We start from the raw sequence: 487,587 nt of genomic DNA, 5'->3' as shown, positions 1-487,587 counted from the left end.
TTGTTCACACGCCCGCCCGCCCGCGGGGAAACGCACTCACGCCCTTTTACGCCCTTCTTTCCTCGTTATTATGCCGTTGGACTAAGATCGCCTTTTGGCTTCACAGGCTGGAAAAACAAAAAGGCGGCGGCGACAGTCGGGACTGGGATACGTCGGCGCCTCTCCTGCCCGGCTCAATGAAATCGGATCGGAATAAAAAGTGACTTTCCTCCACCCCGGATTTAAAGGGAAGGAAGGGGGAGGGAGGCGCGCGAATCTTTCCTCCTGAGCGCTGCTGCTGCTGCTGCTGCTGCTTTTTTCGTTCCCCGAAGCGGCGCACCGAGAGTCCAGCGGGAGTTCAGACCAGCGAGCGCGCAGCCCGCGAGGCGCTATGGCGAAGCTGGGGGGAGCCCCGGTGGCGGCGGCGGGAGTGCTGCTACTTTTGCAGTGCTTGGCGGACCGGCTGCAGCTCATCGGCGCCCTGAAGTCGAAGCAGAGTCACGGTAAGGAAGGGAGAGGAGAGGAGGCTGGCCTGGACGGGCTGGGGGCGCGTGCGTCTGCGCGCGCGCTGGTGGGCAGAGTTAAGCAAAGTGGCAAAGTTCACCGTCGCGCTCGAAGTTTTGCACGGACGACCACCTCCTTGCGCTTTGCAGCACTGGGGGGCTGGCTCTTCCTCATCCAGGCGAAGTGATAAATCTAGATTTGCCAGGACTAAGTAGGGTTAAATATCTTTGGCGTGAGAGGATCCCGCCTTACTGAGGCGTGCACCCGTTTCTCCGAGCCCTGAGATTTAGTTTTAGGAGGCTTTGAAACATGTGCAGAGTTTCTTTTTCTTGCCTTTCTTGCAACCAGTTTCCACCTATTGGGCCAAAATCCGCCCCCCCCCCCATGGCTTCTGGAACAAATGATGTTCCAGGCACGACTGAGAGTCTGACTAATTGACATCCATTATCATCAATTGGCAGATCATCAGATTTTTAATCTCAGGGTTGTTGGTTTGAGCCCCACTTTGGATTAGCTGACCCTTGTGGTCCCTTTCAACTTGATGACTCTATGATTCTCTCATAGCCCTTCCCAGCCATGTGGGCTGGCATGGTGTGTTTGGATTCAGCTGGATCATTTCACTGCACTTGCCCCTGTTTGCAGAGGGTACCTTGCTTGCTCCTCCTCCTGGCACATGCTTGCCTGAGTGATGGAATTTAGTATTCTCCCCCAAGGGTGTAATGTGGAGGGCAGACGTTGGGGGTTTGTGTGTCAAGAATCCTTCCCTTAGATGAGGGGTGTGGGATGGTAAGGTCTTCAGGGCGCCTTCTCTGTGTGATTTTAATGATGTGTCAGATTAATCCGGTTCCTCCAAACTCTTCTTAAAGAGCTGTTTGCCATGCCCGCTAAAAATGTCAGGGCTGGTGCAACTTCTGCCACCGTTCTGGAATGAGGTGAGACATAGACACCTGTTGAATTCCTGTCCGCTTTAGGAGTTCTTAGGCACATAGCTCAGGGCCAGCTGCTGGCAGACCTTGCAGTGAGGTAGAGGAAAATCTCAACGGACTCCAAAGAGGAGTACAGAATCTTCTTCCTTGTGGATTGAGTGGATTCCACCTGTTTCCGTGGGAGCAGGTAACCTGTCCTGGCTGCAGACCTTTGCTTCCTGGTCCAGCAGCAAGTGCCTTGGCATCTTCACCTGTAAACCAGTCTGCCTATCCAGAATGGGCAATCCGATCTCTCCTTGTGCATGGGCTTGCTGAATTCTGTGTGCCTCTAATCTATTCATGAAAGTAGAAGTTCAGCTGATGAAGTTTTGCCCACCTTGTGTGCTTGGGACAGCCACATTCATTCTATCTTCTCCTTGCCATTACAGCTACTACAGGCACATGGAAACCTTGCAAAAAAATAAATAAATCCTTTCATCAAGAATGTAGAATATGAAGTGTTAACGTTTGTGCACTTACAAAGCAGCTTTACCATTTCATTGGGATTCTCCCATCTCCATATGTGATAAAAACAGAGGCCCCAGTAGGCTTCCTTTGCCTTCTTTTATCTGTGCATTGGATGGTGGGGGAGAGTGGATTCCAAAGCCTCTGTTTCTCCCTCCTCTATTAAGCCCCACACTTTTATTTAAGTGCTAATCTGTTCTTTTCTGCCCTTCTTCATGTGAGAAGATGGTTCGTGCTCAAAGCAGCAGCCAGCATCTATTCCTTCCGTTCTGTTTCCTGTTCTTACAAGGGTGCAAACAAAAAAATTATTGGCTGGTGTGAATATGTAATGATGATGGTGTTGCTTTTCCTTAAGGAGTGAACCCAGGTTTCACATTCTTCTCAGATATAGCAATATTGTTTCCTGTCCTTTCATTTCCTGCTGTTAAGCTGGTAGGGAAATGGGGGAGGGGGGAGGTCTGCAAGAGGGCTAGATCAAAGGCTTTGTGCTATTAAGGTTTGTTCACGCAGTTAGGGGAGGTGGTGTGCATTCTATGGGATAATGCCCCCCCCTCAGTATTTTCCACAAATCCAGTGCATGTTTACTCAGCAGCAAATCTCACTGAGTTCAGTGGGACTTACTCTGAAGTGTTTGTAGGTTTGTAGCATTAGTCTGTCACAGGAGAAAAAAAAAGCAAAGGGCATTGTGGCATATTGAAATATAATAATTTATGGTGGCATAAGTTTTTGTGGAGTTGCACTCATTGTTAGATGCGTTTGGCAGGTTGCACCTATGAGTGTGCGCACACACGCACCAGTATGCAGAGAGGAAAAGCACCGTAGAAGCAAAAGGGCATGAAATCCAAAAAGTCCAGAATGCCCGTGGCATATCAGAATAGTGACTATTCATAGCAAGCCTGGGTTTTGTTCAAGACCTGAATGAGAATAGAATCAAATTTTCCAATAAGATCTTTTCCCACCATATTGCACTGGCATCTCCAACTGGAAGGATTTTTTTGGTGGATGAAGAATGGTGAGTTTTCTCAACATTGCTGCTTCGGATTTCAAATCTGGGTCCATTTATCTTTAGAGGCTGATCTGTTCATCCTGTGTAGACACCAGAAGGCTGTCGCTGTTGGTGAGTGATGTTGTGTGGATTATTGGAGGGTGTCCAAGTGAATGAGCTCCTGATGGTATGGCGGATGTTGTTGCTGCTATAATTATGTGGCCTTTTTATGTGGCATCTGTTAACATCGACAGCTAGGTGCTCAGGTTGTTTTACCTTAAGAATCATTATGCAGAATTGTTACACTGTGTTCATCCTAACGTACACAGAGTGCATACTGAACCTTAAAATCGGGCCAAACTGTGAGAGTGCACATATCCTACCCATTTACCTAAGGCTAATCTGAAATAACCACCATATCTCGATTGTACACAATTATTACCGCTGTTTAAGAGTTGCACAGCGCAGCAGCCATAAGTGGGGCTGAGGGGAATCAATCTTGATTGTGAGTACAAAGCAGTGATTAAAGCGTATTAGGGCTTACATAATTTTAAAGTGCTTCTGAATATCTGCTTTCCATCAGATTGTCTTAAAGAAGAATCCCTCTTTGCTCCTTCAGAGTGTTTGCCTTCTGCAAGCTAATATTTGCCCAAAGACAGCTTGCTAAGGGGCCAGAGGATGGTCTGTGGGCACATGATGATGCTGTCACATTGTTAAAGCTAAGCTGGTCTCAGTCAAGGCAATATCTGAATGGGGGTTGCCAGGGAGCCTCATGAATTTACACACACACACACACACACACACAGAGAGAGAGAGAGAGAGAGAGAGAGAGAGAGAGAGAGAGAGAAATAAATGAGTGAGAGGATCTGAGATCTGAGCAATGGAATAAGATGCCTGGTCACTGGTGACAATTTAGAATTTCATCTGCGATCTGGACTGAGACAGCCTGACCCCTGTTCTTCATGTGCTGGTAACTTCCAGGTCAGATTACTGTCATGTGCTCTATGTGGGGATGCCCCTGAAGTTGACTGGGAGCTGAAGCCCGTGCAAAATGAAGCAGCTGGGGTTCTCACGGGGGCAGAATACCGCCATCATGTAGCGCTGGCTGCTTCTGTTAGCTACCCAGGTATGTTGAAGGTGCTAGTGCTTGTGTACACAGCCTTATACAGCTCAGGACTACGTACCTAAAAGATCATCTCACCCCATATATATTCAGTGAGTCCTGTAGATGCCATCTCTCCAGGAAGTCTGTTAAACATCATGTTGGAATGGGACTTTTAGTGTGGCAGGTCCTAACCATAGGTACTCCCTCGTGTTGAAGACCTTCCTCTTCCACTGAGTCTTTGAAGGGGAGATTTGCATCTCACTCTTTATTTGTATTGGCTTATAAATCATATTTATGTTTGACTATTGATGCTTTATGGGAAGCGATTCATAAATGGAAATTTAAAAACACATGAATACCTATGAAGGATGGTTGCCATTGATATTTCCAGTACAGAGGTTATGGAGGCTGGAGGTTAGTGAGCTGGGCAAGGCCACCCGGTAAATCCATTTCCTGGGATTTAAATCCATCTCTCCTCTGACTAGTATCTTGCCACCTGTGGCATCGTCTGTGTGTCTTTCACTGTAAACTCTTTCCCGTCTAACGCCACACTGAGTTCACATTGGAAAACCTCTCTCTGTTGGAGAGCAGTTTGAAGAACAGCTGCCAGTCAGAGTAGTCACTAGGCTAGATGGACAGATAGTCTGACAAGTATGGCAGCTGCCTTTAAAATCAGAGTCCTTGGCTGGAAGGCCACAGAGAATGCAGCCAAATCAATTATAAGGAATCAACACTTGTGTCTCCCTGTGTCAGATTCCTTCATCACAGTCTTTCCTGTTACTGGCCTTTTAACAAATTAACATCAGACTAAGCTCTGTGAACTAATGATACATAAGATATAACCAGGCAAGAACTCCCATTTGCTAGGTGAGTAGATGTTATGGAATAACTGACACCTGTAAAAACAGACTAATGAGCCTGAAAAATCTTGGTGGCCCTGTGCCAGTTTTGGCAGCCCAAAGATACCGTAGAAGGCCTGGGGGAGGGAGAAGGAGGTTGACAGATAAACTTGGGAATTGCTAAATGACAAGTCAATATGTTGTTGTTGTTTAGTCGTTTAGTCGTGTCCGACTCTTCGTGACCCCATGGACCAGAGCACGCCAGGCACTTCTGTCTTCCACTGCCTCCCGCAGTTTGGTCAGACTCATGTTTGTAGCTTCGAAGACACTATCCAACCATCTCGTCCTCTGTCGTCCCCTTCTCCTTGTGCCCTCCATCTTTCCCAACATCAGGGTCTTTTCCAGGGAGTCTTCTCTTCTCAATATACTCAATATATTCTCAAGTCAATATACTGAGTGCTAATATACTAGGTGAGGCTAAGGAGAAAATATAGAAGTCACATACTTGCTGTCTTTATGAAGATATGATAATATGATGAACTGAAGTGGTAGTGATCGTTAAGTAATGAGCTTTAGCACTTAATGGGGCATCTGTGGCAGCATCTATGATGGTACAGATGTTATTGGACTCCAGCTACCATCAGCCCCAACCAGCATGGCTAATGGTCAGGGATGATGGGAACTGGAGTCCCAACAACATATGGAGAATCACAGGTTTCCCATCCCAGCTTCAGCACTTGATAAAGCTTTTCCTATGATGGCTGATCAGTGATAATAACCAATCAATCAGTTTAAGAGAACACAGTTATTCTGCATCAGATATGGTCATTTAGCTCTTATAATTGTAAATGTAATAAGTTTAATAATATCTACCACCATAGCGGCACAGACTGACTTACTAATACCACTGATATTTATTCATTTAAGCGCTATTGATTTCTTCATACTGTGGGCCTTAATAGGTTAAGTAAAAAATATTTAAGCAGCAAAGGTTTAGACTGCTTCTTGATTGCCTATCAAGATGGAGCCCCTATTCCCACAGAAATCAATGTCAAATCTTGCATTTTCTCCAGCGGCGCAGGATTGTCTCTCTAGACCCCTGTAGCTCTGAGACTCTAATGTTGTGCTAGCCAGCATATCACTGCACAGTGTAACATTGTGATTCAATAACACCTGAACAGCAGGGCGATGTGCCAGGAGCAAGGCTTTACAGATAGTGGGTTCTGCCTTCCACAGAAGCACATGGGTTTTTCCATCCAGAAAAAATGTAATCTTAAGGGTGGCATGCATATTTATACCTGTGTGTTCACTAAGGAATGAATGGGGGAAAGTCACAGTGGTAATGTACATGCTTTACATGCAAGTGGTCCCAGGTTCATTTGCTAATACAGGATGCAGAGCCAGGAAGAAAGATCTGTCTATGGCTTTAGATCCGCTGTAACCAATGTGATATATTTTAGATGTTGCTGGACTACAGTTCTGATCTTTGACCCTGTTGCCTGGGATTGATGGGAGATGGTCCCACAACAACTGGAGAGTACTATGTTGCTTTTGAGAAAATCTGGCAGGAGTAGCCAACAGGTCCCATCAACCCTAGCCAGCATGTCTAGCATCATCAGGGATGATGGGAATTGTAGTCCAACATACTCCTGTAGTAGGCAGTACTAGGTCAGACAGGCCAATGACTTGACTTGGCATAAGGCACGTTCATATGTTCAGTATTCAGTTCCCCATTAATTTACTTTTAGTTTGAAATGTATACATTGGCCACAATCCAGCCTAGCATTAGGAGTGCTTAAGCCCATTAAAATGAATGGATTTGAGTGTACCTAACTAAGGGGGGGCATTATAAACACAGACTAATCTCTCAAATCAATATCCTGTTTTTGGACCCTTCCCCCATGCCATTTTGGATATTATTTGGGATGCTTTCATGTGGCTGTAGAGTTGTGAAGAAGGCGTCAACAGTCTGCAGCATTCAGATTTGGTTTGGAAAGCAAAAGCTTTGTAATTGTGCCAGGAACAATTGAAAGAAATTGGGGGTGGAGGTGGAGTCATAATGGTAGAATGCAACCTGACTGGATGCTGTCAGGCTCTCTGATAAAATCCTGAAAATTGCAGGGCCAGGACTCTGGCTTCGGTTGGTTGAGATTAACACTCCCCAAAACCATGGGGTATGTTGCTCTGATATCACAAAATTTTATGCCTGAAATGTCAGAGAGTCTGTGAAGGTTTTGTGACACCAGAGCAACATCATGACCCTGCCATTTCCTTAATTTGCTTGTAGCTGCATTTCCACGTAACACTAAAGTGAGGTTGAAGGCTATGTGGGCAACACACAACGAACCCAAGCAATGAGTCAGGACAGATTAGGAATGCAAATTTTAAGTGTTGTATGATCCAGAAGTCTTGGCTTGCAATGAATTCTGGTTAGTTAAAGAAGTCAGCTTCATTACTCCTGGTTGTCCAGGATTCTTTGTTCATGTGAAACAAGTCATCATTCTTTGAAACAGGAAGGGAAGTGTGTGAGCCCAACACTTTGGCTGGGGTTGCTATAGCTTGTCCATGTAGCACGAAACTATGGATTTGTGTTACATGGTAATTGCTGCTAGCGATTTTGAATAGAATTGTAGAGTGGGAAGGGACCCCAAGAATGATCTAGTCCAACCCCCTGCAATGCAGGAATCTCAACACACGGTCCCCCTTTCAATTTGAAACCATACTGAACCCTCCTCAGCTTTGCAAATGTACTAACAGTGAGGGACAATGGTTAAGCACCCTCTTTCACCTCTGCTCTCTGCTTTAAATCCCACTCCTCTCAAACCATCTTTTTAACACCCCCCCCAAATTATAGGGGCATTTTTATATGCATTAGTGTATATCATATACTGTAGTTTGTTTCTTATATAACTGTGCCATGGTTTTCTGTAGTTTTTCTTCTTCAGAGAGACAAAAATTTTTGTTCTTCAGCCTTAGCTGTTATTAGCCTTTCTGTGTTGTGTTTGTAATACACAATGAATCTTCCTTGTAGATCAAGCTGTGAACTGTTAGCATTACTAACCAGGATCTGATTGCGAAATCTCTGTGAATAAATTCATCTTGCTAACATTTACCCACTAGAGGGCAGAACTGCTGCCTTTGCTGCGGTTTCAGGAGGCACAAGTAGTCTCAAAGCCACTTTCCGATCCCCTCTGCGCACTTGAACATTATTAGCCTGCTTTGCCAAGCTAATCAGTTCATAAGATTTTCTATGTTAAGGTTTAGCATGGATGCTTTTGCCATGGCAGCTGCAGGAACTGAGAGGCAGAAGTTGGGCCACCAAAAGGTTTCGCTTTACCTGCTTTGCACCAGCGAGACTAAACACTGAGCAAGTTAAACTGGATGAAGTGAATGTTTGTTTGGAAGCGAAGCCAGCAATTAAGACTCCCAGTTGTTCTGAGGACTTAGGGAAAATGCTGAAGTTTTTTTCAGAAAGAGAGCTTTTAAGAATTCTCTAGCTTCCATGTGTGTGCAGTGCCTTAACAAACCACACATGTGCCAGGGTGTGAACCATATATCGTGACCCCACCACCACCACACTGAGGTTTTTATCTATTAAAGCTACAGATCTACAATTGTAATTAAATAAGAAAAGGCACAGTCCGTGGTGCCTGGTAACATTTTGACTTGGTAGGGCTGCAACTTTTTCCTTGCTGTTTTCATCACAATAAGATCTGTACATCACTCATTTAGGAAGGGGTGTCATTATGCATGTGCAGAGCACTACTGTTTCTTCACCAAAGAAAGCCAATTATTTTCTATACATCTATGGACAGGGGAAAAGCTCCCATGTAAGAGGGCCTAACCGTGACTTTCAGACAATATTGACTCTGTACCTCTTGTTTAGCAATTAAGCCATACCACATGACACCTGTTTTTGAATTCTAGTGCTGATTACACCTTCACATCCACTGTCAAAAAAACAAACAAACCCCACCACACGGAAACTTTTAAAATGTGACAAATATTTGCTTCCAGTTCCGTGCAGTTTTCTCCCACTTCGTTGTCCAAAACATTTTCTAAATTATAGGAGCAAAGTATTCCAACCAACAGACAAAAATGATTATTTCATTTGATCCAGGGCACATCAGCATCACTCTGTTTTGAAAATGTGAAGTAATACCAGGGGAATCACAATCAGCCTCTTATTGACGAGTTCAGGAAGGATATCTTCCAGGTTTGGGGAAGGATATGGAGTCAGTCAATACGATATCCAGGCAGGCATAGAGCCCAAAAAAGTTCATTTTAGAAATTCACTGACAAGTATCCAGGAAATAATAGCAACAACATTTCCCTTCATCTTGCATTAAATATGTGCACTGTCTCTCTTCCCCCCTTTGCCCTGCCACAAAACAAATACTAAACAAAAAAAGCTCCTCAAACAGAAACATTCCCTTAAACGCACAGTGACTTGGAACGTAACCCCTGCATAAATGGAAACGCTCTGCTCTGCTCTGTTCTGCTTCACCCTGCCCCTATTCCACCCTTTTAGGGACATCTTTTATAAAGTTTCTGGGTCACTTACAGGTTCAACAATGTGTGTGTGTTTGATCGCTCACATATTGGTCACACCTAAAATGGGGGTTGCCTGTATGTCATTAACCTTTTTTTAAAAAAAACAACAACCACTAAGTAAATGTGAAACTTCTCTTTGAATGTGTGAGATTCATGCCATTATATTGATTTTAACTACACTCAATCAGTGGCATTCATTCTTGTATTCCAGACCTTGTGCCTGCTGTTAGGATACTGCTCTTGTCACCCTAGATAAGCTACTGTGTGTGTTTCGTTCCAAAAAAAAGGGAAGGTAGCCAATTGTTTTGTCTGAATAATGTATGCTAGAATTGTGCTATAATTTATAGGCAGTAAAATCAGAATGGTTCCAAGAAAGGCTGTTTTGACTGTGAGCAGAATAATTCAGCCATGAGATAACTGCTAGACAGACTTGAATAATTCCACTGAACGCATTCCTTGCTTGGCTGTGTAGACTCATGTCATTGGAGTTTAGGATGATGTTTGCTGTTTTGAAACTGATGAACAGAAGTCAAAGAAAGAAAAGATTTAACAGCACAATCCCAGACGTGCCTACTCAAAAATAAGTCTCAGTTGGGTTTATTCCCAGGAAACAGGATAGGATTGTACCAAAGCATAGGAATCCAATGTTTACATGAAACAATTTTATTTTAACATTAGAACTGTAGGGATTGGACTTTATTTTGGGAAGGTGTATGCTGTAAAAATATGTGCAGTTTATAATATAAAGCAGGGATGTGGCCAGTTTCTGCATTTTCTGAGTCACTCTACTCCAGGCAAGTGAACTGGAGGTTGGGGCAGAAGTGTATCTTGCCAAATACACTCAGCCCATCATGGATAGCTGTGCTCCTTAATAAAGCTACTGCCATTCAGTATTTAGGGTTTCCCAGCTATAGAGCTCAGAGACACAGTGGCTGCATTCACACACAATGCAAAACCATGGTTTAGTGTTACAAGAATGACGCTCTGTGTGAGCCCTGGGCTCATGCATTTCCTCATCTTCTCCAGTGCAGCTGTGAAGAAACTGAAAATTTCCACTTCTGTTTTTGCTTAACCAATTTAGTGTTAAGTCTAAAACAAGCTAGCTTCATAAACCAGTTTTTGAAGTTGCCTTGTTTTAGAGTAAACCATAGTTAAGACTTATCACAGTTTGGCCAGACATGCTTAGTCAGAACGGAAGCAAAAGCTTCTGGAAGCTCATGAGCCTTAAGGTTTGTATAGGCTTGTCCTTGTAATTCTAAAGAACGATTTAGCATTATGTGCACGTGGAGTTACTGTATCTGAATATATATGCTCTATAGCTGCGAAACCCTGAATACGGAATGGTTACACTTGTGATGAGCTGAGTTTATTTGGTAAGATGTGTCTCTGGTCCTAGAGTTCTCTGCTCTGTCTGTAGCACAGAATGCAGCCTGTGCTACATATTTTGTGTGTATGTCTTGCATACACAATTCAAAAGAGGTGTAACATTATAGTGTGGAAATACCTGCTTCTAACAACTTTAATTCCTCTCTGCTTTTACTTATGAACAAAACTGGACACATCTTTTTACCTGCATTAAAATTTGAATAGACCTGCTAGAAGCCAATAAAAATTCTCCAGAACCCAGATCTGGATATGATCCATGCTATGTCAGTTAGTCCTTTCTCGTATATACTAAGACCCGCTCAGTTTTGTTGTGTTGCCTTTTGAGGTGATACATTATCTTTTGTAAACAAAATATGGTTGCTATGGTTTAATTTAAGCTGGTGCTGATACAGATCTTATACTTTATATCTTTATGTGTGCATAATACACATACACATGAGAAACACCAACACATTTCTGCTATAGTAATCCCACTTTTTGAAAGCAGTCTTTTAAGTTTGCGAGTAGCAACTTTTTAACCTGAAAGCATTACTAGTGTGTTGGTGCTTAGGAATCTGAACATCATTTTATGCCTAGAGAGCCAATTATCAGTGAAAAATGAATATTTTGGTTTGGGTTGAGCAATCACTGTTTTTGAGGGCAGCCTAGATGACAATAATCTGACAGGAATGTTCACACAACTTTGCCATTCTATTTGTACTGCTGCTCGTTCAGTTTATATGTAACTTAAATCTGAACACATAGGTTTCCTCCATTTGGTATTCAGTATGGCAGCTTGGATGCTAATGAAATCCTCTAGTATATAGGTATGTAGTTGCCCGGACATCTGTTCCTTTGTTTCCAGGTAGCCCATTGCCAGGAAACCCTTGCTAATTACTGCTTATATATATCCTTTACTTATAATTCATCACCGCGCAGTACAGGATTCAGTTCACTGGTTTCTCAGATCGATAGTATTCTGCCGCCACCTTTATTTTATTCTCTCCTGTAAAAAAATAATTTTTGTTTGTTTGTAACTCTCTTGTAAAATTTACGGTTGAAGCTTTACAATTTGTTTATGAGGCTATCAGTCATGCAGATCTCGAATGGACAAGTTGACATGTAGAACTCTTTTCCATTCTGCCATACCTCAGTCGGGAAATGGTGATTAGGCAGATTTTTGTGGCGTCTGTTAACATGCAGGAGTTTCAAATTAAACTGGGCCTGATTCTTGACAGGGTCAAGGTGTTAGCAGTTGAAATAAGTGTGTGTGTGTTTCATGCTTGAATCAAATCTTTGTTGATACTTATTAGGCTGGAACCTTTTTGAGGATAGCACTGTTGCTGTGGGTTAAACCACAGAGCCTAGGGCTTGCCGATCAGAAGGTCGGCAGTTCGAATCCCCGCGATGGGTGAGCTTCCGTTGCTCGGTCCCTGCTCCTGCCAACCTAGCAGTTTGAAAGCACGTCAAAGTGCAATTAGATAAATAGGTACCGCTCTGGTGGGAAGGTAAACGGAATTTCCGTGCACTGCTCTGGTTCGCCAGAAGCGGCTTAGTCATTGTAGCCACATGACCCGGAAGCTGTACGCCGGCTCCCTCGGCCAATAAAGCAAGATGAGCACCGCAACCCCAGAGTCGTCTGCTACTGGACCTAATGGTCAGGGGTCCCTTTACCTTTACCTATTGCTGCCCATCCCTTGCTTAACTATGGCTACCTCCACCGTCACGGCAGGATGCTTGGCATCACAAGTGGGGAGACTGTTTGAGGCATTTCCCAGGTGTCTGATTGGCTACTGTGAGAACAGGATGTTAAACTAGATCGGCCTTTGGCTCTTATGCTTTTAAATGAAAGACAGCTGCAACCTAGAAGCAGACCTTTTTCTGACTGGAAAAATTAGAGGAGTGTCAAACCAGAAGGTATATAGGGAATGGAAAATATTCAAAGAATATCTAAAATTGTACTGTATGAACAATAAGATACTTGCAGAAATAGAGTGATACTGGTAAGCAAGATATACATAAAATATTATATTGGATTATACACACACACACAAAACAAAAAAATATGAATCTGTGCAAAGACTATAGATAATATAAGTAGTATAATAAGAATTATTGGAAGTTATATATTTTAATATGTCATGTAAGTGTAATATATAGTAGTTGTTTATGTTTGTTTCTTTATCTTTTCTTTATTGTTTTTATTCATTTGTAGTGTTTTTTGTTTTGTATGTTATGTAATTCATGTTTATTTGTTTATGTGAAAAATTAATAAAGATTTTCTAACAAAAAACAACTTAGAAGCAGACCTGGGACGGGGGCAGTCAGGTACACTTGTCCCAGTCCTCAGAGGGTAAGCCAGGAGCCTGCTGGACTTACACTGTCATGCTAAGCGTTTATAACTTTATTTTAACAAGACTTCCACCCCAGGCCTCAGACAAGCTCTGGATGGGCCTGCTTAGAAGAGAACTGTTTTCATAAGGGTTTTTTTTTTGGGGGGGGGAAGCCATTAATAATATTCCTTTGTCAGATTGATGTTAAAGCATCCCTGCATCACAAAGCACCTTTAATACTGCTGAAGGCAACATGACTGCTTGTGAAGAGCTTTTCAAAACGCTTGTTTTTTATTTTGTTTTCCCTTTGAAATGTCGCTGCTTCATACACATAAGTTTGTCACAAGATGATGGGAGTGAAGAGCTTGTCTCTTTCTAAGCGGCAAAGCCTGGCTCCCTGACACATTTCTTATTCAAGTTTGCTACTGTACTTAGTTAACGTGGGATCCATTAGGGAACTAAATTAAGAGAGCAGGCTGCCAGATTGCAGCTGACATAAACATAATAGATTAATAGTTTGTTTGCAGTTCAAAAATTTATGGACTGGAAGCCCAGCATCCGACTTACTGTAGTATACAGCCTGACCAGGGCAATATATTACTAGCTCAGACTCAGACATACAGTGGCTGTGTTCAGGTGATTGTGGATTGGCTGAACAAGCAGACAGATGAATAAGACAACATTTGCACCGTACATTTAAGGCACTTCAGCAGTCAAGATTCCTCAAATTATTGTGGGAGCTGCAGTTTTTAAGGGTGATCAGAGTTGTTAGGGAATCTCATATTCCCCTCACGAAGCTACATTTCCCAGAGTTCCCTGGGAAGGATTGATTGCTAAACCACTCGGAGAACTGTCACTTTATGGGGGGAATATGGGGTCTCTTACCATATTTCAGCACTGTTAACAAATGACAGTTCCTAGGCCTTTTGGTGGGAAGCCATGACTGGTTAAGTGGTATAATGATGCTTTAAGTTCAGGGTTTTTTCCCCCAGGTGGGTGCCATTGCCATTATGACAGAACAAGAGAGGTGTTCCTGGTGAGTTCCAGTACTTATTTTTCTAGAAAAATAGCACTGTTTAAATGTGTAGTGTGGATGTGCCCTAAGTCTTTTCCACCTGGATGGAGTCCTTTTTCTCTTCCCGCTGCATGAGTCTCGATAATAAGCCATCCATATTTCATCCAGCTGGGGTAACCATGGTTTGAAGTTGGTTTAATATCCTGCCTTGTTCTGAAGCTGATAACCATAGTTTCCTGGTTTGGCTGAAATATGAAACTCTTAACTAATTAGAGACTTTCTGGTTTAATCATAGCTTGTGCAAAGGTAGAAGCAAAAGGGGTGTTAACATGGACTAATATGCGCCTTGTCTTATTAAGCAGATACGATAATCTGTTCAGTGACAATGTATCAGTTGTAGTATCTTATTGATTTTTTTAAGGGGAAAAAATAAGACCTATCCATCAAAAGGGAGGGGGGAATACAAAAGCACAGTTATTTGGTTTTAATCACATTTGAGAAGTAAGAAGACCAGCCAAATAATAACCAGGATTTTACTAAATATATATATAATAATTCTTGATAAATTCTTCAGGTTTAAATCCTTTTCTGTTACATAATACATATATTAATACATGATTTTATTTGTATGCCACCTTTCCACAGTTAAAGCCATGCTCAGTGCAGCTTACATTAAAAAAATACATAACTACAAATATAACAAAAGTAGTCATAAACAATAAATAAAACATCCAAAAGTACACAAGCAAATTAAAAATTTATACATAAATCATAATAAGATCTAAAATAAAGATACTAAAAATCAATATCAATACAGTGGTACCTCGGGTTTCATACGCTTCAGGTTACATACGCTTCAGGTTACAGACTCCGCTAACCCAGAAATAATGCTTCAGGTTAAGAATTTTGCTTCAGGATGAGAACAGAAATCGTACTCCGGCGGCGCAGCAGCAGCAGCAGGAAGCCCCATTAGCTAAAGTGGTGCTTCAGGTTAAGAACAGTTTCAGGTTAAGAACGGACCTCCGGAACGAATTAAGTACTTAACCTGAGGTACCACTGTAACAGCAACAACCACCCCAGCAAAAATCCCTAAGCAATACCCCAGTCTAAGAGTCTATTTAGCAGCTTCAGCTTTTGTAGTTGGAGTCAGTCAGGGCCCCACCCTCCCAGGCCAGGTGGAAAAAAAGCCTGTAAGGCAGGGAGCAGGTCTTCCAGTGTTTCATTACCTGTTATTTCCTGGAACACTTCCCCAATATTTTCTCACCCTTCTATTGTTGCATAACATCTGACTTATAAGAAAAATATAATAGCTTCATTATGCCGCAGTTCACTTGTCCAAACCCTGCATTCATTGGTTAATCTTAACTGTAGTTTGTAGAAACAAAAAATATGTATATTGCATACTTTGAAGTAACTTGTTTCAAACAACCCCTTTTTAAGATTAACCACAGTTTTCTGGGATTGGATGAAATGACAATCTCCGGTTAGTTAAAAAAACAGAAATGACAGTTTCTGATCTCCTTCTCGAGGACAAGGGAGGGGGAAGTGTGTGAGCCTAAGACTTGATGCCATTTGTTCCCAACACAATAAACTATGATTCATGACAATGTCTGAATGAAATAATTAGGACCAGCCGTAGATGTATTCCTGCACTTTTCCTTTTCTTAAAGACGGCAGTTCTTTTCAGATCCCCTTTTCATAATTGCTTAGAGTTGATGTCATTTTCATCAAGATTACATATATTTTGGACAGCATGCTCTTGCAATAATTCAAGTTCCAAACCCTTCTTATAATAGCCTAGATCTGATGTCTCTTGTCTCCATTTTCATCAAGATTACATACACTTTAAACAGCAGACCCTTGTAATACTTCATGTTCACAACATATTATTCAGATTACGTTAACAACGTATTATTAATACTATGAGCTCCTTGAATTTCAGTTCTCAGCTTTCTTATTTGCATCTATTGGGGAAAGAGAGAGGTGGTTATGCCTATCTTATCTCTTACCTAATTAAATATATTAGGTTGTTCATCATTTTTAAAATTCTGTAAAATAAATGATCTTGCCAGCTATAAAATCGTGACTCTTCTAGTCACTTTGAAGTCTTTATCATAAAAGATGGTTATTAGCAGATATATTATGGTGGGGGAAATCCCTATATTCATTCCAGACAGATAAAACTGAGCTGGGGGTTTGGCCCTATTCTGGTTTTGCAAACATATCTAGCTAGTTAACAGCTTAACTATCTCCAGTGCCTAATAAGCCTGATGACCGTGCAGTCCCTAGTAATTTACTGCTTCTTCCATTTCCTCCTTCTTTGTACCTCACGACTTTCCCAGACTCCTTCTCAATGGGCCATTGGTCTGTCTTGGTGTAAGGAGGTTTACTATGCTCTCAAGAGCATCATTTGAGATGAAGCCTCTGATATAACCCATGAGTGGAGAAAGTGTGGTCCTCCAGATGTTGTTGGACTCTCAGCCCCAGATGGCATGGCCAGTAACCAGGGGTGAGAAGAGCTGTGGTCCATCAACATCTAGAGGGCTGCTGGTTCTTCAACCCCGACATACTGTTATCAAAGACAAAAGGCTATGATTGTCTTTTGCAAAAATGACTTTTAGTACTACAGTGGTGCCCCGCAAGACGAACGCCTCGCAAGACGAAAAACCCGCTAGACGAAAGGGTTTTCCGTTTTGGAGGCGCTTCGCAAAACGAATTTCCCTATGGGCTTGCTTCGCAAGAAGAAAGCCCATAGGGAAATCTCCGGGGACCTCTTTTAAATGCTAGCGGTGGGGAGCAAAGCCTTTCCCCCCCTCCGGCCTTCAGAAGAGGTCCAGGAAGGCCGGCGGGGGCCGAAAGGCTTTGCTCCCCACCGCCAGCATTTTAAAAGCAGTCCGGGATAGCAGGGAAGCGCTTCCCGCTATCCCGGATGGCTTTTGAAGGCAGGCAGGGGGGAGCAAAGACTTTTGCCCCCCGCCCACCTTCAGAAGAGGTCCTGGACCTCTTCTGAAGGCGGGTGGGGGGCAAAAGTCTTTGCTCCCCCCGCCTGCCTTCAAAAGCCGCCCGCCAGCATTTTAAAATCACCCCGGGACAGCGGAGGAATTCTCCGCTGTCCCGGGGCGATTTAAAAGCCCCCGGGAAGGCAGGCAGGGGGGACAAAGACTTTTGCCCCCCGCCGGCCTTCAGCAGTGGTCCAGGACCTCTTTTGAAGGCTGGCGGGGGGCAAAAGTCTTTGTCCCCCCCGCCTGCCTTCCCGGGAGAGCGGAGAAATGCAGCGCTGTGTTTTTCCGCTCTCCCGGGAAGGCAGGCAGGGGGGAGCAAAGACTTTTGCCCCCCGCCCGCCTTCAGAAGAGGTCCAGGACCTCTTCTGAAGGCGGGCGGGGGGCAAAAGTCTTTGCTCCCCCCCGCCTGCCTTCAAAAGCCGTCCGGGAGCATTTTAAAATCGCCCCGGAACAGCGGGCGGGGGGCAAAATTCTTTGCTCCCCCCGCCTGCCTTCAAAAGCCGTCTGGGAGCATTTTAAGATCGCTCCGGGACAGCGGAGAAGTCTCCGCTGTCCCGGGAAGGCAGGCGGGGGGGGGAGCAAAGACATTCGCCCCCCGCCGGCCTTCAGAAGAGGTCGGGGGACAGATTGTCCCCGGACCTGGTCTGAAGGCGGTTTCCATAGGAACGCATTGATTGATTTTCAATGCATTCCTATGGGAAACCGTGCTTCGCAAGACGAAAAACTCGCAAGACGAAAAGACTTGCGGAACGAATTAATTTCGTCTTGCGAGGCACCACTGTAAATACAACACAACCCTGAGACTTGTGCCAGTTTACGAGACTAACAGATTCATCGCCACATGAGCCCCACCTTTGTGTATCTGACAAAGTCCACAGAAAGCTTCTCTGTCCCAATAAATCTGTTCTGCTCTTTAAGTTGCCGCAAGACTATTGGTTGTTTTTGCCACACAAGACTTAGCACGGCTGCTCCTTGGTAATTTTATTAAGGGTTTACTCCATTTGTATTCATAGCCCTCCACTCCACAGGAAACTTAAACATGATTAATTTGAAAGCACAAGGCTATGCTACAGTCTCCAGTAATGGCTGTGTTTAAAAAGTTCATGGAACACACTTCTAATAAGTAGTGCCATTACATTTATGCAATATAATGCTAGAATTTATTCTGCCTTTTTTTTTTTTTACAATACTTATTCTTCTTTAGTTGTTCACAATGGGACACATTCAATAAATAAAGTGTAAAGGCACTGTTGTCACATGCCTCAGCTGAGCAGCAAGAAGACTAATTTGAATATTCTTCCTCTGAATAATTATTATTGTAGCTTGTTTCTTTCAAGCTAAGGCCATAATTTATGGGAGCTGAATTTTCAGGATATTGCCTCTAATTCTGCAAGTTGTAATTTGCCTCTCAGCTTCTAAGATTGCTTTGCCTGTGAAGGCAATAGCATAGTCAGGGGCACAGGTTGTCCGTTGGTGTAAATCAGCATGGCTTTATAAAGGGCTGACTCATACTTTGTGGGTAGACTATGGTCTAGATATAACAATTACAGGTGTGTCTTGTATTACTTAGTATTGTTGAACAGGGGCAACAAGCATCAGATGCTATTTTTCTAGATACTCCTCAGGCATAGGTAAAGGTAAGGTACCGCTGACCGCCACGGACAACTCTGGGGTTGCGTGCTCATCTCGCTCTATAGGCCAAGGGAGCCGGCGTTTATCTGCAGACAGCTTCCGGGTCATGTGGCCAGCATGACTAAGCCACTTCTGGTGAACCAGAGCAGTGCACAGAAACGCTGTTTACCTTCCCGTCGGAGCGGTGCCTATTTATCTACTTGCACTTTGATGTGCTTTCGAACTACTAGGTGGGCAGGAGCTGGGACAGAGCAATGGGAGCTCACCCCGTTGTGGGGATTCGAACTGCTGACTTTCTGATCGGCAAGCCCTAGGTTCTGTGGTTTAGACCACAGCGCCACCCATAGCTGGATGGTAAAACAGCAAATGCAGTTCATTGTAAACAAGTGTAAATTGATGCATCTCGGGGCAAAACCAAGCAAACTTAATTCCATGTATACACTCATAGGGCCTGAAGTGGTGGCGACTTATCAGGAATGAGACCTTGTGGTCGTAGTGGATATGTTAATGAAGATGTTGAACCAGTGTGGGGGCAAATTCCAGTGCTAAAGATCATTAGGAAAGGAAAGGAAAATAAAACTGCTGGTATCATAATGCCATTAAACAAATCTTTGGTGTGGGTGCATTTAGAATGCTGGGAATAGTTCTGGGTGCCACACTTCTAAAAGGATACTGTTGAGTTGAAAAAGGTTCAGAAGAGGAATGAAGTAGCTCCCCTATGAGGAAAGGTAACAGTATTTAGTTTAAAGGGGGGAAATGATCTTTCTCTGTTCTAATGCCAGAGCTGTGATGTTTACCTTTGCTTTATCAGTATGCCACACCCCTTACGCCAGTGGTAGAGCCTTGCATGCAGAAGGTCCCAGGACCAGTCAGGTAGGGATGGGAATTATTCCCTTTCTAAAGCCACCACTGGTCCTGCTAGCTAGGGTTCTTGGGAGTAGTAGGTCAAAAACATCTGGAGGGCTGAGTTTGAGTAAGCCTGCTATGGAGAATCTAAGGAGATACAAACAGGAAATAAAATAGCAAGTACAGTGGTACCTCGGGTTACATACGCTTCAGGTTACACACTCCGCTAACCTAGAAATAGTGCTTCAGGTTAAGAACTTTGCTTCAGGATAAGAACAGAAATCGGGCTCCGGCGGCACGGCAGCAGCAGGAGGCCCCATTAGCTAAAGTGGTGCTTCAAGTTAAGAACAGTTTCAGGTTAAGAACAGCCCTCCGGAAGCAATTAAGTACTTAACCCGAGGCACCACTGTACTTTGTTAGATGAACTAGTTAGATCTGACTACGGTTAAGACATTTTCCTATGTTCCCCTTTCCTCGAATCTTCAAGTCTTCCTGCATGCTGCATTGCTAATTAATATAGCAATTAAGGAAGACGGTATAACAACCAGCTTCAGTTTTATGTTTTGGCTCAGCTCAATATTTAACCCTATATTTGACTCCGTTCTTGGAGGAGAATCCCACTTACGGCATTCTAGATCTAAACCCACTGTTCCTGCTTTTGTAAAGCTGCCATCCAAACTCCAGTGGGGGGGGCACACACTGCTTCACCTCCAGTTCTGCAGCTTGTGCTGGCCGGGGTGTTATGCCATGGTGGGCAAATCGCTGTACTAGCTCATGTGATGGTGGTGAGACTGGCCCAGGATCCAGTGGACTCCAGGCCAGCACAGACCCTCCCTTGGAAAGTTCCATTACAGCCACTTGTACATTCAGTGGAACAGGGAGCTTCTTGTGGGGCAGTTGTGATTCTGCAGGCAGGGTCCAGAAGGACAACTCAACTCAACCCCCTTTCCCAGCCCAGAGCAATATGGGGTTTGGATTATTCTGTGTCTGTGTTTGAACTGGGTGATAAGATGCGAAGAAAATAGTTTTTTTCACAATATTATTCCCTTTGAGTAATTTTTGTTCAGTGCTAGCAAGAAAGGCCCGTTGAAACAATAATTATTAGTCTTTATTATTCATTTCTCAGTAAAGAAGATTTATTGGGAGTTGGCAGTTGGGAGTTTCTTTCTCTCTTCCCACTTGAGCATCAAAAGGAAAGTTTATATTTGCTCCTCACTGTATTCCTTTTCTTATCACCTCCTGTTATGTAATATTTGTTGGAAGAAGAATGAAAAGACTCATTGTCTTAAATTATCAGCTGGGATGTCATCTCAGAATTCTTGAGTCTTTTGTGTCCTTTTTAATTGCCAAGCACCTGCTTCTTCTTGCAAGAAAAGTGGTGTCTTGACTTTCCAAGGGGTATAATTTCCTGAGGATACTCATACAATCTTATAAAACCTGTTTTGTATTGAAGCAGGAATTGAGAGTGAGAAGGAATAATGATGCATAATAACAGGGCTAGGGTCAGGGCTTTTGTGGCCTCTGGGAGTTTTCTATATGTTTACAGCTCTACTGTGGAAGTAGTGGTTTAGCCTGAAGGTCCAGCAAAGTATCTTATGTCATTCTGGTTTTCTTAAGATTTGCAAGCGGAGGCAGCAGTGGGGAATTGGTTAGAGTGCCATATAACAAGAAATCATATATCTCTTCTGCTGGGGATTGTGAAATGCAAACGGCTCCCTCTGTAAACCTGCATCTGTCTGCAATTGTGGGTACCCTGTTAGATCATTTATCTATGTTTGCCAAAGCAAATCCTGGACTGTTCTCTTGCTTTCCCATGAATTACGTTGCATTTCTCTCCCTTTTCCTTCCACAGAAACATATGATGTTAGTAAGAGCCTTGATGCCCACCTACTAGGGGATTTAGTAGAAAGTTCACTGAACAGTGTGTTTTCCTGTGGCTTTAAAAAAAATCTATCTGAAAGGCATTGGCTGAGCAATAATGAGCATTTAGTAGAAGAGAATGGAAATTTGTTTGTAAAAGAGTTTTTATTTACTCACTCACTCACTTATTTAATTAGCATACTGCCCTTCATCTGAAGATCACAGGGTGGTTCACAACATAAAACTTTTAAGACTTTAAAACAATGCAGTTTGTATTGGTTGGGATCCAAAGAGCTACTTAGACTCCTGTGAGGGCTCTGCTAACCCAGTGAGATTTTGTTTGGCTTGATCTGACGCTCAAAACACAACAGCACAAACCTTCAGTCCACCTCACTCAGTATTGTCCACACTGACTAGCAATGTCTCTCAAGGAGTCTTTCCCAGCCCTATCTGGAGATTCCAGGCATTTTTGAACCTAGGCATTTTTGCATGCCAAGAGGATGCTCCACCACTGAACTGCATCCCTTCTCCTAAAAGAAAGTGCAAGATAAACAGGCGGTGATGTGAGCATTATGCTTTGTATCGCTAGAGCTGTGTGCCAGAAGAGGGGTGCCTCTTCTGCTTACTTGCTGCTTTATGAGTTCAATCACCCTTTGCTTACTCCTTCCTATCCACCAGCTCTTTCAGGAGCTGCTTCTAATCATGCCTTGCTTGTTTTGCATGCCGCAGAGGCCTCTGGACATTTCTACGCAGTGCCCAGAGTCTTGCCATGTTGCCTTTGCTTTCACCTTCTATTTGCCTGCCGCCCCCGTCCCGTAATGCATCCTGACAGGTTACACCGCCCTTGTCTATTCCTTGCTCTCTGCGTGATCTTACATGTCTGCACTGCTGGCTGTTGCACAGCGATATTTGCTTGGTGGCGTAACAGCATTTCCTCCCCATCCTTCCTCCATACTCTCACCTTTTACAATACCTTGACTTTATGGCATTTCTCAGTATTACAGTTTCTGCAGGTATGCAGTCACACACGCACATTTCAGCAACTGTTAACAAGACACATTGAAAAAGAGAGGCTTTTCTGCAGTGAGTGACTTTGGGAAGCTGGTTTTGAGCAGTCTCTGGAAAGGTAGTTAGTAAAATGCTGTAAATAAAAGAGATGGTAGCTTTGGTTCCTATCTCTGCTACAGGCTACCCATGTAACAGACAAGCAGACTCTGTAGTTTCTACTCTTAGTCAATAAAAAGTGGCCTTATCTAGCCTCCTTATAATCGGCTGGGGAGCTGCCCCTTCGCCCCAAGTGTTCCGGCTGCTTGCTCTGGTGGAACTGTGTAATTTGCTGCTCATCTAGGGGGTAAGCCAGTGAGTGACAAATGCTTTGCCTGCCTACAACTCCCGATGCTATATGTGCCTTTGCTTGAGACTACAAGCTGCCATAGCTATGAATATGTAATGCTGTTTTGTACTGTTGGGTAGCTGGTTCATCTGGCCCACTATCTCCAGCTGCCAGTGAATTCCCGGGGTCTTGGCCAGTGAGTCTTTCCCAGCCATACTGCCTGATACCATTTGGCTGGGTTGGATTGGGGCAGCAAGAATCAGGGATTTCACCTGGGAGAACCTGGAGCATGATCTACTACTGGAGCCTTTCCAAAGCCTTGGATGAAATCCAGCGTAGAGCAAATGGCCACTACAAAGATGAAGGGGATTATCTCTCCTTTCTTTCCTGCCACAGCCCCTGTGCACCCACAAAATCATCTCCAGAGACTTGGGAGAGCTTCTAGAACAGAGTTTCTCAAACTTGGGTCTCCAGCTGTTGTTGCACAAATCCCTTCATGCCTTGCTAGCAGGACCAGTGGTTGAGGATGATGGGAGTTGTAGTCCAACAACAGCTGGAGACCCAAGTTTGATAAACACTGCTCTAGAACATATTTTGGAGTTGTGCAGGGGGAAGGAGTAGGGAGAAGAGAAATCAGAACTCTCATTGTGGAAGCAGATTTTCATTGTATAGCCTTAGCCCCTGAGTTTCCATGAATGGGAGGACCATTCTTCTTTGGTACACTTGTGCTCTCTGGTGTGGCAGAAAGACGAGGGGAGATGAAAAATATATCCAGGACTAGAAAGCCATAGTGCTCTTCTCTTTTCCCCTTGGCTGAAGAAACATGGTTGGTGTCCTTTGACTGTTGAGTCTCTCCCATCAGCAGAGAGACAGAGAAATCATGCTAGGCAGCTAAAGGTCATTTCCAGGTGACTTTTGACCACCATTCATCCTGATTAGTTTGCACAAACTTTGTGAGGAAGTTATATGATGTCCGCTGTTGAGCATTCATTCTGATTTGTTGGTGGAGAGGTTTTATGGTGCTGCATCAAAACAATTGTTATGTCACATTTTTCAGCATATTTCTGATCACTTTCCTTTTTGCAAGAAGTTCAATTTTTGTGGGGGAAGTGGGTTTGTTGTGCAAGAGCACCTGTGAAATAGTGACAGTCTGGAAGTGGCCAAAACTAAATACTTGCTCTTGAGAGGGCTGCGACAAACTCTGGTTAAGTAGGAACACCTCTGTTTTTGTAGTAGGAAGAGCTGCTGCTAAACCAAGTCTTGTATAGCCTTGTCCTTTGGGTATACCCACCGTGTTATGTTCTCCAGCTTGACCAGGACTTGGTTATATAATCTTAGTCCCCAAACATAGCCAGTGGGCTGGAACCAGGGATTGGTGAATCTGTCAGTTTTGATTTCTCTCTGTTTCTAATTTTTCTACCCTTAATTTCAGCTCTCCACATTTCCACATTTGTTTGCTCTTCATTTATTTTTTAAAATGTCCTAATGAAACCTCATCAGCATTTTAGAGAATTTCCCCTAATATAAACAGTTTGTATGCAATTTTGCCCACTATCACATCTTTGCAAAAGAGTTTAATATAATGCATTTTTGCATGTTATTTTCACTAATGTGTGCATTTTTACATACTCTTCACCCTAGTATATGATTATTTTTTTGTACAAATTATTCGGTTGGAGAACTACACTGCAAAGTTCAGAGAAGTGCAAATTTTGAGGGATGGCTGCATTCCAGTTTGCATATGGTTTGGGAAAGTGCAAATTAGGTAGATTTGCCTTTAAGTGAGAAGTGAACAGAATTTCTACCCCTTCCCTAGATATACACCCTAAAGCATTCCTAGTTAAGGAATACAAGTTCACAAACAGTGCCATTGTATTCAAGCCTATTCAGAAGTAAGTACCATTGAGTTCAATGCAACTTATTCCTTGGTAAGTGTCTATACCTAAACTACTTAGTTACAGTTTGACTTCAGTTGAGTCTTTTGATCATCAAGTAGGTCCTATGCACAGAAATGTAGTTTTCCTATATGAGAAAAAGCAGCCAGAAATGCACTGTAGAATCTGAATGGAATCAAACTGCAGTTGGGAGGGGGGGCAGGAAATAAAATGCATCAAACTGAAATAAAGCCAGAAAAGAGAACAGCAAATTGACCCTAACTGCTAATAGTTAAATTAATAACGAGCTGACTACCAATGAAAAGATTGGCTCAGACTTCAAATAAAGTGACCTTCAAGCTGAAGATATGGAATAAATAGTAGCTCTGTCACTGTGCCAGGTTGGGGTGATGGGAAGTGTAGATCTCTTATTTATTTATTTTTGAAATTTATCTAGAAGTGGATATGCACTCTTCAGTTTAAAAAAAATTCCCAAGATACCAGATGATCATAAAACAACAGAGGCAGCAGAACGATAAAACTCATACAAATCATGGCAGCAGAACAAAGTATGTAAAGCCAGAGTTTTAAAAGAACTTGGAAAATAAAAAGGGTTTCATCAGATGGTGCTAAAAACTCATAAAAGCAGATGGTAGGCAGTCTCCCTGGAGAGGGTATTCCTGTGTTGGGATGCCACAGCTGAGAAGGCTCTTTTGTAGATGCTGGCTTGCCTCAGATGTGGGGATGCCTAGAAGATAGACTTTGAAGATGTTCTTAATATGGCAGCAGGTTTGTAGAAAAGGAGATTGTCCTTCTAAGTATCTAGGTCCAAAGTCACATTACCAACACATTCAGTTTTGCTTGGAAATGGACTGGCAACCGGTGATGCTGTTTAAGAACCAATGAGATGTTGTTTGCACTGATTTGGTCCCAGTTTGTAGCAGCTGTAGTTTGGTCTACTTGAAATTTCTGGGTGTAGTATCCAAAGGCAGCTCCACATATATTACATTGTAGTAGTCTAATCTGCAGTTTAGCATTAGGGAAATGAATAATCCTGCCAATCTCTTTCCAGGAGAGGTTTTAGTTGGTACATGAATGCCTGGCACACGGGTCTGGGCCTCTAGGGTCAGTACTGCCCAGCCTTCTGCAATTCACTTTTCACTGGTTTTTAGAATACAGTGGTACCTCGTGTTACATACTTAATCCATTCTGGAGGTCCGTTCGTAACAGGAAACCGCTCCTAACATTAGGCAACTTCCACTCGCAGCCTGGGACAAAGGTCGCAACAAGGGGCATCTACTTTCGGGTTAGCGGAGCCCATAACCAGCAGCATTCGTAAGGTGGACAGTACATAACACGAGGTACCACTGTATATGCTTTCGTAACTGCTTAAGCTTTTGGAACATGTCCACCTTTAGTCCTCCTATATTTTCTGTTGCATCTTGTCAGAAACCCGGGGCTTTAATGTTCCCCACCCCCCCACCCCAAAAAAAGAAGAAGACGCTAAGGCCGTAATTATCTCTGGGTGTTGCATCTTTTTTGTAAGTATGTTTTCATGGTCCTTGACATGAACCCTTTTCAGTGAGATTACAGCTTCATACTAAAGGAGAAACCTTGCATTTTTCTACATAATTACCAGGTTTTTAAACGAGCTCTTGTTCTACTGCCTTAGTTTGAGGTGAAGGCACTAGGCGATAATGTTCACCTCCAGTCAATGAACGGTCTCACCTGCTGATTTCAGCAACTTGGAATTGCTGTTAATTGCACAGCAGCCGGCCAAGTAGTGTTAGTTGGGTAAGCTGGCAAGCATCACTCCCTGCTCGAGCAAGCAGCCAGGTAGTTTCTCATCTCACTCATGACTCCACTGTCGCCTGTGTCTGCTGTTACCCGGTAGACATGTTGCTATGAGCCACACAGGGTGGGGAGGGAGGGAGCTGCTGACAAAAGCAAATGAGACCATGTAAAAATGGTGGTTTTTCACTCATCATTAAGCAGATAAATCTTTAAGCTGTTCAATCTTAACAGATTAGCTTGTCATGCTTTACAGGTCTGTCTAGGATGCTTTACTGATTGTTGTATATAATATATTATTGATTTTTATATTCTGTCTTAAATAAGCTGCCTCAAATTCTTGTAAAATGAATTATTGAATGAGGGAAGAAAGGCAGCAGTGCTGCAGATGTTTACCTGAGAGGAAGCCCCATTGAACACATGGGTACCATATGAATAAATGTTCATATGATTGGATTTCATGGCTGCAATCCTGTGTGCACTTACTTTGGAGTAATCTCCTCAGAACTAAGTGGTGCTTACTTCCAGGTAAACTGTATGGCTGCATTCCTATGCAGTAGGGTGTTCAATGACCATTGAACATGAAGTTGGATACAATAAAGGGATGATTTTGTTTGTATTTTAATAAGATTGGCACTTCTTGCACCAATATGCAAACTGAAACACTTATTATTTGTTGAAAACTGCACTCCTCTGAATTTTGTAATGCAGTTTTCCAACTGAATCATAGAGATGTGGAGTTGGAATGGACCCCAAGGGTCATCTAGTCCAAACCCCTTCCATCAACACACAGTCTCCCATCCAACTTGAAACCATATTGGACTCTGCTTAGCTTTGCAAATGTGCTAGCAGTTTTATTGCTGCGCCACTTAGAAAACAAAACTGTAGGCATTAGGGGAAAGTGTGCATAAAGATGCAGCTGTTAGTGAAAATAACAAACACATACTTTTGTATATGAGTGGGAACGGCTTGCAAAAGTGTGCCTATAGTCAGAAATGCATACAAAAATGTGTATATTAGGAGAAGCACAATAAATGTTGCATTTTTACGAGGCTTTCCTTTTAATTAAGAAGAAATTTACAAATTGCTGCAGAAACAGGGGAACTGAGGGGAAAAACAGAGAAATGGAGAGAAGCTAAAGTGGACAGATTTGTCCATCCTCGATATAGTATCTCAGTACCTCTAACAACTGCTGATACTCTCACCATTTCACAGATGGGGAGCAGAGGCTGAGAGAGAGTGGATTCATGGCCCTGAGAGTGGATTCATGGCCAAAGTGAGACCTGAACACAGAATGTCCCTGTCCAAGATCTTAGCCACTTGCCCAGCTCTCATTATTGTTCCTTCTCCAGTTCTTTGAATGTTGATGAATCCCCTCCTTCCTCACCTGCTATGGTTTGGGGATTCCATTGAAACAAGAGGTGGTGTTAGATTGTTCTAGGGCCTCTGATGCGTCTGACGTCCTTTTTGATCAATGGCCTCTAAGTCCTGTCGGCTTTATTTTGACGGCAGCTCTTGAGCCTCTTTAATAAACACCATTGTGCCTTGCTTTCAAAGAGGGAGAGAGAAAAGGTGCAAGCAGGAAACTATTGATTTCACGGCCGGCTTGCATTATTGAGCTCAACAGTGGATGAACAGAAGGAATCTACTAGGGAAAGCTAATCCTCTGTTCTCTGCAAACATTTCCCATAGTTTAGCGAGCAGCAGATATGACAGCGTGCCCGTTTTGAAATGGTGCATTGTCGGTTCACGCATTTCCAGATGCCAAAGCTTTGACATGCGGGCGGTTTTGATCAGATTACTTCTGCTTCTGCAATGCAAAGCTAAAGTCTATTGTGCTGGGATTGTAGGCAGCACTGCGGTGCCTTGCTGTGTGTAGGGCAGTATATTGCTCGATTTGGAGGATGAAAGTGGCGATTGAGGTGTGTCCTGTTTTTCATCCAGCGAGAGTAAAAAGATTTGACCAACGTCTTTAAACAATGCAAACCTTGCTCTTTTGTTGAAGAATTAGATGCTCTACATCATATGATTAACCTTCCTTTCAAGCGGCATGCAGTTGGCTCCAGAGCAGCCAGCATATGAAATTGCTTGCGCTCATTTTATGTGGAAAAATGAAAGAAGGAAGGATTATATTTTAATAATTTATTAGAAGCATTGCAATTTTAGAGAATGCAGACAAGAGCCACAAAAGTTCAGATTGAATGCGTAGATTTGGTCTATTCCTTTTGAATAGGTTATAGCCCTCAATTTCTAGATTCCATTCATTAGTCTCATCTCACAAGGTTTCAGTAATACCTATTAGCTTATATATGTCACCCAGAATTAAGAGGTCAAATTCTTCTTGCTTATTCCCCATACTTTGTGCATTAGTATAAAGGCAACTGAAACCATGAGTCATTCCTCCACTAACAGCTGCTTCCACCCCCCTCCAAGGGGAATTGCCTGCCGCCATCACACATCTCTTCCTTCCCTGGGGAGTGACAGGAATTGTTATGTGCACTGTATCTTCCACTGCCACCTGGGTGTGTTCTGAGGTCTGCAATTGCTGTTCTTGCTCCTCTGGCCAAGAATTAGTGTCTGAGGTGAGGACATGGAATCGATTTTGCAGCTCCAGAGACACACAATGGCTCCTGACAGTCCTGCTTCTTTGTGTCATGTTCCTTGAGGGGCTCGTCTCCTACATTGGTCAATCTTCCTCCCTGCTAAGGGGCACCCCACCTGCGTCTCTGCTCCAGGGCTGTCCACTCTGGTCAAGCAAGAATGTACTCATCTTGCCCGATGGCACAAAGTGTGGATAGGCCGGCCTCAAGTTGCTATACCTTCTCTTCCAGCAAGGCAGCCAGTTGGACTTGCTGCAGGTCTTGTTGTGCAGGTTCTCAGTCACGAAGACAAACATGGCCCTAGGTACATCATAAGACAGCATTCCAGGCAATCCCCCAAACTCCTTCGCTAACCAGCCTCACAGCACTGGTGTTTATGGCCCTGAGAACTTCACTGCTGGATTTTTTCCTGTAGTGATTTCAGCCTTCATTGTATTGGGGGGGGGGGGTTGTCCAGGGTCCAGCAGGTAGAGCTGCTTCCTTTGCTTCCTATGGCCTGTGTTCAGCTGCCATGTTAAGATGGCAGCACCCATGAGGAGCAGTGCTCCTTTGTTGATTGCAGGAAGGGTTCTCTGACTATGTTGGAAGGCGGCAGAATAAGAAGTTGGTCTGTGGTCATGGTTCTCAGGCTACAGATGCTGCTTCTGGCATCACCTGGTAGTGTTGGCAGTGGCTGGGGCTAGATGCTTGGACTGCCATGTTTTTCTGCTTCCCCAGTTAGGTTCAGCTTCAGCCTGTCTTACTGCAATCCTATATCCAATTTAACTTACATGGGAGCAAGCCCCATTAAGGATAGTCTTATTTCTGAGTAAACACATACACATACGTGATTGTACTGCATGTCAATTGCCTGGGCTTTATCTTTGCAGAGTTTTGCATTTGTGTGTGTGTGTTTAACATTCACCCGCACATTATATACTGGCATTTAGTAGTTAGTAGAAATATCTTCTGAGATAGGTGCTCCCTAGAAGTTTATTTCTACAAAAAAAAAAAAAAAAAAAGAAGGGCAACACAACACAAGAAAGGACGCGCTGGAGCAGGCTTCCTCAAACTCGGCCCTTCAGATGTTTTGAGACTACAATTCCCACCATCCCTGACCACTGGTCCTGTTTGCTAGGGATCATGGGAGTTGTAGGCCAAAAACATCTGTAGGGCTGAGTTTGAGGAAGCCTGCTCTGGAAAGTCTAAGGGGATACAAACAGTCAGGAAAGAAAATAGTACAGTGGTACCGCGGGTTACATACTCTTCAGGTTACAGACTCGGCTAACCCAGAAATAGTACCTCGGGTTAAGAACTTTGCTTCAGGATGAGAACAGAAATTGTGTGGCGGCAGCGGGAGGCCCCATTAGCTAAAGTGGAACCTCAGGTTAAGAACAGTTTCAGTTAAGAACGGACCTCCGGAACAAATTAAGAACGTAACCACAGGTACCACTGTAGTAGCTGTTTATGACTTCAGGGATTCCTGTCACCTGGTGAGACAAGTGACTCACTCATCACAACTCTGACTTCACTTATTGGCTGAGGAGTGGCCAGTTTTGCTGGGCATGCTTTGTTTTGTTGCTTTTCCCTTGGGAAATTGCTTCTTTTTTTATTTTGAAGGCAAGCTCAGAATCTGGTGGCAGAGATCTGGCCCCTGGCCCTGAGGTCTTGGATCCTTGGCATAGCCTGCCCTTTGCTGCCAGCCATGACAGTTATAAGCAAAAAAGCCGCCAAAACAAAAAGGTGGAAGTTAATTGCCCAGAGAAGCAGCCACCACTTTCTGCTTCAAATAAAGAACATGTACCGAAAAAGATGGCTTAGTAGAGGCATGTTCAAAGTCCGTTTCAGGGACCTAATCCGGTCTGCTAGTCGGTTTAATCCGACCCCTGTGGCAGTTTATTTCCTGGGGTAAAATCCTTAAAAAACCTCAACAACTGCAACCCTAAAAAAAGCTCTTTGGTCGGCCCTCACAGCCCTTCACTTCATTCAATCTGGCCCTCTTTGAAAAAAGCTTAGTGCCAATGATTAAATTAGCAGCTCCATGGAGCAAAGATACTGGCTGCTGTGCTACTCACAAGTAAGCCACGCTTTGGCTTACTGTTATGTTATGTTTGGCTTACTGTTATGTTCAGACCTGGACTTGTGATTTGTCTCCCCAAGACAAACCACGAATGGTAAACCAAGAACAATCTTTAGTTACAGCTTGTGTTGTTTTGTGTGCTTTTTTGAAAATGTACACAAAGAAGGGGGGGGGATGTTCAAACGTGAAGGTACAGAAGGAGAAGAGCTTGGAACTCAAAGCTTGGAACTCAAAGCAGGGTGGCCATTTCACGTTGAGTGCGCTAATGGGGAGTGGAATTCACATCTGGGTGCAAAAAAGGCAGCGCCTTTTAATAGCACAGTGATAAAGAATGCCTTTTAAAATTAGTAAATCTCCTTTGAACAGTCATTTAGCTGGGTGAAGATTTGCCTGCTTAAAATATTTGTTCAGAATGTTTCATTTCAGATCTAACAGTATAACTTCCTTGCAAGTGACCTTTAGCCAAGGCATAATAAAGCAGGAATTGAAATCACAGTGGCATCTGTACTGAAAAACTCTATTTCAGCCAGTTTTAGAAAAGAGTGGTAATCAGAATAATTTAGGTGTTGGGTACATTTCAGGAAAGCCATTTATATAACTACTATCCTGAGCTGGCCACCTCGCTTTGGGGTTGCTGTTTCTCATCATAATTTATTAGGGAAGGGAGGAGAATACACATATAGACTGTTAATAGTTGTTTTTTTAAACTGCTGTACTGAGAGGCAAGAAGAAAAGGAGAAAAAGTTTAGCTGCGTCTCAAGGGAGAGCTGTGCAAAATGTCTTGTGGCCCTTGGAAGCAGGGAATGGCGAACCTGTGGCCCTCCAGATGTTGCTGGACCTCCCATTGGCCCCAGACAGCATGACAGATGGTGAGGGATGATGGGAGCCAGAGTCCCACAACATCTTAGAGTCTAATGAATTTCCAATAGCATAAGCTTTCATGGATTAGAGCTCACTTTGTCAGATAGATATAGATATAGATATTGAATTCAGTCTCCATTGCAATTTTTGTAAATGTCACTCCAGCTGCTTTGACCATTGTTTCAAGCATAATCTTGTCTGCCATTCAGAGGTTTATGAAATATTAAGCAGTATATGAATGATTTTGAATAAGGTTTTGCTAGAAATAAGTCCCGGGCGTGGCTTACTGCCAGATTGTGACCTTAGTAGTTTTTGTGTGTGTGTGTGTGTGTGTGTGTGTTTTTGCAATTTCCTTTTAAACCGCTCTTATAGTCCCTTCGGGGCCCGAAGAGCAGGATATGTAATTAATGAAATAAATAGTTCCAATTCTCATGGGCATCGTGGATAGGTAATGCAAAGCACTGGCAAGCCAAAAGCAATGCATTATGCAAGCTAGAAAATGTTAAGATGATTAATATTTTATTTAAATCAGTGCTTAGTATGAATGGTGGCATACCATAGCTAGCTGTTTTGGCCCTCGACTGCTATCTGGCAAAGAGACAGATATGGATGACTGTGACATCTCTCTCTAGGTCACCTGTCCTCCCCCTCCCCCCCCCCGTGGTGAAATTTAATTTCCTATAAAACTAAGGGTTTGTAATTCTGCAGTGCATATAGATTTTTTTGGTTTAATTCTGAAGGACATATAGACTCCCTGTCCTTAAACAGTTCAGTCTCTCATTCATGCAGCTGCAGTGTGTCTTGTTAGAATTTCCCTCATTTTTGGAAAAGCTGTATGCATTTAAAAATAATAATAGTTAATAGTCATCCTAGAGTACAGTGGTACCTCGGGTTAAGTACTTAATTCGTTCCGGAGGTACGTTCTTAACCTGAAACTGTTCTTAACCTGAAGCACTACTTTAGCTAATGGGGCCTCCTGCTGCTGCCGCGCCACCGGAGCACGATTTCTGTTCTTATCCTGAAGCAAAGGTCCTAACCCGCGGTACTATTTCTGGGTTAGCGGAGTCTGTAACCTGAAGCGTATGTAACCTGAAACATATGTAACCCGAGGTACCACTGTACTTGTAGTTGCATTCCACCTACACCCTCCCTATCCTGCTTGATTCTTTCTTTTTTTTGGCCAAGGAATTTGGCTAACAAAAAAAGAAGAAGAAAAAACCTTAATACAGGGTTAGAGATTTAGAGGGGGGAGTTGCGGGCATTATTTGTGTAAATGTGTTATTCTGCTTTTAAAAAGCACATGTTTAACAGATGGCTTTATTTAGTGGAATACAAATGTCAAGTATAAGATGTAAGGGAAATTATTTTAACTGATATCACAATGAAAGGCCAGTAGAGATTAACATCCTAGCAGGATTGAACGCAGTAAATAAAAGGGACATCTTAGTTTCACGGAGGGTCTAACCGTACTTATTTTAATAAGGGAACAGTGCCGGCTCTCCCATTAGGCATAGTGAGGTAGCTGAATTTAGTATCACGAAGGCGCAGCAAATTGTCATTTATTTTAATAATTGCATCTTTACTCCATGGAAGCAGCACTTGCGAGATTATCTGCCTCAGTGCCAAGATAACTTGGCCAGCCTTGGACACTGTGTACCTTGACGTGGCGTGTGTGGGACAGGAGAGGGAAACCATTTGCTGTTTTTCCTCAGGCCAGCCCCAAAACACTTACCTTTGAGGGGACATGTACAGGATTGTGCTGCATTTAACTATTATGTTTAAATCCTGCTCTTTCTCCAAGTTGCTCAAGGGATCATATGTGGTTCTCACCTTTCAATTCTCAAAACAATTCTGTAAGGTAGGTTAGGCTGAAAGGTCGTAACAGGCCCATGATCATCCAGCGAGCCTGTGTCTGGGTAGGGAATTGGACCTGAGTCTCTCCAGTCCTTGTCAGACAATATGCAAAATATTTAAATATAATTACCTCTTCCTAATGGTCCTAGAAGGCCAGCAAAGGGGAAAGAGGAGAAAAAAATATTTCAAGGAGGTTTGGGGGGGAGGGGGGGCAGATGATTGAATAATAAACCAAAAATTATTGAATGGGTTTTTAGCCATGATAAAAACAGAATGAATTATTTTCCACATCTTTTCCCAGGAACTAGAGATAAGAATTACTAATAAAAGGGGTTTGTTTGTTTGTTTGTTTGTTTTGTTTTTTGCCAAGGCAGATATTTGTGCTGAAGCTGTTCTGACAAAAACATCTGCACACATTCCAGTGCAAAACTCTCCTTAGTTTGGGGAATTGTCACTGAAACAGCTGCCACCTGACATTGCAGCGCTGTGGGGCTGGTATCAGTTTTGCCAAAAATAAAAAATAAAAAAATGCCCCCTCTTCATGCTGTTGGAATACAGACAGCTGGTCTGCTTAGATGATGACATTTAGTGCTGTTGGGAGATGAAATATCAGGCTGAGCACCATACTTGGGTCTGAACATTGCAGCCCCATCTTAATTGGCCCTCCAGGGCACGGGGTGCAAGCAGCATGGCATCAGCAAAATGCTCTGTTGCTACCTTTGCCAGGAAGGTATTGTTAGTAAGATGTGTGCACTGGCTAAACCTTAGAGCTTGACAGCTCAAGGAGATTTTTTAAAAAACCCTTTTTATTAGATTTTCTTCTCTTTCCCTCTTCTCTTTAAATACAAACAAGCTTCATCATTGCTATTCTCTTTTAAAAATGGCACTTTTTCACCTAGAGTAGGCTAAGAACCTGCCTCCTTCCCAGACCTTATATATTAATTGTTCAGTTAATTACAGTGGTACCTCGGGTTATGAACTTAATTCGTTCTGGAGGTCCGTTCTTAACCCGAAACCGTTCTTAACCTGAGGCGCGCTTTCGCTAATGGGGCCTCCTGCTGCCACTGCGTCGCCGGCGTGCGATTTCCATTCTCATTCTGGGGCAAAGTTCTCAACCCGAGGTACTACTTCCGGGTTAGCGGAGTTTGTAACCTGAAGCGTTTGTAACCCGAGATACCACTGTAATTTATTTGTGACTGTTGCCTTGAAAGTCGGTAACTGAGAAGGACTGTTGCTCAGCAGCAGAGCACATACATTATGTTCAAAAGGTCCCAGATGCAATCATTGGCGAAAGGTAGTAGGACTAGGAATGCCTTCTCCCTGAAACCCTGGTGAGCTGCCAGCCAGTGTCAACAATACTGAGCCAGATGGGCCAATGGTCTGCTTCAATATAAGGATTCTGTAACTGGGGCTACTGAAGGATTTGGGCTTCAGCAAAATGGTTGCAATGACTTTTCCAAAATGGCTGTTATATAAGGACAATTCTAGCTGTTTTTCAGAAACAAAATTTTAAAGTATACAGTGGTACCTCGGGTTAAGTACTTATTTTGTTCCGGAGGTCTGTTCTTAACCTGAAACTGTTCTTAACCTGAAGCACCACTTTAGCTAATGGGGCCTCCTGCTGCTGCTGCTGCGCCGCTGGAGCCCGATTTCTGTTCTTATCCTGAAGCAAAGTTCTTAACCTGAAGCACTATTTCTGGGTTAGCAGAGTCTGTAACCTGAAGCGTATGTAACCTGAAGCGTATGTAACCCGAGGTACCACTGTACAGTGTATCATGAGAAACTGCAAAACCTCACTTACTCATGAGATGTACACCCAGCTCTTTGACAAATGGGTGTCTTAATGATGGTTTCCTGTAATGAACACTGTTTTTCTGAGGAATAGGGGCATTTGCATGCCTAAGCAGATAGAAACATCAATAAAGCCATACCTCTTGCTGACATGTGCTGCAGTGCATAGAGCAAAGGTCGCTTGCAGACAACCTGTTTATTGTGTGTCCAAAAGTTTGCAGGCAAGTTAGATGATGTCAGCTATTTATTGAGCAATTGCTCTAATTTGTTCACATGGAAGTTAGACAACATTGTATCAATCAAATGTTATCCCACACTTTGCAGTGCATTTCCTCATCACTTCATCACTTTCCTTATTGCAAAAAGTCAGATTTTTATGGGTGGGGGAAAGCGGGTTTGTTTCACAGGAGTGTTAGATCAGCTGTAATTACACAACCAGAATTTGCTGGTATGTGATTGAATCCCACCTGAAAATAGCAACAGTCTGGAGGCACTCAAAGTTTGGATGCTAATGGAGATACTGTTTTGTCCCAAGATTTGCACAAGCAACAGGTTTACTTGAGGCTGTGATCCTGTTTATGTTTACTTGGGACTAAAACCCATTTAACTTAATAGAACTTAGTTCAGAGTAGACATACAAGGGAATGCACTGCACATACATACATAATTTTATTTGTGTGCTGCCTTTCAGAATCATGCTCAAGGCAGCTTACAATATGAAAAACATAACCAAGTAGTCATAAGCAACAAACAAAACATCAAAAAGTATACAACCAAATCAAACCGTTTCCACATGAATCATGTTTTTGTTGTTTAGTCGTTTAGTCGTGTCCGACCCTTCGTGACCCCATGGACCAGAGCACGCCAGGCACTTCTGTCTTCCACTGCCTCCCGCAGTTTGGTCAAACTCATGCTGGTAGCTTTTAGAACACTGTCCAACCATCTCGTCCTCTGTCGTCCCCTTCTCCTTGTGCCCTCCATCTTTCCCAACATCAAGGTCTTTTCCAGGGAGTCTTCTCTTCTCATGAGGTGGCCAAAGTATTGGAGCCTCAGCTTCAGGATCTGTCCTTCCAGTGAGCACTCAGGGCTGATTTCCTTAAGAATGGAGAGGTTTGATCTTCTTGCAGTCCATGGGACTCTCAAGAGTCTCCTCCAGCACCATAATTCAAAAGTGTCCATTCTTCGGCGATCAGCCTTCTTTATGGTCCAGCTCTCACTTCCATACATCACTACTGGGAAAACCATAGCTTTAACTATATGGACCTTTGTTGGCAAGGTGATGTCTCTGCTTTTTAAGATGCTGTCTAGGTTTGTCATTGCTTTTCTCCCAAGAAGCAGGCGTATTTTAATTTTGTGACTGCTGTCACCATCTGCAGTGATCATGGAACACAGGAAAGTAAAATATCTCACTGCCTCTATTTCTTTCCCTTCTATTTGCCAGGAGGTGATGGGATCAGTGGCCATGATCTTAGTTTTTTTATGTTGAGCTTCAGACCATATTTTGTGCTCTCCTCTTTCACCCTCATTAGAAGGTTCTTTAATTCCTTCTCACTTTCTGCCATCAAGGTTGTGTCATCTGCATATCTGAGGTTGTTGATATGAATCATAATAAGATCTAATATATATACAAAAAAAGCAACAATCCCCCCCCAGCCGCCCCAAGCAATACCTCAGCCCAGGAGTCTAGTCAGCTGTCTCTTCTTTTTTAGCTGGAATCAGTCAGGGCTCCATACTCCCAGGCCAGATGGAAAATGACCTGCAAGGCAGGGAGCAAGTTTTCCAGTACTCACATCACAAGAGGTCTTCTAGAAGAAATGATGTGTTTGGTTCTGTGAACATTGACAGACATGAGAACAATATGCGGGTGTTTCCACACAGTTACCTTAATAAAATACTGGGTTTTCTTGCGCATGGTCATGGACTGAATAGCTCAGTTGGTTAGAGAATGGTGCTGATAATGCCAAGGTTGCAGGTTCGATCCCCCTTTGGGACAGCTGCATATTCCTGCATTGCAGGGGGTTGGACTAGATGATCCGCAGGGTCCCTTCCAACTCTACAATTCTGTGATTCTATGTACATCAGAAGGCAGATAATATTGCTAAGTGGCGCGCCTTTTTTCCATCACCACACCCGGCACACTGTAGAATAGGCAGCTCAAACTGTGCCTGGGAACAGCTCTGGTGTAAGCTCATGTTTGATTTTGGATTAAGTTCTTACCTCTCATTTGAAAGGTTCTCAAGTCAGTAATGAAGAGTTAATACCATCTAATTCAAATGTTCAGTGAGTTAGCATGCAAATATACACTCATGTAGTTCAAGTCATTCACTTGAAACGTGAGCATTAATTCTCACCCAGCAGCGTTAAAAACAAGCTTTTCCGACAAGGTTAAACTTTAAAAGGGTTGGGCCCTTGATGAAGCAAACTGACAAGGTGCTGATCACTGTTATTTTTATGAGAAGAGACTGGAATGTACAGACAGACTTTTCAAAGACTGAACAATCCCTCTTTGGGGTATTACTAGAGGTTCAGAGTTCTAAATCGCACAGGAGGGGCTCCCTGCTTCAGAAGCACCAGCCAGGGGAACCACATTTCAAGAGGAAAAGGCATGTTAAAAAGATAAGATCTCTGCTGGATCAGGCCAAACACCCATCTGGTCCAGCATCCTGTTCTCACAGTGGCCAACCAGGTGCTGGAGGGAAGTAGCTGAAAAACAGGACCTGAGTGCAACAACACTCTCCACTCTCAAAGGACCTGTTGATGGCATTTTACCATTGCACCATGGAGAGTGTATTAACTTATGGTCTGTGTGTGTGGTTTGGGAGCTGCACAGCCAATGCTGTCCAGGGTAGTAAAGACTGCAGAGAGAATAATTGGGTGCACTCTTCCCACCTTAGATCAAATCTATGTTGTCAGGTGCTATAAGAAAGCTGCAGAGATAGTGCAGGATAGTACACACCCCGGAAACTATCTCTTTCAGCTTCTGCCTTCTGGAAGAAGGTATAGGATTATAAAGACCAGGACTAGCCGCCTGAGAAACAGTTTCTACACAAATGCAATTCTGGTTCTAAAAGCAGCATAAGGAGTCTCTATAGTATATTGAATTTTTAAATGGGGTTTCAGAGTTTTTAGGGGTTTTTGAATGTTTTATGTAGATTTTCAATTTCATTGTTCTGTATGGGACAATGACGATAAAGATATTGTATATCATCGTATACTTCCCGCTTGAAACCCCGGATAGCTGCTGCCAGCCAGTGTATATAGTACCAAGTTAGATGGCCCATTGGACTGACCCATTGGCTCATTCCTGCATTGCAGGGGGCTGGACTCATGGCCCCATCCAACTCTACAATTCTATGATTTTACGACTTAGTATAAGGCAGCTACCTATGTTCCAATGCAAGCTGTTCCTCCTGGGAGATCTAAATCTCCAGAGTCAAATCTTGTTACAAATTGACTTTCAGTTGACACAAGGGATTCTGTTGTACAGTGGTACTTCAGGTTACATATGCTTCAGTTTACAGAAGCCGCTAACCCAGAAATATTACCTTGGGTTAAGAACTTTGCTTCAGGATGAGAACAGAAATCGTGTGGCGGCGGTGCAGCAGCAGTAGGAGGTCCCATTAACTAAAGTGGTGCTTCAGGTTAATAACAGTTTCAGGTTAACAACAGACCTCCGGAATGAATTAAGTACTTAACCCGAGGTACCACTGTATTAGAGTAGTGCATCCTTTACAGTATAAGCATTTTGGTTTGGTAGTGTGTTAGACCATCTTTCAAAGCCTGTTCCCCACCCCCAGTGTTTGTTGAAAAGATCTTCAAGAAGATGACTTCTCTTCACCTCAGGATAGGAAACCAATGTAGCATAAATGGTTGTTAACCGCAACTTTTTTTGACAGAGAGGAGGCAAAATTATTTTAATTGTGAAACTTTGCTGGTTTCCAAGCTTCTCTCAGAATGCAGATTATTATTATGTGGCATATTTATCAGTCTCCCCCAGCTTTCTGCAGAAATTGCGAAGAACGCCATATGTTAAATTCACTTCTGTTTGCTTACACTGACTGCTAATTGTGGAAGCTAATTTAATATAATTGTTTAGTAATCACTGACAGCTTTAGCACAAACGAGTTGATCACAGTCCAAGATTGCTCCGTGTTGGAGGTTGGACAATCTGTGTTATTTCTTTTTTTGAGGCCCTGATTACATGTAAAATGTGAAGTAGTAAAGAACAGCATTTTGGGGCATGTGCAGATCATGTATAATAGTAGAGAAAAGACTCTGGGCACAGGCATGTGAGATTAGGAAGTAACTCTCCTAAAGAGGTGAAGGCTTCAGCCTTGGCATGTTTCCCTTTAAACACCAGGGTAAATCAGAAGTTTCCAATTTATAATTGGTCTGTTTGTGAGTTAGGATGTGAAACTTACTAGGACTTAGTGGCCTGGGTTGGATGCCATGCTAAACCATAATTTAGTGTGATGAGAATGAGCTGCAGTGTTCCCACTCCCTCCTTCTATGCTGGTGTGGCATAAAGGAATTGGAAGCATTCACTTTCATTTAACTCCTTTAACCATGGTTTGTCATGTTATCTGAACTAGACCAACCGTGGATAATGTTAAAAGTATGATGTTTTTTATACAAGCCAAATACAAACCTTATTTATTTGTTTATTTCGTTGGTATACTGTCCTTCATCTGAAGACGAAGGGCAGTTCACAACATAAAAATACAAAATGAGAACACAAAATACATAATAAGACAAACCAGTTAAAACCCAATAACCCCCTTCCTACAAACACATTTTAAAAGCTATAGAATGTTAATCAGCCAACGTTATAGAGGAATGTTTTCTCCTGGCACCTAAATATATATGTTATGAAGGTGCCAGGTTTAAAAAAGTCAAGATGAGAGGGAAAGGGGGGGGAGGGTGTTGAGTAATAATCTAGCTTTTTAGTTGTGACAGGATATATTTAAGGTACCACAGACACATTAATTTTTTTTAATGAAATTTCAGTATACAAATATCTTACAACATTTTACAAGTGGTTTACAACCATTATAATGCAGTAAAAGCTACACAATAATTAAAAACGATCACTAGCTAAATATCACAGAAAATGTTTTCCTTAGTTGTCTGCATAAACCTGGAAGCAAAGAAAAGTTTTCTGCAAATGTCTAAGGTTGAAATAGTATTCACCTGATGAATCTCTATTGGGAGAGCATTCCACAGGACTGGCCCAATAAGATATAGATACATTAGACTATCCATTGAAACACAGCTATGCTTGTGCAATTATGGCTCTAGTCCAAGCTGATCTTCTTACTGCTGCCTGCAAGGATCTCAGGCTCTCAGCTGAAGAGCTGAGGTCCAACACTGATCGCTTACCGGGGAAAGTGCAGAGGGGTGGTGTTCAGACTCTTCCCCCTCCCCAATAGGAGATCATCACTATTGGAACTGAGAGCTCAGTCATCTGCCTAGCAGTGCACAGGAGCATAATTACTGTGTTGCTTTAATCAATCCGTTCAGAATACAGTGGGACCTCCATTCTTGAACACCTCCGTTGATGAGCAATTCAAAACCCGAACGCCGAAAACCCAGAAGTAATTGCTTCCGTTTTCAAACGCGGCTTGGAAGCCGAATGCTTCCGCTGTGTGTTTTTCCATTTTTTTCAATGTATTTTGCCGACTGCCCATTGAGCCTCAGTTTTCGAACATTTTGGAAGTCGAATGGTCTTCCAGAACGGATTACGTTTGAAAACCGAGGTTCCACTGTATTTATATTTTAAAGTTCCATACATTGTAAACAGATTAGAATCCTGTTTTTGCATTAAGGGTTATAGAAAATAACAACAAGAGCAGCAATAATAAATGCGATCTCTCGTGTTGGCATGCACCCATGTAGCAGCTTTGCAGGATTGGGTTTTTCTACTGACTTATTTATCATTAATACTTAAAATATTGGGTTTTTTTATTTGGTATTTCTAGAGCGCAGGGCCTGTTGATCACTGAAAATCTGCAAGAAGAAACCTTTTGGGTGGAGCTCTAGCCAGGAGGCAGGATAAAGAGTTAATTCTAATCAGTGAAAATTCACTCTCCAAATTAAATATGCTGAAGGGGAAGAGTTTAGACAAACAAAATGCTTTCTCGGCATGCCTTGCATAGGTGTGATGTGCCCTCTCTGCTTCTGTATGCAGCACATAGAATCTAATTGAATGAGCAATGTGATGCTGTCGCTAATGTCTTGATCAAGTGTTGCCAAAATCTGAGAAAGAACAAACAACGAGAATGGGATGATTCATGCAGTTTGGGGGTTTTCCTTCATTTGGTAAGACTGTGACTTCAATGCATTAAAGGACCAAGTATTTGTTTTTGTTGTTTTTGTGAGAGACAGTGAAGTAATGCAGCTGCTTAATTGGGAGGAAACATCTGTAAGTTTGGGGGAGGGGAAAAGAACCATTGGTTGTTGTTTAGAGTTTACTTAGACCGACACTAGGGAGCCTATTGCATTCCAGGTGCTGTTGTCCAACTCTCATCAGCTCCAGCAAACATGGCCAGTGTTCAGGAAAAGTGGGAGCTGTAATCCTATCTAAAGGCTACAGGTTCTTTCCCCACACACATAGACATTCCCCCAACATATAGATTGTCAATGGAACTGGAGGTTCGAATCTGTTTCATAACTGGTTTCAAATGGTCTGCAAGAGGATTGTCAAAGAAATGATCAACAGCTGCAATTCTGCTCCAGTTGCTCTCAAAACAATGTGCTGTCTGTGGGTTTGCCCTTCAGGTTCGTCCGGAAGCTTCAGCTGGTGCAAAATGTGGCAGTTTGACTGCTCAGTGGGGCAGGATATTGTCAGCCTGTTACCCCACTGCTGAAAGAATTGCACTGTCTGCCATATAGCTACTGGACTAAGTTCAAAGTGCTGATTTTGGTGTATGAAGCCCTATACATTTTGGAACCAGGATATTTGAAAGATCATCTCACCCCTCCTATACGAAATTGATCACTGTGCTCTGCAAGATCCTGATACCATCTTGTTAGGAGGTCATTCCACACCATGTAGGTACTGGGCCTTTAGTGCTGTAGCACCTACCTTTCAAAATTCCCTCCCCATGAATATTAGACAGGTGATGGTTCTGTTGATTTTTCAGCACCTACTGAAGACCTTTGACTTCCAGCAAGACTTTTAAGTGGAGCTCTTTTGTTGTTCTATCACTTGTTGTTTGCCATCCTGGACTCCTTAGGGAGGAATATAAATTTAATGATAAATTAGTAGAAGAAGAGAAAACATCTGGAGGTGAGAAGATGCCTTCCTTGCCACGAAGATCAGTGGATTATCCCCAAGCTATGTAGCAATGCTCCTGTCAGATTATTTCTCTTTTTAGGACGATCTGGCTCCCCAAGAAACATCCCAAACCAACAGCTGAGGAAAATCTGGGATGCTCTAGGGAGACAGGGAAGGATCCTTTCCCGCAGAAAAGGAGCTGGGCCTCTGATGCAGAAGAACCACCAGCAGCTCAAGAGGCAGACTGAGACCCTCACAGTCAGGAGTGCTTGGTGGCAGAAGAGTAAAGGGCTACTCAGGAGTAAGGCTTTCCTCGGGAGGAATACTCTCCACAGAAGCCTCTTAAGAGGCCGCAGCTGGGCTCAGGGTAGAGTTCTGGTAGCTCTAGCTTAAAAGCCTCGAGTAAGGCTGGGTGAGCTGGTTGGAGCAGTGTTTTGCTACCAGCACGTTGTATGGACCTGATCTTAACCTTTTGCTTATCAGGAGCCAAAATTTAGACTGCCCTTTTTGAAGCCACTGCTTCTCTGGAGCGTGACCTTGGAGGTTGCTGTAGTCTGTGTCTACAGTAGTCTTGCTTATCTGGAAGGTCCCCTGCTAAGGTAAAAAAAAGGTAAATGACCCCTGGACAGTTAGGTCCAGTCAAAGGCGACTATGGGATTGCAGCGCTCATCACTTTTCAGGCTGAGGGATCTGTCATTTGTCTGCAGACAGCTTTACAGGTCATGTGGCCAGCATGACTAAACCGCTTCTGGTGCAACGGGACACCGTGACGAATGCCAAAGTGCATGGAAATGCCGTTTACCTTCCTGCCTCACCAGTACCTATTTATCTACTTGCACTGGTGTGCTTTTGAACTGCTAGGATGGTAGAAGCTGGGACAGAGCAACGGGAGCTCACACCGTCCCATGGATTCAAACCGCTGATCTTCTGATCGGCAAACCCAAGAGGCTCAGTGGTTTAGACCACAGCACCATCCACATTCCTATGGTCCCCTGCTATGGCAGGTTGGTATATGTTTCTTCATGGTGAGTGCGACTCCATCCAAAATGGGTCATATCCTCAATTTCTGACTTTGAGAACTGCCTATTCATGGTACCTCTGTCTTTTTGGAATACATCTGTAGTTTATTGGCCCTTATCCAGTCCATCACTGCCTCTAGACAGTGGCACAGCACATCTACAAAATGCATTGCTATGGATTGAACCTAGGGCCTTCTGCATGCAAAGCTTCTGTCTCTTCCTAGGGCTTATCCCTAGGTCATGGAAGGAGGCCGTGATCGTACCAGTCCATAAAAAGGGTCCCTCTGCTGACCCAGAGAACTATCGGAACATCAGCCTTTTGTCTATCATCGGGAAAATCTATGCAAAATTTTTGCTGTCCAAGCTGTCCCATTGGGCATACGACTCAAATTTGATTGGCCATGAGCAAGCAGGCTTTAGGAACAATTATTTTACCACTGACCATATGGTAATTATGTATCATCTTGCCAGAAAATATTCTGCCCCGAGTCGGGGGCGCCTATGTGTCGCTTTCATAGACCTAAAGGCCGCCTTCGACAGTATCCCAAGAAACTGTCTATGGAAGAAATTAGAGAGATGGGGCATAGATAGAAGGCTGTTATGGCTTATAACCCAATTACACCACGGGTCGTCGGCTAGAGTGAGACTCACACCGGCGGGAAACCTATCCGACGAGGTCCCAATAAATAGAGGAGTGCGCCAAGGCTGCATTTTGGCCCCACTCCTCTTCAACTTGTTTATTAGCGACATGAAGCTCTTTCTGAGTGAGTCTCAAGCCAACATTCATGCCCCCTGCCTAGCTGATTTTCGCTGCCCTCTGCTCCTATATGCCGACGATGCAGCGATCCTTTCCTACTCTAGAGTCGGTTTATGCAGAGCTCTAAAGATTTTTGCGGCTTATTGCAAACTCAACCATCTGACAATTAATCATGGGAAATCTAAAGTCCTGGTCTTTACCAGGTCTCGGAAAACTTACAGCTGGAAGTTAGATGGAGTCCAATTAGAACAGGTTTTCAAATTTAAATACCTGGGAGTCTTTTTTCACTACAACCTAAGCTGGAAGCCACAGATACAGCATTTACTAAACAAAGGGAAAACAATACTTTATACTCTACTCCAATTTTTTGCGGCCGACGGAGCCTCCCACATTCCTTCTGCATTGAAGGTGTACCACGCAAAAGTGGTTTCCACCCTCTGTTATGCTGCCCCGCTCTGGGCCCCAGGGTCCAATTTAACATCGCTGGGGACATTGCAGAATCAGTTTCTCCGTCGCCTCCTGAAACTCCCCATGTGTGTGAGCAACGCAGCCATACGTCTGGAGTTAAGGATTGCATCATTGGAGACTGTCATCTGGAAGCGAGTCTTTGGCTATTGGCTGTCCAGCTGGCATAGGCTTCCCGACCATTACCTCTTTCAGTGCCTCTGGCGGGATGACTTTGTCAATCCATGGGTAGGAAAAATCCATGCCAAACTTCTGAGCATCGGAATTTCCGCAGCGGACTCCTTAAAGATGAACCTACGCTCAGCCAAAAGCCTTATCGAGCAAAGATTAGCAGACATTGAAAATCAACACAACCTCTCCAGGGGTGGGGGTGTCTGCTCCCCCAGGTATCACGGAATAACCCCACCACTTGGCCTTCCATCATACATGTCATCTCTTTCATCTGTACCACACCGACTTGCATTTATTCGTGCAAGGTTCAATGTTTTTCCATCGAACCTGCTGAGCCACAGATTTTCCAAGGGTTTGGTGTCTCCGCTATGCGAGTGTGACGGGAAAACAGTTGAATCTCTTCCACATATAATGTTCTACTGTCCCCTACATAGCATAGCCAGGACTAAATTCCTGGGTCCTGCTTTACTGCGCTTGGTTGGCAGGCCTGTTGAGTCACATGCTGCACTGCTTTTGCAGGATACAGATCCTTCTGTAACTCTGCAGGTGGCGAGATTCCTGAGTGCGGTTATCTCACACACAAAAACCACCAAAAAACAACAATACCAAAACTAATCGGACAGTTATGATGAGAGTGCATGACGGATCTCGTCTCCAGTTTTCCTTTTTCTGTGAACCGTCCCTTGGATCTTTCCGGGCCCCAAGCTGTATTTGTCACTGCTCAATGACCCACCCCTGCATCGTGGTGTTCACCTTCTGTTGTTAGATATATTGGTCTTTATGCTTCTGTGCTTTTATGTTCGTACATACTTTATGGGCTAATAGCCATATAAATAAAGAATAGAAAATTGTCTCTTCCTATCCCGTTTCTCTCCAGTCTCTAGGTAGCTCCTAATGCTCCCATATTTGTGACGGAATTGCAGGTGTTTACAATACTGCTATTACAGGCTAAATCTTCTAATCCTCATGCTTTATTAGACCCTCTTTTGGAATCAATAGATTTTCCTGGCTAAATCTTAAATACTATAGTGTTACACTTAACTCACACATAATTAGAAACTGCAGTGATTATCTTATTGCCGTAATAAATATTTATATCTGTGTTGTTGTTGTTGTGGATTGGCTACAGTCTGCATTTAGCATTTTCCTGGCTCTTCACATTGACATCTCTGTCTCTTTTTAGCCTTAAGTTTCTTCTTGTCTCCAGTAAGGAAAGTGCTCTGTGTTGCACAATTAAGCCATCAGAGGTTATTGTCTGTTTACAATTGACTCTAAACTCAGCCTTGTGTCAGAGGCATATGCTCAGTAAATGTGTAGGTCACCCATGCATCATGTGTGAAAGAGTGTGACTTTCCATCTGTAAATCATAATTTGCTAAAATGAATGTGTTGGAAAACAGTCTGTTCTGTTTTCATCTCCATGCCTCCCCGAGACCTTTTCCTGCATATGCATTTCTGTCACTCACCCCCAGTCCTTGGCTCATTGATTTAAATGAGGCATACCTCTTCGAGCAAGGTTTAATTACGTGAGAAAGGAGGATTGCTACCTTGTGCCCTAAATTGAGATCATAAATGGTAGGCATTAAGAACGTACTGCCAAAATGCTTGACGATGCTGTTCACCCCAGCTGCAAAATAACTCCGTTCCAAATTATTGAAGGCTGTGTGATATTTCCTCTCACTTGATTTACCTATATTGGCATAGCGGTTTGCTAGACACTTTACTGAAAGTGATACTCAATCTTCAGTCAAATAGACAGAAGCACTCCCATAAATTGAAGTGATGGCCTAAAAATCCTAATCGATAATGAGAATCCAAAACAGCTCTTGATTTTTACTGGCCACTTCTTGAGTGTCTTGTTACCGCATTCTTCTGCTGTCTCATAGCTGTACAAACAAAACTGGGAGGTTTTAAAAAAGCAAAACGCGCAGCCTTAGTGCTGGATATTCTTCAGAAGCTGCTGGAGCTCCTTAAACTCTGGCTATATTCACACCATACATTTAAAGTACTGTGATACCACTTTAGACAGTCATGGTTTCTTCAAAAGAATTTTAAGAACTGTGGTTTAAGAGTACTAAGAGTTGTTAAGAGATCTCCAGTACCCTCACAGAGCTATACCTTTAAAATGCCCACTTGCCCACAGTGCTTCCATCTCGCCAAGATTCAAGCTCCACTTACATTCCCTCATTCATCCTAACTCTGTCTGGGCATCAGTCTGGTGCCCACAGTCTCACCTGATTCATATGATATGGAAAAAGAAAGCTTGAGTGAAAAAGAGCATACTGGTGTCACCTTGCTTCAAAACTCGTAATGACCATTCCCAGCAGCTTCATACAGATATTAAGTACTGTTGGGGATAAATTAGTATTCTGCAGCATCCCATAGCATAACTAGGTAACTAGGCCAGCTCAGTCCCATAACCAGGCCTGAACCCAGACTGGAAAGGATCTAAATAATCTGCCTCAACCAAGAATGCTTGCAGCTTTGTCACCATGACTCCCTCTACCACCTTCATTAAGAAGGGAGTATGAGTGACTGGTCAATAGTTATTCTAATCCGATACTTGTCTCAAATAGGTTGTGAACCACTGGTTTAAAATATTCTCATTCACACGTTAGCTTAAATAGGTCCCTACGGTCAAACACTTGGGGTGGTATTAAATTAAGTTAAAGTAGACCCACTGAAATTAATGATCAGGACTAAATTAGGCTGGTTAATTTTGGTGAGTCCACTGAAACATAGTTGAATAACATCCTTGGGAAGTTATCTTTCTTTTGATATTTTTTTTCCTGGCTGTATATTTTATTTCATATTGGCCTGTTTTGCCCTGGCCAGACAGAAAATACTGGAGTTTCTTGAAGCCTTTTTGTTATTGATTCCCCACCCCCTCCCCATCTCTCCTCCACATAAGAAAAAGAGAGAGAAACATTTCTCTTTAAAACACTTGAGATAAAAGATGGCTTTGGGAAGCACCGTCTGTCGTGCAGTTTGTGCGAGCTGCGGGAAGTGACCATTTATCACAGTAAAATGGCATTGCTTTGCAGACTGCAGATGGGGGCCTGTGAGGGCATCAGGGGTCAGGTTAGGTACAATCAATGGCTCAGGTTTTTAAGAGCATCTATTTATGTCTTAGATTATTATTATTTTTTGCATTTTCACATTTGAACTCTGTGCTTTCAAAAAAAACCCCCGCAGTATTGTTCAAAAAAAGAGAGAGTAAATAATGAAGAAGGAAGCACCAGCATTCATTTTACCCTTCTGGGTTTATCTTGGGTCTACCTTAGGTCAGACAATTTATTTTAGAAGTTGCAAGCTGTTGATAGGCTAGTAATCATCTTGTCCTTTTAAACATTTATCTCGTCCAGTAGGTGTTCACATAATGATAGGTAGTTGCAGAAGTGGCTGGGGAAACATTTCCTCCTGGTAGGTCTCCACAGTTTTTGGAGCCTTAAGAAAAGGCTGTAAAAATAAATCAATGCAGAAATACATACTCTTGTATACCAATAACGCTGACCTTTCATAGCTATGGATAATCCTGTGGCCTTAGACGAGAATTCACCTCTGTAGCCATCTCCTATTATTTCACCTGCACAGTGGCATAAAATGGGCCAAGTGCCTGGAAGTAACACACTGCTTGTCCAATTTCTTTCCCTTGTTCTTTAAAAAATAAAATTAAATTAAAGATGGAGAGCGGTGAACTTGCAGAGGTGAAACGGAGTTGAAGAGAAGCAGGTACAATGGAGGACTTTTGGAGTGTGGAGCAAAAAAACAAAACAAAACCCAACAACAACAGGAAACAACTCAAGTATTAGGCAGTTGTTTTGCAGAGTGAAAGAGTAGAGGATTTAATAAAGAATGCTTTCGTGATAGAGTAAGCTGTAGGCACTGAAGAAGAGTCTGCAGTTCTCATGGAAATTGGGTGCACACAGAGGGCTAGCATATCGTAGGGCGTGTGGGTCAGTGTCTACTTAAGGAGGGTTGAGGAAGGGAAATCGGGCGGTTTTGCCCTGTGTGGGGCCAGAGAGTCGGGCTTGTTTCCCTCCGACAATTGCAAGACTCTGGTCTAACCAAACAGGTCATGTGCCATTTTGGAAGTGCAGTGGTACCTTGGGTCAAGTACTTAATTCGTTCCAGAGGTCCGTTCTTAACCTGAAACTGTTATTAACCTGAAGCACCACTTTAGTTAATGGGACCTCCTACTGCTGCTGCACCGCCGCCACACGATTTCTGTTCTCATCCTGAAGCAAAGTTCTTAACCCGAGGTACTATTTCTGGGTTAGCAGTGTCTGTAACCTGAAGCGTATGTAACCCGAGGTACCACTGTATAACAACTTCTGAGGTGGAAAAAGTTGCGAGAGGAATGAGGCAGCATTAGTTCAACCTGGCGCACATTGTTTTCATGTTTAATTGCTTAATTACCATTTACCGTACATTCTACTGGCAAAGCTCTTGCATCATTCTCTGTACGTGGCAAGTTCTGCCAGGGCTGCACTGTGCCTTTTCCCAGACTAAGCAAAATTCATTAATGTGTCCACCCAAGTAAATAAAACGATCCTTTGTACCGTTTGTTGTTTTGGCTCCGCTCGTAGTTTTCTGTATTGTTTGGTGACCTTTGTGAAGTTAACAGCTTTGCAAATGGGGAGAGGAAAGAGCGGCAGATGATGGATTGGGTTTATTGCGATGCTGTGGGTGCCAAATACGCTTTAAAAAAAATAGAGTATTGGAAAATGATACCAATCAATCCAATGTTTAGCAGAGAATAGTAGATTTCCATTTTTCAAGCCCGAGTACTTGATTTGCTGGTTATTGATCTCCACTGGGTACTGCAGCATACTTCTTGGCACTTGCCGTATTAACAAGCAATTGAACTGCCATGTTTTCGTGAAGAGCAGCTTTAACACTTTGCTGGGGTTTAAGAAATTATGTAGCCATTTATTAAAACCATTCTTGGTGAGTCAGCCTAAATCCTTTTGTATAGGAACAGTTAATTATGTGCATGTCATGGTGTCATTTATGTTTATATCCAGTCCCTCAAATAAAATTGGCATACAAACTGATTTTTAGTTTTTGGCCCTTGCTTTTTTAGGATATCAGGAGTAGATTGGTCTGCTTGTTTCCATCTGCCATTTTTATGGATTATTGCAAATGAGTGACAACCGTCAACACATCAGCTGCCATGGTTTTCCCTGTGTCTTGGTGGTCTTAAGAAGGAATGCATATGTTCCTGTTCCCAGCAAAACTCCAAATTGAAGTTTGGCTGTGATGAGTAAAGAAAATGAGAGCGAGTGAGAAGTTCATTAAAAAAAAAATGTTGTCGCCAACTGGTTTGGGTGAGGCATTTGAGGGAAAGTAAAGCTTGTTAGCTGCGGTGACTCTTGCGTTTTATTCTTTTGGCTCGGATTGCCTCAAGCTGTGTAATGCCAAGTGCACTAAGCCACTGAGCAAAATGGAAACTAGTCTTACTGAACAGAAATGTCTTCTTTGGCTACAAGCTACAAGCTCTGCAAGCAGAGTCCCCCTCTCTTTGGCAAGACTTCCTCTTCCCAAACATTAGAGGGCAACTGGATCAGCTGATATTCTAAGGAAAGCCACTGCCTCCTGAAGAAAAAACATCAATGAGATTGAAAAAAAGTCCTGAAGGTTCTTCATTTTTATTATTATTATTCATATTTAACTCAGGCCCATCCACAGCCTGTTATCCAAGGTTTTCCTACAACAAAGAGCAATGCAGTTGTGCATGTAAACTTACATCACATCAGACCATGGCTTCATCTAGCTCAGAATTGTTTACATTGACTTGCAGCAGCTCTCTAGGAGTTTGGACAGGAGTTTCGCAAACCTACCTGGAGATTGAAACCAGGGCTTTCAAAGGAGACACTGCCCCTCAGCCACAGTCCTTCCACATAGAAAAATGCAACAGTTGAGTTCTCCCATTTCTTGCTCACCTGGTGTGGTGTCTGAATGGTGAGCTATAGCATGGAATAGTCTCTACTCCAGGCATAGGTAAACTCCATCATCCCCAGCTAACAGGACCAGTGGTCAGGGATGATGGGAGTTGTAGTCCCAAAACATCTGGAGGGCTGAGTTTGCCTATGCCTGCTCTACTCCTCCTCTCTCCAGCAGTGGGTAGCCTCTCATGTGCCCCAATTTTTCGCCTCATCACAGCTGAGAGATGAGGTCTGGGAACAGTCCCATTCCAAAGGACACATCTCACATGCCCACGTTGGAAGTGATGTTTGGAAAGCCCCCCCTCCACCCCCATCCTTTCTGCTCTGGGTTGAGTGTAGTTGGAAGAAGACAGGAGGATGGACATGCATGACAAGAGGGACACTACTTTTTTATCCTTGTCTTTCTCAGCCAGTGTGGTGTAGTGGTTAAGAGCGGTAGTCTCGTAATCTGGGGAACCGGGTTCGCGTCTCCGCTCCTCCACATGCAGCTGCTGGGTGACCTTGGGCCAGTCACACTTCTCTGAAGTCTCTCAGCCCCACTCACCTCACAGAGTGTTTGTTGTGGGGGAGGAAGGGAAAGGAGAATGTTAGCCGCTTTGAGACTCCTTAAAGGGAGTGAAAGGCGTGATATCAAATCCAAACTCCTCCTCCTCTTCTTCTTCTTCTTCTTCTTCTTCTTCTTCTTCTTCTTCTCATACTCATCTCAGGGTGGCAGCCATGATCTCCCCTATTTTATCCTTGCAGCAACCTTGCAAGACAGGTAGGTTCTGAGAGAGAGGGAAACAGAGAGATAAGCTAGTTAGTTGCCATTGGCTCACCAGTATTAAAACATTTGTATTCTTTTGGTGGCACTAATGGTGCCCCCCAGTAGTATCTTGTGACCAGGCAGTAGAATACTGATTATGGGAATTCATGTAAATACGGCTGTTTTAAAGGCATAGTGACTGCTCCAGTTATATTTATATAAGGTTTAATATAATTTGAAAGCGTGGTTAATGTGGAAGGAAACATTGTGTTTGTTTTGTGTATAGAACGCAGCTGTGATCGAGTTGCACTTAGTTCTAATAAATAATGCTTGCATTCAGGGAGTCACTGAAATGACAGACATCTTCTTGCCTTTGCTGTTTCCATCGCTTGAGGTTTGGCTGGTCTGCCCATCGTAGTGAATGCTGTAGTTGAAGCTTGGTTCGTTCCTGCGGTGTTGGAAGACTTGGATCTGTTTTTATCCACTAACGGGTTTTGTGCTGACCTTCATCACTGTGAAATGCAGTAATAATCCAGCTTTTGATGTGACTGACAAACACAATCGTATCTCGCCAGTCATGCTTTTTTGATAGGCTTTCATAGAGTTTGGTGTGGAGGATTTACTTTTACTATATAGCCTGTAGAAGCTTTTGCTGTGACAAGCATGATGCCCAGGTGGTTGTGTGATTAAAAAAAAATAAAAATCACAAGGCAGTTCACATTATCCTTAATCCTTGTGCTGTTCTGTATATATAAGGATTATGATTTTTTTTTTCTGGGGTGGGAGGCACACACAAAAGTATTTGGTATTGTTAAAACCCAATGCAGCTATAACAAGTAAATGCATTTATAAGCCAGAACAATCAATTCACTTCAGTGCACACTTGATATTCCCAGCATGAGAGCAAAGGGAAATGGAGCTACATTTTCCATTTTGTAAAAAAAAGAGTTAGCAGGGCTTATTGTGATGACTGGTAATATGCCAGTGGAAATTTGCAGCTATTGTATCTTTTTTCTGTTGTGGCTCAGTTTTTGTTTATACGGCTTCAGCTTCACTGGTTTTCTGAATGGACGGCATGTTTCATGGAAGAGCATCACTGTACACACAACCTCAGCCCAAATTATAGTTTAGAATTCATAAACAGAGCACAACTGGCCCAGGGTCAGCATGGAGTGAATGAATGAAAATCAAAACATGGTCCAAGCATTCCTACCTTACATTGATGGGGCAGGATCTGTTCGCACTGCCTGGCTGTCTTACTGTGGGAGGTGATAGGCAGCCGAAAGAAAGAAAGAAAGAAAGAAAGAAAGAGAGAGAGAGAGAGAGAGAGAGAGAGAGGAAAGAATAGGAGAGCAACCGTAGATTTGTCTATCAAAAGTCAGAACCTGGCAAGTAAACTGAACAAGAATGCAAGTTAGCCTGGTCACAGTCTTCCCTACTGTACTGCATTTTTCATATAGGTAATATATATTTATAAATCTATAAATACCTAGACTTTTATAAAATACCTAGACTTTTATAAAATTTTATAAATACCTCTCTCTCTTTTTTTAGTGAGGCATGGAGTTTCTCCCAACACCATCAAACTCAGAGCAGACCCATGAAATTAATGAACATACCTCACTTGGGTCTATTCATTTCAATGGATGTACTCCCAGTATAATTTCATTGAGTGCAGCCCATTTCCCTGGTTTTGGTGCCGTGTAACTAGCCACCCTAGATGGATCAGGATTATTGTTTCTATGCGGTTGCTAACTTACAAACCAGGAACTCTTGTCCAACACTGATTCTGGCTCACAAAGTTATAGCTGCATATATCACCACTGGAAATCTAGCTATTTTCTGGTAGTGTTCTGCCTCCTTGAAAATAGCCTTTTACTGGCACCTGACATTTTCCTCAGGGTGAATTGTGTGCTGCCTTTAATTGAAAGACACATGTTATTTAATGGGTTCATGGTTAATTCTGGGATGGAGGTGTGAGCTGCTTTTGTTGGTGTCAATATTTGACTTATTTAATCATGGACTTCAGCAGGAACATGAATAAACATTAAGTGTTTGTGAGAGCTGAAACAAGCTGTCAGGCTGCAATCAGGGAAGAGCATAGGAAGGCTGTAAAGCCAATACAGTTGAGATATACCTCTGGCTGCTTAGCTCTGAAGACTACACAGACTATATTCTCTGGAATGCCACAGCTAAATTACATACAGGTATTAACATAATTGGAAAATGTGATGGGCAGTGTGACAAACCACCTAGGTTTGCCAGTCTGATCTGATTGAACATTCTTCCCTAACTCCAAATATGAGGACATGGAAAAAGGGCAGAAGCCACAGATATTTTCCAAACAAAAGCTTAATATGTCTAGATTAATAACCTATATTCATTGTATTTATTTTTCCATTTATGGGTTTTAAGACGGAATACTCAAGTCCTCCCTTTCAAGCATTTTTAAAACCCCTCCCTCCCTCTTTTCACTTCCTCCCCCTCCCAAAATGAAGCAAGAGATACTCCTAACATTAATAATAAGTCCTGCACTGTAGGTTTGGAAGCAACTCTCTTTGTCTTCAGGCTGATATTCACATAGGTTTACATCACTACATTGTCCCGAGTCATGGCTAGGAAAAAACTTCAAGGAGGGAAGGATTGGCAGAGTACACTTCTGGCTACATCTCATTACGCCATGTTGAATCCATCTCTGGTATAGTCTCTGCCTTTCAGGAGGGTCTTTGTGGGGACTCTACTGGGGAGGAAAGCTGGGGAAACCCATAAGTCTGTGGTATATGGAAATTTGTACCCTGGCCTATTTTGATGGCTCACACAGAACCACCTGTGAAGTTCATGGGCCTTTGGCAGATCCACAGCCTGGTGGGGATCTCATGAGACCATTGGTATATTTTTATAGGGCTACACATGTGGCCATATTCATGGAATTGTGGGTGTCCTTTTATTGTTGGCATCTCCCTGTGATTCTTGGGCCCAAATATGCCTGCAGGTGATCTCATGGGAGCTACAAAATGTACAGACTGGGCCAGGATCCCTCAGAACTGGGCAGACCAATTGATTTAACGGTTTGCCTGCCATGCATAATTTCACTTGTGCAAATTGTAAATTGGTGATGCACACCATTCAGAACTCCTATTGTTCTAGGTCCATTTTGTGACAGGGAATTTCATCAGCGCGAGCAGTTTCAGAGCTCTGGGCGCAGTACTGTGCCTAAGATTTCAGATTAAAACTGCAGAGTGGAAGGAAAGGAGGACCTTTTTCTGTCTCCCCACTTCCAGCCACTCTCTGAAGACTGGATAAGAGACCCTCTTAAGAATATTAGGGGGTGGGGTGGGCAGGGGAAGCATGGCTTTGTTTTTGCAGTCTTCAGATGAGGACTAGACCATGTGAAAAATGAATATAAGATTTTAGCTGCAGCTCATTCATTTTCAGCTTTGTATTCTTGTAATAAAAAAGTGTGCCTAGACATTTCTCTGTTGTTCCTATAACCTAGGTTTAAGGTGCCATTTAGCTCCTGGCTTTCATATCTCAGCTTCTAACACTGATAATGCAGTTACTGAGTGAGTTATGTACATGCACACAGATAGTATAACACTGATACAACTGTCTACCAGTGCTGAGTCCTGTTCTCTAGTTACACATTATTTCAAAAAAAATTAGAAAATTACCTTTAATTCTGTTAACTTGATGTCTCACTTTGACCTTATAGATACAAAAGCTTATTTTTTTAAAAAAAAAAATCACTAGCCAAAGAAATGTGTGTAACCTAATTAGCTACATGGATTCTTCAATAACTGGTCTCAACCTTTCTTTCTCCAGAAGCTGTTTCATGGTTGTTGTTTTTTCATAGTGAAAGGGAGGCAGAAGAAATGGTGTTGCTGGTTGTGTTGTTTTTTTGGAGAGCAAGTTCAGCTGTCTTGTACGGACTCTTCAGAACGTTCTGATTGCTGGGCTGATGAGGTCATCAAGTGTTTATATGGTTCTGCTCTGTTTAGAGTGTAAAGGCTGTCAACTGCCATTCTTGCCTTGGAGCTATAGAGCTTCCTTTTAGATAATGTACAGCGAAGCTTTGTAGATAAAAGCTAAGACATTGAACATGGCATGCACATCTGTCTGAAGGTAGCTTAGTAACAGATGGGAAGTACTAGAAACGAAGGACTTGAGAATGTATGTTGATAAATTAAGGTAGCCAACATGGCACCCTCCAGATGATGTTGGCCTACAACCCCCATCAGCCCCAGCCAGCTTGGCCAATGATGAGAAATGATGGGAGCCTTTAGTCCAACAACGTCTGGAGGGTGCCACATTGGCTACCCCTGAACTGAGGGATCGTTTGAGACTTACTTGTATACAGCGTTATGCATTTGTGATCCAAGAGCTGTCTCCCTTATTGGTTTCCCCCCTGCATGAGCAGTACTAATTATCCTTGGATTTGTGCTATTCTGAAGGCAGCAACAAGGTCATAAGAGGACAGAGTTCTGCGTCCATGTGGCCTGTCCTGCTTAATGTCTTCTGGTGCTGTGGAGGACGCTGTCCTGCTGCCAGTGCTGAAGTTGCCAGTCTGGTTGGCTTCAGTAGATGGAATGAGTCTGGGTGGCATCTTGCTTTTGACGGCAAGCGGCAAAACAAATTGAGCCAGCCCTATGTGTCTTCTACAGTTCTTTAGTATGTGCTAGATGGTGGGAATGGAGTTGAGTTTTAAGTTAATAATTCTTTCTGCCGACCTAGCAAAAACCCAAGTCGTTTCCATCAACATATGTGGTCCATCAAATTTTAACAAGACATGGTCCATCATGGGATACGTACAGGGAAAGAACTCATGTAATAAAATGAGATAGCAACTGTAAAGTCTTAGGAAAGTGGGGGAAACCAAAGTATGAAAGGGTGAACAAAACAGTGTCAACAATGTACTACGTAGCTATAGGTGAAAGAGCAGTGCAGATCCTGTTGGCTAGTCCTTAATATTTAGGAAATTTGAGTTTCAGCACAATTCTGTGCATTCCTCTAATGTTAGAATTGACAAGCTTCACTGGCAAATCTGTTGTGTGACCCACCTTGGATCAGACCGTGATCCACCAGTTGAAAATCAGTGGTCTACTGCAACCTGCTAGACAGAATAACAGGCAGCAGCAGACAGGAAGGGAAATTGACAAAATTTTCATCTCAGAAGTGCTTTAGACATACTAATGTTCTCTTTGAATCCCAGCCATATTAATAACTTTTGTAAAGATGATCTAGATATATAAGTAGCACAGTGCTGTAGTTCCGAATTTCATTATCAGGACATCACTTCTGTGACAGTCTCAGTCTCTTTTTCTGTTCTAAGTTTATAATTCTTTCCATTTTAATCCTTGGCTTTTTATTTCATTCAGCCTGCTTCTTGCTGTCAAATGTTGCTGGACTTAGTCAGAACAAAGCACACTTGAACAGTTCCAGGCAAGTTTGCTTAGCACCCATCATCATCTGTCCCTCGGTACACTCAAATCTCTGCCTGGGTTTTGTATGCTGGCAAAAATCACTGTTTATCTTTTTTTTTGTGAAGGTTCGTGTTGATTCTGTTTTCAAAAGTAAATGTACGAGGGAGGGAGGGAGGGAAAACTAGGAAAAGAAAACTAGGTAGCGCAGTAAAAGAGGAGATGCTTCAAAAAGAGTGGTGGCTAGGAAATATGTGGACAACATTTTAAAAACTAAATTGCCAGTTGCACAAATGTCAATCTCTGCTTAATGTCCCAATCCAATCAAGAAGGATCACTGGATTTGTTTTGAGCTATTTATTCAACTAACCTCCAGCAGCTGAAGAGTTAAAGCACTCCTTCAGCTGCTACACCATTTCTTGGCTGTATGAGGAACTGTAGTAAAATTGCAAAGGGCGTTCTCATACATCATGTCAGAACAGAGTTCTGAGCCTACTGGGCAGCAAGAGGAAATTGGCTGGATCTTTCAACTTTTCAATAAATTGGACAAATAGTCTGATCTAGTGTGGGGCATCTTCCTGTGTTCTTAAATACAAATATTTTTGTGGCATATTTATGATGGAAAATATGTCCTTTGTCTTTGTGTGATAAGATTTCCGAAAACTATATATATTTAATGCACCTTCTGAAAAGCTAGTTTGCTAAGAGACTGTGTCTTTTCGCTGGTAGAGCTACACAGTGAATTTGGGGAAAATAATTATTAGATCTGTTTCCAAAGTTCTTTCAAGGGAGTGCACTGCTTGACAACAGGCTTTAATGCTAATGGTGCTAATGTTGCCTGCCTAACATGATTTTAAACACACAGTTTTGCATGTAGATGCTTGTTAAAACAAGAATGTGGACTTCTGACAGCAATTATCTCAACCATCCAGCCGCATCAGCAGCCTAATGTAAAAACCACTTCAAATCAGGCAGGTCCAACCAGGGAAGTGACAGCAGTTTTGAAAGCTAATAAATTATTTAAAGAATGAAGCAATTAACAAATTGTACTAATTTGGGGGAATCCACTTAAAGAGGATTCTGGGGGGTTTTCTTGCACCAAACGCTCTTGCATTTTCACTAAAAGCATATATTAAATGTTAAAAAATACAGTTGACTAAACATGTAAATAGTAATTCTTGAGCTGAGAGGTAGTGAGATTTGGAGAGCCTTCCCACAACTCCACGCTTTCAACCCTGCCTTCTTAATGTTACTAAAATTCAACTCCCATCACCTCTAACTATTGGCCATTCTGCCTGGGGCTGATGGGAATTGAAATATAATATTATATATTATATAATAAATATAATAATATCTGAAGGGAAGTCTGCATGCGCACACACAGTAACTTCATAAATTGCAATTGGCTTAATGAAGTATCATTATGCAGCTGGATTTTTTTCCCCTTTAAAAGCTTCCCTTGTCTCCAGCCTTTCAGCTGCAGTGATAAAGTTGCTATCAAGCTTCGTCTGTAAATTTTGAATGTTCTTTTTAGGCTGCAATTCTAAACACTTACAAGCAAGTCAGCTCCTCTGAGCACAGAGGGACTTACTGCTGCATCAGCTTTCACTATAAATGCGAACATCCATTTTGCCTTTTATACATCTCAACACAGGCCATACCTCTTCCAAAAAGGAGCATTAGAACCAGGGCTGGATTTAGGTTTGATGAGGTCCTAAGCTACTGAAGGTAATGGTGTCCTTTAGATGTCCAGCTGTCCTTTGTCAACAACAAATTGTCACTGTTTTTTGTGTTGTGCAATATGGTAATTTATGGACTTAATAGGCCCGTACGGGCAGGGGTACCTTTACCTTTACTTAAAGCCATTTTATTTGTTTTTTATCTTATACTTTGGAAATGTACATCCAATTTTTACCCCTTTAAATTTTGTTGGGGCCCCTAAGAGAGTGGGGCCCTAAGCTATAGCTTGTTTAGCTTATATGAAAATCCGGCACTTCAATATTATTATTATTTTATTCATTCATTCATTCATTCATTCATTCATTCATTCAACTAATGCACCACCCTATACCCGGAGGTCTCAGGGCAGTTCTCCACAAGACCACAACATAGAAAATCAAACCAAAAGCAATAAACGCCCCCCTCCCAAAAATGCAACATTCAAAAAGGGTTTGGATGTCAATAAGATCAACCAAAGGCCTTGTTAAAAAGGCACACATGTAATGCAAGGGGTGATAGAAAGCTACTCCAAAGTTGCACAATCCCAAATCCTTTGAAAGATATCAGAAAGGCACCAGGTTTGGTTTATTGTAGAGGGCTCAAAATATTTGGCAACTTCATAGTTTTGAAACATAAATATATCTGAAGTTGTTTCTCCAGAGGGAATATTGGAATCTGAAATGGTTAAGATGGGGGTAGCCTGTGCAGAAGTGTGGAGTCAGCCCTCAGCACTGTTGCACCACGGAGAAGAGAAGAGCAATATAAGAGCGGCTACATCTGGATAGCTGAGAATGCCTGGCTCTTCTGAGACCTAGAGTGGAATTATTTGATATTCCACTGATGGGTAATTTGATGGTTTTATGACCAAGTTGTAAACCTCTTTGATATAGTGGAATAGGCGAATTGGGTCATCTTGAAGAAAAGAATAGTCCAAAATTGAGTAAGACTATGTAAGAATTCATCCCTTGCTCATGCTTAGGTGAAGAAAAGTATTTTTTGGGGGGTGTGGAAATTTTTACAATGGTGGTTTTATTAGCTTAAAAGGTTTTAGTGGGGTGGGATTCTTACTGTTTTCCCCCAAACGTTGCCATTGTTGGGATTTCCATGGCAAACGTAATATATCTCATTGTTCAGACACAGTGCACTGTTCTCAGAAACTCCCTTATGAGAAACTCCCTTAGTTTTTCATATATTATCAGGCTCGGGAAGACAGCTAATAGAATTGGTGCAGAAGTATTTCTGGTATGGGAAGTGGAGTGTGAGGATAGATACACTTGCTGGAGGAAAGCAGAGGCTGGGGTAGGTCTCTGATCGTGATAGGGATTTTGGAAGTAAAAGGGAGATGGTAATAATGCCATGGTGAGCTCCTGCTGTGTCATTCAATCCGAAGACTGTTGGGTCCGGAAGCAGAAACTGCTAATGTGCCAGCAGTTTAGAATCCACAGAAATATAAGGGCAAAATAACATGGTTTCTCCTCGTTGGAAGCTGCACCCCAACTGAGAATTAAGCTCTTGTCTTTATACTACATGGTTATATGCCCATGTTTATTGGAAAAGTTAGGGGGACTTGAGTGGGGTTTTCTGGTCAGCTGAAGCATACAAACATAAGAATAGCCTGCTGGTCAATGGCCCATCTAATCCAGTATCCTGTTCTCACAGTGGCCAACCAGATGTCTGTGGGAAACAGCACAAGAGTAACTCTCCCTTCCCATGGCTCCTAGTAACTGGTGTTTGGGAGACTTGCTACCTCCAGCTGTGTAGGTAGAGCAATAGTAGTCACTGATAGCCTTCTCCATCACGAAGCATTTTTATTGCACAGATTAGTCTTCATGAGGAAGGAGGTTTTCATATTCCTCATTTTCCTTTTACCTGTTAATTTGCTTTGTGAGGCCTATACAGCTAGCCGTGGCACTTTATTGTCTGCAGCAATGTATTGACAGTAAATTGTATTTTAGGTATTGCAGAAGTGATTTTCTATTTAACAGTAGTGCTGACAGATGAATTCTTTTTTCTTCTTCTTCTGATGCTGCTTCTGTAGACCTAATGAGCAACCATTACCAAAGACTGACTAAATTAAGCAATTGCTTTCATGGTTTAAGGTTATGAAAAATAAAAGCTATGTTTGGAGGGGATTCTCAGTACCCATTATATGTCATAATAGGACTTGCTTCAGTTGTATTTTATTACTGAATAATATTCTTGTTGCCAAGGTATGTGTAGCTATTCTCTGTTAGAAAACCACAACATTGAAAGGCATAAAAACTTTAATATTAGAGCCTGATCTAAATGTTTGGTGGCAAATATGGGTAAGAGAACCAAGATTTTTGGAGAACCTGCTCTCTCTGTGTGTGTTCATGTGTTTAGCCTTTAGCCCTCTTGCAACACCCCCCCCTCCAGTGTTTCCCTGTTACTTTCTGACCCAAAGCATAGGACATCTCGTATGGGTCTGGCTGAATGGGAAATCGGCTTAGAGAAAAATGGAAGTGTTAATCAAATTTCTACCTGGCCTTTCTCCTCTCTAAATATCCCACCTACACTGTGTGCAGTAAAACACATGCTGTCTGTCTGGCCAGGGCTCTGTGCCCTGTGTTGGGCACTAAACACAGGTGGCAGGGAAGCTTACCCATGTAGACTTCCCTTGATCACACAGGGCTCCAGGATTCAGAGAAACCTATACATGCAGATGTGTGAGTAGACATGTATAGGATCGCTCTGTCCATCTCCATAAACAATGCATAGTGTTGATATAGGTTTACCTTCCAGACACACCTTTATGAAGCCAATGAATGACCTTCTGCCGGGGCCATTTCATGTGGTTATTAGCCACACGAGGCTAGTCATGAACAATAGCATGTTGCACGCTGCTTTCTCTAGAGCAGGGGTTGGGAATCTCAGGTCCAGAGAGTAATGTGCCTCTCTAAGCCTGTCTGGCTCTCCCTAGGCCACACCCCAGGACCCTACTCTGTGCCCCACACCAGTCATTTTGCCTGACTGGAATGTGTCCTTGAATTGTAATAATGTCCCTTGCTTGCCCGGATGGAGGGATGTGGGTGAGTGCAGATGTCTCTGACTTTTGTATGACTGGTGTGCAGCCTATCCTACAAAGATAAGAATCAATATCCATTGATCTGTCCTTTTTTTCACTCTGCCTCCTTCACTACCACCACTGGCGAAGGTTTCTCATGAGAAAATGCAAGGGGGAGGGTCCAAACCTCTATGCAACAGAAATCAGCAGTGGCGTAGCGTGGGTTGTCAGCACCCGGGGCAAGGCAAGTAATTTGCGCCCCCTAACCCATGGATTTGCGCCCCCTAACCCGTGGATTTGCGCACCCTAACCCTAACCCCCAGATGTTGCGGCCGGTGCGGCCGGCCCCCCCTGCACCCCCCACGCTACACCACTGGAAATCAGAACCCTCCCCTCTCCAAAATTGAAAGTTTGTTAAAAAAAATGCACATCTGAAAAAGGACTCGGGTCTATGTTTTATATTTATTCCAAGACGGGGGGCAGGGGCGGGGAGGGAATCCTGTAAAATGGGCATTCTGTTTTCAACCTGTTTGCTACTTTCTATTTAGTCATGTACTTATATGTCCCAAACTATAAGAACCTGCATACATTTACAGAAAGCCCCAAGACCATAAATTGAGTAAAATTAGAAGCTTGTGTGCTCTTGCATTTATATCGTTTCAAAACACTTCAAGTGGAAGACCACAGGTGGTACATCAGGATATACAGTTTGACAAAAGTTGCTATGGAAAAAGTTGCCTAGTACATCACAATGACTGACTCTTATCTGCAGGAATATAAATTGCCTATAGCAGTCAGGCTGATATAAAAATATGTTTTTGTTATGAGCCAGGCAAGTTTGCAATTTCCCCCCACCTTTTGGCAATGTTATCTTGCCGAAGCACATGCCATTTTCTTTTAAAAGTTATGAAAGGGATGCTTGAGATTTCAGCCTTTTAGAAACTGTAGTACATATATTAAAATAACGGGAGAACAGTGGCGTGTACTGTTTTGGAGTTTGTCATTTCCTACAACTTGTGCCTTTGTTGATCATTCTCCCTCCCCCCAAAAAGTAACAGTAATTTATTAAGCTCGTATACTTTCAGTTGGAACTGATGTATTGTTTTTACTGCTTGATGTGGAGGCAGTAACCATGGATGACAAGGCTTGCATTTTTCCCCAACCCCCAACCCTTTTCTCTTCACTCAAAGAACAGTTACTTCCTTTCCTTTCCTTTCCTTTGCTCTGCATGGCTGAATACAGGTCATGGTGAAATGCTCCCTTCTTTTTATTAGTCTTTTCTGACAGGCCGTACTATGGGGTGGGCAGGAACAAGTCCTACTACTCTCTGTAACTCTCTGGCACCTCAGCCCTAAACCTCAGAATGTCTACTTAAGAGTGCCAGAATGTATATAACCATTCTGAAGCAGTGGGTAAGGATTGGGGTGACAATAGTTTGTCCTTCCTTCCTTCCTTCCTTCCTTCCTTCCTTCCTTCCTTCCTTCCTTTGGTGCCATTACTATTACTATTACATTTTTTCTAGAAAAAGGGCTGCCAGAACTCACCACAAACGCCTCCCTTGTTCCCATAGAATGCCAATGGCGCCCATCTGAGAGGTGCAGGAACTGAGTTCCAGTGAGTTCCGAATGAAAAAAAAAAGCCCTGACAATTATGCATAATTTCTTCAGTGTGTTTTCTGTTCCTTGACTGTTTTTGTTTCTTTTTTATTATTTATCTTAGAATGTCGTGGCATGAAAAACCAGAATTTCTTGCCTGCTTGAAATTCCTGGGAAGTGGGATTGATTGTTAATCCACTCTGGAACTGTGGCTCTGTCAGCACTTTTAACAAACCACAGTTCCCCAGGTTCTCTGGGGAAGCCATGGCCATTTAAAGTGGTGTGGAACTGCTTTTAGTATAGTACTGATGGGCCCCTTGTCACAGGTATATTTCTATTTAAAATATAGTAATTTTTTCCAGATTTGTATTTATACATAGAAATTAGCATATGCAAATTCTATGCTAATAAGTATCTCCAGTTGTCCTCTCTTTGCTGATACATTTTTCCTTTGATGATGCCTAAGTGGTCTTCCTGGGAAGATGGTGATTAGAGAGGGGTGAGTAGGGAGACTAAATCTGCTACAGCAATTAGTTGTGGATGATGGAAATCTTGTGAGTCTTTACACAAGAGGAAGGATGGCAGCCTCTTTATTTCCTTTCTCTTTCTGCAACATTTCCCCAGAAAAATGGAAGTATAAGCCTCCCTTTTGTGGAATTTCCTCCCATTCCAAATAAGCCTGGAGTGGACCATTGTGAGTTTCAGGCACCACTTAAAGACCCATTTATTTACGCAGGCCTTTACATAATTTATTGCTGTCTTAATCTGCTGTGATGTATTTAGGTTGCATTCGGACAGCACAACATGTGCAATGATGTCTGCTGCTGTGTTACACCACAGCCACTGGTGTGAATTAAATTTAGCATGACATAGAGGTACAATGGTGCCATAACACAACAGATAATGCAGTGTAAAAGGAGCATTAGAATCTGCCACAGAAACGCTAGCATTATAACCAGGGAAACGAACACAATAACCCCACATCAGAATGCACTCATGGTGTCGTACAGTACTTAAGAGTGGGATATAAATGTTTTAAATAAATAAATGGAAATTGGGAAGGCGGGGGGTGAGACCTACATAAACTGGATTTCCATGTGGAATTTTTACCTTCCCCTGTACTTCAGGCTGAGGTGTGTGAATGCCTTTGACTCCTCCATCTGCTCCATATGAAGAAAAGGTGGTTGGCCAAATAAGTTTTCCAGGTGTTAAATCTTTCTTAACATTAAAAAGAAGACATAAGTCAATCTAAGGACCTGCACCATTTAAAGAACTAATCAGATAAGCCACATGCTGGAATTGTTTAATAGAAAATAAATAAATACAAACATACAGAAAATGAGATAAGCAAAATCAAATTTTGGGCTGAGATGTCTTGGAAGCCTTGCCGATTAAGCTTTGTAGATTAAGTTTTGTAGATGTGCAAATGTGAAAAGTAAAAATGTACTCTACAGCAAAGCAGTAGGGAATCAGAAAGCATATAGAGCTGATAGCCTGTATCTCTTTGTGCCCAGACAAGGATCATACATTAGGGCATGCTTTCTTCCAAATGTTGTTTGTTTTAAAACATTTTTGAAAATATGAGGGATGGCAGCATATGTATCAAAGCCATTCCCTGTTTATATTAAATCATCCTGAGTCACATGGGATTTCCTTTGCAGAGGATGGAAGACTATGTAAACTCTCCTGCCAATAGCAAAGCAATTTGCTTGGAATTTCACTTTCATTGATTTTATTGCTTGCAAACTGGATTCTAAAAACTGATCTTGGCAGACAAAAAAGCAGGCACAAATCCATCTGCAAAGGCTGAGTGAAATTTTCAGTTGCATGGTGATTTTTGCCCTGGGTTTTGGGATAACAGCTCAGTGCCATTGGCTTTGCATGCAGGAGGTCCAGGCTCAGTCCCTGGGACCTCCAAGTAGAACTGGGTAATACTCCCGCCTGAAACCCTAGAGAGTGGCTTCCAGTCAGTGTAGACAGCAGTGAGCTAGATGGGCCAAAAGTCTTGCTTATTCACAGAAAGCTGCTTTATACTAAGTAAGTTAATCAAATCTTGATGTGTCCCCAGGATTGAATGTTGGGACTTGCAGCTACTTTAATGGTACACTGCTATGCACGTCTACTTATAAGCAAGTTCCATTGTGTGTAGAGGGTAGCAGCAACACGCAGCAACACTAACCCTGCCTGGGGTGGTGGGAGCTGTGGAGCACCACTGCATCTGAAGCCCTACTGGCTTCCGCTAGACAAGATGGAAAGTGTGTGTATGGGGGCGTAGTTCTACTCCTTCCTCATTTCCTTTCTTTTTGCTGCACCAGCTCTAGGCTGGCAAAGCAATCTGTGCCCCTCACCTGGCAGTGGGCCACCAGAGAATTCAGCAGACCTCTGACCAGCTCATCACCTGTTCAATCAATCCCAGAAACGGCAGTAGATTAACAGTAACTCATTGTCTAAAAGTGACTATGCAACAACTGACTGCTGCAGATTTTACTTGTTCTTCAACTCCTGCAGCTAAGCTGGTGCCAAATGTGTTGCTTTCCTTTCCTTTGGACCACATCAGTGAGAGCACATCAGTCTTTTCATCTGGGCAGCCCAGGACCTCTATACACGCCGCCCAGGCTTGCACTCTGCGAAAGTCACAGAAGTTTGATACACTCCATTGTCTCTTGAGACAGATGGACGCCAACAACAATCCTGGTTTTAGTTTCACTTTCCATGCCAATCCACTGTCTACTCAGCCTCACATCTTCCTCTGTACCTGTTTCAGAAAGTGCTGTTTCAGAGCCCTGTGCCAGTTTTGGTGGGTGGAATGAGTGCTGGTGATAGTTCCCCTGCCTGCTTGAGTGGCCTCTGTCACACACCAGGGGCACTGCTCTCCACCAGTGGAGAGGGGCCTACACGTCATCCAAACCTTCACCCCAGCTATTGACATCGGAGGGCTAGGATTGTTCCCATAAGATACTTAAAATGGTTTAAGATACTGAATATACATGGTCTGCTATTATGTTGACAAGTAGTAATGTCCACCTGCCTTTTTTGTTAGTACAAGAGGGAAAATGTCTGTGTTTGAAGAATTAAGCAGACGCACACATGGTCATGCTCTGGAGCTCTGTCAGAGGAATTTGTGCATCAGCACAACATGCTGCTTGGGCATAAATGAGAATGAATGGTGTGTGTTTTCCTATACACAGTGAAAATATTTGCTGTAGTCCTGCTGATACTCTTGCTCATTAGACTGGAGTTTATTTTTAAAGGGTAGACAACCAAATGTCAGGGCAAAGTGCTTTGACCCAGCCTTCTCCAGAGCATGCTTATTTTCAGTGTGAAGTCCCTTTTTGGGAGCGTGAACATTCAATCATACTATAAGGCTAGCCTTCCCCATTCTGACACTCTCCAGATGATTTAGATTCAATTTCCCAGCAGCTCCAGCTAGCAGTCAGAGATGATGGGAGTTTGCAGCCCACCATCAGGAGGGCCATGGATTGAGCAAAGTTGATAAACAGGGGTCAGCAACCTTTTTCAGCCTTGGGCCGGTCCACCGTCCCTCAGACCTTGTGGGGGGGGGCAGGACTATGTTTTTTTTGGGGGGGGATAAATGAATTCCTATGCCCTACAAATAACCCAGAGATGCATTTTAAATAAAAGCACACATTCTACTCATGTAAAAACACCACGCTGATTCCCGGACTGTCCGTGGGCCAGATTGAGAAGGCAATTGGGCTGCATCCGGCCCACGGGCCTTAGGTCGCCTACCCCTGTGATAAAAGATCCCACTTACAGTTTTGTCAAAAAACAGATCGGCAGTACAATCCTGTTCATGTCTGCTTGGAAGAAAATCCCATTAGATGGTTATAGAGCAGCTTTACCACCCAATCAGCTATTTGTGAAAAGTGGGCCTCAATATTTGCCAGACAATGACAGCAATGGCAGAATCAGCAAGTATCAGTATCGCCTGAGGCTGTGAGAGACAGCTGCACCAGCCACCTAATAGCCAATTGCTTCACAATTCCCGGCCAGGAGAGTCAGCTGTAGAATGGCACTTGTTGAAACATTGGAGAACTAGGGGAAGAAATTTCATATACAAATTTTGCCCCACGCTGTTAACGATTGTCCTATTGCCTGTTTTATTCTTTTTCAAATATATTGTACAGGCATAGGCAAACTCAGCCCTCCAGATGTTTTGGGACTATAACTCCCATCATCCCTAGCTAACAGGACAGTGGTCAGGGATGATGGGAGTTGTAGTCCCAAAACATCTGGAGGGCCGAGTTTTCCTGTGCCTGATTTATTGTATGTAAGCTGCATCAAGAGCTTTGGTTGGTAGACAGAGTATAAATGCTTAAAAAGAAATTAAATGAAACCACTTATTGCTGAAACACATTCATATTTTGTGTCTTGAAGCTGTAATTTATATACTTGTGAACCCCCCAAAGCTGGGATGGGGAGCACCCATATTTGTTTGTTTTTTGCTCAGTTAAGTGTAGATGTTTAGAAAATATCTTATATGAAATGGGTCTTAAAAGGAGGTCTTTTCAACACACATCTACAAGACCATGGTGAATGGAGCAGACAGTGTACTCCCCAAAGGGGGAGCATGAAAAAAGTTGAGGGTCAGAGCTGATTCTGAGGAGTGAGATGGAACCATCTGTGGGTAGTAAGATAAGTTAATTTTAAAAATTACCTTCCATTTTGTGAAGCAGGCTTATTTATTGCTTACACTCACCCCTGTGGTTATTTTATGACACAGCTGGGGGAACATCTGCAGAAGTCTCCAAATAACTAAGACAAAATTACTGAAGTCACTTGATGCTTTGAAGTCTCTGTCAGCAAACTTATTTGTTACCCAAAGACTTGTGCATGGTTCTTAAGAAAAATGTACTCATGCAGCTGGCTGGATTAATTACTGTAGGGATGTCTGAAAGCAAAAGGATTGTGTTTTATTAATCAGAAGGTGATTTTTATTCATTTGCTTCAAATTTGGGTTATTGCGTGTTTGTGAGAGGGTGAGCAATAACATGTAAGGTGGTCAGGTTAAAAAGAGGACAGGACTCTTGTACACTTCTTAGTTGTGTAGAGGGGTAATTTTAGCAGGTGTATAGTTTATGGCAAGGTAATAGAGCTGTGGTGTCTATTAGCCACTGATATCCTTAGTCTCCATGAATTTGTCCAATCCCCCTTTAAAGCTGGTTCCCAACACTGCATCTTGAATTTAGTGAATTCAGTAGTTTTAACTGTGCAGTGTATGAAGTACTTCCTTTAGGCTACCCTGTATCTCCTGACAATGTAGGTTGCATATCAACGTTGCAATTCAATTCCCTAAAAGTTACACTGTGGTTCTCTTACGTTTAGAGCAGTAATGTGAGAACTGTGCATCTTTTTGTAGAAATCTTTTTTTATGTGTTCTTGTGTGTATTTGGGGGAGTAGATCCACTGGCCAAGATCATTTGTGTGTTCAGACCCAGATACCCCCCCCCCCAAAATAAAGACACACTTGACTCAAATTTTAGTTTTGGTCTTTGGCAGAATTTAGGCCACAACATTATTGATTACAGAAAGTGAGTGGTTGCATAGGTTCTGGTTCGACTAGCTCCCTGCACCCTTGCAGGCAGCGCTGACCCAGGGCACCAGCATAGGTCAGCCAAGGGTAGGCGAAAAGCTGGGAACAGACTATGTTCACCCCCCAGATGCTCCCCTGGACTCAGGCACAGGCACAACCCCCTCTTGGGGGTTGACCAAACCAGCTGAGTCCCTGGATTACTTTAATGGAATACCCTTCACATAGGGATGGCAAAACCATTCTCCCATCCCTCTCACCTGAACCAGAGCCTATCCGCAACTGTACAAGTTGTGATGATTTGCTACGCAGCAGGCGAAACCCAAATGGCAACAGCCAGTCAGCCAAGTGGGGAAAATTCCTGCCGTGCCCCTGTCCCAATGACAGACAACACACGACGGCATATCGAGGTCAAGCGCAAAGCCCTAAAAGTAGGGAGAGGTGGGCGGGTGTTCCGAATGCACGAGCCGAAAGAGGAAGCTTTGGGTCAGAGTAAACCCAACATCGAGGGACCTACCAATCGGGTATTGTGGCTATCCCGTCTTACCCACCCACAACACAGGAGGTCTCCAGGTCTCACCGCAACACGTGCCCTCTTTTAGGGAGGACACGATTTATGAAATCACAGTACCTTGAAGAACCCTAGTTTAACTCATGAAGTCAAGCAACTCTGTGAACGTGCAACCTTATTCTGGGGCTCTGATCTTAACAGCTTGAATTTAGTACTCAGGATCTATCAGAGCTCAAGTCTATTCTGCTTTGCATGTAATTTATATGCTCTTCATTCCCTGTTTCTCCTTAGCTGAAATGGACCATATTTCCCTGCTCCCCGCACCCAAGGGATTTCAGCTGACAGAGAGACATCTTGAACTACAGTAATGCTTTACTCTTTCATATGTATTTAACTCTATCAAACAGTCTCTCCAGGGAATGAAATTATTTGATGACTGGTTCATTTGGAGGAGAAAGCAGTACTAAAGGTAATTTGTATTCCTGTGGAAGGGAGAGGCTTTTATAATACATCACCCAATTTGAGGTGCTTTTATTTTTGGAACTGAGCCTTTGTATTTTCTACTTGCAACTTGCCGGTCTCCCCCCATTTTCTTGCCTTCAAAACTGTCCAGCCACACTCAATATTTGGGTGGCAGTTCTGAGCAGGCAAGTCAAAGGCCACCGTTACAATCAATTTGGTAAGAAAGTGAAGAGGCTTATAGTGTAATCTAAGCAAAGGTTTCAGTGTCATCATTATAGTTGGTTTGGAAAAATAAATAAATAAAAGCTTGCTTGCATTTTCCTGGCAAGCTTACATTTCCCATGGCTGCTTCTATTTGTTTTTTTAAAATAAAGATACCCAATATAAGCGTCTGACCTACGTAGAAAAGCCCTTGCTTCAGATTTCAGCAGTCCTTTGATTATGAAATCACACAAAAATGTTCGGATGGACAAAACTGTTCGAATGGAGAAAGCAAGAAACATCTCCCTTGTTCTAATAAATTAATGAATGCCGATGTGAGGTACCTTTGCCTTTGAAAAGAGTGCTGGGTTTTGTTCTTTTTTGCTTTTACTTTGCTAAGTTAGACTGGAAGAAAGTCAGTGAAAGAAGTAGCTGCAAATAGGCAGTGAACAGTTTGTGACAGTGTCAGTTCTCGTATGGGACAGATCACAAAATTACATGCTTGATATATTCCAATAAGTCACTTTGTTTGATCTAGAATAGATTTCCCAATGTGCCATAGTTTAATTACAGTCTTTTAAGCAGCAACCCTTGCAATACCTAAGAATAAGTCTCACTGAACTCAAGGGGACTAACTTGTGAGAAAATATGTTTAGGACTGCATTATTAGATACCTTTCCCTTCTTAATAAAAGCAAAACACCAACACTCTGAAAACAGGACATTTGAATTTTTGGCTCCTGCATCTCCCATACAATGTAGTTGGGATTTTTTTTTTTTTTTGTTTCTGCAGATTAGCAAAATAGACAGTATAAAATGAGATATATATTTATGCTGATTTATCAGTAATTGCAGTTGTTGGCTTGACTTGAAAAAGTTTAATCTCAGTTACTAACATTGATCTTGTTATGTTTCTAACCTGTGATCTCTCCAGTATGTTGTATTTAGTATTCTGTGTTTTTGTGGAAGGTACTTCCATCTGATCTGCTGCTTAACTTTGTAACCATTTCCGAATTATCTCATAATAGCTTCTTAGATGGTACATTAAATGACATGGCAAGTTTAAATTGCATTCCAGTGATAAAAGTCACTTTTCATTATTTTATGTGGCCCAACCCTGTGTGTAGTGGCAAATGCTCACAATTAACATGTTACAGGTTGGCAGCCAATCTTTTCATACTTTCGTAATGCTTTGTGAATAGATCTTGGGAAACAATTAAAAGAAGAAGAAGAAAAACGATTGACTTCAGAATATGTATTCTGGATCCCACATCCTCACACTAAAATTATAGAGCAGTTTGTTCCCTGCCCTATCCAGTTGTAAAGATATTTTTTCAGATTGTTTACTTTTAGCTACATGACAAATTAACAATTTAGGATCAAACTATTTTAGTTTCTCAATGTCTGCTCCATCAGCTGTTGCTCCCAGAAGACTCTTCCCACCCATCAGTGTTGAGGTAATGAATACTTTTGACACAGCAGTTGATTTTTATAGCCTAAGAAAGTATTATAGGAAGTTTTTCTGCAAAACTTCAGCTGCAGTGGAAACCCTGTGTATGCCAGAGACGTTAGGAACTTTTACAGGGAGTCCAAGTTGACCCAGGGGGAGTTAGTTGCTCCTGTTAGATTTCACCACCTGAGCTGAGAGAGTGACCTAGATTTACACTTTCTTTCCATTGCAAATTGTAGGGCAGGGGAACCAAATGTGATTATTTGGATTACCATTCCCATCATCCCTGACCATTGGATGTGCTGGCAATTGTAGTCCAACTGGAGGCTACCACATTGGCTATGCATGCTATTGGGGTGGTAAACAAGATCTGTAAGAGCTTGTTTGCCATTGGTAACCTCATTAACGAATCCCAGGGCTCCCTGGGAAACTACTGGTCTACCCTAAGGACTGACTGCATCGCAGATTTTCCTTGCTACTGTGCATACAGTAGAAAGTATAACAAATTCACTCCTCCTTATCTGTTTGGCTATACCAGTCTAAGATGCTTTCAGTTCCTTTGAAAAGGTTTTAAGATTTGAAGAACTTTTGCTGTGAAGCTTTGTTGTTGCAGACAGAGCAGCTAGATACCTATCAGGGACACATTTCCATTCTTGTCCAGAATTGTAGCCATCCAGTGTCATTCTCATCAGTATTGTGTGGCTGTTGATTGGATTTAATTTTTTAAACGAGCGCTTGTGTTTTGCCATGTCAATTAGGAATGTTGGCAATTAGGAATGACACACCAGCTGTTAGCCTTGCTGATATACAGAACCAAATTGTTGACAGTAATATGATGTTTATGGTTGAATTATCATTTCCATCTGAATGTGGCCCTCTAGATTATTCCATATTGCTGAGCAGGAATAGTGCAAACACACTCTTCCTAATATTATGCTCATCCCCTAGATCAACCTTAACCAACAGGGTGCCCTCCAGATGTTTTGGTCTATAGCTCCAGTCATCCCTGATCATTGCCCATGTTGGCCGGGGCTGATGTGAGTTGGAGGGCACAAGGCTGGAAAAGTCTGTCCTAGAACATAAGATGGATTTCCATTGCTATCTTATTGCCTTTCCTAAATGCATCTCCCTCTCTCTGGAATTCATGTCCAGTGTATTAATAAGAACACAGAGAAGTGTGTTTCTTGTAGTCTTTTGCATTCTGATGTAGAATAAAGGGAAATGAAGCCATTATCTTCTCTCTCTCCCCCCACTTCTTTGAAATGTGACAGCGAATGTTCTGGTATAAAGCGATGTTCATCAAAGGCTTGCCAGTTGTATTCAGATTTCATTTAGCACTGCAAAGAAAGTGAAGATTGATACTCCCTTTTCTTTTTGGCTGCTGAAATGCACGGTCAATTAGTGTTTGACGCCTGACTCAAGCTATCACGGGCAAAGTGACTGGAAGACACGATGACAAGTCCAGACTGAATAAAATTAGATGGAAACATTTTTAAATAAGGGTATTACTAATAAATGATTTTTTTTTTGTGTGTGTGTGTGTGTGTGTGTGTGTGTGTGTGTGTGTAGGGATTGTCTTCGGTTTGACTTTCACAGAGGCAACTTCTGTAGATTGGGAGGGGAAAGAGGATCCTCTTGAAGGGACTCCTTCTTCCCTTAGTTCATCACTGAGCCTGGTCCAGCATCAAAGCTATTATTCACAATTGCTATATCTAGGACTGAGCTACCTCTGACCCATGGGCTTCATTTGCCCCAGCGTGGATCGCAGTGTGGCCTGCAAGGCTGCTTCCCCCAAATCATGCCTGCCTGCTCCACACCTAATGTCACATCTTAGTTTGGGGCAGGTGGAGCTGCTGCTTCCAACAGACAATTGGGAACCTTCAAGTGCACCCCTGTTTGTTTCTTGGCAAGGGAGGCTTGCTGTCAACAATGGTCAGCAGTGACAGCAGGTCCACTAGAATAGGCTGCAGCATTAAACCTTTTAGGGATAATGTCATCAGAAATAAAATAAAAATGTATGCAACAACTGCAGCCAGTATTCTGGTAGCAAGGAATTGGAAAAGTGAAAAGATTCCTCCAGTAACTGAATGGCAGGTCCAAATGATTGAGCATTCACAGTTGGCTAGGATGACAGAGAGAATTAGAGGAAACCCGACTCAGAAGGTACATAAAGAATGGAAAATATGTAAAGAATATTTGAAAAATTATTGTAATAACAAAAATCTTCTGGTAGATCTCGACTGATTCTTGTAAGAAGTAGGTGATAAACAATTAAGCATTCTGGATAACAACTAGGAAAACAAAACAATAGTATGACGCTGTGTGTAAAATAATCAAAATAAGCAACGGTACAATGGGTTTAATCAGAAGTCAATTTTATTTCTTCTTAATCTTTTCTTTTTTCCTTTCCCCCCTTTATTCCTTTTCTTTTTGTTCTGTAAATTAGTTAATGGTGATGTATACAATGTATAGTTCTGTATAATTGTGTTCTGTAGTATACTATGGAGTGATGTGGTTTATTGTGTAATTAAATGTTGTTTGTCAAATAAAGTTTAATACTAATAAAATAGAATAGGCTGCAGCATTGCCAACCCCTGCCGACAGGGCTGGCCCACCCATGAGGCAAGATGAGGCAACCACTTCGGGTGGCAGGATCCACAGGAGCTGCAGACCTGGCCTCCAAGGAATGAATCGCCTGCTGCTGCTGTCGCGGTGGCAGCAGTAGCTGCGGCGCTCTCCTTGGAGGCTGGATCTGCTTCATCCTCAGCAGCCTCTCCCCCCACCCCCAGTGCCACCTCTACAGTGGCCTCTTGGTGAATAGGAGGTGCTGCTGGTCTCCTCTGAGCTCAAGGGAAGAAATGGCAGGGGCTGCCCACTGGGTTGTCCTGGGCACTGTACCCCTCCCGCCGGCAATGGCCTTTGATTCCCACTTCAACTGTTGGGTAAGGTTGATTTGATTCGCTCCCTTGTTCTTGGTGTAGATTTTCACTTGCCCCTTCTTCCCTGGTGGGAGGATGCCATTTTGTCGTTTGCCTCAGGTGCCAAAATGTCTTGGACCTGCTGTGCTTGCCAAAAGCAGTGCTTGAATTCAGTGGCTATCAGCTGACAGGCAATGACTTCAAGCCAGCTGGGATTGGGAACTCTGAGGTGCCTGGACATGAGAGCACCGGTCTCTCTCTCTTTCTCTCTCTCTGAGCAAAAAGTAGGAATCACACAGAAGGGAGATTATATTGGATATTATTCATCACCATTCCATCGAGTCTAAATATTAAAGTTTTGAACTATTCCCAAGTGAGTGAATAGACCTGCTGATAACTTAGAGAGAACAAAGCCTATCTAGAAGGGAGGTAACCCTTGACTTCAAGCCAAGCGCCACCCAGGTTCTGCTGACAGATGTTAATATAATTACTCCCTGTGGTCTGCTGATATGTTACTTCTCATAATTTTGGAGAGTCATATCCCCTCCACCCTGTTCTTTTCATGGACTCTCTAGATTTCTAGTGGGAGAGAGAGAGAGATACACCACAGGTAAGCCTGTGGTTATGTTTTAGAAGTTGCCCTGCTGTAGCCGATCTGAAATCAAGGACTGAATAATTATAAAGTATTTGGTGTTGCATTGTCACCTGTCGCTATTGATGCCCTTGTGGCGTCAGTTCGAAAGTCCTTGCAGGGCATGTGGAGTTCACATTCTGAGACCTCCAATTCAGGATTTGTTAACTGCTAAGAATGGTTTCATAGTCTTTTGAAGTCAGTGCAAATTTGGTTCCTGCCAGATGGCTTCCCATAGTTGGTAGCTTAATTGGCATAAAGTCAGGCTTTTGGTTTGCCCATGAAGAAGACAACTGGAAAGACTTTATTTGCCAGTCACCTCCCCCATCCCCCCGCCCCAGTTTTGGTCAAAAGTTTAGTCTTCAAAAAGTCCTTTATTGCTGTTCTTGTTCAAAATTACACTTGTGGGTGGGAAACAGAGATTTTCTTTGAAAATGTTGTTTATGTTAGTTCTAGCATCCTGGAGTAGAAAACTAGAGCATGCTGTATGACCTTTTGACTTTTCCCTACAAGTCAAACCATTGGAATTTTGTACAGCTAGTTTTTGGGAAAGAAAAAGAATGAGAAAGGGAATAAGAAATGGAACAGATTGTCATGTGATTTACAGAAAACACTGACAAGCCTTGTCTGTTAATGTCCGCAATGAATCAGTAAACAGCTGTTGATCTTTTATTTATATACTGCTCGCCTGTAGTAACGCCTCTAAGTGGTTTTTCAAGAAATATGCCCCCAGAATGCTCTGAAAAGGAAGAACCCTTCCTTGAAGGAGCTGCAGTTTGTAACATCCACAAGTTGTTGTTGTTGTTTTCATAGAGCACATACATTATGCTAATTATTTCTTGTCCATCCACTCTGTACTGGTGAATGAACATTTCTTTCTCAGTGATGATTGCAGTGGATTCATAATAGCATGGGTCTGTCATCTGCACTTCCAATAAAAATGTTAATGCACTGATTGGAAGCCAGTAGCCTCCATCTTTTGTTTATTAATAGTTTGTAGGTTTAGATTAGCTGCTAAGGGTTTAGCAAATTACTTGCTTTTGGTCAGGACAGTGCTTGTTTTATGAATGTAATGTTATTGACGATTTTATACTGTTCATTGCCAGTATATTCTTTTCTTACGTTGGTGGTATATATAAATATACCAAATAAATAAAACCACTCTCAAGCCTGACCACGTTCCCTTCCAGACAGATACAGTAATTTTCCTGAATTCATGAAGTATGAGGAAAAAATATTCAGTGGGTGGCTGAATACCATTTTATAGATTGTAAGCTCATGCATTTTGGGGCTTACCATCATTCATATACACAGACAGATATATATGGCAGGTGACAGCAAAAACTGCAAAATATTTAGCAGGGACAATTAGAATAAGATCTATTATTTGATTAACTTTCTAACATTACTTAGTTTTGGTTTTTTTAATCAAAAGAAAGGCTATTGGCTCAGGTGTTTTATCTGTGGCTATCTATCATCTATATCTATCTATCATCTATCTATCTATCATCTATCTATCTATCTATCTATCTATCTATCTATCTATCATCTGTCATCTATCTATCTATCATTTATCTATCTAGAAATGCAAATTAGTATATTCTGCATATGCCAGAGTCATTTTATTGCATTCTGCATTTTTGGATTAGTCTGTATTCTTAGGCCACATTCACACCATATATTTAAATTGCTGTGAAACAACTTTAAACAGTTACATCTTCTCCCAAATAATCTTGGGATCTGTAGGTTGTTAAGGGTGCTGAGAGTTTTTAGGAAACACCTATTCCCCTCCCAGAGCTACAGCTTCTGGAGTTGTTTAACTACTCAATCTTTCTTTACAGGGAGCTCTTAGAATTGTAGCGAATCAATTAAACGCCACACCTGACCCCCATTGTCCATGGTTTCTACCTTAGTATTAAGTTGGCCATTGTTTGGGAAAGTGCTTCTTTCATAGTGTGGAACCTAAGCATGTAATTCATTCTATACCCTTCCAGAAGAGTATATTAAACACATATTTACAACTCATTAGAGACAATACATTAAAACACATGCCTAAGGTTAAATAGGTACCCAATTTAGTATGTGCCATAGTCCATGAAATTTGATTTCAGTTTAATAGTACATAATGGTAAGTTAGTTCCCTTCAGTATAGCACAATTCTGGACCAAAGGTGATGTCATTTTAATATATAGCAAGCCCCCAAGGGGATAGATCCTATTTGCTTGATAATCTAATTATCATTTTTCCCCACAGTTGACTGCTGTGTTTGATGGATGCTATGTAATAATGTTGTTGATTGACAGAGTCAGAATTAGTTTCAAAATTAAGATGCACACTCTCTTCTGGCTGAAATAAATCTGGCAGTACATTTGAGACCTCAACAAATACACTGAAATTATATTCAAACTATTATTTTCTGTGGACTGAAGTAACATTTTAATCATACGTCTGCCTTAGACTGGTAAGCATAAAGAATATTAAATACTTTTAGTGTGGATATTCACTGGATATCCTCCTTTGTTTAAGACAGGGATGGGAAACCTGTGGCCCTCTAGGTCAGGCACCCCCAAACTTGGCCCTCCAGATGTTTTGGGGCTACAACTCCCATCATCCCTAGCTAACAGGACCAGTGGTCCGGGATGATGGGAATTGTAGTCCCAAAACATCTGGAGGGCTGAGTTTAGGGATGCCTGCTCTAGGTGTTGTTTGGCTATATAGTGGGGGGGGGAGAGCTGGGGGGAGGAAATTCACACCTGGTAACCAATATGCCCCTTTGCTTTCAGAGAGTAGATTAGTCTAAAAAGCCTGGGACACACATTTTCACAGCCCTCTGGCAGCTATGGTGGCTCATTTACCTGAAGTAATGTATTTAGCATTAACTGTAGAAGTGTATACTCGATTCTGACCAAACTAAGCCTCCTGATGTATATTGTGCTTGAGGAGGTTTCATTTGGTCAGAATCGAGTGGGGTTTAAATCAACCTTACCCAGTGGTTGAAGTGGGAATCAAAGAATTCAATGGGAGTGGGGAGCACTCTAAATCACACTGGGTGGGTGGAGACCCCAGGAGACCAGAGGGAAGCCTCCGACATTTCCTCCCCAGGGATAGGAAGAGACCAGAAGAACATCCTTTTCCCAATAAGCCACTGTAGAGGTGCAGTTAGGCGATGGCTGCCAAGGAGGTGGCAGATCTGTCCTCCAAGGAGCATGCCATGACTGTCGCTGCCACTGTGGCAGCAGCAGCAGCAGCCAATGCATTCCTTGGAGGCTGGATATGCTGCCTCTGGGGCAGTCTCCTCACCTTGCCTCATAGGTGAGCCGGCCCTGGATTGCACTCCTTGAAAGGAATTGAGTTATGGAGAATGCTCCCCTTCGTTGAGTGGGTGAAGTTGGTCTAGCTAAAGAGGAAAAACTTGTCCTGAAGTTACTTTATTTCATACAATTTATGCACTGCTTGACTGTAAACCAACAACTACCGCCATTTTCAGAGACACTCAGGGGTAGCAGATGTCCATTCAAACGTAGCAGAAATTGGGGTTTTGACCCACAGTATGCAATTTAGGACACACGTTGGCTCTGTTCCAAGGTTACCTATTCCAAACCTGGTTCTTTTCTCTGTGGAGAAGTATATGAGAGAAGGTTTCAGAGACGGCTCTTTCTGCATGCATCGGTACTGGAAGTGCTGTAGATGTTTGTGTTTCTAGGAGTATGGATTGGTTGGTTGAACATGGAAGCTGTGCCAAACAGATGGCACACCCACACACCATGCCAATAAGCTCTGAAAGCGCAAGACTGCCAGTCCTGAAATTGAAAACAGGTGGTTGCAAAATTTCCTCTTGGAGAACTGGCATCTGTATGTAATCAGTTACTGTAAGAGTCTTGGCCAAGCACAAATTAGCTTCATTACCAACTACAGATTCAGTATCTAAAGGAGATGACAGGGCTGTATTTAATTAGGATTTTATTAGACAGGACAAAAATAACTTATCATTTTTAAACTCTGATTTGTCCTTTTCTATGTTTTAGCGAGATTCTTGATCCAGTTTTGTGATCATTTTTTGTCTTAACAAAGCACTTTTCATTATCGTTTTATCACTTTGAGTAGGGCTCCAAAGATAACATAGACATACCCCATGGAATTATTGACTCCCCTCCCCGCCTTTGAACAGCAGACTCCCAGGCTGTATCACAATCTGTTTCCCAAGTGTGACTTTCAAAAGTGGTTGAGCATGTGGCATGCTGGGCTATGACTTTAAAAATGCCTGGCTGAGTCACCCTTGGCCATGTAGAATTAGTTGCATGGTTCTGTGGGTCTCAGCCTTGCTTCTGTAGACTGGTGGACTGTAATTCTTTCCAGAGTTTTTACTATTTTCTTCTGACCTGTTGTGCAACACCTTCACTCAATAACATCAAATGCTTGCTTTACATTGGTACCTCGGGTTAAGTACTTAATTCGTTCCGGAGGTCCGTTCTTAACCTGAAACTGTTCTTAACCTGAAGCACCACTTTAGCTAATGGGGCCTCCTGCTGCCGCCGCGCCACCAGAGCACGATTTCTGTTCTCATCCTGAAGCAAAGTTCTTAACCCGAGGTACTATTTCTGGGTTAGCGGAGTCTGTAACCTGAAGCAACCTGAGGTACCACCGTACTGTCTTGAAAATGAATGCCACAGCATGCAAGTAGTACAGACTAACCAGTAAACAGCCCTTGCTGTGGCATTTTCTACAAATAAGATGAGCCTGGTTTATCTCCATCTCTGATCATTCTGCAATATTTGCTGCAAAGTCCGCTGTCCACGGCATTGATTGACGGGGAGGAGGCTGTGCTTAACCTTGGAAGGTTGTTGACTGGTTTTTTCCTGCTGCCCTCCCAGGAGTGGTGTATAGTTTTTACAAATAATCTCCCTGTGTGTTTTCTGTATCTCATGAACATATTGTCATTCATTTGGCATTTGGTTAATTATTTTTAGAGCACAATCTAAAAACAACTCTGGAGATGAGGTTCTGAGGGAACTCTCTAGTGTATTGTCCATGTTAGTTTAAAACATTTTGTTTTCTAACTTAGTAAGTAAATAAAATGTTTTTTTAGCTAGCCAGTGAGTCATCCAAGTATGGGTGGAGGGGCTCATACGCAGTCATGCCTACAGCTAAAGATACTGCCAAAAGATTTGTTCATAACAATAGGAAGAGATGTTTTTGCCTGATAGGCAGCAGAGCTGTTCTAGTTCTAGTTCTACTTCTGCATACGAGTTCTTCCTCTCACTTGGAATGCACGCTGGTCCAGACCCAACACCTATCCTATGAGACCCCAGCTCACTGACTGAAATGACACCACAGAAAGATGGTTAGATCCAGACCACAGGACCCCTTCATAAACAAATACTTAGTTATTACCACCTCTGTTTCCCCCCTTAAATGTTATTGAAAATATTAAAAACAGTTACCAAACACAAAGTGTTGTCTTCAATGAAAAATACGTGTGAAGTTTTCTATATAGTCAGCCACATGGCATCAAAACAAACTTGGAAAATATTTTGCATTACAAATTCAGCTCACATTCACAGGGAATACTTCAATCTAAATGTCAAAATATTTTTTTTCATAGTAGCTACTGTGGCTGAGACTGCTGTACTATTGTTAATAAACGATATAAATCGAGACCATATGGAGTCACACCCATCTCTCTTTGTTATTCATCTAATTGTCCTCCGATGGTGAGTTAAGTGTTCCAGAAGTGCTATATCCCACACATATTGGGTCCATGTTTCTGTGATGAGAGGGGGTGGGGGTTTTTCAGTTTGGAAGCAACTATTTCTCTTGCTATTGTCATAAGAAAGAACACCAACTCTTTATGTTTGACATTGGAATTGATTAAAAAAAATTCCATTGACAATCTCATATTACAATCTCTTTAAAGAAAAATACTATACGAGCTCAGGTCTCCCAATCAGATGTACTCATGCTTAGCATTAGCAAGACTGATGAAAATGAAGTTGTTTTGTCTGTCTGAATTTATTATCTTCCTTCACCATCCCAGGGTGGGCCACAACGATTTAAAATTGAAAAGAGTTTGAAACTTATGAGTCATAGGAATAGGGTTGAGTTATTGGCACATTACACTAAGCACATTTACAAATTGTCTCTACACATGTCCAACTTAGCATACAGTTTTGCTCGTCTCATTTCTTGTGCATTCAGATTATACATTTGTTGAGCATTACATGTTAATGTACAGTACATACAAATGTACACCACAACTGTTTGTGTACACAGATTGTATACTCATTGAATGTGATGTCTGAACATCCCTTTTAGTATATCTCATGAAATGTATCAGATTTCTAACGTCTCTAAGGTACCAAAACACTATTTGTTGTTTTTGCTTAAATATTGAGTATTCTCAGTTGTTCCCATTTTTAGTACTATGCACTATTTAGGGCATCTTCCAACAGATTAAAATCACAATACCATAATGTCATAAAATACAATAAAAGTATTTGAAATATAATAACAACATACTGAAGATACAGCGAAGACAGATAAAACATGACCTTTTACACCAGATACCTAGGAGGCAAAATGGAATAAAAATGCTAGAATAAAAATGTCTTTACCAGTTGAAGGAAGAAAGCCAAAGTGCCTTATATATCAGGATGTTCCCTCTGACCTTTGGTTTATGCAAACAGAAACAATTTAGACTTGTATTTTCCCTCAGTCCATGCACATTTTCTTATGAAATATTCTTTCTCTCTAAGATTTTTCCTTTCCACAGGATTAAATGGGAAGAAGGGTTTATCTGTACATGGAATGAAAAGTAACTAAACAGATGTTCAAAATAGCTCTGGGATATCGCTTAAGCAGCATGTAATAAGAAAACAGATTGCATATGGAAGCCTGCCCTTGGAGTATACCCTGGCGGGGATGGAATTGTGACAGTGTTGTTTCTATGCTGCTAATTTTTGAGTGGGAGGAAGTGGTGATCCTTTGGTTGACCACCGATGGAAAGAGAGTGAGTGGGCATTAGCACTCTGGTCAAACCCAGTGTTGTTGGCAGCTTTCATGTCCTTGGAAGTGGTCGGTGGTTTCTGAAGCCATGCACTGTCTTAAGCAGGAAAACCTTGGAGGAGCTGTTATGTGCAGACTCAGAGAAAGAAGGCATTGGAGCCTGGAGCAAAACGATCCTGAATTTAATAAAACTGGCAGCAGAAGGGAGATTTATTCCCTTCGTCTATTACTGTCATCAGCTTCACACAGTTCCATGCAGCTCCGTTGTGGAAGTTATCAAGTTTTGCTGTACCGAGCTTCTGTATGTCAGTTTAAAAGTATGGCGTGAGTCTACCAGAGAGCAGGCAAGAGACATTTTTGTCAGCAGAGCTCACTCTGCTCCTGGGTCTAAGGGCTGACAGAGCAAAAGAAAAATGCAGTGGCATAGTCAAGTAGGCCAGAGGGCACTAGAAGGAAGCTGTTGCTGCTGCTGCTATTTCTTACCTCCCTCTTACAGACCACACATACATATGTACACTCTCTCCCCCCTTTCACACTGACTACATGTGTACATCTCTCCCTCTCTCACAAACATGCAGGAATTTTCCTAGGGAGGGCATTTTTGGGGGACAGGGGTCCTGCCCAGGTGAAACACTAAAAGAGCAAGAGCAGGCTAATTTATCACCCCAAAACTGGGAAGAATGGTGCCTGTGCGATTTACCTCATGTCTCAGGTTCTAAAAATGCAATTATTGTTTTTTAATGAATGCTTAGAATCTGGGAGTTATGGTGTATCCTGGGGGCACTGAAGAAGGCTTTTGTGGGTGCCAAGGTACCCATGGGCACCCGATTGATGATCCATGTTGTAAGGTTTCTAGGAGCAGGAGACTGGATGTAAAATTAATAAAAAGCATTGTGGAAGTGTGCTACTTTTTCAAGATTCTGTTTTAGACGGATATTCCCACCTGTCTGGAAGATCATGTATTTTATGGTGTTTCCTCAAGTTCATTACTTAGTAGCCCAAGGTGTTGCCTAGAACTGGGATTGTTTAAAGTTGGCAAGAGGAGATTCTAGTGGGAAATCTTAGAACTCCTGAGGGTAGTTCTGCTTGCTTTGGTGTGGGTGTTGTACTTATTCCGTTGGATCAGATTTGGAACTTGGAACCAGATAGCCTTAGTAGCCAGAAGTCTCTTTCATCAGCTAAAGTTGTGGTATAGGTCCCAACCCTTTTTGGAATAGACAGGTCTCACAGTACTTCTGCCCGCTTCTGTAACCTCAAAGATTGAGGGCTGTAATGTTTTCTCACAGCTGTCTTCAAGCCGGTTCAGAAGGTACCTTAGGGAAGTAACAATATATTCAGCCAGCTCTATAGCAACTGGGCTTCCTGCCTGCATTTTTTTGGGTGCTGGTGGTCGTCCCACCATCAGCCCCTGGCTCTGACCTTCTTCCTTGGTGGTTCCCCGACTGGTTCCTTCCACCACATCCAACTAGTCTATGGCACTGTTTCTCTCCGTTTTAATCCTTGTGCTGCCATCATTTTTCTGATCTACCCATTGTATGAGATGAACAATGCTTTTGAGCAGTCCCTCTTTTGCCATTTCTCTGAGGTGCTGGAATAATAGCAATTATTATCATTGTCATCTTTGATTTATTAATCACCTTCTAAACCAGCATCTCAAGGCAATTTACATGTAATTCAAAGCAGTTTAAACAACACACACACATAGCAGATACATTTCAAACAAGACTGAAACCCTAACAGTGGACACTCATGGTAATGACCTATTAATCCAGCTGGAAAACCCTGTTGGAACGAAAGTGTATTTATTCCCCCCCCCCCCTCAAAAGTGCAGATAGCGGCAGCCTGTCATCATTCATCAGGAATGCTGTTCCATAGAACATGGGAATCGTCTTATCGACACCAGATCCTCCACATGCCCTTTTGAAAGGTCTGCAACCACTTTACTGTGTCTCACATCAACTGCCTTGAGCCTCAGGAAAGTGGAATGTAAATATTTTAAACAGGGCAACAACCATTAACCAATTAATTTGTTACAATTGGTTAAATATGTTTCTGTTTGACCGTAACGTATTGGGCAGCTAAATCTCCACCCCACCCCTTCATTTTTATAAAAATGGTAGATTGTAAGTACCATCTTAAAAGAAGGATTTCCCTTTTATCTCACAGGTTTTAGACTGCAGCTAAAATTATGCGCACACATACATCATCTAAAAACTAGTGAATCAATCAATTAATTGACAAGCAACCTTGCTGTTGGGTTAGGATGCAGCAGAGGTCTTTCTCCACTGTTGTCCACAAATGGAGGTGCTCTGCTACCATGGATTCCTCTGCTGTCCCTGTGGGTGGCACTGCTGCTGTTAGTAGCCCCCAAACTGGGCATTATGAGGGCAGAATGAGGCTTATGATGGATCCAAATCACATCCCATTTCCTTACCCTCCAAGTGTCTCAGAAAAACCAGGACATCCCATTTCCCCCCGCCCCGTGGGAGCGCAGCAGCCATTTTGGTCACCATGACGATTTCACACCAAGATCTTGCCCTGAAAAAATGTGTCCCTTCAGGGCTGCAGTCTCACACAGCACTCCAGAATGCACATTTTTGGGCGCTGTGAGAGCCCGTGTCTTGTGGGGCACATGCTCTCACGTGTCCATGATCTCATGTGGGTGGGAAGACGTGTGTCCCAGTTTTGGGACTCAACATGTTGGAGGATGTGCATTTCCTAAAGAGAACAATCTGCTTTGAGATAGCATGCCCCAAAATATAAAACCTGCCCCCCACTACCACCAAGGGCAGTGAAGAATCTGTCACCCTCTGGCCACAGTTAGGACCAGTCTCAAACTGATGGGATTTGTGATTAGCATTTATTTAGTCAGGTGACAGTCCTAGTTTAAAACAAATAATGGCCCTCAAGTTTGTGACCCATGAATTTAAGTCAGAAGATTGCACTCATCCTTCTAAAATCGATTTTGACTTACCAATTAAGTGCAGCCTTGCAAAAAAGTTCACAGAAGTTAGTCTTTTAACTAGCCTTCTTACCTACCTACGGGTGTGTTGGTGATGGGCAGAACAATGATGACTGGAAAGAAAAACCCTAAAAGAGTCAACCCCCTTTTTGATTCACAAATGCTTATCTGCGGGGGTTGCCTGGAGGCCATTATCTCTCCCCACAATCAATTAGGCGGCTGTCTTGTTTACAGGCCTGAATTAAGTGTGATTTCTAAAGTTGTTCTCAGTTCTGCAGTAGGTAGAATGTAATAAGGCTCAGTGTATTTCCACAGCACTCGACAAATCAGATTATTCCAGAATCCATTCTTTACCACAAGATGTAAAGGGTTTCTTTCCAAACCTGACGGTGGCTTCTGTGGTTGAAGATGGGCTGTCAGCCAGTCTGTGGGTTGAAGCCTTGGCAAAAAAAGGACTCTGTTAGGCAAAAGACTGCCAGGCTGTTTAAACATTTCTTGGTCTTTATAGCTGGCTGATGTTTTACCTTAACTGAAGCTGGAGGGGATGATGAAAGATGCCTGTTGGCCATGTTCTTGTTTTGGCAGGGATGGAAATTATCTGTTGAGTCAACATTGCTATATGCTTGTTAGAAATGCAAACTTTGGTGGAAAGAATTAGGGGTAAAACAAACCCCAACAGGCTAATTTTATCCCCCTTCCTATAAGATGGGCCACTTCCGAACCAATATGTTTTTCCTCCCAAATTACTGTGCATGATGCACAATAATGGCTAATTCATTTTGACTGTGACAAATAAGGAAACCCCAAAGTTTCCTTTCCATCTCACTGTTTAAGGATACCCTGTTTAGGGTGATATCTAATGTTGGTCAGTGAACCACTGATATCAATCAGTCTACTCTGAGTATGGCTAACATAGCATTCATAGTTTTTAATTCCAGACAACCACTGTTTATGTTTCCTACTGATCTTTCTCCTTTGGGTTCAGACTATGGGACAAAAATCAAATGAAAAATAATAAGCAGCCATCTTCTGATAGAGGAGATTGCTAGCAGCTTCTTGTAAACCATTTAGATGGTTGTTAATATAAAACTGGGCCACCATTTATATTTGGACAATGTGCATCAAGAAGGAAGGAGCTATAGTGCAGTGGGAGAGAACACAATTTGCATTCAGAATATCCCAAGGTAAATATCTGGAATCACCATATAGGTTTGATTCCCCCAAACAGCCCTACATGATCTGCCGTGCCTAACATGAACCACCAGCACGCTCTGGCAACCTGCCATGAAACTGAAAGCTTCCTGTTCTTAATGCCTGCCTTGTGCTGGAGCAAACAACAAAGGAAGGAAGGCCACAGGAGACAGCTAATTTGGATAGGTTTGGCTTGATGGACCATATTATTGTGACCATGTGCTGTATGCATTAGTGTTACTAGCTCAGTTGGTACAGCATGAGACTCTTAATCTTAGGGTTGTGGCAGTGGCGTAGCGTGGGGGTGCAGGGGGGGGCAGCCACACCGGGCGCAACATCTGGGGGTTAGGGTTAGGGGCCCAAATCCACGGGTTAGGGAGCGCAAATTACTTGCCTTGCCCCGGGTGCTGACAACCCACGCTACGCCACTGGGTTGTGGGTTCAAGCCCCATGTTGAGCAAAAAGATTTTTGCATTTCAGGGGGTTGGACTACTAGATGATTCTTGTGGTCCCTACCAACTCTACAGTTCTGAGATTCTGTGAAAGGATAGACATGATTGACTTAGTCTATTAATTTCAATGGGTCTCCTCTGAGCAGAACTTAGTTGGCTACAACCACACATCATTATCACCTAAAGTAGCAGAAAAAGTATTCCTGGTATAATGACAATGGGAGAAAAATTCATGATAATACGAAGATCTGTTCCATGATGAAAATGAATCTTTGCCTTATATTTCAAGACGTTCCTGCCTAGTTGTGGAGAAATAATCAGTGTCATTCCCTTGCTTTTAATTATAGCACCTATGTAAAATGTCTTAATTAACGGCAGCAGGAATATAAAGTTAGACATCTGTCACTTCACTTAACAAAGTGAAGTGCTCTTGCGTATGAAAGACTGCTACTATTCTAAGACCAAGCCAAAAAATAAAGTTCCCTCTCTTGCTGGGTGGCATGGTTTTGTGACAACCTTGAGAAACCTCTAGTGGGCTGGTTTCCAAGCAGGGGAAGAACCGACACGCCTGTATTATAGATGAGGCTCTCTTAAACATTGGTGCTTGATCTTGCGGAAGTATTTATAATCCAGTAATTGACTGGAAAAAATCCCTCTAAGTGTATGTCCAATGTGTTTAAATAAGGTGGAGTTAGCATTCTCTGGAAACCCCTCAAGAGCAGAATGAGAATTTGCATTTAAATGGAGGATTAGATGGTTCCACTTTCTCTTAAATGGTAAATGATTCTAAAAACTAAGGTTTGGGAAGCAGTCAGTTGATATTATTTGAGCAGTCAGCTAGCTGGCTGTTAGTTATCTCTTATTTTCTAAAATGTAAACTGCCACTGTGATAAATGTGGATGAAGCAATTTTGTTTTAACAGTTGGAAAGAAGGTTATTAGAAACATTGTTTTTTAAAAGGCTGTGACTCACATGATCAATGTGAAAACACTGAGCTATAGGATAGAGTTCCAGTGCTTTATTGGTAGGCATATTATTAGTAGGAGTGAATGATTCGTACTTGACAAAGTTTGCAGTTCCATTGGACTCTGTAGAACTTAACTTCTGTGTAAAGATTCATAGGATTAAGCTCAGGAGCAACTGGAAGTGTGTCATACAGATTGACAGCCCTTCCCAAAGGAGACTGATGTGGGACACTAGTCATTGTGCCTCCCTCTCTACATATCCTGTTCTGCCCACTTGATAATGGGTAGACCCTAACCCTTAAGTCCTGTGTGAGTGTCTGGAGATGGTTGGAGGATGGATGGTGGCTAACAGATTGAGGTTGAATCCTGAGAAGACAGAAGTACTGTTTTGGGGGGACAGGGTGCAGGTGGGTGTGGAGGACTCCCCTGGTCCTGAATGGGGTAACTGTGCGCCTGAAGGTTCAGGTGCATAGCCTGGGACTCGCAGCTGTCCATGGAGGTGCAGGTCAATTCTGTGTCCAGGGCAGCTGTCTACCAGTTCCATCTGGTACACAGGCTGAGACCCTACCTGCCCGCAGACTGTTTCGCCAGAGTGGTGCATGCTCTAGTTGTCTCCCACTTGGACTACTGCAATGTACTCTACATGGGACCTTTGAAGGTGACCTGAAAACTACAACTAATCCAGAATGCGGTAGCTAGACTGGTGACTGGGAGTGGCTGCCGAGACCATATAACACCAGTCCTGAAAGACCTACATTGGCTCCCAGTACATTTCCCAGCACAATTCAAAGTGTTGGGACTGACATTTAAAGCCCTAAATGGCCTCAGCCCAGTATACCTGAAGGAGCGTCTCCACCCCCATCGTTCAGCCCAGACACTGAGATCCAGTGCAGTGGGCCTTCTGGCGGTTTCCTCATTGCAAGAACTGAGGTTACAGGGAACCAGGCAGAGGGCCTTCTTGGTAGTGGTGCCCGCCATGTGGAAGGCCCTCCCATCAGATGTCAAGGAAATAAGCAGCTATCGTGACTTTTAGAAGACATCTGAAGGCAGCCCTGCTTCAGGAAGTTTTTAATGTTTGATGTTTTATCATGTTTTTAATATTCTGTTGGGAGCTGCCCAGAGTGGCTGGGGAAACCCAGCCAGATGGGCGGGGTATAAATAATAAATGATTATTATTATTAAGCATTATGAGGATCTTCCCCTGTATTTTAAGATAAGATGGGAAGATTTTGGGCAGTGTCTTGTGATATCTCAGAAGGGTAGCAATGAGGATTTCTAAAGAAAGAGAGGTCTACCAGTGATTAGTAGAAGTGGAATAATAAATAATTCAAAATTAGAAAAGACATGTGAATTATTATCACTAAGAAGAAGTTAGCTTAATTTGTTTGTGCACACACACACACACACACACACACACACACACACTATTTGCATGGGTGTGTGTTAATGTGCACATGTGGGTCATTTCAGACATAACATCAAACACTGGCTTGCTGATATATGAATGGATCTGTGAACTTGTACACCCATTCCTCCTTTTGCACACCTGATTTCCTCTCTCATTTCTGCTTTAGCTGCCAGCTATAATTTGCTGTTACATCTAGATCTTGCAACCTATGGTTTACACAAGCCATAGCTTGCTGTATTCTGATTTATATGGTTTGCCACTAAAGCTGCAGTCCTAACCAGGGAGTAAGCCCTAGTAAATTAAATAGGACTTCATTCTGAGCGATTATGGTTAAAATTGCAGCCTTGATCAGAAGTGAGGGGGGGAGTTATAATATAATCATAATAATTTATTCTTTATACCCCGCCCATCTGGCTGGGTTTCCCCAGCCACTCTGGGTGGCTATTATTAGAGAGTGAAAAGGGAGGAGCGAGGGGGAGGGGGCAGTGCTCCAGCACAGGACTAGTTCATGAAACGGCATTATGTCTGGATCCACCTCTTAAAACTCCATTAAAATTATTTACATGGGTTCCCTTCCCGGCCTCCGCATACATTGGTGGATGCCCTGCCCCTGTTTCACTCCCCCCTTCTGCCCCCATTTGACCTTCCAGATTCTAAAGGACCCATGTATCGGTGATCATCTATTGTCACTGCCTGTACATCCTTGAGTCTGTCTCTTTTCTAAAGAACAGTTTATTTAGTTTTTTTCTTTCCACAAGAGGAGCTTAATAGCCCAAAAGGAAAAGGCCTGCCAGTTGTCCAGTTTATTCAGGATTTCTTTTTGCCATGAGCATTTTCTTTTGTTTAAGAAAACACTTTGCAAAGTTAAAAATCTGCGCTATCCCTTGAAGCTATATGGTAGGTTTCTGTACATTACCAGTTTTATTACACTCTTCCAATGTGTCTCCAGGCACTAGTTGCAAAGGGCAGCCCATTTAAAAAACAAGAATAGTTGCCCAAGAACAAATAGGCAGTTTACACTTCTAGGAATTAAGGAAACAGTCTGCTGATATATTTTTTTCTGACAGCTAAATGCTTGTATTTGTGTTTTTATTTTTTCAGTATATCACAGTGACATCCACCAGTCATTCCTTAAGGCTCTCCTCCTAACCCATGGGTAGGCAAACTAAGGCCTGGGGGCCAGATCTGGCCCAATCGGCTTCTAAATCTGGCCCATGGACAGTCTGGGAATTAGCATATTTTTACATGAGCAGAATGTGCCCTTTTATTTAAAATGCATCTCTGGGTTATTTGTGGGGCATAGGAATTTGTTCATTCCCTCCCCCCCAAAAAAATATAGTCCGGCCCCGCACAAGGTCTGAGGGACAGTGGACTGGCCCCCTGCTGAAAAAGTTTGCTGACACCTAGTGGCCACTAGTTGATGCAGGCCCTCAGCGCACCATGCACAGTCCAGTGGAGTTGCATGCATGTTGTAGCTTGCAATATGCGTGTGATTTATTCCTTGCACATTGTAATTCTGCGGCCAGAGTTCAGTGGCAGAACAAATGTTTTGCATGCAAAAGGACGTTCAATCCCCATAATCTCCAGTGGCTAGAAAGGCTCAGGCCAGAGGTGACAGGAAAGTCTGAGACTCTGGAAAGCTGTTATCAATCAGACTAGACAGTACCAGGCTGGACTCTCCTAAAAACAGAGAGTCACAAAGCTTGGGACTTCTGAGCTTAGGGAAAAGGCAAGTCATGTGAGGGATGTGGCATAGGTGTATATAATCATGGAAGGTGTGGAGAAAGTAGATAAGGAGAAGCTTCTCCCTCTCTCATAATACAAGAACCCTGGTGAGAGATTCAGACAGATAAAATGAAGTCCTTCCATATGCAGCATACAGATGTAAATGATGAGATTTGCCACCACAAGTTGCAGTGATGAGCTGTTTAAAAAAGGAGATGGTTATGTACTACCTATTAATCATTATTATTAACCTGTGGGATAGATCAGATCGGAGAGCACAAGACTCTTAGGGTTCTGGGTTTGAGACCCACACCTGCATCTCAGGGGGTTGGGCTAGATAACCCCTCCAACTCTACAATTCTATGGGTCTAGGATTAATTAATTATCATCTGCATTTTAGTGGATACATCTTTGCATTGTTTCAATCCCATATAGCTTAACTACTTTTTAACGACAACCCTTCGTATGTTCTTAGCTACCGTATGTGTGCTTTGTCTGTATTTTTAAAAAATTTCTGTGAGCTGCATAGAGTCCCAGTGTTGGGGGAAAGGCATGGTATAAATAAATAGATAATGTCTGCCGTATCAGAGACATCATGGATTTGAATCCCAGCTGCTGGGGAGCATGAGTGGGAAACATATAATCCTGTTTGTGGGCTTCCCATGTTGCACTCCGATTCCCATCAGCCCCAGACAGCATGGCCAAAGGACAGGCAGGGTGAGGGTTGAAGCCCAACACCTGGAGGGTACCATGTTGGCTACCCCTGCCATAGGCAAGTGGTTGGCCACTGTGGACATGGATTGCTGGACTAGATAGGTCTTTGACCTAGCCCAGCAGGCGACTTATTATATGGTTGGGTGGAACAATGGCAACTTCATAGATTTGGATATAGAACACTTTCCTCCCTGTGTCTGGCTTCTATATTCATTTAGGGGAAATGTCACTTGAAAGAGGTGGCTTGTGGACTGTTATGGACTATATTTGACATAGATATGGAACCTGCTGGGCATTGATTTAAAATTTGATTGTCCCACACTTCTTTTGTTTGTTACTGTTATTATTCTATTCATTTTACTTTTATGTGCCTTAAACTTGATGTAAAAACTTAGTAATAATAATAATGATTTATTTTTTTAAAAAAGAAAAGGGGCCTCAGGGGGTACATGAATGTGACATTACTGACCAGGAAAGTACTTCTGATAGTAAAGGTAAAGGTAAAGGTACCCCTGCCCGTACGGGCCAGTCTTGACAGACTCTGGGGTTGTGCGCCCATCTCACTTAAGAGGCCAGGGGCCAGCGCTGTCCGGAGACACTTCCGGGTCACGTGGCCAGCGTGACAAAGCTGCATCTGGCAAGCCAGAGCTGCACACAGAAACGCCGTTTACCTTCCCGCTTGGTAAGCGGTCCCTATTTATCTACTTGCACCCGGAGGTGCTTTCGAACTGCTAGGTTGGCAGGCGCTGGGACCGAGCAGCGGGAGCGCACCCCGCCGCAGGGATTCGAACCGCCGACCTTTCAATCAGCAAGTCCTAGGCGCTGAGGCTTTAACACACAGCGCCACCTGCGTCCCTACTTCTGATAGTAGCAGCATGCAAACTGTAGACTGTGTTATGTGGTGATTGGTTCAATGCATAGATAGATGTACAAAGGAATAAGCTGTTGGCATATGATTCTGAGACATGGTTTTCACGATGTTTCCTACGTGGAGTTCCTTTCCACATAAAACTGCCACCACAAGATTGCTTGATGCAACCATTTCAATTCCCATTGAAAACATCGGTCCACAGACATTTGACTGTTCACAGTTACTGGGACTGACCATGCAGAGAGAGAGAGATATGCTAGGAAAGCAGCCCTTGAGACAATATGCTTTCTAGTGAGAATGCAGTACAGCTTTTCCCCAGCTCTATTCCCCCCAAAAGTTCGACTGCTGGTTTTTCTAACATGTGCAGCTCCATTTGCATAGACAGTGAGCTCAATCAGTTAAGCATATACATGAGAAAGCCTGTTTTCTCCACACACATGACCCCTGAAATGGTTTTAAGGGCTTAACTCTATTTGATTCCAAATTTAAGCTGTATGCGGTATTAGGTGCAGGATCTGGAATGGATAGCCCCGAAAAACAAATTAAGAATCTGTTTTCAGCTTAATTGGTTAAAATAGAAAATGGATCTTTATTTTACTTTCACAGTTGAGCATGTTTTCTATATTTTTTCTCAGAAAGCAACTTAGCACAAATGCCTCTGTATCAGAATAAGGCCTAACTGGTAGCTATTCTTTCTTTTTTTTTAATTGCGGTTTCTTCCCACCCTCTCTGCTCAAGTATTCTTTTGAGACCTGCCTGAGTTGAGTGAATTATAAGACACACATTTCTGGTGTAGTGCTTCTCTCATTGATTGCACTGACTGGAGAGGGCTGGATTGATCAACAGCAGCCACAAGTGGCCCTGAATGCAGCCAACAAACCATTCATTAATTCTGACTGATCTCAGCATAGTAAGAGCTTGTCAAGACTGCCAGTTCCCCTTCCCTTCATGCCGCTTTCCTCCGAGGTAGAGCTCCGATCTCAAATTTAAATTCAACATAAGCGGGGAATAAAATTGCCAGCCTAATCACTTTAGCGTCTAATTTTATGCAAACCTCAAGGACAACTGCTAAAAGCATTAGAGCAAAACGCAGGCTTAATTATGTGTTCATTATAAACCCCCTTGCTGCTAATCTCGCTCCTTCCAAAACAGTGCTGTGAGATCTTTGCTGGGGAAGAGCTTCATGCAAGGTTTCGTCTTGTGTGGCAGTGAGTGAAGGGATTATAAACAACAAAAGCCTTGTGCATCGGGCACTGTGCTTCTCCAGCATGAAGTACGGAGTGTTATTGCAACACTGCCTCTGTCCACATAAATTGCAAAGCAAGCTGCTGCTAATCAGTGCTACCTTCTCTTATGATGGAACTATTTGTCAGATGCCCTTACAATATCTGGCTGTTTTCCAGCTGAATTGAATGACATTGCAGTGCTAATTGAGTGCAAACTCTGAGATCTTCGGTGATAACAGTCCAAGTCCCTTATAAAATTTCCTGTGAGTCTAATGTCTTTCTATCCGCAGAGGTCATTAGCTGCATTCAGCTATTGCTCTGAAGAAACAGAGAAAGTTAATACTGTAGCAGGGGGAAGCAAGGATGTGCAAAATATTCTCCTTTATTTACATGGCTGTATCCATTTTCCCACAAACCGGCATTATTGTTTGGGACTCCTGCAAACAAAAGCAGATACAGTTGTTTCTGCGGTGTAGATCCAAATCACTATGCATATAACTTAAATATTATTATGTGCAGCAGGCTTATCTGTACAGTGGTACCTCTGGTTACGAACTTAATTCGTCCCAGAGGTCCATTCTTAACCTGAATCCATTCTTAACCTGAAGCACCACTTTAGCTAATGGGGCCTCCCGCTTCTGTTGCAACGCCGCCACATGATTTCTGTCCTCATCCTGAGGTAAAGTTCTTGGAGTTTGTAACCCAAAGTGTTTGTAACCTAAGGTACCACTGCACATTGCTTTCTCCATGTTAAACCACAAACATCATTCTAAGAGGGCCAATGCAGATAGTAATCATCATTGTGATTCACATGGACCCTTGGCTGAACTGTGCATTGCCTTGCACATTGATTTTGCAAGTCCCTCAGTAACGAGTATTTATTTTGTCCTGCTTTTGTTTTGTTTTAGATATACAGTGGTACCTCTGGTTGCAGACACAATCCATTCCGGGGTGCCATTCACACCCCGAAAAGTCCGTAACCAGAGCGATGCTTCTGCGCATGTGCGTGGCGAAACCTGGAAGTAAACACTTCCAGGTTTGCCGTGTTCTTAACCTGAAAAAACGCAACATGAAGTATTTGCAGGAAGTGATATGACTGTATATTATTATCATTATTATTTATATGCCACCCATCTAATTGGGTTGCCTCAGCCACTCTGGGCAAATTCCAACAAATCAAAAACATTAAGCACATAAAAACATCAAACATAAAAAACTTCCCCATATCTATCCATCTGCTGGGGTTTTTTTAAACTAATATTTCCTGTTTTTACTGGACATCACCTTGAGATGATTGTGTAGAAGGCAATAAATAAATTGATGGTGATAATTCCAAACCAGCTTACCTGTTCAGTAAAGTTTTAAGGTGCAGTTTTTGCTGCAGGACCAGAGAGGTACGGATGCTCATAGAATTCCCAGGCTAAGCTGCACTTAAAATTTTAAAAAAATGTTTGAAGCTTTGCCATCCCCCCCCCACTGCACCCCACCCACACCAAGCCTGCTGGTTGTGCAAATTGATGGTACCATCTGGGCTACATTAGCAGAAAACACAGGGAATGATGGGGGCGTTTAAAAATGTGTAAGTGGTTGAAGGTGAACTTGAGACCAGAAACAGCGTGGGCACAGTTTCACATAGACTATGAAAAGGTTTTCAAGGAGCTAGAAGAAAACTTGGAAAGTATCTTATCTGGTGATCCCTGTTCAAGAATTTTGAAAATTTTAATGCATGATTCTAAAATACCATCAATATCATGAACGAAATAAGCGTTGTGTTTATATGCATCTAAACACATTTTACCTTTTATAAGTAAAAATCTTTTTTTTAAATGCCCATACCTTCAAATCATTCCTCCCCTAATGTGAATTTATCATAGAGTCATGCTATTAAGACAAAGATTTGGAAAGACATATGCACTCATCTGATCAAGGTTATCTATCACCGATTTTTTTTAATTAAACTGCTGCTGCCTATAATGAATGTATTCAGAAAACTGACCTCCAAAAGGCAGTGTTCAGTTATGAATTGCCCCAAAGAACGGTTCTATTAAGGTTTTTACTAGCAGATTAGTGTCAACTGTAGCAGCAGAATAACTTTCAGAGCTATAGATAGTTGGTTAGGTAACTTCAAAATAAAACATACGGTGCATGTTTGTAAGCATGAAGGCAAAGTTGGACATATCAGAAACCTCTCACTACTTGAAAACTTAAGAAGTATTGCCTTAAAAGCTGGCACTTTTCTCCTGTTTTCCCCCAACCTATACAATAGTAAGAATATTGTCTAATTAACATGCCATATTTCTGCAGCTAGTCATATAAAGAAGCGTTGAGGTTTCTGTCTGAAAAGTATTGTTAATAAAATGCATTTGATATATATTTTAATAAAATGGAACAAGAGTGAGGTATCAGTTGTCTCAGTGAGGCCCCAAAGTTTGCAGAAATGCAAAAAAACCCACAAAACATTTTGTTGCAAGATCCACTCCTAAGTAATACGTATCAAAAGAATGTTGCTGGATTATTATTTTTTCTATCTCGCTTTAACCCTTTCCCCCAACAAAAATCTCTTTGTCAAATAGGTGCGTTTTATGAAATGGTTCCAAGCTTTCCTCGAGTGGAGGAGAACATTCGTGTGGATTCCTACAGATACAGCCACAGATGGAAACGGCATTCAGAGTTCCTCAAGTCAGTTGACACCAACAGAGCCAGTGTGGGGCAGGACTCTTCAGAACCTGGGGGCTTCACAGATCTGCTGCTTGATGACACACATGACAACACTACCCAGATTGAGGTAGGGATCTATTTATTTTCGTTCTGTTGCCTTAAGATACCTGCATGGTGAGGAGGGGATATGAAAACTTGTCGCCATATAGGGATTGTTAGGGGCTAGGGAGCAGGGGATCCTCAGGGTCAGGGGCTGAATGTGTCTCTCCAGGCCACACTTCTCACCAGAGTGGAATTTGCCCTTGAACACATAGAGAGGGGTGTGTGAGTTTGTAGAAATTGGCCTACTGTCAGAGGTTGTAATGTTTACATTAATTGCACTGTCCACTTTTGCCTCTGGCTCTGTCCAACACTGGCATGTGGCCCCCAGAAGGAAATGTGGCCCTGGGCTGAAAAAGGTTCCCTGCTGTGTAATGATGCTACACACACACACACACACACACACACATTAACAAGCTTTGTGCCCAAAACTTTTTGTGTTACATCCAGTTTCCTTCCCACTATTGCTTTTTTCTTAACAGCTTCTGCTGCTAATGCCTCCATGTCTGGGTGGCTTCCATTCTAAATCCTTATTGTAACAACCATAGTCGTCCACTCTTGATATACGAGCAGGTCCTTAATGGATAACCACAGTAGAAGTAGCTGTGTGCTTGTGCCTGTTCTGAATAACCATCATTTCTCCCAATGCTTTATGCTCATCAAAAGCCCCAAACAGTGGCATTGATCATAGTTGCTCTTCTTTTTCACATTTTGCTGTTTATGTTTTGGATTATAGTCTCTTATTTATATTGAATGATATTCCTACGAAGTGAGATTCCATTTTTTAAAAAATCAGACATTTTTCTCCACTATAATGCAATGTACTTTGATATAGTGCCAAAATATAGCTAGATTTACATTGTTAGTATCTCCTCACCTATTTCCTTAGGTTACAGGTTTTTTTTTTTTTTTTAAAAAAGGCGTCCCTCCTTCCTCTGCATGCTCCAATTCCCCCTCTGACAGCCCATTTCATTGCAACTGTCATTTGGTTATACATGCAAACTGAGCAAATAATGGCTTGTGAAATCTTATCATTTGTTTCTAAATCAGCTTGGTTTGAAGGCAACCATAGTTTGTCTGGATGTAATGGCACACTATGGTTTACCAGAAATTAGGGCCAGCTCACTGGGCTCTCATGCCAGGCCAATACTGATGTTATGCTAAAGCATTGTTTAGCCTTCTGTGGAAGGGTGCAGGGAGCCCTGGGACTGCATACTCCTCCTTCTCTCTCTCCCACTAGCACATGTGAGAGGAGACCAGAATATTGAGTCCTTAACCCGATTTCCCTGGGAATCCCACTTAGATAAAAATTTAATTTAAACAAGACAGGATCAAACTCTAGTAAGATCCTGAAGTGTTCACCAACTAGAACCTAAACTAACCAAAGTTCCCCCCCCCCTCCAAGTTTTGGGTGTAGTGGGGAAACTCTGGTTAGATTAAAACAAGAAATAGAGGAGTTTGCTCATTTTCTTTGCTGCATGCCGGAGGCATAGATGATATGGGGGAATGCACAAGCCGGATGCTAGCTGCAGCTCATTGATGTGATGCTAAGCCATGGTTTACCATTATGTTCAGACCACTGCCCTGAGTTATAATTGCTGCAAAAATTAAATGACCTACATACTAGGTATAAATTCCAAAGGCAGGGATTTCATTTCTTGAAAAGGGATTTGCTGCTTGAACTGCGCTCATAACACTGCTATAGTTATCATGATGTCTATAGAAAAACAACCACAAGAAACGCTCTTGATATATCTGACTACGCTTGCTTAGATGTCACACTAAGCCAACTTAGCTCAGCAATGCATAGCGTAGTGATGAAAGGGACAGGAGAAAAGCAAAGCAGCTCCATGCTCTTCTCTTGGGAGTCGAACACACAGGAAGTTGCCATATACTGAGTCAAGGCTTTGATCTACTTAGCTCAGTATTGTGCACTGACCAGCAGCAGCTCTTCAGGGTTTCAGGGAAAGGACTTCCTGTTCCAGACTCCCAGCCCAACCTGGATTGCACCTGCGAACTTCTGTATGCAAAGCAGATGCTCTGCCGCAGACCAGACTGGTCCCACACTTACCATGTCATATGAAGCAGGTAATTACTTAGAATGGATTGCCATTACAGCATCTGGAACTGCAAATTTTGTGGTCGGGGAGTTTGGAATGTAATTTCTCTTGTAAGTAGGGATGGACACTGGCATTCACTGTTCAATTCTTTTCTGTCCTATTTCTGCTGTAATTTGTGGTTTATTTATTTTTTAACCACTTGTGTGAATAGCAAAGTGAAACCATTTTTCTTTCTCAAAACACACATTTTAAAATGCATATATATATCAGGAAGTGTGAAGCCAGAGGGTAGCCTTAGTCTGGGATGCGAGGATCCGTTGGTTCATAATGGAATTCTCAAATATCAGATTAATCAACCATCCGTATTTGTTAAGTGTAATCTCAAAGTTGACAGCTGGGCTAGAAATATTAAAACAAGAGTGTATGTGTCTGTCTCTCTTTGAAGCAGACACTTCCTCCCATCCATTCCCACCTGGAACACAATTGAGTTAGAGATCACACCTTTGAGGCAATTAAGCCATGTCACTTTACAGTTTAGAAATTAAGCTCTGGAAGGAGCAGACAGCAATCAGTGGGGGGCATCTTCTTTCTTTAAAACTTTTGAGTTAATTGCACATGAAAGCAGCTTCTAATTCCACCCCTTCCAGCCCTCTTCAAAACTGCAAACAGCTCAGATTACCTTCACAGTTCAATTCACACTCAACAATGACTCAGTTACAGGATTCTTTTTTTATAAAAAAAGAGAGAGAGAGATAAAACAGCTGACTTTGCCAACACAGGGGTGTCATTTAGGAGTGATTATGGAGGATACGGACTCAGTGCTGTGCTGAGCAGGGCAGGAGTGAATTAATATTTTCAAAACAAAAAGTTTAAGGCATATGAACAGAAGCTGTTTCATGCGTGGATTATTTCTTCTGGCTTCTCCCCCAACCTCTGCAGGTGTGCAGCTGCATGAAATGGCTTCTGCACATGTTTAGCTATTTGCACTTGGAAGCCGTTAATCACACTTCCATTGAACACTGGGAGGTCCCATTCTCTGCACATCCAATATGTAGTGGTACCTTGGAACTCAAACGGCTTGGCTCCCGAACAAATCGACTCCCGAACACCACAAACCCAGAAGTGAGTGTGAACTTTTTTTGGATGCCGAACATCCAATGCGGCTTCTGCAGCTTCTGATTGAGTGCAGGAAGCTCCTGCAGCCAATCAAAAGCCGTGCCTTGGTTTTCGAACCATTTCAGAGTCAAACGGACTCCCAAAACAGATTAAATTTGAGAACCAAGGTACCACTGTACGTACACACAAGCCATTTCAGGCAGCTTCAAGTCACACTTGCTTGGGACATCTGTTAAGGCAAGTAGACATGACTTAAAGCCCTCTGCAGAGCATGGGGAGGTTGGGGTTGGACTTACACAGGAAAGTTGTGGGGAGGATGCAACTAAGTTACATAGGCAAGTAAGTTGTGCACTTTCAAATATTGCAGAATTTTGGGGGTGGTTCCCTCCGCCAGTACCAAGATTAAGCATTGGAATTATCTGTGGACAGTATCATTTTCCTTGTGGTAGCTTACTGTTCAATAATTAAAATGTAATGGAAATGGAATCTACTCCAGAGCATAGTATGATGCTGCTTTGAATAAAATTTCTACGTGGATGCTGAGACCAGTTGGTAATTGAAAGCAAAGGTTTTTCCTGTTGTTCCTAAGGGACTGCAGAAAAACAAATTTGCCATATTCTTCTTAGGAAACTATTCTGTTATGCTGAAGAGTCCCAGGTGCTGTATTAAATTGTTTTCATTCAAGCTTTTCAAGAGTTTATTCCAGAAAATTACCTTGCCATTAAACAGGGAATACAATTTATTCTATGCATAATCAAATCCTCTGTGTTCAGGCAGCAAGAAGGGGTGTGTGTGTGTGTGTGTGTGTGTGTGTGTAGAAGGAGGAGAACAATTTTTGTCTCCCTAACGCAGAGTTAAAAGAAGAGTTGAAGCTTTTTCAAAATGTGTTGATTTTTTAATATGTTAATCACAATCAAATGTAAATCACATGCATTTCTGTTATATCCTTCACCTTCCCTTTTCTTTTAAGGTGCTTTTAATAAAGAAAAATGGGAAAGTGAATTTTTTTACCATTCATAAATCAAAAAAGAAGCTTGGCATTTGGATCTGAAACCAGAATTCTTATGGGATTGTAATTCATTTACATCTATATATACCGTCCAGCTGCTTTTTTGTTCACCTCGTGATGTCATATGTTCCTAGGCAGCTGATGAACTAATATACCACTGTCTTATTTTCTTCTAGGCCTCTTCCCCTCTACTTCCCAATTACATTTGTTAAGTTAGTATTGACAAATATGCTTGGTAGGTAGGAGGTCTGGGTTAGCTGGTCTAATTTTCTTTATAGCGAACTTTGCAGCGGATTAAGATAGCAAAAGGTCTAACAGGAACTAGCTTGTAATAATGGTCACAAATATTCTGATCATGAAGGAATTTTTGAGATTAACTAAGGAGTATTTGAGGGGACGCGGGTGGCGCTGTGGGTAAAACCTCAGCACCTAGGACTTACCGATCGCATAGTCGGCGGTTCAAATTCCCACGGCGGGGTGAGCTCCCGTCTTTCGGTCCCAGCTCCTGCCCACCTACAGTTCGAAAGCACCCTTAAGTGCAAGTAGATAAATAGGGACCGCTTACCAGCGGGAAGGTAAACGGCGTTCCGTGTGCTGCGCTGGCTCGCCACATGCAGCTTGTCATGCTAGCCACGTGACCCGGAAGTGTCTGCGGACAGCGCTGGCTCCCGGCCTATAGAGTGAGATGAGCGCACAACCCTAGAGTCTGGCAAGACTGGCCCATACGGGCAGGGGTACCTTTACCTTTACCTTAAGGAGTATTTGTGCAGTAAGACGCACTGATCATTTTAAGGAGTAAGCTCAGCAGCACTCACTTGGGCATTAGGAAAAACCTCTTGACAGTAAGAGCAGTTTGACTGTGATGCAAACTATCTTGGGGTGTGCGTGTACTCATTTATTTCACTTGCTGGAGACCTTCAGGCAGAAGCTGGGCATCTGTTCAGGATGCTCCAACTCTGGATTTCCTGCTATGATTTTAGTATGGCAAATACCTCCTTGGATGCCTTGCATCAAGCAGTGTTTTAATATTTATTTAAAATATTTATATACCGGTTGATTGTAAAAACACACACGCACAAAAAAACACCCAGAAAAACTTATCAGCAGTGTACAATGAATATGAAAGCCCAGCTACTCCTGAGAAACTCCATTTCTGCAATCATTCTAGGCCTGGAGGCAGAGTCTTCTCTGAGGGAAACGAATCTATTTTCTTGATATGTTGCCTCTCCCTGGGAGAGATGGCTGGGCATTCTTCTTCCTGAGAACTCTTCTGCTCTGTCCCAGCAGATTAGGCCTCTCAGCCTTTCTTGTCCTACGCAGGCTGGGAAGGCCCAGTCCCTGGGTCCAGGGGCGCAGGAAGGGGGCGGGGGGGCAGTCTGCTCCAGGTGTCATCCCTGGGGGTATGTGTGACAAAATCCCCTGGGTGGATCGCCGCACTGCCCTGCTGGGTGCCAATTGCCTAAATGGGCAATAGCCTCAATGGGCAACAATTGCTGCGCTGATCGCCCCCTGGGTGGCTCGCTCCGCCCCCCGGGTGCACGGCATGTGTGCCACTCCAGATAACTGAGCGGCTAGCTCTGCTGCTGCCTGAGTCTCATGTCTGGGCACATCTGGGGCAGGGGGCTTCATCAAGCAGACTCCTCCTCCTTTTCCAAGTTCTTCTCTGGTGCTCCCTGCTCCCAGACCCTCCAACACTTCTCCGTTGAAAATAGAGGCGTCCCCTCCAACATTTCTCCAATGAGAATAGGGACGTCCTAAGGAAAAGTGGGACATTCCGGAATCAAATCAGAAACCGGGATAGTTTCTGTAAATCTGGGACTGTCCCTGGAAAATAGGGGCGCTTGGAGGGGCTGTACTCCTGCTCTGAATCTGAAGGTTCAGGAGGAACCAGGACAGACTCTGAGCCAGACATAAAGTCTTTTCATCCAGCTCATTGCCCTGAATGTCCAGGTGGCTGGTGGCCTGCTGCTTCCCCCAACTCTGCATGTTTCCCTTTTGCCACATGTCCATCCATTTATTCAACCACATCCTTCCTCACTTCTTCAGGACACCCACCTGTGCTACTGCCCCTGTTCATTTCTGATGCTTAGGGCGGATGGATGTATGAACTGGTGTGTGTGTGTGTGCGCGCGCGCGCGCGCACTACTGGCATGTCCCTGCTCCCCCCTCAAACGTTGCCTTCAAGTGAATGCAGCCCTTGATGGAAAAACCTGCCCCCATGATAAAGTGACAAGAACCCCTTTATAGAATTCCAGTCTCTGTTGTTTTCTTTAATTCCTCCCCCTTCCTGAATAGGTGTCCATGCTCTTCCCCTGTTGCAGCCAGAATTAGAATGAAGCAACTCCTCTTGGCAACAGTAGAATCGCTTGTTAGAGTGCCGAAACTTAGCTTATAGGTGAAATGACGGAGGTGGGTTTCCCTTCTGACTCGCTCAGACCAAGCAGCCTTGTTGCTTTCATGGCACACTGCAGCACCACACAGCTATTTAGGGGGGGTGGGGCGGATTCTAAGGGAAAATCAGAAGTGGTTATCTGGGCAGAAATTAATCCTTCAGGTTCTCGCTTGAAGGTTAAGGAAAGTTCTGAGAGATTCAAAGTTTAAATAGATCCCACTGATAAAAGGAATTGCAAAGGTAGCAGTTTGTACCTCCAGTTTAAAATATTTATTTTTCTGCAAGAGATCTTCAGCCTGCTCATATGAGGTATCTTGCTGACGCGCAATTGCATATCATGGGCAGGGACGACCCTTCTTTGTACCTTTTTCAGGCCTCACTAGGGATCTTCTCTTGGTTTCAGGGGCTGAGAGAAGGGTGTGGTCCAAACTGGTAGGCAAGGGGTGCCAAACTTTCTGAGCCAGTGAGCACATTTGGTATTTTGAGATAGTTCTGTAAGTACCAGTCATAAAATGGCTGCCATGCAGACATTGAAGAGCATGAAATGGCTTCACGGGGCACTCAGAGGCTATCAGAGTCTTTAGAATCAGGAAGCCTGGACAGAAACCAGATCTGTCCATAGCTGTCAAGGTTTCCCTTTTTCAAAGGGAAATTCCCTTATTCCGAATAGGATTTCTCACAAGAAAAGGGAAAAGTTGACAGCTCTGGATCTGTATAAATCATGTTTTTGCAATGACTTCAGCAAGATGTGTCCACGTTGATCGCTAACTCAAAAAATGGGTCAGCATGGCTTGAGTTTCCTAAGATAAATATGTTTTTCTAAGTTGGATGAATATTTCTACAACTAGTTTGCCAGGTAAATAACAAGCATCATAACCTCCGGAGACTGCTGTGTTAGGTTTGATGCTGCTATCAGTGAATTATGTGGACTCTTTAAGGAAGATAATAAACAGAGACATGGCTGAAAGCCCAGTTTAAGGGGGCGAAAATGGAGAAAATGGAGTCTGAAATATGTGCTTGTCGTGGCTAAACAGAATTAGCTAAATGTTGTGAACAGTTTGAGAAGCACCTCTTGTCAGCTAATGTATTTCATGTGCTTTATGATTGGAAGGGAATGTAAAGTCCATTTTTTGGGACCTTTTCAAATCTGACATACTGCACTTCTATCCCTGCACAATACATGAACTTATTTTGAAAGGGTCACGGACAAGTACCTTGTATTTATAAGCAGAGTCCCAGACACAGCTGTGTCACAAAACTGGTGCTGTTAAGACTTTTTCACACTTCACATTTTTACTGCCTATGTTATTTACTACATTTGTATCCTGCCCTGCCTGCCCCAGTAAATGTGAAATGTGAATAACTATTGGTAAATAATGGCAACAAAACTAAAGACTGCCATTTATTGAAGGCTCTTAGTGATTCTTGAAATGTACCACTAAATGTCAGAAGGGATTGAGTTACAAGACATATATTTGACATTTACACCCATGCCATGGTAAATATAAGAACAGGGATGTGGTTTGGTCATTTCCCAAGCCTAATGGACTAAATTTGACATTTTTTTGGTAAAGGTCCTCATTCTTTGACTTCTCCTCATCATAACCTGAGAGGTTATGAACAGTTGGTAGAGGTTGGTTGACTGCTCTCCTGCTCAACCCAAAAATGGTTGGGGCTTTTAAAATGTTCAAGCTGAAGACTGGAAATATCTCTGCAAACCATCCATCATGACTGTCACCTTCCTCCTCCTCTCCCCCTTCCTAAGTAACTTGAGGAAGATGTAGGGGGAGAAGTGGTAGGAATTCTCATGAGTGCAATGCTAAAAATTTCTTCTTAGTTTTTTTAAAAAAATAAAAAAACACACATTCACCATCCATTTATGAGAAAAGAAATTGCATTCAAAAATTAATTCAAAGGGGAGAAAAGGATTCATTGAAATTCTCAGAGATGGGGTGCCTTGCTTTTGTCACACTTAGTTTCCTTTCAGTGTGGCCAAGGGGTATTTGTGAGTATCATACTTCCTTTCATCCTGCAAAATATCTCCCTGGTGGTCTGCACTTTGCAGTCTTTCTGTGTACTTGCATTTCCTGAAAAGCTCATGCTGGCTTCAGCTCAGCTTTCCTGTAAACATGGGAAGGTGAGGAGGCTGCCTACAGTGTCTCTGAGAGCTGCCCATTGTTCTTGCTGCTTAAGTGAATTCTTTTTTTACTTTTGAAGAAGTCAGTGCAGAAAGATTTAAGATAAAAGGAAGATTTTACCTTAAAAACAAAATCAGCGACCATAGTGATCTCAAGCACTCGGTAGCCAGACTCCCCACCTTCCTGTGCTTCAATTTAAAAAAGCTTCAAGGAAGCTGTCCTGGGATAACTTCTCCCTTGGAGCTTTTTCAGATCAGGGAGCACAGGCATTTGGGGAGCTTGCAATCATTCCAAAAAGATATTTGGACCCCTAGGGGGTTGAAAATAGACGACCTGCTGTTTACCCCTTGTTGCACGTCACCCCAATTTCTAAATAATGCGAGATTCAAGGTGTTACGTTGTGGGTGAACATATCAGACGACACAACGATTCTTCAAACAGCTCTTGTTTATTCACAGCCAGAACAGAACTGAACTGAAGGGTTCAGAACAATGTAATTGTAACAACTTTCTGTAACTATCCAATCACTGAATGTCACTTTCGATCCCTTATTTGCATATGTGGACCTGAACTACCTACAGTATCCCCCTGCTGGCCCAGGGTGAGAACTTCAGTACATAACACCAGGGGTTTTAGGAGCTTGCCCAGGATTCAGTTTCCTTGATATGCGAGACAGCGGAGACTGTGGTGTCTTTATGATAGATGGTTTGTTTACACATATATACCATCTGAGTCTACGTTGAAGGGGCTCACAACATCAACACCTCAGAAGGTATTCCTTCTCCCATAGGCACAGCCTGGGATTCCAGCAGAAGTCAAGCATGGCTCTCACTCTCTGGCTTCTGCCTGATCCTAGCCAGTTCTCTAACACACCTCAACTCTTGCTATTGACCTTCTCATTACCAGTGAGGTGAGGGAGGAGGGAGTCCACTCTGGCACAAAGCAACTTCCTTTCAGATCCATACTTAGGGCCATTACCAAGAAGCTGGCCTGGCTACTTCAACAATGGAATCCCCCAAGCTCACAATATATTTTAAATGGCATCCATGTATCCACAAACTGATCACGGTCATGGGCCTGTGACTAATCCAACAGGATTAGTTTCTGTCTTACTGTAATTACCCAGTCACTGAGTGTAAAAAGCTTGTTTCCGGTGCTGAGCAACTACCATTTGGGCCACTGCTAGCTGATTAAAACTTTGATTAAACTTGTCTCCAAAGACAATAAGCTAGCGCTTTATCTAATGGGCACCCTAGCTTTTATCACCTTTCTGTCAGACAAATGCATTCCAAGAAGTGAATGATTCAGTGTTTCCACTGCAAGTCCTGATAAGCCTCTGATACACGTTCAAGGAATTTGGCGGGGGGGGGGGGGTAGTTGTGAAGGCAGGGTTCCCTGTGCTGGCCTTGAGTAAAGCCTTGATCAATGAAAAGGACTGTTGCTACTAATAATCAGGATTTCTCTTCTGCTTTTCACCCTGCTTCAGAGATTACTGACAGACTGCCATTTATCCAAGGTCACGTGCAAGATCTGACTGCTTGTTCCTTAAATCCACTAGGAGACACTTTGCTTTTTCACATAACTTGTCAGAGGTGTAGCTGCAAGAGGGAAAAGCAGAGAGTACAGATTCCACCCATGACACTTTATGCAATGGTTATTAAAAGAAAAACCTTGGTGTATTAAATTTGGCATGTAAAATCTCCAGCCTGCAGCTCAAACTGGATCTGCCAGGGATCCTTATTTAGCCTGCAAAGCAGTTTTTCCCAGACCCACCTCCACTTGCCCCCCATGCCTGCTATTATATATGACATCAGGTGTGGGGCAGATAAATCAATGGCTGTTACTTGTGCCCCCTATATAACATCATTGCTGAATGTGCATCGCTAAATAATATTTTATATATTTACTTTGATTGCTTTGTTTTTGCAACTGCTAAAGATACAATATATGAGAATTATGGTTGTGTGTGTGTGTGTGTGTGTGTGTGTGTTTAAAAAAGTGGCTGCAAAGGAACATTTGAGAGCCTGAAAGTGTGCTTCCAGTTGGAGCACCCGACTGGAGCTGCTTCCGCGGAAAGCAGCTTTTGCAGTCAGTGCTGACCAGCTGATCAGCGTTGACTGCAAACCTCATTGGGACCAGTTGCGCTTGGGAAACTCTGGACTGCAGCCAAGCACTGTCAAAAACAAAGTCCTCAGTAAGCACTGATCAGCTGATTGGCACTGATTGCAAGCCCCTTTTGCCAGGGATCTTCTTTTGCAAGCTGGTTTGAAATCAAGCTGGGCTGCAGATGAAGAAAAGAAAGAAACAAGTGTGCTCTCCTGATCCTTTCCCTTTGAAGTTGGGTCGCCAGGTATCATAGGAAAGTCAGGTGATTGGCAGGTGAGCTGCCTTGCCCACCTGCCAAAGTGGTCAGCGAGAGGTGAGGGAGCTGAGGATCTGCACCCTATTCCCCACACCTGTGTTAAAATAGTTTTTTTGTGTGTATTAATTGTTGTATGCCCAAGTCAATTTTTTGAACTTCTCCGTGGATTTCCCAGGACTTTAAATTCTGCCTGGAATGCAGCAGGGAAATGGCCTTTATTTGTGTGGTATTAGGTTAAGAACCAAATCTCATTTATCAGAAGCTTCTTTTTTGTGTTAATGTAGAAAGAAGCCTGTTATTTATCTTAATTAGTCTCAGGCTTGGAAGCCAGGATTAGTGCCGCTTTTCTCTTAAGATGTGTCATGGGGCACTTTAATTACTGCCTATGCTTTTATGTCCAGTCTGCAGGATATCAAGTTCAGCAATGCAGAGTCTCAGAACACGAGGCTTGTGCACTGGATTAGTATTTACTTATACAAAAAAAGGACACAGCTGAAACACTGCTTGCCATTCTTCAGGGGTCACCCCCATTTCACATTGCTTTTTTTAAGGCTAGGTTAGGGCCAGTTTAATTGCCTGACATAGATTTAGGCCCAGGTTACCCTGAATTCTGTCTGTGAGGTAACTGTGTGTGGCTTTTGCCATGTGTTCAGATCACAACTCTGCTCTTCCTTGCATTCTTTCGAGAGTGGATTTGTTGGTGCATTGAGCCACAGTCTGAACCTCTGGTCAAAACCCCCTAACACTGCATTGCCAGGGACAAAAGCAGTCCGCGTCAGAATGCAACAGAATACACCCTCCACTGTGGGCAAACATGGGCCTAAAATTTCCCCCTGCTCGGTACAGATAACAAATGATATATGGGAGTCAAGTATAAAATCAACAGAAATAGCCTCTATGGATCTAAGACAGACTTCTTCAACAGAAAATAATATTCAGAGTCCACTGGACTCCAGGAAAACTATACCAGGAGAAAATAATAAGCACAGACAATTGCTGGAGATGTGGAAGTAAAAATGCGAACTTAATACATATGTTGATTAACTGTCCGATGATTTTGGTGCGAGGTGAGGATATTTATAGCAAGAGTAATAAAAATAAATTGCTATTTAGGGGAACCGAATTTAATTCTAAATTATATTCCGGAAACGTGGGAGATTTCAAGGGGTCAAAAAAAATGGATGTACCATGCTATATTAGAAGCAAAAAGACTTGTTTTGATGAATTGGAAGAGCTGCAAAAAGATTCCATTGAGCACATGGATTTATGGACAGATTAGCTATATACGAATGAATTGCATGTCGACGCAAAATGAGAATGGATAAATATGAAGAAATCGGGAACTAATATTTAAGTGATAAGGCGGATAGTGGCGGGGAGAGAGAGGTGGGAAAATATTGTTTAAAAAGATGTAGTCATAGGTATATCAGTGTATCCAAATCTGAATTGTCAAATTGTGTTATTACTGTTATTATGGTTTTTGTTGTATGTGTCTTTTGCGGTTGATGTTTGTATCAAAAAATTGATTAAATAAATTTTAAAAAACCAAAACAATTTCCCCCCTACTTGTTTGAGTCACCTAGATTTGTTAGCCAAGCTTTAGTCCCATTGAAAAACATGCATGCATATTAGCAAGTCCTTATGCAGTATTTCCTCTCTGAATGCTGGCAAATGCTTCTCCCAGTTCTTTTGTTTGTGTGGCTCTTCAGCTTTGCATACTGTAATGTAGGTAAGTGCTGTATTCTTTCCAGAAAGAGGTCAACAATTTCACTCAGTTGCGCAGTTCTTTGCTCTTCAACTCTCCTGCTGGAAACTTATTTAAAATAGCAAGGGCAGCAAAACTGTGGTGCATGAGCTAAACTTAGCTGAGCTCTCGGGCAGCTCAAAAAAATGAATAAAAGTTAATAACTAAGCACCTAGTTAGAATGTGCTCTAAGAATACAGTGAAGTCTTTTTCTTTCATCCTTCCAGCTGCAGGTTGCACGACAGAAAATGTAAGTGAATGTGTGTGTGTGTGTGTGTGTGTACACACACCAAAACTGTGCAAACATCTAAGAAGCTTCATTTCTAATTCTTTTTGGTGAATGTGGTAGCTGACATGAGTCGATAACAAACTGGGCATTGAAGCCAGATTGCATAGTTTTTCATTTCAAAGAATTTATTTATTCTACTCTCTTGCTGGTGCAGTTTGACAGCAAACATTTTTCACTGTAGTCAATTGCAAACATTTTTAATACAAAAATGGCGCTTCTTGCTTGGAAAAGATATTTCCTGCAATTAACATTGCTAAGACTAGGTATTACTATTTGCGGGGAGGGTATAACCAACCCTTTATTAGGATGTAAGAAGGAAAAAATGTGGTCTTCATAGGTAGAAGAATGTCTAATAAAAGAGTAAGATATTTCAAGCTGAGATTCACTCTTAGAATATTGTGCCAGTTCTTCAATATGGTGCTTCCAGGTAGCCTGATGTACATACTAAAGACTTGAGCACCCTTGATATATTCTGTTTCCTATTACTTCTGTAAAGCCTTTACTGCAGATGATATTGCTCAGTTAACAAGCAGAGCTAGGACAAAAAGAGACCAGGCTTTAAAGAGCTAAAATTGTACTTTGTGTTGTTCCCGGAAACCCAACTATGAACCAATGAACCTTCTTGAGCATTATTAAGACCTGGCGGGCCTAAGTAGACTAAAGACTCAGAGATTCCCCACCCCTGGAGTGGACAGTACTAATGGTCTTCTTTTGTTCCTGTGTTTGCCTGTCTCAACAACTTATAACAATTTCCATTCTATTTTGCTGAGTACCATTTCATCCATAAATCTCACATTTCTATAAATAGACACAGAACAACCCCACTTTGCCACACCTTTTGCTTCTGTAATGTACAGAGGTTTCTGTAGTGCTGGTGAAGCAAAGGTTGATGGCTGGGGGTCAGAGAGGGAGGCCAGATCTTAGCAGTAAACAGTGGACAAAGCTGTCCACTGCAGCAGCACTATGTTCACTGTGTTTCAAGCCACATTTACGTGGGGTTGTTCACATCAGAGATGGAGCAGAGATAATCTGCATGACCTGTTTTGTTGCCACGGCAACCCTGACCCTGGAACACCTTTTCATTAAGGCGTTACTTTGCGCATGTGCGCTTCTCTGCCCATGTGCGTCATCAGTCTCAAATGTGCACACCATTCTGAAGTACAAAGTGAACACTGTTTTCTAATCAAACTGAAGCTGGCTTGTGAAACATCTCATCGAACTAACTTTTGTCAAATAACTACAAGAGAGAGATGGATTGTGGCTAATGTGCGAATATGGCTTCAAAAACTGGTCATGGGAGTACAGTCGTACCTTGGAAGCACTTTGGCTCCTGAACGAATGGCTCCAGAACAATCGAAACCCGGAAATGAGTGTTCCGGTTTTTGAACAATTTTCGGAAGCCAAACGTCCAGCGTGGCTTCCGATTGGCTGCAAGACGCTCCTGCAGCCAATCGGAAGCCGTGCTTTGGTTTTCGAACAGTTCTGGGAGTTGAATGGACTCCTGGAACACATTCTGTTCAAGAACCAAGGTACGACTGTATGCTGGATATGGAGTTAAGTGGTAATGTGAACATACCCTAAGGCTGCTGCGCTTGGTCCACTGCACAACATTGGACTCTGTAGGGAATGTATGGCAGCACAGATTGCTTAAGGGTTTTAGCTCAACTCTGTTGTGGAATGTAAACACGAAGAGGGCTCCATGTACTTTGAGTTTGCTACTACTTTAGGAGAGTTGCTAATGAGATCCAGAAGGATTATAAATCAAATCCAGATAAAATGAGTTTCTGTTATTTTTATTTTTGCGCAAAATATAACCTATATTCTAAGATGGCAATTCTTCATATGGAGAAAAATCCCTATTAAACTGGCGTATCCACCAGTGAATGTCAGATAAGGAGCTCTGGACATCATAAAGCTGTCAGAGTTGTTTATAGATTTTACCCCTGATGGAGAACAGATGCTTAGTGTTCTCCCCCAAGCTGTTTGCCTCTTTGCCTTGGAACTGCTGGCGATTTAGCTGTCTTGTGATGAGGATGCTTTCTAGGGTTCTGGTTTGGTATTACATGAATAACATACAGTTCATTTGTGTGTGAGAGAGACTTCCCTACCAATTATTGAAGCTTCTCATCCGCCAGGGAAATTCCAGCAAAAACTTCTCCATGCCAGGTAAGGCTAAAAGAAAGCTGGTGTGGGATGGGACGTATCTAAGCAAAAGGAGTGGTGGGGAAGGGAAAGACCTCTGCCAAGACCATGAAGGACCACTGCCAGGCAGAGTAGCCTATGGTCCAATTCAGGATGTCAGGCAACTTTGCATGAGAATATGCACTAGGTCAGAGGCACCATAGTTGTTAGGTCTACCATTGTGTAGCATAGGTGTTGTAGCTGCCTGTTCCTGTGACTGTAATTTGTTTTAACAGTTTTAAATTCTGAATTTTACATTCTTACAACCTGCCTTGGGTCTTGCTGTTGAAGGCTGGGTAATAAATTTGATTATTATTATTATATTTAATAATATAAGGTTGGCCAACGAGGTACTGCACAGATGTTGTTGTACTCCTGATTCCTGTTGAGCCCATCCAGCGTAGCCAATGATGGGAAGTGAACACCTCGTTTGCTATCCTGTATACAAAAAAAAATGTTTGGACTGATAATAATTAAAAACCCTACATTAAAGGATAACAGGCAGGTCCTTTCTGTAAGCCTTTGGTCATCCAGATGTTGCTGAATGAAAACTCCCATCTGCCCTAGCAACCATGAACAATGGGCCAGGGGTGATGGAATTGTAGTTCAGCAAACATTCATCGCACCTGCGGTAGCAGGGGAGCTAAAAATGTTCTAACTGGAGAGTGCCACCTTGGCTATTCCTAGTCTATATCAGCCTTTCTGCAGCTTTGGGTCTCCAGATGTTGGCAGGATTAATGAAAGCTGCATGTTGAATGTGTTGCAGGAGTTGCAACTGTGAGCTTACACCAGACCCCTAAATTGAAAGGGTTCTGTGGTGCCAGCATCTGCAGACATGTTTGCCTATTTGAAAGCACGTGAACAACACTTGCCACCTGTTTGGTGCCTTCCCATCTTTTTGGAATAACTGTTAAGTAAGAAAAATGACGCAGGTGGCGCTGTGGGTTAAGGCCTCAGCGCCTAGGACTTGCCGATCGAAAGGTCGGCGGTTCGAATCCCTGCGGCGGGGTGCGCTCCCGCTGCTCGGTCCCAGCGCCTGCCAACCTAGCAGTTCGAAAGCACCTCCGGGTGCAAGTAGATAAATAGGGACCGCTTACCAGCGGGAAGGTAAACGGCGTTTCCGTGTGCGGCTCTGGCTCGCCAGAGCAGCGATGTCACGCTGGCCACGTGACCTGGAAGTGTCTCCGGACAGCGCTGGCCCCTGGCCTCTTGAGTGAGATGGGCGCACAACCCCAGAGTCTGTCAAGACTGGCCCGTACGGGCAGGGGTACCTTTACCTTTACCTTTAAGAAAAATGACTACGTGTTTACCTATTTTCCCCAGGCATCCTTGAAACTTAGGGAACTCTTAAGGAATTCCTTTGTTTCTCTGGAAAGATATCAGTTGTGTCTGTGGCTTTTCACAGTTGGCAGGGCTAGGGACTGTGCTCTCATTGCTCTCCCTGTTATCTATTGTCTGGGTATCCCACAATTCAGACTGAGCTATGCACATGGTCATAAAGCCCCTGGGGCAGTGGTTCTCACATGTAACTCACCTGAAGTGGAAGAGCTTGCCAAATGGAATGGGACTGCAAAAGTCACTGTGTTTTTATTGTGGGACTGTATGATAGGAGCAGACTTCCAAGACAGGACCTCTGCTACTCTCCAAGGTGTTTCTTTTAAATCTGCTCTCTTCTTGGATTTGATTCTGCTGCTTCTGGAAAAGGGTTGCTCAACCAGAACCTGAGTAGACATTGGTCATGGGGCAAGGGAGTCCACCCCTTTTTTTCATGAGAGTGCTCCCAGTTTATTCATGTTTTTACATTTTTGTTTAGTATATTATATTTGTTTTAGTTTTACTGTGCGAGCCACCCTGAGGGTGTTTATATGAGAAGTATGACCCAGGGAAGTTGTGCATTGTGCAACATGCACAGCAATAAGATAAGCATATAGGCTGTGGGAAGGAGCATGTGATGGCAGTAAATTAAGAGGGCAGGAGATACAGGAGAGGGGGCTTGTTATTTGTGCCCAGTGAACCTGGGATGAAAGGCGTGTTGGAACTCTGAAAAAATTTATTGTATGGTACCAGATAGAGAAACAAACTAGTTTATCATGCAAAGGCTCAGCAATCCCTCATCCAAGTTTTTCCCATATACATTCCGAGCATTTGACTGACAATCTAATATAATACTTAAATTATATAAGGCACAGTTAAAAGCTGAAATGGCTACTGCATTAAGGATGCTACTCAGTGTCTTCTTGCATGGAAGCTGCATCATGCTCTGATTCCCCCATTTTCAACCTATATACAAAGTGATTTTGAGTGAACTCCCAGCCCTGATTGATATTTTAGAGTAAATGTATTCACAGGCTCTTTGCTTAGGTGCTAAACTTAGCTCCTTGTTTAGGAGGCAGAACTGAACAGGAAGAAGGAAAAGAGGGGGAAGCAGACCCACATATATATCTGCTGTCTCCTCCCCCAAGAGAGCAATGGATCTCCGCTGCAGCACTCCTTATGGTTTCATTCATCTTGACCAAAGCCACCTGGTACTATATTTGTATTTCCTAGCTTTGAGCTCCCCCACCCCTCCTTGAACTATAAGAAATGGTAAAGAGTGAAGACTATCCCATTGTCATTCTTAGGTTTCTTAGTAGCAGCTTCTTTCAGCAATAACATGCAGCAGAGGTGGGTGGGAAACTACCTTACTTAAGAGGGCTGGTGCTTACAGAAGGTCAGCCCCAAGTGCTGTTCAACCTACTCATTTGAACCAACAGTGATATGCATATGGATCAACACAGTTTCCAGGAACACGGTGCATATCAAGTATTCTGATTCAATATACCTTGCAATGTTGAAAAAAACAAGATGCATTGGCTTCTGCCCACAAGACGCCGGGTGAAACTGCCCACACCTCTCACCTTGAGAGCTGAGGCCATTTCACCCAGGCTCACAGGCTGGGTCAATGCAGCTTGTTTGCACCACTCAGCTGGGGGTAGGGAAGGCCCCCCCCCCAGCTGAAACAGCCCCGGTCCTCTTGCTGCTCACATGCAGAGCATCAGGACTCCTTTAACTGCTTGCTGCAGGGAGTGGCAACTGCTCTCCCCTCAGCTGAGCAGTTTCACAGAGCACCCACCCTGCTGCCAGCTTGCGGGAGCCAGTGCCGGGCTGGGGGTTCCCTTTAACTGCTTGACTAAGGCAAGGGCAGCTGCACACTCCTCAGTCGAGCAGTTTAAAGATGCAGAAGGAGGATCAAGCTGTATTGGTGCCTTGCCGAGACAGCTTGTTTCTCCCTTTCCATAATATGAGGGCAGAGTGGGTGGCGGTTTCAGTCAGCAATATATCGCTGGTGAAACTGCCACCACTCCTGAGTCCCTCTGCTAGCAGTGCCTGCTGGAGGAAGGATCTCTTTTGACCCCCTCCAGCAGAGGCTGCTAGCAGAGGGACTCTGGAACAATGGCGGTTTCACCAGCGATATACCACTGAGTGAAACCGACATTGCGATCTGCTACTTATACCAGTCCTGGGCGATATACCAATATATCACCCAGGCCTAATACACACTGCCTTTTTTGTGTACAAGACACTCTATAAGATAACCCATATTTTTTAAACCCCAATTAAGAAATCAGGCCAGAGCCTGAGCCACCCGCACCAAAGCCCAGGCTGCCTGAGCCAGAGCCTATACTCAAACCTGAGCCCAGGCCATTCACACCAGAGCCGAAACCCGAACCCCCTTATACCATCTGTGTATAAGATGACCCCCCCCCAATCTTTGACAATTTTTTTAAAGCAAAAAAATCATATGTATGGAAAAATATGGTGTGTGTGTGTGTGTGTGTGTGTGTGTCTAACGCCCTACACATAGAAGACTAGAATGTCAGCTTCTCCCTGACCTGCTAGTTTCCCCTGTGAGAGGCTGGATGATTTGAATGACAGTTCAGCCTACTATTTGTAGCAGGATTTTTAAAAACCCCATCATCAATGTGTTACAGAGAAGTAAATGCCAGGGGCCAAAGCATGTGCTGTGTCAGAGGCTCCTTCAGCTCACAGGAAAAAGATTTCATGTAAAATACCTTAGATGCCTTAACCAGGCTACATAAAGCAAGGCAAATGTTTTCCTATCTGATGTGGAGAGGCAGATATTCTTATGTGGTTCGCTAATGCTGTGTGGAAGTATGTTCTGTAAGGGAGAATTTGTTGACAAACCAAAATGAGTGTTTTATAAATAAATCTGAGCTTCTTTAATATCCACTTTTGGCTGCTGGGCAGCATCCCAAGGACCACATGCTTGAACTTACCCCAGGAAATGAGATAAAAGCCAAGGTTAAAAACCAGCACTTTTTTTACACGAGGCCAAAGCACACAAAGTCACAATGAGCTTGCCCTTACACTTCAAATCTGTTAGAGAAGCTTGGGAGTGGGACAGTTATGGAGAATCAAGACTAGGAAAGGGCCAGGGTGCAGACAGGGGTTAGGGAAACAGAGAGTGAATTGGAGAGGCCCTAAACTAGTACTTTTGATTTATTTATTTCCACTATGATTTAGTTGCTTTTCAGGGCTAAACCCTTCAAAGTAATATACTATACAAAGAGAAATAAAAAAAAGAACTGCAGGCAGAGTGTGAAGCACTGAATGGATACAGACATAGATGTGCAAAGAGATAATGACTTAAATCACTAGAATTCTCTTTTAGTAAAATAATACATATTTAAGGCTTTCTTGAATGCCAGATGAATCAGCCAAATGGTTGTTAACAGGACAAATCTCCACAACTGTGGGGCCACCACTGAGAAGGCCCTGTCTCACATGCTCACCAATCCTAAACATTTCCATCAGCTATATTATGAGGGAGAAACCTCGTGAATGGTCCAGAATCACTGATTTGTCACATTCACTCTTGCAATTGGGTTTATGCCTACTCCATATATTATGGTGATGATGGTGGGGTAGTTGCAGAAAAACCTCTCCTGTGGCTCACTTGGCTCTGGTGCCCTGGCATCATGCAGGATGCAACTCTTTTTCTCATGTCCACCTTAGTGGGCCAGTTGTGGGTGGGGAGCCACACTGGGATGGGAAAGAATGATATGATCCATGTCAGCCCATATCACTGGGACTTTATATGTTACTGAGGCAACATAGAACTGTATAGCAGGCAAGCAGTTTTGGTGGTTATCACACTACCTGAATACTTTTTGGCTTGGAGTTTAAGTTACTGAAAAGTTGCCTCCCCTTTCTCTAGACATTCTTCCGATCCTGGCCTCTCTCCAAGTAAGATGTTCACGTTGCTGACAACAAAGTAGTTTAAAATAGAAAAGTTATGGTAATAGTAGGAAGTCTTAGGTGTCCACTACCTAGGAATTACGAAGAAATCAATCCCTGGCATGTCAAGTTAAAAGGATCTTATCTAGCAAGGCTGAGAGGGTAGATGGCACTGAAACCATATCGGGCATGAGGGAACTGTGGCTATGCATCATCTCTAACCATTGGCCATGGTGCCCACAGCCGGTGGGGATTTAAAATCCAACACCTGGAGGGCCATACATTCTCCTTACCTTAGTTCAGCACAAGGCATCTTAATGTGCTCATATGAGCAGGTCTAAAGTGTTGTATTGGCCCAAATATAAGCCGCACCTGAATATAAGCTGCACCTTTAAAATTTATTGGGGGGGGGGGGATATAAGCCGCTCCCTTCCTCACTGCTCCTGGGGGGGGCTGCGTTGCCGGTGGCCTTTCCCCTTCCTCACTCTCCCTTCCCAGCCTTGGGAGGGGACTGTGTGTGGGGCAGGCGCCCCTTCTGGTGCTGTTTGCCCCATGCTCCTGGCTGCATACCGTAAGGTCGCAAATATAAGCCGCACTTTAACTTTTCACAGTTGGAATTTGGGGGGAAAGTGAGGCTTATATTCCAGGCCAGTACGGTATTACTGAAAGCTGGGCTTTAGTTAATTTTATCTAATAGTTCATGCTGTTATAACCCTGGTCCCAGCAACTGATTCAAATACAGTTTAGATAACTTAATCCAAAGTAACTTTTGAGCTTATCAAGAATTAAGAATTAAGTTCATAGTCCAGATGGAAATAGCCATCCTAGTTTATGCATCAATAAATAAGGAAGTTAATAACAACTTTCTGTTTTGTTTCACTGATTTCTTGGCTGGAGAACTACCAAGCAATTGGATGCATTTGAGAGCAATTAAGCAGTTATTTTGTAATAACTTTGGTGTAGCAGCTTATCTAATACCCTGCCATATGCTGGGCATCTTAAATCTGTCAAGGAAGACCACAGAGTCATCTGGAATTCCTCCCATTACTCCATCAGCTTCTATTCCTGGATGTGTATCCATTCATACATACATTTACCTGACAGTAGGTACCTCTAAATTCAGTGAGACTGACTTGTCAATAGACATGCCTAGGGTTCTGCTATAAGTGTATTTTTTAAAAATGGAGTTTGCAATACAAGCCTATGAATGTCTATTCAGAAGTAAGTCCCACTGAGTTCTGTGGGCCTTGCTCCCAGGTAAGTGTGCTTTACAAATCTACTAAGAAGTAAGCCCAGCTGAGTTCCATGAGACTTTCTCCTAGGTATGTGTGGATAGAACTGCACCCTTAATCTTCATGTATGCCAATTTTCAAGTAAGCCAGTTTTTCTCATTTTAAAATTCTGTTCCAAGCAACGTGCATTTTCTCACATGGCAAAGCTGCAAATATTGTCAGCTCTTACCATATTTCCGTCACATTCACTGTTGGGAAAAAGGAATCAGACGTAGAATTCATTTTATGTTTGTGGACCATCACACAGCACTCTTGCTTAAAACAGTGTGAAATTAATTTTAGACGTACAATAGAAGAGAAGCCACCATGAAAAATGAAGCAGAAGTGTTTCATATTCTCTGAAAACCCTGGTGGCACAGCTGTTTATGAAGCATATGTAAAAGTTAGGATTGTCATTACAGTGCAGCTTTTTGCATTGGGAGAGACCATTCAATAATATTCAGCAATTATAAGCATGATGGTTTAATTTTGTGTGGTGGTTGGTTCCTCTATGGCAGTGGTGAGGAACCTTTGGCCCTCCAGATGTTGCTGAACTACAACTGCTATCAGCCCCAGCAAGCATGGCCAATGGCCAGGGATGATGGGGGTTGTAGTTCAGTATCATCTGGAGGGCCAAAGGTTCCCCTTCCCTCCTCTATGGCACAGACACTAGGCACTGCAGGCAAAGCAAGCACAGGTCTGCATTCTGTATTTAGACAAGACTACTGTTGTAGCTATGGGATGTGGGTGGCGCTGTGGGTTAAACCACAGAGCCTAGGACTTGCCGATCAGAAGGTCGGCGGTTCAAATCCCCACGACGGGGTGAGCTCCCGTTGCTCGGTCCCTGCTCCTGCCAACCTAGCAGTTTGAAAGCACATCAAAATGGAAGTAGATAAATAGGTACCACTACGGCAGGAAGGTAAACGGCGTTTCCGTGCGCTGCTCTGGTTCACCAGGAGCGGCTTAGTCATGCTGGCCACATGAGCGGGAAGCTATATGCCAGCTCCCTCGGCCAATAAAGTGAGATGAGCACCGCAACCCCAGAGTCGGTCACGACTGGACCTCATGGTCAGGGGTCCCTTTACCTTTTACTGTTGTAGCTGGGGTAATCAAGGAAGGTGAAGAAAGGCTAATAATTTCTAAAGGGTAGTTCGTGGGATGCTTACAAAATATAGCACTATTCATTTGATTACTTGTGACCTTTGCAGTAAAGACCGAATATTTTGTCCTCTCCTTGGCCTAGTATGTTCTGTATGTGTGGGATCAGCAACAAAATGTTGCAGCGTGAAGGGCTTCCTCTTGAGGCTTCCAGCCGCTCTGTTCCGCCTCTGCCCTCCCTCAGTTCCCTCCTCACTTAGAAAGCATTCCACGACCACTGAGCATCTCATTCCTCATTGGGTACCTGCATATGTATTTTAATAATCTAACAAAGCGAAACCCAGAGAAGTAATGATGGATACAGTTCAACCATAGAGTACAGGCTTAACTCAACAGACTTCAATTCTTTAGAGGAATGCTAGTGGACGATAATGGTTAGATTGATAATCAGTATTAACAGTACAAAGAAGCGCTTGATAAGCTGAGGGTTCAGGCTTGCAACTATCTGAACTAAAACTGAGTTCAGAAACTACACCAGCAGAGATCCTCCAAAACAACTTCCCTGTTCGATTAAACCAATTGAATCTGTTCCCCCTTAAGCCAGAAATATCTCCTTTCTCTCTGCATGAAGGGGAAGCCCTGTCCTACTGCTTTGACTCAGAGGACTTATCCTGTTTTTCTCCAAACGGAAGCTCAAATGTCCACTAGAAAGCAATTGGCTATTTAAAAAACCCTATTTTGACAGCTTTTTTTATTACTTAAAGTGGAGGTCTCCTCCTCCCACCCCTTCCAAACACAGCACTGTCTTGTAGTAGTTCTGAATATTTGATTCTGCTCAAGACCTTTTACCCTGTACTTAGCTGCTTTACAAGATCTGCAGCATTGCATACCTATCTCTCAGAGGGCAATTTGAAATAAATCTTTACAGTATGTCAGCTTCGCTTCTTCAAGATGTCTATAAATCTAGCCATAATAGACTGTATTACGGTATAGGAATGCCATGCTGAGACATATAAAATCCACCAGTGGAAATGATAAGATTGTTTTCGAACAAAATAGAAACAGGTTTATGGAAACTTTATTATATAAAGTAGCCATTTAAGAGTTGCATGCTTCAATGGTAGTACAAATTCGCAGCAACACCTCTCCTACCATTAAATGCTACATTCTGCAAACATTAAAATGAGACCATTTATTACAGTATGATTGATTCATCTTCCCCTTGTCAAGAGATTAGCACCCATGAATGGAAAGATTGGGATTTGGGGTAATTTGAACAGAGATGCGAGAGAGCTCTGGATGAGGACCTGTGATGCATCTATAGACTTCCTCTTTTCTGCAATAACCTAACAGGTGGAAGGTGTAAAGGGAATAAGAGTGATGAGCTGAATGAGGGCTTACGATACGATACGATAATCTTTATTGTCATTGTCCCATACAGAACAACGAAATTGAAAAAATCTACATCAGACATTCAAAAACCCACAAGCCTGCTATCCCAGCTCTCCCAGCCTGGTTAGCCCCTAAAAACTCTGATACCCTATAATTGAATACAATATACTCACATAAAGACTACCTTACACTGCGTTTAAAACCAAAATGGCATTTGGATAGAAACTGTTTCTCAGGCGGCTACTCCTAGTCTTTATGACCCTGTACCTTCTTCCAGAAGGCAGAAGCTGAAAGAGATCATTTCCGGGGTGCACACTATCCTGCACTATCTCTGCAGCCTTCTTATGGCACCTGGAAGCATAGATTTCATCCAAGGTGGGAAGAGTGCACTCAATTATTCCCTCCGCATTCTTTACAACCCTGGACAGCATTGTTTTTTCCCCTGACCATGCAGTGTGTTGAATCCCAATAAGACAGAGGTTCTCATATCCAGAAATTGGGTATATGGCATGTTCTAGATGGGGTTGCAGTCCCCTTGAGACAATGGCGTTGTTCCTAAATGCAGTGTTCTATCTGGAGGCTCAAGTGGCCTCAGTGGCAAGGAGTACCTTTACCAGCTACAGATGTTCTAGGACAGGAATATTGTTACCATAGTAACTCATGTATTGGTGACATCCTGGCTAGATTATTGTACCGTATTTTTCGCCCCATAGGGCGGGGGGAAAAGTGCGTCCTATAGGGCAAAAAATACGGTAATTCTCTGTATGTGGGGCTGCCCTTAAAGATGTTCTGGAAGCATCAAGTAAAGCATCAAGATACACAAACAAAATATTTTAAGAGCCAATGTTCATTCTCTTTTCCTTCATATGGTCCCCCCCCCCCCTTACTTAAAATGTTAGGTGTTCAGAAATTATTTCTTGTGGAAGTGTCAGAAATGAAGCTTCTTCTATTACATTTATTAAGCAGTTCTCATTCCTTTGGCTCTAATGATATATTAATTGGAACTGACTCTGATTGTTCTTGAGTAGCTGTTTATCAGCTATTATACACGCAACCTAGATTGTTGAGCTAGAGGCTATAATTAAATATTTGATTTGCTGGTTGTTAAAAGAAAAGCATGGATTGAGGTCCCATTTCAAGAGTGCATTTAACTTAATGTCTGCATCCTGCACACTGCAGTTGTGAGTTCTAAAGCTTATATATGGAATAATTTCTTTTAAAAGGTAGGTAACAGCTGTACATTTCTTTTACTACAATCCACGGGCACTCAATATGATTAATTATGATTTATTTATTTTATTTATTAATTAAAATTATATACTGCCTGTCAGGGGTTCAGGAGCAGAGACACAGGAGGGGGAGCAAATGAAGAGCGAGGAGGAGGAATCCGAGTGGGATGGAGGCAGTGACAGTGGCCAGAGTCATTCCACGAGCCTCTCCAGCGAATCGGAAGATTCACAGAAGGGAGCGCCGATGGCCAGGGCAAGGGGGGCTCCAGGGGGAAAACCCCAGGAGGAAGGGGCCAGCGGGGACTCCCTGAGCAGCAGTTGGAAATCAGGACCAGCTTCCCCACCAGAGCGCAGTAGGGAGGGGGAGTCCCAGGAATCGGGACCAGTGTTCTCACCACCAGCGAGAGGAGATGAGTCAGGTTTGACCACGCCCACATCGGAGAGCGGGGAAACGGTCAGGAGGAAGGTTACAGGCTGGGCGCGTGCGCCAAGTTCAAATGTACAGGCAAGCGGCACAGCAGGGAGCCCGGATAGGGAGCCAGGTCCTAAAGCCCGCCGGAAGGAAGGGCAAGACTCAGGGGGGTCAGCATCAGAAGAGTCCAGGAAGGAGGAAACCCCAGGGGGCAGAAGGACCCAGAGGAGGAAGGAACAGCGCAGGAGGTGGAGCCGGGCTAGGATCTTAAACTGGTGTGGAAGGGATAGTGACTCAGAGGGGACTTCGCCGATCTAGAGTCAAGACGTAGGGCTGCGCGCTCTGGAGTTTGAAATGGAAACTAAACTTCAATAAAGACTTTTGTACATTACATCAACCGGGCGTTGGTCCTCTGTGAGCTGGGACCTAGAGGCAGTCCTGACACTGCCCTTCATCATAAGGTCTCAGGGCAGTTCACAGAATAAAATACAAGATAAAACACAATTAATGCAGGATTGTGGGTAACCCAATCAAAGGAAGAAGTAGGTGTCTGTTGATTTCCCCCTAGAGTTATTTGTTTGTTTTTATAATAAGGGGTGAAACTAGACTTTATACTGTTAAGTTGTGGGTGAACATATCAGACAACACAGCGCTTCTTCAAACAGCTCTTGTTTATTCACAGGCCAGAACAGAACTGAGTTGAAGGGTTCAGCCAACCTACTTATATAGAGCTCAACTACAAGTCAACAGTAACAACTTTCTGTAACTATCCAATCACTGAACGTCACTTTCAATTCCTTATTGCATATGTGGACCTGAGTGAAAACTATCTACAGTATCCCCCTGCTGGCCCAGGGTGAGAACTTCAGTACATAGCATATACAGACGGACATGAGTTGCTTTAGAGATTAGTTAGCCTTTGTTTTGCTTAGCTTCCACTGTTTGAAGAATGCTTGGCGTCATTTTTACAATGCTCAGATGGGATCTTGCATCGCTTAACGATTCTTAACCATAACTGCAGATTTTTTAAAAAACAAATATTCAGAAAGAACATGTTTTGTTATACAGCTTGTGTTCTGCTTCTGTGAAGCTGCTTGGGATGGTGTCCCAGCTGTTTTTCTTGGAGGAACAGTCAACCCTGGTGATCATTGAGTAGGCAAGCCAGAAGGTACAGCAGGAGAGACATTAGCACGGAGAGACAAATATGTTGGATGAGCAAGAATCTGAAGCAACTTGACCTCCTCACTGTGGGCAAGTTGCTCAGACTCAGGAGTCAGGATAAAGTCTGAGGATATATAGGGCCAAATGAAATCCCACTTACCCCTCCTTTTATTTATTTGTTTATAAAAATATGAACAGGCCATAGCCTGGCAACCATTGAACCAGCAAATTGAAGAACTTCGTTCTAGCCAGCTGCATTTGTGGTACCCAATGGCGGTGGATTGCAGGACAATGGCTCCTTCTTCTGGTGGACTGCCATGGCAGCACCAAAGGTAAAATTGCCATCTCTGGCATGGGCTGATCTGGACTTCCTGTTATGCTACACTTTCCAGGCACAGATCCGCTCTTTAAAGCTCAATGTCTGAGCAGTTTTTTATTTGTTCCCATGTTTTACCTGGGAAAACTCATGGTGTACTGCTGAATCGGAACAAACAGTGATCCACGAAAAACCTGATTGCCATTTGCTCCGATTCAGCAATAAAACATGGATTTTCCTGGGGAAAGTTCCAGGACAAAAAAAGCAGCTCTTACACAGAGCTTTTGAAACCTGGACCTGTGTTGCAAAACATGGCGCAAAAGGAAGTCTGAATGAGCCTAAGTCTCCTGGTGCTGCCTATTCCTGAGATCCACGATTCCTTACATGTTCCTTGTTTTTATTACTTTGCTGTTTTTTCAAGAAAGCATTTAATGTATTTAAAAAACAAGTTTCCTCTTAACATTTTAACTAGTTTAGGGATCAAAGCAAGCCTTTGCTAAGTGCCTTTTTCATGTTGCTGTCTGCGTTCTGTCTATGTAACTTCTGAACTGTGTTGGATACATATCTCAAATGTATATGCAGTAAACTTTGTGGAATTAACCAAACCCATGTGTCCCCTAGGCACATTTCTGACTGTTCCCAAGTAATAACATTGCACATCTTCTGATTGCTCTTCTATAAGCTTCTTAAGTGGAACTATCTGGGAATGTAGTGTGATAATGGCCCCAAGGCTCTTCATCTTAGTAGCAGAAGCACAAGTTGTCTATCAGAGCGATAATGCTAACATCCCTGGCATGGATTCAGGCTAGTTGCACTTGCCTGGCACATAGCAGTGTTACAGAATCTGTAGTCACCTGGATGTGCAGATGTCAAAAAGGAAACAAGTACAAACATAACAAAACTTTCCCCATATTTTCTGCCCAAGTTTCCCTTTGGACTTTACAGCAGCGATGTGGCAAGTTTATTTTTTAAAAGGGATTGTATCTCCTGCTGGGGATGCGGGTGGCGCTGTGGGTTAAACCACAGAGCCTAGGACTTGCCAATCAGAAGGTCGGTGGTTCGAATCCCCGCGACGGGGTGAGCTCCCGTTGCGCGGTCCCTGCTCCTGCCAACCTAGCAATTCAAAAGTAAGTCAAAGTGCAAGTAGATAAATAGGTACCACTCCGGCGGGAAGGTAAACGGCGTTTCCGTGCACTGCTGTGGTTCGCCAGAAGTGGCTTAGTCATGCTGGCCACATGACCCGGAAGCTGTACGCCGGCTCCCTCGGCCAATAAAGCGAGATGAGTGTCGCAACCCCAGAGTCGGCCACGACTGGACCTAATGTTCAGGGGTCCCTTTACCTTTACCTTTATCTTCTGCTGGTCATGTTCAAGGTGGGTAAGATATATTTTAAAAAAACACACACACCCTAAAATCATTTAAAAACATATGACTTGGTCCAAATTAAATCCACCACCCAAGAGCATATTTGCAAAAGCCCCGTAGACTTGACCTTTGAATTGGATTTGGAAGTGGATCAACAACCAATACAAGGAGTTTTTTTTATCAAAGTTTTAAGTTCTGTCTTTCTGGTTTCACTCAGTGTTATGGCAGCTGCATTTTTCACAAGCTGAATTTTCTGAACAATCTTAAAGGCATCTCATGCATTACATGAGTGGTCCAATCTGGATGAAGGTAAGGCATGTATGACTGTGGCCAAATCTGATCTATCCAAAAAGAGGTGCACTCTTGGCCATGACTGTCTCCTGAGCAGCCAAGAGAACTTGTGCAGATCTGCTCAACTAATGATCTGCTATCCATGTGTAGAGACCCACTTGTGTGGGATTGCAAATGTAAAGGCAAGGAAAAGACCTCAACTCGATGATCCACAAGTTGTGCATTCATCTGATGTCTAAGGACGATGTAAGATCAGAAGCTGCTCAGAGTGGGCACACGGTGTACAACATGTCAGTTGTGCATTAGAGGCCCATGTAGCCCAAGCAAATGACTTTTCAGTGTAAATTTTTTAAAAAACCATACCTGAAGGGTAAAGCAATATTGATTTCCAAACAGTGGGCACCAATGTTTCATAATGGTCACTAATAAATTACAAGTGTTTTTCCCCAGATAAGCAAAATTTATTATCTGCGTCTCTTGAGATGTGTGTGCTAGAGTTAAGTCCTTGAAAAGCTTCAAAAATCTCATTATCAAGCTATCAAGTTTGCGAATATGAAATACTACATAGGGGAGTTTAGTGCTGTGGATTCGCATAGCTGTGCATGATCTTGCATGAGTCTCCATTGTCATTTCCATTGGCCTCAGATAAAAATGGATTATACCTTCTACCTTTGGTATGAGATGAGTGATGGGATAGGATGCGAAAATCAGAGGCATATCAGTTAGATGGTGCCTGTCAAAAGAGCTAGTAAACAATCTTTTTTGCTTGTGATAGTATCAGTCGGAGGAATCACACCAGTTCTGAGAATGTTGGCGATTTGTTCTGCATATAGCACTGCAGTTTTGCATCTATGAAATGATTAACTAATTTTGATGAGATTAAGCAGCTTTGTCCTTTTGGCTCCACATAAACCAGATCTCCATTTTTGCTTTCATTTGCCTCCAGTTTCAGCTTTTAGCAACAAACCACAAAGCTGCTTTTAAAAAATATTTAGAGAATGCAAAAAGAGGAAACTTACTTAAAAGCCATTAATTACTAGAAACTACTGAGCTGTACTGTGACACGGGGGGCACTGTGGGTTAAACCACAGAGTCTCTTGGGCTTGCTGATCAGAAGGTTGGTGATTCAAATCCCTGCAACGGGGTGAGCGCCCATTGCTCGGTCCCAGCTCCTGCCAACTAGCAGTTTGAAAGCACGAAGTGCAAGTAGATAAATAGGTGGGAATGTAAAGGGCATTTCCGTGCGCTGCTCTGGTTCGCCAGAAGCGGCTTAGTCATGCTGACCACATGACCCGGACGCTGTCTGTGGACAAACGCCGGCTCCCTCGGCCTATAGAGTGAGATGAGCGGCGCAACCCCAGAGTCATCTGCAACTGGACCTAATGGTCAGGGTGCCCTTTACCTTTAGCTTACTGTGCTGAATAAATATGTGAAAGTACCACATGTGTGTGGCTGTTTTCATACGCTTCAGGTTACAGACTCTGCTAACCCAGAAATAGTACCTCGGGTTAAGAACTTTGCTTCAGGATGACAACAGAAATCACGCAGCGGCAACGGGAGAGGAGACCCCATTTGCTAAAGTGGTGTCTCAGGTTAAGAACAGTTTCAGGTTAAGAATGGACCTCCAGAACGAATTAAGTTCTTAACCTGAGGTACCACTGTACACTTTTGACCCCCTCCCCTCCAGCCTCTTCCCTTTTCTTGGCATGCAGCAGTTAAACTTGAAAGTCTTCAATTGACCATAGTTCCAAATTTCATCTAAACTAAGAAACGATTGTTATCTGGAACAAACTAGGGGTCAGCTGTACCAGGGGTCTCCCTGGGGGAGAAGCAGATCTCCAACTGTCAGTCACCTGAAGAGCCAGTGGAGCTGGACATCCCTGCCCTGGACTGGAGCTCCACATGTAAGTGGTCTGGGTTCCTGGCCAACACTCAGAGCACCACCCCTCCCCAAGGCTACAGGAGGAGAGGAGATGGCATGTCATACAGGAGCTTTAGGGCCACCACAAAAAAGCTTGGTCACTAACACATGAAGCTACTTGGGGAAGCTGTTGCCAAAACGTTTATTGGCCATTGCTGCATCAGAAGGCAGAATTATTTCTGCATTTGCAGCAGTTGCTTTTACATCTTGCGATGTAAAAATTCCATTTGTAAAATGAGATTTATCACAAGCTGAGTTGATGCTCTGCTTTCCTGTTTTAGTATTCACATAATAAAATGTGCTGGTTTCCCCCCTCTTTTTTCTTCAGTCACCTTAATTTATGGGACAAGGAAATAAAACTTTACCAGTTTCTGCAGGAAATGAATAAATCTTGCATTTCTAAACAGTTTTTTTAAAAAACAACCCTCTGGAAATTGAGTCGTTTTAAATCTGCGTTTGGCTTTTTTCTTCTTCTTCCAGGAGGATATGGATCACAATTATTATACTTCAAGGACATATGGCCCATTTGATTCTACCAGCCGAGATCTGTGGGTGAACATTGACAAAATGGAGAAAGATAAAGTGAAAATTCATGGGATCCTCTCCAACACACACCGGCAAGCTGCAGTAAGGCATTTGATATGCATTGCTATTTAATCTTATGTTGTTGTTGACATCTTGGCTCCCTCTGTGATACACAGCAGGCCATTGAAAGAAACGGGAAGACTCAAACCTGCAATGGCTGGCTGTGTTCTCCCCCTCCACTGTCAGAGGCAATCTGCTTCTGAATACAGTTACTGGAAACCACAGGAGGAGAATGTTGTTGTCCTCAGGCCCTGTCTGCAGGCCTCCCATTGGCATCTGGCTGGCAGCTGTGAAAAAGGGAAACTGGGCGGGATGGGCAATTGGCCTAATCTAGCAAACTCTTCTTAGGTCCCTATATTACATTAGAGGTGACAGTATTGCTAGACCACTGCTATACCAGAAGGGATTGAGAGGCTGGGAATTACTTTTCAATATGTGAAATCATAATCGTAACCATAACAGTTGTGATATTGTGCCAGGGAAGAAGGCTAGTTTACAGGCAAAATAGATTTGGTGGCTTGCAAAGGATTTAATGATTGTTAAGCTTTTTGTGGGATTTCTAAAGTTGGAATGGCCTTCTTTTTTTAAAAGATATATCCCCACTTGGTGGTTGGTTATTGTTTTTTTGTTTTACCTCTGGCATAAACACACTATAATGTGTGTAGAATAATTGTTAGTCCAGGGTGATCACCTCTGAACCTATAGCTCAGATCTGTAAGTGGTTCTATGGTGTGTGTTTTTTGTGGGTTTCCCCACATTACTTTAAAATGCCCGGCATATGTGCCTGTAGGATTATATTTCCCTCAGAAAACCTTACCCCAGTGTCAATGAGCATTAAATCTCTCAACAGACCTGCAGCAGTATTATAAAATGCCTTGGGAGGGAAAATATATGTAATCTTGGTGTCATTCAAGTCAGTGGCTGTTTTGCCATCAAGTTCACTTGACAGGCGAATTATCTTACAAATTGACTAGCTTAACTGCCATATTTAGAACTAAAATGTAGCAGCCCTGTATTTACCCTTTAGATTTGTATGAGGAGCCGTGGTACCTGAGTTTCTGAGAACTATTAGATCCTTGTCAAAATATTGTTGTTTTTCAGCTGTTGATTCTTGTCAAATGATAACAGAGGTGGCAGGTATAATTCCATTTCCACATCAAAGATCTGTGTTGGTTAATTCTGATCACGCACTCCTTGTAGCAAGAATGCTAAACTAAGCCGCTACCTTACAAGTATAATTGGATGCTGTAAGACTTCCAAAATGGTATTCCCACAGCTGACCTGAGCACTGGAAGCTCCTGGAAGAAAAGAATCAGTACTGACCTTAAAGGGGATGTAAATTCCGTAGCGAAAATGACAACTCCATTGTCGTGTGATGGAATGGATTTTTGCTCTATTGGTCTGAAGACCAATCGGATGGAATTCTGACACCGGGGGGGGGGGGGGGAGAGTCAAAGTAAATAGCTTTAAGGGATAGTTCATGAAGTCTTAAAAATGCAGAAGAAAGTATTTGCAGTTCAGAGGACGAGCGGAAAAGAAATAAGGGAGTTAGAATTCTGCTCTCCATTGGGTTGTGTCATATCATTTCCCAGGACCAATAAACTCACCAACCAGGTGACAGGCTGAGAGAAGAGCAGTAGATGCAAGAGAATCTCTGTAGGATTCAAGAGGAGAGGGAGGTAATAAACCCTCCAGATTTAGACTGACACAACATAATTTATAGAAGCTCTCTTTTCCCAGCCAAACTGAAAAGAATAGCTAATAAATGGATGGAGCAAAGTGGAAATGCTGGAGTCTGGCAGTTTCCTGAGTTAAGAATGGACCTAATACAGCACAGTATCAGTTATATGAGATTTCTAGACATGGTTGGGTGTTTAATAAAAAGCAAGCTCTGCTACAAATAAGGATGCTTAATGGTATGGCTATTCTGCCAACACATCTTTTCTTGAGCACTCTTGGGAAGCGAATTGGGAAAGAGACAAGAGCAAGATGAAAAAGCAGTGACGTTTTCGTTAAAGGAATTGCAACCATTTTTGTAGGCCTGCCTCTCTTTTCCAAGCCAAAACCATGCAGCCCAGCATACTTGACCCAAAGTTAAATAATACTGAATTCAGATGAGTTGTGGGAACAATTAAGTTGTGAGGATTGTTCCAATGATTTGCATCTTTGAAGGCCTTTGTGAGGACTGTAAAGCTAAAGCTAGAGCAGCCTAAAAATAAGAAACCAATGTGATGAGGATGAGGGAGTACGACAAGAACTTGTGAATTAACAGGCACAATCTGAGAGTGCTGTTGTGATTCTATGGTATATAATACATATGCATAGAGAATTCGTTCTGTTGAAGTGAGAGATTATAGGGACATAAATTATGGTGTATATTATATTGGAGTTTGCTGATGCAGCCAAAAGCTTGTATGAATACAGAGGTGCTGTTCTGACTCACGATCAGAGGATTTGGGCACTCGTGATCTTCTTTACATGAGCCTGCATGTTTGCTTGTTGGCACTAAGCCATGGCTTGGCTTAGCGTTGCGTGCAAATGGTATAAATGTGTTTGTTTTCCTCATTTTAATGAGAAACGTTAGTAATTATATTAACTCTTTACCTGTAAATTAAAAGGCCATTGATTGTTGTAGCTGTCCAATTAAGTTGCTGGGAATTGGAACTGACGACCGCTTTGGTTAGTAGTGTTTTTGCTCACACGAGTAGCCCTGTAAGTCTCCATCCAAAGGGGAAAGGGGGGAGAACACTGGCCCTGCTAATATCCAATTTGCTTTCATATGGTGACTTATTTTAGATTAATTGCATATGCAGCATCTTTTGAAATGGGGCCTGGAGCATGAACATTGACAAGAGAAGGGGAACGGCAATGGGAGGGAGCTGTTGCTCTCCTGTCCTGGTTGTATGCTTCCCATAGGCATCTGAGATGAGCAAGATGCTGGGTTACATAGACCTTTGGCGTGATCTTCATGTGTCCCTTTGGAAATAGAGGCAAAGGCCAGCAGATATGGGGGGCCATGGAAACAGATGGGGCAGGGACTTGGTACCTGTCCTCTACTAAGAACATAAGGCCCTGCCGGATCAAGCCAATGACCCATTGAGCCGAGTTTCCTATTCTCACAAGCAGGACCTGAATGTAACAGTGTTATCTCCACATGTGATTTCCAGCAACTGGTTTTCAGAGGCATACTGCCTTAGACAGTGGAGGTAGAACACGGCCATTGTGGTGTTGACTTGTAGCTTCTGAAGAAGCCAGTATATACTCATGAAGAAGCTGTGTGTGTGTGTGTGTGTGTGTGTGTGTGTGTCATCAAGCTCACAGCCACATGTGTTGCTTTAAAAATTCTTGGTGAGAACTTTAAGAGACGGTTGCCTAGGCAGGAATTCAAACTCAGGAGAACGTCTGACACAATTCTGCCATTTGAGAACCTTTCAAGCAAAAGGCAACACAAGAGTCACTTCCCTCCCCTTTTCAATATTGTCATGGTATGAATTACCAAGAGATTGGTTAGTAATCTATCACATCCAGTTGTTATCCACTTGATGTGTACAATTCGATCCCCTATTTGCATCTCAGCACCTTTGCATGAATGGTCTTGTAGCTATGCATTCTTAGAGTAATAGTTTTATAATGCCAAACTCTCCAAACGGATGCTGGATCCAAGCTTCTTCACACAATTAATGTGACTCTTTCCCAGTAAGAGGCTGTGCAATCAGATATGCGCTTAATGTCACCTTGGCAATCCACTCAGCGTACAAGCATGCCACTTAGGAAATCCTTCCATTCAAACTAAAAAGAAAAAGAAGAAATTTCAGTATACTGATTATGGTTAAACCAAGATTTTAATCTTGTACCTGCAGGTGCAAGAAGAAAAATGTGGCTTCTAGTTGGACTTGACACCACTTCACTTTTTTATGCTTTCTTCCAACTTCCCAAGATAATAAATTTGGAGAAAGATGGGGGGGGGGAGGAATCATAAAACTGTTAGAGTGTTAAAAAATCTAAGGGCTGTCTTGTTCAGAGCTTGCCTGAAATGTCTTCTCTGCCCTTGTAAAGAGATGAATCTCCATCATTAGCCAGTAAATGACAATTTTTGCATCATGCAAAGATTAAGTGATAAAAATAAAAACGGCTTCTTAAGGCTTATTTTTTATAGTTTACAAGGAAAAGGGGGTCTAAATTTGTTAAACGCTCATTCATCAGATGCTTTCTAAATTGAGAAGGCTGAATTAATATAGGAAAATGTGAATGATGCTTAATCTCCTAAACCAAACTGAATATAGGATATTAATGAGTTAGAATATTGTTTTCTGAAATGATGACCAGAAAAAAATTCCCTGCAAATTCCACTTTTTAAAAATACATTTGCAATAAGCTATCTATAAATGTTCCATTCTTGCTGAATTCAGGATTTTAAAATATATTTTCCCATGGGAAACTTTGTTATTTTGTATTCTGGTTTCGTTTGTTTGTTTTGCCACCTTGGCTGCCTCAGAGGATGAGAGGTGCAATGAAGGTACTGTAGGATTATCTATTTTATTGGAACAAGTTCAGTTAGTGAGATACAGAGACCTTTATGATTCAGTACACTTGAGGCAGAATTAAAAAGCACAAGACAACAAGGCTTTATAGGCAAAACGTGATCTATGTGTGTGGTGTTTAGGAGAGCAAAGCAAGAACTCTCCCTCTTTCTGCTAATAAAGAGTCTGCTTTTTTGTTCAAGGTTGGACAGGGAAGGGGAAGAGAGGGAGTTGCCGTAAGAGGATCTAATCTCAAAGAATAGTTGCGGTTACCCAAGTATTTGGATTAGTTTGTGCCCTTGTGAAAATATGCAGGAGGCATATAAATATACAAAAGCACAGGTACTGTAGCACAATGCCTATATTAGGACCAACTGAAATGGCACAAAGGGCTGAGCAAGTTTTCAGTCTTACCAGAACCCTTATTCATGCTGGATTCTTAAACTAATCAGCAACAAAATCTGGAGTGGTCAGGGAGAGAAACCCAGTTCAAACAACACCAAACCACAGTTCAAAGTTATTAAAAGAGCCTGCTTGGGCCTTGGGCACCCCCCTTCTATTCTGCACCCCCTTCTATTCTGGCACAGCTGGCAGAAAGAGATTGAAAGCAGGGGCATAGGAAGGGGGAGCGGTGGGGGCAGATCGCCCCGGGTGCCCTCACTGAGGGTGGTGACATACGGCACGCTGCCCGCCCGCAACTCCCAAGCCTACCCTGAGCTTTTGGGTTAAGGGGGGAGCTGTGCCACTTTGCCAGCGGCATTCCCCACCTTCCTGCTTTGTTTTGACAGCTTGGGGGAGGCTTGGGAGTTGCGGGCGGGCAGCACGCCGAATGTCCGCCATGGGTGGCTCACTCTGCCCCTGGCTGCAGGGAGGTGCGCTGTTCCTGTGGCACCTGAGCGGCTATCCCGTGCCTGGGAGGGCACCCTCTGCGCCACCCCCACCCCCTCGGGAGTGCACCCACCCTTGGCAGCACGGGCATATGCTCCACCGCTGATTGGAAGCATCTGCTATAAGCTAATAATAGGTTGCCATTACATCTGAATTGGACTGAAGTGTTTTTAGTTTGAACTGTGGTTTACTGAAACACGTCAAAAGCAAAACATGGTTTCCGATCCTGGTTTGTTTGAATAAACTGTAGTTTAAACTAACTGCAGTTCCAATGTGGTGATAAACTACAGCTTGCTGAAATGAAGAAGTTGTTGCTTCCAGTCTCTTTGTGGTTGAGCCACAGAAAGGGGAGGGTGAGTATTTTTTTTCCAGTAACTATGGCTCATTATAAACTGTGGCTTATTATCATGTTATGTCCAAATGAAGGCATGATGTCGGTGGATATGACGATATAGGTTGCATCTGCAGCTTATAACAGTCTTAAGAAAGAAGGGAAATGTGTTTTGTAGACATAGATTACAATCCTATGCACATTGCTTTGAGAAAACAAAATAACAAGCATAGGATTGCACTCACAACTGGTTTAAATTGTGCCTGTGGCAAAAAAAAAAAGGCATCAGGTTGTAGCGAGGCATGCTGGGATGAAAGAACAATCCCTACTCTCCTTTTGAAAATAGTTACAGTGCTCATATATCTCTGTAGGACATACTGGAACACACAGGTTCTTGTAAGTCAGAGAGCAGAAGTAAAGAAATGTAGAGTTTAAAGAAGGCCTTGCAGAAGAAGTAAACTTTGAAGGGCAGCTGAAAGATCTAAGAGGTATCAAGAGTGTGTGTTCTGGGACTTCATAGCAGAACAGAATAAGTGGACTATAATAAGGAAGGAAAAAACAGAAAGATAAAGTGAACAGCACTGAAGTGAAAATCTTGGCTTTATTTTTGCTGGTAAGTAAAGAAAGAGATCTGAGGATGTCCATGGAGACTTTTTATAAGTGAACTTTAAAAAGAGCAGTTGAGCTTTCCCCAACATTTTGAATTTTGGCCACCCCCCACCCCCCCAAACTGAAGCTATCAAATTAAACCTGAATATGTGAAGAGCGTTTTTCAAGGAACCATGTTCCATGCTAATTTAGGCTGTGATCCTGAGTTGGCTTTTTGCAAAGTCAACTCAATTTAACTCGGCAAGGTTTACTTCTGAGTAAACATGCTTAGAATTGCAGTGCATATAAGCCCATGTAGTCTTTCTCCCCCAACTGCTATGTGAAAAGTGTGTGGAGTCATGGCCATTACTTTTTCTAGTAATAGCTCACTTTGAGTATTATTCCCTCTCATTGCTGTATTGTAGGAAAAATTAGAATCATAGAATCATAGAGTTGGAAGAGACCGCAAGGGCCATCGAGTCCAACCCCCTGCCAAGCAGGAAACACCATCAGAGCACTCCTGACATATGGTTGTCAAGCCTCTGCTTAAAGACCTCCAAAGAAGGAGATTCCACCACACTCCTTGGCAGCAAATTCCACTGTCGAACAGCTCTTACTGTCAGGAAGTTCTTCCTAATGTTTAGGTGGAATCTTCTTTCTTGTAGTTTGGATTCATTGCTCCGTGTCAGCAATCAAGCTGGGAGAGGAGCAGAACCATGGTTCTGGATTTTGCACACCAGTGGTAGTGGCTGGTGTTGTGTGGCAATGCCACACAGCTGCTGTTTGACAATGGCATTGCTACAGATTACCAGCAAGGACCTGGGTGACAGCAAGGTTAGGATTGTGTAGACACACTGGCAGAGTCAGTCTGGCACCTGCACTGCTGGGTCCACACAGTGCTGGTCTCACTGTCCTTCCTGGCTCCCTGCCCCAGACCCATCCAGGTAAACTGTAGCAATGGTAGTGTTGGGAACTTTGTCACACTGCACCAGCTGCTATTGCAAACCACTGGATGAAATAAAACTGGGAAAAGTGTGATCAGTAGGAAAAGGAAATGACTAAAGCAAAATATAAGGGAGCAACTCTGTGATGGGGAGAATAGTTTGTAGGCTGTTGGATGCCCTCTCCATGGTCAGAAAAAGTGGCCCGCATTCAGAGGTGGAGGTCAGTAGCTGGAAACCTTCCCAACACCGCCATTGCTGCCGCCATTGCTGATCCACCTTCAGCAATGAGAGCAGTAAGAGAAAAGGAGAAAATATGCCCTGGAGCTGGCATATTTATTGGGACCAGAGGGAGGGATATTGTTTGTTCATTTTACATCCCACCTATACTCCAAGGAGCTCAAGGTTTTGTATATAATTCTTTCTCTTCTCCCTGCCATATGGGGTAGATTTGGCTGAGGAACCGTGACTGGTCCAAGGTCACCTAGTGAGTTTCATGTTGGAGTGGGACTAAAATTCTGGTCTCCCAGGTCCTAGTCTGACACTCTAACTAGAACACACAACACTGGGAAGGAAGGAAGGAAAGAAGGAAGGAGGAAGGAATCCACCTTTTGTTTGGTTTCTCCACCAGAGGACCCCCCAAAAAACTCCATAGGATTGTACATTAAATATGGTCAGAATACCTACTGACCAGCAGAATTGCTTGCTAAAGGTGTAAAGTGAACTGCTGTACTGCCAGTAACATGGATTCATATATTATTTTCCTTTTTTCTGCCCACTTTGCCACCAATCTTGACATGATTTACATCACTTTTTATTTTGCTTTAATCCTACCGAGACTGCTCTGGGACCAGATAAGCCCCCAAATTGGCTTTTCCAATGGTAATATTCCATTTTACTTGTTAAATACTGATAAGTAGTGAAAAGGTATAAAATAACCAGATTGGAGAATATATTTCAATTAGTATAAATCTTGTGTCCTGCAACCCCTCCTTGGGATGTTCTGTTTATAAAATGGAATTAGTTCTTCCAGTTCTAAATAAGATATGTGTAAATAAACCCTTTCAAATTCTGGCTTCTAATGAAAAGAAGAAGAAATCTAATTTGAAGATGCTGTAAATATTCAATGATTAATTTCATACCAAATAAGTCATTAAAAATACCTGATAGATGGAGAAACTAATCCTTTCTGGAGAGATGGGGAAAACCAATTAAATCTGAGGCAATATGAAAGTTAAAATGAGACAGACATAAGCTTAGTTAGAAAAAAAACTTTTTTGAAAGATTTTTAAACATGGCCAATTGCTTGCAGTGAATGGAATGTGCAACATTATTTGGAAGAAGCAGAGGAACTGTCTTATACTGAGTCAGATCATTGGTCCATTGAGCCCTACACTGTGTTGTCTATATTTACTTGCAACAGCTGTCAAGGATTTCAGACCCAGGATCTGCCAACCCTACCTGGAGATGCCAGGGATTGAACCGGGAACAGGGTGCATTCTCTGCCACTGAGCTACAGCCCTTCTGCTCTGTCCTGTTACCCTTTTTTGTGCTATTCCAATGTAATCTGGAAATGAAGATTATTTTTATTTGAAATTTGCAAAACAACGGCATCACTTCCCAGATATTTGACAGGTGCTGCCAGTTTTTTAAATTTCATTTTTAACTTTAATGCCACCAATGTGCATGGTGAGCTAACCTAGACCGTTGCCCCCACCACAAGTCTAATGAAGTCAAATTTAGCCAACTGAAGTATAATGAAGCACTCAGGACAGCGGTTTGCAGATGTTGTTGGACTACAACTCCCATCATCCCTGAGCTCTGGCCTTGCTAGCTAGGGGGGATGGAAGTTGTAGTTCAAAAACATCTGGGGACCCACAGGTTGAGAAAGGCTGACTCAGGAGCTGCTGAACTCCTTCTTCTACCTCTCCTGCTCGCCCACCCGTGAGTCTTTAACCATCTATTGGGAGCCATGAGAAAAGTATATTTACCAGTACTACAACTGATTTGCTGCCATAGGAGGCCCAAGAGAAAGGCTTTCCATGAGAAACTATATTTCCCAGTGCTTCTGGCACCTGACTTGCTATCATAGCAGCACCAGTGGGAGAACCAACCTTCCTTCCTTCCTTCCTTCCTTCCTTCCTTCCTTCCTTCCTTCCTTCCTTCCCTTGGCAACAAGGTAAGCAGTGCAGCTGAGCATGAGTTGGAGACTCATAGGAAGGGAAAAGCTTCTGAGTTCTTCTCCCAGTTAGAATCTAGGCCAGTTTGGAAGACATTAATAGCAAATTATGAAGCCTGGCAATATAGTGGCAAAAGGCTGCTGCTTCTGTGCTACAGTTGAAGAGAATGACCTCCTTGTGCTCTTTCCCAAGAAGAATACAACATACCAGCAGAAAGAGAGAGCATGGCTGCAAAGTGGGCCTTTGTGCCTGGCATAGGACACTGGCACCAGAAGTGTGTGCAAAGCTCGGCTTCTGAAGAGCTGCCCCCTGGTGCTTTCCTTCCATAAAGCTGTGAGCTCTTCCGCAGCTGATGCTTCTTCTAGGCAGCCTCTTCACTGCTTTCCTCTGCACAATTCAGCAGCCATGCTGGTGGCAGCACACAGGCTATGTAATGACAGTGTCCATTGCAGCCAACTCCTTCCTATGTGTGTCGGTGGGATTTACTGACAAGACAAGCCCTCTTCAGGCATAGTACATGGTCCAAAATGCAGTGAAAGGGGCTATGCATTTAGCCCAACCCGTAAAGCCATTCGGCTTCTCCTGCCCCTCTGTGATGACCAGGGCTTCTGATGTGGGAGGTTTTCTATATGCGTGATTTAGAACTCTTGGCAATTAGGGTTCCCTACATGCTCCCTATATAAGTTTCCAAGCTTTATCTGGTATGCAGAATTGTTTCCACTTTTGATTCCAAATTGAGGATGGCATAAGGCTACTGTAAAAAAAAATAAAACAACAACCCTTAAGGCAAAAGCAGCAGTGAATGGGTTTAAAGTGAATGGGGTCTCTACTATTCCTTACATTATTGATTTTCTTTTCTGGTGTTGTTCCTTGCAGAGAGTGAATCTATCGTTCGATTTTCCATTTTATGGCCATTTCCTACGTGAAATTACTGTGGCAACTGGGGGTAAGTGGCTTTCTACCCGTTTCACTTTTGAATAATCTGACAAGAGTTTCAGATGTTTTAAAGCAGGTTGAGAGAGAGAGAGAGAGAGAGAGAGAGAGAGAGAGAGAGAGAGAGAGAGAATGAATTACGGTAGAGCTTGAAATATCCAAAATTGGGTAGGCCAGATCACCAGTTCATTCAAATTCACCCTGTCCTCTGTGTCAGCAAACTGGTATAAATAGTGCTTACCATGGATCAGAAAATTTTATTAACATTTTAAATAAATGTCTTCTCTCTACACCTTTCCTGACCCCTCACTATTAGATGCATGGTGGGAGAGAGGGAAAGGGAGTTGCTGACCTATAAAGGCCGTGTGGTCATATCACACACTTCATTTTTCACCATTTCATGATTTGCAACTACTGTATATAGATGATTGTTAACATGTTGAAAACTGCCTTGAGAGGTTTAACTCTAAAAGGCCTTGAGAGGTTTAACCCTAAAAGGTCTATAAATATATTAAAGTGAATAGATTTAATTATAGGAAGACTTTGACCTCTTCATTCACTTTTACATATGAACAACAATCCATCAAGCCACTTAGAAATGCATCAGTTACACTGCTAATTGGCTAAGAGTTTGCTGTGAATGGTTGATCAATTGGCAAGTCTTTCAGTTCTGAAATGGCTGCTATGTAGGGTCAAAGTAGACATGGAACTAAGCACAGAACTTGCATTTTTTTAAAAGAAACTATTAATTGTAGGTGCAGGGTGACAGTTTTCATTGGGTTCTATGTATGAGGGAGGAGATTACCCATTTGCTCCCCTGCTGCAGCTAAAGAAAAACCTCCTAGGGCTTAGAGACAGGAGGGAGGTTATCATTGATGCCAAAGGGAGCTTCTTTCCTATGGCATTTAAGGGCTGCGGAGTCCCTGCAAAAACCTGCCCTCACTTGCACTTGCTAGTAACATTCTTTTAATGACACAGCAGCATGTGATTTGCTTTGAACCATGTCTAGTTTGCCCCATAGAAGACTGTGTTTGTGTAGGCTGCTACGGCTTTTCTTCCGCTTCTGCAATGAGAATTGCTGTTCTACCATTAAAATAAAAGTTGCACAAACAACTCCTTGTTACCAAAGCAGGACACCCACCTGTACGGAAAGATACGTGGGGTGCCATTATGTATGGCCATCTTTGAAAAGGAATAGGGGAGGGGAGAGGATTTCAAATCTGAGCTTTGTCATTTAGCTCTTTTAAAATGGAGGAGTAGAGAGGGAAAAGAGGTGTTTCTGTAAAAGAAAGGGAATGGCTAACAACAGACCTAGGAGGGGATAATGCTGGGGTTGTGTGCTTTTAATTCATGGCAAGGTTAGTAATGGAGGGAAGAGGTTGATGTATGGGGGGGGGGGAAGGATGGCATAGATACTTAGGAATGAAAGAGATAAAAGTGTCTGGCACTCCTTCGCTCAACCAGACACGCAAACTCTTGAGATGATGAGATAGGTTGGCATCACCAACCAAATATAGAAAAAGAAATATCCTGTATTATTCTACTGTTTGTCCAAGAAAAAAGAAGAAACCTTTCTCAATGTTCTGAGGGCATCCTATGCAATCCCCAGCATGTGTTCACGGAGATTACTTCCTGCACTTTCTCACTTGTGCAAAGCATAGTTTGTTGTTACATCAGAATTGAGTAAATGATGGTTCGCCTCTAAACCAGCATTGGAATCTCTCTTAGAGCATAATTTCCAGTTGTGCTCTGGAAGCAAACCATAGCCCTATTAACTAACAAACACACACCCCTCAATGCAATTGCTATCGTATGCAAAGGTAAAGGTAAAGGATCCCTGGATGGTTAAGGCCAGTCATAGACAACTATGGGGTGTAGCGCTCATCTCACCTCAGGCCGAGCGAGCCAGTGTTTTTCCACAGACAGCTTTCCGTCATTTGGCCAGCATGACTAAACTACTTCTGGTGCAGCGGAACACCGTGACAGAAGCCAGAGTGCATGGAAACACCATTCACCTTCCTGCGGAAGTGGTACCTATTTATCTACTTGCACTGGTGTGCTTTCTAACTGCTAGGTTGGCAGAAGCTGGGACAGAGCAATGGGAGCTCACTCTGTCACACAGATTCAAACCGCCAACCTTCTGATCGGCAAGCCCAAGAAGCTCAGTGGTTTAGACCACAGCGTTCCCTATTTGTATGCAGAACAGGAAGAAGGGCTGCATGTTCCCATTGCTCTTCCTGCAAACCCCTCATGTTGGAGGTCAAATGTCTGCAGTAGGGAGCCTGCTCTGCTGGAAGATCAGGGTTCTTAATTGTGTGAGGAGCCTACCCACAGAGAGCAGATTCTCCACTGCAGACATTCAGTCTCAGTCATGTGGGAGGCTGTGGGGATATGGGAAAAGGTAGTAATGATGTGCTCTCTCCTCTTTTCCCCTGCTCTCCCATCAGGCAATGGTATTTATTTTGGGGGAGAGAACAAGTGACTATGGTTTATGTTTTGTGAAACACGCACATAAAGGAAAACTGTCCTTTTAGTGCAGGCATGTCCAAAGTCCGTTTTGGGGGACTAATCCCGCCCACCGGTTGAATTAATCTGGCCCGCGTGGCAGTATATGTCCTGGGATAAAATTCCAACAGCAACTTTAATCCTAAAAAAAGCTCAGCAACTTTGGTCACCCCTCACGCATGTTCACTTCATCAAATCTGGCCCTCTTTGAAAAAAAGTTTGGAAACCCCTGTTTTAGTGAATCAATAAGGGATGATGGTGATTTAGTCACTTTACTCATAAAAATGACCCAAAATGACGTGGCATGCCGGGGAGTAAAAGAGGGAACATTCAAATCTTAGGCATCACAACGGTTTTGTCAGTGGCTATGTGTGACAGTGTGAACCAAGCCATTGCTTGTTTTTTGACGACTTCCAATTTTTATCATGTCAACAAAGAGTTTGTTGCTTCTCTTTTAAGGGGCTCAAATGATGCATTCTCCTTAAATATCACAGTGCTAAATTGCAAGGAGCTCCATCATATCTATAACAGATCAAGAAAGCCAATTTTTGTTTTTTACCATCCATACAACATTTGCATTTCACTACCAAGCAGCCTTGAATGATGATTTTTGACCCTCAATTAATATGAGAGAGAGAGAAAAAGAGAGAGAGAAACTCACATGGGTTGGCTTGAGCAATTAGCATATCCTTTCCCTCAATCCATGTTTTACCAAGGTTACTTGATTCATGTCTGTGAGGTAAATCAGTTTGCACTGCCATTATTAGTATAATTAATCAAATCCTGTTCTTCTAGAGGTGGATATCTGTCATGGGGGAATTCCTGTGTATGCTAATTCTGGTACCTAGGAAACCACGAGAGGCCTTCCAGTTCTCTGATGATAGAAAGTCTTCCTGACAGAACATTTCAGATGTTTTCATTTAGGAGAGAAGAATATAGCATTGGCAATGGGCTTAGAAGTCAGGTGTAGGATTGGGTTGTCAGAGTAGCGTCAAAGATAATGAAAAGCAGCAAGAATATAGGGCAGTGTATAGCCTGTTCGGGACGTGGGTGGCGCTGTGGGATAAACCAGAGAGCCTAGGACTTGCCGATCAGAAGGTCGGCGGTTCGAATCCCTGCAACAGGGTGAGCTCCCGTTGCTCGGTCCCAGCTTCTGCTAACCTACCGGTTCGAAAGCACGTCAAAGTGCAAGTAGATAAATAGGTACCACTTCCGCAGGAAGGTGAATGGCGTTTCTGTGCGCTGCTCTGGTTTCCCAGAAGTGGCTTAGTCATGCTGGCCACATGACCCAGAAGCTGTACCCTGGCTCCCTCGGCCAATAAAGCGAGATGAGCGCTGCAACCCCAGAGTCGGTCACGACTGGACCTGCTGGTCAGGGGTCCCTTTTCCTTTACCTTTATAGCGTGTTCACGTGCCCCCCTTTCAATAACACTTTTTAAAGCTAAATTGGACCATCAAATCTAATCTTGCATTAAACAGGAGTAGCACTTTTCAAATGTAAGAGGCTAGTGAACCTAAGCAATTGTTTTGGAGAAGGTGTGTCTGAATATTGTCTTATGACAGGGACCTGTGGTTCTCTAGTAGTTGTAGGACTCCAGTACCCATCAGCCCCAGACATTATGGTAAATGGTCAGGAACGATGGGATCCTTCCCCAAACTGGTACCCTCTGGATGTTTCGGCCTAAAACTCTCATCAGCTGCATGCTGGTTGGGGCTGAAGGGTATGCAGTTCAAACCATCTGAAGGGTACCAGGTTGGGGAAGTCTGGTTTAAAATGTGTACAGGGCAATTCTTTATCTGAAGATGTGGGGTTTTCACTTATTTTTATTTTTATTCTTGTTCTTTCTATACCTGTAGATCTCAAAGTGGTTCACAACATAAAATTGCAACATAAATGACATAAACTGCACAATAAAAACAAAAACAAAGGCAACCCAGTAATCCCCCTTCCCACAACACATTTTAATGGGTGTTAGATGTCATTCAGCCAGAGGCCTGCTTAAAGAAAAGTTTTCTCCTGACACCTAAAGATATATAATGAAGGCGCCAGACAAACCACCCTGAGGAGGGCATTCCACAAACAGGGAGCCATTGCAGAAAAGGCCTGTTCTCATGTTGCCACCCTCTGGACCTCATGTGGAAGAGACACACGAAGAAGGCCCTCAGAGAATGATCTCAGGGTCTTGGTAGGTTCATATGGAGGTAAACAGTCCTTGAGCTATTGTAGTCCTGAACCTTTTTAAGGCTACCTCTAAAAATTAATTGATTCACTCTTCTTATGTTTACATATGAGAGGAAAAAACAAAAGAAATGAGCCTAATCTTTCATTTTAGCGTTTGCATGTATATATCACAACAGGGATAATCTTAGAAGACGCTTGTCCTATTTTCTCTCTCACAGGAGGAAATTCTTACAACAATGTGGATTTTGCAAGTTGCAGTTTATATTATTATTATTATTATTCAAATGCCAGATTAATTGAGGGCACCTTTTGAGTTGATCAAAATGTTTTAGTCATCTGATTAATCACTTCAGTGTTGTAGTCGTAACTCTTTGATTAGATCCCGCAAATTGTTTTGAAACACCTTGCCTAATGTATTCTCCTGCCTGCCTGATAAAGGAAAGAAGTGTTATGATATTGGCAAACCGTGGGTGGCATTTTTCTGTCATATGGGCTGAGAGTACCTCTTATGAGGGAAAAGCACAAGAAGGGATGTATCAGCAATGGTGGGCGTTTTTTTTTGGGGGGGGGTAACTGAAAGTATGCAGAAATACCAGACTTTTTTAAAAAAAGAAAAGTCATAAAAGGGGAGGGACTCAAAACGAAGAATGTGCCAGTGGGCATGGAATGCTGACTGTGAATGGAAATACAGGGAGGGGAAATCAAACCTAGTGGTTGCCATAATGAACAACAGCATTCTGTGCTGCCACATTTTGTTGCAGGAATGCCTCTTACAAATTGTGGATTTCAAGACATCATGCTTTACTGAAATTCAGAAAGGGGTTTCCATTTCAGTTACTAACTGCATGCTGACTACAGCTTTAAAAAGCATTGGAGCCTATCCCGGTCATCAATTCTGAAAAATCCAAAAGATAGTTCATGAAGTCATTCGTGTGTCTCCTGCTCAAGTTTAAAGGCTGAACTGGAAGCACCAGCCTAAATCCCTGTTTTGTGGGAAGACATATAAGCAGGCAAGCTTCTTGATAATAAACCCCACGAGGAACCAAATAAAAGATAGTCCCTTTGTTGGGAAGTGAGCAGAGAGAATCTTAAGGAGATACTGAGCGGGAGGTTTTCATTATACTGGCTATGAAAGATCCGTGGAAAACCCCTTAACCTTTTAAAGCCCTCGAGGAATGTCTTTAGTTTCGGTGGGCAATAAATACAAAAGAGGTTTTGGCACTGCCCTCCCCCAGTCCATTACCCAAATGTGATGGGTCTGTAGCATCGCGTACACTCCATATGTTTTGTGAAGTTTCCATAGTAACACAGCTGAAAATTGACAAACGAGACCCAGTCTGATCAAAACAGTGTCATGCCCGGCAGGTAAAGATTAAAGCAGATTTTTTAAGAAAACAAACATCCCTCCCAGCATAACCGTTATCAACGTTCTGCAGATACTTTGTGTAGTGCAGCAGCCCACCAAACTAACTTTATAAATAACACAAATGGAAACCTCCAGCATGCCTCTATACACTTCTTCATGCTCTGGTTTCCCCAGCTGTACAATTTAGCTGAAATTGCTGCGCCCTGCAGAAGTGCTGATGATAACCTGTGTATAGTCTGTGCTCATAGACTATGAAAACTTTGTACCAATGTAACCCAAATTCCATTGCAAAAAGGGCTGAAGTTTGCAGCTTCCCTAAACCTGGAATCCTATGCACCTGTGTCTGGTCCGCTGAACAGGCAATAAGAATTTCTTCTGCATAAGCATCTACAGTTCTCAGCCAGCATTTGCTGTAATTAAACAGTTCTGCACTGATTTGCTGGCATTTGCATAATTCTGGCCCTGCTAGTCCTGGACAAGAGCTGTGCACTACTATTATGCAGCCCCCTTGGGAAGTTTGCTAAAACACTCCAGCTTTTCAGATGCCACCAGGTGTTTCCCCACATACTTCCGAGGCTGCAATCCTATTTAAAAAAAGTAAAAATGCTGGAAAGTAGCCCTCATTGAGCACAGTGGGACAAACTTCTGGGGGAAGAAAGAGGAAGAAAGCTGAGTTTCTCAGGACGATTGGGTTTGCACCCAGGAGCCATATTCATAGTTGTGGAATTGCAGAATGTTCAAAATTCCTGTTAACTGCTTTCATAGCACAAGGACAAAAAAAAAATATGAATGTGGCACAACTAAGTTTATAACTGTTAACCACTACAGTAGGGAAACTGGCCCCTCCAGAGAATGTTAGACTACAACTCCCATCATTCTCCCATTAGCCGTGCTGGCTGAGGTTGGGGGAAGCTGGAGTCCAGTAACATTCAGAGAGCCACAAGTTCCCTTTCCCTGCCATACAGTGTCCCACAAGGCAAGTCCTTCCATGTTTCCGCACCTATGCACTTTTCCCTGTTGCTTCCCCCATTATAGAGATGTTGAGGAAGGGAAGCTTCTATTCTCCCTTTTTTAATGCATGCAGCAGTCCTAGGGCACCTGATTAAGAAATCTTGCCAGACTTAAGCAGGTCTAAATCTTACCAGTGCGTGGAGGTGCATGTCTGGGGATCTTGACTGTTTTTACACACTAGCAACACATCCTCTAGAATTCTATCCATGATATTTTATCTGCACTATCGGAATGAAATTCAGGAACCAAAAAGTCGAATTGGAAAATATGAATTTCGAGCCATCTGGCCCCAAAATGGCAACCAGACATTCCCTTTTGGCGATTATAACCCTGGGTTAAGAAGCCATTTGGCACCTAGCTTATGTATCCAAGTTTCTAACACTGGTCCCCAGCCAGCACATGCTCAACATCAGTTGAAAGGATGCAGGGGATGGCTTGGCCCATTATTTGTATTTGCACTTGGGGGCTGACCCACACATTCATGCAAAGTCCCACTATGTGAGACCATAGTTCAGTGGAGAGAACAGACCTAACTACCTTATATTGAGTCAGACAGTTGTCCCCGTTAGCTCAGAAAGGTAACTATTCAGTGTGGGGATATTGGGCAGTGGAGTATATTACACATAGACAGCTGCCTAATACAGTGGTACCTTGGGTTACAAATGCTTCGGGTTACAGATGCTTCAGGTTACAGACTCTGCTAACCCAGAAATAGTACCTCAGGTTAAGAACTTTGCTTCAGGATAAGAACAGAAATCGTGCAGCAGCAGCACTACGGCAATGGGAGGCCCCATTAGCTAAAGTGGTACCTCAGGTTAAGAACAGTTTCAGGTTAAGAACGGACCTCCAGAACGAATTAAGTTCTTAACCTGAGGTACCACTGTACTGAGTTATATTATTCATCCATGTGGTTCAGTACTGTCTACACCAAAAGTGGCTAACTCCTAGTTCAGGGGCCTGATCTAGGCTCCCAAACACATTTTTCTGGCCCCAGAAGACTGCACCAATTTTAGTGGTGGTGGCAATGAAACCTGCATTTGCCTTCGTTACTAAACCAAACCTTGGCTTAACTCCAGGTAGCATAGCCACAGCAAGACTGGGGAGGAGTGAAGTGGCTGCAATTTTCACTCTGGTTGACCCACCGGATTGCACATTATTGCTTGGGCTTTGCGTTACATGCGAATAAGTCCTCTAAATGGATATACAGTAGGCTTTTTTCACTGACTCAGAGGCTTTGCTTCGTTCTCTAAAAAAGAGGAAGGAGAAAAGATGGAGCCTGGACCTGGACGACTCTTTGGTTGCAGAAAAACTGACTCTGTAGCTCAAAGCCACGCAGTATCTCTTTTCTGTGGATATTTGCTGGATTTCTTTTTGAAGAAAAACACAGTGCTTTATTGAAAAGGCCTGCTTTGTACCTTGTTCTGAATAAAGCTGGGAAGCTTCAGGTTTGTTAATTTGTTGCTGTTGTTGTTGTTTTTCCAGAAATGTTCACATCTGGGGTCTTGTTTGCTGAGATACGAATGCCCACTTGTGTAGAAACAGCAGAGGTTTCTGAACATTAAATTAAAATAACAGAGAAGGTAATATCAGACTAGCACACACATTCCCTAATTAACTTGTGGGCATGACTGAGAAAATAACATGTCACACTGTGTGAAGTTCAGTTTTAAACAAACTAAAGCCACAGGAGAAGCTTAATTAGAAGAGGAACTCCTTTAAATGCCTAGTGAAAGCCAGCAAACACTGAATGAGCGGGGGGGGGGGGGAAGAAAAGAGAGGAGACCTTTTTAGAAGAGAACGTATTTGTGTATTTATTTACATAACATGCACAATTTATTTTAGAAGGGAACTAATTTATTTAATTTGTTTGTCAAATTTGTATCCCAGCCCTCCTCTATGGAATTCATTTTATCTTTAGAATGCAAAGACATAAAGTTGCCCTTTCTTTATGTTTTTCATACATTCATTTATTGTGCATAGTTTGGGGCTGTGGCACTACATTAGCGGTTTCCACCCCTAATCACTGTAAGATCTTAAAAGAGTACTGGGACACAAGTGGCGCTGTGGTCTAAACCACTGAGCCTCTTGGGCTTGCTGATTGTAAGGTCAGCAGTTCAAATCTCTGCAACGGAGTGAGCTTCCATTGCTCTATCCAAGCTTCTGTCAACCTAGCAGTTCTAAAGCATACCAGTGAAAGCAGATAAATAGGTACCACTGCGGCAGGAAGGTAAGTGGTGTTTCCGTTCACTCTGGTTTCCGTCATGGTGTCACGTTGCCCAGAAGTGGTTTAGTCATGCTGGCCAGAAAGCTTCCTCGGCCTGAAAACGAGATGAGCGCAGCTCCCCATAGTCACCTTTGACTGGACTTAATCGTCCAGGGGTCCTTTACCTTTACTCTAGTTCTATAATTTGATTGTAGCTGTGGCAGCATCATCAGATATTTATTTTTATTTATGTATTAAATTTATATACCGCCCTTCATCAAAAGATCACGGAGTGCTGGTTCACAAGATAAAAACACAAATAAAATGCTAAAACAGAAACAATAAAACACCCTCCCCCCCAAAAAAAAACATTTAAAAAGCTATAGAATATTAATCAGCCAAAGGCCTGGTTGAAGAGGGACGTTTTTTGCCTGGCACCTAAGCATATATAAGGAAGGCGATTAGATGAACCTCCCTGGGAAGAGCATTCCACAAACGGAGCCACTGCAGAAAAGGCCTGTTCTCATGTTGCCACCCTCTGGACCTTACAGGCTTAGATGAAGAAGGGCCTCAGAGGATGAATGCTGAGTCCAGGTTGGTTTATATGGGGAGACATAGGTCTTGAGTGTAAAAATGTGTAACTTCCTAAACGGATACAGTGGTACCTTGGTTTACAAACTTAATCTGTTCCTGAAGTCCGTTCTTAAACCGAATCTGTTCTTAAACTGAGGCGCGCTTTCCCCAATGAGGCCTCCCGCAGCCAGTGCCCTTCCACCGTTCGTAGACTGAGGTAAAGTTCGCAAACCGGAACACTACTTCTGGTTTTACATAGTTTGTAAACCGAATAGTTTGTAAACAGGATTGTTCTTAAACCAAGGTACCACTTTATTATTATTTTTAGATAGAAAAATATCAGTATATGACATAAACAAACAGTATGCCTAAACTAAGTGGTAGAACATGAGCCTCTTAATTTGAAGGTTGTGGGTTTGACCCCCACTTCCTGCACTGCAGGGGGTTTGATTAGATGACCCTTGGGGTCCCTTCCAACTCTGTGATTCTATTCTATGATTCTATTCTATCACTCAGTGCTAGTCTGGATGCTGCAACTCCAATTCCCTAATTTTGAATGTCATTGGGATTCAAGCTGTTTTATGGTCAAGGACCTGTCAGAACCTTTGTTGAAACATCTGGGAAGAATTTGGAGCATTAATTAAAATGGGCTTTGCTGTGAATACCATTTCCAAATCAGCAGCCACCCCAGTGTCACTTACAGTTAATACTGCAGCATTTATCCTGTACATTTTTAGAAAGTAGTGGAATAGGAAAATTCTGCAATGTAACCCTTTTGTTGTTATTTGCTGGTAGTAGTAGAACTCTTCTCTTCTCTTCTCTTCTCTTCTCTTCTCTTCTCTTCTCTTCTCTTCTCTTCTCTTCTCCTTCTCTTTGGTGATCACTCATAGCCGAGTAAGATTGTCTTCCATAAACACGGTTTTAACAATGAGTCCGTAAGTAACTGTGGAGGCCAATTCTGAATCTACACGTCCTTCCACAGTGGGGACATTGGTTTCCGGGCAGGAGTTGATCACGGTGTGGATTTGTCAAGTGTGCCTTCCTCTTAGCATGTTTCTCCCTTGCGTCCTGAGTTCGAGCATCATCAAAGTCCATGACACCTTTGGTAAAGGCTGTTCTCCAACTGGAGTGCTTGCAGGCCAGTATTTCTCAGTTGTCAGTGTTCGTACATTTTTTAAAGATTTGCCTTGAGAGAGTCTTTAAACCTCTTTTGTTGACCACCAGCATTACACTTTCCATTTTTAAGTTTGGAATAGAGCAGTTGCTTTGGAAGACGATCATCAGGCATCAGCACACATGACCAGTCCAACAAAGTTGATGTGGTAGAAGTAATAATTGCTGATGTTGATGATGCTTGGTTTGTTGTTGTTTTTTAAATCCCTATTAGAATCCTGACAATATGCCCATTTACTCAGCAGAAAGTCACACTGAGTTTAATGGTATTTACTCCTAAGGAGGTGCATTGCAGCCAAGAGAGAAGCGGTGCAGGGAGACGAGCTGGGACTCGTAAGAGGCGAGAGAAGGAGGGACCAGTGTCGCTTCCTTTCCCAATCAGTAGCGGACCTTGGTACCTGAAATTTCAGTTGCACCCAGTGATGCCCAAATCTCGTGCACATCTCTGCTTCTTGCTTCCATAATAGTGGTGGCACCTGCTGAACCATCCCAGAAACCCTGCACTCGGTGCCACAACACCAGTCACATTCCCCTCTGCTCTGCTTGCAAAAACCAGGATTTGCAGGACATAGTGAGAAACCATGATTGCTTCCATGGCAGTCCCGGTGGAATTGGGGCAGTTGGAGTTACTGGTATACTGTAGAATTGGATTACCGGCATACTGTAGAACAACAACAAAAGTAAATACAGACACCTGAGGTTTAAGATCTTATTCACTTCTGGGTAAACTAGAAAAGGCTTCCATATTAGTAGGAAATCTTCAGGATTAGCATTGGCTCATTGTTGATTGATTTCTTGTGAGTGCATGCTCATATTGTGGAACTAATGCTCATAACCATTGATTCATTGAAAGAATTACATCAGAGATATGGATACACACACACGTATGTATGAATGTATGTGCAGGTTTTAAAAAAAGATTTTCCAAGGTGGTACCTAACACCAAGGAAACTAGCGCTAATACACCCAGGAACCTCACCAAAATGCTGGAGAGGGTGCACCTCCACAGGCACATACCTCCACATGTGGTGGGAGTGTCCCAAAATCCAACTATTCTGGACAACAGCCATACAAGAAATATGTAAAATAACAAAGCAAGTGTTAGACTTCACCCCAGAATTGGCCCTACTAAACATCTTCCAAGACAACAATGCCCATTTACTCCACAAAGAACTCATAACCCACCTACTTTCAGCAGCCAGAAACACCATAACCAGACACTGGAGAGACCTGTCAGGAGTAAGCATGGACCAATGGTACCAAATAGTATGGGAAACAGCCCTACTAGAAAAATTAACTAACAAACTGAAACTGACACGGGGACAAACAGAAGAAGACACCTTCACCCCGGTATGGCTCCCCTTTATCACATACACAGCCCAACAGGACAATGACAATAATCCACCAACAGCATACAAATCAATATGGCTAACTTGATCCAAAACACCCACCCACCTCACTCACACACGAAAACAAAGATCACCACAGCCAATCACAAACAAACAATCACATCCTAGGCCAACCCCAACCTCTCTCACCACCAAAGGAACACAAGTGAACAACACAAGCACGCTGACACCAAACTACATACATTAAGCATAATAGAAACACCGCTACCCCACCCCACCCCCATCCATCTCCCCTCCTTCCACCCTCCTTTCTTCTTCTTCTTTTTTCTCTTTTCTTCTCCTCCTAATGCCTCAACAAATGAAATGGATTTGTAAAAATGTTACACGGAAAAAAAAAATACACGAGGCATTACACTTACACTGTAAAACAAGAAAACCCTTAATAAAATATATTAAAAAAAAAAAAAAAAAGAAAGGATTATGATCAGGGGGTGTGCACCATGAGGCATGCACCCCTTGATCCCAACCTCCTCCTCTTGATTCCACTTCCCCTCCCCACCACTATAAAAAAAAAAAAAAAGATTTTCCAATCTGACATCTAGTTTTGTTTTTCGCTTTAGTTTTCATATACTTGTTTTGAATTCAGGCTTGAATCATTGATCATCTCCAGCAGATATGTGAAAAGTACCCTTCTTACCACTGGCCTCCCAGAAGATACTCTGATTTATGAATGGGATCGATGAATCAATCTATTTATTAAAAAAAATTCCTTCCAGTAGCACCTTAAAGACCAACTAAGTTAGTTCTTGGTATGAGCTTTCGTGTGCATGCACACTTCTTCAGATACACACAAAAGAAGTATATCTGAAGTGTATCTGAAGAAGTGTGCATGCACACGAAAGCTCATACCAAGAACTAACTTAGTTGGTCTTTAAGGTGCTACTGGAAGGATTTTTTTTTGTTTTGACTATGGCAGACCAACACGGCTACCTATCTGTAACTCAATCTGTTTATTGTCTGTGTGTCAGTTCTGCATGTGTCCATTCATAAAAACCCATCCTTTTTCATATCAATGAGTGAGTTGAATCTGTACCAAAATTCATAATTAAATGTGTAGTTTACCACAAAGCATGTAATTAAATAACATATTTTAACTCAATGCACACATTTCTAAATGTATTTTATCCTATAATTTTGTGGTGTATTATGGTACTTTTCTCCCCAGCCGTATCTCAATATTCAGAGTGTGTGAAATTCAAAGGATAATTATGTTCCAATCCATGTATTCATTTATAAAATGCAAATTAGATCATTTCCCTTAAAAATGCAGCCTGAACAAAATTCCCTTCCATCCCTGCTTATTAATTTTTTTTTCTGGGTTTAAGTACTGTCCACTAAGGACAGGTGCAGCATCTGTAACTTTTGCCCCTTGTAGACCTAATTGAAGCCTTAGTAAAGTAATTTAAATTGGAGACAAGGCACAAGAGGGCTAAACAATTCCTTCACCACGTCCCAGAGCAGCTTCATCCATAAAATTAGCAACCCACGCAGCTGCTTTGAAATAAAAATATAAGCCCACATAGACTCCCCCTTCCATGTCATGTCTAGTTGAGCCCTAATAACCTTGAAAACTGTCTCCTTAACATTATCATCTAAAAAAGTGAAGTCTCTTGTGTCCAAACATTTTTCCATACAGAAAATAGAATGGTTTCACTGGTGGCCTGAAATGTTGTGGTGAGAGGGCTTAAGGGTTTGGGGAATCATTTCAGAACAGCCAGGACATATAAATGTAGGTAGCTTGCCATTTCATTCCGAGTGAGTAATTTAGGTACTACAATACCCCCGACACACTTTCCTTTCTATCTCCACAGACAAAAGAGCTAGAGGCTTGATTTTAAAATGAAACCTGAACATTCATTTCCACCATATATGCCCGCCAATACTGTCAGGCAACTTGGGCTATCCTTAGCTTTATACCAGGCAGAATTATCCATCTAACCAAGTATTGTCTATTCTGATAAACAGTGGCCCTCAAGAGTCTAAGGCAGAGGTTTTTTTCATCACCTGCCACCTGAACCTTTTTGTGTAGAGATGCTGAGGAATGAACCTGGAATCTTCTGCATACAAATCATGTGCTTTGCTGCTCAACCATCACCCCCCTCAAATCAACGAACTTGTTGATATATAAATAAACCCAGTAGGTTTCTACATAGTTGAGATTAAATATTTGCTTCTGAATTCCAAGAATGCAACAGGTTCTCAACAGATGTCAAATACCTTATTCGTTTGGACCAAACAACCCTAATTCAAGGGCCTTCAGGTTTACAACAGTTGTTAAAGAGAGGGGAGCAGATGTTCCCATATCAGGCATGGCCAAACTTGGCCCTCCAGCTGTTTTGGAACTACAATTCCCATCATCCCTGACCACTGGTCCTGTTAGCTAGGGATGATGGGAGTTGTAGTCCCAAAACAGCTGGAGGGCCAGGTTTGGCCATGCCTACCATAGATGCTTAGGACTGTAAATGTCATCATGACCCACCCCTTAAACCAGGCCAAATATTGAGTTAATGGGTTGAAAGGGAGACAGGTTAGAACAGGCTTCCTCAAACTTGGCCCTCCAGATGTTTTTGGCCTACAGCTCCCATGATCCCTAGCTAGCAGGACCAGTGGTCAGGGATTATGGGAATTGTACTCTTAAAACATCTGGAGGGGTGAGTTTGAGGAAGCCTGGGTTAGAATCAGTTAACAGATTAGAGTAGGAGAGAAGAAGCCACAATTGCCAGCTGACAGGATCACCATGTCAGCCAGTTGCTGGTTCTTCAGCTGGGACTGGACCTCTCCTTTCCTCTCCTCCCTGAAGCCATTAGAAGGAACTGCCTTGTGAGCTGGAGAGGAAGAAGCAGACAGGAGAAGCAATCTGTCATTATCACTACCCCATTAAACAGGCCATTTCAAGATGGCATGCACTTTCTACTGTTCTCATCTAAGCTATTATTCTTATTAATCTTGTGTGAGCTGCCCTGCAGGGGACTTTGCTGGATAAGGAGTAGTGTAAAAATGCATTAACTTACTAAAAGAAAAAAAGTAACTTGTCCATACATGAAGGTCTTCAGATAAGGCCTTTTTCCAAGTTCTCTCTGTAGGAGAGGAGCATTATTCATCCACGAAGCAGAAGACCTTTTTAATGGTGGTGCCACAGCTTTGAAATAACCTCTCAAAGGAAGTAAGGCTGTATTATTTTCAGTAGCAGGTTAAAGTGTTTCTTTTTCATGTCTCCAGTTTTGTTTTGTTTTGTTTTTAAAAAAACAACTATTAAACTGTCTTACTTGCTTGAAAAGTTTTGGTTTATTACTTCTCAAATATTATTGTTATATTAGACATTGAGGGGCTTTTTTGTATTTGAATGAATCTTTATTTGCATCAGCCATCGGCCATATCAATAAAACGACAATACAATATACAAATAATAGAAATAAAAAGTCAATTATATAAAATACATTTTGGGGTTTTGAATCAATAGTCAAATGGTGGATCTTACTCTGATTGCCCCAGCTAAAAACCTTGCATCCTTTGCTGTCACCTGCTCATCTTGATCTGCCAAGAGAAAGGACACTATGGCAGTGGTTGGGCGACCCGGAATGGACAAAAAAAAAAAAGAGTGCAAGCCAGAAGGGCATGTGCCACCATTTCGGGACTGCCATCTCCACAGGGACATAAGTGTTTTTCATGTGGAATCTGTTGGAATCGTCCCTCAAGTACAGCCGAGGGCAATACATTCAGTCTTGCGAGAGTAAAAGTGCGTCTATATTTTAGAATGGTATTTGGTATTGTATTGATATTAGATTTTTATGCACACCTCCTCAGAACTGATGCTTTGGATGAAGTCTCAGTTTAGAAATTTTCAAAATAACATAATAGCATGATGCTAAGTGGCATGGTGCACCGTGGCAGATCAGTGAATAGATTCTGAGGTGGGCACTTATCCCTGAAAAGCTTTCTGTGTTCATTAAAGTAAGCAAATCTTAGTGTGTACATTGATTTGTGTTCCCCATTGAAAAAAGGGGGGCATGAATCTTTGAACACCCAACTGGGTGCATCGAGTAGCTGCGGCACTGAAGATATGTAATGGTGCAAATGTTTTGGGCTGGTGTATAAAGCGCACGCAAGGGATGCGGGTGGCACTGTGGGTTAAACCACAGAGCCTAGGACTTGCCGATCAGAAGGTCAGCGGTTCGAATCCCCGTGACACAGTGAGCTCCCGTTGCTTGGTCCCAGCTTCTGCCCACCTAGCAGTTCGAAAGCACATCAAAGTGCAAGTAGATAAATAGGTACCACTCCAGCGGGAAGGTAAACAGTGTTTCCGTGCGCTGCTGTGGTTCGCCAGAAACGGCTTAGTCATGCTGGCCACATGACCCAGAAGCTCCCTCGGCCAATAAAGCGAGATGAGCACCGTAAGCCCAGGGTCAGTCATGACTGGACCTAATTTACTTTTTTATAAAGCGCACAGCCAGCCCTACCGAAAGGCATAGTAAGGCAGCCGATTCTGGGCATCATATTGTTTTCTTTTTCTTTTATATTGATGCATTTTTACTCCCAAGGAAGCGGCACTTGTGGGGTTATCTGCCTCAGGTGCCCAAGTAACTTGGCGAGTCTTGGGTAGTGTGTGCCTTCAAAGTTGGTGACTTGCTGTTCTGCCTCAGGAGCTACAAAATGTCAGCCCTGATAGAGCAATCTTTTGATACACAGACCAATCCCAATTTCAAAAGGCTGAATGAAGCAGGCTTTAAGGGGGGCGGGGGAAGAAGTCGCAAGAAGCAACTATAAAAAAGAGCAATAAACATAAATAGAGAGAAGAAAAATCTCTTATTGAGAGAAATCTGTTGCTAGTGTGCTGTGAGCAGTAAGCAGTTTCTCAGCACTAATAGTGAGCATTAAAGAGAGGTAGTGTGATGGACTAAACATTTTTCTCCTTGATCGTTTTGTGAGGGAAGAGCAAACACCACATATCTTCTGAACGATACCATTCTGTTTATGCCCTCATGTGTCCCTTCTCTCATTTCCCAGCCTGCACTGTCTTTTTCTCTGTTCACTTAGCTAGGTGTCGTCATGTTTTTAAAAAAGACACACTTCCAGTGTCAGTCACACTGTGGGTCGGCCGCACACTGACAAACAGGCTGAATGTTGAAGGCTTTTGGTGGCTGACTTTACAAAACGAAAATGGAGAGTTATGGCCTGAACTTTTATTGATTTTCATTTAAGTACAGTGCACAGAAGATTATGTTATGGACTCTGTAATTCCAAGCAAGAAAGCTTTTTTCTCCTCCTTTTCCACTCTGTGAAAATAGATAAGGAGGAGACCTAGGGAAGATGCATCTTAAGCCATCAGAAATGCTTCATCTCTGCTAAGTTGCTTTGAGAAAAATAAGCCACTGAAAAGTTTGGGGAGGGGGCGGCATGAGTTGTAGTGTCTGTCACTATTGGCAACTGTGTAATTTTGTTTTGTAGGCCATTTGCTAATTTTGACAGAATTATTTTCAAAGATAGAAAGCAGCATGGAGCAGTTAGGCTCCAGAGTGAGAAATGGGAATAGAATAAGAAAGGAGAAAGTGGTTTTAAAATATAAGGGGCCTCTGACCATTTATAGTTCCTGACACAAAAATTGTAGATAAGGGGGGTGATGGCTGGGAGGTCTCTTGTACAACAGCAGCCACCAGAATAACATTTTCTGTATTCGGAGGTTTAGAAAAACATGGTGTGTGTAGCTTTTCTTTTTTACCTGGAGGGAAGCAGTATCATAATAGTTCTAAGGTAGCAGCTTTTCATACTGAGGGCTCCTGTACTTGAACTGGCACATTCTCTCTCTCTCTCTCTCTCTCTCTCTCTCTCTCTCTCTCTCTCTCTCTCTCTGTTTTGCATGCTTCATGGGTTTAATTTTCTAGGAATGCTTTGGAAAGGGAAAGAGTGCCACATAAAAAATGAACTTGACTACTCTGCAGTTTGTACAAAATTGCAGGTAAAGCTGTGTCAGAGACATTTTTTAATCTTCTGAACTGACAGAAGAGTTTTCCCTCTCAAAGACCAGTTAAATCCAAAGAATCTTTTTATAGCAGGGCAGCTGTTTCTACATGCTGATTTGCATGCCTCTAAGACACATTGTCATGTATGTTGCATACAGGGACGTGGGTGGTGCTATGGTCTAAACCAGTGTTTCCCAACCTTGTGCCTCCAGCTGTTTTTGAACTACAACTCCCATCATCCCTGACTAGCAAGACCAGTGGCAAGGGGTGATGGGAATTGTAGTCCAAAAACAGCTGGAGGCACAAGGTTGGGAAACACTGGTCTAAACCACAGAGCCTAGGGCTTGCTGATCAGAAGGTTGGCAGTTCGAATCCCCGCGACAGGTTGAGCTCCCGTTGCTCAGTCCCTGCTCCTGCCAACCTAGCAGTTTGAAAGCACATCAAAGTGCAAGTAAATAGGTACCGCTCCGGCGGGAAGGTAAATGGCGTTTCTGTGCACTGCTCTGGTTCGCCAGAAGCGGCTTAGTCATGCTGGCCACATGACCCGGAAGCTGTACGCCGGCTCCCTCGGCCAATAAAGCGAGATGAGCGCCGCAACCCCAGAGTCGTCCGCAACTGAACCTAATGGTCAGGGGTCCCTTTACCTTTACTAAGACACATTGTCATGTATGTTGCATACAGGCACACCAGAAGTGTCTTAAGGTGCGAATGGAGCTAAGAAATGTCCAATGTTAAATATTAAATTGAAAAAGGATTTCAGCTGTACTGAAGACACCATCCATGAGTATCACAGAACAGGCAGAAGAACTAGAAACTCGCTGTCGAGGGCTCAGCCTCTTCACTCTCAACCTCAGCTTTGTCTGCCTCTCTCCTTAGCTCTCAGCTCAGCTTGGCTCCTTCCTCTATTGCTAAGCTCTGCTCCCAAGCCTAGTAATTGCATTCAATTGCTGCGGCACACAGCTGCATCTCTCCCTCACCTGTATCAATTAGCCTTAATTGTAACAGCAAATGGGTTAGAATCATAGGGTGGAGGGGACCCCAAGGGACATCACGTCCAGCTTCCTGTATTGCAGGAACCTCAGCTAAAGCATCCTTGACAGGTGGCCATCCAACCTCTGCTTAAGAACTTCCAAGGAAGGAGAGTCTAGAGACCGTTCCACTGTCAGTTTGTCTGATTATCATCCCAATGGAAGTCAGTCCCTCCCCCCCCCCGCTTCAATCTTGGGTGACATTAGCCCCCTCTACCCTCTTCATTTGGAGGTCTCTGGTTTCAAAGCATCACAAGAGACACAGAGTGTATGCAAAATAATAACTCTTTTACTTGAATAGAATTGCCACTGTCTGTATTTTTTGCATTTACATTACCTTGCTCCCTACAATTCCTCCCACCCTCAATGTGTATATATACCTCCCAAGTACATATTACATTTCATGCACCTGATGGACTCTACTCAATAAAAGCTTATGCCTTAATAAATGTGTTAGTCTTTAAGGTACCACAAGACACCTTGCTGCATTGGCCTTGTTTGTTTTTGACTGCCATTGATTGCAACTGGGCATGTAACCCATGTAAGCAGAGTTGATGTAGTTATGGTCCAGGATATAAATTGCCTCCAGATCACTTTAAAATAGGAATCCCTGCCCCTCACACTTCTACAATACATTTCCACAGTGAAAAACACTTATGTAATGCATTTTAGGCAAGTATAGTTAGATGTTCATCCTAATGGTTGTCCCAGCTTAGAATTTGGTGCCCAAAATCTTGGATCTCCATTTAATGTCCACATGCAGGTGTTATTTCAAAGCTTAAAATGCACAGTTTTGGAGAGAGTTAAATTGTATAACTAAAAAGTAGCAACAAATTCCAAGAAATATCAGCCTCAAAAATATACCTTCCATCATTCCATCATTTTATTTGTATGCCGCTTTTCCATAGTTAGACACATGCTCAAAGCGGCTTGCAACATGGAATCATGGAATTGTGGAGCTGGAAGAGATCTGGAGAGTCATCTAGACCAGTGTTTCCCAACCTTGTGCCTCCAGCTGTTTTTGAACTACAACTCCCATCATCCCTGACTAGCAAGACCAGTGGCAAGGGATGATGGGAATTGTAGTCCAAAAACAGCTGGAGGCACAAGGTTGGGAAACACTGATCTAGACCAACCCCCTGTAATGCAGGACTCTCAGCATGCGGTCTCCCATCCAATTTGAATCCATACCAGACCCTGCTTAGCTTTGCAACTGTGCTAGCAGTTTTATTGCTGCACCACCACATAACAAAAGTGGATGCTACCGGCATCCCTATAACAAAAGTAGTCCTAAGCAATAAATAAAACATCAAAACTACACAACCAAACCGTAGTAAGATCTAAAATAAAGTTGCAAAAAATTAATATTAAAAATAGCCCAAAAAAAGCCAAAAAAAATTCCCAAAACAATACCCCATCCCAAGTGTCTGTTCAGCCCCCAGCTTTTGCAGTCAGGTCCCTGCACTCCCAGGCCAGGTGAAAAATGGCCTTGGAAGTCAAGAAAGCAGGTCTTCCAAGACTTACAGCTGATATTTTCCATTCCATGTTCCCATAAGGCTTCGATAAGGTGTGGAATATATATGACCATAGCAACAGAATAAATGCAAAGTTGTTCCTGCCTTTATTTGGAGTGAAAAGCTTAGTAGGTGAAAAGAGGGAAGGCTGGTCCGTGTGCAGCCCTTAGCCATGCTCAGCTTGCCTTCCCTTCCCAGCTCAGCTTAGACTTCTCTGCCAGTATACTCCACTTAACTTCATTAGGGCAATGAATTTGAGTTGATTGTTATGTGTTGAAGCAATGAGCTCCTCTGTTGCTGAGTCACCATGAGGTCATAGAAGTCTGGGGAACAAGTGAGGAGGGATGGGCATGCCAAAGGTATGGTGTCTGGAACGCCTTATGGTGGAACAGTGCACATGTTTCTTAATTGTGGTTAAGTTACTGGAAGCAGCAGTGGAATGAAACATTTCCTTTCCATAGTGAATTCATGCTGCTGCTTCTTCTAAAAAGTTTAGGTTTAACCAGACTTTCCACAAGATTATTGTTAACTCCAAAATCTGTTGAAAAAATCCTGGTTGGGAAGGAGGGATTTCTGCATCTGCATATAAAGAAGAGCTCTGCAAAATCATATGAAAGGCCCGTCTAGTACAGCATTTTAATCCTACTATGGTCAACCAGCAAGCAATGGCCTTCTCCCACATGTCTTTCCCAGAAATACATTAAGAGCACACACTCTCTGATACTTGAATTAATTAATGGTCCTGACCATTGTGGGCCTTATCCTCCATCAATGGGTGTACGATCGCCTAGCCTGCTGTTGATCTTTTAACTGTGGTTAACTGATCAGCTCTTACGATGTGAGTTCCCAAGCCTAAGAAGGCTCTTGGTTTCTTCACGAAACAAATGTTTTCTTTGCATGGAAAGCAAATGAGGTTTTGCGGCAAATGTGCCATAACTACACGCCACAATTACCCTGTGTTAAGTCTAGCCATAAGTACATTGTAACCTGCACTCTGACTGGGGAAGTGGAAACAGCCCTGCACGCACCCTCTAATTTCACAGTACTCCCTTGGAAGGTAACACGGATGCTTTGCCACTGCTTGTAACTTACCATATGATTACATTGCCCACATTTGGCATGGGAATAAGGAGAATCACGTGGTACTTGAAGGCCATAAAGCATTGCTGGAACTTGTTCCTCTATCTCTCATGGAATGCCTTCCCCAGTCAATTTCTGCTTTTGCTACTAGTTGATGTTTCATCTGTAGAACTAAATGCAATCTCTTTCCAGTGTTCCTTCTGGTCGTTGCACAGATACATGTGAAATCCTGCATGCTTACTCAATGGAGCTTGCTCCCGGGTTAGTGTTAGTGCATGGATGACAGTATACAAGTGTGCTCTTAGTTGCATTCTGAGCATGGTTGTAGAGCAATTAACACACGTTTGCCATCTGTCCTGCTGTTTGCCCGAAATGACCTTTAGGTTGCATAAAGCAGTACACTGAACATGTATGTGATAAACCATCATGGTAAACGCCTTGAATGCTTATTAAACCATTTGTTCTTCTATACACTCCTACCATACTGGGTTGTAGACATACAAATCTGGTCTTCCTGCTTGCTTCTTAGCCCACAGGGGATTTGACTGATATTTATTCAACCAAGTTGTCTGTCTAGCAGGGCTAACAAGTAGTAATGTTAAAAGCGTCAGGGGATTCACAAACTGCAAACTGACCCCGTCAGATAAATGCCAGAAAAGAGAGGCTGCATGTAAGGTTGCCTAAATTATCAAATAGCACAGGGACCTTGTGACAACTGTGAAGGATTTGAGACAGCAACTGGTTCAAATACTGAATCCTGACATTTAACTTACAAGCCAACTTGTCATTGCTAACCACATACCCTTAGCACTCGTTACTGCCTTTGCTGCTGTATGGAGAAAATAAAAGATTTATTTATTCCCATAATGGAGAGATGAAAATGACTTTACATATTGCACTTTCTGCATATCATTTTATTTAATAAGAATAAATGGGTTTCCCCTTTCTTTTTTAAGTATTTTAAACAGCTAGTGAGCTCAATTAATTCTACATTAAAGAAGAAAACAAGAAAGTATCTTGTGGCATCTTAATGACTAACACATTTATTGTGGCATCCGCTTTCAGAGACGAGATTCATAGACGAGAAGTGGACATTTAGCTGCTTGAGTCAAAGGGAGGACAGTGCCCTGTCCTCATTATGTACCCTGAAACCTTAATTTTACTTCACTAATGGTAGAAGAACACGGTCCTCCACTGTACCTGAGAGCAACAAACGAACTAAAGGGGCAAAACAGACTATGTAACACACACTGTTCTGTTCTCCTACACAGTGGCACCGTTGGAATATCTGATGATACTTGACAACAATCAAATAATAGGTTGACAAATGATCAGTTGATTGATTTGCTATTGAGCAAGGTACAGGGTTCTTGGGTTAATGACCAAACCCTAAACAAGTTGGGCCCCAAAGCCCTTCTGGGCTATCTGATCCCTTATAACAGTAAAGGGACCCCTGGCCCTTAGGTCCAGTCGTGGCCGACTCTGAGGTTGTGGCGCTCATCTTGCTTTATTGGCCGAGGGAGCCGGCGTACAGCTTCCGGGTCATGTGGCCAGCATGACTAAGCCGCTTCTGGCAAACCAGAGCAGCGCACATAAACGCCGTTTACCTTCCCGCCGGAGCGGTACCTATTTATCTACTTGCACTTTGATGTGCTTTCGAACTGCTAGCTTGGCAGGAGCAGGGACCAAGCAACGGGAGCTCACCCCGTCACAGGGATTTGAACCGCCGACCTTCTGATCGGCAAGTCCTAGGCTCTGTGGTTTAACCCACAACGCTACCCATGTCCCCTGATCCCTTATATTCCACCTCAATTACTGAGATCCTCTGATGAGGCACTTCTGGTGGTTCCCCACCCGCCTGTGGTTTGGTTTAGTGTGGCGGGAGCTGTTCCTGCCCTCGTTCAGACATCTTCTGAGAACTGCACTATTTAGACAGGCCTTCATAGAATTTCCCCCCACCCTTGAGTCAACCAGTATTTACTGACATTTTACCAATGTCTTTAATTATGTTCTGTAGCTATTTATAGACCATTTTATTGTATTTTATATACTGTAATCAGGGTGGATAAAAAGCAATGACTTTTTTTAAAAAAACCAGTTTTTTTTTAATTTAAATCAGATTTCTTTATTTAAATTGATTTTTTTATTTAAATTGGATTTTTAAAATAAAATGCTTTTGGAGGAAACAAATCTTTTTAAAGATAAAACAAAAAAAAATTCCTTCCAGTAGCACCTTAAAGACCAACTAAGTCAGTTCTTGGTATGAGCTTTCGTGTGCATGCACACTTCTTCAGATACACTGAAACAGAAGTTTCCAGACCCTTCTATATAGTGAGAAGGTGGGGAGGGGTATTACTCAGAAGGGTGGTGGGAATGGGTGATTGGCAGATAGCTGTGATGAGCCTGTTGACGACTCTTTAATGACTGCAATAGGTCTTACAGGGAGAAGCAAGGGGTGAAAAGGTGAAAAATGGCTTTGTCATGTATAATGAGATAAGAATCCAAGGTCTTTGTTCAGGCCAGGTTTCTCCATGGTTTTAAGTTTGGTGATAAGTTGTAATTCAGCAGTTTCTCTTTCCAGTCTATTTCTGAAATTCCTTCCAGGTGCTACTGGAAGGAATTTTTTTTTTGTTTTGACTATGGCAGACCAACACGGCTACCTATCTGTAACTTTCTAAAGATAGTTTTCTGTTTAAGTTACATTATAATCCAAAGTCCACCAGGAAATAAGGATTTATTTTAAAGTTTTTCATGTGTGCTGAAAGTCAGCCTAAGCTTTTTTTTTATTAAAAAAAAATGTTTAATCACATCAGTTAACTAACATGGATATATCTGCTATGATGTTATTGTTTTAGTTAAATAAATTGTTTAAATAGTTATTAAGGAAATGGCTATTTTTCTCCTTCTAATAAAGTACAGCAGAAAAGTTGTCCAAATATAAACAGTTCACTTATTAAACCTCACAATAATTTCATAATTATCTGTTTATGTATTTCTAATAGTATAACCAAATCAGTAATTTTTGATATAACTGTAAAAACTACTCTGAAAATTTATTATTCCAAAAATGAAACCTACATCTGGTTGTAAATATTAAGATTATACCAGCAAGAATGCCTTTCTGTAAAAAAAAAAAAAAGGATTTAAATCAAGTCTTACTTGATTTGATTTAAATCAAATCCACCCTGACTGCAATGCACCTTGATATGTTCCATGAAAGTGTGCAAATAAATAAATAACAAATAGGCTGGTATTTGGCTGGCTGGCTGGCTGGCATACTGACCCTTCATATATATGTGGCCTGCGTGTGCTTTTTCGTCAGAGGCATCCTTCTCAAAAGAGAATGAAAAAAAATAGACTCCAGCTTTATAGCGCAATGCAAAGACTCAGTGCTTAAGGGTTGCCCCATCACAAGTGGTGACTGTATGCTGGCGTTGCAAGGATGTTCTGTGGGCATTGCTGGCCAGGCACAAAGGTTTATAAATGGAGTGCTAGTCAGCTGAAAGAAAGCAAAAGGAATCTCTAGCCTGTCCAGAAATAAAGCAATATAAGAGAGCGTGGGAGACTTTGCTTCACTCCTTCCCCGATCTTGAGTGCAAGTCCCAAGCTCATTATTAGAGTGCGAGGCCCAAGCTCATTATTCTCTTACTTAAACACTCTTATATTGTCTTAGGGATGTGGAATCATTTCTGTCTTTTTGTTTCCCCAACTCACTAATCTTAGTGTAATTATAACGGCGATGGCACTCCTCCAGGGCTGCATTGTCGAGCACAAAATTGCAGTCCTTCCGTAGGAGTGAAGTCCAAATTCCTTGCTGAAGCAACGACGAAATAATAAATACACCAACTATATAAAAGTAATAATTATATTGTTTGCTTCTAACATTACAAAATCTTGATTTTGATCAACTAGAGTAAAGTATGTGAGAATAACATTTTGTCTAAATATTTGTTTTCTGTTCTTGATAGGGAATCCTTCAAACTAAGCACTGGTAAAACGTTTCTTGCCTTTGCTTAATAAATTGTGCAATGTGATTCCCAGTGAATGTTATTCCCCTGGTGCTCCTTTTTGCTCATTTCCCTATTACGCTTAAAAGTCTTGGGCTGAGTTCTTCTGTAGATCCCCACTCCAGGACAAAAAAAAAGCCACCTTCTCAGCAGGTTCACTGTGCCTAGTGCTACTGGATGGATGGAGAAGGAATTATTGAAGGGGAAAGGCAATGTGATTTAGGGAGAATAAGAATTAGGCCGAATGAGGCACCCTACTAATGTAACATGGTCTTGCACTGAACTTGCAGCAAATTCACCAGCACAGGCTCAAGCTGGCAAACCACCCATATGAGTAAGGCTGCTATTGAGTTCTAACCTTTTAAAGAGAGTTCTGTCCACAAAAACACCATTGTTCTCTAGAATGACTGGGTGAATGTCTGACAATGAATATAACAGTGAAAACTACCGTCTTGCAATGTGACATAAATGGTGCAGATTATTTTAAGGCTCCCATTTATCAACATAGTAGTTAATTTTCAGATTAAAAAGTTTGTGGTGGGTTTTTTTTATAGCTTGAAATCTCTAGACTGGAAGTTTAATCTAAGTAGTTAAACTTGTGTTACTGTGCCTGTCTGCTCTTAACCACAGAAGTTTCACAGGAGATTGAGCATTGTGGTTTAAAATCAAATATATATGTTATCTCGATACCCAGACTTTGTATGCATTCCCTCCTTTGCTACACTGTGTGGATTCCAGTCAGATTTAGACATTAAATAAGCATGCTGAAATTCAAGCTGTACCATTATTTGGTCATAAATGTCTACTGAACTGTAATTTTAATGATACCACTTTAAATATATTTCATCTGCATCTTCCTTTTAAAATAACTAGCTGTATACCTAATTGTGGAATATTATCAGCATTGCTCAAAATACTATTGAACATATAATTTGCATGCTATACATTAATACAGTATTATTGTACGTAATGTGTAGCATTTCAACTAGAATTGCATGATGCCATTGATGCAATACCAGGATGCTGTATAACTTGAATGAAGAAGTAATGTGGGTTTATGCCAGGAGAAGTGTATTAACCCAACTTGGCTGATAAGTGTAAAAAACATATGAGATCAAAAATGAAATTGTATACAAATTTGTTTCGGGCTTATTCACACATCACAAGGTAGCTTTAAGCTACCTCCTTAGAAATAAATCCTACAGAAGTGAACAGGTGGCTGATTTCATGCCATTAGTCATCAAGAAAACGTCCTCTCGGTATCAGGGAAAACTGTGATCATATACTTGGTTTAAAAACACGGCACAGAAAGTAATCTTCACAGTTTTGTGAAATGAGAAGTTCACTGAAATCAGCAGCAAGTCACCTGGGGCACAACTTGGTTCCTTGGTTTCTGGTAGAGTTTTTCAGTTGATTTCCACCAAACAGTGAGTTTGTTCTGGATCAGCAGTATCAGTAGCTGGTTTAACTGGCTGGCTGTAATTCTTTGCAAAAAGCAAAATGCAATTTACTGTGCTGAGAGTTGGTTTAAGCTAAACTTACGTTGCTTTAAGATGAGTGCCTCCTGCCCTATGTATTTGCTTCTGCTGCACACGCAATCCCTGCTAAATCTGAGGGTTGGTAAATAAACAACTCAGAAGGAAATAATAAATGTTCAAAACTGCTTCAATTCAAAGCATTCCAGAAGGTGGTGTTCATCACTTCTTACCACTTTGAAATGGTTGAGTGCAAAACAGTATATTCCATTAGAAAAGATCAACATAATATAATTGCGATGTTAACAGTAGTTGTTGAGACTAAACAGTTCCTTCATCTGCTGCTGTAGGTGGGCACCCATCCTTGGAAAGCAGTCTAGCAACTATAGGAAACAGGAAGCTGCCTTGTATGTAGCCAGACCATTGGTCTGTTGAGCTCAGTATTAGTTGTACTGAATGACGGCAGCTGTCCAGGGTAACATTCCCAGCCCCACCTGGAGATGCCGAGGACTCAACCTGTGAACTTCTGCATGCAAAGCAGGTACTCTAGCACTGAGTTATGGTCCTTCCTCATAAGTTTAATTCTCCTGGGATAGCTCAGTCAGCAGAGCATGAGACTCTTAAATCTCAGGGTTTGAGCCTCAGGTTGGGCAAAGGATTTATGCATTGCAGGGATTTTGGAGTAGATCAGAGGTTTTCAACCTTTTTGAGTCGACAGCTCCCTTGACCAAGTACCGTATTTTTCACTCCAAAAGACGCACAAGAACATAAGGCGCACCTAGTTTTGGGAGGAGGAAAACAAGAAAAAATTATTCTGAATCCCAGAAGCCAGAACAGCAAGAGGGATCTGGCTTCTGGGATACCGTGTGGCTGTTCTGGCTTCTGGGATAACCTTCTGTTCCTCCTCCAGCTTCCAGGACAGGTGCGTCGCTGAAGAGGCGCTATACAGTTCTCTCTCTCTGCGCAGTGTCTCTCCTTCACGGGAGAGGCGCTGCGCAGGGAGGGAGAAGGTGCAGCTCCCCTTCAGCGAAGCTTGAGAAGGAACAGAAGGGGACCCTTCTGTTCCTCCTCCGGCTTCGCAGGACAGACACTGCTCAGAGAGGGAGAGCTGCGCAGCGCCCCTTCAGTGAAGCGGGAGGAGGAACAGAAGGGGCTCCGTTCCTCCTCCCGCTTCGCTGAAGGGGTGCTGTGCAGCTCTACCTCTCTGCGCAGCACCATTCACTCCATAAGATGCACTCACATTTCCCCTTGCTTTTTAGGAGGAAAAAAGTGTGTCTAATGGAGCGAAAAATATGGTACATTCATTCTGCAGTACGCCTGTGGGGCTCAGGAGCCCAGTTATGTCACCCCTTGCCTGCAGAGCTGGCAGCCTCTCACACATTTTTGAACACTCTCCCTTGTGGAGTGTTCCCTCAGCCTTCTCTGCCCTCCCCTCTCCTTGGGAGTCCTGCTGCTGCCGTCCCTGGTCTCTGAGCTGCCCCCACTCCACCCCAAAGAGAGATGCCTCCCAGAGGAGGCAATAAACAGCTGTGCAAGCCTTTGGGAGTCAGAGACACAAGAGGGCATCAGAGGAGGGAGGGAAGGAAAGAGGGACAGAGGCCAGTGTTACCCCTAACCATCATTCAAGGCACCCCAGGGTGCCATGGCACACTGGTTGAAAACCACTTAACTAGGTAACTGCTGTGGTCCCTTCCAACTCTACAGTTGTCAGGCAGCTGCAAGCAACTCCCATAGCCAGTTGCCCAGGAATGTACAAAGACAAGGAAAAGTTTCTTACCATCCATTTTTTATTCAATATTTACAGAGAGAGGCTTTAGAACACAGCCTCTTGGATAATGCTGTTGTCCTGAGGGAATCTCCACCCCGCTTCTCTCCCACTTCCTCATTCATCGTCGTCATCACCTCCTCTACGGGTGCCGCTTAATGCCCTCTGTCTTTGAGCTCTTTGCTCTCCTACTTTTAAGGCTCGACGGGTTCTGGGAGATGGTGGGTCTGGAATGCTTTCTAGTGACAACGTGTCAGCCAGCTGCTGCTCTGGTTCTGTCTGTTCCTCCTCTCCCATTATTTCCCAACCTTTCCCCTCATCTTCCTCTGAGCTATGGCCTCCCTCAAACCCCTGTTGTAATCTGAACTGTTTCCTCTTCTCTGGAAGGGTCAGGCTGGGGAGGCGGTCTCCACCATTCCTCCTTTGCCCAGTCCCTGACAACAGTTCTGTGATTCTAACTATTCTATGATTCCTGTGTATTTGTCCTTTGGTGCAGCAGAACAGCATGCTGGCAATAGCAATAGTATACCCTTCCTGTGCAGTTTCACCAATAAAGAGCAGGGAGATTTTAAAATTTACACCCCACTGCTCTGCTTTTCAAGGCAGCTCCTCTCTATTATGGAAAAATAGTGCAGGAAACGCCTACATAAAATTCCCCCCGTTTTTCTTTCTTTTCAATCCATTTATGTGTCGGTCCTTTAGAGAACATCCTCTGTTATAACTCATCCCTTTTGTGTGGTGACACACATTCTGCTAGTTATCTGAGCATGGAGGAGCCAAATCAAAATTACATAGGTTGTGTACCGCAACGTAAGTGTGCAATCTTGTCATTTTAGTAGGCCCCATTTACTCCTTCCTCTCCCCTGAAAAGGTCAAGCCTTAAATGTAACAAGTTGGGTTATATTTACCAACTTTTAAACTTCATTGAATTTACTTTCCCCCCTTTTTATCCCTAATGGTTATACAAGCATTAGCCAGAAAGTGGTAGTGGAAATGCCAGTTTTGCAAGAATTGGGTGTGTGTGTGTGTGAGCGTTTTATAAACCTCTGGGTTGGCTCCTCAATATGAGATGTTTATCAATCAGATACAGGCAGAGCTGATCTCAGACTGCAGTGGTCTCAGGTTACCCGTACCTGCTTATGGGTTTGACTGCTCCCTTGCTTGGCTATCTGTGTTCTTTACAGTAGAAATGTCAGCATCAGTGGTATCTATTTATTTCCAGACTGCCGGCCCTCACAGACCATGATCTAGGACAAATCCTAGATTGAGGTATTCTGGACTAAAGTTGTTAATGGCCTTATAAAAATCAAACAAGAACCTTGAATCTGGCTGGCCTGGGAGAGTGCAAGGCAGTGCAAGCTTTTGAGAACTGGAGTTATGTGCTCAAATAGTTGTAGAGGTATGAGGGGCAGTAGGACCTCTGGTGCACTTCCTAATATGGTAGAGGTCTGTCTTTGGCAAACAGCTTGAGTCAAGCAAACAGCTTGCTCAGCTTCAGCACGTTAGCAGTTGGAGGAGATGGTGGTTTGCTATGCTGAGCCCCTGCATAGCATTTCTGCATTCAGCCAGCCTATCTGAAAGCAGGAGAAGGTTCTTGTGGACCTCAGCTCCAGCCATGTTGTGGGTCTGGTATCTGATAAAACTAGTAAGATATGCCATTGGCTGTAATTTAGAATTATCTAATTAATAGGCCAGGTCAGAATATTTCAGCCACATTGTGTCCTGGTGCGATTATTTTTGGATGGAAATGTATTTGTTTGTTTGTTTGTTTGTTTGTTTGTTTGTTAAAATTTATATCCCTCCTTTCCTCCCAAAGGGCCTTCACACTTTCTTGGTTTAAGTAATAACTGGAAAGATGATAAAATTTGAAGAGACTGGAAGGTTTGAGTGCATCTCTTATATCCTGTTTTTGCTGACTAATGCATTTTCAGAGGAAAGCTGAGAGGAAAGCTGTAAGATTTAGTGATTTTCTAAGCAATATTGTTGTTGTCTCCAAATGCCCTAGGACGAGAGGAGGAAGTGACCTCGAATCTCTTAAAAGGAACTCTGTGCACTTATCGGCCTACTCTATATGCTGCTGCAACCTGCCCAATAACATCAAATCGGCTTCCATGCTCAAAGAGCCATGCAAGCTTTGCCCAGATGAAGACTCTGTCATACAAAACCTTTCATTGTGCTGTCATCACTGACAGACAATTGCTTTTCCAGCTAATTAAGCACCGACCTTTGTGTTAGCCAGAGCTTTTAACATATGGTTCTACCAAGCACTATCTAAATTATATTAAGTAAATTAGTCTTTTTTTGACAAACAGCTGATTTCCCTAGGTAGGCTTGAAATATGACTCTGAGGCTGTGAAGCCTTACCAACTTAGGCTTTCACAGTATTAAGTCAATGCAAAAACTCCTATACATTTTAAATAAGGTCATTTTTTCAACCCAGCGATTCCTAGACAACCTAATCAACTTTGAACAGAACAAGGAGACCTCACAACTACTTCTTTTTTTTAAAAAAAAGGAACAACACCCTGCTTTTCTCTTCACTCAAAAGAAAGCAACTATATAAACATGTCATTATTCCATTTGTTAAAACACAAATTAACAAAACTAAGCAGCAAAGCAAAGAGCAGCCTTTGAAATTGGTACATTAAGCAGCGACAGAATCAAACGCTTGTTCAGAAAAGGATTTTTTGAGTTGCCATTGGAACACAAGTAAAAGGGGGAAGAGAACTTAAATTTCCTAGAGCAGGAAGGCAAGGCGCCACCAGAGGAAAAGTCACCAACTCTGCCTCAGAAGGCAATGGCACATGTCAGAGGGCTGCAGCAGCCAACCTTACTAGACAGGCAGATTCACAATAGAGAAGAAAGGTTCTTCAAGCAATGCACTCATGCTTCAGTACACTAGCCCAGAGGTGCAAGGATATTGCTTTTCAGAAACAGACAAAATAAAAACAATGCAGGGAATCCAGGGAGATGGATAACAGTTTGTTTGTTTTTTACAACATAAGCTTTCATTGATTAGAGTCCACTTCATTAAATGCATGCAAGTGGGGAGAGGGCAAGTGTGTGAAGGAATGTAAAGGTAAAGGGTAAAGGGACCCCTGACCATTAGGTCCAGTCATCACCGACTCTGGGGTTGCGGCGCTCATCTCGCTTTACTGGCTGAGGGAGCCGGTGTACAGCTTCTGGGTCATGTGGCCAGCATGACTAAGCCGCTTCTGGCAAACCAGAGCAGTGCACAGAAACGCCGTTTACCTTTCCACCAGAGCAGTACCTATTTATCTACTTGCACTTTGACGTGCTTTCGAACTGCTAGGTTAGCAGGAGCAGGGACCGAACAACAGGAGCTCACCCCGCCACAGGGATTCGAACCGCCAACCGACCTTCTTATCGGCAAGTCCTAGGCTCTCTGGTTTAACCCACAGCACCACCCACGTCCCGTGAAGGAATGAGCAGGCCCCAAAATTGAGGTTGCTAATGATTTGGCTGGGATACAGAGACCAGGTACACCAAGCAGCTTGGGTACACCAAGTAAGATTTCTAAATGCCCACCACCACGATTGACTTCCATGCCATTATCACAAACTGCCTCCCCTCAGTTTCAAAAGAAGTTAGGACCATGAGAAGATGCCTTACACCAGGCCACACCATAAGTCATAGAATCATAGAGTTGGAAGAGACCACAAGGGCCATTGAGTCCAACCCCCTGCCAAGCAGGAAACGCCATCAGAGCACTCCTGACATATGGTTGTCAAGCCTCTGCTTAAAGACCTCCAAAGAAGGAGACTCCACCACACTCCTTGGCAGCAAATTCCACTGTCGAACAGCTCTTACTGTCAGGAAGTTCTTCCTAATGTTTAGGTGGAATCTTCTTTCTTGTAGTTTGGATCCATTGCTCCGTGTCCGCTTCTCTGAAGCAGCAGAAGACAACCTTTCTCCCTCCTCTATCTAAGTCCATCTGGCTCAGTATTGTCAACATGAATTGGAAGCAGCTTTCCAGGGTTTCAGCCCGTAGTCCTTACCAGCCCTCTCTGGGTTCACTGGAGATGGAACTTTTTACATGCAAAGCATGTACAGTGGTACCTCGGGTTACATACACTTCAGGTTACAGTACAGACTCCGCTAACCCAGAAATAGTACGTCGGGTTAAGAACTTTGCTTCAGGATGAGAACAGAAATCGAGGCAGCAGTGGGAGGCCCCATTAGCTAAAGTGGTGCTTCAGGTTAAGAACAGTTTCAGGTTAAGAACGGACCTCCGGAACAAATTAAGTACTTAACCCGAGGTACCACTGTACTCTACCACTGAACTATGGCCCTTCCCTATGACTTCATGTTTTATTTGACATGTATTGTGGTGGGCTGCTGAGATGCTTGGATCTGTCTTGGGCAAGCAGAACAACTCATGTGTTATTTGGATCCGAATCATCGAATGTAAAAATTACTGTAGAATCCTGTATCATTGGGTGTGTGCATTTTGTTCTGTTTTTATGTTGCAGAATGAGGGACAGTCCTTTAATAAAAATAAAAGCAGTGGTAGTGGTTGTTATTTATTACTGTCAGAATCATCATCATTATTATTTATTGAATATAATGTATTACATTTATAACCTACTCTTCCTCTCAAATGACCTCAGGGCAGCAAACACATGATAAAACAGTAAAAAAAAAACCCGAAAAACAAATGCATTTGTATCAGCAAGTCATCCCTAATCAGTCCGTGCTTTTCATAAATTTTTCTTTCCTGGTCCAAAGGCTTTTTGTAAAGCTATACGATGCAATTTTAAATCCCTTTAATAACTTTCTATGCTGTAACTTGATTAATTTACTCAGGCAGTTGAGAAGACAGTGTCTTATGTTTCAAGCTGTAGAGTCTTTCCGGAAATGCCAAACCCCTCCCACAAAGGAAAGATTAAGTAGTTCAGGAAACTGTAGGTTTGGAACATTCTTGCTGGGCCACAATGAATCAACAGAGAGCAAATGTAACCATCAGAAAACTGGGTCATAGACAGTATAAGCCAGCTCTTGCCAAATGTCTGTGCAAGCCTATTCAAAAATATGCTTGGTTTACATTTGCGATTTACTCAGGGTATTAGTGAAAATGATAAAATATCCTGTTCAGCGGGAGACCATTCAAGCTTTGAATCTGTGGGATGCTTTGAACTTGCCCTGTGTTTCTTTCCAAGTTGTACTGAAGCATGACTAGAGTTGACGTTTGATCCCAGAAATGCTTCCTGGCTTGCAGTTATCCATCTTGTTACTTTCCCTTTCTTTTTATTTCTTCCTGTAACTTTGGAGCAGGGGTGGCAGCAATCCACAGTGCAACATTTTCATTGAGAGCATAAAATGTATTACCTTGTGAATCTAGCTGCAGCATTGGTCAGATGTGGCTGATCTGTTTTGGACCGGGGCAGGGGAACTGATCGTCCCTAGTTGTTGATGAGCTTCAACTCCCATCACTTCCAGCCAGCATGGCCAGTGGTCAGTGACGATGGGAGCTGTAGTCCAACAGCATCGGGGAGGGAGGGCTACACATTCCCCATCCCTGCTTTCAATGAAACAGAGAATGCAATCTGACAACAGGTGTTGATTGAAGTATGTATACTTTGTGCCCACCAACTTGGACAGGTGGATGGGACAAGCCACCTGTCAATCAAGTGACATCATTATGATATCAAACAGCTGATAGGTGGGTTGTTCCACCCCACTTGTGAAAAGCTCTTGCACAGCATTTTAGCCAGCTGGTTATTGGGTGCTTAGGAACTGCTCAACACCAAGCACACAAAAACTCTTAAGAGAAATTCTGTATCTCTGCACAATTCAAGATATGACTGTGAGCTAGAATTTAAAGCAGAAGAGGGCAAATGCTTTATGAGCTTGATGATGGAATAATTAGCAAACACACTCGCAAATAAATACTGTGCACTTTACAGAGTTAAGGTAGCCCTATGGAACAGAGTGAGCAAGCATGCATGCATGGAATTGCAGTGTAAGTGACAGAACTATAAACCAGAAAGACTCTTCGTCTTCCACATAATGTTAGCAACAGGCTTTATGTTCACCACACCTCTCAAAAGTGGCCTGAAGATCCCAGCTGATGAAAACTGGCCTGAATTATTTCCCTATCAATATGGCCCCTGACTTTTGTTCCTCATGGGAATCTATTTTTCTCTTGGCCTTTATGGTGTTTTTTCTGTATTCTTTTGCCGTTCTTTGATTCATTATTAAAACCTGGTGATGAGATTAATTTTCCTTCAGTAACTCTTTGAAGCTCTGGCAGCACCTAATTAACTCTGGCATGTATTAACTTTTCAGCTGTGGCTGACATGATTCTGCTCTTTTGTTTCTTTATTATAGGTTTTATATATACAGGGGAAGTTGTGCATCGAATGCTAACAGCTACGCAATACATCGCACCTTTGATGGCCAACTTTGACCCTAGTGTGTCAAGAAACTCGACTGTCAGATACTTTGATAATGGTAAGTATTAATCCTTCTGCCAGATTATCCTTTAGCTCTTCTTTTTTGTCCTTTGTAGGAAAATAAACACTGAAGACGGTTTATAATATTTAGCTCTCAGAAGTTTGATTCATCTGGCTAGCCATCCATCTGAGTCAAATACCATGGTTTAAAATGTTATTGGTAGATTGTGTTGGCAAACATTATCCAATATTATAATCCATCCAAGCTGCTAAAGTCCTAAATCTTACTTTAGTCATGAATCTCTATTAACTTCATCAGCTGAAAAAGACAACCCTCTAGTCTTCCAAAAGGATATGTTCCCTCTGGTACCATCAGTACATTAAATGGGAACCATTTTGTATTCTTAGAGTCATTTTTCACCCAGAGGTAGAGCATGCCTGAGGTTAATAACCCTCATCAAGATGGTGTGCAAAGTGAGCCTATATAATAATCTAATAAGCCTTACTTTACCTACAGCTCCCGAAGGTCAAATACCTAGGACAGAATTTTATGTGATAGAATGCTGTACTTGGCATGGATACCTGTATATTGGCTTATTAATCTGAGGTGTTGAAGATCTTTCTAACTGTGGGGGCCAGCCTTGCACTCCCCTTTCCTAAGTACCTTCTCAAGCCTTTTAAACCACCTTCTAGCCATGGATTAAGATCCTGGCTAGTTCCGATCCTGATAACTGGAGTTTCCCAGTTTGGGCATAATGGCGGAACTAGGTTAATTAGCTCAGGAAGGTTGAATCATAGCATACCAGGAAAAGAGGAGCCAAGAGGCAGCACAGTGGTGGAACACATACATACAAGGCTGGTGAAAATCTTACCTGAATCACTCCAAAGTTGAAGCCCCACTACCCAAAATGCCCATCTCTATCAAATCCCCCCACAATGAATCCTCATGGGGAACACTGGTCAAGATAAGGATCGAGTTGGCTATTGGAGGAGGCACTTGGGGCCTGAGTCATTTCAGGTTTTATAAGTTATTACCACTTTGAATAGGTCTCTGTAATTCTTAGCAAGCCAATGCAGTGCTTTTAGGATTGCTGTTATATTCTCCCATCTTGCTCCCCCAGCTAATGACATGCCAATAGCATTCTAAACTTGCTGTAGCTTCCAGATAGTTTTCATGGGCAGCCCCATGTAATCTGAGTGCAAAGTCATCAGAGCATGAATTGCTGATACCTGCTTATCTTGGTCCAACAACAGCCATAGTCAGTGAACCAACTGGAGCTGGAAATAGGCAATCTTCGACAGTGAGGCCTCCTGAGTCTCTAGTGGCAACATCATGTCAAGGAATGTAGTCTCAGGTTTCGTTACCAGGAAATGAATATATATCTATCTCTTGTCAAATCACCAAATAGGCTATATAATTTTGTGGACCGATATATGCACATATTGCATATGCATAATAACCAAATATTTGTGAGACAAAATGAATATTTGTATGGAAGAATTGCTTTTAAATAAAATAGAAGCAACCCGATCAATATTCAGAAAGCAAATTGCAAACATGTCTGTCTGTTTCACACCATCCAGTGATGCGCTATGCATTGAAATAATTTATGCAGCGAGATTGTGAAAGATCCATTTGAAGATAACATAATGAACATGCTTCAATTTCCCCCCCTTAAATGACTTGCTTTTTTTATTTCCACCAAAGTGCTGGTAAGAAACAAGAATAAATTACAGCGTGTTGTTGTTGAACTATTATCGTAATGCTTTAAGATACTCTCCATGGTGCATTGAGCTTGAATCACACTGACCCATTTTGAGTTGTCGTTAGGTCACCCTGACAAGGAAAACTTGTTGAGATGTGAATCAAAGCATATGCTGTGAGGGAATGAGTCAGTTCAGAGTCCAAAAGGCATTTTTTTTGTAAGCAAATGCCTGAAATAAACTTTGAGATATTTACTAGAGAGGAGTTGCATTCAGCTATTCTTTACTCAGAGTAGACCTGTTGAAATTAAATACCTTGGGAATATTTTAGTTTAGAGAAAAGGTGAGTAAGAGGTGACATGATTGAAGATTATAAAATTATGCATGACACAGAGAAAGTGAATAGAAAGGAGTTTTTCTCCCTCTTTCGTAACACTAGAACATGTCGACATCCAGCAGTGCTGAATGTTGGAAGTTTGGGTACAGATAAAAGAAAATACTTTTCCATGCAGCACATCATTAAACTATGGAACTCACTCCCACAGGAGGCACCAACTTGGTTGACTTTAAAAGAGGGTTGGGTGGCTATCTTCTGCCTCCAGTCAGAGGCAGTAATGCTCCTGAATACCAGTTCCTGGAAACCACAGGAGGGCAGAGTGCCCTTGTGCTTCAGTTCTGCTTGCAGGTTTCTCGCAGGTATCAAGGTGGCTACTGTGAGAACAGGACTACATGGGCTACTGGCCTGACCCGGCAGGCTTTTCTTACATTTAATGGCCATGACTAACTTAGGTCCAGTAATTTCATGTGGTCTACTCTGAGTGAGAGTTGATTGAATACAACCCAATGCCTTTTGTATTCAGGATGATATCAGGATTTGCCCCGCTTTTACTGTATTAAAAGAGGTAATCCATCATGATCAGGCCAGATTCTTGCCAAAGCAACAAATGAAGGACATTATTAGGAATATAATTTATATAATAGAATATTTAAAAGTGAGGAATGAAAAATAAGCAGCCTTAATGTTTTTAGATGCAGAGAAAGCATTTGATAATGTCTCCTGGGATTTTATGTTTAAAGTTTTAGAGTACATGAGCTGTGGAGACACTTTTATAAGAGGAGTCAAGGCAATATATACCGAACAGTCAGCAAAATTGATAGTAAATGATGTGTTGGCTGAGAATTGTAAAATAACTAAAGAAACAAGACAAGGCTGCCCATTGTCACCCTTGTTTATATATTTTTTTAAAAGGATTTGCCCCACTTTTGTAGGGCATACTAGTTACCTGGGAATACATTTTCAAGCTGCTGATCCAACAAAAAGACACAACAGGAATTTTATATTCAAGAATGCAAAAACTGGGGCTTTCCAGCACATGGTAAGCCACAATGTCAGGGCTTTGCTCAGCACAGCAAGATGGTTTGAGCATATTACTTCGATCCTGGCCCGACTACACTGACTGACAATTAGCTACGAGCCCAATTCAAAGTGCTGGTTTTGACCTATAAAGCCTGAAGCGGCTCAGGACCACAGAACCTCAAGGAACGCCTCTCCCCATATAAACCAACCTGAATTCTGCAGTCATCACCTGAGGCCCTTCTTTGTGCCTCCTTCATGAGAGGTCCAGAGGGTAGCAACACGAGAACAGGCCTTTTCGGCAGTAGCTCCCTGCTTGTGGAATGCTCTCCCTAGGGAGGTTCAGCTGGTGCCTTCACATTATTTTTAGGCTCCAGGTGAAAAGGTTCCTCTTCAACCAGGCCTTTGTTTTTGTTTTAACTATTTGTTTGTGTTTTATTTTGTATTTTTATCTTGTGAACAACCCTGAGATGAAGGGCAGCCCTGAGATATGAAGGGCAGTGTATAAATCTTAACAACAGGCTGCATCCAGCTTGGTAGGTCAGAAGGATTATAGTTTGGTCCATGGGGATTCAACAAAACAATGTGCATAAAGAATAGTGGGACATGTGCAACTAAGATGCTCAACACCATTATTAATATGGGCATCATCCATAAATTCATGGTGATTCTATTTAGCCGGTGTAGTTAATGTTTACCACCAATGATGTATATTATTTAATACCCTTCCACTCTGAAAGCTTGCAGTAGATAAGAAAAGATAATCTTATGCATAATAAATGGACGGAGTAAAAATGGAATGCTTTAAATATTAACATTTCTGTGTCAGCATTTTGGTAAACATCCTTAAGTTTTATAGGCAGTGAGTTATGAGCTAAATAACACAATGAAAAACCTATGATGAAAGAAAGCTAGCAGTTTTGATTTAGAAGAAACAATATTTTAAACAATTGCACACAGAGAGTTTTAAAAAATAATAAAATATGTAGCATCATTGTTTCACTCAGACCTGACCTGCTGTGGCTTCAAAGTCTGATTTTTTCCCCTCTAAGGACTAGCTTGAATTTTTGGTAGGCCAGGATCAATGTATAGGTACTAGCCCAGGCAGCCCATAATAAATATATCGTGTTCTTAGGTACCAGAGTATCAATCCTGACCACTTGTGTGCATCTTCATTCATTCTTGTATCACCTTGCTGCCAAAGCTCTCAGGGAGGTTTGCAGTGGAAAACAATGTCTTACAAACTATGACAGAAGAGGAAGAAGGAACAGGGAGGGATGAGAAAAATAAGGAGAGGTGAAGCCAAATGGCAGTTGATCCCAATGGAGGAAGGCTTTGGCTGGCCCATCACCTCTCCTCAGATTCAGGCAGGTGGCACAGCTGTGGATGGAGGCAGTTCTGAATCTGGCATTTATTATCCCAATAGTATAATAGTTCAGCCCTACAAACCCTACAACATTAGTCACAGATCTAAAGGAAATATAATGCCTCTTCACAAAGTTGCAGTATTAATTAAACTCTGTAATTTGCTGTTGCAAGATAAGGGTAGCCACTGGCTTCAATTGCATTGCACATGCCGCGTGAAAAAGACTGTTTTTTCTTGCTGCTCAGTTCCTGTTTGCACTGTCTTGGGTTCTCTGACATTGAAAACACCCCCTTTTAACATGTTCACATTTCATTGGATGCCAGGATTCTGCACCCACCTTACCTTCTGTTTTCCACTGAGGCGGTGGCTGATGTTTGGAGGTGTATTTGAACACCCCTCAGTCAAATTATCTTCTCTTCTGTAGGCTAAGCATGTCTGAACAATAGATAAAGTTCTATCCACTGTAAGGCCTATTTAGCAATAGTAATAGTTGTGATAATATTGTTATAAAGTTACATTTTGTATGGTATCAGATGCTGTTGAATGGCTACCCTATAATTTACGGTGACATTTTCGTCTCCTCTTCCCGACTTTGGACTTGACAGGTACTGCATTGGTTGTCCAGTGGGATCACGTACATCTACAGGATAATTACAATCTGGGCAGTTTCACATTTCAAGCAACACTTCTCAACGATGGGCGTATCATATTTGGCTATAAAGAGGTGAGTTCAAGCACCGAAATGATTTACTAAATTTAAAATCCTGCTCCGTTCAAGCAGCCGAAATATTTAAAAAGCGACAGCCCCAATGCTCTGCCATCTTAACACAGAAGACTTTTTTCTGTGCCAAGACTAGATTCCACCATTCAAAGGATGCTCTTTGCCCACCTAAGAGATTGCTGTCAGGAACAGTCAGGGTCATCCCAGGAGAGAGGGAGGACTAGGCAAAACCACACGGTGCCTCCCTTGCCCCCCAGTAACATTTTTACACAGACCAAATCTGCCTCCAGGACTAATCCAGGAAATGAAGAAGCTATAGCAGAAAACATTGGGAGGTATGGTGCAGTGTTAGAGGTTTTAGTGAGGAATTATTCTCCCCACAAGAAAGAAAAAGGAACAAAGAGTGTGCAGAAAATTAGTTTGACTGTTAACTGAATATAGAGTGCAGATATAATGCCATTTGTTTAAGATTACTTGCAATGATTTTTTTATTTAGAGCAAATAAACATTACTGAGCTAGTTGAATTCAGGATTTGGGGGTCACAAATCCTCCTTTTTGAATGCAGTTGCACCCCCTCCTCCCACACCATCCCTTTCCTGGAGCTGCAAAGGGGCTTCTGGGTATCTGTGCAGCCTCTGCCCAGGCACCGGGCGAGTTGACATCACATTAAGGCACCAGGCTGATTTCATGATGAAAGCTTAGAGGAGAGTTTGGATGGTGTTAGAGCAATCGAATGGGTATAAATAGTACTCTGCTCACAAGGGAGTTCCTTTGTGTGCAATATGGCATAAGAGAAGATTACTGCAGCTTCTTCTAAGATACGGCATGAGGGAAACCGGCAGTCCCATTTTATGGAATAAATATTGCGTACCAACTTGCCCTGATATTTCACTGCTTGCATCCATAGGCCCTTTAATGAGACAGTTTAGCTATCTTTTTAGTTAAATATACCGTATTGGCCTGAATATAAGCCTCACTTTTTTCTCAAATTCCAACTGTGAAAAGTTAAAGTGCGGCTTATATTCGCGACCTTACGGTATGCAGCCAGGAGTGCAGGGCAAACAGTGCCAGGAGCAGCGCCCGCCCCGCGCATAGTCCCCCATCCTCTCCCCCAAGGCTGGGAAGGGAGAGAGCAAGGAAAGGGAAAGGCCGCCTGTGATGCAGCGTGGCTCCCCCCCCCCCACCCCCAAGTATGTAGCCAGGAGCAGCGAGGAAGGGAGCGGCTTATATTCAGGTATTTTTTTCTTTTCCTCCCTCCAATTTTAAAGGTGCGGCTTATATTCGGGTGCGGCTTATATTCGGGCCAATACAGTAATAGCTCTGTGTGCTCTCCCATACGATTTGGATTTGGTTTGGAGGGTTCGAGCCTCTTACAAACTTAGCACCCATGGAAATAAGAGGTGAGGTCCTGTCTTGCCCATTGCAAGGTGGTACTTTTAATGAGATTCAGAAGCAATACAAACACAAGTGAGTGAAAGGTTAAAGATTTTACAGTGGTGCCTCGCAAGACGAAAAGAATCCATTCCGCGATTCTCTTCATCTAGCGGTTTTTTCGTCTTGCGAAGCAAGCCCATTGACAGCTTAGCGGATTAGCGCTACAGCGGTCTAGTGGCTTCTAGCGATCAGCTGTTAAGTGGCTTATGAGCGGATCAGCTGTTAAGCGGCTTAGCGGCTTAGGAAAAGGGCGGAAAAAGCGGAAAAAGCCCGCGGGGACTCGCAAGATTTTTTCATCTTGCGAAGCAACCCCATAGGGAAATTCGTTTTGCGAAGCGCCTCCAAAGCGGAAAACCCTTTCGTCTAGCGGGTTTTCCGTCTTGCGAGGCGTTCGTCTTGCGGGGCACCACTGTATTCTAAACAACAAGCATTATATACGTTACCAAGCAAGCACTTGGATCTGCCACTAGGAATTTCTCAAGAAGTGGCAAAGTGACATCTTGGTAGCCTTTGTTTACACAGCCCTTTGATCAGTCCATGCACAAGCTTCTCAGAACTATGCCAAAAAACCATCCAATTTATAGATAGCTAACTTGTTAGACCACGTGCCTTGCCCGACTAGCTAGTGCAGATTATTAATTAGCTAGACCCCTCTTCCAATACTGCACATTCCTCCAAACAATGTCTACCATCAAAGAAGGTCAGAAGGTTACCTGTTAAGTTGTGGGTGAACATATCAGACGACACAGCGATTCTTCAAACAGCTCTTGTTTATTCACAGGCCAGAACAGAACAGAACTGAAGGGTTCAGGCAGCCTGCTTATATAGAGCTCCAGTACAATATAACTGTAACAATTTTCTAAAACTATCCAATCACTGAATGTCACATTCAATCCCTTATTTGCATAACTATTTACAGTATCCCCCTGCTGGCCCAGGGTGAGAACTTCAGCACATAACATTACCCATCACTATCGCTTCTTCCTTCCACCAGATTATACATTAAAGGCTGCCAAGAACTTTAACAAGAGATAGAGAAGGGAAGTAAACAGAGGCAGAAAGAGATGACCAAGTTAGATCACTAAACTCCTTAAAATACAAATATCTTCTGCATAGATTGCCCATACAGGTCCTCTTATGGAAGGGGGACTGGTTTGCTTTGCTTTTGCTTTTGTTTATTGTGTATTTTGTGTCTTCATTTTGTATTTTCATGTTGTGAACTGCCCTGTGATCTTTGGATGAAGGGCGGTATACAAATTTAATAAATATTTTTTTAAAAAATCTGATGTGGTTGGATAGAGCTGCCCTCCAGACACCAGCGCTGTGGCAGCTTACCAGGATGGGCCAGGCCGTGGCCAGGTCAGGATTGTATGGATGCACCAGTTGGAAAAGCCAGGTTGGCTCCGCCTGTGTGTCTGGGCAGCCCTGACCCTGCCACCACCACAGGCCTGCCCAGGTAAGCTGCAGTGATGGGAGACCAGTTCTGGCTTACCCCGTCAGCTGCTACTGATTTGCACCTGCCAGCCAACTCTAGTAATGTCTCAGCTGGCACGGAAAAAACATTCTCCTGGGGATGGTTTCTATGACTCTCTTGTGCAGTAGGAAGTTTTGATTCAACCAATAAATATTAACATGAAAACAAATCATTTCTCCTGTCATCTTGTCCGTTGCCTATCATCAGATGCTGCCCTAGCCTTTCAATCACAGCGTTATGATTTTCTTGTCAACTGTTCACAGCATCAACATAAATAGTAGATCCAGTTTTTTAAAAAGAAAATTAAGCACTGATTCACCCTTAAAAATACAAGGCACAGTGTCAGGACCTGCTGGAGCTGTTGTTCTCAAACTTTAGTTCTGGGTGCTTCTGCCCCATGTGGTGGGTTATCAAAACTGCAGCTTGGAAATATCTTGCTGATACTCTCTAGCTAGTGAAGAACATGTTGTTGGTGAAATAATCTCAGGCTGTGGATTGGCCCTGCCTACCAAGGCTTGTCATTAAGCTGTCCTAGACCAGAAGGACTTCTTGGGATGTCTGGGCAGCAAGGTGTTTTTGGCTCTGGTTTGGCTTTGTGTGGGCCTTAGCTGTGACACCTGGTTTAATCCTTCCAGTTCTGATTCCTCAACTCAGCTCCTGCCTTCTGGGTCCCAGCACTCAGCTGCCCTCTAGCAATAGTCTCTGGGTCATTCTTGATACCCTTTGTATTTTCCTCACTCCTACTTTACTTGTGGGACTTTCCTACTATCAATTGCACTTCTCAGTCGGCAGCCCTTGCCAAAACAGCAGCATGACCTAATGGTTTGGACAGGGCTCTTTGATCTTTCTTCCTCTGCAACACCTATGGTTCACAGTAAAGTTTCTCAGGAGGCAGACATGAGCACTGTGTATATTCTGGGGAACAAAAATGAGCAGTGAAATGGGGCCAGGCCGTTGCAGGCCAACCAGAGTTTGTAACAAACCATAGTTGGTTTGATCCTGATTTCACTATGGTTTTGACAAACAACAGTTTCTTGTTTCTGGATTAAATGGAAACAGCGGCCTGTGGAAGTATTGTTAACCATGATTAACTATTGCGCCACTGGAGGTGAAATTCCTGGACAATGCACAAGGCAAACCACAGTCAAAAGCATTTGCATAGAATGTTTTCATTAATCAAGTATGATCTTGGGCCGATCACTGCCTCTCAGCCTAACCTACCTCACAGGGTTGTTGTGAGAATAAATGGGGAGTGGGAAAACCACCTTGAACTTCTTGGAAGAAAGGTGGGATATAAATGTAATGATAAATAAATAAACAAACAAACCAGGTTCAAACCATATCCTAGTTTGTTAACTAGCAAAGTTTTGCATATCCAGATGAAACAAGAAACTGTTTTGTTACAAACTGTGACCAGAAGGTTTAAATCTGGTCCCATTTTGTGCAAAGAAGAGAGGAAGAAGGGGAAGCACATGAGCCCAAAGTTCATGAAAGCATGTTGTGATGCTTGAATGTCACTATTGTCTCTTAGCAGATAAATCATCATGGGATCTAGCCATTTCTGGCTACTTTCCAGCATCACATACCTTTGTTCATGTAGCCGAAGAAACTCTTCACATTCTATCCCAGAACTATTTTCTGTTTCCTTCCTCACCCACAATGCATTTTGCAAAGGCAGCAAATGTTACAACTTCTGTAATGGCTCCTTGGTGATTATATGACTGGAGGCTCATTACTGCCTAAATGAGCAGGCAAGAGTTGTCGCCTTAGGAAAATTCAGAAAAAAATACACCAAATAATGTAGAGATATTTCAGTGGTGGTTTATTATGTGTGGAAGACTTGCAGCACTGAACATTAGCACTACTTACAAGCATTATTTTGTCCCCGCTTATGCAAAGATTAAATGATTGCTTTCTGCAATAGACATCATAGCTCTTTAAAACAAAACTATTCTTAGATTCACTATATTAGTCCACTTCCCTCTCTTAGCCAAAATGGGTTATCACTTTTAGTGCTTACAAAAGTGAACAGAGTTTCTATGAAATATTCAGTAATAGAAACGGATTTCATTTCCCAATGTAATATAGTTTCTGTGTGGCTCTGTGTGCAGAATTGTATTAGGAGTTAGCAAAACAGCATTAAGAGGAGCCTGTTTACACAATAAGCAAGCTAAACTGTTTGAGGAAAAAATATTCATTGTACTTCAAGGTTTTGCGAGTTTCTTCCCTGCAGTGAATTGACAATGAAGCCTATAATTGGCTGGCGCAAAGTAAATTTACTTTCTCCTCGTTGATTACTGAAAGGTAGGCTAGAAATTGTAATTGCTAAAGTACTTATGAGGGATTGATTAACAAGTCCATCAAAACTGGAGTACTAAACCAGAGCCAAATCTCATAGTACACTTCAGTATTATTTTTGTCAGGTCCCATCCAGCTGTCCCTTTCATTAAAAGGAAAAATAAAAGGCCTAAAGGTGCTGTACAGAGAATCTAGATAATGTGAAGACAATTCAAAGCTGTGCTGGTGAGTAGAAATGCCATTACAGGTTGGCATCACTAGGCAACTGCCTATTGGTGGGGGTTCAGATGCAACAGACTGCATTGCTCTGACTCTGTTTAGCATTTCATTCTATCAATTAGATTGTAGGGTACAGGTAGAAGAGAGCATTTTATATATAGGTATGCTATGGCATTTGTCTATTTTTGTCTTGCAGATTCCTGTCTCAGTGACACAGATCAGTTCAACCAACCACCCTGTGAAGGTGGGCCTGTCAGATGCCTTTGTGGTTGTCCACAGGATCCAGCAAATTCCCAGTATGTTTTTTAAATGCATGCCAATGAACGTTACGTAAACCTGTGTGTGTGTTTGAAGGGGAGGGGATGATTGAGTGGAAAACAAATTTAAAGAGATCGAAAATGTTTTAACTAAACAGAAAACAAAATGCTTATGAAGTCTCAGTTTGTTAATTTAAATATAATTTCATTTTGGTTTACAACTCCCACAGTTGTTCATTGCTTCATTGTTTGTCTTGAGCCGATAAAGCCAGATGTGGCTGTTAGCCCAAAGGGGGAGATGGTATAATTCTGTATTCCATGGGATACTCCTTCATGTTTTCCAGAATAGTAATTGTATGGTTGTGGTTTTGTTGTTGTTTCTTATTTGCTTTGTAAGATGCAAAGAAATTGGACATAAGATGCCTTTCTAAGCTGGCTGAAATAAATTAAACAATATTTATCAGGACAGCGTGCAGTAGCAAGTGTGGTTCCCTCCTGATGTTGTCAGACTACAGTTACCATCATCCATACTAGCTGAGGCTGATGGGGCTGCAACACCTAGATGGCACCTTGCTGGCTACCACTGGAATAGATTTGCTTTGAAGAAAATTCCATACATTGTTTTCACTGTCTTGGAATTTCCTATGGGCAGTTTCTTCATTCTTTGAAGGGAGATTAAGGAGCCTATACCCGGCTGGTCACGTCAATTTGTTGAAATTAACTAATCCCAGCTACTCACGTAATTGTAACTGTTCAGCAGTACAGATTTCCTTTTCATTAAGACAGCACAGTTTAGAGCAAATATAGGATACCTTCATTAAAAACCAAGGAAAATGTCTCACCGTGTGTTAATAATACTTTGGGCACCATCTTCTTTGCTTTGGCTCTCCGGTTTAGCTTTCAAGGTTAAAATTAGTATTCACTCTTCCTTTTGTTGGCAGACTAATGATTACAGACCATCCCTTTCGGGCGTCCTTGCTGCGTATCACAGCACAGACCAGGGGTCGGCAACCCGCGGCTCCGGAGCCGCATGCGGCTCTTTTACACCTTTGCCGCGGCTCCGCAGGTCCTCGGGGACCCTGAGCAGAAAAGCAGAAGCGCCAGAAAGAGGAGGGGGATGGAGCTGGGCAGCCGAGCCGGGCAAAGCAAGGCGGCGGCGGCAGCGGAGCTCGAGAAGTGGCGGCTGCTGGGATGAAGGAGGAGGCAGCGGCGGCCGCAGAAGGGCTGCTGCTGCCTCTTCTGCCGCCGGAGGGAAGTTCTGCCAGGCGGCTTCATGGCTCATAGCTTCCCCCGGGGTAGGACAGGCGGCGAGGGGGATGCCTCGTCTGGAGGACGATGAGGAAGCGGCCGAGCAGCTCACGGCGGCGCCTCTTCCCTCATGGTGCAGGGAGCGAGGAGGAAGAGGAGGAGGGCAGTGGCAGGAAGGTGTGCTAGGGTGCAGCGACGGTTCTCTCCTCAGGTGGACGCAGCTGCCACTGCCACCGCCGGCACCTGCCACATGCAGGCGCGTTTGCTTTCGCCGTTGCGGCAGCCCGCCCGCCCTTAGGCGCCGCGCGACATCGAGAGCCGCCCACCCAGGCCACGCTCTCCTCAGCCCAGTGTGCGAGGCACCTGAGGCGAGGGAGAGAGAGAGCGCGCTTGAGGGAAATGGCGGGGCGGGGTTTTTGTGTGTGTGTGTGTTTGTGTGTGTGTGTGGGGGGGTGCTTCTGGATCCTTTTCCGTGCCTTGCTTCTGAGTTGCCGCCGAGTTGAGGGAGAGCACCTGAGGTGAACCACAAAATGGGCCTGCCCTCCCTGTCAGGGAGGAAGGGGTGAATTACTCAGTGACGAGGAGGGGGTCCAGAGGTAGCCAGCAGGAGAGGAGGGGGAGCACGAGAGCAATTGCAGAGGGAGGGGGGCTGTTAGGCACCAAAATCCTGCATGCGGGATTTCCCCCATTCTCTCGTGCCTATGCAATTCCTGCCCTTCTCCCTTCCCCCTCGAGATTTGCTGCAGAGACAATCAAATGAAGAAGAAAGGGAAGAGTATTAGCTGACATGTCCCCGGATCCCATGGAAAGCACCACAGATTTATTTGCTTACCAGCTCTTTTTATTTTAAGTTGGCTTCAAACCTGTAATTGTGTAGGTGTGTGTGTGTATACATATACACACATAAATATTCATATCTCTTCCCTCTCACCTTCCTTTCACCCAGTTTCTCTGGCACTGGTTTATAAATGCTGCTATGTAGAAATGATGAGAAAGTTGCACCAGCAGAAGGAATGGATATGTGCTGTTAGTAAAAAGAGAGGGAGTTGAACTGCAGGGAGGGACAGACACCTTTCTATGTATTAATTTGTATAATGCCCTCTATGCACATGGTGCTTTGCGAAAAAAGGAATATGAGAGGAACCATACCCCTCTTTGCTATCTGAAATAGACTCAGGGAAAAGAGAGAGAATGGGGGAAGGGGAAGAATGTGTGGTTATTTACATTTGGCTTGTTTTGCGGCTCCCAGTTTTTTGTTTTTTTTTCCAGAAACGGGTCCAAGTGGCTCTTTTTGTCTTAAAGGTTGCAGACCCCTGGCACAGACCATTAGAATCAACACTGTGGTGGCACTTCCACGCTTAGCACTATCGTGGCCCTGATGTGTCAACCTGGTGTAGGAGAGTATGCTTTGCCTAAGGAATGATATCCCTTTCTAGAAAGCTGTTTCTAGAAGGTCTTGCGTGTTGTGGAGGCACCTTGAACAGAGGCACAGGAGGCTGGGCAGTCAGGAGCCCCACAGCTTCAGGATTTGGAAACAAAGTACTGGCAGCTATTTGAGAATTCTTCTTTGTAAAGGGTGGGGATCCCACTTCCTATTAAAAAAAATTGTTTCTTTTGGCTCCTTTGGTATGTAATATTCAAGAAAAGGCTCATTCATAGCTGTCTTTGCAAAGCAGTTACATATTTTTGAAACTGCAGGCAATATACCACTCTCCTGACAAAATAAATCAAGTTGGGCCACAGAGAGCCTATGTCAGCTTTTCCTTAAGTGTGCATGTTCTTGCATTCTTGTCTTTTCAAAGATGCTAAATGGGCCATAAATCAACCCAGTCAATTATTGCAAAAGGGAGATGTGAGAAAGTTTTCCTTAGCTTGTTTGAGGGTTCTGTTGGACTATTTGTTTCTTACAGGAGGCTGAGAGATATATAAGCATTGTTCTATATCTCCTTACACCTAAATACATAAAGGACTGAATCCCAGGCTGGGCAAGAAATAAAATCGCAAGCTCTTTACAATCAGATAAAAAGGAATAGATAAAAACACAGGAGAAACCTTAACATTTCAATGTATATAAAAGCCATAGAACCTTACTTCTTCATGTAAACACTACGAGCCTACAGATGCCCAAACAAATGGTGCCAAAATGATAAAAAAGCATACGCACCATATGTGATTCCAAGGAAGGGCATTCTACGGATAGGGCATCACCACAGAGAATGGGTCTCTCTCTTTATTAGCATGCCTGTGCCCTAAAATTAGCAGGAAAGGCCCTACCCTACTTTTAAAGTAGAGTTGTAATTTTTTTCTTGGTTTTACGGTTTTATCTTTCGTATACCACTTTGAGGTTTTTTACATTCGAGTGGTGTGTGGATTTTATGAAATAATTAAATTAGCAAACTGAGCATTCTACCACTGGGAGGCTTACATTATGCAGCGATGCAGGAAAGGGCCATTTCTCCCAGTCCTCCATTCCTGCATCTGCCATACCCATTTTTTGCCAGTTTCCCCATCCTTTGCTTCTTACCCACTTCTAGAAGTCCAACCCTTCCCTCTGGCCCTCTGGGGCAACTTTTTGTGAGCCAAACGCCATGGGGAGAAATCCCAAAACCATTCATACAACTCTCGTATCTTTAATGAAAATAATTATTGGGATGAGGCATAGCAAAACATGTATTGGCACAGAGATTGCTATGATTCTATTGCAGATATAGTATAGAATTGGATGGATGGATGGATGGATGGATGGATGGATGGATGGATGGATGGAAACAGTTGCACAACAGATGTACACAAATTCATAAATTAGCAAAAGAATTTTTGGACCAGTACATAATTCTTCACAGTCCCGATTAATAATAATTGGCCTGAAGCCCAGATATAGAGTAGATAAAAGACAATTTGCCCTGTGGTAACTCATTGAGCGATGACAACCATCACAAGGAGAATAAAGCTGCAATTCCATACACACTTACCTGGGACTAAGTCCCATTGGGCTTTTTTGGATATTTCTAAATAGACATGGATAGAACTTCTCTAATATCAAGCCACATGGCAAGGAAATTTTACCATAACTCAGCAACCACTAACACTGGACAGGGGTGGGGTAGGGTGGGACTCACTCTGGGCAATGTGGCCACAGGCACCACCACTGTTTTCGGCATTGGGGATTGAACCATTTTAAAAGGACTTTAAGTGTCCTTAAATTTTTATTTGTTGCACTCTGTCAAAAACTCATATGGGCTATGATACATGGGGAATTTTTATAACAGAGAGCCTTGGGGCACAGGGCATATTCACACTGGCATATAAATTAACCTGCAGGAAGTTGCCTGATAGTAATCTCTAAAGAAAATCTTCACTGTCAAGACAGTCGTTTTCTACAGGAGCACAGCCACTGACTAAAGTTAAGTTAGGACCATGGATCCCCACCTGTTAGATTTCACTGAATGCATTCAAGGGAGGAGGGATTTAGCACTTCTCCTGCCTTTAATAGTCCAGGTTGTGTGAACAAAGGGGCAGTGAAGGTGTGCTAAGGGGTAATTAATCTGTGTTAAGTGATCTTAAGCATAGACAGTATAAATATTGATCTAGCCTACAGGATTTTTCCATAGATGGCTAAACATTGAGACAGTTTATCGCTTCGGTTGTAAGAAAGAATCAATTCAAATGATTGTCTTAGAAATAAATCATTCACTCGTATAGTTATCCTCTTAAAATTGAGATAGATAGGAATATAACAAACTTTTAATCTCTTTGATAATAACTCACAGAAATCAATGACTTTGGATTCGGTACAGTCATTGGTTTCTCCTACAAAACTCAACATAAGACATTCAGTGATGAGTGTCACTCAAAAATCTTTAAATGTATGATATAGCCATATAACAAAAAACAGACCCAATGCACTCCCCTGGGCTCTGAGTGAAGAAAACAGATACACTGTGAACACACACTAATATACCTGAACAGGACTTTGGAAAACCCAAAGAGGAGTACAGGGAAGGAGGTCCAGTGGGTGGTTCTGGAGGAAAAGATCTTAAGGGAGCCTAAAATAGATTAAGTAACTAAAGTCTCCCATCTTGTTCAACCCTCTTCGACTACCTGTAACCCACCCCCTCCAAAAACCTCTGAAGGGTGTGGCGTTTAATGAAAAATGTTGAATGATGTGACACAGAAGCTGCTGGGGATAAGGAGGCAGCAGGAAGCTTTCTTCCTATGAACTTCCTTAAGTTAAGCAACTTCCCTGTTTCCTGTCCCATATTGTTCAGAAGGACTGCTGAATCTTCTGGGGGCAGAGGGAAGGAGGGTACAGGAAAGATTTCTTCTGTGAAGGTCAACTTACCTTAAAAACCAAGACCAACTGGGATAAGTTCTCTACTCCTCCCACATTGCTCAAGAGGTTTTCATATGTGAAAGGGGAAGAAGCTGCATAAAACTCTGAACTTCCTTAATGCAGGTCAGATTGGGGGCAGCTCTTCCCTCTCCCTGTAGCCCATTCCACATTGTTCAGGTGGGTCCCCAACCTTCCAGCCTGGGTTTATGGGGATGTGGGGAATAGGAAGAGAGAGCACACTTTCCTTCCATGAACTTCCTTCAGTTAACCTATATATAGATAGGAGAAAGAGGGCTTGGTAGCACATTCCTCATCTGTGCTGTGACCTTGCCTTCTCAATTTAGGTGTCAGGCATTGAAAGCAGTGGCTGTAGTGCAGGTTCAAGTCCTTCAGTCTTGTTCTTCCTGACTCTCTAGCTTCCTGATCCTCCCTCTATGGTTTCTTCTTCTTCATTCACTGACTGGAGAAAGTTGCAGGGTGCCAACTCAGTCAAGATCATCAGATGCGAGCATCATCTAGCCCAGCACCTAGCTGTGCTTTCCCTTTGTTTGGCTTCTCCAGGCAGAGAAGGGGAAGGTAAAAGTACTGGGCAAGTGACAGAGAGGCATAGTGGGGGAGAAGGAAGGTTAAAGGACGTGGGTCTACTTTGACAGGTCAGTAGGAAATATGAGTTTGCAGTGATGTGCTTGCGCCAGGAGTCCCCTTTTTGCATTACATCTATGTCTCCTGGATCCTGGCCTCTGAGATGATGTTCCAGTAGGATGCTCACAGTAATCACTACACTGTAAGATTTATTGTGCCATATTTGTAATGCTCAGCCTCAAGTCACATCTCCTCCTCCTCAAGTGTTCATCCATTAAAAAACAGCTTTTAATATTGTGTTTGATGAGGTGTCATGGGGATTTGGTTTAGAATACAAAAGATGGTTCCAGTCAGGCTCATTTTTAGCACCTGGCTTCCTTGAATACTCTGTTTGGGTCTCAGAGCCTCAGTGGGGCCCAGCAGTGCTGACGCCTGCTCTTGAGCCACAGTCATGCCACACATTTAAAATGCTATGATACCACTTCAAACAAAATTCTTCCTCCAAAGAATTCTGGAGGTTGTAGTTTGTTGAGGGCATCGACCTATGTGTCTGTGTTCTCTGTGCCTATGATTCTGAATTCTCTGTGAAGAGGTTGTTGATGGTTATCAGTGAAACTAACAAGCAAAAATGCAATATATCAGAAAAAAGTGCTTTGGGGGAAAATGTGTGTATTTGGCAAAACTGAATGCAAAACTGTATACAGTGGTACCTCGGGTTACATACGCTTCAGGTTACATACGCTCCAGGTTACACACTCCACTAACCCAGAAATAGTGCTTCAGGTTAAGAACTTTGCTTCAGGATGAGAACATAAATAGCACAGCAGCAGCGCAGCAGCAGCAGGATGCCCCATTAGCTAAAGTGGTGCTTCAGGTTATGAACAGTTTCAGGTTAAGAACAAACCTCCAGAACAAATTAAGTTTTTAACGCAAGGTACCACTGTATTAGGAGAAAGTCACAGTAAAATGCTGGTCAATATCCATGAGGCCTTTTTAAAATACAAACTGATACAGAAATATAGAAAGTGAATTTAAGATTAGAAAAAGGAGAAGCTGAAATGGACACATTCACTCTTCCCAAATTCCTGTATATGCCTACTCGGAAGTAAGTCCCATTAATTTCAGTGGGGCTTCTTCTCAGATAAATTGGCATAGGATTTCAGCCTTACACTATTAGAGCCAGTCACCTTAGCAGTTCAGCTGTGGGCATTTTTCTTTCTTTTCCCTTCTGATGAGAGGTGTTGTCACAAAGGCCTAATAGCTTCCTACAATCCCTTTCTCATACTGTTCCTGAGGAGCACATTCAGAATTTGCCAGCTTATGCCAAGCCAGTGTGCCCTGAGTTAACCTTTGCTAATGACAGAACACTGAAAGGTTCAGCTGAAGTGCCAATAAATACCATCATTTTTATTTAGGTATTCATTGGCTTGCTTTTTTGGACTGAAGGACCCGACTTCTTTGGGGGAAACAAATTAAAGCCGCTGGCGCTGGCAGGAGTTCATTTCAAACACATCCCTGCAATGCTCTGTGTTGGCAGGTGCATCCTATGGGCAAGTCACTGTGGGAGAATAAATCTTCCCCGCTTGGCAACAAAGGTTCTCAGATCCAGCCCAAATTAGCTTAGCCTCGGCACACATGTTCTACCCCAGTGCATTTGGAGCGCCAGACAGGTATCAGACCTTCCAGGATCGGTATCTAGCCCAGAATCTTCCTAGTAATTCATTCAGACTGGCTGGGTGGCAGTAATTTATTCACTTAATAGGATGTTACGTTCACATCTGAGGGAAAGAGAGAGAGAAGCGGGGGGGGGGGGAGGCCTTTCATCAAGAGGGTTTGAAAGAATTGGCCCTAAACTAAATAACACACTGATTTAATTGGCAATGATGGTGCTCAGCCATGATAAGAAGTTAAGTAGAATAATTTGTGGAATTGTTTCTGTGCCACATCCTGCCAGTATGTGCCTATGAAACAAGATAAGAACAAAAGCACCCCCCCACTGTGCTCTGGGTATAGGGAACCTTGCCAGTATATAACAGAAATTACTGCTGCTAAACAGGCAGTACTGGCTGCTTTGTTGAACTCACTGGGTTGTAGCCACACTAAGGTAGGGTCCCATCAACGTAAGGATTGCCACTTGTGTGACCGGAATACTTCATTTCTCCTCCCCCGATTAACCCTTAAGTCTGTTCCCCCAGCCCTCCAGAGCAGATTTGGGGAGGGCACAAGACAAAGAGAGTCGGGGGGAATTCCACCACGCTAACGGCAATCCCTTCATTGACATGACAGATTAGTAGAATACCACTCACTGCTCCATCTTGCTTGCAGGTGAGTGAGGAATCATGTCTGCTGATTGATTTTCATTGTTATCCTCTGAGAAACTCGGAGCAATGGACATGGCTTTGCCACTAACCTCATTTTTATCATTGCAACAACCCTGTGAGGTAGACTAAGCTGAGAGGGGAATGCAGCCAAGGTTAGGTAAAGGTAAAGGGACCCCTGACCATTAGGTCCAGTCGTGTCCGACTCTGGGGTTGCGGCGCTCATCTGGTTTTGTTGGCTGAGGGAGCTGGCGTACAGCTTAGTCATGACTAAGCTGCTTCTGGTGAACCAGAGCAGCGCACGGAAACGCCGTTTACCTTCCCGCCGGAGCAGTACCTATTAATCTACTTGCACTTTGACGTGCTTTCAAACTGCTAGGTGGGCAAGAGCAGGGACCGAGCAACGGGAGCTCACCCCGTCACAGGGATTCGAACCACTGACCTTCTGATCGGCAAGTCCTAGGCTCTGTGGTTTAACCCACAGCCCCACCTGTGTCCCGCAGCCAAGGTTACAGACCCTTTAAATACTGTGTGGGGAATGTTTTTTCTGCAAATAGTTTCTGTCTGTCTGGGTTTCAATACCCCAGTGGAAGTAAGGTGGAAGTATGAGACCTCAAGGTGGGGGAAATGGGGTAGGAAGGCTCCTCTTTCATAGCTCTAAAAAAAGAAGGTCCCAAATGGTAACATGTCAAGGACCCCCTAATCACCTGGCCCAATGTTACAGCACCCTCTTTATATGCAGAAGGTCCCAGGTTGACTCTCCAGAAGAGACCCCTGCCTGAAACCCTGGAGAGCTACTGCTGGTCAGTGCAGGTAATTCTGACCTTAATGGACTTAGGGTAGATACATACCATACATTTAAATCACATTTCCACCCCACACACAGAATACTGGGAACTATAGTTTCCCCCTCATCAACCCCACCAGTGCCATTAAACAAACTACAGTTCCCAGAATTCTTTGAAGGAAAGTCGAGTGCTTTAAATGTGTATTGGGTGTGCTTTACATGTAGGGTGTGGGCCTGCCTTCTGTCTGAGGCAGCTGCCTGTAAGGACATTCCCTGTTTTTCAGCTGCTCATGCCAAGATATTGGGAAAGTGAAAAGAAAACGTGGAGAAGCCGGAGGAAGAGGAAGCCTTCCTCTTTGGGAGATGGATTAATCCTTTTCAGGATTATATGGATTCTGCTTACCAGCTCCTTTGGGGATATGAGTGAAGCACTGTCCTTTGGTCATAATCCTTTTCCAGGAGGGTGGGTCTTTGTTTTGATCCCTTTGTCTCCCTCAGTGAGAAAGGGGTCATTGATGTTGATCAGGATTTCTTGATCCTGCAGATTGGTTGATTCTGTCTTTCCGGTTCATTATCCAACTTAGTGTTGCTTCTTCATGCTGGGCTTCTCTGTGAGATCTAATAATCCATATCTGCTCTGATTCTGCTCTCTTCTCCAATTCTGGTTGATGCTCAGTGTGGTGTGGATGCCCCACCATTAATTACCCTTTTCCTACCTCCTGCATTATAATCACCCGTTCGTCTAGTCATAGGCACTTTGTTTCCTGGCCTGCCTATAAATTGTGCCTTCTTTCCCCCACCCCACCCCCATGAATATGAATTTAATTGCATTCAGTAGAAGTTCGTAAGAACTCGGAAGTCCAGAGTAAAAGGTCATCATAGTTTCTCAGTGTTATAGTATGAAAATGCAAGCTTGTCTTGTAGTCATGAAGGTAATACAGGCCTGAACATGATTATAGTAATAAAATAATGAATAGGAAAGCTAGAATTAGATGCTGATTTTTTATCACCTTTTTGCTTATAAATAATATTTGCAGAAGCCTTTCAAAGCAATCAATTCATGGCTTGGCAATTAACATTCTGCCTTGAGGAGAGGTTCTGGCTTCAGTTCTATACCAGCTGAAACTATAATCCTGTCCAAAATTACTTCTGAGATAATGTGGGATGATACAATGAAAACATGTTGATGCGTGATTCTTTTTCTGGCCTCCATTTAAACTTTTCGGTGAACTCTCCCAAGTTTCAGAGAAAGTTTTGCATTACAAAGGAGGACGTTGTAAACAAAACTGAGTGATAAACTGCTATTATATTTTACCAGTGATACCTAATTATTTTGAGGATTTTTTTTATCCCACTTGTCTGTCAGCAGTAATCAAATAGGCTTACAAGTTGGCTTACAAACGACATGTCTGAAATAACTGGATGAAATAGCAGCACACAAACAAAAGAAATGCACCAGGAGCATTGAAATAAATCATATTATACTCAGCAACAAAATGCCTGTGAAAACAATTGAGTCTTGACTGCCCTGCAAAAAATCATCCAACAATCATCAAAAATCATCCAGAGCCAGCTGGATAAGACCTGCTGTATTCTGGGCACCATGACAGAAAAGACTGCTTACCATTTTTGGTGGCAAGGAGCAGTTGTGAGCCAGCACGCCCTCAGGCAAGCTGGAACAGGGCAAAAACTTCCTGCACAGCTGGCTGGCAACGTCATCAGGCTCAGCCAGCTGCAGGGAGTGGCAGGACACCTTGTCACTTTGAATTTGAATCAGCCAATCATGGCCAGGTTGCTGGGCAGAATTTTGGGGACGGGCCTGGGTCAAGCCTGTCTTCACTCAGGTCCACCTCCAAACCATTTAAACCGGCTGAGCTTGCTTCCTGCAGCACAGTCAGCAACAGACACGTTCAACTTCTGAATTTAAAGTTGTTGTTTCCTTCCTGGTAGATGTCCGTAGAAGAACGATATATGAGTATCACAGAGTGGAGCTTCAAATGTCAAAGGTTACCAATCTGTCAGCTGTTGAGATGATTCCTCTACCCAGTAAGTACAAACCAAGAAGCACATGATATATGTCATTCTTAAAGACCATCTATTAGTTTTAAAATTCTTTAGAGACATCTTCCCTCTTAGCCTAAAATGGCCTGGTTCACATGTCACTTTAAATGATAGTTAACTATGGCTTAAAGCTGAATGTACAGCACGTTGACGCACACAGGGGAAATTGCTGCTTCTCTGCTCCTGTAGCTGCCATGCTACTAGGAGCTAAATCTCTTTGATTCTCCATCACTCCTGATGTGCTGGGAGCTAAGCCTTAGCTTGGCTTACTGTTATACCTGCATCCGAGCTCATGGTTTGTCTCCTCAAACAAACCATGAGTGAGTGGTAAGCCAAAAAGAAACCTTGGTTACAGCTCATGGCTGTTTGAAGAGCAACAAACCATGAGCCTAACAGTAAGCCAAACTGTGGCATAGCTCCTAGTAGCACAACACAGCTGGAGTGGTGAAAGATTAAGCAGCTATGATTTTCTTCCTTTTCATCCACACACTGCAGCGTTGTTGTTTTGTTGCATTTGTACTTTTCAATATTAATTCCTTTGTTTATTGTATATTTATTTTAAATAAGGAAACTATAAATACATGAGAGAGACATCAGGGCACACACCAGAACAAAAGAAAATGTGGAGAACTACATTTCAAAGGCCAGACATACCTAACTGGTTACTCTCTAGATAATACCAGTATATCCCAACATCCAATATCTGGCAATTGTATATTGATCACCGAGTGATCATGGGTGCATAATAAGCCCTGCAAAGGAAGTAGTGACAAATGCTTATTTTGTATCTCATCCACACACACACTTTAAAGAAAGCTTGGAATGTAAATTGCTAGACAAACCATCAGTAGAAACTGGAGTCGGCTCCCATCCCCCTCTTAATCCAATTACAGCTTTTACACAGTTTCCTACCCCAGCTTATTACGTCTATATGACAAAAACATTAGCTATACGCCGCAAAATGTAAGACCTCAAAAGGAAAGAGACATAAAGAAATAATTGAATGCTTTCATGGCAAAAGGCGAATTTAGGAGCTGGGCAAGAAATGAAGATTTGCAGAAATGGTAGTATAGTTACAGACAGGATTAAAATTGAATCTCAGAGATCAATATTTCATAGGTGGTGCCTATTTCCATAGTGTCATAGTAGACTGTTAGATGGTTAGAACTCACTTATTCACCAATTATTTTAAGGAGAATACATTATTTTAGTCCTTAGAAAACTATTGGTGGTAGGAAATATTTGCAGGGTGAAATTGTTATCTGCCTGGGTCTTTTCTTGTTGCAGCCTGCCTCCAGTTTAACAGCTGTGGGCCATGTGTCACGGCTCAGATTGGCTTCAACTGCAGCTGGTGCAATAAACTCCAAAGGTAAGAAAAGCTAGTTAATTCTGGCCTTTGATATACAATGGCACAGATAATGAATCCATTTTTCTCTTGCCCTATATAATGCATAGGGATTCTTTTAATTGGGCTGATTTATTTCCTACTGACAACTGAAGTGATGGTTTTGACCTTTCAATTTGCGATATATAAAGTAATAAGGTTCCTTCCTCAGAATCCCTGTAGGACTAGCCAGCATACGCCACACTTGGGGAGAAAGGTTCATTCAGTAAGCATTGACCTCCAGGGCAATGTACCCTTTACCATAGGCTTCTAAACTGTGGTTTAGAAGACCAGGAACGTGTTGCTAAGTCAAAAGACAAAATAGACTGGAACAGCCTTAAAGGTCCTTGGACTTTTCTTAATATTCAGGATATTTCCAGATGGGCCACATTTTTGCTTGAGTTAAATTTTTGCATAGTTGTTGCAGGAAATTGAAAATCTGTCCTTTAGCTAGGTCCTCTCTCTTTGCTGATCTGCCTACATATTTTGTTGCAGGGGGGATGCATTCCTGATTAGTGTGCTTTTTCTGATAGTAACTGTTGTGTGAAATGCCGTTCCTTGAGATCTGTGGCTAACTGACAGGTGTATGCTGGTGAGGAGCACCACAACTCTGGTTTCTGCCCCCTACTCGACATTATCTGCAGTATGTTGTGCCTCTATCTCATTTCCATTTTCTTTTCTCAAGGGAGCTTACTCCCAGGAAACTATGCACAGGATTGTATTCATTCATGCTTACCCTAATAAACTGAGCAGTACGCTATGAACTGCTGCTCTTGGGTGGGTGGGTTCATGTGTATATGCATATCTGTGTTAAATAATGGCTCAACACTGTTGCCTACATATTTAGACTCTCTTTGAGAGTGTTCCTATGCCTATCCTTGGAGGGAAAGGCTGTGGTGATTGTCATGATGAGCTCCTGCACTTCAAAATTTACCACTGGGTGAAACCTTTGAAGAAAGGCTGTCACTGATTCCCCTCCTCAAACAAATGCATTATGTGGGAACAATATATTGTCCCAATGTTACAGAACCAAACACTAGTATCCTGTTAACAATAGACTTGTTCATATGTTTTACAGAAGTGGGTACAAATGTTTTTGTAAAAGAGTCTACACTTGGTAGTTTCTACAGCTCAGGTGTGGGTACACAGACTGTAAATTTTTGAGTGTTACATGTAAGTAACTGCACATGTGCATGCTACAACTATTTCTGTAGACAGGTATACAGATTGTACATTCATTTGGGTCATCGGGAAAGACTGACATTGAATGTTTCACTGTTTCATCCAGTATGGCAGCAGTAGGGACAATTTGTAAGTCACAAAATAGCTGGAATATAAAGAGCACAATCATTCTACACAGTCTTAGCTTTTAAAACGTTCCCCAGCTGCTGACCTTGGTTAGCTTGAATGAATTCAACAGAAACTCCTGTTATGCAAGCCTGGCTGTATTAGTGCTGCGTTTTTGCTTTAGGTTTTGTTGTGCTTTTAGCCCAAGAAATTAGATTCAGAAATTCTTGTCATTAGTGAAAGGAAAATGTACAGAGAAAATAAGACTTTTAGATTTTCTGGGGCTTGCAGAGACCTAATGAGGGTCTGGGAGAGAACAGATAAAGGGTTACTGACATTAAAAGGTTGCATATGTTCTTTGGAATTCTGAGTGTTTCTTCTTGGGATGAGTTGTTTCATTCAGTTTTCCCCTTTGAGATCAGTTAATTAATTTGTCAATTAGTTTTGGCAACAATATTTGACATATATTATACATATTATACCTAAATAAAACATCTTCATAGAAGAAGATTATGACCCAGAGCCAAACAGACCTGCATGTAACAAAAGCAGCAGTACTGTATTAGGCTTCCCCCATCACTTTTGAAATCTAACTTACCCCATGTCCTGACTGTGTTATAGTGGGTGCTCCTGGTCCCCCCCCCCCATTTTTGCAGCATTCTCACAACTTCATTGACATCAAAATGCCAGGGAATATTCCAATGTAATCCATATTCATGCTTCATGAAGAAAATCCACTAAATCAAACAAAAGCACAGTTGCCAATGAGCTGTTTTTGGATATCCCAATGGCCTGTTACCAAATTTAGCCCTTGCCTGGAAGCACTTGGTGCATATTTTCCCATAAACCAAACCATTTGCATTGTGTGTAACAGTAGCTTCCTTACAAGCCTAATCCTTGTTACCAGAATCTGAGTGTGCATGATTTGGGTTGGTCAGCAAAGGAAGTTCAAAACGTGCTAAGATATTGTAAGATGTAGCCATCTTTGTTAATGTTGTAACTTCCAGTCCATATGCACTCAGGCACACAGTTCTGTCCTTTCCAGCACAGTTCCCAATATAGCTTCTCCCTCCAGTGCCCAAGACTGCAGATGTCTGAAATTATCTGTGAGCATTTGGGGAAGGTTTCCCTAGGGAAGGTCAACAGCTTGGATCCTGAGTTCCCATGAGCTCTCAGGATGCTTCCTCTAGAGGAGAGGTGAGGAACCTTTTTGGCCCAGCAGGCCAGATCCTTATCTCCCCACCTGGTTATCTCTGGAGCTGTTGATCACTTGTAGAGCGATGGCTGGAGGCCCTCACAAGTAGACCCCTAAAATTCTAGATCCCAACCTCTAGCCCCCATGCTTTTCCTACTGCCATGTTGACTGATAAAGGGAAGAACTGGCAGAGATGTTGGGGTGTATGTGTCTCTGCGTTTCATGGTCATGGCGGTGGGTGGGGGAGAAGTTTTGCTGTTTAAAAACAGCTAAAACCCCACAAAATTATCTCCTGTGTTTTTAGAGCATGCTGCGTGTTGTAAATGATTGCCTTTGGTAAAGTATGTCATTGTCCCGTTGCTTCCAATAAAGAAAAGTGTGCCAGGGTGGGGGTGGCCTACTCACAAATCCCTATGGGTAAGAACGGAAATGCCTCTAAATTGATTACTGCTGTTTCATTGCATTTGCCCATTTCCTCATTCACAGTATTACTGCTTTTATGAACTGTAATTTCCATCAAATAACAAGGTCTTGGAGTTTTAGCTCCTGTTGTGGAAAAATGGTACCTTTTGCATCAAAATAGAACATTTATTTGAAAACCAAAGAGCCCTTTCCAACATCACAAATTAGTGTTTAGCATCAAACCAGCATGGGGTGGGGGGAGTTTGGCGGCAATTTGTGATGGTACATTGTATTAGAATAAAATAAAAACCAGCATACCTGCTCATCCGAGTTTAGACCAGGGCCTGAGTTCATTCTGGGAAGATCTGGAGTCTAAGAGAGGTGTAACAGTTGGGTATTGCAGTTAAGCAGCATGAGATGAGATTGTAATAAGGCAACAATGTGGTTGCCAGTGTGGTGTAGTGGTTAAGAGCGGTAGTCTCGTAATCTGGGGAACCGGGTTCACGTCTCCACTCCTCCACATGCAGCTGCTGGGTGACCTTGGGCCAGTCACACTTCTTTGAAGTCTCTCAGCCTCACTCACCTCACAGAGTGTTTGTTGTGGGGGAGGAAGGGAAAGGAGAATGTTAGCCGCTTTGAGACTCCTTAAAGGGAGTGAAAGGCGGGATATCAAATCCAAACTCTTCTTCTTCATCTTCAACAAACACAGCTAGAAATGTGACCACAAGCAGTGTGTGGTAATGCTCCAGTCCCGTAATCTGCACTGGCATGACACCTCCACACATGCATTTCTTTGCGCATCTAGACTAGCTCTAAGAGTTTAGCTACATGGTTCACAAAGTAGAGTGGAGCAACCACCTTACCCTGCCATCTCTGAGAATTGGATTTTAATTTTTTAAAAAAGATTACAAGGAAGTAGCATTTTTCTTTCTCCCAAGATGCCAGAGGAGGCAGTTATCAGAGCAGGTATTCTAGCAACTCAGGTTAGAGTAGGGTTCAGGTTAACATCAACAGCAATGCATATATACTTACCTGCTATCATATACCAGGTTAAATGAGAACAGATGGACATTAGCAGATTACCAAAGAAATGCGACTTGGAACAGCCAAAATGCAGTGACAGAAATAGCCAATGGTCTTCATGGAACCATAAACTACAGCTTTTGGAACTGGATCTGCACCTTTTTTAAAAAAGGTGTATCTAATACGTGTGCAGCAAACCATTAAAAAATAAATTAAGTGATTATTATATTGAACAGGACGTAGAACCCATCCAGACATTGGACTTGTTTTCAACATCTTAAAGAGAGACACATTTTGAAAAGTCGTTTCCTTGACTTTACCTTCCATGACTTACTGCAAAGAGCCTTTATGGCTTGAAAATCCATAAATTATGAAAAATCTAAAATTTTAGTCTTCGAAAGAAGATTCTCCCAGTCTAAATGGGTGCTGGATGGCCATAACCTTGATCAGGTAAAATACTTCAGATACGTAGGGCTCACGTTCCATCATACAGGATCTTGGAAGCACCATTGGCAAACCTCCCTTCAAAAGGCGGAGATTACAAAGCTAGCCATATATAGATTCTTCTTCACAAAGGGCGGCAAATATGTTCCAGCAGCCTTAAGGGTTTTCAACGCAAAGCCCGTTTCCCAACTCCTGTATGCAGCAAATGTCTGGCATAATGGGGACCTGCCAAAGCTAGATGGCTTTCAGGCAAAATTTATACGATCTCTGCTGCAGGTACCTAACTGCGTCCCCAACGTCGTACTTCTGTTGGAAGCTGGTGAATGCCCAATTTCAGCTAGAGCGTGGTGGGCTGCCCTAAAACATTGGCTCAGGATTTCAGTGTTTAATCTAGGGAAGGGTCTGTATCAAGATTTGACCAATGAGGAATTTGTCAGCAAATGGCAGAAAACCATGGCTAAAAAAGCCACCTCTATTGGTCTGTCTCCCCCCCAACTGTATTACCTGGGTTATGAAGGCGCCCAAAAGGTTTTAAAGCAAAGATTATGGGACACACAGTGACTTGCGATCTCGATCACACGCAGTCTGTAGTCCGCTGGCAGCAGGAGTTCAATATGGGTATGTCTTTGAGTTAACATCTTACATCAAAAACCTGACAGTACCTAACTATCGAAGGCTTTTCACCAAAGCCAGACTAAATGTCTTCCCCTCTGCAGTGCTGGATGGTAGGTTGAGAGGAGTTCCCTACCAGGACAGACTTTGCTCGTGTGCTCAAGACATCGATTCCATAAACCATATTTTGTTGCATTGTGCGAAGTATGAGCAGGCCAGGGCTGAACTGATACTACCCTTGCTGGTGCCTTTCCCGGGAAAATCAGAGGCTCACTATGTCAGGTTCCTACTGGAAGACCGGACAAAAGCTAGAACATTGGCAGTGGCAAAGTTTTTATCGGTGGTTGCAAGAACAAATGAGCCCTATATTCTAAACAAAATGCTTGATTAACCTGGAGGTAGGCTGTATGAACTGTGTATTGATTTGTAATGTTTTGTTGGGTCTCTGGACCGTAGTAAAGATTGCTGCTGCTTGAAAATTTCATCCTGTGCCATTTACTTACCAATAGAACAAAGATGTTTCCAGGTCTGCCATTGTTTCTGTTTGCAATTAATTTATGTTGCATGGTTTCCTCTATACCTTCTTCCTTACCCACCCCTAAATTACACCTCTGTTTGGACTTCAAACTGTGGAAGATTTAGGCATTATCTTTTGCATTGTCCCATATATATGACCTGCTCTTTTCCTATGAATATTTTCTTCAAGTTCCTTACAGCTAAGGAAAGGGCAAAAGAATAAAAATTAAAACTCCCATTATCAGGAACAGAAGCCCATAACTTATGACGAAAATAAAATTCCCACTGTGCAATAAGGACAAACACTTAACATGTGAAGTATCCAGTTTCGCTGTAGTGGCACAAAACCTGAAATGTGCTTTTGCAGAGGAAAATGAGCTTCCTCGTGAGAGGCACCTCTTATCCTTAGTTGTATAAAACTTTTATTGACTGGATGTCTGCGTGTTTTGTCACGATAATTGTAATGACCTTTAGTAAACTGATTGCCTGATTTTCTAACACAAAAATGTGAAAGCTGTGGCCCTCCAGACATTATTGGACTCCATCACCCCAGCCAGCATCAATAATGGTCAGGAACAGCCAATAGGCAGGGAGGTGGAGTCCAGCAACATCTGGACAGCCAGAGGTTCCTTATCCCTGTTACAGTGGTACCTCGGGTTAAGTACTTAATTCGTTCTGGAAGTCAGTTCTTAACCTGAAGCTGCTCTTAACCTGAAGCACCACTTTAGCTAATGGGGCCTCCTGCTGCCGCCGCATCGCCGGAGCACAATTTCTGTTCTCATCCTGAAGCAAAATTCTTAACCCAAGGTACTATTTCTGAGTTAGCGGAGTCTGTAACCTGAAGCATATGTAATCTGAAGCATATGCAACCCGAGATACCACTGTATAAAACTGCACACAGGATCTTATCATGAAAAAAAAATTGCCTTATATTGCTATATGTGAGGATCTGAAGTTGCTAATGGTTCTCTGCCACTTCTATTTTCCCATTTTGGTCTTCATTGTTGCTGTCTACATATAATTTGGAAGGGTTTTGCTTTGACTCTAGATGTCTCATCAAACACTTGTCATTGATGTGATTGGTTGCCCTAATTTGCTGCCCTAATTTTCTTAGGTTTAGCCAAGCATGTATACAGAAGTACTAACTGATATACCATTGCTGAGCATCCATAACAGCAAAAGCGTTTATGGGCAGGCTTGATTAAAGGGCAAGCAATGTGTCCCCTGCTTGCTCATACTAATGAAATAATTAGTTCTCTCGAAAATAAAGGTAATTGCCCAAGAAAGAAATTAAGTTTAAGTTTATAAACAGACACTAAGCTAACGTGGACTTGAATGTAAATGGCAGTAGCACAGGTGATGCTTTGTAAAGTATAAAACTGTAGGGTCACAGGTAGATACTTAGGTAGATACCTAATACAAAATCACCTATTATTTGAAAATGCAGTATTGATATTGTGACAATTGTGTAGGACAGTGGAGCTAATCTGGATCTGGATCACAGAGGTCCAACAGGCATATTTCGTAGGAGCACAATAAACCTTCCTGTGATATGGAAGCTTTTCTGATTGTTTGAGAGAGCTTTCCTTGCCTTCTTTAGAGTGGGTGTGTATGGCTACACATACAGATATGCTGTGTATGGAACTGTTAATACGAGAGAGTGCAAGCTTTCAGTTTACCCTGAACAATATAGTAGGCTCACATGATTGGCATCAGCTGTATTTATGGATTGCTTGCATTTAGATGATACCAAATATCTTTGAAGCAGGGCTGCACTTTTAGCTCAGGTCTTCTTCCTTAATTTTAAATTCATTTATTTTCACTGACTGTTCCCATAGGTACCATAATTTGAAACTGTGATATCAAAAAGTTCCTCTTCCCCCACAAAAAAGTCATTAAAAAGGGGGGGGAGAAAACTTATAGGTTTTCTGCTGTGGTTCCGAAAGATTATTGTGGCCCCCACCACAGCAAAATTTCCCCCTTTTTAAATGGCCACACACAATTTTATACATCAGACACACCAACTTTGACATGCAGCCCCTCAACTGCTGATCATGGACCTATGCAGTCCTTGGCTTGAACAGGGTTAGCCAACCTGGTTTAGGTCTCATAAGGTCCTTATGGCCCAATGCAAAGTTGTAGCAAACACTTTGAAAGCAGGTAAGTTTCCAGCTATCTTCTATATATTTAAGTATTTGGAGGTACATGTTTACATAGATTCATAAACCTTTCTGTCTATGATTGAATATATTTATGTGTCTCCATGTGGAAGTGCTTCCCAAGTTGGATGCAGCCTGGAGCCCATCATAAACACTGTGTGGGAAACTAGCTATGCGCGGCCTCCCTGATTGTAATAGCACACGACTTCCTCCGAGGGAGACTGGTCCAGTTGCATCTGGTCATTCCCATGGTGCTTCTGCGCTTTTGTTTTGCAGAGTTTCTCCCACGCTGTTTTGTACTTGGACAGAGATAGCTAAAGGCACATGTGCTATATTCCTGTGACTGTGATTTGTCTTAACTGTTTTTAATATTGAATTTTAAATTGTTGCAACCCATCCGGGGACATGCTGCTGAAGGGCGGGTAATAAATTTAACAACAACTGCTACGGATCTGTCATGCAAGGTGGATAGGTGCACTAAGCAGGCAACTTGCCAATGAAATATGCAAACATGCTCCCTCCTACATATTTTTAAATGAAATGGGGAAACATTTACATGCAGGCTAATGGTGGACAGATCAGTCTGTATTTTATCATAATACGTGCATTTCTAAACACGTTTTATCATAAAATACACATCCATTTACACATTCACCTTTAAGCAGAGAACAGTATCACAAAATTCAGAGAAGTGCATCATCCGAAGGATAATCTTGTTCCAAACCATTTGGAACAAGGTGAGAATTAGGTTGCTTCACTTAATAACACAGAGCAAACGAAATTCTCCTCCAGTGCTAAAATGGGTGCATTTTAGATTCCAGTAACAACACAAACTACGAAAGGTTACATGAAAAGCCACCCTAGATATTTTTTGTTGCTGACTCCTCCAATGCACGCATTATATAATAGCAGTAATTAAACCATTTGCTTCCCACCTCTAGGTGTAATGAGTGCTAATGGGTATTCCTAATGAGAAAACTGATGAGCCCCTACTCTTCTATAATTCATCAGTAATCAGCATTTGACTGTTTTTGCTGTGTGTTCACTTTAATTTGACTTTGCATTCATCTAAAGACAAATGTAACCCAGAGGGGAAGGAAAAAAACTCCAGTATGCCTTAAACTTAGAGCCCACACTATCCAAGCTCAATGAACAAACACCATCTGTCATAGAACCTTCAAGGTTTTCCTTAGCTTGTTTCTTGTCTGTGTTGATTAAATCAGTCTAAGAGTTTTACTGCGTTCATCTGCCTATGTCAATCGGCCTTTCCGATTTGTCTAGGCTTTCCACATCTGGAATAGGAGGGCAGCCATTCAATATGGATCTGCTAATGCTCTTGCCAGCGGCAAGCATGGGCTTTTTTTTATTCTGGTGAGCATATTTATGGTGCCTGTCCCAGCCCCAAGTAAGTGGTGAGTGGGAGGATCTTCCCTGGTCTCGTGATCTCTGAGAACTTCCAAAGCTCAGAGCTTGTTGCAATGGCTATATGTGTCCTCCAAGACCAGGGGCACCATGCTTCTGAATACCAGCCACTAGAGAACAGCAGCAAGAGAAGGCTCTTGTACTCATGTCCTTCCCATAGATATCTGGGAAACAAGATGGTAGCCTAGACAGACCTTTGGCCTTATCTAGAAGAATTCGTCTATTCCAACCCTAAATCTGGTGTCAACTACAAACGTACTCAGCCCATCAATATAGTGTGTATTCTTATGAATGAGGATTAGATGGATTTATATCCTGAAAGATGGGATATAAATGATTGATGGTCAGAGTCAGGCTTGAGGTCGTCATAGAATGTGAACACTCACTAATAATATCCTTTAAACAAAATTAGCAGCAGACATTTTTTTCTGGATCCACTTAGTTCCCATGAAAATTAATAGTTGAGTTAAATCCTGATGAATTGGTTCCATTGATTTCAGATTTGCAAGGCTTGTTGAGGGCAGTAACTCATATTCACATTGAATTAGACACCGCTGTTGGTAAATGGCATGGAAGCAATATGCAGATGACACCAAGCTCCTGTTTCTCCAGGTGAAGGAGTGCAAGTGCCAGATTGGTGTCTGGAGGCAGTAATGGGCTGGATCAGGGTAAATAAACAGAAACTGAATTCCAGCAAGATAGAGACTCAGATGGTAGACAGATCCATGTCGAGGATTTGGAGCTATGGTCTGTGCTAGATGGGTTTGCCCTCACCTGAAAGAACAGGTTTGTTGCTTGGTGATACTTCCTGATTCTGCACTATACACCGTATTTTTCGCCCCATAGGACGCACCGGCCCATAGGACGCACCAAGTTTTTTGCGGGGAAATAAAGGGGAAAAAATTATTTCCCCCCCAGGTGCTTGTGGGGCCGGCAGCGGGGAGAAGCGCTCTTCTCCCCGTCGCCCGCCTTCAGACCAGGTCCGGGGACAGCGGGAAGACGCGCTGCGCCTCCCAGCTGTCCCCGGAGCTTGCGTTTTTTTGGGGGGGGGAAATGAATTAAAAAAAATTATCCCCCCCAGCTGCGGCTGCCACCCCAAGCCTTGCGCACACCTGCCCGAAGCACGGGGCACCCTCCGGAGGGTTCCCCGTGCTTCGGGCGGCAGGCTTCCGCCCCAAGCCTCGCGCGCCCGGCAGGACTTCCCACCGGGCGCGCAAGGCTTGCGGACGCTCGCCCGAAGCACAGGGAGCCCTCCGGAGGGCTCCCCGTGCTTCGGGCGGCAGGCTGCTGCCCCAAGCCTCGCGCACCCGGCAGGACCTCCCACCTTGCGGACACTCGCCAGGGCTGCAGGCTGCTGCCTGCAAGCCTTGTGAGCCCGCGGGAACTCCCGCCAGGCTTGCAAGTCTTGCGGATAGCTTCCTGAAGCCTGGAGAGCGAGAGGGGTTGGTGCGCACCAATGCCTCTCGCTCTCCAGGCTTCAGCGAAAGCCTGCATTCGCCCCATAGGACGCACACACATTTCCCCTTCATTTTTGGAGGGGGAAAAGTGCGTCCTATGGGGCGAAAAATACGGTACTCAGGTGACCTCAGTAGCAAGGAATGTGCCAGCTACAGCCATTACTGGAATGGAATAGTTTAGCAACAAGTACCATGCCCTGGTAACCTCATGTTCAGATTATTATAATGTGCTGTACATGAGGAAATCTGTAAAGACTGTCTGGAAGCTACACCTAGTGTGCAGCACAGCCACCAGGGGTGTGAGTGGTTGTTTTAATTGGGACCATATAAGACCAATATTGCACAAACAGTGTTAACTGCCTATATGCTACCAGCACAATTCAAAATTTTCTTGCCCAGTTAAAAAGCCCTGAATTATTTGGGCTCCATGTACTTGAAGGAGAACCTCTCCCATTATCTGTTGACCTTTGCCTTAAGATCTTCTGGGGAGACCTTCCTTGCAATCCCACTGCCAAGGATACCATATAGGGAGGTGGTGTGGAGACGGGCCTTCTCAGTTGTAGGGCCCCTTCAGCACAACTCTGAAAGGTTGACTCACTTCTTACTGAATTTTAGGTAGGGTGTGAAGCCACACCTTTTTAATCTGGCCTACTGGGCAGAGTGATGCTGTCTACTTTTTAGTGTCTTCACGTTTACAATGCTGAACACTAGCATTTTTAGAAATTATATTTTATTTGATACCCGTTACCCTCTTTCTGATAAATCATCAGTTCGATTTTGGTAGTATTATCGTTTCAGCTCATTTATCTAGGATTACCTTGAAATCAATGGGACCAGCTTCTGAGCAGACATGCATACCATTGAGAACAGTTCCCAGACTTTAAAAATACCTCTTCTCTTCCTGTGGAACAAGATTCATTGTGGACTCAGCTGAGCATTTGATTTGGTCCCTCCTCAACACACTTAATCCTTCACCCACTTTTCCTACCGCAAAAATATGTACAGGCCTCAGCATACCCTGAAGTCTGTTCACATATTGTTGCAAACTAACAAATTCTGAGACATCAGGAATCACAAGACAGAGAAACCAGTAGGAGAACACTTCAATCTCCCAGGACATTCTATACAAGATCTCAAAGTAGCTGTTCTATTACAAAGGAATTTCAGAAATAGACTGGAAAGAGAAGCTGCTGAATTGCAACTTATTACCAAACTTAAAACCATGGAGAGACCTGGTCTGAACAAAGACATTGGATTCTTATCTCATTATACATGACAAAGCCATTTTTCACCTTCTCACCCCTTGCTTTTTCCTGTAAGACCTATTGCAGTCGTTAAGAGTCATCAACAGGCTCATCACAGCTATCTGCCAATCACCCATTCCCACCACCCTTCTGAGTAATACCCCTCCCCACCTTCTCACTATATAGAAGGGTCTGGTGACTTCTGTTTCAGTGTATCTGAAGAAGTGTGCATGCACACGAAAGCTCATACCAAGAACTAACTTAGTTGGTCTTTAAGGTGCTACTGGAAGGAATTTTTTTATTTTGTTTTGACTATGGCAGACCAACACGGCTACCTATCTGTAACTGAAATTCTGAGTTCCAGTTACAGATAGGTAGCCGTGTTGGTCTGCCATAGTCAAAACAAAAAAAATTCCTTCCAGTAGCACCTTAAAGACCAACTGAAGAAGTATCTTCTTCAGTGTATCTGAAGAAGTGTGCATGCACACGAAAGCTCATACCAAGAACTGACTTAGTTGGTCTTTAAGGTGCTACTGGAAGGAATTTTTTTTGTTTTGAAATTCTGAGACAGTACATGCCACTTATCAGCCTTTAGTCTCTCTCCTGGTCTAAAGTCAACAGTTCTGCTTAGAATCGTTTTGTTTCTCTGTTGCTGACAGACCATGTTATAAAGAGATGGCCCTGGGGGTCCAAGCCGTGGGTCTCCTGCCCCACTACTGACCCTTTTTGAAAGTTGTTTCTGGCTGTGTTGTCTAAATGAGGGTTGCCACATTTTTCCTGGCAGCGCCCTTTTTTTAATAATATTTTTTATTGAGTTTATGAAGTACAGAAAAAAGAATAGAAAACAGATTATAGAAATAAAATAGAAAAGTTACAAATTTCCATGTTCTTTTTTCCATCAAATCTAATGGACTTCCCCACATCCTCCCAACCCTGCATTCTCTGTAATACAGAACATCAGCAATTTGTTACCTTGTTTCAATACTTATTGTATCCTTCATTTTATCATGTTACCTAATATCAAATGTGTTATACCCCAAATCATGTACCTTTTCATTTAAACACAATAAAGTTATTTCATTATTCTACCTCTGACTTCTTGTGCCTTAATTTCCATTTCATTAATTTATCATTGCTGAAGCTAGAATTTCCTAAAAGGTGCATCTTTTAACATTCGTACAGCTTATAATGTTTTTTCAAATAGTCCTTAAATTTTTTCCAATCCTCCTCGATTGTTTCTTCTCCCAAGTCTCGGATTCTGCCAGTCATTTCGGCCAGTTCCATATAGTCCATCAACTGCGTGTGCCATTCCTCCAGCGTGGGTAGATCTTGTGTCTTCCAATGCTTTGCAATCAGGATCCTTGCTGCTGTAGTGGCGTACATAAAAAAAGTTCTATCTTTCTTAAGCACTCTCTGGTCCACCATGCCCAGGAGAAAGGCCTCCGGTTTCTTAGGTAAGGTAAATCTAAGTACCTTTTTTAGTTCATTATGAATCATCTCCCAAAAGGCCTTCACTTTCGGGCAGGTCCACCAGAGGTGAAAGAATGTCCCTTCCGCCTCATTACATTTCCAACATTTATTGTCAGACAGGTGATATATCTTAGCAAGCTTGACTGGGGTCATGTACCACCGGTATATCATTTTCATAATGTTTTCCTTCAAGGCACTACATGCCGTAAATTTCATTCCGGTGTTCCATAACCTTTCCCAGTCTTCAAACATAATGTTATGCCCCAAATCCTGCGCCCATTTTATCATGGCGGATTTGACTGTCTCATCCTGAGTATTCCATTTAAGCAGCAGGTTATACATTCTCGAAAGTAGTTTACTTTTTGGCTCTAGCAGTTCTGTCTCTAGTTTCGATTTTTCCACCTGAAATCCAACCTTCTTGTCTACTTTAAAAACCTCTTGAATTTGTGCATAGTGCAACCAATCTCGCACCTTGTTTTTTAATTTTTCCAAGCTCTGCAACCTCCAATTGTCTCCAATTTTTTCAATTATTTCCCCATATTTAGGCCAATTGGCCTCCATGTTAAGTCTCTTACGTGCCTTGGCCTCCACCGGTGAGAGCCACCTCGGAGTCTTACTCTCCAATAAGTCTTTATATTTTGTCCAGACCATCAAAATTGCTCTCCTAACAATGTGGTTTTTAAACAATTTGTGCACTTTAACCTTGTCATACCACAAATATGCATGCCACCCAAAAGCATTGTCAAACCCTTCCAGATCTAGGACATCAGTGTTTTCCAGTAAGATCCAATCTTTCAACCAGCAGAAGGCTGCAGATTCATAATATAACCTCAAGTCTGGCAGGGCAAATCCCCCTCTTTCTTTCGCATCAGTTAACATTTTAAACTTTATTCGGGGCTTTTTGCCCTGCCAAACAAACTTAGAAATATCCTTCTGCCACTTTCCAAAACATTCCACCTTGTCCACGATCTGTAGGGCCTGAAACAAAAATAACATTTTTGGCAATACATTCATCTTTATTCATCTTTTGCCCTTGACAGCTCTTTGGTGGGCAGGAAACATTCTCAAATGAAACATGCTGAATCCATCCCATTATGCAGAAATTTCTAAAGATGCTGGTAGTTTTTGACCTCTCTCTTTTCACCATTATAAAAGGAGAAGATTTTTATTTAGAAAAACAACTTTCAGGTAGCATAGTAAATAAACGCTCAGCCTTATTTTTCTGTGCCAAAAATAGGGACAAATGACCCCCTAGGAGACCTCAAGATGTTTACTGCTTCTTTCTGTCTCTTACATTCACTACCCTGGAATAAATCTGCTCTGTTCCCTGTGGTTCCCTATCAAGAGCCACTAGCCAAATCAAACCATCACCATTATGTCTGTAAACATCTCTTAACGTCCCACTGCAACTCCTAACATCACATTTCTGTGTTCCATGTAAACAAGAGAAGCAGAGAATCCTCAGGTTTCCCCCCCCCCTTCAAATAAGGCCCTTGTTCCCCTGTCCTCAAATGTGGTCTGTTAATTGCTTCTCCAGGAGCAGACTTGGGTCATCCTTTCAGAATGAAGTTGTTATAAAACGGCTGTGTTGACAGATGGTACAAATGGCATAACTAATCAAATCTACCATGGTGTTTTCATGGCAATGGGGAATTATCGCTGTGCCAGTAAATGAAAGGCTTATTAAATGTTGTGTTCTAAGCAGGAAATACATTGTAATGATAGCTTACAGAGTCGTAATTTGGGGATGCAACAATGATTATATGCTCTGTGACGGATGAGTCTCTGACATATGCCTTGGAAACATTTTGCAGATAGCTTCACTTGGAGCCAAAACTATCACTTCTGATAATGCAGCTTTTCAGTAAGGCTTTTTAGGTTCACCAGTGCCTCAGCAGAAAGTGTCAAATAAGCAGTGCCCTTAGGTCTTTCAAGTTCCTTAGGGCAGAGTAATCCAGATAACTTGCTTGTTCCCCATGTTTTGGTCAAGAATTATTTCAGTTCCTCTCATGCAGTGTAGGCAGGCAGTTAATAGACAGAGATTTCCTGCTTCAGTAGTGCAGAAAGCTGCCTTGATTTGTGCAAAGGGACTTAACTTCCTGGTAAGTGTGGATAAGATTGCATGCTAAACCATGGTCTAACACCGTGTGTACACACCTCTGCGCACCGCCTCTCCCTTCCTCTCTCCTGCCCCTAGTGCAGGACTTCTGCCTAGTTTAGTTTCATATTCATCAAAGACTCTCAGCTGAGTGTTAAGGTATGAGCCAGTTTTTGTGGCTTATAACAAGCCATGGTTGATGAAACAAAATAAATGAATCTGTTTTGCTTTTGTTATTTTTTTAAAAATTGCAAGCATTGAATAATTTCTGTCAATATAGCGCTGGGTTGATTTCTATAGTTGAGCAACATCTCATGTGTAAGTTGAGCTTGATTACTCCACACCTTCTTGCTTAATAAGTTACATAGTTGCAGCACTTTTTCCTATTCAAGATCTCAAGCCACCTTAAAACAATTAATGACAATTCTTCCGCTGTCGGATGCTCCTTGGGAATAATTAAAGCATAATTCTACCAGCTGCTTTGAAAATGCACTCCTTGTATATCATACACTATAATTTGGTGTCAACCTCATTAATTTTCAGTTAATTAGGGTAAAAGTTTATGGGCATCCCACGTCTTTGCAATAAAAAAATGAAAAGTTCAAGGAAAGAATTTCTTCAAAAGTTGCTTTTGAGACTGTTTTGGATGGGTTCTTGCCTAAAACCTGGCATGCACTGATCAGACATTTATGGATTCCTTGATATCCCTGATCGCCTAGTATGATGAAACAGAGCCGTATTGCTTGGTACAGTGTGTTCTTTGTAGTATGGCTTTATACAAAATGAAGGGAAAATGCTGGACAGAATAAATTAAATTGGCTTAAATCCACGGGTTTGAGATCAAACCTTAATCTCCTGCTGCATAGTAAAATGAAACAATTAACTATCCATAGCAAAAAGACACTGACATGTCAAATTGTCTAATCGTGAAAATTAGTTCCTTATAGGGAGAATTAATCATTTTGACTTGGAATATCATCCTAAATGAAGTGAATACTCTGTTGATCATAAAGGTTTAACAGTACAGGACTTACTTTCCCCCTCCCCCTCCCTCTCCCTCTCCCCCCTTCCCTCTTTATCCAACCAATCTATTTTTCATTTGCATCTGGATCGCTTTAATCCCTTACCATCATTTAAAGATGTTCCAGTGGATTTGATCGTCATCGGCAAGACTGGGTAGATGGTGGATGCCCTGAAGAGGTAATGTTTTGACGTCCCATATTTAATAAATATTTTTGGTGAACAGCTGGGGCAATAAACAAACAAACAAACAAACAAACCTGAGATTATGGCCCTGATCCAGAGATACAACTTTCCCCTGCTAACCATTGTTGAAAGGAGAATTTGGGGGATCAGCTTCCCCTGGAGATAATCAAGGTTGACAGCTAAACATCTGCTCCATCACTATTGCCATGAGCACCTGATGCTGGTTACAAGTGTGCCTCTCCCTCACATTCCCTAACAGCATCTTTTGGGCATGGATGCTGAATCCCAGAGTATTGTCCATGCATAACGACCTTGTTATTTTGGAACGCATGCTAGAATAGCTGTTAATGACATTTAAATATGATAAGTAGGTGTTGTTGTTTTTTAAGATTTAGCAATGTTTCCTTTTATTAGTTATTCATGGTATGGGAAAATATGAGATGTGATATAAATGCTGTGGCTTAGTACCAAAGTCCTAGCCTGCCAATTGTTTTATAGATACTGATGGTCTTGTATGTCAGGTCACGCTGGAGACTAGCCCTGGATTATGTTTGGAAGGCCTAGGTCTCAACTTTAGAGTGTTATGGAAAAATCTAGGTGCGAGGCTGGTCAGTCACCCAGCTCGTCGAGCAGATCCCGCGGGTCCCTGTGGAATAAAAGAAGGAGTCCAGCCACCAACCGGAGCAAATAGCTGTAGACCAAAGTTTATTGCGCAACAGGTTCAAAGAGGAATTTTGAACCCCGAGGATGGGGTGACAAGGACTCTTAAAAGTTTCTATCTTATCCCAGCATACAGTTCATTAAGCATCATCACTACATCATTGTTACATCATTGCTACATTAGAAAGGGGGAGGGTTATACATGATTAACATAGGAGGAATGTGTTGGGGCAACAGGTGGATACAGGATATGTATTGGGAATTACATTCTAAGCACCTACTACAAAGGGACAATAGAGCTTTGGTTTGCATAGTCTGCCACCTGGGCAAGTCTGGAGGAGTGCCTTTGCCCAGCGATTGACACCTATGACTACCTTCCTGTGAGTATGTGACCTCATGGCAGGGACTGAGTGGTTTCCAAGTCCTTGGCCAATGAAGCAAATTGGCAGTGGAATGAAGGAAACTAGCAAAGGAGTTGATTTATATGATTTTTTAAGCTAGGTAACTTCCCTGAGCTGTCAAGTCAAAAGGATACATTTATGCTGAATATTTGTAACATTTAACAACTTTAAAGATGTGCCCCCCCCCCGTAATTTCTGTAACAAGAGCATGTGAAGTAATGATGACAAATAGGGGCAGCCAGCATGGGCCCCAGCCAACAATGTTCAGGGATGAAGGGAATTGTGTAGTGCAACAGCCACTAATGTATGTGGCCCTTCCATGACAAATCAGTATTCCCAGCATAGCAGAGAATCTGAGCATGGCCAGAGATCCTTCCCTCCTCCAACTTGGTCACTGCAATTCATCCTCACCCATCTTACAGATTTCCGCACTGCCTCTCTCCCTTTTTTTTTTTAATCAAGGCAGAGAGTATTCTGTCTTGATTTTTATTTTTTTTTAAGTCTTGATTTAAGGTTTCCATTTTCACTCACTTCGGTCTGACATTTTGTGCTTGCTTTAGATGTCTGTAGATCAGAGACAAATGGCCTTCATTGAGAACCAATTTTCTCCTTTCTTGTTTGTGCCCCCCCTCCCCGCTCTGTAGTCTAAAGATAAGATTTGTGAGAAGAATGTAGACACGACGCAAATGCCTCCTCATACCACTACTGCTATCCAGCAGACAACAATGAGATTCAGAGTTTTAACCACTACCAAAGGAGCCACAACATCCCATCTGCCAACTAGCCTACCCACAGAAGGTAACTTAAACTAGAAGGGGTTATCTGTTGTGCTAAGCTTCCTAGGGCGAAAACCTCACATGACATCAGCACATTGGGGGAAAGCAATCCTCAAGTAGTGATTCTGATCCAAAGATACTACAAACCAAGGGAGGGCCAGTGGCTGAATGCAGACCTCCTGGCCTCTCTCTTTGACCTATGGAATGCTTCATGACCCACACCCTGCACCCACCATGAGGGGTTCTGTCCTCAAACTCTGATCAACCCTCATGCTTGCCTGAACGGATGCTAGACAGAGTTGTGTGAGTGTGGAAGGAAAGCACCCTACTGTACAAAGGTAACATTAACATTCTGGCATCACGCAGGGCATGTCATTTTAGGGGGTCAGGGTGAAAGTTAACTTTTGCACATTTCTTCAGCGAGAGATCTTAAAAATACCGTTTTTTGCTGTGAGGAATTCAAAGCTGCTATTATTTTTTGTGATTGGACAACCTTTAGCTTTGTAAGTATATTTTTGATGAAGAAGCACATGAACTACTTTTGGAAAAACAAAAGAATTTTACTTTTACCTTCTGAAAATGACAGGTAATGTTAAAATAACAACAACTGCAAGCACTTGGCAATTTTTAAAAAATGATTTCCATGCAATTCTGCATACAGTTCACTTACCAGGCAAAACTAAATTACATTAATTTAATCAAAATAACTTTTGAATTCCCAAGTCGTGTTACAAGTTCTTAGCACCCCTCATTTGGGGAATTTGAATCTGGACAGCACAACACCAGCTCCTCTTGATGTCAAGAATCTTTAGTTGCTTCAAAAAACTGGAGAATGCTAAATTACTGTATATTTGTAGTACAGAAATGCTCTTAAATTACTGATGTGCACAGCCTACTGTGAATGTGGGACCAAATAGAATACCAAAGGTAAACTGGAAATAATAAGATTCACAAGTAAAGCATTATATCAGATTTTTATGCAAAGTTCTGTGTTCTAATAGCTTTGATTTTCTTTTTCTAGATGATACCAAGATAGCGTTACACCTAAAAGATAATGGAGGTAAGAGCAGCTAATCTTTGTGTTCAAATAATGTCAGCTACATTCCATGGAACCACATTAATCTGTCTCAGAGAAACCTTGTCCTGAACCCACAGGAGAAGTCACTTGCCTTATTATTATTATTATTATTATTATTATTATTATTTTATTTTATTTTATTTTATTTTATTTTATTTTTGGTACCACAATACTATGGAAGACATTCTAGCAGAGTACACAGTATGTTATTATGTTATTGATATTATTAAATGCATAATTCATTTCCCCAATTAGTCAAACATACTTGACACTGGTTTATTGATTTATGGAGTATATGCCCTGCTTTGCCTAACTAGGAAAACAAAGGTAGATGTAGGAAAATACATTCTAATAGAGAAAAGAACGGACTAATTTTGTCAGTCATGCCACCCTGACTTAGTTTTGGTTGAGCCAGGGATGGGGACTACCATTAATCCCAGGCCGCATAGCCAGTGATCAGGGGTGGTGGGATTTAAGAGTCCATCAAAATCTGGATGGTCTGATCCCTGGCCTAAGCTCAGATCTGAGGAACTCATAAAGGTTCCAGAATTCTGTCTACCACAGTTACCCTTTCTTCTGTCTGGTTCCTTAAAAGAGCACTATCTCTTAAGAATCTCCTTCCCACCCAAGGTATCTTGTTAATGCATTTCACATCCTTGCACACTCCCAAAAGTTAAGTGCTCATTCCCTGTGTTCATATGGTCACAGAGGTTGCTGTAGCTTCTATTCTCTTCTTACTGTTCAAGCATGTGCCTCTGATGTTCCTAGTGCAAAGCACATTTCACTTGCAAACTACTTCTGTGTCCAGGACCTGTCAGCTTAGGCAGGCAAAGAAGACTGCATTGCTCAACTCCTGACACTATAGAGGAAATTTGGGACAGAATAATAACATTGATCAGCCAGCAACAACCCTCCCATCCCTATTGATGGACTGTAGCTCTTCATCAGTCAACCACAATTAATTCTGTGTTTCAGAATGTCAAGGATGCTTTAGGAGTCAGCAATTCCCCCCCCCCCCAAGCTCATTCTTTCATTTCCTTTTCATTTCATTGTTTATTTTTTAAGTCCCGTTGTTTATGTTCTGCTAGTAACCATGCTTCGGAAGCTTTCCCCCCCCCCCACCCTTTCCCTTTTCTGAAGACAGAGCAAATCAGCCCCTAATCGCTTCTCATCTGCGCTTCATTCTAGCACATTTCACAGCAAAGGTCAGAGTGTTCAGCACTCAGTATGTTCTGATTGTGGCTTTCCAGGTCTAAAGAAGAGTTGCTGCATGCAATTTATAATACTGGAAATCAGTCATGTGTTGTTGTTGTTGTTGTTGTGTTAACAGAAAACAGCAATAGATCTTTTCCTGTTATGGACTTCCTTTTCCCCAAAGGAAGAAATCAAAGCAAAAGCAAGCCGAGTACATATAGTGATGATATATGAGATCAGATTTCTGAGTATTTCCATGGCCTTAGGTTTTGCTAGAAGCGTGTGGGCAAAAGGGCTGGTTTGCTTGCCTCCAGTGACGACCTGTAAAACTCTACATTATGCAGAATGGAATTTCAAGTCTGCGGATGGCTGACTTCTCGTGATTATTGTAATCATGCAACTCAGCTTAGAAGCGCTTGATTCCCTCCCGCCCCGGTCAGTCTTTACTCAGCTTGTTTACGACCTGAGTTTTCTCTGAATGTCTGTGGGGCACTTCAGCATGGAAAGTCTTGTAAAAGCGGTAGTTATGTAGAGAGCTTTGCTTATGCTGTTGCTTTCTTCCCAGTACTGCTTGAAACAAACAAACAAAATGGGGAGGAAGAACTAAATGCTAACTGCTACCTTTTAAACTGGGGGCTCTGCTCATGGTACATCCTCAATTATGCACTGCTTTTTATCCTAGCTTTCAGATTAGGCTGATAAAACTTCTCTAGCTGTGCTTTGTTAGCCTTTCAGGCAGACAATCCCAAGCCAGACAAATAAAAAGCCATCAGCTTCCCCAAAATAAGATCCTCTATTAAACTCTTATCGAATTGGAGAAGGGAGTTATATCTGATCAATGAGGCTGTGTCGTTACTTGGGCTCCGTTGGGGCGCCACAGTCAATACTTGATTAGAAACAACCAAAGGATTCTTAATAATCCTGCCATTCCTTTCACACTGTAACACTTATGGCCATAATTTATCACATGGTGACTTAATTACATTTTAAATCTTACTGCCGGCTTAGGTCAAACTATTCTGACCTTTTTATTTTATTTTATATTTATGGGGAAATCACCTGTAATTAAAAGCATTAAACCCCCGTGGGAACGCTGAATGGTTTCTCGTTGTAAATTCCCCATTGCTTTTATTGGCTTCTCCTTTCGAAATACAGTTTATCCAGATGTGTGTTGTCTTTTTAAGGTACAGTCTGTCTCGCTATATGTCCTCCAGCTCAGCTTTTTTGGAATATTGTAAATGTTGATTGGTAGAGGCAGCAAAGCAGTTCTGTCTGGGTCTGCCCTAAGAAGGGGTGAAGGAGAAATTCAGTTTGTCTTTTAATGCAAATCTATTTAGTTTGCACTTCCAGAAGCAATACGTGAACTGAGAAACAAGCTATCCTCTGAAATTCACACTTCTCTGAATTTTGCAAAGCAGTTCTCCAGCCCAAAAAATATGTGGACCAAAATTGCACATATATGGGGACAATGTGTATTAAAATGCATGTATATGTGAAAACAACATTAGGATACATCACTTTCAGAAATGTGTATGTTAGGCAAAACTGCATACAAAAATGTGTATTTTAGAAGAGGTGCACTTTTAAAATGCTGTTGAATTTTTGTGAGGACTTATTTTTAATTGCAAAAAAATGTGGAAATCTGGTGAACTGAATTTAAGCTTGGAAGAAGGAGAAACCAAAACTGACAGATTGGTCCACCCCTGCTGGAAATTAAGTCCTATCTTGGAAGATCTTTCAACCTCTTGATCCATTTAGACCTTCTGTCCCAACTTTTAAAAAGTGAAATTTCAAGCTAGAACAGGTTGTGCTAAAGCTTAGTAATAGTTTCTCTTATCTGCAATACTTTGAAAGCGTCTGTTGCTCCCCCTGAAAATGTAAAGCCTTGAAAATTATTGTCAGAAAAGTAGTGTTAGTAATTCCAGAATGTTGGTTTAGTAACTCTGCTGTACCACATTGCCCACTACTGCTTCCTGGTCTCATTGCTATCTTCTCATGTTGTTCACCCTTCCTTCTGGCATCATCCCAGATCCCTGCTTTTCCTCCTTTTGTTCATTTCATCAGTCTCCTGATTGCTGATTCTTAACTGCACCCGCTTCTGTATTCCAAAACTCTTTTCTGGCACCAGATTCCTTTATCTCAAAGAAGTGTTAATTACTGGACCTATATTCATATGAGCAACAAGATTATTTCTTCTGAAAATGCTATATACCCTTTTGAAATCAGACTCCGTAATCAGCTGCATCTGTAGGAGAATTACCAAAACCTTCCGTTGTAATCAGGTCTGTGCACAAGCAACCCATTTGCATGCACTTCTGAACCAAGAGACAATCAAAGCCAAGCACAAGAGGAAAAGGAAGAGGAGAGCCCTCGATAGATAATTGAATGGTTCAAAATCCAGCCCCAACCCTCCTGAAAGGTGGAGTGGTAAATGTATTTACGTATTATTACATTTGGATGCCACCTTTCCTTCAATGAGCTCAAGGTTCTCCTCCTTCTCACGCCACCCTCACAATTCTGCAAGGTAGTCTAGACCAAGAGATGGAGATTGGCTCAGGGAGCCTCATGGCTGAATGGGGATTTGAACTAGGCCCTCCCACATCCTGGTCCAGGAACCTAACCACTATACCATACTGGCTCTCCAGTACATTGCATGACTGTTGAATGAACATCCATCACTTTTTGGCTCATCTCAACCATTTTTCACTGCTAGTGCTATCAGCAGTCTTGGTAACTGCTAAAAATAACATAAACTTGTAAGTCAATATCTATACGTATACATATGTGTGTGTGCGCGCGCAAGCGCTGTAAAATTGCTTTGTTTATTCTCGAGCATTTTCTGTTTTGATATGGCTAGGTTTCCGTGCTTTTTCATGGTGAGGTTCTCGGGGAAGTGGTGCTATTTGTTTCAAGGAATGATGAGCTGGGTGTTTACTCCTTCTTTCTCTCTTAACAAAGGGCTTGTTTAAATTCTCTGCCGGAAGAGAAAAGTGCTGAAGCCATTCATCCTGGGAAAGCAGCCTCCCAGATTAATAATCTTTACTTTGAGGAAATTTAATCTAGTCACTCTGATAAATTGCTTTCACTTCAGCTTGTTTCATGGGGTTTTGGAGTTTGCTCAAAAGTGTGTTGGTATAAAATGCCTGGATTTACTCCAGATTTTTCCCAGACCCCCCCCCCCGCACTTCACTAAGCACCGTTTTTTACTGCAGCCTTTGCTGCTGAAAGTGTTCAGAGTAGTGCAGAAATTAAGCAAAGAGATTATTCAAATCACTACGGTTTGTTTCCTTAAGTGATGGGAATGTAACTTTTTTTCCTCCATGCTGGATGCCAAAATCTTATTTTGCTTTGAAAAGCAGTTATATAAATGGCAAGGTTATATAAATGACTGCCATTGAATTTAAACTTGTTTTTGCATCAGAACAGCCTCCAGGATTGAGAATATGCAGAACACCAGCAGAAGATCTCTGTTGCATTCAAAAGCCTGCATATGCAGGTCAAATAAAAGATGTGTCCTTGATCAATTTACTCTTAGAATTTGTAATCCCAAAAGGAATTGAGATGTGGTCTGCAAATAACATAGCTCTGCAGCAATTATTTGGATTTCAGAGAGAATTATTCTAGGGTAAAAGATCTGAGGATTGCAATTAAATTTCATTTGGTTCATAGAAGGAGAATTCTTTGGATAGTACTTTGTTGCTTTCTCATCTTGCCTTGTAGGCTAATGCTCAGTGATATCCAACATTACTGCTTCCTTTTGGGGGGCTGGGATCTTATAATGGAGAAGAGACAGAGACTCAGAATGATAGCGGATTCATTTCATTCATTCTACAACTGATTTCAGAATGTCCGCAGGATGCAATCTGGGCTATAACTGTGGAGCCTTTTGGTGTTTTCTGCTATCTAAAGTAAGACAGCAGGGGATTGACAAAAGCAGTGAAGTGGTTTTTCCAGAGAATTTTGAATTACAATCTTCCCATGCAAATTTGGGTTATTTTCATAAGAAAACACCCCAGTTTGCATCATAAAAAAACGTGATGCCCTGGAGAGTGATCTAATTTAGCATGTTTATTTTACTTGTATGGAGTAAACAAATGTCAAAACTTTGAAACTGCCGACCTTGCATAATAATGTGTTGCAATGGGCATCCATTCATTGTCACTAATAAACTTTTGAAATGGAAAATCTTCCATGGAAAAATAAAGCACTAGGAAATTTTCAGCCCCACATTACAGGCAGAAGGGAAATCCATTACTGGATACTCTGCTTGTTTGTCTTTTTAAAGTTAAAAGCAGAAGGGGGTGGAAATAGATCCTGATTGCATCACTGAGGGATCTGGTGGGTGGGTGTGGACCTTTTTCCCCAATGCTGTTTTCCTGATCTAACCCTCTCCTCCAAACTGTAATTTCATCCTTAGTGGGGGGAAATACAGGTACTGTATTTTCTGGCGTATAAGACTACTTTTTAACCCAGGAAAATCTTCTCAAAAGTCGGGGGTCATCTTATACGCTGGCTTCAGCAGCAGCTCCTACAGCAACTCCCCACCAAAGGACAAAATGACAGCAAATTAAATCAGAGGACACCAAGCTCTCTAGATTAAGCAGAAATATGCTTGTAAATTGGCCCCAGAAGCCCCCCAATCACCAGCAACAGAAAGGATTTCCGAGCCAGACTGGAGACTGGTTTTTTAAATTTTTATTTGGTGTGCGTTGGAAGAGGGGTAGTCTTATACGGCGATTATATCCCAAACTCTATATTTTTACTGGAAAAGTTGGGGGTCATCTTATATGCCCAGTCGTCTTATACGCCAGAAAATACGGTACATAGAAATAGAAGCTTCGGGGGGGGGGCAATTTAGATTGTGAAATAGTACAAAGAAAAAGATTTTATCATTCTTCTCGGGAGTCTCATAGCTACACTGACTCCTTTAGCTATAGCATCCTGTTTACTTTGGTCTTCAGGTAGAATACCCCATCTATTTCCCTGACATGGACTCAAGGTAGATTACAAATAAAAATAAGAACAGCTAAAAGCATAGAATATTTTTTTAAGTGAACATGAAATGAGAGAGAAAAATCTATTAAAACAATACAAATAATTACAGCAAAAACAGCACAGCACCAGCGCTTTCATCAAAAGCAGTCAGAGACTTAAGTGCACTCTCTTGTGGTCACCTTAATTGCAAATGAACTTTGAAGAGATGGTGAGGAGAGGAGCCTCAAGAAGCCAAGCAGGGTTTGATTGTCCTGGCAACATCAGATAAGCTGTGGTTAACATAATACCGTATTTTTTGCACCATAGGGCGCACCGGACCATAGGGCGCACCCAATTTTTGGGAGGGGGAAATGAAGGGGAAAAAATTATTTTCCCCCCAGGCGTGGGGCTGGGGCGGGGGAAGCTCGAGCTTCCCCCGACCCCAGCCCCCAAACAGGCAAGTCTCCGCAAGCCGAGGGAGCACTCCCGCTGCTTGCGGAGAGGTCCGCGAAGCCTGGACGCGCTGAGCTCAGCGCGCGCAGGCTTCAGCATGCGGGAAAGTCTCCGCAAGCAGCGGGAGCCCAGCGCTGGGCTCCCGCTGCTTGCGGAGAGGTGTGCGAAGCCTGGAGAGCGTGAGGGGTCGGTGCGCACCGACCCCTCTCACTCTCCAGGCTTCAGCGAAAACCTGCATTCGCACCATAGGACGCACACACATTTCCCCTTCATTTTTGGAGGGGAAAAAGTGCGTCCTATGGTGCGAAAAATACGGTACATTATTCTCACCCGCAAAAAGTTCTGAGGTTGCTTCTTCCTTCCCTTCTTTTCCACCACTTTGTAAGGAAACTGGTGCCTTCTCTGCCAGCGAAAAGTTTTTCGAAGTTGACAACCCTTTTCATTGTCTGTGCCAACAGAGTAAAAATGATTTCCCTTTTACATTTTAACCTTGAGGGTATCAATTTATGGGACTTCAGTTATGCAGATCATTTGTTTGTATACCGTTTGACACTTAAAAATCACACACACACAGACGTACCTCACGTTCCTTTTGCATTTGGCATGCTGATCCCTTTGTCCAATATACATGGAGCGCTTCATAAGCAGAGGCTGGCAGAAATACTGACAAGATGTTGGCATATGTATTGTCTGGAAGTGACAGAATTCTCATTTTCAAACCTGGATGCTAAACACTGTATGAATATCAAATGGATAGGATTAGTTTTTATGGTTCTTACTCTCTTAGCTTGTGGTTTTGTTGAAATCCAGCATTATTTAAGATGTCTGTGGCCTGAATCTCTTTTTAATAGAGCTTTGCTTGTATCCACTGTGAAGAAGTTTAACTCACACATACTGGTGCCACAGGAAGATTTGGACTGCAAATTGTGAACTCTTCGAAAATGTGTCAGTCTGCTTGTTAGGGCCTATTTAGTAGCTCCTGATTGGTGGGAATTAGAAATACACCACAAATGGACTGCTTCCATACCACATTATTAAGATCTTTATGGTGACAGGCTAGTGTTGCTGCCTCAGGCCCCTCATTTCTGGTGGTTACTAACAAAACTTTTAGAGACCATTCTCTTGCAAAAGAATCCCAGAGCATTTCCCAACATACTAAAGAACAGCATACTGTAGTAATAACAACAGCAACAACCCAATTAAATAAATCAATTTATCCATCAGTTATAGAATCATCTAAAAGAATAGCAGGTGTCAATCAAGAGCAGCCAGCATGGAGTGGCATTGTTGTGCATGTGGCCTCTGGGCAGCAGCGTCACTGTAGTTTACCAGGTGTGAGAAGAACACCCTGGTGGGTGAACCAGATTTGTTCCATTAGTGCAGCACCAAACTCACTTCCTGCTTTCTTCTCAATAATCTGCAACATCATCAATGCTATGAAGCCACGGGCATGCCGCCACCCTTCCCTGCCAGCAGCGACTGGTGCCAGTGCAATGTTTAAAAATGTTTTCAGGGCATGCTCTGAATGCGATAGACATAAGCTTGAAAACCCATGCACCGTTCATGTATGCTCACAAGGGAGCCACAATTGCATACAGCTCCCAGCTGAGTAGTGGCCAATGTAGCCCTTCCCAGGGACCATAGGATTGCACTCCTGGGTTTGAATGACCTCTTTTGATGACTCTTATTTATCTGGCAGTGTTGGTCCAATGCCCATGCAGTGTTTTATTTATGGAAAACAGGCTCTTCTACCCAATAGTAAGCTTTCAGTATCCCATTAGATGTCCAGAGCATCCAAAACTACAATTGTTCTTTGCCACCGGCAAAGAAACTAGCTAAATATACTAAACTTCATGGCATCAGTTTTAAGCAGAGTTCTGGTTGGCTAGCTTTTGGAAGATTGTTTTGCTGTCGGTGGTACTTGCTCTGATTTGTCCCTTTCTCAGCTGTCAGCGTATTACAACATGGAACACGTTGCCATAAAAGTTTAGCAATGGGATGGCTTTCAGCAGCATTTTTATATGGTACTTAGGCTCTGTTCCGATCAAAATATTTGAGGACCATTTAATGCCCATCTGCTCCGCTGTAGCACAGAAGTTTGGGAGATGATGCTCTGCACTTGCCCAATTTTATTGACTCTTCCTCAGAAAGATTTGTGATAGCTCGTAACTTGGAAGCTTGCAAGATGTGATGATGACCTGCAGCGTTCAATTAATGTATGTCTGTAGGCAGCGGTGCTACATTAGTGGGGAAACAAAATGTAGATTCATTATGTGGCTTAATTTGGAAACGCTGGGATGCCTACATTTCATGTGCAAAGAAGGAAAGCCCTGCTGGACCAGGCCAAAGGCCCGGTCATACAGGGGCCAACCAGAAGCCTATGGGATGCCCACTAGCAGGACCAAAGGCAGGACCAGATTCCCAGCAACTGGCATTCAGAGGCACACTGCCTCCAGCAGTGAAAATACAACATAGTCATCTGGCTAGTAGCCATTGAATTTGACTTATTCTCCATGAATTTGTCTAATCCTCTTTTAAAGCTATCCAAGTTGGTGACCATCACTATCTCTTGCAGGAGTGCTGTGTAAATAAGTGCTTTCATGTGTTTGCCCTACTCTTTCCATATCTAACTTCCTTGGATGGCCTCAAGCTCTACATCTTGATCATGTCCCATTCCTGCCTCCCGCCTTACTCATCTTCTTTCCCTAAACTATATTAATGTTGTTTATTGAGCTAGAAATAAAGAGAGCATTTGGAAATTGTCCATTTTCATTGGCAATATAGCTCACAGGAAAAGAGGCGCCTCAGTTTCCTAGGGTAAAACCTTGTTGTGTGTATGGGAAAGAGGGAAAGAAAATGAAATCTTGCCAAGCTTAATCCATTTGGGTTGGAGTTGTATGGTGTTCTTTCTTCTTTTTTACAGCTTCAACAGATGACAGTGCAGCAGAGAGAAAAAGCGGGACTCTTCACGCAGGTTTAATTGTTGGGATTTTCATACTGGTCCTGATTGTTGCAGCGGCAATACTTGTGACAGTTTATATGTACCACCATCCGACGTCAGCAGCCAGTCTCTTCTTTATTGAGGTGAGATGTGTTTGTCATACTAGATCACCAACTCTTCCACCTATAACCTGGTCAAAGGCTGGTCTACTTCCTGTATGCTGAAACTCTGAAGTATTCTCAGAGTCCTGATAAGCACTGGCTTTTGTCTTTTCCTGTCGTGTTGCTATTGTTCTTCTTTGATTTACAATGCTTGGCCTTTAGCTGGGCAGTATGATAACAGGCAGGGAGTGTATCTCAAGCCAGTTTAACTGCAGCGAACTTGAGCATGACCTTTTCCCCAAAACGACGTGTTAAGTGACAGATCTGACTTGTTTGCTGAATAAATTTCTGAGGTCAAGTAGTCTGTCTCCAACCCTGTCTCTGAATCATCCTTGCAATAGTTGACCATATTAATGTGACTGTGCCATCATGATACACTAATTAATATCAGTATAACACATGCCATTATCAATAATGGTGGAAATAATTCATCTTAACTCAGTGTTCCTTTGTTGCATATTTTCTGTGTCTTACGAAAAGAAAACACTGAAGTATCACTGTTTCTATAGGAAAGTACTGTATTTTTCGCCCTATAAGACGCACTTTTTCCCCTCCAAAAATGAAGGGGAAATGTGTGTGCGTCTTATGGGGCGAAAGCAGGCTTTCGCTGAAGCCTGGAGAGCGAGAGGCGTCGGTGCGCACCGACGCCTCTCGCTCTCCAGGCTCCAGGAAGCTATCCGCAAGCCTTGCACGCCCGGAGGGAGTTCCCACGGGTGCGCAAGGCTTGCGGGCGGCAGCCTGCAGCGCGGAGCACGGGGCGCCCTCCGGAGGACGCCCAGTGCTTCGCGCAGGTGTCCACTAGCCTTGCGCACCCGGGGATCTCCCCCGGGAGCCGAAGGCTTGCGGGCGGCAGCGCGGAGCACGGGGCACCCTTCGGAGGCCGCCCCGTGCTCCGCGCAGGTGTCCGCTAGCCTTGCGCACCCGGGGATCTCCCCCGGGAGCCAAAGGCTTGCGGGCGGCAGCGCGGAGCACGGGGCACCCTTCGGAGGCCGCCCCGTGCTCCGCGCTGGTGTCGGCAAGCCTTGCGCACCCGGGGGATCTCCTGGTGTCGGCAAGCCTTGCGCACCCGGGGGATCTCCCCCCGAGAGCGCAAGGCTTGCGGGCGGCAGCTGGCAGCGCGGAGCACGGGGCGCCCTCCGGAGGACGCCCAGTGCTTCGCGCAGGTGTCCGCTAGCCTTGCGCACCCGGGGATCTCCCCCGGGAGCCGAAGGCTTGCGGGCGGCAGCGCGGAGCACGGGGCACCCTTCGGAGGCCGCCCCGTGCTCCGCGCAGGTGTCCGCTAGCCTTGCGCACCCGGGGATCTCCACTGGGAGCCGAAGGCTTGCGGGCGGCAGCGCGGAGCATGGGGCACCCTTCGGAGGCCGCCCCGTGCTCCGCGCAGGTGCCCGCTAGCCTTGCGCACCCGAGGATCTCCCCCGGGAGCCGAAGGCTTGCGGGCGGCAGCGCGGAGCACGGGGCACCCTTCGGAGGCCGCCCCGTGCTCCGGGCTGGTGTCGGCAAGCCTTGCGCACCCGGGGGATCTCCCCCCGGGAGCGCAAGGCTTGCGGGCGGCAGCCGGCAGCACGGATCACGGGGCGCCCTTTGGAGGCCGCCCCGTGCTCCGCGCTGGTGTTGGCCAGCCTTGCGCACCCGGGGGATCCCCCCCCCGTGAGCGCAAGGCTTGCGGGCGGCAGCCGGCAGCACGGAGCACAGGGCGGCCTTCGAAGGACGCCCCGTGCTCCGCGCTGGTGTTGGCAAGCCTTGCGCACCCGGGGGCGCGTGGGGCGCCCTGAAACAGAGGGCTCCCCATGCTGCGGACTGTAGCCTGCCGCCCGACGCGCGGGGCGCCCTGAAGCAGAGCGCCCCTCGCGCCAGGCAGACATGGGCCAGCCCCACAAGCTCGGGGGACAGCGGGGAGGCGCAGCACCGCCATCCCACTGTTCCCCGATCTGGTTTTGGGGGGGAAAATAAAGGAAAAATTTTTTTCCTTTATTTCCCCCCCAAAAAAGTAGGTGCGTCCTATGGGACGGAGCGTCCTATGGGACGAAAAATACGGTAGACAGTAGCCTTGTTCCAGACACGGCTGTGGGCAACAACGTGATGTGTATGACTGCTGGTTTCTGTAGGAATTGCATTTCTTTATTTTTCATACCCTGCTCTTCTTTCCAAGAGGTCAGAGCATCTTATGTGTGGCTTCCTGGCAGAGTTTCTTGCAGGCAACTCACAGAGTCCAGCCTGCTTAGCTTCAGCAATAGGGCTGTGTCCTGAGTCTTCAGATCGTTGTCTTTTGCAGAGGCACCATACAGTGTATGTGGAAGCACATCTAGGTATAGAAGGGAAGATTTATCTACTTCATTCCTTTGCTGTTTGAATGCGCATGCGAGTGTCTAAGGCTAAGCAGATGGCCACCTGTGCGGATATGCTATGTAATTCAGTGGATTTGCCAGTCCGTATGTTGGTCACTCATTTAATGCTTGCCTATGCAAGCAAAAGTTATGCATCCACCGCACAGCTGCATGCAAGGAACAGGTATGAAGAGAAAAGCCTTTTCATCTGGACAAGCTGCTGAATTGGAGTGAAGATTCTCGTACCACACAGCATTGCTCTCAGTGTTGCTGTACTCTACTCGTGTGGGTAAAGTGGTTGTGCCTCACTGGGTTCAACTGAAGGTAGAAATAATTCACATAAGCAACACAATCCACCTCCACAGCAACTGGACCATTCTGCATGCTGATCGTCATCAATGCAATTTCATCATGGGAATGCCAACATCATCGCTAGGCGGATGGATGGATGGATGGATGGATGAATCAACAAATCAAATGCCAAATGATTCCAATATGAGCATTAATCCACAACCCTAGACTCAAATGAGACTACTTTTGAGTAGACGTGTCTCGTTGGAATCTGCACAGCTCTTTCACCAGTCTGTAGAGCCCTCTTCCTTTAAAGATGGGGAGTGGCTTCATGACCACCAACAGTGACAGAACTTTTTATGGGGTGGTTGATGGAGGTGGGGAGAGAAGACTCAGTAGTTCCCAAAAATGAAAATGAAACTTGTTTGCTTGCTTGCTTGATTAGCCCTAATACTATCATTTTCCCTTTAATAAATATTGTAATGTAGCAAGTTACCACAAGGACTTGTTTAGTAAATTGGTAGTAAAATTGCAAGTAATCTAGCGAAGGCACCTCATAATTTACGTTTCTCTGCATGCAGCAAATAACAAAAAAAGATGTTTAATGTAATGGAGACACCCCCCATGATAAACTGTTATGTTTCTGGTTTGGTAAGCTCTCAGCATGCAGAATAGTTCCAGGCACCCTTTCTGTGTGCATTGGTGGACAAAACAACATGTTTCTGAAATGATCTCCACCGCAGACATTATGAGCTTACTGTGGAATAAACTCATGGAAGGAAATGCATATAGATTATTTAGAATCTCAGCAAACTAACACTGAATCAGAGCGCATACACAGCGCTCGTAATTGCTGTAACTGAATTCTCATAGTAGGTAAAATGTACAGCATTATTGGTGCACATAAAAAATTATATAGCTCCTTATAAGGCATAACAATATGCTTCTCAGTTTCATCAGGAGCCATGGGGGAAATAGTCATTAAATGCCAATATACCCATATTCCTTTGCTTGCGCAATATGTGGAAATCATTAAACCCCAGTGAGCACATCTGTTCAGTTATTCTATCACCAATCTTCTCCTTCATCACTTATCCCCTAATCTTTATCTCCCTGTGGCATGTGCATAACAGATCTCTCCCACTACTTACTTGCTCACAGCATCCAGAACTTACTTTTTTTTTTTTTTTTACAGTCCCAGTGGGTTGCTGTGCACGCATACAAAATCACATAACACTCCCCCTCCCATTGTTTTTAGTAACACTTTCACCATAAATAAATACCTTAACTGACTGTTTTCATTGTTTGGAAGACAAGGGTGTTCTGCAGCCATGCTTGCCATGTGCATTCTGTGGCTGCAGTCCTATGTTCACTTACCTGAGAGTCTCATTGCACAAGTCCCCCAAGTACTCAGTGAGGGCTAACATCTGAATAGACTATGGGATATCTTTGTTAGATGTTAGAAGGCTATCCAGGAGAGCTTCTTAATTAGATTGGTGTTCTCTGCCCAGCTGGTGGTGTGTTTGCTGTTGTGCTTATAGTATTCATTTGAGTACATGGCAAAGAGAGAAGCCGGCTGGTTTGTTTTTCAAAAGGCAAATAAGAAATAGCTCATTTCTGTTTTAAGGACATCTGGACACTTAAGCAATAAGCTGATCTAGTTTCAGTTTAGTTCAGTTTAGCAAGCTTTGTTTTGTTTTTTAAAGAGTCCCCCCTCCCAATATTCTTTATTGAGTTTGATTATTAGTACAGTTATTCCATTCATTCTTCAAAATATAATAAGGTACATAAAGAAAAACCAGAATAAATCAACATCAAATCACACTTTATCTTAAGTCTTTAGAGATGACTTCTCTCCACCTCACTGCGGGTCCTTACTTCTTCTTTTTCTTTTTAACTGTCTCCTTTCTCAACTTTTAGTTCACTGATCTTACATGGCGTACATTATCTGTCTGTTATCTAATTTGTGAAAATTAATCAAAGCATATTAAGGATTTTGTTTGGGAACAATGTTTTTCTAAGTAAACTCGGTAACACTCCCACTCAGTTTTAAACTTTTGGTTTGTTTGGTTCCTCATTACACCTGTCATCTTTGGTACCAATTTCGAAACCCTAGATTCCACCATTGCATTGCAATGCAAGGCAGAGATCATAAGGAGAACCACAAAAAGCACATTTAGTTTGACAAAGATATGTGTGAATAAAGTAGATAATGTTTTGCCATAATTGTCCCATGGCCATTTCAGCAGTTCATCATGGCTGCCCCTTTAATCATAGGCCCTGGGAGAATTAAAAGAAAAAGTGTAAAACACATTGAGCTTTAACAAATTAATCTTTAGCTAACTGAAATGCTACCATTTGAATAGCTAGTGTGAAGTAAGGACCTCAATGAAGAAAAAGAAGGAAGTACCCAGCCTGTGCTTCATTATTTCCCTCATTTTCTTAACTGCTTCTATACTAAACTGTGTCAGACTTCATAACCTAGTCACTTAGTTTCCAGAGCAAAGGGGGTTTGTCAGTTACCCTGGTACTCCAGCAGATTGCATAATTACCTTGCTGGGGGGGGGGGGGAAATGGAGCTAAAATCCTTTCCACTGCCCATAGTTGGAGCTCCAGTCCTAGAGACATCTTCTGTAGATACATTTTTTAATTTTTAAAAAAGTTCCACTCATATGCAGTATATAAAATTTAATCAGTGTTTGTGAAGTAGGTCTGTAATACATACTTCTTCCTCATCCTTTACTTTTTCTCAGCTTAGTAGCTACTGCTAAGACTAAAAATGATGAGAGATTAATTTGGCTTCTCCTGGACTTCAGGAGTGTGAAGAGCTGCAAATCCCGCCAGGACAATTAACTTTTATTTGTATTATGAATTAATAGCTGAAATATTTGAGTTTGGATTGGTAGCTCAGTCACGTGAACTAATAATAGCTCTTGTCAAAGTTTCGTGGCTTGACAGGTACAATTAGACAACCCTGACTATGTTATTATTAATGAGAAAGTTCAGAAGAAAAACTTTTAAAAAAAAGATGTGGAAAGATGTACTTTGGACAATTTTCAAGTTTTTAAAGTAACTTGCAGGGTTTTTCACTTCTTGTATGACAGCTGCATCCCATCTTACATAAACTGATTATTTTTATTTCTGATTTACAACATCAGAAATGGTTGTTTACACACGGAATGTGAACAATCCCAGGCAGCTTTGCTGAAATTCTAGAATCCATTTGATTGTGTGTCATCAGGCAAGTTACATAGAACTATTGTCATAATGACTAACTCAAATCCCATTGATTAATATCCCAACAAACAGTAATTTAAGGATGCAGAAAGTTGTTTGGAGACACTTATTTCCCTCGCAGAACTACAATTTCCGCAGTTCCCTGGGGGAAGAGGGTTAAACCACTCTGAAAATTGTAGCTCCGTGAGGGGAATAGGGGGTCTCCAAATAACTCTCAGCACCCTTCACATACAACTGTATGGTGGTGCTTTAAATGTGTGGTGTGAATGTGGCCTAGTTGTGGAACTGACCCTACATTTTTACATAGATTTATGTAGAGCCATGTTGGCCAAATTAGGTCTCCAGCTGTTTTTGAACTACAACTCCCATCATCCCTAGCTAACAGGACCCAGTGGTCATGGATGATGGGAATTGTAGTCCCAAAGCAGCTGGAGACCCAAGTTTGGCCACCACTGATGTAGAGCTTAGGACAGCTTCTGCTAGAGTCTGACTGCCTTTGTTTTTCTTGTCCACTCTTCTAGCGTCGCCCCAGCAGATGGCCTGCAATGAAATTTCGGAGAGGCTCTGGACACCCTGCTTATGCCGAAGTGGAACCTGTGGGCGAAAAGGAAGGCTTCATTGTGTCAGAGCAGTGCTAGGATTTCTAAGGCAGATCACCAGTACTGGCCTACAGGTGTGAGACATTTACGCTGCCTTTGATGAAAGAAATGGAAATCTAAGCTGCTGTAAACCCAAGAGAGAGACAGAATGGAGTTCTGGATAAACTTTCTCCAAGGAAAAGTGTCTAGGATACCCGATTACCCTTTCAAAGATATTTTTTTGCCCCCCTCACAGCAAATCACCATGCCATGTTTCAGTAGCACCCCTCAGAAACACCTACAGTAGGAGAATGATGAACACAATTGCCATGCTCTCTAGGTAGACCAGGAGATGTAGAGTGATTCGGGATATAAAGCTTTAGTTCAGAACAGTGCTTCCCTTCTGGATCCAGTGCAGTGACGGTGTTACCAGCTGTTACCGGTGGGTTATCCTTTCAGCCCCAGAGGCAATGCTCCTCGTTTGACAAGGCTACTGGTGAGATCAATCTGATGCAGATAACATAGCTAAGCAGTTTTCTACAGTTCATGAGTAATGCAATTTTCATTTCTAAAAATAAAATGAGAAAACTCCACCCAAGTCCAGAAACATGATATACATCTGAAAACAACAAGAGTCCTTCTTGTATTCTGTAGACTTATATCCCATGAACTGTGATTATTATTGTTTTGATCACAACTATATTTCTATAGTTGACAAAGCATTAGAGAGTTGTCAGGGGGGGTTTCTTAAAAAAAAAAAGCTGTAAGGTTTTTCACTATGGTGAAATTGGGCTGTCCTGCTGGAATATACAGAGAAATTGGACTAATATTCAGTTTTGATCTTCACAAAAGTGAGACGGAATCAGCACTGCCAGGTACGCTCGCTTGGGAGTAAGTCGCTTAGGAGTGGCCACGCCTAGTATTTAGCTGATAGTTTCAGGGATATTGCTTATGCTCCTGAAATGTGGATTGAAACAGAAGTGGTAGATGTGTTTGGCTGATGCCAGAGGGGAAACAGCCTTGAAACACAAAAAGAAATTATTACCATTTTTAACTCTTACCATTCTGTCACAGGTCACTTGAGAACAGTGCTGTTGGTTCCACCGCACCCCTCCCCAAGACAAACATTAAATGTGTTGCAATCCCTGCAGATTCATGTAGAAGTATTGTTTAATGCACATAGTAGCAGCATACATACATACATGCATATATATATATAAATACATATATATATATAAATCTATTTTTTTTATAGCTAACACAAGGCAGGCTCTTGTGACTGTTAAGAGTGCTTTTTTGCCATCCGGACGATGGAAATATATTGCATTGCTGCATATTTCCACTGAGTTGTAAAATAATCCTTAATATTAAAATAAGATTTTATGTTGTATAGGGAAAGTGGTTCATTTATCTGCAGTGCTATAACTTTGCCTGCCTCTGGAAGCCACGGTTTCTTAAACAACAAAACCCTTTCCTTCCCTGACTGGGAAAGATAATATTTTTTTAAAGAAAACTCCCAGTGAAATATTCCTTTGGATGGAAAGGGGGCAATATATATTGAGCTACGAAAATGTCTATTCAAGTTTTGTATGGACATTATTGCATTGTGAAACCCATTCATTAATTTCACCTTCCATATGAACAGCAGCACTTGAATCATAGTAGTTTCAGGTTGTTCAGATACCTTTTCAGGTCGCACCTTTATAACACGGTTCTTTACATTTTCACATCAATACTTGTATGGTTCTGGTTTTTTTAAAGGGGGGGAAACAAAACCTCCATGATTTTTACTTGTTATTTCCTTCAGTAAATAATACAATACTGTATTTTCTGTATTCATTATTTCCTCTGTTGGATTCATTTTGCTGCGTGTCCACTAGTCGTCCAGAAGATGGGACATTTCTGAAAGCAGTGGTTTAACTACAAAACTGTTAAAAAGCCAGTCATTTTCCTTTCCTGGACTTTTCCATTTCCTGGTAACAAACCAGAACTCATTCTGTACAGGGGCCTCCCATTCTTCCAGTGACAGGTCTGGGTGGACGGCTGTATTGTAGAGAAGGAAACAAGAGGTTTATTCACCTGAGGGCTAAGAAGATTACTGGTGAGGAACCTTTTCCAGTCCAAGGGCCGCATTCCCTTCTGAGCAACCTTCCAGGGGCCAGTGATAGACAGGGCATGGGGCAAAGGAGCACAGATACCTCTCAGTATCCTCCAGTTAAACAAACTAGAGGCATTAGTAGCATTATTATTTTATTAAATTTGTATGCCACCCTTCACCTGTAGATCTCAGGGCTCTTCACAACATAAAAATACAAGATAAAAAAAACACAAAATACATAACAAGAAGAAACCAATAGCACACCCCTCCCACAACACATTTAAAAGGGTATTGAATGTGAAGCAGCCCAAGGTCTGGTTGAAGGATGTTTTCACCTGGCGCCTAAAGATGAATAATGAAAGTGCCAGGCGAGCCTCTCTGGGGAGAGCATTCCACAAATGGACCCACTGCAGAAAAGGCCCGTTCTTATGTTGCCACCCTCTGGACCTCTTGTGGAAGTGGCACATGAAGATGGGCCTCAGATGATGAACACAGGGTCCAGGTAGGTTCATATGTTGTGAGGCAGTCCTTGAGGTATTGCAGTCCTGAGGCATTTAAGGTTTTTTGGTCAAAACCAGCACTTTGAATTGAGCCCAGAAACTGATTGGCAGCCAGTGCAGTTGGGCCAGGTTTGGCATTATATGCTCAAACTGTCTTGCCCTGGTAAGCAACCTGGCCACTGAATTCTGCACCAGCTGAAGTTTCCGAACTGTCTTCAGAGGCAGCCCCATGTATAACGCATTGCAGTAATCTAACCTAGAGGTTACCAGAGCATAGACAACAGAAGTTAGGCTGTCCCTGTCCAGATAAACCTGCCACAGCTAATGGAAGCACTTTGCACCACTGAGGCCATGTGAGCCTCAAGCAGCAGTGGTGGATCCAGAAGCGTCCTCAAGCTACGTACCCAGTCCTTCAGAAGCAGGCAACCTCCCATTCATCTGGTCTAGGGAACTACCCAGTAACAGTGCCTCAGTCTTATCTGGACTGAGCTTCAGTTTGTTGGCTCTCATCCAGTCAAGTTATCAGAGTTCAAGGGCATCTGGTAGACTTCCATCTTGGTATCGGCCATTCTTGGTATCACATTCTCCCACATCCTTTTGGAGAGGCAAACCATTGGGGTAGCTGCCTTGCCAATTTGCTTGTCCTGCTCATTGTTTATGGAGAGGTTGCTGGTTATGATGGAACCCAGGTAGACAAAGTCATCTACCACCTCAAGCGTGTGATCACTAATGCTGATGCGTGAAGTGCTGGTGACATTCTGACTGAAGATGTTGGTCTTTGTCAGGCTGGTGGTGAGTGTGAAGTCCCTGCAGGCATGTGCAAAATGGTTGATGAATCTGTAGAGCTTCCTCAGAGAGTGCTGTCAAGGCTGCGTCACTTGCAAGCAACATCTCATGGACAAGAACCCGCCATGCTTTTGCCATGGCATGGAGACACATGGTCCAGATGCTGTTGAACTCCCATCAGCTTGGATGAAGATAAACGAGAATAGGAGCTGGAATCCAATCACATCAGGAGGGGCAAAGGTTCTCTCTCTTACACCCACTGAATACCTTCCATCACTGGTATAAGAGAATAGTGATAAAGGAAGTCAGGGAAACACACTCTTGTCGAATGCAGCAATGCAAGGAGTAAATAATATTTCAAATTATGCAATCACACAGCCTGCTCTTTTCAATAGCTGGTAATGTTCTGTAATAACAAATGTACTAATAAGATATGGGGAGATGCATTTTGTCTTTAGTCCCAGAAACTCAGCAGTTGTACTGCTAATTAATGGTGTAGCAAATGAGGCTGACATTCTTCAGCCACCCTAACTTATCTTGTGGAGCCTGCAAAGGCCATGGAGTCATTGCAGCTGCCCAAGGGATTCTGATTTTGCTTCTGGGCATCTTTGATTGCCACAGGCTGTTAATTCAGGTGGCAGGCACCACATGTAGAATCCTGGAAAATGCTCATTCTTACGGATCACAAATACCAGACAGCAAATTATGAATCACCAATAAAAATGGGCCTAATGTAACAATTACTGAATGTTCGCTTGCTGTTAGTTTGACGCATGAATGGATGCACAGCATATTTTGCTCATGGTGCCAAGCTTGATACTTGTACCACTTACTAAATTCATGTCACTCCAGAGCCCCGTTATGGCCATTGCGGCACACTGTTAATCCTTCTCAACAGATGCGTTCCACAACGCTGCTCTTAATTCGTCTCGTTTAAGGACCTCTGGTGGTAAGAAGGAGTCACATGAGAGTGAACATCTTGGGCACGGACTATCTTGTGTTGCTTTCAAACGCTTCTATTCCTCTCTGTGGGATGCTCACAGGCGAACTCGGTGGTTTGTGCCTTTGGGCCATAACTGAATAAACCACATGTAGATAATTTTACAATGTTGTATGCCACTGACGTGAATGGGGAAATGCCTGTGTCATTTAGCAGCAGACAGTGGGACAGGGCAAGCAGCCTAGGTAGGCTTATCTGCTTGTTAGAAAACCAAAAATCTGAAATAATACAAAAGATATATACAGCAATATAAATGAAATAAAAATGATGTTGTTATCAGGTTCAATCTTTAGTTATTACTTAAAAAAAAAAAAGCACCAGTGTCTAGGCTTTATGGTAATAACCAGTATGTGAGAATTGGGACAATTCATTAATTCCATTGCATTGTAGAAAATACACAGAGAGCAGTTTCTGGGTGTCATGAACTGGCAGGACAACAGGGAAGAGGATCCCAGCAAAGAGTGTAGCCAGGACTGGGACACACTGGGGCAAGCTGGGGATGGGGAAGGAGAGGTTGGTGTTGGAAGTACTCATAGGGTGACGGAGGATGACAAGGGGATGGGGGTTAATGCACAGGACCCAGAACAGCAGGACCCAGAGGGGCCCCTGTCTCCACAAACACAGTGGGCTCTGAAGGAGCAGCCGAAGGGGAACTCCAGGAGGCTGAGGAAGGCAAGCACCCACAGCCCAGTTCCCTAGCTGGCCAGGTGGGGCTCACTAGCTCTGGGAGGAGGCATGTTATTCCTCAGCTGGAGTTGGCTTGAAACAGGTGAGGGTCACCTGCCTCATCAAGCCCAGGTGCTGCTACCAGCGTGCAAACTACTAAAGGGCAGCAGAGCTGAGGTGCTGTTTCTGCCCAACTGCCCATATAGATGGACCTCAGCTTGGGTGCTCCAGGGTCTCTGTGGGATTCTGCTTCCTTTTGACACTCAGATTGACCCTGGACTGGGGACTTGACATACTGGCTTGCCACCAGGTAGGCCAAGGGTTCAGGCCACTGGATCCATTTACTTTGGCCAATAGGCATATTCATGTGACCATGTAGTACTGATATCTATAGGGAAATGCCATTCATGCCTCCTTTGATTCACTATGGCAAATTCTGCCTTTTCCTGTGAAGCAAGAATGACATGAAGCTAACTGTGGTCATCTATACTTCCCATGTTTTTAATTGGATTGGATTGAAAATGATACAAATATGATTCTTTGCTCCAACGTCTGTGGTTAAGTGTCAGTATTGCCAAAGAATCCTGCTACTATAATTGGAAGCACAAATTTGGACTGTGAGACAAATCCAGAATTAAATGTTTCGTAAGTGTTCTCCTTAGTTTTTAATGGTGATCATTCTGATCCAGCAGTGATGTTGCACATACTGTTAAGACGCAGCGGCTTGGTTGTTTGGTGTGTGTTTGTGTCTGTTTAATTGGGTATGCTTAGCCTGGAGAAGAGGTCATTATGAGGAAATGTGAGAGAGCCATCTTCAAATATTTAAAAGGCTGTCAGAGAGATGGTGTAACAAATTGGCTTGCTGTTGCTGGGGAGGGTCAAATCCAAACCAACAGATTCAAATGAGAATAAAAGGAGGTAGACTGAATGTTAGGAATAACTTTCTGATGGTGTGAGCTGTTTGACAGTGGAAAAGACTGCTCAGAGTTACCCACACCTGTTTTAGATGCCATTTTCTCTACATCTCAGCTTTGTTTTTAACCTGTCTTTTCTCTTGCAGTCTCTTGTATATTGCTGGGGTTTTTTGTTTTTTTAATTATTGCATTCACATGTTGTATGAACAGTTTTACTCATTGTTTTGCATTCTGTCCTGGGATCATCTGATGATGGGCGGTTAAGAAATATTTCAGTAAATAAAATTTCTGCTTGCACAATCGTAACAGCGGTGAGGTCTGCTGTGCAGAAAGAGCAAGCTACATTCCTTTGGCAACTGTGTAGGGACCAGCTGCTCTTTAGTGAAAGGTTTACATGAAAAGATTAATTTGTACCCAAATATTTATTTGGGATTCCAGTATCCTTAGATGCTTAGCAGACTGGTGCTTTTAGGATGATGACTATAGTGTTTCTGACATTAGCCAAGTGGTCTTTTAAAATGCTCGGCAGATTGGTGGATGTAATAAGGCACATTAAAATCCAGATGAAGCAAAAAAATCCAAAAAAAACCTCAGTACGTCAGCAGATAAAATGCGAATGCAGCTTTGTCAGTGGCGTAGATAGGAATCATCTTATGTAACGAGATGACATGCCATTTTTCCATGGCATAATTGTTCGTGGCGTGATTACGAATTAAACCCTTGACAGGGAGGGATGGAGGGACATTCTTAACATGAAAACATGGCTAGAATAAAACAAACCAGCCAGTGAAATCAGCTGTGTAATGCTGGGCAGTTTTACAAGTGATCATTAGCCTTAATACAAAGGTTACGAACTTGCAGCCCACAGGTTTGATCAGGCTGAAGAACGTAAGACGAGCTTGCTGGATCAGGCCAGTAGTACATCTCATTCTCACTGTAGCCACAGAATGATCTGCGAAGAACAAAAGATGGGATCCCCCGTCTCCAATCACAGTGCGGGGATGGGGAGGAGCATGTGTGTCGCATGACATGTGGCAACTGCATGTAGTCTGTATGTGGTATATGTTTTAATGCAGGCACCCCCAAACTCGGCCCTCCAGATGTTTTGGAACTACAACTCCCATCATCTCTAGCTAACAGGACCAGTGGTCAGGGATTATGGGAGTTGTAGTCCCAAAACATCTGGAGGGCCGAGTTTGGGGGTGCCTGTTTTAATGTATTTTTAATCTTTTGTAAGAAGCCACCCAGAGTGGCTGGGGAAAGCCAGCCAGATGGGCGGGGTATAAATAAAAATTATTAATATTATTTGTCAGTGTTTGGGGGGGGGAAGGTTCTGACCTCCTTTTTACTCCTTTGCCTAGTCCTCAGACTTTAGTTGGCACAAAAGAGTCTTTGAGAAAGAGTATTCTTGCAGAGTATTGCTGCTTTTATTCTAAGTCTTCTTCAACCACGACCGACAGCTTTTACACACACCAAACACAACAAGCTTTCTACCATCCAACCAACCCACACCCAACACTAACATTGACCACTCTATATATACAGGTACAATTTGGTGAAAGGTTGCATGAGTCATTGTAGGCCACTGATTCATGCTGACTTAGTTCTTTTAGCATTAAAGAAACAGCGGCCAATTTTTAGCCGTGACATTATTATTATTATTATTATTATTATTATTATTATTATTATGCATAAGCTGCTCTATATAAAATGGGGCTCTGTGTTTCCCATTCACTCTTACTGGGTAACTAAAAGTGGGTATAACCTTTTGCCATTTTGGCAGAAGCAAATGAAATTCATAGGCACAAAATCCACCGCAGAGGCCTGCCAAATTGTAGGTCCAGGTTTGTTTGTTTTTAATGAGGGAAGTAAAGGGGATTCATTTTCCTGCATAATCCATATAAGGGCAATACCTTTTTTATTAAGCCAACTAGAATTCCAGAATCTATTCAGAGGTGGCTGAGTGTTGTATATTCTTGCCTGCTGATTTAAAATATATATTAAAAAATCAGCAGCTTTACCCCATCCAGTTCAGCTTTCATGAGACTTGTTTGCGTTTTGAGGAGATGTCCTCCAGTAAGCATTAAAAGGTGGGTCTATCTTTAATAATGTCTCTAGTGCGTTGGGGGACGCAGGTGGCGCTGTGGGTTAAAGCCTCAGCGCCTAGGACTTGCCGATCGAAAGGTCGGCGGTTCGAATCCCTGCGGCGGGGTGCGCTCCCGCTGCTCGGTCCCAGCGCCTGCCAACCTAGCAGTTCGAAAGCACCTCCGGGTGCAAGTAGATAAATAGGGACCGCTTACCAGCGGGAAGGTAAAACGGCGTTTCCGTGTGCGGCTCTGGCTCGCCAGATGCAGCTTTGTCATGCTGGCCACGTGACCCGGAAGTGTCTCCGGACAGCGCTGGCCCCTGGCCTCTTAAGTGAGATGGGCGCACAACCCCAGAGTCTGTCAAGACTGGCCCGTACGGGCAGGGGTACCTTTACCTTACCTAGTGCGTTGAATGAGTTTCAGATGATTTTTTTTTTTACCCCTCCAAGCAGAGCAGTGGATGACTTCTTTAAAAGTTAAGTGAAGGTTTTTTAACTCTTAAAAAGTCTCTTCACTACTCTGCTTTAACAAAATGCTTAAAAGGAAATAATCCAGAGTTCTTCAGTGCTCCACAGGAGCTGTTGGCTAGCCTCACATCATGCAGAGCCCATTAACCTAGCATTGAGGAAGGAAGAGGTACAGCAAAGTAGAGAGCACAGAAAACAAAATGGCAGAGCAACATGAGGCTTTGTGTAGGGTTGCCATATTTCAAAAGGTGAAAATCTGGACACAAAAGCTTTCTTTAACAAAGCTGTTGAGCTTTTTGGGGGGGCAAACTAACAAAAAGTGAAGTTTTAAAGCTATTTTTAAGGAAATTTGCCAAAATCTACACTTCCAACACGGACATTTCAGCAATTTCCATCCGGATACTGTTTCCGACTGCCATATTCCTGATTTATGGCAGCCCTAGCATTGTGGGGCCCTGATCTGACTTTGTTGGCATCACAGTTTGACTTGGGGAGGTGTAGAATCACTCTCATTCACCCTGTTATTTGGATCCAGCACTGAGTCCTTAGTATATGTGTGCGCCGTTGGGGGGGCACATAGGTATATGTGCCAAAGCCACCACTGATATTATTTAAGGAATTGACATCCTGCCCTTCCTTCCCAAGGAGCCCGGGGCTGCAAACAAATCTACAATTTAAAACAAAAACCATTTAGAAACAGTTAAAAACTAAAAGCAGGTACAGTTTAAAACAATACTCCATCTAGACAGGGTCCCCCCCAGAGGGAACTCACCAGAACTCAGTTCCGGCATCTCTCAGGTGAGTCCTGGCACCTCTCCTGTGGGGGCCATTGTCATTATAACAGAACAAGGGAAGCGTTGCTGGTGAGTTCTGGCACCTCTTTTTCTGTTCTTGGGGTTGAACAGGAATAGTGTTCTTCAGCCACAAAATACCTAGGTAAACAAGAATGTTTTCAAATTCCTCCTGAAACTTAAGGATGGAGACAGATGCACCTCACTAGGGAAATAATTCCACAACCAGGGAGTCACCGCTGAGCAGGCCCTGTTGTAGGTCACCCCACCCCCCACATGCCCAACTGGACAGCCTTCAGTGGTGGCACCAACAACTTGACCTCACCTGCCAGTCGGGGCCTGAAGAATGTGTGGCCTTCAGATGGGTGGGTTATCATTAATGCGACTCTTGGGCTGGAAAGAGTTAGCCACCCCTGCCCTAATAAATGGAAGAAATTCTACTGAGTATTCACACACTCCATTTCCTTACTGAACATATAAGGTTACTTGTGGGCCAGCCCCATTCATCCTTCTAGACTAAAGTCTAGCACAGGCTTCCTCAACCTCGGCCCTCCAGATGTTTTGAGACCACATTCCCATCATCCCTGACCACTGGTTCTGCTAGCTAGGGATCATGGGAGTTGTAGACCAAAAACAGCTGGAGGACCAAGGTTGAGGAAACCTGGTCTAGCACTTTTTCAGGGCGAGAGTGCACAAGATCACAGCACCCAAAATGGCCACCAAGATGCCTTGAGGAAAAAATGTGGTGTCCCTTTTTTTCTGGGGCACTTGGAAGGTATGCACCCCACTAGAGTCAGATTTAGGGGTGCTCAACCGGTTGGGTTGCACTGGGCGGATAGCATCAGGGGTGCCACAGCTATGATTTAGAATAAAGTGTGACAGGAGCCAAATTCTGGCATCCCGCTGAAATGTGAGGCCCCAAGATCCACCACTGACTCCACCCTTCAAATGCATTCCAGATGGACAAAACATTAACTTACATAATGTAAATAATTATTTTCATTGGGTACATTGTCATGTTATTCAACCCTATTCATTTCAATGCAAAAAAAATGCAATGTGGATGTGGGGAGAAGAGGGACAGAATTAATTATGTGTTGTTTGTGGGCAGACAGCAGCAACAACAACCACCACCACAACAGCAGTGAATGCCAATTGTATTTGCTGGTTTGATTCCCGTTCTGAACGTGGAATGAATAAACAAATATTGGCAATTTCTGCTCCTATTCCTGTTTTCATCTGAATTATCTCTAGTGGGCACGTGCATCAATAATGCTGAATAATAAAATGAGCTGCACTATCTAAGATCATTCATTTTCATCATTCTCTGTTAAGAGCAAATTCAGGTGGTGAACGCAGATAGGATTGGAGCTCAAAATGAGGCCACTGGGAAACAAGAAGGTGATGTGGCAGCATGTTTTGGGGAAAACTCAAGTTTGCAAAGTACACGTCAATTTAGCATTTAATGGGGCCACACACAGCAACAGCAAACATGTTATAAGGACTGAGCATGCTCAGTAAGCATAGACTGTTGAGTGTTGGTTGGGAAAGAAAAACAGGGAGGACTATGAATCTTGAAAGAAACACTCCTGTTAGGGGCGATAATGACAGGAGCCCAGGATTCCCGTAGCCCTGACTGGACAGATCCTTGCTCTGATCTGAGCTGGGAGAACAGGGCTGCCATGGCCTTATCTCTTGTGTTATTGGGGAGACTATCACATTATTGGTGTGTGACTTCAAATGCAACTCTAAATCGTCGTTGGGGGAGCAAATATCTTTGGAAGTGAAGTTGACACGCCTGCTTTAAGCTGTGTTTGTGTTTGTAACAAGGGGTGTCAGTTCCATTTGCGATAGCAGAGCTAGCAGACAGATGAGTCATCAGCGGCACTGATTTTTGATGGGCCATCCCAAATGGGCAGAGAAAAGTAACTACACTGGCAGTCAGAGCTCATTATTGAGACAGATGGTGAAAGAGACACGTTGTCTAAAACTAAATTCAAATACAAAACAAGGGCTTTCAGAACACCGAACATCCTCTCGAGAGAGAGCCCAAAGACTAAATGAAGAGAAGGAATTCATTCAATCTCTTTCAATATGTCGGTGGCTAGTGCACGGTTTCTTTTGGGGGGTGGAACACAAGAACAGTTTATTTCAATCAGTAAAGGTGTTATATATGTACAGAGATGCTTCAGTTTATGGGTGAGAAGCAGTTTTACTGCACCATCCCAAGCAGCTGAAGAACCACTGAAGTGTGGCATAGGAATATAGGAAGAAGCTTCCTTATAACAAGCTCAGTATTGTCTACAATGACTTGGATAGGCTCTTCAGGGTTTCAGAAAGAGTCCTACCTGGACATGTCAGGGGTTGAATCTTGGACCTTCAGATGCTCTGCCACTGTGCTCTGGCACTCCCCCTCCCCGGTAGATGGACTAGTACCATTGAGGGCTCCTTGAACCACATGGAAGCAGAAAGGCTGGGAATGGCAACAGCCATTCAATTATAGATCACAAGCAAAATTCCTGGTACCCATTCACTTCCACGTCCTTCTGTTGTTATGCCTTTTGCATTTCTGCAAAAACAGACCCCTTTCCATTACCTCTTGCAGTTCCTTAAAGTATTTAGAATCCATTTGACACTATATTACACTCTATTTCCCATTCACTTATGCTTATCGAGTCGTTAGTAGTTCTCTTTATAAAGCATTTAGGCAGTAGTTAGGCTGTCCATCCCTGTGTCTTTGCTGATGAAATGGGAACATTTTCTCTGTACAGCTGAAATTTTGCATGCCAGATTCTTTGGAGCGGGTAGTCAAATGTTATGGCATTTAGGTAGAAAACACAGTTACAGGCAGGGCATCAGAAAAGCAGATGGGTTTCCTCTTCAAAGCAATGGGAAATGAAAACAAAGTAGAATAACAAAAATATTTGTGATTTTAATTACTGAATATCTAAACTGATGAGCTTTTAATAATGATTATAATAGCTAGACAAGCAAATAATTGCAGGCCCCTAATTTTGCCTAAACCCAGAGTATGCACATTTGCTTAAACAAGACTGCTACAACGTCCAAAATAAAACAAATATTTCCTCTTTAAAGGACAAATTAATGAGTTCCTCTATGCACGGTCATTGTGCTCCAAGGAGAGAGGACTGTCAAGCTCCCTTGATTCCAGGGTGCTGTAATGGTTTCAGTGTTGGAGTCCAGGGTTCAAATTGCCATTCAGCCATGAAGCTCACTGGGTAACCTTGGGCCAGCCACCAGGTGGTATATAAATAAACAACTGGTTCAGCCCAAGTGGCCAGGAAATTCCACATTTGCCTGATTCACACAGCACCACCTTGGCTTTGGAAGACCACATGAAGCAGGTGATCCTTTCCTAGAGAGGACCTCATAGCTGGTCCTTTTGGCTGCCGTGCTGCACTTTCCTAGCACTCAAGGTTGGTGAGGAGAAAGCTTAACCACGAGTCCTGGTTTACACAACCCATTCAAGCTTAGCTTGGCACAGCAGCTGGGAGCCAACATATCTGTGCAGTCTTCTGAAGCCAAGGTGTGGCTCAGTGTGCTGTGCGAACCTGGTTGTTATTTTCCTTCTAGAAACATCAACCCATGCTAACAGAAAAGCTACATTCTCCTTACTTACTACAGAAAGATACACACGCCATGAGCCAGAGGCTCTGATGTACATCTGGAGTTCCCATGTGAGCATCAGCTCTTCAATTAATTTTGGGACCGGTTTTGTGCTTGCATCTCTGTTGTGCACTTGGAGCTGCCTAAACACTGGAGCGGGCTGGAAGGTCCCTGCAGAAGGCTCCATGCCTGACTTCCACTTTATACCCTTAGATCTGATCCTGCATTTCTCCCACCAACAAAGGCAATAAATGTATTCAAGCATTAGGGTAAGTTAGCTCTCTTTTCTTCCTGTGGAAAAGAAAAACGCTTGAAGGATTTCGCATCATCGGAAATGGTTATTAATATGTATTGAGACATAAATACACTTTCCACTTCTCCCATCTTAAAACAAAACTATCTGAGGAGCGTTTTGGCACAGAAGGCAGCCAGTGTTTATCCTGTTGAAAATCCCTCTCTGGACACTGAAGTCATGCTTTTTTGTCACTTTGCCTCTTTTCCCCCTCTTCAATACCCCCGAGTAGCAATTAAGTTACACTGCCACTAAATCTCAAAATATATCTGCTTTAGCAGCAACTCCCTGTGCCTTTGGAAGAGACCAGAATGTGAATCTCTGCACCTGCTGAGTTGTGTCTGGAATCTTGTACTGTAGATATATTGATCTGCAGGCACCTGTGGGATCTTTGATGCTAATTATGTGATTGTTATGTTAGCCACAAAATGCCCCATTAGCGAGTGCAACTCCACAATGGTTCCAAGAAAAGGACAAGGCAACTTGGTAATGTTTTCAGCTGCAGCTCCTAAAACCATGTCATCCTAGGTCCAGTGAGTTGCCTGCAGCAAGGTCTTAGAGGATGGATCTGGACCTTCTTCATTAATTTGCTGTCCTCAGGTGTGGAGAACAGCACTGTCTCATCACCAGGGTTAAAGGAAGCTTTGGTAGCCAGTCTACTTGGAATAAGAGGAACAATATTTCAGCTAGTCCTGATGAACACCAAAAATCTACTCCATCCTATAAATTTATACAACAGGGCTATCTGCACCATCACTTTGAGACCACCAAGAACTTATGTATTATTCCATTATCTAGGGGTGTAAAGAAAGTGCTGTGGACTTTGTTGGGCTGCTGCACTGAGTCTCATCTGCATGTTGGGGGAGTCAACTCAATATGAAAGCACTAGAGTAAGGTTACAAGACGTCCCCGTTTCCGTCCCCGGATTTACAAATCAGTCCCTTGACAAAATCAATCTATTTAGTAGGAAGTTGAAAAGTGTCCCCGGATTCATTGAAAAAAATCTGATAACCTTACCCTAAAGGTTTTCAACCTTTTTTAGTCCACGGCTCCCTTAACCAATTACATTCCTTCGGCTGCATCCCTGTGCCCAGTTACCATATTTTTCCGTGTATTGGACAAGGTTTATTGACTCAAAAATCACGTCAAAAAACTGGGGTTGTCCAATACACAGATAATGGCATTGGTTGGTGGGAGCGTGGCTTCCCCTGATTGCCACAGCAAGCGGGGAGCGATCTGGGGGGTGTTTCCTGCCTGCAGCTGCATGGGGGGGAGAAGCTACGCGCTGCCAGCCAGCTTGTTGGTGGGAGCGCAACTTCCCCCCGATGCCGCTGTGCGCAGCTGGCCCTCCTTGGGTCATTTTCCGCACGTGGCGGCATCGGAAGAGTTTGTGCTCCCAAAAACCAGATGGCTGGTAGGAGCAGAAATTCACCCGATGCCGCTGCACATGGGAAATGATCTAGGGAGTGTTTCCTGCCTGCTGCTCCGTGGGGGGAGAGGCTCAACAACTTTGGGCCATCTCCCCTCATTTTCTTAAAATTGAGTCCCCCAAAATAGGGGGGTCTTATACAAGGGGGCGTCTTATACACGGAAAAGTACGGTATGTCATGCATTGCCTGCAGAGCTGGCAGCCTCTCTCCCTTTTTCCAAACACCCTCTCTTGTGGAGTGTTTCCTCAGCCTCCTCTCCCCTCTCCTTGCGAGTCCTCCAGGGAGCTGCTGCTGCCGCCCCTGGTCACTGAGCTGCCCCCCACTGTCCCAAAGAGAGGTGCCTCCCAGAGGCACCATTTGCCTGTGGAGCTCATAGCCAGGGCTGCTGCAATAAACAGCTGTGCATGTCTTTGGGAGTCAGAGACATGAGAGGGTATCAGAGGGAGGGAGGAAAGGAAAAAGCCACAGAGGCCAGTGTGACCCCTGACCACCATTCAAGACACCCCAGGGTGCCATGGCACACTGGTTGAAAACCTGGAGCTAGTGTGATTCCACCGACTTTGGTGGCTACTTTATTAATCTTACTGAATTGTTGGTTGTGTGGATGCAGGATTAGGTCTCTGGTCAGCAGGTCTCCCTGGTGGAGAACGCCTGGGAGATAAGCCACATGTGGAATAACTGGGGAGAGGCTCAACTGTTGGCTGTGAAGCCACAGAGTACCTTATAACTGGGAAGAGCAGGCTTTACTGGACTTCCAATTGAGCCAAAGTTCAACAAAGAGAAGGTGCTGGAAAGAAATTTGAAGGGCAAGTAGCCTAGCTACAGTAAAGTGTCGGCTTCAGCCTATGCCCAACAGGTATCTTAACAAGGAACTTCTGGAGGATATTCAAGGGGTATGAGTGTGTGATGTAACACCTTGCCCCTAATAAACAACAGCAAACTGAAGAATCCAATGGTTGTGGCTATTTGTGTGCAGCAAGAGAGGGACCAGGGTATGGACACTGGGCCTTTTGATGTATCCCTGCCTATGGGGAGGAGGGGGAAAGGCAGCCATGAAGAAATGAGTAATCAAGAGTTCTTCTTAATGCATATTTTGCAGGAAAATAACGATCCTAAAATTAGTTTTGCACCTGTTTTCCAGAGACCTAAAAAAGGAGCACATTTTCTTTCATCACCTTTGAGAAATTGCTTTCATGCTCTTGATGTATCGCTGAACTTGTTTCTGACTTGTGTTTCATTTTGCACTGCATCCCCAGCTCACCTACTTGGCTTTTAGCAATACTTTCCCCCCCAATACAAACGCATCCATTTCTAACCTTTCCTTTTCCATGTTTCCCTATTGGGAAATGAGGCCTTGTTAGAAAGATCTGAAAGACTTCTAAAGAGAATAAGGTGCTTGTAAAGAAGATGTGACACAGTGAACGAGAAGATGCTGGAAAAGCTGCTGAAACCTGAAGTTACTTTCATTCTTTTTATCATATCAGAAAATGGCTAAAACTGTTGACCACATCAAACGATACTTGCGTTCAGGATGTATTAAAAACTCATCCATATTTGTTAAAAATCCTCCAGCATTTTTTGGCCCACCTTTAAAGCATCCAGTTAGAATATACTTGTCAGTTTCGCTGCTCTAAGCATCAGCCTTCGATTTTTATGAAACTTCTTGCTGGGAGCATTAAGTACACCTGCACTGACAACACTCATCAAATCTAGTCCTCTGTGTGAAGTTGATATTTGACAGTGGATTGCCTTTCAAGATTGGTTATCTGTCTGTCTCCTATTGTGAACATGACACTTCCATATTGGATCAGAACAATGAGTTAGCACATTCCTAAACTTCTGCATCTTTGCTGTGTTGGAGAAAGTATAGAAGAACCAAAGCAACTGGGACATAAATATTTAACATACTTTATTTAAACTTTTACCAAATGCATTTTTTTTTACAAAACATAGAAAATAAAAGTTTCAAAGTATCTAGGTATGTTAGTAGGACTGGGTGGATTCCCAGGTGAGGGCCAGGACCTGGGGAAAGTGGGGAAAGATGTCAAGAGACAGCTACAGGAGAAGTCAGAACCTAGCAAGCAGGGGTGGTGTGTCCCATTTCACTGCTTGAGGCAAAACAGGAAGTGTTGCTCTGCCCTGCCAATGCTCCCACCACCTCCTACCTGCTTCTGCTGCCACTGCACACCCTGCCACATCCACCACTGGTGGAGAAGTGATGCCACCATCAGTTCTGATTTCAGCCAATTTGGGATGATATCTCCCAAACAGACGCAACTGTGCCCAAAATTGGTGCCAATCGTGGCACAGCTTCTTCATTGATGGCAGAGGTGGTGGGACAAGTGGGGCATATGTGGACATGTCTCCTGGGGGGCTTCTTCCACCTGAGGCAGTGGCCTCACCCTGCTTAAAGGTGAGGCTATAATGGCTACAAGAGCAAGAATGCAGTAGGGATAGGAAGTTTGAAGAGCTTGGAGTTTGAAAAATGGTCTATGCTCCCAGGAGTGGGGCACCTGGAGGAGAAGCACTGAAGACAAAGGAGTAAGCACGGTTAGGGATGGGCAAATATATCAGCTTCAGGTTCTCATTTTTCTAGTGTTATGTTTTCTACACTTCCACATCATATTTGTGATTAGAGGAAAATAAAGTCCGGATGAAAATTCACCAGCATTTTAGGGCCATTGTCTCCTGATATAGACATGTGTGGTTGCAACTTTGCTTAGTGCATTATTATTATTATTTGTTGCTATTATTTGTTGTTGTTGTTGTTGTTGTTATGCAAAGCAATTCCCCCATATGATGCTTTTTTGTTCTTTTCACGAATATATGCATTTTTACACATACTTTAACCTTGTACATGCATTCCATGACTGAAGAATTGTGTTGCAAAATTCAGAAACTGCAAATTTAGAAAAATGGCTGTGTTTTAGTTCACATTCTGTTACATAAAGGACAAATTAGATGGGCTTGCCTTTAAATGAAAATTGAATCAAATTTCAGCTCACTCCCACGATGACAGTTTTTGCTTAAGGCATTCCCAATAAGCAAGCTATTTTTAAAACTGCATTTTTAGCATTAAAGGAGCTTAGTTAGTCATTGCATTTTACTCAACATTCATACCTGGAAATATATGAACTGTAGCTGTATAAATAATTAGGAAATAACATCTGACAACAAACATCTTCACTGAGAAGAGTAAGTCCAGAATGCAAAGAAATGCCATTGTCCTTGGCTTCCATATGGGAAACTTGACATTTAACAATAGAAGTAGTTTAGGGTAGTTAAAAGCTGCTCTTATGAAAGTAATGGGCACAATCTTAAACCTTAAGACTTTTTAAAAACCTGCATTCAGGTTAAAAATGAAAAGAGCACATTCTTGGCAATGGTAAGAACTTTAAAATCAGATTATTGTTGAAATGAGTGAGATATTAACATTAGACACATTTACATAGAAGTAAGTTCTATTGAGTTAAAGAAGTTTTACTCCAAGGCAAATATGCATAGGGTTGCAACCTTTAAGTTATTTATTTGGATGGAATATTTCCAGTGTTTTGGAATACTCATTTCCCTTTCTTATACTGTGTCAATCATAGAATTGAAGAGTTGGGAGGGTCATCTAGTCCAACCCATTGCAATGCAGGAATCTCAACTAAATCATATCTGACAGACAGCCATCCAACCTCTGTTTAAAAACCTCCAAGAAAGAATGGTCCACCACATCATGTGGGAATCTGTTTCACTGTCAAATGTACAAGAATCTCCTTTCTTGTAACTTAAATCCATTGGTTCCGGTCCTAGTTACTGGAGTAAGAGAAAACAAGCTTGCTCCATCCTCCTGGGACAGTCCTTTAGATACTTGAAGATATTTGAAGGTGGCTATCATATCTCCTCTCAGTCTCTTCTTTACCAGGTTAAAGATACCCGGTTCCCTCAACCATTCCTCCTAAGGCTTGGTTTCTAAACCTCTCATCTTGATTGCCCTCCTCTGCAAACATTCCAGCTTGTCCAGATCATTCTTAAATTGTGGTGCCCAGAACGGGACACAGTACTCCAGATGTGGTCTGACCAATGCATAATAGAGTAGGACTATTACTTCCCTTGATTGGGAAACTATACTTCTGTTGATACAGCCTAGCAATAGCTTTTTCTTTTGCTGCTGCACCGCAGTGTTAACTCGTGTTAAGCTTGTGGTCTACTAAGACTCCTAGATTAATATCACATGTACTACTGGCAAGTCAGGTGTCCTCCATCTTATATTTGTCCAGTGGCTTCTTTCTGCCTAAGTGCAGAACCTTACATTTGTCCCTATTGGAATTCATTTTGTTAGGTTTGGCCCTGTTCTCCAATCTGTTAAGATAGGTAAAGGTACCCCTGCCCGTTCGGGCCAGTTTTGCCAGACTCTAGGGTTGTGTGCTCATCTCACTCTATAGGCCGGGAGCCAGCGCTGTCCGCAGACACTTCCAGGTCACGTGGCCAGTGTGACGAAGCTGCTCCGGCGAACTGGCACCAGAGCAGCACACGGAATGCCGTTTACCTTCCCGCTGGTAAGCGGTCCCTATTTATCTACTTGCACCCAGGGGTGCTTTCGAACTGCTAGGTTGGCAGGCGCTGGGACCGAACAACGGGAGCGCACCCCACCACGGCGATTCGAACCGCCGACCATGCGATCGGCAAGTCCTGGGCGCTGAGGTTTTACCCACAGCGCCTCCCGCGTCCCCTATCTGTTAAGATAGGGTTGCCATATTTCAAAACAGTAAAAAAACCACCACACGCCTGTGATTTTTCAATTGACTTCTCTAAGTTCAAGGACAAATAGCCACTTTTCGGAGCACCCCCCCCCCCCGGACATCAATTCCACCTTTGAAATCCCAGTAATGTATGGCAGCCCTAGTTAAGATTATTTTGAATTCAAATTCTGTCTTCAGCATTAGCTACCCCTTCCAGTTTAGTGTCATCTGCAAATTCGATGAGCATCTACTCAGTACCTTCATCCAAATTATTTATAAAGATGTTGAACAACAGGCCCAGGACAGAATCATGGGGCACCCCATTTGTCATTTTATTCCAGGATGATGAGGAACCATTAGTAAGCACTCTTTGGGTTCAGTCAGTCAACTAGCTGCAAATCCTCCTACCAATTATCTCATCCAGTCCACATTTTACCAGCTTCTCTGCAAGAATATCATTGGGGAATTTGTCAAAAGGCTTACTGAAATCAAGATATACTGCATCCATAGCATTCCCCCTGATCTACCAAGTTTATAACTATAAAAAGTGAGATTTGTCTAGCATGAACTGTTTTTAAGAAACCCACGCTTGTTCTTAGCATCCTTTTCTAAGTGATCACAGACTGTTTAATTATTTGTTCTAGGACCTTTCCTGGTATTGACGTCAAACTCACCAATCAGTAGTTACCTGGACCTTCTTTTTTCCACTTTTTGAAGATGGGGACATTTCTAGATCACCTCTTTAGAAAATTTATAAGAGTATAATTACTATCCTTTTTTCCTTGTATGACTACCAAAATTCACACACACACACGAAGGTAATTGAGGATCTTTACAATGGCACTACTCACTGTGTCCTGGGGGGGCAGTGTTGCCTCTTTCTTGCTGGGAAAGGAGTACAAGCTGTTCAGGGTGGAGTCAGCTACAATGGCTTCATACCACCCAGCCAATGAAAGGGCAGTGTATGATGTAGCTTTAAAGGCCCCACAGCTTCCCCAAAGCCGTCACTTTGAGAAAGAAGCAACAACGCACTCATCTCCCATCCAGCTCTTTCTGCAACATGGGACTAGCTGGGATTTTGGATATATTTTTGCCACCTTTGCTTATTGGTTTCAAGAAAGGTACTATTTCATCTATGGCAGTGCCATAAGTTTAGGGTAACAATTTTGGTTTGGGAGCCAAGTATGTTAGGATACTAATTCATTTTTGCTAATAAAGCGTTATACTCCTTGCTAAAGTCTTTATTAAACTTTTAGTGAATATTTCACTGATACATTTATTATAAATTCCCTACTTTGAGAAAGGAACAACTTTTATTCCCAATCACAAATAAAATATTACTGCTTGTTTTGATGTGAGTTGAGCTAAGTTCTTTTCTAGCTATAAAAATGTATAGTTCATTCCTAAGAGTTTACAGCCTGCAATTTCACATTTCTGCTCAAGAGTTATTGCTTGCAATCCATACAGATGTGAAAAATGAATTTTCATGCCTCCTATGAATATGGAAATCAGTCAATCAAGAGTGCATTTCCAACCCTTTTTGAAGTATATTTAGGCACTATAATTACTTGTTTGTATTTGTTTTGAAGTTGATCATTTTCACGGCAACTCCTAAAATTATGCAAGTTATTATGAGATATAATACGAGAGCTGCCTTTTATCAAATGCATATTTATCAGAAGTGTACTGTGAGGGTTTTTTGTTGGGTTATTTTTATAAAAAAAAGCCTGTTTCCTGTAATACAGCCATATTTAACTACGTATTTTCTTTACATGAGCTTCTGCTTCCAATGGGAAAAACCACACACATTGAGTTTATGTATCTATATTTATGTGATCAGATTCTGCCTTATGCATGTACACAGTGCATCATATATTTATCTCTTATGAGATTTTATGCTTTAAAAAAACTTACATTTCTTCCAGTAGTGCAGTTAGGGCATGTTATAGACACTGAATTTAATGCTTTTAAGGAGCGGCATCTCTCTTTAGATGGTAATGTGTATTACAAACAACTCCACCTCCACCAGCACATCCCAGGGAGAGTTACAACATTCCAAAATTCAACATTATAAAACAGTTAAAATAAATCACACAGGAATAGGGTGCAGCTCAAAAATACTTATCTCAGGTGTCAAAGCCAACGCGAAAAGGTGTTTCTTCAGCATACAATGAAAGCTATATAAAGAAGGTACCAGATGCCCCACTGTGGAAAGGGAATTCCACAACCAAGCAGCAGCTGCAGAGAGTACCCTCTCCTGGGCCACCACCAGGTTGGTGGAACTGCCAAGAGCAGGCTTCCTCAAACTTGGCCCTCCAGCTGTTTTTGGACTACAGCTCCCATCATCCCTAGCTAGCAGGACCAGTGGTCAGGGATGATGATGGGAATTGTAGTCTCAAAACATCTGGAGGGCCGAGTTTGAGGAAGCCTGGCCAAGAGTATCTCCTTTGTTGATCTTAACACCTGAGAAGAACTGTAGGGAAAGAGGCATTTTACCTCATATTTGAGGCTCAAGTTATTTAGCGTTCTAAACACTAAGGTGATTACCTTGAATTGAGCCTGGAAACAAAGTGATAACTGATGCAGCTGTTTTAAAATTGGGGTCATATGAGTACTAAATGGAACCCAAGCCATTAATCTGGCTGTAGCATTTTTGATCCAGTTAAGCTTCCGAGTTGTCTCCAAGGGCAGCCCCACGTAGAACACACTGCAGTAATCCAACCTGGAAGTTACCAGAGCATGGAATACCATGGCTAAGTCATCTCTGTCCAAAAAAGGGCAGTAGCTGGGGAACCAGCTGAAACTGGAGCTGCAAATAGCATCCTGCCTGACCCTCCAGAAGTAAGCCATCTCCTCTGTTTTGGGTCCTTCCTGCTAGCTCTGCTGAATTGGGCTGTCAACTTTGCACCTAAGTCCTGCCCTGATAGCACCACTGATTTTCCCAACTACCCACCATGCAGTAAACTATAAATATCCTTTGCATCTTTAAAAGACAAAAAATGGAATGCAGTTACCGAATGAACACGGTGCTCTGGTATTTGGCCTCCTGCTCTTGCCAAATTTCTTTGCTGTGTATTTGTAGTACTGGCCAGCTGTTTATTCACTTCTTGGGTTCTTCAGGTTCTGGCATTTTCTAACAGTAGTGGGGGGTAGACTGGGGTGGAGCCACAGAGCCACCCCCCCCAACACACAGGCATCACAGCCACTTGGTTGGGGCTGAGGTAGGATGACAGTGAGTCAGGCCTACATGAGTTCACAAGCAGGACCGTCACTGTTGCTAACTCAGTTTTCACACTGGTGCAACCATGTGGACCTGACTTTATCACTGTCCCATCTCAACCCAGGTAAACAGCTGTGATGTGAATGTTGGGAGGGTGGCACCATGGCTCCCCACCTGTCCTGTTTTCTAAAGCAGGGTTGGTGAAACTATGGCCTGCCAGCTCTTGTTGGACTACAGTTCTCATCAGCCCTGACCATGATATACATTTGTATCATGCTGGGGCTGATGGGAGTTGGAGCCCAACACATCCAGACTCCACAGGTTCCCCATCTCCGCTTTAGAAGGAAATCATAACCAGCCCTTAATGAAGGGAGCAGTAGATCAACATCTAGGAGGAAAGAACCCAGTTAAATAGAGTCTCTTACTTTGACCTTGCTTTAATGGTATTTAGTTAGTGTAGTTAAGTAAAAGTGTGCAGTTATGGGAGAGTGAGCTGAGAAAATGAGGAACTGTGTGGATTAGCAGAAGTGTGCTTTTCTACCACAAAGAATTTCTTTTAGATTTTCACAACCTTCTCCATATGATGCACTCTGACTGTCTCTCAGACACATTCATGTTATGATAACAGCACATGGCCTGGACCATTCATAAAGGCAGCCTGATCTACCCCTAAGTGCTGTTTGTCTCCAGGCTGTTAAAAGGAGTGCTATCCTGATAACAGAATTGCTGTCAGGAACGTGTGGCTGCCCCCTTGGGTGTCCCTTATTATACATTACGTTCTCTGCCAGCATGCATTCCAAGGACTTTCTTGCAACATTATGTTTGATGCAGCCCTTAATCAATTTGTGATGTATATCCAACTTCATTCTGGCCTAGTGAATTATTGCATGAGTTAAAACATCTTTCTTGTGCTCAGTCACATTCAGTTAGGTGACTTCAAATGCATAGCTGCCTCCTTTTTTTTTGTACAGATGTACATTTGAATTCTAAAAGGCAACCTCGTTAAAGTGTGGTAGCTTGATTACCGTTTCCGTGTCATTCTGATAAATAGGAACTTGCTAGTTTAAGGCTGCAATCCTATTCAAGGTCACTTGGAAGTATATCTCACTGAACTTCCTGGGGCTTGCTTCTGAATGGCCATGAATGCAACTGCAAATACAAAAGCAAAGTGGAAGCACACCAACTGTTTATGCAGAGATGGGGCAGTGAACCTTTGGCCCTCCAGATGTTGCTAAACTCTATCTCCCACCAACCCCAGTCAGCATGGTCAATAGTCAAGGCTGATGGGAGTTGTAGTCCAGCAACATCTGGTGGGCCAAAGGTTCCCCATTGCTGATGTGCAGGATGTGCAGAAACTCTTCTTCCTTTCAGCTATGTGTATAATGGACAAGTCATGTATCTCTCATGAAGTCCTCCGTTGAACAACAGTTAGGTTTCCTATGAGTTAATGAGAAAGCTTCACAAATGCAAGTCATCCATCACTTCTTTTATTTTAATATTTCTGAGTAGCTTTTGCAAGCCAATAAACACCACCCAGATAATCAAATGGAGTGGATCTAGAGGTGCCCTGATTACCTGGGAGTAGCCCCATCAAATCCAATATGACTTATGTCTGAGAAGGCATGCTTGGGATTGCACTGTTGGTGTCATTTTTGCACCTGCCAATTATCTTTTTTTCATTTCCCCAAGTATTTCCAGCTGTCTTTTTCTCTCTCTGTGCCTCTTTTTATGCTGCCTTTGTACTTTAATGGTTGAATTGAATTTTATTATTGAGTTACTGATTTGTCTTTTTGGTGTGAGTCCACATGAGAACTTTTTTATAGGGCAACCTAGAAATACTGTAAACAAATGAGAAAGAAAGAAAATGCATACTAACCTGGTAGCAGAAAGCAAGTAAGGACAGATTGCGGCAGGCTTCAGTGGGAAGCTGGGGGATGGAATGATCAATGCCCTTCAATACAGGGCCACTAAGCCAAGTGAAATTTCCAGGTGAGCATATTTGTGAGATCTTGCAACAGAGGAATTCCTTTAGGTACAGGCAAATGTTTTAGGTTCCTTTACTCCTCATACCATGGCTTTTCTGTTCTCAGAATCAACAACAAAACAGCCATTTGTGTAATATATATATATACCTTAGCTGAGTGCATATACTGACTTGCTTTATCTGTGGCCACACTGGTATATTAAGGCTATGAAGGGAAAGTACTTAGCCAAGAAGGATAAACAAAAGAGGTCATACGCCGATTATTCCTCTACTTTAAAAGCAATCACTGTGGGGAGATTAAAACTAGCCACTACCGTAGTAAAGGGATTACTTCTATCTTGTTAAGTTTTATCGTGTTGCAACAACATTGGATTTTTCAGAGTGACCCTTTAACTGTTTCTTTCCTGAAGCTAGGGTGGGATTTCAGCTTTGCTAGATACACTATATTGACTTTAAAGGTGTGCTGCCTTTTCCAATATTCACACACTGTTGCTAGACTATTTATCCCCTGTGAAAGTAGGAAAGGGATATTCACCTAGATAGGTCTTTAGTCTGATCTGTTGCAGAGAGAGGTTTGGAAGAGAGATAATTTATTCTCTTGTAGCAGAGTTGGCACAATGGCAATTGCTTCAAGCACATTAAAACCTGGTTAGATTTGCATCTGTCCTAATGCACCTTTAAACAAATATTCCCCATGAAAATACTTAGGCTAGAACAAATCAGTGGCATAGCGTGGGTTGTCAGCACCCGGGTCAAGGCAAGTAATTTCCGCCCCCTAACCCGTGGATTTGTGCCCCCTAACCCTAACCCCCAGATGTTGCGCCCGGTGCGGCCAGCCCGCCCTGCACCCCCCATGCTACGCCACTGGAACAAATCACACTTAGCTTTGCGAATTAGTATTTTACTCATCATTTCCAGAAGTTACATCAAACAAGTCTCCATCTACTGGCAGTAAAACGAAGATGAAAAGGGTTCAACTGATATAAAAATAAAATTACTTGGTTTCCTTTAAAAAAAATATCATGGAATCTTTGGTTTAGCAAAGATGCCGACAGTAAAATCTCCCTTTTGGAGAGATTTCATTCACTTGGTTTTTCTTGCAGCTGGGAGCCATTTATCTCATGGCTCCTTGCTTGTTCCAGGAAGCACAAAGAGAGAGAAGAATGGGAGGGAGAAAACAAAAGGCTGCAGCGTTCCTGCTAAGTTCCACCCCCCACTGGCAACCTGCACTCAGGCTAACTCTTTCATGCACACAAATGTGAATCAGCAACTATATATTACAACATGATCCTATCCCATTGTTCTGATGTGGAACATTACTACCTAAGGAGTGCAGACTCCTTCATCCTGTGTAGACCAAGCCTTTAATCTAGTCCAGTGAGGCAGCTCTTGTTCTTCAAGCAGGAAGTTTCATGTGACCTTCTGCATGAAGCAGAGTGTATCAATAACTAACTTTGCACCCAATGAGGAAACTTCTATATATTATCTTGTAAATTGTTAGTCATACTGAAGCATAAAATATCACCTAGCACAAATGTGTTAGAAATAGCAGAGACTACTGAAATGCTCTTATTTTATTTAAAAAAGAAAGAAAAATGCACGTGTTGATAAGACATTATCAATATGCAATCATAAGACTGTATCACTAGCCAAGAACAATAATTCATTGCTATTGCTTTACAGTGTAGTATTGCTTAGTTGCCAGGAACTGTTTATGCAGAAAATGTGTAATCACTATAATTTGCTATTGGTTGGTTTAGGAGTTGATAAGGGTAATGATAAGAGAACAAAAACAGCAGTTGAGTTCTTGGATGGCAGAGGTCCATGCCACAGAGGCTACCTCATGATTAAATGTAATTAGCATTCAATGGCTTAGACTACTTAAAGATGAAACTACAGACCAGACAAAGAACTCCAGACAAATCATCATCATCATCAAACCTTTTATTGGCATCACATAAAAAACAACAACAAATCAATACAGAATTACCACTTTCCCAGTGGCACAAAACATTTGCTAAAAGAAAGGAGGCAGAGCAGTCTATCGTCACATCCAGACAAATCCCAAGCACTTGCTTCCCAAAATCAGGTTCCTTATGGTATCCTGTTTAGGGTGGTAGGGGGCTCAATATATGAAGAAATTAAGAAGAAAACTCCTCCTCACTACAGCTAGGGTGGTAGACCTGTAGCCCTCAGATGTTGCTGGACCACGGAGGGGCTCATCAATCTGGGAAGGTAGCCCATCTAGGAGAAGGAAAACTCTGACCTTAAACTTCTGCTGCCTTGTGGCTATACTCATTTGTGAGAAAGGCTTCAAGAGTAAACCCTGAGGAATAATCTATGTCTACTGGCTTGTGGGAGAAGAAAAGTCCAAGGAGTAAACCCTACACAAATCTAGAGTGGTGTCCCTAAGACGGTTGGATGTTGTCTTGTATGTCAGTGACAATTCCTGCAGCCAAACTGGTGCCAAATGTACTGTTTTGCTTTCCTTTGGATTACATCAGTGAGGCTGATCTTGTTATCTGGGCAGCCCAGAACTTTCATATACACTTCCCAGGCTTGTGCCCCAGAGTTTTTCCAATGACACAGTCTTCCATTGTCTCTCGAGACAGACAGGTGCCCACAACAACCCCAACCATCCCTGGGGTTGATGAGTTGGAGTCCAAGTACATCTGGATACAGATAGTCTGAGGTGGAGGTAGTGATGAGGTCAGGGGTGCGCAGGTGCACCAGCAGAGCCAATGCAGCAGTCCCACCAGATTGCCTGACTTCATCATCATTCCACTATTATAGTGGGATAAGCTATAATTATTTTTATATGGTGAAATACCATTTGGAACGATCAAGGGGTCAATAAATTGTATTGGTTGTTGGAAGGTCCATATTAACCACTGATTCATCATTAAAGAAGACCAATAGGTTAGGATCCCGATGGAGCTAAGAACATGATTGGACGAAGGTTCCAGCAGGGGAAGAGCATAATCAATTGGAGACCATTGGTTGTCAGTCCTGAACTGCCCTGAGACCCCCGGGTATAGGGCGGTATATAAATTCTTATTCTTATTCCTATTTAATCAGGAAAAAGTAAGATGGGCTGTCAGAGAGAATCCTGCTGAGAAAATACCTTAAGGGTGGAACTGATGGCTAAGGGGAGAAAGGAACTCTTCTATGAGGCTGCAGTGAAGCTTCAAGTAAGCAGCAGACTCTCACACCAGAAGGCTTTAGGCAGTGTTCTGATCAGAGGGTGAATATAAACAAGCTGTTCTTGAAACATCTGACCCAACTTTGAAATTGGAAGAAGCAGGAAAAGCTTGAGGCTCTGAGAGTCGTCTGTATAAGCATCTGTTCTTGGTTGTGAGTGATTGGTTGGGGATAGAGGTTAGGGAAATTTTCCCCTAAAGGTATATATGGAGTGCTTATTTAGCTGGAGAAGACACTCTTTGAAAATAAGTAACTATTTCTAAGCCCAACTCACATAAGGCAACTTCCTGAGTTTCTATCATGTTGGGATGGCATTTTTGGGCACCTGCAAAGGCCGACAACGCCTTTGTTGTCACTGCCTGTTTACCTGGGGATTTTTTTCTAAGCAAATGAGCAGTGGCAGGAGTAAGAAGAAGCCTCTTCTCACCTTGCCCTCTCCCTTAGGTAGCTGTGTATATTGGGAACCCAAGGCCAGTGAATGTTCACTGGCATTGGCAATGAAGACGAGATTAGGGACCCCCCAAAAACCCAGTGCCAGCACGGCTAGCTGTGCAGCAGATTGAATCTGGAGCAGTGACTTCATAGGCTGGAATGGTACTGTACCATTTTTGTGTTGAGTTTGGTGATGAAATTACAAGTGGTGGCTGAACCTATGTCCCAAAATGGGTGTAGTCATGCAAAAGTCACATTTCAGTCAGCCATCCTGATTCAAAATGGCAGCCAGCATCTTAACATCAATGAAAACCACGACTTCCACTTGGAACCCTTATGCCAATTTTGGTGACGATATCTCAAGAGGTGTTCAGATCTATAGAGGACAGACAGACAGACAAACCAATTTTCAAAATAGATGGGCGCTCAAGGTGGCATACTCATTTAATCCTCACACTAACCCTGTGAAGTAGGTTAGGCTGAGTGATGGTGACTGGCCCAAGGTGAGCTTCGTGGCCAAGAGGGGATTTAGACCCTGGTCTCCCAGATCCCAGTCCCCCTTTAAACAGTTATTTACATGCATCAAGCAGCACTGCTTAAACCAGAATTCACAATATGTATGCATATACAGTGGTACCTCGGGTTAAGAACTTAATTCGTTCTGGAGGTCTGTTCTTAACCTGAAACTGTTCTTAACCTGAAGCACCACTTTAGCTAATGGGGCCTCCTGCTGCTGCTGCACCGCTGCTGCACGATTTCTGTTCTCATCCTGAGGCAAAGTTCTTAACCCAAGGTAATATTTCTGGGTTAGCAGAGTCTGTAACCTGAAGCGTATGTAACCCGAGGTACCACTGTACAACAGTTGTGTTTGCTTTGTTACATGTATAATTGCCCTTACAGCTGATTATATGTTTAAACAGTGTTAGGTTGGGGCAGCCTCAGTTCCTTTGAATTATAGTACGAATAAATGAGAGATAAGAGTTTATTAGAATAAACAGGGGTGTGGCTTAGTTAACATTATTATAAACTCAATGCGAACAAAGCATAGCTAAGTTCTTTCTGCCTAATACAGTCTCTGTTGTTTGTATGCAAAGCAGGAAGTTTACCCCCTCCTTTTTATTCGCTTCCTCGTTCTTTTTTACCATCTCAAGCTTTTCATGAGCTAAGCATTTCCTTTGGAGCATAAGCAGATTTAACTAGCAGTTTACTCATTTTTACAGGGTAATTTTTAAAAACAAGTTGTTTGGTTTTTTTAAAATAGAGTTGAGTTTTAAAATGGCTAATTTACTTTGATGGAGTATGGAAATCTTTTATTTATTTATTTATTTACTGCATTCTCTTCTTCTGTGTAATAAAACCCATTATAACAGAAGACTCTTCGGGCAAATGGAAATCTAAAGGAAAATGTTTTTGTCTGGTTGAAAAGCAAAGTTTGGACTTCCGGAGGCGGCGCGAAACAGCAATGGCGGTCCTCTTTGCGCTGTGAAGAGGGGCTCCGCGAAAAAGGGTCGTCCGCTGCGGCAAAGCGGAGACCCATTAAGAAAAACCGCAGGCAGAGCGAGCCTGCGGCCGTGGGACTCGGCGGGCGCCTGGAGCCCCCCCAGAAGCGGGGAAGGAGCCTCGTAAGAGGCTCCGGAACGTGAAAGGGGGAGCGGCGCTGTGAGTTCATCGCTCTTTTCGTGGAAGCAAAGCCGCGCTGCTGCTGCTGATGAGCGCTGACCTTTCTTCTTGAAATTATCGGAATTGGAGCAACATACCCGTGAGTAAGGGACCTAAATTTTCTAACTTAAATTGAAGAAAATCGGCTGAAAACGGGAGGCGAGTAACAGGAAGTCCGCCTCCCGACTCTGCTAATTAGATCAAAGCAAGGGCTCGGAAACGAGCTGAAGTATTTAAAAAGGGATTGTAAAAGTGGAAGAAAGGGTGCATTGAGAGACTCTGCATTTTGAAGATAAAAAGGAAAGAACTGTGTGTTGTATAGACTTTTATTCTTTGGAACTATCCTCCAATTTCTGGGCTAAACGGGGTTGAAAGAGATAACCCCGTCACCGGGCTGCCAGTGCATAGAAAAAGAACTGTCAAACTGCTGTCAAACTGACGACATTGTTGCAGAGATTGAAATTGTTGCATAGACTGAGATACTAACATTAAACATTGTTGCATGGACCTGTACCGATATTTTATGGCTGGATTTTAAGAGATTAGAAGTTCTGGAAACCTTCCTTTTGTGTTTGGGAATTACAAAACTCAATATGGGGAATTGAGGAACTTCAATGGCGGAAAATAGTTCCTTTCTTTTTTGAAACTTTGAAATACTCCCCCTATAGGACTGTGGAAATATAGTGGCATGGGAATTGAGTTTTATTGAAACTTTTTGTGGTTCTTTTTGTTTATATTTGGGACTTGTTTTTCCCATGGGACAAAAGACCGTTTGACCTTGAACAGAGGCAGGTGTGGAATGAGCGGCACAGGGAGAACAAGAGCAGCTAAAGCTAAAGATAAAGAAAAAGAGAAAAAATCTGGGCAACTTTTGCAAACAACTTTAACTCATCACCGCAGATCATCTGTCCCAACTGTGCTGACAGCACAGGAGGTGGAACTAGTGCAGCCTGCTGCAGAAGATATGGCAACTGGAGGATCTGAAACAGTTTTAAAACAAATTTTGGAACAATTGTCAGTTTTAAACCAAAAAGTAGACAATCAAACATCAAAGATTGACCAAGCTACATCCTCTATTGGCAAATTAACTGAACAGGTTTCGCAGCACACTCAGGCAATTGAGAAATTGCAAGGAGCTACGGCAGAAAACTACAAATTAGCTGTGGAAGCCAACCAAAAAGCAGAACAGGCGAATTTAAAGGTTGATGAAATTAAAGGAGAGGTAAGACCTCTGAGAAGGCAGGTAGGGGAACAACAGGCCTACCTGGCATTGGTTGAATTGAAAAGTAAAGACAGTAATCTCAGGATAAGGGCTATCCCGGAACTGGAGCAAAATAATTTAGAGGGATTTTTGACACTTTTGTTCTCCAAATTCTGGGGAATTGAGGAAGAAAAGGACTTTAAAATTGTGACAGCCTTTAGACTGGGAAAATCAGTAAAGAAAGACAAGCCCAGAGACTGTTTGGTTGCTCTGAGATCAAGAGAAGAAAGGGATAAGATATTAGGCCTACATTTTAAGAAATCTTTGGAGATAGAAGGCAAAAGGGCCGAAATTTACAGAGATATACCCAAATATCTCTTGGAACTTAGGACTACCTATATAGATTTGACCAAATTGTTGAGACACAACGGAATTCCTTACAGGTGGGAGTTTCCACAAGGACTTTCATTTACTTACAAAGGAAGGAAAATAAAGATTAAATCACCTGAAGACCAGCAGAAGTTCCTACACGACCACGAGGAGGACCTGCAAAAAGGAGCTGCAGCTTCTTGGCCTCCACCACCACCGGGACCATCTCCAAGAGTTATACCACCAGGATCAGGACCAGCATTACCTCCCCCGGGATCGGGCGGAAGCTTAGATACCCCATTGTAGAACCCGTCAATTGATTCAGGATGTCTCTGCAGCTTCTTAGTTGGAACATAAATGGCGGAAATTCCCCGGAAAAAAGAAGAAAAGTCTTTCACATTTTGAAAAAGGAACAACTGGACGTTATCTGCCTACAGGAAACACATGTGACAAGGCTCCATAGAAAAGTGTTAATTAACAAAAGACTAGGCCAAGAATTTATTTCTTCGGACAAAGTTAAGAAGAGAGGAGTGGTGATTTACGCAAAGAAGAGCCTGTCACCGAAATTTTTATTCAAAGATGAATATGGCCGAATTTTGGCGATTGAAATACAGACACAAGGAGAAAAAAATTTGATATTAGGAATATATGCTCCAAATGAGGGAAAGTCGGAATTTTTCAGGAAGCTGCATGAGACTATGCTGGATTATTTGGACTATAGTAACATCATTATGCTGGGTGATATGAATGGGGTTGTGTCTGTAAATATGGATAAGTCACAAAGTGCCAACATATCGAAAGACGGCAGACTACCTAAAACTTTTTTTGAAATGACAGACAATATGGACTTAGTTGACATTTGGAGGGTTAAGAACCCTCTAGGGAAAGAAGGGACTTTCTTTTCTGAAGCTCATCTGACATGGACACGAATCGACCAAATCTGGACAACTAGAGGACTGGCACCTAAGACTAGAAAAGTGGAAATCTGCCCAAAAACCTGCTCCGACCATAGTGCTTTGAAAGTGGAATTGAGACTTAACACAACCGGTTCTTTTAGATGGAAAATGAATGACACTTTATTAAGAGATCAGGAGATTGTGAAGAAGGCCCAAAAAACTTTAAAGGACTATTTTGAGATAAATTTGAATACTACTGTGGAAAAAAGAACAATCTGGGACGCAAGTAAGGCAGTCATGAGAGGGTTTCTAATACAACAAAACACGATTAAGAAAAGGCTCTGGAATGAAAAGAAGGAGAAGATATTGGAGAAAATAAGAGAAGGAGAGAAAAAATTAAGATCTAGGCCTAAGTCGAAGGATGTGTTAAGAGAAGTGAAATTTTTCCAGGCGCAATATTCAAAACTGATAAACCAAGAGGTGGAATGGAAAATTAAACAAATGAAACAAAGATCCTTCGAATCGGCGAATAAGTGTGGGAAACTGCTAGCCTGGCAGTTGAAAAAGAGACAAAAGCTTAATACGGTTACAAATCTAGAGATCGAAGGGAGAATGGTTCAGAAACCCGAGGAAATCAGAAAGTGCTTCCAGAGGTACTTCAAAGAACTTTATACACAAGGACCGCAAAAAGCCTCAGAGGTGGATCAATTTCTTAAAACTAATGGATTACAAAAAATACCCCTGGAAATGAGAACAAACCTGAACTGTAACATTACACAGCAAGAAATTGAAAGTGCCATTCAAAATCTTCAACTTGGCAAGTCCCCAGGCCCGGACGGCCTAACCTCCAAATACTATAAAGTTTTAAAGGACTATTTGATACAACCTTTGATGGAGGTTTGTAACCAGATAATGGAGGGAAGGAAGGCACCGGAAACGTGGAAAGAAGCTTTCATCACATTGATACCTAAATCAGAGACTGAAAAGACCCAACTTAAGAACTACCGCCCCATTTCACTCCTAAATGTGGATTATAAAATTTTTGCTGATATTTTGGCAAATAGACTTTAAAAAGTACTAAATGAAGTGATTCACAAGGACCAGGCTGGCTTTCTCCCCGGTAGGCATTTGTTTGATAACACAAGAAACATTATTGACATTTTGGAACTTCTACAAACAAATCTGAACACTAGAGCGGTTTTGATTTTTGTTGACGCAGAGAAGGCCTTTGATAATATTTCTTGGATGTTTATGAAGAAAAATTTGGAAGGGATGGGAGTGGGGCAGGGGTTCGAAAATGGTATAGAAGCAATCTATACAGAACAAAAAGCTAAATTGATAGTAAACAATGTGGTGACAGAGGAGTTTAAAATTGAAAAAGGGACACGCCAGGGGTGCCCTCTATCCCCCCTATTGTTCATTTCAGTTCTGGAGGTGTTGCTAAATATGATTAGAAAGGACCGGTTGGTTCAGGGAATCGAGGTCGGAGTGAAACAATACAAATTGAAAGCATTTGCAGATGACTTGGTATTAACACTTCAGGAACCAGTCTCCAGCACTAAAAGAGTGTTAGAATTAATTTCTGATTTTGGTCGGGTGGCGGGGTTTAAGTTAAATAAGCAAAAAACCAAGGTTTTAGCAAAAAATTTGACAGTTACAGAAACAGATGAGTTCTCCAAAGAAACGGAGCTGAATGTGGTTAAAAAAGTAAAATACCTAGGGGTGTACTTGACCTCCAAAAATTTGAATTTGTTTAAAGATAACTATGAGAAATGTTGGTCAGAAATCAAAAGAGACTTGGAAATATGGTCAAGATTGAAACTTTCCTTGTTAGGCCGAATAGCTGCTGTAAAGATGAATGTATTGCCGAAAATGTTATTTTTGTTTCAGGCCCTACAGATCGTGGACAAGGTGGAATGTTTTGGAAAGTGGCAGAAGGATATTTCTAAGTTTGTTTGGCAGGGCAAAAAGCCCCGAATAAAGTTTAAAATATTAACTGATGCGAAAGAAAGAGGGGGATTTGCCCTGCCAGACTTGAGGCTATATTATGAATCTGCAGCCTTCTGCTGGTTGAAAGATTGGATTTTATTGGAGAACACTGACGTCCTGGATCTGGAAGGGTTTGACAATGCGTTTGGGTGGCATGCATATTTGTGGTATGACAAGGCTAAAGTGCACAAATTGTTTAAAAACCATATTGTCAGAAGAGCAATTTGGAGGGTCTGGATAAAATACAAAGACTTAATGGAGAGTAAAACTCCGAGGTGGCTCTCACCGGTGGAGGCCAAGGCACGTAAGAGACCCAACATGGAGGCCCATTGGCCTAAATATTGGGAAATAATTGAAAAAACTGGAGACAATTGGAGGCTGCTAAGCTTGGAGAAATTGAAAACTAAGGTACGAGATTGGCTGCACTATGCGCAAATTCAAGAGGTATTTAAAATAGATAAAAAAGTTGGATTCCAGGTGGAAAAATCGAAACTAGAGACTGAATTGTTAGAGCCAAAAAGTAAGCTACTTTCGAGAATGTATAACTTGCTGCTTAAGTGGAATACACAGGATGAGACAGTCAAATCCGCTATGATAAAATGGGCTCAGGATGTGGGGCATAACATTATGTTTGCAGACTGGGAAAGGTTATGGAACACCGGTTTGAAATTCACGGCATGCACTGCCTTGAAGGAAAATATTATGAAAATGGTATACCGGTGGTACATGACCCCAGTCAAGTTAGCCAAGATATATCATCTGTCTGACAACAAATGTTGGAAATGTGGAGAGGCGGAAGGGACATTCTTTCATCTCTGGTGGACCTGCCCGAAAGTGAAGGCCTTCTGGGAAATGATCCATAATGAACTAAAAAAGGTACTGAGATTTACCTTACCTAAAAAACCAGAGGCCTTCCTTCTGGGCATGGTGGACCAGAGAGTGTTTAAGAAGGACAGAACCTTTTTCATGTATGCTACCACAGCAGCAAGGATCCTGATTGCAAAATACTGGAAGACACAAGATTTACCCACGCTGGAGGAATGGCAATCGCAGTTGATGGACTATATGGAACTGGCTGAAATGACTGGCAGAGTCCGAGACGTGGGAGAAGAAACAACTGAGGAGGACTGGGAGAAGTTTAAGGACTATTTGAAAAAACACTATAAGCTGTATGAATGTTAAAAAATGCACCTTTCAGGAAATTCTAGCTTCAGCAAATGTAAGTTAATGAAATGAAAATTAAGACACAAGAATTCAGAGGTAAAATAATGAAATAACTTTATTGTGTTTAATATAAAACATATAAGAATTGAGCTATAGTAAAATTGAAAATAGGGAACATGATAAAATGGAAGTTACAATAAGTTTTGAAATAAGTTAACAAATTGCTGATGCTTTATAAGACAGAGAACGCAGGGTTCGGAGGATGTGGGGAAGTCCTATAGATTAGATGGAAAAAGAATATGGAAATTTGTTATTTATATCCTTTTTTCTTATAACCACTCTTTATTCTTTTTTCTGTATTTCTGTATCCTTAAAAAGCAATAAAAAATGTTTAAAAAAAAGAAAAAAAAAAGAAAAGCAAAGTTTGTAACAGGTAAACTCATTTTCGCACAGCTTATACATGCAACATGGAGTAGAATCAGATGGTTCACATTACGGTGCGGTAAAACCTGATGGGACTGATATATTTCAATCAAAATATGATTGTTAATTGTGATCATTACTGGAGTGCTGACCAAAACATTGCAATATTCAAATATTTTTCAATGTATCTGTTAATTAACATTATTTCTTTTTACACCCTTTGCCTAAGAATGCTGCCATGGAATAGTAGCTCCCATTAATTTCAGTGGAACTCACAAATATGTGCAGCTAGAGTTATGCTATTTTGAAGTCTATTTTTAGAATGTATTTACAATATCCAAATCTACCGCTGACATATAAGTGGAACTTGTATGTTTAGTAGCAGGTTGTCAGGGCCTGGCTGGCAGAAGAGGAGTGGTGAGAGGTCCCAGTTGGGGAACCGCCAAGGGAAGCCAAACCTCAGAGGAGGAAGGCTCAGAACCTGGGAAGTAATGGTGGAGGATGACATTGGGGTAGAATGGTTGGAGGCTGAAGAAGCAACAGGCTTGAGTGAGAGAGAAGAGCCAGGTGCCAGAAAGCAATGCAGACTCAGGACCTGAAGCATAGAAGGAGGGGCAGAGGCTGAAGAAGAATCCACTGAGCTTGCTTTTCCTACTATGGTAAGCTCCCCTCCCCACTTGTCTCCAGGGTCACGGAGAGCTTTGAATATAGCAGAGGTGGCCCCTCCCCGACATAGTTTAAGGCTGCGAGGGAAGCATCTGGCTGGGGAGGAGACAGTGGGATGCACAAGACAAAGACCTTCAGTCCTGGTAATTGTTTTATGAGGGCCAGTCCTGTTTGTACTCATTGCTGCCTGGTATGCTGGGGTTTTTTTATAAATAAATAAATAAATAATGAGCTAACTTTTCTGCTTGTCTCTGCATCTTGAGTGCTGCCCTGCATCTGAACCAGCCCTGGCACGTGTGGAGCTTCAGTCTTCCACTCCCTCTGAAAATGTTGCTTAATACCATTTGCACTTGTGTACCAGTGCCAGTGCCAATTACTGTATGGACAAAATGGCGACCATGGACAAAAGGAGCTGGAAGTCAATAGAGATAAGGCTCCAGATGAGCAACAGACTTTGACCCCTTCTGAACTCTACATTTAAAGCAGTGCCACGCCACTTTAAGCAGACATGGCTTCCCCCAAAGAATCATGGGAAGTGCCATTTTCTAAGGGTGTTGAGAGTTGTTACGGGACCCCTATTCCTCTCACAGAGCTCCAGTTTAAAACCAGTCCATCTTTCCAAGGAACTATGGGAATTGTAGCTCTGTGAGAGGAATAGCTGTCTCCTACAATGGGGATATTTCACTGGAAAGACCTTGTAGGCCTTCCTTGCCTGACCTGGCCACTCAGACACATCATTTCCCACTGGGATGTTTAGGAGATGTAGTTTCTTATTGTTCCTGACAAGGGAAGCAGAAAGGGGAAATGTTTATGCTGGGTTTTAATACGCAATATACTCTCAAAAAACGCAATCATTATTTCATAGGAATTAAAATTGATATAGGATGTGTAAGGCTTTCTCTCAAATAGCTTTTATTAAACATTTAAGTATTATTTTAAATATGCATAGAGCATTGCAGGACTTAACAACCTTGTGAAGTAGAGCATTATTATTGAGATTTATTGCACTGAAATAAATGACAAAAAGGTGATGATGCCATCTAGAAGCTTGCCCGTGGCCTTGAAATCGTATCTAGGCCCTTTAGGACTGATCCTCATTCTGTGTTCATGTGGGCTTTCCTATTAATTCCTCCCTCCCCAAAATAGAAACTATTTTGCACCCTAGTGCAACTTTCAGCACCCTAGTGCTGAAAAGGAATGGACCAGAAGAATATACTAGTTTAAGAAATGTTGAGTTTGGTGGTTTTACTTACTTTTAATATCCAGGATAAATTAACATTTGACTAGGTTAATGAGGCACAAGGACATTCAGCATTCATTTGGTACAGTTAGAGAGATGAGACAGCCAATTGCTTTTGTTCATAGAACTGTGTCACATGAGTGGCACCCATACCCAAATGTTGCAGTGTCTCACCAGCCCTAACAGGAGTGCTTCTCTTCAGGGTTCCAGCAGTTACACAGCAACATCTTTCTTCAGGATACAATCTTAGCAGCATACCTGATCACAAGGAGGCTTGTAAGCATATTCAGTTGAGCACACATGCTACATTCGGATCCTACTCTTCTCCACGAACAACCTTCTTGTAACTCCCCTACCCCCCAGTTGAAGTCTTCATGTTTCCTTCTGGACAAAGGGGTTTTTGATGGCTTCTGTATGCTGTCCATATTTGTTTGACTTATTGGCAAATTCCTACAGGTGGATTTCTACAAATATCTTTTCCTCAAAAACACTGCTACATACACTTCCATTAACTCTTTTGTAAGTATGGCAACCAACTACATAATATGAATGAGTTACACAGGCAGTTCTAGACATGCTTATTGAACTGCCTTGTCCCATATGTCCCAAGTGATTATCAAGATAGACTGGGAAGCATGATTAGTGGTCCAGAAGCAAAACTCACATCAAAGAGTCATACCTTCAGCATAGTGGGCCCAACTCTGTGGAACTTCTTCCCAGTGGGCAGACACCATTCTTGCAAAGTTTCAGATATTGGGTCAGAGCAGTTTTATTTCAGGAAGCTTTTGCTCCAAGAACGCAACTCCAATGTTCTTATTTTCTGATGTTTTCATCTCTGTTTTAAATGTTGTACCTTGTATGTTTCTTTCTTTTTTTCTTTGTCAGCTGCTTTGAGACACATGTGAAAAGCAGGGTCTGATTTTAAAAATAAGTTTTGGTCTATGGGATGTACACCTTGGGAAGTAGTTTTAAGCATTGCCACTGGTTTCTCTCTCTCTTACAGTATAATTTTCTTCCTCTCTTTTAATGTGAAAGATTAACAGAATATGTTTTAGCTGCACCCTCCCTTGATTTGTGAATGAATGTCACATTAATAGCATAGCAGTCTGCAATATTTTCTCATTCAGGAATGAACGCTTCAGGGCCTTCCTTATTTTATCTTGCCTTCAGAACTAATCTTCAGAGACTATACATTAAATATGACAGACTTTAACTCTGGGAAATAATGGGAAATAAAGCCCGAACTATTACAGAAGACAAAACATACAATGTACTTCTTGGCTAGATCTGAGATGATTGCAGCTCCTTGAATTGACTGGTCGCAAATTGTTCTCTGTGCAAAATGGCCATTGCTTACAATGCACATGATTTATTCATCTATGGCAACATAATTCTCTCTATGTGCACCTGGGCCTCCTTGTGCAATTCTAGCCAATTAAGATCCCACATAACACTGTGCAGCTGGCCTCTGCCTTGTATTTCCATGGGCAAGAAGTGTGATCCGGGAAGTGGGTGCAAAATTTTCTTGTCCTCAAGTTTCAGTTGAACTAGTTCAGCTGAGGTGCTCGCTTGAGGTGCATTCACACATTATGCTGCTCACATGATATCTGCAGGTGTAAGAAGTTGCTACAATCAGTTACTGGGAGACAGTGTGCTGGCCATGTGTATGTGTGGGAAAGAAGCTTTGCTGCGGGAGGATACTTTTAAAATTGGGGTGGAGGACGTATGCTCCTGGCCTGGAAAGCAGAGGTGTGAAGCCTCCTAATTTTTTTTAAAAAAAAGAAATGAAGGGAGGAAATGCACAAATTGGAAAGGCACTTTATCAAGATGAGAGAGTGTTTTGCTGGTTTATGGCTCTTAAAGAACACACAGAAGTATTTCTACATTTAGTAGCCCAGCAGTGGAGAACTTAGCCTCCGAAGAAGTAAATATTTATATTTTAAGGTCACAAAATGCCACAAGCAGTTCAGAGTTATGTCACCCTTCCTAAGAGCATATGATATCTGGGCATGTTCTGCATTGTGCAAGAGATTGACACAAATTATTCAGCAATGAACCATTTTAGCATGGTTAATTATCTTGCTTTAAATCGCTGTACCCGTTTAGAATTTTAGAATGCCATGAATCACTAGAATGCCCATCTGACCAGAAAGGCAGGGTGTAAACAGAATGAAAAACTTCAGTCCTAAGATTTCAGGAGCCTAAGCCACTACCTTTATAGTTTGAAATTTATACAACACTACATCTCCCACTATCTTTTGTACCCCACATCTGCAAACTGAAGAAAGATAGAGGAAGGAGATGCTGGCATATAAGGCTTTAGAGAAACCATCAACAGTGTTTTGGTTGATGCCTTATCCACATAGGTGGCAGTGCTTGAGTTGTGAGATATGGATTCTTCTAAATTTCTGATTAGGTATAAGAGAAGAAGAATCCCCAAGAAGAATCCCCGATGCATTTTTTCTCAGATGATATGGAGAACCATATAATTGACTGAGAAGGGGTAATCACTTGTTGGACTCTGAAAAGCCAGCTGTCATATTCCTATCCTTGATCCATGGACTCTCAGCAATTTCCCCTAGCCCATAAGACTGGAACAAGGACAACCACACCACATTGCCTGATGTCTCTCATTGTCTTGTTAAGCCCATAGCCTTTGGGAGCTGGTACAGTGGTACCTCGGGTTACGCTTCAGGTTACAGACTCCGCTAACCCAGAAATAGTGCTTCAGGTTAAGAACTTTGCTTCAGGGTGAGAACAGAAATCGTGCTCCGGCGGTGCAGCAGCAGCGGGAGGCCCCATTAGCTAAAGTGGTGCTTCAGGTTAAGAACAGTTTCAGGTTAAGAATGGACCACCGCAATGAATTAAGTACTTAACCCGAGGTACCACTGTACTTGACACTTGTATTTTGATAAATTTTGATAAAGTGTTTCTTCAACTAATGTCAACAAAAATGCTTAAAATGTAGAGGCTGTTGAGTTAGCCTCCAGTTCTGAAGATGAAGTTCTCTTGCCAAAACAAAATGCACAAGTGCACATAACTGTTTTTATACACCTAATAGCTTCCACATGCCCATGGGATCTTTTTTTCACTCTAGAGATGCTCTTGTGTGCTGATGAAACTGATGCATTTCTGAAGAAAAACCAAACAATGAACTTAAGGCCAATAATATAATCTGTTTCATCAATGGTTTCACATTATATGTTTCTATTGTTAGATTCTGCTTCAAATGCTAAAGCAGTAATAGTATTACATCGATACCTGGAGTTTTAAATGCTTGTTCCAAACTTCATTTTCTATTATTTATGATCAACTAAGCATTGATGTATGTTTTTCATTTTTGCAGAAAGGGAATACATGGCATTAAAAATGAATCTAAAGCCAATAAAAGGATTTATTTTTAAAAAACTTCCAGTCAGTCAAAGAATAAATGCCACGATATACTCAGCATTGCAAACATTTTCCTAAGTCTTTTAAATGTTCTTTCATGATCTCTGAATTTGTGATTTTTGCTGTTTGAAATGTGTAGCTTAATTTTAGTTCTGAAGCAGCCAATTAGTTACTTTATGCTTGATCAACTTTAGGATAATAAAATATAGGTTGGTGTTATATACAGTGGTACCTCGGGTTACAAACACTTCGGGTTACAGACTCCGGTAACCCAGAAGTAGTATCTCGGGTTAAGAACTTTGCCCTGGGATGAGAACAGAAATTGTGAAGCGGCAGCGGGAGGCCCCATTAGCAAAAGTGGTACCTCAGGTTAAGAACAGTTTCAGGTTAAGAACAGACCTCCAGAATGAATTAAGTTCGTAACCAGAGGTACCACTGTACAGTTATGCCCACGTTACCAGCAGATGCTACTCTGTGTCTCAGATCTGACACACCCAGAATCCTGGTATGGGTCTAAGCCTTTACATCAGGAAATGGCAGAAATAAGGCTGACAGGATTTACTCTGTCATTTACTGGAAGCCTAGCATACAATAACAGGAGCCAAGTACAAAATAGTAGCACAGGAGGAAAACATATACTTAGAATTTAGGAACATAGTAATTCTAAGCAGATGCTCATCTCAGGAATTTCTTTCATTTATTATTGCATTGATATTCTGCATTTTCTCTAAGGAGCTCAGAATGGCATACATGCTTTCTCATGCTCACCACTATATCTTTCCTATAACTCTATGAGGTAGGTGAGGCTGAGAGCTTGTTTCCAGGTCACCAAGTGGGCTTCATGGCTGAGTAGAGATTTGAACTCTGTTCTCCCATTTAATTTATTAATTACTTCCCATGAAACATCCCAAAGTGCCTAACAACAAAACACCAACAATAAAAAACATACAAAAGCAATTTGAAGTCCAATGGGTACAGACAACTATTGCAAATGGTGTCGACTCCTGTTCTGTTCAGGTGGCCTGCCAGAACAAATCGGTCTTAAGATGCTGCTTGAATGAACATAATTTAGGAGACAACTTGATCTCTACAGAGAGGGAGTTCCATAGTTGGGGTGCTGTCAATGAGAAGGCCCACCCTCTGGTGGTGACCTCCTCTATCAGCATTCGTAGCCTTTTAGATGAAAATCCACTTCTTGATTTCCCCCAAGTTTCCTTTGATCCAGGGCTTTTATTTAGAAGGGAGGGGCAATTGTTGTTACTGCAAAACAACTGGAAGTCAGAAACCCTGTCCAATCCAGAGATTCACCTGTAGATCCTTATCTGTTTTCTGCCTACCCTGAGGGGGAGGAGGGATAAGGGAGAATTTAGATTCAGTTCACATTTAAGGATGAACCTGCCCTGCCTTCTGAAACAATAAGGGAACTAAGATACAACCATCCTTAAAAATTTGTACAGTGCTGTTCTCAAGCCAAGTCAAATAATGTCTACAAAAAAAATGCATCTGCCTTTGAAAGGTATAAATGCAGATCCTCATGAAATTAACATACAAGAATGAGGACCTCAGAAAACAATATCGACTGTGACTGATGTGGAGATCTGAATTTAAGACTGGAAAAATGAGAAACTAGGACACACGGAAACTGACAGACTCACCCATCCCTAAGAGGAAGCAGAATGCACTGTCTGGAATCCTGAACAGCTGCACTCCATGCTCCATCTTTTTATTGCACATCCCACATGCCCATTAAGAATATGCCATATGAAAGTCGATAATGATTGACTGATTGAGCTGCACAGACTTGGAAGGAGTCTGTTGCTAATAAAAGCCAGAAAATACTTCGCCACCCAATGGAATTCTTCTCCAAATGCATTCCCACTGCTTGTTTCAATTAAGGGTGGAACTACACCTTACCCCAGAAAACATGGTTTCCCATATCCATACTTGTTGGCATAACAGAACCATAGGTGCTGGAAGTCATTCACAAGAGAGAAATAATGTGAAAAGCTAGAGGGAAATGTTAAACCAGGCATAGGCAAACTCGGCCCTCCAGATGTTTTTTGGGACTACAACTCCCATCATCCCTAGCTAACAGGACCAGTGGTCAGGGATGATGGGAGTTGTAGTCCCAAAAACATCTGGAGGGCCGAGTTTGCCTATGCCTGTGTTAAACCTTCCTTTCCCCATCCACTCGTTCTCTGAAGCAATTATCCGGTGACCCTTTTCTTGTCACGTGAGCTTATTTCTGTTCTTGGGGTCCCAGCTGGTAAAGAGAGTTAAAAGGCAGCTTGGAGTAAGGGTTGTAGAAAATAATCGGCAAGCAATTGAAGAGTTAAGCACTTTCCACTCACCCTTTGAGTCATTCCTGCAGCTGCCCTCACTTTTTCCAGCATTAGGGCTATGATGCAGGCAGAGGATGCCCAAATCCTGCATTTACCTGGCTGTGTGTCTTTCCACTTTCCACTTTAGCTCTGCAGCACATTCAAGTCCCCTTACTCTGCCATCACTTTACATTTTAATTTGATTGGGCACTTTTATGTAGTGCCGCAGGGTGATTGATATGTTCATTTTCTAAGTTACGCATTGTTTTTAATATATAAGGTTGCATTCTTGATTGCTGTCACTGACCTTCATAACAGAGGCTCTCTTCTAGCTACAAAGCTTTTACTCCAATTTGGCAGGTTAATGTTGTTATAAAGGCGACAAAGTTATATCATGTTAGTTTAGTAGTTAAATTTGAAGAAGAAAAAAATTACAGTCCCATCCAAACTTGAAAAGGCTTATGAGCTATATTAAATCATTGTGATTTCCAATGCAAGGAGTTTTTGTTATAAATTTTGTTGCAATTTAGCTTGCTGCAATGGATTTGCATGGGTTTAGACAAAGTAAGGGATCTCTGGCTTGCCAGACTATCCCTGTACAGTGGTACCTCTAGTTACAAACTTAATTCATTCCAGAGGTCTGTTCTTAACCTGAAACTGTTCTTAACTAGAGGCGTGCTTTTGCTAATGGGGCCTCTTGCTGCTGCTGCACTACCGGCACACAATTTCCGTTCTCATCCTAGGGCAAAGTTCTCAACTCAAGGTAACTCTTCCAGGTTAGCGGAGTTTGTAACCTGAAGCATTTGTAACCCGAGGAATTTGTAATTCGAGGTACCACTGTCTAAACATTAGACATTGTACTAAGCTGTACTGGCTTATCAGTCTAAACATTAAAGAGAGAAAGAGAGATCATGGGTTGGGGAAAGCCATGACTGTTGTGTGGTATAAGAGGACTTTATGGTGTGGGTGTTACCTTTCTTAAATGAGATAGAACAGCAAGAAGAAAGTTTTCTCCAACTTGTATTTTGTATACTGAATAATGAAATAATTTCCCCTACTGTACCAACAAAAAAGAAAAGAGAAACAAAATACAGATACTCTTTAATTTTCCTCCTCATCAGAACATTGAAAATCTGTAACTAACTCTTGGAAATTCTCCATGTAACTTGCAATAACCCCCCCTCCCCCCCAAAAATATGTTCCAGTTCATAAAAGTATTTTTTATGCAATTATATTCCTTAAACCTTATATAATATGTTAATTTTACCATTACTGCATAATCCCATATTTTATTATACCCTTTTTTCATCGTTGGAACAGTTGTCGCTCTCTGTTTGCCTGCGTGTAAGATGTTGCCAGTTGTTAATAAATACTATACCACCTGCATTTATTTTATAACAATTTCCTCTTATCCTTGAATTCAGGAAAAACGTATGTGCAGTTGTTCATAACTTCTCCCAAACTTCCACTAGTATATTTTTTTTCCAGTGTTCTGAGCTCATTTAGCATCTAACCTACTCTGGTTCCATGTTGCAGTTCAACAACAAAAGATATATTTTCACTAATCTGTGTTAATCTGTTTTAGTATTATTTAAAATCTCCCATTTCTCTGATTTGATTGAAATTTTAGAAAGTTCAGAACGAATTTGGAATTATTCAAACCATAAAGAGTTCCTGCTATTTATTGTTGTCTTAACCTCCAAATATTTAATTGAAATTCTCTTTCAAATACAGTGTCAAACCCCTCCTTACAGGTGTTGAAATATTGCTCTGTAGGTCCCCAAGATTGGCTTGCTAGAACTTGCTGATTTAACTCAATTATAAAAGCAATCTTTATATATGAGCATTGTGGGCACCCCTAGAATCTGGATGGGGTTGCTTCAGAGGGAATCCAGTATTGCTGAGTCAGCTCCTTCGACTTCTGTGGGTTGCTACTACTAGGGAGCATGGCTCTGGTGGCAGAAGAGCTGGGATGCCCCAGAATCCTCTGCACTGTCAAATAGTTATTGGTTCAGCATCCCACAATAAAAATGCAGGAGGAAAGCAGAACCCCCTTTTTCAGTCAGGTTAGGGATAATCTTTGATTAGATAGGAAACAGGGCATGAGAGGTGATGGAACATAATTGCATCCTGCCTAAAAATAAACCTCAATTTTTATTATGTGGCAGAAGGCAAATATATTATCTCACAAATAATCATGGTAGAGCAGACGGTAGTTAAATAGAAAATAATTTTGCTTCTATGTACACAATTGCTGAACTTAAGAAAGAGGAAAGTAATAGAGAACAGGACACCAACGTGATGTGCATACAAACATTTCCATTCTTCACATCTGCAAAATGTTTCAACACTCATAGGTAGAAGACACAGAGATTGCACCTCGTCAAGCAGGTACCCTTTTGTTTCTCCTTCATCCTCATGCATCCACCATATCCAAAAAGCACAATGGTCATACTCAGACAACCATCTAAGGTTTCATAACATTTATACTGCTTTGGTTGCAGCTGTATAGCTGAGTCCTATGATTCATCCCTTGCTTCTTCCCCCTTTTTCTTCCATCATAACATTGACTTAGGCATGACAATCCCAAACTGCATTAAGCTAGAGTTTCCCATTACATCCAAACCAGAGAACTCTATCCTAATATCAGATAAGGAAACAGGGAAATAGGATAAGGTCTCATCAGAGCTGTACCTAGAACACGGTATTCAGTTAGTAATTCATTGTCCCTGAGTAAAACAAAGTTCCCTCAGAGGAGTTACAATTGCCAGGCAGGAACCCTATTAGGAAGAAGGCCGTAGCAATGCCTGATGTATACAATAGAGGCCTAAGAGAATTTAGGGTACGTTGGGGGGGTACTGGCGTACCTCCAAATGTTACTGGACTCCAATTCCCATCAGCTCCAACCAAAATGACTAAGGGCCAGGGATTATGAACGTTGTAGTCCAGCACAATTTGGAGGGCCACAGGGTGCCCACCTCTATCGTAGGGCCTTTAGAATAGCTTTGTGTGATTCTTGGTCTTCTACATTGTTCCATTTTTTATTTTATTTTATTTTATTGTCCAAGGGGCCAGCTGTCATAATAAGCATTCATCTCTTAAACATGAAGAGAATGAAATGGTAAGTGGTCAGTCATGCTGAGATCTGGGAACCAATTTTTTTTGTTAGGATTGCTGTTTTGGAATATTTCAGAGGCAGCTGTATTAAAAATTCATCTGAGAGCAGCTCAAGCTTCTATCTGGGGGGAAAGGTTTTGGCTCCAAGAGTCCCAGTTCTTAGTGCATAGAAACTTGGCTAGAGGTATGGAAAAGCAAAATCAGTAGTACAAAGACATTCTTTTGGATTAATTTCAAATAGTGTTTCTCTTACTTATCTGGGGCACACAGCTGAGAAGTCACTGGATAGGATTTTAGCTAACAAACGGTTGGCCTGGTTGTATCATTTTCCTGGCCATGTTGTGAAATATCTGAGCTGGAATATGCGTGCCTCGGCATTTTGCGGGGGTGGGGGGGTTGGCTGCTCCACCATATGCACCTGTTGGTGGTTGCAAATCTGCTCATTCTTTCTGTTACCCAATGGATGAATGTTTTGCTGATGTCATGAAAAGCCAACATGTATTTTGTTATACCCCAATGAAGATGACTGTTAAAGCACACACACACTTGGCCCTGATGAGTCAAATGAGGAACTGAGCCACAGAAGGACTTGCTTGGACAATTTCTTGCCAGGTCCCATTCCTCTAGTAAAGCAAAGGGAAGCAAGAATGTTCAAAAGAGGACAGGAAGTTTTCTGTATGCTCCACTCCTTGTCTTTCCCATTACTGCAATGGCCTGGGGCTGCATTCAATCAGCCAGGCCTCTCTGTCAGGACCTCAGGGCTCTCCTCAGCCCACACCCCCTCTCCTCAGGCCACATTTCTCATTGGCCCTGCTTTGCCAAATGTTCTTACCTGGATGTCATGTGTCTTTCAAACCTGATTATAGCCCTTGCTTTTCTAGATAGAAAGCAGTGTGTTAGTGCATAGAAACTGCCCTACTGTACTGAGGCACAATCCACATTCATTGCTCTGCCCACATTTGCCTGTCCAGCACTGTCATGAGACACTGAAGCAGAAAAACATTCTCCATTTTATGAACCCAGTGAAATGATTGGACTTCTTTTCCTGATCGTATCTTGAGGATACTGGAAGTGGGATCTCGACTGGATCATCAAGACATCAAAGGGAGGCTTACATGAAAAGGATGGAAAGAATCAGTAAGCAAGAAGGCATTTGTTGCTGTGGTCAGTTTATACTTCCACTTACATCACTTTGCAGAGAAATAGTTGAGAGACTCAGGATTGTGCTAATAATTTCTCTTTCACCCTGCAGCTCCATCACTTTGCCCATTGAGGCCCACAGTGCTGGCACAGGCCATTGGTCTAGGAAAGGTCCTTTGTAAGTGGGGTTGGGTCTCAAGTATTGATCCAGTGTATTGGTGCAAATACTTTCCAATGTAATGACATTGCTTTCTTTACTTAGGTTTATCAAAACTTGATGATGTGTAACGAGAAATGTGCAATGGGTCTTGGAAAACATGGTAGTGACATGCCTATTCCATACCTTCCCATTTTTTCTGGTGCAAAACTGGGCTGCATGTCTTCCAGGATGCACTTTTGGGCGAGTAACGTGACCTGTGCCTCTTACTTGCCCCGAAAAAGTGATTTTGGGGTGGTGGATAAGGTCTTGCATGGTGCCCCAAAACTTGCAAGATAATCCCCCCCCAAGCACTTTTTCCAGGCAAGAGTGCAGTGCAAAAGTACACGAGATCATGGCACCAAAAATGGGCACTTGGAAGGTATGCTATTCTTAAACCTTAAAGCTTCTTTAGTTCAGTGATTAAGAGTGGGTGGCTGAGAAAGACTCACACTGGCAATGCATGCAATTCAAAACAAACTTCATGCATTTGAGAAAAATATTTCAGACAACTCACATGGCAGGGATAAAAGTTACCAAGTGAGGGAAAATACTCCTAATTCTATGGGATTAGGGTGAGGGGAAATTCCTAGCTGCTTCTCACTTTTGATTGACAGCACCATTATGCAAATTGCCACTTAATGTCACAAATGGAGCCAATAGGTTCAGGATCATTTGATTTATTCACACCTGCCTATGTTCATAAAACAGGTATTAGAAAGCGGCTCAGCCTGGATTGTGAAGCATTTACAGGTGCTTTCTAACTGTTGGAGGAGAAAGAGAATAACAATGAAGGACTCTGCTCCTTTAGAGATGCTGGTCATGAACTGAAAACATGCCCCCAAAACTGTTGGTCTGGACTTCTAAGGATTACAAAGAGAAATGCATGGTTTTGAGGTCTGAAACAGAGCCAGGGCTATAGTTACATTCCTTTCTATTCACTTTAACTGAAGATTCCATACATTGCTGGGAAAATTTTAACCATCTCTCTCTCTCTCTCTCTCTCTCTCTCTCTGTGTGTGTGTGTGTGTGCCCGCCTGTCTGTCTGTCTGTCTGTCTGTCTGTCTGTCTGTCTTCAAGAATGGTGAAGAGGAAATAGCTTCCAGCACTGCTTTGTTCTCTGCCTGCTGCAAGAGGCTAAAGGTGAGTTTGCCAGTTTCTCCTGCAATACTGCAAAGTCCCTAATTTCAACACAATGCTCCCAGGCTAACCATAAGTTTGCCAACAGCATCTCCTTTGATGCTGTTGTTGAAACATCCAAGACAGTTTCCTCCAGGGATTTTCCTGAGAGCTCATGCTACTTTTTGTAGATCACAAAAATTCTGCGCTGTATAATGTATAGCATTTCTCAATTCCAGCTAGAGATGTGCAGGGTAGGGGGTGGGGAGAAATCTGATTTTGTTTGTGTTATAATGCGAAACGGTCTAGCTTGCACTTTTTGAACCAATATGTGAACAATAACACAATTATCCTTCTGGATTCACACTTCTCCAGATTTTGCGATGCAATTCTCCAACTAAAAAAAGTGTACAAAAGTGCATGTATGAGTGAAATGAGTGAAAATAGCATAATAAAGTGTGTTAATTAAGGGAAATAGTTGGCAAAAAAATGTGTATATTCATCAGAGTTACAGAAAAATGTATATCTCAGGATAAATTTGCAGTAAAATAATGACAAATTTTCATGAGGATTCTTAAGAAATGTAGAGAATTAAATTTAAGATTGGAATAATGAGAAACAGAGAAACCAAAATAAATGAGGGCCAAACTGGACATGACATTAAATAAAGTTTTGCATTTAACACACTGTTTTAAAAATGCAAATAACAGCAGGAGCAGAGGGGGAGTGTAACCCTCCCTTCTCCTTCTAGGTCCTGACAAAAATTGCTCCTCTCAAACTGCTACTTGCATGGGGAAGAAAGCTGTCATTGGTGCCAATGCAATTTCAACCTGATGTAGATTTGGCATACTCAATATGACTTTAAACTATGTAACAACATATACTGTGCCTTTATTGAGATTCAGATTAACTTGCAGTGTGATTGCTGTTCCTGATGCACATCTTAGAGAAGGCTTGGTAAGATCAAAGTTGTAACCCATAATGCTATGGCTTCATTTTGTTTAGCCTAAATTTAAGAGCTCATTTCACTTGTTTGGTTTTATTATTTATCCAGGCGAACAATAAAAAGGCAAGGTCATTTGTTTGGATTCCCATTAAATAAAGGTTCATCCTTTTGTTACAGTCGTGGTGGTGACTGTCCATTGACTTCCTTCCACCTATTTGTTATATTTACTGACATTCCATTAAGTTTGTTCAATAACTGCATCTCTGGTTGGGTGTTTATAGACCCGTTAATTGCTAACTTCATACAGAGACATTGCAAAGGAAACAACAAAAGAACACTTTGTTGGCTTGCTGTCACATCTCATAATAGAAAAGAGCAGGAGAGGCTTTGGGAAAGATGATATGGAAGCCTGCTGGTCAAAAATGGCTGAAATGGAGTCGTAGCAATGTATTGTGCATTTATTTATTACATGCATTCCATATCAAATCTTAGCTTCTAATTGTAGTATTATTATTATTATTATTATTATTATTATTATTATTGCTGATTGTAATATTCTATCATCTTATAGTACAGGGTAGGCCAGCAGCAGCAGCAGTATAATCCATGGTCAGAAGTACCGTATTTTTCTTTTTTTTAATAATATATTTATTAGCAATTTTTTAATTTAGTTACAATTCCAATAAACAATACCATATAGCATGTCTTTTAACATAATCTTCTTAACTTCTTTGGACTCCCTCACATCACCCGCTCCTGCGTTCCTAGCCAAGAAATTTTTCCAGCAAATTTATCCCCTTATTTCGATTCTTATTTTCCAATATTATATCTCTAATTTTTAATATCCTTTATTCAAATCTTAAAGAATTAAATATAACTTAAAAATTTTCCAAAAATTTGTCTTTTCTTAAATTTAACTTATCTTCATATATCACTTCCTCTATCTCAATGGTGCCCAATTGTTTACATTCTAGCATCCTCCTTAACATTCATATAATTTACAATATTTTTGTAGATAGATCTTAAATTTCTTCCAGTCTTCTTCCAACGTCTCTTCTCCCAGGTCTCGGATTCTGCCGGTCATTTCAGCCAATTCCATATAGTCTGTCAGTTGCATCTGCCATTCTTCCAGCGTGGGTAGATCTTGGGTTTTCCAATGCTTGGCGATGAGTATCCTTGCTGCTGTTGTTGCGTACATAAAAAATGTTCGGTCCTTCTTTAGCACCTTCTGGCCGACAATACCCAAAAGGAAGGCCTCTGGTTTCTTAGGGAAGGTATACTTAAATACCTTTTTCAGCTCATTATATATCATTTCCCAGAAAGCCTTCACTCTAGGGCAGGTCCACCAGAGGTGAAAGAATGTTCCTTCACTTTCCTTACACTTCCAACATTTGTTGTCAGACAAGTAGTATATTTTTGCAAGTTTGACTGGGGTCATATACCATCTGTATATTATTTTCATAACATTTTCTCTCAAAGCATTACATGCAGTAAAATTCAACCCAGTAGTCCACAACCTCTCCCAGTCCTCAAACATGATGTTATGACCAATGTCCTGTGCCCACTTTATCATAGCCGATTTGACCGTTTCATCTTGTGTATTCCATTTTAACAGCAAGTTATACATTCTAGAAAGTACCTTAGTCTTGGGCTCTAGTAGTTCAGTTTCTAACTTCGATTTTTCCACCTGGAATCCTAACTTTTTGTCAAGTTTAAAAACTTCTTTAATCTGAGCGTAATGCAACCAGTCTCGCACTTTGTCTTTCATTTTCTCCTGACTCTGCAACTTCCAATTATCTCCATCTTTTTCTAAAATTTCCCAATACTTCGGCCATTTGGCCTCCATATTGAGTCTTTTCCGGGCCTTAGCTTCCAATGGTGAAAGCCACCTTGGAGTTTTACTTTCCAATAAGTCTTTGTATTTTGTCCAGACATTAAACACTGCTTTTCTGACAATATGGTTCTTGAAAGTCTTATGAATTTTAACCTTGTCATACCACAAATATGCATGCCATCCAAAAGCACTGTTAAATCCTTCCAAATCTAAAACATCAGTGTTTTCAAGAAGCAGCCAATCTTTCAACCAGCAGAAAGCTGCTGATTCATAGTACAGCCTTAAGTCTGGCAGGGCAAAGCCCCCTCTTTCCTTCGCATCAGTTAGTATCTTAAACTTATTTCTGGGCTTTTTGCCCTGCCAGGCAAATTTAGAGATATCTCTCTGCCACTTCCGAAAACATTCCATTTTGTCCACAATCTGCAAAGTTTGAAACAAAAACAGCATTTTTGGCAATACATTCATCTTTATAGCAGCGATTCGGCCTAACAAGGAAAGTTTCAGTCTTGACCAACTTTCTAAGTCTCTCTTAATTTCTGACCAGCATTTCTCATAATTGTCCTTAAAAAGACTCAGGTTTTTTGCTGTTATGTTTACCCCTAGGTACTTTACTTTTATAACCACGTTTAACTCTGTCTCTTTCTGAAACCTTTCTGACTCTGTAACTGTCAAGTTTTTCCCCAATACCTTAGTTTTCTGCTTATTCAGTTTAAATCCCGCCACCCGACCAAACTCTTGGATTAATTGTAGTACTCTTTTCGTACTGGGTTCTGGCTCCTGTAAAGTCAAAACTAGGTCATCTGCAAAAGCTTTAAGTTTGTACTGTTTCGCTCCGACCTGAATTCCTTTAACCAACTGGTCTCCTCTAATCATATTCAAGAGCACCTCCAGGACTGAAATAAATAACAATGGGGAAATAGGGCAGCCTTGTCGTGTCCCTTTCTCAATTTTAAACTCTTCTGTAACCACATTGTTAACTATCAATTTAGCCTTTTGTTCTGAATAGATTGCATCTATCCCATTTTCGAACCCCCGACCCACTCCCATCCCTTCCAAATTTTTCTTCATGAATTTCCAAGAAATATTGTCAAAGGCCTTCTCCGCGTCTATAAAGATTAGCACGGCTCTTGTATTAATGTTTGTTTGCAAAAGTTCCAAAATGTCTATAATATTCCTTGTGTTAGCAAACAACTGTCTACCTGGGAGAAAGCCTGCCTGGTCCTTGTGAATTACTTCATTTAACACTTTTTTAAGTCTCCTTGCTAAAATGTCTGCAAATATTTTGTAATCCACATTTAAGAGGGATTTTTATTTTTCGCTTACCCTCTTTGCTTTCTCATACTGATGATGTCCAAACCCACACCCAAAGTTCAGATTATGCCCCACACATGCATTGAGAAAACCTGCGAACAGACCTGTGGGGCTGCATGGGCTTGTGCTGCACCCTGCCACATGCAGAGGGGACACCTCCCTGCTGCCCACATGTTCTGTTGGCATGTGAAAGAAACTCTAGTAGCATGCTAATGTATCTGTGCCTAATGCTAATGTATCTGTCTCTAGTAGCTTGCTCTTCCATATGGGAGGTGTCTCCTCTTGCATGAAGGACATCAGCGCATCAAGGACCGATTGAACTTGTGGGTGGGAGCAGACATAACCAGAGCACATGCCTGCAGCAGAAGGCAGGGCTGGCCTGTGAGGCCCTGCAAAAACCCTCATGGGTTCTTTCCACAAATGGGAGGGTATCATTTGAATCTACTCCCCCCCACCCCGCATTGCAACAGCACCAGTGATGTAGACTCCTGATGTACAATGCCATGGTGAAGATGAGAAAGGGAAATATAACGGGATGATGAGCACTTAGGAGAAATGGGTTTGCATTTCACCATTCTGTTGGCTTATTGATGCTTGTTATGCAGAGCAAAACAGGCACATAGCTATTTTCATGTTATATTGTGAACATTATTGTACCATTGTTGGTGAAATAAATAAATATGCAAAGTGGCTCAGAAAGGGGAAGCAAATTCTGCCCCGTTGTTGTAACTCTGATCAATCTAAGAAATGCACACATTATTATTATTTCGTGAAGGCAAATGTTACATTTTGTCAGCCCTTACTCTGCAGTAACATTTTCGGCAAAACTGTGCCTAAAACCTTGTGATAAATGGCATTTGGAGAGGTCAGGATAAACTGTATTTGTTTTAACACTTGCTGAACTCGCTTTGTTTGGAGACCCATGTTTTGTTGTGCTGTGTCATGACAATATATTGTCCTCAGGGTCATTCTTGGGAGAGAAAGCATGGCTGTAGCTCAGTGGCAGAACATCAGCTTTGCATGCAGAAGGATGCTGAACTCCAGGTAGGACTCACAATGTCTTTCATCTGAAACCCAGGAGAGCAGCTGCCAGTCAGTGTAGGCAACACTGAGCTGAATAGACTAATGGTCTGACTCAGTTTAAGGCATCTTACTGTGTTCCTTTGGCTTGCCCCCATTGGGCCCACGTAGATCCAGTTGGAATATCAATAAAACAATAAGCTGGGTGAAATAATTTGGAATAGAAAGAAATGTCCAGAGATCATGTTGAAACAGAGAAGGAGAAGAGAAGCAAGAAACTGTGGTAAGGATTAGAAGGCACTTCTATCACTAAAAATATGCTAGCTAATGGATCACCAGTAAGATAAATAAATAAATAAATAAATAAATAAATAAATAAATAAATCCCAGTTCCAATTAGAAGATAAGCTACATGCTTTAAGGATGAATGCATCTGCAATATTGCGGCAAAAAAAAAAAATTGATTTTACTGGATTCATCAGACCATCTTGCCCTTTATCTGCAAGTGAACAGATGTATTCACTAGTTCCGAATGATCAAACTGGAGCTTCAAAACAGACTTGTCTCTCCAATAAGCAGATTTACAAGTAAAATGAACATTTCCCCCAAGGTGGCATAAACTTGCAGCTAGTTTTTGTAAAGATTTGCAGGGATCTTGCAGAAGAATTGTTGCTTACCATCCGCTGCCAGAGAGTGGCGGTTTGGAGCCTGGTGTGTCCTTGGCTGAGCTGGGGGCCATTGCTCTGCCCTGCACAGCTGTTGCAGGACAGCCATGTGGGATGCTGGGAGGCTGCCCATTTGAATGAACCAATCCTGGGCATGCAAGGGGGTGTGGCCACAGTGTTGTATCTGGCTGAAGACTCCTGCCAGGGGTCTTCAGTCAGGTTCACATGACATAGTGCACAGACACCCTCAATGGCAAAGTCCATCAACCTTGGGGGACGGCCCTCAAATATTTTATTGGGGGAACCAAAGGGACCTTGGCCTCTAGGAGCTGAATAGGTAAAAAGGTAAAGATAAAGGACCCCTGGAGGGTTAAGTCCAGTCAAAGGCAACTATGGGGTTGCGGGGCTCATCTCGCTTTCAGGCCAAGGGAGCCGGCGTTTGTCCACAGACAGCTTTCTGGGTCGTGTGGCCAGTATGACTAAACCGCTTCTGGTGCAACGGTGATGGAAGCCAGAGCACACGGAAATGCCATTTACCTTCCCGCCACAGCGGTACCTATTTATCTACTTGCAGGACCAGGCATCAGACTTCCCATCCCCAACCCGTATAATGAGAGACCAAAGAGACTGGTTTTGGGTCAAAATAGGCTACAACTTTATTGAATACAGATTAAAGAGGTTTGGCTTCAGCATGGGGCAATCAAAATACTTCCGGCCCGCCCGTGATGCATGGTCAATCCAGGTGGGGGTTCCTAAGACTTACATCTAGCAGGGTGACCCCCACAGGGAGCACTGTCTGGGGTAGTGCCTTCGGCTCTGGCCCCACCAGGGCACATGGACATGGCCACTCCCCCCGGATCCCTTTAATAGGATATGCAGCGTTTGGAGGGGCAGGCAGAGACTAAAACCTCCCCTCTATCCAAAACAAAGGATTGGCCCAATGCCAAAGCAGGGTGCAGGCATAGGATCTGCATAGGAAGGGCCCAGTCAAGTTGAATTCCTCCATCGGGGCCCCAGTGAAGCCTCCTCTGTCCCGCAATGGCACCACATGCAAAAGGGTGAGCGGGCTTACACTGGCGTGCTTTCGAACTGCTAGGTTGGCAGGAGCTGGGACAAAGCAACGGGAGCTCACCCCATCACAGGGATTTGAACCTCCGACCTGGTTGGCAAGCCCAAGAGGCTCAGTGGTTTAGACCACAGCACCACCCGCTGAATATTACCTCTTCAACTCTGGTGACAGGACAGTATGGAGCATGACGCATCTTCAGTACCTGTTGGCATCAAGCTAGCTCAGGGGACTAATGTAATTTCAATCCTGGCATCTGCCACATGAGGCAGCTCCTTCACCCTGTAAATGACAGGACCAGCCCTAAGTAAACATTCAAAGATTTATCTGAAGGTAAATCTTCAAGTGATATGTGAAGCCTATCTCTTGTTTAGAAGCCGCTCTGTTTGGTCTCATCACTGCATAACAACAACAAAAAATGAGACTTCATTAGGCATCTTCAGGCTAATTAAAGACTGTGCAGCTCAAGCAGATGGTACCTTCCTAAGAAAGCCAGTAGACATTAGCTACTACCAAGGGAAATAGAAGGTGATACACAATTTTTGTTTTGAAAGAATAAAATATTTTCAGCTATCTGGGAACAGATGCAGTTTTAAAAGAGAGGAAAGCACAACAGACCAATATAATATAATGACACAAAGACACAAAGCAGAGAACAGTGGATGGGGGCAGCCACATGTCAAAGCCCTAAACTCACACATGTAATATGTATGCGCGCACCATTATATGCAATGTATGAGCAGCAATGAGAGAGAATAAGGGAAAAGCAGTTCTCAAATTCCTAGCTCTGCCTTGTGGTGTCCAAACAGGTTACTTGACAATCACAGTTCTAAACTTCACCCATTGGTTAAAACCCTCTAAAATGAGGACTACCAACCAGGAAAAATCACGGAAATTGGAGTGGGGTGTCTTTCCTATTTCAGCTTATATATTTTGATCTAAAGCATATAGGAACTTACTTTTAATGGAAGCTGGCTATGCTTCCCCCTACCGCAAACCCAACTGTTCCTTCCAATCTATCGGCAGCCCTGCTCACACATGTGGATGTTGTGTAGAAAACCCAGGGATGAGGAACTTGTGGCCCTCAAGATGTTGTACTACAACTCCCATAATCCCTGATCATCAGCCATGCTGGCTGGGACCAGTGGAATCCAGCAACTTCTGGGTGGCCACAGATTCCTCATCCCTTTTCTAGACATATCATGGACTTCCCATGAATACCTAAGAGCGTGAGAGGAAAAACAGAAAGCTCCAATAAATAGGGAAATGTCTTGTCATGACCATTCTTTTTTGTTTTAATTGAGGACGCAGAGACTATGGGAAAATGGCATTTCCCAGTTCCTTAGTGCATGGTATTCTGGTGTTGCCGTGTTCCAGTTGCCAGAGAGCGCGGTAGACAAATATATGTACCTTCACCAAGACCTTGTGTTGTCCCCATCACCACCAACACAATTTAAGTAAAAGTGAGCACACTTTGTTACTTGGCCTCATTTCTAAATTTGGACTGGATAACAAATTTGGTTCTTCTGATGACATCACCTTGGTTCAACTGCCTCACCTCAAGGTGAGTCTCAGAATCTTGTCTTGCTTTCCCCTTCGGCTATTTCAACTTCATAGAATTATATGACAGGAATCCCGGGGGGGGGGGGGGAGAGATTGTCCACTGCACATGAGTAGCTGAAGGTGAGGGAGACTTCCTGTGCTGTGACACATTCCCTTTAGTGCTGAAGGCTCTTCCTCCACCACCATGTGGAAGGAATTTCAATAAGGGAGTATGACTTTCCAGTAGGGAAGCAGGGACAGAAAGAGATCTTATCTCTACATAGTTCTAGAGTTAGGAATGTGATGCTTTGAAAGTATGAAAATACACACCATCAATTTGATAAAACAGTAAATAATTAAGGATGGGGAATTGTTACATCTTAATGTTCTTCAGGAAATGAGGAGCCATCTTGGAGATGAAGGGGATTTTTGGAGTGGACTTTCATTTCCTAGTGGGAAATGAACCTGTAAGAAAAAGCAGTACAGTGGTACCTCGGGTTACATATGCTTCAGGTTACAGAGTCCGCTAACCCAGAAATAGTAGCTCAGGTTAAGAACTTTGCTTCAGGATGAGAACAGAAATTGTGCTCCGGCGGCGCGGCGGCAGCAGGAGGCCCCATTAGCTAAAGTGGTGCTTCAGGTTAAGAACAGTTTCAGGTTAAGAACAGACCTCCAAAACGAATTAAGTACTTAACCTGAGGTACCACTGTATGCAACTCTCAACTGGCCTCCCTTTTAAGCCAAATTCTGGTTTCTAGGAAAGGTACTGCTTCTTATCTTGCAGTCGTTCCTCCCAGGAAAGAGGAATGCTCTCTAGGTAAGAATCAATGATGACTCTCACCCTCACAAACTGTTCAAGGAAGCGGTGGCAAGCTCCAGTATGAATGGGAGCAGCTGGACATTGTTCACGGGCTGCCTATTGACTGTGCTCATCAAAGGACCCTATGAATCTTTTGATTCATAAACCCTCAGGCAAATCCTCGAAGAAAGTCTGATTGATTGCAGTAACACTTTTAAAATTCTGTGATGAATTCAATTTGCAGAATTGAAGCCTACTGGCTTAAGTGATGTATATTTAAATAGATGCTGGTACTATTGTGTTCCCATAAAAGCATGGGAGAAATAATAGAAATAAGGCCACTTTAAAATATGGCTAATTTCTGAACACTCATTCATATGAATGCCACCGAGCAGACAAAATTCACTTTTCCTTTTGCAGAGCGAAATGTGAAGTGCAAATATCACAAATCTATTTTCCAGACTCTCCAAAACACACACAGTAATAAACAGAGAGTAGAGGTTCCTATTTTTACAAAAGAGAAAATGTATTTGCTCTCAAATTATTTTCAGCTTTTTCCTATGAAGTGACAAATAGAAAATATATATTTTCAGCCTCTTATCATCCATCATTTCCCTCTCTTTTTTACCCATATAAACACTATAAGAAAATGATTGAAATGTGGAAGGAACAGAAAGGAAGATGAGATCTAAAGCTAGTTCACATTTTCTGTCCTCAGTACCAGCTTTTTAAAAGCAGCCAACCATTTAATTTTCTCAGGCTGCTCTGTATGTTTCATTGTTCCAGGGTACAGGGTGGATTGGTAGCAGTTTCCACTGGTGGCCATCATTTTTGCCCCAGAATGACTTGGAATGAAGCAATGATGGAGGAATTCTTGGAACATAAAATGGTAAAAACAGAAGTTAATGCCCTTTGCAGCAAAAATCACATTGTCGTCAGCATTGTTCTGCTGTTTTGTTATGTACAGTGCTTTTTTCCTGGGGGGTACGCAGGGTTACGCACACCCCTAAACATTTTGTGAATCTAAGTTTGGCCTCATTGAGGGGCAGTATCTCAATATGAGTAGGAAAATGAGAGTACCCCTAAACATTTTTTTAAAGAAAAAAAGCACTGATTTTTGTCATTGTATTTTATTGCCATGACTTGTAAGTGTTTGCAGAGTTTGGTGAATCAGAGGAGGAGACAACTGGAAACAGTAAAAGAACAGAGATGAGGCGAAAGTACTCAGCTGCTGCAAAATGTTACTGGTTTCTTTGCCTGAGGAATTCCCAGTTGTTTTATTGCTGGACTTTTATCAGTGAACAAACCTTTTCTTTAAAAAAAAATGATCCTTATCTGGAATGAGCAGGCTTTTTATTTAAAGGCCTGTTTAGTCTAGAATAGTATCAAAAGTTGCAGAACTATCCCCAACTCAGAACAGGTTATATAAGAGCCTAGAGAAAGGGTGTTTGTATTTTGTACCACCAAAGAGCATTTGTGCGATGCTTGGCTGAATTTCCTTCCCAGTGTTCTGAACAAAGCAGAAGAATGAGGCCAACCCAAAGAGAAATTGATTAGAAAGAAACCAAAGCCTCATGTGGCATGAACACTCTTAGTATTAATTATGGCTGTATTGCTCTGGCTGTTTGTCGTATTTTTAATTTGATGTGAGCTACTTTGGTTTTAACCCTTCATTGGTTAAAAAAATGAATAAATTTAATAACACTAATAAATATCATGGTAATAATTATAACTATAAACTACTGCTACTTATTGTGGTGGTTGTGAAGACTCCATACAGGGGGACATTTGGGATACAAGGACTAAGGAGGCATAAATATCAAAGAATTCCCCCAAATAAGAACCTAAGAAGAGCCTGCCAGATAAGGTCAAAGGTCACTTAGTCCAGCATCCTCTTCTGACAGTGACCAAACAGATGTGTGTGGGAAGCCCACAGAAAAGACCCAAGCAGAACAGCATCCTTAACCGTAAAAGGAACATGCACAATTAATGCTTCTTAAAATGGCATCCCCCCCACAACCTAATTCATCAATTAAAATCACATTTGTTTCTTTATTCATTTGTTTATGTTGCATTCATTTCATTATTAACTTCATATTTTATTTTTCTTTCTCTTCTGCTGCTATCTATGGCAATAGTGTTGGTAGCTGAACTGATGTTGGCAGCAGCTGGGAGCCGTCAGCCATTTTATTTTTCTCACAGTGCCATTGCAGGGCATTCTGGGTAGGGAGGATATGGCAGCTCCCACTAGTAGGGGGTTGTGATGATCACACAGGGTCCCCGGATGTTTCACCATCTATTGATCCCTGTACCACCAATTTATTTATCGCTGCCACCACCCAGGCCCTACCTGGGACAATACTGAGTCCAGTCAGCTTTAAATTGGAACATAAACTTCTGTTTATTTATTGCAGTTTAACAATCATGTGGTTTCATAAACGGTATCAGTCAATTACAATCATAGGGTGCCTATCCCGACCGATAACTTCCGCTACCTGCTCTCACTCACTAAACCACCTCTCAGATATTTACTCATCTTCCTAGCTCCTAACTGTTCCTGACTCAACTTATTTCGCTAAACTAACTCAACCTACCCACAGACTCTATCCCAATTCACTCCCACTCCAACCAACCACCCAACAAATTCTCCTTCCACCCCTCCCAGAGCTGGTTTTATAGTCCCTCTGACTCCACCCCCCTGGGTTCTGATTGGGTAACTTGTTTAACTATTTCACCTCCAGCACTCTCATATGTTAAAATCACAGGGGCAGCCACAGGAAATGGGCTCACAGCAGTCACTTCTCCCTGGGCCAGTAACAAACTCGGTCTACATATGGCTGGCACCATCTATTAACATCAACAGATCCTAATAATTTAACTGTGTGTTTCAGTCCTACACATCTGAATATGAGGTGTGCCTTCTTATGCTGCATTGTCTATTGCAAAGGAAGTGGGTAAATATAAATGCAACCTGCTGGACTGTAGGATTCATGTGTCTTTGCTATATATTCATAATATATCTGATTATTAAAAATCTGTGTGACCTCCCAACTTAGGTGATCTGAGCTTCATCCAAAGCTCAGTGTTTCTATTTGGACTGTTAGAAAAGGTTTACAAGATACTGAAGCCAGAGTTTCTGTCTAGCACATCCTGTTTTCTGTGCAAAGTTTACTTTATCTGAGGAGACTGTTTGCTAAAGAGAGAGTAAAATTCTCCATGCAGAAGCTAGCTGATGAGCTTACCTTAGGCCTTGCACTGATCAAAGGTATATTTGGGGGGAAACAGCAACTTTTCATCCTCCACTGTCTCATAAACATTTGGAGAGCTTGCCTGCACTGTGACACCTGTCCCAGTTATTATAGATATAGATATAATATTAGAAATACAACCACACAACAAGCCATTTCATACTGCTCTAATTATTTCTGGCTGTCCATTTTGAGCTAATTGTCCTTTATCAAATGAAGTATTGGGAGAGCTTGCTAGCTTGCTTTTTTCTGCAAAAGCTGTTCATTTATTTTCCCCTCCCCCATTCTCTGAGAAAGAACCCTCGTAAGACAAGTCCATTCACATTTGTGAACTTTTCATTTGTCTTTCCGGTGATAAGAGAAGAACTATGGTATCTCCAGAGTTTGTTTTACTGCCATTGTTTATTATAGCTGTGTTTCATTCCAAGAGCTGAAACTTAAAACAATATATTTCAAAGATTACTTTGGTAAGGTGACAGTTTTTATAACTTCTGTCCTTAGTGGCAGTGTGAAATTGCCATCTCCCAATAACTTCTTTCTTAAGAAAATGCATGGCACAGAAAGCCTGCTATGGAAGAAGAACTCAACTCATGACAACTTTTCAGGTGAGCGGAATAACCTGCACTGCCTGAATTTAAACCAGTGTCACTAAGTGGACATCAGTTCATGGTCAAAGTAGTGGTAACAATGGCAGATTTTTAAATTCAAGTTTCCCCACTCACATCTAAAGCTCAAATGGTGATGGTCTAATTTGTACATCAAATGGTGGACTGGCTATCAATTAGCTGCCGGACCAAGTTAAAGGAGTTGTTATTAACAAATAAAGCCCTGAATAATTCAGGGCAGATTACCTGCATAGACTGGTAGCATCACTTGGGTCATATGGGAAAATTTTACTCATGGCACCACACCCTACAGAATATCTTGGGGTGGTGGCCCCAACATCAGAATTTTCTGCCATCCTTCACTTTGGAATGTACTTTCCTCTGCTGTACATGAAGTAATCATCCATCAGTTGCGTTAGATATCTTGTGAAGACATTTTTTTGCCCACGTGTGCCTTGCTCCAGTAGTGTTTTATTTTTATATCTGTTTTTAATGATACTGTTTTTTTAATTTTAAAAAAGGCCTTAGATTTTTTACATACCTCAAAGCAAAATGTTCCTGTTGAAAGTGAATACAAATGTCAAATGTCTCAAAAGTTCCAGCAGCTTCTGATTCAGTCAATCTTCATTTCAATCTTACTTAATTGAAAGAGATAAAATATTCTTGAACGTACTGGAAGGCGGGTTCATGCACACAATTCTCAAAGCAATATTGTGTGTTCAATCTTTTTTTAAAGTAAAAAAAGTTCTTTAAATGGTGTGCAGTATTTTGTCTATCCCACTCCATACACCTGTTCTCCAGGCAGACATGCCATTAAGAGTCCTTTTTTTTTTCATATGGACTATCCACTTGGACTGGGCATGGCTATATTAGATATTGCTGGGATCTGGTGGACAAAACTGAGAATCTGAACCCAGAGGAAGGGGGAAACAGACAAGCATGCCATAATAGTTTAATCCCATAAGTACTCTGTGATGAAGCTTCCAGTTGCATTGAACATATGGCCACTTCAACAAGAGAGGATGGCACACTCAAACTTTATAGAAGCTTACGCAAATGTGAAGTGTTATGATCATCAATAAAAACGGCAATGCCTGCTATCATTTTTAGCTAGTGTCTGAAGACTTCTTTGGAATCTGAAAATACAGCAGAAGTCCAGAAGCAATGTGGTTCCACACATCCTGATAGCATCCTGTGATAGCACTAACAAACGACACCGAAAATCAGCTCCTGAAAAAAGATTAAAAATGCCTGGGGAAATTCATCATCAAGGTGCTGTTTTCAGCATTCACATTTCCTGTTTTTGAAGGCCGAGAAATGAAGGGAATAGTGACAAGAAAGAATGTAACCTGTGGAAAGTCACCAGTTGCCTTGTCTTTCAAAAAGAGGCAATAAGAATGAAAATACTTTTCTTCTGCAGTTTATAAAAGTTGAATGATAAAGCACAGGGTGCTCAGCTGTGTCGCATACTGAAGCTCCGGTGATGGAAATTAACATTTTTCAGGGACTGTATCTTTGCTGAGCATTGAAATTGATAAAGAATATGCACTGAAATTGTAAATATGGTATAAGCAGATACACCAAGAGCCGAATGTCATGTGTGCGTGTGTTCGTTCATCCAAAAATTCATTACTATACCATTGTTCCCTGCAAAGTGAACAACCTTAAGGTCAAGTGTGCTTTGTGCAGTTTTTTTAAAAAATGGCCATTTTGTAAAGATGCTGATACAGATCTTCTCATTTGCAGTATTTGCAATAATGTGCAACATCGAAGTTTCTACATACATACTATGCGCATGAAGGTGTTCTTATATGGGTACCAGGGAGTGGGATCACACTGCTGCCTCCGACCTTAGGGTAGTATGGCTAGGGGAAAGGTCCATGCGCTTAGAGGACTTTGTGAGTAGGCTTCCCCAGGATTTGGAATTTTGCAAGCAAGGATTACAATTATGGGAAAGGCAATCTGTGTAGGCTTTATGCCTGCAGACATCTGCACCCAGTGCATGGATATCATAGGTGGGGCAAGAGGAAACCACATGGACTTTGGGTGCAGCCAGTGGTGTAATCCTGTTTCCCAGAAATTGTGTATTTCTTCACATGTATAATGCTTGAAGACGGCTTTTAGGAATGGCTAATTACTGAACAAAGTTCTTCAGTGTAGATTCTAATATTGACAACATCAGGTTCTATCCAGCTGAGTTTAACTGAGTAGCAATATTACCTTTGCTGTCCAGTAGGAATAAAATAATTAAATAATATCATTGAGATTTCACATTTCATTGAAGTAGTGTGATATGGCTTTTCAGTTTAAAAACAACAACCCCAAACCTAATTACATTTTTAAGTGCGACATATATTTAGATATATGTTCAGTGAGATAAGATGCTTATTTAGCAATAAAAACATTTATTTAAATGCAAATTTTCATATGTTTAAAAAATGCATTTTAATACCCAAAAAGGGAATGGACTTATGAAAATTGGAAAATTGATGTGGACTGGGAATGCTCTGATCCATTCATCCCCTATTGTAAAAGGGGATGCAACACTGGTAACTATATGACCCTATCTGGAAAAATGTGAAATCTGAAGGATTTTCTTTCTTTGCTTAAAAATTACAGCCTGCTTTTCATCACATCTGGTTCTCGATACATTCAATATACAAAATTTAAAAGAGAAATTAAAACAGCAGTGATAGCATAGATGTCTTCTGAAATAAAGCAGTTTTTAACCTTGTACCTGAATAGAAGCAAGGCCAGAAAACTTCCAATATTCCAATCCCTGCATTAGTCCAGGTGGCTTGAAATAGGTACCAAGAGTTGGAAAACAATAATGCATTCTCTAGCTGTACACAACTCCGTTGGAAGGAAGGAAGGAAGGAAGGAAGGAAGGAAGGAAGGAAGGAAGGAGAGAGAGGGGGGTACCATTTCATGGGAGGCATTTTGAACACCTTTGCCTGAAGAAGAATTCTGGATCTTTTCTACACCACAGGGCCTCCATCGGTCTGTGAAATGCAAACGAAGCACTTAGCTTGAATTACATTGAATTATTGAGTTTGACCAAACTGTGGGAGGCAGTGGAAGACAGGAGTGCCTGGCGTGCTCTGGTCCATGGGGTCACGAAGAGTCGGACACGACTAAACAACAACAGCAACATTGAATTATACACTACCATCCCAGCAGAAGAGCATGTGTTCCTCCACCCCCACCCTCACTACCTTGTAGGTATCTAAAATATTGGAACTGAAATAAGTAATTAACATAAATTTCATGCTTACCCGTCAGTTTTATCTAGTGTAAAATTTCTTCCCGGGGTTTCTGTCATCGTTTGTCATTTTAACAGAACGAACAGTGACAAAAATAGGACATGATTTTTGCATGATGCGGCAGTCTTGTCGATAGGGGAGAAGTTCCCAAAGGGCTGAAGTGGGCTCGGAGCGGCTCCACCTTGAGAAACGGTTCTTGACTTTTTAGTTTAGAGGAAAAGCAAGCAAGATGTGACATGACAGAGGTTTATAAAATTAAGCAGAGAAAGTGGGTAGAGAAAAGTTTTTCCCTGTCTCTTACCACAGTAGACATCAAAGGAAGCTGAATGCTGGGAGGTTCAGGAAGGAATAAAAGAAAGTGCTTCCTCACACAGCGCTATGGAATTTCCTCCCACAGGAGGAAGCGATGGCTGCCATTTTGGATAGCTTCAAAAGAGGACTGGGCAAATTTGTGGAGGATAAGGCTATCAATGGCTACTAGCCATGATGGCTATGGTCTGCCTCCATATTTATTTTCATTTTTTACCCAGAGTCAAATCCATACATCACAAAGGCCTTTGAAAAATGGGATATGCCATTATTTTTATATGAGATCTCGGCGGCCATTTTGGAAGCCATGATCTTGCTGTACTCTCCCTCTTGGAAAAAGTTCTGTTTTTTTCCAGGGCAAGAGTGAGGCATGGATCACGTGATTCACCCAGGAGTATTTCCTGCAAGACACGTGTCCTGGTTTTGCATCAGAAAAAGTTGGATGGAATGTACTTCTGAATAGCAGTTGCTGGAAAATGCAGAAGGGGTGAGTGCTCTTGTGCTCAGGCCCTACTTGTGGTTTCCCATTGGCATCTGAGAGAAGTGTGAGGCTACTATGAGAACAGGCTGCTGGACTAGTTGAGCCATTGGCCTGATCCAGCAGGCTTTTCTTACATTCTTATGAAGAGCTACCACTGCCACAGGACTTGAAGGGATCAAAGAGGAAGAGAGAGACAGAAAGGATGGAGGGGGGTAGCTAGAGATGACAATTTCTGGCTTTGCTGCCACCACCAGTATGCAGCCCCCTGCCTTCCCTATAGTAAGAGAAGGCCAGGCATATTAGACATTAACATATTGTCAGGCTTGAGGGATCCTCTCCCTCCCCCTGATGGCACCAAGAAGCAAGGAGGAAACAAGAGAGTTTTTAACTTATGATTTATTCAGTCATCACAGTGAAAGACAAAGAATCCAAGTCATTCCTCCATGATGGAATTGCTCACACTGAGCTCCTCCCCCTCTCCCTGTAGCAACAACACGTGCTTCTATGGCGTCTGTCCGTGGACAACTATCTCTGCGCTCTTTGTTCTTGCACCCTTAATGAACGCTGTGTTTTGGGAGAAGGGGGGGGTCAGTTATGCTGTCCAGTGACGTATCAGATAGCTGCTCTGTCTCTGCCCATCCTTCTCCTAGCACAGCACAACTCTGCTGTTTGCCTGTCTCTGAGCTGTTACGTATTTTCCTCAAAGCCCTGCTGTAATTCGAGACTGCCTTCCTCCTCACTGGAAGCTGCAGGAGAAGGGGTGTGTGATCTCCATCACTCCTCCTCCTCCAGTCCAATCCCTGACACATATGCATGTTCAACATAACACCCACCCTCAGCCATGTATCCATGTAGGCTCTGTGCAGGAATTATGTTGAAAGTGCCTAGAGTCAAGACTGGGTCTGGCATATCTGAACAGTTAATAATAATAATAATAATAATAATAATAATAATAATAATAATTGTTTATTATTTATACCCCACCCATATGGCTGGGCTCCCCCAGCCACTCTGGGTGGCTTCCAACAGAGTATTAAAATACAATAGTCTATTAAACATTAAAAGCTTCCCTAAACAGGTCTGCCTTCAGATGTCTTCTAAAAGTCTGGTAGTTGTTTTTCTCTTTGACATCTGGTGGGAGGGCGGGTGCCACTACCGAGAAGGCCCTCTGCCTGGTTCTCTGTAACTTGGCTTCTTGCAGCGAGGGAACAGCCAGAAGGCCCTTGGCACTGGACCTCAGTGTCCAGGCAGAACGATGGGGGTGGAGACGCTCCTTCAGATATACTGGACCGAGGCTTTTTAGGGCTTGAAAGGTCAGCACCAACACAGTCAGAAAAGTACTGGGAGCCAGTGTAAGTCTTTCAAGACCGGTGTTATGTGGTCTCGGCAGCCGCTCCCAGTAGCCAGTCTAGCTGCCGCATTCTGGATTAGTTGTAGATAGTATCTTCCATCTGTCATTGGATGCTTCAGCCGAGATTCCTGCATTGCAGAGGGTTGGACTAGATGGTGTACCTTCCTACTCTAAGATTCTCTTATTCCTCCTCCCTCCTGGCTCAGATCAATGTCCTACCACCCTCTGAAGTGTGTTTGGTTAATATGCAGGACAGGATCCAATAGTGGCCAGCCGGACTCAATACAGCACAGGTGCAGGGGAAGGAGTGTCAGATTGGCTTCACGATTGTGCCCTCACTGAGCTGTCCGCATTGGCCACATGCTCTTGACACCAACACACCCTCACACTTGATGCCTTCAAAACTGTATTTCCGCCTATTGCTTCCAAAGCGAAATTAGCACAAGAATCTCCCCTCTTGCATGGACATTAGTATGTGAGGTGCTTAGCCTGGATTCCATTCCATGCATGTTTGCAACCCTGGCTGAAGTGTTTCCCAATGCCTTTCCACATCAATGAAAGATCCTGTCGAATCCAAAGATTCATGCAGCCCCAGCCTTCAGCTTCAAGCAGTGTAAACGCTTTCTTTCATGAGCACAGAAGATAAAGGAAACAGCATAGCAGTGCACATCCCCCTACTATTTCGGAAAGGCAGCCTGTAGTTTTTCATCCAGCTCCAAAATGTATGGACAGTAGGAAACACTCACTTTCTTGAAATGAAAATAAATGCTCACAAAAAAAAAAATGGTTTTTAGAATGGGAAAAATGTCATGATGCCATGGTTTTTAGAATGACAAAAATGTTCTCCCTCCTCCCCCCCCCACCCATCACTCTTTTCCCATTTTACTTCAGTGCAGAATGTATTAAGCCTTTAGATAAAGGTCAATATATGCACAGTCCTCTTTGTTAACTTATTCATATTTGTCAACTGAAAAGACCTTTCAGAGAGCCACGCCATGGTGAGTCTATGACAGTTCTTTGCTTTTGGAAGAAAGGGAGGGAAAGATTTCGAGATTAAATCACAAAAATACTACCCTTTTCAAAAAGCTTGAAGATGGGAGAAATGTGCCATTTTGGACAGTTCTTTGGAAAGTATGTTACTGAGACATAACAAAACTAGGGAACGTTAAGTTTGTTTATACAGGGCCAAGAGGAAAGTGACGCCTTTCAGTTTAGGTAGGGTACCATATTTAAGAGTAGTTTTAGCCTTTCCCAGGGCTGAGCCATGAGGCAAGGTGAGGCAGCCACCTGGGGCAGCAGAAGTGCAACATTGGAAAGGACTCCCTTTGAAAGTGGTGGACTCTCCTTCATCTCTCCTTGGAGGTTATAAAGCCTTAATTCCGTAACACAACAGGTAGAGCAGCGCAAAAACAAATATTATAAATTGGGAGAGAAAATCTAACTTTATAACTGCCTGAATACTGCCTAAGTGGCCCAGTTAGGTGCTTCTGCAATGAGTCACTTAATCCATCAGTTGCCATGGAGGGGGGGGGAGGAATTTCATTCAACAAAGAAAAATCTAATCTTCACATCCCCAAAAAAGGGTCCATTCAACAACTGCTTATTACTCCTTTGTCATGCATTTGAAAATGCCTTTCTTTTCAATTCACAGCTCTTAACTGTGATGGATTTCAGCCACTCTCTCCCCACACATTTACACTTAACAGCTTTAAATAAACCTTTTATTTCAAGTCAAGAACAACTTGGGTTGCATTGGAGAGGAATGATGTAGCTGTTGGCCTGGAAGCAGCACCCTTTTGATTTTCTTGCATCTATAGATATGAATCTTCTTAAAACTTGAATCTTCAGGAGTATTTACAGTTGTTGTGCAAACAAACCGATTGTCTGGCCACCCACCAGCTCATAATGCCACACCTTAAGGCCTCTCAGCCAGCCTTCAGGTAAGTATAGGATTGCTCCCTAAATAAAGAAGCAACTGCGGACAGCAACTTCCTTCTGTGTAAATAGGGCTGCATTGGAAGGAACAATTGCAGACTCTGGATTGCTCTGTTGGAGAAGTTCCATGCAAAAAGGTCTAACATAGAGCAGCGACAATTGCAGTAACATATTCATGAATTTAATGTGTCAAAAGCAAGCATCTGGTGATTTAAATAACAGAAGAGCATTCCCTTGCATGAAAATGTGCATGCATTCCTTCTACATAACAGGCTGTTACCATTTGCTTGGAAGTACCATATTTTTTGCTCTATAAGACTCACTTTTTCCCTCATAAAAAGTAGGGGGAAATGTGTGTGCATCTTATGGAGCGAATGCAGGCTGCGCTGCAGTGAAAGCAGCAATCCCTCTTGCTGTTCTGGCTTCTGAGATTCAGAATTATTTTTTTCTTGTTTTCCTCCTCCAAAAACTAGATGCGTCTTGTGGTCTGGTGCATCTTATAGAGCGAAAAATACGGTAAATACTGCATGTGCTTTATCAGAGTTCAACTTGTTTTCTGTAATGATGCATGGGGAAGGAGGGTCCAGATAGCTTGGAGGAGGAAAACAAAGGAAAATTAATTTCTCTTATGACTTTCAACCATCTCCGACTTTCTTCTACTTCTCCAGCAACGCTGTGGGCTCCCACTGTCTTTGCCTTTCATCTCATTGAAGTCTGAATCATTAATGTTCAGCAGCTCCTTATTCTTCTTTCCTTGCACAAAATCATACTGGACTAAAAAAAGCAAACCCCCACTCAGCTGATTTAGCTCATTCTGACCAAATCATCTATCCATTGCTTTGTACAGTATGTATTCAGTCCACCAAGAATGTCCCCCACCCACTCCAGTCTTATTCATTTTAATGGGCTTGGGACTGATATCTGGGATTCTTTCACAGAATATTTGACCTCTCTTAACTTAATAAGAGAGGTGATGCTGTGGTCTAAACCACAGGCCTAGGGCTTGCTGATCAGAAAGTCGGCAGTTCGAATCCCCATGACGGGGTGAGCTCCCACTGCTCGGTCCCTGCTCCTGCCAACCTAGCAGTTCTAAAGCACATCAGTGCAAGTAGATAAATACCTTCCGGCAGGAAGGTAAACGGCGTTTCCATGCACTGCTCTGGTTCACCAGAAGCGGCTTAGTCATGCTGGCCACATGACCTGGAAGCTGTCTGCAGATAAACAACGGCTCCCTCGGCCTATAGAGAGAGATGAGCATGCAACCCCAGAGTCGTCCGCAACTGGACCTAACAGTCAGGGGTCCCTTTAGCTTTAACTTAATAAAACCCTTCACTCATGCCTGAAATCTAAACACAGCCCCGCAACATGTTCTTCACTCCTGCCTTCTGGATTATGAAGTTGTTTATTGCACCGGTTTTCTGGACAAAGAAATTAGACAACAAATGGTTATTTGGGTTAAGCTACTTACAGTACCAAAGTCACACAAGAATAATAATAATAATAATAATAATAATAATAATAATAATAAAATCACCCTACTGATGTGAGATTTAATGAAACTGCAATGTAACACAAAACTATTTAACTAATGGTTCTTACTTAGTAACACAAAAGTAAAATGTAAAACTTAGACAGGCATTACTAATATCCAAATAGAATCCAAATAGAATCATAGAACCATAAAGTTGTCGGGCTGGAAGGGACCATAAGGGGCAAGAATCATTTTGCCCAACATGGGATTTAAACCCATTTCTCTGAGATTAAGAGTCTTGTGTTCTACTGACCGGGCTAACCCAGTGTATAAGAAGATGCTTTGAAGTGAATATGATGAAGTCAGAATAGAACTTGAAACTAGTCATTTTTAATTTTAACAAACAATGGGCTCTATAAAGTGGCCTTGATAAGGGGGTGGCTGCTATTTATTTCCATTCAATTAGTGTCACATCTTTGACGCTATAGTTAGTCACATTTCTTGAACTGCTGAAGAGTTGTCTACCGCTGTTGTCAAGGCTTAGGAGCCAGTCTGTTTGAGGTGACATGATTTACTCCCCTGAGTGCATTTTTAAAAGGGGGTGGGGGAATCCACCTTAGACTAAAGATAAACAGACATGCAGTATGGTCTCTTTCTATCAAAATGGTAACCAGCCAGTCACCTACAAATTGCATAATAAATCAGTAAAATTGCAATGGCGTTTTTACATTCATCTGCTTTAAATCTCTTACAGCATGGCTACATTATGAATGTCCATTAGTTTAACAGCAATGGTTTTCCACGCAGTGAACTCTGGGCAATGTGGTTTTTTTTTTTTTTTTGTGCATAATTTTTATTGGTTTACAAAATCAAAATACAAACAAACATAACGATTCTCTACATATTCTATAAGAAGATGACTTCCTTCAGTCTTACCACGAATTGTCCATACTACTAATAAACATTATTTCTGCGTTTCTTTGTTTGTAATGCCATAAGTCATTTCCATTTGTACATTTCCTTTTGGACATTACCCTTTACCTCTTACAGAGCATCTTTGAAACCCACCAGAGTTATCTGATCATCAATTAGATTTTCCAGATATTTTGTGAAACTTTCCCAGTCTTTGACAAACCTCTGATCCTTTATGTATCTGATTTTTCCTGTCAACCTGTCCATCTCCGCATATTCTAATAATTTCGATCTCCAATCCTCCAATGACGGTATACCCTCTAATTTCCAATTTTTGGCTATTAAGACCCTTGCTGCTGTTGTTGCATATTGGAATAGCTTATGATCTTTCTTCTTGATCTCCCTTCCCACCAGACCCAGCAGGAACGCCTCCGGTCTTTTAACAAAGGTATATTTTAACATTTTCTTCATTTCATTGTATATACTCTCCCAAAACCCTTTAACCTTTTGGCATTCCCACCACATATGGTAGAAAGTTCCCTCCTTTTCCCTGCACTTCCAACATTTATTGCTAGATCCGTACATTCTTGCTAGTTTTGCAGGGGTCAGATACCAGCGATAGAACATTTTCATTAGGTTCTCTTTTAATAACACACAGGCCGTGAATTTAAGGTGTTGGTTCCAGAGTTTTTCCCACTCTTCGAAATAGATATTGCGACCCAGATCTCTAGCCCAATGTATCATTACTGCCTTAACTTCCTCGTCAACTAGGTTCCAATCCAATAATTGTTTATACATTTTGGACAGAGTTTTTGTATTATTTTCCAAAATCTCGTTTTGAAATCTAGAACTCTTGTCAGCATAACCTTTATCTTTAACATCTTTCCTAAACATTCCGTTTATCTGATGGTAATGCAGCCAGTCATACACTTGGGACTTAACCTGGTCGTACGGCCTCATTTTCCACTTTCCTTCCTCCTTCATTAATAGTTGTTCGTAAGTTACCCATTTGGCTCTCCTATCGCTCTTTTTAACCGCCATAGCTTCTAGTGGTGACAGCCATTGTGGCGTTTTAGGTTCCAAAACATCTCTGTACCTTTCCCACACTTCCATTAGAGGGCCCCTGAAGATGTGATTTCCAAATTCTTTGTGCACTTTCTTCCTCTCATGCCACAAGTATGCGTGCCACCCGAATCGATTATCGTGGCCTTCTAAGTCTAGCACTTCCGCCTCTTCTAGTTTTATCCATGTTTTGACCCAGCACAGGCATGATGCCTCAAAATATAATTTCAGGTCTGGCAGGGCGAAGCCTCCTCTTTCTTTAATATCCGTTAATAGTTTAAATTTTATTCTCGGCTTCCTTCCCTGCCAGATAAATTTGGAAATCTCCCTGTGCCAGGTTTTGAATATTTTTGTGCCTTTGATCACCGGGATGTTTTGAAAATAAAATAGTATTCTTGGAAGTACCGACATTTTAATTGTGGCTGTTCTACCCCAGAATGACAGTTTAAGTCTGCCCCACGTTTCTATATCTTTTTTGACTCTTTTCCACGTTGTTTCATAGTTGTTTTTAAATAAATCTATGTTCTTAGACGTTACCCATATGCCCAGATATTTCACTTTTTTGGTTACTTCTATTTCTGTTTCTCTTTGTAGTTCCTCGATTTTATCTGCCGACATATTTTTAGTTATTATTTTTGTTTTCCTTTTGTTTAATTTAAAGCCCGTTACTTCCCCATATTGATCAAATTCTGCCAATACCTCTTTTATTGAGTCGAGTGGATCTTCCATTGTTACAACCAGGTCGTCTGCGAAAGCCTTAGTCTTATATTCGTGTTGACCGACCCTGATTCCTTTGATTTCTTTATTATCTCTAATGGAATTAAGTAGAACCTCTAGTATCATTATAAATAATAATGGGGACAGCGGGCATCCTTGTCTTGTTCCTTTGGTTACTATTATTTCGGTCGACTCCACATTATTTATTATTAATCTTGCTCTTTGTTCGGTATAAATTGCTTTTATCCCATTGTAAAATTCAGTACCTACTTCCATATATTCCAGTTGTTTCAGCAGGAATTCCCAGTTTACATTGTCGAACGCTTTTTCAGCGTCCACAAATAACAATAAACCTTCTTTGTCGCATCTTTCTGTTAAGTATTCTATAATATTGATAACATTCCTTATGTTATCTTTCATTTGCCTTCTTGGCAGAAAGCCGGCTTGGTCTTTATGAATACTTTCTACCAATACAGTTTTTAGTCTCCTTGCCAGGACTCCTGTAAAAATCTTATAATCTATGTTTAACAGGGAGATCGGTCTATAATTTTTAATTTGTTCTAGGTCTGAATCTTGTTTGGGGATTAGTGTAATCAATGCCTCCTTCCACGTCTCTGGTATTTCTCTTTCCTTAAGAATGTTGTTCATCACTTCTTGTAGTGGATTCACCAATACCGATTCCAACTCTTTATAGTATCTACTGGTTAACCCATCTGGGCCTGGGGCTTTCCCATTTTTTAGGTCTGTTATTATTGCTTTAATTTCTTCTGTCTCGATTGGGGCGTTTAACTCTTCTTTTGCAGCTGTAGTAATTTTGTTAATGTGGTTTTGAGAGAGAGTGACAGGGATTTCTACCTTTTTCAGGATATTTGCAAAACTACAGTCCTTTGCAGATAATCTTAAGGAGCAAAAGAAAATGTCTGGGTTTTGGTATGTGTTCATCTGGGCTAATTTATTGAAAAAGTATGGCAGAGGTAAAGAAAGCATTGCCCTCTGTTCTAGATCATGTTGGGCAGTTCCCCTCATGCCTGGCAATTGGCCATGATAAATGAGGCTGATGAGAGTTGGCATTCAACAATATCTGGAGGACAAGAGCCAGTGTGGTGTAGTGGTTAAGAGCAGTAGACTCGTAATCTGGTGAACCGGGTTCGTGTCTCCGCCCCTCCACATGCAGCTGCTGGATGACCTTGGGCTGGTCACACTTCTCTGAAGTCTCTCAGACTCACTCACCTCACGGAGTGTTTGTTGTGGGTGAGGAAGGGAAAGGAGAATGTTAGCCGCTTTGAGACTTCTTAGGGTAGTGATAAAGCAGGATCTCAAATCCAAACTCTTCTTCCAGCAGTACGGTTTTAGAAATGTTCTAAACACACTTCTAAACCTACCATTTTCATAAATAGCAAGCTTTCATTTGTAGTGTTGTTGTTGTTGTTGTTGTTGTTTAAAAAGAGTCTAAACTAGAGGGTTTGGTTATGAACATGGATTTTCTTGAGTACAATCTGAATAATCCTGATATAATAGAAACATTTGTAAAACTGAATCCATAATCCATTTAAGCAGAAGCATTTGGATAATTTGGGTTATATATTTGCACTTCCCAGTGACTGCACCATTGCTCAAGCTTATTGCCAGCCCCCCACCCCCAAAAAAACAAAAACAGCCAACATTTTATTCTGAGAGTGTTCATTCTTTATTACTCTTGTATTAAATATATCCAGCTTTTCCTTGAGCACTAGTTGCTAACATTTCACACCACTTGGGTTTCATTTAACTTCCTCACAAATTAATTATGCTAATTCCAGCTTTTCATAATTTCGTGTGCTTTTTTCATCTCTCAGGAATAGCAGGTTGATTTGTTTCTGTTTTTGTTTTACTATACTGCGAACCCACCTGAATAGAGGGAACGCTGCTTTATTCTCTCCAAAGACAGAGGAAAAAATATTTATGTTAATTTCATTGATTGCTATCTATCGTTATCTTTGTTTTTACTTATTTCTTTGAGAAGGAACCTTTGATTCTGCACATTAATCACCTCGGGCCAGTTCTTTCTCATCTTTTATACATGCATCCCAAATATTTTTGAATTGTATACTACAACAAATCAATTATATTGTGCTTTGCCCCCACCTCCTCTGAAAATATTTTTTGAAAAAGCTTTGCTGGATCCCACTTAAGCAGGCTTACCTGGTGGAGCAGAGATTTCAGTGCTGAGCAGAGGGGATGCAAAATTGAGAAGAGCCATAACTGAGAAGATCCATTTGGGGGCTCCAGATTTTGGCCTCACATAGGGTGCTGTCTGGGACGCAGGTGGTACTGTGGGTTAAACCACAGAGCCTAGGACTTGCTGATCAGAAGGTCGGCGGTTTGAATCCCTGCGACAGGGTGAGCTCCTGTTGCTCGGTCCCTGCTCTTGCCAACCTAGCAGTTCAAAAGCACGTCAAAGTGCAAGTAGATCAATAGGTACCACTCCGGCGGGAAGGTAAACAGCATTTCCATGCGCTGCTCTAGTTCGCCGGAAGCAGCTTAGTCATGCTGGCCACATGACCCGGAAGCTGTACGCCAGCTCCCTCAGCCAGTAAAGCGAGATGAGCGCCACAACCCCAGAGTCAGCCATGACTGGACCTAATGGTCAGGGGTCCCTTTACCTTTACCTTTAGGGTGCTGTCTAGCAGCGGATTCGTGACCACTTAGTAGGAGGGAGGGAGCAGAAGCGAAGTTATGGCAGGGTCAGTGATGCACAAAACCCAAAAGTGGGTGAATCTGTCAGTTTCAGTTTCTCCCTTTTTTCTCATTGAAAATTCACCAGCATTTTCAGTCCTGTGGTCAAAAATCCTGCACTTTTATCTTTCCCGAATCACCCACCATGTAGATTTGTTGACCTAGAGTTCTATTATTGAGAGGGAGAACAACTTCACTTTCTCTGCACTATGTGTTAATGTTAAACTCAGGATTTGGCAAAATCGGGGTTTTAAAGCACAAGGGGAACCTCCATGAGCGAAGTGACTCCCTGCTTCACGCATTCTTGAAGGGCTGAAAAGGTGGTGGAGCTTCGCTGGAGGGGGTGAGGCTTGGCAAGGCACACACCTCCTCACCTTCATGTGTTTGCTATCAGGAGCACAAACAAAACAGCAAAAAAGGACTTTTGAATCAATTTAAGAGGAGCTCTTTACCCTCTTAACTTTTTTTTTTTTTGCTCTGCCGGGTTTGAGTAATTTTCTGCCACTAAATGCATTCTGGGGAGAAGGAAAGAATCGTGACATTTCAGGATCATTATTTTTTTATATTAAAAAAAGAATGCAAATTCCTGCGCAAAGTACAAAATATTAATTAAGCCATTTGCAGCAGCCCACAATAAATATGCCAGACGTTAAAATTACTGTTTGAGTAAGTCTAAAAGTACAAGGAGAATGGGGTGTTTTTTCTTCTTTCTCCTTTCCTTGTCAGCCCTAGTTGGAACACATTGTACAGTAGCACTCTTAAATCATAAAATGCTTATTAAAATCGTTCTATAAACCTCAGCTGAAAAGCCCCAGCCAGCTTAAATGTTACAGTACTCATGTTTACATAGATGTCATTATGTTTCAATAATGGATGCACTGTAACTATAAAGTGTGGCCATAAGCCTGACTTTGTCTACTTGGAAGTAAATGGTATTGAATTCAATGGGGATTATTTCCCATTCTACTGTCAACCTATAAAAATTGCTAATAAATATAGAGAGGAGGAAAAACTTTGATTCAGATACATATTCTCCAAATTAACAATATGTGAATCAGTTACCATGTAAGGTATCATCAGAGTTCATCCCTTATAGATACTTTTTTGTAGTGGTGGCCTTTGAATTTAAGCAGGATAGTGTAAGTAGGGATAAATGAGACTGCATAGCTTCTACCATTATTTCATTCACAACTTCCCAGTACTGTAGCCCTTTGTGCTCTCAAAAATGACCACAACTGATAAAGTTCCACTGGGGTTTAGCACAAAACCAATACAGTCCATTAAAATTTGTATATATCTTGGATACTTTGTATGGCATGAGATGCGAATGCAGAGCTACCATGGAGTGATTCTCTTAAATCTAAACACATTTAAAATAGTGAAGGAGCTGCATCTTGTACCTAATAATGTGATTCTGCTGGCCATGCACAAGGTTTTATTTAGATGGTTGTTGATAATGCCTTTTTATTCCCATTTAAAGGTGTTTTATTTCAAAATTAGTGGGAGGTGTTGATAATGCTTCATTTCCAGTTTTGAGTAAGCAAACAAACCTGATGGATAAATATTGAAATAATCATTTTACATATAAACTCCGCAAACCCTTTGATGTCAGGCAACCAGGCAACATTCTCCCTATTTCAAACTTCCCACAGCACGATTTGAAGTTATTGAGTTCATAATCTAAAACTAATTTGAAGGCGATAATTTTGGAGCTATTTTCTTTCTATATTTGTCTCAGCATTCAGTATAATTATTTATCATCCTACCTATACCTTTATTCATATTAACAGAGCAGTCCTTGCCACCAGGGTGGAAAAATCTGTGATAGACTAACAGAAGCAAGGGTAGGAGCTGATGGATGGCTGGTTTTTTATTATTATTATTTTCCCCATTTCCCTATGGGAAAGAACCATAGCTCAGTTGCAGACTACCGGTATATATGCCTTTCATGCTGGAGTCCCACGGTCAGTCCCCGGTGCCTCCAGGTACATTTGATTTAATTTCCATGATCTATGTAAAAGTTCAAACGAAAGAGAAGGCAAACATATACTGGGAAATGATTTGCATAAAAGGAGCTACCTCTCTCTTTGTGATGGTCTTTGCTAATTAACAGCGCAGGAAGCAGAAACATGTCTATCGTTGAAAGAAAGGTATAATCCCTTTCATCTGGATATTGAATCCTCTGAAAATCTTTTTAATTGAAAACATTTAATCCTCTTTTAAAACCATCTGACTAATGAGTGCCTGCTTTTTGCATTTGTGCCACAGCTACCCATGAAGTTGTTGGTTGCAAAATTCATATCTCCTCCCATGACAAGGTCTCCTTCTCCAAAGTTAATAAGTACATCAGCTAGCTCATTGAAGGTTTTCCCCTCCCTTTGGTCAGAAGTGTAAAAGTAAAATATTGTTGGGGTATTTAACTTTTACAAAGCTATAGCTCCCATTTTCACCTGTATTTCCTCTGTTTTCATGTGGGAGTTGCTCAGACATGTAGCAGTACTCTTACATTAAAAAAAACCTATTTTCTAAAAGATTTTCAAATTGCTTTTTTATATGAGGTGCCTGAAAAATAGGAGGTTTTCTTTGTATAGTCTTGAGAACATCATTTTTTGCTTAACCTTATTATTTAACTACTGACTAAAGGGTAGGAAGCTGAATTATACCATGACAGATTATTTCCCATCTGATCCAATATCCTGAACAGCGGTTGCTCTTCAGGGTCTCAGACCCTAGTATTTCTTAAATCACCCACTACCTGATCCTTTTTCTAATTTCATTATTTGCACTCTGTGTGCATAACTAGGGATTGGGTCTCCTGCATTTTCTGTACTGGCAACTCCCCATTTGCGTGGGGGGTGCGTTCCGGGTCATTGTGAGTGTTAGTGAAGTCCACATAACCCCACCCCACCCTGCCCAGTTCTGCCACCATTCCACCCGCTTCCGGGGCCAAAAATGGCATGTGTGTTTGTGGTTGTGTTCCAGTCAAACACACACAAAATGGTTGCCGCCTGTGCAGCCATGATGTAATTGGAACCATGGAAGAAGGAACAATTCAGATTGAGACTATGGTTCAGGGAGAATGTAGATTAACCCTTTCCATCTCCATTGTTTGTACAACGTACCCCCGCCCTGCTGAACTGCTATTTGCCCCCGAGAGGAACATTAAGGTACTGCATTCACCCTTGTAACCAAATACAAGAGATCCAGTCATGGACCTCTCATTTTCTTGACTCTAAAGACAGGGATCCTCTTCACTCACCAGCTAATCGGTTCGCTGGAGACTTTATCCATGCCTAAATGAGAGGGATGTTACGTCAAGTGCTGGCAAGCAGCAGAGTATAGCAGCACTGCCTGTAAAGGGATGCTCCACATTTACTCTTCCCCAGGCAAACTGAATCATAGGAACCAACTCCAGGTGGCCGTGGGCACCCACAGTAATATAATTGTGGGGCTGGACTCCCACAAAGTCAATAAAAAAAGCCAACAGGCAGCAATGGTACTGCCTCTGAGAAAGAAGCAGTTCAGCTCCGCCTTCCACAGCCTGCATGTCGGTGTTGTGGCGGCAGGCTCCCACAAACCTGAGGACAAGATGGTGCCCCTGAATTAAAACTGATATCATACCAATATGAGGTGCCACCAGGCCAGGAGCCAAAATGGGGAAACTGAGAAAGAAGAGGTAGGTATTCTCAAGGGAACCCCCCGCCCCCACAAAGTTTGCCGACAAAATCTTTAAGGGAAAAAAATCCTAAGGGAGAACCCCTCTAAAGCAACAACAGCCCAGTGAGGACAGCATGCTCAGTGGGCACAGAATACCAGCTGACTGTGATGGAATGAACAGAAAACCAAGAGAGTAGGAAAAATGGAAGAGGAGGATTGTGGAACTCAGTGGGCTGGTACTCTGAACAGGAGCAGCACAACATTTTGTTACAGGTCCCATTAGTCAGCTTCATCCTATATCTAACATAATTGCATTTGGTGAGTCAGCTCAGCTTCAAAGTTTTCAAATTTTGTTTTACATTTGCAAATATTATTCATCTTACTGAGCGTTGCCTATCTGATCCCTTGCAGCTGCATTTTCATTTGTTTAAATACCAGTCTTAACGCATCTCAGATTAATCATGAGAAGTGGAAACAAAGAAGATCCCAGTGTGTTTCTAAACTCTGTGTAATGACATACCTTGCCTTTGTTTCAAGTCCGTTTAGGTCACAGTATAATTAATTCCTCAGTAAATTCCAGCAACATGTAGAGCTTGGCTGATATTAACACAGCATGTCCGGTGTGCTACAGAGGGAATGGAATAACAAGCGTATGAACAAATGTTGAATAAGGGCATCATCCATCTGGGTGATCTCCTATCTAGGCCCCATTGAAATGAGGGGGTTTTCTGCAATAGCACTGGTCTTGCACCTTTCCTAAGGAAACAGGAAGTATTTCTATTGAAATACTTTCAATAGATAATTGAAAGTAATAATACTTTCTATTGAAAGTCAATAGAAGTGAATACTCACCCATTCCTCCCCAGTTTTTTTAACTGAAAATTTTCTGTGATGTACAGTGTACAGTACAGTATACCCCCTGAATAATTATTCACTTAAATGAAAAATAGCAATTCAAGTTTAATAGTCAGTTGTTATTATTATTTATAGTTTCATCCTGGTGTGACTGAGCTCTCTAAAGTTCCAAGCAAACAGACACAGGTCAATATTATCTTATACTTTGCCATGCAGAGAACTAATAAACAAACTCCACTTCTCAATAAATTGGTTGTTATAGCGTCTTCTTTCTACCAGATTTTCAATTTAAACATATATTATTTAACCAATCATCCAGTATAGAAGAATATAGGTTTTTCCAGTTGCAGCTTGTTACTGTATGGGCGGCTGTTTACAAATGAACAACTAGACCATAAACAGAACCTTCCCATTATTTCCTTATTACATTTTTATCCTAGCCGTCCTCCAAGGAGTTCAGAGCAGCACATGTTGGAGTTCAGAATATAGACACAATGATTTGCTCCAGAAAATCAGCTTCTCTGATATAAAGATTTGTGTTTCCAGGTTAGGGTGAACAGACCTAATAATCTGTTGTTTATTTATTTATTAGACTTTCTGGTCATTTGTTACCCAAAGGTCTCCAAGCAACTAGCAACACATTTAAAACATAAACATAGATACATGGGGGGCAGGGCGGGGGGCAGGAAGCTCCAATCATATAAAAATACCTTCCACATAAAAAACACCTCCTACCCTTTTAGACATGAAAATACAGTGGGTTGTAAACTCTGCAGTTGCCCCAGGAAAGTGAGAATCACTCACTTATCAGTCCTTGGTTACCCATTACATTTAAATGGTATAACCATAATATTTCTGAGGCATGATCATGTCTGACAATGGACTAGAGGTACAATTCTGCACTACAGCACTTCCTAAAGCATGCAGTGTCTAGTTTCAGTATGTGTATTGTAATCATGTGGTAAATGTATATTTTCCTAGCATTTGAGCCATTATGCTTGGAGCTGTGCCATGCTGCTATTAAGCACATCCCACAAGCTAAAGGTCTCTGGGAAAAACCAGTTGCAAAATGAGGAGGGATACCTGATGAATATTAAGTCATGGACCCACAGTGATAGAGTACAGCAGAATTACTTTGGTGCTTCCCTTATCACTTAAGCATATACTGTATATCTATAGATGTATAGATATCTATAGGATTGCACTGTCACATCTGCCTTGACTTTTGCAGCAGTGCATAGAGCAGTTACTTTATCCTTGCTCTCGCTGGCATAGGTCCAAGGAAACTGACTCAGAGGAATGCAGCAAACCCATTGCCATATGAAGATTGATGGTTGCTAAGCAAGCCATGGTTGTATTCAAGAAAAAAAGGCTCTTGGTGCTTTGTTATGTAGAAAGGGGAAACAATGCATCTAGGTATGAACCACACTAGAAAATAGAGGATGTGTGACTTACAGGAGTGCAGAACTATGAATGGCTGGGTACTTGAGTGAGTGTTATATCATAGTACAGACATTCAAAAACCTGGTTCTCTTACGAAATTGCTGTCAGTCCATCACCTGCCTTTCTCTGTGGAACAGAGGATGTCGAGGAAATAAACAACTATCTGACTTTTAGAAGACATCTGAAGACAGCCCTGTTTAGGGAAGTTTTTAATGTCTAATGTTTAATTATGTTTTTACTATTCTCCTGGGGTATAAGATTATTATTATTATTATTATTATTATTATTAAACACAAAATTTGTTGAGGCTGCAATCCTATACCTGCTTACCTAAGAGTAAGCCCCATTGAACTTTGTGGGACTTACTTCTGCATGGAGACTTAGGATTGCTCTGTAAAAAGCAGCATATGACCATTTTAAGGAAATGCTGGGTTTTGGTTTTATGAAATCCAAACCATAAAGAAAATGCCAATAATTTTATATGACAGTAAAACCAATAAACTGGAGAGTGCAAAGCAAGCACAGTGTAAAGTTAAATCACTAGTAAAACAAATTTAGAGGTGCTGGGAATATATAGCAGAGGTCTGTGCTGCTCTAGCCTCTACCTTGTGAAATAAATATGTGACATGAATTTTCATTCTATTCATTCCTGCAGTTTTTGTTCAAAGGTTAAACATAAACTAAGGACCTCACATGTAGCATTCAGTCTCTTTGAATGGGCAGGAAAGAGCAAGGTATGGCATTGCCCAGGACCCTCATGCCCTTAGATTCCCCATGGGGTTTCAGCGGGAGATGTTGTCAGACAGGAAAATGGCATTGCACAGCACAATAGAAATGATTTCCAGGTGTATTTGTATTAACAGCCATATATTTTGCTTATCATAAAAATGAATCTAATATCTGTGTCCCAGTTGCTCTTTAATAATGCAGGCAGCGGCACACTGGAGATCATATGAACCAATTCCTCAAAGATGATGGATGCACTTGGTCCTCTAGAAGATGCTGGTTATAGGACAGCTAATCAGAACTAGGAACTGGACTGTTCATAAAATCTCTGACTCTTACACTATGTACATACCGTGCTTTTAAAGCACATTGCTTCCTCTAAAGAATTGTGAGAACTGTAGTTTTCTCCATCACAGAGCCATAATTCCTAGCACCCTTAATAAACTACAGGTGAGGGATTTAAAAATATGCTGTGTATCCAAATATGGCTGGTGCACTTCTGCCCTGAGTCATCAGCTTCTAAAGCAGGCATCAGCAAACTCGACCCTCCAGATGTTTTGGGACTACAACTCCCATCATCCCTAGCTAACAGGGCCAGTGGTCAGGGATGATGGGAGTTGCAGTCCCAAAACATCTGGAGGGCCAAGTTTGCCTATGCCTGTTCTAAAGGTTCTGTGGGTCCAAAATCCTGGAGTTATGAGCTGCTTTTGTGGCAGTTGGGGAAGGGAGCTTCTGGGTTTGACCCTTTGCTTTAAGCACTAATAGTCCTATGAAAGCACCACAAATGGCTATTTCAGAGAAGGAATTGATATATCTGTCTATTTCTAGTTCATTTTAGTACATTCATCAGTCCATTGTATCCCATTCTTGCACCAATCTGCATTTTTTTAAAAAAGCATGAAGATTTGCAATATTTTAACAATCTTTTCATAAAATTCACATTTTTATACACATATTTCCTAATATATGCATTTTGTATGTATTTTCTCCTAAAATGCACAGGTTGTGCTCATTTTTACCCCAAATACACATTTTTATATGCATTTTTGTACTTGTTTTTTAAGCCAAGAACTATATTGAAAAATTCAGAGAAGTGCAAAAATCAACAGAAAACTGTGCTTTGAACTGCTTGTTAGACGGAAAAGTGTGAATCAGTCAGTTTGCTTAAAAATGCAGCTCAATAGAGGACTTCCGGGTTAGCGCCATCGACTAATGGCGGATTCCTTCCGAGCTCCGGAGGGAATCGGCTCCGCAGGATCGGGTCTTGTCCGCGGCGGCGATGCAGGGACCCTTAAAAATCACAGGCGCAGATGCCTGTGAACGTGGTGACTTGGCGGGCACCATTTGCGCCCCCCCAAACCGCGAAGGAGCCTTTTTAAAGGCTACGGGACGGGGACGGGGTACGGCGTGGTACTGTGAGCAGACTGCTACTTCTGCAGAGCGAAGCCGCGTGCCATTGTCGGAGAAGCGCTGACTTTTTCCTTGGAACATTTGGACTTAAAAATAAGAACCCGTGAGTAAATACAGAATTCGGAATTTAAAGAAAATTTTTGATGAAATAGGAACGAGCGGGGAGGGGTTAAAAAGGAAGTCCCCCCCTCTTTGTAGATATTTTAAAGCAAAGAGCTTGCTATCTAAGGTCGAGAGAATCTTCTTTTTTTTTTCTTTAAAAGCTTTGAACCTTCACGGTTTGACACTACAAGAGTGTTACCGGAGGATAAAAGTAACTTTGGGAGTTAAAGTTTCCCCCCAAAAAAACCCGGGGGCGTCCCGTGAAAAGAGCCGGTTGATGAAGTACTGAAGAGTTTGACAGCTGTCAAACCAGCTGTCAAAGGAAAGGAAAAAGGGAACTTTGTTTTGCCGCCTCTGTTGGCTATATTTGTTGCAACTTTTTGAAAATAAGAGAGAGTGGATACAAACTAACTTGTTTACTGGGTCTAAACTGAAAGAAATTAAATTACTAAAATCCCCCTTGTGGGGGGTAAGGGACATTACAAGAATGGCTGAAGGAAAGGAAAATCAGACTGAACTCAATAGAATACTTGTTCTCCTGGGAAAATTACAAAACCAGACCGATGTTTTGACTACAAGCGTGAACACTTTGGCCTTGGCAGTAAATAACATTGTTGATACTGACAAGGAATGGAAGCAAGAAATTTACACAACTGAACAACCAGAGAAAGCGGAGAGCCATGAGAATATGGAGAAAGAGACACATGTTGTTATTGAAGAAAAGGAGGGAGGAGTTCTAACTTTGCAGATGTCAAAGGAGAGCTACAATTTGGGGCCAGACAGGAAGACAACAAAGGAGAATAAAAATTTGAGATGGAAAACCTGCCTTGAGATGGAAAATGAAGATCTAAGGATTACAAAACTGACCAAAGGGGACGATGGAACATGGGGAGCTTTTGGACTTGAGAGGAAGATGAAATTAGCTTTCGAATACCCCACAAGTGTCAATTTTAAATATGGACGATTAGCTGGAAAAAACATGGACCCTGAGGGGTTGGAGCCCCTCCGAGCCCTGGGGCTTAACATCAAGGATTGTCAAAGAGGCCGGCAAAGAGGAACTGAGGGTGATTTGAGAGCCTCGGACATGAGATCTCCAGGCTAAACAGTAAATGATGAACTATTGGGGACCAAAACCGGGAAAGGGAGGGTGGAGTTTAGTTATCCAAAGGGTATATAATTATAACTTACTTTGTTGAAATGTGTTGATGATTTGAATAGAAGCTGGGAAAGCCGTGGATGGGAAATTGGCCGACTTTAAGAAATATGCTTAAGTATAAGAAATGACGTATAGGTATTTATGTTTAAGTTTAGATAAATGAAAATTGGTCTTTAGAATGGTTAAATTAAAATGAAAATAAGAATTGCAAAAATAATTTAAGGAAATGGAAGAAAGAGGAAAGGTAATATTATAATATGTAAAAATTTACTAATTGAAGATTGAGAAGTCTAAGAATTTGCTGGAATAACAATGGAATTGGAATACAAAAGGGGGAGGTGTGGGGAGGTCTGAGAAAGAAGTTATATGAAAATAAGCATTTGAAATCTCATATGTTTTTTAATTATTCTTTTTAAGTTTTTCTTTTTTGTATTTTTGTTACTTTTTTGTCTTATTTTTGTTATGTTTGTTATTGAAAATGCTAATAAATATTCATTAAAAAAATGCAGCTCAGTAAAATATTTGAGGGCCCCTGCCTCAGTGTTACAACTCATAGGATTCTGTTGTTAGAGAGCGCAGGAAATATTGGTTATTATCAACACTCACAAGGAGAATCATGCAGACATTTGGATACTTTTTCTCTTACTGAACTAAGAAGGAATGGAACTAATTAAGAACTATTGTCTCATCTGCAAAGAGGTATCCAAGTTCAATAGTTTACATTCCCATCTGTGACCCTGCAATAGAAACAGAATGTTTTCCCTCAGCAGTTGGGAACTGTATTTCTTCTTTTAAAATGTTGGTCTGGTGGGGATTGAATTTCATTTTATTACTCAAGCTGTCTTTCTTGCTATATTAAAAAAATAACTTGGAAGCAAACAGCATTAAAACTGATCTTTATAATCTACCAACATGTCTCTTTGCAGAATAAAAAAAAGTTCCTTAAATGTTTGTTCTCAGATGGCTATTTGATGTGTGATTGTTTGGTGACCAAGAGATGGGTGAAATCCAAATTAGAGTTTTGGCACTGACTTGTAACTATAGCATGTGATACATATAAACTAAGCATATGATGCTGACAGATACTCATTGACTTTGTTCTCTGCTGTCTAAGATAAATCAGCAAAGTGAAGTACATTTTATTCTACCACTCAGAGTCCCTCCATACATCCTTTTTATTGTGCATTCATGATTACTTGTGCTCTGGATGGTATTAAAACAGTTCTACACATTTCTAGGTAATGAAAGTAAAGTTAAAGGACCTCTGGATGGTCAAAGGCGATTATGGGGTTACGGCGCTCATCTCGCTTTCAGGCCGAGGGAGCCGGCGTTTGTCCACAGACAGCTTTCCAGGTCATGTGGCCAGCATGACTTAACTGCTTCTGGTGCAACGGGACACCGTGACAGAAACCAGAGTACACAAAAAAACCATTTACCTTCCCTGCCACAGCAGTACCAATTTATCTACTTGCACTGGTGTGCTTTTGAACTGTTAGGTTGGCAGAAGCTGGGACAGAGCAACGGGAGCTCACCCCATTGAGTGGATTTGAACCGCTGACCTTCTGATCGGCAAGCCCAAGAGGCTCAGTGATTTAGACACAGCACCACTTGCGTCGCCCCATTTTACCTTTTTACACATTTCTATACTTTTTTGCACCTGCTAATGCTTCAGGGAAGACACATTGCTTTTTTTCCCAATCAGTGTATGTCCCATAACTTCCTGCTGAAATCCTGTAACTTTTCATATCACAAATGCTTGGGGATATAGGTTGTCCTGCTTTCAATGTCCTATAGTGCGAGAACCATAGAATCCTAGAATTGTGGAGCTGGAAGGGACCAGAAGAGTCATCTAGTCCAACCCCCTGCAATGCAGGAATCTTTTTGCCCAATTTGAGGCTCGAACCCATAACCTTGAGATTAAGAGTACCCTTCCATACAATGTGGTAATATTGGGAAAGTATTGTAGAACGCAGGGGATGCAGGTGGCGCTGTGGGTTAAAGCCTCAGCGCCTAGGACCTGCCGATCGAAAGGTCGGCGGTTCGAATCCCTGCGGCGGCGTGCGCTCCCGCTGCTCGGTCCCAGCGCCTGCCAACCTAGCAGTTCGAAAGCACCTCCGGGTGCAAGTAGATAAATAGGGACCGCTTACTAGCGGGAAGGTAAACGGCGTTTCCGTGTGCGGCTCTGGCTCACCAGAGCAGCTTCATCACGCTGGCCACGTGACCCGGAAGTGTCTCCGGACAGCGCTGGCCCCTGGCCTCTTAAGTGAGATGGGCGCACAACCCCAGAGTCTGTCAAGACTGGCCCGTAGGGGCAGGGGTACCTTTACCTTTACCTTTTCCTATTGTAGAACAGTGGAATGCCGTGTAGACGATCCAGTATAAATCTACCTCTTATGCAGTGTTATTGCATCAATGGCACACTGCAGACTACACCCTGCAAGCAAACAAACAAACAAACAAACAAACAAACAAACAAACAGCAATTTGTCATGGCCCTTAATATGCAAAGGACAATTAATATTAGGAAAATATTACACACACAAACAAACAAAAATCTTAACAACCACTGGTCTTCTAGGAGGAACCAGGATTCTGCTGGCTTTTCTTCAGTCATCCAGTCAAGAAAGGTTCCTTTTCAATGGGTTTTGATCATTGGCTCAGGACAAATTAAAATACAAAAAACGAGTGATTCGTTTGCTATAGGAGGCTCATGCTATAAAATCATTAAGCAATATATTCATTCCTCCCCCACCCCCCCAGGCCTCTTTCTTATCAATATAATTAAGGGCTGAAATAAAACATTTAAGGGTTTTACTGAAATGTATGTGAAATTCAATTGAGATCGACATTTGTGCTGCTTCATGGATGCGGCTGGACGATGGCAAAACAACATGGTTTCGTAACATGATGAGGAAAAACAAAAGCAGAGCATTCATTCAGTAGGAAGAGTTATATCTCAAATAGCTCAGCCTGCAGAGGCAGCTTATCTATTTTACATACAGCACTAAAATGAAACAGGCTTTTCTTCCCAATTCCTGATTTGCATTTCAAATATCCAGAGCTTTCACCATTTCAGCCTCTATATTACTGCAGAAAAGAAGGACAAAGTAGCTGCTTATGCCACCCTTTCCTTCATGTTGCCCTGATAGATTTTCAATGCAGATCTTTTCTTTTCTTTTCTTTTTTTCCTGGAAATGAAAACAAATGTTGTCACACATTCCTCATGGCTTGTCCCAGCATCTAGGCAATCTGAAGATGAAGTCTTGTTTCCACAGCCATCCACACGATCAGAGAGGCTTGATGGGAGATTGGCATGGAAAAGAATCGTAGAGGATTCTAAAAAGTGGGGGACTGAAAGATGCCCAGGAAAGAGGCTTTCTGATGAGGCATTCTAACACAAAGGGCGATCTCATCAAGACAGGGCCTGACATATCAGTTTAATATCAGGATTGGGGTCTGTATGCTGTGAGGGGGAAGGACAGAGGAATAGTAGCAAGGCTGGTCAAGAAAGGGGTTAGGTGACAGTGGGGAACAGTAGGCAGTAGGCATCTATCTATCTGGGATAGCTCAGTTGGTTAAGCGTGACACTCTCAAGCTCAGGGTCGTGGGTTTGAGCCCCATGTTGGGCAAAAGGGGCATGGAACTAGATGACCCTTAGGGTCTCTTCCAACTCTACAATTCTGTGATTCTGTGAAAAGCAGGAACCTGAGAAAGCAGGGTAAAAGAAACATGCAGTTGAAGCAAGGAGGAACTCCGGAGAAAGGATGAAAATAAAACTGGAAAGTAAAGCTATCGGGAAAGAAGTAAGCAGAAAAGGAGTTTTGCTGGACAAAAGACAGCAGGTCAAAGAGTTGAAGGCCCTAGACCAGTGATGGCCAAACTTGGCCCTCCAGCTGTTTGGGGACTACAATTCCCATAATCCCTGACCACTGGTCCTGTTAGCTAGGGATGATGGGAGTTGCAGTCCCAAAACAGCTAGAGAGTTTGGCCATCACTGCCCAAGAATGTATTGAGTCCTTCCCAACCTGGTGCCCTTCAGATGTTTTGGACTACAACTCCCATCAGTCCCAGTTAGTACAGTGCTGGCTGAAACTGATGGGAAATGTAGTCCAAAACATCTAGTGTTGCCTGTCATCCAGGGCTGACCTGAAGTCTCCAGATTTGCCTGTCTCGCTCTAAGCGGCAGAGGAATGGCTTGAGTGTCCAGGTGGGTAAGAATAACTAGACAAAGACAATGTGTGCTTCTTGCAAGCTTCTGTCCAACAGGATCCAGCTGCAAATTACCGGTATAGCCCAGATTCACCCTCCTCCGCTCTCTCCTGTGCTCTCCCAACTTGCCGGGTTAAGAATTCGTTCTGGAGGTCCGTTCTTAACCTGAAACTGTTCTTAACCTTGAGGCACCACTTTAGCTAATGGGGCCTCTCACTGCTGCACTGCCACACGATTTCTGTTCTCATCCTGAAGCAAAGTTCTTAACCCGAGGTACTATTTCTGGGTTAGCAGAGTCTGTAACCTGAAGCGTCTGTAACCCGAGGTACTACTGTGTTCACTTATTGACCTGAGCTAGCTAGTGCAGGCATGGCTAAACTTGGCCCTCCAGCTGTTTTGGGAGTACAATTCCCATCATCCCTGACCACTGGTCCTGTTAGCTAGGGATGAGGGGAGTTGTAGTCCCAAAACAGCTGGAGGGCCAAGTCTGGCCATGCCTGAGCTAGGGTCTACTGCTGCTGCGGGAATAGATTCTGAAACACACTTTTTAGTGAATGAAGTTTCATAAAGCAGATGGCAGACTTTCTGGTCTATACTATGACATCATCTTATTGGGCAAAGGACCATAGCTCAGTAATAGAGTGCATGTGTTGCATCCAATTGGCTTGGGTCTTATCTTTGAGATCTCCAGCTCAGGCTGGGAAAGTGCTGTTGGTTGAAACCCTGATGAGCCTCTGTCAGAAACAGCACTGAGCTAACTGTACCAGTGGCCGGAGTTGAAATAAGGCAGCTTCCTATGTGCTGCCAACTCTTTCAAATGGTTGTGCAGCATGATTTGTCCTGCTTCCCTGGAAAATGTTTTAGCAATAAAGAAATATCACAGGCGATTTGAAGAATGCAACCAACACAATGTGACACCGTTTCTTTCAAAGGAATCCGTCATTCTGAGATGAATCACATAAGATGAAATGTGTGCGCATGTGTGTTTTGGTCTTAGAACTTTTTTGTCTTTCTCACTTCATGAAAGTTTTGTTGGCTCCCCCTCAGAATCAAACAAAAAAACAGCAGGAAATATCAAAGTATCTTGTTTCTTTATACAAGAAATCTGGCTGTGAAAGGCAGGGAAGGATGTTAAAAAATGATGTTGTTAACAGCAACAAAACCACTTTCCCTTCTCCAAAATGGCTGAGGTAACTCCTTGACAAGAGCTTTATCGGAGTTTTAATTTACTTGGTCTCCAAATGTCATTCTTGGAAAAGAACTTCAAGATTAAAAGGTGGGTGTCACGTTTATTTTTAACATTTCTTTTGGGAGGTGACGGCTTTTTGCTGTTTGTTCTTAATGTTGGCAATGCAGCTGAGGAAAAGTGTTGTTCCGTATCCTGTTTCTTATCAGCTGATGGAAGCCAGTTCTCTCCATGAAAACCGTGTCTCCATTTTTCAATCTCCTCCTCCTGCAGTTTTCGACCAATTTGGTGTTCTTCCTCCACTGAGTGAATTCACTATTTATGTTTTTTAAAAGACAGATGAGAGAACATCAAACAGGAAAAGAAGTAGGTTAGCCTTCCTGGGAGAGTAAGCTGCTGCATTTTATTTGGATTACTGGTGACCTTTATGGGAAAAGCCTATAAACAAGGTGAACATTTCATTGCCCAAACCGGCTCATGTTTTGTGACCAACTCCCCTGTTTATGTCTCTGCAAATGCAATATGAAAGCATAAATCCATCTTATGAATATACCATATTTTTAAGTGCCTTCCTTTATTTTTCACAACGGCGGTATAAAATCCATTTTTCTTTCAAAATTTTATCATCTCCACAGATAAGCAGCATTGGAGTCAAAAGCAATTTGCTGATGCCCTTTCAGCAGTAAGGCAAAATGAAAATACATCAAAACATGCAGTACACCTTCTTATTTTCTCAGAATCACAGGCCACGTATTTGAACTCCTTAAGCAAAAGTCATAAAGATGTTAGCTTTACACCTGAGACATAGTATATTTCCCATATTAATTATGGGCCAGTTTATACCAGCCTTTGACAATTTGGTGCCTTCCATATGTTTTTGACTACAAGTCCAATCAGCCATCAGCCAGTTGGATCTTTGATAGATATAACTTATCATGCCTGCTCAGAAGTCAGCCTGTTTAAGTTCAGTAAACGTGTACAAGGTTGAAGCTAAAATAGTATAATAAATAATAATCTGCCTCTTCTTGTTTTTTTTCCCCTTTTGTTTTTGAGGTTGATTGCCACCTAGACCACATAACACTGGTCTTGAAAGATCTACACTGGCTCCCAGTACGTTTCCGAGCACAATTCAAAGTGTTGGTGCTGACCTTTAAAGCCCTAAATGACCTCGGTCCAGTATACCTGAAGGAGCGTCTCCACCCCCATCATTCTGCCCGGACACTGAGGTCCAGTGCCGAGGGCCTTCTGGCAGTTCCCTCACTGCAAGAAGCCATGTTTCAGGGAACCAGTGCCTTCTCAGTAGTGGCACCCGCCCTGTGGAATGCCCTCCCACCAGATGTCAAAGAGAAAACAACTACCAGACGTTTAAAAGACAACTGAAGGCAGCCCTGTTTAGGGAAGTTTTTAATATTTGATGCCCAATGGGGAAACCCAGCCAGATGGGCAGGGTATAAATAATAAATTATTATTATTATTATTATTATTATTATTATTATTATTATTATTATTATTATTTAAACATAATGTTTGAGTGAATGTATAATTGTTTTAATAAAAATAATATAAGATGCAATAATGCTGTATTAAGTACAGTACTCCCTGGCAACATTTGGTATCAGATCCTGAGATTTGGGAATAATGATCCGGAGCCAAACAGACACAAAAAAGTGTTCTTGGTTGGTTGAAGCTCTTTGATGTTAAATCTAGTGATTAGGAGAAGAGTCTAAATCAGAAATTCTGCTGAAATCTTTTTTTGTGGATCATGAAAATGAAGCAGAGGACCTTGGTCCAACAAGAGATTACTCCCACATACATAAGGACTAGATAAAATGGTGGTTCGTTCTAGTATCCTCCATGTGTCACACTTATGCAGGGAGGGGACAGCCAATTGGACCTCTCCCCCTGCCTCCAATGTCATGTGATTTACTAGTGCTGCTGCTGACGTCACATGGCCCCAATGACTGCATGTTGGGCATCCAACATTTTGCTATTTAGGCAATAGCTAGTGACCAAAAAAATACCCCTTAAGAAGGCTTTATTCCATATTATGGAATATTACTTGCAAAATGGTTGTTGAAACAGTAATAAAATAAAATTCAAAAGATTAAAAGCAATAAATTAACCTTGGTTTATTACAATTTTGTAAACAAAATAAGAAATAAAATAAAGTGGCCATATGTACAGACAGAGTGACGTGCATAGTAGCTCATCCACATATTGGCAGTGGTGGCTGTACTATAATGCAAGGCATCCCTTGCGAATCCAGATTTCTAGACAGAATGCAACTGTCCATCCCCTCTAAAAGAAAAGCCTACTTCTCAGAGACTTGTTATAACTTCATCATAAATCAGTGGCTGCTTTTTCATAGATTTCAACAGGAACAGAAACACAAACCTTACATGACAGCATTAATTCCACACAATATCATGCCCCTTTTCCAGTATTATGTCCCTTTTGGCATATTTATGAAAAGCATCTCATCCCATTTAGCTCATTAAATGAGCTTATTATTTTCCAAAAAAACCCATTTCCTCCAAAGTGTAATACCTCATCATTGGCATTATTATCTGCTTCGGGAGCACAGTATGTTTTCTATTAGCCCTGATTGCTCAATGTGGCTTGAAGGAAAATGTCTTCATGTTTTTAATTTGACTGAATTGCTCTTTATCAATGGAGGAGACAGCTGAAGATGAAACATATTGTCAGTCCTGCACTGCAAGAGGTCTTATTATCCTCACCTATGCAAATCCCTCCTGCACATTTTCTCTGCAAACAGGATCCCCCCCCCAACAAGCCAACAATGTGGGGGCGGCCCCACACATACAGATGGGCTCAGTCGTGGTTAGAGAATCCAGTCATACACACAATACTGAGCTAACTCAGTATAAGACAACTACATATGTCCACATTACTTCCCTGCAAATGGAAAATAAGCAATGTGAGGAAAAATCTAGGCTAGCTTTTCACCAAGTTCACTGGAAATAAACCCCCGTATTGGGGAGGGGAGGGGTAGTACCGCTGATGGGGTTTAAACCAGATGAGTGTCAAACCCTCAGTGAATTAGGGACTTCCCCTGCATGTGAAGATAGGCTCTGGCAAGTTGAGTGGACAAGGTAAAGGTAAATGACCCCTGGACAGTTATGTTCAGTCAAAGGCGACTATCGGGTTGCGGCACTCATCTCACTTGAGGCCAAGCAAGCCGGCGTTTGTCCACAGACAGCTTTCCAGGTCATGTGGCCAGCATAACCAAACCTCTTCTGGCTCAACGGGAGCTCACCCCATCATGCAGATTTGAACCGCCAACCTTCTGATTGGCAAGCCCGAGAGGCTCAGTGGTTTAGACCACAGCGCCACCTGCGTCCCTTAGTGGACAAGACCAATAGTGGGTCCAACAGTCAAAAAGGTGGTTTCTCCACATGCTGTAGAGCAAAGTGAGAGGCAGATGGGACTCATCAATCTGGGAATGTAGCCCATCTAGGAGAAGAAAATTCTGGTCCTAAAGTTCCGCTGCCTTGCAGGATATCTTTGGGAGAAGAAAAGGAGTAAACCTTAAGAAGACTGGATGGTGCCTTGCATGCCTCCTTCCGGCAACTCCTGCAGCTAAGCTGGTGCCAAATGTATTGCTCTGCTTTCCTTTGGACCACAGCAGTGAGGCCGAGAGGGGTTGGTCTTGTCACCTGGGCAGCCCAGGACCTCCATACACACTGCCCAGGTTTGTGCCCTGGAGAGGTCACTGTGATGCTACTAACACAGGGGTTTGACTTCACCCCCAGAGGCAAACTCCATTGTCACTTGAGACAGACAGATGCCAATAAGCAGGCTCCAACCCTTGGTTGCTGTCATTTCAGACCCCACAGAGAAATCCAACCCAAAAATGAAGGGAAAGTCAAATCGTAACTGAGATGGAAATACAAGAGGGGTAGAATCTGGGAACTATGGCATGTCAGGAAGAATAATCTGGTAAGTACAAGTGACTAATAGGCCCTGAATATTAATTAAAAGTAGTAGTGGTAATAATAATAATAATAATAATAATAATAATAAGGCCTGCAGGGTTACAATCTAATTAAGAGCAAGAAATGCATGGAATGGGCGAATGAAAGCTTCTATAAAGAATGCATTCCAATGCCGGGTTATGCAGACATCTGACAGCATTCAATCTGTGCCTTTCCTGCATTTGCCCCAGTTGTGTTGACTTTGCATATGTGTCCATTTGTGCCCCATTTCAGATAATGAAACCATATTTAGGGACCAGAAATCATTTAACCTGCTAAATATGCAGGTGGTGTGCAATCCAAGACACCAAATAGCAGATGTGATAGTTAAGCAACTCAGATCACATCATGATTCATTATTTGGAGGCAGAGTGGTGCTGTGTGGCTTTGTGAATATGGTAATATTCAAAGCAGTTAACTATTAAATAAGTTTAGGCTTTGTGCGTGTGTGAATGTCTCTCCCCCCCCCCCCGCAATGAAATATTAGAATCGTATCCTTCTGACATGCACTGTTTGTAATTGCTTGCCCTTTTATATAAAAATGTATTGCAGTGAATAATTTTTACAAAGTACACGTAGGAAGACAAAGCACTAACACATCACATTAATGCTCCAGCTGCTATTTCATTAGAAAAAAAAACCCTCTCACCTGTCAATGGCACAACTGAACTTATCTCTCTGATTTCTATCAACATCACAGTTCTAAATTGTACTGTCAACTGTATTTCTGTTTCCAACAACTCTGAAATTAATAGAAACTTTTAACATGTTTCTTCCTTTGTAATTTTTTTTTAAACAACCATGGCACAATCCACCTAAAACTGGGCATATTTGAGATTGATTTCAATGGGGAAGTTAAGCATATGCTTAACTCTTTCCAATTGCAGTGTAATGCTGTACAAATCTATTCAAAGACAAGTCCCAGTGAGTTCAATGGGGCTTACTCCCAAGTAAGTGTGCATAGGATTTCAGCCTTAAGAACATCTAGTCTGCCATCCCGTTTCCTACAGTGGCCAACCAGATATTTCTGGGAAGCCCATAAGCCCAGCATGAAATCAATAGCTCTGCTTCATCAGGGGGTGCCTCGTCCGCCCTCCCCAGTCAGCACAGACATATACTCCGCCACTGTCACTCACTCTAACCAACTGAGGTTCTATTCATGGTAGACCAAGAAAGGAACGTCTCCAGACTGCTGCCTTTCAAAGATAAAGTGAGCTAGGGTACTAGGCTCAACCATGACATGGCTCCAACTGGAAGAGCACATGCTGCACATGCAGAAGATCCCAATCCTCAACATCTCCAGGCAGGGTTGGGAAAGCCTAGTGTCAGAAACCATGGACAACCACTGCCAGTCAATGCAGACAATATATAAACCAAATACCCTCTGCAATATACATTTAAGGCAATATCCTTGACAGTTAAGTCCAGTCACGAACGACTCTGGGGTTGCGGCGCTCATCTCGCTTTACTGGCTGAGGGAGCCGAAGTTTGTCCACAAACAGTTTTTCCAGGTCATGTGGCCAGCACGACTAAGCCGCTTCTGGCGAAACCAGAACAGTGCACGGAAACGGCGTTTACCTTCCCGCTGGAGCAGTACCTATTTATCTACTTGCACTTTGACGTGATTTCAAAATGCTAGGTTGGCAGGAGCTGGTACCGAGCAACAGGAGCTCACCCCGTCACAGGGATTCGAACCACCGACCTTCCGATCGGCAGCCCAAGAGGCTCAATGGTTTAGACCACAGTGCCACCCGCGTCCCTAAGGCAATATCATACCCCTTTAATTGCCCTGGCTCTCCCCCAATAACCCTGGCAACTGTAGTTTGTTAAGAGAGCAGAGAGTTGTTAGGAGATCCCTATTTCCTTCACAGAGCTACATTTTCCAGAGTGGTTTAACAATCAGTTAGACTTCCCAGGAAACTCTGGGAATTATACTTTGGGGGGGATAGGAATGGAAGTAGAGCTGGGCAGAGGGATACCTTTGCTTCATAAAAAAACAAACAAACCTCCAGATCAGCGGATCAGAGGTTTGGATTGCTCTGTTCATCAAGATTTAACTTTCATTTATTTTAGTGAGCCTTCTCTGTGTAGGAGCTATGGCTGGAGACAACCCATTGTATCTATCTGTTTTAAAAATTGCACCCTGCATTTTCTTTCAGAAGAGATCTCGCAAATCCTTAAACACAACACTTTTCATAGCAGCCAATTCATATGCCCAGCTCTAAGTCATGAAGAGAGGAGCTTATGCAAGAGATGTCTCATACAGGCATACATGAAACAGTTTTGAGGGGGGGTATTCTCTCATATCAATTCTCCTCACTATTTGAGCTTATATATTGTTTACTGCTTCCTAATATATTTGTACAAGGTTCACCACTTCCTCATTTCATTCCATTATTCCAAAGCACGGCCCACTGTTGCACTCTAAATCATTTCTTTCCTTCTGTTGCTTGCTTATCCCTTAAATACTCAAAGAGTTGGGACTCCATCTATCACTGTCACAAATATCTCCCACACAACACTTTTGCAAAATGCTAATTTGCTGCTAAACTCTTTCTTTTGTGTCCAAACAATTCAGCTAGGCACTCCTGAAAGTCATCCTGCATTTCTCCTACTACTTTTTCAAAATGCTTCAGGAAAAAAGTGCTTTCAGAATCACTTAACAACCCAATTTTACTACAACCTAGTGTAACGTTTAATTTAGTGGTGTACAAAAATATTTGTATGGCTTGATAGCTTTGCACAGAATGTGGTAGTTTGTGTTTTTGTTTGAGTGTGTCTAAGTGGTACTTGTATGGAGGGGCACAAAAATAAAGTTTTCAACACGAATGCTAGGCTACTTCTCATATCAATACACTTTGCTTGTTACTCTGTATGTAGTACCACCTAGGAGTACCACTGAAACTGATCTCAAACAAAACCTTATGAAGGATAGTGAATCTCTTTTAGTTTCTTCCTGTCTGCAAATCTTTTTTAAAGGTGCCTAGCACACAAAAATGGACCTGTTTATCTGCAACTTGACAGGTTTATTCCATACCGGCCCCTCTCTCGTGTCTGGTATTTTCATTTTTAAAAATCTCAGAAAACAATAGGGAAGATTAAGCAATTACTTTAAAAAAACACACATCAAATATGTAAAGGCTGCCCTTGCAAGAAAACCAATGCAGCCATCTTTCTGAAATTTGGCAGTAATCAGTCCCTCAGAAGGTTCTACTGTGCTTGCAAATTTCACCCACTTTGGCTCAAATAAAACTTTAAAAGTTCCTAACACAAAAAAGCTGGTCCTAGTTGCCTACAGTTAGGCAGGTTGCTTATCTCTCTTCTTTCTGCTACATTGATAACAATTGTATATAAAAAAGGGAAACCTTTTAAGTCACCCAAATGGTGAAGATTCCTCTTGCAGGACACCCCCTGCAACTATCTTCCGGCATTTGGCAGGATTCATCCTCTCAGGAGAGTCTATCATACCTGAAATTTCATCCCAATCTGCTAAACTATTAAAAAATGAGAGAGGGTTCCTTCTGAAAAACAAACATATTTTATAGATGCCTAGCACCCACTCACCCAGCCTCTGGACACATTTTCCTATAATTTGATTTTATTCACTATGGAAGTTATTGGGGGTTTGATTTCCCCATAATACTGACGGGGGGGGTGGTGAAATAAAGCTTCATTTATTTCTGAAGCAGTTTAGAGTCAAACCCCAAACTAGGCAGCCTCCCAAACACTTCAGGTGGAGTCAGGCTGTTTGGTTGGTTGGTTGGTTGGTTGGTTGGTTGGTTGGTTGGTTGGGTTTTTTTCCAGTCACCAAACTGAGGTCCAAACCAAATCTACTGACTGGTAGCAGCTCTTGGGGTCTTGAATTGAGACCTGTCAGACCACCTGCAGCTTCCTGGAGATAACAGGGATTGAACCTGGGACCTTCTGCCAGCGTAGCTTCAGGAGTCAGCATGGTTGGGCACTTACTTAGTGCCCAGAGGTTTTGGAGGACTCCAGTCCCACCAGGAACCCCACCTGATGCCAGGAACCAGGTCCACGGTGCAGCATCACTGTTGATGCTTGCTGCCATTCCAAGACTCACGTCATCCCCTCCCAAATATGCCCAGCCACCTTCTGCCACAGCAGTGTATATGCATCATTGCACATTGTGCAGCCCTTCTTCTACCATTGTATGTAGGAAAAGGCACAAGGCAAGCTCTTTGTGCTTTGGATTTCTCTCTGTATGACTTGCTCAAGCTGTGCCCAAAAGGCTTCTGTTCTTCATGCTGCCTTCTAATGCGACTGAGACCAAGAATGAAAACAGAAGGAAAGTGAAAAGGTGGCTGGCAGCAGCTCAGAAGAACACCATGGATCTTTTCTATGTGCTCTACTTAGCACTTCTGCTTTCCAGGTAATATATATATTAAAATCTGTGAAGAGAAACTGTTTCCTCTTGCAGAAGGAAGGAACTTTTCCAAACTTTGTAGAAAGTGCATAAAAAGATGTATTGCCACTTTATCAAAATCCATACTGTCTGCAATGTGTTCATTCACCACTATGCTTTGGTCCCATTGAGGCAAAGGGAACTTAAGTAGTTACACTGTAGTAAACTAGCTTTGTTTTGAAAGTATTCCCCACCTAACTCTAGAAAATGACCATCCTTTAGTCACAGCATATTATGAAACCATGTGAACAAAAAAAAAGAAAAACAGCAAATTAAAAATAATAATATTGGTGCTTATTCCTAAAATGAGCCATGCTAAGTGAATATTGCTTTTATATAAATTATAGTAAGCGTTTAATAAACGTGACAGTTCATCATGTTGCTCTTTTTGGAATCTATCTCTCTCTCTCTCTCTCTCTCTCACACACACACACACACACAAACCCTTCTCTGGGTTGAGTATTCTGCATTGTAAGCTGCATGAGGCAGAGAACATCACAGAGAGGCCACTGATCCCTCCCATTGTCCTCTTCTCCTCCATTCTCCCTGCATATGGGCTGCTCACACTATTAGGCAAGCTTGCATTTTGAAGCAGAACAATCCCAAGAAGGCTGCGTGTGCCATGTGCTTTTCCTGCATGTGCGGCTCATCTCATAGAGAGGAGTGGCAGAACCAATATTGTCAGACTCGTGAAATCCTCGAGATCCCCCTCTGAAGAGAAAATAAATGAGCAAGCCATACCATAGCTCTGCCCTTGTTTCTTTTCCAATACAGAGTCCCCTTTCTGCTCTATCACGTCAGTAAATATACAGTCCAGGGTCTAACAGATACTAGAACATGAGTAGGCAAATTAAGGCCCGGGGGCCAAATCCAGCCCAATCGCCTTCTCAATCCGGCCCGCAGACGGTCCGGCAATCAGCGTGTTTTTACATGAGTAGAATGTGTCCTTTTATTTAAAATGTATCTCTGGGTTGTTTGTAGGGCATAGGCATTTGTTCATTCCCGCCCCCAAAAAAAAAGTCCGGCCCCCCACAAGGTCTGAGGGACAGTGGACCGGCCCCCTGCTTAAAAAGCTTGCTGACCCCTGTACTAGAAGAAGAGCCATCCAAAACATGAACTTGTGTTTATTCTTATCAAAGCCACGTGGAGTTTTCTCAGGAGTCAAAGCACAGAGAGGAAGGGGGCCATTTAAGAGCAGTGAAAAACAAAGCAAAACAAGAAGTAGTTGGGAGAATTTTACCACTCCCTTCCAAGACCCACACCCTGGCCACGAGATTTCTTGTGAAGGGGAGGAGCCTTCTGCACAACTCCAGGGTCATCACAAAAAGACATCATTGAGTACTGATTTTATTTTTTAACTACCGTATTTTTTGCTCTATAAGACTCACTTTTTCCCTCCTAAAAAGTAAGGGGAAATGTATGTGCATCTTATGGAGCGAATGCAGGCCGTGCAGCTATCCCAGAAGCCAGAACAGCAAGAGGGATTGCTACTTTCACTGCGCAGCGACCCCTCTTGCTGTTCTGGCCTCTGAGATTCAGAATATTTTTTTTCTTGTTTTTCTCCTCCAAAAACTAGGTGCGTCTTGTGGTCTGGTGCGTCTTATAGAGCGAAAAATACGGTAAATCCACTGAGATTCCTAAGCACAGCAGTTGATGTCTACATAATCTAAGCATCCTTACTAGGAAGTGAAATCTACTGAAATCAATGGGACTTGATTCTGAGCAAGCCTCCTTAGGATTTGCTGCGAAATTCTCCTTTACTGGTAGCATTGCAGAAAACATTACAGTCATGCCGCCATTGTTTGGCAATTTGCATCTTCAAACTTAGCTCTTTAATAATAGCGTTTAGAAGGCATTGCTGTTATGCTATTTTACTTTGCATTTATTATGCCAGTATAAATATACAGAATAGTAGCTTCCAGTACTTTTGGTCCTATCAACTTATTTACAATCTGCCTACACATTATGGCATAATAGCATCATAATGCACTCAGTGAGATAATAATGGTGACAGGAAGGCTTACTCAACAAGAGTTCTGGATCCATAAATATGCAGGAATGGTTGCCAACACAGAAAAAATGCTAGCACCACCTACTGGTAAGAATGCAAAGGATAGATAATACCATACAATAGTGGGCATTTGTAGTATAATTTCAAGTTACTTTTTTGCAAGGAAACCACTGTAAAAATACAAAGGAGCAAAGTTGTTTAATTAAAAGCTGTTAAGCATATTGCTTGGTTGATGTCTTCTGTTTTCTTAGCAGGTAAAAAAAAACTGATGCAAAGTTTAATGCTCATATAAAGGATTATGAAATAGCATATGGGATTATTATATTATTTTATTTTTTAAACTTAGTACCTTAATTTCCCATTTAAATCTGGCCAACTGTGTACTATACAAGATTTATTGGAAAACTACCTTCTGGTGTTTATTATTAAGGAATAATATAGCATATTTGGGCTAATAGCAGACAACCAGATGCCTATGGGAAGCCCACAAAGAGGACCTGGGTGCAACAGGACTCTCCCCCTTTCTGATTCCTAGGAACTGGGATTCAGGAGCATACGGCCCAGCTCTGAGGGCCTTTTGGCGGTTCCCTCACTGTGAGAAGTGAGGTTACAGGCAGAGGGCCTTCTTGGTAGTGGTGCCTGCCCTCTGGAATGCCCTCCCACCAGATGTCAAGGAAATAAGCAACTATCTGACTTTTAGAAGACATCTAAAGACAACTCTGTTTAGGGAAGTTTTTAATGTTTGATGTTTTATCGTGTTTTTAATATTCTCTTATGAACCGCCCAGAGTGGCTGGAGAAACCCAGCCAGATGGGCGGGGTATAAATAATATATTTACCTCCAATAGTGGAGGTAAAACTTAGCCATGTATGTCAAGATATTTCGGTACTGGCATCAAATAAATGTAATGTGAGCTCCTAAAAGTTGTACACATTTAACTAACAGATCAACGGTGGTGAGTGACTCCAGGTTTCAATATTAGTCCTCTCAAGCCCAATGCATTTGCTGGAATAATGAGGGCATGTTTTTGAGACCTATTGATCTTGCTGTACAAGAGCAAGGGCCTGGCTTCATTGATGTATTGGCACACTCAAAGGTGAAAAGTGAATTTAACTTATATCATCTTCCATTAGCTAAAAGGGAGAAAATTAAATAACATTCAGTTAAGCCTTGAAGTAATATTATGCCAGGCGCATGCGTCTCCCTCCCCGCTCCCCAATCTATAAAGAGACTTCCCTTCTTTCCTTTTTGCATTAATGAATTCTCTTCCTTCTGACTGACCTAATGGATCTTTAGTTTTCAGCTGATATGTCAACTTAACAAACCTTGCCACTCTAAGACTTCCGTTTCAAAATATGTTCATGTTTGTGTGCATCACTCTGCAACATCAGCAGAATAATACAATTTGTGAGGTGCTGTATCAGCACTTGATAAACAGCAGGTAGTTAAATCAGCAAGTCTTATAGCAGCTGACTGTCGGGATGCTCTCGTGTCACACCTTTTCCCCAACCATTAAAAAAGGTTTCATTCCATATAACGTTTCTTCCACCACCTCCATCAGCACCCCATTCCTCTCACTGCTTAGCAGCATCTCATTAGAAAGATGAAGTGCTTCTTCTCTGCCTAGACGGAGGCTGGTGAGCTCAGACAGAATGCATGGCTTCACCTTTTGGAGGTTCAGGGCTCCTGGCGGTGCTTCCAATCCTGGGCTTCCAATGGTGTGTAAAAAGTGGACACACGTCTCTCATAACATCAGATTTTGTCAGATTTCTTCACCCCCGAAGCCATTTCACATACCTCAGATGAGTGCAGTATTTGTGAAATTCATTGATTACATTTATTTCACACTCTCTCTCCAGGGACCCTGGGGTCTCAAATTCCAGCAGCACCCTATGCGGTGCCAAAATTTACTCCCTCACCCCCTGCCGCCATTCTACCTCATAGTTGTGGCACCCCCAAGGCTTGGCACCCAGGGTGACCAAAATGTCATGCTCCCCTAAATCCACCTCTGCTCCCTCCCTCCCTCTCAGTGAGCTCCATGGCTGAGTGGGAGGATTTGAACCCTTTGCTGCAAGCCCACCTCCCAATTTGTCAACACAATTTATCAGGCAGAGCTCCTGGTACCTCAAGAGTTGCCCAGCAGACAGAAATTCGGTGTTTGGCACTTCCCCCGTCATCATTTCTATGCTAGAAGAAAGTACTGGGAAAGCTACACCTGTTGAATTAATGCCTGGCAGGTGCAGAGACCTCTGTTAAAGAGAGGGGGGAATGCATTCTCCATCAGAAGCACAGCTATCTTTTAAAAGTTTAAAGCTATCCAATGTGTCTCCTGCCACCGAGGTCCCCTTGATACGATTCTTGTTGCAGCAAAACACATTTGACCACATGACTGATTCAAAACCTGTCAACATCCCCCTTGAAAAATGTTTTCCTTTTCATTCGCTGCCTTTGATCGTAAATAAGATGAATGCACCGAAAGTTTCTGAATTTCATTAAGCCTTTCTTCTCCAGCGGCGGCAAACTCCTGGCAGCGCTCGGGAACAGCAGCAAGACGGGAACAAAGCACAGCAGAAGCAGACAGTGAGATAAGAGATGTCCCCCAAGTGAACATGAAAACTGTACTTATTGCAAAAAGGAAGGCAAAATTATTCTGAGAAGGAGGCCGGCACATAAATTATGCCTGCCTATGGAAAGGTGAGTATGGGCATTCATACATCTCAAGTGTCCATATGCGATTTATAAGTGGCTTGAATCGAAGGGTAAAAGTGTGCTCTTCTGTCCCTTGACCCAAATATTACCTTTGCAATCTGGTGTGTGGCCAGAAAAAAGGAACACGAATGGCACAAGGCAGCACAAGGAGGTTTGAAAAGCTTTCCATGTCTTTGGATGCTACAGGAAATGGCAATATTAAGGATGGGGCCAACAGAATCATAGTCATTCAAAGATTCTGAGGGCTGAAGGGAATGGGCGAATGAATGACAGTAGTTATGGGGAGAAATGGATAACTTCATTTGAAGACTACCCTTGTCTTTTGCTGGAGCAATTCCTGGTCTGTTCCAGCTTCTGGGTCTGCCTAGATATCAATAACTTCTGTTCCACTGTATTGCCATCATATGATAGATGGTACCTGGCTGTGATCCCACCATTAGTTGAGAAAAAATATAATTCCACTGAATGTGCATTCCTACTTACAGCCCTGCTCTCCTGTTAATGCTTCTGTTTAGCACAGACAAGCACAAACTGTGGCCCGCCAGATGTTGCGAGAACCCCATCATCTCTGACCATTGGGCCATTGGGAGTTGGATTATGGAAGGCAGCTCTGCTTTACATTGTTAGGGATACCTTTAAAGTATCTTAAATGAAGAGGCCTTTGTAGTCTAAAACTTCCCTGCTCCCTTGACCACAGACAATCTGAACAGGAAACAAAAGCCTTTAACAGCAATACATCTGAAACAAGTCTAGAAATAGGGTTGTTTGATGCTTCTCTCTCAGCTCATGTGCTGCTGGGTGAGCCATTAAAGAATATATGTACTTCACGTTATAGTATGTGATTTTTCATTCAAGTGTAATATCTATAAGGCTCCAGCCCTCTTACAATCAATTTAGGGGAAACACAGCAGCTTTACACCCTGTCAATTGATTTTACACAAACACACACACACACACTGTATCCAGTACAGAAAATGCACATCATGCTGTAACCTATTTTCCTTCCACCCCTTCCAGTCCTGTGAGATTTGGACAAGATAGTCAGAGGATGAGTTGGAGTGTATTTCGCCAGCTTGGAAGCAATCAAATTCCCAAACTTGGGGATGAAGGATGTCACCTGAGGAAGAAGGAAATGATCCCTTAGGAGGGACCTATTTCATAGGGGCTGAGTAGCTATCCTTTTGCACCAAGGGTACTCTTTGGCAGGTGGTGTTGGTGGTTTCTGCTAGTGAGTGATTCAGACATTAGAAACATTGACACTGTGGTTTGTGATGCGTGTGTAGACCTCATGTGACTTGCCCACTTGGTGCAAAGGTTGTAGATGTCACACATCAGCTAGACAACCTGGTAGATTAGACTGGGAAGGAGTCACAGTGCATGTGGTTATTGTGGGGTGCTTTGGGATTCCCCCTTTTATGTTTTCTATTTCTGCAAGTTTCAGGGTTATCCTGAATCTGCCAGTACTTCTCTGCTGTATATTGGTGGTGCAATTTTGAAAAGAAAAGAAAAATGAAAAGAAACGAAACGAAACGAAAAGAAAAGAAAAGAAACCTAACCTAACCTCACCTCACCTCACCTCACCTCACCTCACCTACCTAAAATAGGTATTAGCATATAGTAGATCAGAAATTTGTGGCCTTCCAGATGTTGTTGAACTGCAACCTGGCCCAATGCCCATCTGTAGCGGATGGGAATTAGAGCCCAACAACATCTAGAGAGCCACAGGTTCCCCAACACTGCTATAAATTATTGGTGCTATAAGCAGGTAGGGAGAGTATTTTCTCTGGTTTCTCTGAAAGATGGTTTGCAGACCATCTTTCATTGCTCATGGAATATAATTACACTTGGTTAATTGCAAAAATCATTTGCAAACACCTGAAATACTTTTTATTACAAATTACCATGTTAAATCCATTTGCTGCAGCTAGTCACTGATACATTGATGACAACTAATGAAACCCATAATTCATGCTTCTCCCCGATTTGCTATTCTCTGCCCTGCATGTTGCAGTAGCAATTGCTTTCAGATAGCAGGATTCATTGGCATGCCAGGAGGATGGGCAAGTCTCCCCAGGGACTCATAGAGTTGCATCAAACAAAACAAACCACTGTTGATTGTGCTGTTGCTGTAAAGATAGAATTGTAGTGTAGGGGGGAAATGACAAAGAGAGCCTTGTCATATAGCCCCCATTGCCTTTTGGAAAATTTCATATTGTCATGCTCAGTAGTGTTAGCTAGGATGGTAACTGTTAGATAGAGCAGCTTTTCTTGATAGGTCATGCGCTGCTCATGTGAAATAGAACAGCAACCTATTTTATTTCAAAGGACAAAAGGAGCATGGGAGGTCTGGCAGCAAAACTACCCAAAAAAAGAAAAAGGAGACTGAGGAGACTGCAGTCCTATCCTCATTCACCTGGGACTAAGTCCCATAAATTAAGTGGGGTTACTTTTGAGTAGGCATGCATATGATTGTGACAGCCAAGGCAGAACTGAACCGTGTCCTCCTGTCCATCAGCTGACATCATGAGTGATGGCAGCTGACTAACAAATGCACATTGTTTGTGGGAAACGGCCTCATTGACCAGTCTTGGGCTGGACATTCCTCACTCCTGCTTCAGAAAGAAAAATGGGCCAACTAGGATAAAATATTGGGGGGAGAGTAAGCCCCATCTAGATGTGGTGCATGCACACCATTTAAATGGCAACACCTATCGATTTGGGGGGCTGGCCTCTCAAATATTTTATTGGGGTCCCTGAAGTGACCTCAGCGCCTAGAGGCTGGCTCCTGTGTGTATGAAGCACACACCCAAAGATTTCCCCTTTCATTTTTAATCTTCTCCTTATCCATCGCATTATGTTTTGCCCATTTGTAGTAGTAGTAGTAGTAATTATTATTATTATTATTATTATTATTATTATTATTATTATTATTAATATTAATACCCCGCCCATCTGGCTGGGTTTCCCCAGCCACTCTGGGCGGCTTCCAACCAAACACTAAAATACAATAACCTATTAAACATTAAAAGCTTCCATAAACTTTCATCTTTGCGCTTTTCATCTGTGCTTGCCAGCGCTGCAATTCACTTAATCTGGAGACTTTTGCACTGCGCTTCTCTCGCTAAATGCAGAGGGGGCTTGATTTTGCTCCCTTGCACCGCAGTGCAGGATCTGTGGCACTCCTCTTCCATTGCATTTTAGTCATTTCAGTTTGCTTTGGGCTTTGCCAATATTTGCCTGATCCTGAGAGCATTCATTGAGCATGCTGGCCCACTGCTTACTAATGCGCTGTGCTGTTTGTTCCATTAATGTCTATGCTTGCTGAAGCTGCCCTTTGATTGTGTTTGCAGTACAAATTGCTTTGATGTATAGGCATGGAAAACCAAGACTCATGGCGAACTCATCGGCGGTGGAGCTGCATTTCTTTGTATAACATAGTGCTACGGAAACGCGATAATTTCAAGAGAGTGTTTGGTATGGAAACAATATTCCTGCGATAAGATAATCTGAAAGGAGCACTGATTTTCTGGGCCTGCACAAGTGTTAGGAAATCCATCATGGCTTCCACTTAGCATGGCAGTGCATCAAAGATATGCTTGCCCTGGTCAATTTCACATAATTTATTCAGGTAAATGGTGCTAGTAGTTTATACTGTCTAAATCTGGAGTGGCTTGTCTGGTGAGGCAGAGCTGGAGCAATAGCCTCCTGGCAGCAGCATTCTGTGCTGCACAGCCCTGACCTCCCTGCTTCTCCCAACCTAAACAGAACACATTTCTCCTGTTCCAATTTGTTGCTGGATATTCTTTTATTTTTATTATTAATAATTCTGCATATTACACAACAGTGTGGTGGGCCAGTGGAAAAGGTAGCAAAATTTTGGGACACGTTCAATGAAATTCATAAAATAACTGGACAGAAAAGCAGTTAAATCCCCAGAGTTGGCCTTGCTAAAGCTGTGTGTGTGTGTGTGTGTGTGTGTGTGTGTGTGTGTGTGTGTGTGTAGAAAATACAGATTTGCGCTTTAAGCCGTTGGATACTTACTATTCACAGTATGACTTGTTATAGCTAAGTATTAGGGAAATGTGGAGGGGGAGTCTTTGATAAACTGCTATACCAAAGTCTGGCAATTAGCACTTGCTCAAAAACTCAGTAACAGACTGGCACATGGATTAAAATGTAAGGACTCATTCACATCTGACTGGTACAGCTTTATTATGTGTGCAGCAAAGAATGATTACAAAAGACTCCATACTTCCCACAAGTTATTTTGACTGGTTTCTTCTTTGTTTCTTCTGGACTTCTGGAACTTGGATACTCATCTAAATCTGGACATAGATTTCAACCTCTTGGGTGGAGGGTAGTAGTTCTTATGGCTTCTAGGTATTCGATCCATACAGATTTACAATCCTGCAATGTAAGAACTAACTTTACTGCAATATCACAAAATTTCCCTGCACATATTGCAGCTAACTTTCAACGGATTGCCCCCTCAGTGTGACTTTAACACCAAGTGGGTCCAACCACGTCTTCCATTTTAGTATTTTCACTGAAATTGGTGCCCTGCACCAAGAGGTTCTGGGCATGTGGTTCTGGGCCTTAATCGTTGCAGCTGTGCTATAAGGTGAACCCATGAAAAGTGGGCCTGACAGTGCAACTATAGCGTATATGGAGCCCCTTTGAAGTAGGACCAGTAAGCTGGGCAAATATTTTTTATGATAACTTTTTGTCTTCACTTTAGAACTTCTTTATTTGCTGTGCCAACATCTACCTCTTCACCAGACTTCATGCTGTCTCTACAATGGCCTATTTTTCAACCTCAGAAGTTCCTTGTCCTGTTCGCAAACAATTCCAATGGCCCCATATTTATATTTCTAGCCAGTTCTAGACTAGTCTCAATGTTGGATCCAATGAAATAAGAAGATTTTGCCTCTGTTCAATGGATTGCTGAGTAAAGGATTCAGTTACAGATAGGTAGCCGTGTTGGTCTGCCATAGTCAAAACAAAAAAAATTCCTTCCAGTAGCACCTTAAAGACCAACTAAGTTAGTTCTTGGTATGAGCTTTCATGTGCATGCACACTTCTTCAGATACACTGAAACAGAAGTTACCAGACCCTTCTATATAGTGGAAAGGATGTTATTAATTGTGGGATGACCTTATCATCCCCACATATGTTAGCCCATCACCTTCCAGTGGTTCCTGAGGCCATTGGCTATAACTTCTGCAGAATATGTTATTCACTAGAGTTATCTCAAAAATAGTTTCCATCCCGGTCTGGGATGGGGAAGCGGCATTCCTCTCAGGCTCACCTCTGCTATATTAAATCACGACATATTGCCAGATCAGATGTTTTTGCTCAATAAATCTTGGAGATTTCGCTTTTTCAGCTGAAGTGGCAGATGTTATGCCGAGTTACACAGAGCTCTGTGATTCAGGGCATGAAACTGCATTAGAGGTCCTGAGCAATAATAGGGAAGTATTTTTATTTTAATTGCTTACTTTGCACTCTGGTGGGGATTTTGCAAGCTGTTCGTTTCTTGTAGGACTCTCGGAAGGCTCACAGTTTGTTTATTTTAAGAATAAACAGTGTTGGAGGGCAAATGATAAACTAGAGATTAAGGCAGAGCTTTTCAAAAGACACAGAGGGCAAGTGAAAGTCACAAGAGGCAGCCATTTTACTGCCTATTCACCCTTCCCCTTTAAAACTGGCATCCTATTGCAAACATATTGAAATGATCTCATTCATATCTGGCATACTGGGTTTTTCAAAAGGTTTAAGTCTTCAGAGCCGCAACAATCCTGCTTAATTTCAATCCATTTCCCAATGGCCCAGAGGTTGCTTCTATAGTACTGTGGAGGCACTGCTATTCCACAATTAGCTGGAAGCAGAATTGAAATGAAGGTTCCACAAATCAGTTTAATGTCATGCCATATTATCCAGAAGTACTCTCTCCACTGGCCAAGATTCTCCTATAATGTTTATGTACAAATAAGTCCTGTTCAGCAAGTATCCCTAGAAACTTCAGAGAGGGTATAGCACACTATCAAAACTTACAAAAAGTCAGATGCAACATCACACAGAAGCAACTTTTGGAAACAACATGGCAGCTGCTGTTGGAGGCTGCCATTTCCCCACCGAATCCCTCTTTGTTTGATGCTGCATCATGGAGAGGGGGTTTCTGGGAGAAGGTGAATGATGTCACCAATGGAAAGCCACCAAGAGGAGCTGCTTTGGCTGCCCCTGCCCCTGTGGCTAGTAAACCCAGACCCCAGCAAAACTTTTTGCCCCATTTTATCTTTCTTCTCTTCTCACAATGGGCTTTATTAAAGCAAAAAAGCTAATTGGATAGTGTCTGAAGGACTTGGAGCAACAGAACAATCTGGCCATTATAAAGAAACTCTGTCCTTGGTATGCCTTTTTCCCCCTTCTCAGTTTGATTCCCTGGCACCATATTTGTATAAATTAACTATCCCAAAATACAGACGTGCCTTCACACTGGCCAGATTGGATGTGATGCCCTCTGCCATACTTGAGGGCAGATACCAAAAGATTCCAACTGAGAAACGACTCTACCAACGTGGAGATGGCAATCTGGAAACAGTGGCTCATGTTCTCCTGTCCTGTCCCCTTTATAAAGATCTGAGGAATGAGATCATCACCCCACTCTTACTTACCATCCCAGGCCGCCCATCTGCAGCCACATTGTTCTTTCTTTTATCAGATCAAAATGATCAGACAACAGCAAAGGTTGCTAGGTTTATTGAGGGTGCAATGAGATTAAGGGCCACTATCTGAATGATAATCTTGGTCATCTTATTGTCCTTTTTACCCATTGTTGTCTTTTTAATTGTATATATTGCTTGTTTCATGTTGCTATGGCCATTGGCTAATGCGAATAAAGTTTATCTATCTATCTATCTATCTATCTATCTATCTATCTAATCTATCTATATCTATCTATCTATCATCTATCTATCTATCTATCATCTATCTATCATCTATCTATCTATCTATCTATCTATCTATCTATCCATCTATCTATCTATCTTATTTTTCTTCTCCCATCATCAAAATGCCTGTCTTCATGGCCTGCAAACAGAGTGTGCTCAGCTCCCTTTTTCCTGTTACCCCAATCTATTGGCATGGCTACCATTTCATTTAATTTCATTCTAACTTTAAAATTGCTTGTTTTTTTTGTCTTCCCCACGGAGCTAAGTAACAGGAGGTAAACAAACCCATCCAGTCTAACAACAGAGCAATAGGAAAACATTTACTCAGAAGTAAGCTCCACTAAACTGAATGGGATTCACTTCATAATGTGAGTGCTGAGGATTCTAATCTAACCATTGTTCTGGAACTAAATTCAAGCCTATCTGAGGAAGCAGCAGGCAAATTTGCCCCCAGTTGCATCTAAAAACATTCTCAGTGTGAATTTGCAGCCTCTTCACTGAGCTGTAGGCCTGGGCAATATCCAGGACCGGTATGAGGCGCAGACCGTGTTGTCGGTTTCACTCAGCAGTATATCACTGATGAAACCGCCACCGCTCCTGAGTCCCTCTGCTAGCAGCATCCATTGGAGGGAGACAAAAGAGTTCCTTCCTCCAGCGGGCACTGCTAGCAGAGAGACTCAGGAGCTGTGGCGGTTTCATCAGTGATATATCGCTGAGTGAAACCACCATTCCACTCTGCCCTCATATGACGGAGAGGGAGAAACAGCTTGTTCCTCCTCTGCATCTTTAAACTGCTTGACTGAGGAGTGTGTAGCTGTCCTTGCCTCAGTCAAGTAGTTAAAGGAGCCCCCAGCCCAGCGCTGGCTCCCACAAGCCAGCGGCGGGGTGGAGGCTCTGGGAAACTGCTCAGCTTAGGGGAGCTCGGTTGTCGCTCCCCGCAGTGAGCAGTTAAAGGAACCCTGATGCTTTGCCCACTCGCAAGCTGGGGAACGTTCCCTCCCCTCAGCTGAGTGGTGCAAACAAAATGCATTGTCCCAGCCTGCGAGCCTGGGTGAAACCGCCTCAGCTCTCAAGGTGAGAGCTGGGGCAGTTTCATCTGGTGTCTTGCGGGCAGAGGGCAATGCATCTCATTTTTTCAACATTGTGGTATACAGTGGTACCTCGAGTTAAGTACTTAATTCGTTCCGGAGGTCTGTTCTTAACCCGAAATTGTTCTTAACCTGAAGCACCACTTTAGCTAATGAGGCCTCCTGCTGCCGCCGTGCTGCTGGAGCACAATTTCTGTTCTCATCCTGAAGCAAAGTTCTTAACCCGAGGTACTATTTCTGGGTTAGCAGAGTCTGTAACCTGAAGCGTATGTAACCTGAAGCATATGTAACCCAAGGTACCACTGTATTGCCAAACTGTGATGTTTGGCTGGCGATACACCGCAATGTTGAAAAGCCGATGTCGCCCAGCCCTACTGAGCTGAGCAAAATGACTCTTCTTAACATTCACCTGACTTTACCCACAGCCTCTCCATATGGTCCAGCGTCTGTTTAGCAGGAGAGGTTTGTTCCTACAGAGCTTGCAGTTATCCATCACCTTGCAGTTCAGTATTTTAAACAGGCATTTTTAATTGCCTCTTGAAGGTCCTCATTATGTCATTTCAGGATGTCTAGTCAAAAATGGTGCCGAAAGTCCAACTGGAGAGGGCAGAACATTATCTAACTTGTCACACTGGAGTAACAGCACAGGCCTTCTTGTGGAAATGAAGGAACTTGGGGGGGGGGGTAACAGAGTGGGGGAGGTTGTTCTAAACACCTTCAATTTAAATCTAATTTAATGTATAGAAGAGGGAGGGAGGGAGAGGGGAGAGAGAGAGAGAGAGAGAGAGAGAGAGAGAGAGAGAGAGAGAGAGAGAGAGCTCTGTGCTGAGGATAAATGATGTAGGAATTGTCTGCATTTATTTCATATACATAATTTATTGCAGCATGTGGAGGAAGCTTAATTGAAGAAGCCACCCACTGTCCCGGTGTGTTTAAGCATGGCAGTGCATGTTTTCACTTCCTCGCATTTGCACAGCTGGAGTCTTCTGCTATGCTCCACTTTTTAAGAATACATGGCATAAGGAGGGACAAAGGAGAAAATTGATTTGGTTTGCATTTAAAAGCAAACTTTCCTAATTCGCACACTTTCCAAAACAATGTGCAAGCCGAAACACAACCAGCCTTTACAATTCAAACTTTTCTGAATTTTGCAGCACGGTTCTCCAGCCAAGTAATATATACAAAAATGCATAGGCTGCACTAAAGCATGCATAGAAAATCTACATTAGTGAAAATAAGAAATAAAAACACCTTGTATTAGGGGAAACTGCTGCACTGAGGCCAACACTTTCAAAAGTCTTGCCGCGCCATTTAGACACAATTCCTGCCATCTATTCCCCATCTGCTCCCTGCTGCATAGCAGGGTTGGCTCCTGCGGTGAGATTAACATTAACCATACAGCGGAATGAACCTTGGACTGACAGGAAAACAGAGAAGAGTTTCACTACTTGCTTTTGGTAACATCACCATCTCTACTGTTTTCATGGGCAAACAGAAGCATGCTGTGATTCCTGCATTTTAGGGGGGTTGGACCAGGTGACTCTACAATGCTATGCTATGTTATGTTACTTAAATGTGAGGTGCATGAATATTAATATATATGTCCAGGCCCAGAGAGTTGTCTAGGGGCACAGAATGCCATCCTGCTGCCAATGCTAAGCGCCCCATCACTGAGCACTGCCAGGATGAAATGTGTGCTTCTCTGGGTTCCTTGACAGAGTACATATTAAATACATAAATAAATAGTGGTAGTTGGATTTTGTTTAAGATACCCTTAAATTTTAGGGGACACAGATGCAAAGGCCTCATAGATATGTAAGTAGTATCAAGAGTAACTTTATGAAACATCATAAAAAAACAAACACAGACATGTTGGTACATTGAAAAGAAAACCCTACAGTTGAAGGGGGTTTTTTGTTTTGTTTTTAAGAATGGGTTAGGTTTTAGCACCCTTTTTCTTATGCATTGAATCTGCATTTGATTTTGTGTTGTTTTGCTAGCTGACCTTAACTTTGGACCCTAAAAATGAGGAACCTCAATGTTCCTCCAAATACAAGGTGAGACCTATGGAGAACAAACCAAAGTGGGCAATAATTCTGCATCTCTTTCCATATGTCCATGTCATAGGCCCAAACTCCTGGGTAGCTCCACAGAAATCTTTTCTGGGTTACAAAGGGCCAGGGTTAAAAGCCTGCACCAGTAGAATTGACTGTGAGAAAAGGAAATAGCCTGGCTTCAACCCAACCCATAATTAAATGCCACTGAGTCAAAGAAGAGAGGGTTTGTTTCTTTGCTGGCCCAGATCTCACATCCAGCCAGTTCTTGCATTGGGGTGAAACCCTTTTGGCATTGGTGTTACAATTATCCATCTGCAGAGGTAGCCATTAGAATCTGTGCATGACCAAAATGACTGGTTCTTCAATATGACATTTAAGAATGAAGTCAGAAATAATGGGGAGAAGTTAAGGAAGAGAAAATCTCGCCTGGGTGTCATGTTGAAGCCTCTTGGCATAATGAGCCATTTTCATTGGAAACCAGAAGCCAATAATTTAGCTGGTAAATGTCAACACTCATAACTCTCCTACCCCACTCAGCACCAGGTGGCTACTAGCTATCTGTAAGCTATGGGAGAAAACTATCTTATGCAACCATCATTCCCCTGGGGCATGTCTCTTCCTCTTCTCCCCTTCTGCCACCATCCCATATACGTTATTTCGTTACCTGCAACCCATTCTCTATGCCTTCTTTATCTGGGTGAGCCTTGGTGTCCTCAAGCTGTGTTATCCATAGGCCAGTCTGCAAGCAGCTGAAGGACATGAGGAGACTTTGAATTGGGGGGAGGCAGGGCTGAACTGTAGATTTTAAGGTAAATCTTTGGGGGCAAATTGAACTATAGAATGTGGGAAATTTGTTTCCTTCAATTACGAGATGGCTTGTTTATAGAAATGACATTTTGGGAGAACAGAACCATCAGTTTCCTCAAAACGTCAACATATTACAGCTCCAAACATAAATATTGTAGTGTATTATTATTACAGTGGTACCTCAGTTGTCGAACATAATCCTTTCCGGAAGACCGTTCAACTTCCAAAACCTTTGACAACTGAGGTGTAATGGGCGGTTGGCAAATTCCATTGAGAAAATGGAGAAAGGTACCTCAGAAGCCGTTCGACTTCCAAGGTGCGGTCGAAAATGGAAGCATTCGTTTCCAAGTTTTTGGTGTTCGGGTTCTGAATTGTTCAGCTTCTGAGATGCTCAAAAAACAAGGTTCCACTATATTATTATTTAGACAATTTCTGTATTGCTTACAATGCAAACATATCTGTAAGCAATGTTGCAAAAACACACAATAAAACCATTAGTGCAAATTACTAATGCACAAATACTGATATAAAAGCCTTCCGACTAGTGGCGGAGGAACCCTCTCCGGCACCCGTGGCGTCGCAGCCCATTTGGACGGCGCTCGTATGGACGGCCATCTTGTCACCTCTCCCAGAGTGGCACCTGGGGCGGCCCACCCCCTCCACCCCCCTTCTGATGCCACTGCTTCCAACACACGTCCCCATTGAACACCTCTCAGTTTCCTGGTTCTCATTCTGAATGCTGCTCAACCACTCAGGATCCAAACTCCCAGATCAGCCCCCCAAAATCTCATGGCAAAGCAAGTCCCAGAAGCCTGTTGATATTGCCCTAGTCTATCACTCTAGGCATGTGTTAATGGGGAGAGTGAAGGGAGGGAGGGAAATGAGGTTGGTTTGTGGAGGAGCCCTATGTCACAGAAAATGCCACTCGTCTCCAATGACCTTCATTCCAAGGTATGCTCTGGAGCCCCTGAAATCTCTCACCGCTCAGAGATTGGGCTGCTCTGCTCATAAGCTGCATCTGTTCCTAGTGAATGTCTGATGATGACTCTAGTCACAGGTGGCAGAGGGATGCAATCCTGGAGAAAACTCTTCGTGATGCATTTTGGTTGGTACAGCACTCACAAAATATACCAAGTATAAAGGTCAACCAAAGGGCACTTTACTATTGATCCAACAAGGATGAAGGGTATGAGACAAGACTGTAAAGTCTGGATTTATAGCCCGTTCCATTTAGAGGAGATTTAGATTTAGCTACATTAAACTTTAAGTAGTACAGTTGATGCCAAATGCCGTTATCCCTTTTTCTCTCCTCAAAAACAGATAAGAGGACAATGGCAATAACTGCAAAGTAAAGAAAACAAATCAGAAACAGATGTCATGTGTCCCATTTTCCTCCGCAACGTTTGCGTGGAAGGACTTTCTGAGCAGAGGCGCTGAAGTTTAAACACTGGGGGATCATTTAAGAAACAATTACAGTAAATGGCATCCTGAGGGGATTGGAGTATTAAAAGAAAATGAAACTTAATAGGCTGAATTGACTTCACTTATTCCCTGAAATTTATTACGTTCATAAACCTTGGAACAAATACAGTAGTGGAGAGAGAAACTATAGGCGGGGAGGCTGGCTGTTTGCTGCGCATCCTGCCCTGTCGCAGGCGTCTGCTGCAAAATGGGATCAGAAAGATACAAACGATATAACCTCTTTAGGGACATTTTCAACCATTTCAGAATTTGCCTCTGGGAGAAGTTAACAACAGCAATCGCTCTCTAAATTTGGCACAGCTGTTACTAATAAAAGGGCCAGTTTCACAGACGGAGGCATCTGGGAATTATAAAAGCAAAATAAAAATAAAAATTAAGGTTTAGTAAAGCAGTCACATGTTGAATGAAATTCCAGAAAGCCATATGTGACTTGTATATTCAAGTTCCATGCAGAAATCGTACAAAAGCTGGAACAGGGAGAAAACCAGCCCTTTCCTCTAAAGAGAGGAAACTGAAGCTGGGCTGTTATTCTGAAGTTTGCTTCTGCTTTTGCCAGCTAGGGTTTTAACGTATGGTATCTGCAGTCACAGAATCAGTGGATTCTATCTGAAATCCTAACAGGCCTATGGAATCCAGGGCTAGAGCAAGCTGGGATGGTCAGGAACAGAAATGACTTGCAATTTAAAGCCATAAATGGTTTGCAGAGGGGATTATGTCGTGTCCTTGCACACAATCTGCCTTTCTTTTCCTTTGTATTGAAACGAAGGGCTGGAATACTGAAAACATAAGTGCATACTTTATGTAATTAATTGTGTAAGTTGTGTAAGCAGACAGTGAGACAACTAACATTGGTTTTGTTAGAAGACGAACTGCAGCAAGATGGAAACAGCTCTGCAGTGAATACAGGGCAGAATGGAAAACAACACCTTCTTGTATCCCTAATCAGGATGGATCAAAGACAGGAATAATCATGAGGAGAGACCCTCTTCGTGGTGCTTCTTGTTCCTGGGGTCAAATTTAACTATGAAGAGGAAGATCAGCAAAATTATATGGGCCCTGAGATGCTCTCCCTCCTAGCAACCAGAGAATGGAGTCCTTATAATGATTGGGCAAAGTAGTGGCTGGTATTACAGACATGAGAGCGAAAAATAGAAGCCCCATATTCAAAGGCACTATACCAAATGCAAACATTAACAAATGCTAGTAATAAGCCCCAGCAATGGAATTTGTTGACACTGATGATGGGATGCAGATTATTCATTTATTAGATTTCTGTCCGTTACTACATATAACACATGTGTGTTGGGAGCATAGTATTCTCAGAGAAATATTTCGCTACAGAGCCTATAGACTCAACTTTTCCTAATAAACCAAGAAAACTATATATTTATCTTCTCTATATTCAGCACAAGTGTTACTGGTGAAAATTAAAATGTCACAACTAATTTATACCCTTTCCATCCTCCCAGTCTGAATACATCTAAATATCAACAGCCATCCTTCACGCTTCTCCTGTTAAATATAATTTATTAACACCCCAGTTAAACCAAGCATTTTTCATATCCTGGCATCATTAATCATTTTTAAACTTGCTGGGTTTGTTGTTCCTGCAGCATGACAGGCAATAGGGACCCTCCCCCTGTTTCTTTAATCTCTAGCAAATTGTATTATAAGAACCTCCTCTGGGACTTTACAGCTTTGGCCATGTCAGCCTTCATTTTTATAAATCCCCACTTCCATCCTTAAAAATTGCCTGCCGCAGCAGGCTGATGTTGTGCATACAACATTTCAGGCCAGGAAGTTGTTGCTCAAATTATAAGCAATTAGGGTCATGCAGCAGAATTAAACTCAACGCAAGTCTAAAATAAGGGGCATTTCCGGAATGGAGATTATAGCTATGTTGGAAATGAACATATGAAATCTCTACAACGCCCCCACCCCAATCACACATGGCACTTCCTGCCCTGCACTCTTGGATCCAGTTTAGGTGCTACCTGGGGTATGGAGATGGGCATCCCTAGATTTCCCCCTCTGTTTTGCTCAGAAAAGCAGACTGCGGGGATTGGAACCATCAAAGATGAATTTCCCAACCAAGCTGCCTTATTCTTAATCTGGACATTGATTCATCTAATGTAAAAGAACATAAGATGTGCTTTGCTAGATCACACCAAAGACCCAACTAGTCCAACATCCCTTTCTGTTATTGGTCAGCCAGATGCTTACAAGCAGGACATGAGTATAACAGCAACTCTGGTTGAGCATCGTCCCCACTGACCAGAAATACCTTTCCAGCACTTGGAACTGGCAACGCTGGACTACACAATCCACTCTCCTGCACTTTCAAATATCCCCTTGCCAGCCATTATCCATTTTAATTTTCATCCTGTCCAACTTTAGAGAACCATCAATAGCACCCCTTGAGCGTTATTGATCAAGCAGGCCAGTTTGATCAATTGTTACGGAACTGAAGAGAGTTGACATTTTGAGATATGGAGTTTTGTGAGCACCGCCGCAACATGTGTGGGGTACAGACATAGCTGAAAGTTTTGGAAGTGCTGGTTGAGCCGTGAGCTGTTGAATCACAAACTTAGTATTTGTCAAGCATCCACATGCCATTCACTAAGAACAGGGCCGGTCCAAGACATTTTGCCATTTGAGGCAAAGAAGAAAATGGCTTTCCAGTTATCATCCCTAACATTTGGCCACCCAAGCTCAGGCTGAGTCCAATAACATCTGGATGGCCACAGGTGCTCCACCCCTATATTACAGAAACGAAGAAGGACAGGTAGGATGTTTGCCCTCAACCTATATTCACAACCCCAGTGTGGTATTTAAGCAGCGGTGACAAGGCAATATCTCTGCTCCATCTCCTCAGAGAGACCACATAATTCACTAAAACAGCCAATACTACCGCATGCACCTTCTCTGGCTATATTTCTGTATCAAGGGGACATGCTTCAGACACTGATTGGCACAGATCGAGAAATATAAGCTCTTGGAGCTTTAACCCGATAGCAATATGAAATGTACTCTGTCACTGTTTGTCAAAGTCAGCGTGAAATGTTCTGAGAACATTTCCTCTCCCCCCCCCCCTGTTTTTCAGTCTTACCACAAGTAAATGCTGGCATTTCCTGTCTTTCTGTTGTGCATCAATTTTGCAGAGTAGGCCTGTACCTTTTGTGTGTGTGTGTTTTAAATGAAAAGTGTCTTAGGCCCTCCTCAGATCGGCAGTCTTCTCACCTCATCGACCCTGACAAGCTTCCAGCAGCAGATGCCAACCTCCACCATGCTAACCGCTGCATTGCTCTGAAAGTGGCTGTTTGCAAATAGTATGCAATAGAAGTCAGCATTACATACACCTCTAAGAGCATAAAACATGGCTTATCTTGTGCTACAACATAATGTTGTTCATTCAAAAGAAAGGCAGGAGATTTTATGAAGCCTGTATTTGACAGCTAAGTATCAGCATCTTCCATTAAAAAAAATGTAAGCAATTAAAATGAATTACCATTAAGCAAGAAGGATGGACTTGTCTTATATGGTGTTGCTTATCACAAATTATGAGCCTTGGATACATAAGCAGAGGAAAGGGAGTAGAATCCAGCAGTTGACATTTGCTGCTGAAGGCTAGAACCAACTGACAGGCTGTCAATCGCCCTCCTTTGTGTGAAAACATACAGTGGAAATATTGGCCAGCACTAGGGGCGTTTGAAGCCATCTATTTTTTATAAAACCACATCCATGGATTTAAGCAGAACTTCGTATTTTGACTCTGTCACTTTAAAGAGATTCTAGTTTTTAATAGCATTCTGTACTTTAGTAGCATTCTGTGTATATGTTGATAACTCACCAAAAGTTTTGCAGGTCACCAAAAGTTTTGCAGGACAGCTTTGTTCATTCGTTCATTCGTTCATTCATTCACTCATTCACACACTTTCTGTGGGGCTTCCCTGTGGGCTGATGTAGAAGCTGCAGCTAGTGCAAATTGCAGTGGATCAGCTGCTCACTGGGACAGAATATTGCCATTCTATGACGCCACTGCTGCAAGAACTGAACTGCCTGCCAGTTAGCTACTGGGCTAGGTTCAAGACGCTGGTATTGGTGTACAAAGTCCTGCACATCTGAGGGCTGGGGTACCTAAAAGATCCTCTCACCAACTGATATACCCAACTGATCACTGCATTCTGCAGAAAAGAGCATTCTACAGATACCTTTCTATCAGAAGGTCCATTCCACACAATGTCGGAATCAGTGTGGTGGCCCCAACCCTTTGCAAGTCCTTCCTATCAGCCAGGCACTTTCTCTATTGTCTTTTCAGTGTCCACTGAATAAATTCTTCTTTCATCAAGCCACCTAAATGAAGGCCTTTATCCCAGTTGGCAACTGCACTGGATCTGGATTGATCTCATGTATAGGATGTTGTTGTGAACTGTTTTCATGTGTAAGCTGTTAACTGAGGTTTTTTGGATGTCCACTACCAAGATGAGGGTCCACCAGGCTTGCGTGTTGAGCACACTGCCTTATGGAAGTGAATCTTGGGCAACTTATAACTGTCAGGAGCAATGCCTCAATGCCTTCCATATGTGCTGCGTCAGGAAGAATTTGGGTATCTCATGGCCGGACAGCATTTCAAACAAAGATGTTCTCTCCCAAGCCTACATTCCCAGCATGTTCGCACTCCTGTCTCAGCAACATCTACAGAATGGAAGATGGCAAGATCCCCAAGGACATGTTCTATGGGGAGCTGGCTTCCGGTACCAGGACAATTGGCAGGCCAACTCCGCGTTACAAAGATGCCTGCAAATGTAACATGAGGGCTGTTAACTTCAACCCTGCCATGTGGGAATCCCTTGCAGACGACCGCAGTGCCTGCAGACAGGCAGTCAAGTCATGTGTCCATAGTAGCAACCAAAGGAGAAATGACCGCTGGGAGGAACGTGGAAAGAATAAATGTCGTGGTGCATCTGCAGCAGCACAACCAGATGCCTTCATCTGCCCCAACTGCAACAGAACATGTCTCTCCCACATCAGTCTCTACAGCCACATTAGGTGTTGCAACTGTCCAACAGCTTGACCTCACCCAAAAAGGTGCACTCCGCTCATGCCTCTCGAGACAGACAGATGCCAACAATTGCTTTTTTAATACTCAGTTGTTTTAACTGCTTTATATGTATTTCTATTATAATGAAATTCACTCTAGGATACCTCGTGGGAAGCTATTCCTAGATGATGATGATGATGATGATGATGATTCTTTTGAAATGTTGTAGTCTAACGCTGCATTTCAGGGCAAAAAGCTCCTCCTGAGATAGCTTACATAAAACTATATAATTGGGGAACTTAATTTCAATAACATAACCTACTGCATAAGGCTTACTCTTATTTTGTTCCCTTATCTGCTTCAATATATCAACATGTATGGAATGACCATGACCTTGTGGCCAGTTTAATAACAGATCTTTACTTGCCCATTTCAGAATGATAGCTGAATAGTATCTTATAAATCACTCCTTCTTCAACAACAAAAAATAGGCAGTTATATATACTTGGATGCTTTTTTTAAAAAAGAAGAAGAAGCTTGGCAAAGTTTCCCTTTTGCTTGCCTGAAGCTTTCTTCACATCCTATGCCTTAAGTTATCTCTCTGTCTTTCTAGTGTAACTTCTCTTTGGTATCATAAGGCTTCCCTTCTGGTTGAAGCTTTTCTCATACTCGGAGCACTTGAACTGCTTCTCTCCAGTGTGTTTTCTCTCCTGTTCTTTGAGTTCCTTTGTTCCTGGCATAAAAGAACGGTCCAGTATTGTTGTGCTCCAGCTGGTAATCATGGACACATGCATTATGTATGGGGAATGTGTGCTTAAAGCACCTTCCTCTCTGCTCTGCTTCCAATCACCCTCTCCTGAATCTGCTTTTCCTAGCAGAAGTAGCTGTCTGTTTTTTCCCCCTTACATACACTAGCATGTAATGTGCGGTTCTGCCTCGTGTGTTGCCAGTTAGAACAATATTCTGCTCCAGCAACATGGAGGAGCATCTTAATGGCATTATGTGAGATGAGGCTGTGTTGCAAAACCCCAGCGCTGAGTTGAACATGGCTGTAAACTGAGCTATATTCATAGCCAGATCCAATAACGACATTATACATGTTGTATAGTGGGAAAGATGGGCAACAGACACAGCTCTTTAAGCAACAGCTCTTTATTACAGCAGTTAGCACTGCTCTAAGTCTCTCTGAACAACAGTGAAGCTGGCCGCCTTATATAATGCTCAATAACTTGTAACAGTAACAAATTCCAACTAACTACCCAATCGGTGAAAGCAACTTTCAATCCTTCATTTGCATACTGGTGGCCCAGAGTGAGAACTGCAGCCAGTCTGAATACATAACAATACATATACGTGGATGTGTCTGTGTCTGTGTCTGAAAGTATCTCAATAAAGACAAGTCAACTTAATCCTTGGTTTAGCTTCTAGGAAACTTCTGAACAGAATCTTGTAGGATTATCTGTCTATTTTTTCCTCCCCTTATCATTTTTGTTCATATTGAATCCTTTAAACTGTGGGTTGCTATTTAGTTCCTGGCTCCTGAACCTCAAGGACAACCTTTTATCTCAAATAAGACACAAGAGAAGGATTTCTGCCTGCTGTATACTTTGAGAGTAGGACTAATAAGGCACCTAGAGACTGTGAAGGCACATTGGGATCTAAATCAAGACTATCTTTTTCCCCCCATTTGTAATGTGGTGTTTTAATTTTAACTGTTGTCTCCTATATATTTATCTACAATTGGGAAGGTGTTCTCTGATATATATATTAAATATTTCCCATTATTCTGTTTATAATTTATACAAAATTATTGGCTGCATTCCCATTTTAAAAAGTGCTCAGGTCTGAAGATGCTGGAATGATGAGAGTTTGGTACTTGGCGATAGTGAATAAGCTCACACAGCAATGCAAACTCGCCAGTGGTGAAATAACAGAAGACAGAGGGCAGACTTAGGGGATCAGAAGGTCGGCGGTTCGAATCCCCACGGCAGGGTGAGCTCCCATTGCTTGGTCCCTGCTCCTGCCAACCTAGCAGTTCGAAAGCACATCAAAGTGCAAGTAGATAAGTAGGTACCGCTCCAGCAGGAAGGTAAACGGCGTTTCTGTGCGCTGCTCTGGTTCGCCAGAAGTGGCTTAGTCATGCTGGCCACATGACCCAGAAAAACTGTCTGTGGACAAACAGCGGCTCCCTCGGCCTGAAAGCGAAATGAGCCCCGCAACCCCATAGTTGCCTTTGACTGGACTTAACCATCCAGCGGTCCTTTACCTTTACCTTTTTACCAATTTCCCCTTTGCTGAGTGCAGGGGCCTGCCCGCCACCTTCCCAACCTCCTATGCCTGCCTTTGGGAAGGCAGTTTTGGGCTGGGGGGGGGGACAACAAACTTTGGCCTCACACAGGGTACCATATTACAAGGTCCGCTCCTGCACAATACACTTTTGAAGTTGATTGGTTTCCTTTTCTTTCACTCCAGTACAGGAGAACCTAATATCCAGAGATCTTTTCGTAGGGGTTATTTGTCCTGATTCACCTGATTTGCTGCTTCTTTGTAGATTGTTCTTACTACCCTGTACACAGACTTGTATGTTACAGGCTTGTTACTGGCCTATTGGTTCATTATGGGGCTCACAGAAGGCTAGTGATATTGCTTTCTGGTGTTACTAAACCTGTGTTGTCAGTTATTTTTGTCTTGGGTGGATTGTTATGGTATAAATAAAATTTTATTTTATTTTTAAATAGCTCCTCTTTCAGGCTTCCAACAGGCTCCCAACCAAAAACACAATGACAGTGACTCTTACTTGAAAATAAAGAAGAGACCTCAATTCAGGTTAATAGCAATACAGGCTCAGCAGCCATCACGAATCCCAGGTACAGGCCCAAAAGCAAGAAGTTCATAACCGAACAAAAGCTAGGAAGATGACTTGATGATTGACACATCTTTCCTGCCAACCTCTAAAAATGAGGTGGGGGCAAGTTCACTCGTGGGACTCTTTCATCCTATGCTGCACATGTGCTCCGACAGGAAGGATGCATCTGATCCCACCTATAGAAGTGGTGCTGAGTTCTTGGTGACAAGTACCATCTTCCCTTGCTCAGTTCCTCCCTCTGCTTGGTCAATGTTTTTCCCCATCCATGATGAGGTTCTGCAGAAGGGGAAGGGGAAGGGTTTCCTCCTCTTAGTCATCTAGAGACATAATAGGAGCAACTCTCCCCTCGACCCCAGGGTGGGTGGGTGCCTGCCTTCCATCGTCTTCTCCTCCGCTTGCACCTGGGGCTCCTGCTCCAGCCAGAGCTGGCAGGCCCATCTCCTACCTTCTCATTTTTCACTAATCATTGGAAACATCCCTGTTTCAGGAAACCTTTCTTTTGCAGGCAGATGGTGTCGTATGCGGAGCACCCTACTTAGGGCTTTTACCTTTTGAGTTGGTTTAGATTACTTTGTTTTGGTGTTTCTACTTTATTGTGGTATTGCAGTGTTATAATTATTGAAGGCCTCTCTCAGCAATGCAAATGTATTCGAAGGGCAATAAACCTTTAGGTCAGCCTTTCTCAACCTTGGGTCTCCAGATGTTGTTGAACTACAACTCCCATCATTCCTTGCTAGCAAGGCCAGAGCTCAGGGATGATGGGAGTTGTAGTCCAACAACATCTGAGGACCCAATGTTGAGAAACACTGCTTTAGGTGGAATCGCTTGAAGTCACCTTGATCTTTCGGTACTGTAATTCTTGTGTTCTGCTTGACCAGTTTATAATTGGTTACATTTCCAGAATTGGTTATAATTACAAAGAACTTTAATGCTCTCACTTTGATCCACCATGTGTAAGGATAGGCAGATCTGACAATTACAGTTTAATTTCCCAGTCTTCAGTTCAGTTTTCCACATTTCTGCCTCAGTTTGCATTTAAAAAAAAAGTCTTCATGACAATTTGTCAATAGATACACTTATTCTTTCATTATTTTCCTCAGAACCATTTTTGCACCTGTGCTGAGGTTAGTCTCTCCCGCTCTCTACAGCACTAATTAATATTAGCAACCATGGTGTATGAAATATTACTGTATTAAAATGATATGTAAGGATGCTTTCAAAGGAGCAATCATTCGCAGAGTCATTTTTGTTATCGAAACGTTGGCAACTTTAATATCAAGATTTTAATATCCTGTGGGATAATGAAATGTCTGTCTGATGTAGGGTTGTTCCGGTCTCTACAATATGATAACTGGATATTGCCTCTGAGTGGAATAACATTTTAAAGACTGTGAGTACGACAGGCAACAGTGCTTTCCTATCAGGAATGCTCTTCAGATACAAGTCTAAACTTACAATGTGTGGCAGCAATATACACAGTTAGCCAGAGCTCTTGAAACTTTAGATCTGGACTTCTAGGCTGAGATGCTGCACTTGGGTTGTTCCTGTAGTGATGTAGCTGTCCACTAGGAGCAGCCTGTCTTGCATATTGCCAGGGGTGCCCACAATTATACTGAGGACCTCAGCTTTCAGAGACTAATGGTCAGTAGTGACTGGTGCTGCCAAAGGATGGAATGGGCAACAAATTGACCTTAGCACTCCATTTGGAAGGCCCTTGAACCCAAACTACCAGGGAACCTGTCCCAGGTAAAGTGAGGGGAGCTAGAAGCACTCAGGGTTGACCCAAGTGGAGGCAACGGATTCTCCCTGAGGATCCTGCCCCCCTAATGTAATTGAGAATGTGGTGCCTGGTCGTGTCCCAAAAGGGTCCTGCAAATCAATGGGGCTAAGAGGGAATGGACTCCACCAGCCCTTCCAGTTTTACCAAAACTGACTGCCAGCAGCTCTCCAGGGTTTCAGATAGTGGCCTCTTCCCAGCCTTACCTGGGAGATGACGGGGTTTGGATCCGAGACCTTTTGGACACAATGTGTGTGTTCCCTCACTGAGCCTCACTCTTCCAAGTTGGTGGGCATCAGATCTCTTGGTAGCAAATTCTGTTGTAGAACTTTGGGCTATAGTAGTAATGAAGTCATCGAAAAGATGGTGGGGGGGGGGAATAAGGATGATATGTTTCTGGATAATATGTTTTGTTTTAATTTTGAATAAAAAAGTTATTTAAAAAAAAGAGAGAGAAATAGAACCACAGATCTACGACCCGGTGACTCAAAAGTGTAAAGGAAGCCAATTTAACCAAGGAGAGCAGTTTTTTCAAGAGAAGCCACAGTTTCCCGGGAAGTGCTCTGCGGTGAGGATTGAAATTGCTGGAAAAGCAGCACAAGCTCCAGAAGTCGGGCAGCCAAGTCCTGGTTAGCATCTGCCTGAGGAAAAGGTTACTGGAGGGAAAGACGGAACATGGTTGTGTTTCACATCATGCACAATCCAAAGGCTACAATCTACTAATCTCCCTTGCCTTTTCATTTGCTAAATGACACTTTTGCAAATCAGCATAACCACAAGTGGAGAAAGCTGAGGGACACTTTCACAAGCAGCCTTTAAGATCATCAGATGGTCCCCAACCATTATGACATGTGTGGAATAGGGACCTGGGAAAGGGGCCTTTTCAGTGGTGGCTCCTCATATGTGGAACTCCCTCCCTACCAAGGTGCATCTGGACCCATCTCATTATACGTTTCAGTGGCTGGCTAAGATGCATCTTTTTTGACAAGCGTTTGGGGGAGGCGAATCCCAATTGCTGTTGCTGTAGCAGCTATTAGGAATTGTTCTTTGCTGATTCGTCATGTGTTTTTGAAGGCCTGTTCCTATATAGCTTTTTTAAAAAAAAACTTGCCTGTTGTAGAAAGCCCTGTGGCTTGTACAAAGGGTGGTATATCAATTATCTAAATAAATCAATAAGTGTGATTTAGTGCAGAGGGAACTGACTGCTAAAAGTGGTGAAAGAAAGCAAGAAAGGTAGTGTGGTGCAGGGAGATTGAATGACAAGCAACATTTGAGTGGACTGGGTTGCAAAAGAAAACCATCAAATAGCCTTGAAGCCTGAGTTTGGGCAGCTATGTGTGAAGTGTGGGGCTGCTGTCATGTAAAAGTGACTTGACAGGAGGCCATCAGCCTTCACCTTGAAGTGGGAGAATGCAGAATATAAGACTGCAGCAAACTCTTGTGGCTGTAGGTGGGATCTGAATATCTGCATAGTTCTAGTTTCCTATTCCTCAAGGAGGGCAGCCCAACCTGTACCTGTTGTTCATGTTTAATGACAACTGTTCTAGAGGCATATATCTGCAATTTATGCCAGGAAGGTTTTTTGTTTGTGTGTGTGTGTTATAGATTTAGAGATGTATATTTTATTGTTGGGTCACACCCTGAGGCCTTATGGTAAAATGTGGCTAAGAAATCTAATAGATAAATAATAAAATAAAAATCAGTATTCAAGGCTGAATTCCAGGGGGTCTTCCTCTGCATATTCAAACCTTTCCTTCTGATATCTGGTATGCTGCCCACTGCGCCATTAGCAATGTCTCCTGCCATGTGACACAGTCCTATTAGCCACTGTTTTAGAGTAGGTACAGCTGAACTTAAATTGAAAAGTCCCAGCTATGATTTTTCTTAAAAAAGAAGAAATATTGGTACATTTCAGGAAATGTACCACATTTCCCACATTTCAGGAAAATTTCCTCGCAACCCAGCAGACATAAATGGATGAACTAAACAGTGTACAACTGCAACATAAAAAAAGAAACAGTTTCAAACTTTAAAACATCCCATAACCCTAAAATAGGCAGCACATTAAAAACAAGCCAGTACTATCATGAAGCACAATTTCATTAGAATTAGAAACAGCACCACAGGTTTCCACTGCTAACCTGAAAAGCAGAATAAAAGACACCTTTTCAAGGTTTGCTTTAAAACTTGCAAGGAAATTTATTGATTTCACTTGGCACTGAGTTCCACAGATGTGGGGCCACTGCAGAAAAAGCCCTCTCCTTTGTACCCGCCAACCTGATTGTGTTCACAAGTGTAATAGGTGAATCTGTCGGTTTGGGTTCTTCTCCATATCTCATTTTTCCAATGTTAAATTCAGTTCTCCATATTTCTTCATCAGCTTGGTGTTGTTGTTTTAAGCCCTCATGAAAATTAATCAGCGATTTTCTCCTAAAATACAAAATTGTATATACACACTTGCCCAATATACACATTTTCCAAAGTGGTTTCCCCCAAATATAATGCATTTTAAATGTTATATTGACTAACACATGCACTTATATGCACATTCGATGGATGCATTTTGGCTGGAGAACTGCCTCAAAAGAATCAGAGAAGTGTGAATTTCAAAGAATGGCTGGGTTTCGGTTTGTGTAAATTAGGTAGGCTTGCCTTTAAATGTGAACCAAATTCTTCCCTATCCCTACTTAACAAATGGGGAGACAAACAGGGCCCCAGAAGCAGATTGTAAGGCATGGGCAAATTGGTACAACTGAAAGCCACCCTTCAGGTTACTCTGTCCCAAATTGAGTTTGTATATATAAACATATAGTTTGTAGTTGCTGGAAGTGCCTTCAACGCATGTGCCCAAAAAGTCTTGTGGACAGTTTTATAATATAAAAAGGTAAAGCTTGGGGAGTCGGTGGCACTGTGGTCTAAACCACTGCTCCTCTTGGGGTTGCTGATCAGAAGGTTGGCGGCTCAAATCCACTCAAATCCCATTGCTCTGTCCCAGCTTCTGCCAACTAAAGCACGCCAGTGCAAGTAGATAAATAGGTACTACTGCGGTGGGAAGGTAAACGGCGTTTCCATGCACTCTGCTTTCCGGCACAGTGTCCCGTTGCTCCAGAAGCGGTTTAGTCATGCTGGCCACATGACCCAGAAAGCTGTCTGTGGACAAACGCCGGCTCCCTTGGCCTTAAAAGCAAGATGAGCGCCGCAACCCCATAGTTGCCTTTGACTGGACTTAACTGTTCAGGGGTCCTTTCCTCTCTCTTTATTACCTTTTATAATATAGTGTGTGCATCAATTACTTCAACTGTAAGAAGGAGCCAAAGACACAGTTTAGCATCGTTTATACAAAACCAATTCTTCCAATGGTGCTAGATCCCACAGCAGGACAGTGAAGTCAATTCCTCATATTCCAGATTCAGCAGGGGGCGCAGGGCAAGAGATAAAAGGTCTGCTTTGCCTTGTGTGATAAATAAAGAGTAAATTACTGTATTTTTCAGTGTATAAGACTAGGTTTTTCCCCTAAAAAGTAATGTCAAAAATTAGGGGGCGTCTTATGCACAGATACATCTTCCCCATTTTCTTAAATCTTATAGACTGAAAAATACGGTAATTTATGCATTAGCAGAACAATTCAGTCAACAAAGCAAAGGCTCTGCATCAGGAATTAAAATGTTAAAACATTCTGCACGCTGGGTGTCCAATTAAGTGACATGCTAACCGTAACATCTCACTCCTCACCCACCTCTAATGAGGGCATGAGCCAGTTCTAAAAATATGCAATCATTTACATTTCAGAAGGAAAGCCTGATAAAGAATCTTGCTGCTTTCCATTTATTGCAGCACTTCCTACCCTCTTAGTCAGTCCTTCTCAAAGGTGGCTGGCAAAGTGTGTGTGGGGGGACAACGTTGTTTGAGTCTTGGCATATGCTATGTTAATTTTGTCGTTTCTCTAATGTATTTAAATGCATGCACTTTCTCGAGTTTGGTGGTCACTGCTTCACTGAAAGTAAAATAAATCATTCATGAACACATGGGATTTATTTTCCTGGGGTATAAATAAACAAATAAGTCCAAAGTTATGCAAAACTTGAAGTTGCTTCCTCTTGCTTCCCTCAATACATTTCTCCCCCTAATTGATCACGGCAGTACACCAGACCTAAGGGAGCTGTACAAATACTATACTGGTTTGTAAGGTCAGCTTGTTTTTGACAGGCTTAGGGGTGGGAGAGGAACTTTTCCAGTTTGTTTTTGGAGTTGCAAAACACAGAGAACAAAGAAAGGTTACAATATCTGGGGCTTGGGGGCAGGGGAAGGTGGGTAAGGAAGGCTGTGCTAGAAGTGTATAAAATTAGGCATGGTGTGAAGAAAGTGGATAGAGAGACTTTTTCTCCAGTGTGGTGTAGTGGTTAAGAGCTGTAGTCTCATAATCTGGGGAACCGGGTTCGCATCTCTGCTCCTCCACATGCAGCTGCTGGGTGACCTTGGGCCAGTCACACTTCTCTGAACTCTCTCAGCCCCACTCACCTCACAGTGTGTTTGTTGTGGGGGAGGAAGGGAAAGGAGAACGTTAGACACTTTGAGACTCCTGAAGGAGAGTGAAAGGCGGAATATCAAATCCAAAATCATCCTCCTCCTCCTCTTCTTCTTCTTTTTCTTCTCCCCCTCTTCATTATATTAGAGACAGGGACTCAGCTGCATTCATTAAGATAAAGCACTTTATTAGTGTTGAAACATTGTGACACCAGATGACGCTGTGAAGTCCTGTGTTTTGCTAACAGGATTTCCCTTTCTGAAGTTTACAATGCATTTAGCTGAAGCGCGTCTTTGATGTGTCTAGACCCAGCCCAAGACAGTTCCAATGAAGCTGAGTGCTGCAAGATTCGGCAAAGACAAAAGAAAGTCCTTCTTCACGCAGCCTTTAACAGCATAATGGCTTCCAAGACTAAGAACAGATGTGGGGAATCTGTGACCATTCCAGATGTTGACTTCGTGGGATTCATGTGAGTTGGGAGTCCAACAACATCTGGAGGGGTTCCCCATCCCTGACTTAAATAGTTTTAGTATTGCAATATGATCAGGGTTAGACTTAATGGGCTTTTGAGGTTCCAAGTTTGCGATTTGCTAGCTTTAAGATGGGATTCTGCAGAAAAAGGAGACTGCTAAAATGATCAAGATAGCGACCTTCGTTAAGTAAATTGTCAAAGCCAGGTCTGTTAAATATCTGCTTTGTTCTGTAGGCATTGACAAAAGTGTTGCTGTAGAAGCGATACAAAGATGGACTCTCTCAAGTCCACATTCCCAGCATGTTCGCACTCCTGTCTCAGCGATGTCTATGTTGGCTTGGTAAAGTCCACAAAATGGAGGAGGGCAGGATCCATAGGGGAGCTGGCTTCAGGCACCAAGGTCTTTGGCAGACCAACTCTGCATTGCAAACGTAACATGAAGGTTGGCAGCATCAACACCACCATGTGGGAATCCTTTGCAGACAATCACAGTACCTGGAGACAGGCAATCAAGCAGTACATCCATAGCAGTGACCAGAGGAGGAATGACTGCTGGGAGAAGCACAGGAAGAAGAAATGCCATGGTGCATCTGCAGCAGCACAACCAGATGCCTTCATCTACCCCGGCTGCAACAAAACATGTGTCTCCTATATCAGTCCCTAGAGCCACAGCAGGCATTGCAACCTTCCAACAGTTTGACTTCACCCCAAAAGGTGCACTCCTCTATCGTCTCCCAAAACAGACAGGTGCCAACCACAACAGAAGTTACATGGCTGGAGACACTTCTGGGAGGAGAGCTGTATAGGCTACCTATAATATTAGTCTTTCCTTTTCCAACTCTGCAACTTTCAGAACGACCTTAAAAGCCTGGCTACCCCTTGTCCTGTCTCCAAAACCTAATTAAAGTTCTACCGGTTGACCAGATGCAAAGCATTTGGTGCTTGCCTTGCATCAGCAAATGGAATCATTGTTACGTGAGTAGTTTTGGTATGTTAGCGCTGTAATGAATTAAGAGAAGGTTTTCTGTTCCAAGCAGGTTTGAATGCAAAACAGCTTGCTCAGAGTGAAGAGCGCTTGGCAGGTCTAGCTTGGTAGAAAGGCTTACCTAATGTATGCAAATGAAAGGGGGGGGACCAGAATGCTAGTCAAAATAGAATGGAATATTTTAAGTTTGCTCTTGGTGCAAGTTGTTGGAAGGAAATAAATGGTGCAGAGGAAAAGAAAATCTGATGCACTGCTTTACTATGTCTTGCTATGCTGCTTTTTGGAATCGTTTCCCTCTTTTACTGGCAGTAGGGTAGGTTTAAGACAGGAGGTTGCATAACAGGGTCGGCTCCTGTCCAAATTGACAGTCTGCGGCGCTTTGCTTTCAGATGTTCATTCCCTTCATCTGTGACCTTTTTCTTCATCACACCCATTCTCGGCTTGATATGCTACGGGGAAACCAAGACCGGCATGATGGTTACAAATAACCTCCGGTAAGTTAACTGCGACTGGAGCAAAGAAAGGAGTTCAAGAACAGCTCTGACAAGCAGCTACCTCTCACTTTTCCAAAAAGAGAACAGAATGTGAGAGAGGCATAAAGTGACCTTAGCTGGGAGAGGTTGCCTGTATCTTCCTCTCCGCCCACCACTCGTCCAACTCTGTGACTCATGCACTGCAACCGTCAATCTGCTACCAGTTCTTTTCTGAAGTCCAGAGGCAGAGTAAGATTTGAGTGTTGGACTAGGACCTAGGAGACTGGGTTCAAATTCCACACAACCACAAAGCACACTGGCTAGTCATCATCTCACAACCTGACCTATGACACAGGGCTGTTGTGATAGGAGCAGTGGTGCCTGGTGCAGCTGGTGGGATTGCCACATGATGGGAGTGTGGCCAATGAGCAGCCACGGGGTGTGGCCAAGCTGTCTAGGCTGCATGAGCCCTTCTTTGAACAGTCCAATGGCCCACCTAGCCCAACAGCCTGTTTCTTGCAATGGCCACCTAGACGCTTAGATGCCCCACAGCACTCTCATCATGTGTGATTCCCCGCAGAGGTAGAGGCAGCAGAACATAGCCAACGTGGCCAGCAGTCATGGGTGTAGCAGCCAATAGCTAGAAAACACTGGTGTTCAGATGGAACCCTAAAACAACCAGTGAAAGGAGGGCAACACCCAGCAGCACAGGGAAAAGGGGATAGCAGGTTGCACTGATAGTGTGTCTTATTTCCTGATGGACATTGTGTTCTCTCTCAAGACAAAACAAGTCTTTTTATTTTTAAGGAATATAAAACCACTGTGAACATTTCCAGCTCTTCATAATTCAAATCGGCAATAGAACACCTAATCAGAAACACAGCTGGAAGCTGGTACAGTATTTGGGTTAGTCAGACCTGGAGAGAGCTGCTTTTGTTATGGCTCAGTTTGCTCTATAAACATAGACTGGAACAAGATTATCTGTTGGGGGAGTGGATTATATTGCAAGTGGGTTGGTGGGTGTGTGAAGAACCAATTTGTTAACAAACCACTTAAAAATCACTTGGCTTCAACTCTTTTCTGCTCTTGAGGTGAAACGCAGAGTTGCCCCAACATTTTCAGCACAATTTTAAAAGGCAATAACTCAGTAGTGGGATAGATATAGATATAGATATAGATATAGATATAGATATAGATATAGATATAGATATAGATGAAGGAGAAGGAGAAGAAGCGACTAGTGACATTATGCAGGCAATGTCTTCTTCTTTGGCAGACACTCGTAGCCAAGCAAGATTGTCTTCCATGAACACGGTCTTAACATTGAGTCCGTAAGTGATAGAGGAGGCCAAGTGACTGCGCACACAATAACATGCTAACTATAAATAATTAGCATTTGATTATGTGCCTGATAAGGTTGTCACCTCTTCAGATTCTCTTGCTGTTCTCTTGCTGTTGTCCTTGCTGAATAATCAGCAATTATTCCTAAAGTTTCACCATTCAGCTTCATTACAAGGATCTGGTTAAATAGACAGTATACATCTGCCCCCTTGTGTCAGTTTTGTGCAATTGCCTTTTGTGTTTTGCAAAGAAAACAGACTGAAGGTCTGCACTGGGGGGCAGGGAACGAGGAAAAGAGCAAAACATATTATCATAGAATTGTAGAGTTGGAAGAGACCACGAGGGTCATCTAGTCCAACCCCCTGCAATGCAGGAATCTTTTGCCCAACGTGGGGCTTGAACCCATGATCTTTAGATTAAGAGTCTCATGTTGGAAAACTTTTAAAGACAACATCAACTCTGCTGTATTTTGCTTTCGAAATTATTTTTGTGGGTCTTTGGGCTGTAATAAAGAACCTGTGTGATTTAATAATAAAAAAAAATCAACTCATGCTCAAATGCCCCAAACGAAAAAGTACAAAATGCAAGTCCATTTTGGGATATATTTTAGAGATTCTTCTTTAGACTAGAATACAAGGAAGAATAGTGCTTAACTTTACAAGGCCCTCAGAAAGTTGGGTTCAATATATATTAAGGATCATCTGATCCCTTATATATCCCAACCCAATAACTGAGATCTTGCGGGGGGGGGGGCGTTTCTTCATTGGCGGTTTCCCATGGCTCAGATTCACAGTTCATAACTACAAAGAACTGTGCATTCAGTGTAGTGGGCCCAAGATTGTGGAACTCTCTCCCACATGAAATTAGACAGGCACCCTCCTTTTTGAACTTTGGGCGCATGACTAAGACTTTCTTGTTGGTTTTAAGGTTTTGTTTTGTTCTGCCATTTTCTGTGGATTCTTTGCATCTTTGTTTAAAAATGCAAATAACTTGGCATGATAGAAATTTATAAAACTTCAGACAGAGTGCTGGATTTTGTGCAAAAGCTCACTGGGTAACCTTGGGTCTGCCACACTTCCTGCTTGAGCTAGCCCACCACGCATAGTTGTTCACAGTTAAAATGATATAAACCCTGAGCTTCTTGGAAGATGATAATCAGGCATCCGAACAACATGACCAGTCCCATGAAGTTGATGTTGAAGAATCATTGTTTCGACGCTGGTGATCTCTGCTTCATCCAGTACACTGGCAATAATTCGCCAGTCAAGGGGCCCTTCTCTTGAATGTACACCTGATCTGAATAAAGGATCCCAGGAAATTGCTCTCTCCTGGCTGCTTTTTACCCCCACCAATTTTGTTTATTTATTGAATGAACTTGAGATGCAAACAGCAGCCAGATAAGGGAAAATTTTCAGCAGCCAGGTTTTTAGTCCGAAATAAAATTGATCTGGTTAAACATGTGACTAACATAACTGTGTAATGATGAGAAAGCTATTAGTTTAAATTACTTGGCCCTTCTATTGTGTGCCTACTTCTTAAGGCCCCTTCTGTGGCAAAGGAACATCAAACATCTGTTCTTACTTTTCTTTTAATGTACATTTAAATCAGGGATTGCATGAATACAGCATAAAATGAGAAATGCCTTTAAAAGATGCATCAGATGGGGTTGAGAATAGGAACAGAAACAAAGATACTGAGAGAGGGAGGATGTTCCTCCCTCTGTTCATGGTTTTCCTTCTTGTAGTAGCTGTCTCGCCTTCTCATGCAGCCTTTACAAAGAATAGCATGAAGTTACATGTTGATAAACTCTGCCAAACACTTAAAGACACAGAGAGCAAAAGGCATTCTATAATAATATATGTCCATCAAAGCTGCAACACATAGGTATTCTGTAATAATATATGTCACATACAGCAAAAAATGTATTATGGCTCTATATTATTGCAGAGAAAGTAAGTTTTTCTATATTGAGGTTATGGATACTAAAGGAAAAAAGTGGGGAGATCTACCCAGTTTTACCCATTGCTCAATACTTTTGTATGGTAGATTTCATTATTTTCATTGGCTGTAAAAAAACAACAACCAAGAGAGTTAAATCAAGTGATTTCTTACCTGCCTTTCCAAACACATTTATTTACTGTAAAAACACTGTGCATTTATATCAGGGATGCCATCAACCCCGGCCAACATGGCCAGTAGGCAAGGATGATGAGAGGTGTGCTCCAACAATATCTGGAGGGCCACAAGTTCCCCCAAAGCGACCAGTGGCATTATGCACACAATAACATGCTAACTATAAATAGGTACAGTGGTACCTCGGGTTAAGTACTTAATTCGTTCCAGAGGTCCGTTCTTAACCTGAAACTGTTCTTAACTTGAAGCACCACTTTAGCTAATGGGGCCTCCTGCTGCTGCTGCGCCACCGGAGCATGATTTCTGTTCTCATCCTGAAGCAAAGTTCTTAACCTGAAGCACTATTTCTGGGTTAGCGGAGTGTGTAACCTGAAGCGTATGTAACCTGAAGCGTATGTAACTTGAGGTACCACTGTAATTAGATTATGCGCCTGATAAGGCTGTCACCTCTTCAGGTGACAGGTTCTCCTGTGACCTGTATCGGTCAGTGTGGGGTGACAAGGGTGGAGGCTGATTGGAAGGCAGGTGGGCGTGCATAGGTGGGAGTGAGCCTATGATTGGCAGGAATGAGGTGAAGGAGACAGGAGGGTCATCAGAGAGAGCCCCCTGGTCCCGAAAGATGTGCCAGAGGCCTCTGGGAGGAGGGTTTGTGAAGTGAGGCAAGTGAGGGTGAGGTGAAGGTATTTCACTCTTCCTGACGTTTTTTCATCCAGAGAGAACTCTGGATTGTAAACACCATCTGAATCTGGAGGGGTGTGGGCATGCACTCAGCTTCTGCAGACGTTTTGTGCTGGGGGGAGGTCAGCAAGCTTTGCAGCTTCCGTGTTGGGCTTGCCGTCCTTACTTGGGAAAGAAAAAGAAAAGGCTCTACTGGAAATCTTGCTTCCAAGTAGACCCCGGTACTACTGGGCTGCACATCTTTCCTTTCCGAGAAGTGCAATAAAACAGATAGGGAGCTGCGCTCAGCTCTTTCACTTTCTCTCCCCCCCCCCACACACACACCACAAACGCTGTACACTTTGTTGTACTGTGTTGCAAAAGTGAGATGCAGTCTCTGAAAATTGCTTAGTGATGGGTATTAGAAATAAGGAAATCTAAAACGTAAAGAAACATTCAAACCCATTGTGGTGTAGGATGCTTCCTATTTTTGTCCCTCTCACCCTCAATTCAGCTGTTAAACTAAGTTGGCGGTCCTTGATAATTTCAAATTACTTAAGAATCATCAGCCAAATGATTGTTATGAATGTGGGAGCAGGAAGACTCCCCCACAAAAAAATCCAAGAAATTAATAAATGTCAGAATCTAGATATTTGGAGTACTGATGTAGAATATAATGCCCCTCTTTTCATTAGGGGGACGTTGGAGGGTATATTATTGACTGTTCTGCAGTCTGTGGACCACCTGAATAAAGCCTGTGGACCACAAGTGCTCTGTACACCACAATTTGAGAACCTCTGTTGTTAGGCTAAAGATCCTTACCTGAATCCAGGTGCATAGGCCTCACAGACCATCCACACAAAGCAACATCTTATGCACGAAGGGGTTTGGTTAGAAACCCTTGCTAAAATGAAGGGGAAGGAACAGTCATTCTAGCAGGGGATTCAAATGTGAAGCCTTTCCTCATTCATTCCTTTTAGCAGGAGACTTCGGGACTTCAAAGCACCTTGCACCTGATCTCATTATGATACCAGATGATTGGCAGGTAGGCAGCACTACCCACCTGCCAAATATGACCCACAGAGCTGATCCTGATAAGGATCTGGCCCAAGGAACCAAAAGGGCTCCCTACAATTTATAACTTTATTACAAGCAAATTCAGTTATTTCTAGGGATTTTTAAGTGCAATATTAGTTTTGGACATTCATACAATGATCTGTAAAAGTATGTGTGCATTATTCCTCTCTTACATTTGATGAATTAAACCAGAGAGTTATCTTGGTCAAGACTGAAATGCAATGAATATAGTAGAAGGGCTATTTTCCCCCCTTCCCTTGGCCTCCCACTTGTACAGTCCAGATGTCTCTCTCCCCAAATGTTTTTCCTAAAAGAATGTATGCAGCTCATGTGCCTCAGCTAAGGAGAATTATTTCATGGGATGGCATGAGAAATGAGGACTTTGTAGTAGCTGCTTTTGGATTAAGTTGTCCTCAGATTTATAAATTATAAGTGTTTTCTGGGGACGCGGGTGGTGCTGTGGGTAAAACCTCAGTGCCTAGGACTTGCTGATCATATGGTCGGCGGTTCGAATCCCCGTGGCGGGGTGAGTTCCCGTCGTTCAGTCCCAGCTCCTGCCCACCTAGCAGTTCGAAAGCACTCTTAAGTGCAAGTAGATAAATAGGTACCGCTTTATAGCGGGAAGTTAAACGGCGTTTCCGTGTGCTGCGCTGGTGCTGGCTCGCCAGCTGCAGCTTCGTCACGCTGCCCGGAAGTGTCTTCAGACGGCACCAGCTCACGGCCTCTAGAGCGAGATGAGCGCGCAACCCTAGAGTCGGACACGACTGGCCCATACGGGCAGGGGTACCTTTACCTTTACCTTTACCTTTTAAGTGTTTTCTACGAAAAGAATCGCACACTCATTGCACCTCACTGCATTAGGCGCTTTTGAACGACAAGTGTTTTCCAAAGAAACTGAGGGTGTGGCTTATGACATACATGCAAGTCTGTTCTGAAAAGATCAGTGAATGAAAAAAGTAACTTTTGGATGTGATGATGCATAATACTGGCTGCCCTCTGGTCAAACAGGATAGGTGATCCACAATTCCTTTGTTTTTTAAGTGGTTACAGGGGTTGGTGACTTGATGAGGCTGCAGCATAGTTTGAACCCTTCCCCCTTAGCCACACCATCAATTTATTAGCTTGGTTGGATGGAGTAAAATTAAAATCCAGGTGCAGTATGGGTACCTGTTTTACCCCTTTGTTGTGTTCAATAGCAGGTTCGGTAGCATTTAAGTCATTGAAAAAGTATATGGGGAGTTAAACTCGCCTCTGTCAGCACAATCACCAAATTAAGATCCCACCCCGCTGCTGCTTTTAACAAGAGAGAGAGAGATCTAACCCTATCATGTCTAGTTTAGCCCCAAGGCTTGTTTGCCAAATTCAGGTTGCTGTTGCCCTTTTTCATCACAGAGTGAAGACAAGAAACTGAACTCAGCCATGGGTTGGGTAGGAGAAGTGGGGAAGACTAAGTTCATTGCCAAATGACCATCTCACAATCATTATCACTGCAAGCACCATCAGAAGCCTCCACCAGTATTTCTGAAGCTCTTTTGAGGGATCCTTTTCGGTCTGTCCTTGGAAAATACAACTGCTCTAAGGAATATGAAGAAAGAAGGTGGATAGCTGATCACCCTCCCCATCTCTGAAGAGGCCAAGTACTATATTTTTGTGACTTGTGTCTGACAACTAAGAGTGGTGGGTGGGTCACACAAGTAGAAGAGTAGAGCAAGACAACAATGCGGAATCCGAGGGGAAACAAATCATTCCAGTTGAAAACAAAATCTGATTAAGCCGTTAACTTTCAGCTAAAGAAAATCAATGTGTGTCAAGCTGGTTTTCTTGGGCTATATCTATCGTGCCACAGAAAAGAAAGAATCACAGATTTTTGTTTCTAGGGACGCATGCATGTGTTATGTACAGATGTGTGCATGGAAGTGGTTACAAGTTCATATAACCTGAAATTCTAAAACATACACTTATGGCAGTGCTTCCAAATCCTCCTTATTTTGCCTTTATCATGCAAAAACTAGAGAGGTCCACTTTGCTCCTTGATAATATGTTCCATTTTATTTGGATGGGGTCCATATAGCCTCTGCTTTCCTTTGCCTTTTGGAGCAGTCTTCAGCATCCTTTGTTTTGGAAAAGAATGTCTCGTAGAAGCCAGATAATACAAGCACTTTTCTTTAATTTTCTTCTTTGTCTGTGTGTCTCTCATATTAAAAAGCCAGACTGAATTTAAACCATCAGGGATTTTTTTTTCCCCTTCTTCTCCTGCAATTGACATTTCAGCTCCCTCTGGAATTAATTCTGAATCCTTTGCCATTAAGAGTCATGAACAAGATTAGCATTCAAATTTGGGCTTTTAAAACAAAATGTTTGAATACATTGAACACTCCTTTCTCTCTGCTGCGTATTTACACATGAACTGGAACAAAAATACCGGTTCTGAAAGAGGCACGCTATGTTAGCTCAAAAGACATGTATAAATAGTTGCAGCTGAGTGAGAAAGGTAGGAACCCTATTGTTTCAGCTCCATCAGCCATCTTGGACTATTTCTCTTTATTTTAATAATAATCTACAAAGGATTTTGCAACCTTCTCTGGCAAGATGCCAGGCACTCGATTCTCCTGACTATCATGACGTACTCTCAGTATGCAGATCCTGACCATGATCAACACATACAGATCAGAGGGTTTAACTGGGGAAAAACTTGTGCCCTGATGCTTTGAAAAAGGGTAACATTACAATGTACTTGCAGCTATGACTTTGGCTCCTTAGTTGCTGGCAGCTCCTCCTGAACAAACTGTACTGAAACAAATAGGAGCTATGCAAAAACACAGCAATGTCCAGGATAAATTCACCCCGGTGGAGCTGGTTTTAGAGATCATACTCCACGATTTCGCCATGGGGAGATCAGGGCAGCAGGAGGGATATATTTCTGTATCATCCAATACCAAGGTCCAGAGTGTGGCAACATGAGTATGCGCCTTTTCTGTAGTGGCTCCCTGTTTGTGGAATGCTCTCCCCAGGACGGCTCATCCAGTCACCTTCCTTATATATACTTAGGCCCCAGGCAAATACATTCCTCTTCAACCAAGCCTTTGGCTGATTAATATTCTACAGCCTTTTAAATGTGTTTTTTTTGGGGGGGGGTTATTGTTTCTGTTTTAACATTTTATTTGTGTTTTTATCTTGTGAACTACCACTCTGTGATCTTTTGATGAAGGGCGGTACATAAATTTAATACATAAATAAAAATAAATCTCTGATCCTGCTGCCACAGCTACAATCAAAAGATTGTAAAGGTAAAGGACCCCAGATGATAAAGTCCAGTCAAAGGCAACTATGGGGTTGCGGCGCTCATCTCACTTTCAGGCCAAGGAAGCTGGCGTTTGTCCACGGACAACTTTCCAGGTCATGTGGCCAGCATGACTTAACCGCTTCTGGTGCAATGGGACACCATGATGGAAACAAGAGCGCACAAAAACGCCGTTTACCTTCCCGCAGCAGCAGTACCTATTTATCTATTTGCACTGGCATGCTTTCGAACTGCTAGGTTGGCAGAAGCTGGGACAGAGCAACGGGAGCTCACCCCGTCGCAGGGATTTGAACTGCTGACCTTCTGATCAGCAAGCCCAAGAGGCTCAGTAGTTTAGACCACAGCACCACCTGTATCCCAGGGCTAGAATAGACCTTCACTTACCCTATTCTAGCATGGGCACCCTGAAACTGCCTGTCAAAGTGACACATATTTCACTACTACAAAGGAAATATCTTTGCCATGGAGTGTTGTGGCTTTGAAAAGTTTCTGATTAATATCATGCATACATAGTAGCAGCTTTAATATTTTATTTCAGTGCCATTGTATGTTATGCAGAATATGTAAATGTTACAACTACTTGACATCAACCAAAATGTGAACTAGGTTGCATAGGTTAGTACTTCAGGCAGCAGAAGAATGTTGCTCTAGTCCACTGAAGCATTGAGATTCACAGTGTACAGGGGCGGAAACAGGATTTAAAGCATTTCTAATAAAATATATTTTAATAGCTGGTGTTATCCTTTCGCATAACAAAAGCCAAATTATGCCAATGCATCATATGATCTCTTAAAATTACTCCCTTCCCCTGTTGAACTACAAAGTTTCATTAATAATTTTATACTCCCAAATAAAAGTACAATTTTGCAAATTAACTCAGTATATGCATTTTTAAGCAAACGTACAAACTAAGCAGTTTTGTTATTTGTTTTTTTTTATAAATTGCAAAAAGTAGATGAGTTCCACATCATGCTAACCAAATACAGTCAGAAAAAAATGATTTCCTGTGGTTTAGAGACATGTACTTTGCAATACAGATTTGTAATGATACAGCAGATAATTTATGATCTCTCTAAATAAAATGTTTCTGTTGCAACTTGATTACATCATAAATACAATATGCAATTTCTATATATTGGACAAAAAAAGCATATGAAATTCATTTGAACATCCTGTAAGTAGTACAGGCAGTTTCAGAAGAAAATATAACTCCAAATATTTATCCCAGGGGGATTCAAAGTTTGAGGTGCTTGGAGGCACATTCGTGCTTCAGAAAGACCCATATACAGAGCTAAAGTTCTTCTTGCTCTTTTTCATATGAAGATGATTTCATGAGTTTGGCCATTATGAATTGTTATGTTTTTGCTGGAAGAACAATCAGAGACTTAACAAAAAGGTCTCAGCATTCCTCAGTGACCCTAATCATCTGACTATGATTGCCAAATCTTGAAATCACAAACTCTAGCAACTGGGCTGGGTCTCAGATTAGAACTCTCTGGCCAGAGACAGGAAAATAGAGCAAGTCTGGTAATCAAACCTCAAAACTGGCACAGTATTCACTTAAGGATTACAGCTTTACAAGAGAAAGAGTAATGGCCCTTCCTCTCATTGTTCCAGCAACTGGCCCTGAAACAAGCAACCTTGTCAGGCTCGTTTTATGGTGTTTGAACCAAAGTTTGGGGAACAGAGAGACAGCTTGAAACAAGTCTGAATTTGGAAAGAGTTGCAGGCAAACAGGGGCAGAAAACCTGAGGAATTTTAGCTACAGTTAGCTAAAACTGAGCTGCAACAGTTTTTTATCTGGGAATCTGGTGCAGAATTTGTAATTGTGCAGTCTGCAATAGAATCTGATTCCTTCCAACATCTGATGCATGTTCCCTCGTTGGAAAAAAAGCATACCTCTGTAAGCTAGAAGTGAAGAATTTGCGGCCCTGCAGATGTTGTTGGTCAATGGTCAGGGGTGATGGGAGTTGGAGTCTAGCAACATCTGGAGGGTGACTGGTTCCCCATGCCTGCTTCTGGACTTACTGTCATTTGGGATAGGGGGAAACATATTGCAGAATATGAAGCTGCCTGACACTAAGAAAGATACTTGATCCATCTAAACCAGTGCTGTAATTGGAAGCAGTTCTTCAAATTCTCAGGCACAACTTTCATACCTGGAATTCTTTTAATCGCAGTTGCAAACTATAGAACCTGGACCCTTCATAAAAACCATGTGCTCCATAATGAACAGTTCTTTCTTCCAAGCAGTATTTTACACTAAAAAATATATTCTTGGGCCAACAGCAGTATATGAAGCTCTGGCTACATGCATCACTTTCATCTCCTTGTCTATCTCCTACCTCTGAATCTCAGCCTAGAGAAGAATTGGCAAGGCATTGTTAAGAGCTTCATAATTTTAATTCAGAAGTTTGCATTTGTTAGCAGAAAACACTGCTAGGTTGGAAGAGTTCAATGCTACTGATTCAGCTATTTAATTATTAACTAAAGTTTACCCAGTAAGTTTACCCAGTAGTTAATGGTATAATGTCATTTCTAACACCTAAAATCTAACAGCTCTTATTAACTAATGGCTAAACTACATTCTTCCCAACTTCTGTGTTTGCAATTGTTTTAGAAAGAAGAATAAATTTCAGGTATTGTCCAGTACAAGGTGAAACACCCAAAAAAATTAAAAATGTATTTCACCTCTCTAGAAAATGTCTTCTTAAGTTGAGCACATTGAATTCAAGTTTTCAAAAGGATACTTTTTATGTAGCCTCATTTTGAGGTGGTGGAATTCAATTATGAATGTGCACAGTGGGGATTATAAGGGCTACATATACATTATTAGACAGCCTTTGCCAACCTGCAGCTGCCTTCCTGATCATTGGCCTTGCTGTCTAGAGTTGATGGGCATTGTAGTCCACAACATCTATAGGACAGCAGGCTGAGGAAGGCTCTTATAGCATAGTTGCCACTGGAATCCATTTCTGTGTGGCAGAGTTTAATCTGAAGGCTGCAGTATTTGGAAGTACCCATCTGCACCACGACTTTATGAGGGAGGTGGTGCATGAGTTTCCATGTGATTTGTGGGTTTTCCACAAATCTGAGTCACTAAATAAGTGCCACAACCCTATGAACAATCCACAATAGGTGAGATCCAGTGGCAACCACACTACTTGTGTATGAAACTGTATGAAACTGCATTCATTTATATGCAGCATGGTGCACCAGCTCAAAAACCGCATTAAAGATTTGAATAAATGCCATAAACATTTTGCAGTGGGACAGTTCTCTTTGAAAAACAATTACCAGTACCTTGTTTCAGGGTCTTTTTAAAATTACAACAGGCAAATAAAGATGGCATTCATCCTTGCAATTTAATATCACATGTAATAATATCACAGACTGCATATGCATGTTGTTTGCACAAATATGGGTATTGCAGACAATTTCCTTTACTTAATGAGAAACTATTTTGACAGTGTTGCTTGCCAACATGGAGGTGGTTGAATGAAGGGACTGAAAGTGCAAGTAGATAAATAAACCACTGCTCTGGTTCGCCAGAAGCAGCTTAGTCCTGCTGGCCACATGACTCGGAAGCTGTACGCCGGCTCCCTCGGCCAATAAAGCGAGATGAGCACTGCAACCCCAGAGTCGGCCACGACTGGACCTAATGGTCAGGGGCCCCTTTACCTTTACCTTACAACAATATCAGCATAAGGTAAAGGTAAAGGTTTCCAGGGCAAAACTCGTCACATATAAACTGAATTGGCATGATCTCATGAGTAGATTGGTCCATCTCATCTTGTGAACACTTGAATCAGGCATGACAGTCTTTTTATTAACATCAATCTGAAGTCCATGCTCTGGCCCAATGAATAGCTAAATGGCCTGAACTGCCCTGGTCAAACTGAGGCCATTCTATGGCTACCACTCTCACAGAAAAATGGCCAGGAGACAAAACAGCTGTTGGTCTAATGGAAAAAAATGGTTTATTTTCCTTCTCTTGGGTAAAACAGAATAATAGAACTTCTGTACTTATGAGTTACTTACTATGTTTGAGATGTTATGCTAGAGACATTGTCCTCTGACATCTGAGAACAAAACTCTCTAAAAGCAGTTTAAATATACTTCCCTTAGACAATTAAAAAATAATAATATGCACAATACAATGGACGCAGCATACCTTCAAAGGTCAACTTCAGTAATTCATACCATTAGCAAAATACATTGTAGCCCTTAGACACCAATCTATGTAAATAACAATCTATTTAAAAAACATCTTACTTGGGGGTTAACATTTCCCTCTCTCTGACCTGGATCTTTTTTTAAACACACATACACCCTCACCAGTCCTGATTTTATTTGTATGGAGGGAAAACAAGAGATAAATGGTCATAAATATCCATACTTTGAGTACCTAGAAAAATATATTCTTCCCATACCTCCCCTTTTCGTAATATGTTGGATACTATGAATGCAGAATGGAAGTAACTTATATTGGTACTGATTTTTATTTTTTATTTTTGCATAAACAATTAGGAATATGTCTCAGCAAATTTGTTTCCATGCACTACTTGCTGGGCTTGAAGAAATGCACTGGTTCAGGGGATAAATTCTGACAACTAAACTCATTGTATTTCCCTTTTGCTCTTTCATTTTTTTTACCTTGTGTTAATAATAATTGGCTTGATCCAAACATTCCCTTCAACTGACAGAATGCATCTTCCATCAAATGAGTCTTTCCATCAAAGGAAGGAAACCTTTGGACCCAACCCTATAAAGTTATTCACCAGTATTATCTTGTAATCCTTACAACAGCCCTTCAGTATTCGTCTCCACATTTGCAGATAAGGAACTGAGGTTGAGTGAGAGTGACTTAAGTAAGGCCAGCTTGTGGGAGAAGTGAGATTTGAATCAGGGGCTTTCCTGGTTCAAAGCTCAGCCTCTAATCCACTACACCACACCCGCTCTCACCAGCTCCTAAAAAGCTTAGGAACATCTAGCAAGTGTTTTGTGATCCAATGAGTATTAATTAGAAGTGATAAAGTAAGACAGCAGTGCAACTGATATAATTTTTTTTAAAGAAAACATTGGGAAATAATGGTTTTGTATTGCGGGAAGACAAAGTTTCTCAGGTGGATGCCATGCTTCAATTACTGAGTAAATCCTTGAGTTATATTCACAAAGCTAGAAATTTACTAAATATCTAATAATCTTTTTCTTGAACTAAGCCTCTGGGGGAAAAAATCACATTCTTTGCCAGTCAGGTCCCAAATCCAAGCCCCAATTCATGAAGTAACCCCTACCACCAATCCATTATACCAGAGATGGAAAACCTGTGGCTGTCCAAATGTGGCTGGACTCCAGTTCCCTTCATCCCTGACCAAAACATCTGGAAGGCTACATATTTGCCATCCCTGCACTGAACCATTACACGTAAAGGGTACAATTATATGTCATTGCAAAGTTCTCAGGACAGACCCTTACAACAACAACAACAACAAAATAGATATATGTGTTTTGAAGACAGTGCTTTGAAGACAGTAATTTCTATACAAACAGTGTTAATACAAGGGGAAATAGAAAAGGTTGGAATTAACAAAATAGAAAATGCACTCTAAAATTGTTTCTAACTGTGCAAAAAGGCACAGCTATTGTCATGGAGATCATTCACTACTGGTAGATTGGGAGGACTAACATGAATTGGGACTATGGATGAGAGAAAATGAAAGCTTCAGGGGAAAATACAGTAGACTGGACAGCTGTGTGTCAGGAAGTTACCGGCATTAAGTACAAGATACGTTTTGTTTAAGGCTGCCAGGCAGTTGTAAGCAACTTCTGAGCATGTCATTTATCACAACAACAAAAGATTTGTTCCGTTAACTTGGATTTTTAATTACTCGGACCTTAACACCAAGGTATAACCTCTTACAATTTCAAAGTCACACAATAAAAAATACCAGCTGCTTTGTGATTAAAACTTAAGTGGGAAATGCAGCCTACTGTAAAGGCAGAAACCTATCTGGGAGCTAATTAATAGAAACCTTTACATGATTACAAGCACCAGGTTTCCACCAACAAGTTTGTTTTTCTATATCTGTTTAAGCAGCACACTTTGGGAACTCAGTGCTTCTTGGACTTGTTAGAGGAATTGTGTGTTGACTTCCAGAAAGGAGCACTGATTGTTACATTAACAGGGAAGTAATGAAGATGTGGTCTTAAAAGTACGTTTGTAAAGCTTAAGTAAATCAAAATAAAGCTCAGAAGTACTAACGGTGAGTATTAATTAACAAACTCAATGTAATTTGCTGGAAGCATTCCAGTTTTCCCAGTTCTCTGAACAGTACCATACATCCAACCATCGTCAATTGGTTGCACATTGATGATGTAGTCACCATCCCTGAATGAAACTTCATCTTCATCTTGGGCACTATAGTCATACATTGCTCTATATGTTCTCTGTGAAAAGAAAGGAGAGGGGAGTCCATTAAACACAATTCACAGACCTTCCAACAAACCAGTCTCTACAAACCTACATTATATGTCACCAGCAATGCGGGTTGTATAGATCAGCAAACTTTCAAATTGCAAAGAAATTATTCTTCATGGAACTAGGGATAGTCTTGAGTATGCAGCCCTGAATGTTAGAAACACTTTTGAAATATGCATTGTCACTTGCCTGGTTGTCATAAAATAAGCTAAGTTATCCATATTTGGGGAGAATACCATTGGTATGAACTGGCACTTAAAAAGCACACAATATACCATATCAATTACACGTCACAATGCTCTATATCAGGCAAATTCAACGATCAACTATATTTGAGGAGGATTTTCACCCTTTTCCTGCCATTAATTGTATATAACCACACACATTACACATAGATATTTACACAATTGGAGTGGGGGGTGGGGAGAGAGATAAATTATTGTTGAGGAGGTTTTTAGATATTCACCATAAAGATGTGGTCACGTTTGCTAGCTAAACTTAGTGATCAGTCACGGAAGACAGTATTTCAAAATCTATTCTTAAGCCACCACAATTTACTAAATACATTTATGCCAACCTAAGTATGGGAGAATCACCTGTTGGGAGCCACCCAGATTGGCTGGGACAACCCACATGGGTGGCATTTTATTTTTGTTTTTATTTATTATTTTTATTCCACCCAAGATTCTATGAGCTTGTCCACACTTCTGCTTGTGCAGCTGCTTAAACCTGGTTTTTCTGCAGATATTTGTTCCAATTCAGCAGTAAAGAGTGGGTTTTCCCAGGGAAAATGGCAAGACAAATGAAAAACTGCTCAGATCCATGCCAAAAAAGTATGAGAAAAGTGGACATATGGATGGGTCCTATGATGCATTTTGCGGTGGAAATGCTTACAGCAATATTTCATTGTTTACAGAAAAGCTTTTAACTCAGAGTTTGAAGATCCAAACAATTTTACACATTTATTCACTGCTGTTCAAAGCAGTTTATGGTAGGTTTTTGGCAGTGTTTTAATCCATCATTCTTCATCAAGATGAGGTTGTGTTGTTTTTTTTAAGTGTCAGTTTCCAGCCATATGCCAGAAACATCAAGAGATATTTGGAATATCAAATACTGTATTAGAAGGTGTGGGAATGTGATTCTTTACTGTATCTTATGATTCTGGGACAGCCTTTGCCAACCTAATGCCCTCCAGAAGTTTAGGAATATGACTCCTATCAGCTCCAGACAGCATAGCCACCCTGTGAAAAACTTCTAAAACTTTTTAGAAGCTTATTATGATCTGGGTGTAACTGAGAAACAAAGCTCAAAGTTCTACATGTAATTACATAAGGCAGCTGTCAGGGGAAATCTCCAGCATAATTCAATTACAATGTAGTAATTTAGCTACTGCATAGATTGCAATATGTAATTGAGATTTGTACTCCTTTAAGGTCTTAAACAGGTCCCTTACCAAAAAAAAATTAAGTTTGCTCAGGTTAAGTTTAGAGAACATGTTTATAGCCCATGTGAAAAAGTGCAAGATAAAGGTGTTTTTTTTAAAACAGGCTCAGTTATAGAGGAAAGAGGGGAAATAATTGTGTTTGCAGGAGAGAGGCTGCTGTGAAAAGGATTAATTATTTAACTCAATACTCACCAAGGTAGCTGAATGTGGCTGTGAATGCATCGATCTCATAGACGACACGCTAGTCTGGTGCATGTAACCATATCCTTGGGGCTGACTTTGTTGATATGCCCCCGGAAGTACAGGGGCTGCATGGCAAAAGAAACATAAATGAATTACTACATACTATTGCTATGGTCATTCATTAAGTGAAGTGATGCTTTCTTCTCCCTCTACAACATCTGCAGGAGTTGGTTTCCTCAGTAGGAATTGGAGTAAGCAGAAATAACTTCTGTATACACAAAAAAGCTTGTCTTAGATAGAAAAACAAACTTTAAAAATTAGTGGGGGACTCCCCAAGCACACACTGACACCCCAAACTTGGTAGATGCAAGGAAAAGTGTAATTTACTCAAGGTTATATCTGAATCAAGAGAAAAGCAGCACAAATTTGCCCTGTAAGAGTGAACAAAAAAAATCAACAAAAACAAAGTTAAATGAAAACATTCTATAGTTAATGTCACATAGCACATTGTGTTGTCTACAATTCCACTTCAAAAGAGCTGCACCCCCTTGACTTTTTTATTCTATGAAGCAGTACTTGTTTACAATCTATGGCTACATACCCCAACATGAAAATCAAAGGTTGGTAGATTTGGTCCTGGCCTCACAACCTTCCTACATCTTGCTGATGTAGGACCCAGAGAGTCACAAGAGGTGCATTCACACCTCTCTTCGCAGACAGAGTTCACTTCAGCAGTAAAGGAAATTACTTCTGTGCTGTCTACACTACAAACGTAGTGGGCAGCAAACAACTCATATTCACTTTGGGACCAGGGTTTTGCTAAAACAGAAAGACATACAATCCTTCTACCAAACAAGCAATTTTATTAACCTAGAACACAACAATGGACACAGATACAAGCTGCTATTATATTAGGTGGGGGAAAACAATTGTTATCAAGGGATCCAAAAGCGCATCAAAAGGTTTCCAAATTCTCTGACCCAAAGTAGGATATCTGTTCCCAAGTTCTTTGGATGTAGGTTAAACCAGGGGTAGCCAACATAGCTACTTCCAGATGTTGTTGGACTCTGTTTCCATCATCTCTAAGCATTGGCCATATTGGATGGGGCTGGTGGGAGTTTGTGTCCAACAACATCTGGAAAGCACCACATTGGCTACCTCTGGATTAGATATTATGGAGACATGAGGATGCTATCATTTGGGCACCAGTGGGCCCAGTCCTCCCCATTCCTGCAGAAGGATCTAGGTTGCCCTTCTAAAAGTGGAGTGACATTGTGTTGTGATTTTCTCTTCCTCCATTTATTGATTGGGTAAAAACAAACACAAAGGTGGCCAGTATATTGGTCCATATGAAACAAATGTCCTACATCTGCTGTTGGGTTATTGGGACCAACCAAAATGTCACAAAATAGTAGCAATAGTAGCTTTTGAGTTGTGGAGAACATTTTATCAGGCAAGATGTTGCCCAAAGCAGCAGGAGTGGGGGACGGTGATGGGGAAGGACAAAAATTAGCCTACGTTTTATAGTCACGAGGTCAGGGAGAAAGATATCCCTGGCATATCCTACGCTAAGGATATGTCTCTTTAAGACACACAACTTCTCTAGTATCATTTTCCTTTTAAGCAGGGATGTCATGTCTTCCCAAATACTTTTTCATCTGCAACCTGAGCAACTGATTGGAAGATGTGAGTAAGTAGTGAAGCTGAGAAATTTATGCAGTAATGAACACTAATCTCCGTTTCCTGTATGCATGCAAATCAGTATGTGCAACTCAGGCCCACATGCAGCTAAACTTACTGGTTGCACTGAACAATTATCACTCTAAAGAACATTTGCACAAGTGGCCATTATTTCTTTGCTCCCCACCTGCAATTCTATACAGACCCAACATTCCGCTCCTGTACGCAAGACAACCCTATGTCTGTGAGTTCTAGGCATTCAAAGGTTAGCTAGATCTTTCATGGTTTTTTGTTTGTTTGTTTGTTTGTTTGTTTTTGTGTTTGTTTGTTTGTTTGTTTGTTTGTTTGTTTGTTTTTGAGGCGTCCTCCTGCCTTTTGCCTTTGATCGCTTAGACCTAATGAAAACTTTCTTAAACTTAGTAGGTCACACACTACATACATGTGCCCACAGGGATGTTGCAGGAAAGCAAGGAGTCCTGCTCCCAAAGAGATGCAGAGATGCTGGCTGAATGTTCCATTGCCCAGGGCAAATAACAGGCTCAGAGTACTCCTACCCGAGGGTGTGCAAGTCACAGGCAGCACTATACCTGGCCCCATCCTAAGGCAGCTCAGCAGGAAGGAACTACTTGTCAATTCATCACAGTCCATTTTAGCCTCAGTTCCAAAGAGGAGTTTGGCACAAAAAGTGGCAATGTTGCATCATGCGGTATAAGCTGCAGATAATACTACCAAGGATGTGTAGAGCCTTCCGCATCCCAGTAGACTGCATAACGTCTAACCTTGATGCTAGGCAGTCAATGCTGGATTTGGTTCATGAAGAGTCCCTCGTGGTGGAGGGATCATCACTGCAGGTGTCCTTATTTAACCTTGCCCTATAGATATTATTTTATCTATTGCTCAAGACCTTTCTATCCCGCCTGCCTGAAGTCCTATTGACATTCCCATTCCGATGGTATAAACCTTGTGTAAAAAAAGAAGAATTTTTAAAGATCGTTGGTCTTTCCAAGACAGAATACTTTACCATGCAAAACCTTTTTAATTATATGAGCTCTTTCCCCACGCAGTAAAATCTTCCCCATTTTTCCAAAAAATAACAAAGCCATTACAAATTGCTAGGTTTTTACACATGGTTAAATAAGCAAACAATAACAAAAGACTGCTGTATCATAAAAGCTCCTTGCTCCATTAAGTATGATTAAAAAGTGGTTTGGTTTTAATTATCTACTCAACTAGAAAATCTGATGGAATCTTAACTTTGCTTTTATGAGTTACTTTCTTTTCACTATGCATCTCAACAGGAAATGCACTGAAATGAACCATGAAGTATATATAATCTAATTGTATAATAGTTGCAAAATCATAAAGCCTGGAAAGTAACAATTTGAACAAAGAGATCCTTTGATCTACAAAACCATTCATAAAATATTCTAATATTAGAACCTACTAAACAGGCCAACTAGAAACCCTTTATGTGTCTGAATGGGGGAATGTTTGCCGCTTTATTACATAAATGCACACAGATTCCATTAGGCTGAGAAGTCTTGCCTACCCAACCCCTTTTGCTGATGTATAGGTAGCTCTTAAAATATCATATACAAGATGCACCATCCATGGGACCACAATGCAGTCACTACATTAATGGAAACACGTGTACTATTATATATATTCAAAATTCTGTGGTAGCCCCCCTAACTGTGAAAAGTTCTCTCAGGATGGTTTTATTCTCCTTAATTTCATTGCAATGTTGGTTTTTGGCACTTTTTATAATTTTGCATTCCTTTGTATTTGTGCCTTACAACAAAGAGATACTTCTCAGACTTAGTTTACTGGAACTGCAAAACATTTGATAGTGGCTGGATCTCTCTCATATATATTCATGTGTGTGTGTGTGTGTGTGTGTGTGTGTGTATTTGAATCGCAACTTATGTCAACTACAACTGAAGAAAGATATTCAGGACTTTACAGAAATGTAGTAAGCAAGATAACTCATTATGGGAGAGGACCTTCTTTTCAGATTAACACATTTATTTTAAAATTGGTGTTTCATAATAAAAAATACATAGTTTATCACTAAAGGGCTTGAACTTGGCAAATTTCAGAGACCCAAATATTAAATTCCAAATAAGAAACACATAGTTGTCAGATGCTAATGGGAGCGCTAAAGCTATTCAGTTTTAAGACAAAATACCTCCCTGAAATGACAAGGCATAGTTTAAATGGTCTGGAAATATAGTCAAGAAGAATAGAAGATTGCAATGAATATTTCATAGACATATTTAAGTGTAATGCAAAATCCACTTTAAAGCACAGACACAACAACAAGCATGCTTATTAAGCTCTCCATGTATATTCATTTACGGAAATGGTTGGCAACTTCGTTCAGAACACTGGCATGAAGATCGAGTGAGCTGGGACTTTGCCAACATATACCAGAATTCCAATAAAAGCATGCAAGAAACACGGGGAAGCCTGAACTATCAGTCTACAAGTCTACAAGTTGCCCTGTGATAATGTGTGTTAAGAATGTAAGGATGTGATTTACAGTGGAGCACAAACCTTTAATTTAAATGATCAGGGGCCCTGCAATTGAACACAATAGCAGAAAGCATAAAATAATTCAAGACTTGGGTACTTGCCCCTCTCAGTCACTTAGATGCTGTGTACTCCTACAAAATACCCAACACAATACAGAATACACACATAGACAGACAAACACATATGGTATGGGTGTGCGGGTGTGTGTGTGTGTAGGACTGAGCAACATGACTGCTTGTAACACTGTGCTGGCAACCTAAATCAACTAAAACATTGCACCTCTTGCTGTGTAATAGCAGCACAAATCAGTCACGTGGCAAAGACCATGAACACCTTTCAAACACAATTGACCAAAACTACATTAGACAGCCGTGGTCTCTATGTTCTCCTCACACTTTCCAATGAGCTTGTACTTGGGACAAAGGCAATAAATAGACTGACCCTCTTCCTCCTCCCACCTCCCCACTTAAAATCACATATTTGAAGTTATTTGCACTCTACACAGCTGAAGTCAAAGGTGGACGAGCTTCATTAAAATAAAAAAAATATTTTATTTAACAAGTATGTTAATAGCTAACCAAGAAGAGACATTAAGACCTGTGAATCAAACACTACATGCAAAAAACCAAACAAACAAAAATCTTACTGGCTATCTCAAGGCCTCTTTGACATTAATAAAAATACTTCTCTCACACAGCTGTTTGTTTACTGGGCAAACAAGGGTTGCTGAGTTACCCTGGAGATGTGCAAGGAAACAGGCACACTGTGACTGTTAATCAGAAGGGACCAGAGGACATCTATGGGTACCTCCTTCGTTAGATGGCCTTGTTACCTCACTGGAACAAGAAAACATAGAGCCCTCTGATTTGTCATCTCCAACGCCAGAAGTACTGGTAGAACGGAAATGCTGTTTACTGTAACGTCTTGCTTTTTCTACGAGGGGAAACACAATACTGCAGTAAATAGCTATAGGACAGACGAGTAAAGTCAGAGAGAGCTTCTTTATTTGTTTGTTTTTATTCAAATAACAGGGCTGACAACTTGGGTACTTCCCATGCCAGCAACATCTTGTGCAAAGCTGCCCCAAGATACTAATAACTGGAATCCATGAGCTCACTAAAATGTGCAAGTAGGGAAAACTGTTCGCACAGGAATGCCGCTATTGGATTCTGGCTAGGGCCACGCACGGACTGTTCCCACAAATACTGGTACAGCTGCGACCAGTGGTGCCAACTTGAATACAGTATTAGGAAAGCCAGGTAAGCCCCACCCCGCATAATCAATCACATGACGTGACTTGTGCACACCATTTGAATGGCAATGTCCGTCAACTTGGGGAGGGAAGCCCCCTCAAATATTTTATTGGTGGGGGTGAAGGGACCTTGGCCTCTAAGAGCTGGGCTCCTATGGCTGTGACATAAGACATTTTACTGCCCAAAGGAAATTGTGTTGCTTAGCCTTAAGAGGAACTATGCAGAAACTTGCTGTAATGTGGATTATAACTCCCCTATGATCCTCAGGTGAAGAGCGCTGTAGAATTTGTGTGTGTGTGTGTGTGTGTGTGTGTAAAATTATGGCAGCAAGCAGATTATATTTAGTTATTCCGTTATTTAAAGGATACAATGGATAGCTCATGGAGGCTATGTGTTGTCCTTTTTGAGATGTGGTATTAAATGGTTTGCATATAACCACAGAATCTAGGGAGCTGATAGAAAACCCACAAGACCTATCACCAACTTTAAATTGCGTTCTGGATCTTTCTATAAGCCAAGCCATGTGATCCATAGCAAAAATTAAACTAACCATTGTCATGATATTAAATAAATTTCATAATTGGAATAAACATCCAGTGCTAGTAGTGGGCATTAGATCTGCAGCCTTTAGGCCTGTCCAGACATCAGTAAATTGCCTCAGGGAACGCAAGCATGTGGAGTAAACGAAGCCTCACTCAGTGAATTAGTGTACAGGCCAATGACAATTCACATGAATGCGGCCACCCCATTAAAAAAATTGCATCTGTGCTCACACAAATCAGTTCTGAAAAGCAGCAACTACATCATTAGATGGGGTGGTCAAATATTACTTGACTACAATCAAGCACTGGAGAAAATCATGAGTTAAACAATACCCGAAAGCATATGTAGACTCCTAGACTGAATATTATCTTCCAAAGGGTCAATGTCGAAGATGGAGCCAGGATCTGTGCGCCAAACTTTGAGGTCTTTCCCAAAAAGAAACAGTAAGACAATTGGGGGAAGAAAGTAAAAGCACAAAGATGTTATCAGGGAAGACATAAATAATCCCTGGGGGGCAATGGAGATGGGTTTTACCATGGATTTGACCATGGGAAAAATAACATTTGAAAAAGTGTGAGGAAAAGTGTGATTTGTGGCTTCATAGTTTTATAAATACTATCCAACATTGCAGAAATAACTTTACGAGATTCTTAGTGTGGTACTGAAGGAAAAGAATAAATGCATCTCATTTTCATTTCAATGCACAGGTCAGCACTTATAGTTTGCAAATAAAAATAATACGACTTTTCCAACAATAAAAATCTCATCATACCAGGTATTAAAATCATGGAGCTGAATTCCTTTTCTGCTAATCTACGTGAAAAAGTCAAATGGCAATTTCTTCTGTGATTACTTTCATTTTTAAAAAAGAAAGTTAAGAATGTTAATAATTGGCTGCTCATATTAACAATTTAAGTACTTTTTATATTGTCTCTCTCTCTCTTTCTTTACCTTTCAGCCTTTGTAGAGCAAATTAATGTTTGATTAAAATACCTTTCATCTTATCATCTGTTCTGTTAATTACTATGCTCATTACTTCAGAGGTGACTGCAATCAGGAATTCTGCGGCAGACAATTATCGCCTGATAACCCAAAACTGACCTATCATTTTAATCTTAAGAAGGAATTGCATATGAAACAAAGGTACAAAACATCAAATACAGATAACACTGCAACTAGACAGAACAAGATAGCTAGGTAAGTAAATAAATAACAGAGCAAGATTATTCTGCAGAGCTGACCCACATAATATATTTGGGTCAGTAAGGCACAGACTAGAAACTTACCCACAATTATTCCAGGTCTCCTGTCCATTTCAACTATATGTGGGTGGACGCCTTTGTAGGCAGCATCACTAACCACCTGGGTGTTTCTTCTCACCCGTTCAGTCACAGGATCGTCCACTATTGGAGTGAAACCTCTGCCTTTCGTCTTCTCAAAATCTTCATGGTATTTGACCTAGAGTGGGGTGAGAAGATTATTAATTTCTAGTCCAATGACAAGGTGTATTGAGAGCTGTGGAAGATAGGCATTGTCACCATTATTTTTCTTGGGCACTGACATTTTTGCTTATTTCAAGCTGCTAACCACTGTCATGCAATTGTTCCTTGCCGCTAGAAGGCCCAATAGAAGTGCAATTCCCATTGTCGTCGCTGGTTTGGTTTTTTTAAGGTAATTACTTTTTGTATACAGATAAAAAGACGCATGCAGTCTGTTGCATTTAGTGTTACATTCACATGCAAATGATGGTGCTAAACCCTTCAAAATCTTCTTACATCTCATTCAATTTCAGTTGTAGATAGCACAAGTGCTCCATATCAACACGTTAGGATAAAATTTCAAATTAGTATGACTTTTCAAGGTATTACAGATATCGATATGCTTTTTAAAAGCCTCCCTCCCCCCATTCCTCACATACGGTCATATACACAGCACACTCACACATACACAATCCTTCAGGCAAAGGCAATCAGAGCAACCAAATTCAGAATTCCACTTGCACACACAAATCAAAAACATGCACAGGCACAAGGCAGTGTGTGTGTGTATCACCCTCTCCAGTTAAAATCTGCAATGCTGGAACAGAGAGGAACCACGTGAAGTGTCTTTAAGAAGCCACACAAGTGAATGGTTAGGGAAGTCGTTTTATTAGTATAGCAATATGCAACATTTAAATGCAGTTAGCAAAACCCCACCCCAAGAACCACTGTGTAAGTGGGAAAACTCAGTCCAGACTTTAGTGCATCGTGCTAGTTACCTAGATTAATGAAGGGTTCAATCCAATCCAATCTACAGCTACTGTTCTTCAGAACACACTAGCTATGTGAAAAATGTACCCTACCATTGAGATGTTGTTTTGTGTCTCTTTGACATGCCTCAGCTCAGGTGTGTCTAGAATCATACTAGGTCTACCTTTCATCTGTTGCTGATCTCGGCTGTACTTGACCTGCAAAAGACAGCACATGGATTTTTCGAGTGTGCACAACTTGACAGGAAAATCATGCTTAATGTCACGCGCAACTGATATTCTTTTACCATTCTATCCCAAAATGTATAGGCATTGTGATGTGGTAATGCGCATTGCACTGGTCTACCCGTTCAAAGTCATCGGCCTTCACTACAATTCGTAACCGACTGGTTAATAATGCATGATACAAAAAATGTAAGATTGTACTTTAGTAAACATTGGCAAAGTCATTAAAAAACAAAGTGGAGAAATAAGAAAAACGCACATGGAACCTACTGCTTCATTATTAGCAGTCACTAGGCCAAACGGATAAATACACATTTCTATAGTACTCTTAAAGATTCAAAATTAATTTATTAAGGACATTATTTGTTAAGGGCATCATCACAGAAAGGTTAAATTCTTTATTAATCCAAAACAGTAAAAAGAAACAAGGAAAAACAAAGGACTTGCCGAGCTGATAATTTCTTGATTCTTCTTGACTCTCTCCATCTCAGGAGTGACACTGACAGCAGTTGCTTTACCAGGTTGCACTTTATAGTAAGCCTATTAATTTCAGATATATATAAATAACATTGCAACTGAACAATGATAAATAGGGCACCTGGTGTTTAAATTCCAAATGTTCTAATTAGTTTGGTATTTAAAGCTGTATGCTGAAACATAACGTAATTATTTCTTTGTATTTCATTGGTAAAATATGTGCAAAGAGAAGCATTACTAACTTTAACATAATTTGCTCTAAGGTATATTAGTGCTACTGCTGCTGTACAGTCTCCATTTGGTTCAACAGGGATTTTTACTGCAGTTACAGGGCTGGTGCACAAAAAGGGAAAGGAAGTTTAAAAACTGACACATAGTCCCTAAAACAGATCAAACAATAGATCTATCCTCTTTCGACAATATTAAATACAGGTTGGGAATTCGTTTCATTTCAGCGTTTACAATATAAAGTCAAACATTCTGATGAAGTCAGAAGGATATCATAAGAAGTTGCACCTCTTGGGTGTTAGACTGAGACTCCTCAAGAAGTACCACCAAGACAGAAATATACAAGAAAAAGGACACTTCGTGCATATATAATCAGGGGATAGAATCATAGAACTGCAGAGTTGGAAGGGACCACGGTGAGAATCTAGTCCAACCCCTCTGCAATGCAGGAATCTTTCACCTAATATGGGGCTTGAACCCAGGACCCTGAGATCAAGAGTTACATGCATATATTAAGAGGCTGGGCTTTTCTTCCCACTTTCTAAATAGCTCCTGAATTGGGAGAATGAAAGAAAGGGAGAGTGCTTAACTCTTCCTGTGTCCGCTGCTTCTTTGCTCCAAAGGGTTTGCCAACAGGGTTTCAAATGCAGGTGGGCTGCGGAATCTGACCAATGCTGAATTATGATATATTTCACTTGGAATGTCAGTTTTATAGTTCTATTTTTGTTTTTTTGTTTTTTAGAACAGTGCATTTCCACAACAATAACAACAGCAATAATAAAAATTTGGACAAAGGAGCATCTGGTTTTTTTAAAAAAAAAAACTTACTGCGCTAATATTTTGCTGGTTTTTCTTTACTCGTTCAATCTCTGGAGTCTCTGTTACTGCTGTACCAGCTCCTATCACTTTCTTGTACAATACCTTCATTGAACAATAGAAAAATAATTATGAAGGTATGCTTCCTGGCACAAGTTTGCAACAACAGGCAATGTTCCAAATACTAAAGTATACCGCCTCTTTTGTTTTAGCTTCCAATAATCTAACTCAATCACCACAAGAACTAATAAACTCATTTTCTTTACTGGAACCTCATATGAAAAGAGTGCACATTGGGAAAGGCCATAACAAATAGCATTTGATATCCACAGTGATATCCACAGATGTTTAAGGTTTAATTGTCCTGGCTCTTAGCATCTGATAAAGGTTGAGCACTTTCCTGTATACCTGTTCTTGTAGCCCTTTAAAAATAGTGCAAGACTACCCTCACCTCCATCACAGCATCCCACCACTTAAAGACTAATAAATTTATTATAGTATAAACCAACAATGGAGTAGAGTACACTTCATACTTTCTCTGGTCCATAAAAGCTTATGCCATAATAAATTTGGCTGCATTGAATTAAATGGGGTTTAGGTCCACATAACTGTGTAGAAGATTGCAATGCTCAAAAAAAATTGTTGTATTGCTACCTTTTCCCACAGTACTGTGAAAATTATTATTGCAGTTATTATTTATTAAACTTCTATACCGCCCTTCATCTGAGGATCACAGGGCAGTTTACAATATAAAAAAAATTACATACCATGATAACAAACAAAAACAAAACAATAACAATAACCACCCCCCAACAGGAGTGGTACAACCTTTACCAACGAGGGTATGCAACTGGCTTGGGGACAATGAATGGTACATTTTTCATTGTGCCCTGGGATACAAGAGAGTTCATTTGATGTTGAACTTTGTTAAGAGTTTCCCTTAAAATTTGGGCCGTTGCTACTTACAGCACTGATATTTCTCTGTGTGTTTTTAATTCTCTCGATTTCAGGAGTGTCTGGAACAGCAGAGTAGGAGCACAGCATCTTCTCTGCTTCATCTTTGTACTTTTTCTACAAAATAGAAAGCCCAGCCAGATGGGTGGGGTATAAATAATAAAATTATTTGTATTAGTGTCAAAATAAGTATGTATGTATTAAGCAATTAAACAACTAAATAGGCTTAAATATGTGTAAACCTACTTTACTGTCGCTTCACAATTCCTATACCATGGCAAACTGGGCCTTAATATAACTCAGAATTAAAGTCTGTATCTTTTATTACTGTATTTTTATTTTAGCATCCACACATTAAAATAAATGCACTGCCATAAGAAGCATGCATATTTATTAAAAAATAAGACTCGTATCAGAACAAAACGAACAACCCTGTGCGCAGGAGGACACTTCCGAACTGCAAGCAGCACTTAATTACTCTTCATTCCCTACCCACCTGGCTGGCTATTTCAGAAGCTTTCTTTGCTCGCTGTATCTCTGGGATATCTGAGCCCACCTGCATTCCTTTCCCTTTGATTTCAGTCTCCAGGTCCTTCATATATTCTTTCTGTAAGAAATGGAACGTTAATGAATTCTTAGACATACAATATCTTTAGCCTTTCATTCCCATACAGCTGGAATAATTCATGTGTGCTGCTTTCAAAAAGGTATGCTTGCAACACAAACTAGATTTCTGATGCCTGGCTGTGCTTCTGTCAGATTCAGTTTTTATTATTTTTCTATACTTCCTGCTTTCAAAAGGATTTCGTAAAAAAAAAAAAAAAAAAAAAGTTTAAAAGCCCATTGTATTTTACTGTAAATGTCATTGAAGCAATGCATTCTGCACTAACCTGGCTTGCAATTTCATAAGCTTTCTTTGCTCGTTGTATATCAGGAGTATCCATGCCCACCTGCATGCCTTTCCCTTTAATTTCCATTTCTAGATGTTTCTTGTATTCTTTCTGTGAAGGGCAGATCAGGAAATACTCAGATCTACAGCAGCTGAAGCTTTTATACAGATCCTGCTTTAATCTGCATGCTTTTATTAAATAGCACCCATGAAGGTCAAATTGTCCCTTTATACTCTCAGAACATTGACTCCGTAGGAGATACTCAGATATATCTGATGTTCCTTAAGGAAGAAAATCATTTAACAAAAATGCTTCTTTTTAATAATAATAATAATAATCTCTGTAGTATTTTATTTCAGGTTGGTCCTGTTTTCACTGCCCCGAATCAATGGATAAATTCATATAATTGAGCATTATAGATAATAGATGTAATTCAGAAAGGACTAAATTCATCTGTCACAAGATCCACTCACTAGTTTAAGGTTTGAGCATTTATGTCTTATAAATGCTTACCACTGATTTTGTGTGTTTTTTTCAACTTTCAAAATACATTTTTAAGTTGTTAACTGAACTTCCCCACATCTCCCTCGCCCTGCGTTCTTTACAATAAAACATATCAGCAAATTATTACCTTGTTTCATGTCTTATTTATATCTTTCAGAATATTATACTTCTAGATTTAAAGTACCTTTTGTCAAATATTTATACCTTAGAATAATAGATATAACAGCTTTAAATTTCAACTTTTTCTTACTTATAGCTTAACTTCCTGTTTTCTCAATCTAATTGCAGAAGCTAAATTTTCCAAGTCATACAGATTCTTAACATTCATACAACTTGTAATGTTTTTGTAAATAGTCCTTAAATTTTTTCCAGTCTTCTTCCATTGTCTCTTCTCCCAAATCTCGGATTCTGCCCGTCATTTCAGCCAGTTCCATATGTCCATCAACTGCATCTGCCACTCTTCCAGCGTGGGAAGATCTTGTGTCTTCCAATATTTTGCTATAAGTATTCTTGCTGCTGTAGTTGCATACATAAAAAATGTTCTATCCTTCTTTAACACCCTTTGGTCCACAATGCCCAGGAGGAAGGCCTCTGGTTTCTTGGGAAAGGTGTACCTAAACACCTTTTTTAACTCATTGTAGATCATTTCCCAGAAGGCCTTCACTTCTGGACAGGTCCACCAAAGGCGAAAGAATGTCCCTTCAGCCTCCTTACATTTCCAACATTTATTATCAGACCGATGGTAAATTTTTGCAAGTTTGACTGGGGTCATGTACCACCTATATATCATTTTCATAATATTCTCTTTCAAGGCATTACATGCCGTAAATTTCATTCCAGTGGTCCATAACCTTTCCCAGTCTTCGAACATAATGTTGTACCCAGTATCCTGATTTTGACATTCAATGCAAATGGGGGATGAAAAGCCCTTCCTCTGTTCTTCTACAGGCAAGTTATCAATGAAAGTTTACCACCACAAGTCCTTGGCTCCCTGTTTAGCCCACAAACCAATTTCCCCAAAACCACACCTAATCATCCCACACCTGACATCGTATGTAGGATCAGGTGCGAAGTAGGTGGACATGCAGCTGAAGACACAGTTCCCTGTAGAAAACAGGATTGAACTCCCAGAACATCAGCCAACATGCAGGTGGTTTAGTCTTGCTGGGTTTGGGTATGTGAGCAATTTCATATGATGCCCCACAGTACCCTCACCAGAACCTTACAGCCAACAGTACTAAAGCCCTTCCAAAAAAAGACCCAACTTGAAATCTAGTCTAACTGGGGTTCAGACCTGGTTTGGTATGGAAACTGACTTGGTCACCCTGTACAATGATCTGTATCAGGAGAGAGCTGAGAGTGTAGCTCTGTAGATTCTCCTACATGCCTTTTGATGCCATCAGCCATGTTATTTTTCTGGGGTCTGAGCTGAGTATTAGGGGAACCACATTGCAGTGATTCCACTCCTGCTTGGGTGGCCAGATCCAGATGGTGGTTCTTGGGGAGCACTTCTCGGCTCTGTGAGGTTCTCCAGTTTGGGGTTTCGCATAGATCAGTTCTGTCCCCAATGTTGTTTAACATCTATACAAAACCACTGAGTGGGGTCACACAGAGTTTTGGAGTGCATTGTCACCAGTATGCAGATGACACACCACTTTATTTCTCCTTTCTATCTTCTGCAGGTGAGGGAGTGGATGTACTGAATCACTTCTTGGCTCTGATAATGGGCTGAATGGGTGCCGATAAAGTGACATTTAATCCAGACAACAATGAGGTGCTGTTAGTGAGTCGTTCCTCTGTTTAGCTGAGTGGTGTGCAGACTGCTCTAGATGGAGAGACACTCCCTCAGAGGACCAAGTTCATAGCTTGACGGTTCTCCTGGACCCACTGCTGTCATTTAAGGCACAGGGGGCCTTAGTGGTATGGTGGTATGCCTTCCACCAGCTTAGGTTGGTGGTCCAACTACAATCCCTATCTGTGACAACTTTTGGAATTCACACTCAGTTTTGCAAGAGCTGAATATTTTGGTCTAAGGTCACAAGCACATCTTACATTTAAAGCACACCACTTCAACAGTCATGGCTTCCCACAAAGGATACCGGGAACTGCAGTTTGTTAAGGGTGCAAGGAATTGTAGCTCTTTGAGGGGTCTCCTTACAATTCTCGGTACCTTTAACTTCAGCTTTAACTTCAGGCAAAGCCACAGATGTTAAAGAGGTATGAGAGTGCTTTAAATGTATGGTGCAGATGGGACACCAGACCAAAATGCTCCACAAAACAGAGTATAAATTCCAAAAGTTGTCATATTACCTTATATCATGCTATAAAGCATACAGTTCCATTTCAAGAAGCATTTTAAACAAACCTGGCTTGCAATTTCAGATGCTCTCTTGGCTCGCTGTATTTCAGGAGTATCTGTGCCAACCTGCATCCCTTTCCCTTTAATTTCAGTCTCCAGGTCTTTTTTATATTCTTTCTGTGCACACAAGAAAATATATATCAGGGTCTATTTGAAACAGAATGGGTGGGAGAGAGCGGAACACCTTTAAATGATACGCATTGCATATTCAAAACCTTTGCCCTCAAAGACCAATTTACAATTTAGGCAAATGGTTTCTCTCTGCAGGGGAGTTCTTGCACACCTACAAAATGAACAAATGTGTCAGAGTGTTTAGAAGGCTTGCATATTAAACACATGGTCAAACCCTTTAATAATGGTGGTTTAAAATTCTGTTGAGGTACTGAGTTACATGGGGAGTTTTCAGCAATGGTTTTTTTTAAAAAAAATGTTTTTAGTATACAAAGAACGCTTCCTAATTTAAATAGCCTGTGCTATTGACTTGGGGATTACCAAGTGATATAAAATATAAATAATTAATTCAAAATGAACATTTTATTTTCAGCGGGTCCTAACACATCCTAATTCTCTAAATAAGCACATATATTATTAAAAGTGTGTTGGAAGGTGTGTTGAGTTAACTGCTCTAGAATATTTATTTGTACACCTAGGTAGACACATAAGCTGGGGTTGAACCGGGCCACTTCTATTTAGACCTTAAATTAAAATAATCAGGGGAGAATGCCTATGGGGAAGAAACTAATTCAACTGTATAACTATAGCCATTGGGTGACCCACCATTGTCTAAGGAATTAGGACACGACTCCCTAGCCTGTCCTGACTCCTGGGCCACCCCCTAAAGGTGAGAAGGAAAGACTTACCCCATCACCACCACCCCATGACCGCAGAACCACAAGTGGATGAGAGAGTTTGGCCTCAGATGAGGCCCCTCTCCCAGCCCCTGAACCTGAGAGTCCAGGAAATGAGCCTCAGTGCCAACCCATCAGCTGAAACATGCTTAAAGGACGTCACCAGGCTAAACCAAACTATTTGTTTTCCCACACTGCAACTGCCAAAAGCGACCAAATCAAGAATATTAGCCTATTTAAACAACACAGCAGACCATATAGCACTCCATCCCACTATTCAGTGTGAAGTAGGCAAAGAAAACTAATCTGCGATCCAAAATGCGGATTGGGAGAAATCCCTAGCATAGACCATGAGGCACAGTGGGAAACAGGGAGGGAGGGAAGGTGCTGGTCCGTTCCTCAGACCACCTTGGAAATGCAAGGATTTTCCTCCTCTGACTCTCTTGCCCAATGGCTCGTAAAGCCACCCAGCCTTCTAGGAACCATCTCGGCCTTTAGGTTGAACGTTCTGGCACCCCAATAGGCAAAGCAAGGCCCATTAAGTTCATCGGGACTTACTCCCATGTAACCTAATATGCCTTTGGCAATACAAAGCTACATTGCCAAAGAACTCTATCGTGTTATGCCTTCCATGTCGTTTCAAAAACAGAAAGTGCTGCATTATATTTCTACAATGATTTTCAATAAACAAAATAATTTCTATATATATTTGCTTAAATGAGAACAATACAGAAAGTGTTTCTGAAATTCAGCTTTATTGCTCTTCTTGTGCCGGATGTGCCAATTAATTGCTAATTCCACCAAGCCATAAAAGATGCAAAGGAATAATTTTAAATGTTTGGCTCTACTGACCTCACTAACAATTTTAGATGCTCTCTTTGCTTTTTGAACCTCAGGAGTTTCAGAGATGAGCTTAACTCCTTTCCCCTTTATTTCATTTTCCAGATCTTTTCTGTATTCCTTCTAAAAAAATAAAAAGTTGGAAACAGTTTCAAAGCATGGACTTTTTCATAGACTCTAAAAACTAAGCAGATGTGTCATTGGGTGCTTTGTGAAGGGCTCACTTTCCACGACATTAATAACCTTTACTAACATAACCTACCTCATTTAGTATCTGAGCTGCATTTTTCACTCTAATCAACTCTGGCGTATCTTCAAACACTGTCAGTCCTTTTCCTTTCATCCCTTCTTCCAAATCTTTTCTATACTCTTTCTGAAGGTTTGAAGGAGAGGGGGAAAAAAAGGTTTCTCAGCTTTAAATCGTGAGCAAGATCTTGAAAAGGAAAAGTTCTTATTAAATATTTCAAGGAATACTTTGAAAATCTCTATAAAATATGAATTAGATAGTGCACATTTACCATAGTTAAAATAGAATTGGGAAATCAAAAGATAGGATGCACCAAGAATGAAAAGATTGTAATCTTTACTTGCTCCTGGGAGCAGGGGAACTACATTCTTCTTTTTATGCAACTAGTTCCTACAGATACTTTATAAAACTGTAAGGGCTTCCGCTATGGATGGTAGGGTTTTTTTCAGATTACAGACAAGTAAATGACCCTGTCACTCAAGTTCTGCTAATGCTATCATTATTCACAAAGGTGCACTAAATGCAATGCAAAAGGCACTTATCCACAAATCAGAGTTACATAGCATGGTGAGTACTTGTGATTGAAATGAACATGTAGAAAGATATCACACTAATGCTGCAGAAAACATAACCCAGAGTTACATCAGTTTATGACACTGTCTTCAGAAGATATGCGTTCCTCCTTGATTGACAAACCAAGAGGTATTGTTTCAATTTATCTCCAGGTATCTTTGAAGCTTCAAGTCAATTCAGACACCACACCAAACAATCTTTAATGAAGCTTAAGGATGACTTGGCGTGATTAGCTGAGAGTGGCAAGTCATCGTTTATGGTTGGCCAGCAAACAAGAATCAGAAACCATGGTTTTAAGTGAGTTGGCAACCTCACTTAACTGTTGTGCTAACCGGGGCTTCACTCACCCTGTCATGTGTGCAGGCAAGTGGGCAGGAGGGTAGCTGCAGCAACAAGGGAACATGAGAAGGCATGTCTATGTCACCAGCCTGCCCAATGGCAGGCTTGCTCACTCAGCTGGCATGCTCACCCACAACTGTAGCCTGCATGTTTTGCTCGCTTGCTCCATCCACTGTTGTCACACTGCAGTACTGTGGCTACGCAAACTGCATCACAACAACTTCTTTCTTACCAAAGTATTATATATGTAGTAAAACAAGAAGTAACTAGAGGTGGTTCTTACATCTTCTGACTTATTACAGCTTGTGCAGGTGGTGCTGTGGGTTAAACCACAGAGCCTAGGACTTGCCGATCAGAAGGTCAGCAGTTCGAATCCCCGCAACAGGGTGAGCTCCCGTTGCTCGGTCCCTGCTCCTGCCAACCTAGCAGTTTGAAAGCACATCAAAGTGCAAGTAGATAAATAGGTACCGCTAATAGGTACCGCTCCGGCGGGAAGGTAAACGGTGTTTCTGTGCACTGCTCTGGTTCACCAGAAGCGGCTTAGTCATGCTGGCCACATGACCCGGAAGCTGTACGCCGGCTCCCTCGGCCAATAAAGCGAGATGAGCGCCGCAACCCCAGAGTCGGTCACGACTGGACCTAATGGTCAGGGGTCCCTTTACCTTTACCTCTTTGAGCAGGTTGGTAACACGCTTCACATTCAAGAATTCCGGGGTCTTGTCCAAGTCCAGCGCTGCCTTTCCTTTGAGTTTATCTTCAAATTCTTTTCGATATATTTTCTGTGCACGAAATAAAATTTTATATAACTCTAAAATTGCATGCCGTTTCATGTAAGCTGTAGTTATATTGCAGCAAGAGGTAAAACGTTTTCTCTGAACAATCCAAAACATAAAGATACAGAATCTAAACATTTGGAGGATATCAAAGTGCGTCTCTAAAACAGCTATTCCAACTTCAAATGGGAGACACAACGGGATCCAAAGATTTGCTCAACTTGTTCCATGTGTTGAAGCCTGTTTTGAACATGTGGTTGTTTCCTGAAGAGCAGCATGTGGTGCTGCAAATGGTTTTGGAAGTGGGAGGACTTCAAAAACCAGTATGCAGTGTGTCAGGTTGGTATGCTGGTATGCGGTGGGGGGGGGGCGGGGAATCCAAGATCCAAACTGATACGGAAGGGGGGGCATGTCTTCTTAACCTTCTTCTTCACTACAATATATCCATTCATTCCCAATTGTCAATGTCAAAAGGGACTAAAATCTATAAAATTCATAGAAACTAATCCTGTCAAATCGCTCTGATCAGCCTTTCCTCCAGGCAATGTCAGGTGGCAGATTATGCATATTTGAGACCATTGTCTTCTCAGGAAGTGTTTATCTGTGCATATCTTCAACTCTGCATATTCCCCCCTCCCTCCTCCATATGTTAATCTGTGTAACCCAACCTCCCTTTAATATATTCATGATGTAATCCGTGTAACCAAACCTCTCTTTAATGTATTCATGACATGTTTTGCACTGTATTCTGGGACATGGAGGGAGTTTCAAAAACTCATGTCACCCCTTTCTCGCTGTTCAATCTCATCTTGAACCTGTTGCGCAATAAACCTTGGATCTCCGCATTTTGCTCCTGTCCGGCTGAGCTCATTTTCTTCCGCAGGGACCCGCGGACACTTAGTCCGACGAGCTGGGTGGCAGTGTAGCCCCGCACCCAGATTTTAGCCGTAACAAAACTGAGTGAGAACTAGGCTAAATTATCTCCTTAGGCTGTGACCAATGCATTTCATCATAGTGAAAGAACTACCCACAGCCCTTATTCAAATGCCATAGCAGCACAATGTATTGAATACTGCAGTACAGTAATGGTTTCCAAAAGCATTCCACCAACCTCACTTTGACACCTCTGAGCCTCCTTTGAAACTTGGTAAGTCGGGGTATCCACAAATTCCATCATGGCCCTGCCTTTTGATTTTTCATACTTCTCTTTGTACTTCACCTAACAGAACAGAGCGCGGATCAAAACTACAGCAATTTTTAAAACCGACAGTTTGTTCATTCACAGAGGAGGGGCTTTCCATTCCTTGTGTATGAATTCTCTTTTATGCATGAAAAGCATTTCCCTCCTTCTAAACATATATGCTGTACATAATATACAATCCAAACATGCAGAGCTACTGGACTGTGCACACTGTGTGCATACCTGACTTTGGAGCACTGCGTTTTCTTTGTGGTGCAGCTGTTCAACTGTATCCAGTGCGAAATGATACAGCCCCTTACTTTTCTCAAACAGCTTCTTATATTCATACTGAAACAAATAATAGGCAAATATATATAAAAGACCAAAACTGTCAGTTAATATAAATCCCTTAAAAATATAATGATACCTCATTGTAGTAGTTGTTGTTTAAACCCACAACTTTGTTTCAAAGTTTGTAAGAACTCATCTTTAAAGCAAAAGTGTAAACCAAACCGTGAAATGATTTATATAAAAAAAAACAAAAAACAGATGAAGCTCTGATCCAGTGAGGACAACATGTGCACATGGAAACAACATGCAGAGCGATTCGTGGCAATTCCAGTATTTGATCTGAACCATGCATGTAGCATTGGAAGATATTTTCAATATCTGTCTACACCTCTGCACAGCACTGATCACCTCTACGCAGGGCAGAGTCTAAGGTTTTCCATCCCTCCAAAATTCATAGCTAATGCTTGGTGCTAGATCGTAATCACATGCAGTAGCATGACACATACCTCACACCACTTCAGCACATGTGCAACTTTTGATCAGGACATATAACAGCCTTGGGGCTGTTCGGGATTCATAAACAACCTTCCTGTGCAAAGTAATTCCAGGGAGCAGGGCCACAGCTGGTTTCCTAATCTAGTGGCAGTGGTTATCTTATCATAGCCGATGAAATCCTGCTCCAGAGGGTCCACCTAACTTTCAAGGGCAGCTTTTCAGGGGGTGAAGGTATGCTGTAGAACATGTATAGCCCTGGATCCCAACTTAATAACCCAAAGAAGCTCAAGTGTTGAAAATTATAGAAATAGTGTGAGCTCAATTTGACAGTCTCTTATTGCCTCCTAGTGGAGCCAAGCAAACACTGTGCAGCCTCTATCTGTTTTAAAAGTGAAATGCAATTAGTCGATTTGCTAATATAAAAATAGAAACTCAGAAAAAGAGTATAAAAGTATGCATACTACACACCCAGTGCAATTGTATGCACTTTTTACTCAGAAATGGACAGGGAGCCTAGAAAGGCAGTGGAAACCATAGCAAACAAAACAACACACCCCAAAAGCAACTTTCTCTGACCATTGAATTATTCTGCAACTGAACTGAGTACCCAAGAAGGCACAGTTGGGAGAAGCTAACTACCACAGATATTTCAAATAACATAACACATGACAGGTCATCCTTTTCATCCATCTCCTTAATCATGGATTAAGGAGATTTTATAATGGACAACCTTGTTAAATTGGCAGGGAGCTCAGGACTCAAAATCTGGAAGCATTTTCCCATCTACATGCTGTACCTACAGGTCTACAGGTGAACATCAGCCAAAAACAAGTCACCTTTAAGAAGAGAGCTTTGCTGCCAAATCGCATGAGCATGCTTCATGATTGCAACACAAAGCAATTGCTTATACTGTGAGAGCAAAAACCCATTTCACAGTAAAACAAAACCAGGGTGTGTGGAGGTGTTACTCTGCAGCATGTGAATTAGATTCAGCTACCTCAAATCATATCCCAAAAATAAGAGGACTGAGCGGGGGGGCAATCTGAAGTCTTTCCACATCTACCGGTAGTTTATACAAATATTGATGTGCTGATTCCTTTTAACTGTTATAAAGGTTAGAAGTTTATAAAAGTGTTATTTAAAAAGAAGAAGAGGAGCTAAAAAGGTAAAAGAAAACCAAAAAACCTCATAAACTATAGTGCTACTGGTGTAGTGGCAGATTGGGTAGTGCAAGGAGACATTTGTTTCCTCTGTCTACACAGAGTTCTTTTAAAAATCTGCCAGATATTTTAACATTTATCTTCCCTCTTTCTTTTCATGGAAACTACTTCTTCAAGAATTGCAATATGTATATTTAAAATGCATTTTATCCTCAATACATGTCGTAAATGCATCTTAGTTCCTTTTTTTGAGCCAATAAATTTATCACAGAATTGGAAAAAAAAGTATGAAATCCAAAAGAAATCCACACTTCTGTTTGAATCAGAATTCATAAAGATTGAATTCCTCAATGGTTAGAAATAGATTTGAAGCGCGCACGCACACACATACACCCACGCACACACACACACACACACACACACACACACACACACCATTTTGAGACATTGGTGTGTCTCAAGAACTCCTGGTCACAGTATGCTGGTAATTCAGACATTATTAGTATCGCTATCATTAATATTAATTAAATTTCTCTACTGCCCTTCATCAGAGAATCACAGGACAGTTTACAATATAAAAACACCAAATCTCTTCTATGGTAAGAGATTAATTTAAGACCACAAACCCTTGCTTCCCATTTTTCATCCCATGAATGCCATTCCAGATGGCTGCTACCTGCATACAAAGATGGGCTTTGCTTTTTAAGGATATGTAATTATGATTTTTTAAATTACTTATTAAATTTCTATACCGCCCTTCATCCAAGGTTCACAGGGCAGATTTATAATATAAAAATATAAAAATACAGAACATATTAGCATATAAATCAGCCAGAGGCCTGGGAGAAGAGGAACATTTTCACCTGGCACCTAAAGATATGTAAGGAATGTGCCAGGCGGGCCTACCTGGAGAAAGCATTCCACAAATGGGGAGCCACCACAGAAAAAGCCTGTTTCTGTGTTGCCACCCTCCAGACCTCTCATGTAGGAGGCATACAAAGAAGGGCCTCAGATGATGATCACAGGGTCTGGGTCTCTCCTCATATAGGGAGAGGTGGTCCTTGAGATATTGCGACCCTGAGCCATTTAAGGCTTGATAGGTCAAAACAATCAGGTCCACAAACTAATCAGCAGCCAGTGCAATCAGGCCAGGATTGGTGTAATATGCTCAAACCAACCTGCCCCGGTGAGCAACCTGGCCACTGAATTCTGCACCAGCTGAAGTTTCTGAACTGTCTTCGGAGGCAGCCCATGTATAACGCGTTGCAGTACTCTACCCTAGAGGTTACCAGAGCACAGACAACAGAGGTTAGGCTATTCTTGTCCACATAGGGGCGCAGGTGAGCCACCAGCCAAAGCTGACGGAAGGTACTCTATGCCACTGAGGCCACCTGAACCTCAAGCGACAGCAGTGGACCCAGAAGTAGTACCCCCAACCAATGTACCTGCTCCTTCAGATGAAGGGCTCATTAAGTTTAATGGAACATAACACAACAATTATCTGCTCTGAACCATTTGCATTTTAAAACCCTATTCAAATGAATTAATCACAAGAAAGTCAACTTACCTGGCTACTTATTTTGCTGGCATTCAAGGCATGCTCTAACTGTAACAGGTTCGGAAAGGTAGATGCTGGCTCATGAAGGCTTTCTAGGTCTTTTTTGTATTTCACCTGCAAGGTGAAGAATAGACATTTGGTTAAAAACAAACCAGAGCATGGGACAGAAATGCATGGTTTCATTTTCACTGCAGGAAAAAAATGTTCTTCTTTTCCATAACAAAAAAATTCCTTCCAGTAGCACCTTAAAGACCAACTAAGTTAGTTTTTGGTATGAGCTTTCGTGTGCATGCACACTTCTTCAGATACTGAAGGAATTTTTTTGTTTTGACTATGGCAGACCAACACGGCTACCTATCTGTAGCTTTTTTTCTATGTTTGCCTGCCATGTTTTCTATCGGCCATTAGGTGGCACTCATTTACTACGGTCTGACAAAAAGATGGCCGCAATGCATATTCTATTATAGGGGAAAGTTTAACCCTTTGAAAAGAGAGCTTTCCAAATAAATGCTAAGAAAATAAAATGCCCACCAAGCAACTTCCACACAAAAACGTTACAATAAAAAGAGTGCCAAAAACAGCCCTACTTACATCACTTGCCAAGACAGAGGCAAGTTGTGCTTGCTTGAAAGAAGCACTTTCCAGAGGATTGTAGCAGTAATTCTTCATATCCTTATTAAACTGCTCTTTGTATTTTGCCTGAGAAACAAACAAATCACATAGGTTGTAATAGTGCATAAGTGCAGATTTCAGAATAGCTTAGCATCGGCATTTTCTATTCATAGCTTATCCCAAACCCTCAGTTATATAATTACAGGCCAGTTCAATAAACACAGAGGGTATGATACAGGGCGATAGGCCCGGCCCCAAAGGGCTTATCTAGGTTTCTGGAGCATCTTTGCCTGATCCCTACTTCATAAAAGGAAAGCGAAGCTGGAACTAGATGACGCAGCAGATAGAAGGCTGCCACGAAAAATAGGAACCCTCCATCTCTCCTCAGTAATATCTGGTGATACAACATCCATAATGTTACACCATGGTGCTGTAAGCTTCTCTGCTCCTACCAACAGCAGCACTGAAGTGCAACAGCATCGTGTCACAGGCCTTGTATCACTTAATATTTCCAACGAAAACATAATGTAAGGTTGCTGCTGTCAATGGCAGATCTCCCTTTTCCTTTGGGAAAAGAGGGCAAGTAAGAATAACACGTGTTGGTGGTAAACTTTCAAACTCAAAGTAAAAACAACAAGAGCAAGATCTGAACAAAGGACATGGTTTATAGAGTAGAATAAAATTTTGGTTGCAGTGCACAGGAGAGAGGGGAAGCAGTCTGGCGTTAAATGTAGTCAAAAGTTTGTTTCTAACAGAAGACATCTATACCACACTCTCAGGTGCATGTCAGGCTTAAAAAAGCTTTTGAAGAGCAGAAATCCCAGGAGCTTTTCATTGCCAAACTAGTTTTAGAGAACTAGGAAGGTTCCCCCCCCCGCCGCCGCCACCCAAGCTCGATTTTAATTATAAAGGCTAACTTTATAAGCTATTTGGATGGGAAGCAAAGGCACGTGTCTCAAAAGAAGTATGTCTTTTCTTTACAAAAAATCCTGACCATTTACTGCATTTTCTTCCTTTGTTTTCTTGAGAGCATAGAAAGGAAATTGGACGCTGCCTTAGTCTGAGTCAGACCACTGGTCCAACAGTGTCAACACTGTTCATTCCGGTTGGCAGCTGTTCTGCAGAGCTTCAGATGGGGTATTTCCTAGCTCTACCTTACATGCCAAGGATTGAAAACAGGACCTTTTGCATGCAAAGTATATACTCTATCACTGAGCTACAGTCCTTTCCAAAGGAGTCTCTCACAATAATCGTTTTATTTGAGTATCAAGATACTTATTTAATGTGATGATTACACGTGAAGCATGTTTTCTTTTAAGGACTGAGATTAATTTAAGACAACATATATCATATATATCATCAAGACATGGCTCAGAAAGAAGCAGGAGGAAAACAAAAACAACCGTGAAGAATGCTAAGCCAAACAAATTTCTTGCTAAACTTGCACAAATCCCATATACAGCTGGGGAAAGTGTATCTTTTGAAGCTATAAGGCAGCTTTCCTAACCGCAAGCACTTTCAATAAGTATTAGGTTTCATAAGTGAACAATAGCACCTGCTGTTCTATTTACCACCCAAAAGGTTAAAAAAAAAAAAACCAAGCACTAGGCATTGCACATTAGAAAGTTCTCCTTGTAAATGAAATAGGTTTTTAACATGATAAATCATTTTCTTATCACTATAACAAACAAAATGTATATACTAAGAAGCTGAGAACAACCAAAGGGTTTCCAGGAGATCAAATAAAGTAGAGCATAAATATGCAGCACCCTGAAATTTGTCTGGAAGCATCAAGTACCTGCTGAGAATATAACCTGAGAGAGGATAATGAATAACATGGTCTCTGAGGCATAAAAGCAAGAGCTGGCCCCACCTACATAACCAAAGCAAGCAAATGATTGCCAGGGATGAAGACAGTCGGCACAGGGTTTAAAAGAAGTACCCCTGGATCCATCGTAATGTCACGGCAGCTGCTGCAGCACAACATTACTTGGGGTTCTGCAATAGATGCCTCTCAGTGTAGCTGTTCTTGCATGAAATGTCCTGGGCCAAATGTGGCAAAAATCCCCTGCATTTTCTACAATAATACAATACCTTAACACATGATCCAAGCTCTAATAGTTACCCCTCAAATAATTAATACCACACTGATTGAGTGTAAGATATAAATTAGTATTTTAAAGGATTATTAACAAAGAGCAAATTCTTTAATAAGATAATGGGATTATTCACGCAAAACCTTATTACTGGGGCTCTAAAAAGAAAGAGGAAATATATAACCTAGCTGCTTTCGACCAGCATGTATGATTAAAGTAAATGATATTTTAATTATATGATTTAGCTTACAGGTATCATAAAGCAGATCTTAATTTTGTTCCACGTGGCCTAATTAACTCCTTTTTTTTTTTTAGTAGCAGATGTACCGTAGCTATATTTTTACGTCCCAATCATGTTCCCATAAACTGTTCTTTGGGTGGAAAATTGGACCAGGAAGCATGGTTTGTTTCTTTTTTGTGTGAAAAACTAGTGGCTTAAAATCGCCACTTAAAAACACTATTCTCTTCTTAATACACCAGTATGCCTTGACAGATCACTTGGCTCCTCTTTGTCCCTAGAATTCCCTACATATATGAACTATCCATGATCCAAAGAAAACACGAGGACTGCAGAGATGCAGCGAGGGGGGAAACTGCTGTTTTCCAGGGCTCTGTGACATTCATTTGCATCAATTGCAATCCTGTCTTAGAATTTAGTGACACCTTGACATCAAGCAGAATGCCATAATGCCACTCTGTCTTATGGCTCCACCGAGTTCATGTGGTTTGCTCTCTGAATGGACTGAAATTATTTATTTTTTTATAAAACATGCTTTTGTGTGGCAAAAGAACATCTCCACTTTCAAAAGACTTTGAAACAAAAATCAAACACCACAGTCCAGGCCCGATAACTATATATTTGGCCAGTGACATCAAAATGTATTAATCCTACCACCAAACTAACTGTGACCGAAGGCAAATTTCCTCATCCACTTGTGGGCTTTCAGCTATAGATCTCTCAAAATATTAAATGCATACCAATTACAGCAATTCTATGGGAAAGAGTTGTGGAAACCTTATCTTGAAGTTTTCATGCAATTATAGAAAGTTTGCAATTAGAAAAGTGAAGCATTTGATTGCACTCCTGGGAATCAGATATCTCAATTGAGTCATTGTCTGAAAGCTAAGAAAATCTTACTTGGCTTAAATATTTGGAAACCTCTTTTGCATGATTGAAGTCTGGTCTTCCGAGGACAGTTGGTTCCTTACTCATTTCTCGCCTTCCTTTCGCATATTCAGCCTTCAAGTAATAAAAAAGAAAAGTATGTGCACGCCAGGCATAATTTTATTTTGAGAGTTCCCCCCACCCTTTCAGTTTTGTCAGGGGAAATGTAAGTCTCAAAAGAAACAGTATAGCAAGTATCTTTGGTGACCTTTGTTGACACCACTTTCGCTAACACTCTAATCAGCAATTCCCAGGCTTCTCCTGATTCAACAAATATGTCATTTATTTTGTTTGAGAAACAATATGCAGCATTTTTAAAAAATCCTCCAGTTTGATCAAGGGTTGAGCTTAAACATAAGAAATGCTGATTCCCGGTTATTTTGGGGGATTTGCAATTTCCAGCAAAGCTGAACTGAAAATGCAGGTGGCTGCCTTTTAAAAAAATATAATAGGTCAGATTCCACTCTAAATTACAGAAATACAATCCTATTAAAGTCAATAAAGACTGCAATGAGTAAAATATAGTGGAAGTCTGCATACCGGGGGTGGGGAGGGGAGTTTGCATGAAATTCTATAGGAGAGTGAACCCACCAACAGGTGTGCAGGTCAAGGAAGCATGGAAGGGGGAAAGGTCAGAGACTGATAGACAGGATACCTTATATGCTAGAACTGCAGACAGAGAATCTATCCTTTAAACCTTCGGATGCAACTTTGGTACTTCAAGAATGAAAAACAGATGGATATTTGAGGCTGCATGGTGGCATTCTTTAATTGGCCAATCCAAAATTTTGGAAGAAAGGAACTGGGGGAAGCTTAAAATTGAGTGGAGTGATGAATGCTAGAAAAGTTGAGGCAGCAGGTTAAGGGTTTTTAGAAAGCTTGGCTGCTGATAATAGTGAGTGCTAGATGGAAATTTTCTCATGTTTATGCACATAAGAAGAGGGGGAAAGGAACATTTACTGAAAATTGCCCCCTTTGGGGTACTCAGGTTATTGGTCTGAATGCAATCTAGAATTTATCTTAACTTTGAACAACTTTAGTAGCTCTGTCCATAATAAAAATAAATTTTAAGTTATCAACATTTTCTATAAATTACAAAGAAGTTTAATTTCATACGTTGCTTATTATCTTTGTTAACTGGGTTGCCATCATTATGTCTGGTCGATTTGAAACTTCAGTATATCTGTGAGTGTCCTGGAGATCTTTTTTATATGAAACCTGTAAAATAAACGACTCATTAATTATATATGACTTAGCAGGTCAGCTATAAATGTAGCAATGTTAACATATTAGCTGTCCTATATATTTAGCAAACATCACCTGGTAGATTGCCAGGATAAAGGCAAAATAAAACCTAATAACAGCCTATATCATAAACAAAATGAGAAACTCAGTCCTATTTCAAAGACCAAAATGGAAATGCTAGTATATCAGCATGTATATTATGCAATGTGTATTATGAGGGGAAATCTTTTATTTTTCATTTGTTTTCCCAAACATATCTAATTGATATCTGAAGTTTATCTTGCTTTGCAGACAAAGCTGGTTGGGATTTACAGGTTGGGACAAAATATTGTCCTGTAACAAAAGCTGATCAGGTTTGATCTAGTAACAGTGATTCAGTCCTGTTAGTCACATCCACACTAGATTACTATTACAAACTCTGCATGCAATGGCCTTTAAAGGGATCTTGGAAACTTCAGGTCTTCCAGAATGTACCCCACCAAATGTTGGTGGAGGCAGGCTACAAGCTGAATATGTGAAGCCCGGAAGCAGGACATAAGGGCATCAAGCTTCTCCCACTCACAATTCCTTTCCTAATATCTCTTCCTTATCTGAAAAACAAATTACTTTGCCTTCAAATTCTAAACTTTCATGCCAACAGGAACATTGGAAGTACCATATTAGTGGATGTATTTATTATTAATAAAAAAAACCAAATCACAATTTTATAACAAATCATCTACCCAAAATATCAAATCAACATAAATTTTCAGCTTCTGTCCATATCGCTTTAACACCTTTATTATTTCAGATATGTGTGAAATTGTTTTTACATGTACTTAATTGTATTGTTTTAATCACTGATATGTTTGCCACCCAGGCATAGCTGTCAACATTTTCCTTTTTTAAGGGAAATTCCCTTATTCCGAATAGGATTCCTCGCAAGAAAAGGGGAAAGTTGAAAGCTATGCACCCAGGGCTCCTTTAGGAGGAAGGGTGGAACACACATTAAATAAGTAGATAGACAAACATATTTTTTTAAAAAAATCTGACTGCTTCTGTATGTTAGTCGCTTGATGATGTTTTCATTTAATACATTACTTTTTACAAAAAAAAGGTCTAAGTGAAACTGCTAAAATAATTTCCTAGTATTCTTTGTAAAAAATTAACTCATCTTATTCGCCACTGTCATGCAAAACATTGAAAACAATTTTTTAATGAATAAAACCAGAAGTGCATCCAGGTTCTTGCAATTCAGAGCATTACATAGATTTAGCTAATTATATGCTGTTCACCCTAATGACCACATGAGGTGAAGTGAATACCATAAAGGCAGCAGGAACAGGTTTCTGAAAAGGACCCCATCATCCATGTAAATTGCAAATTAAAGCCCAGCATATGCGCTCAAAACAGCAGCAAGGATTGAACTGTCAGCTCAGACACAGAGAAAAATGCACAGAATCTTGTGGCGAACGCTGCAGCAATTTTGTACCTTATTGTTCCCAAGTGACAGTCACATAGTAAATGAAATAAGGAAGTGTGGTTAATTTCACAGTGAGGAGACAGTAGAAAAATCAGACAGTTATTTCACCAATCAAGTTTGATGTAAGGTCTAGCGCAATACTTTTCCTCTCATAAATTATTACTCTTCTGGCACCCGCCAAAGATATATTTATGTTGGAGTGAGACAGAGACATCAAACATTTTGCAAATGTCTGCAATATATAGTTTGTATGTTGCCATACCCCATTGATATTACTAATGTTATGTAGCAGCAGAACATAGGCTGCAGAAGGCTACACATTTCCCAGTCTGTGAATTATCGCGACTAGGCCCATGCCAAGACAAATATGTGCTGTTCACAAACGCTGCAGCCCACTGTGAAACTTGCCATTCCTTCTCACGATTTTGCGCAAGGTGCCTGCACACCTGGTGGGGAGGCAGGTTTCAAGAAACTAAACATGTGCCTCTTGCTAAGGCAACTAGGCCAATGATCCCTGAAATTCCCATTGATTGCCATCACTTGTCTCACAGTAAGGTCCTACAAGACAGGGAGCACATTGCAGAAGCAGTCCTTCCTGTTAACACCCATTCTGTATGAGGGCAATGCAGCTTCATTTGCATTCAGTGGCACTGGCTACATGGCCCAGGGACATCCCACTTAACTGCATGATCCCTGATTGGCTGCAATCACTTCTAAAAAATTAGAGGGGGAAATGGCACTGAAACAGCAAGAGATTCTTCATGGTGACATATAGCTGTGATGGACTAGGGGACCTAGTGAAAAAGCAATCAGTAACTACAAATAGTAAATAAATACATAGAAGGGTAAGACTAAGGTTTTTCATTTCTAGTTAAGGTTCCCGTTGTATTTCACCCGTATGCACAGCCCTGATCTTATTACCGAGTAAGCTTGTCTCCTATTTAGTCTATAAACTGGTGGTGGATATATTGCTGCCATTCTGCTCTAGTAAATTTATTTCATTTATTTATTTCAAAAAAATATATGCAGCGCTTGATTGTAAAACAAAACACACACAAAAACTCAAAGCTGTTTACAAACAAGATGAAATCACTAAGAAAAATGGAAAAGACATCTGAAAAGTTAAAACAACAATAGAGTTAAAACTCACATCAACTTTCTAAACATCTAAATAAAATGCAGCCAACATCACATCAGTTTTGATAGGCAGTATCAGTTCCACCATGAACCCAAACAAGGTCCTTCCTACGTCCTATGGGACCGCCTCTCCCGGTATGCCCCACGGAGAGCCTCAAGGTCCATAAATAGCAACACCCTAGTGGTCCCGGGCCCTAAGGAAGTTAGATTAGCTTCAACCAGAGCCAGGGCCTTTTCAACACTGGGTCCGGCCTGGTGGAACGCTCTGCCTCATGAGACCAGGGTCCTGAAGGATCTGATTTCTTTCCGCAGGGCCTGTAAGACAGAGTTGGCCCTGGCCTTTGGCTTGGAGCCAATTTGATTCCCTCCCCCTCTTTCTTTTTCCTTTCTCCTCCTGTGATGAGGCTGCATTTTAATATTTTAATGTTTCAATATTTTAATGTTGTATTTTAATCTTGTTTTTAAGTTGTATTCATTCAACTTGTTTTTATTATTGCTTGTTAGCCACCCTGAGCCCAGCCCTGGCTGGGGAGGGCGTGGTATAAATAAAAATTATTATTATTATTACTATTATTACTTCTTCCTCATCCCTTCCCTTGTCCCATTTTACCTATCTGGAGATGCTCAAATGTAAAAATGCAAGACACATTGGCCACCCCTGTTCTAGGCAATGTGTTGTCCTCCAGATATTGCTAGAATGCATTCCTGATCATGTGGCAAAGCAAAGTTCAACAACATCAGGAGGACTACAGGTTCCACCCCCCTGCTTCTCACATTGCCTAAAGTCCCTAAGAGTGGGACAATTGTTCTTCACTTCCATAATCTGAATGCCATAGTTTTAAGAATGCCTTTGAAAATAATTTCAGGTGGAATCTAGACATATATTTAAAAATGCTGTGAAAATGCTTTTTAAAAAAATGTTTTTTAAAAAAATATATTGAATTTGCCATTAGCTCACCATCGCCATCTAGTGTCATGTTTGTATAATGCACTTAAAATGTTATATTTGTAGCTATACAGCTGAGTCCTCAGTGATGGTTTGCCATTTACTGATGAAACATAAGGGAAGCCCTTTTGAGGATATGAGGTTAGCTAACCAGATCTCTAGATCCTGCCACAACATTTGCAACACAATCCTATGCATATCTATTTAGGAGTGAGATTCACTGAGTTCAGTGGGATATGCTTCTAGATGAGTATAAGATGACAAACTTAATATTCTACAACCAGAAAACTAATCACATATTGCGGAACAAGCTTTCAGATAAACATAGCATACCAACTAAAATAATTTTGTAACTATATTTCTTGGGGATCAGAAATGTAATTGCCATAATTTGGGGGGTCATTTTGCTTGCTATAGATGTTGATATCATTAAAATGTCCATCCCCTAAGTTATAAGCCTGGGAAATTTGACAGTATTTATTTTCCTATTATACAACTTCAGCCGACTGTGAAGCTCAGCGTGAATTCTGTTCAAGGTGGCATGAAGTCATGACGCACTAGACGATTTCAAACTGGGAGTGCAATGATATTTTTAGAAGATGACAGTCTTCATCTGTAAAAGGAAATTTCCCATTTCACACACTTAAGTATAAGTCTGAGCAAATAATCTTAAACTCGCCTTAATCCTATTAATTGTAAACTCTATGTGTAAAGGTTGGAATTAATTAGAGCACTGTAGGTAAATAAGCATTCTGCTCCTATACTGACACATAACACTCTGTTGGTAGATAAGAAAGGTTTTGGCCTGTACAATATGTCTACAATAGGTTTAATCTTTAAAACGAAGCTCATTAAAGCAAAAAAATTACACTCCAGGAGGGTGGATGCTTAATTTTTTTACATTCCAATGACAAACTTTCATATTCAGAGCTGAACATGCAGCCTCATGTGAATCACAAATAACTTTATTTTTACAAAACTAGAAATCCCAAATTTAAACATTAAGTCAACTCTTCAAGAGTAAAAAAATTAACCAAGTAAGAAAATGAATGAAGTAAATGGAAAACAATAGGTATAAATTGGTATACCTGTTTCCCAATGCATGACAGAGCTATGGAACTGGAAGAGCTGTAAAATTCTTTTTGGAAATAATCTGTTAATACTGATGCCTGTCACATAGCTGTAAATATTCAGCATACTTTCTGTTTTGTTAAGTGCAAAAGCAGATATCATGATTGCCTTTCATTTTGTTCTGATTTTATATTGGGGTTGAGTAAACATTCTTAAATTTGGAGATTTCTTTTGTGTAACAAAGCCCACTATGATCTAAAGAACCATTTTTCCTTAATGCTACATGGCAAACAACCAAAGCCACACTATTTCACAAGCCATTTCTGGTGTAGTATAGGTGTAGTCAAAATGTTGTATGGAGTTCTAACATGTATTAAGAAGGTGATAATTTCGTTTTCACAATTTGGGGACCTGTTTCTACATCAGTCTCGCTTTTTCCCTCATAAGGTTGGCGCAGAATCATTTATTCTTATCTGAAAGGTAGTTCTGTGCTGCTGGTTAAAGCTCATCAGTGGTCAAAAGAATGAAAGACAACCTGAGGGAAGTAGGCAGCTCCCAGAATCCAGTTCGCTTTCCTGCCTTCATCAAAGTTGTTATGTTCATCTCAAGCTCCCTTCTTTCCTCAGGCCTTTTTCCCCCTACTTCTAATTCCTTCATAACTTTTACCCTCTCTTTTTCTGTTTTCCTTTCCCGGTGCCACCCTTTGTGTGCAGCCACTTGCAGTTTGTCCTGAGACATTGTTTTAGTTTTCTCCAGTCTTCCCCTCGGTTGCCATGAAACCCTGTGAACTGAATGTCACTCACAGTCTTTCCATCCCTCTCACTCCCTGCATCTTGCTAAAAGAACAAACACGTTCACAAAAAACCACCCACAACACACAAATAACCTGCTTGTGTCTATTCTATGGGTAGGCAAACTAAGGCCTGGGAGCCGGAGCCGGCCCAATCACCTTCTCAATCCAGGCCACGGCCGGTCTGGGAATCAGCATGTTTTTACATGAGTAGAATGTGTCTTTTTATTTAAAATGCATCTCTGGGTTATTTGTGGGGCATAGGAATTCTTTCCTTTTTTCTTCTTCAAAATATAGTCCGGCCCCCCCCCCACCCAAGGTCTGAGGGACAGTGGACTGGCCCCCTGCTGGAAACGTTTGCTGGCCCCTGGTCTATTCCAATCTCCTCGTTTCCCTCCCTCCCTCCTTAGCCTCTCTGCCCCTCTCCCATTTCTCTCTTAAGTCAGGGGACGCAGCCTCACATAGTACCAGCGATCACAGGTGATCCCTTTGAATCCTGAATGTGATGATGAGGTGTGGTGTGGAGTCTCAAGTGGAAGAGCAAATCTCTCATCCTTGATTCCTTGATTCCTATTCCTGTGTATCCCCAATATCTGTACCGGAGGAGAAAAGAGGGGCCCTGCTGCACTAATGAATGCGCACTTGCACTAGGTTGGATCTCACTCACGGTTTTCATACAAAGCATTTTCTATAACTAGCAAATATTTCCCTTAAATCGTTGTATGATTAAATTCTCAAACCATGATTTCTCCAAAATATCAAAGCTACATTTCATTACAAACATAGGAGCATCACAAAGAATACTCACATTACTTTGGTGTTTACTGACTTCCATGGCATGCTTAACATCTGGAGGCTCCTTCATATGCGCATAACTTGATGTACCCTTTTCAGCATCATGTTTTTGCTTGTAGAGAACCTGTAAATGGTACATTTTATATCATATGTATCATGCAGGATATGAAGGAAGGTCAATCAGAGTTTCTTTACTTACACCATTTTTATTTTTTCCTGCCGTGTCTTTTCATAAACCTAAACTATGAAGATGCAAAGAATCAGACTCAGACTCTCTCTCTCTCTCTCTCTCTCTCTCTCTCTCTCTCTCTCTCTTATCAAAAATATCTCATAATGCTGAAGTGCTCATTTGCCTTGACAATTTGTGAAGAAGCAAACTATAATCTACATTTTACAATTAGGTATCAAAATGTGCGACAGAGTGATGTAGTCAAAGACTGCATGCTTATAGATAAAAGTAGACATTTAAACCCAAGTCCACACCCAATATCCTGTCCATTGAACAAGCTGACTGGTACTCACTGAATAAAAGAGATCAAAACCAGAATATTTAATTTTGCATTGAAAAAATGAAAAGCAAGGCAAAAAGCAATTTAACTGAAATACCAGAATAAACTGTTGGGATACATTCAAGCCAGCTACCCTGTGGGAAGGATCCTGATTAGTTTTTATGTTTGGGTACTGCCCTTTGCTGCATTTGTATCCTTAAGGCAGGATAGAAACCACAAACAAAAACTTCAAACCAAGAAGATACATTCCGAAATCTCTTCAGTCATCTTCACTGAACCCAATGCATGCAAAAGACTACAGTGGGCTTTGGGAAGGGACCAAAGCATGCAGATTGTTTGTTGCCCCAGGCAGAGTTGTCCCTATGTTGTTTTCTAATGTAACACTGAAATACTGTTAATAATTATTGCTAATTACTTTTAAGTAGTTGAATTACAGGGTTAGAAAATAAACAAGTTGCTGTACTACTGCTCCCCCTTATCTTTCAGGAAGTGGGGAAGAGGAGAAACTTTCAGCTACCGGTAATTAATATAGAAGGAAAATGAAACCATCACTAAGTTTTGAATGGCTGTATTTTTATTTTTATTTGAATGGCTGCATTTTATTTTTATCAGAAGGTTGGCGGTTCGAATCCCCGCAACAGGGTGAGCTCCCGTTGCTTGGTCCCTGCTCCTGCCAACCTAGCAGTTCAAAAGCATGTCAAAGTGCAAGTAGATAAATAGGTACCGCTCCGGTGGGAAGGTAAACAGTGTTTCTCTGCGCTGCTCTGGTTCGCCAGAAGCTGCTTAGTCATGCTGGCCACATGACCTGGAAGCTGTACGCCGGCTCCCTCGGCAAATAAAGCGAGATGAGCGCCGCAACCCCAGAGTCATCCGCGACTGGACCTAATGGTCATGGGTCCCTTTACCTTTACCTTTATATATCTTTCATAGAACTGGCTGCATATAAGAGATATCAGATACAGTTAACTGAAATGGTGTGTGTGTGTGTGTGTGTGTGTGTGTGTGTGTGTGTGTAGGCACAAAAACACCACACCAGGTTAGAGCCAAAGTTTTCCTCCTTCTGTTGGAAAAAGGGAAGCTTTGGATTCAAACCAACTAGGTTTCTATTCTTGGCAATACGGTCCTCAATCAACAGGCATTTTATAAGGAGCTCTTGGAATACAGGCACTCAAGTGGTGTGTAACCTAATAGCAAAGATTGCAAGAAGATTTGAAAACATATTAGCCAAAGAAGGATTTGCAACTGGTAAAGATCAATGCAGATTAAAGCAAGCAAGTTTACAGCAGATTAGTAAAAGGAGGGTCTGATTTCTCACTTCACTACACAAAGATAATGCCTGAACAAAACAAATGTGAGATTCTGAGGACCATCATTTTAAATATTGACTTTTTAAAATCTCCTTACAGCAAAGGCAGTAGGTGTTTATTTTCAAAATAATGCACATCCGTAAGAGTCCCACAGTTTTGATATCAAAACTGCTGGGTCCACATAATTAATTTCAGACTTGGCCAAGGCCACTGTAAAGAATTTCATGGATGGGTGCAGCAAGATAAACAATACTATTGAGAAATTGCAAACAGAACTTACGATATTGCCAAGGAATGAGCTTTAATAGGATCTTATTCCTGAACTTTAATTTAGCACATAGCTCAAGAACTTCATAAAGTGGTTCAGATTCACCCCAATCTCATTTTGAATTCAAACTGAATGTAAATTGTGTCCAATCAGATTTACTGAGCCAACATTTATAATGTGAATATGTGCTTTTAATTAGTTGGTATGCCATAATATTTAATACATATTCAAGAAAGTTCTGTTTATTCCAAAAATGGATTACACAGCTATACCACCACTCTTTCTTCAATCTTGAACGTAGAACATAGGATTTCCACAATTCATCATTTTCAGAAACATTCCTTCAAGCATATTTGCCAAGAGCTTGAAGAAATGTTAGCTATAAAGAAGAAAATTGAACAGTCTGTTGACATGCTCTAATTTTCTATTTTCCTTGGGTCATTTTGTTTCCCCGATAAGGATCAAGCCTTGGAATTTTCTGTCAAAGTGATGGAATGTATGTGAATCAAAACCTTTGTCCTGGTTTTTTCCCCATCATTTCCTCATTCATTTATTTCAAGCAGTTTGTCTTTATTGTGATATTTTTAAAATACTTTAAGGAGAGCAGGAAACCTGGAAATCCGTTTCCTTGTTTTCCAGAAAAACAAAGGACCTAACTATCTGTTAACTACCATATCACAATGCTCCAAAATATGATGTTATTTGTTCTGATACTGTTTTGACAGTATACAGACATAACAGGCCAAAAAAAACCATAGAAAATGGGTGCCCAGTAATCTTCTTGAAGGAAGAAATGTTGGTTTGCAAAATCTCTTTTTCATATGCAAGTCAGCTAGAATCCTCTCACAGCTATTTTGGTGCTCAGAAATTTGTTTACTTCTTCTAATGAATAAACAGTAATGCTAGTTAGGCTAATTGCTGATTAATCTCTTCAGTGCCACATTCGATGATCCCGTACATATCCTCATCCTCCTTGACCCCTCTGCTGTTTTGCTACAGCTGATTACCTTTTCTCTTCCTAATTATTTTTATTGGGAGAAGGTCTTCTGCTTTCTCTCAGCAATCTGTTTTTGGCTCTCTGCTTTTCTCTTTCCACATAGTCTATTAGGGTCAACTGAGTAGTGACTAAGCCGCTAAAATGCTAGCAAGACTCTTGGGAAGATTTGTAGTTAGTTGGCAGGCCATACCGAAATTGTATTTCTCAATCTTTCCTGGAGAAATGTGGCAAGTAGGCTGCAGCAGGGTTCTGTCCTGGGCCCAGTGCTGTGTTAACTTCTTAATAAAAGACTTGGGTAAAGGAAATGGGGTGAGGTGATAATCAAATTTGTAGATGTTGCCAAACTTGAAGGTATAGCTAATGGGTATGCACACTGGCCAAATAACAAGGCAAATTGTGGAGATTCATAAGTTGTTTTTTCCTCCTTCAAAGTGCACTTTAAAAGAGGTACTTCTCTGTACTATTGTTGGTTGTTTTTGCTGGCAACCATCTGACTTGAGAGGCAATGGAGTGCATCTCCAGGGGTGAAGTCAAACAGCTATGTTAGCAGCACCAAAGTAACCCCCCTTGGGCACAAGTCTGGGCAGCGTGTATGAAGGTCGTGGCTTGCCCTGCCCCCGCTCTTGGTCACAAGCAACATTTTTTAAAAACAAACAAACATCAAATTAGGCACTGAGATGTTCTTTCCATCTTCTGTGACAGCACAGTAAGTCATGGAGGACACTGGAGCCACAATAAATATAGAGGAAAGGCAAGAAAAGCAAGAGGGAGCAGAATATAAATATTATCATTTTATTCCCTCCAGCATATGTCAAACTTGTCTGTGCACGAACACTGCACTTTTGGAAGATGCGAGTCTAGATGAGGGTGGTTTGGGAAGGGACAAATCTCAGCTCTGCTGTAAAACCACCATCTCTCATTTTCCTTGCAGGCATAGTTTTTGGGAAACCCGACAAGAGGAAATTATTCCACTTTCCCTGGCTTTTGCAGCAGAATGCAGTGATTTATGTTACAAATGGGAAATAAATGTGTCTGCAGGTTTTACATTTTCATGCTACATCTAATATATATTATGTATGTCCTCTTAAAACAAAAAGGATGTGTGTTTCAGAATAAATGTTTTAATAGCAGTTTCATTATTTAATTATTTAGGAATATGTTTTTTTCGAGGAACATCAACAAGACAGAGCTGCGCTAACAAACTTTATTTTAATCTTATAGTCAGTTTTTTATTGTATCTGTTCTGTTGTATCACTGAAGCGGGTGGGGGGTGTACTATGTAAAACTGTATGCTATGCTGTTTTGGAACAGGGCCAGAAAAGAAATGCATTGACAGCCAGATAAATTATGTTAATCTCATTTATAAATCAAACTAAGTATGTTATTTAAAAACATTCTGTAATTTACTGCTATCACAATAGAAAGCTCACTTAAACTCTTAACTCTTTGCAACCAGCAATTTTAAGAGACTGTATTGATTACAGATTTACCTGTTACTGTGCTGATCTAGATTGTTATAAGCTGTTTATTATACATCTGTTTCTCACAACCGTGATTGCAATTTCCTGTTTCCGCCTGCTTGTGGATACTTAAGGTGTACAAATCAAAGTCTATTTTTCGAATGTCTTCAGATTTCAAGCAGTATCGCTAAGAGCAAATGTTTTTCTCCCTTGCAAAAATCATAGCTGCCTTTCTTAAAACAATTTATTCTAGATTGAGATTTTTAAGGTCACTCTTCCTGAATAACATACATATAATAAGGAATGAGTATGAAAAGTCTTGTTTATATTTTAAAAAAGAGTATGGTTTTTCCTTCTTGGCGCCTCAAATGAGACAGCAGTGAGATGGCTCATCTGAAAAACGCATCTTTGAACCCAAACAAACTGTATAATTTCCCTTTTCTGGGTTAGGTGCTCAAATGTGTGGAGTGGCAGCCTAGCTTCAAACATTAATTGTCCAGAACCACTTTGATCTGGCTTATGAAGCAGGTTTGAGGCAGAAACTGCCTTGCTCACCCTGGCTGACTTAAACTCTATACCAGGAGATAGTCAGGAATGTGTAACCTTGCTGATTCTCCTGGATCAGCTTCCAATACCATTGATCATGGTGGACCTTCTGGATCTTCTGTCTGGATTGGGAACTGGAAGAATCAAACTGCAATGGTTTTGTTCCCATCTGAGTGGAAGAATCCAGAAAGTGGTGCTGGGAAATGTTTACTCCACCCTGTGGTCTGGGTGCAATGGGTGCCACTAAGTTCTATGTTGTGTCCTATGTCATTTTACCATTGTCACAGAACTGCTGGTAGAGGCTGTTCAGAGAATTCCTGAAGTGGGAGTACTAGCCAGTCTTACCAGTTACTAAAATTGTTGCAGACAGAACACTCCAGGGTGGATCATAGAGCAACTTGTACACTGGGACTCTGGGGATGAGTAGGACTTCTAGACATGTTTATGGGAGGCATGGAAAGGAATGGATAGAATGACTGACAGCTAACAAGTGGAGGCAGAAGGCCCCAACAAGTACCCTAAAGTGGGGGGGGGGTGCTTTCCTCCATGTGCATAGGCATGTGTACCAGCAGGAAATGGATCAGGCTGCTTAAATATACAGTATACTTATTTTTTTATAAAAATTACTTTGCTCTGAAGCTGCGTAACTTCTTTTGCGAACACGCTGTCAATTGTGGCTGGCATCTGCTGATAGATTGAGTTGGAGAGGTCTTTCTTTGCACCTGCTTTGTATTGTGCCTAGAAGGAAGAGAAATAATGCAGCAATTATTTCAAACAGATTAAAAAGACATTTAGGACGAAAGGTTCAACATTATGCCTTTTGACAACTGGATATAAAAATAGATTTTGCCCATCTCTGGTGACAAATCTTTATAGACATCTCTTTGAGATTCTGATTGCAGCATTAAAAGTTTTTGTCTATGGTAAGCAGTTATCTTCACAGAATTTGTGGCAGATCCACTTGAAAGAGTTAATGTAATAATAATATATATTTAAAAACCATATCTGCTCCCCTGGAGAGGCTCCCTTTTGTTTTCCAACTTCCATGACAGCCTCCACTCACCAACCCTGCTTCGTTTCTCTTTACTGACCCTCTACAGACCAACCCAACTGAAGAACTCTATGTGATATATCCTACATGTGTAAGCCCCATGTTGTCCACCAGAGTTTTGTTATCCTTGTTTTTGCTATATTAAATAAACATATTTTAAAAATAAATAAAAAGGGCAATGTAGGGGGATGTAGGTGAAGGCATTTATTTCACAGCCATTCATAATTCTCAAACATGCACAAAGTCGGGAACATATTTTGATGTAAAACCTTTATGCAAAACCACACACTCTGCCCTGAATATTGCTGAATTTTGTCGTGTGTGTGTTCACTATAGTCCATAAATATTTCTTGCATTTCCAAATCAAATAATGTTAAAGTGTTTGACTTGCATCTGGAATCAGTAAGACCCAAAGAATATACACATAAAAATACAGAATGACACACATATTGAGTATCTATAAATAGATCAAAGCACCTAAGTATTATGAGCTAGCGCCCAACAGATTTATACTTGGTACATCAATAACATGTTAAATAAATTAAAATTGCTAATTTTGTATCCATTTTACAGATTACTCTCTTACACAATCTAACAATTCCATTTTTCGGCCAAACTTGGATTCTAAAATAATTTTAGCATGTTACTTGAAATTATGCAATATCAATTTACACTAATGTGTTTTTGAATTAAGAGTCCTATAAAAGTGACAGTTTCCAGAGGAACAGCCATGTTAGTCTGTTGCAGCAATTAAAGACTAACTACTTTATTATGGAATAAACTTTTGTCGACATTGATCCATGTGCCTGGCAGGAGAGGGGGCAGTCTCAGTAATTCTGGGTAAGGGGAGGCATGGTGTGGTAGGTGGGGCAGGCCAGATAAGCAGTTAGTGACAGTGCCATGTGCCAGCCCCTCCTCCAACCTGGGGCGCTGTGATTGTCCTATCAGCCAGCCCTTGGGTCTGCGGCTGCTGCTGTTGAATGCCAAGTCAACTCTGAATAAGATCTTCCTCATGCATGATCTGATTGTGGATGAGGGGGCCGATCTGGTCTGTATCTCTGAGACCTGGGCGGATGAGTAGGGTGGCACAGGCTATGTCCACCTGTATAGTCAATGCAGCATCAGGGAAGACTTGAGGGACGGGGGGGGGGAGTTGCTGTGGCTCATAGAAATGTCATTGCTTTGTCAAGGCTCTCTGTCCAGTTGAGAGGGATCTAGAATGTGTGTTCCTGGCACAAAGCAATCAGTACAGATTAGGGATTCTGCTCGTTTACCTCCCACTTCACTGCCCAGCAGTCTCCCTACCTGAGCTGACAGAGCTGGTCTCAGAAGCAGTGTTGAGGACCCCCAAACTGCCCGTTCTGGGGGACTTCAACATCCATACCAAGGCAATAGGCTCTGGGGTGGCTCAGGAGTTCTCGGCTACCATGACACCATGAGTCTGTCCCAACATGTGATCAGTCCAATGCAAGTGGCAGGCCACACTCTGCAGGCCAGTTGCCAATCTCCCCTTTTGGGGCAAGGTTCTTGAGCGGGTGGTTGCAGACCAGATCCAGGCACTCTTGGAGGAAACTGCCCTGTATGATGACCTCTGTCAGGAGAGAAGCAGGAATATGTATCCCTGTCAATTCTCCTCAGTGGCTTTGGATACCATCAAGCATAGTATCCTTCTAGAGCTTGCTGTCTGAGTTAGGAGTGGGTGGAAGTGCTGGAACTGTAAATATTGCCACTCTGGGACTATTGCCTATTGCCAAACAATTTCACAAATATTCTGTGCCTTACCTCAGAAAGAAAGGCAGAGATGTTTTTCACATGCTTTAGCTGAGGAGTGTCAGGAACAAATATGCACTGGCCTTTAGATTTTTCATATGCTCCTTTATAATGGACCTGTAAATGAAGAATAGGATTGGAAAGGAGAAGCAGAAAATAATATATTAGCGTGTGCATGTATAAACTGTGTATAAACTGTTGGCCAGTGTTGAACCTTGCTGTAGTGCAAGACAAGCAAGCATGGTCTCACTGGGGGGCCAGGGTGCAGATTCCAACCAAGCAGATACCGAACCCACACTTGGGTTTGCTGTGGTCAATCCTCCCCCTCAAGCCCTTTATGGGGGGCCCCTATACTATGTTGATCCTGACCAATGGCATTTCCACCCTCATACAATGTTCTTCCGCCTATGAATTTCACTGAAGAAAGGTGGGAAAAGCCCCAACCAAGTGCTTATCAGGTTGAGAGAATAAAATTCATTTCCGGCCCAAAATTGCTCAGTGAAGGCTCTAACCCGAGGGTGGGCGTGCCGAAACCTCTCAAACAAAATGGCTGTGAGATCCAGGGGAAGCAGCCTTATATAGACTTTCCCCTCCTCTCTTCAGCAAGGGCTCATGGTAAAGCTTTTTCCCATGAGCCCATCACACAGAGAATATACTGGGTAAAATCTTGCCCCAGTATTTTGCTGCAATCTTTGGGCCACAGCGCTGCCGGGCAAAGGCATCCCATGCTTTTAGCTTATATGTACCTCATTCAAAAAAGGAAACACAAAGCTTGAATCAGTGCTAGGAACTGGACATCAGAGAGATGTAAAGTGGCTAGATGAGGACACTTAAACATTTCAGTTATCATCACTATGCTTATAATGGCAGAAATCCAACAGACTTCCATTAAGCCAGTGAAAAGAGCTTTAGAAATCAATGATCTAGAGAAGAAGGTTCTTCGTGGATATCCACTGTGGATCTGACAAGTTTCAATTTTGTGTATGTGATAAAAGCAGCAACTCCACCCAGATTAAGGCACAATCCTGTTAAAGTTAAGCACAATTAAGTCTCGTTGCTTTGAACAGAAGACAGTTAAGCAAGTGACCAACCATGCCACTGAAATTAGTGGGTCTCAAGGAAAAACTAATACTGTGGCCATGATACAGCCATAGTTAAGAATTTTCATATGTTCAAGATGGCTTCAGTATATTGTCTCAAGGCAGTTCAATATTGTTAGCACCTTTTTACAGATGGTAGCGCTGAACCTGAGAGATTATGGTATGACCAGTGGCTACCTCAATGGAATCACAGTTATGCTGACATTTATTTATTTAGTAAAATATTTAAACTCTGCCTTTCTTTCAAAGAGAAATCCAGAGCAGCTAATAAAATTTAAACACATATACAGTGGTACTTCGGGTTAAGTACTTAATTCATTCTGGAGGTCCGTTCTTAACCTGAAACTGTTCTTAACCTGAAGCACCACTTTAGCTAATGGGGCCTCCTGCTGCTGCCGTGCCGCCACTGCACAATTTTTGTTCTCATCCTGAAGCAAAGCTCTTAACCTGAAGCACTATTTCTGGGTTAGCGGAGTCTGTAACCTGAAGCGTATGTAACCCAAGGTACCACTGTACAACATCAGGGGAAAAAAAAAAACAATCAAAACCAAAGGTATAAAAAACAGCAACAAGGACCTCCAATAATAATAAAAAATGCAACGCCCCAAAGGTCTTCCTAAAGAACCATATACTGTCCAAATGGCACAGACCATGCAATGAAGAAGCCAGTCATGTCTCCCTAGGGAGGTTTTTCAGGGGCTCAAGTGACATGACAAAGATGAGTTCTCTATCTCAAACCCACCAAAAGAATGCCTGAAGCCAAGACTCATTTGCTCTGAAATTCACCAGCTCCATCTGAGCAATGATGTCACAAAAAACAACATTCAGAGTTGTTGTGAAAAGGAGTCACTCATTGCTCAAATTCAACCTTCGTGATGCCACTTTAAAGCCAACTTCTAAAAAATTTGGGCTCCACATTATTTAAAACCCCATCAGAATTTGTTAATGTATTCTGAATAAGCTTCTACTGACAACTTAGAAACGTTGGAACACTTTGCAAAGAAAAGGGAAAACTGAAAACGGCAAAAGCCAGTTTCACAATGCCGTTTTAAAGGAAAACCGCTAACCCTTTCACAAATATGCATACATATTTTTCAGGAACAAATTGGTCCGTTTCTACTTAGAGCCTTGGATGCGTGCTTTTAAAATCTTGTCTAGCTGAAACATGACCAAAAATTTAATAAGGAATTAACACACTACTAAGAACCTTTACTTACGTCACTTATCATTTCAGTGCACCTTCTGGCAAGCTCCATGTTTCTATCCTCAATAACAGGCTTAAGGAACACCTATAGAAGAAAGAAGGCATGCCAAAAATGAGTACAAATCACATAATGAATTCCCTGGCACTTTACAGAATGTATCAGAACCACCCACCTTTGCCTCAGAGTTCTCATCCTCCTCCTCACTTCCATTCTCCCTAGATTCTTGAAACGGCATTCTCATTTCTTCCGTTCAGTTAGAAAAATGGCTAAGTTCAGTAAGGTAAATAGCTTGCACTCTACAACTTGTTGAATGCCTATGCTGGTCTGCTTCTACAGCGAGCTTAACGTCCCCATGGTTTTTCCCTTATTTAGGCAGTACTTCAAGGGTCTTATCTGAACAATTCAGCATGAGTGGAGTGAAAGGCGTCACAAATGTCCTTGCTATAGTGACCTAAAAAAACCAAAAAAAAAACAAAAAGAGTTAATACTTCCTTGCAACCAGGCTTAAAATATCTAAAACTGCACTTGAGAATATTGAGCTTTAAACAAAAGCCTGCCCCTTAATTTTGTAAAATTGGCAGGATTACAAAATTCTCAGGAGTGTGTATATGAACATACAGGAGTGCTAGTAGTGCATGTGTGAATCCAAGTACACACTTGCAACAACACCTCAAAAATACAATGTTATAGGTTTGAGGGGGGACTGCCCTATACCCTAGAAATTAATAAATTTTTATTATTTGGGGTATTGGAGTATTTGGCGTATACCCGTATTTTTCGCTCTATAACACGCACCCGACCATAACACGCACGTAGTTTTTAGAGGAGGAAAACAAGAAAAAAAATATTCTAAACGAAACAGTGGATGTATTATTTTTGTGGTTCATGCTGTGGCCACAGACATGTGATCTGACAGTGAGTTTGGAGTAGCCCAATGCAAAAATCCTGAGGATCCATGTGGATCCATACTTTGTAACCACGTTTTAAGTGGGGAGGGAAGGAAAAGCACTCAAGGGACAAGGAGCACACGTGTGGGTGTGTGGAGAAGGATGCTGCTAATAATGAAGAAGAGGGGTATAAGGGGAGAAGGCTCCTCTCCCGTCCCATTTTGCTCCTTTAAAGCAAGCAGGCTCTGCTTTTCTTCCTCCTCCCCACTCATCCCCGGCTTAGCGAGCTGAAAAACTTTGCTGCTATGTAGCGAGCTGAGTGGGGAGAAGAGAGGGACAGAGAGCCTGCTTGCTTTAAAGGAACCAACCGGACAGGAGCCGCTTACACTCGTGTAAGTGGCTCCGCTCCTCTCCTGCTTTGCTCCTTTAAAGAAGCAGGCTCTCTGTCCCTCTCTCCTCCCCACTCGGTGGCTCTTCTCCCACTTTGCTGTTTCAAAGTGAGCCACGGAGAAGGGAAGGAAGGGGAACCATGGATCCTCTGCTCACAACTGCAGCAAATTCCCCCCCCCCCCCGCCAACCATAGGCATTCCCTCCATAACACGCACAGGCATTTCCCCTTACTTTCTAGGAGGAAAAAAGTGAGTGTTATGGTGCAAAAAATACGGTAATTTGGAGCCAGTGGCTCATCTGGGATAGTGATGTTAGTATTACAAAAGGTATTGATGGCCCAATCTAAGAGGAATCTTGGGCCTGGGCAGACAGAGGTTGCCAAGGTGGGGGAGGTGACAGGAAAGAGTGTCTTTAGCAAGGTGTGATGGGAAGAAGAAGGGAGAACAAAGGGAGATATCTATCTTGGGCAATCTGCCTGCAGTATGGCTGGGAGAGGTACTTTGGGCTCCTGCGCTTCACTGCTGTGGGGAACAAGCCCCTCTTGAAGAAGAAGAGTTTGGATTTGATATCCCGCCTTTCACTCCCTTTAAGGAGTCTCAAAGCGGCTAACAATCTCCTTTCCCTTCCTCCCCCACAACAAACACTCTGTGAGGTGAGTGAGGCTGAGAGACTTCAAAGAAGTGTGACTGGCCCAAGGTCCCCCAGCAGCTGCATGTGGAGGAGTGGAGACGCGAACCCGGTTCCCCAGATTACGAGACTACCGCTCTTAACCACTGCACCACACTGGCTTGAGATGACTATGCTGTAAGATCTGGACACCCTCCATCTAAATTCAGGGGTAAATATGTTTTTTTAAAAAAATAATAATCGTATTTCTTAAAGCTACAACAGCCTCTGCCGCATCTTCAATTTTCCAAAGGAACACAGACCCTAGTTGAGGGCCAAGACCCCTGGAATCCCATGCACAGCTCGGCAGGGATCAGAGACCATTGACCAAGTATGTCAAACCCCCACTGCTAATTACAAGTCTGTCTTGTAGACAAACAGCAAACATAGCTTTCTGCTATTCCTACAGATTTCCCAGAAAGCTGTATAGTTCAAATACTGGGGGGGGGGGGGTTAGTTATACAGTAAACCTACATTACATTTTGACACATTTACCTGAAAAGACTCCTGTCATTTTCAATAAAGAGAACCTGGTTGACTTAACAGGTGAAAGTTACAATATGGTAAAAGCATACTAAAAACCTTCTAAAATATACCGTGAAGAATTTCTAAAAAGCGGTTCTACAGAATGACTTTGATCGTACAATAATACTGCATTGGGATACCAGCCAGGGCAGCATTTACAGTACCCTCTGTTGGTGTTGTGGACTAAGTGCCTAAGTGCTGAGCTAGAAATACTCTGTAGCTTGTCCTACATTCCCTGCTCTCCCTTTCCCATACATGAACTTGCTGAAGGTTCATTTTCCTGTGTTTACTTATCTGGGGTTGTTCTTGTTTTCTAGACGCACTGAATATATCATTCCAAGAGGACACAGAGTACTCATCTGTGTGCTCGTGTTCTTGACACACCTTCCCAGAGCCTATCAAGGTGGCAATGTGCCCTACTTTACAGAGGGCAGTACTCTGTTTGAAGGGCAGACAGAATACAAGGAATACCCTGTTGGAAGAGATGCTTGGGTCCAAGTCCAGCAGAACCAAATGAAGGGAATGCAAAGGCCTTATGGTATAGTAGTTACAGTGTTGGCCCAGAACCTAGGAAACATCACTTTCAGGGTTGGTTTTTTTCCCCCTCATTATTCCAGCCTGAAAGTCTAGAATAATTTCTGCAACAGCTTGTGATTTATTTTTTTAAGTCCTCATAAAAACCTCTTTTAAACGTTTTGATATGCATTTGTCCCTAATATTCACACTTTTGCAAAGCAATGTTTTTTAGTATAATGCGTTTTTGCATGTTATTTTCAACTATGCATTTTTAAATGAGCTCTTTACCATACTATTTGCATTTTTAATATACATCACTATGTATTATGGAGAACTGAAGTGGAAATTTTGAACGATGGCTATGGTTAAGTCTGCATATTATTTTGGAAACTGCAAATTAGGTAAGTCTCTCCTCCATTCCCAGGTAGAAGGGCCCAATGGTACCATCACTAGGTATGGCTATTCCAGGCTCTGCGAGTACTTGGCTGCCTAGGCAGATGACTACAATTCTACAGCTCATCACATTCAAGCACAGTTCTGACACTAGAAGTTCTTGTCCTAAAATCCTTTCTCCACCAGTGCTTCTCCCCCGAAATTGCCTTGCCCAGCTATTACTCTCCTGGTGAGACCTCCAAGGTTACAAGTAAACTTATTGAGAGAAAAATGGCTGGGGGAGGCTGTTTCAAGGACACGTTTGGCACCGCACTCTTTCCTACCTTTCACTGTAAATCTCCTCCACATGGCTTTATAGGCTGTCAGCACAATCCACATGCTAACACATAGGCTGACCCTAACCCTGGAGAGAAACGAGGATGTGTCGTTCCAGAGAACTGACATAAAATGAATTGAAAATGTAATGGCTAGCAATAATTAGGTAAAGGGAAGTTAGGCTCCCTACGAAGAACGCTACCCAACAAGGAAACATGGTTACCTTGACAACAGGGAGATGGTGATAAATATGGCTCTTTCTTGCAACCTCCTGAAAAACATAATTCTGCCTACACATTGTCAAATATCTATTTTACAGTTGCCATACTACATTCCAACACATGCAGCTGCAGCAGCTCTGTGAGTACAGTTAGCATATTTTAGGATCTAAATGACAATTTAATGCCGGTAAAAAAAAGGTTGTATACCCAGCAATATATATATATATATATATATGCAGGTTTTGGTGTCCTCGGGTGTCTTCCCGTGTAACACCCGAGGACACCAAAACCTGCATTCCTGTACCCGTGAAAATCTACGAAAGCATATATATATATATATATATATATATATATATATATATATATTCAATTGCTACATAGAATGCTTTGCTTTGCAGGCACTCTTTGATCGAGCCATATGAAACTTTAGGTTTCACAATTCATTGGGAGGGCCGGAATTATGAACACTTAAATAGAAACAGGCTTTTGTGCTGCATAGTTCAGGAACACACAGTGTAAGCTCAAGAGATAATATACATCAAAATTTCCAAATTAAGCCTGAAACTAGGCAGACCAAGTGGTCTGACGGAGCATAAGGCAGCTTCCTCTGCTCCTGAGTTCCTGTTGCATCTCTATCAAGCCTTGGGACTATCCGCCCAGTGTCTCATGAAACATCACACTTTAGATGTCTTACAATACTTCAGTTTCAAAAATGGAATTGGGGCTACAAAATCCAGACTCCTGCCCTAGGGCATTATCCATGCAAGCTGCTGACACAGCCCATTCACTTCAGTGAAGAAGCACACAAGGCTTTGGATTGTCACCCTTCATGGGAGCAGATCTCTGATTGGCTGGCAGGTTAGCATGCTTTTTGTCTTCATCCTGAATGGGATCTAAATCATGAGTTTTCATTGATTAAATTGGCTGTTTTGGTCATAAAGGAACTTTGGTAGAAGAGCCAGCACAGATATGGCTTTTCAAAATGGCCTTTAGCTCCTATTTTTTCTAAGGGTAAAACGTTAAAGGGTAAAGGACCCCTGGACGGTTAAGTCCAGTCAAAGGTGACTATGGGGTGCGGCGCTCATCTCGCTTTCAGGTCAAGGGAACCGGCACTTGTCTGGTGCTTGGCTGTGCCTATTTTGTGATAGGCTGCCATAATGCAAAGTGAAGATTATGAATGGTCTGAGGCCAAGAACATCTCTGAACAAGGTAACATGTTTGGTGACCCTCCATCACCTATTTACTACTGCATGAAATTGACATATCTGGTTACTTAGTAATGAGAGATATAAAATGTAGACATCGAAAGCAACAGATGAAAGAGGGGAGGGAGCCTCAAAATGGCACTACCTGTCTTTTTTCTCTCCCCACCCTCCCTCTGTCTTTCTCATGACAACCTAGTAGCAATCTAAGGACATCTGCCAAGACTGGTACAGTAGGCTACCAAAGTCAGCCACAGAACCCAATGGTTTTAAGCTGTTCTACTATTGCTTTCCATTCCGCTTCCGAGATGCCGCCAGTTTTGAGTGCCCTGGACAAGGAACCCTGTGTGCCACCTCAGGGCTGTCTTAAGCATATGCGGTGCCAGGGTGCAAAGATCCGCCAGTGCCCCTCCCCCCAGGTAGCCCAGTCCCAGGCATGGAGGGTGGAGCCAGCCAGCCACCTCAGCGTCTTGCTGGCTCAGTCGCCCCTGAACCTGCGCCGCAGCAGAAGAGCCCACCGCAGCGCTCTGACCGGCAGACAGGCTCTTCCTCGGACTCAACTCTCAGGCCCTGGACTCTCGGCCTGGTGCCCCTAAGAGCCCGGCGCCCAGGTGTCCCGCACCCCTAGTGCCTATGGGTAAGACGGCCTTGGTCACCTTTGTGCTGGTCCACCTCCTTGCCACCTTTACTGTATTGGCCACCCTGCTCTTCTCCATTACTCCTGCCACTGCTACCACCCCTGATGCTTGCTTTTTGGGGTGGCTGAGTGGTTAAGGCCCCTGTATTTTTAATTCTCCAAAATGCTGGTAGGCCCGATGTGAATCCCAAGGCATTTCTGTGGAAACAATGGAGTGTGGGTGGCTGCAGATGGCCCAGCACATAACTTCATTTTCTAGTGCATATAGTGACTTGCTGGCGCCCAATCATTTTGGGCATCATTTCACTTTAGAGTCACTTTTTTGCTGTAGACACAGACAACTTTCTCACTTAAAGAAGGAGAGCTTGCACGTCTTCAGAGTACTGGACGTACATTGTACTGAAGAAGTATTGAAGAGACAGTGGGTTGACTTTCTTATGGGGAAAGCAAGTTTAAAGCTAAATGTGCTTTAGGCAGTTTAGGTGGCGGGGGACTTTTTAAATAATTTAGGGATCTGTCATGGTTTGCTCTGGTGTGGATCTGTCATGGTATCTCATGATTGGGCAGCTGTTTGTTTAGTGGACAAGTTTATAATAAGGGACTTGTTCTCTGCTAGATAATGTCAAAGATTCCCCATGGGCATCTTTTTGAATTTTCTGCATCTGTAATGCATATGGAGAACATACATTAACTTTTAATTTCATGGCCCTTTTGGCCCTAGGTGCATGTGTATAGTTTCATAGGTCTGGAAAAGCAAGCTCTAGCCCACAACAGTGATTGCCACAATAAGTCTGTTAATCTTCAAGGTGCCACAAGTTATATTTCCTGCGACAAGTCAATATGGCGACACCTTCAGAAGCTGTCTTGAATATTATCTACCACCATATATTAAGCAAATTAATATGTGCACAAGCAACACAATAACATTTAGTGTAACGTGCAGCTAGTTTAATAATTCAAGCATTTACATTTTACCCCTGGAGGAAAGTGTTTCTATCTCTCTAACAGCAGCTGAGTGTCAGCCTCCACTCTTAAACATGCCAGGAGTTTTTTTAGTTGTTGTAAAAATAAACTGGTGCTGTGGGGAAATCACTAGAGAAAGAGTTTTAATAGGGCAACCTAATCAAGACATATTTGGGGTCTTTGTACATTTTATTAATTGGGGTTCCATACCCTACTGCTGTGGGTTAAACCACAGAGCCTAGGGCTTGCTGATCAGAAGGTCGGTGGTTCAAATCCCCGTGACGGGGTGAGTTCCCGTTGCTCGGTCCCAGCTCCTGCCAACCTAGCAGTTCGAAAGCACGTCAAAGTGCAAGTAGATAAATAGGTACTGCTCCGGCAGGGAAGGTAAACAGCGTTTCCATGCGCTGCTCTGGTTCACCAGAAGCGGCTTAGTCATGTTGGTCACATGACCCAGAAGCTGTACGCCTGCTCTCTTGGCCAATAAAGCGAGATGAGTGCCGCAACCCCAGAGTCGGCCACGACTGGACCTAATTGTCAGGGGCCCCTTTACCTTTACCCTACCATCTGAACATCTGCTCCAGTGCTCGGTAGAACTTGGCAGCTACAAGACAGAGCAGTCAGGACTCAATAAAAACTAGAATTAGCCTTGGAACCCCATTTCTTATCTGGGCGCACATATAGTGCATAGATAAAGTACCTGGCACCTGCAAGACGTGTGCTCTGCAACTGAGTTATGGGCCTGTGCAGAGAGCTTTTCCTCCTTTCATATAGCAGCCATGACATCGGTGGAGGAGAATGTGATTCATTTCTTAATTTTCCTGAGATACTAGCCTATAGGGGCTGCTGTCTTCTGCTCTTGGCACTTGGTCCTTTTTCAGCTGTGAAAGATAGGAAAGTGGACTAGGTATGTCAAAACTAAAGAGACTACAACCATAATCTTATGTAATGGTTATAGGGGTTGCTCGTGCGTAAGTTGCCGCCACTCCTGGCTAGGTAGCCTGGTTAAACCTTTTCTGTCTGGACAGCCCTTCACTTTGTGGCTGTTCAGTCGCTAGCAGAATCCGTCAGTGGGCGTTTCTTGAACTTCTTCCAGCAAAGAAGTTCTTTGATGCCAAGTCTACGCCTACTTTCCCTGCGCGGAAGTCTTCTGCGCAGGGTGGGTGTGGGTAGTGGAGGACCTGTGCTCTCCCTGCTGGTCTCCAGCGAAGAGTCCTGGAGCCCTCTCTCCGATTCCCCCATCCGCCCCCCTTTATCCCTGGTGTTACGCTGATTTCCTTCCCCAGCTGATGAGTCCCCTCTCTCCCTGCTTGGCCCTTCTCCGGCATCGCTTGGGAGCCCTGCCTCCACTTCTGGCTCCGATGTCAGTTCCCTGACATCTTAGAGTGGTGGTGATGCACTAGGAGGGCTCTGTATAAATGGTTATTTCATTCAGCCTTAACCTGGGTGAACCATCCTATGAAGCAGCGAATTCTGAATGAACCATATGGAAGTACCCTTAGGTGCTATCTAAAATGAACAGCTCAATGAGCAACATTTTCAAAGTGTAATTAGCTAAAGATAGTTTTATGTGATTTTAAAAAAGTGCACTTATTCCAAACCTTTGACCTAATATTTCAAACTACAGGTAAGTTGGTTACTGCATTAAAACACAATGTGTTAACAAGCAAATTACTAAATTTAAAATGTGTAGAAGGTGGCAGATCTATTATTGACCTGCTGCAAGATAAAATACCAGTTATTTTGCTTTTTATAAGCTTTCTTTTGGGGTTGCGACTTTCTTGCTTTAATTTACAGAACACCCTTTCTGCTTGTGATGCACTGCTGTTTACAGCTGTCGGTGCTTTTGAAAGCATCTGGCTTGATAAGTACAAATATGAAGCTATACAATTCTCTGCATATGCTTAATTTCTAGCTTGCGTTTGGTGACATTAGCTGCGGAGTGGTTTAAATTACTAACATAGTGAAGCTGGATTATTGCATGTTAGATTTAAAAGTGTGTTAGGAAATGAAATAAGGCTCCATGTTGGGAAAGGTACGTATAAATAAGATTTGACGTTTCCCTCTTCTGCCTCCTGGCAAAGCCTCATGCCATTTTGATTTACAGATTATTATCTCTGGGGTTTTGATGAGACTTAAAAGTCGCCTCTCATGCTCTAGAAAAATCCACAAAGCTCATTGGTACAGATTCAAACCAGCCCCTGGCGCTAGATAGTATTATTATTTTTAAACAGAAAGGCAGACTCTGGCTGCCTATGAGATCATCAGAAAGATAAAAGCCTAAAAGCTCATCCAAGTTATGCCCTTGGCCCTCCTGGAAATTAACTTTCTGGTGACAGCCTGAATATGTAAACCTTAATAAATAAGCTATTGGTTTGAAAAAAAGAATCTGTCCTACTTCATCTTGTCACTTGCAGCCTATATTGGATTGCATTTTTGTGTCACCTTATCTTTTCCCCCTTATTCCTTTTCTTACTGCCACAAGTTCATATTCATGCTATGCTTATCTTCGTCCATTCCTGCCATTCTCAGCGACTGGAACAGTCTGTCTTTCACTCAGCGCAGATGCCGTTCCTCCTTCTAAAAACCTTGCTCCAATCTACCACGGGCTCCTGGCTGCAGTCAGATCATTCATTTATTTTAAAAAAAACTTAAATTTCTAGTGCATTACTGTACAGAAGTCTCTTAATGTTACAAATAATAGACCAAAAGAAAAAGCCAAACACCATGGCCTTAGATGAGACTATAAAACTATTTTATAGTTCACAAAGACAGGCAGCCATGAAGTTGCCCAATAATGTAGACCTACTCACAGTGTGCTCAACCCTTGTGGGCAAAGACATGAGGAATGACAGGGGAAGCAAACAAGACACAACAACTTTCTGGGATTAAAATTTGGTCACAACTTTATTGATTAATGGTGTAGATAAGCTTTGGCTTAGGCATTGGGTGTGTATCCATTATCAGCCTCCAGAGGGAAGGCTGAGGATTAGACAGGGCTATGCCTGCCACCTTAAGATGTAGGTCAACAAAGCTGGGCCTCCCCTTGCCACTACTCGAAGTTCTATGGCCCTATTGCTCCCCATGTGGCTTCAGGACAGAAACTTCCAATCAGACCCCTTTACCGGGGAACCCTGAGATCAAACCAGCTTGAGGTCGGGGTAATGCACTAAATCACCCCAGACGCAGAACTGGACTAAGGATTCCATCCACTGAAAGTTGTGGTGATTGCTATGAGGAACAGTGGCGTAGCATGGGTTGTCAGCACCCGGGGCAAGGCAAGTAATTTGTGCCCCCTAACCCCTGGATTTTAGCACTCGAGTGCGAGCGTGCCCCCCCAGATGTTGCAGCCACCCCCCTGCACCCCCACGCTACGCCACTGGGGCTGGGGGCGAGCGAAGGAGCCAAGGACCCCCCCCTTAAGGCTCAGCAGGAATTTATTAAATTTATTATTTGCGGAGCCCCCGCGGGCCGAGGCAGCCGAAGCCCCCTCCCCTCGGGCACCTCCCCGCCCCCTCCTCTCCGTGGGCTGTAGGTGGAGCCCGCGCTGCGAGGCGCTCCAGATCCGGGCTTGGCGAGCGCCTCTCCTCCCCCCGGCCTGGTCCGGGGGCTTCCAGCCACGCTCCGTCCTTGCCCGACCCCCCCCCCCGCGGCTGAGACTTGCGCTGAGAGCCGGAGCCAGCGGCACCCCCTTCCGCCGGGAGACCCTCGCCCACCCGCCGGCTTCCTCTTGGAGGGTTTTGGGGAGAGCAGGGTGCGGCGAGGCCCCTCGGAGCTCCCCTCCCTCCCAGTCAGCAGAAGCAGCCGCCGCCTGTGGCTGGGCCGAGGGGGTGGCGGCGTCGGCGGGTGCGAAGGCTGCCCGTGCCCGGCCAGGCGTTGGTGGCGGCGTCGGCACTGCTGCAGCGGCTGCTCCTCCTGCGAGCAGTGAGTGGAGCGCAGCCGTGGCGGCGGTGGCCGCGGTGGCCGCGCGCGCTAGGGCGCAAGGCTGGCGGTGGCGGCGGGGAGCCCGGCGGAGGAAGGAACTTGTCCCTTCCCTCTGGACTCGCGCCCCCCCCCCCGATGTTGCGCCCGGTGCGGCTGGCACCCCTGGCACCCCCCATGCTACGCCACTGATGAGGAAAAACCCCAAACAGGCCCGGCCCCAAAGACCGTGACTACCTTAAACCACAGCAAGGGTTTTTTTTACTGGTGTCTAAAGAATAACATGTAGGGTGGGCAACTGGGTTGCTCTTCTGTTGACTCCAGTGGCGTAGCGTGGGTTGTCAGACCTGGGGCAAGGCAAGTAATTTGCACCCCCTAACCCGTGGATTTGCACCCCCTAACCCGTGGATTTGCGCCCCCTAACCCATGGATTTGCGCCCCCTAACCCTAAGCCCCAGATGTTGCACCCGGTGCAGCCGGCCCCCCCTGCACCCCCCACGCTACGCCACTGGTTGACTCAGCTGAGGATCCGCAGCACAGCCATCTTTTATTCCCTGGCAGCGGACCGTAGTGAAGACTTGCTCCCTCCAGTCTGCTGCCAAAGCTCTACCCACCCAAGGCCCTGAATAGGTGAAAATTCAAATTGCTCCCTTGGCAGGCTATCCCAGGAGCCATCGTGGCTGGCCACACAGCAGCCCAATGATTGGCCGTGAGGGCAAAGGGGGGGTGTCCATGATGGGCCACAACCAGAGGCCCCCCAAACTGGATAAGCACCACCTGTCAAACCACTGGTCTATTCATCACAGAACTGACTACTGTGTCAGGGGGAAAGATGGGATATAAATATTATAGCAACAACACTCTGCAAGTGGCATTCCAACATCTCAAACAAAGAAAGGTCTCTCTCATCACCTGCTACCTGATTTTTTAAACTAGACAAGTCAGGGATTAAACCTTGAATGCAAAGAATGTGCTCTGTGTGCACAAACATGTTTAGGGCTTTGTTAGCCGAACATTTTAGAGGAACTTAATATCATTTAAAATGCCTCATGCAACATAAAACTTATAAAAGATTTTATTTCTAAAAGCAAAATAATTGTGCGGTACTATCTCTACCCAAAACAGTAGCTATAATATCTGGATAATTATGAGAACTTTCGCCGTCTTATAAAATCCATCATATGAAAACTGGAAACCATAGAATCTAAGTGCATGACATCATGAAAAGGATCAGCAGGGTGAAGGCATGTGTAATGTCTGCTTCAGTATTATTTCATGTCTCATCCTAGCCCTACCACTTACAAATCAGACAGGGTCAGGAAGTAACAGATTAATGCTTTTTTCCATCAAACTGCAAAACACTATGCTTTTCATTAGCTAAATCTAGGGCATTTGTTTAAGTATTAAATTAATGTTCTCAAAATAAAGTTAATACTATGGATTTACAGCTCTGTGTAAATGTACCGTCTGCATTCACACATAACTCTTAAGCCGTTGATTGTTTTAACCATGCTTTGTTCACAGATAAGCAAACAAGCCAAAGCTTAGTTTTCCAAGGCTTGATTTGTTTTCTAGCTGCTCCTGCCTATAGCTTGGTGAGCATCTAGAATGAGGTGGCCAAACAAACCAAGCCTATGGGTTGGGGCATAATGCCAAATCAGAGTTTAAACAATCCATGGTTCATAAGCCAACAACAAACCTTGACTTCACATTGTGGTTTGTTCACAGAATAAAACCCAAGGTTATTCTGTTCAGTTGGGTTAGACATTGAAACAAATCACAGTTTGGTGAAACAATGTATGGCTTTGCATTATAGGTGAACCAGGCCAGACTCTTCATCATGTTCCTTGGAGCACCTCAGGATTCCTCACTCAGACACACAAATCCCATTTCTCAATTATAGAAGCACAATGAACTTGTTGAAATATTAGGAAAACTCTTTCCTCCATCACCAAACTCATTTATGCCATTGATAACATGCCTTTTATCCGTCAATGGAAAGACAAAACAGTCCAGTTTGCAAACTATGGCTTAGTGCAAACAAGCAGGTTCCCAAAATAAAATTATTGCCATGGTTTGGTTTAGCCCTACCTTTTAATCTTGAATAATCTTTGGCTATATATGATGTCAGGCAATGGACAAGTGGGAAGCCCTTCTCACCAGTCAAATGTGGCCCGCAGAGAGTTTATCTGGTCAAAAGGACTTCTCCACCTCTATTCTGTAATCTAGTTTTACACTACCCTAAAACACAAAACCAACTCATTTGGAGGAGCTTATATAAAGCCCTTATTATGGTTGAATAAAATCATTATCATGGTTGGGATCAGTCTCTTCTGAGAACACAAATATTTGTCTCACTGGTTGGACTGGAAATGTCTGTTCCTAAATGCTCCTAAAGCAGAAGTAAACATTAGAATTTTCCTGGGGATTTTCCTACTAGTCAACAGTTGCTCTATTGATAGCTTTGCTGATCTGAAGAATGACAGACTAGGCTACTAGCTTCCCCTCAGTTATTGCCACAGATCCTCAAATATTTGATGAACAGTTAAAATAATAGTGACAGCCCTTGAGATATTTGAAGACGGCTTTCATATCTCCTATATTTCTCCTCTTACACAGGCAAAACATACCCAACTCCCTCAACCATTCCTCATAAGGCTTGGTTTCCAAACCCTTTATAATCTTGGGCATGTTCTTGTGCATGCCTTCCACTTGTCAATATCCTTCTTAAATTTTGGTGCCCAGAACTGGACATAGTACTCCAGGTGAAGGTCTGACCAAGACGGAATAAAGGTAAAGGTAAAGGGACCCCTGACCATTAGGTCCAGTCGTGGCCAACTCTGGGGTTGCGGCGCTCATCTCACTACACTGGCCGAGGGAGCGAGCGTACAGCTTCCGGGTCATGTGGCCAGCATGACTAAGCCGCTTCTGGCGAACCAGAGCAGCGCACAGAAACGCCGTTTACCTTCCCGCCGGAGCGGTACCTATTTATCTACTTGCACTTTGACGTCCTTTCGAACTGCTAAATTGGCAGGAGCAGGGACCGAACAATGGGAGCTCACCCTGTGGCGGGGATTCAAACTGCGGACCTTCTGATCAGCGAGTCCTAGGCTCTATGGTTTAACCCACAGCGCCACCCGCATCCAAGACGGAATAGAGCGGTACTATTACTCCCCTTGAATGCTTTGTCCATTGTTACTGTTGCTTATTCCCTTTTGCTAATACATTTCATAATAGCCCCCAAGTACCCACTCAGAATAGCTTTAATGGAATTATACCCACAGTATTGATGTCAGAAAACTAAATATATGAACAAAAATAGGCTGAAATACACACTAAAGTAGAGAGTCCTTAAATACTTCTCTATTGAAAGAAGAGCCCTGCATAGAAACATCTCCATCTGCCAATCAGACAGAGAGGTATGCTAAAAAATATTTCTCAGCACCACTGGTGCACAGATTGACAGGGCCAAGGACACAAACCACAGGAAGAGTGGTAAATGAGATTGCAGGTCAATATTTTAACTTCCTGCCCTTTTTTGGTCAATCAGTGAACCACATGTGTCCCCCCAGATGTGTCTGCTCCTTGGGCCTCACAAATTGCCTCTCCGCCAACCAGGCAACAAGCTACTCAAGTAAGCAGACCTTTTGCTACATTGAAGAATACAGCCCACAAGAGTTTATTTACTCAAGTTTGGATACGTTGCATCTGCTGTGTTGGCAAGTCATTAACAATTTCTAGGATTGTAAGAAATGATACATTATATTATATCCTCTCTCATATTCAGTAGCGTTTTCTCTTAAACATTTACAAGATCTACAGTTCAGCTGGGAGACAATGCTACATTCAAAATAAATGCAACAGCATTTTCTAGTATTCTACAACTTCCTTAGGTAACAACATCTCTTAAAATACTCCTATTTAAAATCATATTTTCATCCTACATATAAAACACAGGTATACAATGAAGAACCTCAAGCATGCCTAAGGAGGCTTATATTCACTTAAACAGAGCTATGGTGAAATACTAACACTCCAGTGCACTTTTTATTTCAGATTTTACCCAAAAGTAGACATACAACCTACTGTTGGTTTCCCTGCCTTCTGTCCCAATAAGCATCGGTCCCAATAAGCATCAGTCTATGCTGGATTTCTCCTTTCCAAAGTACCCCCCCCCCGACTAATATTTGCATACTAATGCTGTAGTAAATCCAACTTATTTATAAGAAAACACCATTATGACCTCTAAAAGTAAAAGCACACCATATTTTGTTTTAACAGATTCACAATAGGCCCCCCCCCCATTATCATCTAAGAAAACTCACTTTTCTCTAACAATGATCTTCCTGTAGTGTAATTTATATTGCATTTTGCTATACCGTATCTTGCAGCAACCTTAAAATCTCATCCCTGTCATACTTTAAAAGGAAGGTGTTCTGGCCATTTAACCCTGCTACAAAGTGTATCAAAGAATCAAGACTAATAAACAAACAAAACAACGCTGGCGCATTCAAAAATCTCCATTCGAAGTAGAAGAATGACTAGGAATCCAGTATTATTCATCTATATTTCAGCATTTTAAACACAACAGAAATGCTTCCCCAGTCACCAGGCAGATGATGAATCATAAAAATGCAATAAATAACGCCAAGGCCAAGGCAGGCATAGCAAGCTAGCAGCTGGAGAAAAAAACATTTTGCTTTCTCCACCTTCCTCTTTTGCATGTTCCATTATGCTCCTCATAAGCTCCTTTGCTGACCTTGAGGAGAAAGGTAGGAGGACCTTTCTGTGTGTATGGCACACACAGGCAGGTAAGAGGGCAGCACATTCCAAAGATGAAGCTTTTTCAGGACATCCTACCTAATTCATGCTCTCTCTCCCCCTTTAATCCACTTTGAATAGCAGTTCAGGTAGTTCAAAAAGTTCACAAGCGTTAGGCAAGTAATACATACAAAAGTTACTATGTCCCTTACTACTACAAGCTTGCCAATTGGCAGAAAGACATTCATATCTGCACTTCAGTCCCTGTTCATATAAAAATAGCCGACCTTGATGTTAAAGGGAGAGCTGCGTGAGATTCAACTGACTGACTGTTCTGTGCAACAGAATGCCTTCAGAAAAAGTTAAGTTTATAAAATCCCTGGAAGGAGTCAAACAGCCAAAGCAAGCTAACAAGTAAAGATGCAAGCTGTTCACGCTACAAGCAAGATGCAGTACTCAACATATGCAACCGCTCTGGCCAAAGTGAGAATTATCTGAATAATTCAAACACGTTGCCAAAATATTCTGCTCCTACTTCTCTGCTAAAGATTAAGGCATGCAATACTATTTTAAGTAAAAACAAAATTGAAGAATATTTCATACAACTCCCTTAATTCTTTCCTGTTATAAATGTAAGATGATTTCTGTGCATTTTATAACTATTAGGCCTTTAAAAGAATTTTATACAGCTATATCCAAAGATCTCAAGGTAAAACCTCAATAAAAATGCAGAGTCCACTACAATTAAAAATTAAAAAAATATTTCAACCCATCATAAAACTGTAAAAAGGTAAAGGTAAAGGACCCCAGTCCAGTCGCAAATGACTCTGGGGTTGCGGCACTCATCTTGCTTTACTGGCCAAAGCAGCCAGTGTTTGTCTGCTTCCACAGACAGTTTTTCCGGTTTATGTGGTCAGCATGACTAAGCTGGCAAAACCAGAGCAGTGCACAGAAACGCCGTTTACCTTCCCGCCGGAGCAGTACCTATTTATCTACTTGCACTTTGACGTTCTTTTGAACTGCTAGGTTGGCAGGAGCAGGGACCGAGCAATGGGAGCTCACCCCATCATGGGGATTCGAAACGTCGACCTTCCGATTGGCAAGCCCTAGACTCTGTGGTTTAGACCACAGTGCATCCTGCATTCCTGAAACTGTAGCCATCACTTAATCTGTTAGTTGCTCTGAAAGGACTAACCAAGTTTTAAATGGGCATCTGGATGTAAGCAGCATAGTCACCAGCTATATTTCTGAGGCAGGGAGTTTCATAAGTAGGGCATCATCAAACCATGCTGGGTTTGACACCTAATGGCACAACACCAAGAGAGGCCTCTCTGGCAGATCTTAACATCTGTGCAGGACTCCTTCAAGTATCCAGGTCATTCAGTCATCTGGCTAGATCTGCTTGGCGTTCAGTGCCTTCCACACGCTGTTTGATGGGTTTTTTGGCTTGTTCGTACCCAATGCCAAGTAGGATCTGTGGCGTGAAACCTAGAGTTGTCATTATGTAGGGATGCCATACGTCCTGATCTTCCTGGACATTACTGGGATTTCAAAGGCAGAATTGACATCCAGGGTGAATCGCTTTGGGGGGCGTTTTTGTAAAACGGGGTTTGAAATATGGCAACCCAACCTATGAGGTAAGGTTGCAGTGTTTAGGACTTTTTAGTTCAGAGAAAAAAACTAATAAGAGGGGACAAGATAGAAGTTTATAAAAGTATACATGACATGGAGAAAGTGGAGAAAGTTTTTCTCCTTCTCTCATAACACTGGAATTTGTGGTCCCCAATGAAGTTGGTTGTTGGAAGATTCAGAACAAGATAAAAGGATGCATTTCTTCATGTAGCACTTAGTTAAGCAATGGAACTCACTCCCTTGGGAGATAATGATGGCCACCAACTTGGAAGGCTTTGAAAGAGGATTGGACAAATTCATTGAGGTTAAGGCTATCAATAAGGGACGCCGGTGGCGCTGTGGGTTAAACCACAGAGCCTAGGACTTGCCAATCAGAAGGTCAACGGTTCGAATCCCCGCGACGGGGTGAGCTCCCATTGCTCGGTCCCTGCTCCTGCCAACCTAGCAGTTCGAAAGCATGTCAAAGTGCAATTAGATAAATAGGTACCACTCCGGCGGGAAGGTAAACGGTGTTTCTGTGTGCTGGTCTGGTTCGCCAGAAGTGGCTTAGTCATGCTGGCCACATGGCCCGGAAGCTGTACAGTGGCTCCTTTGGCCAATAAAGCGAGATAAGTGCTGCAACCCCAGAGTCGGTCACGACTGGACCTAATGGTCACGGGTGCCTTTACCTTTACCTAACTCTATCAATGGCTATGCTCTGCCTCCATGGTCAAAGGTAGTAATGCTTCCAAATATCAGCTGCTGGAAACCACAGGAGAGTCCTAATGTGCTCAAATCCTGCTTGCTGGTTTCCCATAGGCATCTGGGTGGCCACTGTGAGAATAAGATGCTGGACTAGATGGGCCACTGGCCTAACCCAGAAGGAACTTATTACGATCTTGTTGCAATGGATATTATTTTTGTTGTGCAATAACAGAACAGGGATTGGAAACCTCCAGGCTACAGATGCAGTCTAAAACCAGATTTGACCAGGCCCTCTTGGTCTCTTCCAAACCTTAGCTGTTCAGCAGGAAACAGACAAGAGGGAAAGTGGATTTGGTTTTGTGCAAAATGTACAATTGTGATTCCATCTTCAGTAAGAGCTGCTGCAATATCAAGGCAGCAAGGAAATATCTCAGCAGACTTGCTTTTGCTTCAAATATGCAAAAGATAGTCGATGCATTTTGCAGCTGCATGCATGCAATTTTCCAGATGCAATTGCTTTCCACAGCCATAATGCAGGGCTTGCAACATAGCTGTCTGCATTGGCTTTAATAACATCATTTTGCAGGTATTACTGAGTACTTTTTGCCTTTTTTGCATAGTCAGGATAACTAAAGTGTGTTGGAGCATTTCTATTTGTTTTTTTCAGAAAATAAAAAGTAAAACTTGAACAATGTTTCTAAGAACATGTTTCTAAGAACCTATTTCTGTTTTCATGGGAAATAACTGTTTGTATGTGTGACTATGTGTGGGTCCAGCCCCACCCACTTTTAGAATACAGTTTTCCACTAGAGCAGGCATTACTCTAGTGCAGGCATGGCCAAACGTGGCCCTGCAGCTGCTTTGGGACTACAGTTCCCATCATCCCTGACCACTGGTCCTGTTAGCTAAGGATGATGGGAGTTGTAGTTCCAAAACAGCTGGAGGGCCAAGTTTGGCCATGCCTGCATTAGAGTAATGCTGGCCTTGGACCAAAAAAGCAGAAACACACCAACTCCAGAATACAGAATATTCTCAGTTCTTAACACCACCACATTGGGGCCAAAACTGGCTAGAAATGAAGCTGCAAGGAATAATCAATTAACTGGCTGGATTAATAGATTAAAACCTATAGAATGACTAAAAAGGTGTCACATCTGAATAACTGGGCATGCGAGAGAAATATTAATATATTGATACAACTATTTCCTGGTGCAAAGTGTCACCTTACCAAATGCATCCCCCCCCCCACCCTTTGTTTTCTTCTGAGATGATTCCCATTATGACACACATCACCATTTAAAAAATATTTTTAGCCATATTTAAATGTATACACAAATTTAACTGATCATTAAATTTTATTTAAACAGGCAATAGTCCTTTTAAAAATTAAGAGTTTGAATCCATCTGTACTGTGAAAGAGCCAGATTTAAAAGAAACGTTGACATTGGTTTCCAAATGAGCACAGTTGGCTTCAGTTGCTGTGGTTTTTATTTATAGTAGGAAAGCTGTAGCATTTGCATCCTGAAGGGCAAATTATCTAAAGATTAGCAGATAGACATTGAAGGGGAGAAAAACACCTTTATGCTTCCTTTTACTCTCCATCAAATAAAGGAACTGGGATCTGTCATTGCTGCATAAAGGGGACATCAGTGCACAGGTCAATCTTCACTTCTCCTTTTAAGCATGGAGAAGTATGTGTATGCATGAGATTAGAATTTTGGCTAATTAATCTACCAATTAAATGCATTATAGCTTTCACTCCTAATAAGCATCTGATATGCATGGAAGCTAAGATACAAACTACAGCACATTCTAGTTCTGAGCTTCCCCCTAATCAGAGGACCACCCAACACAAATTTCCCCCATAGCTGGCAATGCACTCTTTTTTCTCCAGAGTTACATACTTTTGATTTGTGGACCTTTTAGTAATATCAAAATTATGTAAGTCCTACCACACACTCCAGTATGAAAAGCTAAACGCCTACCAAACTGAATTGCTCAGTGATTCCAAGCATTATTATTTTTTTACCTCATCATCACATCATGCAATTCATGAGTATGGATGGTATGTAATTATTAGGCTCCAGAAACGCAGCCCCATTTTGTTTCATTTTTGCTTTCATGCCTATTTTCAATCCAGTAGAATCTATTAGAATAGGAACTCATGAATCCATTCATTTCTCAAAGCTGCATTGGGTTATTTAGTACTTTAGGAGATCAGTATGAACATCACTTGAAGAAGGTAAAGTAAATTGCTTAAATAATGCTCTGCAGTTTCCAAATGGTGCTATGGACCTTCATTTAACATCTTTGCTTGCCAATTCTCCCTGCAATCTGTTTTATCAATTTCAGAGCACAGCTTATGCTTGAGCAAGTAAACAGGTTGCACAAATGTGCCAACAATTCTAATTATAGGGATTTTTTTTAAGTGTACAGTTAAAGCCAGAAACCGTGCACAGTACATCACCATCAGCAGATAGTGAATTTAGTTGTTGATATGGCTAGCTGTGGTCTAAGAAACTTTCCAGTGCAATTTCCCTACAAGAAGCATATTGTTCTTCATATTTACAAATATGTAACTCTCAGAATGATAAACAGAAAAGCGCGCGCACACACACACAAATGCAGCATTTCTGAAAATGTCAAATACTAAAAAGACATGCTGAGGCTAAAAATTCGGTGGTGGGGGAGAAAAACATCTGTTATCTGGGTTTGATGGGAGTTGTAGTCCAAAACATCTGGAAGACACCAGGTTAAGGAAGGCTGGCTTATACACTTTGGGGAAATGAGTCCATAGTGTAAAGGAATATGGGTGCCAACTTAAATAAAATATTGGGGAGGTAGGTAAGCCTCATCCTGCATAATTGATCACATGACATGGTGCGCGCACACCATTTGAATAGCAATGCCCATCAGCTTGAGGGAGGGGAACACCCCTTGGCCCCTAGGGGTTGGCTCCTATGCAAAGAAATGTTTTCGGTGCTCCCAAAGGCTTGTGCAGAGTTTTACTCTTTCTTTCTTTTCATCCTTTCAACAGCAGGTCCCTCTGTCATAACACAAATTAAAAACAAAACAAAGAAAACAATTTCTCTCTTGAGTTTCTCAAAGTGGTTTGCCACATGGGCTGGGGTTTGTCTTTCAAGAACCACGAAGCCATTTGATTTCATAGAGCTCATTGCATGATTCACTGGATGTGGCGAAGTGGACTGTGGCCCATGAAAGCTTACGCCATATTAGAGCCAGTGTAGTATAGAGATTAAGAGTGATGGGCTAAGACCCTGGAGACCAGGGTTCAAATCCCTGCTCAGTCACAGTCTCCCAACCCAACAACCACAGGGTTGTTGTGAGGAATAAATGGGAAGAAAGAGAAAGAGAACCATATACGCCAACTAGAACTTCTTAGAGGAAATGTGGGACATAAATGTAATAAATAAATAAATGAGTTTTGATCTTTACTAAGTTTTACCCTGCAATTTGTTATATATGTAATAATGGATTTCATTTAAAGGGGTGGCGTAGAATTATGCAACCATCACAATTTCCAGTACTGACCTATGCCCTTTGACATCTTTGAAATTAAATTATAAGGTGTGCCTTCAGTCTATGTCAGCAGAGGAAAACTACCTAACAGCAATGCCATTTAGCCCAAATTCTTGGAGGTTGTTCAGTACCTATTGCCCAGAGACAGATAATAGGCATGCTAAGTGCAAACGGATGCCATTTCCCCACCACCACCAGTACAAGGACAGTGTTGTCTTACCTTGGGCCAGGAACGCAGGGTGATAACATCATCTGTGGTGATAACATCATCTGTGGTTTTGCTACTTTCTCCAGTCAGCAGGTGGAAGCAATCTAGTAAGTTCTCCAGTGACAGCCCATCAACCAGTACTACCTAAGAGCAATCCAATGTTTTTAGGAAACAATCAAGGGTGGGTGTGCGTGTGCACCTTTAGTAGATATCCTCTTTTTATATTTAAGCGAGGAGTAGATATCCTCCTTTTATATTTAAGCAGACTGAAATATACTTTCATTATGAAAGTATCTAACATACCCCGCAAAGAATACCAATTACAGGGGACGGGGTGTAGAATGGTCCTGATCATGCAATGTGAATGTACACCAAGCACAGAGACAGATTTGAGGCCCCCAAGTCAGCGTGTGTTCTCTCTCCTCAGCAGAATAGATGTGAATATTTTAGATCTGGAATATTGAAAAAAATAATTTATGAGCATCTTAAATCACACCACACAAATTGAAAAATGCACAGGCAATTTAAAATGGCCATCCAACCATGGAAAGGTGAACCAAAATGTCTAAAACTTGTCATTAAAGAGAAGCAGTTAATTTATTTAATTTTCCTAGAGCAATCCATACAAGACACTGAGTTTGTGACTGCCATGACAACAGAATCCTATCAAGCCTTTGATTCTGCTTCTGTGAGAGCTTCTCTTCAAAGCATTCCCATTCCCACTGACTTCTGGAGGCATTGCTTGCTTGAAAAATTGCATCTTTCAATAGGAGGTTGGCAGGCTCTTTACAGCATACAAATGGACACCCTCTCGTGGTAAATTTCCATCTTGATATGTCATACGCTAGCCTGCTTACCATTCATATTTTATTAGTATTTTTCTGAACAGCAGGAGACATGAAACTTGATCTCAACCATGGTTAGCATTAACATCAGTGAAAATACAGTATAATACTGATAGCTCTGAAAAGAGAAAGGAAAGGAATTTATGGGGGGGAGGAGAAGGAAGGAGCTTATAAACAAACCACACGCTTCCCATGTCCCACAGCACTTTCTTATACATTTCTACTCAGAAGCAGTTCCATTGCATCTGACTGGGTTTCCTCACCCACTCTGGGCAGCTTCCAGGAAAATATAAAAACACAACATCAGATATTTAAAACTACCCTATACAGAGCTGCCTTAAATGTCTTCTAAAAGTTGTATAGTTATTTATCTCCTTGACATCTGATGGAAGGGTGTTCCACAGGGTAGGTGCCACTACTGAGAAGGCCCTATACCTTATCTCCTATAATTTTACTTTTTGCAGTGAGGGAACTGCCAGAAGGCCCTTGGAGCTGGACCTCAGTGACTGGGCTGAATGATGGGGTTGGAGACACTCCTTCAGGTATACAGGACCAAGGCCAGTTAGGACTTTAAAGGTCAACACTTTTAATTGTGCTTGGAAATCTACCGGGAGCCAATGCAGTCTTTCAGGACAGGTGTTATATGGTCCCATTGGCTGCTCCCAGTTACCAGTCTAGCTGCTGCATTCCGGATTAGTTGTAGTTTCCAAGTCACCTTCAAAGGTAGTAGCCCCACGTAGAGCGCATTGCAATAATCCAAGCGGGAGATAATCAGAGCATGCACCAGCTGGCTTACCAGACACCTGTCCTGGGCACAGAATTAACCTGCAGGTGTGCATTTGTACTGGGTTCAATGTTATAGTCTGAACTTACAGAATGAGCTCCTCTGTCACCCTTATTTATTTCTGATCCGAGACCTCCATTATCACTCAAGAATCTTTTACAAAGTGAAGCAAGTATGATATTACTGAAGCATTTAAGTAGTAAGTCAATCCTAGCTACAAATAGGAAATGTTGTTCCTGTATGAAAATTTAAATTTTATTATTTTTATCACAGAATGTTGCCCCATTCACTTAGCTTATTTACTGAGTCCAGATTCTCCTTCTCAAAAAGTATTCTGGAAAGGTTATTTAAAAATAGGTACTTACAATACCAGTATACCTTTTGCAGAACCAGTCTTTCAGAAAGCTGTATGCAGTATGGGTAAGAATTAGTTATTTAAAATAATAATAATAATAACCCTTACCTTGTGTGGTGGATGACCCTTGCTCTGAAAAGCATGGTCAAAATTAAAGGGTTCAGGAACTCAGACCAGACCAAATTTCATAAAATCATACATAGACTTTACTAAAACAAGACTCTACAAGAGAGAAAAACTCCAAATATTCACACAGATTAAAATAGCTCAGAAGGTTAAAAAAAACAACTAACTTATTCAGCTAATTAGCATAAATGCTTACACTTAAATCTCAGTAGGCTGAGCAATGGAAGAAGATGCTGTCAAAAGCCCCAATAGACGCTGACCTTGGCTGGTTAGCTACCAAGAGCTCCCATCAATCCAGGTTTTATGGGAACTTAGACCATGGGTGTTCACCTCTTCCACCCAAATACCTTGTGACACCGGTCTTGAAGCCTTAAAGGGAGGCAGCTGCATGTAAGCTCATTATTTCTGAGGTTCTAACCCATTCCCATAAACCAGACTTAAAGGGGCGATATCACCACACCTTCAGAACTTCACAACAACACATCCCCAAAAGCAAGATGCAAATTGTGGAATGCAAAATCATGTGAACTACATGGCCAGAAGTCTTGTTTTATAGTCCTGAGCAGTATAAAGACTATTTGCTGTGAAAAGAGATGTGTTTTAATTTGTCCCAATAACCAAATGGTATGCATGCTTGTTTGGAAAACAATTATTTAAAATCAACCCTTTTTCTTGGCAATTTCAATCATGTTTTAGTCAATACAACTTAGCTGTGTGGTATACCTAAAGGAAGTTAAAATAAGAATTAGATGAAATAATATACTGAATTCAATTGCAAATGCACTATAAGGCACCAGTTTTGAGTTTTGCATACCAGATGCAAGTAAGACAAACATTGCTACAGAGCGCTTTGTAAAATAGCAGATAGCATGGCTGGGTGGAGGCACTTACAGAAGGACGAGGTGGAAAGGAAGGAGGTGTGGTGCAAACGCACTGGCAGGGGTGCCAGATTAGCTCCGGCTTGTGCATTTTCACCATGTCCCTGCTGCCTCGCCTCTCCCATTTCTGGTAAGCAGTAGTGACTTACCTACCAGGAGGTCAAGGAAGCACTTGTGTCCACTTCTGCTCTCCAGGACATCAGGGGGGAAAAATCAAGTGCACACTGGAAAATTTTCAGTGCAGATTATCCTAATCTGCACAGGATTTTTTTCGAAGAAAACTCACATCACTGATTGAGCATGACCCACATTACATATTAAAGCCAAGAGTTACAGACATGGCAAAGAGAAGCAAAACCATTAAAGTAATTCTGCAAGATGAAGTTACCTGGAAATTTGGTTTATTGCTTTTATCCTGCACATTACATGAAAGCAGAAAGGTGCCTATTTGCAAGAAATTGTTTCTCTAAAGGAATGAATATTTTGTAAACAGTAAGTCCACCTTTAATTGGTATGGAGAGGGGAAACACACACCACCATTGTGCTGCACAAGCAACACAAAGCTTTGAACTCAGGCACAACAAACACAAAAGCATAAAACAATTCCAGTCCCCACATACATACAAACTCACACCTGGAAACATTCTCTCGGATCCAACCATGCCATTTCATTTGTGCATCACGTTTCTGATCTACTATCAATGGGCCACATACGTTACTAATTTGCTCCTGAGTCCTTTTCAGTCTTTGCAATTCTGGTGTGTCAGTTACAATGCTGAAACCTCTTCCTTTGCTTTCCTCAAAGTCACGTTTGTATTTGACCTATCAAACAGAAAACAGAGAAAATTATTTTCACTATATACTATGCCACCAAATGAAGCTTTGGGTGAACAAAATGCTGCCAACACCTTAGCACATCCTACTTTCATTTAATCAATGGAACAGTTTTACCGCAGGCATTCTTAGCACGCAGAGCTGGTTGATCATGAAGAAGGGCAAAATAAACGATGGCCACATCATCTGCACACCACAAAATTCATCTAAATGTCTCTAGCTGGTCATGGTGATATTTTGGGTCTAGAAAGGGCACCTGAAGCCATTCATGTTTTATTAGATACTATGGTAAAGCACAGTATTTACTTCTTCCAGTTCTCCAAACTATGCTAGACTTCAACCAATATTGGTCCGACTCAACAGCATGTATCTCGATATACACTGTCCAATATAAGGATCTAACTGAAATCAAGGGAATTTACTTTCTTATTCATTAGTGATCATTGTTTCAGAGGATGAAGAGCATGGGATACATCCCACTGTATGTAACTGCTTCAGGAGAAACCAGGTTTTGTGTTCAGTTTAGTCACATGCCAGATGGAACTCTTAGACAGTGCAAGAAATGGTTGAAATATTTCAGAACATAAAGGAAAGCAAAAGTAAATACTGTGGCCTTGTTGGCCATGGGTGTAGCCAAGGGGGGCAGGGAGGGGCAACTGCCACCCAATCAATAAAAATACGTAGCAAACAGAGGTTCTGCCCCCCCAATACTGGCTACGCCCATGTTGTTGGCATAACTCAGTAAGCCAAACTATGGCTTGCCTGGACTGTATGATCATGTTGGTTCCCAGAAAGGTGCTTGTACCTGCTGTGCCCCTCTCCAGTCCTTTTAGCTCAATACAGTGTGGTATAGCTGCTAAACCAAGGTTTGGCTTAACATACTGTCTGAACCTAGGCTCATGGTTAAGCTCCCTCCTTCTTAACTATGAGAAAAAAGAACCAAGGAGGAGCGGAGCAGCTGCAATCTCCTCCCCAGGAACCCATGACTTCATGCTAAACCATGGTTTGGAGTAGTATTCTAAGCAAATTTTAAGCAAATGTGTTTTGTATAACCCAATACTTGCAAATCCGATAAAACTCCTCTAAATGAGTTCTGTGAGCTGAAAACCTCACACCAACAGAAAACAATACTGTAGAAAATGGCACCTCCCTACTATAAGCCCATTTATGTTAAAGACAAAAGGCTTAAGCATTTCTGAATAATCAAAAGCAATACGCTTGCCCATAACCTGTGGCTCCTTCATTCACTTTTCTTGACATTTATTACATATAAATGTAACATTATTTTATTACATTTATATACGGCCCTTCAGTCGTATATAAAGGCCCTTTCTCATCGCAGGAAAGTTTACAGTCAACAGAAAAATACATAACAGAATAGCAAACAAAACAACACACACACACACACACACACAGAGAGAGAGAGAGAGAGAGAGAGAGAGAGAGAGAGAGAGAGAGTTTAAAAATGCAGAGATTGTTTAGTTAGCCAAAGGACTAGAAGAGGAATGTTTTCACCTGGCTCTAAACATGTTTCTAGCTCTTGCTTTGCACTTGTGGTACACTGTTTGCATCAGCCTCACATATTTGGGGGGCACATTTTTCTTGAATTTAAATTCCACCCTTGTATGCAAAATATTATTAATAAAATATATGCACTACAGTCACTAAGTAAACTGACTATTTAAAAAAAATTACAAAAACCTACAGCTGCCGCAATAATCACAGAGGATAACATGATGCATCACCACCAAATGGTCAAGAAGTGGGAGGTTCTGTATCATGTAGTTAACTGGGCAAATCTCCCTGTAAATGTTTCTGTGGCCATCTGCAAGGGTTTTGTTGGATAAGAATGGAGAAGCTGTGAACATTCAATAATTAAATGACTGGCAGTTAAAGGATAGGGTAGGTTCAAATTCTTTAAAATATAGAAGCAACAGTAATTAATGGTTGTACAGCATTGTCTCATTTTTCTATGATTTCTGAAAAGGTCAAACAAAAATAAAGAAGTAATGATGGCAAAGGTTGATGCAGCTGAAATCTATCTGGAGCGGTGTATAAAAAAACCTGATATCTGAAAAGGCCAGGATAAAGAATCTTGAAGACAAAATATAACACTTCTTTTTACCTTGCCCATTTCCAAAATACCAAAAGGTAAGCATATAAGATGTTTATATAACTCAAGGCTTTGAACCCATACAGTCATTTAGTGTTACACATACAAGCCTTGAACTTATGTACATCCCCTTCTCCTGCTACTGCACATCTACAAGGAAGACACTGGAAGCTTTCATTTATGTTGTCTGTTAACCATAGTTTATTGTGATGTATCTGGAACGGTGGTTAATATTAACTATGGCTTAAGGCAGGCTGGGGAACCTCCAGCCTGTGGGCTAATATTAGCCTGCCAGAGGGTCCAATTTGGCTTGGCAGGCTGTTTTCTTCAAACCACAGCCATTGGCCCATCAGATTGACAGGGCAACCCTAAGCATGTTTATTTACTTATTAGAGAGTACGCTTAGGATTGCAGCCAAAGGCAGCCCACAATGCCAAACTGGAGCAAACTGAGCATCTTTAGTTTGAGCGAAAAAAGAAATAAAGATGAAGGTATCGGTTTTGCTGTAGTTTAGTTGGAACCTTGTATTGCGTTATATTGTTTTGTTATGGGAAACAAAAAAGGTAACCCCGCTCATGCAGCTGAATATAAAATGAAGGGGAATGGTGGACAAAGCATTTTATTCAAAAAAAAAAAGAAGCGTTTCAATGAACTATACTACTAGAGACACCTAATGTATGCATGCATGTATCTTCACTTCATCATTGCCTAGGAGTGCATGTGCATGCATACACACAAACTAGTTTATTAAAGGAAAGGGAAATGGTGTGCATTAAGGATTCAGGAATTAAGAACACAAACTTCCATAAGCTATACCTGGAAGGAAAGAAACAGAATGACAATATAAGGCATAGGCAAACTGGGATTTTCATACTTTCTCTTGCATTCCATTGTTATTTTGGATAGCCTATTTACAAACAGTTTGCCTTTTATCTGGTCTCCCTCTCTTGTCACAAACGTCCATGGACAGGAGATAGCATATCTGGCACCAGTGACAGACCAGGTGGCATCACTCTCTGTCAACCATCTGCTCTCAGTTTGCTCTTGGTCAAGAGTACTAGTACCAAATGACATTGAAACTGCTAGGAATCCATTTTTTAAAAAAATAAAATGTAAAATGCAAATACAGCCATTAAAAAAGAAAGAAAGTGGGAACATGGAACCAGTGACAAGACAGAAGATGGCCCTTTGTTATAGTTGTGACATTGAAGCAGAAAACACTCTCTAGTTTGGTATTTAACAACTTTGTGTTACAGACATGAAGTACTGTGATTTCTGAATAGTGTTCATGCAACTGAGAAAGCAAGAAAGAGTAAAGTTTACATCAAATGTTCTTTCTAAGCAACAATTCTTATTGTCACATGTGAAACACTCAAGCATCGTGTCCGATTCAGATAACTGAAAAGATAGCAGCATATCGCCGCAAATACGAGGTCAGTACATATGTCTTCATCTAAAACAGCCTGAGCAAGCTAATGGCAGTGTCTGACATTGTCCACCTGCAAACCTTAGTTCAAATTGCCTAGAAGTGAAAGACGAAGACAGTGGACATTTTTTAAGGGAGTCTTGAATAAAGCTAAGCTGCTCTGTGTCTTATCAGTGCCTGGGATGGGAAGAACATGAATGTCACTATGAGTTCCATGGTTGAAGATAGGCAGGGTAAAAACATGTCCTAAATAAATACTCTTTGCACAGAGAGGAAACACTTTACCTCACTGTGGCACTGGCCGCATTTGGGCATTCATCGTCAGCTTCAGGCAAGTGCCACAAGCCACGGCCACATGCTCCTCCCTCACCACTTCCCTCCTCCCACTGCATGCAGATTCAGGTCAAATATCCTGGCTTGAATTAAGCCAGAGTTCCCTGCTATGTCTGAACTAGGTGGATTAATGTCAGAATATTCTACAGAATTGGATAAATTAGAATAGGCTATTGCACATTAGCTTGAAATACACTTCCATTGCATTGTGTGGAAGCACAGCCTTCTATTCCACAACACATGGCTTTAATCTGAAGCATAATAAAGGGCTGAGATTAATGGTATGCATGAATGGAATACAGGAAGCATAAATCACACTTCTTCTGTTTCCACATTGGATTAGCATCGGAAAGGAAGGAACCCAATCCTATTTCTATCTGAATTACCCAGCAAAGGGACTGGTTTTGAAGTGTTACGGGGTTTCCCTGAAAATATAGGGAAGAATCATTTTGTTTCTGAGATAGTTTTAAAATTTGCCCTCTAGTAGACAGTTGCATACTTTCCCCGTATCAAGCTTAGTTAGTTTTATTTTCATGTTTTAAACGTTCAGGTAAACCAAATTATGCATCTTGTGGGCGGATTTTTTAAAAGCGAGTTACTTCAGCCTCTCAAAATATACAGGAAGTTGTTTGTGTATTCAGACGGTGCTGGTCAGGATACTAAAAACTCTACTAGAGCTAAACATCTGCAATAAATGTTCATCATTTCAAAACGAACTAAACACGACAGAACAAAAAATCAATAGCTTTTCAAATCAAGCATTTCACAATCAGTTCCAATTAAGCTTCACGCTGCAGCGTAGAATATATTTACCTGACATGCTCCTTTGTTGTTTTGAGCCATGCTTCAGGCAAATTAAGCACTACAAAATTAGGAAGTCTCACCAGAAATCAATGTTTGTCATTTAATATTAATGACATTCAGGTGTCCTGACTTAATTTAAAAAAAAAAAAATCAGCTTTTTTGAAAATCAAAAAATATGGACTTCTTTAGTAACTAAATATTTTAAAAGCCTAGAGGAAGTCAGAACCTAAATGAGAAGCAACAAAGCAAAAGTTTGACAGACACACAACCTTCAGAGAGGGTGGAGGGGCAAAAATTGTTTAATAGAGAGGAGGGCCATAGCTCAGTGATAGAGCATTCGCTTGAATGGAGGGGGGGCCATGTTTAATCCCTGGCATCTCCAGGTAGGAATGGGAGAGACCCTGGTCTGAAATCCTGGATAGCTGCTGCCTTTCAGTGTAGACAACACTGAACTAGATGGAACAATGGTCAGACTCGATATAAAGAAGCTTCCTGTGTTATGAGAACACCGCTTATTGAACCAAGATAAGACAAACTTTCCTCCATCAAGCAGGCAAGAAGAATTTAATTAGAAAGCTAGCTACTGAACCTGACAAATGTTAGGACTGCACACTTACATGGAAATAAGCCTCACTGAACTCAGGTTGGACAAACTGAATAGAGTTCTTGATTGCATAGGGCTACACACGCATAAGAGCCCCTTTTGTAAATTCATCTGAACGTGTGAATGGGGCTGGCTAGTACAGTCTCACTCCCCCTTACACACACTGAAAATTCTCCTGAAAGGGCAGTCATCCTTCATATAATTTTCTAGGACAATGTTTGATTCAGTTGTGCCATTTTGTTCCTGCCACTTAAGATATTTGTAGCACTTCATACCTTTACTGTTTTTTGTTGTCAGTAACACCACCTTGGTTCATACCTCACCATTTTCAAATATAGTTAAAATTGCACATAACACCTGAATATTTTGACTAACATTGACAACACCACTAGTGCAGATTAAATGCTGGTATTTTTTTAATTAATTGTAGATTTGGAAGGGGGTTCAGAGGGTTGTTCTAGTCCAACCCCCTGCAATGCCGGAATCTCAGCTGAAGTATCCATGACAGATGACCATCCATCCTCTGTTTAAAAACCTCCAGTGAAGCAGTTTTGCTGCAGGTGTAGCTCTGTACGTTCTCAGGCAGGAAGATGACATGACACAGGAATTGTACACTGAGAGAGCACTCTGAGTTCCCCCCTCAAACTCCTCCACTAAACAACCACTAATTCATCATCTGTAATTGACCAAAGTTATTAATTGTTTCCTTTTTTTTCCACTGTCCCTACTCTGAGTAAAACTTAGCTGAATACCATCCTGTGCCTCATTAAGATAATATTCTCTGCAAAGCTAAAAACGGAACACTACAAAAGATGATTTAGATAGATTACCGCACATAAACTTATTTTGCTGCCTTTAGTGAACATATGAAAGTTCTCGAACATCTGTGTGCCATCTTTTCCTCTGCTTTGCTCGAATTCCTTACAAAACAAAACAAAACCTTTCACTAGGATGCAACTAGTATTAATGACGAGTTGCATCCTAGTCAAAGGAATAAGCAACTCAGGCTGTACTTTGAGATTTACAGGACTTGATCAAAGAGTAATGCAGATGTGAAATTTAGATTGTGTTAGGCAATGAAGCACTTTCTGCATGATGCATAAAATGCAGTAAATTATTTATGAGCCTAGTACAACAAATCATTAAAAATTAAACTGTAACTGACGCTATAGGTGAAATAATTGAATAAACAGGTAAACACTTCATTTGCTATTATTTATGAAGTAAGGAGAATATGAATTCTTAGATGCATGTATGTGGTGCAATTTAGTCCACTGCAGGCACATGCGGATTCCTGGGGGCTCAGCATAGTTCTGCTCCCCCATCTCACTGGTGCATTCTTTTATATGTGCATACAAATATGCAGGCAGGCAGCAGTTGGGAGCCATTAAGACTTCTTCTTTGGCGATCACTCATAGCCGTGTAAGATTGTCTTCCATAAACACGGTTTTAACAATGAGTCCGTATGTGACTGTGGAGGCCAATTCTGGATCCACACGTCCTTCCACAGTGGGGACATTGGTTTCCGGGCAGGAGTCGATCACGGTGTGGTTTTGCCAAGCGTGCTTTCCTCTTAGCATGTTTCTCCCTTGCGTTCTGGGTTCAAGTGTCTTCAAAGCCCATGACACCTTTGGTAAAGGCTGTTCTCCAACAGGAGTGCTCACAGGCCAGTGTTTCCCAGTTGTCAGTGTTTATACTACATTTTTTTAGATTTGCCTTGAGACAGTCTTTAAACCTCTTTTGTTGACCACCAGCATTACACTTTCCATTTTTAAGTTCGGAATAGAGTAGTTGCTTTGGAAGACGATCTTCAAGCATCCACACAACATGACCAGTCCAACGAAGTTGACACCATTGATGGAATCTTTCGAGGAGTTGGAGATGGCGTTTATAAGTGGTCCATATTTCACAAGCATACAGTAAGGTTGATAGTACAATAGCTTTTTAAACAAGCATTTTGGTTTCCCTGCGAATGTCCCGGTCCTCAAACACTCTGCACTTCACTCGGGAGTAAGCCGCACTCGCAGAGCTCAGGCAATGCTGGATTTCGGCATCAATGTTGGCCCTTGTGTAAAGATAACTGCCTAGTAGGAGAAGTGATCGACATTTTCCAATGTTACACCATTGAGTTGGATTTGTGGCGCTGCAGAGGGGTTATTTTGTACTTGTTGGTTCAGCACTTTGGTTTTTTGGATGTTGAGTGATAGGCCAAGCTTTTCGTAAGCTTCTGCAAAGATATTTAGGATGGTTTGGAGGTCATCCTCTGAGCATGCGCACACTACGTTGTCATCAGCATACTGAAGCTCTATGACGGAAGTTCCAGTAACCTTACTCTTTGCCATTAAGGCAACCTTTGCCCGGCTGTTGTTCTCCACAGTTACCATAGCTGTGCTGGCTGCAACTGACGGGAGTTGCATTTCCAAACAACTGGAGGGCCCCAAGTTGGGGAAGGCTGAATTAGAGTGAAGAGAAGGCCTTCCCCTCTTCACTTGGTCAAGTTACTTGCACTCTTGAGCATGAGTAACTTGTATCAAGGCAAGAGGCAGGCTGTTTTAATGAAGTGTAGCAAGTGCCCACTTTGGCTACACATTCACAGGAAACAATGTAGCATGTGAACTAAATGATCACAGATTTAGAGAAACCATGATTCTCCTGATCAGGGCAGCACTTTTCATTAGGCCAAAAGCAGTTTGATCATTTTAGTAGGACTTCAAAAAAGCCAAATATTAATGTTTCTCCATATGCCAAATGCTACAGGGACCTACCACTGAGAGGGCTCTGTCATGCATCACCGTCAGCAAGGCAACCAGGTGACCCACAACCAGGCAACCTCCTGCTGATCATCAGATCCAAGGTGGCTGATATTGGAGAAGATGCTTCTCCCTCCTCCTTCCCATTACACCCCATCAAGAGTACAATCAGTGGGGCCAAGAAGGGTCAGCAGCAAGAAAGGGTGCTCCACCCGAGAGATGACTGCCTCAACCAAGGAAAGTCCTAGCATCCCTCCTCAGGTGGAAAGGCCACTCTTCCCAGGAAGTGGAGCATCTGCCACTGGGGCAAGTCAAATGGCACCTTAAATACTCATAGACAGCTATGAGCAGGACCCTCCTCAGCTTGGACCTACCCCAAGTAGTCAAACAGTGTTTCCATTATCAAAACAACAATAAAAAGGGTATCACAAATAATTGAATAGAGCTCCACCCCCCCACCCCCCAGTAAATTCAAATTCTTATTGCTCACACAAATATGTGTCTCTGTCTTGGAACATCAAGTTTTCACGTGTGAGAGGAAAAACAGCAATGTGTGTTGTTTGAACTAACCCTTGGTCTCACACCATTGCGCCTTTATTTTAGAATAATGGATCCCAATTGCTAAGAACAATGTTCACCACATAGGCAAAAGAATTCACAGCTTACCTGACTTTGCAATTCACTTTGTTGTTTCAGTCGAAGGTTTTCGGGTGTGTCTGCCACTGTAGTAAAGGACTGCTTTGGGTAGTGTCTAGAAGAAGAAGAAAAATAGTAATGAAATTACTTTGGAGGTAAGTATGTTTGGCGCTGGACTTCTGCACAAAGTAAGCTACAGTTTAAGGCCACAGATTATGATAGTCCTCTTTTTTAAAAAAACAACAACCACTAAATTTGAAGTTTTACATAACTGGTTAAAAAATAAATAGGTTTATTGCAAGACATATGTTTTAGTTAGGTTTTTAGTTGCATTCTCACCTATGTATATATGTAAATATAAAACTACTTTTCGACTGTCCTTTCCATTAGAATCATACACATTTTGGAGGTAATACTATGGGGCCTATTAAAATTGACATGGCTTAGTGCCCTAGTATGTCTGTTATGAGCTTTGTCTTATCAGCTGTGCTTCAGCCTCAAGGGGACTTGCAAACTGAAGTTTCCTTTCCTCAAATTGCAACTTGCCTCCAGTGGTCTCTAAACAGAGGATTGCAGGGATACAGGCTGCTGTGCAGCAGCCTATGATACAGAGCAAATTGTTTAATTGTGCATGAGCAAGAGACTCCAGAGTTTTCCGTTCTTGCAAAGAACATTGCTGCGCAGGAGAAAAGAACAGCTAGGGTTGGCCCATATCTTCAAAAATAAAATATTTATGACTCTTTAGATCTTAGTGTGGTTATTCTTCATTTTCAAACTTGTACAGAACATGAAATGCCTTCATTTAAAAACATGCCCCTTCTTCAGAATACTGATTCAGCATCAATACAATATACACACTTCTTCACTGTGGAATCTATGGGTTGTTGCCAGAGGTCCAGGGCTTGAACAAGAAATCTCCAACATAACAGTTGCTCAGCCCTTGGGCTTCTCTGGGGAAGCGAGTGGTAAAGGGACAGACCTTCCAGTCAAACAAACTGATTCAGATTCTATAACAGCTTAGACATCTTGAGATTAGAGGAGAGCTATGCTATCGGAAGGCGGGGGGAGATTTAAAGGCAGCTTTTTCTCACTGCAAGCTGACTATGGCAACCCACTGAGTGCTGGCTGGCATGCAGCAATCCTGGCAAGGACTAGTTGCTCCAAGTAAAAATGCTGCAGGTTAATCAGTAGGAAGTTGTCTGTTCAGGTTTTTCTATCCAGGCAACCTTTGTGAGTCTCCCACTAAAATGCCCACCTCTCTTCAATTGCTGATCACTCCTGTTTCTAGTTTCTTGGTTTCACCAAGCTCTGGCCATTCTATCTGCCTTGGTACCTCTTGGCACCATCCTCCCCTTTATTTACCCTTTTCTTGTGAATCTGCCTTTGACAGGTGATGACCCTTATTTCCTGCTGCTGGAGTAAATCTCATGAGCTACAGTCTAAATTTTGGATCTTGGTTCTGCTCATAGGTGTGCCTTTTGGCTTGACAACGAAACACTGATTTAACTGCCCTGAGCCTTGGCTTGCTTATTAGTTTTGTTTCCAGCACTGAGCAAGCAAAATGCTCAAACCATAATTTTGTAAATATGCAACAACCATTATGAAACCGCCAGTTAAGCCTCCAGTAAACTCATTCAAGGGAAAATGAACCTGAATACATGCTGCCCCCCCCTGGGTTCTTGCTACTCAGATAATTTGAACATGGGTGACTTGTTTTCAAAAGCATGCAAGCACATGTTATAGCAGGCACCATTTTAGAAGAATATCTCTCTCACACACACACCACAAAAAAAACCCCATGAAATATCTCTACTTACGCACTCTTCCTCCAGGTTCTTACATTACAATTAACCATTATAAAAAATTTTTTCTACCTTCTTAATTTGGGACTTCTGAATCAGTTAAAATGTTAATTCAGCCTTCCCCAACCTGGTATTCTCCAGATGTTTAGGACTACAACTCCCATTAGCCTCAGCCAGCACAGATGTACTGACTAGAGCTGATGGGAGTTGTAGTCTAAACAGCTGGAAGGCACCAACTTGGGAAAGGCTGGGCTAACTGATGAATCAGGTAACGGTTGCAGCCATAATATGCACCCATAGGGTTTTACTCCAGGAACTAACGAACTAGTGAATCTTAAAGTATCTCTCAGGATATGAATGAGCAGGGGGTGGGGTGGGGGTGGAAATGCTAGAAAACAGACACAACCATGTAAATTGGGGGCAGGGCAGAGAGAGACAGAAACAAATATGTACAAAGTTAAAGGAAATCAGTACCATTCCCATAAGCTACTAGGGTTTGGCTTGTGCTACCTAGAATGGTTGCTACATGGTATGATCGATGTGGTTGGGGCAAGTAACCTTTCATTCCTGGTGAGCACACAGGTCACAAAGTTTCACTATCTTGATCACCATCTCATTTTGCATACAGACTGAGCCACCCCTATTGAGCAGTATACAAAGGGTTCCTGGCATTACGCAGCCCCTCTACCTCCCCCAAAGGTCAACACTATTAGTGCCAGTAGTGTCAGCGTATTGGCTTACATAAGTGGAAAATATACTCAGCAAAAGATGTGCTACAAAGAACAGCAACCTACTCAGCATCTCTTCCTCAGTTTTAAACAATATGCCTGTCACACATTAAATGCTAAATACTGAGTCATGTTCTGCTTGTACAGCATCGCACATTCACAAACGTGTGAACTGACAGTTCTTATAAGGTTCCCCACTCCCACCTGCTCACAGTTCTTTTCTGAATTACCTATATTAAAAAATGAAACAAAACAGTTTGCCACACATACTTGTTTGTTGAAGCAAGAGCACTGTCAGGGCTTTATTTATAAATCTTCTCAGGATCTTAAGCTCCAGTCGGAAAGAACAGAGACTCAATTTGCTAATGTAAAAGCTGTATGACATTTAGGTGTCAAGTTTTGTGTTGTTGTTTTTTCCTCCCTTTTTGCCTCCTGGCATCCCAATTAGTCATCACATATTTGTTGCAAGCAAACAAATTCAACCTCACATCAATGTACGCGCTGCAGTACAGTGTCCCTGTAGAATAATTGGAGCATTATTTACTACAGACAAATGTGAAAGTTCCATGCTGTCTATAGTTCAACTACTGGAAATAATCTAGTGACCTAACACAAACAGAAATGGTACAGTGGTGGTCAGCCCGGATAGCTCAGATAGTTAGAGTGTGGTGCTGATAACACCAAGGTTGCAGGTTCGATACCTTATGAGACAGCTGCACAGTCCTGCATTGCAAGGGGTTGAGCTAGATGATCCTTGGGTCCCTTCCAACTGTACAGTTCTATGACCCAGCCACATTTTGTGTCTGCCTTACAGTGCAAAGGGCACATCCAAAATTTCAATACTAGAAGAGACAAAAGCAAGGCTTCTCTCATCCAACAGCCACAGACTGCCATTAAAACTGTACCTAGGGAGAAAGCGATAGGGACCCAGCTTTTTTCAAGATGGTGCATTGACTGAAAAACAATAAAAGGAATGTTATTTGATATTGTGCCTGGCTCCTAGTCTTATGTAGGCAGATGAAACAGGTGCAGAAGATGTCTGTTAGGAACTTATGCTTTCCCAACTCTCTACATGCACCATGAGGTAACGTGCAACATGGCTGATATACATGTACATCCAATTTCTGCAGTTTTCCCTCCTCAACCTTATGAAAAGGTAGAATCTGGTATTTCAAAGAAATCAATTTTGAAAAACTGGAATGAAAACGGTAGCAGTCCTCAAACTATTTTTGACTCAGCCACTTCATAAATTATGCAAGTATATGTAAATGTTTTTATAAGATTTGGAAGCCACACAAAAGCTGGCTTCTGGTCGGGGAGGCAAACACTTAGATGACTTCTAAATATTATAGGAACTAATATGGAGGCAAATGTAACGAATGAAGCAATCCTCCGGAAAACAACTGCAAAGAGAAAAACCTATGTCCTTCACTACTTGTTAGTAAAGAGTGTTGAGAGTATTAAATGTTTATTTGGCCTTACAATATCAGTGCATAGCAGGAAGACATTCAACCACATATATGGGAAAACTCCCTAAGAACACAGCAAATCAAAACACATGCAACCTCAGTCAAGTTGATGCCACTCTGACTGGTTATTAAGCAACCTCTCCATACACACCCTCTTGGGTACTTGACTAACACTGAGAACAGAATTAACTCTTAGATTGCAAACTGAACCATCTCTGCTGTTGCACTTCCAAAATGCCCTACTGCAGTGTTTTTCAACCAGTGTGCTGTGGCACCCTGGGGTGCCTTGAAAGATGGTCAGGGGTGCCATAGGCAACACTGACCTCTGTCCCTCATGCCTTCCCTACCTTCCTCTGATGCCCTCTCATGTCTCTCCCTCCCTTTGCACAGCTGTTTATTGCAGCAGCTCTGGCTACAAGCTCCCCAGGTGAATGGTGCCTCTGGGGCTGACCAGGGGGTGCTTCCCAGGCCCCTGTGGGGCAGTGTGAGAAGGCACTTTTCTTTGGGGTGGGGGGCAGCTCAGACACCAGGAGCAGTAGTTGCAGTTGCCCAAAGGACTCCCAAGGAGCATGGAGCAGAGAGGAGGCTGAGGGAACACTCCACAAGGGAGGATGTTCAAAAAGGGGTGAGTGGCTGCTGGCTCTGCAGGCAACGGGTGACATAACTGGGCTCCTGAGCCCCACAGGGGTGCTGCAGAAAGAATATAGTTTGTCAAGGGAACTGTGGACCCCAAAAGGTTGAAAACCTCTGCCCTACTATATTATGCCCTAGCTTTGCAAGGGAAGAGCTTGGGCAGTTTTTATTTTTCTGTGTGCTGGACATGAAGCTCTCTTTAAAGTTAGAATTTCTTTTTGAAGTTCAACTGATGTGCTTTCTGCTGTGTACTCTGTTCTTTGAAGTTCACCATCAAAATATTTCTGATAGTAGAAAATTTGTAAGATGAGTTTTGAAACAAGAGGATGCTGTGTACCCAATACTAGACAACTAGCAGCAAATAATTAGCATCTAACCCTTGTTTAATTAGATCGAGAATAAGCAGGATGAGAGGGTGATTATAATTCTGCAGAATTAAATAAACAAATACACCTCGCTCTCTTTTTCAGAAGCAGAATATGCAAACACTGTGTTAAAATTGAGACTGCTTTTTGTAGTGACAGAGCAAATGAAAGGTTGCAAAGCAAACCCACTCTATTTTATTTTTTAAAAGAGTCAGCGCTGGATGCAATAGAAATAGCTATCTTGTTTGCTTTTACTTATATGCTAAAATTGAAATGTTGCAACGAAATATTCATAAAAAGAAAAGCTGATTATTCTTGCTTTTTGTGTTTTCGGTAAAACAATAGGGAAGAAGAAGGAAGAAGAAGAAGAAGAAAACCTCCTCAAACACTGTTGTAAACAAGAACAATACATAGAAGCTGAAGTCGCATCAACAGTAGCAGAATTTGTTGTTGTTTGTGATCGGTGGTAGCAGCGGGGGGAGCAGGAAGAAGCCAGATAAAGGCAGCAAGAAGCAGGGGGAAATGAAAAGAAATAATTTCCAACCTACTGCATCTTTTGTGATTTTTCTCTGTATCCTATATTTAATAAAATATGTAAACCACTAAACATGGTGCTTTTAAAACAGTATTTCAATTACAAAATACTACCTAATTCCCTAGCACAGCATCTCATAAGACTGGTTCATCAACAAGTTGTTGTCATACATAATGTTTCTTGCAAGTGAGACAAGACTTCCTTTTGGGCCAAATACATGAATGCAGACATCAGTGTTACTATGGACTAGACTCCCTCACTTCGCTGTATGGAGCAATTACAAGGGTTCTGGTAGTGGTGGTGTGCTTTCGTGTGTATACATGTGTAAGCAGCTTATGAAAGTGGTTTTACTCGCTATCCTCACCTGAAGGCCCATGTTTTGTGTGCTTGTCATTTCAGAAAAGGATTGTCTAATCCTGCTGGTTATGTCATCCACAGAAGTGTCTTTCCTTGATTTTCTTTGAAGAGGGGAGGTTACATTTTCATAGCTAACAGACATCGTGTTGTTTTAATAATTCACATTTGATATGCTATTTCTAAAGGAATACCTAATCTGCAATTTATAAACCACAACTGTTATGCTGATAAAGAGCAGCCTGTGAGTGGATAGAATTCTGGTTTGTTTAGCAATGTAAACCAGATTGTGCTATTTTGAGGCAAACTTTGATGCCATTCAATTGAGTTTAACAGCCATTGTCCAATGCATCCTTTACGTCACATCATTCCAGCACATTCTGAGGGGGAGGGACACGGCCCCTGCAGCTGCTTGCAACTTTTTTGTGTGATGGGCACCTTTTTCAACAGGATGACGCTAGAGTAATGCAACATCCAGTTGATCTTGAAAAGAATATGCAGCCACAAGGAACAGTCACATAAACCTGTTCTGCTGCCACCACCAAATTGCAGTTTTAAAAATGGGGTAAAGAACATAAATGTGAGTGACGAAGTGAATAAACAACCAACAAAAATAATTGAAGTCTTTTCGATTAAATGGGCAGAATAGCAGCACACAAAGAATTATTGCACACCTCTAAGAGGATAGAAAGTAAAAAGGGGAAGAAGAATAGGCATTTAGTTCAATGACTTTAACTATGTGTTTTAATCCCATGGTTGAGTTTCTCCACATCTCTTTTTAAATTGCTTAATTTACCAAAAGAAGACATACAGGGCCAGCCCTACCATTAGGCAGAGTGAAGCAGTTACAGTTGCTGCTGGGAATGAGGAGCAGCGGTGGCAGAACACAGAAACACTCAAAATCACCTTCTGCAGCTTTGAAAGTAACAATTTTTAGTGGTCCCAATCTGGATCAGAACCTCATAACTGCTGGTTTGGGGTTGGGGTGTTTTTAATAAGACCTAGAAAAATCCATGTACAGAATTCAGATACACCTTTAGAATAGCATCTAGTCTGAGGCAGGAAGCTTCCTCACACCACTGGTCCATCTAACCTAGTATTACCCACACAGACCAGCAGTGGCTCTCCAAGGCTTCAAGCAGGAGTCCTTCCCATCCCTACCTGGAGACACCACAGACTCAACCTGGGACGTTCTGCATGCAAAGCATGTGCCCTACCACTGAGCTATGGCTGACAGTAAAAGAGGATGGTGAGGGGACTGTGCCAAAAGCTTCGTGGAAAATATTGCTGCGGAAGGTGTCCCCAAGCTTCACAGAACTGGAACATGCCACCCCTAAGATTGTTTGGAGCTTGGCCCTCTGTCTATAGTGTTCATTACAGACAATAAAACGTGTAGCAGTATATCTTTTCGGTACATGTACTAGTCAAACTCCTGCTGTGCTCAACACAAAGGAAAGTTTACCAAATGAGAAACACAGTTGCTTTAAAAGGGTGTGCACCCACTTTCTAAACTAGCAGTAGACTGTTCTAGAGAGCGATGACGGTCTTCTGGAAGTTTCAGAGAGCTCAGTTCAGCCAGCTGACATTCCCAGACTGGCACTAATGCCAACGCTCCATTAAATTGTATTCTCATAAAACCTTTCAAAAGGTCACCTTGCAAGTTCCTGCAATAAGCCTGTGGCTGGGAAGAGTTGCTTTTACATTAAGAACTCCTAGGCACTTGTAATGGAGTCCATAAACTCCAGCTAGCAAGTTTTATTATTTATTTCCTATTTATTTGATTAGCTGTGTCATACTCTATCCTGTGGGCTGAGAGCAGCTGGCATCAGTTTTTGTTTTTGTTTTTATTATATTTTTATTCTCCTTTTCATATAATTTATTGTCTCCTAAAGCAATTCAAATCATCCATATATATGCATATACACACAAACACACAGAGACTCTTACAAACTAGAAAGCATACCGGGGAAAGAGAGGGGAAGGACAAGGAGAAGAGGGAGATCAGTTCTTCAAAGCCTCATGTTTATTACTTTTGTCCCCAAGGAGCTAACAGTCTAAGCAATTACAGCAGGGTGGTCCAATATGCAACTCTTGAGGCCTTTCTTGGCAGCCCTTAGCAACATTTGACACCATTCCCCCAGCCCTTGCGCTGCCTTCCCATAGCCAGGTAAGGTAGGCGCTGGTTTGGGGGAAGGAGGCGTGAGGGTTCTGACAGGGTCCCAGAGGGTCCCTGACAGGGCCCCAGAGGGTTCTGACAGGGTCCCAGAGGGTCCCAGGGTCCTCCCCACCCCTATCTAAAGCCTAGTTGGTGCTTCTCCAGCTGTGGGAAGAACGTGGGAGGGCTCTAGGAGATTCAACTCCTAAATGATCTTCAAGGTCCCTTCCAACGTTTATAATTATATGTAGGTGGTATTGAGTGCCAGTTGAGTACTTGGAAAGTGAAACAGCAGTTTCAGTTGCATAGACTCCACGTGTCTATACTTGAACCAAAAAAGCTGGGCCTTAGGTCTACCCCTGTGCCATCCAACTCCAAAGCACTGGTGAAGCCTGAACGGACCACAATGTAAGATACCATAATATGTCCACATTGCCTAAATAATGCATCTGTTAAGGGTGCAGTCCTTAAGAGTTGCATTTTCTTGGTATTTTGGAACTTGAGCAGATATAGCAAGCCCTTAACAAACATGTTAAAACTGAAAGTTGTTTTTATTTCTGTTTTGTTGTTGTTAATTGATCAAAATAATATGGAGGACTAAGCAAAACAAAGTTGGTGTGGTAGATATGTAGGTTTGTTGCCAGGCTGGCTGTTTTCTCATTACAATAGGGCAAACCCATGGCTGCAAAAAGGTCTGAAAGCAAAATACATAAAGAGTTTAGGAATGTACATGTGTGTATCAGTAATTGTCTTTGGACAGAGCTTGGGGGTTAACTTCAAAATGGAAATTTCCAAAACGAAAGGTACAAATATCCCTGCCACAACATTTTCTTGACCCTTGGACACTCATTTAGAGTGAAGAATATCTGCGCTGCCTATTGCTATTCCCACAGCAAGAATGGAAATCTGACAATGAGTGAAATTTGGAGATGTGTGACCTTGTCAAACTTGGCAGTCTAATGACTCACCACACAGCTCTCTCTGCTCCTGTTCTAACACTGGCAGCATTTATATTTCTACATGAGTGACACCTTTATATGGTGGAAGAATTAGTAAAGATTTGGGAAGACTATCCATGTTCTGAGCCATTCTCATTCGTCATTTAGAAAAACAAATATTTTGGGGAGGGATTGTTTCAGGCAAAAGCAATTCCCTATCATTGCCTCTGTCTATTTTAAGACCTGGTGTCATTTAATAAACTGACAGAAACAGGAAATCAAGCCACACATGTTTTGTATAAAAGGACAGGCCTGCTTTTCTAAACTATGATTACTTCCAAGTGACATCTCCTATACGACGAAACATAAACTCCTTATTTTGCATAAAGCAATTCTATGGTACACTGTGTACTCAAAACAGTTAATCACATCAAATACACATTCTCTCCCTGCCAATGAGGCCAAGAATAGATTTATAGATCAGTACATGCCATTCATTGATTAATGCATCATAATAGTCCCTAGGGGAGTGTCACAGATCTGATATCCAAGTTTTACATTTGCATGTGCACTTGGCTTTTTTAGAGTTACCAGTTAATTATTTCAGCCAGCTTTTCCAACTGAAATGCACGGAGTTACCTCTAACAACTGTCGTTTCAGATAGTACCAAAAAACCAAAAAAACCCAGATATTTAATTCCTATGATTCAATATGGTCTGAATACTCGTGTCTCTCAAGTAATACCTTCCCCCCCCACCCCCCAAAATGGAGTTAAGCACAACAAAAAATTATTTATTTATTTATTCCTCCAATTTGTAGACCACTCTTTGTCTCATGAGGTTTAATATTAAATTGTTCATCTCAGAGCCCCAGCTACCCAATGACAGACATACTGAGGACCAGCCAGGGCATAAAAGGGAGACAACTCATTCCAAAACAGCTTGTCCTCAAAGGTTTTCTGGCGTTTAGGTATTATTAATTCTCCACATATTTTGGTATTAGTAGAGTTTCCTTAATCATTTGCCAATTTCAAAATATTTGTTACAAAGTCAAATAAAAGCTTCCAAAATCCTTCCAGTCTTTCCTTTTGATCTGGAATACTTCTAGTTTTTAAAGATGCATTTCCCATGATCTAATGCACAATGTGGAACTGCCATTTTCCCCTAGGAAAATAAGCCTCTTGGTGACATCACCATTCATCTCCCCCACTCCCTCCCTGGCTTCATGAGACAAGCTGTATGGTGGTCCATAGATCTTTGTCCCTCTCTACTAGGAAAGAGCAACAGCATGGAGAAAGGGAGGGAGCAAACGAGCTCTCCTTCTACATAGAAATAACATAAGCAAGAGTGGCCCATCGCCACAATGCGGAGTCCTACCAGATACAGAACTTGGGCGTACGTTCAAGACAAACCAGCTAAATACGGAAGGATTCTTTATATCACCTTAGCATACAACACCTCATTTTTTGTCTCACTTTCTACTACTATTCATTTCTAATATAAGGGGAAGGGTAGAGAAGAGACAGAACAAACAACAAGAAGAAAAAGAATGTATATGTGACCTCTTCAGACCACAAATGATCAATCCTATCTCAGCGCCAAAGGCTACCTACTGGTAGGAAATAAGGTCAAACAAACAAGCATACAAAAATATTCTGGCTTCCACAAGAAACCTAGAGGAGTCTCCATGTCAAAAGCAATATAGCACCCATGAGCTAAAATGCATATCAGTTACTGAATGTGACAGATACAGAAAGCCATCTTGACACCATTGGTTTGCAAGCAATAATCTTATTTAATAAAATTATTGCTAACAAATGCCTCTGCACAACATTTCTTTTTATATCATTGTAATGGTGCATTAAATGGTGCATATTATTTAATATTAATATTATTTAAATAGTGCATATTATTTAATTTTGATCTCATCTTGCTCCATTCCAGAGACTCAAGGCTGATTGAGAACTCAGTAAGTGCAGCCCAAATCAAAATGCACTCAGTGGCTAGAGGCCTTAAAAATATTATAAAACCTATGGGTGATAGCCAATGTCAGCTACTCAGAGTAGGCCTACATATTTAGGATTGCTATTAATGTTTCCCGATTTACCAGAGATGTGAATGCCAAATCAGCAGTTTTTCAAAAACAAAGTAGGTGCTATATAAATGCAAATAATATATAATATAAAGCAGCCTTGTTGTTGTATTCAGTAATAAGAAGTAGTCTATGGAACCTGGCTAAGATAGTCATTTGCACATCCAAAAAAGAGGTCAGAAAACAGATTTGTATAAAATGTGTACAGTATATGCTAAGTGAGAGAGGAGGGAAATACAAATTTAAAAATAATTTAAATATGAAGAACATTGTATGGAAGACTATGGCCAGGTGAACTATGTGCCTGCTCCAAGTTCTGGGAAACTTCAAGCACCCTGCTCTCCCTTAATATTTATTACATTTATACACCATCTCCCCCTCCACCTCCCCCGGGAGGAGCTCAATATGGTACACATGGTTCTCTGCTCCCCATTTTATCCTTGCAAAAAACCCTGAGAGCTAGGTTAGGCTCAGAAACAGAGACTGAACCAAGGTAACCCAGTGAGCTCCACAGCTGAGTGGGGATTCATGCCCTGGTGTCCAACACCCCAACCATTACACCACACTGGCTCTCTTACAGTTTTTTATATCAACCAAACAGCCCCTCAAATATACTAAGCCTGGGACACACAGCCACCCCAATTCTGGCAATTCTGGCATATACTCTTCTAAAAATGTCATATAAAGAAATGCCTAGAATACAGTGCCTATGCTGTTTAGGTATACATCTGTACAAATCCATATATTATTCAACACAGTCTATACTGTATGTATAAAACTACCCCACTGGCAATCTATGAGTTTGGCAGGAGAACTGATTATTTTTCGATTCTAACTATCCCCTTGCAAAGTGCATTAGTTACACATTTATATATTTACCAAATATTTTATTTATCCATTCATTATTGTGCCTAACATTTGCTCCTCTGTGATCTCTAAGCTTTCCTTGGTAAAACAAAAACAAAAAACAATCAAAACCCCTTCATTGACAGGAATCAGCTATCACTAATACTTTCAAGCTATATCTAGGAAAACTGGATTCCTCTTGCCAGAAGAGAGTTGGAGGCCACTGCCACATATGTGCATATGGCTGTTGCAGGTCTTAATGAAGGGTCCATGAAATCATTGGAGCCAAATAACATTCTTGTTGATTTTTTATTGCAATATTTATATCCCACTCTTCAGTCTGGAGATTTTCAGGATGGCTTACAATTAAAAACAGCGATCATAAACCATAAAGTTAGCATCACTATTAAAAAACAAACAAAAGGCAAATAAAAGACAAGACTGGCACTAAACTAGTTTCTTAAGAATTGTACAGTACAAGCAACAAGTCACCCCTACCCCCGATTCCTGGAGTAGATTTTCAATGCTTTTTATTTTTTGTGCAAAGCTTGTTGCTATAAAATATGCTGTAGAAATGCTACTTATAAGTAGGTCTCATTCAGTTCAATGAGTCTTCCACCCTGGGTGAAACTCAATCAAGACAAGAGGTACTATTAGCAGGTGATTCATCTGCCCAGGTGATCCACAGAGGGAACACTTATGAACTTTAATACATGCAAGTTTCCATTAGCAGCTGTAAAACAAATCTGTCTGTTCCCTCCTTGTCACTTTCAGATTGTGCTTCTTTATAACAGTATAAAACACTGTCTATAAAACACTGAGGTGCCATGTACCTTGATGGAACTGCATTTAAAAGAAATAGTAACACAATCAATCCATATGTGAAGAATTGTGGTTGGGGGTAGAGGTTTCCTACTATTGGCCATTTATTCCAGCAGTTGCTTCACTGTCTACTGCATGAGCTTCCCTACTGGGCATTGTTTCAACAATGCAAGTAGTCATCAGCAGCATTACAGTTTCATGGTAACAGAACACTACTTCGCACACATTTACAGTAAACTCTCAATGGGTTTCATTTCCCCCCCTTAGCAATAGTGCTAACAGCTACTATCCAACTGAATAAGATTCACTCAGCAGTTCATTGTACACAGCCAACAATGTTTTGGTCCATTAATTTTTCACATTGGTCAAAAGCCAATATGTCTCCACTACTCATTTTTAACAAGAGAGTGTGAGAAGCAGGATTGCCAATCAACCAGGAAAAGACTGGTCCAGCTGGGGCTGGGGAGGGAGGGGGAAGAGCGTAGAAAGGAAAAGGGAAAAGGCACCAATTACAGGAAGAAAACAGCACTCTATGGCACTCCTACTTTACTGCTCCTGCTGTTGTTTTAATTTTAATGTATTGTTTCTTTGTTTCTTAATTTGTATTCCCACTTTCCATTACCCTGAACTTTTAACACAACCAATGCTTAAGCACTGTCATCTGAGACCAACAGCCACTCCAACAAGCTGCAGCAGTGGTGAGAGAGTCGGAAAGAGGTTTCATTTCATCAGCTGGGCTAAAATACCAACTCCATTGGACTCCTTGTGCCCCTGAATTGTTTCCATTCCATCTAGTCATTATAAGTTGTAGCCAATGAAGTCCTCCTCAGAGTAGACCCTATGTTAGTTGTGTTCTTTAATTTCAATAGGTGTGCCAAGGGAGACCAAGAGGAAGAGATGACTCCAGCTGGTGAAAAGGCACGGATATATGCCTCTCCTGCTGCGAAAAGCTCCCCACCGTCCTGGTCTCCCAGAACCAGGGGAGGCATGGAAAGGGCAGAGGAAAGGTTGGCTTCATGCAGGCGCAATTGCCAGTTGCTTGGGGAAAACCCTGGAGGGGAGAGGACTTAGACAGCTGTCAGTCTCAGCAACTGATTCATGAGAGCAAGACCTACCGGAGATGAGTTGCTATGCTCATTAGGCCTGACACTCCTGTGCAGATCCTGTTTTTGCTAATAAAGAGTTAAATCCAACTTGCTTGGTGTGATTTACTGCTGGTTCCACACCTTCAAAGCTCTATTCAGGAGGGAGGCTGCCCAGTGCTGAGCAGCCTCCCATCCACCCAAGGAGATATCTACCTCTGTTTAGATCCCACAGATCAGTTGGAATAATGCAACTAGTTTTGCTGATTAAAAATACCTTACATAATACAGCTAATTTCAATGCTGTTCTGTGCAAACATAAACCAGCATTTTTATTTCATTTTGTTAACTAATGAATCTGTTACTTTGCATTTATTAATGAAGACCACTGGCACCTCAGCCCTGCTCCTACCCGCTGCACAAGTCATGTGTTGTTGAAGATGTAGCATTAGTAATTTATCCTACTCTATACTGCATCATTCCAAACTTACAAGCTTTTTCACTTTTCTCCAGCATGTTAAAAATCCTACTGATATGACTAATGAATCAGGCACATAAGTCCTATTCTATACACTTAAACTGTAATCAGCTCAGATAAATATTCTGTTTCCATAGTGATTACTTTACATTTCAATGCTCCCTGGGATAAATCAAACAGAAAAATCCTTTGACAGAAGTAGTGATATGACAAACAGGTAGGATTTCAAGAAGGCGTACTATCTGCCTAACATTAAAACCATTTAAAATATTCTGGAAACATCCAGAGCAAATAAAGGAGGTTGTGTGATAGCTCTTTTGCAAGTCAGGGATTGCTGTCCTTTCAGCAGCAGTTTGATCCACAGGACTGATCATGTGATCATATTTGGCCCCATGCAATAAAAAACACAGAGTACTGGTTTCTGCATAGCAAACCTCTGTTAACAAATCAGAAACAGACCAGGGCTTTTTTTTTCCTGGATGGATGGCAATCCTATGCAAGTCTACTTGAAAATGGTCTGGGCCTCTCCATTATTCTCCATTTATTTCTTTGCTTATGAAAGGAGGCTCCTGTCACAGCTTTACACTGCAGCATCCCCTTCTACTAAAAGGCACTGAAGTACAAGTCCCATTGTCCTTAGCAGAGAATACTAGCAGCCAGGATTGTGGACTTTTAGCTCAACCTGCATGACGCAAGACAGAAGAAGGTATTGCAAGCATCTCTCTAGTTTTTAAAGAAGAAAGTAGGAGGGATGAAGGGAAGGTCACTGCCTGCTTACCCTGTGCTGATCAGGCTTGTGCAGAGCTTGTCTGAGGCCCAGGGTAGAAGTTTTGTTAGAATAAAATTATAAACTAAAAAAAACACACAAAAAAACAGAGGCCCTCCAGCCAGCTTAGACCTCCAAGGCCCAGGGCAAGTGTACCCAGCTGCCACTCCCTCTGCACAGGCCTGCTGCTAAACACACAGTCTAAATGGAAAAATAAAAGGTAAAAGGTAAATGAACACAGATATTTCCTTCAATCAATTCCCCTCTCCAGAGCTTCATGATAGGAGGAACCATTAGATGTCTTGGGCTCATAGCAGCCAACTCCTAGGGGCCAAGTTCCCTTCACCACACACACCCCAATAAAATATTTGAGGGGGCCAGGCATCTCCCAAAGTTGATGTGCACTGCCATTCAAATGGTGTGCTTGTGCAGCGTCTTGTGATCGATTATGCAGGGTGGGGATTACCTCCCCCCCCAAAAAAAAAATATGTTATTCAAGTTGGCACCCCTGCTTGGGCTAGCCACCACCTCAGCTTATTCTCAATTGTTGATGCCACCCTGGGCAGGGAAACATGTACAGCTTCCATCAAATCTGTTCACCCTTTTACCCCAAATTGACCCTTTTCGACAGGAGCAAATGACAGACATTCCTTCACATTTGTGGGAAAGCAGAGCTACTTTTGAGAATAACATTGTAAGAGAATGTCTGTCTACTTTCCATCACCAACTATGGGTGGCCCCATAGCCACTGGGATACAAAGTATGTCTGCATATAGAGATATGCAGCCCCTACAGGGATCCTTGCAATACATTGTGGCTATTTCACATGTTCCAGAGATCATAATGTCTACACGGTTCTCTTTAAAATTGTAGGAGGAGGTTGAATACACAGTGGGTTCTGTGTGCAGGAAATCCCATTAAATATGACCTCTTTAATGCAAGGATTTTTTCTTCTTCTTGCCCTTATTTTAGAAGAAAGTGACAAATCTGACATTTTAATTTCAATACTGTATTTTATTGCAATTTACAGGAAGCCCTTATGAATGCTTCAAACTTGTGCTTACATTAATAGTAGCCATCTCATTGAATTATCACCCTGGACACTGGGAAAACAAAGTCACAACACAGTAATTGCTTCCTCTCAACTAAGTCTATATAAAGAGAAACAGCACTTCACTGTTTTTTGCAGTAAGATGGTAAAGTGCAACGCAATGATAAGCAGCTGTAACCTTTCCTCCTGGAAAGGCGTTTCCTCCCCAGCAAAACAATTTAGGTCACAGGACGGGATAATGCCATTAATTCAATGGACAATCTATTTATTTTTAAAACAAGGTTTTCCTTTTGCTCTTTTCAGAATTAATTACTTTTAAAAAAATAATAAATATAACGGAATGTATCATTTTTCAAGAACCACTTGTTTTTAAGAACATCAATAGTAATATCTATGCTATTTTTAGCAGGGTGGTTCCAGCTTTGTACCTTCAGTTTTTAAAGGCACTTGGATCAATGGCATGCTAGGAATTACTAGGAGTAATAAAGAATTTCAGCACTCCCTATTTTGAAAACACTTTAGGAGAAACAAAAGTCCTTCCTAACTTCTTTCAGGTCCTGTTTTATTTATTTTTTAATGGGCTGGGAAGTGGAGCCTACTGCACGTGTCAACTGATGATGCCAAAGATCAGGGGAGGGAAAATAGCTTTACTGTTCCTAGGCTTTCCAGCTCTTTACTTGTGATACCAGATGGTTCTCCTCCCTCCCTTTTCAGTCTGTTCACAGACCTGGGATGAGGCTGCTTCCTGCCAAGAGAGTGCTGATTCACACATGCCTCCTCTACATCACTCAGTGGCTGGCAGCTGAACTTGCTAACTGCTGCTGCTGCATTGAAAAGCACGGTTTTGGAGGTGATGATACAGAAGCATGCACATGAAAGTATGGCTCAGCAGCTTAAGGATGCTGCTTGCACTTGGATTAGAACTCCGCCCCCATGGGCAATGTGTTCACCTTCACTGAAGGTGGTGCCAGGGTTGTACCTCTTAGCAAATGTTTAAAATCAGCACATTTCTAGGAAGAGGATACCTTTTTCAGCCCAAGGACCACATTTCAAGGACCAACCTTTACGGGCAGGCAGGAATAGCATGCAAGTGACTGGTGGGAATAGAGACAGCAGTGGGTGTAACAATAAATGTCAGCCTTACTTTTGTACAGTAGATTAGTGTCATGGACTGGCTGGATCCAGAGGAGTGGTGAGAGACACCAGCTGGTGAACCCCTAAGGGAACCCCCAAGGGAAGAAGGCTCAGAGCAGGGGATTGGTGGTGGGATGATAATGCGTGATCAGAGGGAGGAGGAGGAGCAGACTTGCAGTAGGGGTTGGAAGCTGAAGAGGTAACAGGGTTTAGTGAGCAGAAAAAGGCTGCAGCAGAGGGCTGTCAAGAATCAGAGGCTGAAGAGGAGTGGGGGCAGGCTGCTAAAGAATCCAAGGAGTCTGCCCCTCCTGCTGCAACCCACTCCTCTCCCCCCTGGTCTCCCAGAACATGCAGAGAAATGAAAAGAGCAGAGCAGAGCAGAGATTGGTTTGCACACAGATTCAACTGCTTTGGGGGAAACCAGTAGGCAGCAGTGGGACCTTCAGTCCTCACGGCCTACTGAGAAGAGATGCTGGGATCACTAGGCCTGCACTGTTTTGGTTTCTTTGAACAAAGAGTTAACTTTACTGACATCAGTGTTTGTTTATAGCTGACCTACACCTGACTCTGGCTCCTGACAGTTAGCATTTACACACACTCACATACCCCTTGTTTATTCTCCATCCAGGCAAGCAAGATGTATCATCGCAATTCAAGGAAACAGCCCAGCCAGGCAAACACACTTGAGGAGGGTATGACTAAGGAGAGGGGGTTGGGATAGGGAGTGTGTCAAAGAGGCCTTGAGGATCACATTCCCCACCCCAAAGATAAAAGCTTCCTAATAGCAGAGCTAAGAGACCTCATCTTAAGGCCCCAGAGACCCACTCTCCATTTGAGTACTTGGTGCCCCGGTGCCAACTTTGGGGCCATGGATACTACCAGATGGCATACTGGGACTACAGCGCTCACCTGTCCTGACGCTGGTAGGAGGTGGGGGAAGACAAAGAAGTTGGTGCAGTGCAAACACAATGGCAGTAGAACCAAATTTGCTCTGCCAGTGCATTTGCACCATACCAACCTCCCCTCCAGCTCACACCTCGCCCTCCCCTTACCAGTAAGCAGCTGTGACTCAGTTACTGGGAGGTCATATAACTACTGCAACCCCACCATGCTGTCCATTACTGGTTGCTGAGCTCCCAACCCCATAAAGTCCATTTGCCTACCTCTTCATTAGCATTTTGGGATGTTGCAAAGACTGTTTCACCACATTGTGGGAATAATTTTTATTCCACATTGACTGTTTTATACATTTCAGTTGATTTGTCCATGCTGAATATTTTATGCAATTTGACTTTGATGCTATTTCAAGCCTGTTGTGGGCTGCCTTTGGGGTTGCTTTTCAAACCAAAAGCTGACATATAAATATTTTAATAAATACAGGCCTAACCAGTCTCAATAATACAGCTTCAAATTAAAATTCAGTAAACAAGTATGAGCTGACTCCAGGTATACCCACTCCCCCCGCCCCCGCCCCCAAGTAACTTTGGGGATGTTTAATATGATTTTTTTTTCCTTGGCCTTGTGGGCTTTAAGCCTAATGATAATGGTCAGTTTACAACTTTGGACAACTCAGTAAAGACAGGATTTTCAAGATGTCTGGAAATTAAGCTCCCAAATCCTAATGACTTTTAATGAGAGCTTGAAGCTTGAATAGTCCCCTGCCTTTCAAGTTCTTAAGTCATCTGCTTAATTACAAGTGAACGTAATTCTGCTTGCTTCACAGAGATGTAAAAACTTCAGGATGAAAACTGCTATAGCTCATATAATTTTTGAAATTTTAATCTGTTCTTAATATATGTGCATTTTGGGGGGCATTTTAGGGCATGAAGGGGCAGACTGCAGACTGTATGGCTTATGTGATAAGTGCTTTACTTTTCCCTTCAAGCCACCATTTTGCGTCTACCTCCAACTGGTGGTGGACCGTCAAGTTCTAGTAAAAAAAACGATATAGACCCCCCCACAGGCAGACAGTCTGCTCACATATGTTTTAAAGTATAAATTTCTATGTTCTCAGAATATACATAAATTTCTATCCTGGTTTTAGTGGCCTCATTTTGAGGCCATGTTATTGTCCCTGCAAATCACTTTGGGGCTCCTTTCTGGGACTGTGAAGCAAAACGTGACTGAATTTAACTGAATTCTGCCTACCTAGGGAGTTCCCTGAGTTTACAGAAACAAAGGGAAATGCCTTATGCCAAGTTAGCCATTGGTCAATCTAGTGATCAACACACATTTCACAATGCCTTCCATATACTGTATTGCTGGACTACAGCTACCATCAAATCAAGTCAGTATGGAGTGCAGCAACATCTGTAAGGGCAGATTCCCCTTCCCTGCAGTAAAGCAATTTGTACATTACAGCTGCTGAATAAATAATTAGTATTATTATAGGCTATCAAAAGATTTGGGCTTCAGATTCAGCAAGAGTTATCTCCTAGAATGTATGTTCAAAACATACATACCCACATTTAGCAAGGGTCTGTTAATATCAAAATCATTTTGTCTGAAAAATGATTAAAAATCAATAATTTCATTTCATACTTCCTTTCAAAATAAAGCCACACTTTTAAGAAACCTGTGAAGCCCAGTACCCAATAAATTGATCCAGTAACACATCTATATGGAAGTGTGCATGAGAGGCACTCTTTGCAGATCACAGCCTTTCTAAATGAACCACTTTACTGTACTAAATTTAAAGTGAACTAAATTTAAAGTGAATTTCCATTTAATTTGTGCAGCTAAGCTTCACTCCTCCATCCAATTAAGTATGCCACTCATTGTTTTTCTAACATGCCAGAAAATAAGGAAAACCTAGCAATAACCTCCCTGTAAGCCATTAGAAACTCACACATAACTATTAGAAAAACAGTCACAAAACACAGAAATATGAGGCTGTTTTTAATGAGGCTAGTGTGAGTCTATGGAATCGCAATCAGGCTTCAGTGTCAAATGATGTTGTCACAAACTGGGAAGGTCCCTAGCTCAGTGGGCTCTGTTTGAAACCACTGAGAATTTCTGTTTACAGAGACTTGCAGAACCAGCACTAACTCTATAGAAGCCACATGCACAGGTTTACAAATTATAAGTTCAACTCAAAAAACATGCTCTGCCTCTGGTAAGGAATGCTTATATTCTCCATCACTGTGTGTACAAACCTATAAATTCATCATCCTGCAACAACCATTTTAAGCTTGATATGAAGCTGCTAAGGACAAACTTACCCTGGGATACTTGACATCTGCCAAGCAACTGATATGCTTGGAAAGGAATGATATTCAGTGGGAAATCCCCCTCAAATAAGTTGTTTTTCTTCCAACACTCATTACTGAAGAACACCACATTTTGTACTCTCTTGGAATGCAGCCATGCAAGAGGGGCCTTTTGAGACAATTTGCCATTAACTCTGGATTTGACATTACACTTAAACCTTTGAACAGGGACTAGTACACAAGACTAAATGTGGTTGGGGCCCCAATTCACTGATCATCTCTAGAAGAACCATTCATATGTAATGCAAAAGCAAGATTGATAATTCCACCAACTAGATCATAATTATCCTTTTGGAGCTGGAAAATGAGGAAATATAATGCAACACAGAGAGTTGTGTTAGCTGTATCTCAACTCTGTGCCTCAGCAGGACATGAAGAAGTGGATTAGGCATGCCCTGCGTAGGACTGTGAATATAATACTACCACAGTATGTGGGAAGCAAAGTGTTCAATTGCCAAGGGTGGGGGGAAATGTGGTACTGGAAATTTCCATTCCTTCTAGTACCTTATGACAGAAATTTTGTAGCTATCTTTCTAGCCCTTGCAGGCAAAGTTAGAATACTGCTATATGTATATTCTACTAGAGAAATTCAGAGATTAACCAAAATCAGTAGCTACAAAAATCTAAAACCCAAACAAAGTGTTTAACACACTATGCTGCTTAGGTCTACCCGTTTGAGTATTTACGCTCTTCCTTCAAACCCTGGTTGGGAACACTGGTTACTGCCACATAAACATAGTTAAGAGTGAAAAGGAAAGGCAGTATTTCCTCTCTTGGAAGAATTGCACAAGATATAAAGCAAATCTGGACTCTTGAGAAACATGAAAACCTCCATATGCTGCTGTCACTGGTTAAGGAATACAGTAGTACCTCGGGTTAAGTACTTAATTTGTTCCGGAGGTCCGTTCTTAACCTGAAGCTGTTCTTAACCTGAAGCACCACTTTAGCTAATGGGACCTCCTGCTGCTGCTGTGCCGCCAGTGAACGATTTCTGTTCTCATCCTGAAGCAAAGCTCTTAACCTGAAGCACTATTTCTGGCTTAGCGGAGTCTGTAACCTGAAGCGTATGCAACCTGAAGCATATGTAACCTGAAGGACCACTGTAAAGTCTTGGGCTATGTGCACACTAACCCACTTGTAGCACAGAAAGTGTAGCTTTTTCCTTCTTCTGGAATTGTTCGTGATCATGCTGCTTTCAATCTATACCAATTCCAGATCCTGCCAGCCACAAGGATGGATGTGATAGTTACTTGATACACATTTTAAAACCCTCCCCTTGATTATTGTATCAGTGGTGTATCACTCAATCAATTTATTGTATGTAGCCAAAGACCTTTACAATGCACAGGAGCAACAGAAAGGGGGGGGGGATATGCCATCATTAAAAAAATGAAAGCTCTGAAGTTATGGCCATGAGGGAAGAGAACAAGAAGTTAGGGGAAGCTAATTGGTACTTGGCAGGGGAAATTAAATCTACAGGATTATTCTTTCACATGTTTGCCTTAAAGGAAGATCTGGAGAAGCTATAAAAGCTGAGGGAACATGGGGAGAAATGATAAGAAAAGGAAAAACCATGATGGCAGAGAGAACAAGTAAAACTAACGAAGAGAACAATCAGGTCTGAAAAGTTAAACATAAAAAGCAAGACAGTAAAGCATGACCAGACTTCAGTTTATTTTAATGTAATTTGGTTGCATCACAAAGGTCCATATTTACATAAAGCTGACTGGTGAGATAGTTCAAAGCATTTACTCTGTCCTGTACTCCTAGTACATATGAGCAGTTCTCCCACTTCACAACATGGCTGGCAACCTTAGAGCATGACAGTACTATTTGTTTAAGTTGATGTGGTAGGGGCTACTAGATTAGTTGACTTCTTCAAAAGGATCACACACATTCGTGGAAAACAGATTTATGAACGACTATTAGGCATGATAGGTAGATGTACAAATTGAGAGTACTTTTGAATACAAAATAGTCAACTTCATGTCCTGCTTGTGAACACATCTCCCTAGCCTGTGGTACATGCCACATGACCACATACCGGTACCCAGTGCATTCCCACTGCTAGTTTTTGAAGCTGTATTCACACATTAGCCATATAATTCACAACATGAATGTTACCCACTGAACATCGGCCTGTATCCTACATAGCTTAAATTTATTACCCACACCACAAATAGTCCCCCATTGATTTTTAGGCATTTTTTTCATATTTTTTGCTTCTTTCAGTGAACAGCTTCTGCACTGTTACACTGCTGCCATTAAGTAATTTCTGTCTTTATTACTTGATTTTTTAAAAAATATTCAAATTTGTATGTCACTTTTCCAACAACACTGAGCTTAAAATGGCTCAAAACTATAACCAAGTTTTAATATAAATAGCATTTCCAACAATGTAACCATCTTTTTACACACACACACACACACACACACACACACACGAGAGAGAGGGAGGGAGAACCAAACAGTACCAGTAAAGCAAAAACGAGAATGTCCTCTTTACATATTTACTTAAGCCTTGTAGAGAAGAGTTACATTAAACAATTACACTTTCAAACTCTGTTCACCATCATTTTCAAGGGGTTAGAGAAGTAGTTAAAGCTGGTGGAATCAAGTTGCTTAGCAACCTTTTAGCAACTATTACAGAAAATGAGGAACAGGCTGTATGTCTCCTGTAATGCAACAGCCTGACATGCTGAATTAAGCGGCAGGCAACCTTTCTGATGCTACAATGGCAGTGTTCCACTGGAGAGAGAAGAGGCCTCCTTCCTGGGCAACTAGCAAAGAGCCCGAGAATAAAAGCTCAGGGTCAGCACCAACACACACACCCTCCTCCTAGCTTGGCTGAAGTTGAAATGCAAGCAGCCAGCATTCGCTGCTTACCTAATAGCTCCTCTCTGGCTCAAGAGAGCTTTCATCCCCAGATTACTTCCCAACCCTCTGCTTTTCTAGGCAGGGCCCAAGTGAGGTAAGGGGGAGGAATTTGCCAGGGGGCCCAATCCAGGCTGCAACCCCATGAACATAAGGAGGGAACTTAGGCTAAATTGTAGGTTATGCTTGATGATATTTATTGAAACCCATTTCCCTGTAACTATGTAGGGTTTGCGAGAGCCAATCAGAGCAGTGTTAAGGCAAAACATTCTGAACAGTGAGAGTTGATGACCCAGGTTCTAATCTAGTGGAGTAAAGCTCTCTAGAGCTTGAGAGACTTCCCTTTGTCACATGGCCTCTTGAGACCAACCCTGGAATTCCTGGGTTAAAGCACAGAGCCTAGGACTTTCCGATCAGAAGGTCGGTCGTTTGAATCCCCATGACAGGGTGAGCTCCTGTTGCTCAGTCCCTGCTCCTGCCCACCTAGCAGTTCGAAAGCATGTCAAAGTGCAAGTAGATAAATAGGTACCACTCCGGCGGGAACGTAAACAGCATTTCCGTGTGCTGCTCTGGTTTGCCAGAAGCGGCTTAGTCATGCTGGCCACATGACCTGAAAGCTGTACGCCGGCTCCCTCGGCTAATAAAGCGAGATGAGCGCCGCAACCCCAGAGTCGGCCACGACTGGACCTAATGGTCAGGGGTCCCTTTACATTTACCTTTTATACCCTATAAATTCATAAACAGTAGGATTTACTGTAGGCCAAGGTATAACTTCAGAAATGTATATTTATAATTAAAAAGTGTTATTTTATAATTAAAACAGCAGCATTTCCCCTCCCCTCATTGTATTGCAATTATATTGGATGGGATTTTGATATAAAAGTGGGTGATAGGGTCTAGTACAAAACATGTAACACAATCTGTAAGTCAGCTGACTAAGACATCTATGTCAGCTGACCACTTCCTAAATCCCCTGATTCTCCTGTAGATTACCTAAAAATGACTGCATTTCCTGAAAACAATCGAACATTCACAGTGTTCCTGAGAGATATTTGGATATCCCTGCACAATTATGCTGCACATTATATGAATGAACAGCAGATGAAAATACCACATGCATGAAAGCCCACAGGGATCAGGTGAATTATCTAATCACACCCCACATAAACTATTATATTTGCACAATCACAGCCTTAGAGACTGGCTATTTATATTCAGCTACCAGACTCCTATCCAAGTGAACACATATTTCTCTAGGATCTCTATGGTAGGGGGATGTTGGAGAATTCCCCCCCTCTTCCCCTTCTACTATGGTAGCAAGCTGTGATGGCAGGATAAGAGCAGCACCATTACAGGAAGGTTCAGCAAGAATCCTCCAACACTATGATGTTCATAAGTAAAGAGCGCCTAGCAGGTTTACTATCTGACAGAAACAGTTAAAAGAAATACAAACTTGGCTTGAAGGGTATAGTCATTTGGCATCAGAGTGGATCCAACAAGATGGTTACTGCAATGCAAACCCTATAATTTGGCAGCTTAACAGCAGACTCTTAAATTGGACAAAGATTATACTGTGATCTCCTCAGTTTGATGAACGGGAAATGCTGGGGGTTGAGCGGGGAGGTAGAAGTTGTTAACTCTCTTCAGTAATATAGCATATAAGAAGCTGCACCCCAGCTGGTAGTAGAGAGTTACTGTGGACTGCCTCTAAATGTCTGCTGTTTTAATAATAGCATCGCAGCCAAAGTACAGGTAACGTATGGCTGGAGAAAAATAGAACCTAAACAAAGTGTTGCACATTCTCAAATTCTTCTTCACCACAGAGAATTCTACATTTTGCAGAGTCCTGTCCAATTTCCTGGCATTGAAAGGACGAAAAGCTACATATACCAGTGACCATCTGGCCACCCAAGAGAGATCCTTGCCCAGCTGCCCTATATAAGGACCTATTATGTAACAGGAAGATAAAGTGATGTGTACATATTTTAGATGTTACTGGATCTATATACTTATTACTACTAGACCTACATCACTAGGAAGCGGGGGAAGAAATTTTAACTTTATTGATTTCAAATATAGTTTTAAAGCCAGGCTGGATTTCTGCAATATGTTTCCACGTGAAGCTGTCTTTCAAACCATTCAGACTTCTGAGCTGGTTCAGAATGCTGCCACAAGGCTGCTCACAGGAACAACTGGGAATTAACAGATTTCACAAGTATCTAAAGACCTTCACTGGCTACTAGTTTGTTTCTGACGACAATTCAGTTTGTCTTGACTACCTATAATGAAGATCATCAGAAACCTTAGTTGAGCTGGTGACCAGAGACAGTGGTGACTTTATTAGTAATAGCACCTTTGCTGTAGAACTCCCGCCCCTTATCTACTCATCTTGTACCAAATTTTATTACCTTTAAGCTCCATGTAAACACAATTCGGTTTTCCTTAGCTTCTAGTGGTTTTAAACAGACCTTGAGGATTAAGCTGCTGCTGTGGGGAAAATTCTGCTGCCATATTTTTGTTTTAATGAAAATAAGAATGTGAGTGTTTTAAGGAAATAAAATGCTTTGAATGAAAGTTTTAAACACACATTTCAGTGCTTACTTATATTTAGCATACATAAAAGTACTCTGAAAGCCCCCAATTGCAACATTTGCAAGATGTCACTGCAGAAGATGTTAAGGAGGTTTGAGCCAACAGTCTTTCGACACATCTCTGAAAATCTATATTAAGATGTTAGAAAAGAATGCAGATTTCTGCCTAAATGTCTTTCAGCATAAACTTAGTAACAGTAGTGAGCATAATCCACTAAGC

General features: G+C 42.1%; 2 protein-coding genes and 2 long non-coding RNA genes across 18 annotated transcripts in view; 2 read left to right on the top strand and 2 right to left on the bottom strand.

The window, feature by feature from the left end:
- Window positions 1-368: 368 nt before the first annotated feature.
- Window positions 369-235,329, top strand: PLXDC2 (plexin domain containing 2). Of its 2 annotated transcripts, XR_014556587.1 has the most exons (15): window positions 369-482; window positions 96,561-96,772; window positions 128,210-128,356; window positions 138,639-138,708; window positions 174,295-174,417; window positions 179,389-179,507; window positions 185,127-185,226; window positions 196,406-196,501; window positions 197,804-197,885; window positions 214,369-214,429; window positions 216,141-216,294; window positions 217,294-217,332; window positions 226,895-227,055; window positions 233,447-233,938; window positions 233,993-235,329. XR_014556587.1 is itself a non-coding variant. In XM_083704951.1 (14 exons), the coding sequence occupies exons 1-14, from the start codon at window positions 371-373 to the stop codon at window positions 233,561-233,563; spliced, it is 1,593 nt and encodes a 530-aa protein (XP_083561077.1). In that variant the 5' UTR covers window positions 369-370; the 3' UTR covers window positions 233,564-235,329. The 2 variants fall into 2 exon arrangements, 1 of the variants encoding a protein (XP_083561077.1); XM_083704951.1 differs by having other exon boundaries at window positions 233,447-235,329.
- A 139,967-nt stretch (window positions 235,330-375,296) lies between these two features.
- The window catches only part of NEBL (nebulette), a 176,013-nt gene continuing 63,722 nt past the window's right edge, over window positions 375,297-487,587 (bottom strand). For 2 of the 14 annotated variants that reach the window (XM_083704730.1, XM_083704729.1), the window contains exons 3-9: window positions 461,415-461,499; window positions 452,599-452,706; window positions 390,187-390,358; window positions 389,233-389,325; window positions 387,912-388,037; window positions 382,899-383,014; window positions 375,297-381,231 (exon numbers count right to left, since the gene is read on the bottom strand). In XM_083704730.1, coding sequence (XP_083560856.1) covers window positions 381,055-381,231; window positions 382,899-383,014; window positions 387,912-388,037; window positions 389,233-389,325; window positions 390,187-390,358; window positions 452,599-452,706; window positions 461,415-461,499 — 877 coding nt within the window. In that variant the 3' untranslated portion in view covers window positions 375,297-381,054. Of the gene's footprint in view, window positions 381,232-382,898; window positions 383,015-387,911; window positions 388,038-389,232; window positions 389,326-390,186; window positions 390,359-391,241; window positions 391,347-391,820; window positions 391,914-391,952; window positions 392,402-392,906; window positions 393,000-393,860; window positions 393,966-394,344; window positions 394,456-394,738; window positions 394,850-397,607; window positions 397,719-399,301; window positions 399,413-399,551; window positions 399,723-401,110; window positions 401,228-402,332; window positions 402,441-402,644; window positions 402,750-405,914; window positions 406,020-406,496; window positions 406,605-409,751; window positions 409,854-410,894; window positions 410,997-417,237; window positions 417,349-422,938; window positions 423,050-425,144; window positions 425,250-427,449; window positions 427,522-427,609; window positions 427,889-431,138; window positions 431,219-444,068; window positions 444,302-448,040; window positions 448,195-448,908; window positions 449,037-449,220; window positions 449,342-452,598; window positions 452,707-461,414; window positions 461,500-487,587 lie in introns of those variants that run through there. The other 12 variants (XM_083704733.1, XM_083704728.1, XM_083704732.1 and 9 more) reach the window with 12 other exon arrangements.
- Window positions 436,796-438,694, bottom strand: LOC310828537. The gene is made up of 3 exons (XR_014557012.1): window positions 438,581-438,694; window positions 438,261-438,382; window positions 436,796-437,381 (listed from the first exon to the last, which is right to left on the bottom strand). It is a non-coding gene; the product is annotated as an uncharacterized lncRNA (long non-coding RNA).
- Window positions 449,507-456,554, top strand: LOC310828138. The gene is made up of 3 exons (XR_014556713.1): window positions 449,507-449,712; window positions 454,706-454,869; window positions 456,088-456,554. It is a non-coding gene; the product is annotated as an uncharacterized lncRNA (long non-coding RNA).

This window comes from Podarcis gaigeae (assembly GCF_964106915.1).
Source record: "Podarcis gaigeae genome assembly, chromosome: 12".
NCBI lineage: Eukaryota > Metazoa > Chordata > Lepidosauria > Squamata > Lacertidae > Podarcis > Podarcis gaigeae.
The sequence above is the reverse complement of the archived record's forward strand: the minus strand, read 5'-3'. Positions and strand labels throughout refer to the sequence as shown.

What these genes read in the sequence shown, in the direction of transcription:
- PLXDC2 (XM_083704951.1), top strand. Translation starts at nt 371, where the DNA reads ATGGCGAAGCTGGGGGGAGCCCCGGTGGCGGCGGCGGGAGTGCTGCTA. An exon ending in CAGGATCCAGCAAATTCCCA is followed by an intron (nt 185,227 to 196,405) that starts GTATGTTTTTTA and finishes CCTTCCTGGTAG; the next exon opens with ATGTCCGTAGAAGAACGATA. An exon ending in TGAGATGATTCCTCTACCCA is followed by an intron (nt 196,502 to 197,803) that starts GTAAGTACAAAC and finishes TTCTTGTTGCAG; the next exon opens with CCTGCCTCCAGTTTAACAGC.